We start from the raw sequence: 473,520 nt of genomic DNA, 5'->3' as shown, positions 1-473,520 counted from the left end.
TTGTCGTACGTTTTCGCCTTATATTTATCGCCATATAAGGTAGTGAATGTCCGACTAAAATCAGGCCAATCTGTGGTAAATATTAAATTAAGCCCAAGTACATCTCGGTGGGTTTTATGTTATAATATCCAAAAATGGACCATAAGTTCCATAGTTTTGATCTTGTTTGTCACAAAGGATACCCACTCAAGTTTCTAGGGTATATTAAATGTATTAGCCGCGGCTAACACTAGAACGAACGCAGTAGGCCTGTAGCGCAGGTTTTAAAGCATCGTTGGCAAAACAATACTTTATCATTTTTGTAATTTGTCCGAAAGTGACCCTAACATAAAGGGGATGCCTGTCGTCACTCTAGTCTAGTTTAATTAAATAATTGATATGACAAGGCTATGCTATAATGAGGTAATATTTTTAGGCAATAATACATACGTCATTTCACTCTTTTTAGCTAATTAATATAATAAAAACTGACAAAACAACGTATTAAGGTCGTATTCCACCGCAATAATTGCAATCGGGCGATGAAATGTGACTTCATAAAATTTAATTTCGCTTTAAGCGTAAGAATTTAAATATGGATATTTAATTTATAAGTGTTTCCAGCACGTATTAGAGCATAAAATCGAGAAACATTTGAAAACACGGCCTAATGGTCAAATCATTTTGGCCCCTTCAATGTGACAACTTTATAAGAGTTTAAAAGTTCTATAAGTCGAACATCAAATTTGCCCGCATTTTTGCCAAATCATGTTTTACAAACAGCACTCTGTAAATGAGCTTGCAAGCAGAGTTATAACTAAGTCATTTTTTTCTGACTCGAGTCAAGACCTTTAACATAAAAACTATTTTGAGATCACATTATGAGTTGCACTAAATTGGTTACTATAACATCACAGCTGTCTACATCTTGGTCTGGTTGATACTTTTTACAGAGTTTTAATTGTTTTGAAATATAGCTGTTTTTGTCGCCTAAAGTTGTCTTTTTTGCCGTAACTATCATCAAAACGTGATTCGAGTGATTACAACACTACTTGTGAGTTTCGTTTTATCTAGTCTTTATTCAAGCACAATGGTACCACCAAAACTATAGCAAGAGTGACTTGGAAACTTGAAATCTTTTACATTTGGGTTGAATTACTTCAGCTGAAGCAATCTATTATAATTTTATTATTACTCAAGTGAGGACACAGGAAGAACTAATAAAACAACGTCTTTAAAGTTTGTGCAGAACATACTCCATTAACTGATCACTAATGCACCTTCTTCAGATCTTCTACTTCATTCCAATACGTTTGTATTCAGTGTCAACTTTAGAGCAATATAGGCCTACATGGTGTCATCTTATGAGATCGTGAAAGACTGCTTTGTATCGTTGATCGTTAAGTCCACTATTAAGGATCGAGGATCCTTTGGATTTTTACGGCAATCTATATAGCCAGATATCATATCACCTTCATTTACATCAATAGCATTTTTTAAAAAGAAGACTGTTTGTTTCCAATGAGTGGGAGGTGTAAAAGGACCAGTAGAAAATGACACTTCATACGCTAAACCATGTTTGAAAAAAATATCGAAGTAACCAACAATTGCAGAGCACTTTCCACTTTTTGTGATCTTTAAACTAAACTCAGATTTGTAATGTAACTCTTTCATAGTTACTCCAGGCAGTGAGAATTGCATGACTTCTGCTGGATCAGACACAATAGCAGAAGGTTTTATAACCTGAACAGAGGCCTCACTGATGCTGGCATTTTTAATGCAAGTCATTTGAAAGCCATATACATCATTCCAGTAACCCACCTGAGCTCTGAAAAGATTTTCATCATGCGCAGCAACTAGCATTATGCTGCAGTTATTTGGCAGCACTATTCCTGATAATGTGAGCCATTTATTTGTGGCAAATAAAACCGAGTCCAACATTGATTCGTATAGAAGAAAATAACCCATCCACTCAGAAACAATTATGTCAACCTTTTCAACTGGCAGTTTAACCTCTTCAATACATCCTTTTATCACAGTAATTTTATCCTCCAGTTTATTCTCTCTCACAATTTCCATTGCTTGGTAAGCAATGTCAGACATGTCGACAGCATATACATGTTTGGCACCAGATTTTGCAGCAAACATTGATAATATTCCTGTGCCACATCCCACATCAAGGACAATTTTATCATGAAATGCCTCCTTGTTATTTAAAATAGCATTCTGATATGACAAAGTTCTGATTTTATCCTGTAACATTTCTGCATGAATGTCGTGATGGGAGTATGTTCCAAAATAACCAGAATCTTCAAAATCTTCTTCTTGTTCCAGATGCTCCATTCGGCAAGCTGCTACTGGCCTATAAATGTCACCTTTTAAAATCACGTCCTGCATGAAATGCTTCATCTGTTCAATTCTTTTATTTGCTTCCTTCAAATGCAAGGTCAATTGGCGATTTTTATTCTCTGAACTTTGTAACTGAGCCTTCAACGTATCTATGAGTTTATCATCATGATTATCTTCTGATGAAAAATTATTACTCTTCTTAGGAGTGTAAATTCCATCAAAGAACATCTCTTCTTCAATTTCATTGTCTTCACCATCATCAATCATAAACTGCAATAAGAGATCATCTTCAACAACTGGTTTCAAAAAAGTGTCATCTTCCCATTGGTCGCGCACAGCAAGCAATTCCTTGCCCGTGGGAGGGTCACAACCTTGGTATTTAACCCTCATGTAGTTAACCAATTTGACGTATCCGAAAAAATCCAGGTTTAGATCAACAAGCACAAGCGTCCATATGTCAAAACTGTGATGGTGTTTCAGAAACTGATAATAGTCTCTTGCACTTGGAAACAATTTTTCTGTAAAAATGCATTTGACTTGTTGATACCATACTCCTGCACCTTCATCATCACTCCAATCCTCTTCAACTTCATAATCTTCATTGGTAGTAGACATCAAGTTACAAGTTACCTTCTTATGCTTGGGATTCGCTTGGCTAGACATACCCCAGACTTATTATTTATTCTGAAATTAAAGCAACGAAATATGCACAAAAATTAAAAAATCACCATAAATTGTATTTATTACTGTAAGATAGTGGGCCTTGTACTAGTGGCAGCTAAACACAGGAGATTTATCAACGTGCACATTGAAATTTTTTATCTTCACGCTGAATTTTGATGAACAAAGAAAATCTGGTTGTTTGAACACCATTTTTTAATATACAAGCAAAGACTTGAGACTTCAGTGCATGTCATTATGACAAAATTTGCATCTTTACATGCAAGATTTCTCTTTGAAAATTTCTTGCTTGCTTGCAATTACTGTAATACCAAGGACTAAGTGATAAAGTTCCCCTACTGTGAAGTTTGTATGATGTGCCTGAGCGGCAATTTTTAATATTATAACTATTAGGGTGGTGTGGTGCAAACTTTGGTATTAGGCCTATATTTATTGATGTAGTTATCAGAAGCACTAAAAACAAACTTTTTAATAGGGCTGATACTGATCTGATAAGAGATTGATAGGCCGTAAGCTAGCCCTGTAGCCTATAAACTGAACTCCAAACACACGTAATGAAATACAAAATTTCCTTGTAATTATTGCCATTTCTTTAAAAAATTTGTTGTTGTCCTATGAGCATAGGCCTATACTATAGCCTACACGAATTCTGCAAAACTGAAAACCTATAGGCCTCCAGCAAGACACTTGAACCTAGGCTAGGCTATAATCTTTTTTAAAGTACCCTTTCTCGATAACAGATGGCAGTTGTGGTCAAAGTAGCCACATAAGTTACTTACAGTAAGTAGAAATATGGTTACTCCAGAAAAAATCTACTCTACCACAAGTAGCTTAGAAGTATTGCTGTTTAATACTACTAAAATATGAAGTAGAACGTAGCACATTTCAAACTACAGCACTTAAGTAAGAAGTAGTTATCAATCAAAAATATGAGGTTGCAAAAGCACAAATTACCAAGAGCTTGCTAAAAGCAATGCAACTGCAGAGAAATACATCAATTTATGAAATAAAATAGTTTTAGACATACTTTTGTCCTTTGTCAGAAAACTGTTACGTGAAAATCAAGTTGCACACTGTATATAAACGCTTTGTGCAGATGTGGTTGCTCATGAAAATTACTACAAATTATCTTCCAACTAAAACATTGCAGTACTTTTTACTTCAGCATTTGGTAAACTTACTCAAGTACGTTACTTTGGCCTGAAAACTACTTAAGTAAAGTAAAAGTACCCACGAACAAAATTATTTAAGTACCCAAAGTAGTAGAAATTTACTTAGCAAAATCGTTCGTTGAACGATTCTAATAATCGTTCCAACTGCAGCTATATAGATCTACACGAATATGATACCTTACCAAAAATTCATTTCAACTCTTCCTAAATTTTTCTCCATTGCACCACACGTGATATTTACGCCACGTTTTTAAGGCCACAAAATAAAACCTGCAAGGTATTTATTTGCTTGCAACATTAACGGTATTTACCTGGATCCGTTGGAAAGCTCAAATACGCTTAGTAAAGATATATTTCAATATAGATTTGTAAAAAGCTAGATATTAATAATGTGGAAGCTCGGATATTAATACTAATGACTAATCAGAAAGCACAAGAGATAATACAGAATTCTACGTGCCAACCGTCACGGTTTCATGCGCCAACCTAATTGATTTGGATTGGATAGAAACCAGATGCCACAATTCTACGTTCCAAACTTCCAAGTCAATACAACTCACAGTCACAACAGGCAGGTGTATTCATATTTACTCTCTTGATCTGTTGATGAAAACTAGGTTTAATTATGGTAAATATTTTGACAGTTGTTAAGTGATAAGCAGTTTAAAGCTAAACTTGCCGGTATAGCCTATTATAATAACTGTTAGCCGGTTGCATGTGTTGTTCGAAAAACGATGTTCTGTCTATATAGCCTAGAGTTTTACCTGTCTTACCGTCCAGTATTTGTAGGCGTAGGTTACCTTTTTGGCAGTATAGGTCTAAGTTAGTGAGGTACTGTTACCATATGGTATCATAATCATCTCAGTTACGAAAATCTTTGCACAACTTAAACTTGTCAAGGACTCCTCATCGCTTGAGCTCGGTTAGTTGGTAACCAATACTTTCCTCAATCTAAAAGAGATTTCTGTTCACTAGGTGTCCGCAGCTCCACTGAACAGGAGCAAGCGTCATTAATACCCCATAGTGGAAAGTGTGGCTGCTGCATGCATGAGACTAATGAAAGTGCTCACCAATTTTTTAACGTCACACCGATTTAGGCCTATAATAAACGAACAAAAAAGCTGGTTGTTTAAAAGCAAATTTATAATAAATAAACAAAAATTTGAGGCTTTGATGCACTCCATCACGCCAAAATTTGCATCTTTTTGTGCACGATTTCTCATCAAAGACTGCCATTTTTCCAGTCTGGTTAATGCCCAAGGTCATTACAATGGTAGTGCCACTGGGTAATTTGATTTTTATATAGTAGGCTATAGGCCTATTGCCTACTTGACTTTGATATAACCGTTGTTCTGTTCATATTCAGGACTGTTTAATGCCTGGTAGATTACTCTGTCAATGTAACAATGTAAGGGGAAAAGCTTGACTTTAAGGTAGTCAGACTCACCACCATACCATCTCAATTTAACATCTCTGAGCGATTGCTTTTCTGCCATGTTTAAACTTTGAAATGGCTGCTGGAAGTATTGAAAACACAACCTGGCTACGACAACTGCTTGTCGATGTTCAGTTGGAACAGTTTTATTTGAAACTGCGAGATGAACTTCAGGTAAAAATCATGGTATTGTATATACTCTACCTGTATGCTCTTTGTACTTTAACAATAACAGATCGGTAAAATCTGCGCATAAAGTTTATGTTGTTAAGTTTTTAGTTGACTAGGTGTGATGGGCCAATCTTCCTGCTTAATAGTCTTTAATGTAAAAATGTATAAGTGCTTGATAATGTTGATATGGTTGTATATCAGCTGAGTGACAGTTTATTTGAGTGACAGTTCATTTGAGTGACATAATTGCAGTTCATTTGAGTGACACATTGATAAGTACTGTTTAATTCATTTGAGTGACACATTGATAAGGATAGTGAAATTCATTTGAGTGACAGATTGACATTTGTTGATTAAGTTGCAGTTGCTGTTAATTAGTAAATGCACAGATGACAACACACACAAGACAAAGTTTAGAGAAAAAACAACTAAGAATCCTCAACCATCTCGTCCAATTCTTCTGTTAGTTCCGCAGTTGGTCCGATCTTCAAATTACGCGCAATTCGGCGGAGAAATACTTCCTGTGGAAGGTCTTCTTACTGGGAAAACAAATTTCCAATGCGGGTTTCTTTTTGCCTTGTCATACGCGATCGGCGCAATGGTGTCGATGCACCAAATTCAAGGCGAAAGAGTTCTTGGGAAACTCTATGATGCTCGCTTTGAAACTCTTCAATTATTTTGAAAATGCTTTGGTGGTATCTGTTAACAATTGCATTGAAGCGGTGATGCCAGGCCTCCTGGATGTTATTTGTACGTGCAAGACCCGATTGTTGGAGTTGGCTGACACTCCAAAAATCAGGTGAGAAGAGGGGTGGGTGTCGATTTGTAGGGCGACGGTTGATTGGTCGTCTTCCTCGGCGCGTTGCGGTTTGGATTGGGCGGCCTAAAACGTACACTTCTTCGAAATATCTGAAAATTTCTGCCTCATTTGGTGAAGCGTCTTGTGAAAGAACTGCAAATGCAGATGGTATTGCGTCAGCCTCTAAGAAGCTTAGCGCAAACAATGTTCTGATCTTTAAATTGAAATGAACTGTCACTCAAATGAACTGTCACTCAGTTGAGCATGAATTATTTGTCACTCAAATGAACGTTAAAAGAATGTGTCACTCAAATGAGTTGTCACTCAAATGAAATGTCACTCAGCTGATCAACTACCGTTGATATATCTGTTGGTAATTTACATTTAATGTAGTACTTAATCTTTAACCTTATTTATGATTTTAAAAAGCACATGTGGTTTTGTTATACATGTAGGTCACTCGGCTTGCTCACTTTGATTATGTTAAATCAGAAGACTTAGATAAAATTGGTTTGGGTAAGCCAGCTCAAAGAAGACTTTGGGATGCGGTAAAAAAGTGCAAGGCGGCACAGAAAAAATCAAAATTTAGTAGAAAGGTAGGAATAGTTTACCATTGGTGTTTTTGTTGTACTCTTAACCTGCAATGTTTTTATAGCTATCATCACTATATAATAATGTATATTAACTAAAGAAAAGTGGGATTAATGGACCAGCGGCAGAGGAAAGTAGTTCGATGCTTGTGCTTGGGTTTGGACTGACTTGCTTCATCAGTGAAAAAGAGCTCACCCTGCAGGAAAAAATTGGTGATGGCTCATTTGGTGTTGTCAGAAAGGGAGAATGGACCCCACCTAGTGGTGCCACTGTAAATATCTTTAACATTTCAGACTAAAAGTTCTTTAACTCTGAAATAAAAACATGCATGAAATTACTGATTTTTGTTTCTATAGATTAAGGTAGCAGTGAAGTGCTTAAAGCGTGACATGCTTAACGATACAAGTGTTTTTGATGACTTTGTAAAGGAAGTTAATACAATGCACATGCTTGATCATCCCAACCTCATACGCCTTTATGGCATCGTCATATCATCTCCCATGAAAATGGTAAAGATTGAATAAACCAATTTTTCATAATTTTTGTGATTCGTGTATATTTTACCCTGAGTTAAACTGACTACAAATCAATTGTAAATAATTTTTAGGTGACTGAGTTGGCCTCTCTTGGATCATTACTTGACTATCTCAGGAAATTTGATCGCCATGTAATTTTTACATTGTGTGAATATGCTGTGCAAATTGCTATCGGAATGGCTTACCTGGAACACAAGCATTTTATACATCGCGACTTGGCTGCAAGAAACATTCTGCTATCATCAAAAGAAAGAGTAATATATGTTTATGGACTTATATTTGTCGCGGTTTCATGTTTTTACAGAATAATTGATCGTGCTGATGTGTACGATATGATTATGGTTGCTGTTCAGGTAAAAATTGGTGACTTTGGATTGATGCGAGCCCTTGATACCCATGATGATCATTATGTAATGAGAGAACAGAGAAAGGTTCCATTTGCTTGGTAAGTTTTTTTGTGAATTGACATGTAAAAGGTTGTACCCTAAACATTTTCCCAGCACCATTTCATTCTGCGAGTTTAATTAATTATCTCTTCTTTATTATTTTTAGAGGGCTAGCCAACTTAGTGCAAATTTATGGTTCTATGTAATTTCCATTTTGTAGTTATCAGTACAGCCGTACCATATATTTTATATTATGTTATGGTCTATCTTGTTAGAGGAAAGCTTTCATGTTTTACACCTGTGTTAAGCACAATAATATCTACTCCATTTTAAAACAAAAGAGGTTTCCTCGACATTTGTTACATGGTGTATCGTTTATCCAGGTGTGCTCCTGAATCCTTGAAAATGCGCCAGTTTTCACATGCAAGTGATGTTTGGATGTTTGGAATAACCTTGTGGGAAATGTTTACTTATGGTCAAGAACCTTGGCTTAGTTACAATGGAGCTCAGGTAATCTAAAATTCTTATAATTCCTATATGTTTGAGTTTGGCCAGGTAAATATTTTCAACAAATTTAATTCCTAGCACTCTTATGCGTTGAAATTTTGTTGATCATGTTGCCTTCATGATTCTTTTGTGATGATAAACACATCATGTTTTTGTCTAAGTGGTAATTATTAACCTTCATGTAGTTAGAAAATCAGTTCAGTTGCCGTGTTCGCTTAGTTTAATTCCTGGCCGCAATGGATTGTTTGTTTTTATGTAAATAAGTTTTCTGTTACCAAACTTCTAATGTTCCAAAAATCAGTATGAAGATTAAAGTCTGTTGTGGATTTAATTTCACTTTTCAATTATTGGTTTGTTGTGGCTCTGTGCCTAATAGGAAATGGTACGTTAGTTCAAGCGCGCATAATTTATGAACAAGGAACAAAAATTGTAACATGATATGCTCTTGTAAAACGTGCCTTTGCCAGGTTCATTAAGCCATTGCGAAGTGGCCTTTGTCTTGATGTCAAGAAATTAGCGAAGTACAACAATTCAATCAAAGCATGGAAGTGGTTTTGTAAACTTTGCGCTAATCAATAAGCATTTGCGCAGCTAATTTTAGACGTTTCGTGGCGTTCTTAATAGAAAGGTGTGATTTAATGGTTGTCACGCCTTGAAGCAAAACCTTATCACGGCTATTAGAGACACTTCAACTTGACTTAATAAGGCCTCTGTTCATATCATGGGCAACCCAAAATCGCTCAGCAATGAAATATTTCCGAACAAACTGCATTAATCTTCTGTTTCGGGAATACGTGATCTTGCTATATATGTAAGAAAATGTTCATTAACGGAAGCGATTTGAGGAAATGGCCATTCATAAGCCATGTACTACTAAAACAGAAATCACTTCTAAATGTACCCCACGTTTTAATCAATTTGTATTTTCCAAGTTTGGCAATTTAACGGATGTTTGTTGATATTCGTGCTAGAAATTAAATTGAAGCCTCTGAAGTTTTCTCTCCAATGTTTTATTTTATGTCACGAATTTGTTGTCAGTACTGTGCTTGTTAACGCGCTAATAATTTAATACAGTGGTACGTATTATTTGTCATTGTTCATAACTGAAACGTTTGTTTTGACGCAACCCTTTGTTAAACGCTCTCACTGATGTTTAGGGCTAGGCGATACTGTTGCGTATATGTTATGCCTTGTCATTTTTATTACGTTTTGTCGCATAGAAAGGTTAGGTTACTCCGATAAAACCCATAAACAATTTTTTACTGTGTCTGGCAGATTCTAATTAGCAAAACGCTCATGTTTTCGATTCCAATTCTTTGAAGATTCACTACGGCAGGTTTACAAACGTCAACAAAGCGACGTTTGATTTACATAAATTTGTGAATCAGTTGATGGTTATAATAACAAAAAACGTTTTCAGATATGAATACGTAGCAATGTTGACCTTACTGCGCAGTTAGAAAGAAAAGCTTGTATTACTTGGTGGCTGGACGGTCGTTCGAATATCTCCATTCTGCCAACACCCTGCCCTTTCTCATACCACTTTTCTTTATTCAACCGACCAGATCAATATAAAAAGGCTATAACGTCATACCACGTGATCACGGTCATATGTACCGTGTTTCTCCAAAAATAAGACCTAGCCTGAATTTCGAGAATGAGTTTGATATAAGCCCTACCTTTAAAATAAGACCTAGGTGATAGCGCGAAAGCGCAATGACCTGCAGTTACGCGTTTGAAGTTTGAATAAACATAATTCTCAACTTTGTTTTTAATAAAAGAAAATAAAAGACATCCCTTAATGTAAGCCCTAGTGTCATATTTTTAAGCGAAAAATAATATAAGCCCTGTCTTATTTCCAGAGAAACACGGTATGAAGCCATACTTTATTTTCGGTTATCTTATAACCACCGTCATAGGCCGTTTCATATGTTTAAAGTACTATTATACCACAGAACTGTGATGCATCACTGTCACTGACATTTTATTCGTTTCGGTTTAAATGGCGAAATGTGATTGCTGAAGTATTGACGTGTTCAGCACATTTACGATGCTCTAAAGTCTAAAAGGTCCAGTTGAAAGCTGCAAACCGCAGTCTTTAAATGGGATTAATACAATTGCCATGTTTGTCGAGCGTTTCACTTAATTCACTTCATTTATTGGAAGATATTTTTCTAACCGCGCTCAGCGAACCTTCACTGTTGTGAGGTCAGATTTTCCAAATAACGTCGACTACAGCCGGTAATCTGAAGTCCAAACAAAGTGTCACTTTGTAGATTCTCTTTACTCTCTTTTCAGATTTTGCACAAAATCGAAAAGGAAGGTGAGCGGCTATCGCAGCCGGATAACTGCCCAGATTCGATGTACTTGATCATGAGAAACTGCTGGAAGTTGAGACCGTCCGATCGACCCACGTTTGTACACATTAAAGAATTAGTTTCAAAGGCAAGCCACTTACTACTGCAGCGCTTCTTAAGTTGACTTAATTAAAATAAATGTAATATCACCAAGTCCCCGAAATACGCTTAAAGTTTCATTTGATGTCCAGGCTTTACCTTCCGAACTCCAGGCTAATACGCCACAATCAGACCTCGGACGTTTAAGTGTCCAAAAGGGAGATTCGATCACCGTGTTGCGTGGAAGGTTTGACATTGTATTTCTTTAAGCCGATTAGTCCAATATGTATGATTGTATATCACAGTATGGTGTAAAATTTAATGACGGCAAGTCGTTACATATAGGAGAAAGGAACATTTTACATTTATTTTGTGTAGCGATGTTTTAATCGCCGACTGAAAGCTCCCAGATGTTTGCCGACTATACTTTCAAAACATCCCGTTTATATAACCGATATTAAATGCTGTGTTTTGTCAAAAAACTTAGTAAAGACTTCCGTACTGTTTTGTTTGGAGAAAATTAGCAAATGGTAGTAGCGCTTAGACGTGAGCAGTTTCTGTTTTGAAATTTAAATCATACTATTTACATGCATTAATCATTTAGTTAATTTACTTCATGTATGTCATAGCCTTTTTGCTTTTATTCACAGAGCGGAAAATTTTTGGTGGCGAGGTCAAAACAAACGCACGCTAGAGGTCGGTATGTTTGCGCGGAGCATCTCAAACCGAGGTTAGGAGGATAAGCTTTTATCGTTTCTTTCTGCGTAAATAATTCCTGTTTTACTCCAATTTTCCTGGTTTAAGTATTGTATCGTCACAGGAAAATACTAAAGGTTCCATCTTCTTTTAACGCAGCGTGCGACATTTTTCCACAAAAGTTTCTATTGTACTGAGTTAAAAGAAAATTGCTAATGTGTGTGAAAAAATTCCTAATCCCTCGGAATGAAATAAAATTAATTCTTTGGAATAACGGCGCCGTAATACTCCTGCACCACAAAGCGCTTCCTGTAGTAATCCTTGTATTAGTTTTAGATGTAAAGGAATGCCCTCGCATAAATAGGCCTACGTTGAGCACCATTCTATTTGCGTTGCGTAGGCGACATATGTGTTTACAAGTAACCCGACGACTTTATTTGACTTGAAATTATAAAGATGTGTTTTCTTGTTTGCTTTTCAGCGGACACTTTCTCATCGGACGACATCAGCCTTCCCCTCAAGCATTCATTTATCCACACTGGTCATGGTGACATCGACCCCGACCAATGCTGGGGAGAACCGGGCCAAATAGACGAGTGAGTAATGGCTCCTAATTGCTACCACCTCTTTTAATCACTTAAGTGTTTTTTGTATGCGGCGGCTTTTAGAAAAATATTTCTCCGCTGGGTTGTAGCCGAGATGCGCCCGCTACGTGATTGGACGCCAGAATTTAGTTTTCAATCGTATGACGTCGACCATTCATGGACGAAACTCGCTATGTGGTTTTGAAGTCTAAGCATCAAACTATACATTAACGCAGTTTTATTTGCTTTCATGAAGCAATGTAGAGAACAAATACTGTATAGTGAAATACGCCCACGCCAATTACTCTTACGTAAACCAGAAAGACGACGTCTAAGCCTTTTTATATCGGGTTACGTTGATGTGAGAATTTTCTAACTCCCTGTTACAATGTGTGAACGGGTCAACCACATTAGATGGCAATCTTTGGCCGGTCAAACGGGGGTGAACCCCCTTTAATTTCTTTTTTATTACCAGACGCAGGAATCTAATAATGACTTATAGCGAGGAGAATTGTGCGTCTTTCTTATCACCACCTAAACGAAATGATGTAAGTGTTCATAAACCCGCTAACGCGTAGGAGAAAAAGTACCGTCTGATGGTTGTATTTATATACGTTGTCTACCAGCGAGACCAGGCCGCTATACCACTTAAGGTTAAAAATTAGTCAGTCTTCTAATGTTCATGCTACGGCGCCAAGGTACTCATTAAAAATTTACGACCACCGTATACCTTTACCGCTTGGCAGACATACAAGACCTTCCTTCCAATTACGGAATGAATGGGGATGTGTTTTAATGACTCGTGCTGTTGTTAATGTTTTGCAACCCTTTTTTCCGCATGACTAATGCGATTTTTCTCGTGATTGCTCGTTAATTTAACTATAAAAAAAACATGCTGCCTATGCGTGAAATTTTGCCAGTGTTTAAACATAGCGTTAAGAATGGCGATCGCCGAATTTAACGTGGTGTAGCTCTTCAGCACGCAGCACTTTGCTTTTACCCCCACTGTTCTTAATTAATGATTTTTAGGAAACGGAAATGAAATGTTGTCATGTAGTTACAAGTAACTTTGATCAATAGGATACGTATTAATGCACCGTTATTGGAAAACAATCACACCCACGTCACCTTCCTATTGGACACTTTATTTACCACCAGCAAAGGAAAATTGCCTTCCACAATATAGAGCACCTTTTTATGAATGGACGTCATGGCGCAGGAGTCATAAACCCGGCGCCACATTTATGCCTGATCCCCAGCGATAATTCAGTGACCGTCCTTTGTTGGCTAGACAAGTGTATATTTTCTGCATTTTTTCGGAAGCATTTGGTTTCCAACAACCCAACTGAAATGCTTTGGACTGGCGGCAAATCTAATTGCTTACGTTTTTTTCGGCATTAAAATGTTCTTTCAGCGTAAGGGTTGTGGTTTATTTCGTAAAGCCATGTTTACATTGGAAGGAGCCCGCTGTCTATGTTCCATTTTGTATCCAAGTTTCTATGGAAGCGCCGCAGTCTGAGTTCGAATCAAAACCCCTTTAAAAAACTTAGGGTCTGTATTATTAACTGGACAGAAAAGCAATTTCTCATTATTACTCATAAAAATAAAATGATTTTTGGAGCCACGGTTTCACTCACTTAAAATCAGGTCGTATATAAGTTATTTACCGGTAATTTACTGTTTTCGCTTTTTTTTTCTATAAAAGTTTCTTGAAAATCTTGAAACGGGAAACACTTGTGAGATTGCAAAATAAGTCGAAATTTGTGGTTTCGCCCGACACCATCAAAATATGAAATTCTTCCAAAGTTGTTTGCCGAGGAAAGTCCCTAAGCGAAGTTTACTGTCAAGATCGCGTGCGTCACAAGCGCAGCATCCACTCTCCTTGTGTATTTGTTTGTTTGCGTGTTTATTTATCTGTGTACATTATGGTTTTTTGACATCACTTGGCCGCGCGGTTTTTGTTTAAATCTATTATGATGTCGTCACACCCGGGCCTGTGTCGTAATAATTGCTCTTTGACGCAGATTGTATCTGAATAATCCGATGGAGCCACCAGATCTTATCGACATGTCAACCGTTTTGGAAGAAAACATTAACGACCCGATAAGTCGAGTGGCCAGGACCAGTAAGTAAACTTCATTTTTAAGCGATTGGCTCGCATTCCTACTGATAAGGATGTCAAAAAATTACACAACGGTTTGATTTGAAGTGCTGGCGTTTTTTAGCCTGCAACACGAACACGTGTGAATGTTAAAGGTCGCTAGAGCTGGGTTTACCCTAATGACTTGGGTATGCCAGGCAGCCACCGCAATATCACGAGGTTTGGAGTGCGGCCATGCTTAAGGTCGTCTAATTGCATTTTATCAATTCTTTTTTATCTCGAAGCAATTTGGTTCATTTCACGGCCTATTTGCCTGAGATACGACCCTGAACTCTGCAGTTATATGTCGCATCGTTCACAACAAGATGTCATCTACGTACCGTAGGTATTTTAAGTAAGTCGGTTTATCGTTTTGTCATGTTCTGTGTCTATCATGAATGACTCGATTAGGGAGCAAGAGAGATACCGAAATTTTTTTCTTAAGCTTAGCTCTAACAAAACGCTCCATTTTGCATGATGCATCATCGTTAAGGTATTTTTGATCAGCATTTGAGATGCTATCTTACCGCAAATGGCAGTATTTTCGAATTGCAGTATCGAAACAAGCTATGTGGGCCATTTTCGATACAATTTTCAACTCCAAAACGTGCTGCACTTGGGGAACCAATTACGGAGTAATTTCCAGTCAAAAGCTACATTTTCCGACCACTAACTAATTTGTTATTGAACTTTTAATGCAGCTGCCTCATGTGGCGTGAAATCGTAAATTGCGGGAAATCCTAAATCTCGGCTTGATAGGTCATCTGCTGGTCACGTCAGGATCGTATGGTCGGTTGCTTTTTTTGTTATTAAACAGCAGGTGATTATTTTGAGGTGTACAACACCAAAATTAGTCAACATTTATGATAAGTAGCTGCTATCTTAGCAACCGTGGTGTACATTACGGTTTCTGAAATGCGGATTTCTTTTTAAACCAGACACCGCAAAATCAATTTCTCCGATGCATATATGGATCGTGGTGACGTTTATTACTCGTAAACGTCATGTTAATTCATTGGAATTACGAACCGAACGGAATGTATATACTTACATTATGCTATAACAACCACCTCCTACAAAGATTAACGCCAAGGCCTACCGTATTAAACTGTATAATTAACAAATCAACGGAAATGAAATGTATCTTTTGGTATAAATGTTATAGGATGATGAGCTTTGAAGCTTTAAAACCAAGTGGATAAACTCTAGTAGATTTCCTTTTAAGAAATTACTCCAACCCGCCGCTGCTTATTACTCACACGTTAGATGGGCGTGTGGGAGAAAGGGTGCTTTCACACAATTAAACATGGCCGACATACTTAGAAATGCCTTAGCTTTTTCGGCTATAATACATGCTTGGCACTTGCATATATCAGATAACCTTTACGACAAAGATAAAGACCAGGTCGTACCGGCGACTGTGAACGTCATGTCTTATCGTTTTATAATAAAAAGTAATCAGTGTAAAAGCATTAGGTTGGGCTAGTACGTTTCTCACTATCTTGGCATTATTCCCCCGTGTTATTATAAACGTGTGTTTGTTTGTTTTTCAAACTTGTGTAGATCGCTCGTTAATCGCAAATAATCACTTTAATTTGGTCAGCTTAACTTCGCGCGTTCTAGCTACTTAACGTTTTTTCGCCGATTAAGTCATTTCATCAATTCGAGTCCTGCAACGAGTTCTTTGCGTTAGAAAAAGGGAAATGAATAGGAAAATAAAAAATTTTTTTTTATTTAAATTCACAAATATAAAATTTTAAATTCACAAATATTCTTGAAACATTTTTACCTGACAGTCGGCAATGGTTCCCGGCATTTCCCCAATCAAGTTAGATTTATGGCATTTCCAACAGTTACATAACCGCTGTATTTAAAGCACCTTCCAACAGCTCCATTTTTGGTGATTAGGTAATCCAGCGAATCAGACTTGTATCTTGTTGAGTACGTACAAGTGTAATCACGCTAAATCTTGTTATGCTTACGTATGTCGGCCTGATTAATTGCGCCTTTGCGCAAAAATGGTCATATTATTTGTTTGTCCTCGGAAAAACGTCAATATTCAGCGCGGAAGTTTCACGCGAGATCGCAACCTGCAGCCGGATTACAAGGTTTTGTAAATTTATCGTCGCCTGCTCTCTCGATGCTGCTTCAGTTTTATAACCCAAACATCGTTAGTAGGTCTCGACAGGCAGGTGTAATCCAAAGCCTTATGCGATAAGATCTTTACACCTCCTAGTACCCACATGCACCAGTGTAAATATTTTGGTAGCTGCTTTGTTTTTATTAACATTTAAAGAATGCACCCTGCCACCGCCTACTATAGGTTTAATGTATTTTTTGTGTTATTAGACTCCCCATTAACCGAATTCTTCGCCCAATCCGTTGTATATTAGCTATTTTCGTCAATTTTATTGAACTTGTTCTGAGTCAATAACAACACAACGTTTGCTCAATTTTCATAGAAATGTTGCAATATGGAAGAGATGTGTCGGTTTAAGATATAACTCGTTTCGTTCGGAGCACCCACCTTTATAAATGATATATATACATACAGCAAACATTCATTTGTTTGTACACATGGGCTTATTGCGGTAAAACGGAACGAAGCGTGTTGCAATATTGATGTATTGGCACTTGTACCTCACACAGAGGAATTCATCAATACTATGAAATTCATCATTCTAAATGCGTTGTCCAGTCGCCGTTTTCCGTCGTTTTATTGATTTAAAAGTGATTCACAGTAGCACCTGGCAACGGCGTCACCTTCTGCAATAACGTACATGTTCGCAGTATCGTACCACAAATACACATTACGCAATCCACCAGTGTGATATTTCCTTACCAAATGCACATTTAAAGCCTCTTTACCCTACATTTTGACTACACCTTGGAATGAATCACTGACATAGTTTCCTAAGTGTAAACAGCGTGGCTTTTTTGTTGAAATTACTGGCCGCGTTTCTGCGCCGGAAATGTTACTTAATAGCCGACGAAGACATTCGCTTGACAATTCCGATAATCGATAGCTTATTATAGCACCTTGCGGTGATTCATAAGACTTCCTTTGACTTAAAGAAAAAAAAACAATGGCTACTAGGTAGCCCCGCCTAAAATTAACCACATTTTTTATCACTTCCGTCGATTTGAGTAAACTGCAGGCATTGTCAACACCTTTTGTGCTTAGTAATAACTTGTGTATAATGGGCACGGTTTTAAATAAACTTACCTCTGAGGAAAGTAAGCATTAGCTTTTGTGTTAATTATAGCAGCGCTTTATTTGTTTTGCATTTAAATTTAACCCCAACATTAAACATTAATGGCTCACGATAGTTCACCGTGTAAGGCCATGAAGGCCAATGATTTAGACAACTCGACTCTGTTAAACGTTTTTCTGCGACGACTTGAATAAACTAAAAATAAGGTTTAAATAAGTTGTTTCCGGATATTATTAAAAATTTATTAAACATATTCAAAAAAGTTTTTGTGATTATGGAAAAAGAGTTTGAAATAAACCTTCATTTTTTGTTGGCAGTGTGTTGGTAACATCACTTGCTTATTATACAGTACGATAGACACATTATGCAACGTGCAGTAAAAATTTCTAGTTGCAGATGTGCTGAAAAGCATGTACTGTAGTAACTGTGTCTGTAAGGAAATCAAAACGCATTGTAAACTGCAGTAAAAAGGTTTGAGCGAAAATTTATCACATCGCTTAATTTTTAGGCCCATAATAATTTAATTTGTGAGTGATTGGGATTTCCAAAAATTTGTTTTCATTTTGTATAACTACCAAATCAATCGCTTCTTAGAAAATTGGATCAATTTTGTTGAAATTCTCGGCTTTTAACGCAGTGAATCATTTGAATAGGACAAGGTGACAATGCTTGTGACACCTAACAGCATGATAGAAATTATAAGCTCATTTGAAATGAGAGAAACGACTGTTCCGTGAAAGTGATTTTGTTGAGACAATCGTCATCACCCGGTGATCTTTAAAATAACAAAAACAAAATAATTAGTGAAAATCAATCACGACATGACGTCATTTCAAAACAACAATCATCAATGATAGGATGTTTAAGAAATAAACTAGTAAGGAAAAAATCTCACGAAACTTTTAATCGAAATGCTTGATATACAGATAGCTTTATTTCACCTTAGTATAGTTATAAGGCCGGTGCCGGTAGCAAAATGGTTTGGAAAATCACAGAAAATTATTTTCGATTGTTGTTATACTTATGCTGGATTACACTTAGCTACAGGCACACTCATCCAAAGCCATCCGGCAGTGCTTGAAGATCAATCTATATTAGTTGCATGATTGCGGTTAGAATAGCAGTGTTAAGAGAAAATAACGTTTTACTTGTGTCAAGCTTGCCATCAGCGTCATCAGAATTTATTTGCATTGTTAATCGTTTGTTATGTAACAAAGGATTAAGTAATTTCTTTGAAGACTTCCTGCGTTTTCCCATAGAAGAAATATCAGAATATGAGGTTGTGAGCGACAAACAATGTATTCCTGTATCCGCTGACTGCTGGTTTTTTGTTTTCAAAATTGTGCGTACAAACAAACATCCATTTTTAGGCTAGCTGCGCAGTTACGAAGACTGGACTCGTGCTTTTATTCCAATGAGTCGTGCACAAATACGGTCATTGACGCGGTTGTAACTAGAAAACTGGACGCTAAAATGGAATATCAGCAAAACCAACTGGGCGTAATGGTCATCCGAGCACGTTTTTTATTCAATATGTGCACAGACTTTCTCTATAGTTTTTTTGTTTACCTGTAACTGTGTAAGCTCACATAAACTTAATAGACATTGATGGATATGTTACTACCAAGTGACGTGTTGTTCCGAGTTTAGTTTGGTTTGAACCGGCCCCCAATTTCGTCAATACGGTCGTCATAAAAAAGAACCTAAACAAAATTTAAAAATACCGAAATACTAACCACATTTTGACAGCTAGGGGTCGCCGAAAACTCGTTTTGCTTCTATGTCAGGGGTGGCCAAACTGTGGCTCTCGATAGCATGCGGCTCTTTGAGCCTTTGATTGCGGCTCTTTAAAGAATTAGCATTGTTGAATTAGACATGCATTTTCCCGGTCTAGACGAGTTGTTTCATCAGATTATGAAACAATGCGTTCTATCACACGTAGTAACCATGGACTCATTGTTAGTAATAATCAAATTACACTCAAAAAAGTAGGCCTACATTATTGTATAGAAGTGTGCTAACTTGTACACTGTAGTTAAGTAAACTGTCAGATTGAAGCTGTACGTCAGGGCTGACCTAGTTTTAAGTCTTGGTTACGGTTATACTAATAATTGCAAAAAGAGTTGGTGAAGCCCAGGTGGAGACTCATAGTATCACCACGCAGCACTAATGTTTATCAATAGCTACACTTCGTTGTGAGTGAATAAATTCGTGTATTTTAGTGTGTTTGTGTTGTGGCTCTTTTAAAACTGGAATTTGTTATATGCGGCTCGAGCATGAAGCAGGTCTGGCCACCCCTGTTCTATGTTATCAGGATAAAAAGAAGGAACGGTCAGGATCGCAACTTGCAAGAAGAGCATGCCTTAGATAAGCATCTGTCGCGAATCGCGATATCTTGGCTTGGAGAAAGCGCCAATCGATCCCGTTCCAAGATTTGCATACTTTTGTGACAGCAGCTTGCACGCTGTTTGTTTGTTTGTTCTTTTTATTCCTGATTTTTGTCACTGTTGTCAATACAAACCGGCGCCGTGACGCTGCGTTTTGCGCGACTATTTTAGACTTACTTACATCATTTCATATCTGCAAAAGAATCCGCCGGCTTTCGTCTAAAAATAATTTTCACCTGTCGCTTTCTAGACAGTGGAAAAGTTCTGCTGGTCGTAAAAATGATTACTTTCGTAAATTATTTCACGATGGCGCTGAACTACTTTTGTTAAGTCGCGAATTAAGCATGTGTTCACCTCCTTGTTTTCATTTTTTAAAGCTGTGATTTAGATTAAATTTAAGCATAGAACCTCATGAAGGTCGTGTTTCAAGTTCTCCGCCACTTTTGCAAGGTCATAGTACTTGTTTGATATCTTGGCAGATAGAAGAATGCATACTCGCACAGTCTGTCAACAACGGTCGATTGTGTAAGCAAGCAACATAACAGACATATCCGGTTGTTGCCATAAATGCGTTGACATCTTTATGGATGTTTATCCCTACTTCTAGCGGGTTTGTAAACTAAATGCCTGCATGTCAAGCTGTTCGCATATATAATACACTGCGTAATTTGTCAAACAATTGTAATTTTTTGGTTGAAGAACAGTGAGAATTGTGCCGTTTTGATTTCGTCCAATGTCCGGGTCGTATGTGACGTTGACAAAATTTGTCTCAAACAAACTCGCTTAATCTTGTGTCTTGAAAGTATTTTTAGCAACTGGAAACTTAATCTTCAATTAACCAGGCATATTTGCCTCATTACACACAAACTTAAATAGGCTTATTCATATCGTGATGCCTATATATATATTCGCCCAGCAGGGTTTCAGGGTAACCAAGTTTTTTCACTAAATCCCACCTTTTTAAGAATAAATGAAGACGAAAAAGATTGATTGAATGAGCAGCTCATTTAATCGCCTAACTGGGATTTTCTCATTTTCCATGACGCACACATCAGGCCTGTACAATTTTCCCTTTATCCCTCCTTTATGACGTCATAAAGGACGTGACATTGCTATGGAATGTATCATTTTCGAGTTCGTTTGTCGTTAAGGTTTCCGTCGACTTACAGTCATTTTTCAAGGAAATTATATGTTTTAACTACCGATATGTCGTAAACCTGTGTGTTTGTTTGTGTTTGTGACATTATAAGAACTTGCTTTCTTGCTTCGTTGACGTACTACTAGTTGGGGGAGTCCGAAATTATAACATAGCATCATCCAAACACAAGGCAATTTTACCGTTGTCTTCGATTCGAAGCTGTCAAATTTAACACTATCAGCGGTGGATAAATGAGACCCCTATCTAAGGCAAACCTTGTTTGACATGTGTCAAAGCTGTAGATAGGCTTCCACTGTCTTGTAACAACTCTCGTGCTTGCTTGTTTTTATCCAAATGATGATGATCGAACGTAAGCCTTCACATGCTTTTCATGCCTTTTATAGTCATATCTCTGTTTGCTGAAGGGTGGTTCGTTGTTACGCTTTTTATGATGAATTTAATTTTAAAATGAAGACGTATACGGGAATGGAAAACACCTGAAAAAGTTTTATGCAAATTGTGGCTTCGTATATAAAGCTTCGCTGTATTTTGTCGTAAAACACCAGGCTTAGTAGCTAGTCACGTTTTGCCGATAAATGGCTGCGTACTGACGCTGTGTCGTCAGGTGTTCTTTCTCCATAATTTCGTTTTGGCGTCTTGCCTTTTTAGTTATTAACAGCTCTTACCGGCTGCGCGTGCTTGCTTGATTTGTGTAATCGCGACCCGCAACAGTTTTAAGGCTAAAAACCTCTTTAATATACGTACCCCAAACAAAGGTGCTGTAATATTCGTGTCTTATGTGCGGTGCGTGAGGTTAACGGCGTGCATAACCAACAAAACAATTCCTCTTCTTCTATAGGTCTTATTGTACATTGTATCATCAACTGTGCCGGCTAGTCGGATGTGTAAATATACAAATAAAGCGAATATTAGCAGTGTTTAAAAACACTAGTAATAAGGGACCTTCTCCCTACCCTGGCCATGCATGATTTTTTAAGTAATGACCCCAGTTTACATCAGATAAGATGATTTTTTATAATGTGGGTGACGTGGTTTATCTGGCCGTGAAATTCAGCTATTCCCGGCAGAAGCGTGCTTCTGCATTTTGTCCGGCTACCTTAAATACCCCAAGATCGTTGCATCATTGCGATAAAGGGTCTAAAGTTTGTTATAAGTTGCATTAGAGACTTTCCTGAAATAGATATTGCTTTCTTATTATAAGCGCCACCTACCTGAACGAGACTTTCTTATCTTTTTCAAAACACGCCGAAATGTTTTTGCCAAAACATCATTTTTCAAATAAATGTAAACTTTATCAGTGGATTTTGTTTCCTTTCTCCGGCCCCACCACATCGCCATTTTTCACAAACATTCTTCAGATAGCAGCAGTGGCACCACATGTTTGTATATACGTGATCTGCTCAGATACATCTACTCGACCTAACTCTCAATTAAAACCATCTTTGCTCGTTTGAAAATTAGCGGTTTTTACCGTTTTATGAATGGGAGATCCTTTTTGGTTTGCATTTCGGTGATATATGCGGGCAACTCTCAAACCTAGTTAAACCATAGTGCTCCGTGGCACTTTAAAGACATTTGAAATCGGAAATAGATGCTTAGAAGATGTTGTTTTGCTTTCCTAGTTAAATATTGAAACTTTTTGATTTCGTGTCCCATCTCAACAGTCTCTCGGCGCCATTTTGATATATTGGGTTGTTGTTCGGCATCCCCGCAACGAGGGGAGCGTTTGAGTGTTTGGAAAGTGGCAAAGGTTAATTTTCATGTCTGACTCATCTCATCATTAATTTATTTTATTTATTATGCGAATAAATATTTTCCTCCTTTCGAGTGTGGACTCTTTTCGCTGGCGAGTAATAAATATTTATTGAGAATTCACGTCTTTGGTATATTCGGGCAATCGCTTTGTCGGCTTAAAATTTCAAGCTTATTGGTTTTAATTTTGAAATTCTAGCTAGAGCTCGTTAGTTATGCAATCTAGTGCGACATTTCGCCGAACATATAAACTTGGTGGTTAAGTTTTTATTTTCAAACCAGCTTCAAATCGGCTTAGATTTTCTATGCATTAAGCTTGACGAATAACACGCTTTCATTGCAGTTGCTTTTTTAGGGTTATCATCGAGAGAAACGATCCATTGTTCTTGTTGTAACGTCTTGATGGAGGTTTTGCAGGTGCAGAAAAACGTTACTGTATAACTCTGATCCTTTTTAAGGTAGACTGGCATCTTTTAACCAGCACAACGGGAGAAAGGATTACTTAAAAAAGCAGATGGTTATGCTTTTTATCCGCTTAAACCTCACCGCATCCCACTTCGAAATACTTTGGAAACTTAAACAAATGCAACTTATCCGAGTAGCTACAAGTTCAGAATCTTATTTTTATCCTGTCTTGGCTGAATATTGAATATTTTGTGGTCAGGCAGATTCGTCAATAGACACGTTGGTTTTTTCAGGTAAATCTCACGAATACGTCAACGTGAAAAATGTGCATTAGAATGACCCGACACGGTTTAAAATTCCAAATAACTTCAAACAGCTCTTTCGCTTGGTGGAGCGCATTTTATGATGACAACTATGCTCTAACATAGACGCATGTCGAAATGCAAAAGCAAATTTGGCAACGAATTGCATGTATGGGCGTTACCGTTTATCATTGCTTCTCAGAAAATCCTGGCCATATTTAGATTACCTCGATGAGAATGCCAAAATAAACAGAAAAACTGCGCGAAAATACCTTCCGTTTGTGATTTCCTTGTGCATTGCCCAGTCTTATGCGCGCGGCGTTTTACTGACATTCGAGAAAGACCCTTGTAGTTACGTAGTAATCTTGATGGTTGCACAAACTCAGGAGCCCTCGACAATCGAAATTGCATCTGGCTAATCTTGTAGTTTATAGACTTACAGCGATAGTGTAGAATTTGTTTTGCCATGCGTTGCAATAAACCAGCCTATTCCCACCAACGACTAACACTAACCTATTGTATACTGTAGTGTATATTGTGCCTTGGGTTTTACATTTATTTGCAGGAATGCCAACAGCTATTTTATCTCTTGCCAATAGTTACAAACCTTCACAACGTGTTGCTTTAATGTTTTCTGTAATGTTTTTTCTGTAATTTCTAATTTCTGAAATAAAGATACCGTACATACAGTATCATAGTGCCCAACTACGAATTACTGGAAACGTTATACATTTATGACGACATAGTTATCAATTTATGACGACTTACGTGTTTACCACATAGGTATCAATTTAATTACGGCATTTATCATTGCGGGAATACCATACCTAATGAAACAACTAACATTGATAAAACAATTTCGAAATATGACAAGTTGTGAAAATTGATTATCGGCATCATTCGCATTGATCACGGCCGCTTGAGATTCTGTTGATGACATCTGAGTCACGAGGTATCGATGATGATGACGATGGGCGCTATCTGTCCATCGAAAATGACTGCCCACGCGTAAACAAGCCTGGCCAGACTAATCAGAGGCATTTCTTACAAAAAAGATGCCCCTGTCATGTCGCCATCGGTTTATTTGTGATTACTTGTTTATTTTAGACAATGCGCATGCGCACACGATGACATTGGACGATAAAAATCCCGCCAGTAAATTCCCATTCTCCCAACTGCAATAACGAACATTCGTTGGGGGTGTTGCATTTTTTATGCAATGGAGTGAATTACTTTTACGGACTTTGGACGCAAGATGAGCGATAATATCCCGTTTCCCTAATCCTGATGACGCCATCTTCCTTGTCGGATCTTCCCGCACATCTCATTTCTTATTGATTCCTTGCATAAACTCCTTGTTATTGACAGGAATTGATAAACGGTTGCTTCGCTCACGGGCCTGATATTTGATGTTGATTGTGATAATGAGAAGAGAATGCTCCTATCGAATGTGCTTCGAAATTGACTACGTTTTAACTTGCGCATCCGATGCTAGGTTTTTTATAGTTTATTGGGCGTAAAATTATTTTTGAAATAATTGTGTCTTTCTTTTCTCTGTCACGTTAAGAACTATTTAACCTCATTTCGGTTTCCAAAGGAACAAATCTTCCAGAATCAGACAAACAACAGACGACTTGCTCGGCATGCGGCAATACTAACAAGTCACAAATCTAAAAGGAGTTTGTTTGTTGTGGTGATTTTTGCATTACCTATGGGATTCTGTGATAATCATCGAACGAGGAAAGTGATGTTATACTTTTTAAGGTTGTGAACTTTCGACTTGTCACATATTGTTTGTTGCTGTTTATCGTTCCACTTGCATGGTAATGCATGGTAACAGGCTATATCCTTATCTCCGATTGTCTACTCTCCGTCGTTTGATGGCGCGTTTTGATATGTTACTCGGTACCTTCATGTGAATGTCAACTACGTTTGTTTTCATTGGTGTACGGGCACGGACCATCCTGTCAATTCTGCCTAACCCGCTTCTTTGAAAAGATGTTTTAGAATTTAGATTAGCTTGTGCAGCCCTTTTTATAACTAGACACTTGTTACTGGCACAGGAATATAATAGTATTAATACTACTAAGCATTTCAATAGCGCTCAATACCCGATTAAAAACCGCTCAATGGCACGATTAGTAACATCCAATAGTAATAATCGATTAATAACATCGATTAGTAACATCCAAAATATAAAAGATTAAAAACAGGGTGTTGAATTTAAAAAGGAAACTCAACCATTGACTTACTATATCATGACTGTTGTTGTTTTAATTTTAGTTTTTGCCATTTCGTGTGATGTTGCAATCGCCTTTTCAGCAAACAGTAATCTTGCTGTATCATGAAGGGGAAATCGAACTTAAAATGTTAAGAGACTATTACGTAATCTTTTAAGAAGACTGATATAACACACCAACAGATGCACTCGGCATGTCACGCTGATATGACTTTTAACGTTCTTGTGTCGTACTTATAACCGCACTCTATATATTCATTTCACGGTGGTCCCCCTTGTGTTAAATATTATGACGTCTCGGGCATTCATAATTGCTCAAACCTGACTTAATGACAAAAGTTGGTCAATTCTCCGAGATAATGCATGGTGGTCTTAAGTTTATCTAAATGCTTATCGAAAGAGAGTGTAAAATATTTGAACCTGATGTGAATTTTGTCAAAACAGTCAGTAATTGCTTTTGGATGTTATCACGGTGTCGAGTTTTTGAAATAGATCGATTAGCGGCAGTCACGACATACACTGTGGTCCACATGTAGCAAGCCAGTGCCAAACGGCAGACGATTATTCTTGGATGCGGTCGTTTTCGGACTTTCACGATGAGAATTTCTACAGTTTTTTTCCCGATCTGATTCAATATAGTGCGCTATTTTTAACTTTCAGCAAAAGGTCCCAGCTTAAGAATAAAGCGTCGTTGACTTTGTTTGTTGGCCAATTGTACGCGCCAAGTTTTGGTCTAAAACAACCCTCCCAGCTACCTTATATTTTTGTGGCGCGGACAATCTCACCTCAAGTCTTGCTTTTTTGTTGATACTCAAATCGTTACGATTTCTTAGAGTTTACATTCTTTTAACTTTCTGCTTACTATGCGGACACAAAATAATTCAATCGTAAATCGACACGTCATAATGTGTCGTTCGATGACCAATCACATCTCGGAAGGAAGTGATCATCAGCACGTGACATACATGTTATGGCATGATTTCTTTGATTATCACGCTTTGCAATTCCATCTACGACTTCCAATTTTCATTTTCGCTTGGTATTAAGTGTAAGAATAATTAAGCAAAAACATAAACTTTTTGCGCCATGTGTAGCCGTCCGTTGCTGAAGTTTTGGACTCAATGTCAAGCATGCAGCGAGCAAATGAACATATTTAAGAACTGATATCAGGTGTCACTATTCGGCGATTTATAGTACAACGTATGACTACTTGCCTGCGCATCCGGTAGAGATGATGAACAGTAATCGCACATTGATTGCCGGTATCATAAAACATAAACATTAAAGGATGACCACCTTGTTTATCTTGTATTTTGCATCCGCTATGTACAATCCACGTTTCCTCTTCGTTCCAAATAAAACGTGCCTGGGATTCCCAATTTACTTGTTCGATGGAACGGGAATTTATAACAGGAAGGGCCTGTCATAAGAAGCAAGACTTAGAAGCTAGGACCTAACAATTTAGTATCTATCCTATACGGAGACACAAGTTCTTTTATTTCATTTTAGTTTCGTTTTTTCGCTAACGCAGGCCTTGAAATAAACGTCTCATGGCACAATGGCCGACCGGAAATGTAACCTGCTCATTGACTGGCTCTGGTCAGTGCCAAAATACCCGTATTTCAATGGCCCACTTCATGACGCAGCGAGCGCACGTGCTGGCAATTTTCCAATTTAACAGTTCGTGGTTTATTGTTGTTGCTTTGGTTTAGACTTGCAATGGGATTTTCCCACTTTGAAAATCCGATGCAGGGAAACTTTCCAGAAGCATCTTTTCGTCAATCACGCGCTGCTTGTCATTATGTGATCCCGCGTGCGTAATGCAAGGGTTACGTGTTCAATCGTGTAATTAATTGCCGTTCGCCACAGACATGTGCGTCGATTGGTAATAATGGTCAAATTGTACGTTTTTCAACCCACATCTGTTACATTAAAAACCTATTCCAGCTTTGGACTTTCCCGAATTTCTTCTACTGCGTAATTGGGAATTTTCAAATCAAGTAAAGTAATGAATAATAATAAAAAAAATAAAGTTGAAGCATGTCCACAAAGTAAAAGTTGCTATAGTGATAGTCAATGGATAATTTTGTTTTGTGTCATGTTACCCGGTTTTATTTGAACTGTACCGGTGTTACAAATGCAAATTAAATCATTACAAAATGCCGGTGAAAGCAGAATTGTGCAATTCCTAATAATCCGTTCTTTTTCCTTTGTCGTTAAGATAAAGATTAAATCGCAACCGCTTGGTGGAGCAGTTTTATAGTATTATCCAGGGTCTCTTCATGTCAACGGCAAGATGTTAATAACGTTTATTTTACGCCAGTGGCTTTAAATAATTGATTGCATTTTAATAATACACCAACAAACACAAGAGCGTGCTAAAATCTGACACATACGAACTTTGCACGTTGGACCTTGTGGGCGCTTTTAGTGATAAACTTTTCTATTAAATTAAGGCAGTGTTGTTGATGGAAATTATGACTCTTTTGTGTGCGCTTGGAGATCTTATCAGAACAGGTGGACGCGCTTTGACGTTCTCAAGAGGTATTTGTGGCATGATTATGAAATGTCTTCGGTTTTGTTTCTATATGGAAAGCTTTGAAAACAATTTTTCACCACGTCAACTCGCAAGAAAATAGTGGAAATAAATCAAAAAACTTTACGTCATTAAATTTTGATATTTTTTGCAAGCTTCCTCGGAAACTGAGGAAAGGGTCGTTCAGCGAAGTTTATTTTTAGCACTTTGAGAAAGTGATCGACGTGACTGTTGCCTGAGCTCGCGTTCGAAGAAACACGTTTCATTTGAACCAGTTTGGGCGTGCGTCCTTGGAAACTGTACTCTATTTCAATAAGCTCATTCAGAATCATACATTTCTTAACCACGCAGACTTTCCTAGAAACGACGAAGTTGCATTTGAAACGCATCCCGTCTGCTTTCATGAAAAAAAGATATTGCTGAATGCGGAATCTTAATCGCTTCCGCCAAATACGTCTCTTGTCTCCACAGTTTCGTCTCTTCTTGGAAATGCGAATGTTGCGTAGGCGTCTCAAAATGAAAAGCATCGGCCTGTTGTATCCTTCATTTATATCTCTATTTCATTTCGTTTCTGTCAATTTCAAGAAATTTTTGTTTTATCTTCAACAACCCGATGAGACACCTTATTGATTAGTCTCCTACCTGTTTTGTTTTTTGTCTCGTTCTGTTTCCGCTTTAAGGAACGATGAAGCAAATTTTCTTTTTTCAACGCATCTTTCAGGAAATAAAGATCCCCAAATAATTTCTATGAAAACAACTCCAAAATGTTCCCAAATTTTTATCCTATGTTTGAATTAACTAACGGTCAGCGGTCATTGAAAACCGGAGTGACTCATCAACAAAAAACGTAAAGCCACGTCCAGTGTACACCATCATGAAGGCATGAGGCATGACTCTCTTTGCACTTTACATCGATAATTGTTGCACCATTGCTATGAAGTCGCTTCCCGTCAGTAGATGAACGACAGTCACGTGATCGTTAACATCCACTTGATTAGGCAGAGGTTCTTTGACATTTTCTTACTTCATGACATTTGACATGGCCCCTCACGCTATTAAAAATGACTCTTTGTGGCATTGTATTAATGTTTTTTTTAATATTTAACGACGTGAAATGGTGAAATACCTAAATGTGTTGCAGACAGTTTACATAAGCATTACGTTTATGAGTGAAAATGCCAACTTTCTACGAAGTGACTTCAAACATAAAAATTTTCTGCTACTTTGCTACAGTGTTGTATTTAATGGTACGTGAATTAATGTAGCAAACTGGCACACATAACCGTTCACGAATTACTCAAAATTCATACAGGTGTTAAAGAAAATAATGAGTTTATATGTGGTATCATTAGTAGACGAAGGCCATTTTCGTTGCGAGAGATAGGTGAAAAATTAGTTGGCCATCAGTTGTTATACAATTGTCCTAACTTTTTTTCTGCATAAGCACGGCCCCTTTGAATTGTCGAAAGCGTTAAACTCTTCTTTCTGCAGAAAATATCTTCCTGCGAGATCACTTTGCAGGTCCTAAAACTTTCAACGTATTTTTACGCATATCGGATTGTTTTATTTTAGCCAACTGATGAAAATCTTTCCAAGAAAATGAGGTGACATGCAGGCATACAGCCCATGCAATATCTCGGAGGTCATTACGATTTTTACAGCGTTGCGTGCTTGTCTACATTTTTAACTTGATTTCCATCTCCAAAGCGATGTTTGTTAGCTTTTCGTAATGAGCAGGGGGCGTGATATGTGAGGAAACGCGTATTATCTCACTTCATGCAAACAGCCAAACAACGTTTCACTTCCTAATTTAAAGATCAAAGTTCGTATTTTCGTTGTATAATGTATCTTTGAACGCTTGTTCGTACAAGTTATCAGTAGCTGACATCATCTGTAGTATCGGGGTTTTCTTGTCGGTGCCTTTCATTTACCAATTTTTCTCTTGTGGCCTGAGTTTTTGGTTTTAAGATAATTTTTCTCGCTTCGTAAACATTGCTAAAATAGGCCGAAATCCGAAATTAGCTATACACATGCCCTGACAGAAAAGTGAAAGTGATTGATGAGGAAAATTGAAAAAGGTCAGGAATCCTTTGTTGAATTTTACTCATCAATCGCTTTCATTATCTTAATGACTATATCCAAATTCAAAACCCACCTAATGCAAAAGACTAATCACCCAAACCAAAATATAGCAATCTATCCCTTATGTAATCGGGAACGAAGTCCATAACATGTTGTCATCTTTGCAAAACCCGACTAATCTACAACATCTTGTTGCATTTGAACACCTGCAGATTAGTGCTTATGGTAAGACGTGACTGTTAGCACTTTGCCACATGGTATGGTATGAGTTCAGTGCCGTCAGCGCCAGGCCATGCAAAAACGTGCAGTTGCTGACTCACCTGGCTAAGATTTGTGTATTTTGGGCGTATATTTGATAAAAACATTCATTATATGTCACACATTTATACGAATTTAGGGAGTTTTGCAATGAAAAAAGAAAGAGATTAAAATTGCAAGCGTTGCGTTGTAAAAGGTACTTGTTTTTTTATCATACTGATAATAAACATGTTGCGTTGATTGGAGCTCTTGAAATTTGCGGAAATGGCGTAATCCATCGACCTTTGTACCATTTGCGAATAAGCTTGGTTGACCGCACCAGTTGAGCATGAATTTTAAAGTATGCGCCTTTTCAAGTCGTTTGCGTTCAACCATACTGCGCTATTGTAAAAAAAGTTATTCAGTTTGTTTTGATTGATTACATTTACACTAATCCAAGCTGTTATTTCAAGCTTCACGTATTCTTTACCGAAATCTTATCACTATCAATCACAATGTGCTTGAAAAGTGTGTGGATGCGTGGAAGTGTATCCAGTGTGGTCAGGTCGTTGCTCAATAATATTTCTGCGCTTCCCACCAAAATATTCCGTTCTGTAAAGTTTCAACTTCACTTTTCGCTTTTTGCGTTTCTTTAATTGCTTCAATAACTGGGATAAACGTCATCAATCTTCCTCGTATCCTTATACAGTGTTTGACCGCAGCATGCTTCAGAGGATGCTAAGCGCGTCCTCAATCTCTTTATTCGGAGCGGATTGGTTTGATGTATGAAGAACATGAGTTCATTTATTACTGTAATTTTCATATTGTGATGAATTAAGCTTTCAAAACCGTTCTCCATTACTTTAGTGTATTGAGTTACAAAACTTTCCCGCACCACACAATATTTCTCTTTGTAGCTCCTTCTGCGTTATGTTGATTAATTATAAGCTCTGTGCTTTTCTCCCAATACGGTATTCTAAAACTGAATTGCGTCACTTCATGTAAAATACCTCTCAATCTATGCAAGTTAATTTAGTGTGACTGTAAAAACTTTAAATTTTTTCGCTTGGCTAGACATCTTTGCAAATAAACGTAATATTATGTTAGACCAATCAACTAAATCAGTTTTATATCACTTTTGAAACGGTTGAACGACTTCACATAGATATCTAACGTTGCGCAAAAAAATCTATGCTCAGTTTATAAGCTTATAGAGCTTCTGTCCAACCGTGGTACTAATTTCTGGATTACCATTTGGGTGAATAACCCATAACAGCCAGTCAAAGAAACCGTTGGGAACCCGGTTGCAACACAAAACACAAAGCCGTTAACCACTTGCGGGGAGCAGCAGTAGCTGTCAGTTTAGAGATTAAGTGATTCCAAGATCACAGGGCGACAAATCTCGTTGACGGCTTGAAGGAAGTAAAACAATGGCCCTAGTGACAAGCACAAATGGCAAGAGTTGACAAGCGGTCGCCGACTTTAGAAATTGTTGAGGTCTACCCGGTATGACCTTACTTTCTTACACGATTTTGTCGGCGTCTTTAGTCTGCTTAACGAAATCCAAGTTTAACCTTGACATATCGTAACACTATATCATTGCCTGCATGGGTCGGCTTAAATGCATTTTAGGTTTCCACGAACTTGGTGTCGAGGTTAATCGTCTGAAGTCCACGAAGGATCGTATAATTCCAGCATGACAGCGCGGTATTCTGGTGCAATTTTTGCAAAATCTCAGCGTTAAGGACGACATGCAAACTGCATTCTCTGCTGTCCTTGTCAAAAGGAATTAACCCTATTTTTAGGCTATAACGTAACCCTAAGGAGCTATTCACGTATGTGTAAGACCAAAACATGTTGTGAAAACTTCGTTGATCTTGTTGAGGATGTAGCTGCAATGCAAGACGCATTTAGGATTTTGCTGATGGCATTTATGTGAGGATGTATAGACCGCGTATATTTTTTAGGTCGAAAATTTGAAACACATTTATTCATGTCCGGCTTTTAGCGGAAGTCCTCAATTACAAATTATACCGAAGAATGCCCGGATATTTCTGTAAATTGCTAATTTTCTGACTGGGCCTAATTAAAGTCGTTCATTGCATGCCCTGATTGCTTCAGTTGCCGATAAGACTTTGTACAATATGAGAGCATTTGTGTAGCTTAATTTGGACACAAATCCCAGCTTGCAATTTGCAGGAAAAGTCTTAAGACTTGAGGGCGTGCAGAGGCAATTTGTTTAGGTTAACGGCCCGCGTAAGCTATCAGACTTAAGACGATTAATCGAAGCTGTAAGATGTTTTAGAATAACGTCATTCAAAAATTTGCCTGGTCTGGCCGATTTTAAGGTCAACTGTTCATCGATTGGGAAATTAACTTGTGTATTGCAAATTGTTCAAGTTCTAACTAGCGCGCGCGTTGACGTATTTTAGCTTCGATTGGATGATTTTGAATCGAACTATGGTCGGGATACTGCGAACTGCATTGTGGTTTGTTTGAAATGAATCACTGAGATATGTGTCCACATAAATTCAATGTTAAAAAGCCGCTAAACCACTCAACTCAACCGCCCAAATCGCTTGGTTCATGCGGATTATTCCTAATAAGACCCACTCGATGCATTCTAGTGTAAATGATTGAAGTGTAATAATTTTGCTATATTATGGTAATTTTAAATAAGCGAAAGCATGTTGTTTGTTTTTTTTGCGTTAAAGTTTGCCATTCCGCAGAACTTATCGTATAGTTTCTTTTTGATATATTGCACAACTGTTTAATGGAAGTTTTTCGAAGGAATGAGTTTCTGAAGGATAAAGACTTTAACCGTTAACTAGCGCCTTAGCATATTCAGCAAAACGTCTTCTGCATTTTCTGCGTTATCTTCACCGATCGCTGTCAAGTGATTCGTATGCGCTGCATTGCATACACACACTCCCGTATCGCCTCTATTGCTTATCTTAATAACTCTGGTGAATAACGCTTGTTGCCCCTGCAAAGCTACGACCCTATGATAGCGATGTATGTAAGAGATTTCAATTTGTTCCAAAAATAGAGCTCGGGTTTTGGAACAAACATCCGTCACCAGCGTCACCGTATTATCGTCCATCACCAGCTACCATCGCAGCAAATTTTATGGTTCAACTGTCACGAATCGACGCTTGCAAAGCGTGAGAATTGATTTAGTTTTGCAAAATTACGCAGAGAAAATACGTTGTTATGAACACGATAAAAGTGTTGTTTTTAAGTATAGACATAGCGGTATGATCGCCTCCCTTTGAACAAAGGACGTTTAAATTGCAAATGTCTTATGAACCGTTGCATTCAGAAGTGGGAGAAAATTCAACGCCTTTGAATACGTGTTATCTAATCACGTGACCAGTCGTGCAAGCTTATCAGAGGCCAGACGTCACCAATAACAACCCGTGAAATTAGTTTTGTAAAATAAGAGCATTTGTTAGGCGATCCGTGAAATTACTCCCAACGACTCAACTAATTAGGTTCCAATTTGGCTGATTAAACTTGAATAATGTTATTTCTGCTCTAAATTACCAGGCACATATCTTAGTCATGGCCAATTTGTGCTATGCTGCTGTGATTAAGTCGCTATTTGCACCATTTTAAGAAACTTTGGTCAGTGAACGTGTTCCTTAATGTTCAGTTGGAAAAAGCGCACTGTTTCATTAGGGACTTCTAGGCTTATAACATTTTAACCTTCATAATTATCAATACCGACGTGGGAAATAGCTGAAAAGTTAAGCGACGTCTAAATTACTTTGTTATCCATCGTTGTTTAGAATGTTTAGCCCAGTAAAAGATCCCTGCATCAAAATTTGTTAATGGAAATGACAAGCTACGTGTTCTTGCAAATGTGGGCTGTGGCTGTGTAACGTCACTAATTCGAGTATGACGACAAACGTCGGTTACGGGTGGCAGACAGCATTGTTTTTCAATGGCTCTAAACCAGTTCTGGCAAAGCACCAGACTCGGCCATTTGGCATACCAGACAATTTTTGCCACTAAAGGAAATGGACGCTAAATTGTTGTCAGTGTTTGTCATATTCCACAGCCGATTGTGACGTCACAATCACCGGGTATGCGTAAAGAATGCCCTCGTTTCTTGGAATAGTTCGCGTTATGTAATGACAGGGATAAAAATCCTAAGAAGGCCGCTTTGTTGTATAAAACATCCTGACCTGTTTTCGACGGATCATACCATTCTGTGCCGCGCAACCTTTTGCCTTCGAAATGTTCTAAAGGTGAATGCGATAAGAATTTCCGAGAATGTGTCAAAACGTCATCTTATGTGTGACATTGACTTAAAGATTAAGATACACCTGCTAAGGGCAAAATGAAAGCAGAGTCGTTCACACGCAACAATATTTTGCGTACAGAGTTAAACTTTATATCTTTTGTCCCAGCGTGCTGTAACTCGGCAAACCAAACCCGAAATGATTGCAGTCACATGGTTGAAGTCTTAATTTTCATTGGCTTTTTAGCTACTTGCTGCTTCGTGGCTGATTCATTTTCGTATAAAATACCTTTATCAGAAAGCACAGATTGAGTAAAATTGTCGATTGGAATGGGATCAAGCTTAACCTGTTTCGCCTTTACTGTAATGTTGCAGAAGTAATGCTCTGATTTTTTGATTGATTAGTGCAGCTTATTGTGAATGCAACAAATTAATTTTATTATCCAATCTATTTTCCGCTATTGCCTGCTCAAATGCATTTCCATGTGTCAGAGATGAGGTAATTGCAGCTACCAGTAATTGGATCTCGAAACGTCGTCTGTAATAAGCTACTGAGAATCTTGTCAAATTTTTTCGTTAATTGTCAGCCAATTATCACATTCAACCTTTTGTTACACTTTGTCATTGTGACATCATAAACGGACACACCATTGATGACGTCAAAACCGTGCGTCAGCGGTTATAAAGGGTTAGGCGTTATCAAACCGTGAGCTGCCTTGTCTTGGCACACGCGCATTCTGTCATGTGGTGTTTTCACAAGTGTTTTGTTTTGCTGTTTGTCAGTAAAACGTAAAGAGAATTTCTCTTTGATCTCGGCTTCGAATTATGTTTTTAAGCCTTTACTTTGAGACATAATTTTTACGGATTGATCAGTTCGCAGAAACTGATTGATGCTTAAGATGTTGTCACTTGTTCGGTTTGTCAATCGAATCCTGCGCCCTGGTTAAAACTTTTACTGTCGTGCTACTTGTGGTCACTCATCCGATTAGCAGAGACCTGTATATTCTTCTGCGTTTTCTTATCACACTTTGTTTTACACCAAGATTTGTTGTTTTCGGAAACGGACGGGTTACTTTTTAACCTCATAAAAATGAAAACATAATCACGTCAGCATTTTCGGAATGTCGCCAGGAAGAAAGATTCTGGCGTGGTATAAAGATGCGACAAAGATCTTTGTTTCACCTTTTCCGAGACGGATGTTTTTTCCGCTCTTTACTTCCGGCTTTTTACAATAAGCAGCATTATTATTTACACCCGTGATAACCGGTAATTTCCTGCTTAGAGAGAGTTAAATGCCTATAACATTTAGATAAAAACGGTGCAACAACAACGTGCTATGGCGGCCTTTTTGCTTGCGTAATTGAGATTTCAGGAGATGTATTTTATGTTGTTTTTTACGCTACTCACGATTCGACCCTGTTTAACACACCTTTTCGTTTTCGAGCAACTTCCGTTATAATACTGGAAGCGATCAACTTGCATCACACAGGAAATTAGGTTTAAACCGGTTCAAACTTGATGTGCTATACCAGGGGTGGGCAAATTTGTTCAATGAAAGAGTCACTTGCGGAAAAATATAAACACCAGCGAGCCCGCAAAATCAATAATGATTGTCAATTTGGTTATTATACTATTAGTAGTCATTTTGGGATATTACATTTTAACTAAAAGACCCATAAAAACATGTTGGTGAGGTGCATTTTGACAACCTTTGCAATAGAGTATAGAATCTATACCTGAAAACAATGTCGGAATCGATGTCTAGTGTTACGTCATAAACGAAATGCTGGCCTACATAAAGAAAAACTACACAGAAACTTTCATAAACGGTACTCTTGGTAGCCTTTACATTTTTTGGAATTTTACGATTCGACTAGAAGAGCCACAAAAAACATGCCGGAGAGCCGCATGCGGCTCGCGAGCCGCAGTTTGCCCACGTCTGTGCTATACCAATAACTATAACCAACACATGAAAACTGGTTTACGAAATCGTATGTGAATTTTTGTGATATATTGCCCCCCCTGTCACTCTTCTTGTGGAGAGAGCCGCCAATTCCACGTAAGGTGTTTTGACGAATATATTCCCTTCACGGAGATCATAAACAAACCATGCAGAAAACAAGGGGATCTGAACCTAATCTTGGCCGCGTGGCCTGTGCTTCTCTTTTTATCAACAGCATGTTTGCTTGTTGATAAAACCTTGCCAAAGCGGAAGTGTATTGTGTTTACAAGGCCGTACTTTCATTTTCATATTGTAACAGCGTTACGTTGGTGAGGAGAAAGCTCCATGTAGTTACGTCTCGCTGCGCTGACGTCACAACACTGTTTTCGCCCGGGAATTTAATCGTTATGGTCACAGGGTTTGGCGTCTCTGTTTAAATTTTCGCACAACGTTTAGTGTCCTTTAAGATGTGGCATCTATAGTAAACAGAGCCTCAATGTTGTGGAAATTTCTGGGATGCTTGCTACAATTCTTTTTTTTTCGATGAGTATTTACGTATCCGCACAAAACAGCCGCACTGTAATGATACGTCTGGTTAAACGTCGATTTTGCAGTTGTAACGATTCCCAACTCAAACCGTCTTTGTCCAACAGTCTGTCTTTTCACAGAGTATTTCCATAATTGTCGAGAGTTAAATTACGGAAGGTCAACATCTGTAGTAAGAATTAAAAACACGTCATTACATTTTTTTGTGACAGTCACCAACGCACTCGGACGACTTATGATTGTTCCAGAGTAATGTGCGGAGTTCTGTGAAGTCGAAAAGGCGTTGCCACGTCGAAATTTTACGACAGATGTATATACATCAATGTACACCTGTTCTTTAATTTCATCCGTAATTCCGACCATCTGTTTCAAAGTTTGCGCAACTGGAAAATTTCATTCGCTTGTGTGACGACCGTGGGCGATGCTTTGAAACCTGTCTATATATCACTTATTTACTGACCGCTTAGTCACCACTTATAATACGGGGCAAATGGGATCGCGAGCGTATTCAAACAGCCCAACAGGAATTAATCAGATTCCTGGACATTATCATGTGCAATGCAGCCGTGATTCAGTTAAACTAATCACTGTATTTAAAGTCAAAACATGGACCTTATCATCAGGTTCCGGTGATCTAAGTCTTCTAAGAAGTGACCAACGCGGTCAGTCACATAGTTGGATAACCAGAAATACTCTTGTTTTTAATCATCTGCAGTTTTTCTTACAAGATTGGTGTTAGGAGAGTGGACTTGTTACACTTATTTATCGGTTTCTTTTTGCGGATCCGAGCATTGTTGAAAGCCTGTAATTTCCTCAGGATATTGAAAATTTTTAGACCAAGACCTGCTATTTTTGGACTCGCTTCGCTTCACTTTGCTATTTAATAACCCGGAAGACATCCAACTCGCTTTGGTATGCCTGGAGTTGTTCTTTTCCCCCTTTAACAAAAGCCATTGTTCTCCCTACAGCAGAATCCATTGTTCAATGAGTCAATATAACGACATTAAAACGTGGTTTGGAGTCATAGGCGGATTTTTCATGGATTAGATGGGACGAATTAAATGCCTTAGTCAGACAATTGACGAATTTTAACCCTTGTTTGGGGCGTGCTCAGCGATATTTTTCTTTGTGTGTGAGTACCACTGACTTAGAGAGTGTCCACGTAAAGTGTTTTTGTTTGATTAAAGCATTACCAGCTTTGATGAGCAATTGACCGTCTCGTATCAAACGCTAAACGTCTCCAGCACGTCAACTAATACGCCCAAAACAGGACACATGATATGTCCATTTGCGTCCAGTTTTCAAAATGCAACAGTTCACTGTCTGAGGGCGAATTATTTCAAATTCGCGGCAGAAAGCGCTCATAGAAAACCTGTGCATCTACTGCAGCCACAGCAGCGTGTTAAAAATGAACTGTTGTCAAAATTTGTGAAACCCGATTCTGAATTATCTCTATGTTTTGCACAGCTCGCAAAAGAATGAAGTGGCGCAAATTTTGAAGATCCTGCTGTGTTTGCAGTTATACACTCGACCGAATTTTGGCAGTGCCTTACGTTGCTGCCGCTTTGAAACTGAAGCTGAAAGACTGCCAAATTGCCACAGTTCTCCTTTTCTGGAACATTCACGGTGGTTGGTTGCGTGTCAACCGATACTTTGCTGAATGCAGCGTGCCTGAACTAAATCCGTTTACTTTGCCCTGTTATCTACAGGTTTAGCCCCGCGCGGTCACGGTCCAGGGCTAAAAATCGTCCAAGCGCCTAAAGTAATAAACCCCATTTGTATTGTCGTAATTATTGTCGAACTGCACACACAACGTGTTCGTGGTGTGTGCAGTTCTTTATTAAAAGAAACAAACTAGTAGTAGTTCCAATTGCTCAAGTTGCAAGTTTCTCTTTTCATTTTTGCAAGTATAGGTCTGTTCCCGAAACTTTGATACATTTATCCTGGCATTGCAATCCGTAGTTGTTTTAACGCCGGTGCCCTGTTGCTCTTTTTGCCGTATATGTACTATATCTTCGGTGCAGAGCTTTGCAGTGCATTGTCGGAAACAACGGTCTTCACTTGTTTTCTTGTCATTAATCACGGCTTAACTTGTTGTTGCAAATCACGTTGAAAATTTTTTATGGAGCTACCGTGACCTGGTCGTGTCGCTTACCGGCATGTTCCAGGTGCCGGCATGTCCGTATATGGCTAATCTGGCATCATTAATTTATTTGTTTGTTTATTGTCGGTATCGGGTTTTACGAAAGATTGTGCAAATCGCCAGAATCTTGCGTGACAAGGAAAGACTTGAAATCGTTATCGCTTAAAGATTATGCGATCATCTTTGAATTGCTGAGGGCCTTGCGTCCTTTTCCTAGAAAAGTCATGTTTTATATAACTTCTTGATGTGACAAGTGGCGTAGAGTCGCCCAGCTCGATGGCTGCCTGGCGTCTTGTTTACCGCCACATCAATGGATGATTTTCAGCGAATTTGTAACGCCTCCTTTGATATTGTAAAGTGCCAACCTGGTCATATACGAGTTCTGTTAACCCTCCCAAAAACTGGCATTTACTTTACGCCTGGACGCTTTTTGTTAATTTGAATAAATCTGCCAAACAGCAGCCAAAAAGTTAAGATGTCATTTATACTTCCTGAAAATAGCAAAAATAAATTGCTGGTTTTGTTACGTAAGAAACAACAATAGCAATGTTTTGCTTGGATTCATAGTGGTCAGGCCACAAAACCCAAACAAAGTTAGCACGCGATCAGTATTGTGAACGAACCCGCGGAAGGCGCGAAAACAACGTCACAGCCCGGTCACGCTTTTTTCACATTTACGTCAGCCGTGTTGCCCATGCAGGAATTAATTGCAGAATAACAGATAAAAATCGTCTCTTATTTGCTTGTCAGTTTTAAGATGCCTGTCTGCTAATAACAATAAAAGCTAAGGTATTACGTCAAAAAGTCCATCAATTAAGCAGGTCTGTCTTAAACTGAAACTACATGCGTTTGTTAATTGCATAATTAAGCATCTGTATGACCCATTACGTCAGAAACTTTTGAGTATTCCATGCTTTTGTTCCGCCCTTGTCGTTGCGCAACATATTCCGTTGCTTTGATTTTTGCAACAAATTAGGTCAGATTTTATGACGTAACGGAATGTTCAAGTAGCCTATCCGTGTAAAGCTGGGTTGTCACGGCCCGCTTGGTGTGAAAAATGTATGTATTGTTTTAGCGATCTGTGGTTGTCATATGACATGCAGCCCGCTCTGCAACCTAACCTTGATTGACAGTTTTCAATATTTTTGCACTGGTCCGTGATATTGCTTATCTGCGGCATTTTGTGAATGACACGGTTGACATAAGGGGTAAATCGACAGCACGTTGACTTTAACATAATAATGGTACGCCCGCCGAAATTACAGGTAAGTAGAAAGATTAAACTCCTGTAGGTGACAACCGCAAACCTTGCTTTGTCATATCGGCATTCCACACACTACGCATCTTCTCATTGTATAAAGAGCCTTAATAAATAATTTTTGACAAAGCCTGTATTGGCCTTTACTTGTCCTTTAAATCTTTTCCAGTAACGCGTGGTTAGCATTTCTTGGCTGCAATCTGCTGCGTCGTTATTGAGAAAAGGATACTTTTTCAGCTTGAAGTATTTTTAAGTCGTACGGATCACCATATCTACCCGCTACATCGTGTAATTATGTAATTGCTACGTCTGCCTACTCCCCATTGTTACGAACAGCTGCTATCTTTACCCATTGACATCTTTATTGTTAAAGGTACTTTCCTATCCGAGTTGTTACATATCGGTCATCGTTTGCCCATGTTTTTAACGGCCCTAGCGCCGTCTCAGAAGTAATGTGTACCTAGGCCACACGTGTGAGAACTAAGGTAAGCAAGGGCGTGTTCGCTCTGTGCACTGGCTGTTGGTTTGCTCTGTTTTTCCCACGTCGTTTGTACGTGCTGGCGTGGATTATCACAGTCGTTTGTGTACTTGCTCTCCTTCGCTTCCGCCATCGCGGTTTATTTTTCAAAATATTTTGCAAGTCAACAACGACTTCAGTTAAAGTGACCGCAAAGATCATGTGGCTTAAGCCGCAATCGTGACGTCACCTCGGTGTAAGCAGAACGTCTCATGGTCACATGCACCTACTATTTTCCTGCGTTGTAAATCAGACCGTTCACGGGTCGCGCTGTTGTTAAGTTCATGTGAAAAGGACCTTTGAAGAACAGGAGGCAATAAGCCAGCATATTGTTATTAAGTAAATCACGTTAAGCGTCTGTGCTGGTTACACGGAATGCGGACTTGAGCTGACCATCCGGCACGAATTGTCAAGTTATCATCGCCTGCAAGGGTTGTCGAGGATGGAGAATATCCGATTCTTTTGAAGCATCCACATCCTTGTCATAAAAATATTAATTTACGGGAACCGGTATTTCCGAAAGTCGTGTTATTTGGCCTATCTCGTTTTAACCTTATTTTTCATTCTTCTGGCAAGCGATATCGGAAAGCATGACGGAGCTGATGAAGTCGAATTTCTTGGTAACCAGTCTGTGACCCAGTACATCATTAATGGTTAGTATATCGGCCGCGCACTTCGCTACATTATGTGTCATACCGGGGAATTGTGTATATGTGTTGGATTATACGTCGTTTTTCTTCAACGTTGCTTCCTGTTTGCTTGCTATAAAGTTTTGAGAGAAATAAACAAAATAGATTTCAGAACGCGAAAAATTTTGAAGCCTTTTTCGTTTTTTTGGTGATATGTTATTTTACTGTGACAGAGTTGCCGTAAACAGGCAAACAGCTTAAACATTCTTTTTTGAAGTTTTTTTTACCGATTTAAAACTTTAAATCCATGTATGTATTATGCCGTAGCCTGTACGTCATATAAAACGTTATTTCGTATATACCTGTTCATTACCCGTGTTGTTCGCTGAAGATAAACATACCTTACAGTTGTTGAGGTTTCATTGCATCTAGGTTGGAATTGTATTTTTTGAATACAAAATATCTACCGCTTTTTGTTGTTTTCAAGGTGGCATAAAATTTACACGTTTGATGCATCAAAACTAACCAATTGACACGATTTTGTGCACGTTTTCGAAGTAGCAGACAATCGGTACAAAACGTCTGAAATGGAAAAATTGTTTTTTTTCAAACGTGATTAAATATTAACGCGTTACCAAGAGAAATCTTGCCAGAACGATGAATGTTTTTTTGAATACGTGATTTTTGTCCATAACATAAACTTCCATTCATAAAACAAACCGTGTGAGCCATATTGCGTATTTCGACGCTGCTGTTGCAATATAATCCCTTTGTTGTGAGCGATTGTGTTGGATTGTAAATGCTTCCGCTGGCAGAGCCGGATGGCTGTCATCCTGCATTTTATGAATGAAAACATCTCGTTACGCGTATGTTACCCTCCTGTTATCGTGGTAGGACTGGTGAGATATGAATTATACAGGACTGACTGCGTTGCACCAGAACGTTACTTTTGATGTTGAAACAATGTCATTCGGGTTCGATTTTGTTACTGTGGGGAAAATGTTGATATGAATCAGATAGGACACCGAATGTACGATTTAACTTTTATATTATACTTGTTTACTGACCTTACACGATTCGATGACTGTGCCCACTTACAAGGTTATACAGTACTAACTTATTAACGTTCTAATCGGGACTTCACGATTGTAATTCATTCCCCTTACATTCTTACAATATTACGTCACCATTCACATGACAAAACCCACTACGTTGAAACAATGTTGGCCGAAACTCCAATGCGTTTCGGACTTCTTGTTAACACTTTTCTCCTGTTGTCTTGTTTGTTTCTTTACATTGTTTTTTGTACGTCAGTTGGTTACGTCATTACGCATAGAACGTCGTGCCTTACAAATATTTGTCTCGTTTTCCTGCGTGAATTAGTGATAAAATGATTAAGTTGACGCGTTAAAATGTCATTACTTTTAGAAGATGGATGGTTTTGCGTAAGCGAACAATTAATGTTATTTTCCTCGTATATCTTAGTGTGTCTGTAGCTTATGGAAAATTTTTATTTCAGTCTGTTAAAATTCTAATCCGTTTTATTTGCTGGACTGACGCGTTTCGGTTGTAAACGTTTTATTATACGGTCAGTTTTACGAATTGAAATTTTATGAAATTTTGTCCTTACATGGTGCTTTTAGGTCTTAAGCTACGTTTACACGACATAAGAGAACTTACGAAAATTACCTAAAGTCTAGTTATGAAACTTTCGGGAACAAACGTGTAACATATGTGCATGTTGCTGCAGCCAGCTAGGAATTTACTGTATATGTTACCATATATATCCATTTTAACAGTGTAGGAATTCATCACATAATTAGTACCTTTCCTCCTTTAAGCTCACTCTTGTCCGGAAATCACGCATCCTTCCTGGTAACCTTAATCGGAATATCCTCTGGAAGTTTCACTAAAACGCGTTATTTGAGTGGGTCTTCCAGCATTTATTATTCGAAAATGTTTTGCCATTGTTACCGAAACTTATCAATTGATTAGCCAGTTGTGGGAGATGTTAGTTGTTTTTATAGAAAGTGACTATTTCACCATAAGTACATCACACAGCCCGTTGTTGAACAAACGGGGTGAGGTAAGATTAGGAGGAAGGTGGGGATGTAATAAGTTGAGTTTAGCTGTTAAGAGTTTAATGTAAGTTAGCTTTGTATTAGAAAAAGTTGACATATATTTAGGTTACTGCGTTGTACTATTCAAGTTAAGTTAACAGAAACTGTGAAAAATATCTTTGAACGTATGATTTTTCCCGTGAAGTAGTGATGGTAATATAAAGAGCTTGGTTAGTACTATATACAGTACTGCAATGGTATCCTTGTCTATCTATACTTTGTTGAGATTTGTCATTTCTTTGTCGTCGACCATATTCATGCAGTTACCGGTCGTTATAAACATAACTTTGTTTCATGTCGGTGCAAGGGTTCTATGCAGCAGAATGAAAGGTTATCTCGCCAAAAAATAACAAGCCTTCCTTTTAACATCGAAGCTGTTTCCGGAAAAAATTACATGAACGCCAACGACCTTCTTTAGTGCCGCGCCAAGTCGACACGATCTGGTCCGAGTTGGGTGAAAAGTGTTTCGACTAGGTATGTACCAAGTAATGATTGTTGTACCAAGTACCAGAATGCTGAAAATTGTTAGTCGAGTAAGATTACCTGGACCGGTGTAAACTTTTAAAGTTTTCTTCAAAGTTTACTTTTAACGCTTGCTCAGTTTAACCTAGATTTTAAAACTGTCAAATCTGGTGTAGGATGTCGGCCTGCCAATTGGTAGGAAATCTTAAATAAATATACATATTGGAGTAGGTGTATGAAAGTTACCTGATACATAAATGGACACTACATATTACATCTTTTGAAGACAGTTACAAGTTACAACCAAAGGTAGCCTTGGCCGTCTTCTATCCAAATTAACCACGTTGGCCACTTGCACTGGTTTTGTATTTTTAGTATCCTTTTCCTGGAGTATTTAACATAATCGCGCTCGTAGTAACGAAACTTCAGAGAAGTTAGTTAACAGACACTTTTTCCAATATAAATTCCAAAATTCACGCGGTCCCACGGTCGCTCGGTTTTCGATTACCAGTTGCTAAGTGTTTTGTGGCGGTTAGAAGCGAAGCCTCACAGTTGTCAAGAGCTATTTTTGCGATTGTTACGGTGTACCTGCGAGGAAAAAGCGCCCTTCAAGTGTTTATTAGAAAGCTTTCACGACATTTTATGTAACTATCAAGCTTTACCGCCATTGTCTCTTTGAGTGCGTCTCTCTTATATTTTTATGACTCACACGTACCGTAGGCCACTGAACCTGCTGCGGGTGACAGTGACTCAGACTTACTCTTTCAATACGCCGCCCCTTGTGCAGTGAAACCTTTAGCCCCTGTCTACTCGTTAAGGAACGTATATCAGCAGTTAAAACAGTGAACATTGACAGCAGTTTAAATGCTTTCAACTAGCAGACTGGGTTCACACGCAATTTTGTTTGAACAACCACAGGTTACACTGCAATGGCCTCCTTGTGTTGGTTTTTATTGATTTTAAATTGTTTGCTGTGAACATACAAAGGCGGTTAGTTTTACTGGAATTGGGCTATTTGGAACCTATTTGAACTGTGTATTAAACTAGAGGGAAGATACAAAGTTGTAGCGTTCAAACAATTAAAATTCTTACCGTTTGTTAATATCGTAAAACGTCGAATTACGACAATTTGCTGTAAATTTTTCTTTTCATCTTAACCTAATTACAACATATCTTTGTAGAACCTTATAAAATTGAACTATTAGTTTCCAGAAATTGCAATAATAACAGCAATCAGACCCACAATTTATGGCGAGGAAAAATGTTCCGTACCTTTTAAATATTACTTCCAACTCATCAAAAACCCAAGTTACACAAACGGAAACATCGATAATAACGTCGCCTCCCTCCTTCAAGCAAATATTTTGTTTGGGTTTATTGTTCCTTTTTTCCTCTTCATCGGGGGCTGTGGTCGGCGCCCGCGAAGAAAAAAGGCTGAAGAAAGCCTCTCGTGAACACTGACTTATAAGCCTATGCAACTGCTACAGTTTTTCATATCATTTGTGTGGCGAAGCGCGTGAACACTAGGGGTTTTGTTTCGTGAGTGGAGCTGTTTTCAATTATTAACCAGTTCAAACTGTTTGCTGGAAGCTATGTTTGTAGGGTTCTGACCATTGTTGCAGCTATTCTTCGGGACCACCTTCGTTCAAAAGAACAGACTTTCCTTATGACTATGTAAGGGATTTTTTACTCGTCAAAGTATTTTGTTTATCAGCGCTCAAGTTCAGGAAATTCAATTTTCTTCCGCCGGTTTTAATGTGAAAGTGACGTCAAACCCGCTCCATGACGTCTGTTTATGGTAATACCATGTTAAGTTAAGCCGTTAAAATAAACTCCCTTGTTTCCCCACAGCCCTCTTGCCACCTGTCTTGACGCCCGCAAAAATGTGAACTCGAGTTTATTAAGCAATGTTTCTTTGATTCGGACACGTTTTTTCGTGAAGATTTCGTCGCGTGGTAAAAGCCAACTCCCGTCTTCCGACTTGGCTTTTTGTTAACCATTCTGTTGCGATTATTAACTTTCACGGCTCACGATATCGGTATATCGGCTTTTTTATTAATCTGAAGGATAAACAGGTATTCACTCAGGGCTCTTTGTAGTTGCTGTTGATATTTTGTTTTTGGTCTTTATGTTATTTAGTCGTAGGCTTAGCAACGTGGGAGAAACGTTCGGTTGTATTTTAGCTCATTTGATTTTATCAGATGATTTCAGGCAGCTTGCATTTCTAGAAATACAATTGCTACTTTTTTCTAACCTACAAACTTACTCTTTTGAAAAGCCATGACCCACGTCAGAGAACAAATAGTTGCTTTAACCATATTAGGAATTATGTGTTTGTTGTTTGGCCGCAGCCATAGTATAAGAGCTGTCAGACATTTGATTTTTGTGTTTGCTCAGTCGAAGGAGAATCTACCCCAGGTCTGAAATGGTTTTAGCGCTGGTTACCAATTTCTCCCTACAGTTGTGCAGCGGCGTGTGCAATATGAGGTTGCGCGCTTAATTATCTTTTGGCAAGTTGCATTGTGCCTTCCGCTTGGAATAAAGTATCTTTGTAATACCCAGTGCTTTGGTAGTTTCAACGGACTCATGCAAAATCAATTGGTCGTCACGTGATTTTTGTTGTAACGTAAAGTTGCGGGCATAACAATAGGAGTTTTTGTGTCGTCATAATCAAAGATAAGAAAGAACGATAATGTCAGAGTTCCTCCTTTCTACAGGTTTTCAACAAAATTTGACGACGTTAATTGTGACGTTGACAGGAGGCACGCAATATCTGGCAGTCGCATCACTCGTTTTGACTCTATCTAATTTGCTATCTCGTCGCCTTAGGTTTTCTTGCAAAAAATGTGCGTAATTAAGTGAAAAAAGATGAAAAACTTTGCTGTTTCGCGTAGTTAAAGGTGTTTGATGACGTAAAAAGCGTGAAATCAATTTTCCGCGTCTAACAAACAACATTTTGTGAAAACATGCGGGATCCATTACAATGAGGTCGAAGATTTGAAGTTGATTAAAATTTCAGGAACTTTTTGTCGTCTCAGGACAAGTAAACCCGTTTATAATTTTGACACTGTTACATAATTTTAAGTACAGTTTCTTGGAATGTTTAGTTTAGCACAATTCATAACAGCAAAGCGGACCTTGTGCTGTAATGACGACGTCACGTACATGCATGACAAACAATTTGCAGGATGATGTAAGTGTAAAAGTTCGTGTGTAAACAACTCCGAGCTAACACGGTATGTGCGAAGCGAAGGTGTTGTGGTGTGAGTGAGTTATCTTTCTATATGATTAATTGGGACTTAGCCGCCAGTGTGTGAAGGTCGTGTGAAATTGACGTTTCATGCGTGAGTGTGCCGTGTTTTTTGTCGATTCGAGTGAACTTAGCCGAAGACGATTTCGAAAAACCTGGAATGTTTTTTGTTTTTTTCTTTTCCGGATAAAGAGCTGTTTATTTACCTGTTTAGCTTGGATCGTCTAAAACTTTAAGCCTTCTGGGTGGCTGTAGTTTAACTGCGTTTGTTGGTAATATTTTTATCAGCATAAAATGCGTCGTTAGACAGCTGCAGGGTGCATGGTGTGACATCGTAAACAAACAACCAAAAACTGCATCATATTTGCTCCTTATGACGTTCATAGGGCATTTTGGAAGCGGAGATAATGCACGCGCGGGCATTGCCCCATTTAACATTTTCTATCAACAAAATGCGTCGGTACAGTACCTTTTTCTTCAGCTGTCCGCTTCAGACTGTAATTGATGTCTTTGAATGTTTAATGCGGTTGCTGCTTTCAGATATTTTGCACCCTGGAAATCCCACGGGACCGTTCGTCGGATATTTTTAATTAATATTATTGGATTCCATTTGAAATCGCTTCCGGAATTTTAAAAAATCACCAAAAAAGATAGTTATACATCACTTCTGCAAAGTTGAATTTTCAAAGGTGAGAAGGCGAAGGTATCACTGCGTGATGTTGCCCCTTCAGTTAATTGCGTCATGTCCGTTTTGTTAACGTTACTACCGGTGTAGAACATGCGTTGACGTAGTTTAAGAATGGAAAAAAACGATGACTGGGTGATGCGTGCATACGCCTCATGCCATTATGACGTCATCAACTGTTACTCTTGATTTCGGTAACAATAGAATCCAAGCGATCATAAGTCGCAGGTATGAAATCTCAAACGGTGTGACATAAACCCAAAAAAATTAACGCCAATTTTTTCGCCATATCTGTCTTATGTATCACCTGATTCACCGGCGGAAAACGTCACATCATCGAATTTTTTATATCCTTTATAACACGAATAAGCGTGCCCTAGACATTTATCTGCAATTACGTGATGAAGGAATTTGACCCAAAGATATTTTCTCCCTGATTTGTACTTCCTAACAATGTTGTCCTGTTTTACCGTCGAATCAGCGCAAGGTTTATGGCTCGTTATAAAACTTTACCTTAAAAAGTAAAAGTAGTGTTATTGGGGCTAGAGGTTTTGGTGATTGATTAATCGTAAATAACCTTAAAATCGATGACCGAGAATGTTTAAAATTCTTACCTGTCTTTAAGTGGTCCTTTGAGAGACGTATTAGTTGTCATATTTATCATTGTGCTGGGTCGCGTCGAGTGCCTGCTAGGAAAATTTGTCTTTTTTTGGGATCTTGAAAACGAAAATGCGATCAATTTCTCCGCACCTAACCTATCCAACACAACCGATGCTTGTGATCAAACAAATTCAATTGTTGCATCATACTCGTTGTGCGCTCTTGTCTAGTTTGGGCGGAAGTCAACGCCACTGGTCACAAGATTCGATATCTACATATTAGGACCCTTCTAAGTTTTTCTTTTTAGACGGGATACGAGACGTGGGACACGTCTCGAAGTTGGGGTTGAATAAAAATAACGCGTTTTGGTGTTCAAATTCTGAGGAACTCAACAACGTTGTTACCACTTTAACGTACGAATTGCTACCGGTCGATATTTATAACTGAGACCAATATTCACTGTTTGCTTCGTTTCTTCCGCTTCCGTTAGACGCGTGTGTGCGACGTATACGATCACACATGGGCGCGCGTGGGTGTGCGCGCACTATCGAGCATTTTCTTTTTTCGCCCCGCACGTTGGGCAGTGCTCGCAGCTTCTGTTCCAGTCGCGTTAACGCTCAGTAGCGTGCAGAGCTCTGACCTGGCACGAAGGCTTGAGACATGTTGCTATTGATCTGGCAGTACCTGCCTAATCTGATTACGGAGAATTGTGATGAAATTTGGCTTTTTTTGGATCGAAAACACGACTGCCTGCGACAATTGAATTGGATAAATTACGTTAGACTGGAGCAGTCAAGCCGTAAATAAATATTTAGGATTCTATACTTAGCAAATTTTCTCAATAGCTGGCAGGTGTACTTCAACGAGTGTAGGCTTGTTCGAGCGTGGGTGGCGGTGATTATAGCCATTCAGTCTATAAACATGTAAGTGAGACAGATAGCCTTCTGTTTTCGAAAGAGACTTTGTCCGAAAACCCAGTACTAAGACCTTTTTCTCTCAATAGAACGACAGTATATAAGAACTGAAAAATTAAAACTCAAATGAAACTATAGGATTAATTTATACTGAACACCGATCGAACCTTTGTGGTCTACGAAGAGAAAGTCTTGTACCAGCGTGCGATTATTCACATTCATAACATGAAGCTAAAAGCTATGTATACCTGCGTGACGCGAAGGCCCGATTCCGGTGAGTGGTCAATGACTAGCCAGCACTTCATGAATCGGCCGCTTTACTATGTGCTTATTTTCATCGGGTTGTTAACATTACGGTTAACTACCGATGATTTAACTTTGGGAAGTAAGTTTTTACGACTTGAAAATATGTCGTTTGTTGTTATTTAGACGGTGCTTACGAAGCGAATGAGACCAAGTCGTATCAGCCTAAGAAACTTCACAAAGCCAGCAAAAGAAATTCATTTAGGTAAGGGAACTGAAAAGTGTATTTTATAAGCTATCGTGTGTATGTTTTAGTTTTCTTGGCAACGTGCGAAGATTGTATTCCAAGCTCATTACAAAATTGCTAATCTTGTCCTATTTTTTAGACCGAAATGGCAACCTTTGTCCAAATCACCCAAGACACCTCCTAAGACCCCTCCAAAGAGCCCCTGTTCGACACCACCCCCGCCATTAACGCCCCCTCCGCCCCCAGCAAAGAGGGTAACTCAACCAGTTTTGCCCCCGAAGTCGGTGGAATCCGCCCCATCGTCGCCGTCGGCCATCTTGGACAGACGAACCTCGCCAGGTAAATGCTTGTGTTTGGAAAAGCATTCCATTCTGGAGATTCTTCTCCTTTTCTGCCTTATTGTTTACACATTGATCAATAACGAGGTAAAATCGCTTGTAACAATACAACCCAACCTTTACCTCGGCCGGTGGCTCCGCTTATGCCTATATATGAACCTGTGCGCAGCTCAATATTAATCATTAATTGTGATTGATAGCTCTATCGCTTCCTTAAACCCTCCATCGAAACAACGTGGGTGTTACTTGGATAATTTTTTATAACTAATGGTGATTTATATTTCCGTCGAACAGTGCAACTTCCTTCACCAATTAAACCACTTGACGTCGCCAACCCTTTCAGCTCGATGCCGGACATCGACAAGAGTGCCGGCGGGAAAACGGAGCAGGGGAAGTCGGCGTATGACAACAGATTGGGTTCCTTCAATTCAAAGGTGAGGGATAGCCCATACATTGCAAGCTACCAGTACCAGAAGCGAAGGGCTCGGCTACTGTTTCATCACTGTTATGTTTAGAGTTTATTTTAAAAATTATTTTATCTATAGAATTCTCGATTTAATCCCATTCCACGATACGACGAGGTAGCGTCTGACGAATTTCGTTCCTCCCAAGACGACGTGTTTTCACGATCTTCATCGGGTTGGCCATCCGACACAGGTAGGTTATAATTTTTTTAATTTCTTCAGTAAATTAGTTTAACTACCACCCTTACGACTGCTGTGGTATAAAATCAGTAGTTACAAACTTAATAAGCTTAATACTTTTCATTTCAGTAGCCAACAATTGGAATAAACGTTTCCCGGGGAGTGTAGGCGATTCGGTTGATGGAACCGCGAAACTCTTGAAAGCCTTTAAGTTGACTTCACTGCAACATCAGGCAATGAAAGGCTCTGCAAACACTTACGGTACCGAGCGAGCCACCACCGACGACGATTTTGAAGAATTGAAAAACGAAATGATGAAAAAATACGGTTTCATCGGACTCGGATGCAACGGAATATCAAGCGCCGGTGTATCCACGGACAGTATTTCATCCTTGTCTTCTTCCTCTTCGAGCTTGGTAACGACATCCGTGGACTTGGCAACCGCCACTTTTGAAACGGTGCGAGCACTTTGTGATGAAAACAAAGCCGCTCGCGTTGCCTGGTCAAGAAATGACGACTCTGATCGGCGAAGTCGAGCTGAAATTATTATTCCACAACGTCAAACGCCAACAGCAACAATTACGCCGCAATACCGACGGACTTTGTCCACTTCCGTTACTAATAAACCAGTGGACTGGAGTCAGATACCCCCATTGGTGCCCCCACGCGAACCGGTACGCCCCCAACGAAACTCGCCAACCCAACGACACTCATCGACACCATCGCCTACCTCGACCGCACCGATGACACCGACAGGTACGACTTCCGCTAGTACCTGTTTCTCGTCTTCCGGTCACCTACCCAGCTCAAAATCGAAGCAATTGCAGCCGTCAACCACCGCCGTCTTTTCCGCAATTCCCCCAAATATGACGGGCCCGACTCCGGTAATCCTTCCCATCATGAAAGACGGAAAGCAGGAGAGCTTCACGCATTATTACCTCCTTGATGAAAAGGTGAGCCTCGGTTTTTATCGACTCGGCTTGCGTAATCATCCAATTCAAAATTTGGAAGGTTTAATTGCTATTAAATGCGCCGGCTTTGCGGAAGATAATTTACAAGAACGAGCAATTTATCGTTTTATCTTAACGTTTAATGTTTTGTTCGTAGTCAGTTCCTAAGGATATGAGGCCCCCTCAACCCAAACCGGAATTAAACGGGATTCCACGACCCACACCATCAGCGAAAATTGCCCCTATGCTACGAAATGCGGGCCCTGCACCACCTCGTCCTCCGCCTCCGTCAAGTTCGCTTTTTCGATCAGTATCAGGTGATTATTTGAGTTTTGTGTTTTGCAATAGCTCGTCTGATTATTGTTTAAAATGCTCACTTGCGTCAATGAAATGACACACTGTCTGCCATATCATGCTAGCATTTCACGCCAAAACTGCTGAGTTTAACACAAGCCCGCACTTTGCTAAATTCCCCTTTTTCTCTTTCTCAGCAACCAGCAAAACCGAACAATCGGCCACACCCTTCATGTCTGCCAATCCTGGGTCAACATATCCCCCCAGCAGGAGGTCACCCTCTTCGGTAAATGGGTCCTATCATTCCCCGCACAACGAGCGGTTGCGAACCATGCCCCGGTATGGAGAGATGGGACCGGGGCAGAAAGTGGTCGCCCTCCAGTCCGAAGTGTTTGGTGTCACGGACGAAGAATGCCAGTCCGCTCTTAAGCTCAATTCGTGGGACGTGCCCAGATCAATCAATTATTTAAAGGTGCGGCAACATATCTTACTACAGTAGTTAGAGGAGTTTTCTAATCAGGCAAAGTGACATGCAACCTAAGCAAAACTTAAAATACGGATACGGAAATTTCGTTACTACATCAGTAAGCTGTATTGCGAAAATGCTGAGGTTTCCTATTTTTAAACGATATGTTTTATATTTTGCAGGTGGAACAACTGTTCCGCGTCGGTATTGCAAGCCGCGAAAACTGCCAACAAATCCTGCAGGCGGCAGACTGGGATCTGCAATCTGCTTCACGTTTGTTGCTAGAACAACATCAACAACAACAGCGATCATCTCGCACGTGATCGGTTGTCATCACTGTGAACGTTCATCTTTTTTTTATTGGATGAAATTCGCGACGGATTCATCGGGAGGGGTAGAAAAACAAAATGTCTGTCCCCGTTGTCTCAGCGGGGGTCCATCGCTGGGTGCAGGCTGCCAAACATAGTTCTGTAGACAATCATTTGTTTTTCCGTTGTCTTTTTCGTTTATGTTTCGTTTTCTGTTTCGCTTTCGATATTTATGTTAAATCACCGTGACCGCTATACCTCAGCAAAAATGATCGAGAGAAAAACGTGCTCTGTCATTCAAACGTGCTATAAGATCATCAATCGTACTTTATACGACTCGTATCAGATGTATCTTTGGTTTCGGCTCAAGTTTATGGGCAAGTGCGTTTCTAGTTCATCTTTCAAAGTACGGGTCAAGTTTCTCTTTGTACAGGCTCGAAGTACAGTAGAAGGCCGAGCTTAATGCCAGTGTCGCCAGGATTTATTTGCGGGTTCAATTGCGACAGTTTCTTTAATGAATAGCTCTTTCCGTTTTCCCGCTTACCTACGTGTTAGTTATATGTTCAGTATTCTCAGCTCAACTTTATTTTTTGGCAATACGCGCGCTTTTTTTTCCGTTTTCTTTTGAATGGTTTTTTCTTGTGCGATATTATGTTTCATCACTATTCTATCGTTCTTTTTCCTTATTTTGCTCATGTTTTTTTTTCTTATTGAGCTGCATCTACCGAGTAAGAATAAAAAAAGAAAAATCTAAAACAAGCCCGTCATTGTCAAGATCGAGAAAGCTCCATGAAAGAAGTTTGTGGCAAATCACGGTGATAGTGATAATATCGCCCGATACGGTACATTACATTAAATTAATTATTGACAAAAAAGTTGTATCGTGTCAAGATTTATATAATAACACCGTCTTTTCGTCAGAAGGTTTACGAGGAATTTTCGCTAATAGTTTCAATTGTAAAATTTCTTAAGGTATAATTTTGCCTTCAGTTTCTGCAAACAATAAATAAAGCGTTTAGATTGATGATTCTAGGCTAATCGGTGAGCATGATCATGTTTAAATTCATGCATTGAAAGCTTCAAGCAAAGCAACCACCGTGGCAAAGGGCAAACATCGTAACATAACGAATAAAATTAGTTTAAGAATTAGACGAAATGTTATAGAAATAATTGCTTACCAAACTGTTTGAGTACAGTAATGACAGAATTGAATGAATTCAGCAACAACTTCAGCCAATATGTGCTAGTATGAAAGAAAGTGGCCTACATAAAGCCTGAAGTAATTTTATATAAGTATAGTACAACATTAATCCAATACTTGTTTGTTTTCCGTAGTTTAGAACAACAATCTGTAACAAACTTGTGCTCAACATTATGAAAACGCTGAATATACATTTAGCTATTTATCCAACTTATTCACTTTTTTAAATGCTAAGATAATAATAATTGAATTAACGGGGCGGCAGAAAACGGGAAACCACCGCATAAAGACGCCGACAAATTTGGCATTAAATTAATTACAACAACAGGATGCATTATAGACATCTTGCTACTGGTATCGTGCGCAAACACCGACCTTAGGAACAGCTACAACACGTGCATGAGAATTCATCCTGTGATGTTGCGCAAAGACAAACTTCAAGCAGGAAGTAGATTTTGCTGCAGATTGAACTTTAATACGGGAATAAGCGCGTGAATGTAAGAAACGTAAACAATAACTTGGTTTGAAAGAACTTCCAATAATTCGAATTATTTAAATTATTTCCAAAGCGATTGTGGAGGCGAACTTCCGTGTAGGAACTAATCGTGCCTACTCCGCTTCAGACAGGTCAGGAGAAATAGGCCTATACACTTGACATGCACGAAAGGGCGGCGCTAGAACCTCTATTGTTTGTGATGAAATTCTTAGTTTTTCTTAAGGTTTTATTGCTTTGTGTATTCAGCTTAAAAAACTTTCCATGGAACGATGAAATGACCGGAATTCAAAAAGCCCTCATAAACGCGTCACGGATTAAAAACCTATCACTATTCATCTCTTTCAGCTTACAAAGAAAACGTTATTGTTTTGTTGATCTTTCCATAGGTATCACTGTAACACGTAAAGTTATTCTTAAACAGATAACCGCAGGTTATTGTAATGTCTGTGGTCTTTCTATACGTGTGCAAGCGCTAGTTATTACAGTAACGGATCGGTGCTCGCAAATGCAAAAGTAAATAAAGAAAATACTTTTAAATTATATATAAAAAGTTGTGCTGAAATCCAGATTTAAAATTAGCAGATGTGACAGCAAACATAATCGAGTTATATTTATACTGGGCTTATGGTATTCCTTATTTTCATTAAGAGCCTTTCACTGAGAGGGAACAAAGTAACATTAATGCCAGTTTAATTGAGTATAACCAGGGCACATCTGTGGTCTGCCACACTCACTCAAATAAAACAAAACCAACGCTTTAATGTGCTAATGTGATGAAACGTTTTACATGGGTTGTGCTAAATCAATTTTCAGACGGCCAATATCTGAGGTATAGCAAAAGTACCTGCTGTTAGTACCTACCTCTGGAAACGGGAAAAGAAAGATTTCCTCATGTACACTTGAGGTTAAGTATAACGCAATACGGCAGTAGCTGTGATAAGCTTATAGGTTCAAATTTAATTATGACTTTTCCATCACCAACAATGCGTTATAGCAAAGGTTTGTTCCTTCTTAACCCTTTTCATCTTATTTTCCCCCGGACCCCGCGCAAGTTTTCGACAATAAATTTACCTCTCACAAAATAAAATATGACAGTTTATATTTATAAGCTAGGCCTATTTTTTCAAGATTAGGCCTACATACAAAAGAAGAATGCGAACCATTAACTAAATAGATTCTAATTTCATTGTTATGTTGTTTAAGAGCACAAATAGTAGCAAAACATAACACCTGTAGTCCAACTCATTTTATAATTACTAACATTATTTAAACGTCAAGTAACCTAAATTGTAAATGCTAAGATAAGTATCTTATCTTTAAGATAAATTTATTTCAGGTTAAGAACTACTTTGCGTTTTAGTAAACTAACGTCAAGTCCCTTTGCTTTGTTGTTGAAAACCAAATATTGTACTTTAGCTCCACCTAACGAGTAGCTTACCGTATAGGTCGTATTAGTCTACTGTCGATCGGGTCGGCCATATTGCAGGTGGAAACAAAGTTTTAGAATCCATGGTATGGTCGAAAATAAACCCGTACTACCTTTGTCGAATTTCTGATTGAGTAATGTTCCACCTGTGGTGGGTCACGTCGCCACCACGCGGGGAATTCAATGCCACTTGGACGTTTCACTGCCAACGTTGTGTTTGAACTAATTATTATTATTTTACTGCATGCTATGTGCTCGACCTTATAGTAAAGTCAGAGTTGTCATATTGCAGCACCGCAATAAAAGCTGGTTTTATCAAGGTTGGCAATTTGTTACATTCGAAGCAATTAAGTGCTACCGGGAAGAACGCGCAACTTTCGTCCCTCGTGACTCATCTGGAGTCAACTTTTCGAGCGTCGCACAGGCAAATTTATTATAACTTAACGCTATCATCTCCTAAAACGTCCAAAGATAATTTTTTGTACGAGAGTAAGCTATGAAATCTTTTGTTCACATAGGCTAGTGGTAGGTCTAGATGGAACATCGCTCAACTCTTTTTCGTCTAAGGCCCAGTCTAAGCTGTCCGACTAAAGTTTAAACCAAGGCAACAGCAATATACGAGTTGGGAGGGTTGCCAACTCTGTCAAGCTACAATAAAGAACATAAGATTATTTGTTGATGTTTATTGGATCCAAAATGCTTGCCCCGAAAGCATATTCCATATTTGAAGTTATCTCATATGATACTATACCGAAAATTAAGAATCCCAGATTTATGCAATGCTCTTGCGGTCGGAACTTGTCGACTCGGTAGGCGATTGGTTCGAGCGATGGCTGGCAAACAAATTTGGGTCGAACTCCGTGTTCGATACCCAGTGGCGCTATACCGTTGTAATATCTTTGGCCGAGACATTAACGACACTTGCTCCCGTTCAGTGGACCTGGTAGACAATTCTAAATTTGGGCAATATTGTATGAAAAAACAAAATAAAAAACGTGTAACAATTGAGACTTGCACGAAGGCTAGCTCAGTAATAGGGGCTGGAGCGATGAGGAATCATCGTCGAGTATAAAGCTTATACCATACCACTTGGCATAATAAACGTTAGAAAATAGTCGAGGTACTGATAACGGAAAAAGTTAACTTCGGGAAAAGCACGGGCTCCTATTTATTAAAGCGCAAATTTTTTTGAGTTCATTCCTGTATAGTGTCTACTCTAATCGATGGAATGAGCGGAACGAATATTATATGAAAATATTCTTGTTCAAGGGAACAAACCCTGAAAATATAACCAAAACTGTTTTGCCATCTACTGCAAAAAAGACAAGGAAAAGAAGATGGCCTTTAGTATTTCTCATGAACCACCATGCAAATCAAACAGCTCACTAATTATTCAGCACCAATTTTATTGCAGTTCAAGTGTTATCTTTACGTTTTCTGCCTTTTCGAAACAGGTGGCAAGTTGCTTTCACTAAAAACAGCGTTTTTCTTCTTTTTCGTCTTCTTTTTGTCGGTATTAAATAAACTTCGTTTTTTATCGCCGCTTGCAGTATTAACCTTACTGACATTACCACTTGGAAACCCATCAGCAAATTTATGATCGTCCTTAGTGGCGCATGTTTCCGCTGCTTTGTCCTCGTTGACCTCGTCTGTTGAAACTTTGTTAATTTTTTGAACAAAAACAGCACACTTTGCTGTTTTCCTGCTGAACCCGTGCACGACTGCAGCTCGACAGTTTCTCGAAACAGTGTGAATAAAAAGGTTTTCTTTCACGCCAAACAAGGTATTGAGGTTTGCAACGTCGTACCTATGTAACAAGCAAATTGATTAACGACTTTTAGGTTAAAGGTGTTAAACATGGAAATGATGCATACACCTTGGCGAATAAACATTAGAGTCAAGGAGCATTCATTTTATTTGCAGACGCTTCGAGTTGTGCTTAACTCATTGATTATGCGATATGACCAACTTATACGTTCCGTAATATATACACAGCTTGTAAGTTAAGCATAACTGATAACTCAAAACCTCTGCAGAAAAATTGATTGTTAATTTCTCGGCTCTAAGATTTATTTCTCAAATAACCCGCAGTTCCCCAACACCTTCTCCTTTATTTCATTAACTAATTAGCAATAACAGAATAACACAACTAGGTTATTAGAAGTGTGATATATTGAATTACTGGATTCATGGAAGAATCCAGTGTATGAATCCAACATTAAGTGAACATATCAGGAACGTTGAACCAAAACAGTTCAATAAAATTATCTGGAATAAATAAACTACATGCTTGAATACTCACGGTCCGCGTAACTCCATTTGGGCTAGGGCGTTACTGGACAAAATAACGTTCTTTCCTTTGGAAAATTCCACCAGTCTTTGTGCGTTGGCAATGGTTAATCGACGTATCGTGTTATCCCGTATCATGGGCGAATAGCATAGCTGGAAAAACATTTCAATGCCATTATTGTTGCATGTCAATCTCAGCCTTTGCAAACAAAAGTGAAAATCGTTTGCCGCACATGTATGCAACATATCCAAGTATAATTCCAGGTATAATATGTTATTGCTAGGTACCTAATATGCACATATTAACGTAAAGCAACTTACTTCAAAGAAAATTCCTCTGCTGATAGCAGCCTTAACAACATTATGGCGAGGCACAAAGCCAAGTTTTTCACTCCCGTCAATACACACAACGTCTACGTGTAATTCGGTGCATGCGCTATGGAAAAGCTTCTCAGTTCGCGGTAAAACCGCTATGATATCGAACCTACCGTGAGCGAGGGCATCTCGAACCTAAAAGATAAGAAAAATACCAATGAGTAATTATAACAATCAAATAACAATTCTTCTGACAGATACCATTGTACTGTTGTTAATCAGATTGTTTACTTTTCGATGTTTTTCTGGACAAACCACGATGGTATGTTGATTTACGACTATGGCAATGAGTAAAGACTAACAATACAACTACTGTGGCATTTGTTTGCATTCATGTACCTAGCATATGCATCTGTCAACTGGTTGCCTTGCCAGCTTACCTTATGTAGATCTTCTAATTCCTTTAACTCTATTGTTAACCTTTTGTACTGCATCAGTGTCTTGTTATGAGCTTTTAAGCTGGCTTCAATTTTATCATCAATTTCTAGTATTGGTGGAGGCTCGGGAATTATAAATTTCTTCTTTTTGCCTAAAAAGTATCAGCTGTACATTATCTATTTCATACATAGCACACTCAGAATATTTGCATCAATTACTGCTTAACATGTTCAGTTATTTACTTTTTGTTGATGTGGAATTTGATTCTACAAAAGTAGACAAAGCAACAACCTCATAACCAAGGTCGGCAAGCATTGACAACTTTTTCTTGGTGTTAGCTGCATTGTCATACGGTAAATTAAGATCATAAAATTTGCCAGGGGCAGGCACGGGCAAATTAGACATGGTCACTTATTTACCTGCAAGGCAACAAATGATTAGAATTGACAACAGATGATAAGAATTACTCAATGTTTGCATATCAACGAAAATTTACTTTATAAAAAACACAACATACTAAATACTATGAAACTTGTCCCATGCATGTAACAATTGTATATAACATTGAACAAAGTAAGCCACGGTAAATATTTTTAAATTAAATTATTGAGGCAAAATGTGCTAAAGGTGAGAAACAGCTCGCAAACAAGTTGTGTAACTCCTGCGTCTACGATCAGAATAAAACTGCCAGACCAGCAATTCAGTCGTAAAAATGGTTTAGTCAGCATCATATAATGAGTCAGTGATAACATGTAAATGCAAAGCAAAGCTTGGCAAAGCTGTATGAAGTGCAACTTTATTTTGCAAACAAAAAATTCACACACCAAACTTCAAAAACAACAGTATATACTGTATTTGTAAAATAATTTATTGTCATCAGACACCTTTGCTTGATAATAAGAAGTTTATAATAAATACGTGACAAATAATGATAAAGTGCATTGCTTTTTACTTAGCTAAATTTAAGATGTATATATTGCACAGATTTCCTTCAGTCAATCTGACTTAGCATAAACAGGTATGACTTTAACACGTTTAGCATCGCTACCTGTGTATGATCTACGTACGCTTTCCGCAAACCTACATGATTGCATATGTCCGTTTATGTTAGGAACCTTGTTAAAAGCCCATTTGCTTATTTTAGAAAAAGAATTAGTGAATGACCATCGATGACCAGTAACCTGCCAAGATGACGAACTGTCTGGATGATAAATTTTCTCCCATCGAAGGGAAACAACACCTCGATCCTTGAGATGAGTTAAACAAACATCCCTCAAAAGTGAGCAACTTTGAGCAACCTGACCAAAGCTATAACTATCTAAGTAACTTAAAATGTGCTCCAGGATTTCCCAAGGCATGTCAAGTAGTGCCAGATCACTTGATTCATTGTTTAAGATAATGCTGTCAGCAGGGTTAAATTTTCTGTTAAGCGTGACGGCTAAACAGCTACGAACATTGTCAAAAATTAACTGATTCTCAGAATTTCCTGGACACAGGCGAAGTTGTGAATAAGTGCATCCGTAGGCAGTGTATGGACATTTCTGTTCCAGCCAGCCATCCAAGGCGCTATAAATGTCACAGTGGACATTTTGAAAATGTGCTTGAAACTGATCACGGCGAAGAATGTGATTACACATGAAAGAATAAATTGAACGTGACTTTCTTTCATAACGAGGTAAACATTCCATAACCCTGTTCAATGCTAAAGTTGTATATAATAATTTATTATGTGATTCCTTATCAATGTGACTTGTGTCGTTTAATCTGTGAGAAAAATCTTCCTGAACGGCACTTCCAATTTTACCAATGTGCTTGTTGACATCAAAAAATGGACGGGTTTGAGCAGCGACATGCCTATATGAGCATAATCTTGTCTCAGAGTAAGAACACCTTAAACCTTCACTGTGGTGTGAGCTTGATATTCGCTCCCTTTTCTCATAAGCACCAATCATTTCAAATATTGAAGTAATGGGCTCGTTAGCAAGGATCTTGACACCGGGATTCAACCACCTTTGATTGGACATGTCAATGTTTAAATCGGATGTATCACAACTTTTGTTTTTGTATTCCTTCTTTGGAGAAAGCTGAAACCTTCTGCGTAGCAAAGGTTTCCGCTTTGGGGTTTGTTCCTCATTAAGCTGCAAGGAAGTACTATCAACACTAACTTTGTTTGCATTTGCGACATCTTTTCCAATATTGTTCTTTAAATCATTGTCTCCAACAATGGATTCGGTTTCACCATTAACAAGCAGACCTTTTACCACATCTGTTGATCCATCGTAAGATGTTTTTTCAAGAATATCACTGGAGTCGTTATTTGCAAAAATGGACTTTCTTGTCAAAGAATCTTTGTCAAAAATGTCATGCATTTCCTTCTCAGGAACTACAGATTCCAGCAACACTCTCTGATCTCGTAATGCCAACGCTACCTCAAAATTGTTAAAAATGGTCTGGTTTGGATCAAAGTTCTCCATTGCAATAGATTCTTGCAATGAAACAGGTTTTCTGTTCCATTCCATAGTGCACACAACAACACTAGCTGGACATATCTCCAAATGGTTCCCTATACTTCCCCTTGGTAATGTGAACGGACATCCATTAAGTGAGTTTACACATGGTTGACTAGAAGAGGGGCAGATTTCTAAATGATCAACTTCTTTGCACTTGTGCATTACGAAACCACAATTATTTTTGCAGGGAACAACCTTGCAAACCTCTTTAAACTTATCAGTGCATATTTTCTTGAAGCACAATGTACAGTGTTCATGTAAATCATTTTCACTCATTTCGACAGTTTATGAACGTCCCTTATCATTTTCCAAACTTCAATCACATCATGAAAAGCATTGAATGCAGTGTAGCACTATGGATAAAACTTACTGTACTTTAAATGCTTAACCTTATCATCTAATGTACAATGTACATGAAAATAAAGGTATGAGCACAAATTATTGCAAGAGGAAGAAAGATCAATACTTGTAACACTATAAAGAAGAATTATTCACATAAAACATATGTATGATATATTACACAATAGATGAGTAACAAGGCATATAATTTATTTCATTGGCACATGGCCATAATCATAAGTATGTCATGTAAGTAAATTTGCAAAGTTTAATGAGACAGTGTTCTATAATTACATCTTAAAAAGTTATTAGCAATAATAAAAGGATAGTTTAAAATTAATAAAATTTTGATAGAACAACGCCGATTACAGAATAAGCACGTCAGAATTTCCACCACTAAGGTCAAATCAAGGCAAGTTTACAAAATAATCTTTAGAGTCTGATGAAAAAGACAACAGTTGATACAATATAATATAATCAAACAACATGTATATACTGTATACCATAATTTTCCATATCATATCATTAAAAATACAATTTTCACCACCAAAATCTTACGTCAGTGACTTCAGTGTTTACATAAAAGAATTTCAAACATTTTCAGCTTAAACTAAGGGATTTGTGTTAGGATACTAGTTTAACTTTATTTACAATTTGCAAAATTTAAATAATTTAAGCCAAAACAATTTAACGATTAAAGTGGATCAATCACTCACACAATGGCCTAAAAAAACTGAAAGAAAATTCTTATTAAAGCAATGGGTTGGCAGCCCAATAATCACTGAGTGGAACAACGTAAGAGGGTCCAAAATAATCTATTATCCAAACCAACTCGATATCAAGACGAGCAGGATAAAAGCCATGTGATGAAGGATAACTCCTCATATCAGGATGACGAGTAAAGAGAGCGTTTAAAGCCGTCTTCTTTTCTTCAGCATCCGTGATCTTTATCAGCTTACCAGCCAAGGTAACTCGAGCGCATAAAGGCAATTCAGGGTCATAATTGAGACCATTACAATACTTGTAGCCAACCGTGTTTTCTGATAGTGTGAGTGAGACTTCATTGTTTTTCACTGCATCTTCCACAGACATATCACCATCAAAAACATAAAAATATGGCACACCAGTGCTATTATCTAGTGGACCATCACTGACAACAATCACATTGGTAAAAGGCAATCCTGATCTGTTGTAATGTGTAGATATGGTGCCAATAACTCCCCAATTGGAATAATGCAAAAGGTATCTTGCTCTTTTTGCTCTTTCATTCCACGAGGGAGGATTATATGAAGGATACTGATCCACACTTAACTTCTCATAGATGACATTAGCAATAGGTTGAAATTGAATTCCTATTGCAGCACTAACACAAACAAAAAACAAGGCAGCAAACAAACACTTCATGTTCACATGAACCTACTTCAGCACTTATAAGCTTAACATGCAGAAGCAAGATTTTTAGAATACAGCTCCCTCAATCAATCGTCAAAAAATACGGAATTCAACACAAACTAGGCCTATTATTTTGTCAAGAACTTGGCCTTAGTCCTGCCCCTTTAGCAGTTTGGAATTGTATTTTGTCTTGTTTGTTTTTCGCCATTAACTGTACAGAGTGAAAGTTACAATGCTAACCATTGTGGTTATAGCACAATAAAACACATGTTCACGAACAATGAATGAGCAGGAAAAATTGTCAAAGCCCAAGGGCTTAAAACTTGCAAGATGGCAGTAACAGAATCGTGGTAGGTTACCAAGGCCACCAAACCCACAAAATACTTCCTAAGTTTAACAAACTTACACCCAATATTACAAACAACGAAACAAGTACAGTTTTGGGAAATGTCGAGGACATGTTCCTCAACATTAAAACATGGATATTAACAACAGAAATAAAATATACGAGGTAACATAGTTTGATTACAGTGACAAGGAATATTTTAAGTGCACAACAAACTGGAATGGTATGAAATCAGAATACCAAAGTTGTGAAAAAACTTTACTCAGTGCGAAGATAAGCTTTCTGCAATACTGGCCTTAATCTGATTATGCTACAATAGGCAATCACAAAAAAAGCTCAGTTGGGAAGTCGAAGACGTCTCGAAGTTGGTCACAGAAACGGGATTCCAGTCCCTGGGATGGAGTTTCTTTTGTTCAGTTTTCTTCAACCATCTACTTGTTGTGCATTTAAGATATTGATTATCACTGTAATCAAACTATGTCACTGCGTATATCTTATTTCGGTTGTTAATATACATGTTTTTAGTGTTAGGGAACATGTCTTAACATTTCCCAATGCTGTAGCCTACTTGTTTTGTTGTTTGTGATGTTTGGTGTAAGTTTGTTAAACTTAGGAACTATTTTGTGACCATGCTAACCTGCTATCTTATCGCACAATGGTACAGATTGCTATCTTGCATGTTTTAAGCCCTGCATGGGGTCTGCCACATTTTCCTGCTCGTTAATTGTTCGTGAGCATGTGTTTTATTGTGGTATAATTACAACAGTTAGCATTCTAACTTTCTCTCCGCATAGTTAATGGCAAAAAAATAAACAATACAAAAAATACAGTCATAAAACAGGTTGACCGGTGCCTGCAAAATACTGTATACAATTTCGCTACTTCGCTTTCTACCACTGCTAAAATTGTTCGCTTGGAGCCTTCGATCGCTTTGGACCACTTAAGTCGCCTGAAACATGGGACGCTTGGAACTCTTCGATCACTTGTATCATAGTGCTCGTATTTCAAACGCTCTTGTTTATAAACCTTAAATTGATTGGTGAAAAATAAAGATAAGCCGCACCAAGGGTCACCAAGAAACAGCCTTGACTTACGCAATCATAGACATGTTTTGTATAACTTATGACAAATTAAACTTTGTTGCTGTATTACTTGTGTGAAGTATTACACAACAAACATATCTGTCATAATGACCGCGTATGCTGGCGGTAATTGTTACTATACGAGCGAGGACGATTGAAGATGATAACTTGTTTTACTTCTGCTTCGGTGGTATGAGTTCTCATTCCTCAAACGGCGTGACTATGCTGTTAGTTGCTTAATTATGTCTATACAAATTACTAAATTATAAAGTTCCCATTTTATTTATTATCAGACACAAAGGCTTTCACCTTCGGGCCAAGCTTACTGAATGTTACATTGCGCAGTAGTAACCAGTGAAATCGATCACGTAAAAAAGAGCCAATTGCAAACAACACAAGAGTATTTATAGAGCACACCAGTTCAAGCGAGGTAATTTATCTGACGTCATTGCGCAGTGTTAACAAGTGAGTGAGAAAAGTAACAACTCGTGACGTAACCGTCACAAACTACTAACTATGTTGTTGCATTGCACCAAGGTGGCACTGTCCTCTGAGCAGGAGGCGGGGAAGTGATCCATTTATGACTTGCAAGCCAGGCTTGAAATTCAGAAGCCTGGGTCGAGATTACAGAGGTCATGGCTCGTATTAAATGAAGCCTGGTTCGAGATTTCAGAGGTCATGGTTTCTGTAGATTGCAGTCTGGGTCGACATTGGAAGGGCCATGGCTCGTATAATTCGAAGCCTGGGTCGAGATTACAGAGGTCATGGGTTCTGTAAATTGAAGCCTGGGTCGAGATTGGAAGGGCCATGGCTCGTATAAATCGAAGCCTGGGTCGAGATTACAGAGGTCATGGGTTCTGTAAATTGAAGCCTGGGTCGAGATTGGAAGGGCCATGGCTCGTATAATTCGAAGCCTGGGTCGATATTACAGAGCTACCAGGTCATAATTAGTCATGTCACAATTCAGTCAGGCAGAAATCTCCTTTTGAAAGTTTAACAAGCGTGTGTCGCACTTCACGTTTCTTAATCCAACTGTCAGGGGGAGCAGTACCGTCCCAACATCAAGTACACGCCTATTTTTAAACCCAGTAAGCCCACCCATGTCTTGTCTTCAATGTTAACCAGAGCAACTTGCTATCAACAAGACTGGTTTTTTCAGTGTACCTTGGTTTATCGAGGTTTTGGTTTTAAATTAAAATGTGTAAATTGATATCATGCTGATCAATGTACGTTTTTATTTTTGTTATTTTATACAATACTGTATTGCCAAGATACATATTTTAGCCCACTACACAATGCTTCATTTGCAGTTTTTTATCATTTATGAACGTTGCGTCCTTGACTCATTACATCAACTCAGTTTATGGAAAATTTAAATAAAGTGAATAGGCCTATCACTTTCTTACTATGTCTATGCATAGCCTATTCTGGCCTGGCCAAGAACATGTGGGTGGTGAATCGCCCTCCTCATTGGTGTCAGGTGGGCAATTTTGTCAAAATGTGTAACATTGTTTCTTATAAGTGCATATACCATCTTGAGGCGGCAACTGTATCTGCTTAAGGGGAACAAGGAATCGCTCATCTTAAACGATAAAGACAGGCGTTGAGGTGAGTGGGCGATTGCCTACCTCTCAAACAGCAGGCCTTCATATTAACGTTTTTGTATTTCTTTGTTTAACGCCTACATCTTTTTATTTCAGCACATCGAAGGCTGTTTCAGAATTCATTTAAAAATGAACATCCAAAGTATTTTCAGATCAAAACTGTTTGCTGGTAAAACAGCAATTGTTACTGGTGGAGCAACTGGTATTGGTGCAGCAATAACGCAGGAATTAGCTCATTTGGGTTGTGATGTTGTAATTGCTTCACGCAACAAAGATAAATTGAAGAATGCTGCAGAAGAAATGAACAAGAACCCAAGATTGTTTGGAAAAGTTTTTCCAATACAGTGCAACATCAGAAAAGAAGATGAAGTCGAAAATTTAATGAAGTCTACACGACAGAATTTTGGGAAAATCGATTTCATTGTGAACAATGGAGGAGGCCAGTTCATGAGCAATGCTGAAGCTATTACTGCAAAAGGTTGGCATGCTGTGGTCGAAACAAATTTAACAGGAACGTTTTACTGCTGCAAGCATGCATATAAAGAATGGATGAAAGAACATGGAGGCGTTATCATCAATATTATTGCTGACATCTGGAAGGGATTTCCAGGATTCATGCATACAGCAGCGGCACGGGCTGGAGTGGACAATATGACTAAAACTCTGGCTCTGGAATGGGCTGCAAGTGGGACTCGTATTAACTGTGTAGCTCCTGGTACCATATTTTCTGAAACTGCAAAAGCAAATTACCCCACCAATGTATTTGAGGAAGCAGTGAAATACCAACCAACCTGGAGGCTTGGACATCCGGAGGAGATTTCAGCAGTTGTTTGTTTTCTTCTTTCTCCTGCTGCATCATTCATGACAGGTTGTACACATAAATTACTTCATTTATTGATTACTTCACCAGCATGCATTTATGCAGAGCAATAATGTGCTCAGGCTTACAAAAGTCTGAGCCTAGCCAGACCATATAATACCATATAATAAGTTCAAAGTTTAATACTTAACACTTCTTTTAGGTGAAACTGTAAGAGTTGATGGGGCTGAAAGCCTTTATGATCAAATGATGAAAGTGCCCAAACACAACAACATGCCTCCATGGAAGTGGAGTAAACTTTGAATATTTATTGTTATCACTTAACTTGCTTCTATTTTCCGTTAGCTATGCAATAATTTGCAACGTTTTGTGTTTCCATGCGAGATATTTATGCTACTGCTAGTGGCTATTTACAATACCGTACTTTATTATTTCCTTTGCATGCAGTCACAAAACTTTAACCATATGACTGGTATAATATTGGCTAGATAAGACACTTTGAAGCTACAGTTGTTGTAGAAATAAATTTCATTATATTTCTGTTTCAATCTACTCGAATATAGCTCCTGGAACAAAACTGATTTTACACAATTATCAATGCCATATTAAAGTGATCTACTTGAAAGATGACAAAGTTTTTGATTTTTATTATTCACATAAACTATTTTTGGTTATACCATTTCTGTGAGTGTGCTGCTAATTAAAATCCGTTTACAATCCATTCTTCCAAATTGCCCATTCCAGCAGAGTGCCAGTAGAAGATAATCTGCAAGTTCCATGTCAAGAAGTTTTTGGGAGATACTTTGGGGTAATTGCTTTTCACAGATTATTTCTCTGCGGTTGAGAAAGTTAATTGTGGTACACTGCGTTTAAGGTCGAATTTTTGGTAACATTGTCACAACCACAACAACTTACCACTTTGAAAAGGGAACTCAGAATCAGGGCTTTGGAGCCGGAGCCCCGGAGCCGTGCATTTTCAACGGAGCTGGAGCTCTACGAGAAATTCAAATGGAGCTGGAGCCAGTTGTTTGAAAAATAGCTCCGGCTCCGATGTATTTCATAAGATTTAAGATGCTCGATGAAAAAAGACTTGATAGAGGCAATATTATTCCTTCGTACGAATGGTTTTAAACACTTCTTTGTGCAGAAACAAATATTTTGTGTTCATTGATTGTGTTATTTTGTTTGTGATTATTTTGAAACGCTAGATATTCCAAATTGAGCGTTTATCCTTAAACCTCAGTTTTTGATCTAATGGAGCCGGAGCAGTAGTATCAATGAGCTCCGGAGCTGGAGCTAATTTATAATAAAAGAGAGCTCCGGAGCTGGAGAAATTTAACATTTATGCCTGCTCCAAAGCCCTGCTCAGAATACATATTTGTGTTGATTGTGTAGTTTTTGTTTAAACATTCTTCTAGTAACAATTACCCCAGCCCATGTCTTTCTTTTGAGGAACCAACATTATATTATCATAGTTCATCTACGTCGCTGGCATAAGATTAAATTCTTGTTAATTTTACCTTAAGTGTACGCTCTTGTCATGCCAGGATAATGTACATTAAAAGAAGCATGTTTACCTGCAATATCTTTTAAATACTTACAGGACAATAGTGCCTTCGTTTCTTTTTGAGTGGCACCCATGGGGTATTTACACACATATTCAATTGAAAACCTTTTAATTTTGATAACAAATCATAATTAATCAGTCTAAAAAGTCAATAATTATAATAAAAAAAACTGTTAAAGAGTAACACACAAATATACCCATTGGTACAATACCATATTTTTATAGCTTTTTCTACTGCAGCTTATGTGTTACTAATTGAAAAAAGTTCACATCACACTGTCCTTCCAATTCCCATTTATACAAAAGGGCAAATCAGGAAATAGAGCCAGAGTTTTAGGCCAAAACATGTAGTTCATTGGTTGGTTTGTAGATATCACATTTAAAATCTACGCTATCTGTTCATACTAGCTTTGCGTAGGTTATTGAACAATCGTATGTATTGAAGAGCTGTGAGCTCAGCTAGATTTGCATCTGGTTTCTGTGCAATCACTTGGGGTAGACTTGCTGGAGCCTGATCATCAATTAATTCATGCAGCATCTCCGTCATCAACTCCCAACAGTCTAGTGGAAAACGACAGGGAGCATATTCCAGCTAAAAACAAACATAGCCACATGAACAGCAATATTCAATGCTTGGACATTTCCAACCACTTTATTACAGCAAACATTCACCTCTAACGCTATCCCCTTTGTGCTAGGCCCCATTGAAACGATTCCAATTTTAATTATGAAATCTCCAAACTCATATCGTTGCCCTTTGCTCTCAATTTTTCCTCCTTTCTTAGGCTGCCAAACTGATCTGAGTTTGGACAGAAAAGTTCCCAGCATTACATCAGTTACCAGAAATGAGCCATCTTCAAAGCATGCAAATCTTGACGCTGGATATTCCGAGTTATGTATTGTATGTAAGGTCTTTAGATTTTGCGCTACAATACAGAAAAAGTGTGAATAAAATTTTGGTGTGATGGACACAATAGTACAAAAGTGGTTCAAGTTTTTTTGTCAGCAGATGCAATATTTGGTTTTAGAAACGGGAAGGCCAAAAAGCATGTGCAGATGTACCACTGTGAGTTATGAGAAGTAAAATATAATTCAGTTACCACAAACATAACATTTTAATGGCTTATACTAAGGGGCCATGGCGGGTATAAAATTGAAATTGTATCGTAACTTTAAACCAGTGATGGGATTCAAATATTTTAACATCTGGTTCTCTCACTAGCAGCATGTTTTATTGACCCGGGACTGATATATATAGACCAAAGATTGATGTTTGGGATGCCACAAGCAAGAGCCTAGAAAGTGAAATTATTCATTATAATTATTTTCTTAACTTAAAAACATGTCTAAAAATGGTTAATACATCATTGTATTGTTTCGAGTGAGCAGAATGTAGGTTTAGTAGGTAGTGAAATTCACAAAATACAGTAAAACTCGCATATAATGGACAAGTCGAGACCAGCAACATTCATCCGTTATATACGAAACTGACCCTCGGCACACCGCGCAGGCTCGCTAGGTCCCCATGTATTATCCGTACAGTCCAATACGGATAGTACTTGTGATATACTATACCTGATACCTGTATATCACAAGTGAAAGGTTGAATTAAGTGTGAAGAATAACGCATGCTTTCTTCTGTGACAATAACAATTGTACTGTCAACAATCGTTTTCTTTGCAATGATGAATGGATTCATTTTATATGAGGTTATATGTGAGTTCTACCGTATTGTTAGAGCACAATGCGTTGTAAACACACTTGTTTGTAAGTTGTAACGTTATTATAATTATTAGGGCTATAATTAGCCGCGGGAATACAGTGCTCGAAGTGTAATATAGGCCTACACATACATTTGTTAATAACTGGTTCGCAGAGGTCATTAAAATTCCAAGAAATGGTGCGAACTGACTGAATCCCACCTCTGCTCAAAACTATTGTACTAACAGCAAATGTATAATGACTTTTTTGACGAGAGTTTATGATGCACTTAAAACTCTGAAAATCATTATCAGCTATCGTGAATACTGATTTAAAGTTATGTATAAGCTTTCCTCTGTCTTAAGAAACAAATAGTAAAACCACAGCCAACCAAATTAGTTAAGGTTAATTGGCTACAATACAAACGATTTTTATCAATTAGATTTATAAATCTTAAACGTTTTAAGTCCTTGAGGCTTTGCTTGTTTCCCACTCATTGTTTGTTTGTGACGCTATTATTTTATTCTGTAACGAAGATTAGCATTTTGGTTTTCACTGCCCAATGGCAAAAAATAAACCATACAATCCCACAGTTAAATAGTATCACTGGTTGTGTTTGTTCAAGGCTTACCATTTGTAGAATGAAAGGATTCACATTCAACCACAAACAGACCAGACTTCTTCGCACCCAGTTTTTCAGCCTTGTTTTGCAACTCCTCAACTCCTTGCTGAATGTTTTTCCCCTCAGGAATGTTCCACTGTGAAACACTGGAAAAAAGTTTTACAAGACTAACCTGTCTTTCGTATCTTTGAATATTTTAAGATTTTGTATAAACCACACGTTGTGAAATCCAAATACATAAAATGCAATTGTTTATTTACTTCAATACTCACTATGTAACACCCATTGCACACGGTGATAAAAAATCAGTTCTTTAGATTGATTTCAACACCCTCCCGTGCAGCACATAGCCTACCAAACAATTTAAAACCAAATAGATGCTGATCTTGTTCAAAAAGAGTACCGTGAAAGGGAGATTACCAAAGGTGAAGTTGTTTGAAAATAATAAAAGTAGTGGTGATTTTTTATATATATAAAAAAAAAGATTATAATATAAAACACAGATTAAAGCATTTTCCGCCAAAGTGATGTTAAACAGATAAAAAAAATTGAAATTTTTTAAAGATTTTTATAGCTTGTTTTGGCTTTTAGCTTTGTCTTTTTATTACATAATGGAAAAATAACACGCTATAATGGCTAGCATTTTATTTTTCATTCTCTCACAGACAATGACAAAAAATAAACAATACAATAAAATACTTCTCTACTAAGTAGGCTATTTCCTGTTAACTTTTCTTTGATTTATTATATTTCACTGCAATTCCGGTGGTAAAAGGCACAACTATTACACCGATCACACATTAAATATCTAAATACGGTATCTAAAACTAAAATTTTTGAGGCACTGTTTTTAATTTTCGTTCGTTGTTTAATACTTTAATCCAGGGGTCGGGAACCTTTTTAACTAAGGGAGCCATGAAAGCTACATATTTGTAATTGTATTTCCATCAGAGCCATGTAATATTTTTTAACACTTAATGCAACTAACGTGTGCATGTTTAAGCAAAACCAACAATTTTAGGCGACAATGAATGTCTGAATTTACTCTTTAATATCATGCTTCTTACTGTTAATGCGTTATGAAAAATTACAGAAAAAGTTTTGCTCGTAACAGTCGTGCTGAGAAATGCCAGCTCAGATTTATTTGCGAGCCAGATGTCGTCATCAAAAGAGCCACATCTGGCTCGCGAGCCATAGGTTCCCGACCTCTGCTTTAATCAACACTGTCATTCTGGCAGAATCCTAGCAGAATCATACTATCCAAACGAACAACAGTGTTTCCGACTCCAAAATTTTCAAAAACAGAATGAAACAGCATTTTAAAACAAAGCAGACAAAGTTTAACGCTTCCAATCATCCAAGTTAAAAAAACAAAAATTTTAGACACATATTTTAAATATAGAAATGATGGTAACACAAAACAACAAGAAGAAAAAAAACAACAAAGTATACATACAAAACGAGTTTCAAGAGATATGAATGTTGTACTCCTCTGTCACAATTAAAAAACAATTAGAATACATGACGTAATAATGAACAAAAGGAGAAAGGCCTTGTTGCAGATTCTTAAAGAAGATTTCCTCCTCTTCACGATGGTGACCTTGAAATCGATCCCCCCTGGCCGGAAAGTTCCGAAATTCACAAAAACGCGACAGGTACTAAGAAATGCGATAAGACCCCCAAAACGTAAAAAATGCCGTATTTATTAAATGTTTCACGTCAATTCTGCTGAGTGTTGCCGGAGGAGGTGTGAATTTTTTATTGCAGATTCTTAAAGAAGATTTCCTCCTCTTCACGATGGTGACCTTGAAATCGATCCCCCCTGGCCGGAAAGTTCCGAAATTCACAAAAACGCGACAGGTACTAAGAAATGCGATAAGACCCCCAAAACGTAAAAAATGCCGTATTTATTAAATGTTTCACGTCGATTCTGCTGAGTGTTGCCGGAGGAGGTGTGAATTTTTTATTGCAGATTCTTAAAGAAGATTTCCTCCTCTTCACGATGGTGACCTTGAAATCGATCCCCCCTGGCCGGAAAGTTCCGAAATTCACAAAAACGCGACAGGTACTAAGAAATGCGGTAAGACCCCCAAAACGTAAAAAATGCCGTATTTATTAAATGTTTCACGTCAATTCTGCTGAGTGTTGCCGGAGGAGGTGTGAATTTTTTATTGCAGATTCTTAAAGAAGATTTCCTCCTTTTCACGATGGTGACCTTGAAATCGATCCCCCCTGGCCGGAAAGTTCCGAAATTCACAAAAACGCGACAGGTACTAAGAAATGCGGTAAGACCCCCAAAACGTAAAAAATGCCGTATTTATTAAATGTTTCACGTCAATTCTGCTGAGTGTTGCCGGAGGAGGTGTGAATTTTTTATTGCAGATTCTTAAAGAAGATTTCCTCCTCTTCACGATGGTGACCTTGAAATCGATCCCCCCTGGCCGGAAAGTTCCGAAATTCACAAAAACGCGACAGGTACTAAGAAATGCGATAAGACCCCCAAAACGTAAAAAATGCCGTATTTATTAAATGTTTCACGTCAATTCTGCTGAGTGTTGCCGGAGGAGGTGTGAATTTTTTATTGCAGATTCTTAAAGAAGATTTCCTCCTCTTCACGATGGTGACCTTGAAATCGATCCCCCCTGGCCGGAAAGTTCCGAAATTCACAAAAACGCGACAGGTACTAAGAAATGCGATAAGACCCCCAAAACGTAAAAAATGCCGTATTTATTAAATGTTTCACGTCGATTCTGCTGAGTGTTGCCGGAGGAGGTGTGAATTTTTTATTGCAGATTCTTAAAGAAGATTTCCTCCTCTTCACGATGGTGACCTTGAAATCGATCCCCCCTGGCCGGAAAGTTCCGAAATTCACAAAAACGCGACAGGTACTAAGAAATGCGATAAGACCCCCAAAACGTACAAAATGCTGTATGAGCAAGTAATGAGGAGAAACTCCAGTTTCCTCGTGAACACTTGAATTGTAAGTAGCGTTAACCAAGAAGAGCGCGTCATCCCAAGAAGTTGGGTCAACCTGAACATAATTTTTTAAAATCGCAATTATGGTCTGATTGTTTCTTTCCACAGCACCGTTTCCCATTGCGTGATACGGGCTGGTTCTTGTCTTTTTGCAGCCCATTAACCGTGAGAGCTCTTGAAAAAGAATACTTTCAAAATTCCGGCCCTGGTCGGAGTGAATTGTTTCTGGGACGCAATGTATCGTCACCCAACGGTGGTAAAGCAAATAAGCAGTATCTTTGGCATTTTGGAATTTCATTGGCCAACACTGCATGTATTTTGTGTAAGTGTCACATACGACAAGAATATAACGGTTGTCGTTTCCTGTTTCGGGTAGACCGCTTAATACGTCGATTTCAACTTTCTGCATAGGTGTATTTTCCTCTGATGGAACTAATGGGGCAAGAACAATCCGCCTTGGTACTTTTCTTAAATCGCACAAGCAACATTCTTTGCAGTATGTTTCGACATCTTTGTGGCAAAATAGCCAGAAAAAACGCTCCTTTAACCTGGCAAATGTCCTTTTAACGCCCATATGTCCACCTCCGTGAATTAAATCGTGAACAGACTTCAACACTTCATTCTTCATTGTTGAGGGCACCAGCAACTGAGCATAAACTTCTTCCAGAGAATTCTCGATTTTTTTTTGAATGATGGTCGGCGTTCCTGGCTCATCCACTGAAATAGTCTTTTCAACACTGGATCTTTTTGCTGCGCCTTAATAGTGTTTTCGGTTGACCATCCAGATGCTTCTTTTGCTTTTGGGGTTCAGGCAAGCGTCTTGGGTGCTGGCGTATAGGGAGCGAGTCTCCAGTTTCGATTGAGTGTTCGACCAGTTCTGTTTATCCAATATCGTACGGGTGCAGCGAAAATATATCACGATAGGAAGAAATTACGGAAAACAGCTTTTGGCGTTCAAGTTCTGACAGTTCCAATTTGTCCAAACATAACTCATCGTGCAGTGCCGACAACTCATCGTTGGAAAACTTGTTCTCTATGCAAGTCCTGATCCATAGTTTGAACCTGGTAGATTTCCCATGGTGGATTGCTGTGAGTTCCGTGTATGTCAGAAGCACGTCGAAAGTTTCTTGCACGTTGCCTGTGACAACGTCGAGCAATGTGACCATATTCCCCACAGTTAAAACACTGAAGTCTTCTTCTCTCTTCCCGAGGTTTTCTTGCTGTCTTCATTTCTTTTCGCAGCTGGAAAATTTCGTCCTGAAGTTTTTCGACAGTTCTTTTTAATTGGGATACGTCCTGGTGATCTCCTGTAACCGCTGCTACTTCTGACGTCATTATACGTGGTTCATGATGCGTCCGTTCTGCGTTTTCAATAATGTTCTTTGCTGTGGCGTAAAAACCGGTTGTGCATTTTTAAAGTTATCGCGTAAGATTTGAGAGGCTTGTTGACGATCTCTCAGTCCTCGAACAAGTAGGTTGTACAGCACACTGCTGCGCATTTCATGCTGTTCGTCGTTTGTATAGGCTAAGCCATTTTTCCCAATTGAGCTATAGATTCAAGAAAGTTTCTTACAGATTCGTCAAAACCTTGAGTTCGCTGAACGGGTTGTTGCATGGCATGCTTTTGTGAAGATAGTCCTGAAACCGTGTCTTTTGCTTTTTGAATGAGTTCGTCATAACTAAGCTCGTAGTTCTTTACGACCATCGGTCATTGAGAATCTCATGTCTTCCGGCAAGCTTTGTAGAAATGCATGTTTCTTCACCGCATCCGATGCTTTAACGCTGTCGCAGAAGGATTCGAATTATTTGAGAAAAGACGAAAAACTATTGCCACGCTGGTAACGAGGCGGAGAGTAAAAAAAATTCAACTTCAGTAAAACTTAATAAAATCTTCTGTGCCTCTAAGAGGTCGTGCCGTGCTCGCCAGTGTTACGTTTTGTTGTTCTCACTCTTAGAATTACAGGCACATGTTTTATTTTAAAAGCAGTTAGGTCAAGTTTTCGTTCACACAGCTCATTTCAGGAGCTCCAATGCAAAACTGTCAGTGCAACTACTTGTCGGACACACGTCGATAAAAAGACACATGTGCTTAATTAACCACGGAAACGCGCAATCGGCCGCAAGGGAGAAACGTAACAGATACAGGGCAAAAACAAGTGTAACAGAAACAACAGAAATCTTTTGCTGCCTTTGTATAATGAGGTAAGACATGGCTCGATGTTAATTCTCTATATCGCCGAACACTTCACATGCTTAACTTCCAAAGAATGTTCCTCATGTCCTGGGAATCCTATAATGAGCGTAAATGTTCAAGGAAGGTTCATTTCCACGTCACAACTGCTTGTGATCGGATTAAGAAGACGTGATTCAAAGTCACTGTCAGAAAAGATTGTGGTTGCCAATCGTGAGTTAATTATACCCTGTGGAGAAGGAAAAATAAGATATAAACTTCAGGCAGGGATTTGTTACCTTGAGTTTGGTGAGGAAAAACGGCACTATATTACCTACATCGTGCGTGAGGAAAGAGTAGTCCAGTGTGATGGTGGGGAAGTGGGGATAGTAGAATATGATGGTGTTCGTTCCAAGATCGATCGCTGTAGCTATATATTTTTTACGAAAAAATCAGCCAATATTCCAAAACATCATAAAGACGTCAATAAGAAAACAGCTTTCACGAAAGAAAACAAGTCTCAGCATAATACATAAATCATTAAATGGCGAAAACTACCGAAATGTATCCTTGACATGGAGATAATCACAACAAATGAGCTGGAGGAATTTCAGCCACAGTACAACTTGGAAGGTGAGGCTGGTAAACACTGGAAGGATTTTTCGACGGCCGTTCTGGACAATATTGCTCAATCACTTATTGACCTTATACAGTTTTCTGTAGAAAATGCAAAGTCAAAGATGTTTGCTTATCGCCACTATATCTTTTTACAGTGTTCAGTGACAAAATTAAAGATTTACGACTTTACGAAGTTAAGTACACGGAGAAATATCTCAGTAGCAACCTTGCATCAAATCTCCTGGAGTTTGTTCGCAGCAGACTGTGTGTACAACAAGTGAGGAAGCGATGGATCGACAACTCTGTTATTTCCCATATCACTGTGGGCAACCTTTAAATAAAGTATTTTGAAAAGTATCAGTGTCGCTGTAACGTTTACCTTGTATGGGTGTTAGAAATAGAAGCCATAATTTACCTCACTCTGCACCTCTATCACTTGGACTACAATAGTGCTTCCAAGAAGTTGAATTTCCCAATCAAAGCGTCTGTTGATGAAATTAAGAGCTGTTCACATACAGTTCACAAGATGTACGATAGTATAAGTGCATACCAGCACTGGGACGTCTTTGTATATAAAGAAATTTATATGTACTTCTTCTTGCCAGATGTAGCACAGCGATGCCGCCAGTTATCTAGATTTTTCCATGGCATGTGCAGCCTCTGCCAGTCCCATGTTTGTGCATTCTTAGATGTTATTCTAATGATGATGTATCTGGTTGGCTCCACATTCTTTTATGTTCACTTTGTTTGTTTGTATTTAAAGTGCACAGCAATTGTTGTGCCTGTTTAGTATTTATGCTTCACTATAAATACTACTTCATAGTGTAACCAATGGTTTTGTTAAACAAGCATTACCTATTATCGAGGTATAATATGCCTATTGGGGAATGTCCTGATGAAAAAACCTAACGACCATGAAAGGGCTGCCTCAGGGGTATGGTTGGAAAGTCCATCAACAGCAAATTATGATTTACACAAATAGATATATTGGTATGTTCAATTTCAGTGATAATAATTGGAGTGATAATAATTAATGTGAGAAAACTTAAATATGGTAAAAGCACAAATGAAATCACAAAACATATGAGACTTGCACAACAATAGAACATGCCTTCAATACCGACAGATTGGAGCTTAACCACATTAAAATGATAAATCCTCTACTTGTATGTTTTAAAGGGCTGAGTTGACTTTTAAAACAGTAATTGCAATACTTATTGATTAACTTTCAAACAATTTTAACTTATCTAGAGAAAAGGATGTTTACACCAAGAAGTACTTAAACAAAACTTCCCATTTCTCTGTTATAAACTCAGTATTTTGTCAACCCTAAAACATATTTGCAATTTGACAAATGCTTACTATTTACACTAAATAGGCCTATATAACTTGTTAAGAATTCAGAGCCAAAAAACACTTGATAACTAGGCTATTTCAACATCTTGGGCAGGTAAATGCATTTACTGAGTACATATACTACAATTACATGCACATTTATTTCGGAAATCAGTCAAATTACTACATCTATGCTTTTATTTAGGCTTGTAGACTGTTATCCATACAGTTGCTGACTTGATTATTGAGACAGTGCAAGTGCAACCTATTGTGATTTTGTTTTTTCAACTACATGCAACCTGTTATTAAGCTATAGCTAATGGGCTATGGTCTACAAAGAAGCTTCACTTCCAGACTTCTGCATTGCATCAACCTAATAGGCCTAAAATGTCAGAAGAACCTGACATTTTAGCCCATCAGCATTCAACAATTTTACCTTTTACCTAGGCCATGCAATTCATAATGCTAAATCAAAGAATTTTCTCATTAATATTAATAATAACGTTTGACTGCTGACATCGAAATACCGTAACCAAAAATATTTACAGGCGATGTTAAAAACAGACGAGTCACGACTAGGCATACCACATTAAAACCATTAGGCAGTTTACCATTAGCGCTTAAGAATAATTATTTAGTCTACTGTACATAGTTTATAAAAAAATAAACGGAAACCCTGCTGTCATTTTGGAAGCTATGATTCTGCTAGGATTCTGCCAGAATGACGGTGGTGCTTTAATCGATGTGTTATGTATGATGTCGGTAATACCCAGTAAGACCCAGGTAAGACCCAGGTAAGACCCAGGTAAGACCCAGGTAAGACCCAGTAAAACCTGATAAGACCGACGTGCAAAGCTAAGCTTCACTCTTCAAATTTCATGCAATTGAAAAAAGAGTAACACGGCTTTTGTGTTGTGTTTGAGAACCGCAGAGTATGGTTAAGTGTTCTGATTCGACATCTTGATTCCTTTTGTGATTTGTTATATTATTGTGATTCACCATCTTTGCTTAGGCGTAGGCCTATATCTACACTAGATTACGCAAATGTAGACAATAAAATTAAGGCAGTCTCTATTTCACCGCCAGCCGGTTACTGAATTTGGAAAAAGCAACTTCGTATTGCAGTATTGTATTGTTTATTTCTAACCATTGATTAATTATCAGATTGTGGTCTGTGGGAAAAGTATATTGTGTCTAGGCTAGCCTCGTTGTAGTTTACGTTGCGACTTGTAGGCTTAAAATGGTTAAATAAGAAATACGCTCAAAAACAATCAGCGAACGGGAAAAAGTGACGAAGCCCTGAGGGCCTACAACAAAGAAGAAGTAAATTACAGTGGTGCTACAAATGATAACGATGGAAGGTTAGCACGGTCAGTAAACCCAAAACTTCATTGGACGGCTATAGCGTACTACTGTTGGTATTTTCCCACTTAGGTATAACAGGCAGAAGTTTGGGGGCCTGTGAAGTGGACGCTAATTTTACCGGCCGCCGGTTACTCATATAGGCCTAGTAGAAAGTGTGGTACTCGCAAGCCGGACTGTAGAGTATGGCCGTTTTTGTCGAAATCTTGTGTGTGCAGAAACAATATTACTGATATTACTGAAAAAATATTGTGCAAGGAAGCAGCCTGTGTGCATCGCATCTTGTGGCCCAAGCACGTCCGTCATTTGTGGTAGGACAGGTGTGGCCTTTTATAATAGCCCTAGCGTAGAAAACTGAGATAAAAGGAGTTTTTTTTAGAGAGTTTGTTCCCCGGCTAAAAAATCTTGGATGTGCTCCTGCCATACTTTGCAATCTGGCTCACAAGCACAATACTCATCATTGTCAACGTGCACACCGAGCTATTAAACTTTTGTAACGTATCTGAGAGGTTCGATATGTATGAAGCCGTCGTTGTAACTCCCACAAATCTGATTCTTAAAGGGGCAATCTTACAGTCAGCTACCATACTAAACTGGTGAGATACAGAAATGTGACTCAAATCAAACCATGGTTTATTCAGCAATGCAAGAATGTGTGTTCTGTTAAATTCAGGTTCTTTTATACAATCCGCCAGAATGAAAAACGTGCAGACCACACACACAACACCAATTAGAGCTGTTACGTAATTGGTTACTGAACAAAAGTAACACTGCACATCACACATTCATGCCGATTTACAATAAACAAACCAGGCAATGCAGGTTGCTCGAACGCCGATTCATGATAAATAAATAAAGAATTAAGTTGTCGGTGCACGACACCACACCAAAATTTGTGTCTTTGCATGCATGATTTTTCTTGAAAAACTGCCATCACATACTTTCCGATCGGACCAGTACATAAAGTAGGAAAATACCATTACAATAAATTATGAAACTACTAACTAGGCTAGTCTTTTAAATTCAATATATGCCAATTTGGGCCTAGTATACAAGTGCACAATTAGATGACGCCACAATTGGAGTAGCTGGGGTCTAGTGTATAAAGGCAACCTGTGGTTTTGCACTAGATCCGCCAATTTTCAGCTAAAAATCTGTCCAAATGACATAGACTTATCACATAGCCCACTGATTTTTTCAGAGTCTAAATTAATGTTAAACTAACTCCCAGAGACCCAAACTCTTCCCTCTCATGACTCAATTACTAGGTTGTTATATGAAATATATATGCTAATTTTCAAGTTAAAATGACTAAGTTCTCTCATGACTAAATAAATTTGAAAAACTAAATTTGAAAAATATAAGCCAAATGTAGACAGGATTTAAACCAAAAACCTCCAGCATACTAGACCTAATGACAAAGATTACGCCACTGAATTACCTTTTCTACTTCTACATAAAAACGAGAGTTATAAGCCTATCAGGGGAATTCTAATGGTTACTGCCATTATCAAATTTTAATAAACAGCCGGTGAAATAGTCACTTCTTAAAATGACCTTGTAAACGGTGTTTACAAAATACTTACACACACCACCCACGATCAATTGAACTGAAATGCTTATGGTATGGTACTAACTTACCAGTGTAGTTTATCACGTTTAGTCAGAATGCAATGACTTGTAATTTGACAGTTAATGAATGTGGCACTTATAATAGACATGCTTACATATTGTATGTATACAAAAATGGACATATTGATAATTGGCTCTATATGTAGCCGTGGATCGTAGTACCATAGTTTAAATTTCACTGACTTCGACTTCATCTTTGCTACCATCACCATGGAAGACAGAATGGTTTCAAAATTGAATTGTTGTTCATGGGAGATCTTAAGCAGTGATTCTGGATCTAACAACTGGCTTGTGAAGTTTGTGTTTGAGAATGGTTCTTATCATCTTGCTCTAACTGACATGTCGGTTGTGTATACCGAAAGCTTGCAAACCGAAGAAATTGCTGAAAGATGTAGTGAACTAAATAAAAGATTGGAAGCACCAATTGACAGCATTTTAAATCATTTAAAAGAAAGCGTTTTACATCATCACCAGTTTAACTACACAAGTGAAGCAAGCAATGGAAGTGTCATTTTATCATTGTCCAATAAAGTTAGATCGGTTCCATTCAACTGGAAGTTCAACTGTGAAATCTGCAAAGATGTACCGCTTACCAGACTACTTTTTTGCAACCCTGTAGTTCTGTCAATATCTCGTTTGATACTTGAAAACAAAAAGTTGAAGGGAATTATAAGGCAAAAGGATGAAGAAATACAGGATTATAAAGAGAATGGTTCTAAAGTAAGCAGGCCACATTTGGAAACAGAATTATTTGATGCCATTGCCTTTGAAAAAGACTTAAAAAGTTCGAAGGATTATGCCTATGCCATTACAAAAGAGCCTTTGAAAATTGCTTCAGGAAAAGCTTTCAATGATTTAATCATCTCATCAAGTGAAGACAATTGCAATGATGAAATATCCAAACAGTTAATACAGACATCACTGAGAAAAACTAAACAAACTACTTCATGTAAGGTATCAACACCAAGAAAATCACTAGCGAAACGTCGCCGTGTTCAAGCGCGACCAAGTGTGAGAGGTTGCATTCATGAAATCAGTGATGATGAAGAAAGCCAGAATGTTTCTTTTAGCACTAATAATACTGCTGCTGTATCCATAGCGGAAGCTAAGAACATTCCAGATTATGTGGTGACCCCTAAAAAACATAAGGTATCAAAGAAACAAAGGAAACCCCTGTTTTGATTATTGAAGTTCTGTGTTATCCCTGTTGTTACTTGGCCTATGCAAAGGAAAATCGTGTTTTACAAACCAACTCACTAGGTTATATATCAAGGAGAAAACTGTTATGAAATAATTAAGTTACATATTACATTCATGTTATGGTAATAAGTTTGATGATGAATTGTTATTGTAAGTTATTTCATGTGTCATGCTCTACTATTTAGTGAATTTTTTAATAAAATTGTTTTTGCTTTGTTTAGAACTTTTATTTTTTTCTTTTATGTGTAGTTAAGGTATCATTTGCAATACTCCCAAATTTTATGTTTTGTTAAAAAAAAAATTATCACTGTGAAACAACTCAGAAATTAATTTTGCAATTATTTTTTGTATATATGATACATATTATTTGTCGAATTTGTCTGAAACTTTATGTGGTGGTTTCTCTGTATTTACTCATTATTCTTTTGACTATGCTGTAACATTTGCTCTTGAAAATGTTTATTAGACCAACTCAGCTAAAAATGTTTACAATACTATATACATGTTTATCTTGACAAAATTATTTATCATTGATAGTAATGAATTTGGCTGAAAATTTTGCTTACTAGCTTTTTAGTATCTCTAAATGATAAGAATATGCAATTGAAATAATGAAATAACGTTTTTAAGACCTATAATTACTCATGCATTCTAACACAAGCGATGCAAATCACCATATTTCAAGCCAGAGTGACCTGCCCTGTGGTGTATCCCGTAAAAACTTAATTGCTATTCCTCACAGGTAATATTGAGTATTGTAACTTTATTTTGTTAGATGAAAATTATTTGAATTCTTTCAGCGTATTATCTACATAAGCACTTAATATTTACCCTTGTGCTTGTGGAGATTTGCACAGAATAACATATTAATTTCGTCAAATGCTTATTTAATATTGAATCTGATGCTATTATTATATGATGGTAAACAATAATTTTACAAGTGCTGTGATTAACAATGAAAAGTTGATTTTATCCACAGGACTCTAAAGATCACTAAAGAGAAGGCTTCATTTGTTAATAACCAAAAAAATGTGGAAAAGAAACATAAAAATCCACTTAAGAAGCTGGCTGATTCTTCCCCAGCAAGCTTGCCCGTTAAAGATGATGTGAATACAACATATGTGGCAACAAATGCAACTGTTTGCAGAACAGGCAGAGAAAGGACTGTGGATGCCAAGCCAGCTTTGCTAACGCCAAGATCTGCAACGAAGATATTGGGGCCTCGGTCACACCTGAGACAGACACAAGCTTTCCCCACAGCACCACCAAAACCAGGTTCATCTTCTTCAAATGTTCGGTCAAATATCACTGATGATTCAACATCATTCGCCTCTACTTTGTCAAGAACTGACACAAATGATTCTTTAAGTGTGCTGTCAGATTCATCGTATTCCACAGATGATGTTGATAAGACCATGCTGTGCTCTATCCCTGATAGCCTGAATGATGATATTCGTAACTTGGATATCGCTGATAGTTCTATCAACTTTGGACATCTTGCTTTGTCAGAAATTCCAGGTTCGTCACGAAATACTGAAAATATGACAGGGTACCCGGCATTGGTAGGTTTTGATGAAAAGTCAACTGCTCTTTGTGACAAGGTTCGAACAGTAACTGGTATTTCGAGTTATAATCATCTGATTGCTGAACCGCCTATGAATACAAACCAACAGAAGCAGAGTGTGCAAATTTCACCTTCCATTTCGTTACCTGTTACTAACATTGAAGGAATTGATCCTTTGAGCTATTATGGTTCTCAGCCAATGGTTTCTGCATTTCAAACTTACACATTTCCAAAAGCATCTAGCTCCTCTACTATTATGTCTTGGAATGATGATGAATCTGTGAGCACAGCATCAGATGTCTCGAATCTTACCTGTTCTTCTATGTCATTTGATCAGGAGGGATTGATGTTGATGGATTCTTTTTCATCAACAAAGACCTTACAGGTTTGAAATTATTTAATTAGTATATATATATTTTTGACAATATTTTTAAAATATGTTATTTTGTCATTATCATTCCACATTGCTTGAATAAAGGGTTGTGCTTTTTATGTTTGAACTGAATTGTGAAATAAGTGGTATTAACTATCATATTGTGCTAATATGTATTATATCTTGGTGGAATAGCCACTATATAACCATTTTTATTATCATATCAGATTGGGTTTTTAATTTGTGTTATATTTAGGTTCCAACTAAAAATCTAGACCAGGAAGTTAAGCAATATAAGAAAGAAGTTGTAGAACTGAAGCAATCACTCAAGGTGTTTACTGGTATTGGGCACAGTCTGTTAACCAAACCTAGATACGGATTGTGTTTTCCATCAGTTGAAAATTAAAGCTGTTATTCTTTCCACTGTCAATGTTTGTTAATTTGCCAAACCTGTTTCACTTGTATAATGAAAAATAAAAATATTGCTATTAACACCACTACCATTAATTGGTTTTAATTTAGCTCGCTCAAGCAGATACTGCCATTCTTGTTTCATCAAAACAACAGTTGCAACTTGAACAACATGAATTGCACGCAATGAACAATTCCCTAAGAGATCAGCTGCAAAAGACTTTACTTCAAGCCAATGAAACTGCAAAAAATTTGGCTGTATTAACAAAAACTCAACAAACAAACAAGGTACAGTAATAAAACTGCCTATTAAGCATACCTGTTTCGTGTGCTCAGTTTTGTTCTCTGTTTTCTTTTTGTGTAAATATTTTATCCGTTTTTCTGTCTACCTATATGCTTGCCTGGTTTAACTGCTGTTTCCTTGTAGACGAATGCAATTTTATTTAAGTTCAGAGTATTTAATTCTTAAAATTCAGTTCAATAAAACAAAATATTGCATGAACATACTGCAAGTTTTGCGTAGATAAAGTAACCAAAATATTTTTTTCTGCAACAACTTTTCAGGGCAAGTTTGTCACAGAAATCAACATTCTCAAGGGGAGCGTCGAGCGCATGAAAAACAGGATGAAGAACTTAAATTTGAAGCTAGAAATTACAGAGAAGGAAAGAGATAGAATTCAGAGCGACAACAGTGATATTGGAAGAATTCTCAGTTCTTTAAGAACAAAAAATGATCACTTGCAAAAAGAGGTGTAACATTGTGTTCAGCTTGTAATTGTATTGTTGATTCAACAGGGCTTGAGTATCTTAGTGTTCATGTAAGCTTGTCACTTAAAAAGTATTTGTATGCCCAGCTGCAACATATCTTTTCTTATCTTATAAACATTTTGATGGTTTAATTAAATGAATGGTGTGAAAATTTCAGCTTGCAGAGAATCAAGTGTGGCCCATGAGACCATTTCTGTTATGTGAATTTGCTGTTTGATTCCATTCTCGGAGTTGCTTAACACTAGAACGACCGTGCTTTTAAACTACCTAGAACGACCAAGTGCGTCAATTGACACATAATACACATAAAATACAAATCGTTCATTTATGTAGTAAGAAAAACATCTTTGAAGTACGTCCTTCTCTGCCTTTTCTCCTTCTAAATGTCCACTGCTCGCGAGCACGTTCTACTTTCGAATAAACTCGCTGAATGAGCCCGAATTTCTTCAATGAATTAGGAGGCCGGACAGAAATTTTCCCAATTTTAGTGTGACCTCACCATGCTCAATTACACCTCTGACAATGCTGATTATCATTTCTTAATTATTGTTATTCCATTTTATCAAGTTGTGATGATTCTGCAGACTGGAATCACACCTTCGGTAAACTTAGCGTGAATTTTTAAGCTATGTGCGTCAATTGACGCGCTTGGTCGTTCGAGGTAGACATATGCTTAAATTGTCCGTTTTAATCATAAAATCTCCAAAAGTCAGACAAACTGAGCGTTGTAAGAAACAAATAATTGTCAAGAAGTTGCAGCAGAAAAAGATGATGCCCGGTGGAGATACAAGAAATTAAATACTTGAAATGCGTCGATTGATGTGCTTGGTCGTTCTAGTGTTAATCACATAAGAGCATAACAATTGCATGTCAAATTGTCACGACTTAGCTGAGCATAAAAGCTAGTTGAGTTAAACAAACATTAAATCTATTTGCAAGAAATCTCAGTATAAAATTATAGACCAGCCTCTGACTACCAAGAGGAAGCTACATTTCAGTCATGTGCTCTTGACCCAGCAATGCTAAACGGTTGCATCAATGATGTCATTGATCATTGATGATGTCACTAATCACTGATTTCTGTCATTTTTCCATGCGTATCATTATATGTTCGATTGTTTATTTGACTTCTATCTATCCTACTCCTAGGTCAGTGAATTACTGTCAAAAAATTCTAAACTGGATGCCCTTCTTCAACGTGCATCGGAAGACAGCTCAGGAAATCATGAATACATCAATAGCATCCGGCACGAACGAGACACATATGCAAGGAGAGTACATGAGCGTGACCAAGAAGCTATTACTAAACAACTGGCAATCAAACAACTTGAGGAGAAGTATGACAGATTATATTATGAGTGATTGATACTTTTCTCGAAATTTTGGCATGCCATGTACAATGCTTATAAACTCTTTATACTGATGCCTAACATGGTTATTTCAAAATTGCACATTGCCACGGACCAAGGTTATTTTAAGGTGGTTCATGATTGTGATTTCTTTGTTCCCAAATTTTCATATTTTGCATGTTACAGAGTTCTTCAGTTGAGTCAAGCAAACAGCCAGTTATTAATAGAACAGGAAAAATTGGTATTCGCAAGTAAGGAAAAGGACTCATTAATTAGTTCCCTTCGTTATGAAGTGACTTCAAAGAGTAATGAGAAAAAGGAACTGGATGGTGCTGTCTCTCGTCTTCATGGCGACCTGCACAGAGTTGAGGCTGGTTTCACAAACATAAAGAGAGAGATTGCTCAAAAAGTACACAAACTTTTTCTCAATTCTTTACCATGTGGCGTCATATTTTGGATCTTTCGACGAAAAATGTCATATTTTCACTTATTTTAGTCTGGAATTGCCAACCAGGAACTGCACTTGAAATCACAAATGGAAGACCAAATATGTAGTCTCAAAGAAGAAGTTAAGCAATTGAAGACCAAATCAAACAACTACACCCTGCGCATTAGTGACAAAAATAATCAGGTCACATGAAAATTTAACTCTATTTAGACTCTTTTGTCATAGTTTACTGAATTGTTGTTGTAGTCTTGTAATCGTAACAGGTTCGACGCATTTTAAAAAGGTCTTGATTTATTGCTTACATTTACTTTTTACAGATTGCTCAATTGCTAAATCAGCTTCAAACTGCTGCGTCTCAAAACACCAACGTTGAAAAAGAAGTGAAAGATTTAAAATTACACATCAATCAGAATGAAGAATCTTGGGTGAAATCCATTGAAAGGGAAAAATATTTAACAAGGTATCTGTTGTGTTCACCATCTGATTATATTTTTAAGTTTCCAAAATTGTAAAGCAGTATGCTACACTTACACAGTCTACAATGTTTACTAAGGATAAAAGTATTTAAAAAATTTCGCCCTGATTCGCACTTACTTGCTATAACTTGGAGTCACCCATTTCATGTAGAAATTTGGATGAAAAATCAGCTGCTTTACTAAAGAGCGAAAATTCATTTCTGCAATTAACAGAATACCTTAATGAAGAGAAACTGAAAAGATGTCAAGCTGAAGTGAGTTAACATAGATTCGCATGCTAGTTTGCATGGCTACATTTCTGCGGACTACCTTTTACGTTTTAGTATTAGTTGTGATGTGTTTGTCATCACAACGGTAGGAGTTGAAGTTAAACCCGAGCACTTGCAGTTTGAACCTTATTTCGTATCTATCGTTTATTTCTTGTCATTTTGAACAAAGTATATTTGTTTCAAAGTAATAAATATTTTATTTCATTCAACGTTGAATATATGGGATTTGCAGAGACACATTTTTGTTTTGTGAAAGTGATAATTAAGCCTATTATGCGAGGGGTGTGTTCGCTCGATCTGTTCTCGTAGATAGGGTCATTTACCATTGTTGTGTCGGATGTCCACATGAAAATGTTTCAATTACGTCAACCGTTTTCAATCATCAACAATGTACGTTCTAACAAGCGTTAATGCATACATTCTTTGCTTTGATTGGGTGGTCGTATTCGTCTTTAAAAAATGTCTAGTACCAATTTTCCAAATATAAAAGAGTACGACTTATATCCTCGAAATTCTCTAATTTTATTCTAAAGAAGTGTTTACACTTTTTGTATACTAAATCTAAACAACGTGTCACATCTTACGATTACATTTTTAGAGTAACTTTAGCAATTACTTAACCGCAAAACTTGACATGCTCTGCTTTGCGTATGGGGTTAGTTACTTACGTGACGTCACACCGCACGCCCACTTATTTTACTAAGCTGGTACCTATGGGTAGGACCTAGCAGGTCGTGTGAAACTCTTAAAACTCTTTTCTTGCTGCGAGAAATGATAGATGTCAGAAATCTAGAATCAACTCTGTAAGAAGTTTGTTGTCTATGATACATTTCTGATGCGATTATTTTTAAAATAAAGGAAAAGTCCCAGACACTTTTAACAACAGTTTCAACAAAAAATAATCACATTGATTCCCTAAACAATGACCTGCAACAAGCATTGCACAAAAAAGAAGAAGCTGAGACACAACTTCATTCATGGAAAGATCAATGCAATCTTCTTCAGACAGAAGTCAACTGTCTTGCGGAAGAAAAAGAAGAACTTTATGTGAAGGTAGCTGGATATAATTTTAAAATAAATTAACTTGTATTTTCCTATTTAATACACGTGTGTAATTCTTTTTCTTGTTGAACCGCCATTTCTTTTTATAATGCGCTTGTTTATTTCGACCCACAGTCAACAATTTGTAACTGTTTACTGTTTTAGAACAACATTCTCCAAACAAATGTTTCTGATTGCTTAAAAGAAAATATGATGGACGATAGCTTAGATGAGCCTCACCCTCACATGCATTTGCTGGCTGAACTCCAATCGTCTAATAGAGAACTACATGAGAAAATTTTAAGGCTCAAAGCACAACTCAAGCATGAAAATGACAGATTTGATCAGGAAAAGAAAACGCTAACTAATGCAGCACAAAAGGCAGAAATGGAATTACAATCTGTTTATCAAAATTACATAGACCAAGACAATAAAAGCAAAGCAACAGAATCTAGGTTAAAACAGGTATGATCCCTTATGTTTATGGTAACTTTATAAATTAATGATTTTTCATCTTTTGAATAATTAATTTTTCATTTCTTGGTCATTTGAGCCTCTAAGATTTATCAACTTTTTTTAGAAAACAGATGACATGCTTACTTTGGAAGCTCAAAGTATGGAACAATTATCTGCACTGAAAGCGAAATCATCTAACTTAGAAAGCAATTTGGATCTTGTGAAGTCTGAGAACGAGTGCCTTAAAACAGAAATGGATGCTAAATCAAAAGTTGGACATTTTTCAGATTATAAATATATTTATATTAAAGGAAATCAAAATCGGCATTGAAATTTAACATGCTTGGTTGGCTTCTGCTTGATACTAAAAATTGAATATTTTTGACATCTAGGAAATCCAGTTACTTTCGAAAAGAAATAAAAATATTAGTGAAGAATTATGCACAGTTAAGGAGGAAATGAATTCTGCCACCTTGAGGCTACTTGAAGAAATCAATCAAAAAGAAAATGATAATGACTTAAGTATGATGTTTTTTATTACGACTATTATGTAATTTGTGAACTCTAAATGAATAACGTGGTTTTTACTTTTAGATAAAAATTTTAGCTTTCAGTTTATAATTTCTCTTTCATCCTTATTTTTTGTAATGAAATATGGATATCGATTTAGATCTACATATTTGTCATAGAACCAATGATATTACATTATTTATACAATGACATACAAAATTGAAATCAACTCATTTAAGCAACTTATTTTTATAAGTATGTGATATTTTTGGTTGATTTAAATTTTTTAATTTTTTCTATGCATATTTTTTCCAATCAGTAATTTGAATTAATAAAATTGATGAGTTCACCTGTTGTTAATTTCATAAATTTATGCTGATCTTAGGAAAACAGCTCATATTAGCAAAGTCAGAAGGTGACAAACTTCGTGAAGCTGTTCAACAACAGCAGCGGTACCTTGTTGCCCTTCAGATTCACTACCAACAGTGGGCACAAGGTGCTGCTAAAGAGCTTGAAAAAGCACAGGCAGCAATAAAACCCACACAAGACTTCTCTGGTATGAAGTGATTAAGTGATAGTATTGATTATTCTCTTTCCACTTTGAGTTTCATTAGAACTAATGCTTGTGCGTATGTTTAATCAATCTATTAGATATCGGGACTCAGACAAGCCACGATGAAGTGGTTGTATGTGCTACTCCCAGCCACCCTCGATTGCTTGCTAGAGATGCAGTATTAAATGTAAGTTTAACACATTTAACTCTGCCGTTTACTTACAGAGTATATCCTAAATCCAATTCTTCCTTTTCTTCCTTCTGAATTATTTTTTTTATTTTGCAAGTCTTAATCACGACTGTTTTGTCTTTTCACAGATAAATGAAGATGCCAATTGTTATGGTCATGAAGAAGAGCTCAAAAACTCACATAGTACTTACACTGATCACGATTCATCTTATATGTCACATGATTCACTTGAACCTGGTGCTAAAAAACTTGAGGAGTGTCCCAACTGCCATATGAGTTTGAAACCTTTAGAGACGACCTTTACGCTGTCTGAATCAGCCATGCCAAATGAAAAACACTTCAAAGAAGTTACTTGCCAGACCTATAATTTTGAAGCTTCCCGGGCATTAAGGTCTGCATCTCACAAACCCAAGTCAACTTCTTCAACTCAGACCGATCACACATTGGAATTAGTTGGCCTAAATCAATACAGCATGTACATCTCCCCACAGGTTGATACTATACTCAATCATAACGACATGGTACATATTTCTGTTCAAACGGATGAAGTTGGCATTTTGAGCAACTTTGAGAATTCACACATATCTTACAGTCACATTGAAATGTCTACACAAACCGAACATGATGCCGAACCCGTTTGTTCTGCATTTCATGTAACGGTTGAAAGTGATGTTGCAAAACTTTCCACTTCTATGCAAACCGAACTCTTCTACCCTGAAGTCATTGATGTATCTGTCAGTTCTACACAAACAGACGAGGAAAGTTTGGTTATTTATCATTCTTGTGATACTTTTATGGAGTCATCAACCCAAACTGACCATGAAAGTGAACCATTGTGTTTTGGATCTCATGTATCAGATCAACATCGAGTCACAAAATCATCCACTTGTGTTCAAACTGAGCTATTCTGTGCAGAAAATGTTGAAATGAGCTCTGGTTCCACACAGACTGATCAGAATGTTTTCATTGTATCTTCATATGCCAACTTCATGGAGGCATTTACTCAGACCGACCATGATACTGAACCAGTGTTCTCAGCCAATACATCACATGAGTGTCGGGCTCCACTAATTTCCACTTGTTGCCAAACTGAATTCTTTTACCCAAAAAACATTGAATTATGTGTCAGTTCTACACAAACGTGTGATAATCTTGTAATACCTTCTCATTCTAGTGATATATATTTAGAGTCATCAACTCAAACTGATCATGAAGCTGAACTTGTATGCTCTGCAGATCACAGATCAGTCAGAAGTCAGGTTTTAAAAACCTCTGCTTGTATTCAAACTGAGTTTTCTTATCCAGATGATGTTGAATTGTGTATCGCCTTTACTCAAACAGATAGAAGACCTTTACATCCTGACGTTAAACACATGGAGTCATCAACTCAAACTGATAGAAGACCTTTTCATTCTGACGTTAAACACATGGAGTCATCAACTCAAACTGATAGAAGACCTTTTCATTCTGACGTTAAACACATGGAGTCATCAACTCAAACTGATCATGATGCACAAGAGATTAGTCACAATTTTGATACTTCTTTACTCTTATCAGAATGCAGTTTCAAGTCGTGTTTGTCACAGACAGATTCATCATGGGAAGCTAATATTTCAAATGTAAATCAGATTCAGGCAGAAGACTCATTTACTCAAACAGATAACTTGCGATGTCCAGAACCTGTGCCAGGAGTAGGTGATTGTGGCAGTAATTTTATGTTTCAGCCTCAGCTGTCTGTCAGAGAGTCTTCAACGCAAACCTGTCACGATGATGAGCTAGCTATGTCTTCCAGTGCTCGTTGTAATATTTCTCCACCTCCAGAAAACTGCATCATTCCCACCCACCTATGTTCTGAAGATGCCAGTCCCTTTCATCATACCACAAACAGAAACTATTTACAAATATCTGTGGATGGACGTCCATTTGATACAACCTCCTCCCAGACAGAATTTACCTCCCAAATAGAGCCATTACCAGCTCATAGTTCTCCGTCTCAAAGAACATCTAGAACGTTGGTTGATACATGGACGCAAAGTGAGTACTATCAGGAAACAAAATCCCCGTCCTCAAATTTAGCTGAAAAAGTTGAGATGTCATCATCCAATTCATCACAAACTGACTCACAATATGATGTTAAATATATTTGTGAAAATTGCAAACGCAGTTGTGCACCTCAGCTTACAACAGACTGTGCACCAGATTTACCTGCTATGTTGCCAACATCGTTACCTGTCAATCATGTTATCAAGGTCAGTAAATTTTCTCAAACAAATGAAACAAACAGTGCCTTTACCTGGTTGCCACCATTACCCAGTGCAAAAGATGTTGTGGATAAACTCAATTCAAGCCACGGTGCCAAATTAAAAGCATACAAGAAAACTGTTAAATTACTGAAAGAAAAACTGGGACAAGCCGAGAAACAATCAATATTGCACCAGGAACAAATAAAATCCCTGCAGATTGAACTTGAATTAATGAGGACAAAGTTTCAAGAGAATCCCCCAATGAGAGAACGCAAAATGAAGAATTCACTGAATGACGGAGATCACAGCTCTATCAATACTATGAAAGATGAATGCAATGGCCGATTGCAGGAAGAAATTAACCACTGGAAAGATGTGGCAGAGTCTAATGGGCAAAAATTTAGTGCACTAGAGGTATGAAACATTTAGTGTATTGGTGATTATTGTTTTCAGTTATTAAGCAACTTTGTATACTTCCTTATTCGATCTAATACAGCAATTTACGATTATTATGGTTTATGTCATATCTACAGATGAAACTTCAACAGTTAAAGAAATTGCAACAAGCGGAAGTTGACAAGATGAAAAGATCAGGAATGGCGGATCGGATGCAGTTCAACCGGAAGTTGAAGGAGCTAAATGAGAGGATAAAGTCCCTTCTGGATGTGAATGGAAGACTACGGAAGAGCATGGATAAATTACAGGTGTTATATTATTGTCAGGCATATCGTGTTCCATGTTGGCGAATATGTTTTAAAAACTTTGTTCAGATATTTTACTTCACTTTGTTGTTGTTACATGTCACTGTGCTTGATGGCTATGACTTCTATTTTAATTCATGAAACTAAAATTCTCGGTAGATCAAATTCACCAACACGACACAACAATTGGAGATTTGTCGTCGTGAGAAGCTCAGGTACCAACATCGCGCACGCAAACTCCAGGCAAATCTCAGGTCTCTTTCATGGATTGCCAGTACATCTGCTGAGCAAAGCACAGAGAGTGGTGAGATAACCTTATAAATGCTGCCGCTCTGTTACTACGAGTTCTGGCGTGTTACAGTTGTATCTAACTCGAGTTGTAGCTGCTGTTTGTATTGTGCAAAATATTTGGCTTGCATCTGCTGTGTTAAAGTCTTTCCGTTGTTTTCGACTTGCAGGTGTGACTAGAGCTGAAGATGAGCAGTCTTCTTCAGTCAGTGAGATCGAAGATCTTCTCAAGAACTTAAGGTAGAAAATAACTCTGCTTTTTGTTTTCAGTATTCAGACATCTTCACTGTTCGATGCTTGCAGTTATGTTTTGGACGTGTGGTATTGCTAGGAACTCCTTGATAATAATTATTTGGGAAATGTGTAAAAAAGACAGCTATAAACGATTTGTGGCACAGGTTTTGATTTGCAGAAGTGAAATCTCTGTCTTAGAGGTGCAGCTCACACACCACAGCACTGCAGTTGAACAATCCAACGCAGTTTTTAAGGAACTACGTCAGAATGAAAAATCCGAATTAAGAAGAAGCTCCACTGACGAGTTCTTAGACAGTAAAGTCGAAGACGATGCCAATTTGCAACCATCTAAGAATGATGTTTCGTCAAGTATAACACAAGTCGTATGATTTATCTTTGATACTTTAGTTTCTTGCCGATATTCCTCATAACACAACTAAAACACGAAGCATTTCATTTACCTTTATATTAGCTTTGTAACTTTCAATTTGATTTTGTCACTTTTTTCACAACTCTTTCATCACTGCATGGCTTGATCGCGTTGTTGATTGGTTATCTCACTGCCGAAGACCATTAGTAGAACTACAACACTTCATTTAAATCGCACTGTCGGTTATTTTGTTGGAAGCTGCTTACCTATTACGCTGTTGCTTGCCGTTTAAGACAAATCGTTGTGTCTGTTCGTTTAAACTACTCTTCCACGTTTGCAGTTTAGCTTTAGTGTAGAAAAGTAATTCAAAACGTGCAATTTTTATATTGCTGCCGCAACATTTTTCATGTAGCATCGGAAAATATTTTTATATTTTCATAGCATTGCTCTTGCTTCAAACTTAAAATATTTGGTGATTGCCGATGCCAGTACAGACACTGTGTGAGATATTCGTTTACTTGTTTCTTGGTTGCATTCACGCTACATCAGGTGTAAAGTCGTATTTGTCCGGTGCGTTTATGTTAAGAGCAGAGCTTTTTTTCAAGAAGAATTTAATTCTTTAAATACTATGCCCTTGCCTGCAAATTCTTAAATGCAAGGTTACTCCGTTGCGATGTTAGAAAGCTCAAGGTATTATTGTCATTCGCAACATCAAACTTGGTTGTTAATTATAAATGTTGGACTAAAATTGGATAATTTTACTCCACCATAAATAGATGTTAGATATTAACTCAATATATTACCATTGCAGCTCATACTCTGTTGTTTGTTATTGATATATTGCATGAAACACCTTCAGTTTAAATATGTTATTTATATGCCGTCTTATCAGTGTTTTTTTACAAACCTTTTTTTCATGAAGTTGGTTTTCATACCTCTTGTGCATTTAACTCGAAATACAAAATCGAGGATGTGCTAATTTTGGTCGGTTATTATCAAGGCATATGGCTCGGAAAGCAAAGATGACAATAGCAAAGATCAACGTAAGTCCCGGTGGTGAATGACTAAAGCTTTTTAACAGTTTTCCGAAGTATAAACGAAGTGACCAACGGGATTTGGCGAAACTAACGGTAATTCTTGTGGAGCGAATAAAAGCTTCATATTGAAAACCCACCCCTACATTTAGGCAAATAATGTTGTATTCAAGGCAGTGATTTGCGTTCGATTGAATGAAGGGCTCACAGGTCTATTGAATTTGATCTCGCTGATCTTTACAAATTTGCTTTTGTACCTCGCCCTAATCTTTCATTTTTTGCTGTTTACTTAAAAAGTAATCAGTTTGATCGATTTCAAGTTTTTAAGTGTCGGTTATTTCAGATTGTTTTTGGGGATAGTTTTGAAAGGGTGAGCGTGCCATTGTCATAACATTTCCGTGAATATTTTGGTAACCTGCGTATTGCATCAAACGACATTATTCGTTGCGTGGTGATCTTTTTTGACTAATCTACTTGTAATTATTATTGTGTAAGGCTGATTACATGTCTTATCCAAATAAAGTGTTTCCAATTACGTATGAATGTTTTACCTTGCGTGCGATAAGTAGTCAACCGACTAGGCCTATTTGTATCACATTTCATACCATAATTGCTGAAAAAATATTCACAAGACGAAAGTGGATAGTTTTAGAATGATAAAGTTCTTACTCAGAACATTTCTAGACTATTTTACGTAGTTGCACGCAGGTAATACTGAAGTAATGCAGGACAATAGACATTTAAGGCGAATGAAGAAACTAAAACTTCCCTAACCGTTCTCTTCAAGTGAATAAATCATCATATCTTTACTATATAGAACGGAAAACTTCTTAATAAACGGACCTTAGCAATTATCTGTTTCCGGAAAGGTTCCTTGTCGTCTTACAATAGGTTGAGAAAATTATAAATTTACTTCCACTTCGTTTGCTTTGTCATGTTACGTCAGGTTAAACTTAAACAAACTTAACCAACCCTTTATTAACCCATTTTATTAAAAGTCTGTATAAGTTTGCGGGTTGGGCCCATTCATGAACATTTTTCTTTTGTTGCGAATATTTGTTAAATAGTGTTAGTGCCGCAGACGATTTTAATGTAGTTGTCAGATATGTAATAACTTTTGTATTTTAGTTCATATTATACGCATTTTATTGTTTACGTAAACTTTCAACTGTACAGTTTTTTCTCAAGACCTAAACCGCGATAAACGTTCAATAGTTAAGTTGTGGACTGTGCCGTCGTGCATCATTGGCTAACATTGGAATGGTTTTATTTTGTGTAAAGTCTGGATAAAATGACTCTATTTATGTGCAAACCGGACAGAAAGAAAACATCTATTCGCTCTGCCCAACGAACGTAAATCCATTCAAATCTCTCCCCCGGGTTTGTTTGATTTCTACTGCTGCTGTACGTATTCAGTAAATCTGCAAACGAGAGTAATATAACCGGACAGAAATAGGACAGGGAAGCAAGAGCAGAAAAATTTTTTTTGATGTTGTTTAGAATGTTCGTTTAGACAAGCACTTTGTTTTCATCTCACGTGATTTTCAACCTACTCGTGACAAAAGCAGAATTAAACGGAAACGTGATTAATTAAACAGCAAACGTGGTAACCACTACAAAAGTTTCCCAAAACTATTCAACTTCCCGGTATCCGAATAATTGATGATGTCACCGTTTTGGAGCACTTCTAAGAGGATTTCTAAGTGTTGTCGTGACTGTAGATGTAGTAGGGGTGACTTTTCGCTGACAAATATGAAACATACTTTATATCGTTTGTCAACTGGTAGATATGCGGTTTAGGCTAATAAGCTGTATCATTATGAAGTGAATAAGTGACTGTAGTTTAAATTGAATAAGGCAGTGAACAGCAAAAGGCACAAAGTGAAACAAATTTTATTTCGGAACTTTCAATGACTTTTTTTTTGTAAAAAAGCAGATCATTTTCAGAAGATTTAAAGAAAGAGTATTAAACAGTTTTTGAGCAAGATTTTTAACTTCTTTTAACAGCAGAAAATTTTTGTAGCATTCTCAAAGTGCTAAAGAGAAATTTGTGTTTGTACGCTGGGACGACATTATGTCAGTGGCAGATATAACAAATGGATGATATTTATCAAAAGTAAGATGACAGGTTATTACTATCTGGTTCGACAAGTGAATTGTTGGTTGACTTTTTTCATCACATCAAACGGGTCTTACATTGCGATCGTGCTTCTGGAAATTTGATTAATTTTAATGCAGCGTAGTTAGCCTTATCATTATGTAAATATTGATTCCATGGCTACCTATTCTTGACACGTAGTAGGCCTAAACGTTTTTATCGTTTCTAAGATATAAAAAGCATGTTCTCCTATTCACTGTTTTAGTCACAGTAGTCATAGGTAGCAACGACCAGTTATGTATAGCAATAGCAATTCACATGTGAAGTTCATCTAAGGTAGGTTTCGAAAACGCCAAAAACGAGTTTAAGCATCGGCACACTGGTCATGTAAAGATATGTGTGTTACTTGAAAAATCTCTGTTGCTAACCACTGAAACTAACCACTTCAACGACACATGAGTGCTTTATAAGTGAAGAAGCAATAAACAAGATTTACCGATAAGTTATTGGTGTTGGAATAAGCTAAAGCTAATATTTGCTGACAGTTTGACGTCGATTAGTTTAAAAATTGACGTAGATATATTTTAAGCGTATGGTAGGCTAGTAATCACAAGTAAAACCTTATTCAGAGCGTCTAATTTTGTGGAATGTTTGGTGTAGTTGGATGATCGTTAGCAACATTTTTTCTTTAGTATATATGAGCCAAGTAAGCTTGGAGCAAAGTCGTTCGTAGACATTTATCAGGGATCTTTGTTTCTGTTGTTTGCGGTGAATTCCGTGTGAGTGTTGAGTTATTTATTTGAACTTGTTAATTTAACACAGACCAAATAAAAATTGAAAGTAAGCACAGTGCATTGAATATATCAAAGGGTCAGTCAGTTTCAGACCTTTTTTCTTCATGTTTCAGGAATAACTGGTAACACGCGGTAGGTCTGATGTGTTTGAGGAGTTTTAAGTGAGAAATCTGCATTATGCGGTATAATAGTCACAAATCGCGGTCCAACTTAAGTTTCGAAAACTTCTTTTGTAGTTGTTGTAGTTGCATACTAACGTTGGTTAGTTGGTACAACGTACCATCATTCAATGAAGGTAAGGTTATCTTAGAATTTGATCATAGATCAAAATAGCTTTTCGTTTGTTTTTTGTGTTAAAGAGTTCTTTGCCCGTTGGCATCATAAACATATAAACCAGCGCTCATTATTCATAAAAGTTAACACTAAACCTGAAATCCAATTTGTGTCAGCAGTCGCATAATGTGGAAAGCTGTTTTGTGAAAAAAAAATTTTGGTTCGCTTGATTTAGTTCCAGCTCCATATCTCTGAAGTTCACAAAAGTCAAGGCAGCAGTTTTTAGCTTTTCAATATCGTCGCGTGTTAAAAAAAGCATCAAAAAGGATTCCAAGCTTCGTGCTCAAAGTAAGTAAATATGTAGTGCAAAGCAATGTGGTAGCCATGAAACCAGAAGTTGTCAGAATGGCCGGCTCGTGAAAGAAACCCTCAGGGCGATCGTGGATGTAAAGCAACGCCGGAGCAGAAAGGCCGTGCCAGGTACCGAGTTTTGGTGCACTTTCTACTAAAACCAAGATTTATTGCTAAAACAAATCAAACATAATTGTGTTTTACACGTTACACATACCTTGTGAATGCCAGAGTGTTCTTGTGAAAAATAACTTTAGTTAAATTTGTCAATCTGGCCTTAGGGAACTTTATTACTTGCGTTTGCGTCCGCCATTTCGTGTTAATACGTAGTAGTTGGCCGGTTAACCTGTACAAGTGTATGGCTTAAAAATATGCACATTTCCTATAACTGGACGTACATTTGTGGTTATAAATGGGCGGGAGTGTATCACACGTTGTGTTCGTGAAAGGTTCGCGGTTTCCATTTAAAAAGTGTGGGTTGAGGAAAACACTCTAACCGTGTCAAGTACTCTACAAACCAGCATCAAGATGCCAGCAACGACGAAGCAAACTTCGTTCTCGCGGTTTCAAACATTCATACAATGATTGATGCGGTTTTACAGGAGTTGGCAAATGTAAGAGTTTTGAATTTTTCTTTAGGCTGGTTTCCATCGCAAGAAAGTGTTATTTTGTTCAGACACAGAAGTATGACATATTGCCATTTCCAACGAATACTGATCAATTCACAGCCCTTTATCGCCTCTGTGATTGTATTTCTCATGTTTTTTTTTTACTTTACTGACCGTTTCATAGAATATACAGCATCGGTTTCAATTTTATCAACTTAACGGAAAGGTTTTGTATAAATATTTGGCGGTTTGAATAGTGTTTGGACGGTTTCCTAAAACGCCTTTTTATAAATATACAAATTCATACCGGCTTTGACTGGGTTTTGAAATGCAACTGACCGCAGCAATGTATTGTACCACAGGGTTGTTATAAAAACACTTTTCTGTAGTTATATTAGCCGGTAACCAGCTAGCGAGATTGACGCGGATATGCTATTTGTTGTAAGACATTTTGTTTTGATAAGCGTTTTGTACAAATATAGTTCTTTTGTATCTGAATGCAGAGAAGGACGAACGTCACACGACCTGACAAGTAGCACGGAAATTTGGAATCTTAACAAGTCCAAATTTACGTGCAAGAACTTAGGCACGTTTGATTTTTTTTTTCAACAATTTGCTGTTGTCGCTAAAAGAATTGACCGTGAGTCAAACAGGGTTTGCTTTGCCCAGTTGCTTACCTTTTAAGTAAAAGTCAAAAATTGCTCATATTTTACTGGGGAACTCCCAAGTGTAGCCCTGATGCAGGAGTAGCGATCAGTTGGGAAATTAGGCGCTCTCACATTGCGGTAAGGGAGGTTAAAGTGTAAGGCTCATCTAAAACTGTATAAATCATCAACATCTCATCTCAACGAAAGTTGCGTTGAAATTTACTGCCACACGATGATTTGCAAACGCCAATTAAGTTTCGTCAGGTTTTAATATATTAGGAGGCTTCTCGCGTTTAAAACTAAGCTTGAATACCCAGAGAATGAAGACTATATACATTCTGTTACTTTGCTTTGGTTTTTGTGATGGATTCGGAAAACGTTTGAATATTGGAAAAGAAAAGAGTCAGTATCTTGCTTAGGCAAGAAAACGTGGTAGGGGGCTAATATAGTTTGAAATCAGGTTTTGAGGAAAAGAGTAGGCTTAGCCAGTTGATCTGAAGGATTTGGTTAACTTTTGTGTTAAATTTATTTTATCTAACCGACACATAGTTTCGTGTCGTACAATTTCGTTGTACGTTTGTTCATTTAAATTCGTTTTCAAACTGTTTATCACAATACGCTGCTTGCAAAGCTTGGGTTGTGCTTGTAGTGTTTCTCGAATATAAAATACGTTCACGTTGACAGGTTTGAACTTATTCGTTTGAAAGTATTATGAAGTAAATGCAATGCAACTGTAAATAATAACTTTTCTGTCGTCTAGATATCAGTCCTAGAAACAACACGATTTTATGCTTATCGAACATTGTTTACACCAATGTCACTTCCTATCAATGTAGAACTTGAACCGTATGACGTGGTCCACGCGCTAATTTCTTGAAAAACTATTTTAAAATGTTTTATTTTTCTAGAATAATCAGAACTATAGACGACAGAAATTCGTTAAAATTTGAACCGTTTTTGTCCTTAAGGCACTCCGCTAACAATTAATGTTTATTTTACGAGCTTTCCCTCATAATTGTAGTCCGCTGAAACAGACTTTCTGGCCAATATTCTCTTTGTGCCTATTAATGTGTAAAACCAACAAACCTATTGACCACAAAAGCCTTTGTCTGAAAAATTTCTTTATTTTCAAGGATCTATTTGGTCTTTTCGCGATCCGTGAACGAACGTTGGCTTACAAAAACAATATGTCAATATTCAATTCAACGTTTGTCCGGGGGTTGGGTGTCATTCAGTAAATCCATCAACGGTTAAATAGTCTGCTCGTGTGCGTTTGCTTGATTGTCGTCAGCCCTTAAACCTTAAACGTTACACGGTTTAGCAAGAGTTTCTCGAAAAGAAAAATATTTTCGAAACGTTTAAACACATGAGTTCAACAGGACAGGAGATATATAGGCTACAGTAGTCTGGCATATCTGCAAATCGTGAAATTACTGGAAATGCCATAACTTTTATGAAGAGTTTTGTAACAACAAAATGTTAGATTTGTACTTGGGTGAAATTTTTTTTGCTGCACTGAGTTAAACCAAATAAAATAAAGTTTATGGATGTTATAGTTTGGATCTAAGGAGGAGAAGCTATAGCCTTAGTATTATCACTACTAATAAATACGATTTAATCTCCGTAAGACAAATAATTAATCTTTACTTTGTCAGAGTATCGTTGCTGTTACAGCCCTAAGCTGAAAATTATACAGTAATTCTTTATAAGTATGTGAAGTGAAGTGTATTAACTGTGAACAAATCACATGAAGTAAATTAACTGTGCTATGGAAATTCCATCGTCTTCCGACATTGATCAAGCTAATCCGGGAAGGAGGCCGTCTGTTATCCAGCATCTGCCAGCATTGGATGCACCGCAGGTATCGTAAACACAGTTGATGTTTGGTTTATGTTCTTCCCATGCGTGACTTAACATGTTCTCGCTTTTAGCCGCCGCATTCAATCTGTCCATGGTTTAGATTTTACTTCATATTTAGTTAAATATCGTTCTCCAGCTCATCGATGTTTACCCACATTAAAATCGATAAAATTTGGAGCTTATTTTATAATTTGGTTTATTGTTTGCTCCGATTGTTTTACAACAATTTCTGCGATTTTTCATGGGAAGAATGCCCGTGTTATTAGCAAGTTTAAGCATGCTTTTAACTTTACTGTTTGCGTATTTGCTTTCAAGACTTACTTCGTATTAGGGACAATCCATTTTGAAGATTCTGAGTTACTCCAGCCTTTGCAAATTAAAATTTATTTCTAGATATACTGTACATTTACTTGTTCCTTCTGCTCCAAAGGATATTAACCTAACATTGTTACGCCATAACTAGTGCAGTAAATTAGTAAACACCGCAGATAGCTACTATGCCTCCAGTAGGCTATGTAGTATCAAATATTGTGGAATGCTTTTTCGGTATTTATGACTTAAATTTTTCTATATCATGGTATGTTTTCCATAAAACAGACGTTTGAAAATAATAAAACGACACTTTTCATAATTGATGTGTTGTTAGATCCACAATGTCTTTTTCAGCATTCGTACAGCGAAAGACCTAAAGTTTTGCTCCAAGGACCGCGGACAAATGCCGTCCCTTTTAAAGAGCACAAGCACTATCGCCGGGTCAGGTAACAAAGACGTAAAAATAATTGTAGAAAATAAACTTGTTACATTTACACCATTCCAAAAAAAGAAATAACTTATTTAGAAACACCAAAAGTTATGATGATAGACTAAATGAAAAACACTACATATATACATACGACTTTAAAATGATTTACTTTCTAATTGTTTATGGGCATGGGTCGTTGTTGCTAACATCCTCTAAAACAGAGTTTAGCATAATACTTTTCTTTTGTTTAACTTTCACATTATTTTTCTAGTGATTCCATCGGAAACAACTATAGCCCCCTGGCACGCGATCTGTCCACAGCACTTATATACAAGCTTAAACTTGGTAAGTATGAAGTGGCTTAACAGTAAAGTAAAAAAGACAAGATAGAATTCTTATTTTCCTTCGTCGACCAATTTCATTTAAGTTGGCATATTTTATTTCTTTTCCAGCTTCTGCTCATCAATCCCATGATAAACACCCGCCGCTTGATCGACGTCATCACATTCAATCACCGATTCACCACCACGAGACGCTATTGCGCAGACATCCGCCAGCCATAGATCGTTCCCCGAAGCCCATTCTCATCGCAGCCACTGCCGATATTCAGTTTAATAATGAAATTAGAGCTCGAAAACAGTCTGTAAGAGTTCAGCAAGCTCAAAACAGCAAGGACTTTCCAATAAGAGAGTAAGTTTTACATTTACAGAGTGATTAAGTGATAGTTGATGGTTGATGTATAGCTGCTTCATAGTGTATGCAATAAATTTATACCGCATAAAGACAAATACGGGTGTTGGCAAAACAAAGCTACGGCAAAGGCAATGTTATTCTGTGTTACTATCGTTTGATAAATTTTACAGATTTGAAACGCTTCCATTTTTCGCAGGTTTCAGTTATCCACCAGCGCAGAATTACGTCGCAAACGGCTGCGCGAATACATCGGATATGACATAAGTCAGGAGGCGACCCAAGGATCCGTTCACTCGGAAAGTGCCCCTAATAATCGCGCATGTAAGTCAAAAATAATCTTAATCATGAATAAACTACTCACTGTATATGTAAAGTAAAAACTGAAGGTATAGTTTGTTTTAAATTTAGTTATAGGTGACCGCGATACATTAACACAAAGTAACGTCAAAAACACACCTTTAAATATTCGTACTCCTGCTTTGATGTTTAGTTACCCAACCGGATATTATATTACAGTATGTTATAGTATACTGCATTATATTACAGTATATTGCACTGGCGTTTATCGATGTATAAATGAAAGAACAGAATTTTTGTAGGAAAACCAATTGTCAGTTTTGTATATCACAGAGGCTGCAATCAATTATGACCTCCTTCGGATAATTAATCAAGAAAGTGAATATTTTCCAGATTCGCCGGCCAAAAATCATAAAATGCCTCATTTCGATTTTGAAAGGAAGCCAGCACGGTCAAACGGTTCACGCCACTCGAAACCTACAAAAGAGTCTTTCTATCTGTTCACGAACGCGGGCCAAAGTTCAGATAAAGCTCAGCGCTCCAACAAAGAAGTTCCAACATCGCCTGCAAGTCAAACACGCGACCCAAAGGTATATCTCTATGCTATGCAATTTTACATATTTCTTGTATGTAAGTTCTTGTAATCACAGTTTAAGCGGAAGATTTGTTGAATTAACTTTATTGAACCTTCCGCGTCTAACTAACCTTCCATAGGTTCTTATACTAATCTGCGTTTAACTAAAAACTCACTAAAAACTATATAAAAAAGTCGTCTGCTATAAAAAGTTAGTCAGATTTTTATTCAAATCCAGGCAGTCGAAATAAAATATCCAGAAAGTCAAACACAAACATTTATACAAGCGTTACGTTTTTTCGTTTGAGGACTTAACTGGTTGGCATAGTTGCATAAATTATAGATGAACATTACGGTTGCCCTTTCAAGCAAAAGTTATAGAATCCGCGTAGTATCAGTTGTTAGAATATTAAAATGAACAGAGATAAGTAATAGTATATGTATTGAAAAATAAAGGTACAGTTATACGAGCAACAATGACTAAAGGTTTTAGAAACAATTCAGGGTGAAATGAATTACATTTAGCATTGTTATTTTAAGTTTTGCTTTACTTATTTTTCTCCTACATGAAGTATGCTAAGATAAGCTGGAATTGAATTCACTGAGTTTTCATTGTGTCACGCAGTGCAAGGCGCAGCATGGCAAAAAGATGGATATGCCAAACTCGGAAGTTCAGCCTGAGGCTTCCACTTCAGTGCTTTCCACTGCTATGTACCGGATCACAAACCAATTTGTCGGACCACAAAGAAGCTTCGACCACGAAGAAAACACTGCCTACGAAGCCAGCGTGCAACCACTTTCTGAAGAAAAGCTTGCAAAATTTTCATTTGATCCGAAGAATTTTGTTGAAAATAAAGGTAAAGACAATAATGAAGACGTCTCCAGATCATTTCTTTAGGACTAAACGTAATGGAATTCTGAACCGTTGATATAAATTTTATGTTAACGCTTTAGTGATGTTTATATCTTGAACTGACACCGAATTAATTGTAAGTATTTAGAAGCAACAAAGCAAATCAGCGCATAGTCTCTAATGAAAAAGTATTACGTTGTATTTTTAAATATAACGATGGATTAGTGGTATAACTACATATATACCGCGCTCTGCTATTAGGGCAGAAAAAAGGTTTGGGCAAGCGGCGATTCGACGTCAGATCATACACAAGTGGAGTTGGCACAGGAAGTGTGGGCACAGTAGCTTCCGATTCCCAAAGTGAATCTTCCACAGAGTTTCCCTTTGTGAGCGATGATGATGTCATCTCGGATGATTCTGAGGAAGAGGAAGGCTTGAGGTATTGTGCAAGCACTAGCAAATAACGTTTGCTCTTTCACTTATTACATTCTTATATTTCAAAATGTTTTATTCACAGAGTACATGATGAAGCTACACAGGCAACCTTAAACGTTGAATTTCCACCTTACACATTTTCAACCCACGGTCTATCAAGACCAGCAACTCCAGAGCCTGATTCTATACCAAGGTAAACTGAAGCGTTTTGTTTGTTTATGGGGCGATTGTTCTAAGTTTAACAAAGTTAGACTTTGTGCCAATTTCATCTATTTAGATACTACTCAGTCATGGAAACATCCATAGAGGGGTCGATGATATCGTCCTTGCCTTCTGAATGGTGGCAAAAAAGCTTGAAGTTTTTGAAGCGAGAGCTGGTTCAAATGTGGCCGGCACTTACAGACAATTTGATCAAGGTGACTATTTTAATGACACTTATATAGTTGTCCATGCGTACGTTGCCTTGATGAATCAATAATTCCCAGTGTAGTATAATAAATAATGTCAGTCACGTGTAAGTCGCCAAAACCTTGTTCCTGTAGCTCTATATTCTACTTGTGCAGTTGATGTCTGTTTGTAAAACACTAAGACTAGTAACACAATGGCATGATTCACCAGGAAATCAATCTTCTTCACAAACGCAGTATGAAAAAAGCTGTCATGGATTATATCCTCTTAGATCCAAAAGAGCAAGAGAGACTTGGAGTTCAAGTCCCATTTACAGTGAGGATTTAGCGTCTCTAACCAAAACCAGAAAATGCGGGAAGCTGCGTCTTTAATTATTTCAAATATTCACAGCGTTCAAATTCAGCCGGTAGGTGGCGGTATCCCTGGTATGAATCCCTAAATCGTGCCCGACGTTTGGTGAAGACGAACTTGTACATCAACCATTCCGTAAACGCTAAAATTCTCTACCAGTGGGAATCCAGGTAAAAACGAGTAAGACTTTCTAGCCGTAAATAGCCTTGCGTTTGTCAGGTGTTATGTGACTAATGTAAAACTTCATGATATCACCAAAAAGTCACATTTTATTGCAGGTATTCTACGTTTCGTTTGTTGAATATACCGAACATCTACTCCCTAATGCCACTAACGGTGGAAGAGCTAAAACACGCGGTGGAGCGCTCAAGTCAAGAAGCTGCTGAAATTTTAACTTCACGTTGGATCGAGGAATGCGCAGAGATTGTTCGGGAAAAAAAAGAAAGCGTTGAAGCTGCAGTTTCTGAAGATGACGAGGTGAGTTTCACTCTTTTACTTAAATGGACATAGAAACACATATTGATGATTTTTTCAAAAATTATGTTCATTATCCAGTCCATCGAATACAAATTATAACCTATATTATTAGCTATTTTGCAAATTGATGTAACCTTTATTTTACAGTTTACTTTAAACGTACATTAGTTATTTTGTATGTCCTTAATGCTTTTATGCTTTGTCATGGTGTCCAGGTGGCTCGAATGGATGGTATGGATCACTTTTTTGGCTGCCTAGCAACCCTAATGTCAAATATTATCCGAGAGCTAGTGAGAAAATCCATACAAGACGTTGTGTTTTTACTCGAACAATACCGGTATGTGAGATTGTTGTTTTTGCAAGAATACGTTTAACCGTCTGAAATTTTAAATCAACTGTGGTGTGTAGTGACAGATATTTTAGCTCCTATGTCAGTTTAAAGAGGAGTTACAGTCGGTTTGTTTTCTGCAGCCATGGTAACAAATACGAACAATCCTATGAAGAAAGTGGATTGCATTTACCAGCTAAACCACATCCGATAAAATTCTTTATGGTAATACAAATTTGAAGTGGTGTATATAAGTTATTAGAGAACTCTAGTTTCTTTTGAAGTATAAAAACAAACATATTTATCAGAGACCAGACATGACAAACGTCTGCACCACCTTTGAGCCTGCTTTTGACAAGATCATTGAAAAGTTGCATGAAATTGTGGACGTCATGGTGACAGTGAGTTCCCTTTAGATCTCTATGGTGATAAATTGCTCAAAATTGCAAACTTCTTAATTTATCAAACATAATTCAGAGCGTTCAACAGTTGCCGCGTGTTGAACATCTGCTATTTCAAGCTGTCGAAAACGCAAGCGCAACTCACTTGTCGGCAGTGCAAACGGAAGACGAAATCGTGGTAGTAGCCAAACAACGAATCAGTGCCGTCATTTTACATAATAGTTACGGGCCCACAAGGTAAAATGTTTTAGTTTTATTTCATACATATATGTTGTCAGTTATCATCAGTTATTAATGTATATGTTTTAGTTTTGGATAAGAAATGTCTTTATATTTATAGGTATCGCGGTGTGTATGAACCAATATATGGTCACCTGCTGAATGGCAAGACCGACCGAAAAGTTCAGCAATTTATTGAACGTGAACCTCCGCTTCGAAGTTACGTGAAGGAGTTGGAAAAGTTGAAGGCAATGGCTCGTAGTACCAGCAGTCTACCAGTCAACGTCCCTATGCATTTGTTTTTACTTGACTGCAAGCAATTAAATCAGGTACAGTTTTCCTATAATGTCCTTCTCAAATAAAATGGTGTGAATGTGGTGTTTTTGCTGTTTTTGATGCTGTTCGCCCGTTTTAAATCACCAGATAAATTTTATAATTTTATGCTTCCTGTTACAGTGGTTGCTGGATCGTAGCCATCATCTGCAGAAAATGATGATCGATAATGTGATGAACATTTCTCGTCGTTTCAATCGTTCAATTTGCACAACCTACGACGAAATCGTCAAGCGCATAACATCTCACGTTGAAAGGTTAGTGCCTATGCAATACCAGGTAGGTATATCTCACATACTTCTGTTATTGTTTTAGATTTTATCAGAACCCCTATTATTTGTTTAGCACAAATGGTTTGGTGGAGCTCCAAGAATACGTAGATAATTTGGCTTCTAACGAACTTATTAAGCTGAAGGAGCAGCTTGGTGTGGCAGCAAGTAATTTGCTGTTTCTCATGGACTATGCACACTTGAGCAAAGATGACGTACTTCTTAACGATAACACATTTTCCTGGCCAGACCGAATTATACCAATTATGAGAAACAGGTAAGGGAATTAAATAGCCTAATCTACAAATACGAGTGCTTCATGTACTACTTTCACATGAGTAAGTACGTACATACACACAAAGCCTATACATACAGTAAGTATTATGCAAACATTACATATTAACCCATTTACCCACATGGCAGTGAGCAGAGACTCCAGAAGGAGCATGACTTAAAAGTTAGCAAGTTGAAAACCTGGCAAAGAGGTCTTGAGAAAAGGTTGGCTGACGTTGCTGCTGAGGTGAAAGAATTTCAAAAGAAGGAGAGAATGGGGGAAGCTCATAGGTATCTGGAAATCCTTGATGAAATACAAGCAAAGATACACGGATTTATGGAAGAGGTAGACAATACAAATAAAACCTAAGATGAATTATATATTTTATAAAAATAAATTTTTACAGAAAAAAGCCATGTTGAATACCAGCTAGATTGCTGTAATATATATTCTCTAGTTTGTTGCTGATATTGTCACAATTACAATTGGTTAACGTTGTCTTGTCTTTTGATATAGAAACAACAGGTCAACCGGGAAGAAATGCTCTTGGATGTTGGCCACGTGAGTCCTTATCCTCAGATCCAAGAAATCACATCGAAAAAGGAACCTTTTGAGAAACTTTGGAGAAATGTGGTCGCATTCAACAAAATGCATGATAAATGGATGAACGGGCCACTTCTCGAAGTTAATGCCGAAGTGGTTGATGAAAATGTAATTTAGCCTCCAGTTATTTTTTGTAATGCTCTTTAACCCTGGATAATCCAATGGCTCCATCATTCTTTCATTCTTAGCTTATTAATTCAACAATCCGAGTTAACGATCAAATGACGTGTTTGTTAACCTGTTAGGTGCAAGAATTGTGGAAGACGAGCTACAAACTCACCAAGCGGTTCCAGCATCCTGACCTTATGGGACCACTCAAAGCTGCGACATCGATAAAGAACAAATTGGAGAAGTTCAGAATTAACATGCCTTTGATAAATGCTCTTTGTAATCCCGGTATCAAGCAACGTCACTGGGATTTAATGTCCCTGAAGGTATGTAGAAACATGTCTCCCTACTGCAATGGACTAAATGAAATTCATGCTGCAATGCTTTAAGCTTATTAACTTAATTCTAAATTCATGCTGATTTTGAAGTCATTTTTGTGATGTTGTAGTTTCAGTGGTATTTTGTTGAATGTAGGTTGGTTATGATATGACCCCTAGCAGCGGTACTGCGCTGAGCGAAATGCTTCGCATGAAACTTGAGAAGCATTTGGAGGAATTGACGCACATCAGCAACCAAGCAAGGAAGGAACACGCTCTTGAAAAGGTATTTGTTAGCTGACTTTTGAATCATTTTTATATCAGTGTATATCAAACTGTGGTTAACCTTTCATGCAGTTATTAATCTTTTCTAATTCATTGTCTTCACTTCTGGTTAAAGTATTTGATATCTATTGATAAACTATAAGATTGTAACGTAAACTGACCTCTTGTACGTTGTTGGTAACACTTTTTTTATATCAGGCTCTCACCAAAATGAAGGACGACTGGGAATTAGTTCACTTTGGTATGGTGCCTTACCGTGACAGTGACGTGCAAATTCTTTCAGCTGTGGACGACATCCAGATGCTTTTGGATGATCACGTGGTAAAAACCCACACAATGAAAGGATCTCCTTTTATCACCCCATTTCTGGATGAAATTGATGAATGGGAAAACACTTTGGTGAGTGTCAAAAATGAAATTGTCGAAGTTTCTGATGGATTTTTATTGTTCAACATTTTTATGTAACTCAAGTTGTAATCAATGTTATGATACGTTTTGGCTTATTGACAAACCCTGTCGCACTACTGATTGTTTATTTAGCAAAGATCTCGTGACATCATAGACAGCTGGCTGGTTGTTCAAGCAGCTTGGCTTTACCTAGAGCCCATATTTGGTTCCGAGGATATTAGAAACCAAATTCCTACTGAGGGTAAAATGTTCACCCAGGTATTTTTGGTCTGTAACCTTAGCTGCTATGTTTTGCAATTGTTACGACTTACAAAATTAATGCCTAATAATATTGCCGTTAAAAGGTGGACGGTCACTTCAAGGAAGTGATGCTTCAGGCTGCAAAAAATACCAAAGCCATGTCCGTGCTTGCTCAACCGGGAATGCTGGAAATACTACAAGACTCACAGGGACTCCTGGAAAGTATTCAGAAAGGACTCAATGAATACTTAGAGAAAAAAAGAATATTCTTTCCTCGGTTTGTCATTATCATGAACTTTGTAGCTATGTTACGAACGGGTGTCTAACACTTGTGCTGCTTCCACAGATTTTTCTTCCTTTCCAATGACGAGCTCCTGGAGATCTTGTCAGAAACGAGAGACCCTTTAAGAGTCCAACCTCACTTGAAGAAGTGTTTCGAGGGTATTGCAAGCCTTGTATTTACTGAGGAGAAAGAAATCGTTGCTATGCAGTCAGCTGAAGGTGAGAAGGTGGATTTGATCGAAGTCATTCAACCTTCAGAAGCCAGAGGTCTTGTGGAAAGATGGCTGTCAGAAGTAAGGAATTGTGTTATACTATGCTGGTTACTAGAAATTACCATAACTTAAATTATTGAACATTTTTTGAAAGGAACAGTGTATAGTGAAGTGTTAAAAGAGTCGTTAGCTTAATGAAACAATAAGGAAGGTTTTACTGTGCAAGGCAAATGGCTTTTTCATTCCTGTGTGATTATCTGAAACTCACCCAGTAATGAAGCCAGCACCTTTGCAGAGGAAATTCATCAATCCATTCTATCACTTTTTTTCTTATCGAAACTTTTAAAGATAGAAATTTGAAATTATAAGCTTCTAAAGACTGAAAGATTTCTGTCGGTCAAAAAAGTGAGTTTAATTTGCTTGTTAAGAATAAACTAAAATAAAACTTTTTGTTGTTCTTAGGTTGAAGAAGTGATGAAATTGAGCATAAGGGAAGAGACGTCGCGAGCCGTGGACGCTTACCCACAGTTCCCTTTCAAGCAGTGGTGTCTGCAATGGCCTGGGCAAGTTATTTTGGCGACAAGCAACATCTACTGGACGGCTGAAGTGACACAGGTACTTTTTCAGACATCTATTCTCCTTTGTGATTTTGAGCTTACTTGTGATTCTCCCGTAAGTGGGCTTAGTGAGTCGCAATATTGTCAGTAGAAGTAAAAACTATTTTAAATTTATTTTAAGTCTTTTCTTCTGGAATAAGAATATCTGGGCGTCCGAGCTTTTTATGGCTTTCTTTTCCTGTGTGACTTTGAATATCCCACAGTCATTGAAGCCATTAGTTGCTCAGCCCGCTATCAGCCAGACGTAGATTAAACAGAAGCAATAGTTTTAGAAAATACTGATCGATTACTTTGAAACTATAATGTTATCCTTCAACCATTTTACTGGAATGATTTAAGTATGTTCGTGCCAATCAAACATACTGTAATCCTGCACCTATACTGGTGTACAGGCCATCAGAGATAAAGGTGGTCTGAAGCGATACTTGGACGTGTGTACCAGTCACATCGATGACATCATTCAACTTGTTCGTGGCAAACTGAGCAAAATGGATCGAGTCACCTTAGGAGCTCTGGTGACAATTGACGTGCATGGTAAATAAGTACAGTGATATTACAACTGTAGCGTACTGTATAGTGTATACTGTACCAGTGTTTTAACATATGTAATATTTACCTCAAAAATTGACCAGAGAACTTGATGGTGTTGGTTTTAAAGATTATTTCTGCGCAGCACGTGACGTCGTCGCTGGTTTGGCTGATGACGGTGTCAGTGACCCACGTGACTTTAACTGGATTGCGCAAATGCGATATTATTGGGAAGATGACGCCGTTATGGTTCGAATGATCTCTACAACGGTTCCTTATGGATATGAATATCTCGGTAATACCGGAAGACTCGTCATAACGCCATTAACTGAACGCTGTTACAGGTAGGTTATAAGACCATATGTGACTAGTATTTATTTATAACTGGATTACGCGTAATTGCCTGCTATACACGGCGATACACGGTGATACACGGTGGTTCAACACGGCTAGACATAAAAACAGCGGATTCTTGGCTTGCAGTGCGTTATAATTCAGCTGAATAACCACTCCAAACAATGGTACGTATATAACCTACAGTACACGCGTATCATCTTACTCGTTCCAATAATTTCCGCTATAGTTTGATAAATCAGATGCAACAGTTGTACAAGATACATTTAAAAATGCTTATACTGTATACTCGGTATATTGTAAAGTTATGTTTGGTCATAAATAATTATGTATTGAATTAGGTAAAGTGTTTCACGCGTTGTTCGTAGAAACAAATATGTCACATACATATGGTATCGAAATTGATTAATTAAGGTTAAAGTTGTAACAAACATGTTTATATTTAGAACCTTGATGGGCGCGCTGCAATTGAATCTTGGAGGAGCTCCGGAAGGTCCGGCCGGAACCGGAAAGACCGAATCCTGCAAGGACCTCGCCAAAGCCGTGGCGAAGCAATGCGTTGTATTCAACTGCTCCGATGGCTTAGATTATAAAGCCATGGGCAAGTTTTTTAAGGGATTGGCTCAGTCAGGTGCCTGGGCGTGCTTTGATGAATTCAACAGGATTGATCTAGAGGTTAGTTCATGTTTCTTATCGTAGTTGATACCCGACGTGTCTGCGAGTTAAGGTTGGATTTTTCTGTGCACCACGTCTGATTCTGAGGAATATTACTGTGAGATAGTTCGCTTTCCTATTATGGCTAGTATATATACTGCACCAATCGTTATGGAAATAAGAATATAGGTGGTCAAAGTCACGCTCGAATGACCAAATTGACCATCGTTGCGTCACACCATCATCAGGCGTGACGCAGATCTTTTTTGTAATCGTTCTGTTTGTAACCTGGGATCACGTCAATTGACCGTGAACAAATTAACCGGCGACAATTGGTCGTGATCAACTGACCGGCAACAAATTGGCCGGCGATCAAATTAATCGGCGACAATTGGTCTTCATCAACTGATCGGCAACAAATTGGCCGGCGATCAAATGTGTAGTAGTGTAGTGTCATATGTGTTTTGCAGCGAAGTTGTTTTAATGTATTACTCGTATTTCCGGAAGTCTTTTTGTTTATTTAAATAAATGTTTCAATTTGTATTGAAATAAAAATAAATTTTGTTAAAAAAAGGAAATAATTACAAACAAATATTTACTTTACATATAATATACTACCATCAACTTAAACACAATAATTCAGCACTTGCACGGCCAATTTACCTCCTGGTCAATTTTCATTCCGGTCAGTTGGTTCTAGGTCTAGGTCAATTTACGTCACGGTTAGTTTGTTCGCGGTCAATTTACGTCACGGTCAGTTGTCCCCGGTTAGTTTGTTCGCCGTCAATTTCCCACGGTTAATTGTCGTGGAACCTTGTAACCTGTAGAGAGGATTTCCAAATTTGGAAAAGAGACGTATTGACCATATATTGACCTATTCTCCGTAATGTTTTAGTGTATATTAGTGCAAGAAGTTATAGCTTATTGATCGACTGTCATCAATGTAAAAGTAACGTATAATAGAAGTCCACAATGTTCTCCATATTGTATAACAATATTCCTTAAAATATCCGTAAATCGTACACCATGTAATACTATATAACTACAGTATATATGCGGTTTTTAAAAAATAAGTTAATGCGTGTCTTAAAGAATTCAGTTATGCATGGTTTGATTACAGTATAATTTGAAACTGATTATGAAGTTGGTGATGGTTTTCTTTGTTGCTGTTTGTTGTTGGAGCCAGAACTTGAGTATTAGATGGCTAAGAAAGCAAAATAAAATCAGACATTTCGAGGGTGAAGTGTAGACCACATAATGCGCATTTCTGTTGATTTTAATTACGGCGATTTCAAGAATTGAATTATTTTAATTGTGACATATCATGACGAGTATTGAATTTAAAGCATTGGATTAGTTATCATGCAGCATCTGGTGAAAATTGATTGTTTGAGAATGACGTGTTTTTTTCGTCTTCTTTTCAAATCTTTACCAGCATAGCACTAGTCAAGCGTCAAGTGCTTGGTTGTTTCAAGAAGAATTTCTATAAAACTCACTTGTGAGGACGCAAATTCAATGCAGGTGCAAGTGTTAGCCATGTTTAGGTATATCTTGCATGTGGTTCACTGTATAGCTGCTGTAAACATGTAGAATGATCTCCTTGGTTGGAAACTCTTGTACGAGTATTGCTTTTGATGGAATTTCGGTGATTCATATTTAGCATAGAGGATATTACGCTGTTTGTAACAGCGTATGCTCTTTAATTGAAGGCGATGTATCCTACTCATGGTATTAATGCATAGAGGGTTTGTATATGTTGTTTATTTTAAGGTATATTGTCCTCTTTTGTCGTACAGTGTAACTTATAAGGTATTTTTGGTGTCTAGCTTGGTCCTAAAATTTAAACCGCTGTTTGATCACGTGCCTACTCATGCTGGCGTTGAAAGTTTTGAAGCAATTAAGATTGGAATTTTCTCTCAATAAAACTTTCTGCAAACCTTCAACATGTCCTTTTGTCAATTACTACAATATGATATAACCATTATTTAAATTCTATTAATGGTGGTTAGTGTGTAGTACGTTTATGATTTTTATGTTCGAAAAAACACATTATAAAAATGTTAAAACAACACCAAAAACAAACAAACAAACAATAAGTAAACTAATAAAGATGTTTGTACACATCAAATGCGTTTTTATCAAAATCGAATTTAATGGTAACATGTAGCCTAGTCAGTACTGTATTTTCTGAAAATGTGGAGTGATTCTGCGTGTCGTCATCATGGAAACTAAGCTGTGAAAAGTGAGCAGCGGATAAATTGACGTTCCGGATGTGCTGCACGTTTCTCTTTGGCTTTTCTTCAGAAACAAGGTTTTGAAATTTTTTTATCAGTTTTCTTCAGTTTTACGCGTCAACTCAGTATTCATCATCTATCGCGGCGTACTCTGAATCTTTTGATACCGTGACGTTGACTCGTCGGACGGATTTTCTTGGTATAGGCATCGGTGATCGTTCCCCTGAGCCTGCCACCTGTGGTGGATCAGGAAATGGCACTTGTGGAGAAGCTCTTTGACTTGAAGGATCCGTTGATGTTGGTGCATCCACAGTGGTGCGATCATTATCAGCGTTGTTTTCATACGGGGATTCAATGGTCACATTGTTGGTCATGGTCTGAAATAGTTATCCAAATTGATAAGTTAAATAAGTTAAATTGATAGTTATCCAATGTATTTTACTGCTATCATGGGCTGATTCTTCGCACTACACCAGAGATGTCTCTAAGTTTTTAATTTTCTTTAAATTGTGAGATTTTAATGACGTTTTATTGTTTAAACTAGTTCAACATTTTTCGCAACCTCATATTGCTCGTTGAATTGGACGGATTTCTCTTCTTTTATGATCGGGTAATTCGGTTTTCTAGATGATGCTCTAAGTCGCGGGTCACTTCTGGAAGATCCGCCAGTGCGCGTACTTCTTTGAAAATCCCCTCGTCTGCTTTTTTTCTTTCTACTCTTTTTTACACTCATCTTAGTAGTAGTTTTTGAAATCGGATCGATAGAAGAATAGGTCAGGGTTTGGCCTGCCTGGTTGGAAGAATGTAAGCCTTTTTGTCGTATTGAGTCAATTCTTGACGCATTTGTCGGGTCATCTTCGTATAAGTTTGGCTTTACGGTTCTATTCTCGACGTAGTCTAACGGTTCTTCTGATGAACAGTCTGTATATGCATCCGATAGGCCGTAAAACATTAAGTCAAAAAACAACAAAGATTTTCGCAATAGAGATTTAACACGATTTTTTGATAATACGATGATCGTGTATGATATTGCGATTTAAAAGCTTCAACGTAAATCGTAAACTCTTAGTTACCCCAGTCTGAACCAGACTCCGAGATGGAATTACTTTCCAAAGTCATGTGCGACGCCAAACTCCCGTGCCTTGACATCCTGCAACAGATCCACAGACACATTATAAAGAATGAACGTTTGTGAATTTACAGTAATTATTGATTTAGATAGACTACTTCTTTTCTAAACAAAGAGTAAGAGACGCAACACGGGCTAAGAAACGACCCGGATATAGAATTACTTTTCAGCCGGTGATTCAGTTTGTATCATATAATGTTGGTGATGTCATTATACATTTAAAGCAATTAGTCACAGAGTAGTTTGAAGATTTGATATGCTTTCTGGGATTTATAAGTAACTTACGAACGGGATGTCATGCTGCTATATGCGGGGTCTATGATATGATGCATTGACGTGTACCCGACGCTATTTCCTTCATCCTTTTTCGCCTCTTCGGTTGAGATACCGCTTACGTTATTCGATTCTGGTTTACTGTCTGAATGGTCTGAAAACAGCATAAAGTATTTTAACATAACGCATATAATGCTATATTTTACATCTATTTTGCAGCATTTTGCTGTTGTACACTAGAAAGTTTTGTATCTCATTTGTAATGACTATACCTATCCACAGCAAGGTATCTAATAAAAAATCAAGTTGCATCACACCTTTCTTAAAAGAATTTTTCTTCTTGTCTTGGGAGTTTTCCTTTTTCTTGTTTTTGGTCCTTTCTTCTTCGATTTCAGCATATTGAGATTCTTCCGCTATGAAGGCGTTGTTGTCATGGGAAACTGAATGAAACAGAAGTTGCAATGGTTTTGAATCTGCTAATAATTTCTTGCATGGTTGATTCACATTGCATAATTCATCGGATAAATCGGTTGCATGATACTGTATAAAGTGGTTGCCAAAAAGTGGTAGTACGCAAAAGCTGTCCAATGAATTTAAATATTTGTATCATATACAGTAGATGCTGTATATCGTTTATATTACGCCATGATCTTTCGTATTTGAATAATCTAACTTGGCTCTTTGGTAGCATTCTTCCTTTTTTTATCAGGAGTGGCATACACCGGTGTTATATTCTGCGCTTCACTTTGCTGTCCAGAGCTAAAAAAATACAAAGCATGTCACATTTCTGCCGTGTACAAGGTTTTAAATAACTTTACAACAATGTATATTATATTTTTATTGATAACAAGCGCTGCATGATCGTACTTATATTTTTAATGACAAAAAAACGTTTCCGTAAAACCAGGTAAAATTTAACGTACCCTATACAGAACTAGTTTCTACACAAACAGCTTAAAGTTCCCAAGGGTAGACCTGAACAAAATCTTATACCTGAAACTGTGACTATTGGATCTATCGGTTAATATTTCCTCTGGATCTTTGTACGCTGACAGTTCGATGTCCGGGTTCAAAACCTCACGCGACGACCCTATGTCCACTTTTCTACATCTCAGACACATGATTATAACGATAACGAGAATTATGATCAAAACCGCTATAACCACAACCACAGCTGGAAAGTAAGGCTCTTCGAAAAAGGATTTAGTGCTCTCTGCCTGTTTGGATGTCATATTATGACTGATTGTAGTCGATGCAGTAGAACAAGATGGTGATAACAAACAATCCTCATTTTCTATTTGGCTTTCTTGGGCTTCCGTGCATGACAAAGTGCAGTTTCTGCGAAAACAGTCTATTTGATACAGTATTGACTTTGCCTGGTTGTACATCTAGGCCTATACAAAACACGATTTTTTATGTATGTTTCTTCAAAGCAAGTTTCAATTTCTTTGTTGTTTACATCCGTATAATTGCTATAAAAATTTTCTTTGAAAAGTTGCTTTCTAATTTTTATTGCATTGTGGCATTTGGAATTTCATAAATTCAAAAACAAATTAACCTATACTTCAATAAATTATACTCGCAATTACACACCGATATCTTGTCCGAACTCCAGAGCAAGAATCACATGTTGTCCACTGTGACCACTGCGAATACGTAAGGCATTGATGGTCGTTGCAGGGCTCGGTTTTGTTGCGTCTTGTTCCGCTATTTCCTGGGAAGTTAATAATAAAAATATTTTTGAATAGTATAAGATTATTTACATTGTTCTTGAATATCAGTAGCCCCACCGACAAAACTTAGCTCACCGCATAAATCACTTGCGCTTCCCATGTATGTACAAAAGCTTTCGAAAGTTTGATGTCCGCCGCCACAACTCGCAGAGCACGATGACGATTGAGACCAAGTACTCCAAGTTGGACATGCTTGCAAATTACAAGTGCTCATAATACTGTATTGCATGGCTAACAGTCCGTTTGTTCCTGGGCAATTGTACGACTGCTCGTTTGGTGGTTCTAATGTCAGTAATAAAATCAGATTATTTAAAATTTTGTTAATATTCCGCTTATAGGCCTACTGTACGTGTAGATAATATTGATATCAACGTGAAGCTGGTTATTGTTTCCTTGGTTATACTTATTCAGTTGCTAATTCAAAACGTGATTTTAGACTTTGGTTAGATGTCAATGGTGGTATTAATCAACTAAGAGTAGCAAAGCATTTTTTTGAAATAATCTTCTTATACATATTGGTAATATTGATTTACCAGATAAATTTGTACAAGTTCCGTTCAATGTTTGAGTTCCTCCACCACATGATTGGGAACAACTTGTTTGAGTGAGAATGTTAAAGTGGCCAGTACAAGTAGAATCGTTGTAACACCTCGAATGCGTCCTCATGGTACAAGTAGGATTTGTAGAACAACTGAAGTACGAAATACTTGTTCCATCGTAGCAATCTCCAATGCAACTTTCGTTTTGCTGAAAAAAAAATACAAAATGGACTTATCTGCGCTGTACTAACTGGAATTAATTGTTTTATTTAAATGCCAGTTGAGTTTTGAACGCTTACCGTGCTTTGCCATTGACCAGCACAATCTATATTCACATCACATCCTGTTTGTAAAATCGTCAAATAAGGATCTCCAACATCAACACAACCGATACCGTGTGTATGTCCGTCGTTTATTGTGCAAGTAAGTTGTCTAACTTTGTGACAGTTTTCTCTATCGTTGCAAGGTTCCCAGGCTGTCCACGCCTGAGCTTGAACACATGCAAGATTTGCGCCGGCCAATAACACAATCCAGATAATTGTAACATTTGTTAAAACATTGGTTTGCGCCATTCTGAATGGTTTTGTATTAATCTTCACCTTTATGGTTTGAAAAAATATTCAAGTTATTTTGCTAGAAGCGAAAGTTGTATTACAAACTTGTCGTAGTTTCCTATTTCATTTATAATACAAACAACTATTACAACTGTCTTGGAAATGCTTGCTTCGTTTAAAAACTTGGACAAATAACGTTCACAAATTCTTTGACTTTATGGACGTATAACAACAACTATGAACAACCGACTAGTTTAGGTAATCTAACTAATACGTACTGCTCCCTTTCTGCAAGCAGCATCATTTCAACCGACATATAGCAAAACATTAATCAGTGTATACGTGAGTCAGCCCCTTTTGCATTACCTGAAAACGAGTGACGTAAAAATGGATTCACCGCTTCTTATAACTGTCCACTATATTTTCCAGTAAATTAATCGTCATTTACTTTTATGGAAAATAAATGTTGACGAGTTTCAGTTATATTAGATGCGGCTTTTAATCTCCGCCTTGATTCTTGTTGTGCACAATGCGCCGTTTCATCTTTATAGATCAACTTGTAGTGTGCATCCAAAACGGTCTGATTTTAAGTCTCTTATGGTAGTGGAATAAAGAAAAAAGTTTATGGCCGTATATATAAACTCAGGCATTGCTTGATTTGGATAGCTGAAATATTGAAAGTTATTTAAAATGTCAATTGTTTGAGAAAACTTTTAGTCCTCATCCCCTACTAAATACATATTAAGTCTTTCGTTTTGTGTTCTTTAGTTAAACCTACGTCATAAAAAATTATTGCAAAATTTGCTTTGTCTGCTCTTTTTCATCCGTAAACGTGAACTTTGAAAACCTTTACAACCTCAAAACTGCAAGTGTATTTTGGCAAACTGACCACCGCTGACGGATTCTGTAGACGGCGGTATTGTGTTAGCACGTTGGCCATCTGTTTTTATGCTTTTATATAAATATTTATATATTTCCGAAACTTGAACGACGAGATGAAACATTTTTTTATCATTTATGATGCCAATAAATGCAGTAAATGCACAAAAAATAAGGCTCACTAACACCAACCGAGAGACGACAAAAACACCACAATGAAAAAATAAACTGATAAAATCTCATCTAAAAATAAAACGAAATACATTTGGTGATAAATGTATGATGATAACAAAAACAATTTGGTTATGTGAATATTAAGAAAGTAGACGTCAGCTCTCTACGAACGACTCCTGCACATCATACGTCATCCGGTTATTGAGGCAGGAGTGACGTATCCAGGTTCCCGTACGAATTCGTAATCGCTTCGGCCTGGTTGTGGCACTGCCTTTAAATCAGGACAAGGGGCACTAAATGATAATAAGCTAATCAGTTTATTCTTTATTCTTTATCAACTTAAAGCTTCACACGTTTACTTTAGTATTAGTTTAAGTCAATTTGTGCAACTGCTCAGTTACTGTTCCCGAAAACTTACCAAGTATATATACTTTGGTTACCACAAGGCATAACACACCAAGTATATATTAGCTTGTAGCACAGATTTACCTTTGTACGTTTGGTTCGAGGTATTCCACTTTCGATGTATTTGCAAGCTTTGCGTTGTCATCAAGTGTGACGTAGTTAAGGGAAGAAAGGTTAGCATTCCTAGGCAAGAAAAAAATCATTTAAAAAAAATCTACCTGTTTAAGTAAAATATGTTAAAATACTGAATAGTAATTTGTATTCACTTTGCTTTGACTTTGTACTTCTCAATTTGTTTGCACTTCTCAATTTGTTTGTACTTCTCCTTTGTACTTGTGTTAACTTATTTAATGATAAAATGAATTAATATTTTTACCCTTGGTTTGTAGATAACTGATTGCCAATTGCAACGTTGTCTTGTTTTTTCGTATTATTAGAATTCTTGATCAAATTGCTTTGTTCCATAATAGTTTCATAAGCAGTTTCTGCAGATTTTTAGTAAAAGTTGTCGGTTATGATTGTTTGTATTGTAAATCTGAAATGCTTATACCTGCTTTATTTTCCACAATAAGCGACGAGCCAGTTTGAGTTTTAAAAGCGAGCGTTGGTTGCGTCGCATCTTGATTTTGTGTCCTGATTAAAAATCGTTTTGAGAAAAAAGCGACCACTTCATCAAAATTAACTGTGATATTTTACGTGAAAAAAGTTACCTAAATATTTTTGCAAAATTCGTTGTCACGTTTCTATTGTAAAAAACGTAAAAGCTGATACCCATAAGAACGACGAATAACAGGACAGCCAAGGTACCTGGCAAAATAATAAGAGAAGTTTTCTCCCTCACAACGTTCAGAGTGCTCCCTTGTTTAACCACACATCTAGCTAAATAACTTACTTATTAATCCCACACTGATTTCGGAAAATGATGACTGATTGTCCAAACAATATTCTCTTCTCAAATGCTGATGATTCGGGCATGATGATATGGTGAGGTTCATTCTCCACTCAGAGTTACATGTACGTTCAAGTATGACTGAAATATGATACCATCATTATACTGCAGTGTCCGTTCATATATTTCAACTGCTTATTTTACAGTCTATCGCCTATCCAAATCATACTTTGATTGGAAGTGGCACAGTTGTTGGTGATTTCCCAACATGCCCAGCTAGAGCAAGGCAAAACGTCACAATTGTGATTTGTACTTGAAACAAGAAAAGGATTTTAGAAAATAATGGATGCTGGATCTGCGTCCAAACACCTTCAAGCTTATAAACAATTAAGCTTTTAGTGTCACATTACAAATGTCAAATAATTACGTCACACTCTATCCGGTACTATTTATTCTACCAGCATGCTCTAATACAATAGCTTATTAGACTGTAAGAGTAGCAAGTGCTATAAACTTTTGCAGCAAATAATATTGCTCAAATATTTTATACTGTTACGAAGATGTCGATCATTAATACTTTGTTGTAGTTGATGTGGTAGAACAAGATGGCGATAACAAACAGTCTTCGTTTTCTATTTGACTCTCTTGAGCTTCCAAGCATGACAAAGTGCAGTTGCTATTAAAATTTTAAACAACTTGGATTATGAAATGATGGACTTGTATTACATTTTAATACCATCATTTATATATTAGAGCTTAAGTATAGGCTTCTATATTGATAATGTTGATACTATATAATGCTTATGCATCTCATACATTCTAAGACTTAGTTGTAAGTTTTAAGCTTCAACACATCCAGACCCTATTTTCTAGCTTTACCGATATCTTGTCCGAACTCCAGAGCAAGAATCACATGTTGTCCACTGAGACCACTGCGAATGCATAGGGCATTGATGGTCGTTGCAGGGCTCGGTTTTGTTGCGTCTTGTTCCACCGTTTCCTGAGCGGTTTATAAACAGACCAACTTTAGATGGTGTTTCATTTACATTGTTCTTGAATGTCAGTAGCCATACCAACAAAACTTAGCTCACCGCATAATATACTTGCGCTTCCCATGTATGTGCAAAAGCTTTCGAAAGTTTGATGTCCGCCACCACAACTCGCAGAGCACGATGATGATTGAGACCAAGTACTCCAAGTTGGACATGCTTGCGAATTACAAGTGCTCATAATACTGTATTGCAAGGCTAACACTCCGTTTGTTCCTGGGCAGTTGTACGACTGCTCGTTTGGTGGTTCTAATGTCAGTAATAAAGTCAGAGTAGCTAATGACTTTTCTGAAATAATCTGCATATAAATATCGGTAATATTGATTTACCAGATAAATTTGTACAAGTTCCATTTAATGTTTGAGTTCCTCCACCACATGATTGGGAACAACTTGTTTGAGTGAGAATGTTAAAGTGACCAGTACAAGTAGAATCGTTGTAACATCTCGAATGCGTCCTCATTGTACAAGTAGGATTTGTAGAGCAACTATAGTACGAAATACTTGTTCCATCGTAGCAATCTCCAATGCAACTTTCGTTTTGCTGAAAATAATACAAAAGAGATTTATGTTCATGATAGCAACTAGAATTAGTTGCTTTGGTTATTTGCTATTTGGTAATTGAACGCTTACCGTGCTTTGCCATTGACCAGCACAATCTATATTCACATCGCATCCTGTTGGTAAAATCTCCATATAAGGATCTCCAACACCAACACAAACGATACCGTATGAATGTCTGCCGTTTACTGTGCAAGTAAGTTGTCTCACTCTGTGACAGTTTTCTCTATCGTTGCAAGGTTCCCAGCTTGTCCACACCTGAGCTTGAACACATGCAAGATTTGCGCCCGCCAAAAAAGCAACCCAGATAATTGTAACATGGGAGACAATGTCTTGCCCCATTCTGAATGGTTTTGCATTAATCTTCACTTGTTTTGAAAAACATAAATAGTTTATTTAGAAAGAAGCCATACGAACTATTTCACTTGTATTATACAAACAACTTTTGGAACTAGTTTGAAAACAATTGCTGTCTTTTATAACTTGGAAAATTAACACTGACAAATTTTTTTGATTTTGTCGACGTAACAACAATTACGAGTATTAACAAGCGTACAAGACCTTGCAGAAGATTAAGCGAACAATTGACTAGTTTAAATGATTTAACCAATACTGTACTTCTGCAAGCTGTATCATTTCACTGGGGACTTATAGTAAGACATTAATCAGAGATTAGCTGAGTCAGCTGCTTTGCATTACCTATAAGCGAGTGTCGTAAGATTCGTGTCACTGCTTGTTACAAATGGCCGGTATAAATTTTTCACAACAATAATTGTCATTTACATTTATGAAAGATAAATTTTGAAGATTTGAAGTGATGTCATAAACAGTACGAAATAACTTAGGCTCATCGTAACATATATGTCGCACTTTCAAACACTTAGCGGCATTTCAACTCTGTCTTCTTATGCATAATGCGCAACTTGAACTTTCAAAATCAAAGTTGGTGGCTGAATCGTGTTAATCAGTATACAGTAAAAAAAATCAAGATAAAGTTGCCATTCTGAGGTTAACTTCATTTTTGATTCTTTTACACGAGCTTTCGCATGCATAAGCTTGCTTTTTCAGGTCTACTAAGAGTTGGAAAATCTAAATCAACTAAATCTACTTGCAGTGCGTGTGCATGACAACAAGATATATGTTGCAGGCTGACTGATGTATTTCATGGCAGAAGAAGAAAACAAAGAGCGCATGGCACTATCTATTAACGCATTTAATACTTGATTTTGGATTCAATACTTAAAACATCGAAAGTTTTTGAGAATTTTTGAGGATTCATTTGTAACCGTGAACTTCGAAAATCTTTACAATCATTGAAACGTTGTCAGTTTTTTTTAGGAAGCTTACTGCCGCTGGGCTCGACAAACGGTGGAGTTGTGTTTACACGTTGGCAGTTTACTTTGATGCTTTTATTTATTTCCGAAACTTAAAAACGAGATAACAACGTTAAACATATATCATGCCCATATATACTGTAACTGGGCAAAATATCAGGATCACTAAAACTAAACAACGAAACCACAACAGTGTAAAGAATAAACTATAATAAAACCTTATCTAAATATAAAACAAAATGTTTTTGTGGAAAATACTTGATAATAACGAAAACAATTTGGTGACGTGAATGCTCCAAAGAAACTTTCAGCCCTCTACAAACGACTCTTGCGCATCATCCGGTTATTGAGGCAGGAGTGACGTACCCCGGTTCCAGTACGAATTCGTAATCGCTTCGGCCTGGTTGTGGCACTCTTTTTACATCAGGACAGGGAGCACTGAATCGTAGTAAGCTCATGAATTTCTTGTTTATTCTTTATAAACTTGAAGCTTCACACGTTTATATTAGTATTAGTTCAAGTAAATTTATACTACTACTCAGTACTAAAACCGAGTAGTAGTACTACTACTACTACTACACTATAGTGAATGTTCTGGTAAACTTATCAAGTGTATATCAGCATATAGTACAGATTTACCTTTGCACGTTTGGTTCGAGATATTCCACTTTCGATATATTTGCAAGCTTTGCGTTGTCATCAAGTGTAACGTAGTTAAGGGAAGACAGGTTAGCATTCCTAGGCGAGAGAAATATCATTTTAAAGAATTGAAGTGTTTAAGTGGAAAATACTTAAATATAGAGTAGCGGTTTTTCTTCACTATGCTTTAACTTTGTACTTTTCTATTTGTGTTAACTGCAGTATAGTTTAATTATAAAATGTTTTCATTGTTTCACCTTTGGTTTGCCGATGACTTGTTGCCAGTTGCAACGTTGTCTTGCTTTTTCTTATCATTAGAATTCTTGATCAAATTGCTTGGTTCCATAATAGTTTCATAAGCAAGTTCTACAGCTTTTCAGTAAATGTTTAAAGTTAAATTGTTTATTTTTGCATATAAGTTCAAAAACGTTTTACCTGCTTTGGTTTCTGTAATATGCGATGAACCAGTTTGAGTTTTAAAAGCAAGGGTTGGTTGTGTTGAATCTTGATCTTGTGTCCTGATTAAAATTCATTTTGAAAGCGGACCTTTGACGGAAAATAACCATGATATTTGTCGCCAAAAAGTACCTAATTTTTTTGGGGAAACTCGTTGTCACGTTCCTCTTGTAACAAACGTAAAAGCCGATGCCCATAAGAAATTACGACCAACAGTACTGCAAAAGTACCTGGCAAGATAATAACACCCGAAACTTTCCCTCAGAACGTCCAGAGTCTTCTCATATTTTGACCACATATCTATCTATAAATAACTTACTTATTAACCCCACACTGACGTCCGAAATGTAGGACTGGTTGCCCAAACAAGATTTTCTTCTCAAATGTTGATGATTCCGAACAGGATGATATGGAGAGGTTCATTCTCCACTCAGAATTGCATGTACGTTGAAGTATGACTGAAATATCAGCCCATTATTACAGCGTTCATTGAAAAATTTAAAATTGTAGGTTTTACCGTCATTACAACTCATACTTTGATTGGCAGTTGTACAGTTGTTGGTGATTTTCCAGTCTGACCAGTTCGAACAAGGCAAAATATGACAATTGTTATTTGCACTTGAATCAAAAGAAGAGTTTTAGAAAAGTTGATCGTTATATACTGTATACACTCAGAACACTTTTCTCACCAAAACTTTCTTACTGCTCCAGGTATTATATTATATCTAACGATATACCCAAAAGTATATTTATTTTGCAAGTGTACTCTAATGCAAGAATGTTTTGTGGTATGGCGTTTAAAGTGGTACTCTCTGCCGCAAATGATTTTGCTCATGTATTTTGTACTTATATGAATATTTTTATCATTGATATACTTCGTGGTAGTTGTGCTTTCACCATTTGTGATGGTTGTCGTGGAACAGGATGTCGATTGCAAACATTCTTCTTCTTCTGTTAAACTCTCTTGAGCATCGTTGCATATTGAAATGCAGTTGCTATTGAAATTTCACACAATTTACATTATGAACTGGTAAAATCGTTATTCCCTTTATTATAATCATTTCGGCATTAGATCATTCATCGTTTAGACTTTAGAGCTTATATAGAGTTGAGTATTTTGAGTTATGCTAATCTCTAATGATTTCGCGTCTCATGTAAATTGCAAGATTTAGTCCCAAGTTCTTATAAGTTCATCATATGCGGACCCTATTTTCAAGCCGTACCGATATCTTGTCCGAACTCCAGAGCAAGAATCACATGTTGTCCACTGTGACCACTGCGAATACGCAGGGCATTGCTGGTCGTTGCATGGCTCGGTTTTGTAGCGTCTTGTTCCACCATTTCCTGAGCGATTTATAATCAGATCAACTTTAGATGGTGTTTCATTTACAGTATTGTTTAATGTCAGTAACCCTACCGACAAAACTTAGCTCACCGCATAATGCACTTGCGCTTCCCATGTATGTGCAAAAGCTTTCGAAAGTTTGATGTCCGCCGCCACAACTCGCAGAGCACGATGACGATTGAGACCAAGTACTCCAAGTTGGACATGCTTGCGAATTACAAGTGCTCATAATACTGTATTGCATGGCTAACACTCCGTTTGTTCCTGGGCAATTGTACGACTGCTCGTTTGGTGGTTCTAATGTCAGTAATAAAATCAGATTATTTAATCTTTTGTTACTATTGCGCTTATTGGCCTACTGTACGTGTAGGTAATATTGATACCAGCATGAAGCTGTTTATTGTTTCCTTGGTTATACTTGTTCAGTTACTAATTCAAAAAATGATTTTGAACTTTGGTTCCATGTCAATTGGTTTCTTATTTAACTGTTGTTGTTTGCAGATAAAATTGATTACATGCTCTAGTGTTATACTAATATATCGTATTGTTCTTTAATAAAAGTGTTTAACGATATATAAATAAGTAACCAAGGAATCGGTAACCAGTTTCACGCCGGTAATAAAGATTTACCAGGAACATTGGTACAATTTCCGTTCAATGTTTGTGTTCCTCCACCACATGATTGGGAACAACTTGTTTGAGTGAGAATGTTAAAGTGACCAGTACAAGTAGAATCGTTGTAACATCTCGATTGTGTCCTCATTGTACAAGTAGGATTTGTAGAACAACTATAGTACGAAATACTTGTTCCATCGTAGCAATCTCCAATGCAACTTTCGTTTTGCTGAAAATAATGCAAAATGGACATTTTTTACGTTGTATTATTAACTAGAATTATATTTGTTTTATTTATTTGCTACTTGGAATTTCAACACTTACCGTGCTTTGCCATTGTCCAGCACAATCTATATTCACATCACATCCTGTTTGTAAAATCTCCGAATAACGATCTCCAACATCAGCACATTCGATGCCGAACGCAATTCTCCAGTCTATTGGTGTGCATGAACGTATCCGCATGCTGTGACAGTTTTCTCTGCTTCCGCAAGAGTGCCATGTTGTCCACGCTTGCACATGAGCAAGACATGCGCCGGACAATAAAACAATCACGATAGTTGTAGCATTTGGTATGGCATTCGTGGACGCCATTCTAAATAAACAAACAATCTTGATCTTCACCAGTAGGCTTACTTTCAGAAACTGCACAAATTATCCAGAAAGAAGTACCACAAACTATTTCATTTTTCTTACAAACAACTCATAAAGCTATCTTGAAAAGGCTTGCATACTTTCGTAATTTAGAAAAATAATATTTACAAATTCATTGATTTTATCGACATCACAAAAGCTTCGAGCATTAACAAGCGTACATAAATATGTTACAAATGACTAAGAACAACTGACGAGTTTAATAATTTTGTACATTATTGCTTTCTATGGAACTGTAAGCAGATGTTTCATCGGACATGTAGTAAAACATTAATCAGTGTTTAGATGAGTCAGCTACTTTGCATTACCTTAAAACAAGTGACGTAAGAATGGGGTAACCAGTGGTCTTAATTGGCCAACGTCTCTTTCAAAAAACTTTTAGTAACAAGATATCATTAGCAACAAATGCTTTTTATTCTGCCAACCCAGTGAGTGGTGATTCCATCGTCAAACACTTAAAACAAAAAGTTTCCATGCAACGGAAAAGAAGTTTCTGAAATTCAAGTTAGTTTTGTTACAAACTTGATCTCTAATTTCATATATTACCCCAAAGAAGATAAAAATTTCAGACAGTAACTATGCTAACAAGAACTTTTTCTAGCAATAAAACAGGTGAAGTCATATAAAGCAGCACGCATTCATGGAAATTATTACAAAATAAGAAATATACAATGTAGAGACAAAGTAATCATATGGCCAGCTAATTTACTGACTCAAATCATAACCGTTGATGTGCTTCCAACAATCTATAAGAACATAAAGGTCCTTTCCACTCGTCAAAGGGATGGAATCTTGATGCCTAGGCTTGGATACTAAAATTATTAACTTTTAAAATCGTGTAGCCTACAACAAGAAGATTAATTAGAGTCGCTCATTTGCTGATGTCTTGGTTTGCGAGTTTTGTGTCCCTATTCTGTGTAGTACCTGTTAAAGGTTTCTTTGTAATTTATCTGTATTCCTTTTCCTTTGTAATGTGGCAGTTGATGTAATAGCTGCAGTTTATGTTTCGGGATGATGAGTATTTAAGGTGAAAGGTGATTGGTTAACTGTTGTCTCCGCTGATGGCTGCTTCAATTCAGTGATAAGTTCTAGGTCTTAGGATGTTTTGCATTTTCCATACTTTTCCTGGTGGATTTTTGATATCAGCTTATATCCTTGAATTTTGTATTTTGCTGGTTCAAGTTTTCTTCCTTGTGTTAGTTGAATGTTGGTTCGGTTTTTCAATACCGGATAGGTAGATCTAGTGATTGTTTCACGTCTGGTTCATCTGATGTTGATGATGATGATGATGATGATATAGAAAACGAACGTTTTTAGGTTTGTCGATGTCCGAGCCAGCATCAGTCTCGTATATATAGTTGTCAAAGTCAATAAGTGATACTTATTCATTTCATTCATTCCATTTTGATTTTTCTTTCGAAGGCCTTACACGAAGATAGACTTTGCAGCTTAGTTTAGAGAATTCAATTTAAATCAAAAATTTATCTCTGTCAAAAAGGTCTTTTGTCTCTCTCATCTCAGACCTTTTACATTTTACCTTTTACCTTTTATCAGACATTAAGAACCGCACTTATTGTTATTATATTGACATAATTTATATTTCGGGAACCTGTCAATGGAGATAATGAATCATCAAATTTTGAGCGGCTCAACACCCCATGCATGACTCGCTAAATCCTGAAAGTGTAAGTTTTTGCTTCAAGGAACATAAAGGCACAAACTTTAAATCCATTGCGTAGAGGTGATTTTTCAACGATCAAGACACTCAACCAAGTCTAGCAAACTTGTGCACAAAGAAGAAGCAAAACAAAACAAATAAAATATTACTTAAAAAATCGTTATCCAAATGACTTGTAATAACAGCGCGTAGTATCTTATTCAGCTTATTCTTATTCTTATTATCTAGTATATTATTAAGCATATAGGAATAAGGCAGCCATCGTATAAGTATTTGCAATCACAACAAGGGTGTTTATCAGGGAATAAGATCAGAAAATGGTACAGAAACGAAAAACACAAACACTCAAAATACACGTCTTTGTGTCGCTCGCCAAAACGTTTGGAACGATTGGGACTTTGTTTCATTCCTCGATTCGAACATTTATATGTATTGATTTTTGCAAATGATGCCAAAATTTGCGAGTTTTGCATAAGAAGATTTCATCTTTGTGCATTCTGGTCAATCTTGCATGTTCTCCCACGCCAGACGTGTAATCATTACGTGGAAGGAGCGACGTAACCCGGTTCTGGCGCAACATCAACTGATCCTCGAACCGGTTGCGGTGGAAGACGCGGAGTGGGATATGGAGCCCTAAAAGAATGGTGGCCAAGTCATTTAAAGAAATGATTGTGTTGATTGTGGAATTATTCTTTCGAACATAGAACATTTCGAATCTTTATCATACTAAGTTACATGAAACGGAGGACCTGGCGATGAGTATAACTTACCGCACTACCGTTGGTGCAACAAAGTTTACCCGCAGACAACTGTCTTGATTAGCCTCATCAATGCGCAAGTAATTTAATTGAGGAGAATCGCTTTCTTGTACATTTCTGTGCAAAATTTATATATTGACGTCATGACAGTGATTTTGATTTATTTGTATTTTAACTGAAGCAAACGTTTCTTAACAAACGTTTTAACTTATCTCAGTATCCATTTTCAACAATAATGCATTTGTTGTAAATAATTTACTTATATTCAATGGATAGTTTTCGCTTTACAACATACCCAAGCTGATATTCAGTTTCCGTGTAATCGTAACTGATGGGATTGCGATTGGCAGGACTATTTGCGTAGCTGTAAACTTCCCGCACATCCTCATAATGTGGACCTGTCAACAATCAACATGGAAATACTAAATTATACCTTAGTTGACTTCATTGAAGAATCAATAGCATAAATGATTCTGTTACCAAGATTCTCGAGTTGATCTTGTGACTCGATCTGACGTCTTACAACTGCTGTTGATTGTTGGAAAGTATTGCTTCTTATTTTGCCCAAAAGAAAAAGGTTTTGTCAAAAAAGTTAATCGCCAATTTGAATAAAATGTTTGAGGTATATAGGAAGAAATTACACTTACTGATTTTCAACTTTTATATTTTGAATTTTTTTCTTGAAAAACAAGTAAGCCAGAATGAAGGCGATGATAACCAGTAGAGCCACAATGGAACCGACTGTAACATATAGAGAGTTTAGTTAGTTTTTTGTTAATAGAGTAAAATGTTAAACGATTAAATTGTTTTTATACCGCCAAAGATAGAATGTTAAATTTTGTTTTGTAATTTATGCATTCTCAAGAAGACTATTTGTGTTTCATATTTAAAGCATAGCACAATACTATATAAACCGGACTTACCTATTGCACCGATCTGATTCACAGATAGCCCAGTTTTGTCATAAAGACATTCTTCCCTCCTTAAATATTGATGACTCGGACATGATGTGGAGGTCAGATGTATTTTCCATTCCGAGTTGCACGTTCGTTGAAATACAACTGAAAAATTCCCCTGTGCTTTTACTATACTGTATGTTTTCCATGTTATTTGACGTAAGCCATCGCAGTTCAACTATAAATTTACTCAAAATAGTGGCAAATGCCGGTTCGTGCGCACGAATACGATCATCATCTTCTTAACCGTATCCAGGAAACAAAACTTACTTTGATCAGCAGTGGAACAATTCTCTATATTTTCCCATTCTCCCCAGTTCAAGCAAGGCAGACTCCGACTGCATCTGTTTTAATAAAGAAAAATGTATTTACTTTTTAACGTTGCACCGCTGAAGTTTAATACGCCAAAATTACGACATAAAGATGCGTTACACCTTCATGCGATACATGCTGAGGAGTGGGGAGTGAATTCTCCAGAAAATGTAAATGACGAAGTAATATACTGCGTACAATTACCAGATATCTTTTACGCTTCAAAAGGAAATGCACTTATTTTAAGTAACTTAATCAGTATTTTTATCAAGCGTATACTTACTCAGTACAGAGCTCAGTTGAGAAGCAGTCATCTGTGACTATTTCTGGAAGGTCGCAAACGCTTGGTCGAAGTTCGTTTCTTCTTAGACATCTATTGAATTGTGTGATAATATCATTATCATCCATACAAAGTTTGCAGTTATATCTTCATTTTTTCTACAGCAGTTTTGTGCATACTGTGTTTAGACAATAGTATATATTGTGGATTAGTAAGCGTATCGTTGGTTGCTTTAATTGAGTAAATTATTTGAAAGTACGTAAGCAATGGATCGAAGCAATTACACTCTGTTGATTCAGTGTAACTGTACCTTTGTCTCGTTTTTATTCCTTCGACTTCAGAGCATGGCGAATTGCAGCTTGTCCATTCAGACCAACTTTCGAGGATGTTCGAATCAACATCAATAAAAGTGTCCGAACTGTTAACGCTGGTGGTCGTTGTGGTAACAAGATCTTCTTCGTCTTGCGTAGGTCTGTCATGTTGACAGGACTGCGTGTTGCATGATTCTAGCTCGTCTGTGATTAATCCTTGACTGTCTGCAAAGGCTAAGCAAAATAATAACTTATAGACATACGCCATAACCTAATTTGCGTCTTTCACAAATCGTGACGTGCTTATAGCCATATATTTTGAAACGTGACTACATGGTAAGATAGTAGACCTACAAATAGCAGCAATTGACTATTCTTGTAGACAGCTCCATCTGTTCATAGCTTTCTGTTATGTCATCCTAGTGTTCGTGCTGAAATACCTTACGATACAAATCCAGATATTGGAGTGTGGTGTATACGTACAACATAAATCGCTTGGTTTTCCTTTATATTTGCATTGTCTTGTCCTTTTTCTAGTTCCGCCATCACAGGTGGTCGAACATTCAGACCATTTTGACCATGCTGACCAATCTGGACATTCGTGCGTATTACATAGTTCTATAGCGTAACGCACGGCAGTTACGTTCATGTCTGTCCCCTGGCAATTATGGGTCCTCATCCGGCCTGAAAATATCAAATAAACAACAAGAAAATGCCCAGCTTTGAAGATATGTTATAGCGTAATGCATGTTTGCAGATTTGGTATATTTAAGAGCTTGTATCTGCAGGACTTTTCTTGCTAAATAATACGAAGCAACACAGATAACAAAGACATTCCGAAGTTAAGCAACACTATGGAATGGCAATTTACTTACGACGACCAGCAAAACAACGCTGTGGAACTTGTTTGACTCCTCCACCACACGATACTGAGCATTGTGTCGGTGGCCCCAAGCGTGACCATGTTCCACTGCAAGAACGAGGGTTGTAACAACGAATGGTTCTTCTTAAGGAACAACCAGATTGGCTACACAGGTCAACTCTACTTTTTGTGGCGTCATAGCAATCTCCAGCGCAAGAAGTTTCGGAAGCAGTTCCCTAGAATTAAAGAAAATCTTTGACCAAATTTCCTTTCTGCGATTGAATACACCAATCTATAACAGCGTGCTATTTATCACATCTTTGACAACTGCAGACCATGTTTCTAAACAACAAAGACATCCGCACAGAAATTCTGTATCTTATATACATACCACAACGTCGCAGTGATTTGGGCAGTATACCGATCCCAAGATTGATTCAGAAAAAGGCTCATCTTGCTCAACGCATAGCGAAGGTTGAAGTGACCTTTGCCGAGATGAACATTGCTGAAACCTTTCTGTTATGCAAGTCTCCGTTGAGTTACACGCGTACCATTGACTCCAGCCTTGATGCTCTATGCCTTCTGCTGACGCAATTATTGTAAATAATGCCGCACATAATGTTATTATCATCTTTTTATGTGAACGAGAGCCTCAAGTGACGTCACGAAACGCTAATCTGTGTGTAAAGTATATTGCTGCTGCTGCAACAGATTTCTTTTCGTTTCACTTTCCAACAAATTGGTTCTGATCAAAGTTGTAGCCAAACGTTTTCTTACAATTATCACGAGGTAATATTGTGACGTCAACGGAAAGAGAACGTATTCTGATTAAGTCGTGATCGTCTTTTTATCATTATTCTTTATTTTCAAGACTAATTTCCTATCTCTCGTGCGAGTCAAACTATTTTTGCGTCGCTAAATTTTTCTCGGTGTCAAACAACGCTAAGTGCAATAAATGCATCGCTTTCTCCAACCTTTTGCTTACCAAGCATGATGTTCATTATTATCGGTATTGGTGAGTTTACAAGAGTTATGCAGAAGAAAACTGGTTCAGATGAACATTAAATTATATCAATTAACATATTTGTTATACGGCTTTAATAGAAAAAATATACTTTTATTATAAATATTGTCGACAATATACTAAGTTGTTTTGTAAATCCTGGTACGAACACTGGTATTATATCGATATAGTAATGCATGATAACATTACAGGTCCAATGTTTTCGAATTGCATTAAGATCATTTTCACTCTTACAAAATTAAACCGAGACGAAGAAACGTGTAATGACTAAAATATTTGACTTAAAATAGCGACGTCCGAAATGCAGAAGTACATCCTGCTAAAACTGTTTTTCAGCTTGCATTAAGAAAATTGGTCTTCAGCTTTACTCACTTATGCAGGTACTTTCGGTTGTCGCTCAACAAATACAAACAATTCAAAGAGCAGTGGCCGACCAAGTGATTGAATTCGTTTTCGAAGGAACTCAAATATCACTCGACCCTTCGTGTACCATATTCATTACCATGAATCCCGGCTACGCAGGTAAGACTACATTCCATGAGCACGTTGCTACTTCAATTGAACTCTTCATTACCAAATTTACAATTACCATTGAGGTTAGTACTTTGCTCTGAAATGTTGCCGATTTCTATTCAGGTCGGGCTGAATTGCCGGACAATCTTAAAGTCTTGTTTCGTACGGTGGCCATGATGATTCCGGATTACGCCTTAATTGCTGAGATATCTCTCTATTCAATGGGGTTTGTCGATGCAAGAAGTCTTGCAGCGAAAATCGTGGCAACTTATCGACTTTGCTCCGAGCAGTTGTCTTCCCAACATCATTACGATTATGGCATGAGAGCTGTTAAGTCAGTCTTAACGACGGCGGGTAGGGAGCCTGACATTTACATATAGGGATGTACTTAAGTTGTTTTACGGCTAATTTTTGCCTACTTTAAAATCTGAATAAGTTCAATCTAATGTCAGATAGAAATATAAGATTTAAGGGTAAAATTACAAATTTTATTGCGTATATTAATAACAATGTTATGAATAATTTTCTAACAAGTTTCACGCTCACATGACTCAGGAAATTTAAAACTGAAGTACATTGACCAACGTGAAGATGAATTGATGCTTCGCGCGATAACCGACGTCAACCTACCCAAGTTTCTTGCACATGACATTCCTCTCTTTGACGGGATCATTTCCGATCTCTTCCCTGGTGTGAAGCTTCCGAAACCAGACCACGGACTTCTGGAGAAAGCGATACGGAACAACATAGCCAGTATGCATTTACAGGTCAGCTGCTTGCTTTGGTGGTTTGGTGAGATCTACATCGGAACAAATTAAACGTCTCGGTTTCAATTTGTATCTATAGACATAGACATCGTTTGTTTTCTTTCTTCAGCCCATTCCGTGGTTCATTGAAAAAATAATTCAACTTCATGAAATGATGAAAGTGAGACACGGTTTTATGGTGGTCGGAAAAGCACTTGGTGGAAAAACAACCTGCTACAAAGTCCTCACTACCGCTCTTGAAGAAGTATCCGTGTCCGAGGAAGTCGAGGAACAACCTGTAAGTAGATGGGTGCAAACTTCCTGTTACCAGGAAATCATTGTGTCCTCTATCTTGGCTTATCTCCTTTCAAACTAAAATACTGCGATTTGTTCGATTGAAACTTTTCAGTGCAGTTGGCTCAAGGACTTTTTGACATGATTTTCTAGGTTCGTTACAGAGTGATCAACCCAAAAGCTGTTACCATGGCTCTGTTGTATGGCAGTTTCGATCCTGTATCTCACGAGTGGTCGGACGGTAAGTTAAAACCTCGATTAAGAAAATGAGGCTCCAAATTACCAACATAATGTTACCTGCAAGGTATACTGGCCAACACATTTCGGGAGCACGCCACGAGCACGGACGCAAAACGAAAATGGTTGATTTTCGACGGTCCTGTTGACGCCGTTTGGGTTGAAAATTTAAACACCGTTCTGGACGACAACAAGAAGGTAAGAGAGCCCAATATTTTGTTTGTTCTGTGCGTGCGAGTCCTCTTTTTATTTCTATTTACCCTGGTAATGTAGCTTAAAAGTAATCTGATGTATCATGCCTAGTTGTGCCTCATGAGTGGGGAAATTATCGCGATGAACTCTCAACAAAACATGATGTTTGAAGTTGAGAATTTGGAACAAGCTTCCCCAGCTACTGTTAGCAGGTTAACGGGATATCCGGTACAAATTTTCAGGTTAGTTTAACTTGTTGTTAAAACTTATCTAATCGTTTTGTAAAAAGGTGCGGAATGATTTACATGGACCCAGACGAGCTTGGCACGACGGCACTTATAACCTCCTGGTTGCAAATGTCTCTTCCGGAAAATCTTACCAAGCAACAAAAAGATACAGTTCGCATGATGTTTAATTGGCTGGTGAGCGAAATATATTCTCTTTCATAAACAGTGGAATGTCTAGCACTTACAGTAAGTTTTAATTTTTATAATTTGGCAGGTTCCACCCTGTACGCAGTTCGTCCTTAAACAATGCCAGCACATGCTGAAACTATCCGCCATGCATATGACGGTCAATCTGATTAAACTATATTCCTGCCTGCTGAAAGAACTTGGGTGAGTTAACAGACAACACCATCAACACAGCATAGCGTAGTTTTAGCTGGTCAATCTTACCGCAAGTTTACTTTTTGATTCGAAATAACGCTGCTTGTTCGCTGTCGCTTTGATTAAATTGCTTTAGTAATGATGCTAAGCCTATAGCCGTCATCAAATGACATTAAGATGCTTTACAGTAGTTGCTTTTAATGCATATTTTGTTGCTTTGATGCTGCTGCGCATGGCTTTCATACATTCCAATCGGTGTGAAAATGCTTTTCAAATATTGGTGAGTGGCGATAATGATTCGATTTTATGATATGAATGCTTATGGCAAAAAATTCTTTTGGTGATGTTGGTGATAGTTGTGTACGTGCCAACGATAATAATATAAAATGTGTTCCTTGCAGTGATCTTGATAGTGGTTTTGACGAAAATGAATCCGGAAGTTTGTACTCCACGGTGACGGAAGATACACAAGAAGGGAAAATATCCGCGTCGGATATTAAAGTACAGTATATCATGATTGGTTTGCTTCTAGTTATGCGAACTCCATGCATGTTGCGTATTTTGCCTGGAAGTTAGTGTTGGAAATGAGCTGGATGACACAACTGATTTTTGTCTTCTTATTTTTCAGGTTATAGAAGAACGCGGAAATATGCTTGTTGCTCATTTCCTTTTTGCCATCGTGTGGTCGATCGGGGCCTGCCTGGAAGAGAATTCACGTGAAAGGTTAAAATATAGAAGTTCACGATTCTCTGATTGTGCCTAAATTGTTGTTTTATATCAACACCTGATGTGTATTTACAAGTGGATATTGTCAAAAGGCTCTCTCGGTTCAGCAACGTTGGTTTTCGCTTATTAACATCCGTATCAGCGTATTTTTTACGCCCCATATTTTTGCCTAGATTCCCTTGATAGAGAAAACTTATAGCAGATTTTTTGCAGATTTAACGATTTCTTTCGTGAGTTGCTGGACAGCGATGGCGGGAAAATGGGTTTTCCCCGTCCACGAGAACTTCGCATTCCGCGAAACTTGTTGATTCCAAAACGCGGAAGCGTCTTTGACTATGTGTGGATAAAGAAAACCTACGGATCATGGCATAAGTGGGGAAGTTTAACCAAGACGCCGGAATTGACGGAGTCAACAAAGGTAAAACAAGGACAAAGGTTTTCACTTATAAATATAATATTTCACAAAAATGTTCGTTTTGCTGTAATAAATCTATATAGTAAACCTGATAAGTACTGTAATGCGTTTTAACGACTTTTTTTTAGCTGTAAGTAACTTTGTATTATTGTTTTTTTTAAGTCTTTTTATTTTATCTCCGCTCTATAATGCTTTTGTAGTTGTTTGGTTTTTGGCATAAACTACATTACATAGACAGACCTTTTACAGCCGCCCTTCTCGTTTTTTTCTATGTATATCATCATCTTCAATCTTGAAAAACATATGTCAGTTACACCAATGTGTAATTTTTTTACACATTTTTTGTTAATTTAAAACCCATATCCCATAACAAGTCATTTTGCTATATATGTTCCTGAAATCAGTTTTCTTTTCAATTTTCGCCCGGTTTATTATTTTTAATCATAGTTTTATCACATTTTTGTTTTAATTTCGATAAAGGAAATACTGGATGGTCAGGTAAAGTCTCAGTTACGTTTTAAAAGTTGCATGTTTACACAAAAAAGTCAGCCGCACTACACGCAGATATATGCACATGCCAAATCAACACGACCACACATTGTATGTTGATTTCGTAAAGTTGTTAGCGAATTAATGTGAAGCGCTTCCGCATTTGGAAAGTAACCCACTATAATAATCGATTTATTAATCTTATACCACGTTTGCCTCGTGCTGTATGCAAATAAATCATAACTTGTATCAGTTTTCATCAATGTGCACGCTTTAATGGCTAAAGAAATGTTTAGTATTCTACGCAAAATCTGAAGGTCAATGTTTGGAAAAATTTCCAAACGATGGCATGAATTTTTACTTATATACAACATGTGCTGTAGACTGCCATGCCTGTGTCTGCTGCAAGCTACTCTTTGCCAGCCTGTAGCTGGAACTTAGACTGATTTTTATTGCATGGTATTTATATTGCATCCTACGTTTGGTATTTTCCTATTCTTTAGCATTAACTATGCATGGCATGCTTTGAATACTCTATGCGGCACACAGTTAGTATATTGCAATCACGAAATAATGCATGCTCGAGTACAAATCAAAAATGTTGTTACATTCCGCTAAATTGTTTAAGATGAATCTTCGCATAACAATTTATAAGTATTTTCTGATACAGCAATTTTCTGCTTAAAATTAATTACATATTTTTTCATTTGCTTCCCGCATGGTGACGCAACGGTGTTTCTGCAGAAAGACCACCGTGTCATACGTTTGATGGTAAGGTTCTGACTTAAATATACCTTCTAAATCTGTTGTTGGCCATTTTACTGCTTTAGCATTGCTGTGCTTATACGTTAGAGATAAATTTGGGTGTTTCCATAATTTTCTGCCGTTTAACAAAACTTGCTTTGCTTTCATTTAGATATTCGCATTTTATGCTCTTAATGTCCGTATCAATTTTCTTCTTTTCACTTTATTTTTGCACATTTATCTGCAAATGCATATTTTTCACGCTTAAAGAATTTTCCGATTATTCAGCTCAACAGCGTCATCATCGAAACAGTGGACACCTACAGGCAAGAATATTTTCTACGAAAGTTCATATCAAGCAACATGCCCATTCTTTTTATTGGCCCCACCGGCACTGGCAAGTCTGCTATTACGAATGGCTTCTTGCGCGCGCTCCCTAAACGACAGTGCACAGTGTGCAACGTCAATTTTTCAGCCCACACCAGCGCCAGTCACACACAGGACTTGATTTTCTCAAAACTAGACAGGTAGATATTCATCGCTGGCTGTATATTATTGAAATACATTCCCACCATTTACAAAAGCAAAAATATTTTTGATAGGCGTAGAAAAGGCGTGTATGGACCAACCCCTGGAAAGCGCATGATTGTCTTTGTCGACGATTTAAACATGCCCGCTAAGGAGCGCTATGGTGCACAGCCCCCGATTGAGTTACTTCGTCAATGGGTTGATCATGGTCATTGGTACGACACAAAGGTGGGTTAAGCATGAGGTCTAGTATAACTTCTACCATTTACTTGCTATGATACGAAAAGGGAAGACGCCTGTAATCTAAAATTGCTCAACAGGACACCAGTATGCTGACGTTGATCGATATGACTATGACTTGCGCAATGGCGCCTCCAGGTGGGGGTAGAAATGAAATAACTGAACGTTTTTTGCGCCACTTCAACATCATTAGTATTCACGCATTTGATGACGAAACGATGAAAACAATATTTCAGCCTATGCTCGACTGGCACTTTACCAGGTATATGCGTATGTATAAGATTAATTGAAAACTTTTCCGTTATTAGTGCATTATGTAGGCTATCATATTATATCCTTAACAGAACATATTATGAAAATTTTCAAATATTTATTTTACAATTTTGCAGGGGCTTCGACAATGCTCTGAGACGATTTGGTCGCATTCTTATTTGGGCTACCACAGATGTTTACACGCAAACAATGTCTCGGTTTTTGCCTACACCAGGAAAATCCCATTATCTGTTTAACCTTAGAGACTATGCAAGAGTAATTCAGGTGAAGTAGTGACGAGCAAAAAAGTCTAAAGCGTGCTTGGCTAAATCAAATATTCAAGTATTCTCAGATTCGTATTTTAGGCATCATGATGTATGCCAACGTGTTTTTGAAATTTCAGGGAATTCTTCTGTTCCGAGGCGAACGGTGTCCGGAAGGTGTACCGGGAGCGTTGAAACTTGCCCGGCTCTGGGTGCATGAAGTTTATCGTGTCTTCTACGATAGGCTTGTGGACGATGAAGACAGAAAAAAATTTTTCGGAATTGTTAAGGTTTGACACCACGAAGTCCAATGTCAGATTTTGCGACACGTTTTGAGATTTGTTGAATAATGTTGTTACTTGCCTTCAGGTTGCTACAACAGTCCACTTCAAAGAAAAAATGAACATTATTTTCGAGCACTTGATAGGACAGAAAGGCGGCCGCAAAGATGTAACAGAGGCCCACATACGATCGGTCTTTTTCGGAGATTACATGTCGCCTAAAATGGAGGACGGAGTTAGTGAGCGACTTTACGACGAAGTTACTGATATGACAGGTATAACATGATATGTTGCTGTGTGACCAAGTTGAAAAATTATATTTCATTATTCTAATTTTCTCCACTTTGATTACCTGGTGCCTATTTTTCACGCAGAACTTCGTACTAAGATTGAGCATTACCTGGACGATTACAACACAATATCGAAGGCTCCACTTGACCTTGTGATGTTTCAGTTCGCCATCGAACACATTAGCAGGATAAGTCGTATCTTGAAACAGCCCAACGGCCATGCACTTCTAGTCGGTAAGCTTTTTTGCCCGGATTATCGATTGAATACTGTTTTGGTGGAGTGTTATAATACAAGTATTATAACAGTGCATGCTTTTTATAAAGCGGGCATACTCTAAGTTATACCTTAATTCATTGCAGTATCTTATAAGCTCCATTATTCAGGCATTGGAGGCAGTGGTCGTCAATCGTCAGCACGAATCGCAGCTTTCATGGCCGAATACGAGCTCTTTCAGGTGAACGTGACCAAGTCTTACTCTGTCAACGACTGGAGGAGCGACTTGAAGAAGGTTTTGCGAAGAGCGGGAGAAGACCTTGTTCCGACCGTCTTCCTTTTTGGAGATTATCAGATTAAAGTAATAATATTCATAACAGCTATCTGATGCAGCATGTATTGTTGATTTTCTGTTTCTTAATTCATGTTTGATACCTTTGGTCAAATAGGATGAGGCTTTTTTGGAAGATATAAATCTTCTTCTAAATACTGGAGATATTCCAAATATATTCGAAAATGAAGAAAGACTCGAGATTATTGACAAAATGCAGAGACTCACACAAGCAGAGAATGACGATAAAGCTGAAATCACTCCGCTCAATATGTACTCTAAATTTATTGAGAGAGTCAACAGGTGCAGTTATTTGTGTATTGTAAGCTTTATTTTTTTATTTTGCATGTAAAATTTACTAAAATATTCTCTTGCAGATCTCTTCACATGGTCCTGGCATTCAGTCCTGTTGGAGAGGCTTTCAGGACGAGATTAAGAAATTTTCCATCTTTGATCAATTGTTGCACAATTGACTGGTTCCAGGTAAATCATCATGCAAATATAAGGTAATACCTGGAAATCGTAGAAGGTTAGATCTAATTATCTCTTTTCGTATGTCATAGGCCTGGCCTGATGACGCATTGGAAATGGTGGCTAATCATTTCTTGGACGATGTTGAAATGGGACAGTCTATGAGACAAGAAGCAGTTCAAGTTTGTAAACTCTTTCATCAGGACGTTCGCTCGTTATCGGAAAGGTAAATGAAACGCATAACAGTAGTAGAAAGCAAAGAAAAGCAAAGCAGTCTGCTTTCTTTTGCTATACATCAAAAGAATCAATGATTACATGTTGGCTGCTTGTTGTTTGAATTAGGTACTTTGAGTCTCTTCGTCGGCGCACCTACATCACGCCCACTTCGTATCTTGAACTGATCAAGACTTTCAAGCGTCTTCTACAGAGGAAGAGGCTAGATCTACTTACGTTTAAGAATAGATACGTGACTGGGCTTGAAAAACTAGAATTTGCTGAGTCACAGATCAACATAATGCAACAAGATTTAACGGCCTTGCAGCCCCAGCTTGAAAACAGTTCACTTGTGAGAATATGGTTGCTAACATTAACATTAACACTTGCCTTACTATCCAATTGTAATCAAACTATCGGTCATGTCGTAGGAAGTAGAAGCACTGGTGGCGAATATTAGCGCTGAGAGCGCAGAAGTGGAAATTGTAAAAAAAGTTGTGGAAGCTGATGAAGCCGTCGCTGCAGCAGGTATTGAAGACGATGTTACAGACTTATAGCAAACGTGTGTTAGTATGCAAAAGAGTGTACTACAAACAGCAACTTAGCCTAAAGATATTTCCTACATACTATATTTTTGACTGTGCCACGAAAACAAGCCGGCCTAAGGTTAACCATTTTTAATGACCTTGTACTTGAATTATCCTTCACCACTTAGCGGCCGAAGCAGCCCAGAATATCAAACAAGAATGCGAAGAAAAACTTGCCGTAGCCATGCCAGCTATGAACGCAGCTATTGCAGCACTAAACACACTGAGGCAACAAGACATAGCTCTCGTTAAAACCATGAGCAGTCCCCCAACCGGCGTGAAATTGACCATGGAAGCCATTTGCATATTAAAAGTTAGCTCATGAGATTTTTACTTGGCAATATACCATACAAGTTACTTTACCATACCATAATATATTAGCAATCTATATTAGGTTACCTGACTATTATTTATTAATATCATATTTTACCGTAATGCCATAAGCTTAACGTGGTTATTCTTATGTACTGTAAAGGTTGTTTTACCTTTTATCAGGGCTTGAAACCTGAAAGAAAAACGGACGGAAGCGGTAGAGCTGTCGACGATTACTGGCCGGCTGCAAAAAAAATGCTTGGAGACCTAAAATTCTTGGACTCTTTAAGGGTAAAATGTTACATTGCCCATATAAATGCCATGTGCCAAACATATATTACCATGGTGTGGCATTTATTTTCGCACAGCACTTAACTATAACCTTCCTTATAGGATTATGATAAAGACAACATTCCAATACATGTAATGAAAAAGATAAGAGAACGTTTCATTGGCGATACCAATTTTCGACCAGAAATAATAAGAAACGTGTCATCCGCTTGTGAAGGCCTGTGCAGCTGGGTGCTTGCCATTGAAGTCTATGATAGGTAAATCAGAATGAATTTGTATTATTTCTATCGATGATAATTTAGCATAAGTTGTTGGTGATACCGTTTTTCAACTACAGAGTTGCTAAAGTTGTTGCTCCCAAGCGTCAGAGTCTGCTGGAAGCTGAGGACGATTTAGCAAGAGAAATGGGACTTTTACAGGTCAAACGAAACGAACTGCAAGAAGTAACAGATAAACTGGAACTTCTTAACGACAACTTGCGAGATAAAATGGCGGAAAAGAAGGTAGGCTACGGGTTTTCCGGCGATGTTGTTACCAAACTCGATGAGCTTGTTCAAATTTTCTTCTTTAATAAAATTAATACAAACGCATTAGCGGCTGGAAGACAACATTGAACTAACAAAAGTCAAGCTTATACGTGCCGAGAAGTTAATCAGCGGATTAGGCGGCGAGAAGGAGAGATGGACCGAGCTTACTCACAGCCTTGAAAGCACGTATCATAACATTGTTGGCGACGTACTTCTCTCATCAGGCATCGTTGCTTACCTCGCACCATTTACTCCCCTCCATAGACAGGTATATACTTGTGTTGATTTTAAGAGATCATTTTACCGTTTTTAATATTGCATTTTCGAATAATGTATGATGATGTTGTTGATTACAAAACTTCGACTTACCGATTGCCATGACGCATGCGTTTTTTTTAGGAAACCCTAAAGAAATGGTGGGAAGAATGCAAAGCCAGGAGCATTCCAGTTAGCGAGGTCTTTTCGTTGGAAAATACTTTGGGAGACCGAGTCCAGATCATGGAATGGCAATTAGCGGGACTACCCAAAGATAAGTAGGTGCTAGTAGGCCTAACATCTTATATAACCAATCGCGAACCAAACAACACGAATTTGTCGTATGTAGCGATGCTTACAAGGACACCATTGTACTGATCCAATATGCTTTAGCTCATCTGTCGATAACGCGATCATCGTGAACAACGCGAGTAGGTGGCCCCTCATGATAGATCCGCAGGGCCAAGCGTCCAAGTGGGTGAAGAATATGGAACGAAAAAACAACCTTCATGTTTGCAAAGTGACCGACAAAGACTATCTTCGAACTCTTGAAAACTGTATACAGGTGCACAATTTTTTTACGCAGTTCCTACTTCAATGGATGAATGACAGCGTAGCTAGGCGTATGATGTGGCTGTTTGTGACGTTAAATCATTTAACTGAACTAAGTTTAGTGTTTTAAATGGGGTATCCACTATATAGCTGACCCGAGCACAAATTTCTCCTTTGCATGAGTTGGCATGAAATATCTGATAACATCATGTTCAATCTTGATTTTTATATACTGCAGTTTACTATACTATAGTGACTGCGATTTATTTGTTAGTTTGGCAATCCGATCTTGATCGAGAATGTCCCGGAAGATTTGGATCCCGTTCTGGAACCGGTGCTGCTTCGTCAAACATTCAAGCAAAGTGGTATGGAGTATATCAAACTTGGAGAAAATACTATACAGTACAGCCACGACTTCAAGTTGTATATAAGCACAAGAATGAGGAACCCGCATTATCTTCCGGAAGTGTCTGTCAAGGTCGGTCTGCATAATTTACCCTTCGATCTTAACCTACTAAAAACGAAATCTTTATAAATTATGCCTATAAATTAATATTCGATTTCGTGATCAATGTAGGCTAATTAATATAGATTAAATAATCAAGAATGTATTTGATTTTTTTAATTCCATTGCTTTTCGAAACAAAGCGTTATACTTTGAATAGATTATAATTATAGTTAGGTCTCGAAAGAATTTAGGAAATAAATAATTTTGATTTTGATTGGTTTTATAGTTTTGGGTTTTAAAATGAAATCTTTCCACCTAATATAGTTACGTGGTCAATTGTTTGCTTGTATTTTTCGGTATACGTTATAATTTCTACCATTCATTTGCTTTGGTTTCATTAGTATCACAACGAGTTTTCAGTTTGTTTTGAAGTGTAAAAGATATGTGGTTGAACCTCGCTGTTAGAGAGAGCTTGTTTTTCTGTATTGATAATTTCCAATGGTTCCTATGTGAGTCTTCATTGCTATCGGTTGCTAAACCAAATTATATAATATTTGTTTACATTTCTATTATAATCTTATTCATTTATTCTATCTCCTATGAAGGTTACCTTGATTAACTTCATGATTACTCCCATTGGGTTGGAGGACCAGTTGTTATGCCTGGTTGCGGCAAAAGAACGACCAGAACTTGAGGAGCAAAAGAACGAACTCATTCTGGAAGGAGCCAAGAACAAACGCTTACTAAAAGACATTGAAGATAAAATATTGGAAGTTTTGGCTCGGGAAGGTAATTCTGATGTTTAATTTCAAGAGCTAGAGGTGTTGTTTGAAGTGGATGTTATTTCAGCAATCGGATATAAATCCCACGAATGCAACGCCTCTTATACTATACAGAACATATAATATGTGCTGTTAAGCAGCATGCCTTATATTTATAGCATCCACGCAATAACAACCAATATCCTTTTTAGGAAATATTTTAGAGGACGAAACGGCCATTCGCATTCTCTCGGAGAGTCGGGAATTATCCAGCAAAATTACGGAGAAACAAGAAATCACAAGCAGGACTGAGCAAGAGATTGATCACACAAGGAACGGATACAAACCAGTAGCAATCCACTCTTCCGTCCTATTTTTCGTCATATCTGATCTCGCTTATATCGATCCCATGTACCAGTATTCACTGTGGTGGTTTATCAATTTATACACTCAGGTTAGTTTTGTCAGTTAGTTCAAGTTTATTAATTATTATCAATGTGATATCTGATCTTGGTCAAGTCTTTTTTACCTTTAAATAAAATAATAATAGTAAAAATTTATCAAGAAAGAACGACAAAGAGCATTTATTTGTCTACGTGTTTTTTTCAGTCAATTGACCAAAGTGTCAAGTCTTCTAACCTCGAAGAACGCATCACGAACTTAAAGGATCATTTCACGAAGGTGATTTATGGAAACGTATGCCGATCGCTGTTTGAAAAAGACAAGCTTCTTTTTTCATTTCTTCTATGTATTGGTATACTCAAAGCCAAGTAAGCAAATTGTTCTTCATGCCTACAATAATAAAATGCCGCAGAAAGTTAATACGGAAACTGACCTCTCTAAACTCGCCTCAAATGTTAATATATATTTATGCTATATACTGACAGTGTAAAACGTCGTGTTCCCAAACCACCTCGTTTTCAAACTGTTTCATTTTGTCAGAGCTGAAGTGGACGACAGCCATTGGCGTTTTCTGCTCACAGGAGGAATTGCATTGGAGAATCCCTTCCCCAATCCTGCCCCAAAATGGTTGTCCGAAAAGTCCTGGGCGGAGATCGTGCGACTTGACGACATTCCTGCCTTCACTGGTATCATGCCTCACGTTCGGATGAATGTAAGCATAACTTTACGGTATATGAAATGTTAGTATTTGAAGCTTCGGCTGATTCGAAGTGCTAGTGACTTTTTATTGCTAAAATCAAAACAAAACACGATAAACAGTTATGAATCTGTGGCAGACATCATCCTGGAAGATTTTTTATGACTCTTCTACGCCTCACATCGAATCCTTTCCCGCTCCTTGGGATAACAAATTGAGTGATCTTGAAACACTGGTAGTTTTGCGATGTATTAGACCTGATAAAATTGTTCCAGCTGTCCAGGTATATATACTTCTTTAAGTTCCACCATCATTACTGCTGTTCGAGTCTAAGAATATGTGTGTTGTGATATGTTTGCTTAATCGGCTAAACTAAAATAATAAACAACCTTTGCAATTGTGTAAAGGATTTTATTGTCAACAAAATGGGAGCGCAGTACATCGAACCACCCCCGTTTGATCTTCACACTAGTTATGAAGATTCAGATTCTTCCACACCTTTGATCTTCATTCTCTCTCCAGGAGCTGATCCCATGGCAAGTTTGATGAAATTTGCCGAAGAAAAAGGTAAAAGCGAATTGCTAAATCTTACTTTCCACATCATACTAAAATGGCTATTTGCATGTGGCCGTTTCTCTGCTTCCCAATTTTCACTTGATCATATCTATCTCATATCTTGCATTTGTGTCAAGTTTTACAAAAACCTACTAATTCAATTATCATACATCATTTCAGCATGACTTTCTTTACGGTTAGTTTTTCACTGTCACCGTCACCTTAACACAACATTAACTTTGACATTAACCATTTCATTTTAATATTTCATCGTGATAGGCATGATAGAGCAAACTGGCACACAGTGCATAACTCCTAAAACCCCATTATCGAGAAGAGCTTCTCTGAGACCGAGGTCACCTCCCAGACCACTAATACCAGCTGAAAAAGATCAAGAAGCTAAAACCGAACATAAACCTCCATCAGCAAGAAGAGGTGTTGGACGCAGGAAATCTTCCATACTATTGCCGCCGGCAAATGAAAACATTTATGAAGAGGACAATTTAGGAATAAATCCTCATCAAACGGAAGAAGATATGTCAAAAGAGGTTTCGCGCGTCATTGCGCAATTGCTTCAAAAGCAACAAGAAGACAAAAAACTTTACAGTATGTTTTTCTTGTCATGTATGCCTCAGAGACTTCTCATAACACGTGGCTGCATCATTCACGACCTTTCTACATCCAAGTTATAGTTTATTTATTCTGCTCAGAGTCATATTATTAACTCTTCCACTTATCAGTTCATCACGTAAAAGAATGTTACTTTCATAATTTGCATTTCTTCAAATCAGCGAAGCGCTCTTTCAGTTTATTCTTATCTTGAAGGCCTGTCCAGTGGAATGCAGACCATATCTTTGGGACAGGGACAAGGGCCGATAGCAGAGCGCATGATAGAACGGGCCAGGAGCAATGGCACATGGGTGGTTCTACAAAACTGCCACCTAGCTGTTTCGTGGCTTCCAGAACTAAGAAGAATTTGCGAAGAGGTAAATTTTTGCGATGATATTCGCTACTGTTTAAAAATAAACATGTTTAACGATTCGTACAATATTCGGAGGTTGTAAAGTTTTAGTGATAAAATGATGACGAGATGAGATGAGATGAGATTTACTTTGTAAAGGATTTTGATGAAATATGTTTTTTAGGCCATCACCGATAAAGCGACAACAAAAGATGAGTTTCGATTGTGGTTGACCAGTTACCCATCCCCAGAGTTTCCAGTCTCTGTTTTACAAAATGGTGTTAAAATGACAAACGAGCCTCCCAAAGGCTTACGAGCAAATCTTTTCAGATCATATATGAACGATCCAATTTCAGACGCCATGTTTTTTAATGCTTGTGATCAAGACGGCAAAGGTCCAGTAAGTAATACCATTTTTTAAACTGAACAAGTTGTGTGCAACAACAGAAGAGTTGTTGGTTATATTTCAAACACGTACAGACTTTTACTACATTGAACAGACTTGACAGGAAAAATGGACTCCTGCCTTGAATATCATTTCTTTTCTAGACTTGGAAGAATATCCTTTTTGCTCTTTGCTTCTTCCATGCCCTCGTTCAAGAAAGAAAGAAATTTGGACCTCTTGGCTGGAATATCCCATACGGTTTCAACGAGTCCGACCTGCGGATCAGCATCCGACAAGCGCAGATGTTCCTAAAAGATTACGACGAGGTTCCGCTGGTGGCTTTGAAGTACCTTATTGGTGAGTTAAACAGAACGATGAATCTGCATTCAAATAATCCTTTTTGTAAATTCACACTTACACCTTTGTCTACTCCAGGCGAGTGCAATTATGGAGGGCGAGTCACCGATGACCACGATAGACGACTACTTCAAAGCTTGCTATGCAACTTTCTCTGTCAGGAAGTGTATCAGACGTCATCGTACAAATTCACTTCCTCACCCTTGTACTACAACCCATCCGAGTCCAGCTACGAAGCTTATATATTGTACATAAAGAGTCTACCACTTAATACGCATCCGGAGGTAACACCGACACATAATTTATCTTCGAATTTGCCTTCTACAGTATTTTTATACCTACAAATCCTTGTATGATATATTTAGACATGCATATTCATGGTAAATAATTTAATATTTGATAAGTTTAAAATATTGCACACCAGTTCGCGCCCCCTTTAACAGTGGGCACTATATTTAGGTTTTTGGATTTCATGAGAATGCCGATATATCAAAAGATCAGCAAGAAACTCAACAAATGTTTGATGGTATTCTTGTCACCTTACCTAAACAAACAATGGCCGATGGAGGAAAGTCACCACAGGTAGCCTACTAGGCCTATTTATGCACGATTGAAAGATTGAGATGGGTAAAATAATGTAGATATTCTCCATCATGTCCAGCACACTGTTGGGAGAAAAAACAAATCTTGTTCATTGTACTGCAGTTGCTTGTGCAAGAACTTGCCTCGGATATTCTCTCAAAACTACCTGATGGGTTTAAATTGCAAGAAGTGCAGGCAAAATATCCAACCGACTATTCGGAAAGTATGAACACAGTTCTCGCTCAAGAGCTTATTAGATTCAACCGACTTACCGCCGTGGTTCGGAGCAGCTTACAAGTAAATATCATCTGATTTTGTCACGTTTTTCTCGTGCATTAGCGTAGTATAATAAAAAACTGACATGATTGGTTTGTACAAACCAATAAATATAATGCTTTTTGTAAATGACAATAAACTGCATTACTTAGGGACACTGTATTTTTTGTTTTTGTTTAAAACGTTTTCGTGTTTGCTTATAAAGGGAATGATCAATCTCTCTAAGATTTTGCTTTATTTGGAATTTCAGGATTTGCAAAGAGCCCTAAGAGGTTTAGTGCTCCTGTCAGTCGATTTAGAAGATGTGTTAGACAATATGTTGGTGGGAAAGGTACCTTCGCTTTGGGCGGCCAAATCATATCCATCATTGAAACCTCTTGGAAGTTACGTGAGCGATCTCATTGCACGGCTTCAATTTTTCAAGGTTAGTCGAGTAACGGTTCGTTTAGTAACGCTTTTTATCTAAGGAGAACAAAACTTACACAGGGCTGAAGAAATATGCTTCCTGTTCAACCCATTTTACTGTCGTTTGTTTTTAGACATGGGTAACCAGCGGGAAACCAATTATATTTTGGATTTCGGGATTTTTTTTCACACAATCTTTCTTAACTGGAACGATGCAAAATTATGCAAGGAAACGTCGCATACCTATTGACCAATTAACATTTGGCTTTCATGTGACCTCAGATCCGCCCAAAACGCATCCGGTATGTTTCAGGATATTCGGCTGTCTTTGCTAGCAGTTAAATCAAATTCTTTGTTACACCATACGCAGAATGTTGGAGTTTACATTCACGGCTTGTATATGGAAGGAGCTAGATGGGACTGCAAGGAGAAAACGATAGCTGAATCCTTCAAGAAAATTTTATACGATCCTCTTCCAGTGGTATTCTATTGCCTTTATTCCACCTAAAATTCGTTGGTTCTTGACAAATTAAATATTTTTTTTGAAACTAGGTACACTTTTGGTTAATATGGAATATTTCCCTTATTGTGTAGATTTGGTTGGAGCCAACAGATTTGAAGCAGAAAAAAGATGGGCAAAGCCATTTGTACGAATGTCCTGTCTACAAGACAAGCTCCAGACGTGGTGTTCTTTCTACAACTGGTCACTCAACCAACTATGTCCTGACAATTAAGTAAGATTGGCAAGAAATATTTACGGAAATCTTTAGAAGACAATTTACGGGAAAGTTAGGCCAATTGATTTCAATTCCTGTGAGATTTCAAACAAGATTCATAACATTGAAAAGAGAAAACTGCAGTATTAGATCGCAATTACTTCATGTATTAACCTGTTACATATTTCTTATAGCTTCCCATGTGGAGGGAAAAAACAGCATTGGGTAAACAGAGGAGTGGCGTGTTTGTGCCAACTGGACGACTAAACAGGTAGAAGATTGATTTTGAAATGACAAGCTGGGGAAACCACCTGGCACACAAGCATCCATATCATATTAGAGTACAGTCAAAATGTCCTGTCGTGTGGTTTTATCTTAAATCTTCTTTCTCGTTTGTGCAAAAACGTTTTGCTGGCCTGTTGCAATTTATATATGCAAGCAACATAATGTTTCTTCTTTTTGCAAATAACAAAAATATTTGTACAACTTTCTAAATTTTATTTTTTTATTGGGTGCGATAAACCAAACAGAACAATATCCGTGTAATTTAGTTACAAAACAATTTTTATTATGTGAAATATGTTATATTTAGAGGTGTATATATTAGTGCCAACGTGTGCACAATATGGTTGCCACTTAAAGGAATTAGCACACGCATAAATGCATGTTGTAGTGGTGCCTTAGTCAAACAACACATAAGCGATCGAATTTTATGAAGCTTAAGTTCGAGTGAATAACCTAGATATTTTGATCCAGCACACTTGTTTTGATTTTGTTTAATAACTTTTACTTTCCGTTGCCCTATTTATATCTTCAGTATTTCCGAATTCACTGTGGACTTACTGATTGACTAATGGTACGTGAAGTGATTTCACATATTCTGATATTGCACATATAGTTAGGCTTTTCGGTTTTTTCAGACCTGGCTTACGTATAGTATTAAACATGTTTTATACACAGACCGTGATTTCCATCACGAGTAATCTAAAGTGTTCGCTATTGTCGCAATTGTGAATTTTTTTCAGATAGTTTTATCGCTAAGTAAATAGATTTACTATACGTGTGCGTTTCTGTTCTTACATTCCTTGGAATGAATTACAATCGTCGTCAGCAACGTCGTTGTAATTTGTGATCGGCCTGTGGGGTTCCTTTTATTTAAAACATACCCATACTACATATTACCACTTTTTACATAGGTATAGGAATTTATATTGGCCGATACTTCAAGCTAATTTGTAGTATAATATACAAAGACCTTGGATGATTGTAGAGGAAAGTCACCCATGATGGGACATTGCCCAAGATTACACAGCGCAATCATTTCTTTCAGCCACGAGTTGGCACAAAGTTGACGTAGTATGTCTACATGCGCAATTTCTGGTGAACGTTTTACGACCTTTAGTGCTGGTTGTTTGAGCTTAAATCAAAACCGAATTCGACCCAATACTCGGAAACTACTTCGACTCCTAGTATATGCTGGTTGATGTAATGGCTCACTTTTCCACAAGTCAACACCTCTTATAACTTACAAACTTTACGTCCAACAAATAACCAATTCATTTTAAAAGCAACAAATCAATATATAGCACTGTATCAGTGTATATGAAACAGCAACCTTTGAACACATATAAGCATATATACATTATAGGTTGTAGTCATACGAGCACTAAATTGGGTTGGTGTTAGGGTTAGACTTATAGGGTTTGAATTAATTGTTAAAAGGTTAGCAGAGAGAGAGAGCTAAAATTGTCACATTAAATATGATAAAACTGTCACATAACCGGCTTTCACTTTAACAGTCATACTATGGCGCCACCATGCGAATTTGAAAACTATTCCACAATAAAGGCAGTTCTAATTTGCAACCAGTGAAGCAAACCGTTTACGACTACAAGAAACAGGCCTATTTTCACGAAGGTAAATCCAAAGATGTCAAACTAAGGTTTGATAAAGACAAAAATGGATAAAAGGTTAACGGTAGCGGAGAAAGAGTGTGGGAGAACTGTTTTAACTGATACACCGCCCAAATCCTATGGTATATAGGCCTAGAATTATGCGAATAGAATACTAGAATAATGTAGAGACATTATTTTATGTTTACACGTTATTCTATAGGAAAGATCATGTTTTCAAAAACGTGAAAATATCAAGGAAGCAAAGACAAAAACAGTCTTATGATAGAAGAGAGTTTTATACTGTAGGTAGAAACCCATTTGCCAAAAATTTCATACATATACAGGCACGCTCGATAACCGGGGCTAGTGTGGTGAAAAGTTAGTCGTTAATGTGTTAATGTTTGTTAAAGTCGGGCAAAGATTTTCCACATATTACAGATAAAAATTCCGATACCCTGTTAGCATGACATAAAAGCTGATATTACAAAATAAAGCAACAAAAAGCTTCGTGGAGTACACGCCCTTAGATGAGGAAAAAGGTGTAAACAAATATCTTCATTTTTATTACATAGCTCAAGCTATGAGTTTAAAAGTGTATGCCCACGGCAACTTTTTAGTTGGTTGAACGAAAATGAGGCCATATCATATATATAGATTGTCTTGCCCTAATATGTTTCTTGCCGCTTTTAAATGCACGTATATTTTGCACCATAATAAGTTTGTGTTTGCATTTTTTATTTACTCTTGTTCTATAGTACCTTTCTATAGCAGTATTTTGCTTGCACGTAAGCCGTAATTTGTTTGGGTGTACACACCCAAGGCCGTATAAGGCTGTCACTTTTTATTTCCTTCTTCCCCTTTCGCTGTCAGAAGAGGTCATTTTACATACGCCTGGTTGAACGAAAGATGTTTTTAATTGTTTGAGTTCATGCAAGAAAATTTTCATTTGACTATTTTAGCCAGTTGAAGAATTTTTAGGTAAAACTTCTGTTTTAATCAAAGCTTTTGACGATTTGGATTGTTCACTTTGTTTCGTGATAATATTACTGTAATTAAGCCCAGCTGTTGGGGTATAGCCATCATTTCGTCAGAACTTGATAAAAAAAGGATTTGCTTGTTACGATTAGCATGTATGAAATAATTTGTAAAATAATACTACATGGATAAATGATATCATCAGAATTGAAGTTAAGCGGCTTATTTACTATTTTGAAGGAAAAAGCTAACGGCGGTGTTAGCATACATAATTCTCAACAACATATCATAAAGATCGCTTTCCTGAAAACATCTCAGTTCAATTATTCATTCTATTTTCAAAACTTAATCCAAGCTGTCAAGAATATCCTATATGCTGTAGGTTACGATTACGATACCCAATTTACAATTTTCTGTGCGAGTAGGGGAATTATTCCTTTGTGTAGGTGTACGTGTTCGAGGTTCCATTTACACGGGAATAAAAGTTTGTCTAAACCTGGATCTGAAAACTTTGCAGCGTCGGCTAGTAAGTAAAAAGCGATCAATGGATCGGCTGAATTGCACTGGCAAGAGTAGAATATACACTAGAATAAAACTCAGAGTCAGCTTGTAAATTGTAAACATAAATATATTTCGCTCACAGCGGGTATCAAATCGCGATATACATTCTACTCCATTTATACAGCTAATGGTGAACACGTATCAAAACTATACCACCAACTGAAAGTGTAGAACGCGCAAATAATTTACAAACGATATCCCATCACATAGCTCTAGAAGTGGTCTAGTCGTGCTTTACTTTGTATGCTTCGAGTGATCTAAAAAGCCATGATATCTTAGAAATTTCCATAGACTTTAATCTTTAGTGAATTTGTCTTGACTTGTGGTAAATCATGTATGAATGTTTTGGTAAGTTGAGTTAGAAAAGCCTAGTTTAAGTCAAAGAAATATTAAATGCTTTAATCTAAGACGAAATGTGAAGACAAATGACATCAAACGTGCCTAAAGTTTGCTTTATACAAAAAAGGCATTGACTAAACGTCTTATAACAACATAACATTTGTCGTACAAGATTTTTTTCGCCAAATCTATTGTAGCAGATTTGTATTCAGTTGATGTAAGCCGTCGTGGGAGGTCAAACAAAGAACATTTACGGACTCGAAATTCAGCGCTTGTCTGACCGCAATAGATGATATATATGTAGGAGAACTTCAGTTGTGGGAGCCACTGAATCAATTATAGTGCTTACTGCATTAAAAGACGTCAAAGAGAGCTTGTATGTTATGCATATCTTTAACCAAATATCAGCGACCACGTTAAATCAGAATCATGCCAGTTGAGCAATATAGATAAACCAGTTTTCTTTAGCGCAAGACAAACAGACAAACTATTATGTGAAGACAAATAGATGAGCCAAAATGCACTATTACTATAACTATTTTAGAAGAGTAGCTTAAATGCAAGTTACCTGGAAACAAAATAGCGCTCATTGACTGACAAAAGTAAAAGTTTTGCTGCTGATGCCCTGTAAACACCGTAACAAGAAATGTACCTGGTATAAATTTATGAAACTTTAACGGCTAGTCCCATTCCGATTTTACCAATTAATACCATAGCTGATGCATTTGTTTCGGCACATTTGGCAGCTAGAAGTTGCCATTTCACCGAAAAATATATAAACCAGCGTCACTAGCGCCAGCAGCTATAATCACTTGAACAAAGTGGTGGATTATAATTAATAAGACAACGGATTAGTTCATGTCGCAGATAAATATTTTAGAAGTTATATCTAAATGAAAATAGTTGTAGTTTGTTCAAACACATTCCTGGGTCAATAAATAAATTAGTTCTAAACAAAATAAAAGCATTTACGCATTGTTATCTTAAAAACACAAATAAGAGTGTTTTATGTTTCTGCCAACAAGAGTGTATGCACAAGATATGCACGGAACGCAATGCTTTAATTTCAGGCTGATACCGCAATTGCGTCAGAAGAGCTCGTTATCTTGAATCTGTCGGAAATAATTACCGTTTAATTGACCAATACAGTAACGCATAGGCTACCACCAAACAAAAATGACAAAACCACCGTCAGAGTTTACCAGCCTAGCGTTTACTCCTCTCCTAGAGTACTTTGGTATTCTTGTGACAAGTCTAAAACATACCTGTGTAGAAAACACTCGTCTGGTACACAGTCGGCATGGTTGAAAACAAGAGAAATTACACGCCGTACGCATTTTTTCTAATACACATCTTTATAAGGATCTTAAAAATCGAAAAATAGTGCGTGGACTAATATTTTATAGAATTTATTTGTTAAAATCTTTGGGAAAGCATGTTTGTTGCTTCAACGTTTTTACTGATGATGATTTTATGACGGTTTAGCATGAACCCAACATTATTGCTGTTGTAAAGATTGCTTCATTTTTAGTTAAAATTTAAAGTAACTCTAGTGACCTGTAATACGGCCTTGAATAATTGACAAACCCACGCAGTTGCAATGAACGAGTCATATGCTTGTTACCTTCTACGAAGCTATATTGGTCAAAATGCCTTGAAGGGCAAAAGCCTTAAGAACTATAAGAACTATCTAACTATATCCTATAAAATTTAGCTTGTAGACGAGTGTTAACGAAAACCAAAACGTACAAAGTTGTTTCAGTTGGCGCATTAGCACGTCGTTATTGGCTATGAGGACAGGTAAAGCAAAAAATATTACAAAGCAGTGCATAGTTCAATGCACCTGCAGTTCGTTGTTAAATGCAATGTATTGCGCCAAACAGAGAAGACTTTACAGCACTTAAATGCTTTCAGGTTATCAAATACGTAAAATATATTTTAAAGCAATCTGACAGAAGGAAATTCAGCCCATCGTATATATACAGCATAGAATCAGGGCATGCTCTAACACTTTATATCGGGCGCTCATATATTAACTTAATTAGAGAAGATTAAAATACGGAAACTTAATTTAAAATATAGGAAACCGTACCAATTAGTTGGGTACGGAAATATACAAGAATTTAATGCTTCAATGAAATCATTCAGATCAGATATTCTGGATATTTTATTCTAAGATATTGTTCTGTGATTAATATCTACAAACGAGTTCCGTTGTATCATATAGTCTTACATCAGGCATGTGCAACCTTTTTCACTGGAGGGCCAAATACAAAATTTTGAATGACAACGCGGGCCACATGATATTTTCAGAAAAAATTAGTATCATAAAACGACTTTCCTATGCAGTTTATATAGTTAAGAAATAGATTTAATTTAGTCCACGACACGAAAATGCGAAAATTTCCATTGCTTTGATGTAAACTGCATCAAATAGTGATGGCTAGTATGAACTTCTAACATTTTGCTGAGCACCACGCGGGCCGCTTGGAAAAACCGGGCCACTGGTTGCACATGTCTGTCTTACATAAAGAGCTCGCATAAAAGCAATAAGGTTTCAATTCAACTTGCTTCCGTTGTGTACAAAGTATTTTCAGCAGGCCCATAAAGTTTGCAAATGCAGAACTTAAAACAAACGAAACTTCTGTTTAGTGTTACGGTCTTTAACATCCACTTTTGTTTGGTAAAACAATTTCTAGGTCTACAAATCCTTATTTTCTTAAAAAACGATAGCATTTCAAAAAGAAAAAAACCTTTTGATTTATTATAAGTAAATGGCCTAAGAATCTTAAGAACTATGACCAATATATCTTAACGTGTTAAGCAAGTTTTAAGTACACATTTTTACATAACATACTTGGTATGGAGTATTGTTTTTAAATTACCTTTAAATACAATTTCTATTGCTCTGGCCTTTTGAATTTTGTTTTATTTTTTATTCCATCTGATAAAATGTTTTGATCTGATGATTAGGACCAACAATTCAAGTGAATACCGTGATAAGTCCAAAGACAAGGCTGCTAGTTTATCAGTTTATTGCTTTTCAAGTGATTGTTAAAACTTGAAAAAAGAGTAATGTGTTTTGGGAAGTTGAACCGATGGTCATACTCAACACCGTGTGGAGTTTTGCAAGGATCAAAGATTGTTACTTTTATAAAGACTCTCATACGAATTATCAAGTCAATAATATCGCGATGCTTGTACTTCCTGTACACATTCATTGCCGTTTGGCGAGTCACAGAAGCGTTGGATCAAAGCATCTACTGGTTACTTCTCTTAACACTGTGTCCACTGGTAATTGAAACGCTGCACGCCATAATTGTCCGCCAAGGAAACGAAATGAAATGGTAAATCATGTTTCGTATCAAATCTTTTGTAAGATTTTGTTACCGTATTTATAAGTAAAGGGCAGTGTCAGCTAAAAAATGAATGCGAAATGTAACAGCAAATTTGTTACTACAGCGAATCAGTAAACAAATATAAACGTTTAGTTTTCACAAAACAGTTGCTTGAGCAGTCTTTAGCAGTAGAAATATCTTACATAAATACTTAAAAAGTGGCTTACTGTAAAAAGTAAAAACAACCAATTTTGCGATGCGATGGGTATAAGACCTGTTAAAACAACAAAAAAGGTTTTTTGCTTCTATTAAGAGCTTGACGTGGCCATTTGTTGTCAAGTTTACAAAGGAGAAAACAAAACAAAGGCTGAGAAGGGAGAGCGTGACAAAATAACTACTTCAAGCTAAATACGCAAAAACTCGCTCTCAGAATGACAATGTTTTTCGTGCTGACATCGTAATTCCCCGAACGAATAGTTTTCTTTGTTGAAAATACCGCATTAAACAGCTTATATTTTTTGCCATAAAGAAAATTTTCGAATATTTCACTGTGAATTGACGATTCCGTTCCGATTGGGGTTTTAAACTACTTCTGATAGACCTATATACAAGTTTGAGCTTAGAATATTTTTACACGCCATTGATATCGAATTTTGTAACGCCAATTTTATTGCTTCTAGAAAGGAGCATTACAGTTGAAGGTCATAGTTAAAAGCAAAAGTTAAACTTCACTTACGGTTTAGGCCTACTTTCAATCAAGTCTAGTAATTATAAGTATCTCTTGCAACATTACAAATTGTTGAAAAGTAAAAAACTTAACTTACCGCAACACAAAAAGTAGGCAAAACTTTGTGCCACTCTGTTTTTTTGCGCATGCTTCATTAAAACTAATATTTTTTAGGATAAGCCCAAGTGTGTTTTTCTATATGGTTGCTGGAATACCATGCATGTGGCTATTGGAACTTAAGTTGCTTGACCATCGAATATCAAACACCACTGATACCCCATCAAATGACACTCAATTTCAAGGATTAGCGGTAAATTGCAAGTTTCCAAATAGCTGATACTTTTCAAATGTAAAGAGCGTGTGTTGATTAAGCTTTTTTCGATACGAAAATGGGTTAATATATTATACAAAATCCAAAGCCAAAAAATATATTTGCAGTGGATAAATACAAACTTAGGTTTTTTATGTCACTTAGATTTCAATCAACTTCTCAGATGAAGGTTGGACCCTTGCTCTTGAGCAAATCCTCATCTTTGTGCTAGTTTTTGCAAAATGGATTGCCCCGAAAGGAGAGCTATCCCGCAATGAGTTGTCACAACTTCTTTTGGTCAATATCGCGGCTGGAGCAGACATCATTGAGCTCTTGGAAGTCTTTGGAGAGGATGAGGTGAGTTACAGATATATCTACCAAACTTATGGACATACAAAACGTCTTTATGTCTGTAACATATTAAGGAACCTCTTAGGAGTTAAAAATTCAGTCAACATGTGTTTAGGTGAATCAAAACACTGAAATCGTCTACTTGGTATTGGCGATATGGTCTTGGAGTTTACTTCAGTTTGCCTTCGTACTCACCGCCACAAAAAATCTTCCTCCACTAGATGAGGACTACGACGAAGTCGTCATCGGTGGCACAAGGATTAATACTTTGAAACAGGAGGATAAAAACTCGAAGCAAGACAAACAGAAAAATGGAAATTCTCTACAGGTTCCGAATCATCAAAGCAATGGAAAGCAGCAGACTGGAAAAGAACAATCTACAAATAAAACAAAGAAGAAAAATGGTCATGCAAAAGAAAGTTCAGATAAAGAGGAGATTCCTAAAAAGACTGTTAACAGTCAAAGCATTGTCACTATCATTAAACCTTCAGAGACGTGTGATTCGGAAGAGACGGATTCAAAAAAGCACGAAGATATTGAAGTGGGCGATGAGACTCACATTGTGAGCAAGATTACGGATCCAAATAAGATTCATGATCAACTACGAGCTGACGAGGAGCTGGCTGCCTGTCTTTCAGGACGTCGCTGCTTCGAATGCTTTTGCTGTTACACTGAAATCTGGGGAATGCTCATGAGCATAATATTTCAGGATGGTCCCTTTTTCATTCTCCGAATGGTGATCCTTTTCCACTACAAAGTCGTGACGCACATGAATATCTTCTTTACCTGCAAAAATGTTCTGGTGATTATTCTTCTTTTCAATCGAATCAGAGTTGTCATCTTGGAGGAACGAAAGCCCTGGAAAGCTTACATGAAGGAAGTGAAAAAACAAAGAAGGCGTGAAAAAGATGAAACGAGACGAAAGCTAGGACTTCCACCGAAAACAAAAGATCTATCGGGGGATGCAGAAGGCACAAGACGGAGAAAATCAACATCACTTCTGCCTTCGTCAGCAAAAACAAGCTCTCGTCCAGGTTCAGCTCAACCCATTTCAAAGCCACGTTGGATGATATGGAGAGCATGAATAAATTAGAAATTGTACAAGTTTTATAATTCAGATAATTTGATTTATTTTACGCCAGAGTGCGTTGCTCTTTGTCGCATAAACTTCACACATCATCTGTTTTATCATAGGTTTACAGAAATGTATTCTGGAGCATGGAGCGTTGCTTGCGTTGCGTTGCGTTGCGTTGCGTTGCGTTGCGTTGCGTTGCGTTGCGTTGCGTTCATGCTTCTAGAATGTATTAACAATGCCTAATCACGTTGTAAATTTTGACGTTTTTTTTACGAATCCTTGTTCTTGATGTTTTTTCTATAAGACATCAAACCCAGACGATTGAACAGAAATAACAAAGACTCAGTGGTTTTATTTAATTTATTCGCTTTTATGGAAACAATTTTACTAGACGGGATGTTTAACAACCTTATAACGAACTTTTTTAAATATCGATGTTTGTCAGCTGATGATGAATTGCCTTTATGAACATGCATTACACTTTCGTCACATTTGTATGCGTATGTAATAAAGCTCAGATATGTAGAAACAGAAGTTGATTTCTACATGTGTTGCTTGGCAAAGTCTTTACAAACGTCATGTACAAAATAACCTGGACCCGATTTGATCCTAAATGGATAAGCGAAATACTCTAGTGTATATTACCAAACCTAGCTGAACTACTTCTTTCTCATTTGGACAAAGCAATGGTTTAACTTCACTTAAATCGACATCAGAGGCTGCATTCAACACAACATAGTAATTTTACGTTTTGCAGAACATTTTGGTGAGCACGACAGCAAAATGGGGAACAAACAGGCTTTGTTTATGTCTAACTTTGTCGTGGCAATTTATGTGCTCGTTTTTGGATCAATAAACGTAAAACTTTTGATTGCATATATGGCTTAAATAACTATATCATTAATATGTGGCAATCAGCAAATAAAGATAAGGCATAAAACAACAAACAAATGCTATCCAGTACAGTACTATACACTATACAGTATTGAAACAAAGTAATTATATAGTAAATGGCGTGAAGTTGGTTACCGGTTTGTTAGCTACTTAATGTTTAGTCACTGTACATGGAAAAAGGTGGTTCAATACACCTTTACAGAAAGTTTACGATTCCCACCCTTTAGTAGTTTTCCATCTAAAAAAATCTCTCTTCAGTCCAATTTTACCGTTCGCTTTTAGTATGTGTGCACATTGTACAAAATGGAGGAAAATTTGAGATGATGTAGGAGTGATGATAGGAGTTGAAAGCGTTATAGATAAAAAATGTGAAGTTGGTTACAGGTTTTCTGGTAACCTCTGCAATTACTTGTTCGAGGTCCAAGTAGGTTAACCCTATAAAATTCAGGCCTACCTGATGTTAGTCATGACCAAATGAGCAGTGGAAAACAGTTTGGTGTAAAGCTGCAAGGAAACAATTTTTTGTGGACTTAGCGACGAAGTTTTGCAACAAAATCCTTGAGTTGTAGAAATGTACACTTCTCGAGTTCCCATGTCTTACCAAAGAGAAGCATTTTTTTTCAAATCATTCCTTCACACTACTTGCTGACAACTTTTTTATCATTAATTACTTTTGGTGGAGCTGTTCAACTGCCGGTGTTTTTGAAAGCGGCTCCGCCAGTAAGATTTTAAGATAAAAAATTACCACTGAAAAATTATCACATCAAAAACTGATAATATAAAATTGTTACTGGTGGAGTCACGTGCAATTGTTAGCTCAGAAGTGGTTGCTTTCGTAAAAGTTGCAACAGCCAGAACAGATCATTCGAAGTTGTAGATGTAGAAAGTTACAAATCATCAAGCAGCGAGAAAGAGCTTTTAGCAGTAGCAACCGTTGCTCAGACAGAAAAGCTAGTACATCTGAATTTATAACTATAAGGGTTAGTTAGTTTATCGCCCTCTTCTAAGCTACACTGCTTAGTTTTGCCCATGCTTGTACTGTACTGTAGTTGGTTTTAGTGATTTTTTAAAAAGTTTTGAGGAAGCGAAACGGTAACTTGAATTTCTCCAACGGTCTCAAAAATTGTTTTTCTGCAACTACAGCAGAAAATTAGCAAGTATCACCGTATATGCTGGTGTATAAGCTCACTCCTTGTTCTAATTAAATGTATGATATTGGTGATTTGGTTTTATCGTCACGCGCATATTTTCGTGACAAGTAACTATATGCATGTACGTCAACCTGAACGTTTGCTCAGAATTTGAAATACAAAAGGAAGAGAACAGAAAAAAGCGATGACGAGGTAGTCCCATCATGCAGGGGGTTGCCATGCTGGCGCTTTCCTACCAAATTCTTCAACTTTGGCGTTTTGCTGACGTTTGGTATGAAATTTTGGGCTAGGGATTTCGACATTTTTTGGGAAAATGTGTTTCAAACCAACTTACTCTGTGAAAGTAATGCATCGCCTGGGATGGTGCTGATTTTAAAGGATAATATTGTAGTTTTCGGTAAACTTGCATCCCGCTGACTTAAAATTCGTTATAGATGAGCTGTCGTTTGGTATCACCGACGTCAGGTCGCAAATTTTTCACCACTGAAAGGCGGCATAGATACAATTGTACGTTAGTATATTATGTGAGGAATTTATCCATCTGTATGCCAGATTTTTGCAACATAGGCTACACCGCAATTCAGTCAGTAACTCTTCAGCACAATAACACACACTTAACTTTCTCGCACAAGATATTATCACGTCATAACGTATACCGATCATTTAGGAAGGTAACTATTTTGCCATCTGTGGGTCACTTATTTCAATAATAAGTTTAAGCGGTTACAATAGCTAGAAAAATGGATATTCCAAACGTTGAATTCGTATTTTGATACTAAAAAGATATGTTAATAATAAATAATTTCTTTAAGTAGCTATGGTTAATTTCACATACTTAGATAACATAACTGCGGTCTCTTAAAACTTCTTAGCGGTCGCCACAGTCAACCTTTAAAAAAAACGCTGGTTAGTTTGATTGTGAATTAGTACTGTAAAGGGTAGAGCTATATAAGCCTAACTTGCATACCGAATAATAAACCTATGTTTTGTAATAAACTGTTATTGTCATTTTTGAGCTTATTCGCTCCGTAGTAATATTAGTAACAATTTGTGATAATTGTTACGATAAAAGTAGGTTAAACGCCAAGTTCGATATCACTTTAACGGCGAGTCGTGGCACCACAAAGATTAAAAGGAATTTAATAAAATCAATAATAACGGTATAGTAATAAAAACTTACAGTAAAGGAATAAACGAGAAAATATCCACAAAGGCCCGAGCCGCGGCTACTACAAAAACTAAAAAGCCTGCTGCACACAAACAGCGTCATGCGGCAAGACAATGCGTATGACGTCAACCTTCTTACAGTACACCTTACACACATTAGCGTAATGGCGTCTCACGTTGCAAGATCTCGTTTTGTTGCGTCATGCGGCAGAGTTGAAAATGTCTAAACTTCAACTTCACAACAGTATCAAAAACACATTACACTACAAACAAATCATTCACGTGGTGCTTTCTGTCACGTCGTCGTTCTCAATGCTCCAGAATGCGCGCTTCATAATTCATCAAAACGTTTTGACAAATGGTCGCTGAAATCATCACCATAACTATCGCTTAATTTGACAATTTAAGTCATCACCAGCTGCTCCACCACTGACAATTTTAAATTGTCACTCAATGAACGATTTCGCTTATTGACATTTTTAGTGGTAATTTTATCACTTTCGGTAATAGTTTTAAGATTGTCTCGAGTAAAATTTTCAGCGATCGGATCCACCAGTACGAATTCTTAATAATTCTTTACTGAAAAACGCAGTGATAATTTTGAATTACTACTGGTGAAGCCATACCTTAATAACCAGGTTTATACCTTGAATTAGTATGGCGCAAAAACGTTGGAAAACCTTACTAAATATACCTTGTTTAGAGTTAGGCTAGTTTAGTTAGGCTTAGTTTAGTTAATTCGTCGATAGTATGAGTTTACTATGTGCAAAGATATCGGTTTAAACTACGGCGTGGCGGACTGTGCTTAACTCAGTACAATGTCAATGCAGTAAGATATTCAAAGAAGCAACGTAAATGTAGTCAAGAATTCAAATGCATTTGTGAAAAAAGTAAGTAACATGTCATTTATTTATTTATTTATATTTTACGACTTTTATGTGATAAATGTTTGTGCATACATTGTGATGATCGTTTTACTGTGTGGGTAGCACATGCCGCTGTCTCCTGAATTGTTTTAAAGGACCTTCCGTCAACACATGCGGCAGTTTTGCTACTGCATAGAAACGGTCCTTTTTTAAATGAAGCACAGTAAAAGGTGATCTGTTAAATACACAATCTCAGGGTGCGATCGTGATAGCACAGATATGAGGTATGTCGCCATCAAACAAGCGGTGATTTCGCTGCCGGCTCACTTTTGTCACCACATTAATTTGTCGGAACCTTAACATTTCCGACCAAGCGCTACTTCTGTACACTTTTATTCATCTATTCAAGAAATGTACAGTTACGCAAAACCCATACGATGTACATTTTTATAGCAAAGATGTAATTAATTCTATGAATGAGTGTTTATATGTAGTGGAGCAAAAGGCATTTGAAATCCGCAGTGCTGCTAAAATGGGAAACCAGTCATGTGACGTTTGAGAAAAAAATTTCCATATAGGATACATAGCTGTTAACATAGCTGTTAACTTTACTAAGCGTTGCGTTTTTAAAAAAGAAACACTTTATGCTGGGTGTCATATTAACCATGGTAGCAAATAAAATCTTAAGTACCTCGCAGAATCCGTACCCTCACTTATGACGCAGAACTTTGCTGATTAAACACCTGAAATAACGACACAGTTTAATCTAGATAGGCTATGTTTTCTTGCAGGGTGGGTCAAATTAGTTTCATTTCGAAACTACAGTATCTCAGCTTCCTTATGAATGAGTAACGAATAAAATGGTAGAAGGCAGTGAGGTTGTTCTAAGCTAAAATGTTTTTGATGCAGAACCTCAGGCGGTGGAGTAAAGTGTGACAAAAGTATCAGATAAACCATATTGCATGCTATGCTTGTCATCAAAATAGTTTCGACTGGAAAGTTTTTTTTGATTACTCCAGTGTACGGGTCATCAAATTCAGCCTTAACCAGAGGGAGATCCTGAATTTAACCATGTTGCATTTAATTAGATTTGACTAGGTGGTGCCAAGTCATATCAACTTTTAAGCACGTATATCACTTTTACGAAACATGTGTTGGTCAAAATACATGTCGATTATGTAGCTAGAGCTTCTTTATGACACAGTACTGGTAAGAAGTTTAATGACCACTGCTATTGCTTTTATATTACATCCTACCTTTGCAACTAAACCAGAATAAGATTTTAACCTAGTGTATAGTCAAACATTAAATGGTCGTGTACGCGATAGAGCAAGTAACAGTTTGTTTGCTCTACGACGAGGTAAATAGTAATAAAATATCCTTTATAACGGCATTTACTTCGGTTGCGTAATAATAACATAAGTTTAAAGCGCTAGGCAAAGTTATAGAAACAGCAAAGGAAATAAATATGCTTTAGGTTGGGGTAACTTTCCAGAAAAAATAATTGATTTGGTTAGACGTAGAAAACGGGTGAGGAATTCAATGGCTGCAGAACGAGCGTCAAAGAGCCTGGAATGAAACGTGGCACAAAACTAATCTATAAATAATTCAATTTTTAATTTTTCTACTCATAGATCACACAGCTATTTTACTATGACAATAATGCACAGCAGTGCTCAAGAGTAAACCAAAGTGGTTGTACTCTAGGCTCTATTTTGCATACGGAAGACATACAGACGACTGCTGAGATAATACCGTTTACGAGATAAGCTTAGGTACAGCCAAAATATTCGCATTTTAACCGCGAGGATATCCGCATGCTATCATGAACCAAAGTAGAAGGCATAATTCTGCTCCAGCACCGACTTTCTGTGTCAATAGGCCAAACATTCGTAAGTATCAATACGGAACGTTTAGCAATAAAATTCAGTTTATGTAACCATTTTTTAAAGACTTTGATAACGACGGATATATAATACGCCTCTTGACCTTATTAATGAAATAGACATCTGTGTAAATATATTGTGTGTGGCGAACAATGCAAATAGGAACTCAACAATAAATCTACTAAATAATTAATAATAAAACTGCATAAGAGATGGAAAGTTAAATTAGTTAGTTTCGGCATTAGTTTTAAGTAAAATTAAATTTTCAAAAAATGTTTTACTTAGTTTCGTCAGTTGTATTACTAAGTTTGAGTTTTTCCGACGTTAAAATTAACAAGAAGAGACCCGTAAAAATATTTCTGTAAAGTTTTCGAGTATCTTTAGTAACAATACGCAAAAAAGCATGTGCTTGTTCAGGTTAGAATTTGTAGTACAGTATTTGTAAATGTACAGGCAAAAAATAACTTGGCCTATATTCTTCTTGTTTTACACAGATAAACACAAACCGTCTTCAAGGAAAACCTCACTTACTACGATTAACAACGAAAGTTCACAACCGGTAAGATGGTGTTAACTGTTTTCATATAGAACCCTTCCAGTTATGTTTTGCATCATAGTCTCAAGTCAAGCCATCTACCTTCTAAAACTCAAGTTAATGCTTTTGTAAAAAGTGAATCGAATCAAATCAAACAATTTACTAAGTAAGGCTAACAGCGAGTCAACTGGTACGTAAAATCAAGCCATACATGAAAGCAAAAATATCGTATTGTTAACAACAGACGTTTACAGTTAGATTCATTTTTGTTCGTAGTACACGGTTTTCGACAAATTTCATTTTAAGTTAGACTCTGTTGCGTTTGGATGAAAGAAAGATTCGTTTTACCCTGATGCTGAAATAAAGTCGATTAAGAACCGACTCGTATCAAGCCAAATCTTTAAAAAATGTGAATCGAATCGGACTCAACTCACGTCAATACTGTAAAGTCAAATTACAACTTTGCTACGAATACTACAAAACATTCAACGAAGCAAGTAAATAACGTTATCGCGATTATAACGTACAAAAGTTAACTATACCAGAAAACAAAGGCAAGCATATAAGTTACTACTTACAAACCAACAACAAGCTTTACTTGTTATACGGTAATACATTACTAATAATGGCAGGAAATACAGAAAAGCATAGCTATTTGTAGAAAAATATTTCAACTTTATCAAAATATGACTATAAGGACTATGATCAAAATAAATTAAATGAAAACGCAGCAAACGACAACATTAAGCAAAACCTTTTTTAAGTAAACCAACTTGTTTTTTCTTTCCACAGGAAACAAGGTCACCGACTGATGGCGCACAAGGACCTATTGAACGTCGTCATCCTTCAGACAAAAAGAGGAAAACCAGTTTTGTCGTAAATAATCCAAACACATGGAAAACTCAGCAGCTTATTCTGGAAACTGAAGATGCTAAAATAGAAAACGACGTCATAAGTAGACAAAGTAATAATATTTTTTTTTAATCTATAACGTTTCGTAATTATTATCATACTTAAAGTAATTTTTTGATTCGGTATACAATTTAAATTAAAACTTTAAAGCAACTTTTTGACTTTGAAATCTAAAGCTGAAACGGGACAAAGTAACAACAAAATATCAACACACGATTGCACGAAAAGCCAAGCACAAGATCTAGAAGGCATGCCAGAATGGAAGAGAAAACTTTTCGAAAGGAAAATGAGCAGACAGCCACAATCTGTTGACAACAGCTGAAATTTCGCCGACGTTCCCAGATATTTTGTATTTTTAACGGAGGTCACCCTTATTGTTATTAACTTTAAATGTCTCATGTACTGTATTTAAATGCGTATGTGTAATTAAAGTATACGGGGCATATAAACGAAAGTACGCAAACGCTTCTTGAGCTGTTGCTTTATTTGCCTTGAATTGAGACAAAAAAATATTAATACCAGTTGTCCATGAATTTCATTTCTTTAGGCCTATATACTTCTCTTTAAATTGTTTTTGTTAAAGCAGCATATCTCTACGGTACTTCAGATGCACGTTTACAGCATATAAAAATACAACATGCACGTTTTCATTCAGTATTGTTCAATCGTTAAGTACGTGAACACAAAATACAGTATGAAAAAATTTATTGCGATGTAATAATAAAATATCAAAACGCATTTTTGGATAGTTCGAATTTTGTCCAATATCTCCATGTTTAGTTGTTTGCCAAACACTGTTGAGTGAAAACACTTTCATACGTTTCAAGAAATCTTTAATTGTCTGTCCTGTGAAAATCTTACGGCTGTTGCATTATTATACATGAACTAATTTATAACGCAGTAAAAGCACAGATTTTAGTAAATATTTGACCAAAATTTAAAAATGGATTTCACATTGACGGTTACGCTACAAGGGTCACCCTAAATAAGTTTATCAGCTTAATAAAAGGGTAACCAGCAGTAACTACGTACTAGGCTTACTTAAAAGAAAAAAATTCTCAGTGATTTTAATTATTATGCGGAATAACACAAAGAAATATAACAATATAAGTGTCTTAATTTCGTGATAGAAGACCAAGAAAGTGGTCTTAATGTGCATGTTAGCGTTGTAAACAATTAAAATTGTATGTTGCAGCTGCATGTTGCAAAATTTAAAAAATGGTTTTTACTATCGATTCAATTTTTTGCCGAATTTAGGCGGATGAAACTCATTGTCGATATTAAATCGTTTAGGATTGCTTGGTCGTATGCATTTTATGTCCCGAAACATATTTAGTAAAGTTTTGAGAGCGACCTTTCAAGAGACGCAGTAGATTGCTTTTGGCCTTCAATTTCGTCAAATGTAATGGCACTTTGTGTTTGCTATATCCTGATATCGATTAAAATTTAATGGCACCAACGTTCTTTCGCATTTCTCCCTAAAGATGGCTCCAAGTTTTCTCGTTATTTTAGCTTTAAGCTTAGCGGAAGGCAACAGAATATGACTTTCAGACGCGGATAAAAACCAGTTTTAGATATTAGATATGTCCAACAAGTACTGCTAAAACAATGTCAAACATTTTAGGTTGAGATGATAGGAGCTAGAAAATAGGTTTGCAACACATACCATGCATGTGAGGTGTCACTGAAGCATAATTGCACCAAAAGAATCAAATAATTTTGTGCACAGCATTAAAACAGTACGGTAATAATAAACCTAAAATAGGTTCTGATTTTGCGAACATTAGACAAAGTTTAGGCTTACAAAGTCCTTAATTGATGCTGTCTGAACCGTGTTAGCCAAAGTAAAATAAGAAACAGGATATACTTTGGCACTCTTAAGGTTAACTTTATATTTTCGACACGAGCTTTCGCAAGCATAAGCGTTCTTCTTCAGGTGTAGGCTACTGCAAAATGGCAAAAAATATTCGTGTCGAAAAATATAAAGTTAACCTTAAGAGTGCCAAACTACATCCTGTTTCTTAAAGTCCTTAATGTGAACAGAAAATGCTAAGAAGAATTAACTTAATTAACCTGCTTCGGATAGCTCAACGTAATGTGAGCGGTAGCCCATTTACCTTCGCCAGTATAAATACATTAAATGTAAGTTAGGTAAGACCTATCTCACCCAGGATACGCTATATAAGCAAGAAGTACGTAGAAACTATACTAATTTCTTTAAACTATTTGTCCGGTATTCTTATGAAAAATTCTTCTTTGATTTGAAATTTACTTGTTACACTTGCTTCTTACTTCAAAGATTTTAAGTTATTGCTACATGATTGACGCATTTCCTTTGCAGTTGCTCTCAGCATCAGGTTGCAGACATGTATTCCGTGATAAGAGTCACGTTTCAAACAGTTTTGACCTTAGCTTTAAGCTCCGTTGGGAGTGAACGCGCAAAGAAGTTTCCCAAGAGGTTAAAACTGCAATGCTGTGATAGGTCAACACAAAGTCTTGCTTGTTTATGACTGACAATATGTAAGCTCTTAGGCTTCATTCCGAAGATTATTTGCTGTGAGAAGCTAGAAATAGAATAGCAGCTATACAAACAACTTTTGGCGACCGAGTAGCTATAGATAAATCTGGAAAAGATGTTATAAAAGTTATACAAGTGGCCACTCACCAGTTTTCCGGTGAAAACCATCTTTAATGACGTAGACTTAGGTGAGTAGTTGATGTTTACAAAGCGCCGAATTTTGCAAAAGCATTCACGCACAAAATTTATATACATTAACACTGTTAAATAATAAAGAAAGCAGCTGCAATATCGTACGATCCGTTATGTTGAATCGAATGGAAGAAAATACGTTATCTGTTTTCATGTGTACCTTGTTCTTTGTTCAAAAAAACCATTGTTCGGTTAACGTTATAACAAAACACAAAAATACCATGTACAGGTGTGGTCAAAATCGATAGGAATCTACGTAACCCCTTACTGTGGTGATTAATGCGCTATACAACGTCCACAACTCATATTACATCTAATTTAGTTACGTTCATTAATTTTGACCTTGGTAAATGATAATAATTAAATGATAATGATAAATAGGACGGTTGAGTTGCGGTACAAAAACCACTGCAACCAGATCAATCAGTCAAAAATAATTTGCGGGTTAAAGCTGTCAAAAATGGACGGCAGAAGTGCATTACCACAAGATCGTACTGAAGCAACTTATCAGTTCTTGGAACCCCAGGGTTAAAGATTACGCCAAAGTGAATATAGCATTATCAAGCTACTTGTTTTAGTTTGCATGTTTTGAAACTATTATCGTAAAACGGTTGCTTCAATACTAAAGGAGTAGAAGATCAATTCCATTTCAAACATGAAAATGATTTTTACTTCAATGACATGTTAAAATCTTTGTTGTATATGTTACATTTTCTAGAGAGGATCTATAATTCGATCCAGTTTTTTCCCAATTGTAATTTGAAGGTTTCTTAACAATATACGTTACGTTGCTTTAGCTTAGCTCGGCAGGGGTAACGCCATGGAGGTCATGGGTTATTCTTATTAAATGGCCGCGCCGGCAGTTTAACTTTTGGATTCGTCGTCACTTTGCCAGTTTTCTCGCTAAAAATACATATATACAGTAGTTCCAATCAAACTTTTTTGAATAAAGAGGCAGAAGATAATATTTTGATCATAGGTCCGAGTAAAAGTGATTAAAGGTTTCTCGTTTGTTACTTGCACAAACGGTTGTTTGTTGTGCTAGCTGCAAATTCGATCAGCGTAAACAGAAATGAGTTTTTACATAAACAGTGTAGAATATTGTCCTCTTAAAAAGCAAAAGGACCGGAATAATTCTATCAAAACAATAAGTTTTCGTATCTTTTCCGTACTCTTATCCCATCCCTTCATAGTCTTGTTCCAATTTGGTTTGATTTTTCCGTGTTGCTCTTATATCTTTGATCAATGAAATTAACATGGGCGCATCATAATAAGATTGCATGGGTTTGTTCAAAACTTTACAGCGAACTCCGATTCTGTTGTTTTCTTATTGAAAACGGATAATTCGGCCTTTGCTCGGTAAAATTTGGTTGGAGTTTCTTGTAAAAAATGTATTAGGGTGGATACGTGCGTGGTGACAGAAATATGTCGCCATGCAGTACAAGTTGTCAGCACCATAGCATTTTTTGTCAAGCGTCACTCTGCGAACCCGGACAGAATCTTCTTTGTCAATTCTGGGACATAAATAATTAATTGAACGTTTACAAAAACGATTCTTAGCTGTTCTATATTTTTGAAGATCAATAACAAACTGAGCAAAAACTTGTCATGCATTTTGTGTAAAAGTATTTATATCTCTATCTGCGACAAATTTAAACAGGGATAGCTGCTGTTATACAAAGACCGACGGTATGATGTGAAACATCGTTATCTTGGCAATTAAACTCTTGAAAAGGTATTTCAAAGAGTTGTTTTTGGCATAGGACTAAATTGAGGTATCTCAAGCAGGTGTATGGTAGAATATAAAACCTTAGGCAAAACCGGTTACAATTATGTCTACAAAATTTATTAGTAGATAAGAAAGTGTATAAGCCATAAAATGGCCAGCAAAGTACAAACAAAATGGAAAAATGTTATTAGCTGGATACTATTCTGTCTGTTTTACACTTATTATTTGGATTTCTTATTGGCTGAAGCACTTCGAAACGAATGCAGACCGATACATGAAGAATATGGTCAAAACGAATTCCGTGTGAACTGCCAAAGGTAGGCAACCCCGTGCTGGTAAATGGTATACAAAGTAAACTATATCATAGTCTATAATAATTTATAGGCTATGTTTCAGCCTATTGCAGTTTAAACCTTGCCATCAGGACTTAACGATATTCATCCAAATTCCGAACGCATTGTAGGTCTATTAATATTTCAGATCATCATCCCTTTTAATAGTTTCAGTGATAAAGACGCACTTTAGTAACCATTTCATCATAAAGTTTTATGTTGTGGTTATAGCAATTTACACGAACGCTTGCGTCCAAAGCCTGGTCGTTGAAGTTGTGAAAATAAACTACATAATGTACACTTTAGGGATACACCGTCGCAAACAAAAAAAAACGCATACTGTATTATATGCGTAAATATCGGCTATTTTTATTTTTCTTACAAATCTGAATCTTGCGGACGGATTCGGTTCCAATCTTTAGTTTTGCAAACAGTAAGAAGTCAGCCGCAAAACGTTCAAGTTTTTATTTGTATGATTAACCGTCAAGACAATAGACCAGGGGTGGGCAACCTTTTTGAACCCGAGAGCCACTTTGGTTGTTAAATTTTTACTGACGAGCCAAGTAATAAGAAATTATGACGTCATAAATAGTTTATGTCGTTTAGTTGTTCCATATCTGCATTCCTCAATCGAAAAATATCATTAAATTTGGATAATTAACAGCTTGTCATCAATGCTGGCCTAAATAAGGAAAAGAAAAAGAGAGAAACGTTCATAAACGGTACTCTTGGTAGCCTTTACAATTTTTTTGAAATTTTACGATTCGACTAGAAGAGCCACAAAAAACATGCCGGAGAGCCGCATGCGGCTCGCGAGCCGTAGTTTGCCCACGTCTGCAATAGACCAATGGCATAGCCAGAAAAAAAATTGGGGGGGTGGCAAATATTTTATAAGTTCAAGGGAACTATACAATACAAATTTGGAAGTTTTTTTACTATACTCAACGTTTGACATGAACAAAGTAATGTACCAGGGCTGATTGTAATGTATAATGAACGCTAGCAACTCGATCTCAATCCAAACTGATTGATGAAGACGTTATAGCCTAAACTCTCTATATCTTTTTGAATTGGAAATGTAGCTCTAAAGATTTTTCGCGTTGAGAGAAGACTTTTGCTGTATTTTAGAGATTTTATGTATTTACTAAGAGATCGGGAACCCGTGGCTCGCGAGCCAGATGTGGCTCTTTTGATGACGGCATCTGGCTGGCAGATAAATCTAAGCTGGCATTTCTTAGCACGATCGTTACGAATAAAACTTTTTCTGTAATTGTCCATACCGCAGCAACATTAAGAAGAAACATTAAGATGTTATTAAAGAGTAAATTCAGAAGTTTACCATTGTCTAAAATTGTTGGATTTGCTTAAAAATGCACACGTTAGTTACATTATGATTAAGTGTTGAAAAATATTATATGGCTCTCACGGAAATACAATTAAAAATATGTAGCTTTCATGGTTCCCTTAGCCAAAAAGGTTCCCGACCCCAGCACTATAAGGTCGCTACGGAAATCATTATTCGTAGTTAAAAATAGTGAAAACAGTTAGGCCTAATTTTTTAAACAACTGTATTAATATCTTTGATTCACATTTTCACCAAAACCTTTTCATTGATTGACTTTATAATGAACTTAAATGTATTCAAACACAATTTTTTTGAACAGCATGTGAATCTGATGAATGAGCATGAAATTGGTTTCGTATTTATTTTATAATTTTCTTTCAAAGCATGCAGGCGTAAAAACAAAAAATACGTATATGAAGTGGCAAAGCGAATTCATTGCTAGACAAGCATAACGCCCATTAACATAAAACCTTTCTAATAACCTTGCGAAATGTTATAATCAAAAAGCTTTAGGATCGTAAGAATACAATCAAAAAAATCTGTGGAAGTAAACAGAAAAAAGAAAAGCACATTCGGCCAATTGAAATTTCTTGAAATTCATAAGCAAACAAGCACGCGGTTGACAAAAGCTAAATGAGTTAAAACATATTGGACTACCAGCAAGGTCGCTCTGGGAATTGGCAAGGGACAATCGGCTTTAAATCCTGTTAAATTTGACGATCGTCAAAGCTCGCATCGGGCAGGATAGATACTTCAAGAGAAACACCGAGAGATAACCTTCCTGCGGCTCCGAGGGCGACGTTAAGCCAGAGAATTGATATGTGACCAAGACAATGAGCATTCTCCAGCTGATCTTCTACGCTTTAGTGTAGGCCTGCTACATATATGGTTTTGCCAACCAATTGTATATAGGGTTACCAATTGAAATTAAATGACGTATACCCGGTGTAAATGTGGATAGTTATGCATAGGCAAAGATGTTATTGGCTTGTTACAATTATTTTTTAGCCTAAAGCTGACCAGCGTCCCAAGAGGAATTTCAACGATGGCGACGCATTTATTCCTGGATCACAATCAGATAATGAGCCTTAACTCGACCTCTTTTGCGGACTTGAATGAATTGGAGACACTAACCTTGAAGGGCAACCGTATTTCAACGTAGATAACTGTGTGCATTATATGTGCTTTCTCTTATATCAAAAGGTGTTGAACAGAAAACAATGCCATATCAGCCTAAATTTAATTCAGAAGGCCTTAATTCGAACCGTATCATTAAATGATTTTAATTGTAAAATAACCTAAAGCCAATCGAGTAGAGCATATACGTCTAGTCTACTGTACTTTAAGCGCTTTCGCGGTAATTTTTACACAATTCATGAATTCGCTCAGCGCGAATTAAACTTTTACTTTCTTTAGCAAAACCGCCGATTGCCCTCATAAAGCCATAAATAGAAGTTATACCTGTACATTGTCAATATATGAATAATCGTTACAGCGTGGCACCTGATACGTTTCATACCCTACATCATTTGCGGCAATTAGATCTGAGCTACAATTTTCTGGTCACCGTCCCGGATTCTATGCTATGTCCATGGACTCCGCCTAAGGTTGCTGTAAAACTTCGCGGACATACTGATGACGAAATGGTGCTCTGCCCAGTAAATAGATCCGCTTTTAAAAGCAAAAAGTTGATGGTTCGTGTTGATGGAAACCCTTGGCATTGTACTTGCTACCTTCAAGAGTTTTTTAGCCGTTATTTGTGCCCGTCGGCAGACAACGATCCTTGCATGAAGTAAGTTTGCTATTCGGTTACAATTGCTATCTTCTTGCTTGAAGGGTATATTCCTACCTGTATGGGGCTGCAACCTTGAAAATGAAAATAGCTGGACTCGCCTTCTTCTCTTTTAGTATCAATTTGAATGCCATTTGTGTAAACCAGTGATTCTCAAACTTTTTTCGTGGCGACGCCTTTGGAAAAGTTTGCTGGACTTGCGACGCACCAGCGGTAAGAATCTAATAAAAACGCTAATTATCAAGGTTGTATTTATTGATACAAAAAAAGAAATATAAATAAAAAATAATGTCATTAAATGTGATGTTTGGGATTGCTTGCTTGCTTTCGCAAAGTTTATCGAATTTTGGGAGAATTTGAATTCATGTGCGAGGAGATAGTAAATTATTGTGCGAGGAAATTATATATTGTTATGAGGTGATATAAGGTTAGTTACGAAACAGAATTATTGTGTGACGCCCTTGGAAAATAAAAACGACGCACCAGGGCGTCGCGACGCAAAGTTTGAGAACCACTGGTGCAAACAAAGGCCTAACCTTGAAGCCAGGTTAAGAAAGATATTCTGAAACTCTGCCCGAGAAATCGCCTACTGACCGGTTATCAGCACTTTTGATTTTCAGGTCTTCTGGCTGGTTATCAGCAATTCATCAGCCTTATGTATTCATTCAACAGTATTTTTTAAATTGTCCATGTATCGCATAAACCTTATTTTACTTAAGTGGTCCAAATAAGTCTCATTATATAACAGTTTCAGTTTTGTTCGGCGTTCAAATGGTTACGAAGACAAGGACATTGGACATTGCGCAACACCGAGTCTGTTGAATGGTTTGGCATTGCAGAGGTACAGTATATAAAAACATTTTAACCTAACGTAAACATTTCATCATAAAAGTGATGGCAATACATATTTTGCATATAGGCAAAATATTTATCAAACAAAGTTAATTGATTTACCAGTTAACATACTATACAAATTCTACACTTTGGCGCAGTTGTTTTAAAACTAGGTGATTTTTCAAAGGTTGAAAACCGACGCCGATGGGCAGAAAACTAAAACAATAGTGAATCTATGTGTAGAGAGGCAAATAGGCCCTGATTACGCCTTGCTAGTCGTTATACTTGTTTGGATGGGAATCATGGTGATTTATGTGGTGCACTTCGTGTCTTGGAACAACCGTGAAATCTCTCATCACAAAAATTATATTGCATCCCTTGAACGGGTATAGCCTACGATGTTATACATATCGAGCAAAAAAAACATCATTATTGTTTATAGCAGTAAAAGAGTTGACATTTTTTATTATTAAGTGCAAGGAACCCAAAGGCCAGTTTGAAATTGCATCCCGGCCAACATCTCCATACGTGGAAAAAGAAGAAAAACCAGACAACGATTACAAACAATCTAAAACCGGGTTGGCAATCAACAACACTTCGCTGGAGAAAGGTAAGCATGCCAATAAAAGTGTAAGCTACTGTACAAGTTGAATGAATTATCACTTAGCTACTGTGTATGCGAGAAATTTTTGCCGTACCAAACTTCAGTCATATATTTAATCAAAATATCACATTTTGCAACAAGCACAACTTATGAAAATTGCCACAGAAGATAATGCATTTTGGTCTTGAATACGCAAGGTGCAGCATAATAGATTATGTGAAGCCTATATGAATATGTGTACACCAAGTCGAGGAGAAGCAATTTTATGAATTAGCCTACCCATACTTCTACCTCAAATAATTAATGTGACAAGATGTAATAGCCTGTACTCCCAAAACGTTAAGTATAAAAAACGGTTGTGCATAACGGTGATTTTGTATGGTGAATTTTTGACCCATAGAATTCTCTTCTAGAAGACGCAGTTGAAACCTGCAACACCGCCACTTTAGTGCCGAAACCATCTCCGGTGTGGAAACCACGAAAAAAACGCCAATTATTACGGAAAACTCTCAGCAGTTAAAAGTATCTCCTGCATGCAAGGACAACGTATGATGTAGGGTTACGCAGAACTTCCACCTGAAGTCGTTGGGTGTTGCGATTTTTTTGTACATGTGTTTTGTCCTATTTGCCGCTGAATGAGACACAATTAAAGAAAAATTTGTCACATATTTTTGAAAATAACTGCTAATTTTTTACCAGTTTATAACGTTAGTGAATTAGTGTCTTATTATTGCACGACCCACAACCAAAATTTAAATCGTGTTTTTGTGGTCGCCAAGATGTACAATTTTGACTTCATCATGCGGATTGTTGCTAGTTTATCCCGGTGTAGTGCCAAATACAGACCCTCCCTCTGTGACGTAATAAATTCAGTGTCTGATAAAGGATTTGACTCAGCAGAAAACGTTCCGCTATTCAGTGGCAGAACAGTATGATACCTTAACTTTTGCGAATGCAAGTATACTGGAAAACAAAATACCGTAGCCAAAAGGCTACAGATCACAGGTGTTGGCCTACTTCTGTCTGTAAGTTCTGTAAGCTACTTGTGTATAACCAAGGTTACCATTCCGTGCTTATTTTTAATATTTGTGCTTATTTTCAAGTACAATGTCTTAGAAAATACTAATGTGCTTATTTCTAAGAAACGTGCTTATTTTCACTTGCGTACTTATTTTTGTCTTATTTTTAGGGCAGAGGTTCCTACTTTGGGCATTTCGACCCCTTTAGTATACCATTTTGTACCAAAGAGATACCAAAATTAAGAACATGTAAATAGTGTCTGTTTTTTTTTAGGAACATTGATTGCCTTCTGTTGTGCACTGTTTAAAGTAGTAACCTATTCTTCTTCCGTTTCCTAGTCGTCATTTTTTTTTGAGTACAGACAGATGGCAACCCTGTGTATAACGCTTATTGCGTATTGAAGGAATAAATTTATTACGTCACAAAAGGGGGTAAATATTTGGCAGGGGGTCTCTATCTGACACGACACCGGTTTAAGATTTGAAAATAGGCTGTCATTGTCACTATCTCACCGGAATAAATTGTGCGTTCAAAGCTATTTTGTATGATTTCTGTTAACCTAAGGGTCATTTCATTATAAAAAGAGCATTGATTAGAACCACCCTCCTTTTTATTTGCTTACAATTTAGACTATTCTATTTATTCGGATTAGCGGTTTTGGAGTTTTTGGGCAAAAGCACTTTTCAGCACTAGGTGGCTTCAAATCAAAAAGCAACAAACACACTGTAATATCTCGAGATCCGCTCATTGTATTTGTATAATTTTTTGATCTACCTCATGCTTTTAGATGTGGGCTTTCTACTTCTAATTTTCCAACTACATAACAAAAATAGGCCAACTTGTTTTTGGACTTGACCCTCACTTTAAATCGACTTTTTGCATACCCATTCACTTAACCTAGCCGCTTGTTATTAACAATGGACTGCGTGACCTACCTACAGTGAAATAGTCACTTTGTTGGAAATATGGTAAACAAAAAATGCACCAGAATCAGTTTCAGTTGTCCGTCTCGTTTGCGATCATTGATGGGCTAAATATTTCATTGCACTGTTTTGTTTTAATCGGTAAAGATTCTGCAAGGTTTATTTCACCTGCCAGATATATAAAAATTCCATCACTTCATGCAATCTTCTAACCAGCGGTCCCCAAACATCAGGTCGTGGGAAAGCGCAATCAAAATGACGGTCCATGGCAAACATTAAGTGGTCTATCCTTCAAAGATTTACGCTTCTTTTTATGAGTAAAAGCTAATTGTATATTGCAAATGTAAAAACAACTGGACAGTAGTGCGAGATAAGTAAAAGCACGTCCTATCTTACAAATCGAGCCCAGTGAAAACAACTGCAGTCATCTATCGATATATGTATCTAACTATCTATCAATATCGGATCAATATAGGCTATTTGAAATAATGCCAAGATTTTTGCGAGAGTGCAAAAGCAAAACAGCAATTAATGGACCAGTTACGATTTTACAAGGCATGTGAGCGGTCCGCCACTACAATTCAGTTTCCTACGTTACAAATACAATAGGCAACAAAGTTTCTTTACGTGTAACATTAGCAAGCAGCCAGCTCAGCTAAGAGTTAATTTGGTAGAGGTCAGAAGAGATAAAACGAAATTAATGCAAAAAAGCTACTGTACGGCGAAGGAAAGAAAGGTTAGTTTTAAACGGAAGTTCAACGATTTTTATCTCAAGCAAGCTACCCGCGATTAATGTGATTAAACCGTGACAACAAATGACAATTAAACCCTTGAATCCTTTCGTTTTAGACCTAAGAATCTATGATATCAAATTTAGTTATTTCTATTGAGCCTGTTCTATTTAATTCAGCCGGTCTGCCAGACTATTTTTAAATAAAACCGGTCCGGTCCTTAAGGCAAAAAAGGTTGGGATCCACTGTTCGAATTTACAATAAAATGAAAAGCGATATTGTTGAGCAGATTTAACTTAAACAATTTCAACAGCAGCAATTACGCAGTGCAAAGAGTTGAAAATTAGTGACAGAAGAAAACCAATTGACACAATTAACATTTAGTATCCTATGAATGTAGTCACACCTCACACCTAATCGAATCAAATTACAGTAGGTCTGTAGCATAATCTTCAACTTGCTCCTGAAACTGACCTTGAATGGAATTACTGTAACAAATTAATACTTGCAGACAGAATGCTACACCTGCCATGAACTTACGAATAGGCGATTGCAGTGATTTTATGCAAAGATATAACAGACACAAAACTATAATAATGTGTTGGTTCAAACTTCAAACAACAATTAGCACTTTATATCACAGCAAAAGATATTAAATTAATTATTTATCAGAGTATCAGTACACAAAGTTGCCGTGGCTCACCTAATCGCAGAACACAGCATAATGTGGAGAATTTTTTTCATGTCTTCTCAGTGAATTATCTCATACCACTTTGGCAGCGTTTGTAACCAGTTTCTATACGTATGATAAAATCTTTGCCCTCTCATAACTATCCTCATCAACATGTTCAACTTGAGCAGCCTATTCGACTGTTAAACAAATTGCTTGCACATTTTAATGATGAATTTTCTCTGATTTCTTGATACTATTATTACATCATAAAGATGGAGGAACCAATCACAAGAGACGGATGATAAAGCAGTGATCCAAAGTAATCCGCTCGGTAAGCGGTGACAGGATTTATTTCTTTCGTTTTTATAACCACTAACCAGTGACATTAGCAAACAAATCAGGATAATTACCAGGATCAAAATAAAAACATTGCACGGCTTCAACATAGGCAATGAACTCGAAATTCGACTACGAGTTAAGTATGTAGGCTGAAAGGCTGCTGAGGTAAGTACCGTAAACTATTTATTCGAATAAAAGTCAAATTGTAAGCCAATTTATGTCTTACCATTTTGTAACCCGTTCATTAGAGGTTTTGCTGGGATCAGTCAAGTTTTCTGACACGCAAAGCTTATGTTTTATGGTGGCCGTAGGCAATCCGTACTCCCGTCTTTTCTGTAATGAGTTTTGTAACATATTTTGTCGCAAGAGCTATCTTAGAAAATATGGAAAAGCTTGCTTTTACAATCAAATTAAACAGTCAACTCCGTATCAACATCTGTGATGCGCGATTTGCTTTATTAGGTCAGTTAGGGCCATTAAAATTTTTCTCTAAATATTTGTAATCGACCAGTAGGCCAATGTTCAGTATCAACAAGAACAACAAATAATAATCCTTTGTTCGAAAATCAACTCATTATGTTCTTTAGTTTTCATCACATAGTTATGGTTTTATACCAATTTTGTCTGGAGCTTTCATAACATTTAATATTGAAATGGTTATACCTGTACAGAGGCATTTTTGTATCTACTGTATAAACAATTTTTTGACTGTTTTTAATAAAATATATTTAGGCTATTTGTTCGTAAATTTTTCATCTCCACACAAACAATGGACAGGTTGTAGTAAAATGGACTGATAGGTCAAAAATGAAATCTTATGCTGTGATCCCAGTCTCAAAAGTAAAGAAAGCACTTTTACGTTCATCCATGGGCTGCAGTAGTGGTGAAAACTCGAAACGGTTGGATAAGCGAAATCTCTAGCCGTTTCGAAAACGCTCAAGGAAGCACCACATACATTAATAACATTATTAATATTGATGAAACTGGTGCATGATGTTAAAATGTTAAGTTGCTGAACTAAAATGTTAAAAAACAATCAACAAATAGTGAGGCGTAATTTATTAGAAAACTCACTCTACAATGAACAGTTGCAATAGAAAGTAACTCTCTAAAACGCGACAAAATAAAAGGGATAGATAAGCGTAAGTTCGAAAATTTTCACATGACATCCGCAAGAAATACAGTGCTTACAATTGGTAAATGGAATAGCATAACAAAGGCTTGCAAGTTTTTAAACGCGCCACCAAAAACGCAGAGCTTCACAATAAAAGTTTTCTATTCGCCACTGCTTTGATCATGAACATCCGATTGTATTCGAACTGCAAGATCTAAACGTCAATTTGAACCAATAGTAAGTACATGCAGACAATAACGCAAACAATGTATCGATCTTGCGTGTTAAAATCAGTTTTTTGGAACATGCAATTTGGTCAACTTACAAAACGATCAAGACATTCGTTATTTCATCTGCATTGCAGTTTGCGTGGCACACATTGTGAGCACAAGCGTTCAAAACTTGAAGAAAGTAGCGAACGCTTCCGTTTTTGTTTCCGGAAGCAATTAGGTTGGTGTGGTTCTGAAATGTGAGCACGTGCTACGATGACGCGCACGAAGTATTTTGTCAGGACACGATCTATTTATTACATCATAATCACTCTGATGTGCGAGTGCATGACTAGCTGAAAAGAACAAGAAGGGCAATTTTCGGTCAATGAGAGTGTTTCCGTAGAGCAAATTCGTGCGCTATTCTCCACACCAAGAGGAAACAGTGGCACATGCCTAGCCGAGAAAAATGCCAATGAATAAAGACGGGCATTTTAACCCTAGACGGAAAGCGCAATTTTTAGAAATTCTCCATTCAGTATTTAATTATAATATCGGGTGTTGTGATTTTTTCCGAGACGGTTTAAGATTAATTGCAGTAATTATGTGGAGCTTTAATTATGCTAGTGCAGATTGTAGAGCTTAAGGTTAAAACGCGAAAAGTAATTTATTAATAATAAAGTTAAACTGGCAAAAAATGCCGTCTAAACAAGCAAATTACGCGTATAGTAGGGTCGAACACCTAGCACCTTTTGTTACGTGTTTCTGCTCACGATTCACGAATACACATGAAAGAAGCGGCTGATAAGACCGTAAGCACTTACCGTAACACACGTATCGATATGCAATCTTCACAAGCATAAAATTAAGGCTGAAAAATCACAGGCACGTAGAAAAACGGGATGACATACATAACTAGATATTTAAAAGTCGCTTAAAGCAGAAATATAACACACAAAGTCATTAAAGCTTAAATAGGCGGCAAATAAAGTAAACGGGCTATTTGATTTAGTTGCGCTTTAAGAAAAAAAAATACGTTATACTATTCACATACTAACAATTAAGGCTTAATAAGAATGTACATGCCGTTTATAATGGGCAATACAGCTCTCCATAACGTGTGGCCCACGGTGAGTGAATTTTTTACTGTAGTTATCAATGACATTTCCGATAGCTGCAATTAGACATTATGTTCGAACTTGGTTTGATCTTTCGGTTAAGAGATAAAGATAATAATCAAATACTGATACCAATAGATAGCATTAAATTAACAGAAGAATATCCCTTAAAATATAATCTTTATGTACAAAGAGTAGCAATGTTTCAGAAGTTATCTTTTTACGAGTTTTTTTTTTTCAGTTGAAACCAACCAACTTCATTTGTTTTTATAAATAGAAGATTAAACTTATTACAATTTGGGCCATACGCAAACTTGCAACTCTAAATGCACCTAAACACTGTATTACACAACATGGACTATAAGATTAGGTTTTTAAGTTTTAAAACCACCAACACAAATTGTGCTAATTGTACAGTCATGGTGGAGCAAACATTTTCGCAAACAATAACTTCTTAGATAAGTCAAAATTGTCCAATTGTAGTTCATACTAAAAGGTGTAATTCAGGGTGCAAAATTTCTTCTAGCGAAGACATTCAATTCCATCTTGGAGCAATTTCATTTTTGATTTTGTATTTACATTTTGTACAATCAATTGCAAAATGATTCTGATGTGCATTAAGTCTTTGAACCTGTAAAATATATAGATCAGTCTTTAAAAATCTACATTCACAGAACTAATCCTGACCCTGGCCAGTAAGTCAATATAAATTTAAGCACAGGTAAAGCAATGTGATTATGTATTGAAACAGAAACATCAGCATGATGTGTTTATATGTCAACAAAATTTACAACTGATAACATAGTATATATAGCAAGTGTGATCGGTGTGGTGTAGTGTAGTAGATTAACGGAGCTATCAAAAATAGCAGCCAAATTGAACACAACATTCATTGCTTGACATGCCCCCAAGCAACCACCACATGGCTGAATATAACAAGAACACTCATGATTACTGAGGAACCATGATGATTGCCTACATGAAAAATTAGGATGCTTGTGCTTTCACCATGATATAAATCAACTTAATATCAGTAATCTCTAATAGCTAAACACAATAGGATCGGACATTTCGATAATGTATAAATATTGGTTGTTGTAACACTATCAAAACTTCCAAAATAAACGTTTGCCTGATAAGCGGGTATGTTAAAAATATGGGTTCCACTTGAAATAATAAAGGCAGAGATTATGAGAAAATCATGTATACAGACATCAAAAATTAACTCTGAAATTGGAGAACACTCCTTTTATCTTTAAACCCAAGATAAAAAAGATACACCAATACATACAAGGTACATATAGATGTAAACATGATAGGAATACTGTAAGGTATATGATCCACAATAAATTGTTTAAAGCAATATGTACCTGACGCTTACACAACCCTCTGTTACCCCTAGTTCAGGGGTGAAGTTCGCTATAATATTGTGCAGCAGTCCCCACTTTTCTGGGGTTGTGAAATAAAATTTGTTTCTCTGACAATTTCAGCAAAAAGCTCATCAACATTCCGCTTGCTCTTGGCTGATGTTTCAAGAAAAGGGCAGCCCCATTCATTTGCAAGTGCGGCGCCATCAACTGTACGGACTTCTCGCTCTGATTCAAGGTCAACCTTTATAGCATAAAATGTATCATTAGCAAACAATACTAACCAAACTCCAAAAAAATTCAAGCACTGATCCTAACTAATCTCTAATAGCAGAAGTAAAAGTCTCTATTTTGCAATCCGCATTTTTGACAATTAAGAGCATCAAAAAGTTTAACCTGAGTCATTGAGTGTAGTAGCTATTTTGGATATCTGCTACAGTATATTCTTCTTAGGCCTAATTATCCAAGCATTTTAAAAGTGAGTGAAACAGTGAAAAATATTAATCATGATTGGTGGTGTTAGTCTATTGTATATTAAAACACTTCATTTTAAAATCACTTCTGGAAAGGCACTTTATTCTATAAATATACCAGCCTGTAAATACATACCAAACTACCGAAATAATTATACAATACTTTACAAAACAGCATATGTAATCGGTAAAATTTTTGGAGAAACGAATAGCATCATATATAGTTGTGTAACAGTTTCCAATACACTGATTTACATACAGTATGATACATGTTTATAAAGAAACGATTGAATTACTTAATTTTTCATTACAGTGTGACATAATGTATTGGAAGTATTTACCTTGTTTCCAACTAATACAATTGGAACTTTGTCGGTTCCTTTCAATCGACAGATTTGTTCTCTCATTGGTTTAATGTCATGAAAGGACTGTGCATTAACTAGAGAGTATACCAATATGAAGCCTTGACCATTCTTTATGTATAAATCTCTCATAGATGCAAACTGTTCAGTTCCAGCAGTGTCAAGAATTTCTAGTATTGATGGAGACTGGTCCACTTCAATTTCCTTTCTGAAATTACAAAACTTGTAATTATTGGTACAATTGTTAGATTATTGTCTAACCAAGAGCTGGGCAACTACAAAACATTATAATACGCTGATGCTATTAAAATAGTTTAAGCCATTTAGTTTACTTCACACTATTACAATGGATTAAACAAAAAGTAAGTGTTAATCTACCTGGCCATAAAGCTGTAATAAGTGCATTAGACTGGCATTACTTTTAAGGCTGTATTTAAAATGTGGACAACACAACAGTCATACACTTCCATTCCATTTTTTTCATAATCTAAATTGCAAGCACTCATGATCTTAATATGATCATCTATCTATTTTTAACTAAAGGTTCAACTTCAATCTGTAACCAGGTCTCGATACGATATATAATGTCCCAAAGACTTTTTGTGATAATACTAAGGACTAAGGTATACACATATTAATATATATATATAAGATACTGTGTGGTATGTTGCAAAACTTTGACTTTGCCAGTATGGCAAAAAAGAAATTTGCACAGCACTGCATCAGGTAGTACGAAAGTATTTCCACAGAACACAAAAAATGAAATCATGACCTTGAAATAAGTTAAAACTACTAAGAATGTCGTATTTAACAAATGGACAATCTGTTTAAAAAGGTTTTGTGGCACAAAATGGCAGTTTTAAGCAACATATATGTTGGCATTTTTAAATCTAATATTGGTTGCTTTTTTCAAGCATTATGTACAAGCACTTAGGTACAAGTCTATAGCATGAAAGTCTACTACCTACTAACAGGCATGACCACACTCATGCAGGCAGAGTGGAACAGGAAATGGCAATAAATCAAGTAACACTAAGAATAAGTCGAGCCGAAAAAGGCCACTTTAGCCACCCGCCAAGATTACTGCAAAACTGTTTTATTACATATAAAAATATACATCTGCCTTGGTATATTGACTTTTAGAATCATTTTAAGGTATAATTATATTTCTGGTCTATTCACTTACCTATAAAAATCTTCAATGGTCGGGTCATATTTTTCAGCAAAGGTTCCAGTAACAAACTGGACAGTCAAGGCACTTTTGCCAACTCCTCCTGAGCCAAGCACAACAACCTTGAATTCTTTCATATTTGCAAAAAGTTTGATTTACAAGCAAGTATGAAGATGCACCTCCCTTTCACCACTTGTATTGGCGCAACTAATAAGACATCACAAAAGAACTTTCCACTGTTTTTTAAATTGGTGTGATATTTATCATATGCAAATAACTTAACATGTACTGATAAACTTCCGGATTGAAATATCTGTAAAAAATAAATAAGTAGTAAAACCGTATCTTTGCAAAATGGCATTGTGAACGACTGAATGTGTGCGCATGTATATTAGCTCAGTATGTATGAAATACATATTGAACATAAGAAAGTTTCCGGGGTAGATGTAAATCAACAACTTGCTCAATTTTACTGACAGGATGCAATTACCATTGATTACCAAAACACCCACACATTAGTCATCATGTTATTAAGCAAACAAGTGCGAACAAACATACTGCTTTGTGTTCCCCACTTGTTTGCTTAGCATTGGACTTAACCTTCAAAATGTAACTTGCCAATTAGTAGTACTGTATATACATATTAACCTTTGAAAGGAACTGCACCTGATGAATTATATAATTATATATTTATTAAAACTGTTGGGGGGCATCGTTTTTACTATACCGGTAATCATACAAAAAATATCTTAAACCTTTTGAAACAACAAAACAGACCTCTGTGGGAAAGTAAAAATCATACCAACGCGGACGACTCCAACAAAAGCTTAATGACATTAAATAATAAGACAAACTCAGTTATTCATTTAGCAGATAACATATGCATGACTACGTGCTATGTTGATATATTAACTTAAAAGTCTTGCCTGAACATGGGCAAGGTTATTTCTACATTGTGACTGCATTTACTGTACATCGCATATTTCTGTTAACTCTGCATTATACCCTCAGTTATAGTTAACACTCTTACTTTATGTTCTCACTGGGAATGAACAAGAGAACCATTCACACCCTTTAGGGACAAATATTTACACAGCCTACATTACTTCAAGCTAATTATTTCTAGAGAATATGATCATATCTTCGCAAGCCAGTATAGTCTGTAAATACAAATCCTTTTGCTGTCAATACATTACAAGTTTTAATTGTTTAAAATTATAAACTCTTAATGGATCATGGCACTGAAGCTATATCAAATATACAGTCAAGCAATTCATGAATATATACATCAGTAATTGATAACTTGTCTGTAACAAACAAACAGAAAGGAAAAACTAAGGCATATTTAACATAAGTAACTGTCTTAAACAATGTTTTGAGTAAAGCAAATTATGCACTATTTATCAATCAGTATTATCCATTGCTAATTTCAGTAAAATGAAATTTATTCTTAGACTTTTAGTTGTTTTATAAGATGGCAAAGTAAACTGAACATTTAGTCATAAATGTCTGGTTTTACTAATTCATCAGCCGAATAAAACAACATTAGGATAAAAAGCAGCTAAAACATGAGATTTCAATAAAGAAATAGTGGCATTGAGTTTATCTAATGTTTCATTATTTTGTTGTAATCGATATCAGCATCAATGAAAAACAATGGGCAATGATTTAGGCAATTGTAACACAACAGGAAGCATTTTGACATGGGAATCAAAAACGGCAAAACTATTACACAAAGTCGATACATGATACATTGGACTTATGCAGGCATTTGTGCCAGAATTTAACAGATATCTCAACTTACAAAAGAATTATATACCATTCTGGCTGTTGGATACTATTGTTGCTATGAATGCCCTGTAAATAAGTGAATACTGAATACAGTAGTGATAACAGCTGCATGTGTATTGATTTGTATTGACACTGATGGTCAGAAAATGTCCTTGCTTTTTATGGATGCACTGGGCATTTTTATTTCACAAAACCTGGATGCTCTTGAGAAAATTTAATGCCCAATTAAAAACTAGTCCCCTAGACAACAACATGTAAACATTAAACAAACAAGTACATATTCATTGTTTATTTTCCACTCAGATGTACCGTATTTTTATTTCATTATCATTCACCCAATAACATCATATAGACACGCTTACTACACTTTATCTTAGCCTCTCGTATTAATACAATTTGTTCTGTTGATTTGTGGTCCAATAAGTAGTAAAAATGATCATTACTTTTCTACTGCTAACATCTAAAGTGTTGCATTCAGCAGTTTATCTAGGAAGTATGCCATCCTTTAATTACAACGTAGTGACTCCCTTTATGATCTTTGAGCTAAATAATATCTTCACACAGCGAAGAGGAACGTTTTGCAATACCAGTAATGAAAAGGATATAAATCACTACTGATACAATGCTAAAACAAGGTGGCATACACTCAGCATAATTTCAGTACCGTATTTTACGGACCATAAGGCGCAATTTAAATCCTTTTTTTCCTCATAAATTGATCGTGCACCTTATAAGCCGGTGCGCCTAATGTATGGATCATAATGCGCGCAAAGAATTTTAATGAGCTTTATACGGTAACCCATACTCCTTATAATTGGGTGCGCCTTATAACCCGGTGTGGCTTATGTATGAACAAAAAACTAATCAAAGCAATTTATTGACAGTGCGCCTGATAATCGGGTGCGCCTTATGGTCCGTAAAATACGGCCGTTCAATACAAAAACTGGGGGAAATGATTCAAATTGCAAGCTCGACACATACATTTGCACAATGTTGCTTCTAAGGCTACAAGATTCATAACCGAGTGATTATACCGATGATGAAGGACTAGGTGTAACAAAACCATCAAAAAAGAATGGCGCTATTACTAGACACACTGATATGGTAACTGGGGTTTGTTTAATGATGATTGGCTTCTTAAGGTGCAATAAACTGATATTAACATTGACTAACACATCATCTTAGAAATTAACTTTTGATATTAGTGACATAAAAAGAATGCCATAGTAACAACTGTTTTGAAATTTATAAGAAAAAACAAGTGATCACATTCCAGAAGCCAAAGTGGTTGCTATGCCGGACATGACTAGGGCTGTACAATACAGAATAATTGACTATACTAGAATAATCTAGAATGGTTTATTCTGGCTCCAGAATTTCAAATCCTATTCTAGAATAGCATAAAAGTTAAAAAATCTAATCACCCGCAGTGCTTTTCCTTTGCCTTTGCAATAGGCTAACGAAATTATTTTGGTTCAAGTAAGTTGACAATTGTCAAACAGACATGGCGGACGGTTTAATTCATGGCGATTAACGCATCCAGTGCATTGGGATGTGAAATAACAACTGACAACAACATCTCCTGCATGTGCAAATGAAAACTTTCAATTATAAATGAAATCATTTGCTAAGATTTGAAAATATATGACGATTAGACTTAAATCTTTTGAGATTCGGTTTTTAGGACTCGTTATTCTAGAATGTGCATCCCTAGACGTGACTGAATGTAAAGAGAATGAAAAACTTTGATGATGGAAATACTGTTTACATAACCACAAATAACCAGCCAACTTAAAATTTAAAGGACCAATTAAAATAACTCATGTTGTCGAAGTTTTCCAAAATATTAGACTAAAAACAATTGCGTAAATGAGGCTGGCACGCCGGACATGATGTTGCCATTTTGTTGGAACTACTTAGCATTCTTAACAGCAAATTTCGAAAATCTGTTTTTATATGCAGAGGGTGAGGTGGAGACACTTTGTCAGTTCTTAGTTGATGTTAAAATAACAATTGCTTTTTTTTAAGTATTGATTATAAAAAATCATTTTTATGGAGCTGCTTTCGTGTTTAAATAAATAATTAAATGACCAGTTGCGAAAATTTCCAATTCCTATAACTGTCTCCAACAAACAAGAGCTACACAAACTTTCTAAGCTGGTCACAATTATAGTACTGTAGTTTGAGTCTAGCATAGGCATCCTGTGGTTGTGCACTTGTATACTAGACGTCTTAATTCTTTGATGGTTTCATATAAATTGGCGTGAAGATAATAAAAGGCGCACGTTGATGTTTCTCCTGCGTGCAGCTGCCACAATTTCCACTGTGGTCAATTGGAGTGGCTAACTTATAACACAATATCAAGAAATGATTTAATACCTATAGGCCTACTGTTGGCTACTGTATGACAGTCCTGATTCCTGCTTGTACAGTCCGTATTATGCTGAAGTCTGGAAATATTTGACCTGTCAGCCTGCTAGCGGGTATACTGTAAGCAAGCCTGTACTGTAACTTACTGCTGTAATGGTTTTGTGCAGTTGTCAGGTTGTCCTAAAGACTGAAAAGCTATGGCCTGTAAGCAAATAGGCCTCTTGCATAGTCATCAGAATGTGCCAATGAATCAATTTCCGTAAACTGAAAGGCCAAGTACTAACACACATGCTTCGAATCTCGTTCAGAAATTAAGTTAAATTGATTCAAAGAACAGAAACATTATACACTCTTCTTTCGATATCGAATAACACAAGCTGACAAAGAATGGATTTCAGCCTTGCTTCAACAACGTAACGTGACGTAGGGCGTCGCCGTCACAGCTGGTTTCGCTAGACTGAAGTCGAAAGCCGATGGACGATTACGCCACTTTTTCAAATTTTATTCTAATAATATCTGTCTGGACTCGAGAAAGTAAATCAAAGAACTGTAATATGATAGCATCTCGAAGTTTTGATGTATCAAGATGAATATTCTGCTACAAAACAATGCAATATCGACGGGTGAACAACAATAATTAAAAAAATTTCGATCCTGTAACTTCAACTGTACTAGAGAGTTTTACGACTTACGAGTAACTAAAATTATATTCTAACAAAATAAAAATAATTCGAACAAAATCAACCAAAAAAAACATCTCGGAATTAAACATACGTCTACAATTGTAACAATTAGCAGCCATATATCGAACAAAACTTTAGTGCAACGTTACCCTTACCTCTTTAGTGCTCTGCACCGTTTGCGCTGGGAGTCGTGCAAAGTTTCAATACAGACTTTGAAAAATGGAGTTTTCCAAACAGGAAAAAATTTGAAAACAATCACACAAGAAATTGATAAACTGGAAATATCCTAACAACATAGCATAACTTAGTGCCTTGTCAAATCAATTGAATTGACATTGTCAAATTGTATAAATCCAAACAAGAAAACAAACAAATTGGGTTTTCCAGAACAGTTATTAATTTGTATAAATATTCTTCACACAGGGCACTTTTAACTTGGATAAGTTCATGTAAAAAACATACAGAGCGCTATAAAATACTATTAGGCCTAGACCTTACAGAATTAACTAAACTGGAATATTTCCAAAAAGAAAATGTAGTCCATTAAACCGGAAAATACTAATATACATCACAAGAAAAGAACAACTGGTTATGTCACATTCGTCATTCAAACCACTAAAGTCGCAGCAGGACATCACGTTTATATACACTGTATTTCTGTAAATTTTACAGAAATAAGTTTGTATTCTGTGTTTTTGTCAGTTGTCTGTTAAACAAGGAGGCGTGCAATGATGTAGAAACTCATTAGAGACGTCTTACCACACCAAGTTATGCCGGTGGTTCGGCACATGTTTTCTGCCAATAAATTTAATTCAAGTTAGCCGCAACTGTGAACCGCAGGAAGGGCTTAAGAATATAGGTCACATGCAGTAGCCTATGCCCTATAGCGTAATGCTTTTTTTTTGCACTATTAACTTCCAGAATTTATTTTTGCAAATAGGAATTTTTTTAACAAAAAAACTAAAAAGCAGAAACCAGAAATTGGCAAACTGGCAATATTCAAACAAGAAGTAGTGAACTAAGTGCATTAAGTTTGTGGCGGCTGGGCCACCCCATTCGACCATTTTATGTTAAATTTTCGTTTTCTCGTTTAATTTAAATTCTTCGCTGATTAGGCAGCCTTCCTTTATAAGCGTTGCGTTTTTTACTCATATGACATCGCATCTTGATTATCAGTTCGATTGAGTTCACGTTGTTTAATTCTGTCAATAAATTTTAGCTTTTTATAGCTTTCATTAACTTTTTATCTGTTGGCCGTTCTGCTGAATGCACGTACAATACCGAGAAGTACTCGCAACCTTCATCCACAAGAGGAGTGAGCTGTAGCCTTCCGTTGTTTCGGGCATCTTCATCTCGCGACAACGCAGACGGCCGCAAGTTAAAAAGGGATTTTTTGAAAAAGTTCCAAATAATTATTTTCTTGAAAGTGTCCTCTTTGATCTTGGACATATCTGTTGTTTTGACGTATGTTTTGGTGTTATACGTTTTGACATAGCTTAGAATGGTAAATGTAAAATTTTTAATAATTTTAGAAAGATGCAAATAAACTTTTCTCAAAATTACCACAATTTTAAAATTTTCTATTACAGGCTATACAAAAACTTATTAAAACCAAATCGATGACAACACCGTTTAAAACCATTCAATTTAAAATCAGAACTAATTAGGACAGTGAATTGTTTCACCAACCTAGTCTACCAGTAGAGGATTAAGGGGGTGGCTGATTGGGCTGCAGTCGGGGACCCCAAAATTTTAGGGGCCCCCGTGAATTGAAAAAACACGTACTTATATAACAACCTAAATAACTTAATTTTGTTGATAAATACAGTTTCTCTGAGTCATAAGTTAGTCTCTTTAGCCTATTAACTGTACTATGAGACTGATCTATTAATATCTGGTCTAAGTCTGTTTATAATTAATTAATTAATGATTACAAGAAAATTAACGTCTGGCATTTTCTTATATTTATCTGTTCTTCATCCATTTGCTGCAGTCCAACTTTGTCACATTTATCCTTTTGCTGCAGTGCAACTTTGTCGCAAATTACGTTTTTTATTTTTTTTTTTTTTTCATTTTTTTTTCTCGTCTAAGATATAGGAAATTACAATTCCTGGATCACTGCGCTTCACTCTGAAGGTGGCCTTATAAAAGGTTCGAAACATGTAAGTGTTTTGTTTGTAATAAAATAGTATTATGAATATACCTGCTGTAGTTATATTAATTACAACAGTTTGATATACTAGATCAGCTTCGACCCTACCCAAGTTATCCGTTCTCTTGACATTATTATGGCACTATGTCCATTTCACCCACTCAGTTAGGAACTGCATAGTGCACACATTCAAACGTCGATTCGCATGAAATCATTCATAGATGTGGTCATGGATCGGTATTCAATGAAGTTATAGGCCTAATGTTATAACTACTTTTGTTTGGTCCTAAATAAACTTATTAATTTCCTTTTCCCTGTCATTCTTAAAATGGTATTTCCTATTAGCCAAACTAACATCTAAATAATTTCGCTTCAAAACATAAAGACGTTGTCGTATTTGTAACATTTTAAACAACTCCGCATTAAAAGAATAACGTTTTGGCAAAAAAAGTTAGAGATTCTTTGTATAAGACTTAAGTTTCGCGGTTTACCGTAGGTTATTTCTGGAGCTATAGCCTTTAACAGCCAAATAGCCTATAACATTTGGATGACATATGATTAGATTTACCTACTTCACTTAACAGAAAAATTGCGTCCATACGTTTTGGCTTCTAAACATATGGCTTGTGTATTGTTTAAATTTACGTCTGCAACACCATTATGACGAATCAGTTTTACTGTTTTAGAAATGGTAACTAATTGCAGATACGTCAGGTGAAAATCTTCAGGTTAATTAAGGCCAATCAGGTCAATTACATCACTGACCTGGCCTGGTCACGAATTTTTCCAGGAGCTCCTAAAGCTGTTGCTCCCACGACCCTCCTAAGAGGAAAAAGTGGGTTTAGAAAAGAGAGAAAGAGAGAGAGAAATAGAGAGAGAAAGAAGGAAAGAGAGAAAGAACTTTTTCAGGTAAATTGTAAGTAAACACTGTACAGATTTGGACTTGATAACTAATGTAACGAAAAATCTATGTCTGTCTGTCTCACTGTTGTATGTTTTGCTGTATTCGTTTGCTCTGTTTGTCTCATTGACTTATCCTAACAGGAAAGGTTTCAACGTGAACTGCTCGAGTTCAACAAAATACTGTTTTGTAACTTCATACGAAAAATGTAAACATGTCAAGTCACGTAAAAACGTTTCAAGACAAACGGAAATAATTTTTTAAGATAAGTTTTCTGTTAGGTGCTTAGTAAGAACTGTAGGTTTTCATGATACGTTGTCGATACACAGTTACTCGGCGCAGTAGATCGATTACTTTTCGTTTATATGAATTAAAGCAGACTTACAGCGATCTCGCGGTAAAATTTTGTTAGGCTACATATTTCAGCCTCACATGTTTGAAAGGTCACAGTTTATAGGCTAGCTAAGGTAGGCTGTAAGTATGATTATGTAGCTTTACTTTTGTTTGTGAAAACTAATTGGTCCTAATAATGAAATAACCGAATTTCACCTGCGTTTTTTTTAAAGCGTGAAACCACCGGCATGTCGTCCAAGCATTTTTCCGAAAAATCTCGTTCAAAAGCGCAGGTGGCACAGTATCGACGACGTTGGTTAAAATCAGAGCTGGATGCTGTGAAGAATAGATATGAAGAAACGTTACGGAGTTTTGAAAGAAAAATTGATGCTATCTCAAGCAAGGTACAGTGCTTACGTGTTAAAATGTTTTGTCTGGGTTTAACTTTGACCGTTACCGATATCACCCCGACTGGAAAGTACGACAGCTTTTGACGAGAAATCATGCGTGCAAAGAGGCAAATCTTGTTGTGATGGCGCACACCTTAGCCCAAGTTCTTTATTTATTAGAAATTGACGTTAGAACCTGCTTTTTTGTTTATTTATTATAAATTAGAATGAAGACAAAAAATTGCCCTGCGTGCAGCTACCACACTTTTCACTATGAGTTATCACCCAAGATCACTAGGCTTCAAAATTTTATTGATGTGATAGTCTATGCCAGTGTTTATCAATCTTTTTAACCCATAGGCTATTTCCATATTAGCATAAATATTTGCAAACTCAAATAATTTTACAAGGAAAAGCGATTTATTTATTGGGCACACATGCACTGTAAGTCTCAATGGGAAGATAAAATTCAGCGCATGTTACCACCTGTATCAGAAGGATAATTTACGATTAAATGGTAATTTAATACGTTTACTTGGCTAAAAGCTTTCAAACAAACTGACTTAAAAATCCTCCTTCTACTACGAAACCATGTAGTTTACTAGTCAAAAGCACATGTTATTCTAAGAGCTCGTAAAATATCTTGATGACATCAAAAAGAATGTGCAAGATTGGATATGGAGAGAACAATACGTAACAAAGGGAATGCAGGGTTGTTTTCCTGTTGGTTTTATTCACACTTTGTAGCAGATCATCTTTTTTTCCCTGCAGGCTGCAGATGGTTTGCGAGAATTCTGTGTTCTGTCCAAACGTAACCCTGCCATCAAACTAAAACCGGCAAGCAAGCATTATTGTGAAAGTTTAACGTTCCCATCACACCCACTCTTTGTGACGTCAGAATTGCCAGTATGACTTCACGTACGCTGCAATACTGCAGGAAGCTTGAACTGAAACCTATTGTCATCATTGTTAAATGTTCTTGGCTTCTGCTTTGCGACTGAAGTTACATTATCAAAGCTTGTAAACCTGTTCATTAAATAACTGATTTGTGTTCTATGTGCCAGCATACAAATTAACACGAAGTCCACATAGCCTGGACTGGTACTGCAGTAAAGGATAACCTTTCCGATAGCCAGAAATTTCTTTCACTTTTTACCACAACTCCGGTTACGTTTTGATGATTTACACTATCAATCCTGGACACAATGCAATGCCTTTGTTTGACAATGTAGTAAATGATAATTATTTAAACGTTATGTTATAAAATGTTACAAAAGCATTTTGTATCACAATAGGTAAAGATACAGCATACAACATTGCTTTTTATCAGAGAAGATTTACCATCCAAAACATGATGGGCCCTCTAGTATAACTATATTCAAGAACAGTATCAGTTTGTTTATTGTACTGTGATGCTCAACTAGTTTATCATGGGTTTCTATTTCTTCAATTGTATCTTAAAATTTTTGTATACTTCTGCCATTGGTTATTATTAGTATCTTCTATGAATCCCACTGTCTTGCAGTCTGATTTCATGGCCGGGATGAAAGTATTAAGAAAAGACAACGTGATTGTTGGTTGACATTGGTATTACACTTGCTACATGGTGACTGTAACCAGATAACACAACACTGAATGTTCCACCTGTCATGAAGGGCTTTGTATGAAAGATCTTGTACCCAAAACAACCTAAAGGTTCACCACAGGGCTCAAACTGTGGAGTACGGGTCTTAATGCTTTACTGAGCACTTGTAATGTAAAAAAAAACCTTCATGTTAATAAAGTTTGGATGAAATTAAGTGCAAAATAACACACTATACACAAAATAACACACTATACACACAATAACACAGATTTGTAATTTAAACTGACATTAAGTGCGTCTTTGCTAAACTCTGCAGTCAGATTCACATAGTCTATCTCCCCTTATTATAGCATCTCAAACCCTAGTTATATTTGAATAAAACTACTATTGATCACTCTGCACAAAACAAGATGTCCTTCCGTTATTGCAAGCAGATATACGCATTTTATTTGTTTAATGTTACCAACCTTCTGTTTTGGGTGTTTGTTTTGCTTGTAAATATATTTGTTATTATATGATTAAAACAAAATATTGTAATTTGTCAGGCAATAAAGGATGCTGAAAAGCTATTAAATGAAAAAGACGATGATCACTTTCTCAAAAGTCTTTTTATTGTGGAACAAGCAATTTACGAGTGCACGGATGGTCTTATTGAGATGCAGTTTTCCTCTTCTTCACCAGACAGTGATATTTCAGAAGGTATGGTCCGGGAGAATTCTCTAATATTGTTGAAAAGCTTCAAATTATTTCTTATTTCTCATTAGCGTGACTCGCAATTATCTAGTATGTGAACTTTTTCTATACTCAGCTTGTTAATTACTTAGTTGAGATCTCTGCTGTAACTTACTACTAACAAATGGAAAGTTACTAGACACTACCATTCGTGTCATAGCACATAATTGTAATAATCACACTTTAGACAAGGACACAGAGGAGCCATTACTTCACGAACATATGTACTGTATCTTACTTCACAAGCATTAACATCTTATCTTACAGTTACATATACTTAACACAGCTGTACGTTTGAGCAAGATACTTATTTACAAAGCCTGCTTCTGTTCAATGGGTTTACAGAGTACAGGGCTTTGTGGTTAGAAATCATTACGGAGTTTAACCCATATAAAGACTTTCCATACTATGATACAACACCACTATAAAAATAAAACTATTATCAAGGCATCCCAGGATTGTAACACCAGCTATTGGTTCCATATCTGTTTAACCCAATATGAAAAGTTTTCAAATATGATTTTATTCATTTTGTAATTTTCCCTGCTTTTTGAATCTTTCTTGCTTGTGAAACAGTGAAAGCTCATTAAATCGACTTTTCTTAACCCTATCCAAACCAGGTGCGCGACATTACTATTTTAACTAGGTGTGGCCGACACTGCACATACATTTTCAATCGTTAATTACTCAAAGTATAAGTCGTAAACTGATTAGATTTTTACAGGTTAGTAGCAAAAATATCTGGCTTCCTGTATACATAATAATTGTAAAACTAAAGAAAGTGCATTTAGTGTAAATTAAGTGTTTCTACAAGTGATACATTTCTAGAAGTTTTTCTTGTTACGCCGCGCTCCTGCTGTGCGGAAAACCAGCTGACCACGAGAAGAGAACACAAGACAACAGTTAGTAGAGTTAGTAGTGCGTGAATGAGTAAACGAAAACGATACGCTTCAATGCGGAGAGAGAGCAAAATTATGAAAATATGACAATATTTCAAAAATTACAAAACCAAACATGGACAGATAGCTGAACATTTTTTGGAAAAAGTCATCGAATTTCCAATTTCTACAGAAAACAATGCAACTACGCCACGCTTTGCTGTGACTGTATGCAGGAGAAGCCACATCTAGTGTAAATAGGGTTAATTCAAAACTTCAGATTTTAACTCAACAAACAAAAAGTGAGAAATATACATTTCTAAATTAAAAGAACTTGATCACTTGTGGTTTTTCTCATTTTCCATCTAATGTTGCTGTGAAACATTTATAAACTGAATTAATTGCTAACACACAATTCTCATTATTTCTCGAGTGTGTTTCAGACCTGGGATGCAGTGCAGATAAGGTTTTTCCCCTGCCTTTGATTTACTACAATGACCCAGCATGTCCAGCCAACTGTTCTAAAAGGTGTTTTATCAACCAATGCCAATACATTTATCGATTGTATCATACAGATTATGATTATGTAACTGAAATCGAAAATGAAACGATTCTGCAAGTGAATAAAGTTTCATCTAATTTTGAAGATTTCTCATGTAAAAGTTTTGAAATTCCAGCTAATTATGGGACATCTTATAGTAAAAGTAGTTTTACTGCTCGGGTGAGTGATGGTTATTTGTTGAATTTTCATTTTTTGTTGTTGCATATTTAAGTTATTGTGTTTACGTTTTATTTAACAATGTTTTCCAGAAATTTAATACTTTAGTTGCAACAAATTAATGATTTTTGCTGCACATGCAGCAATCACCTTCGGAGCAGTTGTTAGAAGTACAAGAAGCATTGTCATCATTCGATACAGGTATTAGTTGCTTGTAGTTTTCTAATCAACCTTCACAGTATAACTCAAAATAACTTTGTCGGTTACGGAAAATTGCCTTGTGTAATCGATAACTCAAAACTCTTAACTTGAAATTTCAATTAGCATATTTAAATTTTTTTGTGGTCCTCAGACCTCAAGGTAAACTAGTATCGGTCATCTCAAAATAAGGCAAAATCATTCATTGCATATAAACACCATATTCATTGATTCATTAGTGGCTGTTGTAAGCTAGAAATGTCAAATGTTAAATATTTTCTGTAATTTAATGCCTCTCCAGTCTCCACAATAGAAAGCTCACATGGACCCCATTGTATATATATAAATTTTAAAATCCTATGTAAAAGACATCGAAACAAGAAGTGTAGTGCGAAGAATTAAAATACCTAAGTGACTTAAAAACAGTTAGACAGTAGGTGACTTTAGAAAGGTTACAATACTTTTTGGCTTCCTGGCAATATGACTATGACACTATGAAAACACTATGTGACATATTCGTACATCAACTTTTCATACGTCGCAAAGAACAGGATCTTCAATACAGTTCTTTTTTGCGTTTTAATTTAGTGTAGTCCTCAACGTATGCTATCTTATATAAATTGATTTCACTGTAATATTCTTTCGATATTGATTATCTGGATACTTGGCTAAGCAAAATTTTTCGACGAAACAAAATTATTTGTATTTTCTTGTGTTAAAACGTTTTGACCATTGACCATTGGCATTGTACCATTGCTATTGACAGAATCTACCTTGATTAATAGCAAATTGTACAACAAACATGTATCCTTTGCATTATTTCTCTCTCTCTTCATCTGTTTATTCTATTTCTTTCGCAGAGTAGAATTGCAGGGGTACACTTTCCCCTGATGTTATTGATCACTTATTCGACTCTTAATTTAGTATTATATTTACTCAGCTTGATATGCTATGGTTGCCACAAGGTATAATAATCATCAAACATGAGGCTAAACTGGTGAACAACAGAACTTTATTTTCTGCCGACGTTTCATTAACCCATTCAGGTTAACTTCATCAGGGCAATGGGAATAAAATTTGAATTTTGCGAAAATATGTAGAATAACGATTGCTAGGTTATGTATATTTCCACTCTTTATGATAAATTGAGACGGTTTTTAAGTAATCAAAGGCCTAAGACCGTATTTAAGCCTGCTGTAAAAATATATAATTTACTTCCCCTAAAGACCGGGTACCACCTAACAAAAGACAAGGGGCAATTTATGAAATTCCATGCCAGGATTGCAGCAGTGCATACATTGGGGAATCCAAACGCTCTCTCATGACTAGGATGAAAGATCTTAGAGGAGATATCTCCAATTTTCGACATTAAAAAACTTCTTTGCGTAAACATGCTTGGGAGCATGAACACGCCATTAATTGGAAAGACGCACATACTTTCGATTTCGAACGAGATTACTGGAAACGTAAATTCATTGAATCCATTTTCACAATCGAATGTGATGATGTCATCAATGATAAAAAGGCCACCATGCTTTCCCCAATTTAATCCGAGTTTTTTTTTGCATGATCACAACCAATGTTCCCTCTAATTTTTCACGAGTCTGAGCAAACACACTAACTCCCTGAGCGGTCCCTTGGACCACTGTGAGCAACATCAGACGTGTGCACTGTGGCCATTATTATGCGTTTATTTTATTTTCAATTCAGGTTGGATTTTTTTCTTGTGCGCAGCATAAATTTTCTGTGTGCGGAGTCCGTGTCAGCAGTGCGCATTTGTGCACGCGCGCAGCTTAGAGGGAACATTGATCACAGCTAGTTTGTATTGTATTGCTGTTTCTTTTAACTGGACGTTTTATATATATATATTTTATTACTGTATTATAACCATATCTATTTATTAGCTAAGTAAATAAGTATCATTATGATGTTACATTGATGTGTCATAATTGTTCCTAAGTAATGCGGCAAAATTGTAACCTAGCAATCGTTATTCTATATATTTTCACAAAATTCAAATTTTATTTGCATTGCCCTGATGAAGTTAACCCGAATAGGTTAATGAAACGTCGGCATATAATAGAGTTCTGTTTTTCTCCAGTTGAGCCTTATGTTTGATGATTAACTCAGCTTAGTTAACATGAAAAGGCTAACTTTGCATTTCCGAGTAATCAATTTACAAGTAGGGTTGTGAGTTTCATAAAACGGTACTTCTTGATAGTTTCATGCTTACTGGATTTGTTAGTTAGCTAGTATGTTGGCAGATACTTAATACAAACCCTTTTTGAGCATTTTCGTGGTGTGGTTTGCCAGGAGACTGATAAGACGGGTAGGTTATAGCACAGTGGATTTATTGCTTTGAAGTTAGGTTTCTATTCCAATTGATTAGAAACCTACAACCTACATTACACGGTTTTCCTTTTTTCTTGCATATACAGGTAAGCTGGTATGACCTGGGAAATCTTTTTTATGCAAAAGTATGTGAAAATGTAACCTCCTTTGCGGGGATAAGTAGGTAACAGTTTTTTGCAAAATGCATATTTGGATATTTTTGTAACTCTAGAGTCTAGACCTATGTCAATTCTCTCTGCAAGAAGTAATGCAGATGTTTCTAATGAATTCACTTCTATTTCCAAAGTATAAGGAAGGAAATCTTCATATAAATCGGCAAAATGGCCTTAATTTTTTTGCTTTTTTTGCTTAGATAAAGCTGTGAGCTAACAAATTTGAACGTGTGGTTAGCTGTAATATGTACACTTTTTATTTATTTTGCATTATTTATCACATTATTTTTATTATTGTTTGTATCTTATGTTTGCATTTATTTATTACAGATGACGAAAAATATTCCAAGAAGTCTGATAAGCCTGAAGATATTTGTAGCAAAAGTGGGAAATGTCATCCTGATAATGCAAGCAAGAATATTACTGTAATTGCGCAATTTTTGTATATATATTTAATATTGGGTTTAAATTGTATTGTTTATTTTTCGCCATGTATGATAACAGTTTCTAGTGCTATAGCTGGTTATTTGATGAGACTGTTTGTATAAGTGTGTTTGAGTTGTTTGGAAATACCAGTAAGGAAAATACCAAAGGGACTTTGCCAAAATGGAAACAACCAAAATGAAATATAGACAAACAAAATATGAGGTAGAAATAACCAAAACAGAAAATGGAACATATCAAACTGAAATAGAACAAAAAATACCTATTTTAACAGAATTTAGGAAAATAGAATTTGCTTGTAACAAAATGATTTTCTTCATGCTATGCATTAATTGGCAGACTACCATTAAGATTTGATATATACCACATTAGTGCCACAAGAAAATCATCGCAATGCACAACAAAACTAATTTTGTCACTTGTTTTCTATTGTGATATTTTCTGGTTTGGTGTATTCCGTTTTGCACATTTCCAATTTCTTTATTTTCCAGTTGATGTGTTCTGTTTTGGTTATTCTCATTTAGCTATTTTCCTTGCCAATATTTTCAGCATCCTTGTCTGTTTAGTACTAAAAGCTGGTTACTTGTATTTAGAAATTGAAAGAAATGGGCAATTTACAAGTAGAACTTTCACAAGATCCAATACATGAAGACCTGGACTTAGTTTTGTTAAACAACATTTCATACGAGGAACAAGTGTCTGTTGTAGTGACTGATGTCACCAGTCCTTCATTGTTCAGTTTGCAAATTGAAAAGAACAAACACCAACTTACTCACATACAGCAAGAAATAAAGTAAGATGATTGAGTAATAAGTAACTAATTATTCGCAAAAAAAAATTTACTTGTAAATTATTTTTCAGCTATTTTTATTCACAATCGTGGGCTGAACAATTGCAAATCAAAGAACTTCCCAAAGTTGGCACAATTTGTGTTGCTTTGTTTGTTATGGATCATTGTTGGTATCGAGCCAGAGTAACTGATGTGCTTCAAATGGACAAAATTAAAGTAGGTTGTTTTACTGGTGAAAGTAATTTATTGTAAAAAACAACTTTCATTTAATACCTTATGGTTGTGCAATAGGTTATGTACATTGATTATGGAAATACTAGTGAAGTCAGATTAAGGGACCTTCGTAGAATATCGCCGGAGATGGCCGAAGTTCCACAACTGTCCATCCAGTGCTCTTTGTTTGGGGTAAGGGTGAATGGCAATAATTGTTATTTTTATGTGGCATCTTCATTCATCTAACAAGAAAATAACTTCGCTTCAGGTTGAACCTCCTGCATCATTGAGCTCAGCAGATAATCCTACAAAGTGGCCACTGCCTGCTATAAAGTGGTTTGATGCATATGTGTTTGGCAATCAGTTTATTGCAACCTTCTTACCCAATAAGTGTAACCCTTCCAATTACACCGTGCACCTTTTCAGGGAATCTGATGACAATGTACATTCAGCTGCTTCAGTGCTTCTGGCATGCTTGCAATTGTGTCTGTATTACTACCCTGTGATCTGTTTAGAGCATGTGCATTTTGTAGGATGAAAATGGTAGTTTGCTGAGTGTTGCTGATAGAGTGGTGTGCGCTGGCTTTGCTTATGTCAATGGAAAACCAGCAGCTTCGTTTGAGGAAGCAGCATCAGTAACGGTTTAATTGATTTTATATTATTAGTACATCTTGTTGCATTTACACGATAAAGACTTTTATATTAAAAGGGGTATCTGTTAACTCAAATAGTTTAAAGAAACCATATAACTGACTTTATTTTAGAAATCCAAGACTAATGCAGGCATGGATAATGTGAGCACCATGAAAGAGCAGAAGCAATACCAGGAGAACGTCATGTCATCCAGTTCTAACAATTACAGGTTAAGATCAGGGCTGGGGAGCCACTGCAAAAAAGCATAAGCTCCGGCTCCAGCTCCGGAGCTGTCAAGCATTCATCCACTAGCTCCAGCTCCGGAGCTATAAACTTTTAAACAGCGGCTCCAGCTCCGGCTCCGGTATAGGTTTTAAAAATAGCAGCTAAGACAAATTATCACTACGTAAAACAATTTTTGTTTGGCTACTTTTTTTAATGCCCCTTTATGTATTTTTGGGTGCTGAGTTCAAAAATCCAGTTAGTTTTTTCGTACCATCGTTACTTTTTGAAATATTCAAATTTTGATATTTCAAAAATTCAAATCGTGTTCTACTCTTGCAGTAGATTTTAGCTCCACATCATGGTTCTGTTTGGTTTATTAAACGCAAAAACCAGTTTAAAAACGTTAGTAAGGAAGGCTTGAAGATAAATGTAACATAGTTTTGTCAAACAGTAAGAGTCGTTCAAAAATGTACTTTTGAGCGAGTTTTTCTTTTATGACTACTACTGTCTTGCCTTACTAAAGACCAAATGTGGTTTCCCATCATTACACTATACCAGCGGCCTTTATATCGTTTTTCCATTGGCTCAATATCCTGATGAAGTCTCTCAACGTGCTCCCCACTGAAGTCACCTAGATTTTCTTGAAAAAAATCCAGATGCGAACATAAAAAATGAAGTTTGACAGACATGCGACAACCCATGTTTTGGTAACTTTTGATCAGTTTCTCCACCAACTCTTTGTAATTTCTGTCCCTTTTATTTCCCAAAAATCCATCAACCACACCTCGAAATGCTTGCCACGCTTCTTTTTCTGTTTCATTCATTTTTTCTTCCTAGCTTTTACACTTTAACATTGTGTTTATCTGAGGACCAACAAATATTCCTCCTTTTATTTTTGCAAGTGATAGTCTGGGAAACATTGAACGGATTTCTTGAAAAACTTGTCCTTGAAAATCCAAAGCTTTGACAAACTGTTTTACCAGACCTAATTTGATATGAAGTGGAGGCAGTAAAACTATTTCCCGGCTTACAAGAGGTTCCCTAATAACGTTGTACATTCCTGGGTTTAGTTTTTCCCATGTCGGCCATTAATTTTCTCATAGTGCTCACTGTCAGCTCTACTATTCCACAAGCACAGAAAGCAAGAGTATTTCGTGTAACCACCCTGCAGACCAAGCAAAATTCCCAACATTTTAAAGTCACCACAAACATACAACTTAAACTGAGTGTAATTGATTTTAATGAGCAGTTGCTTGACGTTTTCATAATCTTCTTTCACCTGTAAGGAATAAGCAAGTGGAATTGATGGATATATGTTGCCATTGTGAAGTAACACTGCTTTAAGACTTTTGGTAGAACTGTCAATGAAACGCTACCACTGAGTAGGATAATGATCTATTCCAACAGCACCAAACAGGCCTTCTACATCTTTGCAATAGCCAGGGTTGCCATACCGTCCTTATTTCTAAGATTTGTCCTTATTTTAAAGGTCCGTGTCTTAGAAAATATGTTTGTCCTTTTTTCTAAGAAATGTCCTTATTTTTAGGGCGGAGGTTCGATTTTGGGCATTTTGTCACCTTTACGATACCATTTTGTACCAAAGAGATACCAAAATTATGAACATGCATATAGTGTCTTGTTTTTCTTTTAGGAACATTGGTTGCTTTCTCTTGTTGTACACTGTTTAAGGTGGTATTCGTCTTTCATTTTCTAGTCGTCCTTATTTTTGAGTTGAGACTGATGGCAACCCTGGCAATAGCAAAGGTCTTCAAAAACTTCAAAGTAGACAGAAAACTCCAAGTGCCTATTTCTGTGGGGTAGGCAGTACTCTTACTTAAATTTTTGCACTGTCTACTAGACATTTCGATTTCTACTATTTAAAAGATGAACTGAATCTAAGATTTACCCAAGACTTAACTCTAGAAAATGTAATCATATGGCATACTTCTCTCTGTAAACACTAAACATGACTTTCAAATGAGACTATACTGAATTTAACAGGCTGAGATAAAATGAAAACTGAGATAAGAAATAAAAGAACATTCGTCTGCATTTCAAACTCCCACTCCCATTCACTTTCTCAAGTAAATAGGACGCCCATTTACAAAATGATAGTGCTGACAGACACAGATCATAACTGCATAAAATACCTACAGTTAATGGAAAATCACAAAAAACGGAAATTTTTGTATCTTGAAAACGATCGATGATAGAAAAAAACTGATAGCATGTTTGAAATCAGCGCTTGAAAATCATACAGATACACTTAATAAATGTAGCCAAACAAAAATTTTTTTAAATTTTGTTACGTAGTGATTAAAGTTTGTTATATTCAATACTGGAGCTGGAGCTGATAAATATTTTGTAGCTCCAGCTCCAGCTCCGGCTCCACAAGAAATGTTTAAAAAGGCTCCGGCTCCGGAGAAAATGCTTGGCTCCAAGGCTCCAGGCTCCGGCTCCCCAGCCCTGGTTAAGATTAATACTAATGGAACAAATAATTGGAATTGATGAAGAAAATCAATCAGTTGAAATATTTGTTAAAAAATTTACAATTGTTCAAGCAATGTATTGTTTAAAAGTGCTAAGTTTTGCAGTTCAGCTTACTTTGATTGGGTTTTCATTCACAATCCAGAAAGTTGTTTTCAAGACGAAAATGCATATTTATTCTGTTAACAACCTAACCTCTCTTTGACTTGGTTGACGCAAAAACAAAGGTTTTGCATCCACCTTATTTGTGAACTGAGTCTTGTGTTTTTAAATGTCAAGAAATGATATGAGTACTGGAATCATATCGAAATTGCAATTTCTAATTGAAATATGTAAAAGTTTTGGAATTATTTCATCAGTTAAAACAATTTACTTGTGATCTAGAAACCCACTACTAATTAATTATGTTGTATCAAAAGATCTTGTATGATATTGGTTTTGCGTCTCGCATTAATTTGTAACACAATGTGTAATTATACAATGAACACCTTAGTGGGTGTAATTTGGAATATGAGTTTTTTATGGTGTTGTGTTTTGTTATAGCCGATTTACAAAAGCCATTCCTGCCGGCATGGAAAGAACACATTTCCAATATAATCCACACAGCAATTGTAATCTTGTCCAGGTAACTACATCACAAATGTAGCATGAAGAGTATTCTCATCCTACAAGTTTAATTGAAATTGCTTTTTGTAATTGTCCCAATCGAAAATATAGCTTTGTTATTTCAGGAACCCAATTCTCCTGCTAATGTCCAACAACGTCTGACCTGTCTTGAACCTACAGAACAAGAAAACAGTATTGATTGTGAAACCTTCGAGGCACTGGTCTGTAGTGCAAGTCAAAGAAATAATTAAGCTTTTTCCGTCTGACTTAATTTTGACTGAATATTTTTTATTTAAAAAATCGTGTGTTTTGTTGTTGGCTTTTACAATGTTTCAATAGTGGTTTCTTCAACGTATACTTGTTATCATAATTTTACTCCTGGTGAATAGGATTATTGTTTTGTTTTAATTGATGTATGTTAAAAAAGTAAACATAATTTGTTGTCAATACTAGCCCACATTTATCTCGTAAGTATAGATTTTGCATGTTTAAATTCTTTATAATGTTTACAATATATTAAGTTTTTTCACTGGTGTCAGTTTTAAGAGTATGAGATGAGAACTAAAGCATTGACATGGAGCTATGCTTTAACAGAATGAGCGTGAATCACTTCATACATGGAACCCAATGACAGAGGATTTCAAGTCACACAGAAACAAGTAAGTAAAAATATAAAAACAATAATATCAAACTACCAACTATTGGTATTTAGTATAGGAAAGCTATGAACAGGATCGGAGTCTTGTAATAGCTAACTAATATTCAAATCAGCTAAAACACAGTTGTCACCTTAACTCTACATGAAAACTTTGAATGACGCGGATTTACACATTATCAATTTCAAAAGGCAATTTATGGATGCCTTCAACTTCGAGTTAACAAGCTTTCACTGCAATTCAGTAGTAGAATCATATTCATCATCATTCATTTTGCTTGAAGGCAAGGCTTTTATTCCAGCTTGTCATGGTTGACCAGTTTCTCCATTTTCCTTCATCATTGTTCATCATCAACCTTCATTATCAAAGTTGAGGTTTCTTTTTCTCTAACTTTTTCCTTTGGTTGTCATCGCTCAATAGCTCCTGGAATTTCCTCAGCCCACATTTATCTAAATCATTGTTTCCCTAGACTTGGATTTTCTCAATATTTTTCACCTCTGTATGCCCTTGACACAGCATTTGGCTAGGAGCCTTTTGCTACACATCATCTTAATTCTCATTTCTACTGCCTAGATTTTTCCGGTATCCAGCATTCAGCTCCATAACACGTCACCCTTTTTGCACATGTTGTATACAGACTTCCTTCAAAGTTTGATCAGAAAATACATTTGATAACTCAGAACTTGCTAAATTTTCTACAACCAGCATCTTTACCATCATCGCTGTTCTCAATTCTTTCCAGGTATATCAGTCCAAGCAGCAAAATTCTTCAACTACCTTGAGTTCATCACCCCCAAGCTTTATGGATGACTCATCACTGTTGTTTCCACCATCATTACGAATTCTACCAAATTTTATATAAAATTTATTATTCTTGTCAACAAACAACAAATTCCCAATATCACTTGTAGCCCCAATTCTTGTTCCTCGAGTTTCTCATAACTCTCTATCCACATATGGCTTAATGATTAAAGATGCTGAAGTGAAAGATATCTTCATCTTTTTGCTGTCACTTTTATTGTCTATTCTGTCATTCACTTTCAGTCCTATAGTTTTTAAAGCTTCTTTCCACTTCTCTCATACATCTTCACAACTGCATTGACTTCCGTGAACATCTTTATCACAACTTTTACTTCATGCTCCATAACTTCCTTTTCCCTCATCGCCCACTAAATTACATCCCTCGGTAAGCCATAGAATGCTTTTTCAAGGTCAACGAATCCCATGTTCAAGTTTTTTCATGTTTTTCCATCAGTTGCCTCAGTGCAAAGATAGCATCAACTGTGTATCTGCCATGTATAAATCCTATTTGAATTTCATTGATTGCAGCAACTTTTTAAATTTTCTCTTTAAAGACTCTTATATCGCATGCTCAAAGATTTTTAAGCTTCCTTTTTTGAACATTCGTTTGTGTCTTCCTTACCCTTATAAAGCGGCATCATCGTGGTGTATTTGCTCATGTGTTTTGTAGTTCACACGATCCTATCGCTTCAATTGATACACCTGGTGATCCTTTTGCTGGTCTAACTGATTCTTTTTGTTCAGTAATTTTTCCAGAACCTCAGTCTGTCCTTCAGCCGTAGCTTCACTTGTCCATCTTGACGTCTCATACTAGGGTTTCCCACAATATTCCGGTTGCTTTTGGTCTTCATTTTTGTTATATGCTGCAGATGTGTGTCGTTTTTTCTACTGCTCTATTTCTTTTGATCTGTTTAGCTTCGTTTGTTGCCACTTTATAAATTGTTTTTGCAAATTTTCTGTATTCTGAGTATATTGATCTTGTTTCTTCATTTCTCCGGTTTTTTTCATTTTCAGTATTTGTTTCTTGTCCCTCAAAGCGTTTCTCACAGCATGGTTGTCTCACCACTAGATTTCTTGTGTCTTACCACTATTAGGTGTCTGATACACCTGCTTTGTCATTTTTGCCACTTTCTCGATCGTCTCATCCCAGTCAGCATGAACACTTTCCTTCAATTCCTTTTGTAGATTTACTCTTTTTGTTTGTTGTTTGTACTCTTATTACATAACGTTTCTTGTGGCGCAACATGTCCATCACCGTCTAATGGTGTTGTCTCTTGCCCTTATTTGCCCGCCTTAGATTTCATGACTTCTTTCCTTCCTAATCGGCAGTATATAATAAAATACTAACAGTTTCATTCTTTAAGTTTATGCTTTATAATATGATTGGTGGTAGAACTGTCTTAATCTAATATGATTAAAAATTGAAAAAGATAGTCCCTTGGGATAACTTGTGTATTGATAAAGTAACTTACGTTCTACCTGCTCACGGTATTTCAACACTGAATCAAGTAATGTATGTGTCAATAAACATACAGTAGTCACGGCTTATAAGATCCACCTCCGTTCCAGGAGAAATGGATCCTATAAGCGGCGGATCTACTCCAGGTCTCCATATGACTCCAACAAGCTCAGTGTGCATTGTTGTTAATCATGTAATGGAAACGTCGGAAATAACTCAAAGAACACAAAGATAACACATAGATCATTCAAAAAAACACAAAGATGGACACTGGATAGTCAAAGCATACTCAAATACTATAGTATTATTCTTAGGTGAATAACGGTAAAATTCTATTCCCTCACAGCTACAGCACTGATATCAGCAATGCTTGTGTGGCCATTGAGCATTATAATCCAAATGGAAGAAAGGTGTGTAAATTTTTCTCCCGCGGTAATTGCTGGAAAGGGAAAAACTGCCGATGGCCACACATCTTGTCAGAATCTGATGTCCTCCACGAATGCAAGGTAAGGTAGAGAGTTCATGCAAAATTTGGTACCTCGTCCTGGGATAGCCGAGCGAGCTGCATTCAAACATTTCATTCAAGCATTTTCATTTTAACATTGCCTGTTTGTAAATTCCTGCTTATATGATATTTTTCAGTTGGTATCTACGTTATTAAATGTAAAAATATAGGTACTGTCAAGTCACACCCTTGAGGACATTCTCCTGTTACCAGATGAAGTTATTGTTGTAAAAATCGTGAAATTTCATTCAAACAGTGGTTTCTATGCTCAAATATTAGGGAAAAGTGATCCACATACTCAAGGTACTTAAATAAAAATGCTTAAAATGTTGTTTCAATAATTGATATTTGCATCGCTGAAAGAATGTGATTTATTTAGAAACGAACTGGTTGACTTCACAATTTCAGCGTTTAACTTGTGATATGAAAGCGTATTACTCAAAAAATAGGCAAAGGTAAGTAACACGACTATTTGATGTTATGTCACCGAATTTTAACTGTAATAAAAGTGAAGTCCCATGATATATGCAGGTTTTCTTTGGAACACTTACCATCTTGTGGAGAAATGTGTGCAGTTGTGCATTCTTTAAATTTTTGCAGAGCAACTGTTACTCAAATATCAAATAATAATGGCAGAGTTCAGGTAGGAAAGGTGATTATAACGATCATGAATTTTCCTACACTACGATTTATATTACATATTATTCCGGTTTTGCAGGTTTATCTTGTGGATTATGGCATTAGCCAATGGGTCGATGTGAAATATCTGCTGCCTTTTTGTCAGGCTTTTATGCACTTACCTCGACAAGCCTTTCCCTGCACTTACGATGCATTGTCATCAGATGTTAAACCGGGTTAATTGCTGTTGTGGGATTGTTGCTTGTTTCCATATTTTGAATAACATTTGCTGTGCTGCATACTGAGCTTTGCATACATAATACTATTCATACACAATGATTATGCAATTTCTTTTACAGTAAGAAGTCACGCATACTTGTCAACGGTAGGCCATGCCTGTTCTGCTGTGGATTCCCCGGTACCTCTAACCATAGTGAAAGAAGTCCTTGACCTTCCCACTTGTTTAAATTTTACATCGTGATGTATTTTACTTACCTTTACATAACATGTTTGCAATTTTGTGAGAACTTTTCATTTTCGTTGTCTTCTTTTATTTCATCAGTCTTTCCAGCATTTGCATACTGTGAGTGCTGTATCATTTTCTATTTCTATTTAAAATCAAAAATGGGTTATACAGTAGAATACGTCCATATCGACACCTCAAGGGGATGAAGAAAAAAGTGTTGATATAGATTAGGGGTGGCCAAACTGCGGCTCGATGGTGTTTATAGTTTTCCGCAAGTGACTCTTTCATTGAACAAGTTTGCCCAACCCTAATATAGAATATAGATGAATCAATATAAATTGTTCCTGAATTCCTGTTTTAGTTCAATGTAAGGGTTAAATGTGTACTCTAATCAGCACTGCCGTTTAATTTTATGTATTCGCAAAGAACAACAAAAACAAGATCGTGAAAAACAATTAATGGTAGTTGTATTTACACGTAATACGCACGCAGACGGTACTGATGCGAAGAAATATGGCGTTACTACAGTAAGGTATATCAATTAATTATTTTGCGAATGTACAACGTTAATTTTTATACATTGAACCGAGTGCATTCAAAACAAATGGAAATACCTTGATTATATTGAAAGGCCAACAAGAATTTTTTTTTCTTTAGATCGATTTAGGGGGGTATCAGGGGCGCTGAGTTCGAAAATGCCATTACTTTTGCAGAATTGGCTCTAGTTCTTGAGATATTGCTTCTTCCTACATATACCATAAAAAGTTGAGTTGTCGGACACAAATTTTTCGTTTGCGAGGTAAATAAGGCCTAAGGTTAGTTTATATCATCTCCCATCAAGCACTAACATAAGCTTTGTAGCGCACTGATAAGGCAATAGTTAGTTTTATCCTGAAAGTTATCAGTTAAAGGCTATTTTTCTGAATAGACAGCTTACGCTAATTTATCCTCCCACTTGAGCTGAAGAATTATGTTAAATGACAGGTACGCCTATCTCATCACCGACGATTAACGTGCTCAAAGTTAACATACTTTTTTAAAGTCAGGATATAGATAGTGTACCTTAAGCCATGACTTTAATTTATGCTTTAACATTTTCAGACATTTTAATTCACAGGTGTTTTAAGTGTACTTTGGCATAAAGTTGGGAGATCAACATAAATGCTGGGCACCTCACATGGTCTGCAAGCATTGCACTGAAAATTTGCGTTTGTGCACTCAAGGTAAAGTCAAATCTATGCGATTTGGAATCCCTATGGTTTGGCGCGAGTCTAAGAATCACAATGATGATTGTTATTTTTGCATGAATGATGTCAGGTTGAAACCAGAGCTTGGTGCAAAGTATAGGTTACGAAATAGGGGATTCCCGTATGCTCCACCATAGGGAAATCTCAAAAATGTTGCATGGTCATTGGTCAATCAAAGAGTGGTCAAACAAAGTACGGTAGCACGCGTTTATCATACCAGCGACGGAATAATGCAAGTTTCAAAATGGCTTAATTAATACCCTAGCTAACCACAGTAAAAGTAACTGTTTGCATACCAATTTTTCTAACCTAACCACCTATGTTTAACAACTGCCTGCATGACCTTCTTTCAGTCACTCTCTTAAATTATTTTTGGTCTGGTGGGTACGAAAAATCACTATTACTGTTTTAGTTGTTAATAGCATGTCAGACTGCAGAATAATTGGCATAGGCGCACTCAATATTGTTTTCCATGAGCTACTGCAGCGAACTTTAGGGGTGTAATTTGGCACTTAATGACTTGGACAGAACTTATGTGCAAGCCACTAAGCCGGATAGTAGATATTTGATTCAGTGTCTATAGTCAAGATGGTTGTAATTAATACCCAGAAACCAGGTGAGTATTGAACACCACTGTAATGGTTATCTCACTCTCAGATACTGGCCAAAAAGGCTGATTCAGCATACTGGTCAACGTTGTTATTCATTGTTGCAGTAATTGTTATTGTAATTATATGATTTTTGTTGTGGTATTATTGTTACTGTAATTGTTACCTTCAGAAAACAATGACTATCAACATTTTTGCTCATTCTTCTATCTCACCCGTTCCATACACGGATCATTGAAACTAACTGGTTTCTTCAGTTAACTGTCCTCCACCATGACACACATCAGGTTTGCATCGCCTTTGTGTGACTCATTTTTTACCCTTTGGGACCCACTGACTTACAAAACCTTGCAACCTTCTGAGCCAATTGTTTGGCATCTCCAAGCACAATTTTTTGCTGTCGTAATCTACTTTTCAGTCTGCTGTGTATTGATTGGATAGGTAATTACTAAACTTCTACACAGTATGACAGTTTAAAGTGGTGTGCAGTTATCATCAAGTAATGTCATGCTAAGCCATGCAAAGCATTTCTCCAATCGGAGGAAAAATTATAATTTGATACCACTAAAGTACATGATAAATATGATTTAAGATAACATTTTCTGCATTCATTTTAGATGATTGTCTAGGGACAAAAGAAATAAATCCATATCGGTGCACAATCATGATTATTTGTTACTTAGCTTATCCTTAAGAAAGTTTTTGCTACCTTTTCCAAAAATTGTTACTATTATGTTAACTACATTATATATATTTTGAAAATTATATATATATATATACCTTTGGGAATTTAAGTTAATAAACAGAAATGTTTTGAAATTATTAGATAAAATTAAAGATGTATATTTACATTTTTTACAGAAGTTTTCGCAAACATTTGTACAATTGTATAGGGTTATTATCTAACTAACTGTTCCAAATGGAAAATGCATTAGTTACAAGTGCAATTCTTATAACCATATCAAGAAAATCATCTCTATTGTATTTGGATGTAATTTTTATAACAATTTGTATCTTTTGCTGCATTTTACAAGTTTTGCCGGCAGATTTTCCAAAAAAATGGACAAAAAGGTTTCGCCCTGGTAGTCAGTTTGTCTTCCAATATGGTTGTGTTGTTTACCCCATGGTTTTGAGTCTCAGCTCATTTACGTTAGATGATGTCATGAACTCCATCATTTGTTCTCTTATTTCCCTTTGCTTTGTCATTGTTATATCAAATTTTAATATTGTGCTTAAATTAGTTTTAAAATTATTTGTTGTTGGATTAACAACTTATTGCATTTTTAATACAAACATATTGTACTCGCAGTTAATCTTTAAGATATGTGCATTTTGTATTTTCTTTGCAATATGCTTCTATGCTATACCCGGCAGTTTCACTCTCGGTGAAGGTTTTCTTGTTTGCCAAATGCTTACAAGCATATATGACTATGAACTAGTATTGTTTATGACCTCCGCTGTAAACATTGTTGATGTTTCTATGTCATTAGCCAATACTGTGTTATTTTTTGTAACGTTTTCTATACTTTTCTTTCTACTTCTGCCATCGCTATCAAAAGAATCAATATTTTATAGTGTCGGATTTTTATTTATAATTACAGCTGTGTATAATGATTGGTTGGCAATGATAGTACTAGAAGCATTAAAGTTTATGATGCAAAAGAGTTTCCATAGATTTTCTTTGCTATTATATTGGGCATCTTTAGTGTGTGCCTCTGTGGGATTTGTATCACAAAGACATTCGTTGGACAGTGCTTCAACTAGTGAAAGAAAAGTGTTTCACATATTTATTTTGCTTGTGTACATACCAGGATTGATTTGTGACACCCCATTACTTTATTTGTGTTCAGTTATTGCATGCAGTTTGTTTGGCCTTTTGGGTGTTGTACATGCTTTCAAGATCAAACCTTTAGGAGAAGTATTAGACAAATATTTGAGATTATTTACAAGTAAGCAAGACACTGGAACATTCATTTTAACACCCATTTACTTGCTCCTTGGCTTGTCATATCCAGTGTGGTTGTGTTGCATGAAATATCCAAGCCTCCTTGAAAATAAGACAAAAGCAATCCCAAAAGAAGGTTACAGTGGAATTTTGTCAGTTGGAGTAGGAGATGCAGTTGCATCTGTTGTTGGATCGAAGTATGGTGCAATACGTTTCACTGGAAGTGGGAAAACTGTGGAGGGAACCATTAGTTCCATGCTTGTTCAATTTCTTATTGTTTTAGGTATACACTATGTTAATTTCATTAATATTAATAGCATAGTTTCAATTATTTTTGCCATTTGTCTAACATCACTTGCAGAGGCATATACAGACCAAATTGACAATTTAGTGTTACCGTTACTTATGTATTTGCTGCTCACGTAATTGTAGCACTCTCATTACTATTAACATTTCTTTCAATAAAATATTTTACTTTTCTCCATTTAATTGCTGTAAATACTTGTGTTGGCAGTTGGTTTATTCAAAGGCAAACATAAATGGAAACGGAATCTTTATAAACAAAAGGTTTCAAATAGGCATATAGAAGTCTTAATTAGGCTAATACATGAAGTTTAAACAGCAATGTTAACATGATGAACATGTTCTTTTGTAATTATCATATCATCAATTGGTTATTGATCAGTTGAATGAAATTGCCACCATTCGCATAACCAGTATCATTTCAACTTCATCGTATTTGTTATTGAAATATGGTTGTGGTTCAACAGTCACTTTTCCCCATCCACCTCAAGTTCAACAGCATACACCAAATCTGCCATGCAACTTTCTATCATTGCATTATAAGCCCTGTCTTGCATTGGCTTGCATACAGCGGTGTCTGTTGGCTTAAACTTAAAATCTGGGCCAAAGTTAACACTGACAGTGGCAGTTTTGTACAGTGATATACAAGGAAAGTAAGTCCCATTATAAATCTCATTTTCCCAAGTCTTTCCCTGAGAAACACCATTCTTTAAAAACTCCATGTAACTTCCAAGCATGGGCTTCAAAGATTTTTCAACTGCTTCTACTTCATCCTGCAAAAACACATAATTTTTAATGACAAAACCATAAATACAACACATTTATAAATTTGTGTTGGGTGGTAACAATGATTGGTTCAGTAAAACAATCAGCATTTTTTACATTATCCGATGCAAATGCCGCATAAGTTGACAAACCTTTTCTTCAAAATACAAAAAGCTCTTAAACTTAATCAGAGCATTATCTTTGCAGGTGTCCACTAGTCTTTCAGACTGTGAACTTGGAGGAAGATAGATATAAAATCCCAGTACATCACCTTTCCCATATCCATCACTGTAGTGCTTTCCCCTGCTCTTATGAAATCTGATCCAAATACAAGAACTGTGGTTTTTGAAAAGCCCAAAGAAAACTAACTGTTGTTCTTACACACCTTGTTCCTTTGCGACTTCTCCATGAGTAGCTAAATTTATCATAACCCAAAGGAGCTTGTAGATTTCCTAATTTCTGAGACCAGCCAATCCTTGTGGCCGAACCCTCTGGCATGTCGGCAATTGTTACTTCATAATACCATGCACCTTCATGAACAGAATGTGAAGCACGAACCATAGAGTACCCTTTTTCACCAGTTACCGATAATCTGTCATCTGAAACCTTCAGCTGTGGTGCTCTGATACGAAAAAATTAAAAGTTACTTGTTTTGACACAATGAAGTACAGTATTATGGTTAATTTTACAACATAAAATATGGTTTCAAACGCTAAACCTGTCATGAAGGGTCAGAAGAACTTTATTGTGCAACCATCTCCTGTATTGCTTTCCAGGGATTGGTTTTCCTGGTAGATCTGAATCAGGATCAGTGTCTGGAATATGTGGATCAGGCTCTGCCAATATATATCGATACCCATCTTTATTAAAAGGATGTTCCAATGGAAATCCATGGGCCGGAAGGCGCTAAAAAGATTTTTAAAAATCCTTGTTTAACCATACTTACCAGATAAAATGGTACTGCATTGTTTATTACTGAAGTAAATCTTAAATGGCAGTCAAGAAGTTTATTATAAAATGCCTACTTCTAATATCCCCAGAAATTCAAAACTAATTACTGATATTTTAATGTCCTGTCTTCCCCAAACCTATCAATTATATATATTCTGGACAATTGGTTGCTTGGTGGAAAATGGATATTGACACTTTATTTTCTATAATAATACTTGGTGCGACTTCAATTTGTTTTGAGTCCTTTTGTGCAGCTTACATTCAAAAGCACTGATATATAAACTGTATAATCCAAGAAATACGATACACCATTATTCCAAGTTTCACAAGCAACTCAAACAAGCATTCATAGTACAATTTTGCAGAAAGTAAATACTTGACTGTAGGGAACTTCAACTTTACTACGCTTGTTGTTGCTTGCACTACTATTATCTTGCTGCTTTTTACGTTTTCTTGTTCCACGACCCTTTCCTAATGTCTGAAGGGTTTGCTGAGTTGGTGGTGGAGCATTATTGTATGGGGAATTCATTCTTGAAATCTTTTCTGATGGAACACAATTTTTGTCACAAAATACAATCTTCAGTCCTTTAGTAAATGATTTTGCCACATTAATTTACTGTATTAAATATAAGCATAGCCACCCTGCAAAACAATCGGTACTGTCAGACTGGAAAGTTTGCAAAAATGCGGCTATTAATCAGCACTTGTTTTGTTGCGATGGCCCTAATCGGCAACTCACAAAGTTCTGTACAAAATGCTAGATGCAAAATAATTAACAATTACAAAGAAAATGCTGTTCTTATCATATTTGTCAAACAACCTTTTTTCATCAATTTCCACTGGCCAGAGACCAAAGCATCCTACACAACTGTTTCTTGCTTATTAAATAAAAAAGTTGTCATTACTGGGTATACATAACAATGAAAACTAGGGTGACTAAGATCATTCTGACTGTAATGTAATTGTTAAGGTATCAAATATAAGTCATATTATATATATGATATAGATATTGGCATAAAATGTTGTGACACATAACTTTATTTGAAAATTTAAATGTCATATAACCTAAAATATTTAAAGCGATCTAGCCAATCTGTGCAAAATGAATGATGCAAAGAAGTTGCAAATTTAAGCAAACTAATCCCCAGGCAATCAGCTTTCTTTAAAGAAAAGCAAACTTTTTTCATTCTTGGTCAATAGTCCAATACGGCATTCTAGACCTTGTAAACCAAAAATTTTTCAAGGAAACATGCCACCACACCCTCCTACGATTGATTACTATGTCTCTTGTACATTCAACTGACTGCAATGACCTTTCCACAACGGCCATCGAAAACAACTTCTTGTCTACACAGAAGTACTCTATTAGTTCTGAGTCATATGCAATTTTTTTTTTTTAAATGTCATGTGTTTCTTTGAAGTGAAGTTTGTTACCGAAACAAAAACCTCTAGGGATCAGTGGAATGCTTTTATCGAACAAATTATTATCCCCAAAATTACAAAGTCGTACAACTATCATTCTCAAAGTTTCTCTATATATTAACTCTTGATCTATGAGGTTTTGGTGGGTTTGGTGGCCATGCTTACCTATCATCTTATAGCACAATTTTGTATTATTGCTATCTGGCAATGGCATGTTTTAATCCTTGGGCTTTGCCACTTTTTCATGCTTGTTAAGTGTTTGTGAGCATGTGTTTTATAGTGCAACAACTATAACAGTTAGCATCGTAACTTTTGCTCCACACAATTAATGGCAAAAGATTTGGTAGAAACCCAGCAACATCATGGAAGGACTTCTCTAAAGGTGCCTCCAAAATATACAGGTTCGCTTGGACTTGTAAACTGAATTGAAAGTTTTTTGAAACCGTGCATTTAGTTAGGTGATTTTACAGTATTATAAACATATTTTAAAACATAATATACACAAAAACAACACAACTCTAATAAAATAGCGGGCTAGCACTACAAAATTATGATTTTTGATAAATGACAAATGGTATTCGTACATATGGTGAAGCACTTTTTTGGTTGGAAGTTAATGAACGCACTTGCATTGGCCATGTCAGATCAGTTATGGTGCAACATTAGTTTCACAAACAGCTTGAGAAGCAGGTGCTATGACGTCAACATATTCAATGTTTTCAAATAATCTTAATTTTAAAAAATATTTTAAGGTATTAAAAATTTTAATGTACTTTTGCACTGCCACTGCTCTTTTATTTTTTTATCAAAAGCGCGGTGGTAATGAAAAATCAAGCTAGTTGTTACTAACACACGCCAATGAACAGGAAAAAGTGACAAATCCGAAAAGGCTTAAAACAGCCTATAAAATAACAACCTTAATAATTGCTGGTAGTAACTAGCACGGCCATTAAACCCATAATTAGTTAAATCCATGAAAAGTAAGCAGACGAGCAGGTGGTGTGTTCAAGCAACAAATAAATAAAAATCACTTCAAATCTGTTTGTCAGTGGACAGGAAAATAAAACCCAGCCCGGTTTCTGGTGGCCATAACACTAAAGAAGGGTGTTGTTGATTAGCCAGAGTTTGTACAGCAGGAATGCACACCAATGATAAGTGTATTTAACCTGTTACCCAGCAAGATGTCACCGTACCAATCAAGATATTAAATACAGTAAATAGACTAAATACATAGGCGAGATAGGATTACGGTACTGTAGTAGGTGGGTGGTTTTTAAATTTATCGGGCTTTAGTTACCAGGCGATACAATTAAATCACTACTTCTATTACTGAATAAAAACCCACAACTTTAATTAATCTGCAAAACATGGAATTGAAGAACTGGTTCTGATTTATAAGGGTATCTCAACTTTATTTTATCTGTTGAGTTATCTGACTCTTTCTATCTACTATAACCTTTTGTCGGCCGAAAGGTTTTAATATTACAACAGAAATAGCTCACAAAAATTTTTTTTTATTAAAGGTGCTGTAAACTTTCTCAATATTACGAATAACCAAGAACATAAGTAATACTACTGCTTATAAGATGTTTATTGAATAAGTTACGATCACCATGACTAGCTTAAACAACTCATCTGCTGGTTTCGGTGATTCACTCAGCTAATTCTCTCTCTCTCTCTCTCTGCTCGCTGGTAGAAGTGCGAGCTAATAAACGTGAAAGCGATGGGAGTTAAAATGTTCGACATTAAAAACGCAGCAAATCGTAGCAGATGCAGCGAGCGAAACAATGTTTTGATAATGTGAGATGCACATAGCTAAAGTTGACACATTGATAAATAATAATTAACCAGTGTTAACTGTTAACGTTAAGAAGCGGGGATTTTCAGTAAAGACTTCTTATCACATAGATGCTGGAAAACAACCTGGGAACATACTAAAAGGAGTGTTCACACGAAGTTATTCAGAGCAAGTTTCCAAATATCAATCGAAAGTTACAGTATTTATCAAAAAACAATTTCATAAACTTCAATCAATAACTAGAAAACACTTTTGCAAAAAATGATGTAACGGTATAAAAATACAACCCAGGTCGCTACAGAATGAATTATGTGCAAAATATTGAATAAAATATGCATAACATTATCATCTGAAAACTTCACAAAAAGATGGGTAGCATATTTGAGATTAAAGCCATTCTTGAAAACTTTGTAAAATATAACAGTAAATTTCGTTAGGTCTAACCACTTTTTAACTTCCAAGTTTTACAAACTCCTCTTTCAATCACAAACCTAGTAATACCAATAACCACAAAATTAACCATTTTTATAATGTAGTCTTCTCAATTTCTATTTCATTCAATTAAAACGTTGTTGTTATGACATCAAAAATTGTGTCTGATGATATTTTATAAACAAGTGATTGTAACTTCATAGAATTGACCTTCATTTATAAGGTCGTCATCGTCTATGTCGTAATTTAACTTGAGTTTAATATAAAGACTTTGATAAATATAATATAAACGCGTGTTTATATTATGTTCATAATACGCCTATATACTCTATTCTTCGGTCTGACTGAGACCACCAAATTCCGACAGAAAATTTATTACCCCACCAAAGCAATAGACATCTTAGTTTCTCTTAGTTGTGTAACCATAGAAATCTAACAACCACAAAAATGAACCAAAAGCAACAGGCGCCTTGCGTGTCCATCAAACTATGAAAGGATCCAAACCAGATGGTCCAGCATGAACTACAGCGAAGTAATGTATAATGTTTTGTAAATTTGGACAGTCAGACAGTAAGGTGGGACTACCTACTTTAGCCGGTTTGAATTAAGTTTTATTTAACCTAATTACAATACTTACTGTTGAGTGGCCTATCCTTGGAACTTGCACGAAGACAAGCTCGACAACACAACCGGTACTCGAGCGGTGCAAAATCATTGTCGATTTTAAATTATGCACAGAATTTTCTGTCCGAGAATAAAAATAAAGCTGGTGTACTTTAGCGACTCATATTTTTCGCCCATCTGTCAGTTTCAAAATACTGAATTGGGTAGCCTAACCTGCATCATGGATGGAAAGGTTACTAACGTACAGCCATATGCTTTAATAGTGTCATAGCTTTAGGTGCATTACCTGCATAGCAAATTAGTTGTGCAACACATCAAAATTTTCTCTAAACATACAGATTCTGCATCGATAGAATTTGTTGCTAAAGTTTTTGCAATGAGGTGTTACCCGCCCAGGCTACACTTTGCAGTCTAGTGCACAAATTAAAGTACTGGAATTCTTCGCATAGCCTAATTGCAAATAACTATTCCTAAAGTTTTTACTTTTCAAACGTTAGTGCTTTCCACACTTAGTGTAATGTTGTTACAAAGCTTAAAATATAATTTAGAATTAAAAGGTTTTGAAATTCTTTTACTTCTTTTGCATGGAAATTATGGCTTTAGCCAATTCAGCCCCGTTCAATTCCACCGTTATAGCAGTCAGACAAAATGTCCTACACTTGGGGTTAAATTGACGTAATCAACCACTACGTGCTCATGGGAGAACCATGTATTTCAGCTTTAGAAAATGTCAGTTGAGAAAATGCAGAATTTAGAATGGAAAATTCAGTTTCACTAATTCTACAAATTGTTGTCATGAGTTTTTTTCATTTGCCTTTAGATATTTACTTGCAGTACTGCCTCCAAAAAGTTTGGTGTTTTAAAAAGGATGATTATTCCTGTTCGATGCTTTACCTGTGGTAAAGTTGTTGGTAACAAATGGGACGCCTATTTGGGATTGCTGCAAGCAGAATACACTGAAGGGTAGGCAATAAATTATTGAATTTTTTAATATGTTTGTACATGTATTGAAATTGCAACTATGCTTATGAAAATATTTACGACAGACAAGATAACATGAATTGATTGGGAAATGTCTTTTACACCCACTTTTCCTTAATACCTAGCTTTCCAGTGTTTGCTATGTATGTTATCGACATAGCATTTATTGTTACAAATTACAATACTAATTATGTTACGAGAGGATTAATAGCTGGTATCCTATTTCAACAGTTATTTTGAAATATTAATACATCATGTACATATATATACTCTGTAGAAGTGTGACATATTCATTTAAATGTTTTAGGGACGCATTGGATGCACTTGGATTAAAGAGATATTGCTGCCGCAGAATGTTACTCGCTCACGTTGATTTGATTGAGAAACTGCTTAACTATGCCCCACTGGAAAAATAATATCATTTCTTGCGGTTCTGCAACTTTATGCATTGAATAACAAACAGTAGATGATTAATGTCCTGTTGTTGATCATTGCCTTATTTTTTTACGCCTGGATATGCGTTTTCATTGACCTGCCTGTGCCAATGAACTATCAATACTACTTGTGCAGAGTTCAAGATGGCATGAATGTATTTATCATAAATTGCAATTTTTTTTTAACTAGGCACCATGCAACAGGTAGTTAAACTAAGTGTCACACTTCAATATTTTTTCTGCATCGTCCGTTTTACATTGATGAAAATAAAGCTATGCGTGCATTATAATCGCTTAGCAAATGAACATATGTAAATATAATACAAAATACAAACATCTTCACAAAGAACTGTCCCGTTTCATGACCAGTAATAACGTGTGTTAGCTACATAAGTGTAAAACAGGATAGGTAGTATGCATTAAATAAGGCCCATATGTAATCAATTGCATACATGCATAATATGTTTTACTGGGGCTGCCATTTAATCTGGGTTTACTAAGGTTTCAAGGTATTTCTGCCGAAGTGTACTGATGTATGCTCCACCAGGTATCCTCCACACTTAGGTCATGGCAAATCGCAAGCTTACAAAGAAAGCAAATATATAACAGAAATAGGAAGAAAAAATGCGTACAAAATACTCTTTAAAAGGAAAGGACCTTAAATGAACCCAAGAAACACCAACCTAAATACAATGTGGCTATATTTGCTATCACGGGTATATATACTGAAACAAATTATGAATACGTGCATTTACAAATGACACTGAACACCAAGTTAACCGGTTACACATTGCTCTCGTATCCATTTATGTCAAAAATTGGCAGGAAAAGTCATACATCTGCCTATTTGCATGTCCCCAAGTGTCTGAGGAATCAGTAATATACACTTGAAACGGAACGTACACACAATATATATTGATTGCACATTTGCTACAAAAATATGTCATATAGCACATGTTGCAAACAATGCCTAAAATGGCATCTCAGTAAAGTAATTTGATTAGAATATATTCTGACACAAAACTTGCGACATAACTGAAATAAACCATATGAAAATCACAGATTGAAACCTTTAAGTTCTTAGAAAAAATATAACCGAATAAAAGACAGCAAATAAAATATTTAGCTTTGTAAAGGCTTCACAGAAATAAACGCCTGGAAATGGCTCATTATTTGAGCAACACTCTTACGAACTTCAGGTGAACTTGTAGGAATACATTCTACTAGTACAGGGTAAATGTCAATAACATGTCGCCATAGAGAATCATCAATGGTTTTGTGTATTTTCTTAAAAGTCTGTAATAAAGCATCCAATGCCTTTAGTGCAAACATGACCTCACTCAATTGATTCTCAGGAAATGGGAATTGTGTTTTCAATCTATCAGCACTAATATATCTTGTAAGTGCACTTCTACATCTTTGTACAAGGCTTGTAACAGTAATTTCATTTATCTCAGTTAGTTTGCCGTCATCTGCATTTCCATTTACTGCCGGCAGCATTGAAAATTGAAACAAAGTACTGAAACACTGTTTGCTCAGTTCATCACGACCACGTTCCTTACCAACTTGAATGTCTATTTCACTTGTGGACAATGGAATTGAACCTTTGTTCATCATTGCAACTATGCGACTCAAAAATGCCTTGGGAAATGATGCCCTATAAGGGAGAATCTCTGTTCGAATTAGTTCAATAAGCAAGATATCATATGACTCATGTTTTCTGTGGTCTTCTACAGACAATATGGCGGGTGCTGGTGCTACCGGGAACAAAAAATCTTCCATACAGCTTGCGAGCTCATCCCACAAGCTGTTGAAAAGTGACATCTGAGAATGCTGTCGGACAACAGGTAAACCAGACTGAAGAATCTTCATGAGTGCATTGACGGCTAGCTGCCAAGTAGTTGCAGTGCGAGTGCCATATTTTTTCTTGATGGGTACTCGCAAAGTCTTCACGATGGAAGTCAGAATTCCGTGTTGAATCACTGCTTTGTGACTAGCAGTAATTTGAAATAATTCCACCACCACTTGTATACAATACTCGGCAAACTTGGTGTAGTTAATACAAACCCATTTGTTTTTATCTGGTGGTCCAATATGGTTCTTGATGTCCCCATAACTAGGTGGATTAGATGCAAAATGAACAATAGAGAGCAAAAATTCAAACACCGCAGGATACATGGTAGAATCAGAGTAGGAGGAGACAGACTTTTGAACAATGTCCACTGCGTTAACAACAGCTTCTTGCAATGGAGTTAACACCTCATTGGAAGTTGGCATAATAAATGCAGTTGAATCTGACCTCACTGGAACACAAACTGAACCATGCAAAACTTGGGCCAACCTCTTGAAATCTGTTGAAGAAAATGTGCCATGAAAGTGCTTATGTATCATAGGAAACAAAAGTACCAATGATGTTAAGTATGCCTGGGAAAGCATTTCGTCTGGGGCATTTTGTCCAGGTGGAGGAGGCAGGGTCACTTTTACACCAATATTGCACCATGCATTCCAGGCCTTTTCCCATATTACTGGATCATCTTTCGTGGGGTTGCCACAATCGGTTGGGTTTAAAATCTCCTCAAAACTGCAAAGGGCAGCACGTGAAACTTCTGTACTCATAGTTGTTGCCCCAGTCTGTATGTAATCTAGCACTTTTTCCCAAGCTTTTGTGAAATCGTCCATTTCCAACAAAATTGCCCGCTTGGTCTTAAACACACGTGCAATTCCTGCAAGTGTTAAGACACTGGTTTCCTGCCATTGCTTTTCTTCAGTATCTCTCGAATGGTGCATCAAAATATTGGACCCAGCTTGTTCACTACGGTCTCTCGGAGCTATGCTGCATGCTCTCTGGACATCATCCATAAGTGTGAAAAAAACTTCCCAAATAAGATCATGCCATGTTGCTTTGGACATCGTAGCCCAATGCGCTGATATTGTTGAAAATAGTGTCTGCCCTGCACTTTTCCTTATCGCTGGTCTGCTATCAACACATAAGTTTCCCATTTTACGAAACAAATTCATCCAAAGAATGTCTGTGACAGGAAATGTGCCACTTTCATCAAGAAAGTTTTCTTCTTTAAGTTTGATCAATTCTGGTTTTATCTTATCCTGGTGTTGGTGCATATAATCAGACATGCTCCAAAGTAAACCGATAGCAGTCAAACTGATATTAAAATCCTGAGACTGCTGTGCAAATTGAGCTACCACATCAATGCACTGTGACAAGGAAGACACCGGTAGTGATAACATATAGTCACTTATGACCAGCTGCACACTCCGAAACCCAAGGCGAACTAGTGCATCTGTTGTATGGTCTGTAGCTGATCCTACTATCGCCAAAATTTCCGGCCACCCACTACTTAGCGATTCACCACAGCTACGTAGTATTTGCAGAATGCCATCAAGTTGTTTTTGCCGAACATCCAGGTGATTAACAGCACAAATTTCTTTTAAAGGCATAAGGAACATATGAAGCAGTCGTGGGTTATTGCTCAGGCTATCACCGTGGTAATGCTTTAGAGCAGCTTTCACAAGAGCTGTAACTCCTTCAGCACCCCATTCCCGTAATATTGTGTTCGAATGTTGGCAAACTTCAAGCAGATGACCAGTAACCGGTCTCCAGAGTATTTCTATTCTTCCCATGTTGGCGAGACCAGTTTCCATTAGTTTTGCAACTGCAAATAAGCTTGGCTCTTTCACAGTACTGTTGTACGCCGTGTCCATTGCTTCAACTGACAAAGAGCACAGGGCATTGATCAGGTGATGGAGTGAAACATCATCTAACGTTTGGGACGCTTCAAACAGTCTTGTTAACATTGTCGATAAGACAGGGAGATCGCCTAGCACAGCAGTTGTTAAAACTGTATTACCAGCCGAAGAACCACCATCTCCACCAGACCTTGCACTTGGCTTAAATTGTCCACCAACAGCCGGCTTGAGTCCCAATATCCACACAAGATGTTGCAGTGTGGTTAATATGAGTTGCCATGCCGTGTTGATATGAGATCCATAACAGTGAGCTAAATTCAAAATTGTCCTCATGCATTGCACATTTTTAGCTGTTAGTGATACAGAGTTACCACTGGATTGCAGAGACTGCCCAACAGCTACGACATGTTGATCTGCCATATTCTGGTCAACATTCTGCGAGTTGCATATTTTTTGAGGAAGACGAGGCATGGAAGATGCAAGCACTGGAATCATATAGTGTGATGGCAGAGAGGCTTTGCAAAGGACTATAATAAATGCGTCCCTGGCCGAATTGAGTTTTAATTGTCCACAGATGCCTGCAAATGATTCTGTACATTTTAAAACGTTTTCAGTGCACGACTCTTCTGTACTGGCATCTAGCAAAAGTGAAAGGACAGATAAGATTCCACACCATGAGGAGTTTATCATTTCCATTAAAACAGCAACATCATTTGGTCCATCCCTTTCACGTTCTTCTGCCAAATCAGTATCAATAATAGCAGTTAGTCCTCGGATTAAGTCCAACATCGAAGTATAAGCCATTGTCAAAATATAGCCTTCAGGGATAGGAGGGGGTTCAGTTTTATCTAAAAGCTCAAGGTACATGTACTTAATGCAGTTTGAACTGTCAAGAGGTAAAGTTATCAAGGGAATAGTGATTCCGTGGTATTCAAAACTTTGTTGTGGATGTAGTGAACTGCTCAGGCCCATCGTAGTTGAAGTTGCACTTTCTAGCACAGTGTTCAACATTGTGCTTGAATTTGCCTGCACTTGCACAAATAAATTTTGGATAAACATCCCGAGGGAAGAGATTAGGTTGTGGAAGATCTTTGTGCTATGTGCCTGCATGTCATATGCAATACAGAATGATTTCAAAAGTCTTGGTTGGGCACATAGCTGACAGATGACTTCCACAGCTAAGGCTCTTTGCCACGACGGTTTGTCAGTATCAAGAAATTTTATTAACAATGACAAAAATATCTCACTTTCAGTCACTAGAGCATTGTAATACTTTTTAAGCAAGATCGACACAACCCTCAACAGACGCATGGATATGGGAAAATAAGGTTTCTCTTTTGTGGGTGTGAGGGCTACACCAGATGGGGGTGGAGGAGCACCTTGTCTATGCTTAATGTTCGGAGAGAAAAGCCTGATTACCAAAGCGCATACTCTGTCCTTTAGAAGAAATTTGAATTCTGGATGTTTTCTGAATATGCTTTCATATTCTAGGAGTACACTTTCAAGTAACTCTAGACCAAAAGTGCGTGTCATTTCAGTTATCCCAATTAACCAATGTGGACTATCTGCATTTACAAGCTGGCACAGATCTTGAAATAAGTTGTAAGCATCTTCTACAACTGGAGTCAGATTTGATGGAATAGCAAACTTGTTGTTGCCCGACTTTGGAAGGTAATCCTCACCACCCCAATCTTCCACCTTTTTAGCTGTGTCCTCTTCAACAACACGTTCAAATATCATGGAAATCACTTGCCGAACAGTTGCTTCTGCTGTGTTGTTCGTGACTTCATTTTTGGTGAAATGTAACCGAAAACAAAGCACAATTGCTTTTGACAATGACTGTCCTTTTAGTTCACTTGACTTAGATGTAACAAGCACAATTACTGTCTGAAGAAGACGAAGTTGGAGTTCTTCTACTCCTTGTTCAAAAACTTGCCACAGCACGTTCACCACATTTACAGCCATCACATTATCAATTACTTCATGGTTTGCCATACGTTGAATTGCGGTAAGACATAGTTGCACAATCTGAAGGCTGTGTGTGTCACATCCCATAACAAATGGTTGCATGATGTCACTGCAAGATTGGCGAAGAAGGGTAATAATTTTTTGAGAATCAAATCGATGTCCAGGTGGAAGAATTGTTCGAATTTTCATGATTGCTGACTCTGCAGCTTCTTTAACAGGAGGACATCTCCTCTTTGTCTCATTGGAAAGTGCTCGCAAATCTGACTGCAAATCCTCAATCAGACGCTTTTCTCTAGTCACAGTCATTTTTTGTTGTCCGTCACGAAACAAGTGTTGGTAAGAACTTGAGAGCATCAAAATCTTTTCACAACATGTCCAATGCAACCAATCTACAAAAATAAAAAATATGTTTTTGGTATGGAAATACTGGATGCTAATGTCTTAAGTCTATGAACAGTTCCAAATTCAAGCAAGATAACAAAAAAGTGAAAAACCAAATAAAAATGCTCATTTCTTAAAAACTAGGGCTCGAGAGATGAGTGAAGTACGAAACCACACCAACAAAAATGACCCTGTTTAACCATACTTTTTCATTAGGTGTGCAATTCTCTTTTTGGTCAACTCTCACAGCATTCTACACATATTGCATTATCTGTATTGTGGTTTAATAGGTAAGCTATTATCATCTACTAACCCAATAGCTGGTAGGATATTAAGAATTACAATATTAAATACATTCTAAAGAAACATAAATTTTTGACGTACATACACATTTTTTCAGTCGATGGATTTTTAAAATAAACTAATCAAATAAAATTTTAAAATAAAATTAATTTTGGCGTAACTGCGTAAATTATTTTGGCTGCTGGCGAAAATGGCGGAAAAAATTCCCCGATTCCACTATGGGTTGGAGATAATTAACCTCACAAAAATCAGTATGCAATCGCCATACTCTTTTTAAAAATTTTGACAGTTATTAACACATACACATAATTGCGTGTGTCGTGATGACCAGTAAACATAACTTAACTACTATTAAGGTAGATCAGGGGCGTACAACTATTTATCTCGATGGTCAGCAACGTACAAGTGTAATGAAGCTGAGGGCCAAACAAAAATTAAAAGCATTTAAACATAATGGACAACTTGATGAAGTAGGTTTCTCATACTTTTGCACTTCGACTTGAAAGCTTGAATAGGACAGAGTTATGAGGTAATAGTAAAGAAATTATGACGCAATAATTCATCAATACTCATTCTAATATGGGAGTGTAAAAGAGACCTGATGAAGTCTGTGTGGGAAGTGGCCGGCGGGCCAAATGTTGCATGCCTCCGCAAGCAAAATTTTATGCTACCTTCAAGCAGTTTGGCTTCAGACCAACTTTGAATACATTGGCAATGACCCTTAGTGGAAAGTGTGTCACCTGCACGCAGAAAGTTCATCAACATGTACGCCGATCTTTTTTATCTACATGCCAATTTATAATCAATAAACAAAGAAAAAGTGGTTGCTTGAACGCCAATTTATAATAAGGTTATTAAGGCTTCGGTGCATGCCATCACGCCAAAATATGCGTCTTCACACGCACTAGTTCTCATCGAAAACTGCCATACTTTTCAGTCAACATAACGACCAACTTAGAATAGTATTGGCAGACTAGTTACATCGACAGTCGGCAATTCATACAATAACTTAGCTATTTAATTAATTTCAAAACTTCACCTACCTGTACACGTTAATGGGTGATCAGGTTGAAAATCTGGAATCAAGGAAAACTTGGAAAAACGAACAGAGTATCCAACTTTAAGCTAAATTAGCAAGACCTTGCAAATGATTTGACATCTACAAAAAACAGCCTGGACATAAAATTAAAGTCTGATTACCATTCTCAGTTACAAAAATCTAACTAAGCCATGTTATTACCATGATGGTGATAGTGTCTGAGGCTTTTAGCAACGTCTTACTCATGAGCTGCAACTAGGCCATATAGGCCTACTGATATAGCCTCTTCTTGTCATAGAGTGCTGTAGTAGGCTATTAGCTTTTACACGAAACAGAACTTATAACTGTATGACACGAGACATTACAAAGACGTAAGCCCAAAAATCACCTTTCCCAGACTATAGGCTTTTCAGCTAATACAATCCTAATTATCTACTGCGTCAAGACGACTCTTAACAAACTTGTCAACAGCAAAGTGTTATGGTAGGGTACCCCTAGGTGCTTAATCCTAACGTATATATCACCAATGAAGCGCTTTCAATTGTTGTGTACACAGCTCACTATACTTTTTGAAAAGTATTCGGGGATTAATTAAATATGTTGGAAAGCGTTATTTGTTGATTATCATTTATCACTAACATATTGTTGCCATGCAGCGAAATGTACTGCATCGACTGATCTTTACAAGTTGTAGTTCATGATGTAGCACTGCAGCTGAACTGGTTATACTGCAACCTAATAAAATCTGGGCCTGCTGGTTGCAGTCGATAACAAAATAAACATTCCGCTCCTCTGTAGCAGGTCTTTAACGGAATAATTAAAAAAATGGTCATTTATTGTAGCCATATCATATTATAATTTAAAACACCCACAATCCCAATATTTGATTTTTATTACAAGCAGTTCAGCGAAAACGAAAGCTATTAACTGGAGCTACACTACAGCAAAGCACTGGCAGACAACCACAAAAAGAAAACACATGCGCCTGCACGCTTGGTAAGTACAAAACGAAAGTTTTTAAGATCAGTGGTGGAAAGAACAATAAGACTAGTGTGGTGGAGCTTTGCATCATGCACAGTTAAACGGTAACTGTTTTTTAAGGCGGTGGTATGTGAAAACTTCGCAAACCAAAGCGTTTTACTACCACATATCTTTTTTCAAAGGGCGCATTATACAAAAAAACACAGTACCATGCGACCATCTGCAGCAGTCCTGCAACATTAGCATATAATTGTACACAAGCGAAAGCATTCCGCGGTCACCGTCAGCTTGTATAAATACTGACACATAATCTTATTATCTAAGCACCTTCATAACTTTCCAAGCAAACACATTCAAACCGCGGATTCGTATTTCGTGGTATTGTTACGACGCCGGAAAGAGCCCGTTCTTCCAAAGGCAACCGTTGCGGCCTTAATAGTAGACCCAAGTTTTCTTCTTCTGGCAGGCGGAGTGGGAACGGCTGGAAAATCCGATAAATCTGCCGCCGTAGGTGGACGCGCCAGAGTTAAAGTACTCACTGAGGTTTTGAGCATTGGCGATTGTACGTATTCCACTTGCATCGGATCATCATCACACTATGTTTATGATGTCACAATGGTGAAAAAGATATCACGGTGGTACACACAGTGCCGATGTTAGAGTGCCCAAAAAAAAAGAAAAAAAGTGAATTTAGGTTAGGAAGACTAAACTTCAAAATTGGTAACTCTGTACAGATTTCAGTTGATCCTATAAACACAAACTATTCGGAAACATCATATGAGAAAACCACAGCATGCAGTGAATTAACAATTTTGCTAAGGAATGTCGTCTATTAGGTCATTATCGTGGTCAGTAGAGTCAAAACTGCTGTCAAAGATGCAGTACTTTCCCTTAACAGGCTTTTTTTCCGATCCACCCTTAACAAGGCCTTTTAAACTTACAGTGCTGGACAGCCTATTTCCACGACAATCTCGCTGAGGTGTACACAGGCTGGTGACGCTCATGCTAGGCGTAAGACTAGATGCGACGCTGGAAGTGTCGTCATGCTCCAAATCCCTGGACGTTGCGCTCTCTGTCCTAAACAGGCCAGTCGGTGGTCTCTGTTGAGACGGACTTAGCATGTTTGACACCGCACGCTGTACAACTCGTTTGGGCGTGCGAGTGAATGAGAAGGCGCGAGTCAATTTGCGACTTGACTTCTTTGCGGCCCTGAGAAAATAATAAACCACTTTGTTACAAAACAAAAAAGAATCGTTGTCAAACATTATTGAATTGAATTTAAGCTTTTTTCATTATATTTGTTACGGAATTATGGTATAGATTATGGATATTGGATATGTTACGTTATGGAGAAACGCCGTTAGCAAGTGGCATCTCTAAATCTGCAACACAGGTTGCTAAGTCTCTATTTGGAAAGGGCAAAGTAATTATGCCCAGATAACAAATTAACAATGCACGAATAAGAGTAATTTAAACAAAGCGTGGTAACTAGAAATGTTGTTGATATCCAGCATTGTCACAAGTCCAACACCACAGTCTGAACGCTTTTAAAAGTTATGCCTGCGTTTGATCAATAGACTAATTCAATATTTTGTTTCCATCTCATTATTCATCAACGCTTACCTTACAGCGCGTCCAAGGGTGGAACCTAGATCAGTGGTGTTTACATCAAGCTCATGGGGGTTAACAGCACAAACGAAGTTATCATCAACAGCCTTGCATAGTGCACTGGCACGGTGCCTAGCCAGGATTCGAAGCAGTTGTCCTTTCCCAGTGTCACCTTCGGTTTCGTTTTCGTTTTCCTTGTTATCGCGCTTAGAATCCTGGGATAAGACAAATAAATCAAAAAGTACAACAACAGAACTTCCACGTAAGACGCCACTTCATGTAAATTCAGCAATTAAAGGAACACGTCGATATATCTGCACCGGAATAATCACATGACACGAGAGATAGCAGGTAAAATATGGAAAATTGTTGATAAATCCAACTATTAATAACTGTTGTCAAAACAAAAGTTCTTTCAACTGACTATGGATGTAAATTTTGTATAAGGGCAATTCCAACGGAAGCAAATTAGAGTGATTACCTCCTTTGGTTGAGCACTGTTATCTTCCGAACAGAAAAGCACTTTAAACATGTACAGCCAGTCCTGAGTGTCCGTCGGCGTTCGGCAATACAAAGCGACCGCGTTTTCACATTCTGCACAACAAAAACCGAGTCGTGTAAAAAAAAATCGAAAAAATTGAAAGCAAGGCTAATGCATGAAGATTACAATACAATTTTCTTGATTTAATTTTTTTTAGTTTACTTCAAAAGTTTATAGATTATAAAGTGATGACATGTACATTGTACATTGTATTAAACCGACCGTCAGAGTCGTTGATGTTGACCACCTTCTTAATGTGGAACAAAGACATTAACTTTACGTGTTTCAGAGATTTTGCGTTGGCAGTAGGTCTGGCGTGCACGTTGGGACTTTTGAAATTGTTCGCTTTCATACCTCGGCGCCTTTTCGCAATCTGTTAAAAGAAATGATAGAAACGTTATACGTAGAGTGGCATGAGCTATCTACGCTCCAAGGTAACTGTTCACTACAAGATCTAGTTTTTCAGTAAATGCGTCACTGAACACAGCTTACCTCCACGCAGTCTGAGAATATAAAGAGACTGATGTTGTCGCCTCTACTGCATAAATTATCGTCAATTGCCAGCAATTCCGCACGCGCAACAAATCGCCTAAAAGTTTACAAATATGCTGTTGGTTATTATGATTAATTATTATACTAAAAAAACAACTGAAAAGCAAGACTGTAAACTGTTCTTTGTACAAGTTAATTTTATAGAGTGCCTTCCACCTATGCGAAGAAACGATAGTGGGCGGACAACCATCGACTTCGTAAACGATATCAAATATTTGCCGCTGAGACTCCGTTTTTCTCTTATCCTCATTGATGTAGGTCATAACTTCTTTGAGGGCATCCAGTGCGTTAGAAATACTAGCAACATCCGGGTGGGATGAGTTTTCACGCTCCGTGTGTTTCTTGATGTCTAAGCCATAATTGACCAGCAATGTGAATTGTCGAGACTTACAAATACCACCACAGTCACTATCGTACAGTATATCGGAAGTTATAAATTAAAGTAACAAGTTATTGCACAAGCAATTATGCATGTAAAAATCTACTAATGTAATTCTCATAATTTGCCTTGTAACAATAATATGATTCTGGGCAGTCGTTGGACGGGATTAATAAGAAGTTCAGCCAAAGTTTGCCGACCGCATTCACGCTTGGCTTGGTTGATTTTAAGAAAAGCATGAAATCTAGCAGATCTGGCCTCACACTGAGATATCGTATCAACACTAACTTCGAAGAAATTCACGAATGAAGGATAACATCGACCAAATTCATCAGCCTAGAAGAAATGAAGCAGTTTGCTAGTGTAAAAGCGCTTAGAAAACAACTTGGTTAAATTATGATGCTATAGCTGGATAATAACGTCTGCCTCAAGACTGCTATACACGTATGGTGAATGGTATTCTTATCTTAATTCTTACATATTTTAGAACTAATGTTCCAATACAAGACGTGTCATTCCATTTTGCCATTAGACACTGCAGATCATTATTCATTGAACGATGGACTGCCTCAATTTCAGGCAAGGAACTGAAAATTGCTTTCATGTCTTCACTTGCCAATATAGGACCACCAGCTTGGTTTGGGTCATCCAGGGGTTTCTTGAAAAGCTGAAGAAAATCACCCAATTTTTGAATATCCTATTGGCCATTAACTCATTTGTCGAAGGTTTAGTTTTAAAATTTCATTACTACAAAGTGTACATACATTTAATATAGTCTGTAATATTCCAACATAATTCTTCTCTGTGTTGAGAAATTCCATAGCTACTTGGTATCTTGCTGATGTAACAGCAGGTTTGGGGCTAGCGACTTTATCTGAAATATATGTAATTGGGTAATATTATCTTGTGCAGATAATCTAGTTGTGATATGGTGATTGGTAATACTATCAGCAGAAAGTGCAATTAGCAATGTCTTTAAACGATATTAGCATTTAACACCTAGCGAGTTAAACTGAGGACATAAAAATAATTTTCTTCTTGACTACCTTGCCTTGGTTTAGTATCAAAGTCATTCTGAATGCAATTTTCTGCATTATTTGTAATAGTCTTAGATGTTCTGCCAAAACTATCCCTTTCACTCATGTCCACATAATTATCCTCTTCTACTTCACCAATTCCATGCTCTAAAATTGGTTTAAATTTTCCTGAGTCTTTTAAGAGGCTAAATCGTTTAAGAGCACCAGATGCTGCAGAAAATCTTCCTTTTCTAAACCCACATTCCACGAAAGAAAACCTCCGAACGTGCTTGTCAGAAAAATTTTCTGGTTCTTCAAAAATGACTGATGAGGAAAAGCATTTGTTGAAATCATTTGTGGAGCCATTTGCTGACTCAAAAACACCTTTGGCCTCTGAAAATTAACATCTTATCAAATAATGATTGAGTTTATAACTTACCTAATTCTGCCTACCTAACCATTGCTAATACGAAACTAACCTTTTGCATTATTAGGACTTTCAGAACTTTTACGTTTTCTATATTTTCTCCTTTCAGTTACTCCAGCACTCTGATTTAGAACATTCGAGTCAATGTCCTCATCATAAATTCTAGGACCTATGCTTTCTTCGTTTCCTTCCACACTATTAACCTGTCCATCTAACTTTTGGTCTGGCACTGAATGGCCGGTACCTGGCTGTTGGTATGGGCTAAGCACAAGTGAAGAAGTGGGAACTAAGCCTCTTTGACAAACAGAAACTGAATTGCAGTTTTTCTCACAGAGATCAAATATGTCAGGGATACTTTCCAATCTACGCCTGCTCCTCAGTCTAGCAGAACGTTGTCTCTCTTTAAACAAAATGGTATGTCTAATAAATATTGCTGCATAATTATCTCTACAAGCATGGCTTCCAAACAGATCACCAATTCTAATTGAACTGCTACTTACTACAGCAGATGTTCAGAGAGACATCACTTCATAAATGATTTCAATGCAGTTAGACAACTTAATTATCTCGATCTTATTATCATGGTGTAGGATCCAGACATACCTGGCGTATTTGGTGATTTCAAGCTAGCAATGGTAGTATTGTTGGACATATCTAACATAGAATCAGGCACACAAGCGGAAGTGTCAGTTGATGGACGTTTGCGAGGTGGCCTTGAAGGGTCATTTTCACTTTCCTAATGAAGGTCGATTAAAGTTTTTAAAGATCTTTTTCAATTTATAGATTGCAAAAGTTTGATGTTCAGTTTACTTGAGCAAGCTTTGCAAGAGTTTCTTCGCGGAGCCGGGACCTTTTCCTTGAAAAACTTTTTCCAGTGGAACCTCGAGATCTAGTTCTTAAGTTGCTTGTGGAGCCTCTCCATTTCGGGGTGCCTGAAAAAGTATGCGGTAACTTAATATGAAAATGAACGGTGATTTCCACAAAAAGATTTTTGCAGCATTTTCAAGCCTACAACGTAATGACATATCTGAATCGTTACCAGGATGAATTTATATGCCAAATTTTCATGAAAATATAAACATAATGTTAGGAACTTCAGTGTGAAACCTAATAAAGATGATGTCGTGGAACTCCGAGTCAACATTTTCGGATACTCAACAAGTTCAAAAATGTACATGGATTCCGCTGCTTTGGCTTCTATTTGAATACTTCCCCAAAACCACTGCACAAAGATTATTCAATATTATTCATAATTAACAAAATATAACATGTATAATAAATATTCGTCATTGCGATTCATTTAGATCTGACAGGGAACAGCCTGAAGAAGACTGTGACATATTTCATACTATAAATTTCACTTACTTCTTGAACCACAATATATAATCTCCCTTCAGGCTCAAACGGTAACTTTTTAACATTGATTTCTTCAACAATTAAGTGAGTGCATGAGGTATCACCAACTGCAGCCACTATTCCACCTTGTTCTTTTGCTTGCTCCTCCATGTCCTTCTCTTCTGCATCTGTTATATAATGAGTAATGTTATTTGAATTAAACACTGCAGGTAAAAAAGGAAAGCATTAATTAAGCTATTAGATGAAATGGCTTTCCAACAAAAAAATCTATAGTATTCAATATAACCTGAAAATCCTAAAAAACTTAGTGTACAGCCTTCAAATGGTTTAGATTTGCAAGGTGTAAGAAATTCATCATCAGTGGCTTGATATAACTTATCTCTGCGGCGTGCAGCCCAACATCTATGTATCCATTCCTCTTTCATTACTGGTGTCCCAAGACTTACAGCAGTCTGTGAACAATACAAAGAAATCACAAAACCAATGCTTTTAATCACTAGGCCCAAAGAGATCACAAAACCAATGCTTTACATCAAACACTGACCCAATAAAACAGTACTATAGTAATTCACAATCATTACCCTGAATTTTGGCCCATGCAAACTGTTGGTTACAAGAAAGTCAATTTTAGCACTCATGTCTTTTCTAATGCATGCTCCCATGTAGTGGCAGAGGGTGACCAAATGGGCCAAATGGTCCTTTGTCTTGAAGTTTGTGAAGCAAAGATTGAGTCCATGCATACAGGTACAATAAAGTGGACGACATGTGTATGGCAATGGCTATGGCATAATAAACAGAATTTGAGGTATAAATACATCGGAAAAACATATCGAATAATTAGAGTATAAAAGATATTTAAAAATTTGCTTAAGTTATATTGTAGACATACCTCGTTTGTTACAGCTATAGAAGAAATCACAGGTGGGCCTAGTAATCTGTTATCAGAACGTTTCAGCTCTTCAAATAATTCTCCTTCAAAATCTTCCAAAATGAAAATAGTTTCAAAATATGGATCATCTTCATCTTTGTATTCTTTGCCATCATTGGAAATAAGGTAGGGAATTTTTAAGTCCTGTATATAAATGTCAGTTTTATATGGGTCAAAGTTAACAGCATACATCATTAAGTCAATCGAGAAGATCGTATACAAAAACGACATTGAAAGTGTTGCAAACTAACTACATGCCGTATTTACTCGATTAATAGGCACACATGATTAGAAGGGGCACAAAATGATTCTAAAAAGGAGTAGAAGGCGGCCTTGATTAAAAGGCGCATAAAATAATATTAACAAATTAACAAACCAAAAGCGTCTCTACATTCTTGGTAGTGTGAAAATGTTGCCTTATCAATGAAGCGGATTCGAAAAACTTTATAACTACCAATACATAAGTAACTACTGATTAACTGGATTAGCAGCACAGTACTGGTACTGCATATGGTACTAGTCAAATAAATTTATTATGGCAAGAAAAAATTGCCCTCAATTTGAAATCACAAGTGAATTCAAGCAAATTCGGTATAAATGATACACAGTTTTTAGGCTATATACACACAAAGACATAACTCAGCACAGGCTGTGAAAAGCAATTAAACATCAAGAATAAACAAAGCCAATGACCCAATTGTAATAGAACCTTCAAATGTTTAGCAATGCCCACATGCCTCGTCATGCTTAGTTATCGTACTCTGCAAACCAAAATTGCAACAAAATTTTGTTAAACATGCTAGTTTCAATTCAAGGGCAGGTTACTTGCAGGAGGAATAGAAATAAAGAGTTTGAGAACCAGGGTATATAGAACTATTGTTTTGCAAGAAAAGATATCCTATTTAAAACAGGAGTATGTTATTGTTAAGCCATTGCCATATTACCTAAACTCCAACGGTATTTTGAAACTAATGGGTAACATGCAGGGTATGACTTGGCCACAGAAAACGAATTTTAAAGTTGAAAATTTCAAATCAAAATCTGCAATACCATTGTTACGATCGATTGTTGATACTTTGGCTTACCACCTCTTTGTTTCAGAATATGAACTGTAAGAACTTCCATTTGTCTAATAAGCTAAAGCAAAATAGTGGAATGTTACAGTTATGAAAATACAGTAACACGCACCAAATCAATACTGTATGTACGTAAGTACAATGGTAGGCTTCTACATGTAAACTGTGTGGCCAAGTGGTGTGTTTCTCCAAAAAACAAGTTCTAATCAAATTACAGTATTAGGCCTCCGTAGTGAGAAAACCTTATGTGAAAAATAAGCCCTAACCCATAAATGGGCTGAAAGTCAGCAGGAACCAATTTTAAGTCTTCATGCTTTCCTAGCCTATCCTAATTAACATAAACACAAAGAAGCCATCTCTTGATAACAACCATTTAACAGCCAAAAAATCCAAAGACCCAGTTTCATTTTCTAGAAACATGATCACTTAGTCATGGGCACACTGTAGTATTTGCATGGGCACAATGTAGATGGCTTCATGCGCAATGTAATGCACTGTCTTACCATCCTTGGGGCCTTCACCATGCCGTGCAGCACTTGTCACAGCAAAAGATCATCCTTCGGAATGACACTGCATGGTGAACGCCAAGCAAGGCAACTGCGGAAACCGTTATTAAAGTATTTGGCAGGAGTTAAGCCGAGAATTAAACCTTGGTCAACTGCATAAGAGGCCAACGTTCTAAAGCAGCGGTTCCCAAACTGGGGTCCGCGGACCAACTGGTGTCCGTAAAGCACTTTCAGAGGGTCCGCAATGAGAATTAGTCTTTAAAGCTTAAAAGCAGTTTCAGAGCCTCAGAGGGTACACGACATGAGAGTTGCGCTATCCAAAACCAAACCAACCATTGATGAATTAATTGCAGCAAAACAAGTGCACCCATCCCATTAAACGCTTACCGTATTTGATAGTTTTTCCTTTTTATTTCATTGGTGTGGTTTTTGCATTTTTCCTATAGCATTCTTTGATTTTTATAGTGCCGCGAAATATCAAAATAATTGCAAAGGGTCCACCAGGCAAAATTTTTAGAAAAGTTTGGGAACCGCTGTTCTAAAGTGTCATTCTAGAAAGTCAGCTATGCAAATGTGGAAACTTGATAGAAATAAATATACATTTTTGCAAAAAAAATCTATTTAAAATGTTTTGACCATGACCATGACAGAATATTTGTTCATTAAATAAATATGGTTTATAATTAAAACATTGTGCACAGGCTGAAAGACTTTTTTAAAAATAGATACACTATAAAAGCCTGTCTTTCCAGAATTAGGCTTATAGCAGCAAAGATGCTGCCAACAACACATAATGTTGATCAACATTTTAGTAAAACTACCATAAAATCTTGCACACAGGTCGCATTTTTTATTACAATTTTGAGCACCAAATTGGGGTAGAGATTTATGTGTAATAAGGAAGTGAGTACAAAGTCTTTAAAAAAGATGAAGGTTTTCTTCACACTTGTGTGCACTAATTTTTCACTTGTACTTCAAATATGCTCCTATACGGTTATTGTTCATATTAAAAAACAAAAGTTGTAACATTCTTTAAAGCAAAATAAGGGGAGCAACTTACACGCACACTGCAGGCCAGGGTTCGGCAACCCCTGGCACGTGAGATGATTTGACGCGCACATTATATCACCTTAATAAGATGTAAAAAATGCTTTAAATAAATGTTTGGCATGCGAGTTGTTGATACTTTGACATTATTCATAAACTGGCACACTGCATACGAAAGGTTGCCGACCCCTGCTGTAGGCTATAAATAATAAAATAAGTTATATATGTAAAAACTGGCACAGCTCAAAGAAGAAATGAACAGCCTACCCAAGAAATGAATAGCCTACTTCGTGTAAACCAAGGGTAGAAAATACAAACCAGAAACAAAAAACCTGACTTTAAAAAATAAAACTTCATGCTCACTAAATTGTAATTTGACAAAATATAGTAAAACAACCTAGTTAAGATACATATATATTTAGCAAAAATATTTTTTGGTCGAATCAACATTCTTCCATAGATAACTATGGTATGATAGTATTATATATACACATGCAGAAATTAACTAAATTGCACGCTATCGTCACGAAGCCTAAGAAGTATAAAAGGCAAAACTAACCTTTAACTTTTCTTTTAAATCCTCGTTTTTTGTGACTGCTCCTACCAAACACACTCTAGTTTCAATTGAAGGATGTCGCTCATGTACATCATTGCTAGCATCAGAGGTCGTCGTTGATGATAGTTTTAGACTTTGATTTGAAGATGCTTGACTTATTTCCATAATGTTCACTTGAACAAATATTGTAACAGAAAATCTTTGTGAACAATGCAATTATCGCAAACAAACATATACAACACAGATAGCAGATAAAAAGTTAGTGGACTGTTTGGCATGTCATGTCCACCACAAAATTATGCTTAGAAAACAAACTTACAACCTGCCAAAAACAACATTATATTCATTTCTTGATACCTGTACCGATAGGAAGCCGTTAGGTCAATCAACAGTATTGGTAACAGGACAGGAGTAATAGCCTACCCAACAGACAAACCAAATAAGCTAGCCAGCAAGATCTAAATCTAATTACTATCTATATACTGATAGACCTGATGACTGATGTGGTGTTAACATCATCTATATCTACGTTACATTACCACTTTTTCCTGCTCATTATTTGATCGTGAGCATGTTTTTTTTATTATGCAATAAGTATAACGGTTAGCATGGCAAAAAATAAACAATGTCCTACGAAAAATAACAATCAACACGAGACGCTACCTACTGACCTACGACAACCTAAGTATATAGGCTATAATGCAGGTCAATCAAATAATCATTTTATTTTTTGTCAAAAATGCAGTGGGGACAAAAAATCAAGCCAGTTGTTAATAACATGCGCCAATGAACAGGAAAAAGTGACTAAGCCGAAAAGGCTCAAAACGTGCAAATTTGGCTAATTGAGTCAATCTAGCTTTATATCCTATTTTTCTTTCACTTCTTTTGTCATTGGTTTATTGCATGTCCTTTAATTATCTTAACTGGATAGTTTTCGACGAGAAATCTGCGTGTAAAGACGCAAATTTTGGCCTGATGGCATACATTTAAGTCTCAATTCTTTGTTTATTTATTATAAATTGGCATTCAAACAACCAGTTTTTCTTAGTTTATGTATTATAAAGTGGCGTGAAGACAAAAATTTCGGCGTACACTTTGATGAATCTTGTGCGTGCATGTGCCACATTTTCCACTTTGGTCCATTATCTGATCCTGGTTTCATCAATTCGTACAGTCTTCATTTAAAAATAAACTGCTTTAATTTCTAATCTGATTGTGTCGAATATAAGTAACCTTCTGACCTTTTTTAAGGTTATATATGCCATACTTTTTTCAGTATTTTAACTGACTGGCTACGGTGTTCATTTTAAAAAACTAGGCCTATAGGCCTATACAGTTTACAAAAATATGATCACTCAAACCTAAGCCTTTTTCCAGAATGCTTAGAAATCCTATTACCAGGCCCACTTAAAGATAGGGTTACTAGCCTACTACAAATTACAAGCACATAAAAACACCGTACCTCTCATTCTAAGCCAGCCCACCTTCTGACTAGTTCTAGTTGGCCCATAAATTACTGAATCCCTGGCTTCACTAGCCTATCCCGATCAAGCCTGATGTTTGCTGTTTTCAAAATTACGTCATTTCGTGCGTGATTTTACGGTAACAGGATTGGTTCAAAGTGTGAACACGTGATCAACTAACGATTTCACTTTCTTTCATATAAAAGAAAATCACTTTTTCTTTATGAATGAAGAAAAAGACAATGAAGAAGATATTTTCAAGAAAAAAGACTACACAACTGTAGTAAGAATATAGTTTGAATGCATGTGTCAGTTTTACATCAAGGTTAAGCATATCACGACTAAAGTAAAACAGTATAAAGTATAAGATAACTAGAATGTATTTTATATAATTTGCTGAGATAGATTATATTTGTAGGTGTCAACCAACAATGTCAAACCTATTGCAATAAAATACAATAAAATGCAGTAAAACACTTCAGATTTAACACCTCTTTAACCATTTTCAGTTAAAAAAAGTGGTAAATGTTACACTTGTAGCAAGTCAATGCGTTTTAGATTTGGTATTGATCTGACGTTCTGGCCACTGGAGACGTGTTTGCCCTTCGCATTGCAAAACAAAGGGTCTCGTGACGTGTTGCGTAATGTGATTCTTGTTGGAGACATCACTGAGCTGGACCGTAACATGTTTGTTGCAAAAGATTCGTTTGCAAACCACCATACGAAAGTCACCAATGGTATAAGGTTAGTAATGTTTTCTTGTACGGTACGTTTTTCTTCTCGTTGTTTTCTGCTTGAAACTTTAAGCTCCTATACTAGTCGATGCCGTTAAATTGCTTTAAAGGCTTTAATTTTAACATTTTTTCTTTGCATTAAAGGCTAGCAGAGAGAAGCAAAAAGTAATAGTTGTTTGGGTTAGTGTATTAAAAACCTTGGTTTGAATGTAATAATTCAGTAAATGTATTTCTACTTTCTTAACTTTAAACTGTGCTTGACGTACAATTAGCCAATGTAACGCGTCGCAGATAACATGCAAACTTTTACTCATTTTACATTGCATGCTTCACTGACCATGTATCTAGACGTCATATCGAACAAGTAAAGAGCATAGAATTCAAACCACTGTAAAAGTAGGCAACATATTTTTAAAATGTTGTTTTTATTGTGTGAAGGAATTCATATGCGACTCACCTGAGCGAAATCTTAGCAATCCAATGCCCAAAACACTTGTAATTAAAAAAAAAATCAAAGTGGGTTGAAAATTTCCATTTTGAAGTATAGGCGATCGCAAACATCTTGCCACCCAGAAAAGACATATCTGGAACTCAAAGGGTCTATTTACATTATACATAAAATAGTGAAAAAGTACTTAACATAAAAGATCGAGCTACGTTGATGTTATAATAATGGAAAGTTAGCACGGCCAATAAACCAAGATTTCATACAAGAATATTTAAATTCATATGTATTGTCTGAAAGTGATATAGTTCTGGCTATAGATTTGGGCAAGTAAGGGCAACATTTATTTCAATGTCCAATGCCTCTTCAACGCTCGCGTTGCATTTTTTTAGATTGTCTGTGTTCACTTTCCAATGGACACTGTTGTTTTTTAGATTTTCATTGTCTTCCTGAAATTAATATACTGTATCTGTTGAAAAGCTACTTAATTAACGTTCTGATGTATTTTAAAAAGTTAGTTCCTTGACAACAAGCCCTTTTAAAAAAAGGCTTACAGAGATTGGCAGTACAGAATGATCTAATACTTCAGATTAGTTAAATCAAATACTGAACATCGAATGCTATTCTGAACTGTCTTTTTTCTAATAATACAAAAACTGGCATCAAAAAGATAACCTTCTGACCTTGTTAGATATTAGTGAAAAATGCTTCACTCAATTAAGTTCTGCTTTTCTTAAAAAGTTCAATGAGCTTTCGAGATCACCAAATTTATTTATTTTATACTGCAATAGATCAATTAACTTACAATTATATTTAACAATACTAACAAACAAGAGAAGGAAATTGTAGTTGGCAGATTGATAGAACGTCTGTTGGTGTGTGCCACTCTTGTAAATACATGCAAAAGCAGTTAATCAGTCAGTTCGCCAAGCTTCTGCTTATAAGTGCGTTTATTACCGAACTCTTGTAAAATGCTGCAAAAATTTTCACGATTATGCATGACCTTCAAGTGTAATTGAAATGCAGGTTTAATTAAGGGCATTTCTGCTTATTTGAGGTTTCTGTTAAGGTCTGTCATTTCATGTACACTATAAGCTTTGATAAAATGATGTCAACTTGCATTTATGTAATCTGCTTATTTTTAGGTTTCATTATGTATGAATACTTCTAAAGATGGAAGGCTGCATTAGTACAGAAAAAGATGTAGACAAATTATTGGCAAAGTTTGAGTCATACAAGAAATCAAGTGGTCAAAATTTGGATCAAATACATGAACAAATTTCAAAAATTAGGCAAGACGTTGCCCAATGTGATACTGAAATGTCATTGGCAACTTCTCATCAATCTTTAACAGTTCAACTTGGCAAAAAATTGAAAACAACAAGTCAAAAACTCTCCGGTCAACACAAAGACTTGCACAGCAGTGTTTCAAGAATTGGGAAGACAATTGACAGAAACTTTGATTCAGATTGCGGATCAATGAACATGCATGAAATGTTGATTGATGAGACTCACCATAGACATTTAAATACTGCCATCTGTGAACATTTTTATCGCCAAGGGTCTCTGGAAGTTGCCGAGAGCCTAGCTCATGAAGCATCACTTGAAATAAACACAAATTTTCGTCAACCATTCATTGAAATGAATGAGATACTTCAAAGCTTGCGTAAAAAATGCATCGACCCGGCGTTGGATTGGGCGTTGAGAAATAAAGAGCGTTTGCAACATGAAAAGAGTAATCTTGAGTTTAAACTTCATCGTCTTAAGTTTATTGAACTTCTTAAACAAGGTCCTTCAAGTCAATGTGAAGCTCTTCAATATGCCAAGAACTTTCAGAAATTTTCACCAGAGCACAGCAGTGAAATACAACAATTAATGGGCTGTTTCCTTTACCTCAAACAGGGTCTCGCAGGCTCTCCCTATGCTTCTATATTATCAGACACTGTGTGGGATGACATAGATAGTACCTTTTCTCAGGAAGCTTGCAAATTAATGGGAATGTCAATTGACAGCCCTTTGATGGTGAGTTTTTCGTCAGGCTGCCAAGCATTACCAGCACTGATCGCTATTAAGTCAGTCATCGAACAGAGGCAGATTTCTGGACTACTCTCTAGTAATGATGAGCTACCAATTGATATTGATGCCTTAGAAGGTTCTCAGCAGTATCATTCTGTATTTGCTTGTCCAATATTAAGGCAGCAAACGACTTTAAAGAACCCTCCATTACGTCTGGTATGTGGTCATGTTATATCAAGAGATGCTTTGAATAAACTTGTGTCAGGGTCAAAAGTAAAATGCCCATATTGTCCAGTTGAGCAATCTCCGAATGATGCTAGAGAAGTCCATTTCTAATTTGAAAACTATTGTAATAAATATTTATTGTGAAGAATATTCAGTTGTTGACCTCTGGTACAGTAGTCGGAGGTAAATATTTCTAAATCATTAAATTTTTTTCACGTTTGCACAACTGTCTTAAACCATTTTGTGTGGTAGGTACTTTCAATCTTAATACTATTAAAGTAAAATTGTATTTAGCTTAATGCCTAGTTTTCTGGCAACCAACCACAGCTACGTAATGTAGCCAGTGTTTAGTGTTTTAGCTTTTTTGATATAGTAATGTTTGGGCCCTTTAGATTGGCTTACAATTGCTTACACATTTAAATGGTATATTGTCATTGACTATAAACACAGATCATCTGTTTTGAAATGCCATTAATTGTGATTGGATTGTGAATAACCAGCTACCAGTACTGTGTTATATGTAAATTTTTCCCACGTTTTAAAGTCTCTGTTAAAGTGTTGTATTCTGTCAATTGTGATTATATGTATTTTACAGGCTTACTTAGAACAATAGTCAAAATTAAGTTGTGAACTGTGCATTTAAAGTTAATGATCTTTGTAATCAACTCGACTTAAAGTTCTGTAAGCAATACATCAAGTTTGCAATGGGAGGTCATAAACTTATTCTGGTTTGCGGTTTCATCGCTTTGCTTGGTGAGTTTTTGTTTTCTTTATTCCTTAGTAAGGTAATCAGGTGTAATTAATGTGTTTTTAGTTACATTTAATAAACCTAATTCTTGGTAAACACCAAGAAAACATAAAGTTTTGATTTATATCTACCATGAACATCAATCTAAATGTTTTCACTGTAAGACACTGGTGTAGCATCAAACAAATCTTTCTACTAAACATATCTTTTCTACTCTACATTTCCCGGGCTTAAAATATTCAAGAGGAAACATTTTATTTTTTCCGTGTGCGGTTAATTTGATCTTATGGCTCATGACCGAGATGATGGGCTGGTGGCTATTTTTTGGATGCAGCCCTAATTTCAATTGCATCACATTCGTGAGCGCTCAATAAAATATCAGCCTGTATGCCATTTTTGTTTTATGCTGTAGATACTGTACAGGGAATAAATTTGACTCCTGAGCATTTTTGCTTTGCTATAGTAAAATATAAACCGTTCAACTGTTACTGTTACAAAGTAGTTAAGAGGAAGACAGAAACAGAAATAATGTGAAAGTATAGCATTATTAGAATCGTGTCTTACCGGATTCTTTGTGACTGTAATATTTGATGGAATTTTCAAGCATAAGATGAGGTTTATTAACTACGGAATCAGTTGGCGTTTAATTGAGCTTACTATTGTTAGTCAGAAAGTGGCTATTTTAAAAAGAAGCTATGTAAATCTCCTGGTTAACAAGTTGGAAAAGAATATTTACAAGTGCAAAATCTATATGACTTAAGTAAGTAAATGGGTGTTTTGTTTTTGAAAATTACTTGACATGCAATTTCTAATTACAATTGACATATAAATGAACGTATAAAAAAAGAAGCATTTTTTTATTACTGGCTGAATAGAAATGTCTTGTTGCAATCATGTTAAAAATTCCTTAAGCATTGAAATGTAAGATTTGTTTATGCATAAGTAAAATGCTAATAATGGTATTTTCGACTTGATAAACGATGCTTCAGGTGTCTGATATTAAATCTAAAAATCAAATGACTTTTGCAGTGATTTGCAAGGGAAAGCATCCGTTATGAATATGATTGTAAAACAATATGAGCATCAGGTCTAGAATTGGTTCAGTGCACATTGCTGTATTATGAAAATCATTTTGCAGTATTTATTCTAAAGTCATGTTTTTTTTAATTACTCTGGTACAGTAATTTTAAGCTTTCATGTCTCATCTAAATTGTTATTTAAGTTCTATCATCAGACAATTGGAATTTAAGTCTCATTATCTTCCAGTTATTATGCATACATTTGACTTAAAGGTCAGTTTCCAAACCCAGGTCAAATTTAATTCATTTTTATTTCATTGGGCACATGAAGAAATGCAGTTGAAATTTGCAAGCATGATTAGTGGAAATATTATAGTCATAAATATTGTACGTACGTACATATTTATAAAGTACGTTTTATTGCAATATTACAATGAATGAAATTTTTTTAAACTTTTTATACGTGTAATTTATATTGATTTAAGTTCATCTGAAGTTACTAACTGTTTTGGCAGTTGTGCAATGCTCTCTGATCTATAATTGTATGCTTGTATTACAGGAATTAAAAACATATTAAGTGTTGTTTTTATGATTACATATTCGTTTATGCAAACTACAATCAGGATTGTTTTTTTACAGTTTCTCTTTCTACACAAAACAACACCGAAGTTCCTACTTCTCCCACCCCTCAATCTACGACAGGACAACCCACCACCCAAGTTCCCACTCCTCAACCTACGACAGGATCACCCACCACCCAAGCTCCCACTCCTCAACCTACGACAGGGTCACCCACCACCCAAGCTCCCACTCCTAAACCTACGACAGGGTCACCCACCACCCAAGCTCCCACTCCTCAACCTACAACAGGATCACCCACCACCCAAGCTCCCACTCCTCAACCTACGACAGGATCACCCACCACAGCACCTCCTGCAACAGATCTTCATCTTAACACTTATACTTACAAAGATGATAAGAATGTATCTTGTTTGTTGGTCAAAATGACTGCTTGGTTTGAGGATAAGGTTTGTATTTTGGTTGAATGTTTGTTTGGGCTGGGAAAATTTATCTGGCTAATGGCTGCTTAGTAACTAAAAAATTACTAGTTCTAGAAGCTGAAAACATACATGTAGGTAAAATTTGAAGCACAGTGTCTGTAATTCGTCGTCCCACATAAGTTTGTTGCCCTGTTGTCATTTTAATGCTTGAATATATATCATTTCCACAATAAATTTGGAGTTTAGCATGATAAAATTTGCTAACACAAAAAAATTCATCTTGATTTCTAATAAAGACAAATTTTGCCGGCAAATAACAATCCAATTTGCCAGTTAGCGACTACTTCAGCAAATGGTGAATGCCATAGGCCTAGTACAGCTCAAGAGAATCAGCTAAATTATGTCCAGTCCTAGTGTTAATAGAATTTCATTATTAAAAGCACTTGCAGTTTCTCTTCGCTTTCCACTTAAGTTATCTTATTTACACACTAGTATTTGTTCAGGTATTTTTGTTTTTTTTATAAGTATTATATATAATAATAACAGTATACATACATTTATTACTTTAAAATGTTGTTTTCATTTTACAGTTGAACAATGTTACAATTAATGTAACCGAGAGAGCCAAAGTTGACTTGAGTAAAAGCTCATGCAGTAAACTGGTAGTCAATATGGACGGCAAGAACATGTTCACATTCATGTTTGGTGAGGACAATAAAAACAGCAGCTATTACTTGGAGACAGTTACTGCAGCTTTAAATGGAGGTACAGTATAAACTAAATTACAAGTATAGTACATGTTTTGCTTGTCTGCTTTACAAATGACTATCGCCCTCGGGCACAGTCAATGTATGATACCTTTTAACATACAGTATTGCAATGTGTGTTTGTAAGACTTTAATAATCTCTTTTAAGAAACTCATGCTGTTGCCAACCTAACTACCGGAAAAGCCACAATGAAGGCATCATACAAATGTGAATCTGGAATTGACATAGCTTTATCAAAAAATGTTACAATGCATACCATGCATGTACAATTCCAAGCCTACCAGTTGGATCAAGACAAGTTTGGAACAGGTTTGTGTCTGTCATGTAATAGTTTCTTTAATGCAAACATTGGCATGAATAAGTCTGAGTGTGTTTCATGAGTGTATGATTGGTTTAAAACTACTTTGGAAGTAATTTACCTATAAAACGCTTTGTCTTTAGCTGTATCGTGTGCGGACTTGAGCCCAATTATTCCAATTGTTGTTGGTTCGGTGTTGGCTGCACTTGTTTTAATCGTGATAATAGCCTACCTAATTGGCAGGCGCAGAAGCCGCTCCGGTTACGAGGAAATTTAATTCTTTCCGGCGCTGATGCAGTGTTGTTATGATCAGTAACTTTTAAGTTAGCGGTCTTGACAATTCGCAAGCCGTTGTATGGCCCTAGAATTTGTGTATGTAGAATTACTGACATCGCTTTTTAAAGTGTTATGCAACATTTGAGAATGATTAAAATCGTCTGCTTTCCCATGTTATGAACATAAAAAGGACATGTTTCGCACTGACTGTCTTCGCCATTCTGTTGTTATTGTAACATATTATTACCAGTCGGAGACTGCCGGGGCACACTAAACGACATACATACTGTGATGTTATATTTGTAACACGTTTGTCATTTTAGTTTACGTCTTGGTTACCCTTCGACCTGTATAGTTGCACTGCGTAGCAGTAAGTCCCTATCACTTATTATTTCCAATAAAAAGCAATTGAAATCAGTGCCCATTGTTGTGTTTGACTATCTCCCGCAGGCATAAACGGCCGGTCAAGATTGACTAGGTTGTTTACTGCGCAAATTTGGTTAAAAATAGGCGTAGAAATTAAAACCAATGGTTGTATGCGTCAGGCTTTGTTTTCTGTGGGAGACTTCCTGCTGTGATCAGAACTGTTTATGCCTAGAGTAGGAACAACGTTTTTAATGACGCGACGTTTATTGTGAAATCTTTACAGTTTAAATCGAGGCTGTGTCACGAGAGTTGCGTTAATGTTTAAACGAAGGTGATTGTAAGAGGCAGTAACACCCGACCCAACAATAAAAAAAATTATGGGCTGGCTTGCTGGTTCGTTATGACAGTACAAGAGCTATTGCTCTTGTTATTGGCAAATCAACTAGTACCTGAAGTAACCATATCACTTCCCAAATCTTCACGTGGGTGATTCCGAGTTACAAACTATTTCACAACTATTCTAGTTGGTTGGATTTCTAATTTGGCTGTTACAGATTTGTTTTGGCTTTTGGTTGTGCGCTTGTTAAACTTTTCGAAGGTTTGATTTTCCTCCCACCCCCCCCACTGTTTTGCGGCTTTTGCATGTTTGAAACAATTGCAGTCGAAACGAATAATTGCGGTATTGTGTTGACAGTTGCCACAGTAGTTTTTAGCGTGATGATTGTGAAAGTTGTGTGTGTCGGTTGGTAAGGCTTGTAGAAACGTTAATGATGCATTTTCTTGTGTTTTCTTCTCCCCACTCTATCGCAATCGGTATAACGAAAACGCACGACGTACATTTTCATAAACTTTCCATCGTAACTTCCATTTTCAATACATATTGGGCCACGTATAATTGGTTGAATTTTAACGCCATCTCGTTACATGTCACTTTTCTTTTTCAATAACGTTTTCATCTCGATTTCAAACACAAACATTCGACTCACTTCCACAATCTAAGGACTTTTTTATCGCATAACCATCTTCCCTAACCCCAATCTAACATACCCTTTGTACCCTCAATGCAGCCCAGATTTGTACTGGTGACATCGACAAGAACATAGTGGTTCCGATCGCCGTTGGATGTGCCTTGGCAGGTCTCATCATCATAGTAATCGTTGCCTATTTGATAGGCAGACGCCGCATGAAACATCGTTATGAGGCGATGTAACTTCGTACTGGCAGAAATGCTTCTTTGAAATCGAGTATCTTGTGTTATTTGATTGTCGACTTTGGGCTAACCTTGGTATCATTTTACCCGTTGCTTTACAATGCGTTACCAATTCATATGATAGTATGTTTCTACTTCATCGCAATCCATTTCGTGAAGGCTTGACTTGCGTGTTTGAACTATTTAATTTAACCCGCATTATGTTATATGTATTTCTCACATCTCCTAATGTTTGTTTTACACCCACCTAGCTTTACGTGGTATAGTGTTTTCGCTTTTAGAATGTGGTTATATACAATCTGTTAATGGGGCCAAACTATCTGATGAGCTGCAACAGGCGCAGTTCGCACAGTTGTTTGCAACTCTGTTCAAACTGAAATCTCTATTGCGCAAGTTCTAAGTGCCGTAAAAATAGCTGTGATATTTGTTAATGATCAATTCTTGCAGCAGTGGGAAAATGTGCCGTTGTCAATGCACACGTAATGCTTTCATAGCTCTATTGTCACATGTGTAAGTGTAATAAAGTAACCAAAGTTCAATCAAGCCTGGTGAATTCATCACGGTCAGCATAGCGCTGCTTGAGCTAAAAACTTTTCTTCTCAATTCAACACTGCCAGCTTCGCAGTTTCAATTGTTTCGTCATGTTTTCCGGTGCGGTCACATGGTATGAAAGGTTGTACTGTATTATGTAAAAGTCTGTCTGGTTTCCTTGCATATCTTTGCAATATTGCGTTGGTTTCTTACGCAATGATTTTAAACACGCCGCAAAACAGATGGCAACTGTGAAGTAAGAATGGAATTCATTACCTTTATTCTTCGTGGATTTTCGAACGCATCAACATAGACCCTTTCAATAGCAAACAGGCTGGATAAAAGTTGGTAATTAATTATTATCAAACAGATAGCACATGACACAACATGCGACGAGAGTATTTGCGCTTTGCCTCCGACAATAATTCAACCGATTGTTAAACTGCTGGTAACTAGCACTGTAGGATTAATGATTGATGTAAAATTGTACTGTGTTTGCATTGTGTTGAAGACAACATTGAGCACTGATAATAATAAAACTTCATCGATTTAGAACATGCACAGCAGTTACGCAATGTTAGCTTCAATGCGCTACTGGTAACCAATGATTTTGATGTTTTTGTATTGTAATGCAACTATAAAAATTAATAAGTGTTTGGTGTTTGTACAATTAAAGAGATTAATTCAAACTGTTTACTCCAGTCTGTCCCCACCAACACTTTTAGCAGCCCCAAAGCATTTGATAATAAAACTAATGACTTAGGCCGCAGTGGTTCCCAACCTTTTTTGCTGCTCGTACCCCTCTGTCAGGTCAGAGCATTCTTCGTACCCCCCAAAAAATTCTGATGGTATTTTTCATATATATATTGCTAAATTAAATTGCTTTTATGGCTCGTACATATATTCGTATATAGCTCAAGGATCTTCGTACCCCCAGTTGGGAACCACTGACTTAGGGGAAGAACGTTTCCCTTCAGAAGCGTTGTTTTTTATTTGGACGATTCCTACTACAGCGTAACGGCTTACATATGTTTTTTAATTTTTCGTTTTATCCAATGTTATCGTGTTACATTTAATTTTTAAACAAAAGCGCATTGCGTACCCATTTGTGTTATCAAGATAGTAATTCATTTTTCACGTGCATTTCTGCAACCAATTGTGTTGGAGATGCTAACATTACAGCATACCAATAAAACCAAATTTACAAAATAAACTCTGTCTGTGAAACGTTGCTTGTTTTTTGTTCAATACTGTTTCACTTTTTCAACCTTGGTCGAAACTTATAATCAGGGTTGCCATACCGTCCTTATTTCTAAGATTTGTCCTTATTTTAAAGTTCCGTGTCTTAGAAAATATTTTTGTCCGTTTTTCTAAGAAATATCCTTATTTTCACTTGCGTCCTTATTTTCGTCTTATTTGTAGGGCAGAGGTTCGTATTTTGGGCATTTTGACACCTTTAGTATACCATTTTGTAGCAAAGAGATACAAAAATTGAGAACATGCAAGTAGTATCTCGTTTTTTCATTTTTGGAACATTGATTGCCTTCTAATGTTGTGCACTGTTTAAGGTAGTATAATTCTCTTGTTTCCTGTTCGTCCTTATTTTTGAGTCCAGACCGATGGCAACCCTGCTTATAATCCTGACACTTACAATGCTGGCATCGCGGCTATACGTTGTAGAAGCCTAAATTAAACATGTGAATGTATTTTAAGTCTCGTTTAATTGTGATTTCTTACAACACGATTTTCGATCGAAAAAATTACACGTTCCTTTCATAAGCGTATGAAATTTGAAGATTAAGGCTGAGTTATGCTTATTTGTGGGCAACTTTGAGGCTCAATTTATGCTTAGTCCATGTATGCTTAACCTAATATGCTCAAATTATCTAATATGTAAAGTATGGATTTACTAGAATAAAAAATGCCATGCAACAACATTAAAGTAATTACAAAAAGGACGTGAAAATGATTGACAGACAAATAGGCTACCAGTATGTATATTTGTGTAGAGACACCTATTAGTGCGCGTGTGAATTAACATGGCTGATTATTACACCTTAGTAGACCTTCTGTGTATGCGCTTATATTTTCACGAAAATCACCCTGGCTTATAAAACAAAAACATTACCCTAATAAAGTGATTAGAAATGTTAATATTCTTTATGGTGAAGCTGCTTTGGGAAAAACTTTTCGATTCGATAACCATTTCTCGAAAGCCTTGTTGTAGGCCATTAATTTTTGTTCTTTTTTGGTGAAAGTAAGACGTGCAACTTTATATGAACAGTATTTTCGTGTCCCGGAAACTTGTAATATGCTACTTTTACTCTACAATTTAAAGACCATTAACCCAAATTGGAACAAATTCCCAAAAATGCCGACCAAGTGCGAGATATTTTTAAATCCGGTAGAGCAAACTATAGGTAACATGTTATTGTTTGGTGCAAATACCATTGGAAACGGGAATCGCTTGTTAAAGACACTTTGGTTGTGCATTTAAGAATAGACTACCAGTAATTCTTCCCTGGACCCGAGGCAACTCGGGTTGAGTTGTGTTGCATGAAAATTTGATTTGCAAAGTTTTTGGAAAAACTGACTTCAACAAATTTCAGCTACTAAATCTGGCGTTTTACAACGTTAAGGCTGTGGCCCTAAGAACCTGTGTCGGAATTATTCATTTAAAAAAACCGAACATTCTTTCTACTTTAACTGCGCGTAAGTCGTAGTTAGGCTATCATCTTTACAGTAATTTAGTATTTTCTTGAGTATAAATCAGACCAAGTTCCAAAATGATTTTAAAATAACAAATTCCTAGACATTAAAATTCCATCTACCACACTGAAATATTTTCGTTTTGCATTAATTTTACAACTGAATCAGTGGTTGGCTGGTTGCACTTAGTGTAAACGCAACTCATCTTGAAGGTCTGTAGTCTTTCGCCCGCAAATTTTGTTGTTGTCAAATTTGCCGTTGTGCTTAGTTTCTTTCTTTTAACCTATTCAAAATATGTACCGTGATTAATCTGAGTGATACTGATAACATCCAGGAGGTACCTGGCCTGGTGCGCTCCCCACTTAGGCCTATAATATAGTATACATATTAATAATACCAATTACCAGTACTGTGTGTATAGGGTTCAACAAAAATGTGCAATGCACAATAATAGGCTAACCATCTTGAACGGTAACCTATAGCCTATTATTCTATATTTAACTTATAGGCTACTCTGTTCGCCAATCGCGATCATTAACAATACAAGTAACGAGTTACATGATTAGTTGATTACATCAGATCCGTGTGACCAAACCTGCGTTTTTCCTCAAATGATTCCCACAGGGTTGCCTACGTTTATTACTGCTCTACCAGATTTTGCTGATTTATTTAACAAGACGACCTGGAATCTTATTGATACGGGTGTTGTATGGTAAGTACGAAAGTTAAAGAACTTTACAAAAATTGGGCTACTGCACAATATACTGTAGGTATGTTTAAGTTAGTAGGCTAGTCTAAACTTGGGGTTTCTCGTTAGTTTTTTCACTATTCAGGTTGGGGGTAGTTGAGGTTCTAAATTGTACTGAGAATAATAGCCTATGCTATTTAGGCAAGAGACTTAGTTCTTTGAGCAAATGGTAGCCTACCAACCACATTAAGCTGCTTTAAACGGCGGTCCGAATCTTTGCAGTGTCAAAGTTGGACCTCAGGCTTGGATGAGACAGAAACCACCAAACCAATAATATTGAGATTCTTGTGAAAAAAGTTGTACGCTGAAGGTCACACTTTGAAGACTCTTAAACTAATCGATACCGGCCGGTGTTGTTCTTATGAACTTATATATGAATCGATGCCTTATCCCTTATCTTAGCAGATATGGCAAGTTTATGACTTCCAGGTCTAGTCTAAAAAAAGCATGTAAGTTTTTAGGGAGTCCCATGCAAGATTTCGAGTAGGCTTAGCGCTTTTTTGGTGGTTTAAATTCCTTCTTATACAATTAAACAAACAAAGAAATTAGCAGTTTTTAATGGTTTGACTGAATTCAAATATTCCTGTAATATTAAACGTATTTTTTCACATATAGGCCGAACCCTACTCGACAGAAATTGGTGTGTTTGGATCCAGTAATGTTATCAAATTTTCCAGCTTAAATAGAAAATGGCCAAAGTTAGTATATACAATTCCGGTTACATGGGACAGCTGACTTAGATGATTGTGAGGTCTGCTACTGCCCCCCACCAATCATGTTAAAATTACAATATGATACTTTTTAAGGTTACTTTAAATGGTGAAAATAAACGCTATCATTTTAACTGAAACCTTTTTCATGGGCACCTGGCACTCATACTCTGTAGTTCCACAGTATTTTGGTCGCACGAAAAACTTTCGTCGGACCTCAGCAAATGTTGAACTGATCTAACAAGACCTTTGTTACTACTAATACTGGTATAGTAGCCCTGGTATAGCCTAAACTATAGACTTCTTTTCTGTGGGATTTTGGGGTGTAGTAAAGTATATTAGAATAATTCATTAATACTGTACATTTATTGACGCCAAATCATGCTACCTGGCTAATAATGCTCAAACGTAGGTATGTTAAAATAGTCGGTAAGTGATTGCTAGTTTCCTGCAAAAACAAATTGCCCAACACTTTGGCGTATTTACACAGATATAAAATATAGCGGAAGAGTTCCGTCCATTATTGGTAGGCCTATAGATTTTTAATTTTCGCAAAAGAGCTTTATAAAGCCGCATAAAGAGTTTGCTTTGATATGCAACAATATGAAGTTAAATCTTTCAAAATGACTTAAAAGTTATAAAAATTTACAGGTGTTTTGGACAATACAGCGTCAGCTATTGGTTAGTGGCATTGTTTTTAATTTTATGCAGTTACCTGTAGATTATGTAGGCCTAATTGAAAATATAGATTGCCACTATTTCACCGGAAAACAAACGGGTGGACTAAGCTATTTTATTCAGTTCATTGTAAAATTAAACAAAGTATTTTGATATGTTAATCCAAATCTTTCTTCCAGCCGAAATCAAACTTCAGTTAAATCCTAATCAACTTTTCGCATACCAATTCACCTAACCGCCTATATTTACCAACGGGCTGCGTGAACTACTTCCGGTGAAATAGTCGAACTGTTGAAAATATTGTAGTAACTTATAATTTATATTTGTATATTATCAATGTTTTATATAATGGTTGTAGCTTAGGCTACTCAAATTGTAGCTTCCCTCATTTGATACTGATGTAACTTTCTGCATTTAGACTGGACTGCATATACTACAAACAAGGAAATTGTTTTTATCGCTAATGCTAGTATTCAAGCCTATGCCACATATGACGTCACCACGGGAGGGACAAAAGTGGCAAGTATTTTTCCAAAGTGGATACGTTATGCTCATGCCATATAGGATATAGGCCTAACATTATAAGATATAGGTTAGCCATTCTACGGTACTGCACATTCAGCAGATTGATTTTATTTTCAAAATAAAACGTGCAGTTGGAATCCTTAGCTTATAAGGAAGGTGAGCCAAAATAGCCTACTCCCAATTCGCAAAAAAATTTTGACCTTGTATATTGTTATCGACAGGGTAACTATCACTTCTATCCTGACCAAAATACTACCGTTAAAGCCACTGCTAACGACACTGTGCTTAACGTAACAATAAGCAATGGTGATGACCAACAGTCTCTCAAACTTACTTTCGTTAAGAACGCCAAAGATTATTACTTGGATCAAGTTGAATATGTTTTTAATCTTACTGAGAAAATATATCCGAAAGCAAAAGGTAAGTGCCTTTAAAAAGAAATCGTGTATCGAGTGGAATAGGCTGCAGTGGCAACTGAGCCATAATCATAAATTCGTTACAGATTCTAATGCAGTTATTTCGGCGACAATTAAGAAAGCAGAAAACGTTTTCATCACCGCTCTGAACAATTCTTACTCGTGTAGTTTGGATATGGAAATAGAATTAATTTCAAACGCTACCGTGAAACATCACACATGGTTCAAAATGGGGGGTGGCCCGCTCCAGCTACAAGCCTTTACTAATAATCAAACCAAATTCGGAAAACGTAAGCTTTATCATAAACATTTTGCCCTTTTGATTTGCGTAAAGATATCGTTTCTATAAAATATGCATGCAGTTAGATGTAATTGAATGCAAAGGATAAAGTGTTCTGTTATTTTCAAGCTCAACCCTGTTTTTCGGATGCCCCACGGAATACTACTGCCGTCTCGTGGGCAGTTGTCGATTCCAAGAACGTTACGTGCGCAAGAATCGTAACCACCGGTTACTTGAACGTTACGTACAAGCAAATATCGGGAAAGGTTTGCTTATTTAACGGATGTTTTGGTTGTAAGCTTTCAGAAATTGTCTTAACAATCTCTTGTAGATAAAGAATATCATCTTCACACTGTTTTATTACAGCCAAGAACAACCATGATACCATTTCCAAAGAGCGGCATCCCTGTTACTGGCATGTGCACTGACACTTCAATATCGGCCAGTTTTGAATTGGACAGTGGCGTGAATCTCGGGATGAACTTTACATTGAGAGATGTGAAAAGATCGTTTTATTTAGCAAAACAGCAAGAATACTCCGTTACTGGGATCAACGTTACCTTCGATACTAAAAACGAATACTTCCAAAACCATCCAAGTGAGCACAATTTAAACTAATCATCAACAAATGAAAAGGTTTTGCAGTTTTCTTGGTTTATCAATTACAGTATTATCCAGCGTTTACCTCATTCAAAACAGTCTAACGTGCGGTACAAAAGAAGATAATAATAATAATATTCTTAATTTGTTGGTTTAATATTTTTAACTTTAAGTTTCTGATGAAATGGTCATGATCAGTAACACATCTCTGGATGAATTTGTCACACCCAAAAACCAATCATACAAATGTGACGCTTCCAGCTCCATTTCCATATCACCAAACCTGCCCATGCCAGTTGTGACCTTAGCAAAGACACAGTTGCAAGCTTTTGATACTCCTGACAAATTTGGACCGGGTAGGCTGTCCATAATGCGTTGCAACTAAATTTTAACAAGCAACAGTCAATTCCCAATTTTACAGACCAACAAATTTTAACATTTGTTTTGTTTGCACAGCGTCTGATTGTGCTGCAACCACTCCTCAGCCAGGTAACGTTTCGAATTCATTGTTAAGTTTTGTTGACATTTTCTTTTCAGTATCGAATAGGCTATGCAGGCCTAAATACTAAATGCGTACGTGCTGGATAGAAATGAACAACTTTATATGTACAGTATAAAGGCCATGAATAATATGTATGATATATGTCAGCTTTTATACTGTGTATTTTTTACAGTAACAACACCTAAACCCGATCCAGTAGATCCGCTTGTGTGTAAGTATATATACGGCCTATTATTACTATAATACAATTTGCAATTTTGCAGGGTTTTAAAGCATAGGTGTCAAACTCCCAGCCCACGAGTCACATCCAGCCCGCTTTACAATAAAACGACCCGCAATGTTATTTTATACATTGAACTATTTCGGGCTCGCGAGATCTTTGTACAGTATAACTTACTTTTTTCAAGCAAAAAAAAACAAGATTATAACAAATCGCACAATACAGCAGCACAGCAGTTGCCCCACCATACGATAGAATAAATTGATTTATTCTAACGCTTGTAATCTAGGCTGCTTTTTTCTTTATTGTTTGTTAATTCTTCAATGCTTTTGCAAGGAGAGGAATGAAACAAAATCGTCAAAATTTAATAAAATCAATAATAATCAAAAAACATCAAAATTTTGGTGTTGTTTCGCTGCCTGTTCCAATTCATGTACTGTTGTCAAGAAACGTTCAATCAAGTTTTATCCTTACGACCAGCGGCGTTAAATAAGCTTTCAGTTTTGGCCCCTGGTGCGATTGAGTTTGACACCCCTGCTTCAAAGTAATACGAATTTAACTTTTTCTTTACTACGTTTCCTGCATGCAGATAACTGGATTGCAAAAGATGACCAAAACAACACTTGCTTTACTGCAACGGCAGGATTCCAGTTTAGGGCTTCGTATGTAAAATCAAACGACAACTCAACAGAAGATGTTAGTTTTTTCTACGTACAATGCGATCGATTTTTTATGCACTTAGCTTTCAATTCACCACTTTCAACTGTCACAGGCTTAATGGAAAGTCAGTATATATATTTACATTTTCTTATAAATTTAGGTTTTCTTTGATTTTTCCAACGGTACCACAAAATTACACGCCACTAATTGCAGTGGTAATAGCTTTGAGGTAAAATTGAACGATACCAAAAGGCATCAACTGCTGACTTTGACCTTCAAAAAAAGCACACAGTCCGATAAAACCCAGATATTTGCTCTTGCCGCGGTTCAGCTGGACTTCAAGATCGAAAAGGAAATGTTTGTGAACGCAACAGGTAATGCTTCTTGATTCTTTATATCTTTTGTCCAATACGTTGTGACTATAATTTCACTCTACTATTTTTTGCTTAAATGATTTTTATGGTATTATTTTCATCATGTTTTGAGATATGGTATATATAGTGGAAACCAGGGCTTTTAAGTAACTTGAGTAAGTTGAAATTTTCATTTCACAAATAATTTGCATAATATGGTGCGTCGGTATTCAAAATCTTATAACATGGCCAGCGAATATCCGAATATTCTAAAAGTATTTTTCCAATTTATTTTTCAAGAGTAAGTTTTGCAACCAGCGCAGTACGTAGGCTATTTTTCAAATGCCATAATTACGATCCAAATTTTGATTGAATGGACAAATACATCTTCCATAGTTGTATATACTGCGTTATGAATGTGTATCTTTTTTGCTGATAGACACTTGTTTGAATTTTGCCTCTAAAAATGCTTGCGATCAACAGACATGTAAGAATCGTATGTTTGCCTATCTTCTTCAATGTTACAATTTGTCCCAATAGATGCTAAGCCTAACGCCAGGGCGCCAGGGCACAAGGGTGGATGCTATAAGAAAATTCAATTTTTTGTTGAGCTTTTCAAACAGCGCAGCATGCACAAACAAAATAATTCTAGTTTTCATGAATGGCCAATGGACCTCTCATATTCCAAAAGTAACTATGGAAGTGACTCTAATTTGACTTAACCAGTGAGTTCAACGGGAGCCACTTTGGCTCACCAAGAAAGGAATTTAAATCTTTGGGATTGGAAATTTGAGTGAAGATGGGGAAGAGTTAAGAAAACTGGAAATGATTTTAGATCTATTGCTTCTGCACTCATTCGTCATACTAGGCTACTGATAAATGTTATGTTCCAGATAAAACTTTTACTTGAACTGTGATTGCATTCTAAAACAGGCTAAAATCTAAATGTAAATAATAATACATAAAATGTACGCTAAAAAATAAAATGTATATGTAATGTTCCTTTGATAAAGAAATTTAAATTTTGAACTTTTTAGGCACATTTTCATTGGTTTAAGTTTCGCTCCTGAACAGAGTTGTAATAGGGCCTTATACTTTTAACCCGTACCCGAAAATTTATTCGAATCCGGTATTAAGCCCGATTAAATTTATCAAATGAATCCTTTGATTGTCATCCTTATCTAAGTTGCGCTTTGCTCAATGTGAGAAGGTTTTAGCACACAGCTTGCGCGCATGCGTAATCGTGTAAAGAAAGTGAAATTAGAACGCAAATGTAGTAGAGTGTGAATTTGAATTTTATGTCAGAATTTTTCATCAGTCTTAAGCAAAACCGAAAAGTCCGGCCGGCTCCTTACAACTCTGCTCCCGAGAAAATTTCTCCAATTTTATGCCATCACACACCACAGTGTCTTCAGTATTACGTGTTACCGCGAATTTATGTTGACGTAGATTTGAAAACGATCGAAACTAGCATTAGATTAATATAAAGAAAGTCGAGAACCACTGCATGGGCAAAACGGTTTGTTCGAAAAAACGATACAGTAATTTGAAAACTCGCTAACCTAACCAAAAGTCTCGGGTGGAAGTTAAAAGTTATATAGTTTGAGTACAAAAATGTTAAATTAGCTGATATAGAATTAACTGATATACCATTTTACTTCCATTTATTGTTCAACTGTACATAAAACATTCTACTAGAAATTTTTCAATTTTTTTTAACTAATTCAACGGATTGTAATTTTTTCTTGCAGATGAAGGACAGAATGCGACTGCGCACGAAGTTTACGCATCAATGCAGTTCATGCCAACCACCATCGGCTCTTACTACAGTTGCTCAATGGAGACGCAGGTTTCTTTAGCGAGTGACAACAAAACTAACAACATCACCAACGTTTTTGTGCGAATCCATGGAATCAAGTCTCTTCAGGCCTTCCCAATTAGCGGCAAAAATCCAAGTAATTCAAAAGGCCTGAGTTTTTGCGCAACATCATGTCAGAATTGTCATGAGTTGAATAAAAGTAATCGGTTTTGTCTCGATTTACTGTACATAGATACACTGTAGGTGGGCCATGTTAATAACGTTTTATTTAAAAGAAATTTTCCATAGAACTTGAGAAATGCTACATCGATCAGCCGCTTATTAACCCTACTGAAGGCGACTGGATGATAAAGAGCAAAAACAAGACTTGCGCGCGAATTAAGTCTATAATGACCTTGGATGTCTCATACTATGATATCATGAAGAAGGTTAGTTTTATGCAACAGAAACCACGGAGCAAAACCGTAAACTTATTATCTTTCCTGGGATTGCCATTTCACATCTTAAGTGTATTCAACTGCACTCATTTTATGATACCTTTTGGCTGCAGCTATTTTATAACAATAAAAAAATTTTTGTCAGGTTATCTCACGCAAAATACCAATTGACGGAAAAAAAGTTGCTGTTTTGTCTTCCGAATGCAAAGAAAATACCACCACTTTGATGCTTGACGTATATAACAATAAGATGATAAATGTCACACTACAGTTCAACAAAATCAAAGCCAGTGGATATTTTGCCGCCCCTGACGATATGGAATACGTCTTAGATGATGTCACTCTTTCCTATGATACAGATAATGGGAACTTTCAGAATCACTACGGTATACCATTTGAAATTACAAAGTGGTCTATAGTACTTTTATCATGTGGTTGATGACTTTGCTTCTGAGCAATAAATTACATGGAACCGCTATACTGTATAGCTTCTCCCGAAATCACAATGTTGTTTCTCAGGTTACGGTATTATGAAGACCTCGGCCGTGAAAGATCTGAATCTTTATCCCACTCCCGTCGGACACTCCTACAAATGCGATCTTACACAACAAGCCGATATAGTTAATATTTCCAAGAGCTCAAATATGCAAGCGGCATTGGCTGTCACTTTTCATAGTGCCCAATGGGAACCTTTCGGAGTGAATACTACTGGAGACTTTAGTCAAGGTCGGTTGTCATTGTAACTGAACCGTTTTACAAAAGACGCAACTATCATTTTAACACTCTCCCATTCTGTCTATTTTAAAGGTCTACAGTTTTTATAAGACTTTTTAGTACAAAAACTTTATTCAAATTTTCTAATAAGATTCTTTTCTTACTTATACAGCAAAGTATTGCGCTGCTGAGGTATCAACCATAGCTCCCACTACTCCACATGGTTTGTCGTTTTCTATTTAGAATAATTGCAGTTACAATTTAAATTGCTTTAATTTGTTAAACTACATTTTCACCACAACATTCGCTAACGGGTAATAGCTGTTGTTTGCACAGAATTAAACGTTATTCATTATTCTTAGAGACCACCATTGTACCTCCAATCCTACCGCGCGATCCCACCTCTTGTAAGTGGGTGTGTTAGTTAACTGTTACTGTTTTTGCAAATCGCTATAGAAATTAGATATAACTTAATACATTTCTATGCCTCTTAGATATGTTCAAGGTCGAAGATCCTAAAGCCAATGGCACCGTTTGCTTAAAGGCAAATATGGGGCTGCAGCTGCGTACAACGTACAAAGTTTCGAAGGGCGAGGTGAATTAAAAGGAAATTTGCATTTTAGTTTTATTTCAAATTTTGATGAAATACTTGTAGCTGAAGTCGTGATAATCACCAGAAACAAGTCAGCTGGTGTACGCACTTGTTTAGTAATTGAACATGTGAAAACGTCTTTTTATTCGCATATACAATACTTTACCACTTCAGTTTAGCCACAAGAATCAGCCACAGTGTGTATGTATTGTATATATATGTATTATATTTTGTAAGTAAGTGTTTAATTGAAAAAGTTTTGTTTTTCAGCAAGTTATTGGTTTCAATTTCTATGATAACACGACGACGCACAATGGATCACTTTGCAATAATTCGAACAGTTCAACTGTCGTTTTTGCTTTGCCGGAAGAACAAATTCGAGTCACGTTAATGTTCACGAAAAATACAACAACGAACACGACCTACCTTAGTGGTGTGAACGTGGCATACAACATTACAGAGAAATATTTCAAAGATGCCAAAAGTGAATAAATCTGAATTTACTTTTCGTTTTGCATTTTTTGGTTAGATTTTTTTGTTTTACAGCAGTAAAATGAAATATACTTCATTGTTTTGTTTAGAATAATAGACTTTGTACGATGACAATTTTAATTTATTTTTTTTAGGTATATGACTGATATGTTGTTATTTTACATCCAGATGCAAACAAGTCTATGAATTTTGATTTGACTAATATAAAAGAACTGCAAACTCCTTTGATGTCCTCCTATAATTGCTCGGATGAAACAGACATCGTGGTAAACGCTACAAACAAAGTTATTCTGAGGTTGACTGGAATCCAATTGCAAGCATTTGACGTTAAAAAAAACAAATTTTCAAAGAGTAAGTATAGTATAAATACCCATGTAATGACGTTATATTCTAGAGTCTAGACTCTAGACGTTTAAACATTATTTCATCGAAACAATCATATCTAACTCCTGGTCAACTGTTAACTTAGTTTGAAGAAAATGATAACAAGATAATCTTAAGCCAAATGAAAAATAACCAAACACAGAATTCAACGTCAGTTTTTCTTCAGCAATTACTATTTATTCCAATCCTACTGTAGTTGAAATGCTGACTTTTCTCGTGGCATGTAAACCGTCATAGATTATTATTATTAAATTAGGAATTAATGCCAATTTGTATAATAAAAAAAATTGCTAGGTTTTTAATTACTATTATTGATTTACTAATAAGGTGATGCTTGTTTCGCTGACAAAAGACCGAAAACCGCCAGCACCGGAAACTGGACAGTAGCAAACAATGGAACAAAAAAAGCTTGTGCCAGATACATGTTTTCTGCAACAGTCAACATCACTTATCCCACCTTATCGGGAAAGGTCGGTATATTTGTCATACAAGAAACAATCAAAAAGCAATATAAAAAATTCCAGTCATGTGTGAGTTTTTTCGATCCTGAAGCGTGACTTATAATAAGTAAAACAACTACAGCACGTAAATTGGCAAATTTGTTTGACACAAAGTGCAATTGCGTAAATTATTATCAAAAAGTCATTTTTGTTTTTTCGATTTTGTCTAGTCATTTCAGGCGTGATATTATTACAGAAAAACACGGTGATGATTCCAATAGACAACAGTTCTCAGCCTCTGGGCTACTGTATGCCGAATGTCTCCTCCTTAACACTTGCAATGGACGATAAAAAGCTTATTTTTGTCTTTTTATTCAACAAATCGGACAACAGCAACTACAATATGTTCGATGTTCATGTCCATTATGATCCAACTTCCAAGTATTTCCCGAATTATGATATTATTGGTACGTCACTTTGAATTGAAAAAAGTACGAACATGTTATTGCTTTTTATTTCTTATGCGTCTTGGATTTAAGTGCGTATAAAATGTACGCCATTGTCGTATGGCGTGTAATGTTAGATAAATTCTTTTTAATTTCTAAAGATTAGAAACTCCTATATAACAATCCTGATTCAAAATTATTGTTCTAATTAATGCAGGGCACAACGATACCCAAGATTTTGGCAATGGTAGCCTGAACCTCTTCAGTTCTGATGTAGACCATTCTTACAAATGCTCGGCACAAGTTAGTGTTAGCTTGGATGGTACTAACTACATGAATATCTCCGATGTGCAAGTGCAGCCGTTCGGAGTCAGCGACGAAGGGGGTTTTAGTGCAGGTAAGAACCTTGCAAAAGTGAATTCCAAAATGAATTGAGTTGTTAGCTCAGCGATGTTTGTAGGAAAAGTTAGTGAAGGTAATAAATTTCGTTGCTAATATTTGAGTAATCCTTTTATTTGATTGATCATTAACTAATCATGCAACAAAGGAAAGTGAAAATGTGCCAGAAACAGGCATGCTTATAGCAAGGCATTAACCTCGTGGTCGGTAACTTGTTTTTTTTTTTGTTTTTTTTCTGGATCAAAAGTGAAAAAATGCGCTACTGACGAACGGAAGGTATATTCCGGTGCTGAAATTGCCGTAACCGTTCTATGTGGCATTCTCTTTGTTGTGGTTACCATGGCGCTGGTTGTTTATGTAACCAAAAAGTGCAAGCAAAAAAGCGGATATCATGCATTGTACTAACGATTGAATGCTCACTTTCAGTTAAAAACTATGACGGCTCCAAATATTTCATTTTTTCATGCAATGTTAACTTTACTGTTATCGTTGTACGTCATTTTCATCTTCACTATTTAAAAAGTCGTTAGTTGGCGGTAAAGAACAGCGAAGCCAATGCCAAAGACGGCTTTGCAGAGTAAAAAAAATATATCTGCAGAATTTACTATATCGTTTAAATCAGGGGTGGGCAACATACGGCCCGCGGGCCGGGTCCGGCCCGCGACGGGATTTTGAGCGGCCCGCAGACAGTTTCCGGTCTTACATGATAACGTGGCCTGCGGCCACGATACACAATTAATGTATCGATTCAGGATACGATTCCACGATACACGATTAATGTCGGTCGGCCACGATTAATGTATCGATTCAGGAATCCGGCCCGCCAAGTACTTCATTTTCTCATATCAGGCCCGCCGACCGAAGAAGTTGCCCGCCCCTGGTTTAAATGGAACGCGATAAAATGAAATGCGTACTCACATTATTCAGTGATCACTGATCACTGTGCAATACATGACATCCGACTTTTGCTCATTTAGGTTATCTTTCAATATGAAAGCTTTAGCAAAGGTTTCTGAAAGAACCACATTGAGTGCTTCTTCTTTAGATGTTTTCTAACTTTTCTCCAGCACAAAACGTTTACATTCTGTTAACATGCGTTGATATTTTGCTTTAACAGCTGAAGATTGTTCTGCCAGTAAGAACAAATGGACTACAACGCGAATAGTGGTTGTCGCTGTTGTTCTAGTAGTAGCCGTGGCGCTTATTTCTGGCATTGGCTTCTTTGCTTACAGAAAATATGCTACTGCCAAGAGAATGAAATCCTATGAACATATCTAAGCCAAAGTTAACCCAATATTAACACGACCAAACTATAAAATAATATAAAAAGGGTACAGGTTTAATAATGGATATGCAATTAATTAGTTTTGTTTTTACCATTTACTGCTGGTGCAAAATTGTGAACAACTATAGGGTAACTAAACCTTGATCTTATGTTAATACTAATCAGAGGCAATCTTGCCGGCAGCGTATTTCTGTAAATATCTCGATTATGCCTACATATTACATTTATTCTCGTTTATTTATGTTTTAATTGTAAATTCTTTGTAAGTACTTCTTGTTTTCTGCTTTCAAATTACACTAGCGGTATCGCTTGTTTCTTTTTTGGCGAGGTGCACCCTCGTTTGCGGTCAACGTGCAATAAACAATAGTTTTGCGGTCGCGTATTTCGCTGTTTCCCGTAAACATTGTTAGTTTTACTTGTTTAATAATGAAGTGTATATTTTCTGACGTATTTAATTTCAATCATCGCCAATGAAGAGCAGAATAATGAAATGTCGATGCATTTTTACCGTCTTAAAACCAGTGTTAGATTGTATTGTCTATAAGGTTGCATTTACGCCAGTGCATTCTCACCGACTATATTAGACGAAGCGCCTGATATTGAAATAGTACAAAAATTGCTGTTTTTGTTGAACTGAAGGTTTTACTACTTTTAATATTGCTTGCTTATTATAAGCTTAGTAGAAATTTTAAAATTTTTAATTGCTTCATTTATGGTTTCATTTGCTGTGACTCGCTATAAATAGCTTCTAAATTCTTGAGATCAGGTGTCTATGTAGGAGGAATGCATTGTTTTAAAAAGAAACTTTTGTCTCATTATCATATCAAGCTATGATTTTTAGCAATGACATTTAATCGATATATTTTATTTTTTGTCATTCCTCCTATTTATTCATCACTATTTTTCTCTTCATGTTGTCATGCCGTTAAATGTTTTAAAAAATAACAAACTTCAACTTCATCTCTTGATAAACGACATCTTTCTTCTCTCATCTATTCATTATCTTAACTTCCTTACCTCGATTTCTCCCTCGTGTTTTCACCCCACATTTCACCCAATGCAGCTGAGGAATGTAGCGGCGACAAGGAAGATCTAAGTCCGATTGTTCCTATCATTGTTGGCTGTGTTCTGGCCGGATTGGTTGTGATCGTGATCATCGCTTATTTTGTCGGAAGATCGAGGTCGAAAAAGCCGCAGTACGAGTCAATTTAGGCGGAAAGAAGAGGGAGATTTCATGAGCTTGTCGCAGTAAATATTCCACGTTTGAAAACGCGCTTATCGAGTTATATACGTGCCTTGTCAACTCTGTTTGTACTATACTTCGTATCATCATATATACTTGTACAGTGTATTCGCAGGTTCATTGATTTGATCATATAATTCCCTTATGATATTTGTACTGTATGTTTTCATCGTTCTCGATCCTGATAGTCTCAAATTTTCATGTGGTATGAAATTTCTTTGATCAATTGTTTGGGATCTACTTTATAACTTAATTAAAAGTAAGTTACCCCTTATATTTCGTGTTGGTGTATTCTACTGTTGATGACTAAGCCTGGGTTTGTGTATATTTTAATTAAAAATGTAACACCAATGAATTTATTTTGTTCCAAATTTTCTATTCTACCGAGTTAAGTTGGTTGCTCAGTGTTACGCGATCTTATAAACAAGCTCTAACGCCGGTAAGTTTGGACTATTGTCAACTGAAACATTACCCAATCTATATTCAATCCTAAAATACTAAACTTTTAACCCGAAAATGCAGCACATTTTCGACGATCGCAGATTTTAACGCTCGTCGGTTCGGTGTGTTTGCGTAATCTAAGAATGGCAACAAAAATTCTCTCTCTGCAAACATGATAAATCGAAGATGAGTAAAGATAACTTCAGCAGTGTAAACCGATTTATGCCGATTATACCTTTTCTCACTGGCCACATGCCCAGCGGCTATCAGTATCACAAGTTTTCCCACGTTCTGCAAAAACGCGTGATCAATATGGCGGATCGATTGCAACACTTGAAACGAGGCTCGTTTTTTTCGGTAAATTTTTGCGCGTCAGAAGAGTTGTGGCTTTAATGAGAATATTTGTCAAACTCATAGCAGGAAGTTTTTCTTGCGTAAATGTTTTTTCAAACGACGCCGTCGTGATTCCGTAACGAAGATTCCCATAAATTTTTGAAGGATTCCTAGAAAGAGATTAGCATATAACTTAGATCATTTGAACGATATTGACCCTAAAAATAAGTTATTTATATACAGTAATCTTATAGCAAAAAGCTGATTCCGTGGCCAACAAAGTTTATATTAAGTTATAAAATATTCTGTTTGTGATAGGAGATGTTTGCAAAAAATGTGAAAGCAACATATTTTGAGAAAAAGTATACAGACTCAATGTCAATGATAAATTTACTAAGAGGAAAATCGAAAGACTCTTACTGGATAATTGTGTGTAGTAGTTCTCGCAAAATTATTACAGAAAATTAAAATATGCAAAAGTTGACTCGCGGAATCACTAATTTTCTACGTAGGCCTATATTCTTGAAGATTTGATAGGATATAACTTGGTTTACTGAAGTAATTTTGATAGAATAGAATAGAAATCATGAAATAAGGTTGATTTTTAATAAATATACACAACTAATAATAATTGTTAATAGTATATGTCGATAAACGATTGCTGGAAAAGCAAAACTCTGTTGATGTCGCAGAAAATTTATTACACATTCCCCGAAAGACAAAATATAATTTTAAGAATAATTTCATTTTGAAAACGAAATAACTCTGCGCCATTTTGTGTATACTGAATACCCTGACAAAAGTGTCCGTCCGATTGCGTATGCTTTTTTGAATAATTTGCTTTAAATAGTGACAAAAAGGGACCAACTCGTCATTCATGATTAGTAATCGTTAATCATAATCGTCATTCGTCGTCAACTCGTCATTCATAAACGTTAATAGTCATGTATCCTGCAATATTTCTATACACTTACAGTACATGAAGTATCTTTTATGAATCTTCTCAGAACAGACTAAACAAACAAAAGATGGAAAATTTTTTAAAGCTTGTAAAATTTGTGTGGACTATTAACTGGGAGTAAATAAGGTGGTTTTGTTAGCAATCAATTTTGGAACTTTCTAGACATGTAGTTATCTTTGGCGCAGTGTTTTTAAACAGCTAGTCAGACCACATGCGACAAATTTGATCGTAAGCGGTCTCATTTCTTATCTGATAAAAAGAGAATTTTGCCGATAAAATCTGACGTAACCTTTCAAACTATTCCACATTTTCAACGAGAACATCTCCCAACATCTTACATGACTATTAACGTAATATCTTAGAAGAAGAGATGCGCTCACATCTGTAAAAATATACATTATAGTCGTCAAGTGCCAACAATAACAATGATTTATGAAAAAATTGACTGTCATTGTATATGTTACCTCGAGTCAATGTAACAAACTAAACGGTTACAAATTTATCGTAATCGCATTAGGATGAGTTTATGACCGCTCGTAGTTCGACAAGTCCAATCTAAATTGCTTTTTTAAAATAAATCCAGGGCCACCCGCACATTTAGCATCATCTGTATTTAGCATTTGTTTTGGGGTTGTAGTATGTACGGTATAAAATGATTTTTGGGAACTTTAGGCATTTAGCGCTGCTATATTGATGAATTACATTTTAGTGCAAAATGTCATATAAAGCCTTTATTGATTAAAAATGTGCATTAAGGAACGTTAGAACGACATAATGCAAAAGCAAAATTAAAAGCAAACGCAAATAAAAACGTGGAACTATAACTGCAGTATCGCGGGCATATATTGCATCACCGGGCGGAAAGTCGCATCGAGGAACATACAAAACAAAATAAATTCGTCTCTTTGAAATAAGTGCATGCAAAGCTGTAGTGCATTATGTCAGAAGAATTATATTCCTATAATCTGCTTACATTTGGCTGCTCACCACTACATATCTATCAACTCGCTTTTGGACCACGGTCGCCACGGATTGCTTTTAACTGCCGCAGCTACACGAGTTAATTCAAGATCGTGATCATTGACGTTGGACATCGTATCTTTCGGAAGACCATCGGTGTCCTTTTTGCTACTGTCGTTATTGTTAAAATCGCGCGTAGAGCTAGCACCAACAATGGGAAGGAAATTTACCGAAGCCGTTACCTTGGTTTCTGCTGCGGCAGTGAGTCCTGTTGGTGGGATGAAGGTTTCAGCTGGGGCTGTATTTTGTGACTGCAACAAGATGCTGGGGATAAAGGCAGCTTGCCCATGGGTGAAGATTGTTTGAGATTCGTGTTTTGATGTGCAAATTCTCTTTGGAGAAGACTGACTACTTTCCAAAGATGACACCACCAAGTTATCAGATGACAAGTTCGGTTCGAAAACTCGTTTTTTATTGCTTAAATTTGGAGGCGAAAGTTGCCAATTACTTTGAGACCTAGAAGAAGCACATTCTGCTGAACCAGCAAATTTGCCACTGTGCAATTCTCCACGCAGTTGTTGAGATAAACCCGGAAGCAACTTTATATTAGAATTATTTAAGTTTGTCTGCTGTTCTTGCAAAGCAGATGTATTATCATTTTCATTTCCACTGGCAATCGATTGTTCATCGTTACTTGAAAGCGACGTATTCATGTCAACATTACCAACAGTATTAGCGGAGTGATAAATACCAGTTTGCGAGTTGCCAGCTGGACCTAATAAATTGAGCACTGCCGCTTGCCCTTGTATGCCTAAGGCGGCGTGAGACAAGGCGGTACCGCTCCCACCAACATTGAGAAAGACCGATGTAGCAGGTGTAGTTTGAACACCAAAAGCTTTAAGTGAAGCAACTGTTTTTTCTTCCGTCTTATCTACCACGGTCATGTTGGCCTCGGTTCTTGTAATACTAGGAAGGTTATTTGGCTTTTCTTGGCTTGAAATGGACGGCAGTTGAGTGAGCAATGCAGTTGGTGTTCCAGCGCCGACGGAAGGAACAAGGAACGCAATATTTCCAGCTCTGAAGCCATTAACGGCAGGATTTATTTGTGGAACCTCTTGCAAAATAAGGGATCCAGTTGCACCTCGAGAGATTTCTGATCCAACAACCGCCAATTTTGAATTCAAACCCGACGTACTATATGGAAGTGTGGTATTTGGCATAACTGAATAAGCACCTATACATAAAGCAAAAGTAACACTTTTAATACAAAGTGTAGCAGAACCAAGCGCAAAGTCACAACGATTTAACATGGATAGACAGTGAAAAATGTATAAACTTCATATCCATTTGCACCCAGTAAAACAAAAAAATTTGCAAAACAGTACATTGAATTCTCCTTTCGATTTATGTTAAATAAACTTTGCTACATACTTATTCTGTTTTTATGCACAATGTTCATGCTAACCTGACTTGAACTGGGGAACTACCTCTGGCACTTGTACCGGTGCAGTCTGAGAAATTCCGTTCGAAAGAACACGTCGCTGCATCGGAGGTAGTGGCTCGAAGAGAGCATCGTCAAGTACATCACTTGCCTGGTTCTGAAAAAGCGAGCCATATACTTTCTGTTATTCCAGCATCAATAAATAAGACAAATAAAACTCACAACAAAACGTTTAGGTTAGAAAAAAAAGCTATTTAAGCTACTGTGACGACCATAGACCAGTGAAGCAGCAAATAATATCCAACTCATTTGGCTCATTATATATCATCAAACATGAAGGCAAGCATAAAGTCCAATTATGATAAACAATTTACTTGTATTGAATGGATGCACGATGCCAAGTGGTTAAGTAACCTCGTCCTAACGTCTACGGTGACTCCTTCACAAGTGCTGAGAAATCTCATGACTTCGTTTCTACACTCACTGAACCCGGCTTGATATTTGTCAACCACGGATGGATCTTTGCTCAGCGGTACTACACAGCGTTGATAAAATACATCAACTGTTCATTCAGTTACAGATCTAAATCTTGCAATAGAGTACGACAGGTGTTGACGGTTTATAATAAATAGCTGGTATTTTTCAATTAAATCATGGATTGCGTATTGTGCATATTTTTGTGATAGTACGAAAAGTTAATATGCTGGGAAACTAAAAAGAAAAGTATCGAGTTACTTAAACACAAATAGCTGGTATTATGATAACTCCTCTTGCCACGACAATGTTGCTTCATGTTTCATTTCATAAAATTGGTTTATTGCTCTAAAGATTAAATAAGCGACGAAAGCAACTTATTTTAAGTCAGTGAAACTCGATATAGTTAATTCCTAATAAATAAAAATGAAAGTATGTGACCATGCCAATGCCGGGAAACGTATAGGGTTTATGTTCGTGGCTGGTAATTTGGATAATGGGCTGAAAATTAAGCTGAACAAGTGGATGAACACGATATTACCCATACAAAGTTAGGCCCCAAGGGCGTTGTAATGCCGTTTAGTGTAGCATCACAGGGATAAGAACACAGCAAAATTACCAGGATTAGTTTAAAATCACAAAATGTTACTTTAAAAAGTTCTTTACGATATACGCTTACCAGTCAGTCGTTGTTGTCGGACGACGTTTTTTAGGTACTTTACTGTCATTTCCAATATATCAGCCTTTTCTAGCTTCGAGTGACGAGTGCTCTACAATCAACATAAAACAGATAGCTATTTAATGTATTCATACAAATATCAATTGATTTTGGGAGTAAAACGAGACGAGGCATTCGAGAAAACAAATAACTCACATCTTTTTTTAAGGCCTCCAACAAAATCGACTTCAGTTCATCCAAACTGCTATTAATCCTTGCTCTTCTTCTTTTCTCCATGATAGGCTTGGAAGACTGCAAAACATGAAAGTATGTAAGTTTTAGTAACAAGTTTAATTCTGTCGTGATACTCCAATATTTCGGGCTAAATTGTGTGCACACAAGTTTAACATGTGAAAGTTTAGACAAAATCGCATCGACATCAACATAACCAGACCGATATGATTGTATAGCACAGAACAGAGAGCAGGATTAATTATAGCCGTATATGGAAAAATTTATTTATAAAATTAAATTAAGTCGTCAGGGCAAGCCATTTGTAAACCATACGATTGGTATATTTGACGCACACATGGACAATCACAACATGTCAAGAAGTGAATTAACCTTTTTAATAAACCACTTTGCGGACAAATCTACAGCAAATGAAAAATGTGTTTGATTAACTTTTAACCTGTTTAAATCGATCGATCAAAGAGAGAGATTTCGTTTGTTTACCCTAATTCGGATTAAAATTCGGGTTAAGCTGAGACCGTCAACTATAACGGGCACCTTTTCTAGGACCCGAAAACTGTCATAGGAGTTGATTGTTTGTACCGTGTGACAAGGCACGGGTAATTTAATCGCAATTAAGCTGCTTCGTTATGTTGCCGTAAGTGTTTACGCTCTTGGTAGACAACAGATCTTTGTTGACCTGAAAAAGGCTTGCTTTGTTTTGACAGCCAATAACTGCTGATGAAGTAGCACAATTAACCATCAGTAACCGGTATGAAAATGAACGTATCATTACTAGTTGTGTACGTTGAGGGTTGATGTTAATAACTCAACCCCAAGCCCAGTTTGAATCAATCTAACCCAAAAGATAAAAAACGAATAAATTGACCCTGTATGGATACAACGAATACAGCCTACATTGGCCTGTCAAGGCGAGTCAAAGAAAATTTTAGTAAAACCTTGCGTCTTTCAGCGTAAGTTCCATTCGCGTTTCCCTCGGTGTCCCCGGCTTGAGCTTCATCGCTGGAAGACATACTCCCCGGCTGCATGGCATGAGGCATAAAGTCAGTAAAATAGGTATCACAAGTAGATTTTTTTAATAATGTAAAACACTCAACTTAACTTGATCTAAAACCTGAACAAAACGATGAGATTGTTGAAGAGATTATCCGCTAACTAGAGCTAAAGAGCACATTCCCTCAAAGGGTACTAATCAGTAAAAAGAAAAAATGGCGGCTGTAAAATGTTGGCTTCAAATGTTAGACCCTTTGGCACAGTTTAACTATTCTGATAAACAACCTACATTTGAAAATTTTTACTTTGGGCAGTTTCTCCATTAAGAGGGTTTTAATTTTTAAAGATAAATCACTAAAACCAGTACATTCTCATAAAAATAGCAGTTTTATAAACATAACTACAAAAATAATAGTAAACGTTGAAAAGAAAATGATGTTAGATTCGATTGATACTTTTTTCAATTGAAGTAACCGACTTAAGAATGTTATCTTAATTTTATTCCCTTATAGGCTTTTGTTTACGACAGAGGACAGGTTTATAGCATACGTGCTTGACAAAAGGTGTTTAGTAGGACACTCTGTATTAGTAATGTTTGTTAAAAGGACGAGTTTGTAAAAGTTTTTCCTTGACAATTCCCAGTCAGCCTGCAATCTTAAAATCTACAAAAGATTACTATTTTACATTTACAATGATAAACAGACATTTCACGGTCAGTCGAGATGTTCGCTGACAAGTTTCCGAGATATGGCTAATCCAGTATTTTGCTGAAAAAAGACAAATAGCCCATGACCGATCCAACATTAGTCCGAACTATACGTACAAAAATGCTGTCAAGCTGGATACAAGCGAGTAACTGAAGAGCGTAATTTTCTTGCTGGAGTAGTATTCCATCAAATAAAAACTATATATAGTGCTGGTCGATTACCAAGATTTATTATATTTTGGGCGTTTATCGTAAATCTGGTTCAGCATGATTTTTCTTGAAAAGAAAAAATTCTCCGGAGAAATGAGGTACTCTTTTCTGATACGCTCAGAAATGTAAAAATAAGAACAAGGCATAATTTTTCCGATAAACAGTATTCAATTTGCCATAATTCTTTCATTCTTATTATACCGGCTTTTTACTGCCAAGAAATCGCACTTTAATGTGTTGCTAAAATCTTCAAAAGCATGACAGAGTCCGGAAAATATCCGCATTCTTTTACGGTAGATCACATAGATCATAAATTCATGACAAAAGCCGTATCTGGGAAACAAAATGAGTAACAGTTCCAATTTATACAACGGTCTACACTATCAGGTTACGGTATGTTATAAATCTGACAAAAAAGCTCGCGAATGAAAGGTAGAGGAAAGAGCTAACAAAATATGAAATACAAATGCCGACCATCAAACTTAGTTTAATGCTAAAACAACAATCCGACCTAAAATACACAAGATTTAATTTTCTAGTAACTGTTAGAAAGCGTCACATGTTTCCAGACTCGTGTATACCAATATTTTACCCGAAACGCTACAAACCAAAATAAAAACTGAAAGTGGTTGTTTTATTTTTGCTAAAAGCAAGATAAACAGAGCTGTATAATTCGATTTGCAAGAAATCGTTTTTTATCTCCACTCAAAAGCACTGTAATATTAATTATTCGTATTGATTTTGCAAAGAAATTATGTCATCTTAAATAATACTAAACGGTACAAGGGGATTTGCCTTCGAATTGCGGTTCACTGACGACCAGAAAATAATGGTAGTGTTTCATATATTGTGCCTTTTCAAAAATTTTCTGAACTCAAATAAAATCTGGGACAATATTGCTTCCTTAACGAATGCCTTACAGTTCTCTCTAAACTTAGTAAGACGTTGTATTCTCTACAAACCATTCACTCATGAAAGCGTACAAAATATACTGAAAGTGTTGATTTCGTTTGAAACGAAACTAATTAAAGTTAACCGAAAACTAACTGCCAAACCTTGTTGCCTTATTTAGCTATTGCATCCTCCCTACAAGAAACGAAGCACGCGTGAGCAACATCTGGCGTCTTTCAATGAGACCAGGAGCTCTTGATGCGCGTGACCGAAGAACGTTCGCCTATTGACGGAGGTACACAAGCACGGGTACGCGTGCCGGCCTTGTGCCTGACGCAACCTCCACTTCGCCGAACTTCGCCCGGAGAGGAAAAAAGAGGATTAGAAGGAAAAAACGCGATTTTCGAACTGGCCGCTGTGACGGATATGACAGACCACGCGACAAGCACGAGTTAACAATAAACTGAAGTCTTGGGTCATACAATAACTGTAAAAGCTGGCTATCAAGGTGGTTAAATTACCTGCTAGCATGGACCTTAATAATATGACATGAATTGTGATAAATACGACGCGCGTTCTTGGATCAAACTCATTTTAGCTAAACCGTTACACAACGTGTCATTATAACGTCTGTTAGTAACGACATAATCGCCTTTTACAGTGAAACAGGACCACGAATTATAAGATTACATCTTCAAAAATAGTGAAGCATAGAATTACAACAACCATTCTTTTAAAATCACAACTGTATATAGTCCAGGCTTTCTTGTGCGCTTCTATAATCTTGTGTCCTGCCCTATTCTTAATTGCGCGATTTATGTTGCTCATCGCTAATTATCCGAATCGTTCAAAGACCGCTTTATGCTGCAGGTATCACTTTTCTGGCAAAGTGTGAAGTGCGCTAATAAAACCTGCGCTGCACAAATGACTGTACATGACATTCTTTTGACTGGTAACAAATGAATGCATCACATGCCGCAAGTGTTTGCATTTCTGCAAAACAAGCTAATCGATCGTTAGTCTAACGGTGAATGCAGTTTCAGTGTTTTATGCATGTAACTGATTAACCAGTAGAGGACTTTGACAGCCTCTAAAACGTTACCAACGTTCTATTAAACGTTGGCAGTTTGGGGTTGCGCAAGATATAAAACCTGCCCCTCTTGACACAAAGGAGTGTTTGTCGAATCGTTTATTTATATTTTATGTCTTGTTTACATCATGTCTCCATAGGTGACAGCTGTAAAACCGCCAAAAAGTTTGTACAATTTACGACATCTGGGCAACTATTAGTTGGGATTATTAACAATATGATCACCAATTGTAGTAAACCTAGTAGGCAGTGAGTCAGGCAGCCGTCGAGGGCAATTACCAATACAAACTTATACGTAGGGTCAACATGGTCCAACAAGAGTTGAAGCTAGCCTAAGTTTGTGTGGGCGACTTGGTTGATTTATCCTATTTTATCAGCTGCTTGTCAATATTTGTAGGTTTCCTTTTTCATTTTTGTATAATATTGTGCGGAGTTTGTTTTCACTGCCCGTCGCTTGTCACTCGTTGTGGGGTTAAGGTCTAACGACTTTCGATTTTCGACTTTGACAGCAAAAAAATTCTTAGCCCGGAGTAGAGTGGAAGTTGAGTTAGGCCTATCGTTAAGATTACATGACATACATTCCACGGATAATTAGTATTGGTATTTCGGCGTTTTAGGTCCTCTAACCGTCACCAAAGGTTTGGGAACAAATGGTCTCTCCATCCTGACCACACCTTCCAGTTCTATGTAGTTGCGACTATGATGAATAAGAGGTCTGTAGTTGGGATTTTGAGACAATGGATTGAATGTTTTGGTCAGTTGAAAATTGTCCAAATAAAATATGCTCAGTCCACAAGCACGTCGTCTCTTAAGCTTTATTGATAGTTTTATTTCGATTAGAAGCCTTTAAGATTCTCTCGCTAAAAAGAAATGGTCTCCTTTCGAAGATCTGACCTGTTGATTTTATTTCGCCCACAATATCCCCCTAATCCCAGGAAAATCTCATGACAGAGTTCTACTGTTGAGGGCAATCCAAAGGTTTTTGTGTCGTTGACAGTTCTTTGAAAGAAGTGGAATTGGATGTCGACCGTAAGCGTTCTTGATTGCCCTTCTCAAAGAAAGCGTCCTTGTCAGATTCTCGCCTTTCTTTCCTTGGGCGATATTGCAAAAAGTTTGTTAGCAATTTTAAGTCCTTTCTGTGTATTTTTCCCACGACAAGGGCGGCCATGAATGGCTGAAGTCAAACAACCGTAAAAAGTCTATGACGTTTCAGTGGAAACGGTCGCCTGTTGACTTAATTCAAACCGACCGTTGCTGGTTGAGGTTTTTATTGTTAGAATTATCATCTATAGCGACAAAGGAAGTGTCGCAATCTTCAACGGGCCTAAAAAGAAATCTTGAACGCGCATGGAATTATACGTTCAAGAACATCACACCTGGTAACGGCTGAAAAGCTCTCGAAAAAAGTCACGTATATAAGCACATAAGCTTCTTGACAACATCTGCGTTGTTTAGATATACTTCAAGATGAAATTATATGATTAAAAATATTTTGCACACTGATCTCGACAAAAGTAACGTTAACTTAAGTATTTGTTTGCTTTATTCTTCGATTTAACGTTTTGTAAAAACACATTAAGTTATAGCTAACTCATTTTTTCAATGTCATCATCAAACCTTCCAGTTATCAAACTTTATATTGCAGCGCTTGTTTAATAATTTCGATAAACATTTAGGAGAAAATAATTTATAATTTCTTGGTAGTATATTTCCTTATTAATTTTTTAACAAGTTATACAATAAAGTTTGTGTTTTCAACTTCGTGCCGTTGCATTGTCGTGCAAAAGAAAACTAAGTGAGGAAGATTGAAGATAATTAATCGAATGCTTGCCTAAAAAAATCGTCTTATTCCCCGTACTGAGGAATGAATGCGACAAAATGAAACACCTTTCGGGGAAAAAATCTCGAAACATTTTTAAGCACCAGCAGTCTTCCAAGAGTCTGTATAGTCTAGCCAAATACCGCAAAAGAGTCACATTAGGTTTTATTAGCATTTCAGTTTAATTTTCATTTATCTTATCGTTCAGAAGGTATTTTTAAAGTCGTTAAGTGCACCATGTCGTCTTGTCCGACATGGCTGTGGGATTGCAATTTTGCAAAATATGCTGCGTTTGTTTGAATTCCAAAGCCCCCATACGCGACACAATACCACTAATACGTTGCTTCGTTTCTAGTAGGACGACGAAATAACAAATTTCGCGCAGAGTAAATATTTGAAATCAAAAAACGCAATGTTGTAATGTTTCTTGAGCAAATACACAAATGGAAAAGCAAATAAATTTCGGCAAAAATTAAACACTCAAAGCTTCGTTTGAGAAAGTACATAACGGAATTTTAGCGTTAATATTTCCGAGAAGACATAAAACTTTAAAGTATCAAAACAAAGAAAATGCAAAGGTGGCCGGAACATTTGAAATTCAGATATCTCATGTGTGCTTTTCCCACGATAAACCTACCACGTGACAGACGTACGCTAGTCGTCCGTAAGTTTGTTCCAGCAAAAACTAACAAGTCACAATTGTATGACGTCAGACCCTGAGTCAACAAAAACTTCTGTTCAAGAGGCTTTCTGAAGGTGCAAAACATTTTTCCCATTCGAAGCCTTATGTTTCATGTGGAATTTATTTCGATGAGACGCTCCATATCGACTCTAGGACCATTGCTTCAAACACACTAAATAATGGATATATTGTTTCATTAATATTGATATTTCAAGAGCTAAGATATTTTCTGTATCAAAATTTAGTCGTTTAGCATAAATAAATGATAGATCTGTTATGGGCTTTGAGTTATTTAATTTGATGGAAACGAGAGATCATTTAAAGGCAAACTCCAAGATAAAGAAAATTAAATGCAGTAGTTTATTGTGAGGCCGAAAAAGATAAATTGGATAGATTATTTTTGTAAGTTTACAATAGTCGTCAAATGCTTGTAATTTAACTTTAGCACATCCATTATTTATCCATTCCGGAAGAAATTTGAATTGGGGACAATGCACATTATAGGAAGAAACCTTGAAAACAAGACAACAGTATGACACAAACAAATTATATCAGCAGTAGCTTTCAAACATAATGTGTAACTTTCATATCAAAACTCTCAAAATCGTGGGAGAGTATGACACATACTTGTATTACTGCCATCGGGTTTTAATCTTCTTGTCGACGCACCTGTTGTGTCATCAACAAGGTCTTCTTCAACGAGCGCGCGCGTAGTCGATTTTAAGTGTGACGTCACAATTAAAGTGCCATGGAACGCGTTTCTTGGTTGCTTTAACGTGAGCTTGTTCGCTGCTCTCGCTTTGTCTTTGCACGCGCCTTTGAAACTTATGTAAACAGGCGGAGTGTGGGAAAGTGCCCGACCTCCAGTTCCCATGCTCAAACTGCTTGTCTGCGGTAAATCTTGTCGTAAATAACAGCGAAGTGTCGAACGCGGGAGCGATGCCGAAGGGCAAAAATTTTGATATCAATTTGATGACGTCGTCAGCTAACCTAGGCGTTATAAAGCGCGAGCGGGAAAATCTCAGTGTCGTCAAATATCTAATAAATGGCAGCTATTACCAGCGAAAGGCATTTCCATAGATTTGTTTAAGTAATTAATTAATGTGATTTGGATGACCGAATGTCTTGCATGCTCTAATAAGACCTGCCAGGTGGTATTTAAAATTGACACGTTCGTTAACAGTTTTTACGCAATATCCGTTCTTTGGCAATCAATAGCTTGAAGAATCCTCAAAACTATTTACACAGGTCTTGATCAAAATTATAACCTCCACAACACACAGTTATTGTGATTTTGACGGGTCTAATTCTTTCAAATGTCGTTTATTAAATTGATGCTTCTGCATTTTTTACATTGCAGGCACACGACAAGTCATGTAATCTAGCTTCTTATGAAAGGAAACGCGGTTTTGTCTGCCGTTAACACGAGGTGTAATATTACACAAAGGCACTCGAAAAACGTGTTTGAAAATGAATTAACAGGTGCTAATTGGAGTGATCTACAATTGGTTATGTTGTAAATGTTACTTTTTGCAGAAAAATGTTCTTTGGATCAAACTTTATTGGACTTCGTACCTGTAACTCTACCGTGTTAAAACAGAACAATTCATGCGTACATGTTCATTAATGAACCATTATTTCCGTTAGCTAATGCGGACAATTGTAAACATTTATTATCTTAACTTTTGAACATGTATGGTAGCTATTCAATGCTGAATAACTTTTCCAATTGTATTCGTAAAATTAACACGTAATGACAAATGCGCAAACGATGGTCGTGCGCCAGTCCATCCAAAAATACACGATGGAATTTTTTTTAATTTCCCAATTTAAACTGACTTTAGTTTATAGTCTCAGTGTATGACAGATACAAAGGCAATTGAGAATTATAGAAAGCCTAGCTTATTGTCTTGACTGAAGCGAAATAGAACGAAGTTTGATTAAACGGGATAGTTTCTTTAAAGTATATTTACAAACTAACGACCAAATCTCATATGATGCATTCACACCCGATACTCTGTATACCTTTCGTCCTTTGTCGGGTATTTGCGTCCAACCTAGAACTTAAACAAAACTTGGACTGTGTTAAACGTAATGGTATCGAATAACGCAGCTCGCCCAGATTTGCAAGCAGTAGCCTAACTCATTTCAAATTGTTACTTAATATGATCGGGTAGGGATTAGCCAGATATTATTTCAGCTTGATTCACAAAACCCGAAATTACGCTTCTCCTCTAAATTCTGCGGTGTTGGACAAGCAATTGCTAATTCCCGAACTTGATGCCGATTTAATATTTATGGGCGGTCATTCCGTTAAATGAAACCATAACTCCTCCTACCAAATCACAAAGTTCCGGAAATATATAGTATGTACTGTAGGCTATATTTGAGACATAATAGCAGTGGTGTTAAAATTACTCTGGCTTCATGGGCAGCAAATGTTGTTTAAATAACGATTAACGCATACAAAGACGCTGTGGGTTTTAAGTATTTTTCACAAATAAGACGTTGCAGCAATTTTGACGGGGTTTTAATTCTCAATAACGCCAACTAGCGGGACATAAAAACGTGGTAAGCAAAAAAACGCAGCCGGCTCCAAAAGGTATTCAATTCGATCACGATTAAATGGGCATTTATACGCTCAATGATATTGTAGTTTGTCAAAAAAACGTTATTTAAAAAAATACCAACTTACAGCATCGGTAAAAACACTGTGGCCAATAATGATGGCAGTGACGTGAAATCATGACCAAGCAAAAAAACACAAAATTGAGCAATATGCTTTGGCAAAATCGTTGCAGGAAAATTATTCATTCATTCTAACAATAAAGACGATAGTTTTAAAATTCAAACTTCTAATATGCAGTTTCTTTGCGCAAAACAAATAATGCACCACTTACATCTACCAAAGGTTTAAAGACGAGAAAATACAGTTGTGCTTTAAAAAATGCACAGCAGTATTTTGTTCTTCGCGTGATCGCCTGCCAGAAGCTGACGTCACACATTCGTCGTAACGATGACGAAAATCGCCGTCTTTATGACGTCAGCGCGGACTGGCTCAGTCGGAGTCGTCATTGAACTTGGTTTTCTTTCCTTCGAATTGTTGAATCGAGCCTTTGTTCTTGGCCGCGGCAAAACCACCGCCGCGACCACCACGACCACGTCCTCCAAAGCCGCGACCACCACGTCCACCTCCACCTCCACGACCTAAAATGCGAAAAATAACGAAGGTGTTTAACAAACCAAGGAGTAGATCCATTGGTTTGATGATGATCGACAAATAAAAATTGTGAAACTGCATTTCATAACAGGAATAATTGACAAATAAACATAAAACTGCACAGTGCACCTGAAATTGCACCCACGTCAATTTGTGCAAACGTACGCGCTTGAAAAACGCTTTATTTTGATAATATATAATGATCAGCTTTATAAAATAACCACAACTAAACCAGTTAGAAAAGTTTGCCAAACAACAAATTATGTTCATGGGTGCAATACTGTTGTCACCAAAAATGACATTTCACAAAATTTGTGTTTTCTTACCTCCTCTTCCACCTCCATCACTCCTGCGATCAGCAGCATAATCGACAAACAACCTTGCGCCTTCCACGTCCACACCGCCCTTGCTCTGCCTGTAGACCTTTGTAGCTTCAGATTCATTTTCATACTCGATATAAGCAAAACTGTGTGGAAAAACATAAAGTTCAAAAGACTAAGTGAAAAGAATAAACAAGCAATCAAGAAAATGCTGCAAGACAAAGTCGATATCTTACAATTTATTCTTCCCTGTGTCGCGGTCAGTTGGAATGCGGACATCGGAAGCTCCCCCAAACGACTCAAACAAGCTGTCCTTGGTAACATCTTCGGTTATACCCTTCACAAATAACGTCTTGCTTGGGGTTGCTGAAAATAAGACAAAAATACATTACTCTTATCAAACATTAAAAATGCTATTCAAAGACTTCTTAAATTTTATTTTGGAGAGAAGTAGGGACACGGGAGAAACTTACAGGGTCCACGGCCGCCTCCGCCGCCACCACGACCTCCTCTTCCTCCCCTTCCAAAGCTTTCTCTCCTACCACCGCCTCCTCGGCCGCCACCACCACCTCGGCCTCCGCCACGACCTCCACCGCCGCAGTGGTCGACATAAACTGAACGTCCATCCATCTCTAACTCGTCTTTCATTCCGTAAGCTACGTCTTTGGCGTCTTTAGAGTTAAATTCAATGAATCCCATTCTGCATGAAGTTAGAATTACATTATTTACAGCACTCGGTAAAATGGCTGTAAACAATGTTACATAAAAACAGGGAAAGTGTGAAAATGGAATAAACACTAAAAGAATGTGCCTGAAGAAAAAAATAACCAAAACGAAGCCTAATTTTCTTTGTTTTAATTTGGTAAATTCAATTTCATTTTGTTGTTTTCTGCACTGAATGATTTGCGAGAACGACAAAGAAAGGCTGCTCTAATTGTTTGACTTATTTGGGGATTAAGTTATAAGAATTAATAGCTTAAACTGTGCAACAACAATGATTCTTGGTTAATACATAAGAGTGTATTTTATCTGAAATTTCAGTCATACCCTCTTGAGCGGCCAGAATCTTTATCTCGTAATAAACGGACTTCCTTTACTCCTTCAAACAACTCTCCAATCGAATCTTCATCGGCACTGTATGGAAGGTTTTTCACAAAAAGTGTTCGCTCATCTTTGTCATTTGATCGATTAAATTCACCTACATAAGATAGGCCATTAGTATGAATTAAGTTCAACCTGAAGTCAAAATATGATTGGTATATAATAAAATGCTTATAGTATGCATCAACGCAAAATTTAGCAGAAAATGTTAAGTTACCACTTTGACGATTCTGACGATCCTGGCCTTTAGGCTGCCCTTCCTCCACGGAAATCTCACTGTTTTTCCATTCGACTTGATGAAGACCAAGCGCTTTGCTTTGATCAGATTTCTTAACGTCAACAAAGGCTTTTCTGCAAATGATTCAGACAAAGCTATCAGTGCTTGTTTGGGAAAGTTTAATTGGAATTAATCTTTTGCATACTTAGAAAGACTGTGAATTCGTTTGGTTACTCGATCGTTTTTTAAGCAATTAGTTACAGAATTACACAAAAGTTAAGCCTTCACATATTCCTACTTACTGTCTGCCATAATTCGCACGGCATGCAACGCACTGTATGCCTTTGCTTTTCAAAAATTTGTTAAAAACAGTATCATTGAGCCCCTCTGGAAGGTTTGTAAACATCATGGTTACAGTTTCACCTAAACGAAGAACAAGTTGTGTATCTGTTAAACTTTGTATAAGTTATAAATCGAAGTAAAAGTTATCTATTTCACATAATTTTTTCATATTTAACCCAAGATATTACCTTTAGCGCACTATGAAACCTATCAAGTTTGGAATATTAACCGATGAAAAATAAAGGCATAGTTAACCTGAATCAGCTTTTTTCTTTTTTGCTTCAGCTTCATTTTCCGCTTCATTCTTTCTTTTCAGGTTTGTTTTTGTTTCCATATTTTCTTCCTCTTCATCATCTGAATCCTGTTAAAGATCAAAAATATTTCAAACATGTAACTAGCTAAGGTTTATGGAGTAATTAAGTAGAGAATAGGACGATCCAATATAAAAAAGGATTGGTTGGAAGAGAATATGAACAAAATCATGATATTTCTTTAAGTCTGATCTGCTTACTAAGAATTGTCGAATCTGAGTAGTTATAGGGAGGGGTCGAAAAAGTCGAAAAACAAGTCAGTATTAAATCAAAAAGTAGTATTAATTAATCATTAATACCAACTTTCGCATCTGTTGATATTTTTTAATCTAGAAATGTCAAGCCAAATTGCAAGCGATTAACGTTACATATGTTTTGACCCATAAGTAATTACCGATACCGTTACTGATGGTACTTTAAAGAGACAAAAACACCACTTGGGATTTGTAATTGGACGCTTATTGTTTTAACATCATTAACATGTAGGCTACCGCTCAAGGGGTCGTATAGAAATTTTTCTAAAATGGGGTCGCAGACCCAAAAAGTTTGAAATGCCCTGTTTTAAAGTACCAACTACACACCTATGGGCATGAGTACGGAGCGCTTGACCTTGACCTCACATTATCATAAATAATGTCATTTATTCTATACATACAGTGGGATTGCATTTTGCCATACGTAATGAAATATAAATGCCGGTACAAAAAGCAGTGTTAGCATCGCATAAACCTAGATCACAACATCAGGTAATCTTATGTTTAGTTATATACTAGGCTCATGTTGACCTTACTGAAGGCACAAACAATGCGATTTATTGGCGCTAGATTGACAAATGCTACAAAATTGTTTTTTTTTTGTCGTTTCGAAAGTAACCTGTCTGTGAATACAAATGGTGGCTATGTCTAGAAGTAGTCATTAAAAAGTTGGCTATATTTGTGAAAAGATTGTATTGTTATTTAGGAATTTGCTTATTAAATTATATATTGATCAAGACTACTTGATATTTAGTATTACCAAATCATTGCTTACATTCATCATAATTTTTTGAACACCTAAAGTATGTAACGGTATAACATGTACAGTAGGATGTTTCATTTTTTCACCATTTTGGAATTTAAAAAAGCTTGGGGTCTCCCTAGGCCGTATTTTGGGCACAATGAAAGAATATGAATTTTTTTTTTATTTATGACGTCATTTTGAGGTTGCACCCCCTTGTTGAAGTTTCGGTGGGGGTGCATTTTTGTGAATTGGCGATATCTTCGTAACCGATTGAGCTAGAGCTATGATCAAGGTCTCAAAAGATGCAGAACAGCTGGTTTCCCATAACCACTCAATACATTTTAACTGTATTTTTGCTCTAGAAAAAAAGTTATTTGAGAAAAACCGAAATTTTGAAAAAAAAACTAAGTTTTGACATATTTTGTATGCAAATCACAATGTAGTTCCCAACCGAACCTTTATTTTGCTTGGTGGTGATTGTAGACTTTTAGATTGGCCTTCGCCATGAAAAGTAAGCAAAATATTTTATATGTAAGCTATACAAACATATATATATCTAAGATAAACTTAAAATTACAGCAGTTTGTGTAAATAACTGCTACATCGGTGGTTCTGGAAAGATCGAGTAAACGATCATGTTAAACTGCGACTTTGATTTCTACTTTAGCGTTACTCTACCGTGTAAGAACAGTTCCATAAGCCAAATAAAAAATTGTATGTTTTATTCAAATTTATTTTTATTCTTTAAACTAACAACAAACAACAGTTCATGTTAACCCAAAAATTTGCTGTCTTCACTAATTGTTATCCATATTGCACAAGTATGCTTGCAAACGAAAATCAGTACGCCTCAAAGTAGATTTCTTTTCACGAATTTTCTCCTGTAGAATATTTTTCAACCATCCAATTTTCCTTTCATTGCACCTATTATTGTTTTCAATGGCTTTCCAAAATTCTGGATCAACATCATCTGAAGCAATGCAAGGAGCTTGTTTGCTGTTCAATGTGAAAAATTGTTTTAAACCAGCCGATGGATAGCGGCATGGAAGAGGATACTTTAACAGCCTCGATTGGGTAAGGTGGTACCTCAGAATAAACACTTAAAGCCACATTTTGGGAGTCAAGCCATTGTCCCGCATGATCCAAGTAATACTTCATTACCATATCAGCAACATCTGGCTGGATTTCTCTATAAGCAAGAAGAATGTTGCGTTGGAAAAGAGTAAGAAAAGGACCATCACAAGCTTTTGGATGCAAATGTATCATTACAAAAGAGGGTACATAGACTGAAACAATGTATGAAACAATTTTTTCTAATTTTTTTTTTTTGATTTGTGGACATTTGTTGACTTCCAATGTTGAAAAGCAGAAGACGAAGGTAGCCGCTGGCAGTTGTTATCCATCGTGAGTGACTTATGCTCTCCTGTTTGTATGTTAAAAGGTTTTTTAGATTTTCCGGAACATTCATCAGCAAATGAGAAGCTAACACTAACAAGCACAATTCCTCACTGCGGAAACTGTTGTCTACCATTTTTTCCTTTTTTTGTCAGAAAACCATTGCGTTTTTTCTTTTATGTGCAGTGCTGCAATCTTTGTAATCGGAATAGTTACAGTGTCACATGGAATTAAATCGTTTAGAATGGGCTTCTCTATTGTTTTTATAATATTCAGTAATGCACCATCTTCAAGTGCTCTGGGACCTTTTTTTCCACCTTCTATGAAACGAATAACATGGGACAGATATATTTCATTGACATGAAATAAACATTCCAAGGTATGAATCCCATGACCAATGGTCAAACTAAAATAATCTGCTAAGCGTTTATTTACTCCTGACACCCAGCCTGTGTTAACAGCTGTAGTGTCCGCCATGACTGAGTACACCTTCTTTAGAGTATCACCGCATACCTCATCAATAATTGTGGAGGAAAGTATTTCCCCTGTAACTGATGTTCCTTTGGGAAAGGTTTTGACACCAACAATTCTCTCACATTTTTTATTCTGGTCATCCAACAACTGACCAACAAAAACATACCGGTCAAGTGAGTTAATCACCCTACCATCATAACACAGTTGCATTGCACTACACGACTTTATCTCTAATTGGCATCTTTCTAATGCTTTCATTCGTACTTTCTCTCGTCTGCGAAAAATAGTTGTTGGAGATGCTGCGATTTTTTCACCTGCCAAAGATCTCAGTTGGTCTGAGTGCTGGCGTATGGAAGTCATACGACGGTCAGCTAGCATGCACATCTCCTGATTTACTGAAAACGTATGAATTTTTTTATAGAATTTTCCACCAATTACTTTCTTGATTTCAAAATCTGGGTCTGATTTATGATCTCCTGAATCTGATTCCGAATCTGACATGACGTTAAAATTTTCGATTCCAGACTTTTTTCTTATTTTATCAGCAATAACATACTTTGAAGATAAGCTAGAAGACGAACAATTTTCAGTAGACTGCTCAGGGTAATATTTTCGCTTATGACGGTAACTTTTACTCAAACAGTTGATCTGACATGTTGACTGGTACGCAAAATATGTCAAAATTTTGGTTTTTCTCAAATAACTTTTTTTCTAGAGCAAAAATACAGTTAAAATGTATTGAGTGGTTATGGGAAACCAGCCATTCTGCATCTTTTGACACCTTGATTATGGCTCTAGCTCAATCGGTTACCAAGATATCGCCAAATTAGAAAAATGCACCCCCACTGAAACTTCAACAAGGGGGTGCAACCTCAAAATGACGTCATAAATTAAAAAAAAATTCAGATTCTTTCATTGTGCCCAAAATACGGCCTCGGGAGACCCCAAGCTTTTTTAAATTCCAAAATGGTGAAAAAATGAAACATCCTAATGTACAGACATTCACATACTAATGATAATGGTGCTAACTAACATAACTGCTAACCAATTTATAGACGAAAGTATGAGTATGATATTACAATTCTTTTATAAGAGTATCAACTTACTTCTTCCTCTTCATCATCATCTTCGCTATCTTCTTCAGTTTTAGCAGCTTTCTTTGCTGGGTTGACTGCTTTTTCCTCCTAAAAATTTTATTCCACTGTTGATACTCACTAATGTGGTACAAAGACAACATTTACTAAAACTGATTTCAAATTTTCTGTAAACTCCACCTCTTCATCATCATCATCGTCGTCATCTTCATCGCTTGACTCTTCCTTTGTTTGCTTTTTTCCAGATTTTGCCTTAGCCTTGTAAATAAAATATGATAAAAATATACTGACCAAAAAGATTGAAAAGAGACTGTCAGTAAATTTCAAAATCATGACAGAGTCCTACTATTATGCAAAACCCATTAATAAAAACAACTTTGGTGATGGTGAAAGTGAATGAGCTAATTAAAAGTCAATTATCAATTTTCATTGATGGGCTCAAATAAAAAAGGACAAAACCATTAACTCAGAATTTAGGGATTTCAAGACAAAAAATCCCGGGAAAAAGGATTGGGATTTTCTGGAGCCATAACTCTACTGGTAAGTCCTTTGTTTGTAAATGGCAATGGGCTTGGGTGAAGGGTTTGAAATGGAGTGGACATAATAAACTGGCATCATGCATCCGTATCAGACTCAAGCTGGGATCCCAAGTTAAACACATACCTCATATATTGACTATGATGTATTGCAATTTATTTTCATGGCTTTAAAGCAGTATGCATGTCAAGGAGTAGCAAAAAAAGTAGTAGTAAATAGTAGTAAATAAAGTAGAGTAGTAAATAAAAGTATAACATAAAGGTGAAAATCAAAAACCAACTTTTACTTCTTCTTCTTCGTCATCATCGTCGTCATCTGAATCTTCTTCTTCTTCTTCTGATTCATCAGCTGCTTTTGCTACGTTGGCCTATTGTAAAAACATGGTCATCTTTCAAATATAGTTTAGTGCTACAAACTAGCCTACGCTTTAGTTAATACAGTACTTATATATATATTTGTAAATTGGTCAAGTCATCTGTGATCCTACAAAGATGAAATCAACTTGAAGATACCTTAGTCTTTGTCTCCTCCTCATCATCATCGTCGTCTTCTGAATCATCGCTGTCATCATCACTTTCTTCTTTCTTTGTAGTTTGTTTGACAGTTTTTTTCTAGGAAAATCATGCAAAGTTACAAAATCGACTAAAGCATTTTGCTTTGGCACATCAAACAAAAATGGTTTGTACCACAGATTCAGAGCTCTGAACCCCAGACATAAGTGTTTGGTTAAATCTCATTATCACAACATGGACTTTGCTTATGTTCATGAACCATGTGGCTGTTTGAGTAGGGGTGGGGAACCTACTTACTACTGCGAGCCGTATTACTTACACAACATTTCGGGCTGGCCAAAAAAAAATAATTTTCAAATTTTGTATAAAAATACCTTAAGCACACAAATGGTTTTTAAATAACAATATAAGGATTTAACAGTGTGCTCAGTGAAAGAATGCAATTTTACTGTAAGCTAATAGCCCTAAAATCAATTCACAACTAACACCACATGGAAAATGGATTTGTTACTGCAAGCAGAGACTAGTGAGCGGCTATTACGTCACAAATATAGTGATTGAATGTGTGGCGATTTTTAATTAAGTTTGACATTATTATAACGTTGAATATAAATCGCCAGTAATGTCGAAGTTATCTCAAGGGAATATTTGTACAAAAACATTTTATATTTTTGATGCTTTGTTGTATACTTTACCAAAATTCTGACGGGGCCACATTAAATAGGCAAGTGGGCCGCAGGTTCCCCACCCCTGCTTTAGAGAAAAACAAGCACAAAGATAACTAGCATCTAAAGGTTAGGCATCATAACACAATAAGAATACAGATAAATTTTTAAAAATCGATGTACACTAACTTTCCGTTCAAAATGCCATAACATGTATAATTGTATATGGTGATACATGTAGCAGTAATTTAACATTAATGTAACAAAAAAGTAAGTATACAAAAAGCTTACAGCTTCCTCCTCATCTTCATCCTCCTCTTCGGATTCTTCTTCAGAAGATTCCTCTTCTACATCTGGTTTTCTCTTACCATTAGCGTTCTACACAAAAAACGCATGTCTGACATTATATATCCATCATAAAGCAGTGCAGGGTGTGTTTAAAGTAAGATCTATATCTTCTCTGCCTTTTTTAACACTAGAATGACCAAGAGCGTCAATTGAAGCATTTCAAGTATTTAATTTCTTGTATCATGATATGACACTAATAAAAAAGGTAGTGTGAAGATTAGACAACTAAGTAGTGATCATAATAATCCGAAATATGCACAAAATTGCTTTAGATGAGATTAGAAATTAGAAGCCTACAGTAGATACACAGTCAACTTCAAACGTATTGATTAACATCTATGATAGTTAAGTCCATTCTATAAGGTAAATCTTACTTTGTCCACAACTTTTTTAACTTCTTCCTCCTCTTCCGACGATTCTTCTTCAGATTCTTCAACAGGTTCTGGTTTTACAACCTCTTTCTCTTTCTTCTGTTTCTTTGACTTTTTCACCTACATATACATTTAAATAAAGACACGTTGTATTGCATCAGTGGGTTATTATTAGCAAACCTGGCGATTTTTGATAATTAACTTAAACACATTGCATATATATTAACATTATGTTACACATCATAGGCGCCTATTTTTGAAAACATCTGGGTGACAAAACGTTAATAAGATCAAGTTACTGACTAGGTTTCTTAAGTAAATTCTTTTATAGATATAAATGAATAGCAAATATTCTAAGGCTTAAAATTGTCAATTTGCACACAACACGCTCTTGAATTAAGCACAACAAGTTGATTTAGGCCAACTGTATTCATTTGGTCATATAAGGATGCGTGCATTGTCTGCCTTAGGATGCTTTAAACCAGGGATGTCCAACCTTTTATTGTAGTGGGCCGCATTGTCACTTGAAATAATTCAGTGGGCCGCAGAAACTATTAAATTTCAAGAAAAATGGGTACATCTTCGAGTCTTATAGTTATATATAATCCTGTTGCTACCATACTATACTATTACTGCACCCCTAAAAGCTGACTGGTACATTTTAATTAGGGTAAGATTGAAAGTTCAAAATACTACTTGGAGTGAAAATGACTAGCGGGCCGCACAAGAATCTCAGGCGGGCCGCAATGTGGCCCGCGGGCCGCAGGTTGGACATCCCTGCTTTAAACGATCAGTCATGACATCATAACAGGTGTTGTTCGTCTCCATTGGTTTTCTAATACAGTAGCTTTGAAACTGTTTATAAAATGTTTTGGGTGTTGCACTTAGTCACATCCATTAAATTTTCAAAGCGTTTAAGTTGCATTTATCTGACAATCTTAACCTCCAGCATTCATCTGTAAACGAATACTCAGAGAAAAATCAAAATGCTATGATGTGTATCACATGTAATTATTAGATTAAAAGAATACCCCTCCATTAATTTTTTTTAATTTTGGTATTACACCTAGGGATTTACCATTATATGCATTATTGATGAATTTTTTAAAGTTGTGTCTGAATGCGGCTAATCCAAATTAATCTTGTTTTCCAAGACTACTCAATAGTAACTAATCCTAAAGACTTGTTAGACAAATTCCTAGGGGGGCACCCCTGTTACATATCATGACCCAAACTGTACCCATAGGCACCTACTCAAGTGGTTACAGGGTGGCCGCGTTAAGGCAGTACACCAATTTTGCCACAAACACATCTTGTAAAACTGCCTTCCGTTGAGGATTACGCAACACAAGACTATAAGCAAAGTTTCATTAAGCAAACTAAACCGTCTATAAAGACGTTACATGCAAGCTTGACCTGAAGTACCTGACAAATCCGACATGTACGATAACCAGTGCTCACATTGATGCAACAAAATTTTTATAGGCGACTCAATGGTTAAAGTCTGTTTCATGTGTTTTTGAAAATGTTTGACCATCAGCATGATTGAAATGCTTCAGGTGGATGTTTGACTTCAGTTATTCACATCACATCGAAGCATTTGTAGTCTATTTATGTTTACACTTGGCACATTGTAACTACTGCTACCAACAACTATTGCAACTATATGCTGTTTGAATATTGAATGATGTCCCCGAAAAGAATATATAAAATGCTATGGTTTATGGTATGGTAATCGTTAGTTTTTGAATTTTCTCATTTGGTTGAGCTTTCGACCTTGTTAAACAATCGTTTTAATATGAACATTGACTTGGCGAGATGTAGTTTAATTTCCTGTTACAATGTTAGTAAGCATTGCATTGTCCTATTGCAGAAGAACTCAGGGAAAATAGACAAAATGCAATGCATAACTGTAATGGAAAATCACAGGCTTGTGAACCACATGTGTAGAAATGTATCAGACTTAAGCGACATAAAAATTTGCAACTGTGCCATATTAATACGCCATTAAAAGCGAAATAAATATGTGCAAATATGCTAAAGCCGCATTTTGCCACATGGTTATCCAGTTAATTGTGGTACCGTGTATGTTAGCGCAATTTATTTGACTTATGACTTTGGCGTAGTGCCTAAAATTGATTGGCAGGTGGTGAATACATGTGCAAAAGTTTATTTGTGTTTGTCGGTCGCAAACTTCCATCGATGTTGTCAGTGTCAATATCAACTACCTGCAATCTAAAGCTGTCATGTGTTTAGTTTCATAAGATATTAACAAAGAAAAAAGAGTGTTTAGTAAAATTTAAAGCTACTTGGCCTTTTGTTTTGCCACAATTCTTTCGGACGTATTTACTATTACATGGAACGTTTAAACAGCGTTAACAAACGTGAAGTACAACAAACAAAATTTGGATGACGTTCAAGTAGTGGAAAACAATCGTTTTGTATAATCTAAATGATACAAAACTTTCGCAGCAAGAAAAAAAACATTAAATGGCTAATATGCTAGGTAAAACTTAAAAACATGCTTAAAATAGCAAGACTGTCGAAAGATCTCACAATCCAGAAAACAGGTTAGCAGAAAGAAATCAAGTGAAAGCATTTACGCTTAAATTCAACACAAAATTTATTTTGTGTTGACAATATTAGGTTGCCATCCCACCATCAACCGATGCAAAAATAAAAATCAGCGGCTATGTGTATGACTATATGTTAATCATCGCATTTGCTAAAAAATACCAATGGCAGTGAATTCTATTGTAATTTTCATAGATATAACAGACAAGTCCTATATTACATCAATTAAATCAGAAAATGCCAAAATAGTAGATGGTGACCGATGTTATACTGTGTAAGCAGCAAGCACAGTCTTTAAACAGTGATAAGAGAAAAAATCCAGTCTCAAACATTTGTAGTATATAGATTTGACTGACAGAGAAATGAGGGCAACTCACCACCTTAATCTCTTCAGTTGTTTTCGCCACTTTAACCGGTTTCACAACAGCAGTTTTTGGCTTCTTTGCACCCTACAAAAAGAACCTTCTACTTATGATGTGTTTAGTTTTATAGTCTATATGTAGCACAAGTACTTCAGTATTATACAATTAAAGATAACATTGCAAGCTGATGTTGGACTATCAGATAAATACTACGAATATGGGTATCTTTCACTTTTGCACTCCCATACAAAAATGGAACATTGAGGAATTATTACGTCATAATTTCTTTTCAATTACCTCATAACTCCTTCTCATTCGTCTTTTCAAGTCGGAGTTCGAAAGTATAAAACACCCACAAATATGTTTATTGTACAGTAATTAAAAGGTTTAATAGTCATATACACAGCAACTCAACTAAGATCATTAGGCTACGGCACTAACCTTTTTAATTTGCACCATGATGAAGTAAAATTCCAAACTTTATGAATTGAAGAACAATAATATTATTCTATAACTTAATTTTATGTTTGATACTGCTACACTTTCATGCACAAAACTACACAAAGGTAAAACTTTTAGGTAAGTCTGTGTATAAGATTATTTTGTACATATAATGGAGCAGCACATCAGAAGTAAAAAAAGTAGTCTTAATCTCACATTTACATTGAGGCAAGCCACTGGTGGGCCCGAGTGTTGTACAGTCTGTGACCAGGTTGGAAAGCATGGCATTTTTAAAACAGATCTTGGAGGTATAGGATGGCCAAAAATGGGGAAACTGGGTGCATTTTTCAGTCTGCAATAAACACTAGCCTAATCACAAACCTTGTGGGCACTTATTAGCGGTTAAAAAGGAGACATTTGGGTGAAACAAACACAGTCTTGAAAAATTTCAAGGGCGCAGTTGCCATGCTTGTCACTACGGAAATCTGACATTACTATATTAACAGTAAATAAACTTTAGCATTTTAATAGGCCTAGGCTGTCACTATTTCACCGGGAAAATAATGTATGTTTAAAGCTATTTTTCATGGTTACTTGTTAACTAACTTAAATGTTAAAAAATGGTAACCTAAATATTCTTTCTAATCTAAATTTAACAAGTAAATCCTAATTAACTTCAATCGACTTTTTCCATTCCCATTCTCCTACCCTGGTCCCTGGCCGTCTATCTTAAACAACGGTCAAAAGTTACTCTTTTTTAAAATATTTTGGATAATTTAAACATATTCTAGAATTTACACACATTATAGATAAACTAAATGTCAGTATGTTTGGATTGTACAATTAAATTATAGCTTATGACTGATATGGTTTAGAATAGGTCCTATTTACGCTACATGGGCAAAATCCACTTCGAAATATACATAGCCCATAACGGTATATATAACTTCACGTTGAATTGACCTTTGTTTATATACATACTTATTCTATACATACAAATTACAATCTATAGGCTAGTTCCAGCGTTATGAAATCGTTACACACTTACCGCACCAAACAGCACTTCAACAATCGCCATTCCGTCATTTACCACGATTCCTTCACCACGCTGAAATCACGTGGGTTGCGTTTGCTAAACATCCTGTGACGTCATAACCATAAAAGCATTATCATTTTATCATATAAATCACGAATTTAATTTGTCCTGAAAGAAATGAAGTTTTGCGTATTGCTTTTATGGAGCCTACTTCTTTAAACGAAAATTCAATTAAACAATTCGGAAAAATACTGTTTAAAGCTTGGATGAACATCATTAACGAAATTATGGGAAAAATACAATTTCAAAACTTCTATAATATTTTTGCTCTGCGCTCAAATTTTGTGGTTATCAGCAGTTTCTGTGATGTGAAACAACAACGCTTCAGAAATTACAGAACTTCCAACTACACGCTGCTGTTTTTGCAAGCAAATTTCGAATAGGCAAAATGTGTAAAATTGGTTGCTGGTCTAGATGCTGTCACTCAAAATTGCTCACAATTTAACCTTTTTGTGTCGTTGCGTTGATGATACCGACGCGGAGTTTGCAATACCGCCTTGAGAAATCTTTATGGTCTAGTGGACTACCGTACTTGCCTTAAGAAGATTGCAGAAAATCAGTAAATTATAAAGCAAAACCTTAAGCTAAACTGCTCTGCCCGTAGCCAATGGATTGTCCCACAACGTCTAAAAGCGACCCATCAACCTCCTTGGAAGCTATGCTTTGCTTGCCGCCAACAGATGATAGCAATTTTGACCCTGCTGAAAACCTTGTAACGAACGAGAATAGTGACTTACCCTTATCTGCAAACATCTCCACACACTTGACCCAATTAACTTCCAGTACAACATCGCCTACAAAAGATTGCGTAGCAACGGTGGATGATAATGTTCAGAATTTATCTGCCTTCGTGAATGAAGTTGCCAACCAGCAGCAACTTCAAATTGACACGCTAGAGGCCAAAATGAACATTTTGGAGGAAATGAAACAAAAGCTGAATTTGTTAAACCAAAAGTACGAAAAACTTTATGGGGAAGAAACGAGCGTCAATAGAAAAACATTACTGGCCGTGGAAGACGCATCTACAAAACGGAACAAGATCTCGAAATTAAGAGATGAAATATTGCACCTTTTAGTGACAGAACAACATCTCCAGCAAGAAATACGTACAGCCTCTGCCGATTCCTTAAATGCTACTTTCGAAGCTCAACGAATCAGGATGAAAGAGCTTGCGCGAAAGGCCCAGCAAGTCGAAAATAATCGTGACATAAACAAGCGCATTTCTCAGTTGCAGGAAAGCATTGCAAACTACGAAGCGGAAAAACGAAAGATCTTACAGAGTATCGACGCCAATGCAACTGGGACAACCTCATTGGAAGAGGAAATCGCGAGTTTGGAGAAGGAGAAAGAGAGGCTTACTAGGATTCTGGATCGAAAAATGAATTTGGTCAAATCAGAAGACGTCAAACTTCAAAAACTTTGTGTTGAACATCAAACTGCCGGAAAGAGACACGCTGCTCAAAAACTGCGTTTACGCAGTAGACTCACTGAGAAAAAGTTATTACTTCAGCAAGCAGAAGAAGAGGCTGCCGCCGTACGAGGGCGGGCTTCTCGACAGAAAACATAAACTGAGCTTTCCACCAATAATCAGGGTAAGTATGATAATGTAGAAGTCGATTTTTCGCTCTTGGCTTTTTGACGAGTTTTCCTCCAAAAGGCGATCTATCTTCAAAGTTAAATCCAGTGTCGCTACGCTACAGAAAATTGCTTGACTCCAATTATCTTGGTTAATGTAAGAAACTTCTCATCATTAAATTCTTTGATTTTATTTTCATGAAATATTGGGGATGAAGTATTGTTGTAGATGCATTTATATTAGTATTATACCTATCCGATTCATTTGGAAAAAGGAATCATAATTCTGACAGTTGCCTGATAATGGCGTGGCGTACTTTGTCATAAATTGCGCAACAGTAAAAGTCGAACTAGCCCCTCAAAAAATGACATTTTGAAATAAACTGTTGAATGAGTCTATTTGCGAAATTCCGTGAGTGCAACATTCACCAATAAACAGATTGTTTAGTTAGAAGTTTAATTTAATTTTTTGTGACGACACATTTAAAAACAAATTGTTAGCATTGGCAAAATATAGGAAGCTGAAAGGGTTAAGGTGGCGCGCAAGGAATTCAAGTTTCTCGCGCTCACATTAATTTCAACTAAAGAATATGATCAACATGGGAACAAAGTCCAAAATATTGAAACAAGACCAAAGTCGTGTTTGTACTGTGCAGCTATAATGCACTTTGTAAGAAATGCCCAATAATTGCACGGACAAAATTAAAATGCAAATATTGTCGTCAGTGCTGCGTTTTTGCTTGCAATCGATTGTAGTTGTCACTTCCAAGATTACGCCAATTACACTCATATGACAGTTGCATTTCAAACCATTTTTCCACCTCCTTTTTTCGCTAAGCATAAAGCCTAATACTTGCGTGGAGTTAGTTACCAGTTAATTGGTTAAATAAGTAAACGGAGAACCGATAACTAGCAGGCTTCATGCTTGTGTAGGCCTAGGGCCTGCTAGTTATGCCTAGGCCCTAGGCATATACAGTACGGAAACCTTTCACACGACTTAGCAGCAAAGTGTTCGTTCTGCGTATTTGCACGAGGATTTATTATTGTAACAGACTTCTAAAATTATACAAAATATCAAGTGAACATAACTAACTTATAGAGTATAGACTGACGATAATCAAAGAAAAAAATCCTACGTTGGAAGCTTTTTTTCGCAGTTTGCTGTTATAATATAACCTAACAAATGTTATAACACGTAAGGCAGTAGTCTAGACCTAACTTAAATCTATTTTTTTAACTAAATCTAACTTCAATTAAACTTGAAATAGCAACGTTTGCATAGCCATAGGCTACCTCTAACCACCTATGCAATATATTTACTGGCAACTACTCTGATTTGAGGCGAACTTGTTTTTGGACTTGTCCCTCACTTTAACGATACAACAACAAAACTGGAAAATAGCAAATTGTTCTTTAACTTTTACTGTATTACATTTAAAACCAAAGCACAGTGTATTGTCATTTGTGCTGTATTGAACTGCATTTATAAAAAAAGATTAGATTAGGTTATAACTTATATTATTATATACAATAGAGTCCAACACAATACTATACAGTAGGCCCAACACAAGAACACAGTAGGCCAAGAGCAACAAAACCGGGGAGAAGGACCTTATGATTTGCATGTGCATTTACTCCGCTCATTTACAGTGCGTTTGCATGCAAAAACTTCATATTACTAATCTATAGGTAAAGTAGATTTGTTTATTACTTGTTGTTTCCATTTTGCCCAATTTCCTGGTTAAAATGACATCTCAAAGCCTATAGCCGCTCTTTCTGTTTTTTGAAGAGCAACGGTTATGCGTGTGTCTGTTTTCTTTCAAGTAATTGTATTGAAATCAATATCGTCGCCAAATGTTCATCAGCATATTGTCAATTTCGTGGGCTTGCTGGCCTTCTTCTTGACACATTTTCGTAATCGATTCATATTACATATATCTGTGAATCTGTGCTCATACAATCGTAACGTCTTATAAAAGAGTTTCTGTCTGTTAGTTTTTTGCTTAATGGTTGCACAAAACTTATGCAAGCCGGTTAATATAGACCTTGAGTTCGAAATTCAAAACAATCAGTTTAATTTGGCAGTAGCATGAACCAGTGGATTCAAAGCATGCTTGGTGAAGGACAAATCGGAATTGTAAATGATTCTGTTGCAGGTGCGCGTAAAGTTTTAACTGCTAGTATTGTAATTTTAGTTTCTGGAATTGAGTATGAAGTAATTAGCTATAAATGAACTAGCAAACCGCGAATAATTTGAAAATAAATGTGGTTCGTAAAAAGATTTGTTTTATTTACAGTATCATGCTTTGCATTTTATTTTTCACAAAGTTGATGTCGTTGATTACTGGACGTACGGCTCGGATGATCCGCTTTCTTCAACTGCTGTGGCAGTACCAGCTGAAGTACCCCAATGTAAAGATCAGAATCCTTACGTGCTGAAAGGGGATGGTTGGGTTCCACAGCACATCGCGATTGCTGACAGAACCGTTTATGCATATTTTACTATCTTCATGGTATTTCAATTTCTATTATCCACCTCACTCAACAGCATTGTAATCGTGGTGATTTATAAATTCGAGGTGAGTAAATTTTTTGGCTCATGAAACGTTTTACTTGAGCTTTTAGTTGTATTTCAATCATTTAAATTTTAAAATATTAAACTAGTTATAAATATAAGAATTACTTTTAAAAGCAGCATCATATACTGTAGTGTCGGTAAAAAAGTAAGGTAAAAGGAGTTACTTACATAATATAACTGTTTTTCTGCTGCTTAGAAAAAACTTCCATAAAAACATTCATCATTTCGTTAAAACTTTTTCATTTTAAGGAGTTAAGACAGCCTCTCAACTATATCATCGTAAATCTTGCCCTAGCTAATTTACTGCGTGGGGGTATTGGGGGTTTCTTGTCAATGTTATCCAATGGCGCAGGTTACTTCTTTTTGGGAAAAGGGATGTGTTATGCTGAAGGATACGCCGTGTCCCTATTTGGTAAGTTATTGACTTTATGAGTACTGCAAATGCTAAGTCTGACTGATTTTTTAACAAAGTATGCTTTCAGCTGTTATATTTCCGTTGATAATGCTCAAACGTTTAGCAGAGTGCAGTGTGAAAACAAAGACTTATAACATATATGAAATATAGGCTGCGTTGGACTGAATTTGATAGTGGTATTAGTTATCGAACGTTTTTTGGAGGTTTGTAAACCATTCGGATCTGTCAGAATGGGAGCAAAAGCAACTTGGGCAAGTATGGAGTTGTTAATTAATTTTTAATTTTTTGTTTATCTTAGATAGAAAATATAAAAACAGGGCTCATTGTACTGATAATCCAAAGTAGCACAGAGTGTTTTAGCGACTTTATCACGGTTCGCGAGTTTTGCAGGAAAACTTAAGCACTACATTTATCTCTGCTTCAGGCATTTTTGTTGCCTGGGCGTGGTCTTTCTTTTGGAATACACCATTCCTGATGTTGCGGGATGGATACGAGCCCGAAGGTTTGGGAACAACTTGTGCACCCAACTGGTTTGTAACAGGAGAAAAGTAAGCATTTAAATACAAGGAAAACAGCATACATCGAATTTATAGTCAATTTTCCTCTTTTTTTTTCTTTTAGTGAAAAAATGTTCATTACCCTATACTACGTTTGCTGCTTTTTGCTTCAGTACGCTGTTATGGTTATTTGTTACTGGAAACTTTTTTTAACACTACGCGAGGTCAGTAAGTCGGCAGTATATATAAATCAAACAAGTGTCTAACAAGTAATGTTCAATGGGTGTTCATAAAAAACTAGAAGTCTGCATATAGCGAGGTTACAGAAAGTGCCTGCGCTTTCAGCAAGGTGAAGTTCGTCATAGACACTCTGCCTATTTTTGCAAAAAAAAAAGAAATAAAACGTTTTATGCTTGCACTAATTTTACCAGCTAGCCAAGGAAACTTCGCCAGAAAGTTCAAGTCCAGAAACAGAAGTGATGAAAATGGTTGTTGCTTCTGTGTCAGCTTTCTTTGTAAGTTGGCTGCCGTATGCTGCCTTCGTGATGTACAGTGTCGTCAATCATACAGCCCAGGTTAGTGAAGCCTGCCGAAAGCTAAACGTAATTATGTGTATGAAAGCTTAGCAATTGTAAGCTATGCTTTGTACATTATTTTTAAAATAAAATTAAGAAGACTATTGAACAAGCATACTTTCCGCTTTAAGATAAATTCATTGTAGATTTATCGATTTAGATTAGTTACGAATCGGGTGCTATTACGGCACTTTTGGCCAAAACGACAACCATTTGTAATCCATTGATTTACATTGGGCTCAGTCGTCATGTGAGTGATTTGCTTATTAACACTTTTGCCAAGTTATGGTATAATTTTTCATTTTAAGTGTGTGTAGCTTATTCACTGTAACAGAGCATCAAATGTTAGGAACAAAAATTTTTTTGCAGTTTCGAGATTGTGTAATCAGAACATTTTTCGCCGGGCGAAACCCATGGAGTGATGACTTGTCAGCCAGCAGTATGATGAGTATGGCCTCATCACAGATGAGCAGCAAGGTCGGACCAGCATAATTTAGGCGGCAAATGCATTGCATGTATATTTCTTGATTTGGTTTTAAAATTGCAATACAACAACAATATATACGTTGTTCACCTCAATTATCGAAAAGACAAAAACTATTTCCCTACACACTTAATTATGCAACATTTTTTGCCAAATTGCTACCTATATCTTGGATACTTTAGTTTACGTTTTTGTAGTTTGTTCTTATTATTCGAATTAAACTTACAAGGCGTTGTACGATGTATGCTCATTTTTGCGTTCACATTGTTGTTTATTTATATTGATCTATACTATGTTATATATATCATTGATGAATTTAACGATCGGTATGTAGACTGACCTTCGTTCAAGGTTGTTCTGACTATCTGGTAATTCCTTTTACGATGATGTTTCAGTTTTTTAATCGTAGAATCCTATTTTGCTAAAATAGGCTTGAGTGTTTAAAGACACCGTCCCCATATGTTGTCAGGAAGGGGATTACCAGACAACGTCTTTCAAACAAGGTCATTTATTGTATTGAATAGATTTTTCCAGTTGTTTATTGTCATTTGCACGTAAAACCGCGTTTTATTCGTTTCCGTGCTTTTTCGTGTTGGGTAAATTGATTATGTTTAAATTGTGTCCATATCTTATCAGCAAAACTGCTTTATGTAAAAAAGAAATCTTCAAAAAGTAAATGATGTTTTCCAAAGAGATGTAGACAAGCAATTACACTGCTAGAATATTTTCAAATCATAGTTTTAGCTCATAATAATTATACAGTTATATGTAAGTTACTTCAACTAAAACTTGAAATTAAGTATAAGAAACTAGCCCACCAAGATGGAAGACAATTTTTCGAATTGTAATTTTTCATCAACTAATTTCTGAATTGCGCCACCTTTAAGTTCACAAGAATTTCATAATACATGGATTTCTTAATAGCAATATTAAAGAGGTTACTTTGAAAGGATTTATATAATACAAAGTCAGCAAATAACCAACCACGCTGTAGACAGCCCGTTACGGTTAATTTTATTAGCTATACAAACAAAAACCTACTATGAGATTTGACTGCGAGAGCTTGGCAAAATACAAAAATTGGTTTTGTTGTAATCAGGTCTAAAATGATACCAAACAAATTGAAACTTCATAAACGATGTTTAGCTAACATATTCCACCTCCTTTTTTTCAAAACGTAACAAGTGAAATGCCTTCATTAAGTTATAGTATACAGTAAGTTCTATTTTGTGTCGTTTTTTAACACACAGCATAGAAAAATTTAGCTTGACGAAAGACTTGTTTGTTCTCACCGAAACGACATTTAGAAACGTCCTCAGGCCAAGATCTGTTGCTAACCGTTTAAAGGTTTCAGTTTGTAACAACAAAACAAAGTACAAGTTGGAACTACGCGTATAACTGATACATTCTTGAACTTTAAAACAGGTAAAAAGGTAGCAATAACTGTTGATGTGATGCAAATACCTATATTGCATAAAATTTACTTTTTACTACTTTTATATTGCACAAGTATAAGCTGCTTTGCAGAAAATCAGCCTGTGTTTCTCATCATGGGCATGGTGCAACCGTCTGCTGTATGTTCAAACTGGCAGAAATGGCGTTGGGCAATTAACGCCTGTTACGTTTAAAATGACAGACAGTTTTTAAACTAAATTAACTTAACTAACACACCAAATTCAGGTTTGACGCTTTGTCCACTCCTAACATAAGAAATAAACGCATGCCTTTAACAAGAAAATAATTTTTGCGACAGTTATTTTCGAACAGAAAGGATTGCATTGTCTTGCCTTGTACACCAACCCATTCTGTATACATGCGTCTTGTGCGCAACCCTATAGCTTAAATCAATTATATGTGGGTTTATTGTACTGTAGTGAGCAACAAGTCGTGATTAATTAGGCACAGGAATATGTTTAGTGAATTTTTATAAGACGTAGAATATATAATGTAAAAAGAAAAAGCAAAATGTTTATTATGAATGAATTAGTACCGCGATATGCAGTTGTTGACCTGTTTATGTTGGCATAATGTCATTAATGTGTTTAGAATATACTGATCCATTCCATGGAACGTTTTTGTTGTATATAGTATGAGTTACTCTCAGTTTTCGACTGAAACCAATTTAACTTCAACCAAATGTTCAGCTGTAGCTGTAAAAGGAGAAATGCAAAGACAACACAAATCTTTTATGTTGTAAAACTCACTTGTCTACGGACTGTTTGAATGCAAAAAGTCTATTATGATCAATGTGGCCAAAACCAAATACAGTAGTTTGTTACTCGATTAATGTTTTCAAAGGGTTCGCAAAACTTTAATCTGTAAAAATGACATCTGAAAACCTGCTGATATCGATAATGATTGTACCGTATAAGTTTAAAATAATTTTGTGGTTCATTTTTATTAAAAACTCACACCATAGATTGCAAAGTTTATTTTTAATTTGTGAAAATTTGCAATTGTACCAATTTCCTACAATCAATATTTGCGTTTATGTTGCGTGACTGAAGCAAATCACTGAACTCTGTTTTAATCCTGCAAGAAAGCAATCAAAAGACAACAACATTATAAACGCTATCTTCTGCAGCGAGTGCAGTAAGCCTGATTTAGCTTGTGATTTGAGCCGTAATCCTGGCATTATCGTCTTGGAATCGTAATAAAACTGCACATTGTTTTTATTCAAGTAATTGTCTTCGAATCAATATGTTCACCAAATGTTCATTAGCATATTGTCAAATTCGTGGATTTGCCATCCTTCTTCTTGACACAATATTTTGATCGATTCATAAAACGTAGGACTGAATCCATGCTCACATAATTGTACTGTCTTTTAAAAACCGACTTTTTTAGATCTCAGATAAAAAAAAATTTGTCGATTTTATGCCTGTAGCAACCATAGAGCTATAACTTGTTGCGAGCGATCCAACATTTGGACCTTGAGTTTGAATTGAAATCAGTCAGTTTAAACCTAAAGGGCAGTAACGTGTTACGAGTCAGGAAATGCAAAGCATGCTTGGTGCAGGACGAATCGGAATTGTGAATGATTCAGTTATAGGTGCAAATAATGTTTCAACGTTTTGTATCATACACTTAGTTGCTGGGATACAATAAAAATTAATTACCTCAATGTATAATTACAAGCCACAGTTAGTTTGAAAATGATTTGAAATAAAACGTGCTTCATAAAAATATTAGTTTTTTCACTATGCATTTTTGCATTTCATTTTTCACATAAACGAAGACATCGATTATTGGACGTACGATGCGGATGTTTCGCTTTCTTCAACTGCCGCAGTACCAGAAATACCCCAGTGTAAAGACCTGAATCCTTACGTGCTAAAAGGAGATGGTTGGATTCCACAACACATCGAAATTTCTAACAGAACTGTTTATACATGTCTCGCCATTTACATGACCTTTCTCTTCCTTTTCTCCACTTCATTTAACGGCATTGTAATCGCTGCGACTTATAAGTTTCGAGTAAGTAAAATTTTTTTAACTCAACAAAAACATTTTGCTTGAGAACCGTATAAAAAATTAAACTACCTTTAATCTAACTTTAAAAAGAAGACATTGTTAATCGTAAAGTGTGATGGAAGATATAACTTACACCACATACCTCTTTTTGCTTCCTCGTCGTAAAATGCACGTTACAAAGGTTCACTATTTTCAGGTGCTGAGACAGCCGCTTAACTACATTATCGTAAACCTTGCCGTTGCTGATTTTCTGGGTGGAGGTGTCGGGGGTTTTTTGTCAATACTTACTAATGCGTCGGGTTACTTCTTCTTAGGAAAGGGGTTGTGCTATGCGGAAGGATACGCCGTGTCCCTCTTCGGTACATTTATATCACAAGTTATGCTATAACTTAATATATTTATAATATGAATAAAAATGATAAATTAAACTTGACCCTTATTTTAATGCAGCATTTTGTATACCGTAGAAATGCTGGGGACATTTAGCAAAGTATACGATAAAAAATCGCACAATAACGTTATTGCTATATGTAGGTTGCGCTGGATTGAATTCGATAGCTGTTATGGCTTTCGAGCGTTATTTCGTGATTTGTAAACCATTCGGACCGGTCAAAGTGGGAGCAAAAGCGGCTGCGGCAGGTGCATGGAAATAGTTAATTACCGTATTTTCTGTGTTTAGAAAAAAGTATCAAAGTATAATTTTTTTCCGCTCAATTTAAACATATACCCAAATAGCCAACATAGCAGGGTGTGTTTTTGGGAGTTATTTACGATTTGTGGGTCTCTATACCAGCCTATACACCAAAACTAAAACAAGACGTTGCATTTTCGATTTTAGGCATTTTTGTTGCCTGGGCGTGGTCTTTCTTTTGGAATACGCCACCCTTGATATTGTGGGATGGTTACGAGCCAGAAGGTTTGGGAACGACTTGTGCACCCAGCTGGTTTGTAACAGAGGACAGGTAATCATTGGTAGCAAGAAATAGTTAATGAAAAGCTGAAATGTTTTCTTAGAAGAACTTCTTTACTAAGTCTTTTTTCTTTCAGCCAACGACTGTTCATTATCCTCTATTTTGTTTTTGCCTTTTTGTTTCCCTATGCTATTATCGCAGTTTGTTACGGAAAGCTGATTTTAGAATTACGCCAGGTCAGTGCTTGGAAAATATAACAACCAAGACTATTGACAATAGCACAAATATGTTGATTATATTATCAAAAACTAGAAATATGTAGTTAAGTTAAAGCAGAATTACAGAAAGATACATTTAACAATATGGCATTCCAACTTGTGCTTGAAAAAAAAACAAAATTTGTACATATTTATTGTCACGACACGTTTAACATAAAGATAACAATCTTGTAATCTGCCCTGACGAAGCTCACCCGCATGGGTTTGCGAAACGTTGGTTTCATTAAAGAATTCAATCACCAGTTGAGCACATTTTGTTGTTGAAATTATGCCTTGTGACAAACATTGCATAAAGGTAACAAAATGCTTTTAACAAAAAATAAAACAAAAAAACTTCCATTGCTTGCATTAATTTTGCCAGATCGCCAAAGAAAGTTCGCTTTCAGGAAGCAAAAGCCCAGAAAAGGAAGTGACGAAGATGGTTATTATCATGGTAGCAGCCTTTGTTTTATGTTGGCTTCCGTATGCTTCCTTTGCAATGTACAACGCCGTTAATCCTACGGCCCAGGTGTGTGACCGTTGCCTTCAGCAAAAACAAAATTGTATAAAATGGTTTAAGTCTTTGATGACAAAGAACTTTTGCAATCATTTCAATACATCTATATATGTTTTTTCTAAAATTACTAAGATGTTTAATTTTAATTATTTAGATGAGTTACGGTCTTGGTGCAATTCCGGCATTTTTTGCGAAATCAGCAACCATATATAATCCAATAATCTACGTTAAACTTAATCGTCAAGTAAGTGCAGTACCAAATCTTATTTAAGTGATGCAATTAAATGCGAGTGAACACTGTTAAATGGAAACGTTTTTGGCAGTTTCGCGATTGCGTCATCCGAATGTTTTTCTCCGGACGAAACCCATGGAGCGATGAAGGGGCGACCAGCAGTATGGCGAGTGTAAACTCATCACAAGTGACAACTGTAAGCACCAACAAAGTTGGGCCAGCTTAAACAAAACTGCAAATGCTGGGGAGCATATGTTTTTGGTTTGCTTATTTATAATATAACAACTAAACATTGTAATTTAAATTTCGAAAAGAGTAATCCTGTCTCTTTACGCTCACGTTGTAACACTTTTTATAAAACTGTTGACATTGTTGTCAGTATGCATGAGATATTTCCATTGTTTACTTATTCATAATTTCTCCATTAAAGAATAGAACGTATATATATTCGGAGTATAACTTATATGTATGAGCTAACATCCTCACTGCGTTCACAGCGTTGTGTAATTGTAAGTTGCTCCTGTCATTATTAATCAGTTGCAAATTACTGTACTTTCAAAATATCGATCAATAGCATGTATACTGGCCATTAATCAAGATCATTCTGAAAAGCTGGAGGTCGTTTTTTTCTAAAAAACCCTCACGATTCTGTTCAGCTAATGACCTCACGATTGACCAAAAACAACGTCTCCATATGCTGTTTGCGAGGAAATTACTTTCAAGGCGATATTCAAAATAGATCCTTTCTCGTATTTACGGAAATTGATTTTTCCAGTTGTTCAATGGCTTTCACGATTAAAACAGTGTTTCATTTATTTGAGTGCTTTTTGTAGAATGCTAAGTGCTTATGTTTAAAATGTGTTCATTTATTTTATCAGCAAAACTAATTGCTGGTTTTCTGTTACATTTGAAAACAAAACCAAATACTGTCAGACCGACATATGATAAAATTTTTGTAAACCGAGTTTTAATCGTCCGATGACATTCACACGTGAAAATACATTCCATTGATTAATATTTTTGTATGCGCTAATGATTGCGTTTGTTTAAACTGTGTATATTGTACCCGGACGATGAACTATTTTTATTTTGTGTTATAGCCAATACGTATAACTGTATATAAGAACACATTTCAATAATGTGCAAGATTGCCACGAAAATACTTAAACAAGCAATACTGCGGAAACGTTTTCAATAATATCATCATATTTATAGACTTTATCTAAATTAAAATTATGAATTATTAATATATAATTGAAAGTCAATGGGAAACCTTATTGTTGACCACAGAGGCGTAACTTTCTATTGACATAACTACTATACAGCTAGTTAGTTATCTGTAAAACAATACTATAGATAATAAAATAGATTAAACTATTTTAATTTTAATTGAAAAATGAGAGCTTGTTTTGCTATACCTCAGATAACATTTTTTCCGCAAATTACACTAAGCTGTTAAAAAGAGGTTGCAAGGTTCAAATTAAAATAAATCATACAATATTATTAATTGTCGTCAAATTAATTGAACCGTATATCCATAAAGTCAATGATTTTATAAAAGTATTGTCTACAGAAAAATCCATAGTTTTGGGCTTACTTAAAAACACGCTTAATTAAACTTTCTAAATTTATGAATTTCAACTTCACGCTAAGCGTGTCAAATATCTGAGCGGTTTTATCACCAAATTGAAATTTCAAACAAAATTGCAATTTAATAAAAAAAATTGCAAATAATTCTTAAATAGGATAAATCAAGGTACATATAGTCTGATTAAAACCGGAGATATAAACATGGTTAATGTGTAACGATTATTTTCTCGCTCAGTTAGCCAGGTTTTAATTTCACGCTTACGGTGAACCGCGACACCAATAACTGTGAGTCACTTTCCACTGTGAAACTGAGTAGCGTTATCACGCTAATAAACCAAACCGACGATCCTCGAAAAGCCACATTTTATTGGTCTCAGCCAGACGCCGACTCAGACTCACCTCTCCTAAAATCGCACAATCTTTATATACAATTACCAGGGTGCCAAAACACGTGATTAAAATAGCTCAACAAACGCGTGCACGGTGCTGATTGGTAAAAACGCTCGCTTCAAACGAAAATACGATGATAAGTAACAACATGTGGGAACAAAGTCCGTAACAAATGCAACTATCTAATATCTGGTAAGGCCTTTAGCATACTCCATTCCATACGTAACTCTAACTAGGTCTAAACAAAAATAAATTATATTTTAGTAAATCGTTTGTTTTGTTCAGCAATGGTTGAAATTTTTCATTGAAAAACGTGGGTTGGTCACTGAAACATGATATATCGCATCGAGTGCTGATTATGTTATCTTAGAAATATTTTTTGAACTATGTTGTACCTTGTTGTTAAGCAATTAACATATAAATTGAAAGAGTAAACGAAGTCAATTTTAACCTATTTTCTAAAAAAGGATAAAAATAGGCTGACTCCGAAAATATAAATAAAGTTTCTCTATCTTTTTTCGTTATCGAGTTATTGGCAAAACCGTTTTCAAAAAAACTGTGCGGAGAGCGGATGTGACGTTACCAGGGTTTTTAGTGTTCGAGAATGCTTTAAACGCATATCAGATCATTGGAAAGTTGCTGTTGCAAGACTCGTTTCGGCGTATTTGGTGATCGTGCGGGACAGTTTTTTTCAGCAATGGTTGATTGAGTAATTAAAAAAGGCGTTTTTAATTAAACGGTGTTATCTGTATGTGCATAGTGTGACCTTAGCTCCAGGTAGTCTAAGTTTAGTCCTCACAAACTATATACAGTTTTATTAGGCCTAATTTGGCTTTCAGCTTTTCAATAATATTCATGAATGTAAACTGTTAGGTCTTAGATATATAGGCTAATTACGCACACATATAATATATAAACTACATTTATATCATTATATAAGGTTGAAATCTTCTGCAAAATCATCGTGTTTTTGTTTTTGATTTTTGGTTGGGTTTTGCGGTTTGACTCTATTTAAAGGTATTTGATGTTTTTTAATTTGATTCATTTAATTCAGTGTGACTATACTGTATTTGGTCATTAAAAGTTAGGATTTATGTAAAATATAGGCCTATTGGTAATATATTGCATAGGCCTGCTAAAAATCGTTTCCACATTTTTTTTGTATAGGTTTAAAAATAATTTAAACCAAATGTAATATAAGAACAAAGCACAACATTTGTTCTGTAACTACAAGTTTGAATTATTATCATTGCCAGGCTTCAAGTACTTCTGTATTCCACAACAGCATAGAAAAAAATACATAAAATAAAACTATTCAGACGTATAAAAGGTAAATGCAAGCCGCAATTCAAGAAGATTGATCATGTAAACCGACAAAATTATCTTAAACAATCCGGCAAATTAAGAAACTTAACCGTGTTGTTGTCTACTCTGCAAATTTACCACGTTTATATTTGATTTTAGCATTTCATCAGGTTGATCTTCTGGTGTGTCATCGGGGTTGATCTTCTGGTGCATCATCTGGTTGATCTTCTGGTGCATCATCAGGTTTATTTTCTGGTTTATCATCAGGTTCATCTTTTGGTGAGTCATCAGGTTCATCTTTTGGTGCATCATCAGGTTTATCTTCTGGTGCATCATTTGGTTCATCTTCTGGCGTATCACCAGGTTTATTTTCTGGTGCATCACCAGGTTCATCTTCTGGCGCATCATCGGGTTCATCTTCTGATGTATCATCTGGTTCATCTTTTGGTGAGTCATCAGGTTCATCTTTTGGTGCATTATCAGGTTCATTTTCTGGTTCATCATCTGGTTGACCTTCTGGCGTATCACCAGGTTCATTTTCTGGTGCATCATCAGGTTCATGTTCTGGTGCATCATCAGGTTCATCTTCTGGTTCATCATCTGGTTCATCTTCTGGTTCATCATCTGGTTCATCTTCTGGCGCATCACCAGGTTCATTTTCTGGGGCATCACCAGGTTCATCTTCTGGCGCATCATCGGGTTCATCTTCTGATGTGTCATCTGGTTCATCTTTTGGTTCATTATCAGGTTCATCTTCTGGTTCATCATCTGGTTGACCTTCAGGTGTATCATCTGGTTCATCTTTTGGTGTGTCATCTGGTTCATCTTTTTGTGAGTCATCGGGTTCATCTTCTGGTTCATCATCTGGTTGACCTTCTGGCGTATCACTAGGTTCATTTTCTGGTGTATCATCGGTTTCATCTTCTGGTGTGTCATCTGGTTCATCTTTTGGTGAGTCATCAGGTTCATCTTTTGGTGCATCATCAGGTTTATCTTCTGGTGCATCATTTGGTTCATCTTCTGGTTCATCATCTGGTTGAACTTCTGGTGTATCATCAGGTTCATCTTCTGGTGCATTATCAGGTTTATCTTCTGGTTCATCATCTGGTTGACCTTCTGGCGTATCACTAGGTTCATTTTCTGGTGTATCATCGGGTTCATCTTCTGGTGTGTCATCTGGTTCAAATTTTGGTGAGTCATCAGGTTCATCATCTGGTTGACCTTCTGGTGCATTATCAGGTTCATCTTCTGGTTCATCATCTGGTTGACCTTCTGGCGTATCACTAGGTTCATTTTCTGGTGTATCATCGGTTTCATCTTCTGGTGTGTCATCTGGTTCATCTTTTGGTGAGTCATCACGTTCATCTTTTGGTGCATTATCAGGTTTATCTTCTGGTTCGTCATCTGGTTGACCTTCTGGCGTACCGTCAGGTTCATTTTCTGGTACATCATCAGATTCCTCTTTCGGGGATTGATCAGGTTTATCTTTTGATGCATCATCAGGTTCATTTTCTGGTGCATCATCAGGTTCAACTTCTGGTACATCATCAGATTCCTCTTTCGGGGAATGATCAGGTTTATCTTCTGGTGCAACATCAGGTTTATCTTTTGATGCATCATCAGGTTCATTTTCTGATGCGTCATCAGGTTCATTTTCTGATGCGTCATCAAGTTTATTTTCTGGCGCAACATCAGGTTCATCTTCTGGTTCATCTTTTGGAACATCATCAGGTTCATTTTCTGGTTCATCTTTTGGAACATCATCAGGTTCATTTTCTGGTTCATCTTTTGGGGCATCATCAGGTTCATTTTCTGGTGTATCATCAGGCTCATCTTCTGGTGCATCATCTGGTTCATTTTTTGGGGCATCATCAGGTTCATCTTTTGGTGCATTATCACCTTGACTGTCAGGTGCATCATCAGGTTCATTTTCTGGAGGATCATCAGGTTCATCTTCTGGTGGTTCATCAGGTTCATTTTTTGGTGGGTCATCAGGTTCGTCTGCTGGTGCATCATCAGGTTCATCTTCTAGTGCATCATCAGGTTCATCTTCTGGTTTATCACCTGATTCATCTTCTGATGCACTATTAGGTTTACCCTTTGGGTCATCATCTGGTTCATCTTCTTCATTATGTGGCTCATCATTTTGTAAATCATCAGGTTTATTTTGTGGTATATCGTTTGGCTCACTCTCTAGTGTATGATCAGGATAACCTCCTGGTGTATCATCAGGTTCTTTATGTGGTTTGTTTTCTGGAGTACTGCAGAGGTTGTTGCTTGGTATGTTGTCTAGCTCATCTTTTGGTTCACAGTCTTTATCTAACTGCTCTGGATCGGCTGGTGTATCTTCGGATGCATCATCTTCTGGCGTATTTTTAAGCTCGTCACTTGGTTCATTCTTCAATGCACTATCTGTTGTAACATCCGGTTTACTTTCTGGCTCATATCTCGGTTTATCTTCTGGTGCGTTTTCTGGTTTATTGTCAGGCGTATCATCTGCTTTATCCTTTGAAGTATCACCTGTTGCACCATCCGGCTGATCATCTGGAACATTATTTTCTTTGTCTTGTGGAGCATTCTTTTGTGAATCATTATTTTCATTCTCTGGTAAATCATGTGGTCCATTATTTTCACGTTTATGCTTTGGCGTATCGTCTGGTTTATCGTAAGGTTCGTCGTTTGGTGCAACACTTGGTTTGTCTTCATCGTCAGGTTTATTTTTAGATTTATTTTCCTCACTACGATCTGGCTCTACTGGATAATGATTCGATATATTTTGTGTATTTGTAGGTAACGAAGGGTCATCGACCGGCTGTTTGTGTGACTTTTTCTTGCGTTTTCCATCTGATTTCGGCCGCTTGTGTCTTTGCCTTTCATTGCCTTTCTTTCTGCCATCTTTAGGTCGTTCCTTACTTTCCACTTTTGTTGAATCCGTTTTACTTCTTGGCTTTTTTATCACGGTAACCGGATTCTCTGGTGTTTTCTTCTGTGCTTTCCCACTTGGTAATAAAGCAACAGGAGCAGCAGCAAGCGCTCTTTCATTCTGATCGCGCACCAAGTCGTGCAGATACTTTGCGAACATGTACTGTTCATTTTGAGTGTCATCAGGAGGGCGCTTATCAGTAGAAGCATGTTGTAAGTTCATAGGACCAATGTAGGTATTTTCCTTTGGTTGCTCTTTATATCTTTTAGAAGAATCACGTTTGGTTACAGGCCTTGTAGGCGGCCTGTTATTTCCAACGGTATTCAAATTTGTTGGCGGCATGTCAGGAACGGTGTATTCCCCGCCTGGAAACATATACGGGTTTCTACCCTTTACATTTTCCGTTTGGTTTCTTCGCGGAATACATGTTGAACAGCTGCAAGAAAATCAACTTGTGTTTATTTCACCAAGTATAAATCTTTGTAACGTTCATGTTAAGGCCAAGCATACGCACTAGCGGTTACCTGGTATAAGACATGGAGTCACAACTGCAACTACATGAGATAGTTGACTCGCTGTCACTGTAACTGCCTTGAGTGATGCTTGGTTTGTTGTAGGTATTGCTGGATGGTGTGGAAGGTTCCAATTCAGGAATGTTCACTGTAGTAACAACATGGCTTAATGGAGCATCAAATTTTATAATCATAATAATTTTATAATAATAAAAGAAATAATATCAATATTATAATATGAATGTGACCGTATATATCTTTAACAAGCTTTAAATCTAAAGTTCAGTTTGTTTGAAATTTCCTACTGCTGTTTTTATTGTAGCTTATACCTGATGTAATAAGATTTTCAAGCTTTGTGAGGTCATGAGTGGGTTTGTCGATGTTGTTACGAGGCATCGAGTTTTTCGAAAGGTCAGAACTTGACATTGGGACTTTAGATAAACTTACGTCGTTTTGTTTTTTAATGTCTTCGTCCAGCCTCACAAAGCGGTAAGTAGCTTCCATTATCTTCATCGCCATTTGTAAAAATACATCAATAAAGCTGGCGACGTCCTGCAATCAGGAAACTGAGAACTCATGAGGTAAGCAAAAATGTAAGTTAGTATGTCTTGTTACGGAAACTCATTAAACCACTTGCAAGCGTCAAGTAATGTTTAAAAATATGTATTGAATGCGGTTTTTAAGTAAATGCATTCTTACCACTTTCCTAAAGGAATGAAATCTGAATTCCAGTTCTCTTGACATATCCTGAAACTGCCTTACCAATGCTGTAATACGTTCGCAAATGCTAAGCACTTTTTGCTTTATTTTCTGCGGTTGTCCTTTTTGTTCCAAGTAAACAGATCGGGCAAGTTTGGAAGTGAGCTTGCTTGCGGCTTGGGCAGCAAGCATAATGTTTGTATGCCTGTATAAAAAAAGATTAAATTTTTCAAGTTAGACTAGCTTTTACGCTAGACATACGGGCAAAGTTTACTAACTAACCTACACAGTACTATACAGTGTATCTCGCGAGAAAAGGACTCTCTCTATATACTGTAGGTAATACGTAATTGATTTTTAGTAAGATTTATTATGAACATCGATCTTAAAATGACATAGCCTATAGAGCTTGGTAAGCACCGACGAATATATTTTTATGATCAAAAGCCCGAGATAATACATGTCTTTGTGATAATTTTTATACATACAGCTTGGGCTTGATCACATCCCTCATCACGTGATGAATTTGTCTAGCAAGGCGCGAAGAAGGGCTCATATGAACTTTTCTCTCATTCATCGTCATGCCAGCATGGGCTTGCGATGACTGAATAATCCTGGATATTTTATTGAAACGCCTTTCAGCACTTTCTCTGTCCAGTTTGTTGAGTAATTGCTGAAATCGATATAGAAAGTACAAGTCAAGGACGTTCAGAGTTCATAGGTTTTGCCCATGTTGACTAAAGTGTTGAAGGAGATCGAAGAATGAAGATTGTTTGCGATTATTTTGTATATTTTATACAAAAATGTCATGTAGTTTGTCAGCAGCACCAGCAACACTTACCAGTATTGTAATACGAGAATATTTTTTCGGGGGTAAAGTTCTCGTTGCATTCGCTGGTTTTACGTTTTCGATATAATTTGGAGGCAGGGTTCGACGAGAGACTGGCTTAGGATTTACGATGACTGGGTCGAAAACTGACGGCTCAAAATCCTACAAAAAATTAACGTTGTTAAATTCGCAAGGGAGGTAACCATTCACTTGAAGGTCATTGTTAAGACCAGCGCCAAGCAATCAGTAATAGCGCAGGTTCTGTTACCGGTAAGCAGATTCGCGGTGGCAAAAAAAAGTTTGAGTAGTGTGTTACTTAACAAAAAAATTTGAGACCAATTGTATATAATGAGAGCGTGCTTGACAAAATACCTCGTTTGATAATTCTTCATCTGGTTCGTCACTTAATTCTCTGGTATTTTGTAAAAGATTTTCTAGTTCCACTAGCTTTTGCTTCAAATCATTTACCACCTTAATAAAAAAGTTGCAAATTTGTAAAACATTTTTCAAGACGTTTAATTTGAAAGCCGCTTGTATGTCTTCAAATGTGAATTGAAGCATTTCGGTTACATGTATAGCAAAGGTGGTACCTTTTTTTGACTTTGTATGTCGTATGGATCGCACTCCCATTCATCCCTAATAGATTCGGGAGCTTTAGGAAAGGACGGCAACCTCTGTCTCTAAACGTATTAGTAATCGTTACTTAGCAATTTTACATTAACTGTAGCTGAATGTAAAATGTCAACAACGAGGCTAAAGAAAGCTGGTTTCATTTTTTCAACGTATTAACTACAGGCAATGGTTATCATACTGCAAAATAAACCAGATAAAACGAAATAAAAGCAGCTGTTACGTGATCCAATGTTCGACTTTTCCTCACAGCTGTATAAAGAGGTTCGGGTGATTGAACGCGATCTTCGTCAACACCAACATTGGAAACACTATCAGCAGGTTGAATAACAAGTGACTCTACGTAGCCAGTTAGCCTATACAATAACAATGCAAAGCGTTGGTGAATGATGATATCATTAAAATATGAGCAGCAAGTCACGCTGTTTCAAGGTAAGCCTATGTGTCGAAAGCAAACCCTTTTGTTTGTTTTACCTGTTATAATAATCTTCAAGTTCGTTTTTCTGGGCAAACAAGTGTTCTTTCCAGTTTTCAAGAATTCCCACCAATCCAGCCTCGGAGTTTGCTTCGCTGTTTGCTATGTCGGGCGGACACACAGATGACGTTACATCAGACTGAGCAGCACTGCATTGCAAATTAATGAGTATTTTTAAGGCAGCCAATACTGCATACAAAAATACAACTCCATAGCCAATACAACTTCCATGAACGTACAAAAATATTTCTTACAGCGTTGATTCCTTCTCAGATTGACTCTTAGCACTATCCGACTCAGTGGCATAAGCTGTTGCTTTTGATTCGGGTCTCGGTGGCGTTAAAGGCGGTTTAGGTAGTTTAGCGGACTGTGGCGGTAAAGGCCACAGTTGATCCGCAACTAAATAAGTATTTGATTTAAAACAACTCCAAGTACAAAAAAGGGTAAATCACAAACTTTGTTGATGGTTTGAAAATCAACGTGAAACGTTTTTGTTTCTGCACCTTCATTTTTCTGCTGCCTATCCTCCATAATGGCGGGAATGTTATCAATAGTTGTTGAACCCGAAATTACCGTAGTTAAATCCTAAACAAAATAAATTTTTATTACACAATATTCTTAATTTTAAAGTCGGCTTCCAAGGGTTTAATGTTTATAACAGGTATCAAGGTATATACTCAATATCAGGTATCTCGCAAAAGCAATTACATCATCATCATCGCTCTCTTGTGGAGGAGGTGGGGGCGGTGCTCGTCTTGTGGTGTGATTTTTCTTCTTGTCGACTTCGGGAGGAGGAAAATTTTCATAAATTGTTTCTGCGAAAAGTTAAACACTTTGTAGGTACAAACGTTAAAATGTTTCATCAGCGATAAGTGAGCATGTATAAGTTGTTGTAAAATGGAAAAAGTGTTATATCACAGATACCTTCTGGTGGTGGAGGTGCTGGGGCTTTTCTCTTTAGAGTTTCCTTTTCTTTTCTTATATTGACGTCTTTCTACATATAACGTTCTTACAATGTTAATCGCCTTCAAACTATGAACGCAACAACTAAAGACTTCTTTAACGGTACTATTTTAGCAAATAAACTTTTTCTAAAATCTTATATTGATACTGTAATTATTACGCTTGGGTGAGCTCTTATTTCCGGTCTTATTGTAGCGTTGTTCAAGTTGTTATGAGTCCAGTTTGCTTCAGAGTTTCCCGGTAAAGTAAATCTATAACAATGCATCGGAAGCATGATTCATAATAATTAGACTACAGCAGTTATAGGTTTGTTACGATAGCTCTACCTTGATTCAAGGAAGGCGAAAGCATATGCATAATTGTATATGTCTGTAGGTTAATCACCGTAAACTGCATATAGATCATTAAACTAACAAAAACTAAAGCATTCAAATGAATTTATCCGAAGCTGAAAGTTACTCTAACTGTAGCATATATCAAACTTACATTCCACTTCCTTCCTCCATCGCGTCGTATCCTCCGTTCACGTAGCTATCACCCCACACTGAACCATTCTGTAAATTGCAAAATAAACGCTTTACCACCTACAGCTAATTGATACGCAGGTGGCACAGTGCAGCAAAGGAGTCATAAAATTTAAACACTCGACTATTTTATAACGTAAAATAGCTGACACCTGTTCCGGGTAAGCATAAGACTTTTGCGTTGCTTGAAAAAGCATCCGATTTTTTTCCATCTTCTTCTTCTTACATTTCTTCTTGCAGTGAAAATAGAGGCATATGACTCCAATAAACAGAGCAAGAAGGAACACAACAATAAGAATAACGCTCCACATCGGCAAATCCGGGGCCTTTGGAATATTGCTAAGCGAAAAAGTAAAATGTTGTCACAAGTTTCACATAAAGGATAGAAAAGAAAGGACAATAAGTACAATGGTCAGTAAGGACAGTGGCGGAGCAAGAGGCGTGTGGCGCGTGACAACGTGCGACCAATATTTAGCAGCGTCATTAGTCATTACCATCATTAATTAATACCCGTAAAACACAGTTTCACACAACAACTAGAATTACATTGAAAGCTTAAACATAGGATATTATGGGGTTCTTACGCAAACAGTCATGATTTTCTTAGAAGGAAATTGGAGGGACTTTTTTGCTTCCGCAAAAGAGGACCAAAATCTACGCTGGACCACTGAGTACGGAAAACATTCCTATTTCATTTCTTATTTACTTGTTTGGGTCTTCAGGTTGATATGGTCTTGGATTATTTGGAACAATAGGAGGTTGAGGTTGGATAGATTGAGGCGGCGGACGCGCAAAATCGGGTACTTCATTATTGGGAGCGGGGGGATTTATTCCATTAGTGCCTGTGATATAAGAAACGTGTTAAAACGAGTTTTGATTTTAAACAATTACGTTACTCAACCAGGAGCTATCAACCCCATTATGTAAGAAAATATCCTTTACTAGAAGCGGTGCACATTCCACAAAATTCTTGGCAATATTTTCGGGATTGCTGGCTCAACGCATTGCAACGATAGTTAACTTCTTGAAGAGCGGCAATGCAGTAACTTTGCAAACACTGTTGCGCACCTGAATTTAAATAAAACATCAATATAGGCTATATGAAAGTATGAGCTCCAATTCACTTTAAGTCAGTTCTCGTCATAAGAGCCAATTATATGCGTATGGTATAACTTACATATGTTGGTCTGTATTAGTTATGTAATATATAACTATGAAACGTTTATCTATAGTTCTTTACGTTAATCATATTTTCTTAGCGTTTATCTACAATGTCTCTCACTGTATACAGATAACAATAGAACGTTTACCTGCTGACGTGAATAAAAATAAGAAACTGCAAGTCCACAAAACAAATAGCATTTTGGTCACGTTAATCCAAACAAAAATATTTAAATAGTGTACAAAAAGTACTAAAACAGGAGTAGCTGTTACTCAAGCTGTACTGAAACATTCACCTGCATATTACTATATAATACAGCAGTTACGTCTATAACTTTCCAATAAAGGTTCATCTTGTTCTTTTTCTAATCTGAATATAGATACTTGCCATTAACTTATCAACAACAGAAAGTGCTGGATAAAAATTATCCTTTGTTTATGACAAACATTTATTTATTGAAAAAAGGTTACTAGTAACTTATGAAAAGATAACTCTCAGTATTGAAGTTAAAAGCCCGGTGTTACGTTTTGTTATCAAAATTCAATAGCAGATGGGCAGGTTTTAGCGACGACACGTTAGTTTATTGCCTGGGGGCCTTATGAAACGGCATCGACACTTACGTATAAACTCTTACTTTTGCCCACGTCTGACGTAACGTTCCACAAGGCAGGGACGAAATGCTACCACCGTGCGAAAACTTATTAGAAGAGCTACTATTATTGAACAACCATATTTTTTGCCAGCAGTGGAAATAAACGGTTTATTTCATTAAAATCAACAAAACACAATTTGGGAAACAAGTGTTAAAAGTGCTTATTCAAACATTTGTTTGAATAGAAATCAAGACAATTAGATGATATTCTTTTTACAAACATAAACAGCCAGATTTTTCCAGAAAATATAGGTAGGCCTATGTTTTAAAGTCTAAACAAAATAGCAAGCTATTTTCTTTCTCAAATGCACTATTAGGTACGATACCTTTTTTTCTGCAAGTACACATGTCTATCTGCCAATTATTTTTGGTAGTGACTTTAATATTGCTGCATTGCATTCTTTATTTCGGATCTCCTTACTTTCTTTAAAAATTTGAGCATGTTATAAGTTAAGCTAAAATGCAGACGCTTAGGCATACCTCGGCCAGCATTGCCAATTTTCGTATGCTTATAAAAAAACAAACATGTATTTCATGACACCTCCAACCAATCAACACAACTCAAACAGACAATAAAAGTGGTATCTTCCGGAAAAACGGGGCTAGCAAAATCACTTCATAAATATTCTCGCACAAACAAGTAGAATTTTGATGCAAAATGGGGAGCATAAGTTTAAAATCTATAGTAGAGAACATAAATCCATCAAGTAAATCTTCTAGTATCAGCATTTTGCAGAACAAAAACAAGGGATCAGTCATCGCATAGAAAAATTGAGTGAAGCAGAAATAAGCCGTACAGGATGTGCAACTGGTAAAACTCGCACACAAATTAAGCAACGTAACTTCACAGTAAAATTGTCGTACAAAAATATAATTTTAAGTAACATTTTAACATATACGAAACCAATATAAACACAATTTTTTCAAAGACAACATTAAAATCCAAAGGATTGTACTATACCACGTTACGCAATTTCATGAAACGCTCTTTGTTTTGTAGCTGCATTATCTTCAACTACACCTCTTCCTTTTTCTGGGACCATAAGTTAGTTCTTCATCAGAAGTATCATTGTCGAAAGAAATAAGTGCGTAAGACTTCTTTTGAAGAGACTTTGATTTTTCGCCAACATCTTTTATGTCAAAAGACTTTCTAGAACTGACCGCCTTTCCAAAAGGCCTGTAAGTTCCCTGCAGTAAATTACCGTTTCATTTACAAATTTTACAGGTTACTGTTATGTTTAACATGAGAAACGTATTATAACAACTTTATTAAGAAGTGTACACTGTATGGTGTATTGTCTCTAATTGCTAATACTGTGCTAACGCTAACATTTTAATACCGCCTAGGTACATGGAAAGTAATTCTGCAATAGACAATGGTACTAACATCTTATTTTCTGTAGTAGCTCTACCTTTACCTTTCTAACTTTTTTAGGCGGTAACAAGCATAGTTCATTCTTACCTCTTGGTCTGACACAGTTAATTATAGCAATATAGTGCAGTAACTCACATATATTTCCAACTTGTCATGACCATATGAAGCTGATGTTGCAATAGTTTTAAAACAGAGATTCTTTAGCCTATCTTCGACAGATTTGAATGTTTCACCTGAAGACGGTATCACGTTGGCATGTATGAACTTAGGGCGTAAATAAGAAAGAAAGTCGCAAACCTAAAAACATGTAACACAAAAGACATGATATTAAAGATATAACGAAGCAAACCAAAGAAAGTGATAAATTGATTGCTAATGTTGGTGGTTTACTTAAGTAAAGCAAAACACTTGGTAAATTTTTACAAATTTCTTATGCTATATACCGGTAGTGTACAATAATTGCAAGGCAGTAGTACATTCTTTATTTTCCTCATGATAATTTACCTCAGCTAAGGAAGAATGGAAAGAGAAGCACAAACGATAATGGTTGTCACTGATTTGAAGTTTAACGTCTTCTGGCTTCGCTTCATGAGTAAAATATAACGTACTTAATGTTATGTACAGAAACTTTAATCCAGCTAAACCAACAGAAACTTTATCATCCCCTTCTAACATTCGATTGGTTCCTTTTTCCTTAACTTTCTGCAAACAAAATTACCACTTTTACAACTAACAAGTAAAAATAAATCATCTATACTAGAGCTTGCTTAAATTAAAGCTGGAATTTATCTGACTGGTTAACTGTAAGCTAATGTCTGGTTCAGGGGTGGGCAAACTTGTTCAATGAAAGAGTCACTTGCGGAAAAATATAAACACCAGCGAGCCGCAAAATCAGTAATGATTGTCAATTTGGTTATTATATTATTAGTAGTCATTTTGGGGTATTACTTTTTAGCTAGAAGACCCATAAAAAACATGTCGGCGAGGCGCACTTTGACAACCTTTGCCATAGAGTATAAAATCTATACCTGAAAACAATGTCTGATTCTATGTCTAGTGTTACGTCATAAACGAAATGCTGGCCTAATTAAAGAAAAAATAGACAGAAACGTTCATAAACGGTACTCTTGGTAGCCTTTACAATTTTTTTGGAATTTTGCGATTCGACTAGAAGAGCCACAAAAAACATGCCAGAGAGCCGCAGTTTGCCCACCCCTGGTCTAGTTGCTATGATATGAAAGTAATTAATTGTGAAGTTACTTGGTGGTTACTGCTTATTGCAGGCAATACTGATTTCTATTCTCAAGAATTAAAATGAAATTTAGTTGAGACTGTGATTTTACCCTAGAAATAGTGTTGTAATGTTACAATTAAACATTAAAATGAAAACTACAATTATCAGAGCAATGCATTGTCATATGTAGAAGCATTACAACTTATTAAAATAATAATTTGTCCCAAACTTTCTTGTATATGCATATATAGTTACACACATTTTTGCTAATTGCTGACAAATGTTTCAGTGGCTAACTTCAACCAGTAAGTGGATTATTTGGATGAATAATCCCAACCGTAATTATGCTAAGCAGAAAGCTTCCTACAATAATTGCCTGATAAACACAATCAGGTCAACATCTCACCTCTGTTTTATAGCAAGCATATATTTGGGAGTTTTTTGGATCATCTGTCAAAATATTTGCCAGTTCTGGCAGACATTTATAGTGCTGTTTCCGAGAACAATAAATCTTCTTTTTGAACAGATGATATAATGCTTCATATAAATATTCATAGCCATATTTTGCTCCCATATTAATACGAACAACATGTTGTGCACCTGTAGCAAAATACAGCTGCTATACTGGAGTTATTTTTAAAAACACATAAACCTATCAGAACAGAGCTGAAAATGCTAACCTTTGTTTATCCAATCTCCAACAAGACCTCGAAGTGCTTCTAAACACTGTTCACGGCTTGGAATATAAAATGCATTTGGGACACAGAAAGTGGTGTCAACATGAATATGATCAATCACTTTCAACATTCCTGAACCTTAACATATTCCAAGAATTACTTTTGCGGTCACCTACATTGAATTTAATCCTATGCATATAAGCGATTAGGCCTTTGGAAGCAAAACTAAATCGAAACACGTAAGCTAATACCAAAAAGAAAAACTAGTAACGAAATAGACAAAATGCAGAGCATGCTATTATAAATTTGTACTAAAAATAAAACTGTACCAGAATGCAAAAACTTCATTCTTGGCCCAGATCCTTTTGGAAGTCGAAAATCTCCAGTATATAAAGCTGTGCCCTCACTTCCTTCAAATAGAAACCTTAAGATAAACACAAACAAGAGAGTAAAAACAGGATGCAGTTGCAGAGAAAAGCAGACACCTTACTCACTCCTGTCTAGCCAAAGTCTGCCACTCTTAGAGCCTTCACCAGAAGTGTTCAGCAGAAGTACTGATACTGCTCAATAATACTGCAGCTAAACGCAGAGAGCATTTCTTCAAGCAAGCTCACAATAGAGCATTTCATGCACATTGCCAAGCTCTTGCCATTCTACAACACCATCATTCAGCCACAAATATAAGCCCTCACCATCATGATTGTCCCACTCGTCATTAAGCTTGTTCCCCTCCCCGGCCTACAAAGCTGCGCAACTGCCTTTTTAAGAAGAGTATTGCTCATGCTCTTGTTCTCCGATGAAAAAAAGAGTGTTGCTTGCGGATTTGTTCTTCAATAAAAAATAGCGACTAGTACGTAACCATATGAAAAGAGTGCGCTTGTGGTTAAACTTTGATTTTGTAAAAAAATATTTTGCTCCCGAGATCGCTTTTAAAAAAAGAGCGTGTTAATGCCCAGCTCTTCCAGTCTATATGTTGAATTGCAGGTGACTTTGACTCCTACCACAATGGATAAGGTTGCCACCAACTGCCTAGCTTCTTGAGCAACCAACTTGACCTGGCATTCCAGCTCAAAGAAAATCGCAAAATGCAGGTATACATGTAAAAACTGAAATGACTTGGCATAAAAAGTATAGGTTCTCATATAACAGATTATCTTGAAACAGAAGTTATGGCATACATCACATATATTTAAATAATAAACAAGTGCTCCAAAAATCTTACATCACAGATCCTGGACAGTGAGCAGCTGGCAATAGTGTGACTGTAACCTCTTCAGTATGAGACTGAACTCTGAAGGATATCAACTGCAATATTAAAAAAAATACAATTGTGATTTGATATTATAAAACATAATAAAGAATGATAGCTAGTCTACACCAAAAACTAACGAGCTAGGGCTAGAGTGGTCCAAGACTGCGAGCATGAAGGGCCACACTGAGGTTTGAGAAATACATTGCAAGTTGCAAACAGGCGAAACTTTAATGTTACAATTACAAACAAAGTCGGACTGAGTTTACTCTTCTAATCGTTGTTATTTTTTGCTGCATGACAAGCACATTTCTTCATACTTTCTATTTGTTTGCGACTGTGCTTTCAACAAAGAGCAAAAATGATTAAATGTGACGTTAACCAATGAAAGTAAAAGATAACTGATTGGAACAATATTTCAAGCTTTTGACTATAAAAAGACCATTTCAAAAGTTTCCTGCGAAAAGTACAACACACACTGGTTCAAGGTTATTAGTTACTCATAAGCTGATTAACTCGGGTGCATTCCATGTGAGTTATGCCAAAGACCCTCGGCGTGACCTATAGTCAAGCGGCGTTAACTCGGTTGACTGGGGCAAGGCGTAGGGAAAATTGTCATGTCTTGGTATAACTGCAATGAACCATGTTAACTGCAAATTTACTCCTGTTTAAAAAAAAAAGAGCACAGTGTCTACTTAATTTTTTAGAGACTGCAGTTGACATAAAACCTCTTTAGCATACTTGTATGCATACCAAACTGACTTTTGGCCGTTCCGTTTTCTGTGGCAACTGCATATCTGAGAAAAACTTCGAATACATTTGACTTTCGATGAAATTTAACTTGTGACCAAAATAAATAGGCGCCAAAGAGTCTAAATTTATCCTTTCAGAAGTAATTTTTTCCAATTGTATATATATATACTTCCAAGCTGCAATCTTGCGTTTGTGGTACCTATTAAAGTGGTAGCGTCAAGCGAGACACTACACTATTTCTCCCCTTTCGGAGAGTGACAAATAGGAAGAAGTTGTAAGATGTAAAAACTTAGTGTTTGTGGTATCTTTTAAAGCGGTATCAAGGGGGACAGCACTTTGCAAGACTTGCATAAAACACGAAGTGTCATAACCTTGGAACTTAAGTATAGAGCCAACAAGTAACGAAGGCTCTATTAAACTGAATTGTGCTTGTCCTAAAACAAGCCATATAAATAGTTACATAAGGTGTTACTGTAATTATATAACACTTAAGTAAATAAAATATTAGCATTAAGCACATTAGGAAGATTCCCAGACGATCAACCAACACTACGCTTATTAAAACTGATCAACGTCGTACAGACAGAAAGCAAGAACCAATCAAGGCATTGCGAGGCAGAAAGAAAAATAGCAGCAAGAGTTTTCACCACACGAAGTAAAGACATAATCATACCACTGAAAAAGTCAAAACAACCACCCCAAAAATGTTTAGAATCATTGAAGAATGATGAATGAAATTCTGGCTTGAAAATTGGCTTCATCTATTCAACCATTATGATTGGCCAAACTAAGATTAGAATTTATGAAAATTTATCCAGTCCAAAGGATTTTTTATATTGTGTAAGATTAATCTGTAAGTGTTAGTCCATAGTGGAAAGTGTGACAGCTGCATGCAGAAGGTTTATCAATGCGCACAATTTTTTTTATTCCACGTCGATTTATAATAAGCAAACACAGAAAAGGTAGTTGTTTGAATGCCAATTTATAATAAATAAATAAACTAAGAATTGAGGCTTCAGTGCACGACATCACACCAAAATTTGCATCTTTGCATGGATAATTTCCATCTAAAAATGTTGTACTTTCCAGTCGGCGTATTAGCCTACAAATGCACTGGACAAAGATTAAATAAGTGCACAGTTGGCTAGCCATTGTACACCTGATTAAGCCAGTCTGCACACCAGAGATCTTGGCGAATCCTGCTATGAAATACAGACAGGTCTTTCAAAATATGTGTCGCATGGAATGCACCCTGGGCTATAAACTCTACTGCATAGGCCTACCTGAGGTTCTTCAACTGGGAGAACTTGAACGTATTTCTTTAAAATAGTATATCGTGGGTCACTTAGCAAAAGTATTTCAGTAATTTCAGAAACATAAAGTCGTGTTGCTGGCTTTTGTTTCAATCCATGAATTAAGTGTTCACTGTCAAGACCAACCATGTGATCAGTATGACAATGGGACAAGAAAAACGCTGAAGCATTTAAATTATTTCCATCAAATCTATCGATTGAAAGGTTTTTATATATTGCCATTTTTCCAGAAAAGCAACTCATGGCTTATTTCAGCTAAAAACTACATCAACCGGAACATTAATAAAAAAGCTGAAAAGTATTTACTTTAATTCCAACTGAACTAACAATGTCAAGAATGATAACGAAAGTACAAAGTGTTTATTCCTCAGGTTTAGCACCGGGGCGGTACGGTAGGTTAGCTTATAACCTAGGTTTTTTCCGATACACAAGTAGGAAATCGTTAGCCTTTTACAGTAATACAGTAGACTTATCCAAATTTGTTTTCAACGGTTGGATTTAAAAACCTTGAACTCACTTCTCCATCAGCAACAAAAGTGAAAAATTGCAGGTTAAAAGGGCGCGGAATCAAGGGGAATTCCCCCAATTTTTTATTAGTGAAAATTCGTCCAAGCACAAACCACCATTCCAGCAGAATCCTAGCAAGATCATAAAACCCAAAACAACAAAAAGGCAATACGACTAAACGCAAAGCAACATGCGTGATTAAAGCATCCAAACCAGACAATTAAGCATGAACTACAGCGAAGTAATGTATAATATAAGATATAAAATCGGTAAACAAAACAAAAGTAATTAACTTTGCAATTAAAACAAATTTTAGATATAACTAACAGGTACTTGAACAACAATTGACGAGCTTCACAAGAAATGCAGTGATTCGACCAAAACATTCAATCGGTTCCGCTCAGAAATCTAACTTGGTGTTCTCACTTTTTTATTTGCTAATATTAACAGAAATTTACTCACCTTTACGATGGTAGGCTGTCTAATTTTCTCGCCTCAACTGGTCGGAAAACAGTAGTATTTTTGAGCAGCTAATTAACGTGAAGTTTTTGGTTGAATCACCAAGTTAGTTGGTTAAAGTTAAAGTTAAGTAAAGTTAAAGTTGTTATCAATTATCACGGCATATAAAGTTCTTTGTATCGTTGGTCAAACCATCTCAGCCATGTAAATATGCTTAATGTTAGTAACATTTTCCATATCTGTATTTACAGATATGCAAAAGTCATTAAGCTGATAAATATCTATACATATATTTGTTATTAAACTGATACATATTTTAAAATTAGCTTAATAACAATATATATGTAAAAATTGTATTTGAATATGTTTCGCGGAAAGTTCTTCTACGTCCGATTTTAGCAGGCTTGTAACCAAGCCATTTTTTCTGACTGGAGTCATGTCGATTTAATTTGTGTTGTGACTTGACTCTCTAGTTAAGTCGAGTCTGTCGCTTCGCAAGTCACATTCATTTATTAAATTGTGACTCGAGTCAAGTAAGGTCAACACCTTTCACTTTAAAAAAAATTCTGATGTCACATACGCGTTGCGTTAAATTAGTTATCATGATCAGAACCTTAGGAATGTCTAACTCTCAAAACTAACTTTGTTGATACTTTTTTCAGAGAAGTCTATTTTTTATCTTGTCTAAAATTCCACATCGTTCCTTCACAGCCAACCATATAATGTTATATAATGTTTTATATCGTTGTCCTCACAAGTTCTGTCATAACGGCACTCGGTCTCCAGTTGTTTTGGACTTTAACTCGAATCAAATGAAGCCATGGAAAAATGGGGTCTAGTGTACAAGGCTAACACTCAAATTAGTATGTTGATGCTGACATTACTATGATTCGTAATCACGTTTTCTGGTTAGTTTTTAACATTGCATGGCAGTCATGTAGTTTGTAGTAGTTAGGCTATATAGTCTTAAAGATTTAGTCAATTGGAAATTTTGAGCCTTAGTAGCCTGTGAGATATTTTATTGCAATATAAAGATAGTTGGAAGTTGCTTAAGATATTATGACTTGTACTATAAACCCTTGTTATGCTTTTAAAATGGAGTAAATGATAAAATCGGTTTAAATTTATGGCAGATTTGAACTTTTCCTTGTTTAAATTTTTAACATTATTTGGCATTTCATTTGTGTGTCTAGATAAGCGTTTGAAGTGCGTATTAATATTTTGTGTTCGATTCCGCAATATGTTATTGCAATTTATACGTATATTATCCAGAAAGAAAATCTCACTTTGTTAAATTTACCACGTTTTCTCTGCATTCAATTAGTAAGTTCAGGCTGCTAAGTTTTGAGCTTAAACATAATGCACTTGCAACTTAGTTATGTTACTACTTATCTGACCGTAGTAGCAACCTTATACCACACTGGAAAGTTTTGCGTTGGAGGACGTTCCTGTCATTTGCTGATTGGTTATTGTATATTTTAAGTGATTTATATTATAAATAATTCACTAAATCTTTTTAAATGTTGAAATACGCTCTGATTAATCACTAGGTTGCTAGTACTCTTGAGTGTCTCAAGCAATATAGCAGTAAGTTAAGGTAATATTTTCCTATTTTTGTCAAACTGGCTGTCACATGTATTGTTAAAAAGTTTGCCTTTAGTGCGCCGGATAAATATGCCAATACATCTGGCACAAAAAGTTTGACCACGCCAACAAAATAGCAATTCTGCTCCAAAAAAATTGGTACATAATCCATCATTCCGTGCTGGTAAAACGTGTTGCATCATGCACATTTTCTAGTAGGGGCTGCATTGTTTTTAGAATGTGTTTTATGCATGATTGGAAAGTTCAGTTTTTATTTTTTCTGCTAATTTTGGCATTTGCTGTTTGTTATGGCCAAACTGGCTGAGGCAAACTATTTGTTAACTATTATATTACTTTTAGCTCAACCATTTAAATTTTAATGGTATGATAAATTGATGAACAAACTGCTCCTGTTTTCCTTATAATCTGTTCGCTTAAGCTAACATCTCAGGCTTTTAGGTAATAGGTGGTAACTTAATTCTTAATTAGCTTACATGCTAATAGTGATACCCTTGGGAGTCACTGTTGTGCATGTGCAACCGATCTATAACCAAATAAAAAATAAACTGAAACGAAGCCAGTTTACTGCTTGACTTTTGACTTACAACTCCATTACTGCAAATCATATGAATGGGCAATGTATAATAGGTTTGCTGCGGTCACATTAGACTTAGCCATTTCATGCATCATTGCATGGTTTCCAAGACTGCAGTATTTTCCATTTTTGCGCAAGAAGTCATGTGCAAAATGAGAAATATTTTAGTAGCGTGCATGTGTAAATTGCTTTCAGAATCTTTAAAGTGCAGAATTTAATTCAATGCAACAAATAAATGTGATGTATGGCACTGTACATTGTCTAATGACTTCTGCTGTATAGTGTTTGCCAAGTATTAGCACCCCTTTTTGTCAACACATGCCACTTCTTGCAGAACAACTAATTTGATAGAATCTTAGTTTATTCAGAAGAATAATATACATTATCATTACCTGCATTATTTTACACCACATTATGCGCATACCTGCATTTACGCTGCACACCTGCCTGCATTACCACCAGTACTTTCATAAAATTACTATGAAGCTGTGAGAGAAGTAATGCTTATGAGCAATCATTTGACCTAATATCTATAACGCTTTTGAGAAGTAACGCTCTCTGTTGACATGACCTGTATTTTAAGATCGTATTATTAAGAAACAATAGGAATTCATAGAGCAATAGGGCTTCAGGAAAACTTATTGGTTTCGAAACAAAACTCAATAAGTAAACTAGAAAGCTGTGAATCCAGGTTTTTTTTAAAAAATGGAAGTTTCTCGCATACCACCTGGAAGACCTTCGCATAACACAGGTTGAGAATCCCTGTATTAGACTTTCCATTGTGGATATTTCATTTTTATGGCCTGTGCCAACCATGTACTTTTTGCACATTTTCTCAAGCATTAAATTGATCTATATTCTGTCTGTGGTATTGTTGTTATCACATTGTTATAATTTTTGTCACTGTGTCAGATGGTATGCTAAAACTTAATGCATTTTGTTTAAAGGACGTTTTTATAGTAACAAAAGTGGATATTGTATTGTAAGTTAATATGACTGTGATTATAAATTACACTCATTTCCACCTGCCAGTCTGTGGCTCAGGCAAGAACAAAGCTTTGAACTTTTAGATGACAAGTATGGAAATATTTTTGCAAACATAACTTAAATGAAACACTATTCATGGCAAGAAATATTTTGCCTGTAATTTCTACTTGGTGGATGTTTGTACTAGCCCCTGTTTCTTTGCTTGGGCTATCTACAGAAGCATGTTCAGAAAATAGAACTGTATACAAGGATGTAATGTCTGGAAGCATATCTACTTATGGAGCCAAGTACAAGTCGGATCAGAGGTAAACATATGCTTTTTGAACATTTATTGCCATCATTTGTATTGATATGTTTTATATTCTCTTTTTAGATGCGAATGGTTGATCATCAGCCCTGACACCAAAAACTATCCTTTTATTACACTAAGTTTCACTCATAAAGACACAGAATGCACATATGACTACATCATGGTATACGAAGGAAGTGACTACAGTGGCAAACTTCTTGGAACTCTCAGTGGGGATGGAAATACAACAAGTTTACCTTATTTTCAAGCAAAATCTGGGTCAATGTTAATTTATTTTATGAGGTTAGTTTGGTTACTAAGCAATATTATTATGGCTGTATAGTATAGCTACAATGTCCATAAAAACTTCAGTTATTACCAATGGACACACTGACACACCATTACAAAACATTTTTTCTGAACTTGCATGGAAAAATATTAAAAATTGAAAAAAAATTTTTTGTAGCGATAATAACTATGAAAGAAGCGGATTTGCAGCTAACTTTTTTATCTACTCTTGTCCAAATAACTGCAGTAGTCAAGGCAGATGTCTGAAGTCTTACAACAGGTAAAACGCCTTGGTTTGTTAAATTTATTATGCAAGTGTGACGTATTATATACCATAACAATAATATGACATATTATTTTTGTTGCTTAAGACCTATTTATAGCACTGGATTATAGATAGTTCATGCAATAATGTTTAAATGTTGATTGTTAAGAACATGTGCTTTAATGAGTTATATACTGTGAAATTTCTACTACGGTACATAAATTTAATGCTGCTTTTTACAACTGGCTTTGTATTGATTAGATGTCAGTGCTCATATAAGTGGGTTGGGGATGACTGTAGCATGCCAATATGCCCATCAGACTGTTATCCACATGGAACATGCAATTTGGACGATGGGTATGTTAAGTTGAATGTTTATTTCATACAGAATTCAAACTTTTTGTAATGATCATTAATTACCAAAACCTAGTAATACCATAATATTTTAAGCATTTATAATGTTTTGCAGTTAAACAATTAAGATCAAGTTGCTTTCTACCGGTAATCTAACAAAAAATTCATTGGTTTTTATTTATTTTAATTATACAGTTCCAAAACTTGCATTTGCAATTTTGGCTACATTGGCATTGGATGTGAAATGCCAAGAGAAGGACAGGAGCTTGCCGACACATTTATACTGGTTTATAACAACACATTTAATGAGGGAAAATCAACTGGTTTAGCTGGTCATGCTGGTGCCTATGTTGATCCATATCTCTGGATCTTTGGAGGTTATGATTTGAACAATGTGCGCGGAGATCTGTTTCAATTTAATTTTACTGTAAATGTATGGAAAGCTATTGAAACCAGCATAAGGCCCTCACCACGTTTTTGCCACACGGTAAGTTGTTTGTGGTTTGATTCAGGTTTTGATGTGAAGTGATCAGATCTTATCATAAGTTTTTTCATATCATGAATTTAGTCTTCCTGATTTGATAAATACCACTTCCAGTATGTAGTGCAGAAATTTTCCTTTTTTGTTGTTTATGCTACCTTTCCAGATGGTTAGTTATGATGATGATGACAACCTTGGCTATCTACTGATGTTTGGTGGAAATCTGGGACAAGAAGGTTTCAGCAACGAACTGTGGATATTTAATATTTCAAATTCTGAATGGCTTTTATTGGAAAACAATTTGCATTCTTCACTTCCTTCATTAGCCCAGCACACTTCTGCCTATGTTCACATAGATGAGGGAAAGTTTTTATATGTTTTTGGAGGACAAGCGATGACATCTTCCGGAATTATAGTTTCATCAGACATGTTTCGATTTAACTTACAAACACGTTTATGGGAACAAATTACATATGACCCAGCCAGTGTAAAGTCATCCCACTTAAGACTTGCAGGCCATACAATGGTTTATGACAGTGTGTCACAATCCCTTGTTGTGTTTGGGGGATACTCAGCACAGAGTGCAACTGGAAATGCAGTGCAGGATCGCACCAACCAACTGTACATCTTTCAACTGCAGAGACATTATTGGCTTCGGATACCTTTAGAAAATTCACCTAAACCTGTTGCATTTCACTCAGCAACAATTATCGGTGATTATATGCTTGTCTTCGGTGGTAGTGTCCACACACATGACAAAGATGAATCTTGCCATGACAATCGCCTGCACTTTTATAATTTACGCTGTTACAGTTGGCACATGCCAAAGGTGGAGATTGATGGGAGACAGAACCATTTTGCAGTTGCATCTGATAACCTTTTGTTTCTTCATGGTGGCTATGACGGGAGGGTCATAAACAAATTACATGTGTACAAAGTTCCTACCTATGTTATGCCAGTTACTTACGACGGCCGTGAAGACAATTGTAGGAAATGGTACCACACTGAGAAAACTTGCCTTATGGACCAAAGATGTGCATGGTGTGATATGAGTCATAGGGCACATTGTTTTAATCGCTTTCAAGGTTCATGTTCTGCTGACATACATCCACCAATTTGTGAAGGAGTGTGCAAAAAAGTGCATTCATGTAACTCCTGTACATCATTTAGCAAGTAAGTGTATGCAAATTAGTTGCTTCTGTTTCTACTAGCTGGTCCCTCCTGTTGTACTTTACGTAGAAATGATAATGAAGCTTCTATGCACAACAGCATGTAAATTCTATGCTAGTCACTGTAAAATTATCATCCAAGTGCTCAAGGAATTAATTCTGTAAAACTAATTCTTTCACGTCTTTACTGCAGTTACAAGTTTAATAGCAGTTACCAGTGGGAAGAGATTGGATGTGGGTGGTGTGTACCTGATGCAAAGTGCTATCTTCTTGGAGAACCTGATGAAAACAGTAAGAAGTTGTAATAACCAATATAAAATTTTGTACTTGTAGCGTGGTGTTGTTAGAGCTTGATCTATATATTTTTGTGTTACGGTTTCACCGACTGCTAGAGATTATTAACGCTAAAACGGCCAGAAAACAAGTTTACCTCCAACAGCCGGTGGTGTCGAAAATGACACCATCTTAAGAAATGTACTTTTTGATTAAATTTAGTGAAAAACTCAAAAAGATATACTTTCGGAATGAATTTAAGATGTATTTTGCTTGTTCAGTTGAAACAAAAACTAACAAGGTTACAGCAAGTTGACCTTTTATGACGTTGCACATATTTGTAAGAAAGGAAAAAAAACATCATCACAATATTGATTTGAAAAAAAACAAACAGTATTCTGATGGTAGGTATCCTAACAAAACGCTAACTATTGCAGAAAAAGCTCATATGTTTCCTATACACAATATGATAAGTCTTTAGAGTTTACAGCAAGACCCATGTTGATCAATTTATGTCGAGCAGTTTTTGCGTTTTGTAAGCTTCCAGTCACCGTTACCACACACTCCGCAAGTTGGCCTGCTGCAGTGACAGCAAACTGTAACTGTATTATTTTTGCAACCTTGTCCCGCATATTTCCTTCGCTTTCCAGATAGTCTTCTCTGTGCTGGGTTCACTTCTCTCTGGACCACCTGCTTCCGCTTCACCGCGTAAGCATCCCTCAACTCCTCCATTAGCTGGAGTATGAAGCTTCGTCGGCTGATGTTGCTACCGCCATATTTTCATACCGGAACATTTTCTGTGCAGAATCCAGGAGTTTAGTGCTGCTATGTCCAGTAGGTTTGTCCAAACAACAAAAGGCCATCGTCTACCTGATGCATGGGTTGTGTATTTTCTCGCCATTTGGTCGAAAACGTCCACGCCTACCTTGATTTGGTTGTAGAATTGTATAACAGTAGGTTTCTTTTTTTCTGTTGCATCAGTGCTTTGGCTGTTGTGCATTGTCGATAAAAGCTTAACATTTTTCTTTTTTTTGCACTGGTAATTCACAAGCATACAGTTTCTCAGTAAATTGTGGAAGAACTTGCTAGAAAACTTTTCTTCCTCCCCTCTGGTTATCTCTTTTGAAAGTCCGTTGCTGTTAGATCGAACCGTTCCCACAATTGTGATATTTCTTTGGCTTAGCAAACCAGCAAGATGCACACTAGTAAAAAAGTTATCTGTTGTGATGTTGTATCCGCCATTTCTATCCAAGTTGCTGGTAAGTCTCATCACAACATCTTCGGCAAGTGGTCTGCCATTTCGCTGATCTTTTTCCAAAGCGCCGAGGCATGGCAAGATATTACCAACGTATTTGGAGCTCACCTCAGCTAGTACCCAAAACTTCATCCTAAATTTGTCCGGTTTGTTTGGCATGAAAACAATGAAAGGACATCTGTTCATCGGAAACAACTGCTCATCCACTGTTAAATTCCAATCCGGTCTGTAGTTTCTTATGCAATTAGAGACCAATGCTTCCATAGGCTCACGAATCTGTATAAATTTATCGGCCAACAATCTCTGACTTTGGCAATCTTTGTTATCAAATCTAATCTATCTTTTTACTTCTACAAAGTCAGCTCTTGACATAGTTTCCCTGAAGATAGGAGGGCCGTACTTTTCACTCCATAAAAAGTCAACAGAATGACTTTTGCCGTAAATCCCTCTTGCATACTGTAAGACAGTGGTCGGCAAACTGTGGGCCTTTTAACAATTTTTTAGTGGGCCGCGAGCTATTCATTATTATTTCAGTTTTATCATGTAGTTGTGTGTCACATGATAGCTGTACATTCATTGTACTGTATTTTAAAAATTGGTGTAGCTAAGAGTTTTTATTTTGGCTCATTGTTGCATCACAGTTTCATTGTTAAGTCTAGTATTGCTATTATTTGGGCTACTTTTAAGGCGGTCATCTTTTATTTTATCTGTATTTAAATTTCAACTGGAACTATTGCGACTTCAGTGTGATGAAAATCTGCAAAGCAAAGCCCCCAAAAGCGATACCAGTGGTAATTATAGTACATCTGTCTTACAGTTTTGGCAGGAGCTTCATCACGAGCAATTTCTATATTTGAAAAAAGAAACGAACCGAATTATATCCATGTTCAGCACTAAGTATATGTACAAGCAGTCTTTCTCAGCAATGAAACAAATATAATCAGCTCGCAGAAACCGCTTGCTGGATACAAGCTGAAAAACTTACTCGTTGCGAGTTGCGACAACAACAAACTTTCTTCCGGATCTTGCTACTAGCAAATGCAAACAATTTCACTCATCACATTGATTGATTGATGAAATAAAGAAACTACTGCTACTTTCTTAGATAATAATCGGACTACCGAAAGTGAAACGCCGAAAACTGCGTGGTGTTGCCGAGCTGTGGTTAGCCTGGCGATTACTAACAATGGTCTGTGCGAGTAATATCAGTATTTTGTCAATTTAATGTCAAATTCCGTGAATCGATTTGCTTTGCCTTCAACTGAGGAAACTGCAATTATGATTTTTTATTTTTTACTTTTTATTATCGTTGTTTTGTTTCTTTTTGACCCTAAATTCTTGTTAAAAAAACGCAATTTTTGCCTGTCGCTTTTGTTAGTGCGATAATCTTAGAAAATATCAAAGTATTAGCAGCAAGCTATTGCCTTGTACAAGCGACTGATGTTTTTGTTCAACAATTAAGTTATTCGTTTTGTTGTAGTGGTTTCACGTAGTGGGCCTTGAATAGCTCTTGAAAGAGTAATTGGGCGGCGACAAAAAAAGGTTGCCGACCATTGCTGTAAGGAAATGAAGGCTTCCAGCTTTTCCATTGGAAAAAGGAAGTTGGGCTCATTTTTGGTAGCTTCTCTTATTGTATGTGTTTTTATGGGTATCAAAATAGAGTTGTCAACAAACAATTTCCAGCAATCATAAGGGCTACTATAAGATTTGTAGCGAAGACTAGAATTGACACCTGGTCTCACCCGCACTAAGTTTGCATGATTGGAACACACTGTTCTTGCACACAATAAAGGCGTCCACGTCTCTCCATTTCTGGCTGTATATTGCACCGAAGATGAGCTTCCACCATCTTGGTGATGGTCTGAAGAACTTCCAGCATCATCAGCATCATACAAAACCTCGTCACTTGAAGTGTCTCACGTACTTGAAGAACTTCATCTGGCCTATCTTCTGGATCATCAGACTCATCAATGTCAGAATCTTCATGAAGGATAGTTATGGCTTCGGCCGCTGTGTACCTACAACTGAATTTACGTGATGACATCTTTAGCTAAAATTAAATTGTAAATCTGCATATGAAAATATTCATTGTTATCGTAAACTAGTTTTTTGCCTGTAGCCTGCACTTTGTTGCCTACTGTACAGTTTATAGCCTCGCTCTGCTAATATCGTATGAAACAACAAACAACTATTACTGGATGTTGTTAATTTTAATTATCCTTTTTATAATATGGAAAACGTATAAAGCTCTTAGTCTTACTGTTGTAACATACAATCCGTACGTTGCACAAAAGCTGTTGTGTGCAGTTGTCAGTTAGTCTTTGCTGCAAAGCAAGTTTGTATTGTACAAACGTACATGGACAAAGTACGTATATGACGTCATATATACTCCGTAAAAGCTTTATCTAAATAAGATAAACAATCCCTTGAAAAGATAAAAACCAGGGTAATCTCACGTATATGATAGTTGCAAGTGCAATCGTGCGAAGTGAAAAAATGCTATAGCCTACTGTACCTCTAAAATCATCTTGGTGTCGATTTCGACACCTCAGTCGTTGAAAGTATAACAAGTTGTAAAAAATTAATTGAAAATCAAATTTCGTTAAATGTAACGTATCCATACTCTTTCAAGAAAGTTATGAAGCTACTCAAAATTTTATATCGTTGCAACTGCATTTGCTAGAAAAAAAATATACATCAAAATTCAAAAAGTGTGGTTTTCGACACCTCAGCCGTTCTAGTGTAAAATAAACAGAATATAAACATTTGCAGGTATGTGTGGAAGAATAATGACAAACAGTGGAAGAGTCTGGTGGGATTCGATGAACAACATGTTACTCAAATCATCTGGAAGTTGTTTGACTAACAATATTTCTCCCGGTTTTCTGGTGCTAATTTATTTTAATACCGCTTCACAGAACATTAGCACACCAGATATGGTGTGTATATATTTTTTTTAGTATTATATATATTTAGATGTATCATTACTGTAAAACCCACTCATACATATGTAAAAATTGTTGAATGTTTTCTATGCTAGTGGAATAGCTAAATGGTCAAAAGCAATGCGTGACTGAGAAAGACAGTTTAGTTGGTAAACCTAGCATTCATGAAGTTCATATACAAATTATTTATAACTGAATGTAACTATACTACATGTTTTATATTGTAAATTTTTGTAGGCTGTCCCAATCACAAATGAGTTCAGAGTTGAAAACCTTCATGTTACTGTACCGCAAGGAGAACATCAAATAATTATTAAAGGTTTTCTGCACCTGCTCCATACAGAATTGTTTGAAAATTTGCGATTTCAATTATACACTGACAACGGTAATAGCTTGCAACATAACACTAATATTTCATTGGATATCTTTTTGATTCCTTTCGCGTTTTGACACAAATGGGAAATACAAGGCTTTCTCACAACCCACTTTCTGTTAGGTCTTGGAAAATTTTATCTCAGTACAACTGCTGGATTCAGTAAGACTGGGAATGCGCAGTTGATCACTTCTTCAGGCGGCAACAGTGCTCATTCATCAGGCACATCTTCAATAGTTACCATTACCGGAGATCCTCAGGCAGGAAATCGGTAGGTTTAGTAAACCAGAACTATGTTTTCAACTCTAAAACATTATACAAATGACAGTATGTATATTTACCATGAAGGAAATTTTCTTACACAGGAACAGTTTTGCAAATCTATGTCATATTTTTCCCTACAGAGCTGTAGTTTGCTTTATTGGTGTTGCAGGTATTATTACAAGCTGCAGTATTCCTTTTCAGAAGAACGTCAAGTAGAGCAATGGAGTGGGTCAATTCATCTTGAATGGACTGCTAAGTATGAACTTTATCCTGATTATATTAGTATATTAGATTATAGTGTCTAGACAAGTGTGTTAACATTTTGCTTTTGACAGCCCATCTGTTATTGTATTCCTAATGTTGTTCATGAAATACTCAGAGAGACTTGGGGAAGTTTTTTTTCCATTGTCCCGTGTTTTTTTTCTAAGTTTTCTCATGATTCAGCTCAATTCCATGTGATTACAATGAAAAATATTTTCTAGATATAATATTATTTACTTGAGTAAAATTTCAATCTTTCCCGTTTGCTCTCGCAATGAAATTGTTTTCTAATACTAGGCAAGATTGAAGTAACAATCCATCTATACTTACCAACAGTCAGTATTTGTCAGCCACGTATGGTCAAGAGCATTCACAATGAAATCAATCGCACATTAATAGAATTAACTGTTTCCTTTTTCAGCCTTAACTGGGGAAATAAAAATGAATTCTCTGTAATCAAGCCAGAATTTTTGGAACCATTCCACTCTAATGGCAACCTATGTGATACGTTTCTCAATTGTAAGCTGTGTGTAACTGATTTAAGCTGTGCCTGGAGTTTAATCCAAAGTCGTTGTCTTAGTCGACAGTGCATTGTTGGGTCACCAAAACATTGTACTTTCGTAGCAGGTAATATATCATGATTGATGTTTTGATAATTATAATGAATAAATTTGTTCATTGTATCTTGTTTTTGCTGAACACATTGTTTTTTTGAAAAAGTAGTGTGTACTTAAACTAATCTTCACAACAGCTGTATGTATGGTAGTGCATAATGTGTAAAATAAATTTAGCAATAATTATGTATGCTCATGTCTAAAAGTGCATAGATATGCAAATCTTATCAATTTTAAGGTGCAAATGAACCGTATTATGGAATTATTACTGACTTTTTGTCTTGCCCCGAATGTGCTGACAAGTCCACCTGCCAGTCCTGTCTTTCAAATGACATGTGCAAATGGAATAATATATATGGATGCTCCAAAAACAGGCCTAACTTCGAAGGTATGGAAGTCTATATTCCAACTTTAATTGTTTCATAATTCAACAAATTAGATGTAAAATTACCAGGCTACAGCTAATACTGTGCCATTTTATGATATTAGTTAGTAGGACTATGTGTATTTACAGTAATAATTTTGCTTTATTGTGATGTTATATTTTAAGAACTCGGAGTCTTAACGGCTGAAGAATGCTCAACGTCATGCCATGGTCTCAAGACATGCAACAGCTGTCTAGCTATCGAGGGGTGCAGGTGGTGCTCAACTAATAGACGGTGCTACAATTTCAAACAGCACAGAAATATGTTTTTATTTGGCCAATGCAGGGAGTGGATGAAAGAAGTGAATGAATGCATCAGGTACTTGTGTTCACAAAGTCGAGTAATATACTCTTCCTCTCTAAATTGTTAGCCTTAATTCTAACATACAGGCATAGCTGAGTTGACTTGGATGTTTTGATTTCATTTCAAGCTGGCAAGAAAATGTTAACATGGTTATAACTATTGTACTTCTGTCTTAAAATTTCTAATGCATTGGTAAAATGGTGTTTTTTTTCATGCAGTTGCAACAAACAGAAAACTTGCCACAACTGTTTGATGAGATATGGCTGTGGGTGGTGTAGTTCTCACTTACTTCCTTTGCAGGTTAAATAGCTGTTGTTTTTATGCTTTCTTCTGAACAAAATGGCACATTTTGCTGTAGCTGTTACACATGTCATAGACTTTCATTAAGTTTAATTTGAATAAAATAAAAACTTTTTGAAAGAACTTTAACAAGGATTCTTGTCTTACTGTGCAGGGAAAATGTGTATCAGGACATTACAGTCGCCCAGATAACGAAAGTGAATGTCTAACAAATCAAGTAATTGAAACAGCTTTTGACTGGAGTTATAGTACCTGTCAGGACGTTGATGAATGTACAGAAGGTATTTTATTGATTTTAATTTTCCTGTCATTAAATAATTAGTTACGCGTTAAATTCTTGCATTAATAATTAATAGCAGTTTATTTAATTTTAATGTGATTATTTCTGATTTGATTATTTCCTGTTTTCTTGTTTCCAGTTATTTTATTATCCTGTTTGAAAAATTTCAATTTGTTAAAGTATGTTGCATAAGTTTATAGCGCTCCATTAAAGTTTATTTTATTAGTTAAAACATGGCGCTATCGATTTTATAAAAAGGCGTGTAAGCAATTGAACATGCATGAATCACGTCTTGTAATTTTATTCTTTTATAGAATGGCCACCAGGAACTCCCTTACACAATTGCAATAACAATGCAGAATGTATTAACAGCCCAGTCTCTTTTGAATGCCGCTGCAAGCTTGGATATGTTGGGGATGGTTTGGTGTGCAATCGTACTTGTGACAAACTTTGTGTCCATGGTTCTTGCAGGTGGATATTGTGTGACGTAAAATGCTTAGCATATGGTGATACAGCTAACTTTTATATCCAGCTTTATAAAAGAAATCTTGCGACTGATGTCATTGTTTTTTTTTTTGGTTGTTAGGCTGTTTTTGTTTTTACAAATACATTCAAAATAAACTTGAATAGGTTGGTATTTAGATTGCTATTGCTATGGAGTGGCTGTGAAACAATAAGATAGTTTTCCTTGTTTATTTGTGTGTTATGTTTTATTTTTACCTTTGCCAAACATATGTTATTGACATCATGCATTTTGCTATAATAAGTTAAGTATTCTGCTTTGTTTCAGCGGTCCACCGGATTTTGAATGTATTTGTAACTTTGGGTGGACGTCAAATGAAAGTTCTCTTGCCACAGCTTGTGATGCTAGTTGCCAGTGTAACTTCCATAGCACTTGTAAAACTGGTATTGGTAAGTTCCTAGTGATTTACGTAATGTTTGAACATGCACGGGATTTAATCAGCACAGCCAGGGCTCTGCATTAAATCTATTCTTTGTAGTCAGTTAAAGTAGATTTACAGTAATTAAACTAATTACCCTGCAATGCTTGTTTTCATACCAGTCTTTGCAAGCTGTACATGTTTGATAATGTTACCTAAATATAACTTGATGTTTATTTGTAGGTGCTTGCGACTATTGTCATCACAATACTATGGGAAACCAATGCCATCAATGCCTGCCACGCTTTTATGGAAATGCTACATCATCTCAAGGTTGCCAAGCATGTTTTTGCAATGGTCATGGTGACCATACATCCGGACTCTGCGATGCCAGTACAGGAGCATGCAAGTGTCTACATAATACACACGGTCCCAACTGCCAATACTGTGATCCTGGATATTATGGAGAGCCAAGGTGCTTAATGAACTTAATCTGTTGTGGTTGATCTCTGTTTTTCAGTAATTTTTCTGATGTAGTGTCAGCCTTAATTTCCCTGGTTGTTTTCTAGAAATGGCGGACTATGTTATCAAAGATGTGATGGTCGGACCATTTTCGATTCCTCTTTCAATCCCACTGAAGCATTTGGAGTTTGGAATGAGTCTCAAAATCATGGTTCATTAATGCACTGCATGTGGATTGTATCTTCCGAAAAGGATAGCGTTATCAAACTTATCATCAGTCAAAATCTGCATGTAGATTGTATGGTGGGTATAAGTCCTATGTTACAAGAAGGAAGAAAAAAAAGTTACGAAGTTGGCAAACGTGGTTGTAGTCCCTTGACTAATGAATAACGATGGTGAACTGAAATTTGTAGTCAGCTCAAGTCTAGTAAATTAACTGGAGCACTAAAACTGCTTCCAATATAGGAATGATCCAAATGTACTCAATTATTTCAGCAAAATCCAATCCTTGTGTATGATGGAATTCCAAACAGTAACAAAAAAACGAATTCCAGGCTGGCGTCAGTATGTGGTGTTGGCATGAAGAGAGACATTATACTTTACGCTTTTTCTGGTAAGTACTTGGAGAAGTATTCAGTGCTTGAGCAAATAAACGTTTTTGTAACGTGAAATGTTTACATTATTGTGTAAAATGGAAAATAACCGACTTAACATAGTAAAGTACAATAAAAGCATTATGGGGTTCAGATTTTACTGTGGATATACTAAATTTTGTGCAAAAGGGGCTAATTGACCTTGGACAACGTAATTACTGAGTGCAAAATGTGCTTTCTGGGACATGTGCTCAGAGTGCCTGACTACCGGTACCCAAAAACTGCACTAGATTGGGTCCCATCAGGGGGAAAACACAAACGAGAAAGACCAAAGAACACCTGTCAGGCCATTTTTCGTAATGATTACAGAAGCTTAACACCACCTACCAAAAAGCGAAAGGTGTCGCATTGGATCGAACTGCATGGAAATCTTTTACTGCCCTACGTGTCCAAAAACAATATACAATGACCTAATGATGATGATGTTATACGTGTGTTTTGCAGGTGTTCTGTCAGTGTTGTTTGAAGCTTATCCTTACCAAACAGCTTCATTTGGGTTTAATGCAAAATATGAACTCCTTCAGTGCAATAGCAGTGCATCGAGTTGTGCTGCTTTTGACAGAGTTGGTAACACTTGTCCGAACAATTGCTTCAGTCAGGATGGACGCGGCAAATGCCAAAATGTACAGTGTTTTTGGGTTATGCTGACTGTCAATAAAATCATGTTATTATGCAACAACACTAATTACTATTCATAAAAATTGCAATATCGTTTTCTATGCGTCACGTTCTTTCATTGCATCGCTAAATTCGCTACATTGCCTAACTCAGTTACTGGCGTTGCTTATTTGACAGGGATTATGTTACTGCAATCCTACCTTTGGTGGAAAAGATTGCAGCATACACTTACCATCACTTCATTTTCCTTTATATTCGAAAATGGAATGGAGCTTGCAAGATTATATGTCAAGTGAAGGCAAGTCAGAAAGCAATAGTGTCTGTTCAATGCAGCCGCCTGGTTTGTTTGGTCACAGTCTTATAGCTGAAAAACCGTACCTGTGGCTTTTTGGTGGATTTGCTCGCAATGGTGCACAGAACTCTCTGTACAGGTATAGTTATCTGTGTATTATCAGGATTAGCTGTCTGCAACATCCAACATTGTCATTGGCAAGACGGTTTCATGTAGTGTAGCATCAACGTTAAACATGACTCCTTATATTTGTCTCCAACAAAAACAATAATACTTTGTTTTTTCAGGTTTGATTCAAAAGAAAGAGTGTGGACAAAAATCAAGAAAAATCAGGGCGTGTGGCCTGCTGCTAGATACTGGCATGCATCTGTTTTCCTTCCACGCTCTGGCGTAATGTTAGTGCATGGTGGTCTCAAAGACAGTTCATCTACTTTTGATGATACATGGCAATTGCACCTAAACAGAAGTGGTGATACAAATGAATACGGTAACTATCTAATAGTTGACTGCAAATATCGAAAAATCTTTTTTCACAAGTTTTTCCTTTAAGGTTTTTTCCTAAATATAAGGTGATGCGATGGGACAAAAATATTTCGGTTTTATGGTTGTAAAAACATGAACACCAAGCATCTCGAATCTTGATATAAATAAACACCAAATCTATGTCACCCCACAACAAGATTTTATCCACACATTTCTTTGTTGTTGCAGTTGGAAAATGGCGTGTTAATTACAATAAAATGTACAACAGCTTTATTTCAGTTCTAACTTATATAAGAGCCTAATTTTTTATACATACATTAATTTTTGTAACAATACTTTGTAAAATGTCTCTGGAGATCATAAATTTGCTTGGTTAATGGCGACCTGTTTAAGACATTTAACTGCAACTAGTGTTTTTCTACCAAATTATATTCCAATTTTTGTCACTTTCTATCTCTAGAAACTGTTTTATACACATTTGCCTGAAAATTGCAGTTGATTAGATTTTTGTTTGGTAAATTTATTCAGCTTTTGGCTTGTATGTGCTTATCCCAGATAAATAGAAATCATCAACTAAATATAGATAGTAAGAATTCAATAAACTCTTCCTAATATATCTGCAGTCTGGAAGAAGATTGACAGATACAGCGTGCCTCCATCACTGTCTGGTCATACACTGACACTTTGTTCAAAGGCAGAAGTTCTGCTTATTGGTGGGCATTCATCATCCATTGGTTTTAACAATAAGGTAACACATAGCCTCAAAATGTGTTGGTACAAGTCGTAATATGACAAAAAATCCAAAACATAAACCTCTTCCTGGTATGGAACCCAATTGTTTTCTGTTCATCAGGTATACACATTTAATATTGAAAGAAATGAATGGTCCCTAGCAAACAGCACCGGTGCAGATTTTCTTGGTCTATATGGTCATACTGCAATCTGTGATGACACTACAAGTATGCTGTACATATTCGGCGGACTTCATTACAATTATACTGCGAAGAGTGGCTTTAGCGCATCAAATATACTCTATGTCTACAATGTTTTGTTAAAAAGATGGAGTATTCTCCATCAAGGCAATCATAACCGGAATGAGCCTGTTGTTTCTCCTCGATCTTTTCACTCAGCAGTTAGTGTTTCACAAGGTATATGTAAGTCTTAGAGTGCTTTCTAGTAAAGCATTGTTTAAAGAACTTAGATACTTTTATATTACAGATAAAAGTAATATTAGATACTTATTATACAGATTAGATACTTTATTGTTTATATACAACCTGCAAGGGGCATTTCTTTCAGATGGTTTTCGAGGGTTCTTGGTTATTGGAGGTCAGACTGATCATAATCACTTCACTAGTGATTTGAGTCTTTTTCAATTTGGTTGCGATGACTGGATTGACCTCGAGTTACCTAAAATGGACAACCAATGTTTGTAGCGATCTAGTGTTTAGCTAATTATAAGAAAATAATTTACTCAACAAAAAGCATCAGGCTTATTTCTGTGATCTTCTTTAGATGCAAACATTTTTCATGAACCTGCAATTGGATCTGGTGCTGCATCTGTTACATTTTATAAGAACGACAATAAAATCAAGGTCTTCGTATATGGTGGCATTAATCAGGGCATTTTACAAGATACTCTACAGGTATACATGTTTTAGTAGACTTACTTGGGATAATTTTCTCACAAATAGTTTAAATGATATCAATAAAATATGATCAGTTAGTTTTCTAACTGAGTTCTGTTTTAGGCGTTTACTCTGAACTCTTTAAAGAGTAGTGTGTGTGAAATACGCACACGGACAACTACAAACTGCTCTGAATTCAGGTAGAGTCAAAGTTTTCTCAATATACCCCAGAGTTCCTGCTTTGTCTTCACATTCACCCATTTCTATTGTGTTGAATAACCATACTGTGTCTCTTGTTTCATTTTCTGATGTCATTTTTTGAGGCTATCTAATTTGTACAATACAAACATAATTTCCAGAAATTGCCGTGACTGTCAATCATGGTTGCCTTCTGGACAAGGTTCGTATTGCAAGTGGTGCAGCACAGAGTGTAGCAACGCCAATTTTTCAAAGCCCCCTGGAATGTGCATTCCGTATGAAGCTACCTGTAATGGATCTGCTCAGTGTCAACAAACTAGTAAGTGACAGGCATGATCGTTTTGGCATTGTTTGATATCAAAGCTTGATTGTTTTGCCTTCGGCCTTTTAAAACATCACATTTCTTCTACAGAATGTTCAGCTTGTGACTTCGCAACATGCTCAAGCTGCACGTCTGAGGGCTGTCACTGGAACTTAGCAGAACCAATGGAGCAGCCATTTTACAAGTGTTTTCGAAAATCTTCATTTCTAAATCGAGCTTTGTCATACCCGGAATGGATGCTATACCCTGTGAGGACGCGCAGGAGAATGCATCCTCTGTATAAGCAACGATGCCCAGCTCCGTGTTCAACACACAAGAGCTGCTCCACTTGTTTTACATCTGGCGGAAGATCGGATGATGGTCTGGGGATGTGCAGGTGGAGCCAGGAGCTGGAAACATGCTTAAGTTCTTATTTAGCACCTCTCTACTGCGTGGGAGGATTATGTGGAAATGTGCTGCAAAGCATGGAAGCTTGCCCATTGGAAGACTGCGAGACTATCCCATATTGTCATGACTGCATTAAACACAAGCATTGTGGCTGGTTAGGTCTGGATGATGGAAGTGGCCATGGTCAATGCAGAAATGGTGATTACAAGGTCTGTAGTTTACTAAACATAAAGACATAAAGCTAATGTAATGTTTATCGACTTTGTGTTGTATTTTACTGCAGTATGTCATCATTATTTGCCAAACTCTTTGTTTACTTATGCATTTGTGCAGAGTCCCATTGATTTGACTCCTTTGCCAGCTTATGCTATAGCTCAGTGGTTTTATATAAAATGTCCAAGAGAGAATGAATGCAATAATGGACATCACAATTGTACTGATCCTGCACGCTTTGAAGTTTGTTCCGATTTGGAAGATAAATATGCATGTGTGTGTCAGACTGGGTATATCAGAAACTCTTCAGACGAAAAATGCAAACCAAACTGCGACCCAGGTATTGGATTGTTTAAATAATTGACTAAGTTGAAAATGAGACGAGCAGTGGATACTTAATGCACAAGATTTTCTCATACTTTGAAGTCATATCTTACTAAAATTATTGATATTTAAAGAGTTGATATTTTTTTCAGACTGTATACATGGTAATTGCACTCAGCCTGGTGTTTGCCAGTGTGCTTTCGGTTACACTGGCTCACATTGCCAAACAAAATGTGAATGCAATGGCCATAGTGACTGTTTGTCCAGCAACCCTAGCCAGTAAGTCGTCATTTTTACTTGGGCATGTACGCAAGTGTAAGTTATCCCTGGTAGTATTTTTTCAATTTTCGATGTTATAAAAATTCCAATTTATATCATATCGCATATCATTCCAGTTGTATCCGTTGCAAGCATAATACAGTCGGTGCTAATTGTCAGTTTTGTGAAGTTGGTTATGTTGGTGATCCATCTTTGACAGAAGATGAATACATTTGCATTCCTTGCACAGTAAGTAGTAGTATGCAAGTTTGTTCTAACTGGTCTGGCAACATTAGTGTTTTCTGGTGAAAAACTTAAAAAAGTCCTAGCATTTTAGTGTTTTGAGATATAAGTGTAATTTAAGTTTTACTTAGTTCGAGTACATTTAACAATTGTCACAGAATATAATTGCTTTAAACATTATTCTTAATTGGTAATTTTGATTATGTTATTACTTATTCCAGTTTTTCCCAACATGTGGGTCGCAACCCAAAGTTGGGTCACCTGATAATTCATCTTGGTCGCTTGTTTTTTGTAAATATTTCCAAAGCAATCAAACCAAAATGGAAAAAGCCTTTGGAAATTTATAGAGTTAGACAACACAGATAATTGTAAAAATAAGTACATAAGGGTCTTCTCGAGAGCATAATCGAGGAAAACTGGTAAGAGTGATGTGTGTCATACGTCACATTATTATTTTTATTACACATTATAACCTCATAGTTGCATTTTGTTCCACAACGAGCTCTCGTAGTGAAGAAGTTTAGAGCGCGTGGAGACTGCAGAGTGATTTCATATAAAGCACTAACACAGACCAGGGCAATAACGCACAGTTGAAAACGTTATTGAAAGTTAAACTGCAAGCAATTTGGCTTTTTAGCAACCCTTGACTTCCAGCAGACAGACTTTTTAATTGCTTGATTTTAGACTGAAACAAAGATGGCAAAACGATCATATAATGAAGCTTTTCTTAAACTTAGTTTTACTGAATTGGATGGTAAATCAAAATGTGTGGTATGTTTGAAAGTTCTCTCTGCAGAGTCCGTGAAGAAAAACAAGTTGCAACACCGCTTAGAAAAAAATCATGCAAATTGTGTTAACAAGCCTGCTGAATTTTGAGCGCAAGTTAAAATCGATTCAAGGACAGAAAAATGTTAGAACAGCATTCACAGCAGAAAATAAATTAGCTGTCTACTCGTATGTTGCTTCATACGAAATCGCAAAGCAGAAAAACACTCATACAATTGGTGAGGATTTGCTAATGTCAGTTATGAAAAAAGTTGTTAAAATAATGAATAGCCAGAAATAAAGTAAAAAATTGAATGCAATCTCTTTGTCAAATAACACAGTGAAAAGACCCATAGTAGATGTGTCTGATGATGTTCTTGAACAGATTCTATCCCAAGTGAAAGAGTCTCCGTTTAATTCCAATCAATTGGGTGAATCCACAGATATTACATCCACAATGCAGCTGTATCAGAAGATTTGTTATTTTGCAAAGCATTAAAATTGCACGCGAAGGGTGAGGATATTTTTCAATGTCTGAATAGTTTCTTTACAGAATGCTGCATTCCCTGGAATAAATATGCTGGAATTTGCACTGATGGTGCAGCAGCATGTACTGGCTTCAAGTCTGGAATAGTAAAACGAATCAAAGACAAAGCACCAAGTGTTGAATGGAGACATTGTTTTCTCCACAGAGAAGCCCTTGCTGCAAAAAAATATCACAAGAACTGTACAAAGTGTTAAGTTCTGTTGTGAAATGTGTGAATTTGATTAAAGCAAGACCGTTAAATCAGTGTCTATTTTCGTCTTTGTGAACCGACATGGATGCTGATCATAAAGCATTGGTGCTGCACACGGAAGTGCGATGGCTATCAAGAAGTCGTGTTCTGAAACGTGTTTGCGATATGCGAGAAGAAAGTGTTCTCTTCCTGAGACAAGAGAATATGTTGCGTTAGCTGAAAAGTTTTGTCAAGAAGATTTCAATGCAGAGGTTGCTTATCTTTGTAACATATTTAACTCTCTGAACAGTCTGAATTTATCTGTGCAAGGTGCTGGTTTTACATTAATTGATCACTCCGCTAAAGTTGCTGCTTACTACACAAAAAAAACTCCTTCTCTGGAAAAGCTATGTGGCTCGAGATGAATATGATATGTTCCCTGAACTAACACACTATAAATGTGACAAAGAAGTTAATAGTAAGCAAACCATAATCCGACACCTGGAACAGCTTGTCCAAACGTTTGTGCACTATTATGATGAAAACCTGGTGCCTACAAATGAAAATGATTGGATGATTGATCCATTTGGTAGCGCAGATCTTCCTCAACTACCCCACCACATTGCAGAAGAGTTTATGGACATGATGGTGGAAACAACAAATCGTATTACTTTTGGGTCCTTCAAAGAGAAATACCCTAAAGATTTTGCAAATATTCACTTTTGGGCTTTCATGTACAAAGTGTATCCGACCGTTTCAAAGGTTGTGATTCAAAAACTGATTCCATTTGCGACAACTTGGCTTTGTGACACTGGGATTAGTGCAATGTGTATATTGAAAACAAAGCATAGAAATCGGTTGGAAGTTGAAGCTGACTTGCGACTGTGCTTAAGTAAACTAACGCCACAATTTCAGAAAATCACTGACGACAAACAAGCGCAGATTTCTCATTAGTGTGATTTTGAAATGTTTTAATAAAATATTTTAATACATGGCATTTAATATGTATGAATATGGTTGGGTCGCAAGATAGTACCAGTTTTAAATTTTCTTTAAACTTGGGTCGCTCTGAAAAAAGGTTGGAAATCGCTGGCTTATATACCTTCTCGTTTTGCAATGGGTTAATGGGTCTAAAAATGGTTATTTTCAGACGGCTTGCCACCTACGTTCCAGCAAATGCACTGAGAATCCTAATACACATTTTACTGGAGATAACGATAAAGAATCTTTCATCATGCACGGACCTTTAGGTAAAAAGACAACCTTGTGTATGGGATGTAGTGGCAACAGTGAAGGAAGACTTTGTGAAAGTTGCAAGGATGGTTATTTTGAGGTAAGAAGAACCTATGCCAGGCTGTCAGAACTGGTACACTAATCTTATACCTATATTGCATACGTTATATACAGTAGAGTTGCTTGATAGGCATATAACCCAACATTTTTAGTTGGAAACTTCTATGTGGAACATGGTTTACAGCAGGACTAGCACACAAATATGAGATGTGCTCGACCAAACCCTAACTTAACACTAACACCATTTTTTAAAACTGTTTTAATGACAAAACTGTTATAGCTCGAAGGAGAATGTCGTAAATGCAATTGCAACGGTCACGGCTCTACATGTGATAGGAAAACTGGTGCCTTTTGCAAATGCGGCAATCACACGAAAACAGTCAGGGATCAGTGCAGCGAAAGAAGCCGCAGTAACGTTGCATCTACACCTGTACCTGACGATTGCTGGAAAGAACAATGCAATGATTGTGAGAAGGGATTTAAAGGTCAACCTGTAAACGGCGGATTCTGTTACAGAAAGGTTGTTGGTCTATTGCATTGCCGTCTGCATAAAGTGCTTACCTTTTAACTGGCTACAATATCGCTATAAGCCACTACATAAGCGGAAATTCTTAATAAAATTCTGTGAACGTTGATAATAATAATAGACAAAGCCAAAAATGTTTGTTATGCACATATGGAAAACTGATTGGAAGGTTTTGGTAAGCTTCATTGTGTTAATAAACCAATGAATGTGAAATATGATGTTTTATCAATTTATGCCATTTGTCATTGTATGACATCATTTTGTACAGGTATTGATCGACAGCAAGTGGTGTTTTGATCCATCCTTAGAAAGCGATTGTGTGACGTCAGACTATAGGGATAAGGCTCGCCTTCCTGCAGGTCAGGTTGCCCTTTTTGCCATTCACCCCTTCTTTACTAACGTCGATATTCGCATCCTTATTGACGTCACTGAGGGTGAAGTTGACGTTTTTGTCTCGGATAGTGACAGCATATTTGACATAAGGTTGGTACCAGAATGGATATTGCTTTTAATTTTGCTTTTATAAGTTTTTTGTTCATTATGGTTTTTATCGGACTGAGGATGAGTAAATAAATTGTCAGCAAAAATAGTTCTTATTCGATGTAGTTCGAGTCCTACACACAACTAACAAACAACCCCTTGCTGAACAAAAATTTTCGAAGATACAAATCGGATCCAGACAATTATCAAAACATTTTCTGTTTCAGGTTGAACAAGCTTACAGGCAAGCAAGAGGTGGTTTTCACAGAGGAAGTACATGTACCGAATCCTCAAAGTTCGCCATATCAAAGGTATTTCCCAAGACTGAATTTCTGTCATAGTTAGCAATTGTATCCACATGAGCTACGCTGGTTAAAGAGTCGAAAATTATTGGTATTGTGATAACATTTTCGTGCTAATTGAGTAATTGCCAATGACAAGCTTGTGCGTATTTTTTGCTACAACTAACACTAACGTGTCCGGTTTTTGTTTGTAACATGATGACTCATCATTTAGTTTTCACACATTTCCGCTTATTATTAACACAGCAGCAGTGGGAAACGGAAAAAGCGATGGTTCACTACTTCCCCTGATGTGATAGTGTCTGATGGCAGTACTGGCACAGGAATAAGGAAAGGGGAAATTCGAAAGGTGTGCGCAATTTCAAAACATTGTCTTCTACCCTACTCATCACCGTGGGGCATAACAATGAAACTTACAATGCATTTTAGTTACATCGATTTTGTAAATTTCAAATCGTATGTTTTTCGAGAAATTTTATCGACCAAGTTAACGGAATTTTCTGTCTTACATTATGTTGTATATTTTCCTTTTGCAATATGCAACCATTGACGTACAAAAATTGAAATGTTTTGGAACCAATTGAAGTAACCTAAAATTACACATGCATTTATTCCACAGTTGACCGTTCAAGCCGAAGAGCTTAACAACTATGTTACATTTTCTGGTACGGAAGCTTTACAAGCACGTGGACTTAGAGATCGCTTGGTGGTAATGTGTCCACATTCTAACTTCGAACTCAAACAAACCACATTCTACATCATCATAGTTGCCCAGCAGGTTGAATTACCAGACAACGTGTCGTCTTCCACTGATGACATATCATCGCGTCGGCAAAAAAGGTCGTCCGGACCAGTCCTGGCCTCGGCCACTGGGCAGATACTATTTCGTCAGGTAAGTGAGAAACTAGAACATCTTGAAGCTGTTTAACCATAATTAGCTCAACTTAATTTATTTCTCCCAAATAACTTTTCTTCCAATTTTGCAGGACCTGACCCAGATCGACTTGTTTGTTTTCTTCTCGGTCTTCTTCTCTTGTTTCTTCCTCTTCCTCTCGATGTGCATCGTGGCATGGAAGATCAAGCAGGCTGTCGACGCACAGCAAGCAAGACTAGCCCATCACATGCAATTGCAGCACATGGCCAGGTTCAATAGCTTGCTTTGATCAGTTGTTAAAATGCAAAATCTAGACTGTTGGAAAATTAATTTGTGCCAAGCGACCAGAATGAAAACTGTACATTTTTGCACATTTTGTGTAACTACCAGTGTGAAAAAAGTTAAAGATAAAGCATCAGTAAGTTGTAAAGTTGCAAGTACAACTTACCCGTACTTTCTCTTCTAACCAAAGTTTTTGATTAATTATATGTTACATAAAGATAATAACTTTTAGATACTATAACTCTAAACTAACTGTATTGAGTTAACTACGATAGCTGCTCGTCTTGGCCGTTTTGTGGCCTATGAACTACGTTACACTTTTCACAGCCGTCCGTTTGCCTGTGCATACGTTTATCTGGATAGACCATCCAAGATGCGTTGTACCAATCATCCAAGCAAAAATTATACCAAAGTTAGTGTCAACAACCCAAGCACTGAAGAAGACGTTTCCACTGTAAACCCTCTGTTCCAAAAACACAAAAATAAACCCAAGGCGAGCGGAGAACACTTACAAAGCCCTGCTGCTGCGAGAATGCCCAAAAGGTGACGGTGATTTTGCTAACTGTTGTGGTGTTAATGTACTGTATATTATGCATTAAGCTTGTATTCGCTCATCATATGCTTTATGTAAGTGTTCATTTAATTATTTGACGTCTGCTGCATATCACGTTTAGAATAAAAAACGTTTTTTACTTGAAATTATTATCCATTTCGTCTTTGCATGAAAGGTATACCCCTGTAAATTAAAAAGATATCCACTTAAAACTGTCTTTCCATCTAGAACATTCTCATCGTGCTCAAGAAAACCATCACTGAGTGTGAGTTCGCTGGAGAATAGGTCACCAACACAAACCTTTTCCACCGGCTCCCCCACTCGTTACAAGTGCGGTGATGTTGCAAGACCCAGGGCTGGAACATCGCTTGATCTCTCTTTGTTACCTGATAATAACTTCGAAAACATTCGCGATTCCCGAAGGTCTTTAAACTTTATAATTTGCTCATCGACAATTACTAGTGAACTAGAGTAGAGCATGTACTTTATAACGTTGGCGAGGTATCCTAATTTGTTTCTTTTATCAGTATTCTCAAATGTGGAAACAGTGTTAGTACAATTACTACGTGAATTTCAATTAATTACAGTATTTACTAGTTAATTTATCAGTTAATAATTTTTTTCATTGAAAACGTAGATATTCGGATAACCTTGATCAGCTAGAAAAGTGGGCAGAAGCGGAAGCAGTCCACAAACGTAATTTGGTCGTCCATTGTCGCTCCTCTGACATTCTGGAGCATAGGATTCCTCTTCTCCACACAACCTCTGATTACTTAACTGTGATTGCGGATGCAGACGGGAATGCCCGCTTAACTCCGGAGGTAGATTGCCAGGAGTTGGATCCCCTCGCAGTCTCCTTCAAGAGGAAAAATTCGAAGACCACATTCCTTCGGAGCCTCAGCATCCGATTTCACTCCGATCAAACAGTAGGAGAAAGTGACTTCAGTGGCGTCACTATGCCTAGTTCGGGTTCGACGAGAACGCTAGCAAAATCTGACATTTTTCTATCAAATTCCAGTGCTTTGTCGAAATCAAACAATCGTTCCAGCGTAACAAACGAAAAAATTAAACTTAGTAAATCAAAACCGCATTCAAACCCCGACGACATTGTCGAGGTTGGACCATTAGCTTTTGAACCGACGGCGGATGGTTTAGCCGGAGCCGCAACCGTCGCGTTACAGTTACCGGGCGGTGACCAGATGCCGTATTCTCTATGTCTTGGTACTACTCTGGTCACCAGTAAGAGTCTAAACTTGCCGCTTCCATCAGATTTTTACGCCACCAAAGTTAAGCACCAGATGGGTTTGAGAAAGAGGTTCTAAAATCCTGGCCCTTGTTTGTTTTGCGTCTTAGCTTGTCTTTTTTATAGTTTTATTGCAGACTGCTTTGAACCAAAAGTGTTAGGTTGAAATACTGGTGCTGAAATTGTTCTATTGTTCGACTTGCTAGCGGCAGTAATTAAATTATACAAAATCAGACTAAATTTTTGTCAGTGTAACAATTACCCTGCTTTCGAATTCATTTGCTTCATTGTCCAGGCTATAGTTTGAAAAATCCTATGTGAATAACCAAACAATCTGGTAACAATTGCTGTAATTGTTTATGCTCGTGCTGTTTAACCGTTTTGATCTTTTATCTCATTTCCCAAGCCATTCCAAGGATTTTTCATTTAGCTTAATTTTACTTGCTGCATATTTTTTTGTAAAATGTTGCAAATTTATTTTATTCGGCTGCTATTGCTCCGCTACCTTTATATGCATGCAATGACGCACGTTTAAAATAGATCGTTTTTTTGCAATTACATTCGAAATCATAAGTGTACCGTTGACTTTTGGACCTTCATTATAGTCCAGCTTCACAAAACTGTGTATGGGCGCATATATTTTAGACATGCTGTTAGTTGTTCACACCTATCCTAGGTGAAGCTATTTGTTTTATTAACATTGCTGTTATAGAATGTAGTAGATATGCTGTAATAGGATATACTGTAATTGAAATAGTTACTGTTTAGCATTTGAGTTACACATTTGTGTAGATTTGCAAGATTATTGAGAACACACTTTAAAATTTACCTAATTATTATCGTGTACCAAATGCAAATGTCCGTGTTTTGTTTAATGAACTGAAATATTTTTGCCATATTGACCACTTCTGTAATACTTTGCTTGCCTTATTCGTGTTGCACCTCCTAATACTACCTACTATGTTGCTTGTTTCGCTCAGGTTTTTGCTTTTACGCGCTCGAATTACACAGGAATTTCCTATTAGAAAGCCGTACATTTTGTCCAATTTCTCGTACTATGTAAGTATGTATGTGTTGCTATTTCCCCTTCGATCCAGCATAACTTTTATTTCATTATGGGTAAACGTCTTAAACTTACAATGCAGTTTTGCTTTGTATGCTCTCCGTCCAAGTTGCAGTAAAGCTACTTAATTAGCTTTTTTCTGCTTTGATCTGAGTTACAGTTCCGCTGTGTCGAGTTGCTGGCAGTTTTCACAATCGGATTAACTCTAATAAATAGACGATCTTTTTTATACGGATTAAATACAGTAGATTACTTTTCCAGATGATATTTGTTTATATATTTATATTGCAGGATTCCCAACTGGTTGATGATTAATTATCAGTATTACCAGTAGTTTGTGCGGTTATTTCAGAGCGAACAAGTTTTTCTTTACTGGCTGGTACAGTAGGCTCATATTTCATACACTTTAACATGCCATACTATTTGTATTTAAAGTATTTCAATGTCTCTATTTGTGTCATTCCATTTGTGTAGTTTGTTTACTAACGTCGTGTGGTTTTTCGCTTATTACAACACATGGTGTGCAAACTTGGATGATTTAGAAGTAGTTTAGTAGACAGTGTGCAAGGATCTGTTACTTAGGTGCCAAAAGCAGTGGCAATTATCACCAAGCCAGCGGTGTTCTAGCAAGTGATAAATGAGTGATCTAAATGCGTCTCTTGTCACCAAATTGCGAAGATATGGCGCGGTTTTGACCCAAGTCGAGACGTTTCGCTTGTCGATCTAGTAGACGACCAGGAGGCGAAGGCGACAACATCAAAGAAGTCTTGCCGAAGGGAAAAAATAAATCAGACAATGAAAAAGGTTTGTTAGTCGCGACGAAAAAAGGGAGCGCCCCGTTTCAAGGTATCTTGGCCAGAGTTTACTGCAATCATAGATTTCAAAGGTTGTCTGGATTGACTATACGTAATTTGAAGAAATTGTGAAAAGACGTTTTGCGAGAGGTTTGTGTTGTAAAATATCATTCTGTATAGGAGTGCAAGAACAACATAGGAGACTAAACGTTTTGCACCATTAGTACAGCATTGTAACTGTTTTAGTGGGCCGAAAGTGTATTTGTTCTGTACAAGTGAAGGACAGAGATTCGCCATGCGCTTACTGCTAGGGATAGCAGTATCACTACTTGGTATGTCCACATTGCAGTTGCAAACCAAACTTTTTAATTGGTATATAAAGACCTGTTCGCTATCTACTGATACGTAAGACCAAGTTCATTCACTTCTCATACTTTCTGCTTGCAGTTGTGGAACTTGCTAATGGGCAGAGGTGTGAGGGAACAAGTTGTTTCCCAAGCACTGGTGATTTACTTATTGGAAGAGGACACATGTTATCTGCAACATCAACATGTGGTGAAAGTGGTCCGGAACCTTTCTGTATTGTCAGGTCTGTGGAACCGCTTGCCTAAATCTATTCAAACAATTGGAATATATGTTATTTTAATGGTGGCTTGGATTGCAACTACTGAAACAAGATGTCGTAATGTGAATTAACATTTCCTTTTTCAAAGCAGAAATAGAAAGTCCAAATTAGTTTTATACATGTTTATAGCAAACATTGCATTGGGTACCGGTGTATTTTTAGAGAGAAACAAAAAGTTTGCTACAAATATACATGAAAACTTTTTATTATGTTATTGAAAGCGTTCAGTCAATGAGTTTACATGTTCTTTGTTTTAGTCATTTGAAGGATGTTCAAAAATGCTTCACTTGTGATGCCGCTGACCCAGCAAGATCACATGAAGTTCAAAATGTGATTACAACTTTTAATGATCGTTTGGAAACTTGGTGGCAATCAGAAAGTGGTCGACAGTTGGTAAGAAATAGGAATTTAAACATTTAATTCATTCTCTTTGGGCGTTATGCATTGACCATGATATATTTGCAGGTTTCAATTGAACTTGACTTGGAGGCTGAATTCCAGTTTACCCACTTGATCATGACCTTTAAGACATTTAGACCAGCTGGAATGTATGTCGAAAGGTCAATGGATTTTGGAAAAACATGGCAGATCTATCGCTACTTTGCATACAACTGTGATAAATCTTTCCCAGACGTTCCCGAGGTAATATATATTTTCATTAGAAAGAAAATTATATATTATAAATAGTTCATGCCATATTTTGCACAGATATCAATTTAGGTCAAAAATTAGCATATATATAACAATTTTGTTCCTTACATCCAGTATCCACCTAGAGAGATCGATGATGTGGTTTGTGATAGTCGCTATTCACAAATTGAACCATCCAATGGAGGTGAAGTGATTTTCAGGGTATTGGAACCATCCATCACTATTGATGATCCTTATGCTCCGAGAATTCAAAATCTCCTGAAAATTACAAACCTCAGGTTTGCAATATTGTAAACTGCCCATTTTGTTTCTTTTTTTGATTTTCATTGGATATGTTGAATCTAAAAATGATCATTAACCTTGCAGGATTGTCTTCACTGAGCTTCACACTCTTGGTGATGACTTGTTGGATGCAAGAAAAGACATCAAAAACAAGTATTATTATGCTCTATATGAGCTTATAGTGCGTGGTAACTGCTTCTGCTATGGTCATGCTGATGAATGCACTCCAATCAACGCTGATCAAGTGAATAGTGACAATGTCCACAATATCATGGTAAGGAATCTATTGCCAGTGGAGGAAGTTTTATTTGATTTGTGCTCAAAATCATTTTGTTAATTATATTACGTAGGCAACTGCATAGGAGTTAGGAAAATGAACTGTCCACAAGAGCATTTTGTTTCTAATTCCTAAGCAAAGAATATATATACACGAAAATTATAAAGCAGTACCTGTATATACTTTTCCAACTAGCGCTTTTATTTTATTCTCCTTAATTATATTTATCATTCGTTCAGGCAACTGAGGGCCAAACAGAGGTAAAATTTTCTTCCTATGTGATTTTATTGAAAGGTCTAACAGTGCTTCTCAAATCAGTGTTGTGCTTACCTAAAAACCTTGGTCATGTGGTAGCACGTTGTCTAGGTCTTCCTTGCTTTAATAACCCTCCCCTTTTAGCTTTTAATGTTTTTTGCTTTGCTTTACTTAACACCTTTCTCTATATGGTACGTTAGCATCCCGATGATGAATCTGGACAGCGGAGAGTAAGTAGAATTCCCTGGTTCCCATTTTAGCCTGTCATATTGGCATTGTAATAATGCCATGTAATTTCGCATGCCCACCTTCAACGGTTTTGAGTCAATTGTAGCTTCCACCTGACTAATTACATGCAAGGGTGTGGAATGTAAATCAAAAAGTAATAACCCCCAAGGAATTTGATCTTAAACTATTCTTAAGGAACTAAGTTACCAAACTGCAACATGTCAGCAATGGAAAAGCAAAATCTAAGACTTTACTATTATTGTGTCTTGGATATTAGTTATCTAACTGGATAGTACCCTATTCATTGATGTTGTGTTGAGTCGTCAGACAATTTTTTAAGTCGTGATTATATTATATTACTGAAATGTAATAAATTTTGCTTTGCTGAAAGAAATCAAAAGCTTCAATTTGAATTAATGCTTAATCAAATACCCGATATATTTTGTTCTGTTCTGCTTAAACTTTAATTTGGTTGTTTTGAGGATGTTTTCTTGATTTAATGATATTTTGCAAAATCATCTGAAAAATAATAAAGTGCTTGGTGTGTTTTTATTTAAATTTGATTGTTTTCTTTCAAATTTGTACCTTCCTAAGACAAATTCCCTAATTTCACTATGCAATATATGCATGCAGTCACTGATATACCACTCAAATTAAATTTAACATTACATTAATTTTAATTGAATGATATAATCATGACGTACATCAAGATAACGTGGTGATTATCTTACTGTTACTTCAAGGTTGTCTTCTAACCTTCCAATTACAACTGTATTGTGCATGTGTTATTATATATTATGTATATAAACCTATAGCAAGTATTTTAAATATTATATTCACAGCAACTCGTGCATATTGAGAGCATGTTCAAATAGATATGTTGGCACCACACTATGTTTTAGAAATTAGGATAATATATTCATAATTAATTAAGTTGATTTTAAAGGAGTTACAATCTAGTTAATGAATGAAACAATGAAAAGTATATTTCCCTGGTTTGATTTTGTTAGCTTGTTGCTAATTAAACAATAGAACTATAGTTTTCTGCATAATATAGTGGTGGTGAAAATCAAAGAAAAAACATCTAATCAGATTGCGCTATGCCTGGTCGCTTTAGAAACTGGATTTTTTGCTTTAATGATTACCGAATATTTAGTATTAACGCTGATGATGTTCAATAACTAGGTACACGGAAGATGCCGCTGTCAGCACAACACAATTGGTCTTAACTGCGAGCAATGCAAACCTTTCTATCAAGACCAGCCGTGGAGACCGGCCGAGGCTGGAATGCCACATGAATGCCAACGTAAGAGATTAAAACATTTTAAAGTTGTTTTTGCCATACCATATCTTGGTGTGAAAAATTTAATCCTGTAAGCTGTGGCATGGCAAGAGAGAACCGTTGGCTTCTGTATAAACCGTATCGCAATTAAACACTGGATGTAAACCCACATTCGACATATCCTTCCGTAGCACATTCAAAGTAAACGCCTTGATTATATTGTACACATCCAACCAATTTTGGGCTTGCCTTATAGTTTATACCCATGCGACCTTCGGGCAATAGCTAGTCGCTTGGACGCGTTTGGTTTCCTATACGGACGTATTCTAGACGTTAGCTAGTCAATTGAAACGTCTTGTGTTTCCTGCTACTAATTCAAACGGCCACTGATGAAAGTTTAGCTCTTGATTGTTAATATTTCATTCCTATAGTTTCCTGTACGTCAGTAGGTTGCCCGGATAATTCTACTTAACACTTATTTGGTTCTGCAGAAGCATATTTCAATAAACGTAACTTTTCAAGATGACACTGGTTTGAAATTCATTTGTATGTTAGAATTGATACGAACGATGCATTGGCTAAACAAACAAATATGTTAGCAGGTTTCATCACAGTAGTTTGACCGTTTTGATTGTAATTACGCATATGCTTTTTAAAGGGATGTGGTCAACTTTATCGCTGTAAGAGTGTAAGGTAAGCGTTTGAGAACTACCAATACGTCACAGCTATAGCGAAGTGTAGCGCGTTCCTTGTGCCAATAAAACCGTGACCTGGCAGCGGTAAAGATAAAGTTCCTTTTTTATTAGTAAGCTAGCTGCTGCCATCGTCATTCTGTCAGAGTTATGTAGGTGGCTGTGCTAATAAGGCTTCTTGAAAATATTTTCACCCCAATTGTTTGGCATTTGTTTTGTGTATTGGTTTTGGGTAGTACGTCATTGTTGATTATATTGTGGACCTTTGCTGAACAGAACAGAACAAAGCTCGTAATAAAATTTTGGTTCAAATAAGCCCGCAAAACGAGTTTTTGTTGGTTTTTCTTTTGCTTTGGTCCGTTTTTAGGCCCCCTCATTGTGCAATAGGTCAAAATCGCTTCATTTTGGAAGACACCTTAGTGGTTATTTAGTTGACGATTTTGGCAAGGCCGTTTTATTGCATCAACGCCGAAAAATTGATTACACTGTATTTTTGCCCTAGGCATATTATACCTTCCTTGTCTTCATTGCAATTCAATTCGCATTATTTCCTCACATAATATAATCGATCGTTTAGAAATCCAACTATAGCGTCCAAAATTTTGATTACCGCAAAATTTCAATACTGGGCTTGTGCAATTGATTGCTTTCCAATTGTAGCGTGAATATCTACTTCGTTATAATGTACAAATTTAACAGCTTGCAATTGCAACGGACACGCTACGGAATGCCATTTTGACCCAGCCGTTTTTGAAGCCACCGGTCGAATTTCCGGAGGTGTTTGCGAAAACTGCCAACACAATACAGTTGGAAGACAATGCGAACTTTGCGCACCATACTACTACCAAGATCCCAACAAGGATATTCGTGACCCCACGGTTTGCGCACGTAAGTTTTAAACTGTTCGTTTTTACTTCGATTGCGATACATCAAACAATTGATGTGATTAATCGGAAAATACTTTTATGGTGAATATACAGTAAGTAGTTTAGTGAAGACAAAGTTGCTGGAGAGCTTTTTTGCACGAACTTGGATGGTGCTTATAAAGCCATTTCTTCTATAATTTAAACATAGCATGCGAGTGCGAAGTTGCCGGCTCCTTGGACGGTGGAATTTGCGATGGTCAGACTAACGCCGACCTGGGCATGATTGCCGGTCAGTGCCGGTGCAAACGTTATGTGGAAGGACCAAGATGTGATCAGTGCAAAGCCGGTTACTACAACCTAGACGAAAACAATCCTGATGGCTGCACAGGTGAATGAAAAGAATCGTGGTTTTGTTTCAGCTTTGAGATATACGAGTCGATTTTTTTTAACATCTTTTTGCCAGTCATGGCCAGTATTGTTACAAGTGTTTCGTGGTTTGAATATATACTTTGCGTCATTTTGTCGGTTTAAACAATGCTTTTAACCTTTTCGACAAACTGTTTTTCAGCTTGCGACTGCGATTCTTTGGGTACTCTCTCTGGCCCTAACACTTGTGACAGCGCAACCGGGCAGTGTATTTGCAAACGCTTTACAACCGGTAGACGCTGCGATCAGTGTGTGGTAAGTATATTACCGAAAATTGCCCTGGGTACTTCTAACATTCACGTAAATTTGAAATTTTTCACGATACTTCGACAGCCTCAAACCTGGGGAATGAGTTCAATCGCTCAGGGTTGTAATGAATGCGACTGCGACATTGGCGGAGCATACGATAACGACTGTGATCAAACCACTGGTCAGTGCAACTGCAGGCCCAGCATCGAACAACGTCGTTGTGATGCAGTTGTTTCTGGAAACTTCCTTCCCGGTCTCGACTACTACGTGTTTGAGGCGGAAGAGGCTGAAATAGACCAGGTTTGAACTTGCACTTTCCCAACGAATTTTTTAGTCTAAGTTAAAATATATGTATAGTCGATATAGTGACATATAATTCAACTTGAATGACTTTCTGAAAATAGATTCTTTTAAAGCGATATAAAACGTTATTTCTGCAATTTTTCCACATACAGAATCTTCATTCATACTTAATAATGCAGCATTCCCTACATTAAGATTTTACTCAGTGTTTTTCTTTCGATTAGGGAGCTTATGAAGACAAGAGGCCGCACACTCCACCGGTTACATGGACAGGGGATGGGTACATGCTTGTTCAGGAGGAAGGAGTTATCGTCTTTATCGTCAAAGACCTTCCTGCATCCATGGACTACAACCTCATTCTGCGCTATCAATCTAACGTAAGTCCGCTCTGATGTTGTCGTGGTTACGTTGTACTACTTTCAAAGAATTGTACTGGTATTTCTCTCATATCTTGCTTTTTATGCAGATGCCTAATGCTTGGCAGTACGTTGAAATCACAATTGACCGCCCCAACCAGGGCAATATTCCGACCGGAAGTCCCTGTGGAAACACCAGGCCAGAAGATGACAGCTGGATGACATCACTACCTGGACCACCGACCACACATAACAGCCTTGGTGAGTCTTGAACATTTCTCTTGCATCCTCCTCACACTTCCTTCCTTGTAGGTGCCACAGAATGATTAAAACTCATCATTTCCTCGCACAGGTATCATCTGTCTCGAGAGGGATTACACTTACCGTGTAATTGTTGATTTGAGGCGATACCAAAGAGAACAGGATCCTAATGGGCCAACCCCAGATATCCTTATTGATTCGGTCAGTTGATTTTTATGTTCTAGCTCATTGCATTAGCTCATTAACTTGTTGCTTTAGCACTCTTCAATTCAAAAAATTGTTTTAATAACTTATTTAGAATATCAGTTTATTTTTAAGTGATCTCATTTAAAATATTATAACGACTCTTCAGTACGCCAAAGTTGAACCTACTGAATTTTATATTTAGCTTTTGGTGGTTCCCGTCTACTCAAGCATGGACATGTTTCAAGGAAGTGTTGCTGGCAGGAGGCGAGCTCAAAAATTTGAAGAACTTGATTGCCAGGAGGACGAGATGTTTGTTCCAGATCGTGAACCCCATGAAGAGTGCGCCGGCCTTCTTTTCTCCATGTCTGCCATTCTTCACGATGGCTCAAAACGTGAGCTTCATTCTTTTAAGTTCTCAATTCAGCAGCATCTGAAATTAAGTTCTGGATGTTGATAACTAATTGTTTCCCCAGCTTGCGATTGCGACCTGCAGGGAAGCGAAAGTAGGATCTGTGATGATTGGGGTGGTCAGTGCGTCTGCAAACCAAATGTCATTGGAAGAAGATGTGACCGTTGCGCTCCGGGTACTTACGGATTTGGACCCAGTGGATGCAGAGGTAAGTTCTTCAGCTAACTTTAGATTGAAGTTTAGATCGAATATTTTAAGTAAAAAGCATCCTGTAGAATACAAAATAGTTATTAATTAATTAATAATAATTAATTAATAATTAAGACAAAATATCAATATATTTGTATTTGATATTTATTTTTTAATGGTTTAATTGTGTGAAATTTTCAGCTTGCGACTGTGACGCCCAGGGATCTCGAGATCAGTTCTGTGATGCAGCGCGAGGACAGTGCACTTGTCTTCCGGGGGTGTCCGGACGTAGATGCGACCAGTGCAAACCCGGATATTATCTCTACCCTGAGTGCAGACGTTGTGAATGTAACGGTCATGCCGACACTTGCGACCAGGAAACCGGTAGTTGCATTGACTGCAGAGACAACACCATGGGAGATCACTGTGATATGTGAGTTTAACTTAACACGAAAGTGCCTCTAGGCTTGTGAAATGCTTAATAGTCTATTGAATGAACACATTCTATGAATAACAAAATATTGTACAGTATTTATCTCGCTGCTAAAATAACCTAACACTAATAGCTATAAACAGAGTTTCCAAATTTTTGTTAATTGTTTTCAGTTGCGACACTGGTTACTATGGCAACCCGGCACTTGGAAATTCGGACCAATGCAAACCGTGCTTGTGTCCTGATGGGCCGGATAGTGGACGGCAATTTTCCAGTGGATGCAGATACGACGCGGTTACTAGACAAGTCACCTGCTCCTGCTTGCCCGGCTATTCTGGTACATAAACTTAAATCGGTTTCTGCAATTATCGTATTTTGACTGTAATACATGATGACGATGCTAATTTCTCTTGTCTGGATATGTTCAGTAAATTCAACTTAATTGCATTTCAGGACCGAGGTGTGATGAATGTGCCCCTGCCTTTTGGGGAAACCCCCAGGAGACAAATGGCCTTTGCCGGGAGTGTGAATGCAACGGCAACGTCGACACATTGGATCCAGACGCGTGTGATGCGGCAACCGGTGTGTGCACCGGCTGCTTGTACGACACCGCCGGTCCTCATTGCGAACGTTGTAAGGATTTCTACTACGGAAGTGCCTTTGACAAAACCTGTCGCGGTATGTTTGTTGAATTCCTGAACCCCAAGCTGGGCGGATATACAGGTTGGCAAACTTGTATTGCACATGATCACATTCTATTTTCATCCACAGTCTGTGCTTGTAATCTGCTTGGAACGGACAGATCAACTTGCGAAGACGATCAGTGCCAGTGCAACCTAGCTACCGGTCAGTGTGACTGTTTGCCTAATGTGGCTGGCAAAAACTGTGACCAGTGCGAGCCAAACCATTGGCATCTGGCCAGCGGCGAGGGCTGCGAAGCTTGCGATTGTAATCTTGCGAATTCAATTGGACCCAGCTGTAACGAAGTGAGAACTGTGTTTAGAAAATAATGTAGTAACCCATAAGTTCTGCAATAAGTCAAATACTTATTTGTACAATGTCATGTTGTGATGATCTTTCTATGTTTTCATTAACACTTGCTTTTCATTAAAGATAACTGGGCAGTGTCAATGTGTCGAAGGCTTCGGTGGACGTACTTGCAACGATTGTGCGGATGGTTATTTTGGTGACCCTTACGTCCAATGCTTTGGTAAAAAAGTGTGATTTCTGTAGTTAGATAACTTTACCTTGCGGCTTTTTGCTTACTTTGTGATTGACTTCTTTTATTGCACTGATTTACTTTTGGAACAACACCCCACTTGGCACTGCTGTTTGGCCACTGGTAGCCATTTTCCCACCGTTTTTGTCACACGATTAGTTTCGAGTAAGCCTTTCGTACACATAGAAGCACAGCCCGTTTTGTCGAGTTCATCGGCTCCAACGATTGCACCTGTCGTTCCAACGACAATCACAACTTCTAATACAAAATCAACCACCGAGTGTCATGCTAGAGGGGACGCGGGCTGCCTCAATCAACCTGCATCTTCCCAGAAGATGACTATCGTGCCCGAGGTTTCAACCACCGCTTTAGGTGCGACAACTTCTGCTGTTGTTCCCGTTGGTCACACAATGACCACTGCAAGCGCTACAACCATATCTACCGCCGGTAAAAGTGTGGACGTCCATATGTATGGATGGAAATGGGTCAATAATTTCAAGCAATCGGAAACCTCTAACAGCTGAAAATAATCACAATCAAGCTCCTTTTCTCACGTGTTGCCCAATGCATTGTTACTTTTCGACCACAGAAAACTTTTCTTAAATTCGTGTTTTTCGCAATCAATACGAGTTGAAATCCCGAATCAAGCAAATGTACTTTTCATATCACGAATCATTATGTGATTCTGTACGATCATGTGAATGAATGTGGATTTAGCGTACACATAGTAATAGCGGCAAACTGCGCTGACTTTAATTCCATTTTCTTTTCCGCTGCTCATGTAATTTGCTCTGCACTGCTCCTTGCGTTCGTTATATTCACTGTTTGCATGCGCACGCCGCGTTTAAGTTAAGCACAGTTTGCGATGGGTTCGTCTTATTTGGTGTGCGTTTGTTTGTTTTTGCAGCTTGCGATTGCGATTCTAGTGGATCAGTTTCATCTCAATGCAACACCAGAACCGGTCAGTGTGAGTGTCTGGATGGTGTCGGCGGCCGACGATGCGACCGATGCCTTCGTGGATACACCGGAGATGTACCGAATTGCGAGTCTTGTGGCGAGTGTTTTACGAACTGGGACACAATCATCACCGAGCTTAAAGGTAAAAAATAAATTAGTTGCGACGTGCATGCATTATATGCAGGATTTAGCTTTTTAACGTTATGTATAACTGCGGCAGATCGGACAAACGCCGCAATACAACGCGCGAAGAACATGGGTGAGACTGGTATAACAGGAGCCTTCGCTGATCAGTTTGATGAAATTGAAAAGAAGTTGGAGTCCTTCCCTCCATTAAACGATCCACCTCCGGATAATACGTCCGAAGTGGTGGACATGATCAAGTAAGTGTGAGGCTCCGTAGCTGGAGTTCCGTGTTGTTTGTATTGTGGGTATTAGTTTTGTCTTCCTGGGGTTTTGTCTAGAAGCATGTTTCGCCATCGCAATTGAATTTTATGCACTAATTTGTGCAACTAAAACAGGCTTAATCCCAGAAACGTAGATTAAAAATATTGAAGGTTATTCTGTGATTGCTGTTAGTCAGAATTTTTCTCCTAAAAAGCCTGAGATTGCGTAAAACTTGCAACGGTTTGGAATATGGTTTCACCCTGTCAAGTTTTCAGTTGCTATCCTAAATTTGATATTTATTTTAGGCAGAAGCTTGCGGAACAAGAAAAGCGATTGGATGAATTGGAGAAGGACATTGAACGCATTCGCGCGTCTGACGACGCAGTTAATAAAAACATGACGGAATTGGATGCTGAGGCAGACAAAGTCATGGAGAAATTGGACAGTCTCAGGGAGCAAAAACAAAGCATCAGCAAAGTCTCATCGGTCGGTAAGAGAAATTTTATTTTAATACGCCTCTTCTACAAAGCCTTTGCGTTTTGGGGCCCATTGACGATTAACAACTGCGCAAAGTGCTCACTCCCTCGAGATAAGTGGCTTGTACCGTACTCATTACGGTTGTACATTAGTTAAAACGTTTTCTCAGCCAAAAAGTTAACATTTAACATCATCTGCTCAGCTGCATACAAACAAATCGAAGACGCTGCAGCAACCTCAGCACAAGCTGAACATGACGCCGAAGCCGCTACCACCGAACCCGGAAGTCTTGTCGAACAATCAAAACAGATAAGGGAGGAAGTGGAAGGTGACCTTGCTGACAAGAAAGCCGAATTCGACGATAAGATGTCCATGGTGAGACAAATATGTTGATATTGTTAAGTGGTATCTTAAGTGGTAGTTAACTTTAAAAACCTAGTTAATTCGCTGTCGGCGATTTCTTTGAAATTTTAACCTTATGCAAAAAATTTTCAGCTTAAAGGCGACATTGATGCAAGAAGATCTGATATCGATGAATTGACGGTGTCTGACTTAAACAGAGACGTAAGTTGATCATGTACATTGTACATCACTAGATACTCACAGTGTGACTAACATAATGCTAAGTCCTTCCGGCGAGCTGCTTTACAAATGTCCACATACAAAGTGTTAATGTATGACAGTGTGAGATCAGTAGTATTGACTTTTGAGCAGTTCTGTAAATGACTGATGGTTAGCGGCTTCATTACCCACATAGCGGATTCTTCATTAGGGATAACCTTTCGTCTTCCATACTACAATATGCCTATCTCCCCTTACGATGTGCAGGTTTGCGGAAAATCGACTGAGGGATGCGACGAAACCTGCGGAGGTGCCGGATGTGACACTTGTGGAGGAATTGGATGTCCTGGAGCAGTCCAATACGCCAATGATGCTAAAGACCGTTCCCAAAAAACGCAGGAAACTCTAAACAGGGTGGCAGATGAAGCTAGTGAACTAAAGTCTCGAGTGCAGGTAATATGACAAGTAAACAAGTCAGCAATGCTTAAAATGAAGCATGTTGTTATGATGCAATGTTGTTTAAAAGGTTACTTTTAACACGTTTAAACGACATTAATTACTTAAACAATATTCATATAAATGGCGACGGATAAACTTAGTTAGCATTTTTCGTTCGGTTTGCATCAGGTCGCGAAAGAGAGCGCCGAGGAAGCTAAGACCAAAGCGCAGGTCGCGAGAGATCGAGCGCAGGAAGTCGAAGGAAGAGTGAGAGAACAGAACTCCAAAGTTAAAAACCTAATCCGCGACATCCGTAACTTCTTAGAAGGTAAGCAAAAAACTTACCGCTTGAAAGATTCATTTATACCCTGAAACTCTATCACTGTTACCATCCTCATCATCTACAGAGGACAATGCTGATCCCAGTAGCATTGAAGAGGTTGCTGAAGAAGTTCTTGCTTTGTCACTTCCCATTTCAAGATCGGAGATTGATGCTCTTGCTACGGAAATTGCGGACCTCGTTGGACGTCTTCCGAATGTTGATCAGCTCTTGTCTGATACTCAAGATGATCTGGAACGAGCCAACCAACTTCTGGTAGACGCCAATCAAGCGAAGTAGGTTCATCTAAAACATGTGATCCTTATCTGCTTAGGTTAGAGGTCGATGTTGAATGCGATGACTGATTAATATTTTTCCAGGGCATCCGCGACGGCCGTAGCCGGTGAAGTGGACGAGGTGATTACCGCTCTAGAACAAGCCGAAAACGCATCTAGTAAGGCTGAAACCGCTAAGAACAAGGCTGCTGGCGACATTGAACTCGCAGAGGCGAAGATTAATCAGGTAAGATCAGTGATTACATTGGTTTTACAGTATCTGAATCATACCATTGTAATGGCTATGAAACAGGAAGCGTCACTATTTAAACAATTTGATTGCAAAAAACTTAAGACACATTCGTTTAATCAAATCTTTGGTATCTTATTGTTCGTAATTGGTATTCTCTAACAGATTAATGCTGCTTCCGGTCGAATTGAAGATCAGATGACAAACATATCAAACAGGCTTAACGATTTTACAACCCGCGTCATGCAGTTAGAACGTAGATTGTCTGATAATAATTTCAACCTAGACAATGGACTCAATAACTCAAAGAACGCACAAGCTATGGCTCAAATGGCAATCGACGTAAGTTGGTGCCTATATTTTGAAATTTCGTACACTCTACACAAAAACTTCAACCAATTTCTATATCAAAATGGGTACAAATCTATGTATAAATAAGCCCGAATGCTGATTTTGTGCAAACTTTTAATTCGTTGTCTGTTATACTGCAGAACCTTGCTGGCCAGTCGGATCTGGTGGATCAGGCTACAAATGCCATTTATGACACGAAGGATAAGACCGATCGACTAACAGCCTTACGGGAAAACGCTGAAAGTTTGCAGCGAGCTGTTCAAAGGAATGTAAATAAACTTGCAGGTGTGTTTGTTTATGGTAAAATTGCCAAGGGGCCTAGACCTAAATTAGTGTAGTATTGCCAAGATGAAGTGTGAGCAATCGTATTTATATCACCTATTTGCGTACGATGTCTAAACTTTTCAAAATCTTATCAAGCTTTAACGCGTTTTATCCATTCAGAGATCAACAATCAATTTGACGACTACGATCGTCAGATGGCCGACAAGTCCGACCGCTTAGCTGGATTGCTTGAAGAGGTAGAGCAGCTCTTCCAGAGCATTTCAGAGGCCGAAGTTTTCCATCGAAGATGTTGAGGCTTACCTGATACGGCCCAAGACGATCCGATAATAATTGTGCAACGCCTCTTTCCGCTTTTATGTAATGTGTCGGTCGCTTTGGGCTGTAGGCTATTTCCTGTATATACACATCATCATTACGATCAGTATTCTTGCATGCAGATGCAACTTGTACATATCAAAACATTGGCCTACAACTTTTGATAAAATTAGCTTTTTCTAAACATTTTTGTATAACTCAAATTATCATAACTCCAAATCTCACTTAAATGAACGCATTCAACATATATTGTACATTATTATTTTTAAAGAAGATATTGCCGTAAGAAAGAACTTAAGCATTGTCGAGCAAACACCTGTGCTTGTTAGATGTGTGACTTAATAACACAATCAATTTTTTTGCGAAGTTCTTTTTTGCAGATAAAATGCACGTTCGCGTGTGCACAAGCACACATAAAACGACACTGTATGATTTTAGCACACAAATTGAGTTTAGCCAGCATAAGATCTTATGACTAGAGCATGCAGTAGTATCTGGCTAATCTTATAGTGCAGCACTTGTCGTGGAATGTGATGCTGGCCGTTTGCTTGTGTATAGCTAGTACACATACCGGTATGTAACCTTATACTGTACTGTATCATGTATTGGTCATACATTGCAGCTTTTTGCCATGTAAAAGCACTTCGTTATAACTCTGAAGCGTAGAGACCATAGATAGGTCCTAAATCAAGTGATTTTTTGTCTTTCCTTCGCATGACGTTATCCTCGTTTGTAAAATAAAGCAGCGGCGCTCACGCAAAAAGTGGTATTCTGGTTACGTAGGCAGAGGTCAACAGCAGCAGACAAAAACTGACCACACACAAACGATTTATGTCCAAGTGTGCACTGTGCAGTACCGTGGTGGTCCTGATAGTAGCGGTTGTTAGTTAGCGTTACCACTATATTTTCAGAAAGTTGCGATTTTATTGATCAAAAATCTTAAATGTCGATTGCTGACAGTGCGGCGTGACGTCATTACGGACGTATGTCACTTAACCCCATGCGCAAATCAGAGCATGTCAAGTTTTGCGGTTAAGTAATTGCCGAAGTTACTCTTAATACTACGTTCAAACGAGGCGTAAAATCGTAATCGTTACACATTGGTTAAATTTCATATACGAAAAGCGTAAACAATTCTTCAAACAAAACCTGGAGAATTTCGAAGATATAAATTGTAGCTTACTTTTTTTGGAAAATATTTTTTGAAGACGAATATTCAACGATATTTCTTTAAAGACGAATACGATCGTTCAATCAAAGCAAAGTATGTATGCATTAACGCTTATTAGAACGTGCATTGTTGACGATTGAAAACGCTCGACAAAGTTGAAACATTTTCATGCAATAGAATCTGGGGCAGCTGACTGCGAGGTCTCTTCGCTGCCCTACACCAATGAATTATGTTACGATACTCTTTCGAAAGAGTATCATAGAGTAAAGAGTACACGATCGTTTGTTTTGAATGGTAAAATAACATATCTATCTCTCTTTCACCCAACACAACAATGGTAAATGACCCTATCTATGAGAACAGATCAAGCGAACACATCCCTCGCAAAATAGGCTTCACAAAATAAAAACGTGTCTCTGTTAATCCCATAATTTCAACGTTGGACGAAATGATATACAGTAGAATCCGTTTAATAAACCCACCTCTTTCCTAAGCGATTTTGGATTTAATAAGCGGTGGATTTATTATTATCCGTCACAATAGAAATGAGTTCACTATACAAAAAGAAGCACACATATCTTAATATAGTACATTGCACGATATTTATTTATCAGCGGGCAATGCAAAAAACTGATCCAGCGTGGTTCGTTTGGGTGAAAAGGTCACTCTAAGTTGGTCTCGTCGTAGAGTAAAACATATCCATGAACATTTTGAATGCACTTTGGTTGAGCCTAGAGGCGAAACGGCGAAGGTATTTCTGCAGCGGATGGTATTGTTTCCTCTGGTTCATCATCTCTTAGCTTTAGATTTTTAATCGATTGAGATTAACCTTGGATATATTAAGCGGATTCTATAGTATTTTATTACTTTGAAACAACAATACCTTATTTAAAATGACAAAAACTAAACGATAGTTACGAAGTAAGGTACAAACTGCAAACGCCTGGATTTAATTTAGCATCTTTCTCTTCAACATCTTTCTCACAAGTACCTTGTGCTGAAAACATAACTTTCGTCAAGGAGTTAAAATAGAAAAACAAGCTTGAGAAGAAAGAGGTGAAGAGAACAAATCACGTTCCTTACCCAGAATGCGCTGCAAGTTGCAGGGTTCAAAATAAGGACACGCCTTATGTTGCAAAGCGGGCCTGTCGTGTCAAGGTACGTGTAGACGCAATTGCCGCGCAGTAATTCACGGCATAATTGTAACCCACAATTAAAAGTGTCTATTAATGAACATTGCAAAACATATCTTACATTACAAACTCTGCCAAAAATATACAAGCTTTGTTATGCTTCGAAGACATTTCCACACGATTCCATTAAGTAACAAAGTACGAATAGATAATAATTAAGCAGGTCTTTATACCGTAATTTAGTTATAGTTATAGGGCATTGACACGTTTGGAAACCAGAGATTGTTATAATTTAGAGAAATTATGAGTGTTTTAATGCGTCTTACGATTTCAAAGAACGCAACACCTTGCCAAAGTGTGGTCGTGCCGCACACTCCCTCTGCTGGTGCCCATACACGTAATAATGTGGTAATTGTTCATTGACATAGGTGGGCAGTACCTCGGTACTATAATACCGAATTACTGTACCGCGGTACTTTTGAAAAAAGTTACCAAATCTCTGTACCGAATTACTTTTTTTGAGAAATTTCAGTCTGCCCCGGTACTCGGTACTTTTCACGTGATTATTTCACAACTTTAACAAGTATGTTTTCAAAATTATATGTTAATTGATCCTTAATAGTTAATACCACTTTTAGCATCTGCTGATCTTTTTTATTCTAGAAATGTTGCAAGTAAAATTGCAAGCAATTAAGGTCACATACTGTATGTTTTGACCTGGAGTAACCTTTACCGGGGTCATTATAGCGGTAAACATTGCATTTGCAGCAGCATCTTTTACACAAAAAGTATCGAGTACCGACAAAGTACCGAACTACTTTATTGAAATAGTACCGAATACCGTAACAAGTAGGCTACTTTTTTCCAAGTACAGGTACCGTTATCGACGGTACTTTCAAAGTACCAACTGCACACCTCTGTTCATATATATATAAAATTGCTAATATTTTTAAAGTTAAAGCTTTGTTAATCTATGCTTTTTGTTATGGGCGCCTGCATTCAGTATTTGCTGCTGCGTCATTGTACCGGTACCTCAAGTGCTGTCAAGAGTTGCCTGATTAAAGATTGGTGGCCAAGTAAATTGATAATACTGTAATTAGTTTACTTTGGTTAACCAGTTTAAAGTATGTTTGATGTAACATAGACATTTTAATCATGTAATGTAACATTCTTGTTTCAAAAATAATCAATAAGAAAAAATGGGCCCAATACGCTTACAGTCTTAACTCGAATAGTATGTACAATAAGAGTGAGTATGTTTGACACATTGCAAAATTGTGATTAGTGACCTGAGGAATTATCATATGAACCCCAAAAGGTTAGATGTGTTTGGACGTTACTTGTCAATGAATGACAAAGCAGATGTGGAAAACTTACTGCTAGAATTTGTAGAAAATGAGGTTATGGCAAAATACATGAAATTGACTTCTGAAGACAAATGCATTTATGTTAGAACCTATGTTGATGTGAGTAGCTAAAATTATTTATGAAATACTACAGTGATTAATTGCTTTCATTTGAGACTTCCATAACGGATTTTTTTGTTTTGTTTTCAGCAAGTTCTATCACAAGGCATTTCATATGGTATTTTTGACAAAGCTAATGGGGTTCTTTGTGCTTGTACGCTCAATAGTTTTTCAAAACGCTCAGTGACACCAGCAGATTATGGATCACTTGGAGAGTTGTCTCTAAAAATGCAGTATTTGACACGGGTATGTGTTTTTTTATGCATTTTTTGCATTTATACACGTTGAGTTTTATATTTCAATTAATGAGTCTTTACTAATGTAACATGTTGACCAGACTTACCCAAGAAAGTTCAAGTCATTGTCATTTATAAGGCATCACATGCATAAACAGTAGTTTTTGTAGTTTTTGAACAGCAGTAGTTTTTTAGTTTCCCCATTCCCCACTTTGACTTATTTATGCATTCAGTTTGATGATTACATGGAAGAAGGTGCACAGGCTGCTCTTGGCTGTGACAATTTCATTTTGATGGAAAACGGAATGGTTAGCCCAAGTTATCAACAGCATCGTTTAGTTGACAAGCTTTATTTGGGGTCAGTAAATGAGAAGTTCTGGTCAGTTGAAGATTTGCTATACCAGGTTATTGTGTTGTTGTCAGCTTTTCATTGCATCTTCAAACACAGCACAAAAATTCATTACTATACAACAGTGGTTTGTGAAGTTAGTTTTGTGAAAACAACCATGGTTTGTGCAAGACACTTATATCATAAGTTTCACAAATTTACAATAATGGTATTAACATACATGCTTGAGTTAAAATATGTTACATGCATTTTTCAACCTTTAAAGTGAATAGCATAAACATAGCAATAGCATTGAGGCATTAGCGTACAACACATTAAATTGTCAAGTTGAGGTGTTAGCATGTTTCGTTTCTGTCTTTCTTTTTGTATGACCCACGACCGTAACTATTTCAAAACTAATTTTGTAATAAGATAGGTGAAAAGCTATATTTCAAAAAATAGGCTGTTCTAAAACCCTGGCAAAAGTTGAAAACACAAAAATATTGTGCAATCAAAAATGCTTGTACAACCAGAAGTCAGAAGTTAAAGATGGTTAAAATAGTCACATTGTGCCTGCCGAAAATTGAAATCAATAGTGCTGGAAAGCTTAAAAGAGACTTAAAATTTGTAGAAATGTGCAGTATCGATTTTAATTTTTAAAACTTTTGTATGAAGGTTTTGTAGAAAGCCACGTTTCGCCCATCACGAAACATTTCAAAAAATGGTGGAAAACGATCTTTTAATTTCTAAAAGATAAACCCTGCACATTGCTCAAATTTTTAAGCAAAGTAGCAATGGTCTCCTTGTTGTTAAATGCTTCTATTTCTTGCATACAGAAAAGGTGCAGTAATATTTACTTGTGCATCGACTTTTTTTTTGTTTGATCTATTTCGGGATAGGTTTTTTTTGCTTGTTAGACTAAAAACTAACTAAAGAATAGTGTTCATTTGCTTCTTTGAAACTGGAGACAGATGAAGCTTTGATAATTTCTTACAAAATATCCATATGCAAAGCAATGTGTGATTAAAATGTTCTTTTCATAAAATATTAAAGTACATGTATAGACTGTTCTTTTGCAAAACAGGTCCTTATGTAAAGATGTAAGTTCTGTGTTGAATAGGGAAAAATATTTTTCTAGGAAGAATAGAATATGCCCACTTTCAAACATCTTTAGACTATTCTGGGCATTAAGTTATGATATATTTAAAAATTCATCACCTTGCTTAAAACTTTACCCCTGATTGCACAGTCAGATTTAAGTACAACAACCCACAATTTACCTTTAGTATGTTTTTATCAATCGCCAGGTTTTTAAAACCCCAATTTTTTAATCTTAAAAATAGATCCTGATTTGGCTTAACCAAATTTCCGATCTATTGCATGTAATATTTATGCTATAAAAACAACTGCTTGTGCAAATGATAAAAATACTTATGTCTCATTGTCATAAATGAGGTGAAGTAGTGCGTTATTCTTTAAAATTGTGCAATCGAAACATTTTTGGAGACCGATAGGTCAAAGAAAAATGTTGGTAATTCTGCATTGTGCAAAAATAACTGTTTTATGCAAGTACGCTTTACTACATTTAATTTATGCTTTGAACTGGATGAAAGAGTTATCTTTAAATGGTGATTGTTCTATTGTACTATGTTGGTAGGTTGATTTAAAAATAGTTTAAATACCACTGCACTACATACAATGACATGCAATGTAACCATATGTTTTGTCAAGTGATGTAATAAACATATATTTTGTAACATAAATTAGTAAGGAATACTTTCATTTGTTTTGTAATTGAGATGTTTTTTTCCTATTTTGCAGCACAAAAGAAGCTGCTATTAAATACGGATGCAATGGTCTTGTTAACGTTTCCAATTCTCTCTATTCCATAAAAGTTTGCGAAAGATGGGGCTTCCTTCCAGTGAAAAAAGTATTCTTCAAAGATTATTGTGATCCTGTTACTGGTGAGAAAATATTTGCTGACATTCCACAACCTCATACCCATGCTGTTCTATTTGTAAAGAAGTTTCAATGTGCAAAACTGTGATATACACAAAGCCAATTTAGCTCTGTTATGTAACAAGCCATGCTAATTAGAAGTGTTTTAATGTTATATTGCAATGATATTATTCTATGCAGTTATTGTCAGCAAAGTGTGAATATATGTCTTAAGAACTCTCAAGATGATTGCCAAGGTGCCTAGTTTATTATAACCGTGGAATGCACCATTATACTTTGTCTTGATGTAAAGGCCGAATTTATTTCTTGCAAATTTTTTTTTAATTTTGTGCAGTTGTAATTCTTGTAATGGAAACATAAATTCAGCTAATTAAAAAATGTATTTTGTATTCTGTAAAAGATGTGGATTTGATGACACCTTTGGTTAAGTTCAATATAATGTTTTTTTATGACACTTATTTCCATTTCATAACTGATGCTTCTTACTAATTGCTGTATGAGATATTGCCTTGCTCAATAATGCATTTATTGAGCTAGGCAATCATCTCCAACTACATTGCAAAGTGGACCTGCTACATTAACCTGTTGGTGTTCTATACTGTGTACTATACAGACACTACATCATTAATTAAGTCGTAGCAAGAAATGTTGTCAATAAACTAAAGTATTTTGATTGGGTCAGTATCATCTTATGGAGTTTTAACTAACGTTTGCATACATACATTGTCCAGTTTATTAAAGAATGTTTAAAGACTGTGACAATTACGTGAAAACTGGCGCAAAATCTTTGTTTTTACAGAAACGTAAAGTAGGCCAAGTCATTAGGACAAAATTTATGTGGACATGTTTGACATCATTTACATGTCTGTACCACTGTTTCTCTTAATGTATTGGTATATGTATTAGGTCGAAACATGTCACCATTGTAAACAGACACTTTTTTTTGCTAACATCAAGTCTATTGATCATGAAAACTTTCATAGTACTTATGCAATAATGGAAATTTTTTGGTAGATTTTAATATCTTTGGAAATTCTATAACCACTGCGGTTTTGTATAATGTTGTTGGTGATATCTTACTTTGTTCAGTGTAGATGGTTGCTAGTTATTACTTAGCAGATATTTTTGCACATGATATGACTTACACTGTACTTTAATCCTATACATTAAGAGGTATAGATTATGTCTACAAATGATATATAGCAAATCAGTTTGATAAACAAATTTTACAGCAGCAAAATTTGTAAACATTTTTTTAGTGTTTTGAGGCGTAGTTAATCTGGAACAATTGATAAGAAATTTGTTATTTCGTATTTGCCATTAACTGTTGAGCTATTTGTTATCATACTATCTAAGATGAACTTTGAATACCCAAAAATATTGATTTATTTGTTCTAGAAGAATTGAATGATATTACATATAATGACACGGTAATTGCTTGAAATATAATATTGCTAGTATTTTTAAAGTTAGAGCTTTGGTAATCTTTTTCGTGCCGTGGTTTTATGTTATACAAACAATTTTGCTGCTGTGTCATGGTATCTCAAATGCTGTCACAAGCTGCCTAGTTAAACATTAGTGACCCACTAAGTTTAATTAATGTAACGTTATTTGAAAAATAATTAAAATGCAAACAATGGGAGCAAATATGTGTACAGTCTTAACTACAAATGTAAGAGTAGTATGTAAGATAACTTGAGTACGTTCAACACATTGCAAAGTTGTGACTAGTGTAAGTAGTCATCACATTTTTAACTAATTGCAAAAACCTCATAAACTATCAAATGAATCCCAAAAAGTTAGATGTTTTTGGACGTTACTTGTCAATGAATGACAGAGCAGATGTGGAAAACTTACTGCTAGAATTTGTAGAAAATGAGGTTATGGCAAAATACATGAAATTGACTTCTGAAGACAAATGCATTTATGTTAGAACCTATGTTGATGTGAGTAGGTAAAATTATTTATAAAATACTACAGTGATTAATTGCTTTCATTTGAGACTATTCCATAACAGGTTTTTTTGTTTTGTTTTCAGCAAGTTCTATCACAAGGCATTTCATATGGTGTTTTTGACAAAGCTAATGGGGTTCTTTGCGCTTGTATGCTCAATAGTTTTTCAAAGCGCTCAGTGACACCAGCAGATTATGGATCACTTGGAGAGATGTCTCTAAAAATGCAGTATTTGACACGGGTATGTGTTCTGTTTTTTGCATTTTTTAATGTGTAGTTTTATATTTCAATTACCATAATGCTTAATGCATCGTTACTAACGTAACATGTTGACCAAACTTACCCAAGAAAATTTAAAAAATGCTTTTCCACTACCATCTCTCTTGTTTTATTACTAGCTATGTTCATATCTACCAAATAACGATTCTTGTAATAAAACAAGGTGGTGCTTTTGCAATAACTTTAATGTGTTTCAGTGGCATTTTTTGTAAATAAGTGATGTATAGTAGCAGGATGTATCCCATGACAATATTTCACACGGTTCCTAAGTAATGCGTTTTTCTGGACTCTGTATGTAATTTATAAGACCTCACATTGCACATTTGTAACACCACATTTGTAACACCCCATTTTTGTAACAATTAGAGTTACTTATGCTTATTTGCTATGACTTATTTATGCATTCAGTTTGATGATTACATGGAAGAAGGTATACAGGCTGCTCTTGGCTCTGACAATTTCATTTTGATGGAAATCGGAATGGTGAGCCCAAGTTATCAAAAGCATCGTTTATTTGACAAGCTTTATTTAGGGTCAGTAAATGAAAGATTCTGGTCAGTTGAAGATTTGCTATACCAGGTTATTGTGTTGTTGTTAGCTTTTCTTTTCATCTTCAAACACAGTAATAAAAAATTCATTATTATACAACAGTGGACACTTATAAATCACAAATTTACAATAATGGTATTAAAATACATGCTTGAGCTGAATTTTGAAGCATGCGTTTTCTATCCCATTAAGATGAACAGCATAAGTATTGAGGCATTAGTGTACAACGCATTAAATTGCCAATTTGAGGTGTTAGCGTGCTGTTTTTCTGTCTTTCTTTTTGGATGCCCATAGCTATTTCAAGAAATAGGGCGTCTTAAAACCCTGACAAATGTTGAAAACACAATAAAATAATTTTAGTTTGTAGTGTCGTCAAAAACTTGTACAACCAGAAGTTAAAGATGGTTTTTAATTGAGGATATCTGTAGAAAACCATGTTTTTACCCTTCACAAAATACCTTAACCAAAGATTTCAAGATTTGCTGGAAAAGGGGATTTTAATTTTTAAAAGATAAACCCTGCACATTGTACAAATTTTTAAGCAAAGTAGCAATGGTCAGAGACAGGTGACAGCTTTGATAATTTCTAACAAAATATCCCTATACAAAGCAATGTGTAATTAAATTGTTCTTTTCATAAAATATTAAAGTACATGTATAGACTGTTCTTTTGCAAAACAGTTCTTTGTGTAAAGATGTAAGTTCTGTGTTGAATAGGGAAAAATATTTTTCTAGGAAGAATAGAATATGCCCACTTTCAAACATCTTTAGACTATTCTGGGCATTAAGTTATGATATATTTAAAAAGTCATCACCTTGTTTAATACTTGACCCCTGATTGCACAGTCAGATTTAAGTACAACAACCCACAATTTACCTTACGTGTGTTTTTATCAATCGCTCGGTTATTAAAACCCCTATTTTTTATTCTTAAAAATAGATCATGATTTGGCTCAACCAAATTTCCAAACCATTGCATGTAATATTTATGCCATAAAAACAACTGCTTGTACAAATGATAAAAATACGTATGTCTCATTGTCATAAATGAGATCAGGTGGTACCTTTTTTCTTTATCGGGGGTTCTATAGAATGTGTAATCGAAACGTTGAGTCAAAGAAAAATGTGGATAATTCTGCATTGTGCAAAAATAACTGTTTTATGCAAGTACACTTTACTACGTTTAAGTTATGCTCTGAACTGAATGAAAGAGTCATTTCTTTAAATGGTGATGGTTCTATTGTACTATGCTGATAGGTTGATTTCAATAAAGTTTAAATACCACTGCACTACATACAATGACATTCTATGTAATGGTGTGTTTTGTCAAATGATATAATAAGCAACTATTAACAAGGAGTAATCTTATCTGTTTTGTAATTGATATATTTTGTAGCACAAAAGAAGCTGCCATTAAATATGGATGCAATGGTCTTGTTAACGTTTCAAATTCTCTCTATTCCATAAAAGTTTCTGAAAGATGGGACTTCCTTCCAGTAAAAAAAGTATTCTTCAAAGATTATTGTGATCCTGTTACTGGTGAGAAAATATTTGCTGACATTCCACAACCTCATACCCATGCTGTTCTATTTGTAAAGAAGTTTCAACGTGCAAAGCTGTGATATACACAAAGCCAATTTAGCTCTGTTATGTAACAAGCCATGCTAATTAGAAGTGTTTTAATGTTATATTGCAATGATATTATTCTATGCAGTTATTGTCAGCAAAGTGTGAATATTTGTCTTAAGAACTCTCAAGATGATTGCCAAGGTGCCTAGTTTATTATAACTGTGGAATTATACTTGGAACATTATACTTTGTCTTGATGTAAAGGCCGAATTTATTTCTTGCAAATTTTTTTAAAAATTTTGTTCAGTTGTAATTCTTTTAATGATAACATAAATTCAGCTAATTATAAAATGCATTATTTTGTATTCTGTAAAAGATGTGGATTTGATGACACCTTTGGTTAAGTTCAATATAATGTTTTTTATGTCACACTTATTTCCTTTTCATAACTGATGCTTCTTACTAATTGCTGTATGAGATATTGCCTTGCTCAATAATGCATTTATTGAGCTAGGCAATAATCTCCAACTACATTGCAAAGTGGAACTGCTACATTAACCTGTTGGTGTTCTATACTGTGTACTATACAGACACTACATCATTAATTAACTCGTGGCAAGAAATGTTGTCAATAAACTAAAGTGTTTTGATTGGGTCAGTATCATCTTATGGAGTTTTTACTAATGTTTGCATACATACATTGTCCATATATATATATATGTCCACATACATACAGTTTTTTAAAGAATGTTTAAAGACTGTGACAATTACGTGAAAATTGGTGCAAAATTTTTGTTTTTACAGAAACATAAAGTAGGCCAAGGCATTAGGAAATTATTCATTGTGTGATAAATAAGCAAGAGAGCGAAATGGTTATCAAATATGAGCAAGCATTTGGCAACCCTGACAAAATTTATGTGGACATGTGTGACACATCTACATGTCTGTACCAATGTTTCTCTTAATGTATTGGTATATGTTTTAGGTCGAAACATGTCACCATTGTAAACAGACACTTTTTTTGCTAACATCAAATCTATTAATCATGAAAACTTTCATAGTCCTCATGCAATAACGGAAATCTTTTGGTAGTTTTCAATATTGTTGGAAAATCTATAACCACTTTGGTTTCATATTATGTTGTATGTGATATCTTACTTTGTGCAGTGTAGATGGTTGCTAGTTATTACTTAGCTGATATTTTTGCACATGATATGACTTATACTGTACTTTAATCCTATACATTAAGAGGTATAGATTATGTCTACAAATGATGTATAGCAAATCAGTTTGATAAACAAATTTTACAGTTCAGCAAAATTTGTAAACATTTTTTTAGCGTTTTGAGGCGTTCTATATCTGGAACAATTGATAAGAAATATGTTATTTCGTATTTGCCATTAACTGTTAAGCTATTTGTTATCATACTATCTAAGATGAACTTTGAATATCCAAAAATATTGATTTATTTGTTCAAGAAGAGTTGAATGATATTACATATAATGACACGGTAATCGCTTGAAATATAATATTGCTAGTATTTTTAAAGTTAGGGCTATGGTAATCTTTTTCGTGCCGTGGTTTTATGTTATACAAACAATTTTGCTGCTCTGTCATGGTATCTCAAATGCTGTCACGAGCTGCCTGGTTAAATATTGGTGACCCAGTAAATTTATTTAATGTAACGTCATTTGAAAAATATTTGAAATGCAAACAATGGGAGCAAATATGTGTACAGTCTTAACTTACAAATTATGTAAGAGTAGTATGTACGATACATTGAGTAGCACATTGCAAAGTTGTGACCAGTGTAGGTAGTCATCACACTTTTAACCAATTGCAAAAACCTCATAAACTATCAAATGAATCCCAAAAAGTTAGATGTTTTTGGACGTTACTTGTCAATGAATGACAAAGCAGATGTGGAAAAATTGCTGCTAGAATTTGTAGAAAATGAGGCTATTGCAAAGTACATGGAATTGACTTCTGAAGACAAATGCATTTATGTTAGAACCTATGTTGATGTGAGTAGCTAAAATTATTTATAAAATACTACAGTGATTAATTGCTTTCATTTGAGACTATTCCATAACAGGTTTTTTGTTTTGTTTTCAGCAAGTTCTATCACAAGGAATTTCATATGGTGTTTTTGACAAAGCTAATGGGGTTCTTTGCGCTTGTACGCTCAATAGTTTTTCAAAAAGTTCAGTGACACCAGCAAATTATGGATCACTTGGAGAGATGTCTCTAAAAATGCAGTATTTGATACGAGTATGTGTTTTTTTTTTTTTGCATTTATACACGTTGAGTTTTATATTTCAATTAATGAGTCTTTACTAATGTAACATGTTGACCAGACTTATCCAAGAAAGTTTAAGTCATTGTCATTTATAAGACATCACATGCATAAACAGTAGTTTTTGTAACAGTTTGAGTTTCCCAATTATCTTTGACTTATTTATGCATTCAGTTTGATGATTACATGGAAGAAGGTGCACAGGCTGCTCTTGGCTGTGACAATTTCATTTTGATGGAAATCGGAATAGTGAGCCCAAGTTATCAAAAGCATCGTTTAGCTGACAAGCTTTATTTAGGGTCAGTAAATGAAAAATTTTGGTCTGTTGAAGATTTGCTATACCAGGTTATTGTGTTGTTGTTAGCTTTTCTTTTCATCTTCAAACACAGCATAAAAATTCATTACTATACAACAGTGGTTTGTGAAGTTAGTTTTGTGAAAACAACCATGGTTTGTGCAAGACACTTATATCATAAATTTCACAAATTTACAATAATGGTATTAAAATGCTTGAGTTGAAATTTGTTGCATGCATTTTTCAGCCCTTAAAGTGAATAGCATAAGCATAGCAATAGCATTGAGGCATTAGCGTACGACACATTAAATTACCAACTTGAGGTGTTAGGGTGTTTCGTTTCTGTCTTTCTTTTTGGATGACCCACGATCGTAACTATTTCAAAACTAGTTTTGTAATAAGATAGGTGAAAAAGTATATTTCAAAAAATAGGGTGTTCTAAAACCCTGGCAAATGTTTAAAACACAAAAAAATATTGTGCAGTCAAAAATGCTTGTACAACCAGAAGTCAGAAGTTAAAGATGGTTAAAATAGTCACATTGTGCCTGCCACAAATTGAAACCAATTGTGCTGGAAAGCTTAAACTAGACATAAAATTTGTAGAAATGTGCAGTATCGATTTTAATTTTTAAAACTTTTGTATGAAGGTTTTGTAGAAAGCCATATTTCGCCCATCACGAAAGATTTCAAAACATGCGGGAAAACGATCTTTTAATTTCTAAAAGATAAACCCTGCACATTGTTCAAATTTTTAAGCAAAGTAGCAATGGTCTCCTTGTTGTTAAATGCTTCTATTTCTTGCATACAGAAAAGGTGCAGTAATATTTACTTGTTCATCGACTTTTTCTTTGTTTGATCTATTTCGGGATAGTTTTATTTTTGGTTGTTAAGTGAAAACTAGCTAAAGAATAGTGTTCACTTGCTTCTTTGAAACTGGAGACAGATGAAGCTTTGATAATTTCTAACAAAATATTCCTATACAAAGCAATGTGTGATTAAAATGTTCTTTTCATAAAATATTAAAGTACATGTATAGACTGTTCTTTTGCAAAACAGGTCCTTGTGTAAAGATGTAAGTTCTGTGTTGAATGAGGAAAAATATTTTTCTAGGAAGAATAGAATATGCCCACTTTCAAACATCTTTAGACTATTCTGAGTATTAAGTTATGATATATTTAAAAAGTCATCACCTTGTTTAATACTTGATCCCTGGTTGCACAGTCAGATTTAAGTACAACAACCCACAATTTTCCTTTAGTGTGTTTTTACCAATCGCTCGGTTTTTAATCTTAAAAATAGAATATGATTTTGCTCAACCAAATTTCCGATCAATTGCATGTAATATTTATGCCATAAAAACAACTGCTTGTGCAAATGATAAAAATACTTATGTCTTATTGTCATAAATGAGGTGAAGTAGTGCCTTATGCTTTAAAATTGTGCAATCGAAACATTTTTGGAGACCGATGGGTCAAAGAAAAATGTTGGTAATTGTGCAAAAATAACTGTTTTATTCAAGTCCACAGTAATGAAAATTCCTTTGTTACCTCGCCTCGTTTTATCTTATTTATTTCTTGTGTTTTGTTGCTGCTTTGAGCAAGTGTTTTTTACTTCGTTGTAGACTTAGACTACTTCACGGTTTGCATTGTGACAAACGAACATCTTTTGAGCTGTGAGGTTGTGTTGCTTTGCTCATCCTTATTCTATTATTTCAAATGAATAATTTAACGTTTAATAAAGCTAAGCATAACGACATCATTTAGTACATACGCTTTACTACTTTTAAGTTATGCTTTGAACTAAATGAAAGAGTCATATCTTTAAGTGGTGATTGTTCTATTTCACTATGCTGGTAGGTTGATTTCAAAAAAATTTAAATACCACTGCACTACATACAATGACATGCAATGTAACCATATGTTTTGTCAAGTGATATAATAAACATATATTTTGTAATATAAATTAGTAAGGAATACTTTCATTTGTTTTTTAATTGAGATGTTTTTTTCCTATTTTGCAGCACAAAAGAAGCTGCTATTAAATACGGATGCAATGGTCTTGTTAACGTTTCCAATTCTCTCTATTCCATAAAAGTTTGCGAAAGATGGGGCTTCCTTCCAGTGAAAAAAGTATTCTTCAAAGATTATTGTGATCCTGTTACTGGTGAGAAAATATTTGCTGACATTCCACAACCTCATACCCATGCTGTTCTATTTGTAAAGAAGTTTCAATGTGCAAAACTGTGATATACACAAAGCCAATTTAGCTCTGTTATGTAACAAGCCATGCTAATTAGAAGTGTTTTAATGTTATATTGCAATGATATTATTCTATGCAGTTATTGTCAGCAAAGTGTGAATATATGTCTTAAGAACTCTCAAGATGATTGCCAAGGTGCCTAGTTTATTATAACTGTGGAATGCACCATTATACTTTGTCTTGATGTAAAGGCCGAATTTATTTCTTGCAAATTTTTTTTTAATTTTGTGCAGTTGTAATTCTTGTAATGGAAACATAAATTCAGCTAATTAAAAAATGTATTTTGTATTCTGTAAAAGATGTGGATTTGATGACACCTTTGGTTAAGTTCAATATAATGTTTTTTTATGACACTTATTTCCATTTCATAACTGATCCTTCTTACTAATTGCTGTATGAGATATTGCCTAGCTCAATAATGCATTTATTGAGCTAGGCAATCATCTCCAACTACATTGCAAAGTGGACCTGCTACATTAACCTGTTGGTGTTCTATACTGTGTACTATACAGACACTACATCATTAATTAAGTCGTAGCAAGAAATGTTGTCAATAAACTAAAGTATTTTGATTGGGTCAGTATCATCTTATGGAGTTTTAACTAACGTTTGCATACATACATTGTCCAGTTTATTAAAGAATGTTTAAAGACTGTGACAATTACGTGAAAACTGGCGCAAAATCTTTGTTTTTACAGAAACGTAAAGTAGACCAAGGCATTAGGAAATTATTCATTTTATGATAAATAAGCAAAAGAGCAAAATGGTTATCAAATATGAGCAAGCATTTGACAACCCTGGTAAAATTTATGTGGACATGTTTGACACATTTACATGTCTGTACCGCTGTTTCTCTTAATGTATTGGTATATGTATTAGGTCGAAACATGTCACCATTGTAAACAGACACTTTTTTTGCTAACATCAAGTCTATTAATCATGAAAACTTTCATAGTACTTATGAAATAACTGAAATTTTTTGGTGGGTTTCAATATCGTTGGAAAATCTGTAACCACTGTGGTTTCATATAATGTTGTTGGTGATATCTTACTTTGTGCAGTGTAGATGGTTGCTAGTTATTACTTAGCAGATATTTTTGCACATGATATGACTTATACTGTACTTTAATCCTATACATTAAGAGGTATAGATTATGTCTACAAATGATATATAGCAAATCAGTTTGATAAACAAATTTTACAACAGCAAAATTTGTAAACATTTTTTTAGCGTTTTGAGGCGTAGTTCTATATCTGGAACAATTGATAAGAAATTTGTTATTTTGTATTTGCCATTAACTGTTGAGTTATTTGTTATCATACTATCTAAGATGAACTTTGATTACCCAAAAATATTGATTTATTTGTTCAAGAAGAGTTGAATGATGTTACATATAATGACACGGTAATTGCTTGAAATATAATATTGCTAGTAAGTTAGGGCTTTGGTAATCTTTTTCGTGTCATTGTTTTATGTTATGCAAGCAATTTTGCTGCTCTGTCATGGTATCTCAAATGCTGTCGCGAGCTGCCTGGTTAAATATTGGTGACCCAGTAAATTTATTTAATGTAACGTCATTTGAAAAATATTTGAAATGCAAACAATGGGAGCAAATATGTGTACAGTCTTAACTTACAAATTATGTAAGAGTAGTATGTACGATACATTGAGTAGCACATTGCAAAGTTGTGACCAGTGTAGGTAGTCATCACACTTTTAACCAATTGCAAAAACCTCATAAACTATCAAATGAATCCCAAAAAGTTAGATGTTTTTGGACGTTACTTGTCAATGAATGACAAAGCAGATGTGGAAAAATTGCTGCTAGAATTTGTAGAAAATGAGGCTATTGCAAAGTACATGAAATTGACTTCTGAAGACAAATGCATTTATGTTAGAACCTATGTTGATGTGAGTAGCTAAAATTATTTATAACATACTACAGTGATTAATTGCTTTCATTTGAGACTATTCCATAACAGGTTTTTTGTTTTCAGCAAGTTCTATCACAAGGCATTTCATATGGTATTTTTGACAAAGCTAATGGGGTTCTTTGTGCTTGTACGCTCAATAGTTTTTCAAAACGCTCAGTGACACCAGCAGATTATAGATCACTTGGAGAGTTGTCTCTAAAAATGCAGTATTTGACACGGGTATGTGTTTTTTTTATGCATTTTTTGCATTTATACACGTTGAGTTTTATATTTCAATTAATGAGTCTTTACTAATATAACATGTTGACCAGACTTACCCAAGAAAGTTTAAGTCATTGTTATTTATAAGACATCGCATGCATAAACAGTAGTTTTTGTAACAGTTTGAGTTTCCCCATTATCTTTGACCTATTTATGCATTCAGTTTGATGATTACATGGAAGAAGGTGCACAGGCTGCTCTTGGCTCTGACAATTTCATTTTGATGGAAATCGGAATGGTGAGCCCAAGTTACCAAAAGCATCGTTTAGTTGACAAGCTTTATTTGGGGTCAGTAAATGAGAAGTTCTGGTCAGTTGAAGATTTGCTATACCAAGTTATTGTGTTGTTGTCAGCTTTTTTTCATCTTTAAACACAGCATAAATATTCATTACTATACAACAGTGGTTTGTGAAGTTAGTTTTGTGAAAACAACCATGGTTTGTGCAAGACACTTATATCATAAATTTCACAAATTTACAATAATGGTATTAAAATGCTTGAGTTGAAATTTGTTGCATGCATTTTTCAGCCCTTAAAATGAATAGCATAAGCATAGCAATAGCATTGAGGCATTAGCGTACAACACATTAAATTGGCAAGTTGAGGTGTTAGCGTGTTTCGTTTCTGTCTTTCTTTTTGGATGACCCACGACCGTAACTATTTCAAAACTAATTTTACAATAAGATAAGTGAAAAGCTATATTTCAAAAAATAGGGTGTTCTAAAACCCTGGCAAATGTTGAAAACACAAAAAAATATTTTAGTTTGTTGTGCAGTCTAAAATGCTTGTGCAACCAGATGTCAGAAGTTAAAGATGGTTAAAGTAGACACAATGTACCACAAATTGAAACCAATTGTGCTGGAAAGCTTAAACTAGACTTAAAATTTGTAGAAATGTGCAGTATCGATTTTAATATTTAAAACTTTTGTATGAAGGTTTTGTAGAAAGCCATGTTTCGCCCATCACGAAAGACTTCAAAACATGGTGGAAAATGATCTTTTAATTTCTAAAAGATAAACCCAGCATTCTGTGCAAATTTTTAAGCAAAGTAGTAATGGTCTCCTTGTTGTTAAATACTTCTATTTCTTGCATACAGAAAAGGTGCAGAAATATTTACTTGTGAATCAACTTTTTCTTTGTTTGATCTATTTCTGGATAGTTTTATTTTTGGTTGTTAAGTGAAAACTAGCTAAAGAATAGTTTTCATTTGCTTCTTTGAAACTGGAGACAGGTGACAGCTTTGATAATTTCTAACAAAATATCCATATGCAAAGCAATGTGTGATTAAAATGTTCTTTTCATAAAATATTAAAGTACATGTATAGACTGTTCTTTTGCAAAACAGGTCCTTATGTAAAGATGTAAGTTCTGTGTTGAATAGGGAAAAATTTTTTCTAGGAGGAATAGAATATGCCCACTTTCAAACATCTTTAGACTATTCTGGGCATTAAGTTATGATATATTTAAAAAGTCATCACCTTGTTTAATACTTGACCCCTGGTTGCACAGTCAGATTTAAGTACAACAACCCACAATTTACCTTTAGTGTGTTTTTATCAATTTCCGGTTTTTAAAACCCCAATTTTTTAATCTTAAAAATAGATCATGATTTGGCTTAACCAAATTTCCGATCTATTGCATGTAATATTTATTCCATAAAAACAACTGCTTGTGCAAATGATAAAAATACTTATGTCTCATTGTCATAAATGAGGTGAAGTAGTGCCTTATTCTTTAAAATTGTGCAATCGAAACATTTTTGAAGACCGATGGGTCAAAGAAAAATGTTGGTAATTCTGCATTGTGCAAAAATAACTGTTTGATGCAAGTACGCTGTAATGAAAATTTTTTTGTTACCTCCCTCGTTTTATCTTAATTATTTCTGTGTTTTGTTGCTGCTTCGAGCAAGTGTGTTTTTCTTCGTTGTAGACTACGACTACTTCACGGTTTGCATTGTGACCAATGAACATCCTTTGAGCTGTGAGGTTGTGTTGCTTTGCTCATCCTTATTCTATTATTTCAGATGAATGATTTTTTGTTTAATAAAGCTAATCATAACGGCATCATTTAGTACAATTTATTCAACGTAAAATCATATTAATTTAATTGAACCCAGTCGGTCTCCGTGGCGAGCACAGATAGTAGTTGTTCGCACTGAAGGAAAAACACGAATGTGTGTGGACTACTCACAAACGATTAATCTTTATACTCACGTAGATGCAAATCCATTTCCAAGAATAGATGACCTGATAAATAAACTTGCAAAGTACTCCGTCTTCTCAAAATTCGACTCGAAATCCGCATATCATCAGTTCCCGATATTAGAAACCGATCGTGTCTACACAGCGTTCGAAGCTGACGGCAAGTTATGGCAATACAAAAGAATTCCGTATGGCGTCACAAACGGAGGGATCAACTTCCAGGGAGCAATTGATTGTATCATTGATAAAGAAAATCTGAACGAAGTTTTCGCATACCAAGATGACGTCACGGTCTGCGGCAGAACTCAACAAGAACATGACGATGATGTCCAAAAACTGCTTAGCGTATTCAAACGCTGAAACTTAACATTCAATGAAAGCAAGACTGTCAAATCGGTTTCTCAAATCAACGTTCTTGGTTACCAAGTCCAACACAAAACAATCAAACCAGATCCTGACCCATTACAGCCACTTCAAGAATATCCTCTCCCACAGAACAAAAAGGCTCTACAACGCCTTCTTGGCTTCCTGTCTTATTATTCGAAGTGGATTCCACAGTTTTCCAACAAGGTGAAACCACTAACGACAGTCCAGTCCTTTCCCCTCAGTGAAGATGCCGAGCAAGCGTTTTACCAACTTATAAAGGAACTGTCCACCACCTCGTTACAATCCATTGATGAGACTACGCCATTTGTTGTTGACTGCGACGCTTCAGATGTTGCTGTATCAGCATCTCTAAATCAAGGTGGACGACCGGTCGCTTTCATGTCACGTATGTTGCGCGGAAGTGAATTGAAGTATCCAGCTATAGGAAAAGAAGTGACTGCAATCATCGAAGCTACTCGGAAATGGAAGGATCTTTTACAACGCCAAAGCTTCGAACTAGTAACTGACCAGCGATCTGTAGCTTACATGCTTGACAATCGTCATCGCACGAAAATCAAAAACAATAAAATTCAAACTTGGCGTTTGGAACTTGCCTCTCTTAATTACTCAATTCGCTACCGTCTTGGCAAAATGAACCCGGTCGCAGACTGTCTCTCAAGATCGACTAGCGCCTCTATCAATCAAACAAGTCAAGTAGAACACATCCATAATAACCTGGGCCATCCTGGAGTCACCAGAATGTTGCACTTCATTCGCATGAAGAACTTACCCTTTTCAACCGAAGAAATACGGAAGGTATGTTCGAACTGTAAGATATGCGCTGAAAATAAACCAAGATTTTACAGAACTCCCCAGACGGCGTTAATAAAAGCTACAAAGCCAATGGAACGAATTAGCATCAACTTCAAAGGACCGATACCTTCATCGTCTAAGAACAAGTATATCTTAACCATAATCGATGAGTACTCACGATTTCCGTTCGCTGTGCCGTGTCCAAATATGAACTCGACAACAGTGATTCAAGGCCTGAATCAACTGTTTACCCTCACTGGATTACCCAGTTATATTCACTCTGACCGTGGACCCTCTCTTATTTCACACGAACTTCGCACTCACCTTCGAAACTTGGGAGTAGCTACAAGCTCATCGACCCCATATCACCGCACTGGAAATTCCCAAGTTGAGAGATACAACGGTATCATCTGGAAAGCATTTACGCTAATACTCAAGTGTGACACCTCAACAAAGATTTTTCTCCTTTGACCGACGCTCTACCTCGGGGCCTTCAATACCATCATGGCTGATCGCTCCCAATAAAGTGTACCTCCGACATTTTGTACGCAACAGTAAATACGATCCCTTGGTAGACGAAGTTGAATTGATAGATACGAATCCAACGTATGCACGCGTCCGACGGCCAGACGGACATGAATCTACAGTGTCTTTGAACGACCTCTCACCATGCCCTCAAGAAGCGCCAAACAGCGATGAAATACCTGTCACAGAAGAATTTATAAGAAACCCTTTACCAAACAATGAAGTTCCAAACGATGCCCCTGTCGTGGACGAACCAGAAATACAAAACATGCCGATAAAAAGAAATCTTCGCCGATCAAGCCAAACCAACAAAGAGGTACCTCCAGCTCGTTATGGCGAACAGTGAAATATTTCGTATGTAACTTGTGTTACCTTTCAGTACGTGTACGATACGCGTTCAGTATGTGTTATCTTGAGTACGTGCTTATTGCAAGCCCAAGCTAATGTATAATACCAAGTCCATTATAACAACCACAGTCATTAGACCAAATTTATTATAGGCCAGGTGAAAATGTAATGAAAATTCCTTTGTTACCTCGCCTCGTTTTATCTTAATTATTTCTTGTATTTTGTTGCTGCTTCGAGCAAGCGTGTTTTACTTCGTTGTAGACTACAACTACTTCACGGTTTGCATTGTTACAAACGAACATCTTTTGAGCTGTGAGGTTGTGTTGCTTTGCTCATCCTTATTCTATTATTTCAGACGAATGATTTTACGTTTAATAAAGCTAAGCATAACGACATCATTTAGTACATACGCTTTACTACATTTAAGTTATGCTTTGAACTGAATGAAAGAGTCATATCTTTAGGTGGTGACTGTTTTATTGTACCATGATGGTAGGTTGATTTCAAAAACGTTTAAATATCACTGCACTACATACACATGCAATGTAACCGTATGTTTTGTCAAGTGATGTAATAAACATATATTTTGTAATATAAATTAGTAAGGAATACTTTCATTTGTTTTGTAATTGATATGTTTTGTACCTATTTTGTAGCACAAAAGAAGCTGCAGTTAAATACGGATGCAATGGTATTGTTAACGTTTCCAATTCTCTCTATTCCATAAAAGTTTGCGAACGATGGGGCTTCCTTCCAGTAAAAAAAGTGTTCTTCAAAGATTATTGTGATCCTGTTACTGGTGAGAAAATATTTGCTGACATTCCACAACCTCATACCCATGCTGTTCTATTTGTAGAGAAGTTTGGACATGCAAAGCTGTGATATACACAAAGTCAATTTAGCTCTATTATGTAACTGTCTCTCTAATATGTTATTGATAGCAAAGTGTGAATATATGTCTGAATAAATCTCAAGATGACTGGCAAGGTGCCTAGTTTTCATTACTGTGGAATGCGCCACTGTAATTTGCTTAATGTAAGGGCTGAATTTATTCATTGCAAATTTTTTTAGAAATTTTGTGCAGTTGCGATTCTTGTAATGGAAACATAAATTCAACGAATTATAAAATGCATTTTGTATTCTGTGAAAGCAGTGTATTCGATAAGATGTGTGATTAATTTCAATGTAGAGTTTTGTGTATGACACTTATTTCCGTTTCATAACTGATGTTTCATACTAAATACTGTATGATATATTGCCTGGCTCAATAAATGCAACTTTCCACATATTGGTAGATACTTTGCTATAATAAATAACGACAGAAAAAAGTAAATTTAAACCAACACTTGATGAAAAGGGCCAAATGCAGACAAAACCACGAGCAATGTCAAATAAACATATAAAGATAGCTTCCCAACAACAACCAGAAACTGCCAAGCTTAGTAACTGGAGGTAGAATGGTGAGGAATTATTGTCAAGTTTATTTTGTGCAAAGACTTCTTTAGTGTCACTGCAAATATACTGATAATGTTTGATTAAAATAAAATTATATTGTGCATTCTAAACATTGCATAATGAAGTAATTAGGCAACAAATCTAACAGGTTGCTTGATAATGGTGATTAATGAAATGAATACGTTGAGCAAATTTTAAATTTAAGCAAATTGAGCAAATTTTAAATTCAGTTAAATTTTCTTTTATTTTGTGATATAGTTATATATGTAGTTACTAAATACCAAATACAGATTTTAATGTTTGATTTTTTTGTAATGTTTTATTTTGCAAACTGTAAAATGTTTTATGTTATATCAGTCAATGCTGCACTCTTCAGTTCTGCACATAAATTGAAATACTGTATGACGACTTGCGCAAATAAGTGTTAAATTGTGCTTGAAATATAATTACATCGGTTTTGAGTTTTTATGTTTTTCAGTAGAATTTTGTATCAAACTACAAAAAAAGGTTGTTGAGCATAATATAATTCACACAATGCCGTTTTAGACTATTGCATAGGTAATTGCTTCTTTGTTTGATTTAAAAAAAATATTTCTAATCACTAAACTGTTGTTTGAGAAGCAATGGCTATGGGAAGTTGTCCTACTATTGAAGTTAGTTCCATAGATAGTATGTCTGATCAACCAATCTCAATAATCATCAAAGGTAGATATTGTTGGTGATCGTCTTTTTAATATCTAATGTAGTGTCTAGACTCTAGACTATTTAAATGCATTATTGTGATAGTTTTTATTATCGTGGTTTGGTAGGTCTTCAGCCAAATCAATTATTTACACTACATTCCTGGCTTCTCAGTGACAACCAGAACACTTTTGATTGCATTGCTCAGTATATATCTAATGAAAAAGGTAAAAGGAGTGTATTTTGCAATTCTGAAGTCACCTCTTACAAATGTATACAGTTAATTATTTCATTAGCAAAGTTTTCTTTTAGCTATTACTTTGTATACACTATGCATTTATGCTTGTGTTATTATGACATAGGCATTGTTTCATTGGAAAAAGATAAGTCAATAGCCGGAAGTTATATTGGAAATAAACCTATGGGACTATTTTGGGCGATGCAACCATCAATTTGGAATAAGGTGATGTGAGTTTTTAATTGTAAGGTCTAAGGCTGGATCTGTCCACGAATTTCTCTAAGTATTTTTTTAAGTATATTTAACTTCAACACTTTGCTCAGTTAAGTTAAGCTTGTGGAACTTAACCATCTTGGGGAGCGACACAGGTTTTAAACACAAAAGAAACCTACCGCACCATTTAAACAACTGATTGTAATGTTTACAGTTATTCTTGCAACAAAAAAATGCATAAAAATACAAACCAGCATTTAAACAAGCCATGTAAAAGAAATAGGTTGGTAGATTTTGGCTACTAGCTTTAAAACGTAAATATTCTCGTTGTGGTAAATGATCTGTGTGTTTTGGGTCCACTTGAATATTTATACATCACAACTGTTAGTGCTGTTGGAAACTATATAAATTGTGGCTATTTGCTGTAACATACTTCGCAAAGATCTGTCAAGTTTTTGTGTAAAGAAAATTTGTATTGTTTTTACATATTCAAACGTTCGATATGGCGTGGCCCAATATTAGCTAAAAAGTAAACAAAAATTATTCATAATTGTCACCTTTTTGTTTTTATCTTGACACTTTTGGCTTGAGCTGTTTTGTTTTAACTTGGAATATTTCATATTTGTGCATTTTGTAGACCTATTATGGTGATATTTTGTGATGGGTGAAAGCAACCCACTATAATCAACTTACAACCTATCTAGCTAAAGAACCACTTAGCCATACAAAAAAACAAACAAACAGAAACGTTTTTGTGAGAAAACTCTGTGTAGATCGTATCTTATTTTAATGTATGTTATTCTTATGAACTAAGTTGTCAAGGTATTGTTATGAGCTAGCATATTTTGGTAATAAGCCAATAGAAAGATAGATTGTTATGTTGAAGTTTTGTTTTAATTGCTTTCAAGAAACCACATGCTCGTTTGGCTAAACTGGATGTGACTACTCCAATGGTTGTTACAATTACTGTTTACAATGCCAGGATAAATTCCTTGCAAAACCTGCACAGTATGAAAATGACAGGCAAGCTTGATAGTTTGGAACTTGCATCCATAGAAATAAATCGATGGTTTATGTCACCTGGAACAAAAAGGATTACTTTTACAATGGAAAAAGATGGAATCCATGGCTCACTATTCATTCCACCTGGTGTGGGACCTTTTCCGGGTTAGAAAATGTATTTTTTGTAACTACCCCAGAAAAGTTAAAAATTTGGAAATTTTTATAAAACTTTTGTATAATTTTTTATCAAGGTGTCATTACACTTTTTGGTGGTTATCCAGGAACAATGGAATTTAAAGCTTCTTTGCTTGCATCACATGGATTTGCTGCACTTGCTCTTGCATATTATGGTGTACCTGGTTTGAATGAAACATTTTCTTTCAAAGAACCAAATTTTGTATTAGATTTGGGATATTTTGAAAGAGCTGTAAATATTTTATGTAAACACTCCCAAATTTATTCCCACAGGGGTGTTGGGATTATTGGACTATCAGCCAGTAGCTCAATGATACTTGCATTAAGTGTGCATATAGAAGCAATAAAATGTGTTATTTGGTTAAGCGGTTCTATATACCCTGTATTTGTTTCACTTGGTTATAAGAAAAATGTTTACAAAAGTGTACCATTTGATGGCGAATCTTTTACAAATTTTATTGAGTTGGGTGATAACAGGATTGTTTCCGGAAGATACTTTCATCCAAAATATAATTCCGAAAATCGACCTAGTAATGATTCTGTAATAAACTTTTATGAACAGTCCGATGTTGCATTTATGTTTATTGCTGGACTTGATGATGAAAATGCACCTGCAGAGTTCCATGCAAATGAAGCAAACAGGCTTCTAACTAAAGCGAAACATCCAAATTTTAAAATTTTGCGCTATCCTGGTGCTGGTCATCTTATTGAACCTTCTTATGCAATACACAATTTTCTTACTGCCCAGAAAGGTTTGAACTATTTTATTAACTGGGGTGGATCAACGGTACCTCATTGTGCAGCACAGAAGGATTCATGGCAAAAGCAAATCGAATTTTTAAAGTCAAATATAGGTGGTTTATATGGTAAATTGTAAACAGTTTTTTGAAATTAGGTTGGTTTTTGTAATTGCAATGATATAAAATTACCTAAACTTGTATGGCTTGACCTTTGAATTTTTGCTTTTTAATGGATTTTTCAATGCTTTTTGGATTTTTGTCCTTACTTATTTTAATTGTTTCTAGCTTGATTTTTTTCAACTAGGTTTATTGTTTAGGCACTTTGAACACATATGCAAAGTTTTTGAATGTTGCTATCAAGTTCATGCATTTTATGCCCGATAAAATATCTTACTGTATAATTTTCACTTTTTTCTATTGGTTAGCTTTGAGGTGCAGATTTTTATTGCAGTAATTGTACTTGGTAACTCAAGTGATAATTGACATTGCTTGTATTTTATGTCATATTGTCTAAAACGTTCTTTAGTATATATCTTCTTCATGCTCCTTTTAACTTTTGTAAGTTGAATTAATTATTTTTATAGGCACGATTTAGCTACTTCCCAAAGATTCACTCCATAGTCACGCTTTATCTTAAGTATATATTGAAGATTTAGGCCCATAAATATTTTTTTAAAACAATGGTAGTACCTATAGCGAAATATTATCAACTTATGGAAAATTGTGAGAATGGCATTAGAAGATGTTCATAAAATTGCTTTAATTTAGTTTGGTAACAACCGCGTACCAGGTTATGTGTGCATTGCAATTCGCCGCCTTCAAGATTTTATTGTGTATTTTTCAACATTGGCTGTAAGAAGTGAAAATTATGGTGCATAATATAATATAATAAGAAATATGTTCACAAACATGGAGTGACTCATATCATCTCTCAACATGTTACAGAGTGAGGATTCAGTTTTATTGCAATGGAGTAATATGTTTATAGTAAACATACATACTCTGTGCTTATAAAATTTTCTTTGTGTTAAGTGCCAGAATAGAATACTTAAAAATCAACCAAGGTTTTCCCCAAATCCCAGCTTGTCAGATGAGAATGTCAACATTAGTGCCCAAATTTATATGTATTTTCACTTTATGTATCTTTCATTAGCACGTACAGAACATTTTTATGGTCCAGTGATTTTCTTTTAAACTGAGATATTACATGTCCTTAAACGAGATTTGAAATTTTTACAGGTTTAAAATCGTTTCAACATATTTTGTTTTATGTTTACATCCAGATTAGCAAAAGCTGTACATATAAAAGTTTTGCACTGTACATATCTTCTGCTGATGGTAAATAAATAACGTAAATAAATTTTTTACATTATGCATTCTTGTATTAATTTACTTAATAAGAATTTGATCATAGTAGATATGGTTATATGTTCGCAACTCAAGTTTATGTTATGATTAGATTTTGTCATCTATTTTTGAAATATTTACAATTTGATGGGGAAGTGTCAAATTTTTTGAATACTTTGTAATTATATTAAACACAGTTAAAGCATGTAAACACATGTTTTATTTTATTTTATGGCTTATTGGATAAACAAATATCCTTCTTTGGTGGGTAAGTTATGGTATCAATCATTATTCTCGGATTTGGACAAACCATTTCACGATTTAAAGTCAGTGATTATTTCTCATCACTTGGCCCAGGTTACCGAACTTGTCTTGTGCAAGTTCCGATAGGTATATCGATTTTTTATTTGATTTTTTGAATTTTATGGCGTATTACCCAAATATGGAACTCTTCGCAGGTTCGTTGAAAAAGCAAAGGATCACTAAAAAAACACAGGCCCACTGAACAGGAGCAAGCATTGCTAATGCCTTGCCCAAGAACATTACAACATTGGTGCTGCTGGATATCGACACGTACCACAAAGTTTTAAATGTCTCTATTACAAGGATAGCATATAACCTACACCAATCCTCTTGACGTTCCTTACATACATGCAGAAAAAAGGTATAATAATAGACAAAACATACTAGGGATTGGCATTTTGGAATATCAATTTTTAAGAACTGCTACTTAAATCTTTTAAATAGAACTATTGTCCCAGAAATTTAATTTCCTTTTTAATCTTTTGGTAAACAATCATCATACACAAGTTCATATGTTCTGGCTCCATTTCTACAAAAGTAATGATAAATACTTCACCTTTTATTAATCAAACAATTTAAATCAGCTAAATAAAGTTATTTGTCGGGTCAATAACCTTACATGTAAAACAAACTTTGTAAAACGAATCCTTAATACATAGAAATGTTGGTTTGTTTTAACCTTTAAAAACCAGTTTCTATGCATTTTTTCAACTGATACTGCACATGGACAAATTCTTATTGAAGGTGTATTCCATAATTAAAAAGTTATTGCATAGGAATCTGTAGATTTCATGACTTGCAAGTTTGCGGATTTTGTTAGAAGAGTGTTTTGCAATAAACCAACCATTTTATGCGACGGCCGCTTTAATGATATACTAGTAACAAACAGTAGTGGTCAAAGTAACCACGTAAGTTACATAAGTAGAAGTATTGTTACCCCGAAAAAATCTACTCCAGTAGAAGTAGCTCCTTTGGCCTACTTAAACTACTTCCTTACCGACCACCACTGGTAACATAGATTTTTTGTCCCAAAAGTTCTTGCTCCCACTAGTAAAAATGTCACTTGAACACCCTTCCACTTCAAGGTTTGGATTCATGCCGTTTGATACTTTCAGTTAGCACAATAAGACATGTAGTAAATAAACTACAAAATGCAATTTTATTCACGAACAGTAGGTTTTTGAGGTACTGGCAGAACTGAAATTTAATGCAAACCAACTTATTGTATCGTATGTAGAGGGCGCAGGCCATAGAGCAAGTCTATTAACTTTATCTTTTTATTTTAAGTGTACATACAGATTTGCAAAAATGGTCCTTCCTTCCTGCCCTAAGAAAAATTGACCCATTTATCTGTTTTAGTTTGAGATCTCTGTATACCATTAAAAAGTGTTACAGGAAACATCACATATGGCTGCAACAGTTTTCTTAAAAAGCTAAAATTTCTGTATATAATAACAGCGGTTTAATTGAATTAATTGCCTTTAATTGAAGCGAATACATAAGCAAGAAATGTAAACCTATGGAAAAAATTGTGGCAAACAAATGTGGACTCCACATCAGGCACAGGTATGAAAATGAAAAATGCTGGATTTCACAGCAAAACAATGTCACTAGCATTTAGTGAATTATGCTAATTACCATTACAAATAGCAAATATAGTACTGTATTAATGAATAATTTTTTGCAACAATTAATTGAATCTGCTAAAAATAACTGATTTTGTGCTCTCATATTCCAAAAGCCCTGGGGAGCTTATCCGTTGTTCGCAAAAATGAATCCATTAAATCTGGGGTTTGACTGCACTAACAAAAAATGAATACTATATGAACCATACGAGCTCAACTGTAATATACAGAAACACAATTATGTCTCAAAATTTAAACTTGAGTTGTTTTTAAGGTTGCTGGAGGTCAAAAAAGTTTTGAAACAATGCAGAGTAATATGATAAGTTCCAACACTTCTATAATAATTCTTTATAACCCCTGGAAGGAAAAAACTACTATAAATGTCTAACAAAATAAGAATACAAATGCTAATGTAATAAACAGCAAAATAAGCAACCAAAAACTGCAAGGATGAAAATGCTGAAAGTTAATACATCATTCCCGATCATTTTCTTGTATTAACATGCATGTTGAGGTAGTTGCATAACTATGTATTCAGAGAAGTTCCTAAATTGTTGAACCTCGAGTTGTACTGTATAAGTTTTACAAACAGTCAAGTTCTGAAATACCACTGAAACAAATTTTTAACGGATTGATATGATTTTTTTATCGAGTTTTGTTGTAGATTTTGAATATTACTGGTAAATATTTGTATTTCAATTGAAGGTTTAATTAATTTGCTTTGTGGTTTTCCTGGAGTCTTGAAATTGCTTCTCATGGATTTGCTCCACTTGCTTTGGTTTACACTGGGGCTCAAGGTTTGCAGAAATTGATCGAGATTTAGCTCAAGAATATTTTCAAAAGGCAGTGCAGTACATGAAAAATCATAAATTGGTTTATGGAAACAATGGCATTTGCAAAGGTGCTCAGATTTAAAACAGAATGGCTTCATGTTTTGATGGTATCAGATGTGTTGTTAGTATTAATGGCATACCAATTCCTATGTTTGGTGGTTTTTCTTACAAAAACAAAAGTTTTCCTCAAGTACCATTTCACTTTAAAAATGTTGATCTAACAAAACACATTCACTGTAAGGATTAGATAAGTAAACTCAAGCATACAACCTGAGAGTGATACAGTATGTTAATGCCTTCTGTATTTCCATTAAATACATTTTCTACTATTTTTGTTAAAAATTAGGTGGCTGCAAAAACGGTTTTGGTCATTGCAATCTATTCCTTCACTAATACATTAATGCTGATATAATATGACATTAAATATAGCTCACTTTTGTGTAGCAATTCAGCTTAACATTGCCAAAGTGTGCAGAGTGCATGTTTTCTCCTTGGAGCGATTTTTTTCTCTGTTCTAGCGCATTGTCCTATCAGAATAGCTCTTTGGCAGGTGAGCAGTGAAAATAAAACAATGTGATTATGAGGTTCAAGTTAATGAAATTGGGATTATTAACACTTTATAAATCTGATTCCTAAATTTCAAAGAACTCTTGAGGAGTTTGATGTGCAAATTGCGAAGGCTGCAGGCATCACTCTTCTACTTAATCTCCCCAGCACCACCTAGGATTGGGAGTCTAACATATTTCCTTTTTGTTTCATTAGCAATGTACAAGTTTGTATTATGCATGTTTTTGTACTAAAGTTCACTGCAATAATACGACATATACATCTGTATGTCGTACGCTAGGAAGACATAATCTTAACATGGCTATTCATTTGTTTTCAATTGAAGCATCAAGATATCTTGTAATCGAGTATAAATTTAATTTGATCATTGCGTCACAGTAACTTAAATGTGCAAGTGTAACCACAATAATAAGGTATAGCAAAGAACCTTGTATGATATGCCCGGGTGACTTGAAAATATGGTATCAAGGTTTTCTTGAAGCATACGTACAGGATATCTAGGCATTCTGTCTGCAGTACTTGTTTGGCCACCAATGTTTACAAGATTAGCCTAAAAATTCTCAACTACTTTTTAGTGTGTTGGTCAACATTATTTGGATTAACGTGCCCAGAAAAATGCCTAAACTTGTTTAATGTTTTTCTAATTTATCAAACAAGATAAAATTAGATTAAATAAGTGAAATGCACACAATTCAGGATGCTGTAAACATCCTGAATTGTCCATGCCACCTACAAGGTAACGAACCATTGTTTATTGTGTATAAGACATAGGTTGGTAAGTGCCCAACTGGTAATTATGTGACTCAAACCTGGAGCAAATCTCCACCAGATTATAATTGAACAAAGTCTGACGACACATCTCAGTTTTAACAATTTAATCAAAAAATTGCCCTACCATACAATGAAACAATTGCATGCCTTTATAATATCACAATGATGGAGTACCTATTGTGCATTTATATCTGAGGCAGCAATGTCAGAGGGGATCCCAGCCTAGACCATCCATTTACTACTTTCAATTAGTTTACTTTCATTTCATTCCAGTATTGGGCTATGGCGTTTTTCTTGCTTGTATAATAAGCTTCATTCTGCCCTTTTGAGCTAATGGAGTTGCCATTTACTATAAGCTTTTTGGAAACAACTATGTTTGGCGATGTTGAAAGTGAAATGAAGAACTACAGTCCAACTTAACAAAAGCAATTTGTGCTTATTTCAAGGATTGCAAGGCCGTAAGTTATGGCTAATTATTCACCTATTTCAATGACTGGCCAAAGTAGAATAGAAGAGCCTTTGCGTTAAACACATTGCTTTCATGTTAACATAAAAGCATGTGTCAAGTATGTACATACTACAGGCCAAGCACCATTTGATGCAACTTTTTGAGTGCCCGAACATCTTTTAAAGGCAAGGCTTTAAGCAAAATTCTTTTCAATTGACGAAAGACTTAAAACTGGATATTACTGTCAGTTGAAACATACCAATTTTAAATTTATTTGTGTGACCGCATAATATGAGCGAAAACATGATAGAATCTGACAGGAAACATATAGATATATAATGTCACGAAAGCAGAAACCATAAGGCTTATTTTAAAAAATTTAAACATAGAAGGCAATACAACACTGAGGCAATAAATCTAATCCAGTTTAAATGAAGCATACACAAAATATACCTACTATGAATTGCATCATATAAAATCAAAAACTGAAAATGAGGAGGCAACCACATTTTGAACAAAACGATAAAGAGATTTTATGGACTGTAACTTCTCAACAATTATCACAATAGAAACAACAATGCGAATATATAATTTCAATGCAAACAACAAACATAGTATTTTAAATTAAAATTAAATTCTTTAAGCAAATAATTGAAATTGACAGTAATTATAAAATGGCACAACACCAGTTTTGCTGTGTTATAGTGAGCTACTTAAAATGGTATTAAACAGTAAATTATAAATTCTTTAAAATCCAATCCAAATATTCTATAAACAATAAATTAGCATGTGTTTTTCTATGGTTGCAATAAATTATTCACACATAAACTCAAATAAATTATAACGAGTCTATAAAAAACTTCGGTTCTAACAAGGGATGTACCAAACACATCTGAATCAAATTCAAAAATCCTATTTTGCTGTGCTTACTCAAGCTAGTAGACAAAAAAGGGAATTACGTAAAAGCTTTTCACATTGGGTAACTGTTTTTTATACATACAAAGTATTCTCACAAACATTTTATGATTTTTAAGCCAAAAATATTAGGTTTTGTGCCTGCTTTTTGACTTTACGCATGATAAAGGATTCAGCTTGATTCTGACTTCAAGATTTGAAATTATACAATTGGTTAAAACTTCTGCATTATTTTTAGGATTAGTTCACATCATCTCATCACCAAGTTACAACTACTAATCATTTTACAGGTAAAACTATAACGAACTATGATATACAACTTGTTATTATTTTTGCAACTCAACATAAACACAAAATTTCCCAGCATATCTCATCATAATCATGACTATAAAACAATGAACAGTATTTCTATCCCGTCGGCCATAGACGCAATAAAAAAATCAGCCATTTACCAAGTAACCTACCAATTGCTGATAAATAATAATTGCATTATTTAAAATGTGTCTATTTTTTTAATAGGCATATTCATACATACAATTACTCCCTATAAAAAACTAATTAATGAACAGTTGTTTTAATACAGTGAGACCTCGTTAATCCGAACCCCAAACAACCGGAATCCCATTATCCGACACAAATCTGCCGGGAACAGATTTCTTCCAATGCAGTTTACTCCTTTAATCCGGAAACCCCGCTGTCCAACTCCGAAAGAAAACTTTTAGAAAAAACGTGCTAAATAAATAGCAATAAAATCCGATAAACGGAGCGAAGTGAAAATTATTCACAATTGTCTCGATTCATTAGATACAGTAGTTTGTTGACGAACACAATAGCCGATTATCTACGCATATTAATGTTGCAGTTTCAGTCTTTAAACTCCTACACATATGCATACAGCTTTTTCAACACTGTGGTACATTTGCAAGATTGCTTGATTTTTCGCTCTCCGGATACACCGCTAAACCAACATTTTATGATGAAACAAAGTGGTCCGGATTAACGAGATCTGACTGTATTCTAATGTGGACAGATAGTTAAATGTGTGTTAAGCTGGTTTGTAAGCTTCACAATAAAAAAATATAATACCACTAGAAGTTTAATAAAATGCCACAAACAGTGGACATTTAATCAGTACGTAACATTTCTATCAGATATAATTATTTAGCCTTTGAATAATTCAAATTCAGAAGAGAACTCAAATCAGAACATGCAGATAATGCATCCTGTATTTGCTTATCAGTAAGGGCAGCTGACATACAAAACCTAACCCTTGATTCTACAATTGGTGTGGCAGGAAACCCCACACCAACAACAGCAAAACCACGCTTCAACATTTCCCGGCTAAATGCACCCAGCTTACACGGTGAGTAAAACAAAACAGGTACCACAGGGGAATCATCGTTGCCATACACAATAAAACCTAATTTCTTCAAGCCTTGTCGAAAGATTTTGCAGCTTTTTGCAAGTTGTTTGATCCGATTTCTCCCTTCTTCTGTACCTGATATGATGCTTAAACTGGTTAAAATCTGCTGGCAAACTGGCGGTGACATTGATGTAGCATAACAAGCTGAATGTGAGTGGGCTCTTAAATGCTCAACAAGAGCTCGATTACCAGCAATATAACCACCTGCTGCTCCAAAGCTTTTTGTAAATGTGCCCATCATTATATCTACTTCACTTGCATGGATTCCAAAGTATTCAGTTACACCACGCCCATGATCCCCTAATGCACCAATGCTATGTGCTTCATCTAGGTACAAATAAGCCTTGTATTTCTTTTTAAGTGCAAGGACACCAGGGAGATTTACAATGGAGCCTTCCATGCTGTACACACCTTCAACAATTATTAGTATTTTTTTCCAAGGCCGTTGCGTCCTTGGTTGCCCATAAACAACTCCATCACTGAGCTTCCTTTCTAAATCTTCCATGTCATTATGTTTGAAAACTCGAATAGTTGCTCTCGAAAGTCGACAACCCAACACAAGAGATGCATGATTAAGTCCATCACTTAAAATAAGGCAACCTTTGTTTACTAGACAAGGTATATTCGTTGAATTAGTAGCATAGCCCATACCAAAAGTGATGCATGCTTCTACACCTAAATAATCTGCCATGGTTTGTTCTAGTTTGGTATGAATATCCAGGTTTCCCATTTCTTGCCTTGAGCTACAAACACCAACGCCATACTTCTTGGCCGACTCTATTGCTGCTTCACTGCAAGTGCCTTCATTTTCAGCAAATCCTAGATAGTTGTATGAACCCAAATTTACAACATTCTTTAGTGTTTTACCCGTATATTTAGAAGTCCAGCCTGAGTGAGAAAACTTTCTTTCAACAATATTAATTGTTGCACCAGGGACACTGCATATTGGTCTATTGAAGATATCTTGAATGCGATTGTAAATGTTTCTGGTATAAAAGCTTTCAAAACTGGCATAAAGAGGTACAAAATCTTTCATTTCAGGATCTTCAGTGGCAGCATACAACTTTTCAAACCCATGTTTTCTAAGAAAATCCCTCAGAAAGCCAAACAATGTAACAACAGCATAGTTTACATACGTGACTATTGCAGCATATAGTGGTGTTGGCTCAAAACTCTCCTGGAATTTACGCTTTGTGGAACCACCTTTATGATAGATTTCATTGGCACCATTTCTATTAAGTTCTCCATTTTGTGCAGCAGCGTTCATTTTGTTTACCGTAAACTACAAATATATGCCTATATATATATACAAACTATTAAAATCACTCAAGTGCAACTAAATTTTAGCAATCATAGTGTCCTTGCTGCAGTAATTTCCAGTTTTTTCTGTTTTAGTTATTCGTGAGCATTTCTGTCTATCACTATTTCACATGAATAACAATTGTATATTCAAAGGTATTAGTCTCAGTTATACTTATACACTTGCAAACCTAACTGAATAATTACCTATATTCACCCACAACGCGTTATCACAATCTTTGGAGTGGCTCAAATGCAGTGATGATACTTCATCATCCAAATGAGAAAGCATGGCAACTACACCCCGACTCTCAAGCTTTATCAAGACAGTTGCTTGGTGCACCCGAATCTCAACTTTCATAAAGGTGCAATCTCAAAAAACGAGACATTTACTTTTGCTCTACTGTTTTCCTCTTTCTTAGACAACGAAGAGCACAATGTCTTCTTTTTTAGCGATAGCATGTTTGGTATGGTACCTATCCTGTATGGTTAGCCATATGTGTCAGAATTGGCTTTATTCAGTGTGTATGTAAACTGTGAATGTATATGTATGATATTGTGCCTGGTCGAACGGTTCATAACAACGTGTTCGTAAAATGCATGCATGCTAAACTATTGTGTAAAAAACATAGTTCTGTTGGCCGAACAGGTATGATAACTAATATACACAATTGTAAACACGTTCATAATTCATGTACACTTTATAAAAACATGCGTACACAAATGGTCAATATGATTGCAATTTACAAGCATGTATAGGTGAACCAGCAGTGGCCTGTTTGGCCAACGCAGCTCATTTTTTTGCACACTAATTCAGCATGCATGCAATTTGTGAACGCTAATGTAATTTACCAACGCATAATTATGACCCTTTCAGCCAGGTGAAAAATTCAAACCTATACAAGCGTTCGTCAATTGTGAACACGTACGCAATTTACGTACGCGTTGACAGAAGCGAATTCTAACACATATGGCTAACTATAATCCTGGGTCTGTGGAAAGTCTTTGCACGACTTAAACCCAGCGATGATTCATCATCACTCGAGCCCAGACAGCAGAGTTAGCTTACACGCACTCAATACTGTCATGTGTGAACTACAGCGCAGTGGCGCGCTTTAGGTGTGTAACTCTGAACTTAAAGACTTGGACAGAATTTCTGTGCACTCAGTTTCTAGCCTAATTGATTTAAAAATTGAATTAGGCTAGTCAAACAAACTGTGTACATTACTACCGTATATGCACACAAGTGCATCCAAACGTTTTGACACACCCGCAATTGTTATTTTTAGTTTTTTGGCGCATGCAGGTGTAACGAAATTTCATCTATTCTATATGGTCTTTCTGCGTAAAGGCTTGTCACTAAAGCGAGATACAATACTCGACAGGTTGCAATAGACAACTTGGACTTTAGGAAGTTACTCAAATAATTATAAATAGGGGATGACGAAGGTTAAAAACAACGTAGCTCAGAATATGAACGCCCTTCGCAAGTTCGCATCGCTGTTCTGTCTTTGCCCTTATGCTCTCTCTGGCGCCAAAGTATGCAGTAGTGTAGTAATCAGCGCAAGTCAGGTGCTTGGGCGAAAATAGTGCTTTGATAAACACCAACAAATATCATACAAAACACACACGCAATGTATACGTATAAGGTGAGATGGTGACCATACACAAAAAAAAGCCAAAGCTACAACAGTGGACAAAAACAGTAGCCTACATATATTAAAATATTTGTGACACAAGATCTTGCTGAAAACGGCCATACTCAGCAGTCCAACTCGAATCCAGGTGACCAAGCTAGTCTTTGTGCAAGTTCTGATTGTTATTCATTTTTTATTTTACCCTATTTATCTATTCTATTTATCCATAGTCCACTGATATCGGCACGCTTTTTCAATAGTGGTTTCGATACAAGATTTTTACTCCCCTCCCTCCTTCCCTTGCTCTCGTATTTTTCTTTCTTTCTTCCCCAAATATTTAATGAATATTACAGAGAAATCCAAACAGTACATAAATACAAAACTAGACCATCACAGGACAACTTATTCTTGCCCCGAACCAAAACAGTAAAAGGTAAAAAAAGTTAACTTTTCGAGGACCTAATTTTTGGAATAAACTACCAAACAATATAAAAATTATTAATTCTCATTAACATTTCTCCTATCAGTGGAGAAGTGGACTTGTGCAAAGGAAGAGCTGTTCGGATAATTGTGCATATGATGATGAATGCACGGCTGTTGATTTATTTTGCATCATATTGTATTTGATTTTTTATTTGGTTAAAAAAAATTTTTTGTTGCTTGTTCTGCTGTTGTTTCTGTGGTGTGTCTCTGTTTTGTTTTTGCAGTGTTGTTTTGATTAACTGAGCTTCAGTTTTCTATCCGTTTTGTAATTTTTCTTTTCTTTTTTTGCAATGAAATCTGGGGCAGCTGACCAAGATGACCGTGAGGTCTTTTTGCTGCCCCACACTAATTAATTGTGTTATGATACTTTTTGGTTTGTTGTTGTATGATGAAATAAACTCTTTCACTCTCTTTCTCCTCACGCGACATTTATTTCTTTGTTTTCACTTCAGCAACTAATTGACAACCCAGTTAACAAATTCAACCATGTTCATGTATACTATTGCACTTTGTTTTGTCCGCAAACGGAGGTTGGAACAAATAGATTTAAACACTTAAACATTTAAATATTTAAACATGCAAAACTTAAACACTTAAACATTTAAGATTGTTTAAACCTCTTTGGTTGGAATTAATTACAAATAAAATATTACCAGTTTTAATAGAAAATTTGCCGGTCGTGTTTATGGTTCTTTAATTCTAATACGCATTACATTTTCAGTTTTTTAGAATATTTTCATTTATTTTATCATAACAACAGATCGATTTTTCCTCAGTATACAGCTGTAGGCTATACAGCGCAACTTTGCTTTGTTCGCATCCCGTAGTTGATTTCAAATGTACAACATAGCTAGCTTTGAAGCGAATTAAATTTTCTCTTGTTTATAAATGTTTAGTTAAAGAATTATATAACTTGTCATAGTCGAAGATTGTTATTTTGTTATGAAAACCGTTTATTACTTGCAAAGTTTGCAACCGTCATTGTGGTTCCCAAACTTTATCTACTCGCGTACCATTTTTTTAGTTCATGCAGCGTTCGCGGTCCGACAAAACTCCAGAATTCACAAATAAAAAATGATAAGCAAAATGTTTACTAAAGGCTCGTGAATATTAAACAAAAATTAGTCGAACTTTTACCGCCCTCGCTACAGTGCTACAGCATAACTAACGTATTACAAAAACTAACTTCAAGGATTTGTTACGTAGTAATAAATGACGTTCTATTTCGTCACAAAGAAACCCTGTTTTACAATCCAATGCGTCAATACCCTAAGGAATTAGTATTCAGTAGGGAATATAGCATGAAATTTCACGCTCTACCTAATTTATGTGAATTAAATTAATGCCGACGACAATAAAAGATCTTTTGTGATCGTTTAGTGTGAATTTGATAAGTTGCTCGCGTACCACCTGGAAGACCTTCGTGTACCACTAGTGGTACGCGTACCATAGTTTGGGAACCACTGCTTTAAAGGGTTGCAATTTGTGTTATCAGGAGTCTGAGATTGAGTTTTGTAGTATGACGTTTTAGGTTTTCTAGTCGTATTTGACGTAATTATGGTGTCACTATGACTTATTACGACTTAAGCAGTGTCCACAAATCGTCACGTTGGATAGCTGTCTTTGGTTTGGCTATCGTCTTTGTCGGCTGGTGAAGCTTTTCTGACCGAGGAATTTGACTGCTCCGTTTTATATCAATATGTAAATGCAATTTAACGCACACTTACTTATCGATTAGATTGCCTGCAAAGAAATGAACACCACAGCAGCAAGCAGAACACCACTTTTATTTACAGCTTCCAGTCGCCCGATAATATGATCGAGGTATTCACGTTTGCCTTGAATGCACTCGGTTGACTGCATAAAAGTTAACGTTGCAGACTTGCAATTAAATAATTGATTCCTTCCAGCATAAACCGCCTCTCTGATTGCTTAAGTTAATTTTCCCGATTCTTTTTTCAGTTCTCTACTTTCTGTTGTTTTTCTTTTTGAACATGAAATGCATCGCTCATTTATATTGTTACATAACGTTTTTTTGTAATGCACAAATCTTTCTTCTGTTCATTCCGTTGTTGACTTCCAAAAGTTGCACCAACTTGGCTATTTTTGACCTCTGGATCCTGACGTATGTGTTTTTCAAATAATTGTACCAGTTCAAGCGAGGTAAGGCCTTTATGCAGCAGACGTTGATCCCAGACTCTTCTTTGATCAGCTATCCGTCTTTGTTTGTGACCATAAGGTCTTCACATCATTGGTTTTAACGCGGATGTTTTTCAAACGTAGGCTTATGACGTATCATAGAGTCACGTGGTTATGGTTCGGTTGTCACAGTAGCTAAGACATTGTTAGATCTTTGGTTAATTTATTATAAAGTCAAATTGTTTGTATTCGTAAACGTTTAATTAATTTATTCATCAACTACTCATTCTATAATAGGACTACTGTAATTTTGTTTAATACTAAAACGGAAACATTGTTCTTTACTGTTGAACATGATTGCACATTTTCATATTCTGATCCGTAGGTTAATTTAAAATTTAATATAGCCTAATAATAGTTTTCAAGTGAAGTCATATGTGTTCAGTTTTTCAAGTATTTAAACAATAGAATAAATTTTATACAAAGAATATAAGACACTGTAAAATACCAGAACAAAATCAACTAAGCTGAATGTTTCCAACAATAAAATATAAAACCGGAAAATACATATAAGCCTATCATAAAAACAATAAATTAGCTGTCATGTAAAATTCTAGTACGGATTTTAGGAAAACCAAATTTGTCAAATCGGAAAATAAAAGATGAAAAGAAACAGGAGACAAGCAAACTGAAAATGTCTAAACAAGGTATAGGCTACTGAACAAATTGCATAAAAATTAAGCAAACATTTATGAAAGCAAGTTCCAAACAATTTTTTGTGACCCTTGCATGAAACAAAAAGTCATAGCTTTATATACTCTAGTAAAAATAAAACAAATATTGCATTTTAATTAATGAAGGAGAAAAACAGAAAGTGTGACAAGAACGAATAGACCGAACGGGAGTAATGAAGGGCCGTGGGAAATCAGGGTTATTGAACACAAGTCCGTGTGAATATCTTTGAGCACGCATATGTTTAGAAAGACATATGCTCCAATTTGTATTGGTCCCTATTAATTTTGGTGCTCTAAGTTTATGAGATTTTCTATATTGTCTTTGAAAAGGGTCGAATACACGTCAAAAGCGGGTAATCGTGTACACTTTGCATGACGTTTCGGCAACTTCGAAAGATTTTATAATTTGCCTGTAAGAATCTGACAAAACAACTCTTTTGTGGGTGCAATTAAGAAAGCTGTAGAATAGTTACAAACAAAATATATATAGGCTTATACAACCATAGGCCTACTCTAGACCAGGGTGGTCTAAGCCCTGGCATGCGGTCCGCATGTGACCCATGGACAGATTTTGCGCGATCCGCGAATAATTTCAATACACCGTGTTTTCCTGCACCTGCTTTGTATTTAAAAGGGTTATTTTAGCCACCGACAAGTCGCACATTATTGAAGTGCAAGTCAATATGTGATTATTATGGGGTGAGAAGGCCTTTTTACGTCTAACGTCACCGTATTGTGTGGTGATACATACATGTGATGATTAAAAATAAGGAGTATGTAATATGGTGGTATGAGGACAAGTTTGGTTACGTAACTTTATGAGGTCATTATGACTTTTAAGAAATGTTAGGAAGATAATATTTCAGTCAACGCAATTGACATACTGAGAGTTCTCACGGTAAAAATTACTTTACCTTACTCACATTTCTTAAAAGTCATAATGACCTTTCAGAGTCACATGACCAAACTTGTCTTCATACTGTCATATTACATTCAACTACATATATTATATAGAAAAATCTCTTGTGTTTTAGTTAAATTCTGAAAAATAATCATAATGTTACTTTTCAAAAAAATTTTGCATCATCAAAATTTTTACATAATCTATAAATTTATCTAAAACTTATTTTCCTCCATCTAAAATATATCTATTGTAATTAATAACAATTTGTGCCCAAATTTACAAAACTTGAAACTCACAGTGCGAAATGCAATCGTGTGATTTCAGTTTAGTTAATATACTTTTAATTTCTCTGTCTAAATCTTTGTTATTATTGCCAGCTTGTTTAGCTGGTGCTAATGGTCTTTCACAAAGTTGATATGGATTCACGCAAAGCGCCCTTCGGGTCACGCCACTTCCACTTTTAAAAGCCATCTCCAAACCTCCTAACAATTTATTTAATATCTCTCTGTATTTTATGAAAATATTTATTTGTTTGTCAATCATACCTACATCAATACCACGTTTTTTTCTCTTACCACCTAAACGTCTATTAGTTCCTACAGTTTTATCTTTTAATTCAGTTATGTAATTTTTTCCATCTTTCTTAAGTTTAATAAAATCTATTTCGAAATCGTTTTCTAATAGTAATTGTTTTCATCTTCACTGAAAAATTTCTGAAAGTATACCATATAAGTTGATTTTGGTTCACCGGAAGTAACAGCTGGTAAAATAGAACTTGCTGTTGTTTGTAAGTTTTCAATGAGTTTGTCTTGTCTTTCAACTGTTTTTGAGCTTCTTTTATGGATTAAGTAATAGGACTAAAGATTTCTGAAGCAGATTCTTGTAGTTTGAATTTCTTGCTTGGTTTAAAATCGATTCTGTAATCTTTCTTTCAAAATTGTTCTGTTGTTAAGATATTCCTTAATAAGATTGTCTTTCTTTTTTAATTCTTCTTCGTTTACAAAAGGCATATTTTATACTATAGCTTATAAAATACCTAAGCATAAAAATGGTCAAAATATTTTTTATAACGAAGAGGTTTATTTTTACTTAGCTGTTTTATCCAATACCACATAACCGTATGGTTTTTCAGAGTTGCTTTGTGATAAATTGATGCTAATTTTTTTCTTGTTATACCTTTAGCAAGATCATCAGTTATATGTCTGATATCTTTATTACCTAAGTTTCCTAAAAATATAAAGCAATTGGTATTTCTTCTGATATATTTCAGAGTATCAAAATATGATTGGGTGAGATATATACAATTGCAATTTCTATTCCTGAAAGGGAGAACTATTCTTTTCATTTATTCACGTTTTTGCTATCCAGTTTTATATCATAAAAACTATTATCTTTTGTTTGTCATCAAGTTCTTCAGTGCTTAATAAATCTAAGTTTTTACCGGATGATTCTCTCAAAATATTATATTTATTTTGTTCTGGATTAATAGTATAAATAAAACATTTATAAAAATTGAGCCATTTTGAAATCATATTAGTTAACAGATTAGTCTATCGTGAACCTGTTGTACCAACTATCATATAATGACAATCTGGCAAAAAGTAGTGATGCTTAAATTGCTTGTCATCATCGCTTAAGTATTGATCAAAATTAACTTATCCAGTTATTATAAAGACAAATGAAAAGATGAGTATCTCAAAATTTGGAACAACTTTAAAAAATGTTTCTACTTAAACTAAAGTCATTTGAATCGAAAATAAGGTGTCAAAATCTGGAGATATTTTGCAAGGGAACCTTGATTTAAATGGTCATCGTATTAAAAATGTAGCTAATGCTCAGGATGAAACTGATGAGGTTAACAAAAGATGCTTGGAAAGTTTTTTACATTTTGATGGGAATCCAGGGAATTGTTCAAGATTTGCTGTTATAGGACGACGAAATGATAATCGATTTATATCAATTAGTCCTATTAAATTACGAAGTTCTGATATTTATAGCTTAACTTCTATTAATACTTTTTGCAGATTCATCGTTTATAATAAAGTCCCTTAAATATGATAACAATAGTCAAATTGAATTAGGAGATTTATTAATTCTAAAAGGAATTTCTAATCCAATAGATAAATTAATAATCGATGCTGGAAATAAAAAATATGTTGATAAGTCAATAAACGTCTTAGAAGAAAAACCACTGAAAACACATCACAAGTTGCTGAAAGCGTTTCACATGCTATGGAACGTTTAGGTGACACTTTACATAACGAATTTTTAAATTTAAACATCTAATATTAATTTACAAGGAACTCATAAAATTGTGAATTTACCAAATCCAACCGCTAATGAAAATGCTGTGAATAAACAATATGTTGATAATAAAACAGTACATTTAAATGGTAGAGGTGATTTTAGTATGAACAATAATCCTGATTTAGCAGACCCGATTTTAGATAATGATGCTGTATCAAAAACATATGTTGATTCTATACCACAACTTGCTTATGATGTGTATAGAGTTAGTTTTATATATACATCAGAAATATATATAGCTTATATAGGTAGAATAAATAGCTTTTTCACTCTTAATGATAATATGATAAGACTAACAGAAATTAATAATAACTTAATACGACTTACTATAGGTGGTACAGCAAATACCAAAAATTCAATTAAATCAAAAATAATTAGCTCAAATGATATTCCGAGCAGAGGGCGAATAAGAGAAATAGTAAAAAACTTCAACTTCAGCAATGTATCCAGTTTAAGAGAACGTAGATTCAGTTCGGTAGATGTATTATATCCTAATCCATCTGATGAATTTTTAATTGAATATAATACATCTACTGAGAGAGGATGTCCTGGTGTTGGTTTTACGTATTTGTTTTTAAACTAACTAAATTGCATTAATATAAAAGATGGACGTTGGGTTTAATCACATCAGTAAGAATTTAAGAAATGAACAAGTTTCTGAATTAAAAAAATTATACAATTCATATCATAAACAGTTCTGGTGTTATAAGAAAATGTTTAAAAAAATTAAAACTTAGAATTACCTTTGAAAATATCATCAATTTTTCTTATAACAACTGGAGTAATTATTCGTTTAATAGCATTAAATCGCATTATTTCGGGTAGGTATTAGTGGTGCTGATGTTCTTTTGCACACAACAACAACACATAAAAATTTTACGAAAAGAACTGAAGCTTGTAAACATGCTTTTTAATTGTATCAGAAAATATTGAATAAATTGAACTACATTTTGAGGTCTGGAGAATTTGATAGCTTTTTAGAAATAGAACTTGCTATGGCTGATGACCAAGTTGTTGATGTTTAACCATCGATTTCTGATTGTTAAGAAAAAAAATATTTGAAAACATTTCTTTCTGGGAAATCAAAAACTTAAAAGTATTTGTTCAATTTCATCCCAAATCGAATTATATCTTGAACTAGATTCACGCAAAGCGCCTTGGGTATGCGAAAGTTGTTTATCAATTCCAATAATTTTAAATGTTTTATTAATAAATTATTTGGTTTAAGAAATCTTTTATTACTTATTGTTTTTAAATAACCTTTATCATGACTGCAAATCTCCATAAATGTCTCCATTTCATCTGAAGTAAGTGTAGAGATCAGATTCGTTCTAACATCTTGAGTTCTATTATAAACTGTTTTAGGTCTAATAAAATTCTTTCGGTTATATAATCAACCCAATCATAAGCAATTTCAGGTCCATGAACTTCACCGCAACTTTCACTCGATAACATTCCATCAACAGATACAATTTCTTGATTTTCACAACATTTTTAAATCTTTCATTCGAAGTTACACAACTGCGTGTCATATTCATAATCATTACAGTTAGTACAAATCCAAACTCCATTACAGTTCTTAATGTTTGAATTTTGACAACACATCTCTTTTATATCATAAGATATTTTCTTTTAAAGTAGTTTTATGAACGTAAGCTAAAGTGATTATATCATCTTCAAAGATATGTCGTTTATCATCAAAGCACGAAAGGTGTTTTTGTTGATTTCTATTGAATAAAGATGATGATGGTCATTTCTAATTGTTCTCATTTTATGAAACATTTTTTTATCATCTTTCAGAGAATTTGCGTAATCGTGATGTTTTATATCTTTGTTGATAACACATGTTTAATGCCTTTTACCTTTTTATCTCCTTTCTCGTTATTTGTTAAATAGCAATACATTTTTTACCTAAGTCTTACATATTCTACAATTGAAGTACTGCCAGTTTTATCTTTCATTTTACCAATTACTTTCTTATTTTTTCAATCATAAAATTCTGAGTTTGAATTGTAATTACTAAAATTAATTTTTTAATCGGAAATCTGTTAATGAATGTTAATGAATGTCAATCAATGTTAATGAATCTGTATCTGTGAATAAGAGTTTTTCTTTGTTTACCATCTTTCTCTTTGATGTAGCTATAATGAAAATTATACCTCAATGGTTTTGAAAGTTCTAGAATACTCATTCCAATCACCTTCCTGGTCGATTGAGAATTAATTATTCCGTCAACTTATGAACAGCTACAAGGTTTTCATTAAATATTTTACAGCTAACAAAAGTTGGTTTAGAAACATGTTTTAGTAATTTTAAATCTTTCTCAAAATTTGATTTTGCATCTTTTCTCGCTGGGGAATGGAAATCAATATATTTCTTTAACCATGGCGATTGATTAAGTTCCAATACACGTTGTATTTTTGTAATTTTCATATCTAATGAAAGGTATAATTTTAAATTTTTGTAGTGAAGAACATAATTTTTCTTATGTTTCTAGTTAGATACTAATTTTTTAACCCCACCAACTTTTGGTTCATCTTATAGAAGCACCGCAGAAAGTTTTAAGTTATTGTTATTCTGGTATAATATTGAATTAAGGATGATGTTACGCTTTTACTGGATTTATATGCTTTTATCGGATTGCATTTCATTGAGTTTTTAACATATACTTTTTGTTGATCATCATCTTTTATGGGCCTTTGTTGACTGCTTATTGGTCAATATTGATTCTACACGTATTCATTTGACATTTTCACAGCGGTATGTATAGTTACTCAGAAGAATATTGACGATTTTCGTAATTTAACCATATCTGGTTCGAAAAACGTTCAGTAAGCGAATGCGATATTCATTTGTGTATTTGCTGCATACAATACCTGCTGTTCTTGTTATACGTTTTGGTGTGCCTTTTCATACGTGTTATTTTCATTTATAGAAAACCGTGCAGTTTGTACTGAAAGACATACCGCCATTATACAGTGGCGCTGACACGATCTGCCAAGTGATTCTGGAGAGTGAACTTTGCGTGTTCACTTGTCTCCTACAGTTAGCTATGCTCTACTTTTCACAGGCTGTGTATTTCCTGGATCTGTTGCGGCTGGACGAGTTTTCGATTTTAGGATCATAAACAAATGCATTCCTTGTGTATCGCATGGTACTATCGATCGGATACGCTTTCAGACGTTACGTATAGGTTCCGATGACGAATGAAGGTTAGGTTGTCGTCAGGGTTATTTAAGAATAGTCCATATTGTGCTGCTCAAATCTCCTCAAATATAAACAAGAAAACGTTTTCTTTTATCCCATATCTAGCCTCGTTTCCTTGATTTAGCTAAGAATGGAAGTTACGCGCAAATTTGTACCTGAAATCCAAGTATTCTCCCAGATGTATGTGTACTGTGCAGTGCTAAAGCTCCACTTGACTCAGAGTAGGCTAAGTCAACTGTTAACGACTTCGCTTGGTTATTTTACGTTTTGCCTTAGTTCATGAGTCAAGTGGAAAAGCCATTTTTGAAAAATTCTTAAATTAAAGTAGCAGATAACATATGATAATGCTGTTGATAAATTTTGGCCAAAAAATTTTCATTGGATTTCAAATAAAGCACAAAAATAAGCACTGTTTAAAGCTCAAGCTCCAGCAATTTAGCTTTGATAAAGGCTTTTGTTGACATTTGTTTCACATGCCTGAGTTCAGGTTAATGGGAATGACGGTTGTTGGTTTTCTCGCTATACGCATTCGCATTATTACCGTATCCAAATGGCTGCGTTGAAATATTCGAGATTGCGTTCTCATGAGGCTACTTTTATTATCTCTAATTATAGGCTTATTTGTTTTTAAACAGCAATAAAAAGAAAGATATAAGATGACGTTCTAGGGTTAACTTTACTTCTATTTCTCAACACGAGCTTTCACAAGAAAAAGCTTGCCTTATCAGGTGTACTAAGAGATGTTGGTTTTTAAACGCTGTCGTTGTATGCTGGAACGCGGAACGAGTCGTGATAGCAGTTATTGGTGAAAAAGTCACTTTCAAGAGGATAACGCACTAACCCAGCAAAAGTGCATCGAAGGCATTGTACCTGAACAGACAGATCACTGTTAAGTTTGGTCTTAGCTTATCTTATCAGAGAAGTCTGAATAAAGATCAAATTAAGCAGATGTTTCGGCCACAAAACCGCCACCGTTCTATCTCTGCAAGTTTTTAGTAGGCAGGCAGTTGTTGAACACATAAGGTGAACTTTTTACTCACTTGAAATTTTTTTGGTATAAAGCATAATTGCAAATGCCAAAGTATTAAACGAGCAAATGCCAAGGTTTTTTTAATTGTGATAGTTACAATGATGAGACATCGAATTGTTTTTATTACCATGCACCTGCTTCTTGTTATTGGTTTTCTTAATTATTGTAAGTAAAACAGCCATTATGTGCGCATTGAAAGAAAGCTTTGTCATAATGCCGTTGAAATGATTGTAAAATGCTTTTTTTACTCATAAAACATTTGTCGGGAGGTACATGGCAACCTTTAAGTCACGGACTATTTAGCTGTTGGTAACTATGTATACGGAAGGGAGGCATAAAGTAGGTTTATTGTTTTCGTGGTAGGTTTAAGACAAAGTAAATAAGTCACAATGGATCAGCTCAAGTTACAAAGGCTCTACATTGAATTGTAGGCTATGAAAGATTGAGGGCGGAGAATGAGCATGAATAGCTACTGAACCTCGTATATAATTCGACAACATTTGAGACCCAAAAATTTAAGTCTCAACAAACTATTTTCCTGTTTGCTGTTTATTTTGGCAGGATTAATGGTTATAAATATAAAAAGCATCAATCAGGAAACTGCAATAATATTTTTTTGTTTGCTATTTTGGAACCTGAAGTTTAAACCACGACAAATGGATGGTTACAGCCAGTCTACTGTAGGCCTTATTGTTTTCTGTTTTCGTTTTTCTGGCATGTCCACTTGACTGGGTTTGTTTATTGCAGATGGCAAATCCTCTGCCCCTAAAGCCAATTGAACAACCGCAAACTGGATGGATGCCTATACCGACTGTCGCAAACTGTCCACCAGGACTGGAATACTTAACCCAACTTGATCAAGTCCTTGTTCATCAAGAAGTATCACTGATTGAAGGTACAGGCTACATATAGAAACAATACAATTTTAAGCAAATATTTTAATTATCGGATACTGCCGTTGCTTTGCGGTACTGGGCTAATGGTTGACAATAAAACATATTGGAATTTGATTGTGTTACTTATTGTAGTTTTGCTGGAGTGGGAGGCAAAGAATAAATACAGACTAAAAAATTCTGTTGGCCAGCAATGCTATTTCGCCGCTGAAGGTAATGTTACTGATTAGATGAGATGTTGGTTGTTATGTTAAATAGCTAAAGAATATAGATACTGTATATTACTTATAATGTTAATTCGTTTTGTAATCCACAGAATCTGAAGTGTGTATGCGGCAAATGTGTGGGTCAAGCAGAGGTTTTACTATGCATATTACGGACAATTCTGGTGCGGTATGTACCTGTATGTTATGCTCATAGCGTAGCTAGGTTAGAGATTTCGTAATACTGGACATCTTCAAATCTCAGTCTCATGCCATTAACTTTAAAGGCAATGACATCATAAAGAGCAAAAAACAAGAATGGTTGAGACTGGTCAGTTATTTTCTTCCGGGAAACCGTGTTACCAAGTTGTTTGGTAGCTGGTACTGCTGTGAAAAAATCTGTGGATTTTTATGTTTTTTTTAGTAGCTTATAAAGCATCGTGCTTTTAAGTAGGGTCGTAGCTTACCTTTGTTATAAAACATCCGTTTTCTCATTGAATACCCTTAACTGATTTTAGTGGATGCCCTTGGGCATCGTTCTGTAAAAATGGGTGCTCATTGAAAAAGTTGGATGCCCAACTCTGGCAAACTAAGCTTAATCTGCCAACAGACACAATCAGCTGCCCATTTTTAGGTCAGATCACACCTAAAATAGTGACATTATCCGGACGTCAGTCACATGGGCAACTTCATTGTGCAGTGATGACCAATCATTAAAAAACAATGCATGCCCAGTCGCCATCCATTCAGCTCAATGTTGGATGCCCAATCCAAAATTTGGTTCCCAGACCCAGACATCCACAATGATCCAACGCTGGTTTTGTAGGAAAGCACTCTTTCGTTATATATAATTAATTATTGTATACAGACGGACCGACAATACAGTATCTCTGGAAGGAATTAGCTTTACTGGAAAACACCAAGTCACTCCTCCCTCTGACTCGTACTATGAATACGGGACATTTGCGTATCCCGCAAAAGTCAATGCGAGACTGGGAACAAAATTATGAAATAAGCAAGATGTTCCGTACGTTCAGGTCGTCTGGCATCGGCAGCCATAAGATAGAACTATATCATATTGGACGCCTTATGCTAGCTTAGCTAATTGGTTCACACTAAGGTAACAGTGCACACGCGAAGGCAGCCTTTATTTATCTTTTACAACCAAAGTATTTTCTGAATATGATCATGCTTTCGATTCAGTGCAGTTACACTCACTGGTTTTGCTTAAGAAATTTTTGGTTGACCCATCACTTGGCTCCAAGCTTTTTAAGTTTGAGCGCAAGTTTTGTTGTATAACTTGGTTACTGAATTTTTCTAGTCAATGTTGTAATGACTCAACTTGACTTGAGTCAAAAGTCCTACAGGAGTCGACTTGATTCGGGTCACGTTATGACGATTGTGAGGACTAAAAACACTTTATGTAACAAAATCGAAGTATTTAAAAAAAAAATTGCAGCTCTTCGTGAAAAGTATCAACCAAACTAATTTGTAGACAGTTATGAACTTTAGCAACTAATTTAACGCAATGCATAATGTGACAACAAAATAGTTTTTACGTTGAAAGTTATTGACTCGAGTCACAACTAAGATTGAATCGACTTGACTCTAGTCACAACTCAAAATGACTCGACTTGAAAAAAATGACTTGGTTACAACTCTTTTTCAAGCAATAAAGCCAAATTCCTTAAGTAACACCGATTGGGCTGTTCAGTAAAGAAAAGAACCGAAGCGAAACTTCCTGCTGAGCTTTGAACATAGTAACAATGCAAAGTCTTCATACCTGTAGCATTCAAAGCTAACTCAACAAAGAATTAAATGTTTGTTGGTTGGTTTTTTAACTTTGAATTGCGGCTCTATAACTAGAGCTTGTTAGGTTTTCGGAAAGATACCTCTACAGTTTTTTATAACAAATAAATTTAGGCTTATTATAAGCCCTTTTTTAAAAATATTATGTAGTCAAATGTTTGAAAATAGGAAGTGATCCGCGTGACACGTCCATTCAAATGCTGGGCTGGATGTTGCTGGTGCGCAAACGCCGACTGCTGCTCTTATAATATTGAAATAGAAGCTCCTGTCGGACAAGTAATTGGCCGGGTTCGACAATCGTAAGTATGACGACAAGATCATAAACGACCGTCACACATTTATGGTAGAGGCTTACAATTTAGCAAGACTTAAAACTTATAAATACAAATACGATCACAATCAATTCGACGCTTTTAGGCAATCTTTCTGGTACAACTATTTCGATGTGCAAGATGCTACAGGAAAGAACATTTTTACTATCAAAGGCCCCTGTTGCGTATGTCCCGGTCCCTGTTGTACATGTGATTTTCCTTTTGACATTTGGACCAAAGAAACAACACCCAGTGTGATTGGCCGCGTTACAAAACAATGGAGTGGCTTAACGAAGGAGCTATTTACTGACGCAACCAATTTTTCGGTTACTTGTAAGTATAGGGCTAATATAAGTTTACACTTAATTTAAGCAGTTGGATAGTTATGTTCACTGCCGTTAGGCTACCATGGCCACTTGTCATATAGCATTCAAAAGCGTGACGCACAAGACAGTAACCAGATCTTCATTCAAACGCCAGGTATTTTTTACAGTTCCGATCGACTTGGATGTAAAGATGAAAGCAGTATTGCTTGGAGCAACTTTCTTAATTGTGAGTAGGGCTATATTTTGTTTTATTCTAACGAAATAACGCATAAGTACAAGAAAGTGCATGTAACCTGCGATAAGGTTAAGATAGCACTCATGTGAAACCAGGGGAAGACTAAGTCTGGGTGGTGCCCATGGCTAAAATCCATCCCCGAGTCCGGGGTCTCTTTGATAAAATCGGTCGGGATATCAGTACAGTATTAAGTGATTTGATTTTGAGTTATAAGTGCTAAAATTTTTATGAACGTTCTCTCGTCATAGATTTACTGATAGAACTACTAGAAGTTTCGAAATGCTTTTCGTGTGAAATTGTCACAAAACAACTTATTCATCCTAAAAACGTTTAGTCCTGTACATCAATTAAATCCATCGATCATACAGACTGTGGAATTGTTGCAAATATTTTTAGTGATTTTGTGTAGGCAAGCAAAAAATATTTCTTTAAGTTACCAACAAGGTGACAAAGTATAGATGTATCTATGGTTCGTTTGCTCGTCATTAGTTAATTTGTTCAGTTCAGTCAGCAGATTCGGATTTCCAGAAATATCAAAACCTATTACTGGTATTCCAATAAATCTAAACCTTTTCCAACTTGGCACGATTATTTATTAATACTATAATACTGCGGCAATGCGGTTAGTTACTATTTCTGAAACAGTAAAAGTGATTCGTCACCACGCTGTTGGGGCCCGAAATTGAACAATATACAAGCTATTTGTTTAGAAGCAAGAAGGTATAGACGGAGTTTTTTGTAAAGTCGTTAAATCTACCTCATGTCATCTAACTGACATTTTGGACTGTTTACGGCTATATAGTTTTAGAAATAATTAATCTGCGTTAAACCGCGAAACTTAAATTGTCTGCAAAGAATCTCCAAATTTTTTGCCAAAACGTTCTTTTTGTGCTGTTAGTTAAAAATGGCTTGGATCGCATTGATGTTTTAGGTTAGTTTACAAATACGGCAGTTTCTTTATGTTTTGAGGAGAAATTATAGATGTTAGTTTGCCTAATTGGACATATCATTTTAAGAATGACAGAGAAATTGAAATTAATAGTTTGTTTAATATGAAACAAAACTAGTCATGAGATCATAACTAACGAATACTGATCTTTGACGACATTTATGAATGATTTCTTGCGAGTGGACGTCTGAATGTGTGGAGTGTCTAACTGATTGGGCGAAATGGACATTGAGACATAATAATATCAAGAGAACGGATAATTAATTATCATGAATAGGCTCAGACCAAAGATGATAGAAATCTCATAGGGGGAGAGACTTTGACTCTCTATTGACTCTATTTAACAGCAGAATTAAGTGATTTTTATTATTATAAGTACCGGTAGTTTAAGTGTTTTTCAACTCACGGCGACCCTAAAATTTGGTGATTCCCGGCTCAGCCACTGTCTGAAACTCCGGTATAGCGTGTGTGCAATGGCATCGTGCTCTCAGCAGTTTATGTAGTTGTGATACGTTTTGCTTTCATATAGGATATGATGTTTTTCGAAGTGGATGAATCCTAAATTGACCAGCACTGTCTTCAGCAACACCGGAAATTGTAAACTTTGCCATTTAGATTTGATGCTACTGATTTGAGTAAAATTATGCTACCACCTAGCCTACCTGTTTTGTAATCGGTATATTTTACTTAGTTGACGATAAAGTAAAACTACTAGCCTACTAGTCTGGTATGTTCTGTAATCGGTATATCTGCTTCATTTATCTTTTGATACCTGTGTTGCAATGCCTCTGCCAAGCTACTAAGTCTTAACTTTCAGTCAGTATAAGTTATATGTAAAAAGACTTTTCATAACATAAAAATGTAACTATAGAGTGTAGTTTATTATGTCTATCGACTAATCGTTTTCTGACGTTATTTTGATTGAACCCTTTTAGTTGTGTTCATTAGTACTGAAATACAGTATACTCACAAAACTGGTTTCTGTTATATTGTAGGCTACATGGAAAGGTAGGTTTAAGAGTTTATTTCTACTGATAGTTACATATAGGGGTAAGTCGGGTTAGTTCACTCTTTTTCCACTTAATACATGTAACTTCCAAAATTGCCTTTCTTTCAAGCTGAGAGACCTTTTCTCTGACTCCACGGATTTTTTTATTGTGATAATGAGGATACAATTAAAAGTTCCAGAGGCTTAAGCATTGTTACTAAATTGAGTCAATCAACCCGACGCTGAACGGTTATTTGTCCAGTTTTAACGGAAAAAGGATGTCACGTAACATCTTTAGTCCTTATGGCATAAATACTTGGTAGCAGTAGTGGTAAACTAAGTCAATTTGTGTGTCTCTGCAATCAAGCTGTTCCAAGTTCCATACACTACCGAGCAACACTTTCCTGTCGGGCAGCAGAAGTTGCCACCATGGCAAGTGCACTTGATATATTTTTTGTTGGACCTGTTCTTGTCCTGGCGTCTTTGCATATATATTCATTGAGTCAACTAGGACAATAGCCTTGAGTCAACATGTCTGTTGGTTCTTTTAATGAAAAAATGTCAATTATAAACTTTTTAGTTCATTTTAAAGCAGCAGAATTTTAACGAGACAAAAGGCATTCTTCGCCTCATTACCTGCAAAAAACTTTACTGCATACGAACGTTTATTACTAAATGACAACCTTACAAACTAACTTCTTTCAATAATAGACAATCAAGTTCTGTGTTCAACAATAGTGCCTAATCTTTGATAACTTCTTTGAATGTACTTTTTTGGCTAAAAACTACATTTTCTGACGTAACTCAAAAAGTTTTTCTGTTAAAGAGATCAAACTAACATGGCTGCCATGATGCATTGTGATAAATAAATACATGGAATTCGTTTTGGTCCCTCACTCATGGATAATTAGATATTGGCCGCGAGTCAACTACCCGGCTGAGTCAACTCAATTTACCTTCCCCTACGGCTATTTTTATTATTAGCCAAGGCCTTCCCTACATCGTCTGTGTGTAAAGCAAAGGTCTTAAACGTGCGGTTCGCAGGCAATCCACTGACAGATTTTTGGTATAAACTTTTTATTTTTGTATTTTATTTGTTGCCGGTATTTCCATATTGGTATGTTGTTGTCTTTCGTTTTCTCGTTTAATTATAATTCTTTTATTGACCACGTTTCTTCATACGATAGCCGGAAAGGGCCACAATAATTGCATTTCGGGTTTCCAACATTTTTGCTCGTTTCACTAAAAATATTTCACATTAGTGCAAAAATACAGTACCGTATAGAATAGAATCGAATAGAAGCCGCCCTCGAATAGAAATCGCACGATTTGATTGAAAATAAACAATAGAAGCCGCTCTCGCATAGAAGCCGCCTTCGCATAAAAGCCGCAGAAGACAATGATGAAATCGCTTCTTTACTGATAAAAGAAAACAAAGCAAACATATCTATTGACATGCAATAAAAACAACTCAAGCTTTGTACATATGTTTTATTTCAACTACGGTATTGTATCAGTGGTCATTTTCATCATCATCAATAATACTGAATATCGTTCAAGTCATTATTATCACTGGAACTTCCAATTCTAAGGCAGGAAAGTTTTGTGACATTATCGGTTGTAACCCAACAAACCTCAAAAGAGTTTATTACAGTCTCATTTGGAGCTTTTTCCCGAGCCTTAACAACCCATTTCGTAAGCTTTTCGTTCATCCAGCCATTTCGCGTTGCTGCCACCACAACCCCCGGGATAGATGCAAGCTCTCTTGACTTTTGCAGCTGGAATGACCACATACGGTTTCATTTCCGCCCCGTCTGCTTTTACAGCGAGACTAACAGAGAGTCTAGTTTTTTCATGCCCTGTGGTTTTAATGGGAACAGTATGGACGCCTTTACTATCAACTGTGGTGGCACTGGACATGTCTCCCTATATTGGCGTTTCATCCATCTTAGCAATCATGGCCGGTTGAACACTGTTGAGATTTATTTGCTTCTTGTTAAAAGCTACAAAGTTACGAATCTTATCCTTATAAGCTCTCGTGGCAATGATTGTCCTGTAGTCGTTCGCCGTCTGATTGAAAAATTAAATCTGTCCATAAAGTTGAACAACCAACCACGAGAAGCCATAAATTCAGTCAAGCCAATTTCTTCGGCCAATTTCGTGACTGAGACCATGATTAGTTTTGTGGAGACATGACGGTGGTCAGCTCGTTCTTCGGCAATTTTCTCCATTAACTCGTCTTCCACTGTGGAGAGGCATGGCTTTCGCCCAGCTCCTTCAAGCCTGAATCTCTTCTTCGATGGTCCTGATTTCTCGTAAGCTTCATTTATTTCTTCCTTCTTTTGCAACCATCTCCGTACCATTGACTCGTCGATTTTAAACTTTCTTCCGGTCTCTCGATTTGAATTTTTTTCTGCAAACTTAATTACTTCGGTTTTGAATTCTATAGAATAAGCACGTCTTTTGCTCATGTTTACAAGTAACTTTTTACAAAATTTCTCCAAAACACTGCAGCTTGCAAATATAGTTACGACTATTTCAAAATAAAAGGATAGTCGTGGTTACTGTTTTATGCAGTATATACCATACCATGGATATTTAATATATTGCAATCTGACTCTTAAGAACGATTAGAAGGTTGCGAATTCTGTCTAGAAATTCCTAAACATCAGTTGAAGAATTTATATAATTTTTTTAAACACTGAGAATCTGATTAATATCGGTTTTGATACTCTTCATTATTACTTCAAACAAACACTAAAAATTACAACAATATCGCTTTACACAGATGACAATAATAGCAGCAGTCGGATTAGCGGTTTTACAAAAAGAGACAATAAAATTGCAGCTGACTTACTGTTTCCGTTTTCTTGTTACCGGTACTTATGGTAGATAACTTCGAATGCCCACTGAGCACCAATTAGAAGACAAAAACGTTCATGTAATAAAAATAGAAGTCGCCTTTGAATAGAAGCCGCACAAAACGTTCAAATATAAAAAATAGTAGCCGCGGTTTCTATTCAAGAAAATACGGCAATCATTAACACCTCAATAAATATATTTTGTCTAAGCAAAATATTGTTGTACTGAAGTTGCTATTGTGGGGCGTAAAACTGAAAAAAGCTTGTGTTGAGTGAATAATAGTTAACCCCTATAGTGCTACCATATAATCTTCTTTTTATTTTATGCTAAACTACTGGGTTAACAGTTTAATATGGTTCAGCCACCATAACTGAAAATTTAGTGACGTGAACAAGCGATTAAATAACTAAACGGGAAACTTAAAGGTAGCTATCTAATGTGAACAACGTTGTCTGTCATATTAACTTTGTAGGAAACGGGTCCTTTAAGTTTTCATTTTCTTATAAGCCTAAGTGTATGTACACATTGGCGTACGGCGTAGTAAAAGGGAGAATGTTTGGGTGAAAGCCCTACATTTCTTTGGTACCTTAAATGTAAAAAGTAATGTAACTATATCATTTCCCCGTGAACATTTTGTCCGTTCACCAATGTTTGTATGTGTGGTAGTGAATTAAGTGGCTGGCCAGGAAGAAAATCGGTCCCTTTGTAAGTGTGAATTTAAAACCCCGACCAAATTGTTGAAGAGCAACTTTCCGTTGACAAAACTGTGTCTTTGTAATTAGTTTATGCTGCTAGACCAGGGGTGACCAACCTATTTGCTGTCGCGGGTCACTTTGTCAGTTACAGCTGAGTAAGCACAAGTTTTTAGTCACACTATTAAATGTTGCTAGCGCTTGCGGCCCTTTGCACTTTAAACAAAACGGTTTTCCTTTTTCCTCGATAAAGAAAAACATATCAGTCAATTCTTTTTGAAATACCTTTTTTTCATCTGCAATCTTTCTTTTCTTTGCTGAAGACACAAACTGCCAATTATGGTTGAAAATTAACGGAATAACAAATAACAACTTAAAAACCTGTACAATTTTGCATAATAATTAGCATTCAACCGCAACCGCTTCATTTGGCAGGTTTTTTTGCTGCTCCCACAACGCGAAAAAACACATCGGTTGAGTGCGGCAATCTATTGAAGACACATGGCTGCTACTCAATCGTGCTATCAGCTTTTGATATCGTATTGCATAAAAATTAAAAGCAGGTCAAAGAAAATTCAAGACTGCTTGCTGGTCTCGCCGGAATGCTTGGTCATGCAAGAGCGATTGTCAAACCGATTTGCGGGCCGCATGTTCTCACCTCTGTGGTAGATGGTGCCTAAAGTGTCCTTTTTTGTCAATTGATATCACTATACATGTATAATGTAGGTCAGTTACAGAAAGTGTTAACTTATAGGCTACCATTTACCGACCTTTTCAAATAACTACAATAATAGGAACAAAACGTTCAACTACTGCTATACTCTTAAGATAAATAAACGCGTCCTCTTTATCAAAAGACCCTTTCAAGATCTTTTGTTATTGTGGAAAAAAGAATGACCATATATTTCAGTCACTTTTGTGTGTAGGCAACGGTTGTTTTTGGCACTGCGCTGACATAACGTTTCAGGTTACGTTATACACAAGGTCTTTTAGCGAAGCTGGTAAAATGACCAAAAATGTCGTTTTACTTCTGTTTTGATATGATAATTTTGTCAGAGAATCGCAGACTGTCGCTTAACACTTAACATCAGTTTCTTCGTAAGTTATAAGGCGTTTTTATGAAATGCTATGCGCTTGGAAGCTAGTAGAAATTGTAAATTAGTAAACATAATACAGTAATGGGAAGGTTTAAAAATCTCTGTTGGCCTTATTATTGCAGTTTTCGAAATCATAACATTCTAAAGTTGGCCATCTACTAACTTTTATGACTACCGTTGCTATAAACAACCATATTACCCCTATGAAAATATTAAAACATAAATATAAAAAATGTGATGCCATGGTTTTATAAGAACGTTAAACCATTGATTTGTGTCGATATGTAGGCAACTTTATTATACGAGAGTCGACAGGTTTTGCGTTTTTCTGACATCAGCATTCGTATAAGCCAAAAAGAATTTTGCCTTAAACTAATGACATTTGAGAAATTGAAGTGGAAAATGGTTATTCAGTCACTTCCGTTATTGGCCAACACTAAAATACAGTAATAATCACGTCAACAGAATGAAGCCTAGTTCTGTCGGCTTTATAAATTAGTGATTGCTGCGAAAATGTCATGATTATACCTAGACATACTGCACATTTAAGTAGAATACGTTATTGTAAAATGCGGTGTAAGTCAAGTCACTAAGCTTCCAAACACAAGTTGATATTGCACTCTAAAAATACAGATCAAAGGCATTAGGCAGTTAAAAATCCAGCTAACTCCAGAGTGCTATCTGCTTCTGTTAGGGACTATTTGTTAGCAGTTTTGTATCTATATTGGTCCTGACAAATATTAACGTAAGTTGTCTGACTCTTGATGTAATCTGCCTGTTGGTTACCTGACTCTTGAATTGCTAAATGCGTATTCAGTTTAGAATACCTCTAAAGTATTAGTTAATAAAAGGTAACACTCAGGTTGCCGCTTACGACTTACAAGAACCATTTGTATTACTGTATGTATATACACAACTCAGTTAGACAGTAACATAACTTAGGCCACGTAGACCACAGGCACCCCTAAGTCGGTGGCATTACGTAATCAGGAGATGCTATGATGTTAATCAAGGGACTAATTGGAAGCAACGAACGGTTGCCATTACTTCAATGAACGTCAATCATAGAATACTAATGACAATTACTACATGCTACAACTGTTGTTAGTATTCTATGGTTTAACCAAACGCTGGGCTGTTTGTGGTTAGTGCCAACCGCCCCGTGCTAATCATTATTTATCTTTGTAGAGTTGTTTTATAATTTGTGCACGTTTTAAGCCCTTTGTTTTACTGCTTTTTGGCCTTCTTTGTTTGTTTACGGAGTTATTATGTTATTCGGCTACAATTGTTAGCATTTTATTTTTTGCTTTCCCGCAAGGAAAGACGAAAAATAAACAACACTAACCGAGAATATTACGAATATTAATTATAATTCAAATCAATTGTTCGGTTTGCTCAACAATGCAATACCTGAATCGCATCAACTACATTGCAATTCTCGAGTAGGTGTTGATATAATTTTTTTAATGTGTGTCTTATTCTTGCATTGATGTTTACTTGTGACTTAATGAATTTTTCCAATTTGCCTTCTGAAAGGGAAAATGTTCTTTTAACAACCACTACCGTCGTTATGACTACGTAGGGGATTTACCTAACGCATACCTTCGGTGGGACTTCTGCTGTATATAGTTACTCAGTTACGAAAATTCTAGGAAGGCAGTCATCCGTTTCACTAGCAAAAAAATTGTACATTGAGCGTTTATTCTGGGTTGAAAGTTAACTTGACATAAAGTTATCACTTACTTACCTTAATCTAACCATAATCCGTAACTAAAAATATTAGGGGCTAGGCCTACTGCAGAAGCGCAACACCAGAGGACGTCACAAATTGAGTACGTTGGATGTAGTAGGCAAAAGCATCCTGTGGTTGTGCACTTCTGCACCAGACCCAAAATTAGGCCTAACTCAAAGTTTAGTCTAGTCTTGTTAAGCCTAGCCTAAAATCATGAAAGGCGGATTAAAGGTACGATGGACTAGCAGACTGAGCAGTACATTCCAGACTGACTGTTTAAACACATGCAGTGTAGGCTACTTAATGTTCCGGTTAAGTTTGCATTCTGGTTAAGTACGCAAAACTTTATCACAAAGTTGTTGATTTAACTTTTTCAGTAATTTAAATGTGTGTGACAGAATAAATAAAGAGAGGAAATTTTACTGTACATGCTTGCTACTGGTATAATGGAGGCGTAGTTTAGGTGAAATTATACCACTACTGGTAAGATTATATAGCCCTTATAGATTGCTTTGAGATAAGAATCTTAGATTGAAGTTTCAAACTTAAGTTGGATGTTATTGTACCTGAGTGGTGCATGACAAATTTTTTCACTATTTACTACTTTTCACTACTTTTTTTTCATTGTTACCTTGTCCTGCTAGTAAGGTTAAGGGTCTTTTTAAACCAGAGTTCTAAACGTGGTTTAATACAACCTTTGCTGGGGGTGCTGAGCATGACTTGTGAGACGTGGTACTGGTACAACTTTTAACTATGTTTTCGTGGTACTGGTACAACTTTTAACTATGTTTTCGTGGTAATTTCTGTTACACTAAACTGGTACCCTGTGCAGTACTCAGGTTATTATAGGTCTATTTTCAAATTTAATTGCAACAGCAGGCATGTAGATTGGAAATTGTAACAAGATCACATCCAGAATCTCTTACGAAAAAACAGTAGAGCTACTTAAATGTTGACCTTTTTAACATATAGTCTCTTGTTTCAGATCTTTCTGTCAAAGTAAATAGTTTTTAGCATTTAAAGAATTTTTTAGATTTTACAACTATATTTATTCTTAAATTATATGTAGCCTAAATGATAACGATTTATCAATTTTCAATTCATACACTTTTGTATAGATTTGTAAGCTGACGGATAATATTGCAGACTTTTGTACTAATTGTTCCATATTTTCTTATGAATTAACAATGAGTGGCGATTTTAAACTTGAAAAAAATGGAAATGCAAATGGAAAAATTTTCAATGGGCTAAATGGGCATCAACCTGACCTTGATAAAAAAGCATTTCAAGAGAATTTTGAGCCAACACCATTGCATGCGGCTATTTTGACATACTTGGGTTATGCTATAATTACTGTATTTGGATTTATCAGAGATTTGATGAGAAAATATCACATCGAGAAGCTGCATGCTGCCACCGAAGATCCTGAAATGAAAGATTTTGTACCCCTCTATGCAAGCTTTGAGAGCTTTTATACAAGAAATATGTATAACCGCATCCAAGATGTTTTCAATCGCCCAGTGTGCAGTGTCCCTGGTGCAACGATTGATATTGTTGAAAGAAAGTTTTCTAATTCTGGTTGGACTTCCGAATATACGGGTAAAGTACTGAAGAATGTTATTAACTTAGGTTCATACAATTATCTTGGATTTGCTGAAAATGAAGGCACTTGCACTGAAGCAGCAATAATAACTGCCAAGAAGTATGGTGCTGGTGTTTGTAGCTCAAGACAAGAAATAGGAAATCAAGACATCCATATGAAACTAGAACAAACCATGGCAGATTATTTGGATGTAGAAGCATGTATTATTTTTGGTATGGGCTATGCTACTAATTCAACGAATATACCATGTTTGGTTGACAAAAGTTGTCTTATTTTAAGTGATGGACTTAACCATGCATCTCTTGTCTTGGGTTGTCGACTTTCAGGGGCAACTATTCGAGTTTTCAAACATAATGACATGGAAGATTTAGAAAGGAAGCTCAGTGATGGAGTCGTTTATGGGCAACCAAGGACACATCGTCCTTGGAAAAAAATCCTAATTATCGTTGAAGGTGTGTACAGCATGGAAGGCTCCATTGTAAATCTCCCTGGTGTCCTTGCACTTAAAAAGAAATACAAGGCTTATTTGTACCTAGATGAAGCACATAGCATTGGTGCATTAGGGGATCATGGGCGTGGTGTAACTGAATACTTTGGAATCCATGCAAGTGAAGTAGATATAATGATGGGAACATTTACAAAAAGTTTTGGAGCAGCAGGTGGTTATATTGCTGGTAGTCGAGCTCTTGTTGAGCATTTAAGAGCCCACTCACATTCAGCTTGTTATGCTACATCAATGTCACCACCAGTTTGCCAGCAGATTTTATCCAGTTTAAGCATCATATCAGGTACAGAAGAAGGGAGAAATCGGATCAAACAACTTGCAAAAAATTCCAAGACTTTTCGTCAGGGATTGAAGAAAATAGGTTATATTGTGTATGGCAACGATGATTCCCCTGTGGTACCAACCATGATCTATTTACCATGCAAGATCGGAGCATATGGTAGGGAAATGTTGCAACGTGGCTTTGCTGTAGTTGTTGTAGGGTTTCCCGCCACACCAATTGTAGAATCAAGGGTTAGGTTTTGTATGTCAGCTGCCCTTACTGATGAGCAAATTGAAAAGGCGTTGAAAGCAGCAGAAGATGTTGCTAGAGTTCTTAAGCTGGACTATTCAGCAGACAAATCCTTGTCTTGTTGAGAATAAATTCAAAATAACAGGGTCATTTCTTTGTTATAGGTCATTTAAGGGGCTGGAAGTTTGCTTACAATTATCTTTTGTATATCACTATATTATCCATAGAATAACAAGGCTTGCAATTAAAACAATTACTTGCATAGCTTTTGTCATGAAGATTTTAGCATAATGAATTTGTTCAATTGATAAGCATGTTCTGTATAACATGAAATGCTGATGATGTTAACAAGTGAAGTGCTTATATATCAGATATCAATTATAAAAACTTTACATATCTTGTACAAACATGTATCAAATTGTTTTCAATAACTTTCTATTGTGTTGTGGCTAGTTTGCTACTTTAATATTGTATTGTTTTAATGCCTACAATGCAAGTGCGCTTTTTCGTCATATTTTTGTTCTTTACCTCAGTCATCTTATATGAGTAGCATATTTGCTTGATTCACATTTCTACATTTATCGCCCATAGGTGATTATTAAATATGTCTTACAATGCAACAAGAAAACATAGTAAATCTGTTTTGTACTAATGTTTCTTAATATATGCTATTTTTATTCAAACAAATTTGGTATGTACAGTGTCTTACATTTTACTTTACGTGTGCCTGAGTGTAGTGATGCAGGGAAAAAGTGAATTGCTATTTGCCATAGTTAAATGTTTGTTTGCTTATATAACTGGAATATTATCATATTGAAAATTTGAATATGAAATGAAAAACAATATTTCTTTGAAAAAGGTTTTTAGTAATGTTGGTTGGTTAACGCATTTGCCAGTATGGTGTTCATTTGAATAGTATCATCAAACTTTGGTTGGTCTATAATATCTTTGGCATGTACAATATTTTGGATATCAACCTTACAACATTGTGATAACATTGTATGTCAACATTTATATTATACTAATTTTTAAGTGTTATAAGTTCCATAGAATTACTACCTTATCTGAGTCATAGCACCTTCCACAATTTCTATCATTTTTAAGTACGTTTTGTTTTGGCAAGCGACTTTACTCGCAGGGATTTGTATGGCATTTTTTGTAATTTTTTGCACCATCTTACTTTTTGAAATATTCACTCATTAACCTATAGTCCATGTTGTCTGCTTACTTGTATCGTAAACTTGTTTAGCATTGTGGTTTGTAAAGGATTACCAAATAAACTAACTGTAGCCCACTGATATATTGTACATCGAATTTAATTTGTTTTTATGATTTCAGCCTTTAAGTAAAGTTTGGTAACCAAACTCAAAATCCGAACTCAATCAGTTTCGTTTTATTTACAATTTATCACTTCATGACCCAAACGACGTTACAAATTGCTTTGGGCGTTACACGCAGTTGGGTCAGGTACACTACAATACCGAGAAAAGTCTTCCTGAAAAACATTTGTGCTACGCTGTATTGACGAACTTAGCCAGCCTGACGGAGACTTGGGTGTCATATGTCGTAACGGAAATTTTTCGGCCTGCTTGCGCGGACCATACGTGAAGCTTCGTTATGGTCTCTTATGATCATGATGTAAATTGTAAAGGAAGAACTAACGTATCGATATAAACGAATTAATGACGCTAATTATTTGTTGAGAAATATACGTGCGTATCGGGGTGGTTTTTGTTTTAGACACGCTTATCACAGGGCAAAAGTGCTATTTATAAATCAATTTTTCTCGGTTTAATGTTCCTAGTTTGAAAAAAATAGGGAGTTGAGACCCTGCAGTTTATAAACCAAAGCTTGGCCCTGGTCTGTCGTCGAACTTAGTTCCAATCCCACCGAAGCGTTGCTAATAAAGTTGTTTGCGTACCCTTTCTCCTTAACGTTATTGCTTATCTTGAACAGCGCAATACATTTTGATTGCGAAAACGGAGAAAGGATAATAGAAATGACGTCATCAAAGCTTTTGTTCGTCAGAAAGCTATCGCCATTTGTTAGCTTAAATTAATCATTTGACGCAAGTTGGGTACATCTTCTCGTTTGGCTGTCTGTTAATATTTCACCGGTAAAGCTAGTGCGGTTGAATTATTTTTCGCTCTTTCTTATTACCTTCGCTTGAATGTTATACGCTACGGTAACATATAATTTACGCCGTTCCCATTATCATCGGGGCTGGTGCTAATGTGTGTGGAGCCCATTTGGAAATTTGTCAGCGGTACCCCTATACCCTACAAAAGCTGAACATTATTTATTTTCAACCTTTTACATTACACTTTAACATCAGACCCGGTTACAATCAAATTAATAAGATTAGATTATGCTGATGGTCCGTTTAATTTGATTGCAGTTTACATTTTATGTACGCAATAATTTTGCACTAACATTTGTTTAAAACGTAATGGATACGCATCTAGCTTTCCTAGCACACCTTAATAAACTTTTGATCTGTAAATTAACACAAGGCACCGCACAGTTCTCAAAATGTATTTAGAGTACTTGTCCAACTTTGTCTACTTGCACCTCGTTTATTATGGTAAAACTTCCTGGAACCCTTTAAAATGGGATAGTTTTTCAGCGGTTGACAAAAAAATTTATCATGCCATCGGAAGACGATAAGTGCGGTATTCCTACTTCCTCGAATATTTTACAAAACTACATTTTCTGTTGAATGCTTGAGTTTGAATAAAAAAAGTCATCTTATTGTCTACCAACACATAAGTTTGATGACGTTTATTCATTATTGATTTATTTAGTCGTATACTTATCCTATAGTGTCAAAGTGCAGACGCGTAAATGCACCTATAACACAGCGATAATCCCAATATCCAAGAAAGAAAAACAGGAAAAAATTCAAGTCTGTCGATAATTCTTATATTTTCAGTTTATTTTAAAAGTTAATTTAAGCAGCGCCTCTAAATAAAATCGAAAATGTGGCCAAATGTTCTGAGGTTTTGAACAGGTTTTGGTCTTTTCACATATAGTTTGCAAATACCCGAGGGTGAAATATGAAGTAGGATAACCAACAAAACTATAGTTTATAACCTCATGAACTTAGGGCGTAAAGAAACTTGTCTGTTCTGACACCTATAATTTCATCGCATCGTTTGGATCGTATTTTCGTACAACAATACACCAACGGTTCGACTGAATGTAAAAAAGCATGTTTTGGTCGCATCGCTGCGTTGTATTTTCGACATGGTATATTTGCGACTTAGTTTAAATTTTAAAAGTTATTGCTGCAAAATTTTCACCTCACAACTTTTTTGAAAAAATTAACCGCAAAGGTATTTGTAGCCGAGCTCTATACAAATAAATAACTTTGCTCAAAACTTTCCAATTAAGTCGTCATTAACGTTACTTTTGCTCTTATGCGCTATGGCTATACTATATATAGGCTACAGTATGAGTATATAGGTATAATGCAAATACTGTGTGATGATTACGAAAAATATTACTTTGGTAATATGTCTGTAACACCGGAATAAGCTTATAAGGTAAATTATGTGACTGGGCATCAAAGGTGAAAATATACTGTATTGTCAATTTTCACTTACAAAGACAAAATGTTGACAAGTTCATTAAATATTCACATGTTGCGATTCCAAATTTGAGCAAATGTGCAGAACGTAACCTGCCAACGCCATGGCATACAATCCACCTATGTACACAATCTCTTTGGGATATTCTGCCATCATATTGTAGCATGGATATAGAAACCAGACATTTTCGCTTCGCTAAGAACACGGACTGTCGCGACAAAATCGGAAACTTCTGACTGAATATCTTCGATATTAGTCAACCGATTTTTAAAAGGTCAGTATTTTTGTTTTCGGTTGAAAGAAAAAATTCATTTAGATGAAGCAAGGATTTCTCACTGCTGTTACATGGTCTTAAGTCTATTTCCATAGCACATTACGTATGACTCACAGTCATTCATGAACAACAGTAAATACGTACATTGTCTTGATATGGAATTTGTTCTCTCTTGACACAAAAAGGGGTGCCAGGGAGAAAGCTGGTTATGGGTTCCCTGGAGTCATGTGATTACCTATTCTGTTGTTTGTTTGATGATGAAGTTTATTACATGCTAAATGGTTGATTATTATTCGTCCAATTATTTATATACTTGATTAAATATAACAACCGATATTGAACAAGTAACTAAATGTGAATGTTGTATTATTATTGTATTGTTTTTGTTTACAAAAAATGTTTGCACCGCCCAGCAAGGTTCACCACGTTTGCAATACATTACGATATATTGTTTACCGTCGTATTCACATCAATAGAGATGAAACGAATACTACGTACCTACAACCTAAAAAATGAATTGTCTAAGTGTGATTTCTATTTCATCATCAGTTTTAGGATAACTTCCATGATAGGAAATCTTTTTTTAATAATCCCGATATGGCGCAACTATATATGAACAAAATGATTGTTTTTTTCGTATAGCGACAATTTTGTAGTAATAGCGATGGTCGTTAAAGGCAAAGTCAAAAGTCAAGTTCCTTCCAGCATCACCTACTTGCATAGGACAGCGCCAATCTCAGTTACTATAACCTTAAGGCCTAACAAGCAAAAGTGAAAGCTACCGCAGGGGACTAGTCCGCTGGTAATTGGATAGTGTGTGTTGGATGTTTTGCTCTAACTGTACACCAAACCCCAGGCTAGAAGGCGGCAAATAGGCCTTCTAATATAAAGTTAACAAACGCTTTAACTTCAGCTTTGAAGAAATCGATATTTTTAAGTTTTAAACCGCTATAGGTTTAAGTATAAAGATATTCTACGCAGTAAAAGCCTTAGTTAACGATAACGCCTTTATTAATTCCTTTAGAACAAAAAGCATAATTTTGGGTTCCGCCATGGGTGATTAATGATTATATAACCGTAACCACACCCACAGAATAAGATATGAGTGATCACGGCACACATTCCAGAAAGCATTTAGCAGTCGTGTTGTTTTATTCATAAAACTAGTTTTGACAATCTGCCAGGTTGGTGAGTAAACGACCCTCAGCTGATACGGGAGAGGAGCGTATGAAAGTTTTGCTGGAATTTGCTAAATATTTCTGCAGATTCTATAAATACGTCATATTTTTTCTTCCACGAGGCAATTGAAGCACTGTGCAAATGTTAAGAGTCAAGCCGGCATAGAGAATCCACTCCCTTTAATAGATATTACTTTCAAATATCTTTTAACAAGGTACAGTATCATATTTACTGTACAAATTTGTGGAGTTTTACTAAACATTGTAAACACGTGTAAGATGTTATTGCCACCCATGCAATAGCCCATCGGTGAAGACCGTGAAGCGAAGCTTGTCTACTGAGCGTGACCAAGACTTCAAAAGACAAAACAGAAAATTAACGGAGTCAGGTGTTTTACTAGAAAAAAATCAAGAAGCGTTTAAAGTACAGCGGGGTGCGATTGCTATTATCAACCAATCTATTTGTGTTTTTAAATTTACTTTGGTCATTGTAGGAATGATGACATAATAACTTAACCCTATCTAAACTTTGTGTGGCCGACCCTGCACACAGTCACAGCAAAACGTGGCGTACAGTAGCACTGTTAGCTGTAGAAACTTGAAATTTGGTGACTTTTCTTAAAAAATGTCCAGCTATCTGTTTATAAAGTTTGATTTTGTCGTTTTTGAGATGTTGTCAACTTTTCATAATTTTGCTCTCTGCTGTCACCATGAGCGCATTGAAGCGTATCGTTTTCGTTTAATCATTCACGCATAACTAACTCGATGACAGTTAGAGAACAACGAAAATGTGGTATTGATGTGTTCTCTTCTCGCGGTCAGGTGGTATTCCAGGCAATTAAGCACAGCGGGAGCGCGGTGTAACAAAGAAAAACTTCTAGAAATGTATCACATGTAGAAATACTTTATCTACACTAAATGCACTTTCATTAGTTTTACAATTATGCTGTATACAGGAAGCAAGATGTTTTTGCTACAAAACTGTAAAAATCCGATCAGTTTACGACGTATGGTTTTCGAATAAATAACGATTGAAAATTTGTGTGCAGTGTAGGCCACGCAAAGACAAAATCCAAATGTCGCTCACCCGATTTAGATAGGGTTAAACACGAGATGGTAACAACCAGCAGCACAAACTGCCGTATATAAAGAGCATTTGGACAAGGAAATGCTGAGAGCGAGTTAAACTTATTTTTTAAACTGCAAAACGTTTTGCGCAATGAGAAATTTAATGATGTTAGCTATAAAAAACAACTAACTTTGTCGATTGTTTTGCTCGATTGTAGACTCAAGTCATTCGACAGTTGAGGTCCTGCCAGTATGAGCTCCTGGTTCACGACCGCTTTATCTAATTACTGTTTTTAATACATGAAAAAATGTGTGTATCAAAAAAGTTTTGAAGACTGGAAAACGTAACAATTTTCATATTTCAAGCGTAAGCGGTTGTGCTCGCCGCCGACACACTAGATTTTCTTGGGTAACCTTGCCCTCGCTCGTGAAATCATTAAATTTATGGATATATTCGCGCGGACCATGTTCCGGTTTAAAATATTTTAAATTTAAAACGTCGTTAAGTTTAGTGTTTAAACAGAGAACCAAACTCTTTTCCTCAGGATATGTGCTACGCGCGATCAAGTCTTCCTGCATGAACGCTTTGGATCTACTTAGCTCAAAACAGTATAAGGCATGAGTACGTGATTGACAACAATAGGAGATATGTCCCACGTTATATGCAACTGTTAATGACATGCTTTAAAGTAACCCAACCTGTAGTTCCTTCTGTTTATTAACTAGAAACCTGGATCAAGCTTTTCATTCAGCCGTGCTAAGCATATATAATACATTGCTCACTTGCAGATTAGAATTCAAATGATCATATTCGGTTGCTCGCGTTTGGTTTAAGATTCATCTGATCACACTCAAACCAAAATTGCGCAGTTTGCATCATTTGCTTTCAAGGCTTCATGTGGAAGTATTGCAATAAAAGGCGTGCTATAGTGTAAGCAAACCGATGTAAATTGTTTGTGCCTTAATTTTATTTACGCACCGTATTGTTATAGCACTCGCAGTTAATGAACGTAAAATGTAGGAAAGCTTCGAGAGCTTAAAAGACGAGCAAGATGATTAATTCGATGATGCTATAACAATGAACGACAGATCAGCGCGACCACTAAACCCACTTAAACGGTATAATTCAGGCACATTCCAATAGACCCCGTTTCATATTTTGATTTTTACGGCTCGGTGTTTTTATTCTTCCGATAAAATTAACGTTTCGTTAATACTGAAAATACATTGCAAATATTTCTGTTTTTACAACACAGGCTCCGCTCTGGTTCATGTCTTTTTGTTTCTTCGATTTTTCAAGAGCTTACATGCGAAGTGGCACCGGATTGTACAACACGGTCACTACGACGAAGAGTTTATGGAAACTTGTAATTATTTTTGGTCAGTTCTTTTGTAAAAACAACTGCCCACCTCGTGACCAACCACCCAATAGATACAAAGATTGCGTAACACTTGAAAGTAAAATGTTTTGGTTGTCGGGTTACCGAATTTGATATGAATGCAAAACATTCAGTTTTTGTGGTATTTCATAAATTTCAACATTTTTACATAAATGAATCAATTGAAGACAAGAAAATATCAATAATTTTATTCTTATCATTACGATTGTGTTCAACGCATATCTCATATGTGGATCCATTCTATATTGTCTTTACGTCTGTTCTTTTTGCGTTTGGCGATATCTTTCTTCGCCTTTTTCCTTCGCCTGTATTACTTTGTATATCCATTACAGATCGTATACTAGGTTGCGTATATCGTAATGATATTAAAATATTATAAGCATTACTCTGCAAATACAATGATTGCTGTTGTAGTTTCATGGTTCCATCTATTCTTCAAAACAATTGCAGTTTCCGACACTTTACTTATAATGAAAGCCCTAAATGAAGAAATATGCCGTCACTTATAAATGTTAAGCTGTCAATTGTCATGTTTAGGGATCTGACTGGAATTTCGCCCGAACTAGTTTAATAAGCTATATAGCAGTTTTAATTAATGCAGACAATCAAGCTTTTGGTTAAGATTCTTTATCCTGGTACTATACTACTGTGGAGCATTGTTTTGGAAAAACTTCCGCAAGACGACGCTAACGTACAGTTTTTGAAGAATGTTTCGTGACATTATTGACAGATACGTCATACTTGATGGCCTATTATAGCGCTTAATCTACAGCCTAAAATTTAAATAAGCGTAATCAGGTTTGCATAAGTTTGAAGTAGAACAATCAGCTGTCTGGACGATACATTCGTGCAACTATCATATCATGCCTGATAAGAGGGAAAAAGGTCAACAAGAAGAAATTGCTCAATACTTGGAGAAAGTCATATGATACACATCGGCAAAACAATACTGTATTACATTAGATTGTAACTCTTTTGGGTAGAGATAGGCGGAATCACAACATTATCAGAAACGCATAAATTGCCAACAAGTATCTGAGCGCTTATATTTACAAATATAAATAACGCCTATACGCTTTGTTCGAGAGCAACTAGGACAGAAATCCCATCACGTAAACGTCTGCGATCGAAGTAAACAAGCTACACCAAACGTATACACTTTCGCCACCTTGTCCTTTCGCATAGCAACCCGATTTCCGGGAAGTCGAATTTTGGTAAACGAAATTGTATAGATTGTTTAACCGCTGTTTGTGTGCCCCAGTCATTCATTAATTTTTTATTTCCATCGCGTGACAGAGTATATTCAGAAGTATTAGCTAATACTAACCAACCTCGCCGTAAAAACGAGCGAAAAATAACGCATTTTTGAAAAAGAAATAAGAGGATTCGATATTACTCATCCAGCTGTCTTTACTTTGATGTCGGTTTGTTTCATTTACCGGCCACCCACTTTTCGTCACGTATGGGCAAATTCAATCGCAAAGAGACCTGCCCAAGACCTCCAACCGTTACGGCATTGACTTGTTTACGAAAAATGAAGACTCGACCAAGAAAGAGAAGCGAAGCGCAGTAGAAATTCCTTGTGTGCTTCTTTGACGCCATCGCTATGTTTGACATGACGTAAAGAATGTACGTATTGTTGTATCATTGACCTCGTCATAAAAGGCTTGGGCGATATGCTTAAGGTTTTGATAATGTCAAATGCTGTAAAGATCTGTTAAATGCTTTTCGTTTTGTGTGCTTGTTACGTAATCCGGTGTTTTTATTTCTTTAGTGCAGCATTTCGCATGTATGTTTATTTCTGTCTGCGTCTTTGCACATTCTGTATTGACATTCGGATGTTTCATTTTATGGCGATCAGCGGTTGACGTTAAATAATAATGATAATTTGAAAATAGCTTCGAAAGTTAAACGAATTCCAAATCACACAAACACGTAACATATGGTTGATAAGGATGCAGACTCAGCTATAAATAGGATGTTTGTCCTCTATTTCTGTCTGTAAACAGGTACATATCACACCAGAGCTTGCCGTGAATAATACCGCATGACACTATTGCTGCCAGTGCATTACTGGCTTGTCCATCTAAAGATTTTTGTAGCATCACAATGACATTGTGAAATACGTTCTACTTAGGATTTTGTCAACGACCGTGGTGCAATGGCCAGCAATTATACAGGAAGCTGCCAGCACGCTGCCACTCACCCTGTAACAAGAAATTTCCTAAAGCAAAGGCGAATCGTTTAGCTTTTTCCTAACAATATCTTTGAAAACAAAAACACATTTATTAGGCATATAGTGGGATAAAATGCTTATGACAAAGTTTAACTAAAATTAAGACTCTTAAAATATTCCAGCAAACAGCATACTAAAAGCCGACTAAATTAACTCTCTACCGGAAACTAATGCTTGTAACATAAGTACAATTAAAGCAAGCTTTATAGATTTTAATAAACGCTTAATATTGTCAGAGGGAAAATCACGTGATTGTATTTAAGGAAAAAGTTCGTTCTAAAACATTTCAACATCTTTAGAATTCTCATTCTAAGGAGCTGAGATACTTCAGAGTTTTGTTGTTCTAATTTGAGCTATTTGAGGCTCGAACGACGCAACCAAATAGAGCGGATTCGAAAAACAAGCAGGAAACCCGTGTCGCCATTTTTCCAGCCCTAACATCAAATCTACAACAGGTTTAAACTCCTGTCGCCTACGTTGCTGTGTTTTATGTTCGCCCATACCTTGGATCTTCAAAACTTTTCAAAATCAGAAATTGTCATAAAAAACAATTTATACACCGCAAATTCATTCATGAGATTGAAGACATCATGACATTTAAAGATAGTTCTGATTAGAAATCCTTGGTTTTCATCCACACAATGTTTGTTTGCTGGATTGTTTATTTCAACGTCATATGATAATTGGTTTGGCCAGTTGGAGCAAAATCAATTACACGTTTAACTCTGTAAGTGAAACCCAGGGATATTTAAGGAAAATCATAAAAGAGTATTACAAGATGAAATTAACAGAGTCCTAATATAGCCCCTACATAAGTTGGAAGAACTGCAAACTTGACCGTTTATTTGCCAAAAACAAAAAATAATTACTGCCACCTTTGGGAAACTTGAAAATTGCAAAATTTGAGTGCTGAAATGATATTAAGAACGATAACTTCCCCCGATCCAAAAATCCTTTATCAGCGATTGCCAAGTACAAATATAGCCTTGCGGAAAGTTTGGCCAAGTTTCAACACTCTTCAAAGTCTTTCAAAATTTATTGACAGGCTATGGGTGGCCTACGCACTCTGCTGGACTCACCAGGCAGGGTCACCTGTGTGTCCATTGCTTGCGAAACCTGTGACACCCTTCCCGGAAGCACGTGATGTTATTTACGGCTTTACTTCTATTTTGGTATAAAATTATGATGACGGATGAAAATATTCTTAATGCTGAAAATTGTGCATAACAACTTTTGAGAGCAGTCGGGGAACGTTTATGCAAAACAACCTTTTGAAAGCAGTTGGTGAACTTTAAAGCATTTGCATTATCAGCAGATTATTATTAATGACCACCCACCGGTCGGTGCAATTTAACTTCGTAACACAAGATAGGCACAATTTCTAACTACCCGTACCATCGCCCATAACAGCCATCAGAAGTTTGTTTTATCTTATACGAATAATACCGGATGATAAACTTATGAGACATTGTTCATGCCTTGTCAGCGTTGTAGCATATAACTTACAGCGCCATTTTATTCCACGAGTGTGGTGGTTTTGGCCACTGTTAGCTTAGCGTATACAAACTGTAGGAGTTGGATATACAGAAGAAAAACAGGATGAGTCAATAGCGTCCACTTTAAGAGAACTGATAATCTCAGCTTGTATCACTTGATTACCACACCCAACCGCCGTGCTGGTAAACACGCTGGAATTGTTTTCCAGTTTTTCGTTGTAGCTTTCACCTAATTTTGAACTTTAAGTGAAATCTTAAATAAGCCGAAAACTGCCAACAGGCAATTTGTACTTTTGCTTATGCTGCTTTAATTGTTGTAAGCTTGTACAAATAATGTATATGGACAAGGGCTAACAATTTGGGAGTGTCTTGCGTTTCAGACATCTAATACTGGAAAGGTCATTGAATATATGGTATTGGCCTATGTATTAATATCCTCTCCGACCTAATTTAATACTCTTTTAGATAAATCCAAATAATGCAGCTGCCCGTAGCTGTAAAGCGAAAGTATACCATTGATGTCACGTGACTACGTTTTATGTTGTCCCTCCAGTATGGTAGGCCTATTAGTAAAAAACGAATCCCACAATCCCATAATAAATCAAAGGCTGTGAAATTAGGAACAATATGAATGAGCAGAGAACATTACAATCTGTATAAGGCTTTATTACATGATTTTAAATGAGATGGCAATGCAGAGCACGTGTTTCGCAATTGTTATTTGATCTTAGTATTTTCTGAGCTGAAAAACAACTGATAATCGTGGCACGTGGCAGAATTGTGACGTCGGCAGAGGAGCTGCAGAAATGGTCGTCCTGTTTTCAACATAATCTTACACGAGGAAATATTCAGGGATTATAATGAATGTATTTGCCTTAAGCAGATGGATTTATTTCAGCACTCGACCCTAGATAAGCAGTGCATGCATGCTTTGCTTTGTTTAAATATCTAAGTCACGTTCGCGTACGATGATGAATTTTAAACAAGCTTAACACGGCCTGCGATTAAATCTTCTTGACTGGTTGCAAACACCAAATAAAATCTATTTTTCTTTACTTTAATTTATTGTGACGTCAAACTTTCGCAAACGATGAAGAAAAAATAACAAGAAAAGTAATAATAATAAGAATAGTAAGAATAATAAGAACTCAACAAATAGAAATATATTAATTTCGAAATGACTCGTGTCGATACAATAAATACAAAACAATACATGACGACGAAAACAACACGACAAAAACAAGATAGCAACACGAACACTTATTGTCTGGCAGCAAAAGGGCGCCAAACCAGGCAAACAGTACCGCAGAAAAAAACATAGAATCAGCCAAATGAAACGACCTGGGGAATTTCGAGGTTGAAATGTGGGGAAGTGCATGCTTGGCTTTCAAAAGCGGACTAAGTGGTGAAACACAAAACCAAATGAAGACAACAACCGCAAACGTTAAACCCTTAAGGAAACCGTTGAGCAAACGCCTAAACTTAATTTATTGTTTGTCACTAATTGAAAGAACAAAAGCTATCGATGTTGTTAATGCGTGCGCTAATTCCTTTCATGTGGGTTAGAAATTTAAGCGCCGGCTCTCATGCGAAATCTCTGAGTCAGATTTTTTCAATGGGAATTCAATGACGCGCGTTCGACCGCCATGCTGGGAAGCGCGGTAATAACGTAGTTATGGATCGAGCGGCTTGAACTGGCATGCTTCACGTGCTCCAGGGTTTAATAAACATCGATTTCCGAGCCATTACGAGCTAAAACGGTCACGAGAAAGCATTTGGCGTTGGAGTTCGATTATGGATAGCAGGAGTTGCTGTACGAAAGTTCGATAAACTTTTTTTGTCGTGCGACTATTTGTGCCAACTATGACGTCAGTGGCTTGGGGCGAAGTATCTGGACGCGTTAGTGACGTGGTGCGATGCTAATGGGTGAGTAAGACCTTCGAAAATGACTAAACCGTGAATAAGGGATGCGCCGTGAAGGGAGACTGGCTCGAGTTAGGACGAACAGAGGTATTACGACGTAAACAACATCGACGGACGATATTCGAGAACGATTTTCGCCGTGATAACGAATCTCCAAAAGAAGCGCCAATATCAGGACTTGAGCGCGTGACAACGATCGAGCTATTTCGAGTACGTTAAGCGCCGTTGTTATTTCATCTTATTTGCGACATAAACAAGACTTTCGCATAAACGCCAGGAGACTATCAGCGGGAAGTTTACCAGAGCTCAAAGCACAGCCTGTTCAAACGCCTCGCGTATATGACTCACATAAGCTCTTGTTTATGGACCATGCTTGTCGCCCCGGTCGCCGTTACGCATCCACACTGGTGGGATACTTCTCAAAGTTTATTTTATGCTAGGAAGTGACGATTTTGGGAAACACCGAATGTATTGAAAATCATAAAGCGCCTACGCCGTTAAAAAGCAACAAATCAAGAAGCGGCGGTGCAAAATTTAAGGTTAAACTTTTTCTTAATTTAACCATAACAGATCACGCCCTGTCTGTGACGCAAATTAAGACATGGTGACGTAAGAATCTCAATTCAACGATAACCGCGAACAAAAGCCGGTTTTAATCAAAACAATTTTTCCTTTTATATTAAAATTTTTGGGAACGTCAATTCATGGATTTTGCAACGTATCGTTAAAAACATAGTAAACCGTTGAAGACAAATTGAAAGCAAACTATAACATAGACGGTGCATGATAAATTATTAATTAACTCTTCGAAGTCGTGGTTTCGCAAACCGAGATAACCTCGAACGCTTTTGGTTACCTGTCTCAAATTGGTGAGCAACCTATTAATTTGCAAGAAAACGTTCTGGAAAAATGTGATAAGCAGTGGCGTCTACAGAAGCACAAAAAATGCAAAAATAACAAACTGGGGAAAAGTGCGGTGTTAGTTTTAAGTGTGGAGTGCTTTGTTTGCGAGATAACAATTTCCACAGTGTAAATAAGCAATGTGCACTATGGCTTATCATCGACTGAGCTTTCGTGACTGTCGTGGTATGGAGAAGGTCATTCCCAAAAAGGGAGCGATTTAGGCGAAAAAGTTGTGTTCCCGGATGCTATTAACAGCATGAGAACGGCCCATTCAAGGCGTTAGCTTTACCGTTTATTCAAAATTCCAAGGCTAACGATAAACAAGTCCTTATTCGTGAGCGCATACTCACAATTAAGCGAAAGGGACATTCTGGAAATCGACTGCCTAGAAATCCGCTTTGAAAACAAGACGCAAATACCAGCGCTATAATTATTCTTCACTAAACAAGGGATTACATAATTATGAAGCATCGATAGAGCATTAAGCGACCAAAGTATACGATGTTTTCCTAAAATTGTTAGTGTCGTAATAGGTCCCTGATATTACGATCGCGTACCGTAGAAATTGGCGTAAGTTTCCGAAAACGAAAATCATGCGCTTGAATATGGCATATCGACTGATAAACAGTGATTAAGCTTTAGCCGGGCGTAGGAGTAACGAGGCGTTTGGTAAAAGAGGAAAAAATAGTCTGCTAAGGAAATAACAGACGGCTATGACGTGTTGTGTCGTCGAGCCCACGTGTGGATAAACGATCGGAAGGCGAGGTTGTGATTTCAACCATATTAGTTATCAGCATCACGTATTGACGACGCTTTGGTGTATCTTACAATAAAATGTTGAGCGCAACGCTTAATCTTGGGACACCTGTCGAGGCAAAACCTTTTCTGAATGATTTCGTGTTGAGCGGTTCAACATGAGATTGCGTTTTCATAAGGAACGTTTCCGCGCATCTGGTATTTTCTATTCGCCTTGCAATGCCTAAAACGCATGTGATACCATTTGAATTAGACTTCGATTGCCTTACAGCTCGGCCCATTCATAAAAATATCGCGTCAGTTGCTTTGTGCCTAACATCCGTTCCAGCGATCATGCAAAACGCGAAGGCAGACGCACGCGCGGAAGGTTCTTGAAGCATTTAGCTGGAAAAATGACGACATCGCACCTATGCGCAAAGGATGTGATTGGCGAAGTGCCGGCAACAGATGATTAGTCAATAGCGCAAAAACAATTCTCGGTACGATTGGGCTTTAGCGCGTATAATCGTTTCAAGAAAACGACTGTTGACTTCGAAGCATGTTTATGCCGTTTGCTCGGTAAAAAGAATAAACAATTGTATAAACGAGGGAGCGCAATACAAGCAATAAAAACAAAACAGACGGAAATTATACTCAGGATTAATTGAAATAATTTAAAGCAATCAAAGCAGAAAGTACCACGCCGGTAAAAGCACATCTTTTGTCCTTGTAACAGATTGAACTTTTTGATGTGGCTTACCGGCATTGATTAGCAATTGAAAGACCAATGCGTATCAGCGATACAACACATAAAATACGCTTCCTTAATACTGTATAGACATTGCAGCACCAGCAGTTGTACTGGTAGCAATGCAAATAAATGTGGCCAGCCATAACATTGAAAACACCAGTTAAATGGGTTAATATGAACGATAGCAGGCCCGTTATCAACGGACTGATTTGGTTATAAATTACAATAACAGCGTGACTACCACCTTACAATAATACTGCACGACGAATCGCGTTTGACAACTGCTAACGCAGTTATGAGTGTACGGGCCAGGACATTTGACAAACACTATACAACACAAAACAGAGCTAACACGGTTGCCATAAACAGGCTAAAACCGGTACAGTTGCAAGACAAAAACAAAGTTTACGATGTGGTAGGACTTTATAGCTTGGGGGTGCACTAAGACCAAACAATTGGTAATAAAAACAGAACAGTTTATCGTAAAACTTTTGAAGTTGCTTTTTCGAACCAAATTAGCACTGACTTGCCTTGTTTACATCTGACCAACAAAGCACCAAAGTTTTACAGCCTTGTTGTTTTCGAAAATTCTCAGAAATTCGTACTGTGCCGTCAAAATAAGATATCATAAACCAAAACGTTGGTACAACCTAATGCGCAAAACCAGCAACAATTTCAAGAAAACAACAAAAAATAACAATAACAAAAATTTGTTTCAACAAAAGGCTAAAATGTTAATAAATAAGCAGCACACTGAACTACGTGTACGTATTTATGTACTCGCCGGTTTTTCTGGGCTTGTACTGCCAGTCGTAATCAAATCTGGACTTGAATGCTTCACGTGACGCAGCCTAGGACTGTCCGATTTCGAGTGAGATTTGATGATGTAGGGAGATTGAGCGGCCTGTTCCTGGGCCTTGGTATAGTCAATGTTCACATATTCACCCCCGGGTGAAAGTGGTGGTCGCGATGTAGGTTTACCGATTGGTGGGGAAGATCTGTGGGCTCCACGAAAAATGTCAAGTGAAGGGGGAGTTGATTTTTTCCCATGCCTTAAGGATTGCGTACGGCGGGCATTACCCCCTTCCCTTGTGTGTCGAAGACCCAAAGATTTCGGTCGGAGTTGTGCCTTCTTTGGACGATCGAGCGAGTTCGTTGAATACCTTGAAGGCCCGTTGCGTTCCTTCTTCTGCGACGTGAGACGATTATTTTTATTCTCCGCCACCGATCGGATAGAGTGAAACGTGCGTCCACTGACCGGAAGGCATCCGTCGGCAATGTCGGCATCTTTTGAAAACATCCCAGATTCCGAGGGCGAGGAAGAAGCGTTTGAACGTCCCGAATCCCCAGTTCCCGTCCGTGAGCGATTCCGGTTAAAGGATATGTCGGCTACCTCTTGCTGCAGAGGTTTCATATTAAGATACTCGTCTGACGATTTGGTTGAAGGACTCGGAGTTGATATCCGTGACGTGGTTTCTGACGTAGGCGGGGACAAATAGTTGATTGAAGCTGTTGTTACCAGAGGGTTCCTCCCTGGAACATCGCAAGTATCGCAAGGAAGTTTCAGCTGGCAGTTGTATCGAGGAGACATCGACTGCATTTTACAATATTCCGAATCGTCACCCATTGCTTTCCCTAAGGTGATTTGGTTAACGCATGTGGGACAAAAATGCTGAACGGGATTCATCAGTTCAAACGGCTTATCTGGTGAATAACCATAAGGAGGGGTCGAATTGGAATTATTGGCACGCATTGCTGCGTCTGGCACGGAACGGCGCCGATTTTCGATTTCTTTTGGAAGCGATTGGTTAATAAAAGATCGCATTTGCACGTATCCGTTGCAGACCTCCGTTTGTTGATGATTGCTGTTTACCAGGCGACTTTGGTTCTCGGAAATTTGTGATGAGATTGGAGTGGGCGGATTCATTGGAGTATAATCTGCTGAGGGAGGAGTACCACGACCGTGACCAGGAGAATTTGAGGAGGGGGATAGGGATCCTCCACTTGCCAGAGTAGAGTAGATCTTTGAGAGGAACGACTGTGACGTGTGGCTCCTGTGGTTGGTGTTGGACATCTTCTGATGAGGATACGTAGAGGAATTGTCAGAGTTCATGGTAGCATACTCGTTCAGGGTGGAGGGAAACGACTCTACCGGTTGTGAACTCTTCGGAGAGGAAGAAGTTGGCGTGTCAGAGAGTGATCCATCATCCTCCTGAGAGGAGCATTGGGACTCAATTCCTAATGCATCTATAGATGTCCTGGTGTCAACGTGGCTGGACATTGGCACGTATTCGCTGGCGTCGGCGTTTTGCGCAAAATTGACCGTCTGTTGAGGTGAAACGGATAAAGACGAGGTAGCGGTTCCACAGCTGAGGTTATCATCGAGAGAAGGAGCCCTAGAGTGGGCAGGTACGTTAGTGTATTCGTGATTGAAAGATGTGGACATTGTGGTAGGTCCAAGCGGAGGGGGTTGAACGTTTGGGGGTGGAGGAGCTGGTTCGAAAGGAAGTACTTGCACACGCTGCTGGTAGTAATATTCGTTGTAAGAACACGATGGAATATGAGACAAGCAATTATGACAGTAATTGTGGGCAGCAGAGTCCTCGTGGATGGTGGGGTTGCTTTGGGTGGGAAACTCTGGTGTCATACTTCTTCCATTGCTTTGATATGTTTTCTGACAGCGAAGCCGTTGTTGGGTCGAGAGCTGCATGTAACCCTGAGTGGGACTGTGGCCGCCGACGAAGTCTTCTGTCTGGTGCTCTCCAACCACAGGCGACTGCGTCAAGGGAGTCAGGGGAGCACCCCCGTTGGAATACGCAGATAAAAATTCACTGTTGGAGATAAAACCGGCGTTGAGGTGCTCGGTACTGGAGGCAGCACTGGAGTTATTGCAGCTTCCAGGCAAAGACACAGTATGGATATGAGTTATGTTGGGATGATGATGGTTGCAAATATACGTGCCCCTCTTGCTGAAATGGTGAAAGCGACGCATTCCGGGACTTATGGATCCGTTGGTGTCGTGCAGGCCGCTAAACCTTGATGGCCGTTTCATTGTGTGCTCTCCTTCGCTACCGGCTCGCAGTCGGGAATCATTCAGGCCTACCACGTGAGGAGCAGGAAGACTGTCGCATCGGACACGCTTACTGGAGGACAAGATGTTTGGAATTTTACCCATCCCAATTAGACTCGGAGGTGGATTTTTGTTCTGTGAACGGACTGATCGCATTCGGCCGCAGTTGGATCCTGAGCTGTATGAGCGTCCGCGGTAGCCGTTGCTGTCTTCTTCCTGCTTTAAAGCATACATCAGTTCCAGGATAGTGCTGTGCATCTGCTGTGCCATGACCTCATCGTTTAAATCCATCCAAAGTTTTCCGTTTCCAATTCCGGACCCTCTCCCGGGCTCGATAAAGAAACTCGTCTCCTTGTGTCCGCAAACTCGAATGGTTGTGATGCGGATCTCAATCGGGTCTCCTTTGGAGCGATCGCCACCTCCGTTGCTATTGGCATGGACGAAAACCATCTGATCATGGGTGAGACATATTCGATGCGGTCCTTGCAAGTTTATCAGTAAGTTGCTTTTGCTCATATCCAGCTCTTTGTTGTCCAGCGTGACATGCCATACATGTTTGAAGAGAAGGGATCCTGGTTCTGCGAAAAAAAAGACATAAAATTGCTGAGGCAAAATTCCTTTGATGGTGGTGCTTGAACTTACGCTCTAAGATTATTATTTAGCAAGTGGTTCGCTGTAACGTGTGTTTTTATTTGACTCACACCAACAAACACGCGCATCAAAAAAGCAAAAGTAATGTTTAATCCATGTTTCACATTTCAATGCCATTACTGTAATACGCAAAATGCGTCATGACAAAATACGTTTAATCGGGTAAGGCGATTGTTGTACCACAAAAGTTCAACTGAAACGACGTGTTTGTTTTGGTGTTGCAAAATAGATCCGTTCGTGCGCTTTATTACGGCGTTCAATCAAAGTGTTTTGTTTTTGTTTTGAAATTTCTCGCGTTCCAATGGGCCGGTTACGAGCACACTTCCGAGAAGGCTTTATTGTGACTGTTCGACCAATAATATAACAAAAAGGGAACACGCGCAGTGTCGTATTTCGAACACACAGGAAGCTTGGTTGAGGAGGTTTGGTCAAGCAACGCGCAGGGCATTCCAAATGGGCTGAAAACAAAAACTACATCGACGGTCGTTGGTTTAAAGGCGCGAAAGATGTAGCTCAATACAAAGGGTCCGCGCGCGTGATGTCGTAATGTGCTTTTCCACCATACCTGGTTTCTGTGGGAAGATAGATACGCCATTTCCTGCTACCCTTAAAACACGTGAGAAAATCCGATAAAATTTCGTTGCAGTTTTCGCTCCAGCGTGGCAACCGTGTAAAAGACATTATTAGACAATTATCAATCATGCGGTTAAGAAGGTGTTTTAATGAGAGGAAGTAGCATATTATTTATGTATTCGAAGCCTCCAATACCTACTACTTGTCATCCCTCAAATTATAGGTGACTGAAAAATTGCCCTGTTGTTTCGAAAACAAATACCCATTTTTCACTTTATACAGTTCTTCTTCCTTCCGTTGCCTTCGATACAGTTGCCATTTATATAGGTTACTTTCAAAATACCCCACCGCAAACATACCAATATTAACGTTACAATATCACCACACTTTTCTCGCAAACAATAAAATATAAAACGAAGGTTTCAGTTATTTGTAAAATGTCACTTGTTTCGACAAGTCCACTTGCTTTTGGTCACGTTTCGAACAAAGTAATTTCTTTCTCGGTAATGTGATTGGGCACTTAATGTCACCTATTCTGGACATATCACACTAATGCCACTGCTATGTTACCGGGAAGGTAGAACGTTTGTCAAACGTTTGCCAAAAACCAGTCAGACGAGCTGCAGCACAAACGACCGATTTGTTATTGGACTTCGATAATTATAATTAATCAGGTAATTCATACTTTAAGTTGCTAGTTCGGCGTTGGGTGAACGAATTCACATGGTATTGCTACAAATGAGCAGTTCTGTAAACAACCAATCAACAATTATGCATGGTGGGCATTAAAGCTAAGGACGTCTTTATGTCGAAATAACCTTTGGCGTCATCTGCAAACAGCATCTCTGGCAAGGTGGTCACTTTGACATACGACATACAAAAATAAAAATCCTGTTACTTTGGTACAATTATCGTGGAAGGGGGCTATTTTCTGGACATTTTGGTTGACGTCTACTACGAGGACAATACTTAACAAAATAGAAGAAAAAAATACCGCTTTCAGTTTTAATTATTTGCAAATATAGTAAGTATCAGGACGCACTGATGCTCAGTTGTACCAAGGAAGCTGTCACGTATTCGCACAATTAATAATTAAATAAAAGTGCCCGATCTTGTTCGTGGTCCTGTTTACCAGCATAAAGGCCTACGCTTTTCTTTCGTTTTCAAAGCGAAAAGCCACGCCCAGTGAAAAATGCTAACAATTGTTTTAAGTGGCCGCACATCTATCGCTCTCTTGAACGTCAACTATACATGATTGCTGTTTTCGAAATACTTTTGTCGCTATTCGATTTGGTTATGCTGTAATTGTTCGGCCGGCGGCGGAAACGACAAATATGAAAACAACTTGTAATCGGTTAAAGCTTCACAATTAAAATCTCGTTGCGCGATCAAAACAAAGCTAAAGCGAACAACAAGACATTCTAAAGACTAATTTCTGTAAATTCTTCAAACACAGATTTGATGTTGTTCGCATATATAAACAATGTTTTGACGTGATCTATGACTCATTGGTAAAGGGTGAAGCGATGTATGATCACTATGTCAGTGGCGATTGTTTGGATCATTAACTTGAGAAAAGACGGAAAAACGTCAATGACGTTGCCACAAGTAAATAAGCTTTTCTTTGACAACACCGTTTGTTTAAATTGGTACCGGTCGCTGAGGCATGACTCACCCTAAAAAGATAGACAAGTTTATCGTGATCACGCAATGATGGTGATGGCGACTTAGATAAACGGAAAATACCATTTTCTAGATGTCATTCGGAAATGAATTTGTTAAGATCGTTACAATCGAGGTCGCCAATTGCGCGAATCGGAACAAGCCTACTGGCCGCAGTCGATACGACAGAAAAATCACGATACAGCCAAACTAATGCGCACAATGTCAGCGCTTAAAATGGATTATCTTTCGCGGAATGCACAGCAGTGCAGCTGACCCCCTTACAAATAATCTGGTCGAGCCTTGGTTGCTCTACGGGCGAGGCAATTCATGAGTCCACAAACCGGACAGCCAAAACAAAGATCCTGATAAAACGTCAGGTATAGTTTGTATAGGTGCGTTATTGACATTCTCTGAGGTTACTGGGGTACCTGAGTTCGAAAAACAACCTTTGCGATATTGCTGGCTGGTGCATAGACAATGAAAAAATCGCTTAGTATGTTTGCAGGCTGAATAGTAAAGAAAGAAGCGATCATGGGCACGATAAACCGCTGGCGCTGAAATAACATTTTGTGTCCCATTCGTGGAAACTTCCGGCATAAACAACATCCTTGAGTGGCTGGATAGGCTTGAAACCCTGGTAACGAGTTAAACAAACGCAGACACGTATATAAACAGCACATACGAGCTCATTGTCCCCGCGTGTACGAGCACAAGTACCAAACGTGATTGTGCTAGCCCTTAACTCGAACGTAGGCGTCCCCAGGAATTTTTATACCAAGTGCAACAAAACAAGTCGATAAAAGTTGATGAGTTTTTCAGTGAACTATCAAACCCCCACAAAACCGGGTTGAAGGTTTAACGAAATGTTTTATGCGAATAACACAGGCGCCAATGTTTACAGAACACGCATTTTGCGGATCCGCGACCGTTTGTGGCCAGAGGGCAAATAAACATGATTAATAATGTGTTGCATCCGTTTTCGCAACAGTAATGCCACAGCAGGACACAATTTACGTAAACATAGCAGGCTATCGTTTTCAAAGCACGCAACAAATTGTGATGTAACGACGAGCAGCGTACTGAGATAGCCCGAAACCCTTGTCAAACGGTTGGCGATTTTCCCGTTCGTTGTCACGTACTCTTGTCTCGACGCTTTGCCACACTACTACGCGTGATATAGGAGTTAGTTACGTACCCTTGTTTTCGTCAGCCAGCAAACATTCCGACGAAAAAGAAGAGACTACGAAAACCGCGAACGACGAAAGGGAAAAAAGAAACTGCTCCGAGTTCGAACTACTTTAAACCAGGATAGAAATGAGAGAGAAAAATGAGGAAGGCAACTAAACAAACAACTGGAACAATGTTGTTTTTATTGAATGCCAACGACCTTTGATCCAAAATTTTATAACGTATTTGTGTTCTAGCACTAAAACACAAACCAGTGCGAAATACCTACAAATGATTTATGATTTAATTGTACTCAGAATTCCAATAACTTCAAAGTAAATGACACATCAGGTAAAAACTTACCGCGCTCGTTTTCGTTCATTTTCTATGTTATATATATTTTTACGTACTACAGTCATTCTTGTAAAAAAACACTGTTTAATAAATTAAAACAGATTCATTCTGATTGCATACGCATTTGTACATAATATTATCCAAGGATGATATTTCTTGCAATTTGGTGCGCCTTAGCACTCGGACATGTTGTTTTTTCCTTTTGAAACACGAAACAAATTCATTAAAAACAGGATACAGGGCGCCACGACTATCGTTCAAAAACGTCCGGAGTGGACGAAAATCCGTATAACGTTACCGGTGCGATATAGATATAATACATTATCATACGACGTTTGTCGGGACTGGTACATGATAGCTACTGAAGTTTACATAAATAAAAACGACATCTCATTGTCGAGAACTTCGTATTGAAAACTCTACACAAAGGTGGACAGATATATAAATCCAGTATAATATTGCAAGGTAGTTATGGCACCATAGGTCGCATTACGACGGCACATGCGGTAGCTTGATGACGTCATAACCAAAATCAAGCCCCGAACCGCTGTTAAAGCAATATATCGACCAACTTCGATAGTTAAATGAGTCCCCGAGGCACGCGCGGGCTATTTTATCTGATGTAACGACATCCGAAATACCAACTTGCCAAAGAACTCGAATGCACAACCAGCCAGCCGGTCGTATAAACTAAAATACCAGACACGATTTATGACCACCCTTCTCAAACCACCCAGTGAAAACAACGCTGGCTGTATCGATTTTATGGCAAAATATGAGGCAGTTTTTGCAAGCTTAAGGCGTTTTGTGGTCTGTCGCCGCTGCTACCATGCAATACGTGACTTGCTTGGTAGACGAAGGTCGAAACATTCCCATCTCGTCGGTTGAAATATACGTTAGCTGACGATGTTCACGATTTCGGGAAAACTGGACTGATATGGCGCTTTCGCTAGAATCGATAAGCCGCGCAGGTCAGACAAAATAATTCGAACAGCTTGAGCGTTAGAAAAAGCCGCAGAACACACAGCACGATTTCGCTACTGGAAATGAACAACTGCGTGATATTGCAAAAACCGCAATTTCAACTTGGCAGCAAAACTATTACATGACATTATTTTCCCTGCATCAGAGTCAAAACTGGATGTTGAAAACAACGTTTGAGCAACAAAACGACGATAAAAACAATTCAACCGAGAGAAAAAATTGTTTTGAATGCGATATTACAACATCCGTTTGAAGCTTAGCGAATCGCGCGTGAAACCGCCTCTGCCAAAATAAAAGCATTTTTTGTCCGAAAATTGCCTTACGTCTTAGCTGCGGAATGCTGAACACTCTATAGCCTGTTTTCTAGCTGGCCAAGTGCGTGTTCGAAAGTTATACAACTGGTGTTTGTGCGCGCGCCCTACTGTTAAGTTATGTGTGCGGCTTCGTAAGGTGTGTGAGTGGGTAAGCATTAACAAAGTGGCGTCACCGTCAACCCGCTAATTTACAGTCGATGTGGCATAACAAAAAATAAGTTACGGAATCGTTTTTTCCGCCTGATATTTTCGCTACGAATTTCCATCAATATTATGAGTGAATGAGGTCGTGTTGTCTAGCGCGCTTGGGCTGAATTAGAAAAAAAGTCATGATTTATAATGATTTCATTGAAAATGACGTAGGAGATAAAAAGATAACAAAAAAGTATTAAAAAAGTGATAGGTTTGTTAATAGGCCAAACTGCGAAAACAATCGTATGAGGTATTTTGGTTATGAACTTATGAGTCATGACGCTATCCACATCGCAGACCAAGATGGAAGAGTTTTTACTGAAAATAGTCAACAAGGCGAGCGTAGAAGCACTTCTATGGGGAAAATAAGTGGTCGTTGTTTGGAGCAAGCAAGCAGCGGCCGATTCGTCATTGAATAACAAGCCGATGGCAATAAATGATTCAAATAACACCAAACACGTGAATTGTAAAGGAACGGCCCTGAGTAACACATTTAACTGACTTGCTTCGCCCATTTTTACTAATTTCGACGATGCCATTTCAGAAAAACAGGAAATTATGGCGAGAAAGTTGATGTGTTGTATTTCTGACGCATAGGTTTATTTCGCAGCTTTTAGCGCACGCTCTGTACGAGCTTACAGTTGTCCAAATAGAATTTCCGTTTATTCAACGTTCGCATTGATTTGTTGCACTAGTACTACTGGTGGTAATAAATCAAACGCTTGATAGCTGCATCGAAGAAGTAATCAATCATTTATTTGCGTCAATTCGTCAACTCGGCCTTGTTTACTTGTAAACCAAGAGACTGTGGTACTCGCACATAAGTCACACATCAAAAGGGTCAATCAACTCCAGCTGCGCATGACAAGATCAAAGTCTAACGCGTCGCTTCTGTCGTCTAACCGTTTACGCAATTCAAGTGGAGGTAAAAATTGGTTGAGAAGTTTTTATTGTTAAATGTACGCTCCGGCGTGAAAACAAGTCTGAAAAGAGCTATTCATCTCCAATGCTTCATAAAATCAACCATGCGTTAAAAACGAGGTCAAATGTCATGGCTGACAAAGTTTCCAGTGTGATCAGAATGTGAAAACTGATACGGATTTTTTGCTAAAAAAATTCAAACTCACACAAAACTCAAGAAACTATGAGCATGAAAATTCCTTGCAATTGTCTTACTTCGAACAGTTTACTTTCGTCAATCTAAAACGTAGCAGTGTCTTTGCGTCTTTGCTTTAACGAAACATCACTAACCGAGGAAAAAGCAGCGGTTTCAAACAATTGTTTCATACGTCGATGTTTTCGCAAAATGCCAGTCGTGTCACGTGAATAGTATATTGCATAAATACCGGTATATATAAGCAAGGAAGCTAAGGAAAAAAACAGGAGTACCGAGAATCACTTGATAATATACTATTTTTACACGAAATCGCACGTCAAAGAACCGGATAATGTAATATGGCAGCAGGATGAAAGACATCGACTCTCTGGTAAAAATTACTCATATTCAATATACTTAGGATTAAAAGAGAAACGTATGCACGATTATGATGTACAGTAACCAACCTAAAACGGAGTTAAAAAAAGTTGAATGTGATAACTGATAAGCTTTGAAAATTTTTAGTTGATAGTAACAGTTAATAGACGCATATCGGCGGAGTCAAATGAGTACAAATGTGTGCTAAACAGTTTATAGACGTGATGATGCCGCCCGTTTCCTAGGTTCTTCCCAATCGTGCCGCAGTAAAACGCCTTCCAGCATGCAAGCAATTCATTCAGTAATTTATCTCGTCCGCCGCGCCTGTTGCCTCGCGTATGCGTATCGAAGTCGACAACATGCGCGTTTTGAAAGAGGTTATTCGCTGTAAACCGCTGCTGCTAATAAAACGCTGTTTTGTTGTTGTGGTCTATGAAGCACACATTGGGCAAACATTCAAGAAAGTGAAGAATCGTACCATAAATCTACAACGCGATTCAACGTCTTTCGCCCAATTATCGCAACAATTATAACCCAAAGACAATGGAATTGCACTAGTTCGCTGCGGTTGACGCATGTCAACAAGAAATTTCTCGACCTTTGCAAAACCAGCTGTTGATGACAGTTGCTTATCTACAGGACCTTTAAGTGATAAAATCATAACCAACTGCGATTAGTTATATAACACATACATTGAAATAGAATGTTTGTTTTCCAAGAAACATAACGTGCTATGTAATTATGTTTCTTACTTCCTAAACTAACCAAAAACACCAATTTCAATCACGCTGAGGCTTAACTGTGTTATTTACATCATCAAGTAATGCAGAAAGAATTTAAATAAAAGATTAAACTATAATTTATGCACTTTTCTGCAGCACATTTCCCATTATCCATAACAAACACGTGAAGTTTGGAAACAAAAATGAAAAAGATAACATATAATTGAAATTGTAACTCCTAAGACATAGCTAAACATTTACCTGGTCTAACCACTCTTTGCAACGCTTGAACCCATTGCATCTGTGTTTCAACACAATCAGCTGCCATTGAAAAATATTCATCTTCTGTGAAAATCACTATCAGGTAGTCATGTTTCGAGTCTTTTTTGGTGTCAACATTCCAAGGTTTTTCCAAATTGATGGAACGCTTGAGTTTGTTTGCTCTCCAACGTTTTTCATTCTCATAGTACTCCAACTTAGCTGGTGAGCCTTCACGCAAAACAAAATAACGTTTGTTCCAGCTCTTTGCCTTTCGAAGGCTTCCTTTTAGAACGATATCAGTTGTCATTGAAGTATTATCTTGCTCAGGAGGCATTGACTTGAATTGTTTATAACTACTGTACAAAATGTATCACTATACCATATAATCAGCACCAGTCTAAAAAGGATAAATAAAAAGTAAGAAACAGTGTGTCATACTGTCTGCTGGCATACTACTCAAAAATAGTACATGCTAATTTTCCTCATGCTGGTCTGAAATATGGTTAAATAAATATGGTCAACTGCACAAAGCCAGTGTTAGGTTATGCACCTCAGGTAATGGTGCACAAAGCTTGCGCTAGTCTAAAAATCTTAGTTAATGGCTTGTAGAAATATAACTTGCCTTTACATAACACAGTATAAGCTAAGCCTTGACATTTTTCTTTCTTGACAAGAAACAAAAATGTTAATTATTATCAACACTATTGGCTCACATCTCATTTGCATAAACATTAAGCATTACCAGTTAAAACTGTTGAGTAAGAGGTTTGTCAAATGGAATAGGATAGTAAGCTTAAACCTATATCTATGTAAAAAGCTAGAAATAAACCATAAGTGATCAACTTGTCACATAAAAGTAAGCTTGACGCCTACCAAACTTCATCACAAAAGCACTATGTCTGGCAGTGACCGTTAGATGTTTTGCTATCTGATTTCACAATCCAGTTAACTCAATACAATTTCATGTAATTCTTGAGTAAAGCTACATGCGCTCACAGTGTTTACAATGGAAGTAAATGAGCCCCTTGGCCAGCTAACAATGCGACTATCTTTCCTGAGTTTTATACCAAAAATTATTCCAAGGCCTATATATTTCAGTACTTGGTTGATTTTAAATTGCAAAAATTTTTACTATTGCAAGAACGTAACCCAACGCGGTTTACTGCGCTGTAAAGTCCTAAAGCTAGACTTGGTTTCAGCAAAATACAGGTGTCACATGGACAACAAGTAACGTTAAATCGCTGGACCAGTTAACTTAACCTACCGCTCTTATGACATATAAATTGTTTTGAATATCTAAATATATAGGCTACGCAACAGTAGGCTGCCTGGAAAAGTTTTCAATATGAAATACGCTATGTTTGCCAAAGAAGGCGAAATCAAAACGACAGTAGCTATAGTTAGCATTTCAAAATTAAACAGTAATAACAAATGCAGAACAACCAAAACCTATCTGCTTGTGAAAGCAACAAACAACGACTCATTCCTCCGACCTCCTAAATTGCAAAACCAAAAACTGAATGAATAGAGGAAGGCTATCTTTTCCTACTACGTGTAGCCCATCAGTGTAGAGAAAAAGCACCGGAGGTGAAGCAGGCGACCGCGTTTATTTCTCTGTTAAATCGCTTTCATGTTTACCACGGCTCGCATCTCTTCTTTCATGTGACCTTGCTGCCATTCATTCGCTTTATGAAAATTTACCAACTGGCTTTTTCCATAGTCATCGTTTGCTCGTTTTTCTATTTTCTTAAAAAGATAAAGGAGGGTCTCGTCACAGACTACAGCCGATTGGTAAATAATATCAAGAGAGAAAGAGGAGAAGTAACAGGCGGAGCGGCGAAATTAGAACAGCTTGTTTACAGATTGACGCAATGCGAACATCACGTGACAAAAATCTTTCACAAACAACCTTGCATTAGTCAGCCTTTATGGTGGCGATGTTGTGAGTTATGAGTTATGACAGAGGAAATGCACTGGGTGTTGGCCACGCAATTTTTGCAGGAAACACAGAACTTTAAAATTCCCATGTTTACCTACAAAACTAAGCTATATAAACGAAGCTAATCTGATGTTACGCAACATAAAATGCTTGTAGTAAGCTACATGACAAAATTACTGAAAAACCAATCTCAAAAGGGGATACATACACTGTTTTCATAGTATACTGTAACATAAGTGAAATAAAATTGTATAGTAATTAGGAGTAGTATTATGGGTAAACTGGATAATATACTTCATCTAGAGCGGGTAAAAACAATATCTAAATCTATAGAACATATGCGTTTCTATTTTAGGCTGCACCTGAAGTTGTTGAAGTATTTTATCAATAATTTCGCTCAATAGCATCACCTAGCACATCAAACAAGGACTTGGCGTTTGAAAAAAATAGGTTTAGCTACTTAAGGCAACAAACTAAACAAAAGGAGCCTATTTTAGTTATGTTTGCATGTGATACTCGTTATATCAATAAGAAAAATCTGAAATACTTTTAAAACATCCAGCTTAGACTAATACGTCATTTAAGCAATACGTACGTCATAGTAAAAGGATAATTCGTTTTCAATGCAAAAACTGTAACCGCGGAATATGAAAATTTCGTTACTGAGAAAAACCGCCAACTATTACAGGGCAATTAACGCAAAGAACCAATACATTTCGACTTAACTGCTCTCTTGGTTACCATAGGGAACGTTTCCCATATCCTTTCATAATTACCGACTAATTGGTTATCTCGTGCCTAAAGGTGATGTTTTCATTTAACCTCATGTTGATGACGCACATTATAAGCGATCCTCAATACGCTATAGTTACTAAATGCAATTACTTTTCAAACTAATTTTTGGATGAGGTGGAATACTGTGGTAAGTTATTCGAATAGCTTTTCGAAATAAAGGATAACTTACAGTTAGGAGGTAGGTAACAAAAACGGAAAATTCTTGGATTTAGGCCAGTGAATGACATTGTGCAACAAAACTGATGCACAAATGATTTAATGATTAGGCCAACCCAGAAAATTTTTAATAATGAAGCACACGAAGTTTTGCTGCATAGACATAGCAAGTTTACCTATTGCAATTGGCTGCCACCATTTCAACGGAAAAAAATCGTGCGTTCAAAGCAATTTTTGCTAAGTTTCTTGTTAACCTAACGTAAATGTTATAATATAGTAGCCTAAACCTAACCAAAAGCTACCTTCTAATCTAAATCTAACTTCAATTAAATCCTAAACAGCCTAAATCGACTTTTTGCATAACAATTTTCCTAACCTAAACCGCCTATCTTTAACAACAGGCGGTGTGACCTATTTACAGTGAACTAGTAACTCTGATTGCAATTTTATCATTGCGTTTGGTACAAAATAACTCATTTGCCAAATAATATTTTGCTACTATACTCTCGTCGTTGATGCTTGTCGAATTATATTTTAAAGAAATTGCTTACAGAAAACTTTTAAAATTGCGTAAATGTTTTTTTCATAAAGGCACTGTTTGAATCGATGTCTTAATAAATATTTTCTGAGCTTACCCTTACGTTGACGGTGACATCTTCATGCAAAGTGCAGACGTTCAAAGCTGACGAAGAAACAAATCTTACCAAAACGACCAACGTAACGTGTGCTATTTTAGATAACTATTAATTGAAAGAAAGTTTGCAATAGAAAGGAAAAAAGCCGAAATATGTATTGCATAGCTACTGTGATTACGCAGCAGGAGTTAATAAGTTTTTAATTAAACGTCTCCTGTTAAAAAAAACAAATTTGCCTATGCGATCTTAACACTAATTTCTATTCACTGCTAGCAGTATTGGTCCACATCACATTCAAATATGGTCTGTTGCTTTCCCTAAAACTATTTTGTTGACTTGAACCTTCATGACCTGTTGTTTACGTTTGCGCAGCATCGATCGCAACACTGAACTCGTTTGAACCTATGTTTACTGTTGCCGATGCATGGCAAGTGGGGTCACGAGAAAGCATCTGTCGTGCTCTTGGCTGTAGAGGTAATTATTAGGGATATGCGGGCGAACAAAGCGTACATCATTTGCAGTTGCATATAAAATGAATTTCGCTATCTGCACTGATGTACGAGAAACGTATGTGTGTTCTACAAGAGGGAGCAAACATACACGCTATTTCAGGATGGCTTCGGTTTTTAGTCCAAACAAAACACTGTAAAACACACAATGTGTAACATTCTCACGTACGAGGCCGTGTGAAAGCAGTAGCGACTAATTTGCAAGCGGCATGCCAAATGTGTCCTAGACTGCTAGTGCTGACATTGTAACAACTGACAACAACACTGAAATGATTAGCTATTTATATTTTAAATGCTTCAACTCCGAAGCTAATTTTGCATCTAATTTGTACTGGATGAAACCCGGCTATTTAAAAAAATCTCAAGCCAAACGAATAAAAACAACATCCAAAACCGCTGTTGGGTGAACAAACAACTATATTAAAGTGTCAAACAAGTTCATAATTAATGTAACCATTGACAGAAATGGTCACGATTATGACAAACTTATCGGATTGGTCAATTCAAGCAATTAGTCATTACGAAGTCTTCACTTGTTTACCGGTCAAGTAAAATATATCTAGGTCTTCGGCAAGCTTTGGAGACGATGATGGGTTGCAGTGACCAGGTGAAAGGTGTTTTGCCAAATGTAAAACTCATTGACTCACTGTGGCCTATTTATATTACTTAGTTCACGTAATTTAAGTGGAGATAAAAAGTGGTTAACTCGTTATTTTGTTAAAACGCAAATAAGCAAAGTAAGCGTTAAGAAAAAACTGGGGACTGCAGATACGATGATATGACACAACTGTACTTCTAAGTTCTAACCAACATCTCATCATGGCGTGAACTGGTATAACTCAGTGAAGGTTTCAAACTTTTTATTTTTTGAACCGTAGCTTATAGGTCTATACGCGTATTCTTCCAAAAAAAGTAGCCACATAGGTATACGAACTATGAAACCACTCATGCAACGCAATTAGTATAGCCTACAGTACTGTGTATAGTTTTCTTTATACGCGCAAAAATAATAAAACCTGTAAATATAAAATATTTAGGCCACTTGAACGTGTTTCTTCTTTACCTAACACGAGAATAACGATATAAGATACTAAGTTCATCAAAACTCTACAATTCTTTAACCATACTTTTAGAGTTACATAAAAAAAAACAGAATATATTCAAAATATCACAATCCTGCCATCAACTGAAACTCTCTAAAATCTTGACCTAATATGTCTTGCGGTACCCAGCGCGCCACCTAACGAGTGATTTTTTATAATGAATATAGATGGGCATAGTAATTCTGTGTAGCACCGGCACTGCTATAAGCGTTGATTTTTTAAGCGCTACAACCAAGGGAAATTGTTAGTTCAAATTCATACGGAGTATACACTGTTCAAGTAATTTTAAGTTTATTGCACTAATCTTGTCTGCGATCTGCGTTAGACTTGTGGATTAGGCCATACATGTTCTGTAAATACCAATCACGACCGTGATCACGGGACTTTGTTGAAACATTTCCTTGCTTTCAACACCAGCACAATGATATAAACATGCACAACATATTACCTAATTACGCACTCTCAATTCACGTTATGTCAATTAGTAATGCTGTGGTGGGCTACCTTTCAACTTGTTCATGAAAATTAAACATAAAAACAATACAACAAGCGATACTTTCTCTGTACTAGCCAAACTACCATTGCAATGGCCGGCGACAGGATATTAAAATGAAAACCTTAATGTAAATTTCCGAGTATAAGGTGTTGGCAAAATAAAGATTGCCATGATTTGTTTTTCTTCACGTTTTATGGAATTGAGATCGGTTTAAAGTGGTCTAATGAGTGTTAATTGTTCGAAACGTTGATAAAAAGTAAGAGCAGCGAATGCTAAACTACTTCTAAGCATTTTATACCATAAAAACAAATGATAGGCCGATAAAAGCGATTTCCTTTCAAACGGCAAGTAAAAAAGCGACGCACGCTATCAATATCTTTACCATATATAAGTATTGCGTCACTTATAACATGACAATAAATTGACATTATAAACAAGGGATGTTGCGGCCACCAGTAACAGATAATACTCAACAACACTTAACTGAGCAGCACTTAAAATTGACCTACATACCTAAATCACAAATCACAATGACACCAAGAGTAATTCATTCAATAACGTAGGTAGCATCGCTACGTCATCGGCTGTCGTCGTGATCGCTTTCACTGTCGGACTCATCGGTGCTGTCGTCTTCGTCGTCGTGTATTGCTTGAACGAACAAAGTATCGCTACGATTCAAGCCAACGTCTTTTAGAATTACATTTTTTGAATTATCTTCTTCATCGAAGGAATCTGTGCAACATCCAGATAAAGGACGTCGCGGAAAATTACTGAAGATTTGAAACCGTCTTGGGGCATTATCTTGAGCATAAACATAATCATGAAGAACCTAGAATAGTTGTGGAATCAAAGAAATAAAGACATGTTAGTTTAATTCATTGCTCACGTAGTATTTTAGTATTTTATGTTGTTTTATCATTATTCAAGGATGATATTAATATGAGTGTTGATTTTTGCATTTGTTGTAATAACTTTGTTTGCAATAATAAGTTGACTGAACCCATACCCGTTAACAAAAGCAGAGCTTGAATAGTAATTAGTTACTCAAAGCAACTTCCCCAAAAATTAATGACAATATCATTTGAAACAAAGCCATACAATACGTTTAGCAATATCAAAAGCAAAGTAAAAATGACAGCTAACAAACGGCTAATTTTAATTTTTATTCTAGCTATCTGTTGATTTCATCTCCAACGTTTCCATCAGCCTTGGAAGGGTTTGGCTATGTACTTTGTTTTTACAAGACGATGATAGAAATAAATGGACTACTCATTACTTCTCACCTTTACAGTGTCAATAGATAAAAACCTCCTTGTTAAACGGCATCCATTTGGAAGTTTAATTACAAACGTCATCACGTCTTCTGCGGTTGCTTCAGGCTCAGTCGGTAACTCTGTGAGTAAAATGCATTCAAAAATTAGTTCAAAAAAGCTTATTAATATATATATATTGTTTAATATCGTATTTTCATGTCTAATCACCATCTCTACAACGAGCTCTCTTTTGAAGACATAACTCTTTTGCGTGCTCTTTTTCCTTCTTAATTTGTTCTTTGCTTTCCTTAATCTTCTGAGCTTCCTCTTCTTCTCTTCTTTTCTTATCCATCTAAAATTTGTTACAAACTTAACTAAAACTTAAGTTTACAAATGGATTGCATTTAGTTCCAAAAACAAAAAAACTGCATGTAAACATTACAAAACAACCAGTAACTTTACATAATTACAATTAACTATCTGGATTTAAACCTTGGTAGATTATATTTATCATTATAAATGATTGTTTAATTGTAAACAAACCTTTTCTTTGTCTTTCTGCAAAGAAATCTCGTACGCCTCATCCTGTTCCTGTCGTATAATCTGATTTTGACTTCGTGCCTCTTTGTCCGCTCTCGCTGCTACAAGTACTGGCTCATAGACTTCCACCACTTCACTCAGTCGTCCAATTAATTCCTGTAATTGCAACAGCAGAAAGTCCCGGTTATAATTTTCTACGTTGATATAAAAATATGATAAAATTGTTTTAGTTAATTAAATTGACTCAAAACCTCTGATGTTATTTTCCCTTGCAATCGACCAACAACAGTCATACGATTTTGACATAGACACACCAGTGCCAGCAATGGATAGGTGTCATTTCTTAGGGTTTTCGAAACTAGGTAAACAATCACAATGGGATTTAAAATTTGACAACATTATATTGATGAGTGATGACTCAAATACTACCTATTCCAAATACTGCGGGCAAGCAACAGCAGCTCAAAACACTTGTGACTTACCACGATATCCTTCAGGTTTATCAACTGAGCAAGCCCAGAAAAGCATGTTACGATTGATATATTGTATGGACTCGGGATGGCAAAGAGTTCCATGACAAAATGGCTGAGAGTCTTTGTGGTCAAAATCATGCAAATATACAAGCAAAAAGCGAAGCTGGGCCTTAGCTTCTGCCTGGGCATTTCCATATGTTCCCTAGATATCATCAAAAAGTTAGAAACTAAATTAAAAAACTGTTACCCTATTTTGATCTTGTACAAGTTGAAAAAAAAACTTGAAAGGACGATTTCTGCTAACTTGAAAAAAGTCTGGGTGATCTGGGAATTTTCTTTCAAACTCAGTGATAAACGCCTGAACATCACCCAGAGGATTTGTGATTCTTTCACGTGGATCAGGAAAAAACAAACGATAGACAAACCTAACATGAAAATAGCAAGTTAGTAGAATATGAATTTAAACAATGCACCATTCCGAGCAAGTAATACTCACTTCAAGATATTAAAAACTTGATTAAAAGTATATTTAATGGGAGACATTAGAAGGAAGAATCCCCAGCCAAGTAATCCTTGTGGAGGTTGAGGACGTCTTCCTCCAACATAGATCATTTGACGTGGTATCACATTTTGGTGATGAAGAAGAGAATATGGGGGAGTAGGAGCACGCCGGACACCAATGTTAACCTAAATGAAACAACCATGAGTTTTCATTGTGGTCATTGAAAAATTAGGAAATTTTTGTCTTAAAGTAAGCATGCAAAAACTTCTGAAGCTAGGTTGACAAATTGTATGACATAACCAACCACCAAACCAAGTATATGACCTGATCCGGGACCATAACCATCTAAAAATTATTGAACAACTCATCACATAGCACTACAAAAGTCTAGAACAGGGATGTCCAACCTGCGGCCCGCGGGCCACAGTGCGGCCAACCTGAAATTTTTGTGCGGCCCGCTAGTCATTTTCACTCCGAATACTTTGACAACTGA

At 36.5% G+C, this 473,520-nt stretch overlaps 41 protein-coding genes, 4 long non-coding RNA genes and 2 pseudogenes across 83 annotated transcripts in view; 23 read left to right on the top strand and 24 right to left on the bottom strand.

The window, feature by feature from the left end:
- Positions 1–1,038: 1,038 nt before the first annotated feature.
- On the bottom strand, positions 1,039–3,087 carry LOC143450208 (uncharacterized; annotated as a pseudogene).
- A 2,467-nt stretch (positions 3,088–5,554) lies between these two features.
- Positions 5,555–54,313, top strand: LOC143448301 (activated CDC42 kinase 1-like). Of its 2 annotated transcripts, none has more exons than XM_076947976.1 (20): positions 5,555–5,790; positions 7,042–7,182; positions 7,278–7,448; positions 7,534–7,686; positions 7,785–7,967; positions 8,067–8,158; positions 8,483–8,609; positions 10,905–11,051; positions 11,155–11,249; positions 11,653–11,732; positions 12,180–12,294; positions 14,307–14,407; positions 50,478–50,556; positions 50,678–50,877; positions 51,171–51,310; positions 51,422–51,533; positions 51,653–52,473; positions 52,628–52,787; positions 52,962–53,236; positions 53,413–54,313. In XM_076947976.1, the coding sequence occupies exons 1-20, from the start codon at positions 5,692–5,694 to the stop codon at positions 53,551–53,553; spliced, it is 3,432 nt and encodes a 1,143-aa protein (XP_076804091.1). In that variant the 5' UTR covers positions 5,555–5,691; the 3' UTR covers positions 53,554–54,313. The 2 variants fall into 2 exon arrangements, with proteins under 2 accessions (XP_076804091.1, XP_076804090.1); XM_076947975.1 differs by having other exon boundaries at positions 51,650–52,473.
- A 3,492-nt stretch (positions 54,314–57,805) lies between these two features.
- LOC143448322 (ribonuclease P protein subunit p30-like) lies at positions 57,806–60,118 on the bottom strand. Its single transcript, XM_076948008.1, has 5 exons — positions 59,946–60,118; positions 59,706–59,854; positions 59,272–59,460; positions 58,964–59,103; positions 57,806–58,468 (listed from the first exon to the last, which is right to left on the bottom strand). The coding sequence occupies exons 1-5, from the start codon at positions 60,106–60,108 to the stop codon at positions 58,090–58,092; spliced, it is 1,020 nt and encodes a 339-aa protein (XP_076804123.1). The 5' UTR covers positions 60,109–60,118; the 3' UTR covers positions 57,806–58,089.
- A 576-nt stretch (positions 60,119–60,694) lies between these two features.
- On the bottom strand, positions 60,695–62,496 carry LOC143448321 (F-box only protein 30-like). Its single transcript, XM_076948007.1, has one exon. It carries the CDS (start codon positions 62,487–62,489, stop codon positions 60,699–60,701), a length of 1,791 nt encoding a protein of 596 aa, XP_076804122.1. The 5' UTR covers positions 62,490–62,496; the 3' UTR covers positions 60,695–60,698.
- Positions 62,497–62,609: 113 nt separating this feature from the next.
- LOC143448325 (protein CREG1-like) lies at positions 62,610–64,385 on the bottom strand. Its single transcript, XM_076948013.1, has one exon. It carries the CDS (start codon positions 63,954–63,956, stop codon positions 63,303–63,305), a length of 654 nt encoding a protein of 217 aa, XP_076804128.1. The 5' UTR covers positions 63,957–64,385; the 3' UTR covers positions 62,610–63,302.
- A 1,499-nt stretch (positions 64,386–65,884) lies between these two features.
- Positions 65,885–69,379, top strand: LOC143448324 (peroxisomal trans-2-enoyl-CoA reductase-like). 4 transcript variants are annotated; one of them, XR_013114452.1, is made up of 4 exons: positions 65,885–66,852; positions 67,073–67,844; positions 67,999–68,604; positions 68,671–69,379. XR_013114452.1 is itself a non-coding variant. In XM_076948009.1 (3 exons), exons 1-3 carry the CDS (start codon positions 66,736–66,738, stop codon positions 68,097–68,099), a joined length of 990 nt encoding a protein of 329 aa, XP_076804124.1. In that variant the 5' UTR covers positions 65,885–66,735; the 3' UTR covers positions 68,100–69,379. The 4 variants fall into 4 exon arrangements, 3 of the variants coding, with proteins under 3 accessions (XP_076804124.1, XP_076804126.1, XP_076804125.1); XM_076948009.1 differs by having other exon boundaries at positions 67,999–69,379; XM_076948011.1 differs by having other exon boundaries at positions 65,888–66,972; positions 67,999–69,379.
- A 76-nt stretch (positions 69,380–69,455) lies between these two features.
- Positions 69,456–72,074, bottom strand: LOC143448326 (mediator of RNA polymerase II transcription subunit 20-like). Its single transcript, XM_076948014.1, has 4 exons — positions 71,959–72,074; positions 71,696–71,832; positions 70,036–70,289; positions 69,456–69,955 (listed from the first exon to the last, which is right to left on the bottom strand). Exons 1-4 carry the CDS (start codon positions 71,970–71,972, stop codon positions 69,755–69,757), a joined length of 606 nt encoding a protein of 201 aa, XP_076804129.1. The 5' UTR covers positions 71,973–72,074; the 3' UTR covers positions 69,456–69,754.
- Positions 72,075–76,619: 4,545 nt separating this feature from the next.
- LOC143448276 (uncharacterized) lies at positions 76,620–79,505 on the bottom strand. Of its 4 annotated transcripts, none has more exons than XR_013114447.1 (6): positions 78,043–79,505; positions 77,866–77,935; positions 77,677–77,781; positions 77,391–77,549; positions 77,132–77,262; positions 76,620–77,038 (listed from the first exon to the last, which is right to left on the bottom strand). It is a non-coding gene; the product is annotated as an uncharacterized LOC143448276 (long non-coding RNA). The 4 variants fall into 4 exon arrangements; XR_013114446.1 differs by having other exon boundaries at positions 76,620–77,082; positions 77,167–77,262; XR_013114445.1 differs by having other exon boundaries at positions 76,620–77,082; positions 77,171–77,262.
- A 78-nt stretch (positions 79,506–79,583) lies between these two features.
- LOC143448275 (non-homologous end-joining factor 1-like) lies at positions 79,584–83,548 on the top strand. Its single transcript, XM_076947927.1, has one exon. It carries the CDS (start codon positions 81,990–81,992, stop codon positions 82,959–82,961), a length of 972 nt encoding a protein of 323 aa, XP_076804042.1. The 5' UTR covers positions 79,584–81,989; the 3' UTR covers positions 82,962–83,548.
- A 32-nt stretch (positions 83,549–83,580) lies between these two features.
- LOC143448274 (uncharacterized) lies at positions 83,581–96,202 on the top strand. The gene is made up of 22 exons (XM_076947926.1): positions 83,581–83,721; positions 83,959–84,928; positions 85,173–85,247; positions 85,439–85,615; positions 85,892–86,077; positions 87,245–87,432; positions 87,631–87,853; positions 87,941–88,075; positions 88,210–88,352; positions 88,520–88,622; positions 89,496–89,690; positions 89,844–90,143; positions 90,259–90,405; positions 90,527–90,656; positions 91,030–91,200; positions 91,296–91,384; positions 91,516–92,737; positions 92,846–94,044; positions 94,164–94,334; positions 94,491–94,635; positions 94,790–94,859; positions 95,032–96,202. Exons 1-22 carry the CDS (start codon positions 83,624–83,626, stop codon positions 95,240–95,242), a joined length of 6,348 nt encoding a protein of 2,115 aa, XP_076804041.1. The 5' UTR covers positions 83,581–83,623; the 3' UTR covers positions 95,243–96,202.
- Positions 96,203–102,688: 6,486 nt separating this feature from the next.
- Positions 102,689–154,048, top strand: LOC143448560 (dynein axonemal heavy chain 3-like). 6 transcript variants are annotated; one of them, XM_076948364.1, is made up of 85 exons: positions 102,689–102,889; positions 103,555–103,646; positions 103,902–103,975; positions 104,083–104,320; positions 104,520–104,644; positions 105,014–105,210; positions 105,820–106,051; positions 106,309–106,486; positions 106,565–106,675; positions 106,760–106,898; positions 107,101–107,205; positions 107,281–107,411; positions 107,520–107,718; positions 107,934–108,055; positions 108,190–108,271; positions 108,355–108,447; positions 108,524–108,684; positions 108,788–108,995; positions 109,123–109,256; positions 109,345–109,545; positions 109,692–109,887; positions 110,059–110,253; positions 110,391–110,579; positions 110,728–110,856; positions 111,054–111,254; positions 111,396–111,521; positions 111,608–111,780; positions 111,850–112,078; positions 112,460–112,612; positions 113,007–113,148; positions 113,288–113,486; positions 113,943–114,171; positions 136,173–136,314; positions 136,429–136,659; positions 136,861–137,072; positions 137,182–137,349; positions 137,499–137,586; positions 137,650–137,780; positions 137,886–137,986; positions 138,064–138,196; positions 138,276–138,391; positions 138,796–138,883; positions 139,011–139,105; positions 139,322–139,526; positions 140,004–140,021; positions 140,757–140,783; positions 141,045–141,283; positions 141,359–141,512; positions 141,605–141,786; positions 141,914–142,061; positions 142,180–142,329; positions 142,409–142,595; positions 142,695–142,844; positions 142,995–143,185; positions 143,274–143,458; positions 143,533–143,638; positions 143,719–143,852; positions 143,969–144,191; positions 144,271–144,367; positions 144,555–144,739; positions 144,922–145,029; positions 145,132–145,286; positions 145,367–145,532; positions 145,624–145,824; positions 145,956–146,089; positions 146,205–146,376; positions 146,638–146,841; positions 147,417–147,600; positions 147,785–148,026; positions 148,182–148,342; positions 148,515–148,686; positions 148,811–148,954; positions 149,079–149,238; positions 149,506–149,832; positions 150,052–150,212; positions 150,372–150,587; positions 150,737–150,929; positions 151,008–151,213; positions 151,389–151,511; positions 151,635–151,808; positions 152,038–152,211; positions 152,327–152,494; positions 152,563–152,673; positions 152,787–152,926; positions 153,103–154,047. In XM_076948364.1, exons 1-85 carry the CDS (start codon positions 102,797–102,799, stop codon positions 153,173–153,175), a joined length of 13,431 nt encoding a protein of 4,476 aa, XP_076804479.1. In that variant the 5' UTR covers positions 102,689–102,796; the 3' UTR covers positions 153,176–154,047. The 6 variants fall into 6 exon arrangements, with proteins under 6 accessions (XP_076804479.1, XP_076804478.1, XP_076804482.1 ...); XM_076948363.1 differs by having other exon boundaries at positions 138,784–138,883; XM_076948367.1 differs by lacking the exon at positions 149,506–149,832 and having other exon boundaries at positions 138,784–138,883; positions 153,103–154,048.
- On the bottom strand, positions 116,161–119,520 carry LOC143450461 (uncharacterized). The gene is made up of 8 exons (XM_076951020.1): positions 119,380–119,520; positions 118,780–119,124; positions 118,460–118,545; positions 118,104–118,226; positions 117,799–117,940; positions 117,458–117,534; positions 116,947–117,305; positions 116,161–116,761 (listed from the first exon to the last, which is right to left on the bottom strand). The coding sequence occupies exons 2-8, from the start codon at positions 119,016–119,018 to the stop codon at positions 116,507–116,509; spliced, it is 1,281 nt and encodes a 426-aa protein (XP_076807135.1). The 5' UTR covers positions 119,019–119,124; positions 119,380–119,520; the 3' UTR covers positions 116,161–116,506.
- LOC143448488 (uncharacterized) lies at positions 119,542–120,905 on the bottom strand. The gene is made up of 3 exons (XM_076948256.1): positions 120,358–120,905; positions 120,053–120,266; positions 119,542–119,801 (listed from the first exon to the last, which is right to left on the bottom strand). The coding sequence occupies exons 1-3, from the start codon at positions 120,628–120,630 to the stop codon at positions 119,542–119,544; spliced, it is 747 nt and encodes a 248-aa protein (XP_076804371.1). The 5' UTR covers positions 120,631–120,905.
- LOC143450460 (uncharacterized) lies at positions 121,603–122,594 on the bottom strand. The gene is made up of 3 exons (XR_013114699.1): positions 122,447–122,594; positions 122,155–122,253; positions 121,603–121,958 (listed from the first exon to the last, which is right to left on the bottom strand). It is a non-coding gene; the product is annotated as an uncharacterized LOC143450460 (long non-coding RNA).
- On the bottom strand, positions 122,786–125,052 carry LOC143450459 (adhesion G protein-coupled receptor B1-like). The gene is made up of 7 exons (XM_076951019.1): positions 124,641–125,052; positions 124,338–124,551; positions 124,051–124,257; positions 123,839–123,959; positions 123,537–123,635; positions 123,189–123,271; positions 122,786–123,100 (listed from the first exon to the last, which is right to left on the bottom strand). The coding sequence occupies exons 1-7, from the start codon at positions 124,908–124,910 to the stop codon at positions 122,946–122,948; spliced, it is 1,149 nt and encodes a 382-aa protein (XP_076807134.1). The 5' UTR covers positions 124,911–125,052; the 3' UTR covers positions 122,786–122,945.
- Positions 131,555–135,510, bottom strand: LOC143448562 (uncharacterized). 2 transcript variants are annotated; one of them, XM_076948369.1, is made up of 12 exons: positions 135,160–135,510; positions 134,782–135,004; positions 134,390–134,590; positions 133,906–134,140; positions 133,599–133,688; positions 133,274–133,347; positions 132,971–133,108; positions 132,695–132,788; positions 132,528–132,601; positions 132,343–132,445; positions 132,060–132,164; positions 131,555–131,922 (listed from the first exon to the last, which is right to left on the bottom strand). In XM_076948369.1, exons 1-12 carry the CDS (start codon positions 135,397–135,399, stop codon positions 131,829–131,831), a joined length of 1,671 nt encoding a protein of 556 aa, XP_076804484.1. In that variant the 5' UTR covers positions 135,400–135,510; the 3' UTR covers positions 131,555–131,828. The 2 variants fall into 2 exon arrangements, with proteins under 2 accessions (XP_076804484.1, XP_076804485.1); XM_076948370.1 differs by having other exon boundaries at positions 133,906–134,131.
- Positions 154,049–159,637: 5,589 nt separating the features above from the next.
- LOC143450435 (uncharacterized) lies at positions 159,638–163,350 on the top strand. Its single transcript, XM_076950985.1, has 4 exons — positions 159,638–160,025; positions 160,918–161,053; positions 161,219–161,410; positions 161,520–163,350. The coding sequence occupies exons 1-4, from the start codon at positions 159,754–159,756 to the stop codon at positions 162,486–162,488; spliced, it is 1,569 nt and encodes a 522-aa protein (XP_076807100.1). The 5' UTR covers positions 159,638–159,753; the 3' UTR covers positions 162,489–163,350.
- Positions 163,351–168,222: 4,872 nt separating this feature from the next.
- LOC143450159 (uncharacterized) lies at positions 168,223–183,081 on the bottom strand. The gene is made up of 2 exons (XR_013114652.1): positions 182,614–183,081; positions 168,223–169,909 (listed from the first exon to the last, which is right to left on the bottom strand). It is a non-coding gene; the product is annotated as an uncharacterized LOC143450159 (long non-coding RNA).
- On the top strand, positions 168,308–170,358 carry LOC143450158 (uncharacterized). The gene is made up of 4 exons (XM_076950595.1): positions 168,308–168,449; positions 168,938–169,002; positions 169,771–169,942; positions 170,067–170,358. Exons 1-4 carry the CDS (start codon positions 168,383–168,385, stop codon positions 170,210–170,212), a joined length of 450 nt encoding a protein of 149 aa, XP_076806710.1. The 5' UTR covers positions 168,308–168,382; the 3' UTR covers positions 170,213–170,358.
- Positions 174,177–180,788, top strand: LOC143450157 (leucine-rich repeat-containing protein 3B-like). Of its 3 annotated transcripts, none has more exons than XM_076950593.1 (8): positions 174,177–174,335; positions 174,456–174,646; positions 177,015–177,164; positions 177,502–177,798; positions 178,547–178,639; positions 178,820–179,018; positions 179,107–179,242; positions 179,653–180,788. In XM_076950593.1, exons 2-8 carry the CDS (start codon positions 174,480–174,482, stop codon positions 179,754–179,756), a joined length of 1,146 nt encoding a protein of 381 aa, XP_076806708.1. In that variant the 5' UTR covers positions 174,177–174,335; positions 174,456–174,479; the 3' UTR covers positions 179,757–180,788. The 3 variants fall into 3 exon arrangements, with proteins under 3 accessions (XP_076806708.1, XP_076806706.1, XP_076806707.1); XM_076950591.1 differs by having other exon boundaries at positions 179,650–180,788; XM_076950592.1 differs by lacking the exon at positions 174,177–174,335 and having other exon boundaries at positions 174,402–174,646; positions 179,650–180,788.
- An 883-nt stretch (positions 183,082–183,964) lies between the features above and the next one.
- LOC143448343 (ras-related protein Rap-2a-like) lies at positions 183,965–189,090 on the bottom strand. The gene is made up of 4 exons (XM_076948040.1): positions 188,752–189,090; positions 187,545–187,773; positions 186,734–186,974; positions 183,965–185,994 (listed from the first exon to the last, which is right to left on the bottom strand). The coding sequence occupies exons 1-3, from the start codon at positions 188,871–188,873 to the stop codon at positions 186,783–186,785; spliced, it is 543 nt and encodes a 180-aa protein (XP_076804155.1). The 5' UTR covers positions 188,874–189,090; the 3' UTR covers positions 183,965–185,994; positions 186,734–186,782.
- Positions 189,091–196,351: 7,261 nt separating this feature from the next.
- Positions 196,352–214,311, top strand: LOC143449842 (uncharacterized). Its single transcript, XM_076950170.1, has 22 exons — positions 196,352–196,360; positions 196,438–196,641; positions 197,200–197,370; positions 199,486–199,639; positions 201,126–201,271; positions 201,412–201,469; positions 204,301–204,395; positions 205,008–205,207; positions 205,276–205,420; positions 205,496–205,609; positions 205,686–205,859; positions 205,951–206,058; positions 206,182–206,279; positions 209,306–209,387; positions 209,494–209,589; positions 209,963–210,027; positions 212,631–212,790; positions 212,960–213,092; positions 213,169–213,244; positions 213,321–213,432; positions 213,508–213,643; positions 213,767–214,311. The coding sequence occupies exons 1-22, from the start codon at positions 196,352–196,354 to the stop codon at positions 213,886–213,888; spliced, it is 2,658 nt and encodes an 885-aa protein (XP_076806285.1). The 3' UTR covers positions 213,889–214,311.
- Positions 214,312–215,305: 994 nt separating this feature from the next.
- LOC143449482 (dolichol kinase-like) lies at positions 215,306–218,201 on the top strand. The gene has a single exon (XM_076949696.1). The coding sequence runs from the start codon at positions 216,648–216,650 to the stop codon at positions 218,097–218,099; it is 1,452 nt and encodes a 483-aa protein (XP_076805811.1). The 5' UTR covers positions 215,306–216,647; the 3' UTR covers positions 218,100–218,201.
- LOC143449483 (set1/Ash2 histone methyltransferase complex subunit ASH2-like) lies at positions 218,176–220,810 on the bottom strand. The gene is made up of 5 exons (XM_076949697.1): positions 220,069–220,810; positions 219,460–219,647; positions 219,127–219,363; positions 218,894–219,059; positions 218,176–218,749 (listed from the first exon to the last, which is right to left on the bottom strand). The coding sequence occupies exons 1-5, from the start codon at positions 220,219–220,221 to the stop codon at positions 218,444–218,446; spliced, it is 1,050 nt and encodes a 349-aa protein (XP_076805812.1). The 5' UTR covers positions 220,222–220,810; the 3' UTR covers positions 218,176–218,443.
- Positions 220,811–224,770: 3,960 nt separating this feature from the next.
- On the top strand, positions 224,771–225,673 carry LOC143448815 (DNA-directed RNA polymerases I, II, and III subunit RPABC5). The gene is made up of 2 exons (XM_076948705.1): positions 224,771–224,931; positions 225,257–225,673. The coding sequence occupies exons 1-2, from the start codon at positions 224,837–224,839 to the stop codon at positions 225,363–225,365; spliced, it is 204 nt and encodes a 67-aa protein (XP_076804820.1). The 5' UTR covers positions 224,771–224,836; the 3' UTR covers positions 225,366–225,673.
- LOC143448814 (protein MON2 homolog) lies at positions 225,522–233,146 on the bottom strand. Of its 2 annotated transcripts, XM_076948702.1 has the most exons (4): positions 232,981–233,146; positions 232,784–232,899; positions 232,339–232,524; positions 225,522–231,445 (listed from the first exon to the last, which is right to left on the bottom strand). In XM_076948702.1, exons 3-4 carry the CDS (start codon positions 232,382–232,384, stop codon positions 226,506–226,508), a joined length of 4,986 nt encoding a protein of 1,661 aa, XP_076804817.1. In that variant the 5' UTR covers positions 232,385–232,524; positions 232,784–232,899; positions 232,981–233,146; the 3' UTR covers positions 225,522–226,505. The 2 variants fall into 2 exon arrangements, with proteins under 2 accessions (XP_076804817.1, XP_076804818.1); XM_076948703.1 differs by lacking the exons at positions 232,339–232,524; positions 232,981–233,146 and having other exon boundaries at positions 232,784–232,915.
- A 507-nt stretch (positions 233,147–233,653) lies between these two features.
- LOC143449602 (protein ECT2-like) lies at positions 233,654–244,070 on the bottom strand. 4 transcript variants are annotated; one of them, XM_076949866.1, is made up of 21 exons: positions 243,756–244,070; positions 241,618–241,704; positions 240,529–240,711; positions 240,221–240,418; positions 239,926–240,091; positions 239,649–239,806; positions 239,391–239,505; positions 239,094–239,215; positions 238,887–239,019; positions 238,336–238,683; positions 237,887–238,249; positions 237,605–237,714; positions 237,319–237,507; positions 236,969–237,176; positions 236,618–236,810; positions 236,402–236,498; positions 236,132–236,282; positions 235,850–235,962; positions 235,384–235,583; positions 234,702–234,969; positions 233,654–234,356 (listed from the first exon to the last, which is right to left on the bottom strand). In XM_076949866.1, exons 1-21 carry the CDS (start codon positions 243,915–243,917, stop codon positions 234,114–234,116), a joined length of 3,807 nt encoding a protein of 1,268 aa, XP_076805981.1. In that variant the 5' UTR covers positions 243,918–244,070; the 3' UTR covers positions 233,654–234,113. The 4 variants fall into 4 exon arrangements, with proteins under 4 accessions (XP_076805981.1, XP_076805982.1, XP_076805983.1 ...); XM_076949867.1 differs by lacking the exon at positions 241,618–241,704; XM_076949868.1 differs by lacking the exons at positions 237,887–238,249; positions 238,336–238,683.
- Positions 244,071–245,806: 1,736 nt separating this feature from the next.
- LOC143449828 (E3 ubiquitin-protein ligase RMND5A-like) lies at positions 245,807–249,230 on the top strand. Its single transcript, XM_076950157.1, has 2 exons — positions 245,807–245,959; positions 247,540–249,230. Exon 2 carries the CDS (start codon positions 247,568–247,570, stop codon positions 248,744–248,746), a length of 1,179 nt encoding a protein of 392 aa, XP_076806272.1. The 5' UTR covers positions 245,807–245,959; positions 247,540–247,567; the 3' UTR covers positions 248,747–249,230.
- Positions 249,231–249,249: 19 nt separating this feature from the next.
- LOC143449826 (uncharacterized) lies at positions 249,250–271,776 on the top strand. 3 transcript variants are annotated; one of them, XM_076950154.1, is made up of 25 exons: positions 249,250–249,388; positions 259,671–259,700; positions 260,116–260,216; positions 260,444–260,642; positions 260,725–260,928; positions 261,048–261,184; positions 261,285–261,516; positions 261,692–261,874; positions 261,975–262,007; positions 262,193–262,231; positions 262,830–262,936; positions 263,061–263,274; positions 265,005–265,208; positions 265,361–265,500; positions 265,655–265,895; positions 266,029–266,235; positions 266,396–266,446; positions 266,586–266,630; positions 266,718–266,818; positions 267,086–267,299; positions 267,476–267,658; positions 268,019–268,161; positions 268,388–268,598; positions 268,795–268,974; positions 271,325–271,776. In XM_076950154.1, exons 1-25 carry the CDS (start codon positions 249,340–249,342, stop codon positions 271,471–271,473), a joined length of 3,597 nt encoding a protein of 1,198 aa, XP_076806269.1. In that variant the 5' UTR covers positions 249,250–249,339; the 3' UTR covers positions 271,474–271,776. The 3 variants fall into 3 exon arrangements, with proteins under 3 accessions (XP_076806269.1, XP_076806267.1, XP_076806268.1); XM_076950152.1 differs by having other exon boundaries at positions 270,094–271,468; XM_076950153.1 differs by lacking the exon at positions 271,325–271,776 and adding an exon at positions 269,224–269,589.
- Positions 271,777–271,923: 147 nt separating this feature from the next.
- LOC143449827 (uncharacterized) lies at positions 271,924–278,134 on the bottom strand. Of its 2 annotated transcripts, XM_076950156.1 has the most exons (8): positions 277,963–278,134; positions 276,989–277,084; positions 276,794–276,884; positions 276,015–276,175; positions 275,665–275,797; positions 274,442–275,433; positions 272,181–272,448; positions 271,924–272,109 (listed from the first exon to the last, which is right to left on the bottom strand). In XM_076950156.1, the coding sequence occupies exons 1-7, from the start codon at positions 278,062–278,064 to the stop codon at positions 272,392–272,394; spliced, it is 1,632 nt and encodes a 543-aa protein (XP_076806271.1). In that variant the 5' UTR covers positions 278,065–278,134; the 3' UTR covers positions 271,924–272,109; positions 272,181–272,391. The 2 variants fall into 2 exon arrangements, with proteins under 2 accessions (XP_076806271.1, XP_076806270.1); XM_076950155.1 differs by lacking the exons at positions 271,924–272,109; positions 272,181–272,448 and having other exon boundaries at positions 273,956–275,433.
- A 4,781-nt stretch (positions 278,135–282,915) lies between these two features.
- On the bottom strand, positions 282,916–285,775 carry LOC143448448 (uncharacterized). The gene is made up of 2 exons (XR_013114456.1): positions 284,043–285,775; positions 282,916–283,587 (listed from the first exon to the last, which is right to left on the bottom strand). It is a non-coding gene; the product is annotated as an uncharacterized LOC143448448 (long non-coding RNA).
- Positions 285,776–285,929: 154 nt separating this feature from the next.
- LOC143448447 (nucleolin-like) lies at positions 285,930–298,859 on the bottom strand. 3 transcript variants are annotated; one of them, XM_076948208.1, is made up of 16 exons: positions 298,699–298,859; positions 298,273–298,344; positions 295,325–295,441; positions 294,894–294,980; positions 293,938–294,036; positions 293,706–293,792; positions 293,069–293,146; positions 292,901–292,978; positions 288,871–288,976; positions 288,576–288,696; positions 288,274–288,407; positions 288,003–288,153; positions 287,429–287,655; positions 287,192–287,321; positions 286,962–287,101; positions 285,930–286,622 (listed from the first exon to the last, which is right to left on the bottom strand). In XM_076948208.1, the coding sequence occupies exons 1-16, from the start codon at positions 298,714–298,716 to the stop codon at positions 286,474–286,476; spliced, it is 1,794 nt and encodes a 597-aa protein (XP_076804323.1). In that variant the 5' UTR covers positions 298,717–298,859; the 3' UTR covers positions 285,930–286,473. The 3 variants fall into 3 exon arrangements, with proteins under 3 accessions (XP_076804323.1, XP_076804325.1, XP_076804324.1); XM_076948210.1 differs by having other exon boundaries at positions 293,712–293,792; XM_076948209.1 differs by having other exon boundaries at positions 298,276–298,344.
- A 2,426-nt stretch (positions 298,860–301,285) lies between these two features.
- On the top strand, positions 301,286–306,204 carry LOC143450812 (parapinopsin-like). Of its 2 annotated transcripts, XM_076951522.1 has the most exons (10): positions 301,286–301,386; positions 303,455–303,525; positions 303,698–303,948; positions 304,197–304,359; positions 304,513–304,617; positions 304,787–304,910; positions 304,984–305,083; positions 305,291–305,434; positions 305,595–305,684; positions 305,804–306,204. In XM_076951522.1, the coding sequence occupies exons 2-10, from the start codon at positions 303,459–303,461 to the stop codon at positions 305,924–305,926; spliced, it is 1,167 nt and encodes a 388-aa protein (XP_076807637.1). In that variant the 5' UTR covers positions 301,286–301,386; positions 303,455–303,458; the 3' UTR covers positions 305,927–306,204. The 2 variants fall into 2 exon arrangements, with proteins under 2 accessions (XP_076807637.1, XP_076807638.1); XM_076951523.1 differs by lacking the exon at positions 305,595–305,684.
- Positions 306,205–308,758: 2,554 nt separating this feature from the next.
- On the top strand, positions 308,759–312,418 carry LOC143449922 (vertebrate ancient opsin-like). The gene is made up of 9 exons (XM_076950259.1): positions 308,759–308,970; positions 309,157–309,395; positions 309,589–309,751; positions 309,927–310,031; positions 310,231–310,354; positions 310,440–310,539; positions 310,943–311,089; positions 311,232–311,321; positions 311,401–312,418. Exons 1-9 carry the CDS (start codon positions 308,916–308,918, stop codon positions 311,533–311,535), a joined length of 1,158 nt encoding a protein of 385 aa, XP_076806374.1. The 5' UTR covers positions 308,759–308,915; the 3' UTR covers positions 311,536–312,418.
- A 2,124-nt stretch (positions 312,419–314,542) lies between these two features.
- On the bottom strand, positions 314,543–323,845 carry LOC143448889 (uncharacterized). 2 transcript variants are annotated; one of them, XM_076948816.1, is made up of 20 exons: positions 323,460–323,845; positions 323,092–323,217; positions 322,856–322,991; positions 322,302–322,488; positions 322,112–322,179; positions 321,786–321,876; positions 321,587–321,656; positions 321,371–321,477; positions 321,166–321,247; positions 320,917–321,061; positions 320,662–320,811; positions 320,411–320,543; positions 320,148–320,237; positions 319,930–320,028; positions 319,570–319,719; positions 319,217–319,401; positions 318,729–318,933; positions 318,359–318,581; positions 318,042–318,177; positions 314,543–317,953 (listed from the first exon to the last, which is right to left on the bottom strand). In XM_076948816.1, exons 1-20 carry the CDS (start codon positions 323,509–323,511, stop codon positions 314,782–314,784), a joined length of 5,607 nt encoding a protein of 1,868 aa, XP_076804931.1. In that variant the 5' UTR covers positions 323,512–323,845; the 3' UTR covers positions 314,543–314,781. The 2 variants fall into 2 exon arrangements, with proteins under 2 accessions (XP_076804931.1, XP_076804932.1); XM_076948817.1 differs by having other exon boundaries at positions 318,359–318,536.
- Positions 323,846–324,054: 209 nt separating this feature from the next.
- Positions 324,055–331,106, bottom strand: LOC143450146 (protein artemis-like). The gene is made up of 8 exons (XM_076950582.1): positions 330,535–331,106; positions 328,472–328,554; positions 327,579–327,673; positions 327,253–327,387; positions 326,979–327,172; positions 325,843–326,040; positions 325,474–325,635; positions 324,055–325,151 (listed from the first exon to the last, which is right to left on the bottom strand). The coding sequence occupies exons 1-8, from the start codon at positions 330,805–330,807 to the stop codon at positions 324,975–324,977; spliced, it is 1,317 nt and encodes a 438-aa protein (XP_076806697.1). The 5' UTR covers positions 330,808–331,106; the 3' UTR covers positions 324,055–324,974.
- A 3,553-nt stretch (positions 331,107–334,659) lies between these two features.
- On the top strand, positions 334,660–360,422 carry LOC143448819 (multiple epidermal growth factor-like domains protein 8). 2 transcript variants are annotated; one of them, XM_076948711.1, is made up of 44 exons: positions 334,660–335,001; positions 335,070–335,288; positions 335,452–335,553; positions 335,800–335,895; positions 336,088–336,379; positions 336,540–337,546; positions 337,736–337,833; positions 341,843–342,009; positions 342,253–342,400; positions 342,512–342,659; positions 342,822–342,908; positions 343,335–343,540; positions 343,766–343,915; positions 344,078–344,270; positions 344,474–344,555; positions 344,710–344,836; positions 345,150–345,306; positions 345,626–345,747; positions 345,960–346,191; positions 346,286–346,481; positions 346,674–346,791; positions 347,276–347,454; positions 347,627–347,880; positions 348,029–348,228; positions 348,848–348,972; positions 349,078–349,372; positions 349,524–349,652; positions 349,740–349,870; positions 349,976–350,052; positions 350,212–350,369; positions 350,463–350,968; positions 351,093–351,312; positions 351,449–351,575; positions 351,692–351,803; positions 354,429–354,611; positions 354,852–355,091; positions 355,366–355,580; positions 355,805–355,888; positions 356,129–356,228; positions 356,499–356,771; positions 356,866–357,023; positions 357,363–357,578; positions 357,817–358,011; positions 358,226–360,422. In XM_076948711.1, the coding sequence occupies exons 1-44, from the start codon at positions 334,832–334,834 to the stop codon at positions 358,908–358,910; spliced, it is 8,979 nt and encodes a 2,992-aa protein (XP_076804826.1). In that variant the 5' UTR covers positions 334,660–334,831; the 3' UTR covers positions 358,911–360,422. The 2 variants fall into 2 exon arrangements, with proteins under 2 accessions (XP_076804826.1, XP_076804825.1); XM_076948710.1 differs by having other exon boundaries at positions 356,126–356,228.
- Positions 360,423–360,605: 183 nt separating this feature from the next.
- On the top strand, positions 360,606–375,255 carry LOC143448820 (laminin subunit beta-1-like). 5 transcript variants are annotated; one of them, XM_076948712.1, is made up of 36 exons: positions 360,606–360,740; positions 360,869–361,020; positions 361,136–361,277; positions 361,571–361,706; positions 361,779–361,955; positions 362,079–362,242; positions 362,331–362,520; positions 362,763–362,783; positions 362,979–363,008; positions 364,192–364,312; positions 365,680–365,868; positions 366,055–366,234; positions 366,415–366,527; positions 366,606–366,821; positions 367,049–367,201; positions 367,291–367,441; positions 367,533–367,642; positions 367,830–368,019; positions 368,101–368,244; positions 368,427–368,658; positions 368,832–368,995; positions 369,112–369,336; positions 369,430–369,644; positions 369,772–369,868; positions 370,785–370,976; positions 371,055–371,217; positions 371,527–371,711; positions 371,901–372,073; positions 372,194–372,262; positions 372,527–372,712; positions 372,887–373,025; positions 373,105–373,312; positions 373,397–373,538; positions 373,707–373,883; positions 374,033–374,177; positions 374,337–375,255. In XM_076948712.1, the coding sequence occupies exons 2-36, from the start codon at positions 360,984–360,986 to the stop codon at positions 374,468–374,470; spliced, it is 5,310 nt and encodes a 1,769-aa protein (XP_076804827.1). In that variant the 5' UTR covers positions 360,606–360,740; positions 360,869–360,983; the 3' UTR covers positions 374,471–375,255. The 5 variants fall into 5 exon arrangements, with proteins under 5 accessions (XP_076804827.1, XP_076804829.1, XP_076804830.1 ...); XM_076948714.1 differs by lacking the exon at positions 362,763–362,783; XM_076948715.1 differs by lacking the exon at positions 362,979–363,008.
- Positions 375,256–377,061: 1,806 nt separating this feature from the next.
- Positions 377,062–385,188, top strand: LOC143450429 (uncharacterized). Of its 7 annotated transcripts, none has more exons than XM_076950972.1 (6): positions 377,882–378,262; positions 378,353–378,508; positions 378,732–378,856; positions 380,648–380,790; positions 382,824–382,979; positions 384,962–385,101. In XM_076950972.1, exons 1-5 carry the CDS (start codon positions 378,101–378,103, stop codon positions 382,859–382,861), a joined length of 624 nt encoding a protein of 207 aa, XP_076807087.1. In that variant the 5' UTR covers positions 377,882–378,100; the 3' UTR covers positions 382,862–382,979; positions 384,962–385,101. The 7 variants fall into 7 exon arrangements, with proteins under 7 accessions (XP_076807084.1, XP_076807082.1, XP_076807087.1 ...); XM_076950971.1 differs by lacking the exon at positions 384,962–385,101 and adding an exon at positions 383,426–383,500; XM_076950969.1 differs by lacking the exons at positions 382,824–382,979; positions 384,962–385,101 and having other exon boundaries at positions 377,062–377,920; positions 378,082–378,262; positions 380,648–381,735.
- A 1,804-nt stretch (positions 385,189–386,992) lies between these two features.
- Positions 386,993–390,282, top strand: LOC143450431 (uncharacterized). The gene is made up of 4 exons (XM_076950976.1): positions 386,993–387,158; positions 387,250–387,405; positions 387,605–387,729; positions 389,746–390,282. The coding sequence occupies exons 1-4, from the start codon at positions 386,997–386,999 to the stop codon at positions 389,969–389,971; spliced, it is 669 nt and encodes a 222-aa protein (XP_076807091.1). The 5' UTR covers positions 386,993–386,996; the 3' UTR covers positions 389,972–390,282.
- Positions 390,283–390,706: 424 nt separating this feature from the next.
- On the top strand, positions 390,707–398,435 carry LOC143450430 (uncharacterized). Its single transcript, XM_076950975.1, has 4 exons — positions 390,707–391,896; positions 391,983–392,138; positions 392,344–392,468; positions 397,090–398,435. The coding sequence occupies exons 1-4, from the start codon at positions 391,735–391,737 to the stop codon at positions 397,313–397,315; spliced, it is 669 nt and encodes a 222-aa protein (XP_076807090.1). The 5' UTR covers positions 390,707–391,734; the 3' UTR covers positions 397,316–398,435.
- A 17-nt stretch (positions 398,436–398,452) lies between these two features.
- On the top strand, positions 398,453–402,240 carry LOC143450428 (bile acid-CoA:amino acid N-acyltransferase-like). Its single transcript, XM_076950966.1, has 5 exons — positions 398,453–398,593; positions 398,698–398,796; positions 398,932–399,032; positions 399,929–400,187; positions 400,274–402,240. Exons 1-5 carry the CDS (start codon positions 398,512–398,514, stop codon positions 401,092–401,094), a joined length of 1,362 nt encoding a protein of 453 aa, XP_076807081.1. The 5' UTR covers positions 398,453–398,511; the 3' UTR covers positions 401,095–402,240.
- Positions 402,241–407,095: 4,855 nt separating this feature from the next.
- LOC143449665 (serine palmitoyltransferase 2-like) lies at positions 407,096–410,532 on the bottom strand. Its single transcript, XM_076949959.1, has one exon. It carries the CDS (start codon positions 410,454–410,456, stop codon positions 408,924–408,926), a length of 1,533 nt encoding a protein of 510 aa, XP_076806074.1. The 5' UTR covers positions 410,457–410,532; the 3' UTR covers positions 407,096–408,923.
- A 12,091-nt stretch (positions 410,533–422,623) lies between these two features.
- Positions 422,624–428,623, top strand: LOC143450521 (phospholipid scramblase 2-like). 2 transcript variants are annotated; one of them, XM_076951097.1, is made up of 8 exons: positions 422,624–422,922; positions 423,677–423,824; positions 423,958–424,035; positions 424,139–424,215; positions 426,003–426,133; positions 426,252–426,478; positions 426,639–426,697; positions 428,185–428,623. In XM_076951097.1, exons 2-8 carry the CDS (start codon positions 423,677–423,679, stop codon positions 428,215–428,217), a joined length of 753 nt encoding a protein of 250 aa, XP_076807212.1. In that variant the 5' UTR covers positions 422,624–422,922; the 3' UTR covers positions 428,218–428,623. The 2 variants fall into 2 exon arrangements, with proteins under 2 accessions (XP_076807212.1, XP_076807211.1); XM_076951096.1 differs by lacking the exon at positions 422,624–422,922 and adding an exon at positions 423,282–423,609.
- Positions 428,624–436,123: 7,500 nt separating this feature from the next.
- On the top strand, positions 436,124–438,943 carry LOC143450297 (serine palmitoyltransferase 2 pseudogene; annotated as a pseudogene).
- Positions 438,944–449,928: 10,985 nt separating this feature from the next.
- LOC143450763 (uncharacterized) lies at positions 449,929–465,042 on the bottom strand. The gene is made up of 2 exons (XM_076951438.1): positions 464,627–465,042; positions 449,929–456,847 (listed from the first exon to the last, which is right to left on the bottom strand). Exons 1-2 carry the CDS (start codon positions 464,958–464,960, stop codon positions 453,972–453,974), a joined length of 3,210 nt encoding a protein of 1,069 aa, XP_076807553.1. The 5' UTR covers positions 464,961–465,042; the 3' UTR covers positions 449,929–453,971.
- A 5,091-nt stretch (positions 465,043–470,133) lies between these two features.
- Positions 470,134–473,520, bottom strand: part of LOC143450211 (FAS-associated factor 2-like) — a 5,394-nt gene continuing 2,007 nt past the window's right edge. The window contains exons 3-10 of the mRNA XM_076950660.1: positions 473,022–473,212; positions 472,830–472,950; positions 472,535–472,727; positions 472,304–472,410; positions 472,056–472,208; positions 471,741–471,864; positions 471,543–471,652; positions 470,134–471,088 (exon numbers count right to left, since the gene is read on the bottom strand). Coding sequence (XP_076806775.1) covers positions 470,837–471,088; positions 471,543–471,652; positions 471,741–471,864; positions 472,056–472,208; positions 472,304–472,410; positions 472,535–472,727; positions 472,830–472,950; positions 473,022–473,212 — 1,251 coding nt within the window. The 3' untranslated portion in view covers positions 470,134–470,836. The remainder of the gene's footprint in view (positions 471,089–471,542; positions 471,653–471,740; positions 471,865–472,055; positions 472,209–472,303; positions 472,411–472,534; positions 472,728–472,829; positions 472,951–473,021; positions 473,213–473,520) is intronic.

Source organism: Clavelina lepadiformis, chromosome 3 (assembly GCF_947623445.1).
Source record: "Clavelina lepadiformis chromosome 3, kaClaLepa1.1, whole genome shotgun sequence".
In the NCBI taxonomy this organism is placed as follows: domain Eukaryota; kingdom Metazoa; phylum Chordata; class Ascidiacea; order Aplousobranchia; family Clavelinidae; genus Clavelina; species Clavelina lepadiformis.
The sequence above is the reverse complement of the archived record's forward strand: the minus strand, read 5'-3'. Positions and strand labels throughout refer to the sequence as shown.

Bases quoted from the DNA above. Each gene is read 5' to 3' on its own strand.
- LOC143448301 (XM_076947975.1), top strand. From the start codon at position 5,692: ATGGCTGCTGGAAGTATTGAAAACACAACCTGGCTACGACAACTGCTT. The intron at 8,159-8,482 runs GTAAGTTTTTTT...TCGTTTATCCAG, and splicing joins AGAAAGGTTCCATTTGCTTG to GTGTGCTCCTGAATCCTTGA. The intron at 11,250-11,652 runs GTTTGACATTGT...TTTTATTCACAG, and splicing joins ATCACCGTGTTGCGTGGAAG to AGCGGAAAATTTTTGGTGGC.
- LOC143448322 (XM_076948008.1), bottom strand. From the start codon at position 60,108: ATGTCTAATTTGCCCGTGCCTGCCCCTGGCAAATTTTATGATCTTAAT. The intron at 59,855-59,945 runs GTAAATAACTGA...GATACTTTTTAG, and splicing joins AAATTCCACATCAACAAAAA to GCAAAAAGAAGAAATTTATA. The intron at 59,461-59,705 runs GTAAGCTGGCAA...CTTATCTTTTAG, and splicing joins AATTAGAAGATCTACATAAG to GTTCGAGATGCCCTCGCTCA.
- LOC143448321 (XM_076948007.1), bottom strand. From the start codon at position 62,489: ATGAGTGAAAATGATTTACATGAACACTGTACATTGTGCTTCAAGAAA.
- LOC143448325 (XM_076948013.1), bottom strand. From the start codon at position 63,956: ATGAAGTGTTTGTTTGCTGCCTTGTTTTTTGTTTGTGTTAGTGCTGCA.
- LOC143448324 (XM_076948009.1), top strand. From the start codon at position 66,736: ATGGAAAATTTAAATAAAGTGAATAGGCCTATCACTTTCTTACTATGT. The intron at 66,853-67,072 runs GTGGGCAATTTT...TTTTTATTTCAG, and splicing joins GCCCTCCTCATTGGTGTCAG to CACATCGAAGGCTGTTTCAG. The intron at 67,845-67,998 runs GTTGTACACATA...CACTTCTTTTAG, and splicing joins TGCTGCATCATTCATGACAG to GTGAAACTGTAAGAGTTGAT.
- LOC143448326 (XM_076948014.1), bottom strand. The intron at 70,290-71,695 runs GTAAGCCTTGAA...TCTGTATTGTAG, and splicing joins ATCCTTTCATTCTACAAATG to CGCAAAATCTAAAGACCTTA. The intron at 69,956-70,035 runs GTGAATGTTTGC...GTTTGTTTTTAG, and splicing joins CAAAGGGGATAGCGTTAGAG to CTGGAATATGCTCCCTGTCG.
- LOC143448275 (XM_076947927.1), top strand. From the start codon at position 81,990: ATGGAAGACAGAATGGTTTCAAAATTGAATTGTTGTTCATGGGAGATC.
- LOC143448274 (XM_076947926.1), top strand. From the start codon at position 83,624: ATGCATTCTAACACAAGCGATGCAAATCACCATATTTCAAGCCAGAGT. The intron at 88,076-88,209 runs GTCACATGAAAA...TACTTTTTACAG, and splicing joins TTAGTGACAAAAATAATCAG to ATTGCTCAATTGCTAAATCA. The intron at 90,406-90,526 runs GTTGGACATTTT...TTTGACATCTAG, and splicing joins AAATGGATGCTAAATCAAAA to GAAATCCAGTTACTTTCGAA.
- LOC143448560 (XM_076948363.1), top strand. From the start codon at position 102,797: ATGGAAATTCCATCGTCTTCCGACATTGATCAAGCTAATCCGGGAAGG. The intron at 109,257-109,344 runs GTTAGTGCCTAT...TTATTTGTTTAG, and splicing joins ATAACATCTCACGTTGAAAG to CACAAATGGTTTGGTGGAGC. The intron at 150,930-151,007 runs GTGAGTTAAACA...TGTCTACTCCAG, and splicing joins GGCTTTGAAGTACCTTATTG to GCGAGTGCAATTATGGAGGG.
- LOC143450461 (XM_076951020.1), bottom strand. From the start codon at position 119,018: ATGACATCCAAACAGGCAGAGAGCACTAAATCCTTTTTCGAAGAGCCT. The intron at 117,941-118,103 runs GTGTGATGCAAC...TGCTGTTTTCAG, and splicing joins GAAAAATTCTTTTAAGAAAG to ACCATTCAGACAGTAAACCA. The intron at 117,535-117,798 runs GTAAGTTACTTA...GATCTGTTGCAG, and splicing joins AGCAGCATGACATCCCGTTC to GATGTCAAGGCACGGGAGTT.
- LOC143448488 (XM_076948256.1), bottom strand. From the start codon at position 120,630: ATGGCGCAAACCAATGTTTTAACAAATGTTACAATTATCTGGATTGTG. The intron at 120,267-120,357 runs GTAAGCGTTCAA...TTTTTTTTTCAG, and splicing joins CTGGTCAATGGCAAAGCACG to CAAAACGAAAGTTGCATTGG. The intron at 119,802-120,052 runs GTAAATCAATAT...TACTGACATTAG, and splicing joins AACTTGTACAAATTTATCTG to AACCACCAAACGAGCAGTCG.
- LOC143450459 (XM_076951019.1), bottom strand. From the start codon at position 124,910: ATGGGGCAAGACATTGTCTCCCATGTTACAATTATCTGGGTTGCTTTT. The intron at 124,258-124,337 runs GTAAATCAATAT...TACTGACATTAG, and splicing joins AACTTGTACAAATTTATCTG to AACCACCAAACGAGCAGTCG. The intron at 123,960-124,050 runs GTGAGCTAAGTT...TAAACCGCTCAG, and splicing joins AAGCGCAAGTATATTATGCG to GAAACGGTGGAACAAGACGC.
- LOC143448562 (XM_076948369.1), bottom strand. From the start codon at position 135,399: ATGATAATAACATTATGTGCGGCATTATTTACAATAATTGCGTCAGCA. The intron at 135,005-135,159 runs GTATGTATATAA...CTTTAATTCTAG, and splicing joins CAAATCACTGCGACGTTGTG to GGAACTGCTTCCGAAACTTC. The intron at 132,602-132,694 runs GTAAGTGTAATT...GGGCAAAATAAG, and splicing joins AATATAAAAGTTGAAAATCA to AAGCAATACTTTCCAACAAT.
- LOC143450435 (XM_076950985.1), top strand. From the start codon at position 159,754: ATGTGTTTTGGGAAGTTGAACCGATGGTCATACTCAACACCGTGTGGA. The intron at 160,026-160,917 runs GTAAATCATGTT...AATATTTTTTAG, and splicing joins CAAGGAAACGAAATGAAATG to GATAAGCCCAAGTGTGTTTT. The intron at 161,054-161,218 runs GTAAATTGCAAG...TATGTCACTTAG, and splicing joins CTCAATTTCAAGGATTAGCG to ATTTCAATCAACTTCTCAGA.
- LOC143450158 (XM_076950595.1), top strand. From the start codon at position 168,383: ATGAACCAAAGTAGAAGGCATAATTCTGCTCCAGCACCGACTTTCTGT. The intron at 168,450-168,937 runs GTAAGTATCAAT...TGTTTTACACAG, and splicing joins TGTCAATAGGCCAAACATTC to ATAAACACAAACCGTCTTCA. The intron at 169,003-169,770 runs GTAAGATGGTGT...TTCTTTCCACAG, and splicing joins ACAACGAAAGTTCACAACCG to GAAACAAGGTCACCGACTGA.
- LOC143450157 (XM_076950591.1), top strand. From the start codon at position 174,480: ATGGCCAGCAAAGTACAAACAAAATGGAAAAATGTTATTAGCTGGATA. The intron at 174,647-177,014 runs GTAGGCAACCCC...ATTATTTTTTAG, and splicing joins TTCCGTGTGAACTGCCAAAG to CCTAAAGCTGACCAGCGTCC. The intron at 177,799-178,546 runs GTAAGTTTGCTA...ATTATATAACAG, and splicing joins GACAACGATCCTTGCATGAA to TTTCAGTTTTGTTCGGCGTT.
- LOC143448343 (XM_076948040.1), bottom strand. From the start codon at position 188,873: ATGAAAGAATTCAAGGTTGTTGTGCTTGGCTCAGGAGGAGTTGGCAAA. The intron at 187,774-188,751 runs GTAAGTGAATAG...TTGTAATTTCAG, and splicing joins ACCATTGAAGATTTTTATAG to AAAGGAAATTGAAGTGGACC. The intron at 186,975-187,544 runs GTAAATACTTCC...TATGCTATAAAG, and splicing joins TTGTATTAGTTGGAAACAAG to GTTGACCTTGAATCAGAGCG.
- LOC143449842 (XM_076950170.1), top strand. The intron at 213,093-213,168 runs GTACTTAAATAA...TGATTTATTTAG, and splicing joins AAGTGATCCACATACTCAAG to AAACGAACTGGTTGACTTCA. The intron at 213,644-213,766 runs GTTAATTGCTGT...TTTCTTTTACAG, and splicing joins GTCATCAGATGTTAAACCGG to TAAGAAGTCACGCATACTTG.
- LOC143449482 (XM_076949696.1), top strand. From the start codon at position 216,648: ATGGAAAATGCATTAGTTACAAGTGCAATTCTTATAACCATATCAAGA.
- LOC143449483 (XM_076949697.1), bottom strand. From the start codon at position 220,221: ATGAATTCCCCATACAATAATGCTCCACCACCAACTCAGCAAACCCTT. The intron at 219,648-220,068 runs GTATTTACTTTC...AAATCTTTTTAG, and splicing joins TTGAAGTTCCCTACAGTCAA to CGCCTTCCGGCCCATGGATT. The intron at 219,364-219,459 runs GTTTAGCGTTTG...TTTTCGTATCAG, and splicing joins CTTCTGACCCTTCATGACAG to AGCACCACAGCTGAAGGTTT.
- LOC143448815 (XM_076948705.1), top strand. From the start codon at position 224,837: ATGATTATTCCTGTTCGATGCTTTACCTGTGGTAAAGTTGTTGGTAAC. The intron at 224,932-225,256 runs GTAGGCAATAAA...TAAATGTTTTAG, and splicing joins CAAGCAGAATACACTGAAGG to GGACGCATTGGATGCACTTG.
- LOC143448814 (XM_076948702.1), bottom strand. From the start codon at position 232,384: ATGCAACATTTGGCCCGCCGGCCACTTCCCACACAGACTTCATCAG. The intron at 231,446-232,338 runs GTCTCTTTTACA...TTATTTTTGTAG, and splicing joins TCCCACACAGACTTCATCAG to ATTGGTTGCATTGGACATGT.
- LOC143449602 (XM_076949866.1), bottom strand. From the start codon at position 243,917: ATGGAAATAAGTCAAGCATCTTCAAATCAAAGTCTAAAACTATCATCA. The intron at 241,705-243,755 runs GTTAGTTTTGCC...ATTTTGCTTTAG, and splicing joins ATTTAAAAGAAAAGTTAAAG to CTTATTAGACAAATGGAAGT. The intron at 237,508-237,604 runs GTATGTACACTT...GATTTTCTTCAG, and splicing joins TATTACAGACTATATTAAAT to CTTTTCAAGAAACCCCTGGA.
- LOC143449828 (XM_076950157.1), top strand. From the start codon at position 247,568: ATGGAAGGCTGCATTAGTACAGAAAAAGATGTAGACAAATTATTGGCA.
- LOC143449826 (XM_076950152.1), top strand. From the start codon at position 249,340: ATGGGAGGTCATAAACTTATTCTGGTTTGCGGTTTCATCGCTTTGCTT. The intron at 265,501-265,654 runs GTTAGTTTTATG...AATTTTTGTCAG, and splicing joins ACTATGATATCATGAAGAAG to GTTATCTCACGCAAAATACC. The intron at 267,300-267,475 runs GTGAATAAATCT...TTTTACATCCAG, and splicing joins ATATTTCAAAGATGCCAAAA to ATGCAAACAAGTCTATGAAT.
- LOC143449827 (XM_076950155.1), bottom strand. From the start codon at position 278,064: ATGCCTCATGCCATGCAGCCGGGGAGTATGTCTTCCAGCGATGAAGCT. The intron at 277,085-277,962 runs GTTTTACTAAAA...CATGTTTTGCAG, and splicing joins CTTACGCTGAAAGACGCAAG to TCTTCCAAGCCTATCATGGA. The intron at 276,176-276,793 runs GTAAGCGTATAT...AACGCTGTGTAG, and splicing joins CCGACAACAACGACTGACTG to TACCGCTGAGCAAAGATCCA.
- LOC143448447 (XM_076948208.1), bottom strand. The intron at 294,981-295,324 runs GTAAGATTTACC...TTTTTTGTGTAG, and splicing joins TTAAAAAAGTTGTGGACAAA to AACGCTAATGGTAAGAGAAA. The intron at 288,408-288,575 runs GTAAGTAGGAAT...AATCATTTGCAG, and splicing joins CGTGCGAATTATGGCAGACA to AAAAGCCTTTGTTGACGTTA.
- LOC143450812 (XM_076951522.1), top strand. From the start codon at position 303,459: ATGAACCAGTGGATTCAAAGCATGCTTGGTGAAGGACAAATCGGAATT. The intron at 303,526-303,697 runs GTGCGCGTAAAG...TTTTTCACAAAG, and splicing joins TGTAAATGATTCTGTTGCAG to TTGATGTCGTTGATTACTGG. The intron at 304,618-304,786 runs GTATGGAGTTGT...TCTCTGCTTCAG, and splicing joins AGCAAAAGCAACTTGGGCAA to GCATTTTTGTTGCCTGGGCG.
- LOC143449922 (XM_076950259.1), top strand. From the start codon at position 308,916: ATGCAAAGCATGCTTGGTGCAGGACGAATCGGAATTGTGAATGATTCA. The intron at 308,971-309,156 runs GTGCAAATAATG...ACATAAACGAAG, and splicing joins TGTGAATGATTCAGTTATAG to ACATCGATTATTGGACGTAC. The intron at 310,355-310,439 runs GTAATCATTGGT...TTTTTCTTTCAG, and splicing joins TGGTTTGTAACAGAGGACAG to CCAACGACTGTTCATTATCC.
- LOC143448889 (XM_076948816.1), bottom strand. From the start codon at position 323,511: ATGCTATTTGTTTTGTGGACTTGCAGTTTCTTATTTTTATTCACGTCA. The intron at 323,218-323,459 runs GTAAACGTTCTA...ATTTAAATTCAG, and splicing joins ATTTTTATTCACGTCAGCAG to GTGCGCAACAGTGTTTGCAA. The intron at 319,720-319,929 runs GTATTTTGTCAA...AATTTTTTGTAG, and splicing joins ATGAAGAATTATCAAACGAG to GATTTTGAGCCGTCAGTTTT.
- LOC143450146 (XM_076950582.1), bottom strand. From the start codon at position 330,807: ATGAGTTGCTTTTCTGGAAAAATGGCAATATATAAAAACCTTTCAATC. The intron at 328,555-330,534 runs GTAGGCCTATGC...TTAATATTGCAG, and splicing joins TCCCAGTTGAAGAACCTCAG to TTGATATCCTTCAGAGTTCA. The intron at 325,636-325,842 runs GTAAATTATCAT...ACATGTTTTTAG, and splicing joins TCCATTCTTCCTTAGCTGAG to GTTTGCGACTTTCTTTCTTA.
- LOC143448819 (XM_076948710.1), top strand. From the start codon at position 334,832: ATGGCAAGAAATATTTTGCCTGTAATTTCTACTTGGTGGATGTTTGTA. The intron at 347,881-348,028 runs GTATAGTTATCT...TTGTTTTTTCAG, and splicing joins GCACAGAACTCTCTGTACAG to GTTTGATTCAAAAGAAAGAG. The intron at 356,772-356,865 runs GTAAGTGAGAAA...CCAATTTTGCAG, and splicing joins GGCAGATACTATTTCGTCAG to GACCTGACCCAGATCGACTT.
- LOC143448820 (XM_076948712.1), top strand. From the start codon at position 360,984: ATGCGCTTACTGCTAGGGATAGCAGTATCACTACTTG. The intron at 372,263-372,526 runs GTAAGTTGATCA...TACGATGTGCAG, and splicing joins TGTCTGACTTAAACAGAGAC to GTTTGCGGAAAATCGACTGA. The intron at 373,313-373,396 runs GTAGGTTCATCT...ATATTTTTCCAG, and splicing joins GTAGACGCCAATCAAGCGAA to GGCATCCGCGACGGCCGTAG.
- LOC143450429 (XM_076950970.1), top strand. From the start codon at position 382,570: ATGAATCCCAAAAAGTTAGATGTTTTTGGACGTTACTTGTCAATGAAT. The intron at 382,732-382,823 runs GTGAGTAGGTAA...TTTTGTTTTCAG, and splicing joins ATGTTAGAACCTATGTTGAT to CAAGTTCTATCACAAGGCAT. The intron at 382,980-383,425 runs GTATGTGTTCTG...TTATGCATTCAG, and splicing joins AAATGCAGTATTTGACACGG to TTTGATGATTACATGGAAGA.
- LOC143450431 (XM_076950976.1), top strand. From the start codon at position 386,997: ATGAATCCCAAAAAGTTAGATGTTTTTGGACGTTACTTGTCAATGAAT. The intron at 387,159-387,249 runs GTGAGTAGCTAA...TTTTGTTTTCAG, and splicing joins ATGTTAGAACCTATGTTGAT to CAAGTTCTATCACAAGGAAT. The intron at 387,730-389,745 runs GTCAGTAAATGA...CCTATTTTGCAG, and splicing joins GCTGACAAGCTTTATTTAGG to CACAAAAGAAGCTGCTATTA.
- LOC143450430 (XM_076950975.1), top strand. From the start codon at position 391,735: ATGAATCCCAAAAAGTTAGATGTTTTTGGACGTTACTTGTCAATGAAT. The intron at 391,897-391,982 runs GTGAGTAGCTAA...TTTTGTTTTCAG, and splicing joins ATGTTAGAACCTATGTTGAT to CAAGTTCTATCACAAGGCAT. The intron at 392,469-397,089 runs GTCAGTAAATGA...CCTATTTTGTAG, and splicing joins GTTGACAAGCTTTATTTGGG to CACAAAAGAAGCTGCAGTTA.
- LOC143450428 (XM_076950966.1), top strand. From the start codon at position 398,512: ATGGCTATGGGAAGTTGTCCTACTATTGAAGTTAGTTCCATAGATAGT. The intron at 398,594-398,697 runs GTAGATATTGTT...GTGGTTTGGTAG, and splicing joins AATCTCAATAATCATCAAAG to GTCTTCAGCCAAATCAATTA. The intron at 398,797-398,931 runs GTAAAAGGAGTG...ATTATGACATAG, and splicing joins GTATATATCTAATGAAAAAG to GCATTGTTTCATTGGAAAAA.
- LOC143449665 (XM_076949959.1), bottom strand. From the start codon at position 410,456: ATGAACGCTGCTGCACAAAATGGAGAACTTAATAGAAATGGTGCCAAT.
- LOC143450521 (XM_076951096.1), top strand. From the start codon at position 423,496: ATGGTTATAAATATAAAAAGCATCAATCAGGAAACTGCAATAATATTT. The intron at 423,825-423,957 runs GTACAGGCTACA...TACTTATTGTAG, and splicing joins AGAAGTATCACTGATTGAAG to TTTTGCTGGAGTGGGAGGCA. The intron at 426,479-426,638 runs GTAAGTATAGGG...TATTTTTTACAG, and splicing joins AACCAATTTTTCGGTTACTT to TTCCGATCGACTTGGATGTA.
- LOC143450763 (XM_076951438.1), bottom strand. From the start codon at position 464,960: ATGCCTCCTGAGCAAGATAATACTTCAATGACAACTGATATCGTTCTA. The intron at 456,848-464,626 runs GTAAATGTTTAG...TTTTTTTCGCAG, and splicing joins GCAAAGAGTGGTTAGACCAG to AACCAGGATCCCTTCTCTTC.